The 509068-nt window shown below is 38.5% G+C and overlaps 18 protein-coding genes, 1 long non-coding RNA gene and 1 pseudogene across 32 annotated transcripts; 10 read left to right on the forward strand and 10 right to left on the reverse strand.

Annotated features, from left to right (window-relative positions):
* Window positions 1-15138: 15138 nt before the first annotated feature.
* On the reverse strand, window positions 15139-43413 carry LOC139947148 (transcription cofactor vestigial-like protein 2). The gene is made up of 4 exons (XM_071945006.1): window positions 42864-43413; window positions 38974-39427; window positions 32212-32700; window positions 15139-16649 (listed from the first exon to the last, which is right to left on the reverse strand). Exons 1-4 carry the CDS (start codon window positions 42942-42944, stop codon window positions 16594-16596), a joined length of 1080 nt encoding a protein of 359 aa, XP_071801107.1. The 5' UTR covers window positions 42945-43413; the 3' UTR covers window positions 15139-16593.
* A 7710-nt stretch (window positions 43414-51123) lies between these two features.
* Window positions 51124-98394, reverse strand: LOC139947149 (17S U2 SnRNP complex component HTATSF1-like). Of its 2 annotated transcripts, none has more exons than XM_071945008.1 (10): window positions 98374-98394; window positions 96444-96630; window positions 95346-95634; window positions 93267-93469; window positions 91129-91286; window positions 90055-90151; window positions 66799-66888; window positions 65856-65935; window positions 64490-64785; window positions 51124-54291 (listed from the first exon to the last, which is right to left on the reverse strand). In XM_071945008.1, the coding sequence occupies exons 2-9, from the start codon at window positions 96585-96587 to the stop codon at window positions 64527-64529; spliced, it is 1320 nt and encodes a 439-aa protein (XP_071801109.1). In that variant the 5' UTR covers window positions 96588-96630; window positions 98374-98394; the 3' UTR covers window positions 51124-54291; window positions 64490-64526. The 2 variants fall into 2 exon arrangements, with proteins under 2 accessions (XP_071801109.1, XP_071801108.1); XM_071945007.1 differs by lacking the exon at window positions 98374-98394 and adding an exon at window positions 98212-98366.
* Window positions 98395-98642: 248 nt separating this feature from the next.
* On the reverse strand, window positions 98643-109038 carry LOC139947192 (b(0,+)-type amino acid transporter 1-like). Its single transcript, XM_071945059.1, has 13 exons — window positions 108886-109038; window positions 105745-105956; window positions 104931-105176; window positions 104173-104298; window positions 103679-103787; window positions 103358-103402; window positions 102796-102919; window positions 102348-102451; window positions 101981-102077; window positions 101209-101358; window positions 100564-100732; window positions 99702-99736; window positions 98643-99493 (listed from the first exon to the last, which is right to left on the reverse strand). Exons 2-13 carry the CDS (start codon window positions 105926-105928, stop codon window positions 99389-99391), a joined length of 1494 nt encoding a protein of 497 aa, XP_071801160.1. The 5' UTR covers window positions 105929-105956; window positions 108886-109038; the 3' UTR covers window positions 98643-99388.
* A 2457-nt stretch (window positions 109039-111495) lies between these two features.
* On the forward strand, window positions 111496-118203 carry LOC139947583 (eukaryotic elongation factor 2 kinase-like; annotated as a pseudogene).
* A 1698-nt stretch (window positions 118204-119901) lies between these two features.
* On the forward strand, window positions 119902-129646 carry LOC139946998 (uncharacterized). The gene is made up of 5 exons (XM_071944807.1): window positions 119902-120305; window positions 121965-122092; window positions 125121-125419; window positions 126390-126552; window positions 127459-129646. Exons 1-5 carry the CDS (start codon window positions 119996-119998, stop codon window positions 127759-127761), a joined length of 1203 nt encoding a protein of 400 aa, XP_071800908.1. The 5' UTR covers window positions 119902-119995; the 3' UTR covers window positions 127762-129646.
* Window positions 129060-156466, reverse strand: LOC139947000 (serine/arginine-rich splicing factor 7-like). 3 transcript variants are annotated; one of them, XM_071944810.1, is made up of 6 exons: window positions 156436-156466; window positions 145702-145714; window positions 139184-139410; window positions 137955-138143; window positions 133722-133865; window positions 129060-132068 (listed from the first exon to the last, which is right to left on the reverse strand). In XM_071944810.1, exons 3-6 carry the CDS (start codon window positions 139387-139389, stop codon window positions 132008-132010), a joined length of 600 nt encoding a protein of 199 aa, XP_071800911.1. In that variant the 5' UTR covers window positions 139390-139410; window positions 145702-145714; window positions 156436-156466; the 3' UTR covers window positions 129060-132007. The 3 variants fall into 3 exon arrangements, with proteins under 3 accessions (XP_071800911.1, XP_071800912.1, XP_071800910.1); XM_071944811.1 differs by lacking the exon at window positions 156436-156466 and having other exon boundaries at window positions 133722-133862; window positions 145702-145759; XM_071944809.1 differs by lacking the exon at window positions 156436-156466 and having other exon boundaries at window positions 145702-145759.
* Window positions 156467-158405: 1939 nt separating this feature from the next.
* On the reverse strand, window positions 158406-174203 carry LOC139947137 (Golgi-associated PDZ and coiled-coil motif-containing protein-like). The gene is made up of 8 exons (XM_071944994.1): window positions 173985-174203; window positions 172009-172173; window positions 169452-169627; window positions 168792-168957; window positions 167458-167547; window positions 166383-166547; window positions 164518-164609; window positions 158406-163452 (listed from the first exon to the last, which is right to left on the reverse strand). Exons 1-8 carry the CDS (start codon window positions 174201-174203, stop codon window positions 163002-163004), a joined length of 1524 nt encoding a protein of 507 aa, XP_071801095.1. The 3' UTR covers window positions 158406-163001.
* A 2569-nt stretch (window positions 174204-176772) lies between these two features.
* LOC139946997 (metabotropic glutamate receptor 1-like) lies at window positions 176773-277600 on the reverse strand. 3 transcript variants are annotated; one of them, XM_071944803.1, is made up of 9 exons: window positions 277485-277600; window positions 253593-255254; window positions 204718-204964; window positions 190244-190494; window positions 187837-188089; window positions 185447-185621; window positions 184946-185069; window positions 183052-183982; window positions 176773-182149 (listed from the first exon to the last, which is right to left on the reverse strand). In XM_071944803.1, the coding sequence occupies exons 2-9, from the start codon at window positions 254530-254532 to the stop codon at window positions 180880-180882; spliced, it is 4191 nt and encodes a 1396-aa protein (XP_071800904.1). In that variant the 5' UTR covers window positions 254533-255254; window positions 277485-277600; the 3' UTR covers window positions 176773-180879. The 3 variants fall into 3 exon arrangements, with proteins under 3 accessions (XP_071800904.1, XP_071800906.1, XP_071800907.1); XM_071944805.1 differs by lacking the exon at window positions 277485-277600 and adding an exon at window positions 272318-272352; XM_071944806.1 differs by lacking the exon at window positions 277485-277600 and adding an exon at window positions 272082-272142.
* LOC139946999 (coiled-coil domain-containing protein 28A-like) lies at window positions 273514-300379 on the forward strand. Of its 2 annotated transcripts, none has more exons than XR_011787302.1 (8): window positions 273514-273689; window positions 274317-274455; window positions 275364-275566; window positions 279927-280089; window positions 280848-280945; window positions 281459-281635; window positions 285336-286879; window positions 288868-289133. XR_011787302.1 is itself a non-coding variant. In XM_071944808.1 (8 exons), the coding sequence occupies exons 2-8, from the start codon at window positions 289136-289138 to the stop codon at window positions 294991-294993; spliced, it is 816 nt and encodes a 271-aa protein (XP_071800909.1). In that variant the 5' UTR covers window positions 285537-286879; window positions 288868-289135; the 3' UTR covers window positions 294994-300379. The 2 variants fall into 2 exon arrangements, 1 of the variants encoding a protein (XP_071800909.1); XM_071944808.1 differs by lacking the exons at window positions 273514-273689; window positions 274317-274455; window positions 275364-275566; ... (1 more) ...; window positions 280848-280945; window positions 281459-281635 and adding exons at window positions 290646-290893; window positions 292156-292306; window positions 292739-292838; ... (1 more) ...; window positions 294136-294158; window positions 294933-300379 and having other exon boundaries at window positions 285537-286879; window positions 288868-289307.
* A 144-nt stretch (window positions 300380-300523) lies between these two features.
* On the reverse strand, window positions 300524-312283 carry LOC139947001 (uncharacterized). Of its 3 annotated transcripts, none has more exons than XR_011787304.1 (3): window positions 312066-312283; window positions 304490-304935; window positions 300524-302272 (listed from the first exon to the last, which is right to left on the reverse strand). It is a non-coding gene; the product is annotated as an uncharacterized lncRNA (long non-coding RNA). The 3 variants fall into 3 exon arrangements; XR_011787303.1 differs by lacking the exon at window positions 312066-312283 and adding an exon at window positions 308016-308216; XR_011787305.1 differs by lacking the exon at window positions 312066-312283 and adding an exon at window positions 305130-305317.
* A 7117-nt stretch (window positions 312284-319400) lies between these two features.
* LOC139947449 (synapse-associated protein 1-like) lies at window positions 319401-329436 on the reverse strand. The gene is made up of 9 exons (XM_071945358.1): window positions 329059-329436; window positions 328173-328267; window positions 327644-327784; window positions 326776-326915; window positions 326058-326149; window positions 325343-325411; window positions 324596-324784; window positions 323173-323222; window positions 319401-321167 (listed from the first exon to the last, which is right to left on the reverse strand). Exons 1-9 carry the CDS (start codon window positions 329309-329311, stop codon window positions 321066-321068), a joined length of 1131 nt encoding a protein of 376 aa, XP_071801459.1. The 5' UTR covers window positions 329312-329436; the 3' UTR covers window positions 319401-321065.
* A 400-nt stretch (window positions 329437-329836) lies between these two features.
* LOC139946963 (small ribosomal subunit protein eS4-like) lies at window positions 329837-337424 on the forward strand. 2 transcript variants are annotated; one of them, XM_071944757.1, is made up of 7 exons: window positions 329837-329902; window positions 331244-331321; window positions 331767-331947; window positions 333963-334060; window positions 335154-335325; window positions 336040-336150; window positions 336940-337424. In XM_071944757.1, exons 1-7 carry the CDS (start codon window positions 329900-329902, stop codon window positions 337077-337079), a joined length of 783 nt encoding a protein of 260 aa, XP_071800858.1. In that variant the 5' UTR covers window positions 329837-329899; the 3' UTR covers window positions 337080-337424. The 2 variants fall into 2 exon arrangements, with proteins under 2 accessions (XP_071800858.1, XP_071800857.1); XM_071944756.1 differs by lacking the exon at window positions 329837-329902 and having other exon boundaries at window positions 331238-331321.
* A 2724-nt stretch (window positions 337425-340148) lies between these two features.
* Window positions 340149-345812, reverse strand: LOC139946964 (uracil phosphoribosyltransferase homolog). Its single transcript, XM_071944759.1, has 6 exons — window positions 345559-345812; window positions 344427-344469; window positions 343704-343836; window positions 342144-342305; window positions 341014-341112; window positions 340149-340268 (listed from the first exon to the last, which is right to left on the reverse strand). Exons 1-6 carry the CDS (start codon window positions 345684-345686, stop codon window positions 340162-340164), a joined length of 672 nt encoding a protein of 223 aa, XP_071800860.1. The 5' UTR covers window positions 345687-345812; the 3' UTR covers window positions 340149-340161.
* Window positions 345813-345962: 150 nt separating this feature from the next.
* On the forward strand, window positions 345963-364408 carry LOC139947325 (iron-sulfur clusters transporter ABCB7, mitochondrial-like). 2 transcript variants are annotated; one of them, XM_071945222.1, is made up of 14 exons: window positions 345963-346106; window positions 347458-347547; window positions 348297-348506; window positions 348960-349089; window positions 350201-350387; window positions 353291-353372; window positions 354217-354393; window positions 355187-355361; window positions 356447-356604; window positions 357282-357445; window positions 358424-358553; window positions 359978-360149; window positions 360592-360695; window positions 361864-364408. In XM_071945222.1, the coding sequence occupies exons 1-14, from the start codon at window positions 345963-345965 to the stop codon at window positions 362131-362133; spliced, it is 2193 nt and encodes a 730-aa protein (XP_071801323.1). In that variant the 3' UTR covers window positions 362134-364408. The 2 variants fall into 2 exon arrangements, with proteins under 2 accessions (XP_071801323.1, XP_071801324.1); XM_071945223.1 differs by having other exon boundaries at window positions 345972-346106; window positions 348300-348506.
* Window positions 364409-367368: 2960 nt separating this feature from the next.
* On the forward strand, window positions 367369-367890 carry LOC139947380 (C-type lectin domain family 4 member E-like). Its single transcript, XM_071945286.1, has one exon. It carries the CDS (start codon window positions 367369-367371, stop codon window positions 367888-367890), a length of 522 nt encoding a protein of 173 aa, XP_071801387.1.
* A 10542-nt stretch (window positions 367891-378432) lies between these two features.
* On the forward strand, window positions 378433-378969 carry LOC139947384 (perlucin-like protein). Its single transcript, XM_071945289.1, has one exon. The coding sequence runs from the start codon at window positions 378433-378435 to the stop codon at window positions 378967-378969; it is 537 nt and encodes a 178-aa protein (XP_071801390.1).
* Window positions 378970-382062: 3093 nt separating this feature from the next.
* LOC139947385 (uncharacterized) lies at window positions 382063-393250 on the forward strand. Its single transcript, XM_071945290.1, has 3 exons — window positions 382063-382075; window positions 388854-389149; window positions 393140-393250. Exons 1-3 carry the CDS (start codon window positions 382063-382065, stop codon window positions 393248-393250), a joined length of 420 nt encoding a protein of 139 aa, XP_071801391.1.
* Window positions 393251-404604: 11354 nt separating this feature from the next.
* Window positions 404605-405027, forward strand: LOC139947387 (perlucin-like protein). The gene has a single exon (XM_071945291.1). The coding sequence runs from the start codon at window positions 404605-404607 to the stop codon at window positions 405025-405027; it is 423 nt and encodes a 140-aa protein (XP_071801392.1).
* Window positions 405028-414238: 9211 nt separating this feature from the next.
* LOC139947388 (perlucin-like protein) lies at window positions 414239-414757 on the reverse strand. The gene has a single exon (XM_071945292.1). It carries the CDS (start codon window positions 414755-414757, stop codon window positions 414239-414241), a length of 519 nt encoding a protein of 172 aa, XP_071801393.1.
* Window positions 414758-427761: 13004 nt separating this feature from the next.
* LOC139947110 (polyphosphoinositide phosphatase-like) lies at window positions 427762-460262 on the forward strand. 4 transcript variants are annotated; one of them, XM_071944952.1, is made up of 24 exons: window positions 427762-427897; window positions 428924-429060; window positions 430405-430503; window positions 431581-431716; window positions 433221-433275; window positions 433848-433958; window positions 434912-434962; window positions 436160-436245; window positions 437256-437384; window positions 438105-438205; window positions 439231-439393; window positions 441426-441523; window positions 442598-442731; window positions 444457-444576; window positions 445770-445905; window positions 446766-446824; window positions 448254-448420; window positions 449194-449335; window positions 450636-450848; window positions 452848-452928; window positions 454690-454870; window positions 456230-456309; window positions 457703-457798; window positions 458431-460262. In XM_071944952.1, exons 2-24 carry the CDS (start codon window positions 429004-429006, stop codon window positions 458606-458608), a joined length of 2673 nt encoding a protein of 890 aa, XP_071801053.1. In that variant the 5' UTR covers window positions 427762-427897; window positions 428924-429003; the 3' UTR covers window positions 458609-460262. The 4 variants fall into 4 exon arrangements, with proteins under 4 accessions (XP_071801053.1, XP_071801052.1, XP_071801050.1 ...); XM_071944951.1 differs by having other exon boundaries at window positions 427762-427882; XM_071944949.1 differs by lacking the exon at window positions 427762-427897 and adding an exon at window positions 428024-428112 and having other exon boundaries at window positions 428868-429060.
* The last annotated feature ends 48806 nt before the right edge of the window (window positions 460263-509068 follow it).

Genomic DNA, 509068 nt, shown 5'->3' on the forward strand with positions numbered 1-509068 from the left:
ACTTCCAGGTGACTTTAACAATCATTTAAGACAAACAGATCAAGCAAGTTTTGAGTCTATGATGATAGCTTTTCTTTTTCCAATCAGCTTAATCACTCTGTTAAGCACGTTTTACTTTGGGACACAGCAATGTTTTCTTTGTGTTAATTTTGTTTGTTTTTTTTTTCTCACTAGTTTCACTCTACAAACTCAGCTACCGAGGATGTTACAGTACGAATTCATACCGCATTTCAGACTATGATCCATACAAGATTCATCCGCATACATGTTACAGGATGGCCAACCAATGAACGAGATGCACCATGTATGCGCTTCGAGCTCATTGGCTGCACCAACTGAAATAGCTTATTCACAAGGCCCGGTTTATACTTCATGCAAATGCAATGCTATACGAATTTTGACGTCACAAAATCGCAACGAATAATTCTCAACAGCAACTTCGGGGAAACGTTAAATTTTAATTCACTTCGCTTTCGCACTCGCATGGAAGTATGAACCGGGCTTAGCGGTTGGAAGAAGTTGTGCTAGTTTTGGACAGAGATATACAAAGTTTCACTGAACAATTACTACCAAACAGTCGTGATTTTAGTGACGTCATACAGTTACAGAATGATATTATTTAGATCTTTAGAATATTAATCGAACACGCAATATTGATGGTGTATTAGGAACAAGTTGATACGTTACAAGTTAGTGATATTATGTGGGGTTCATTGACATAGAATACTATGCAAGTCTCTAGCAAAATATTCGAACATTTCCTTCGTGCAAGGCACTGGACACTATTGGTTACTACTCAACATAATTGATGATAGTATAATAAAAACGGCTCCCTCTGAAGTAACGTAGTTTTTGGGACAAGGGTAATTTCTCACTTAAGACATCAGCTGAAGCCTTTTGGTATGCATCTGAGTTTGAAACCACACCAAGTAATGCAACAAGGGTGTTTTTTATTTCATCGTTCTCTTGCAAAGTCGATGAATTTGTATATTATGCATATTATTTTGGATACACCAAGTGAGACTACTGGTCTTTGACAACATTGTCACCAAACGTATCTAGTGTCTTTAAAGGGACACACCGGCTCACCGTTTACGCAATTTAGGGGTGTAGAATCATAAATAATGTTTTTATAGATGGTTGCTGTAAAAAAAATAATCAAAATGTCACGTTTTTAGCGAAAAATGTTTTTAAAAACCCAAAGCGGCCATGTTACAGGCTTCCGTTACACGGACTCTTTAAATGTGAATCTTACGTTAGATTTTCCACCATTATTTACATTTGTAGCGATAATTTGAATACATGATCTTTTTCGTCAATTATTCGTAAATAATTTTGTAAAAAAAAAAGATTTAAATTTGGTTAAGTAAAAAACTTTTAGACGGCTGAAAGTAAAACTAGCCCGGAAGGTCACGTGATTGTTTGTACCACTTTTTGGTTAGAACAATCACGCGACCTGCGTCTTTGTCTTAAAATGCTCAAAAACGGCTAAATTTGATGATTTTTTTTAAGGACTGTTCTTCTTCATTCCTGATAGACTGTTGAAGTAACATCTTAGTCTATTTTGTAGCCCAAATAGCCCAATTCGGCCGGTGTGTCCCTTTAAATAGTACGAGTGTGTTTCCTTCACGCGGCAAGGTGCCAAAGTGGTCCCCCAAAAAATGTTCGAAGTACGCACGGAGTTTGCAATATGCAAGACCCTTTTATATATTTTGTTTGAAGAGCAACGTCATTAAAATCTACATTGACCCTGTAAAAGAACCCATGCGTGCACCGACAAGAGAGGGGGTTCGCCCCGGTGTTCCTGGTTTGATTGGATGCATATTGCGCCACAGCACCTTGTAAACCATTACATGGTGCTGTTGGATTAGGTCCCATAATTCAAACTTCGTCCCACTTATCCTCATAGGAAAAGGGTGCGTTATAAATACGATTAACATTATCATTGACTCAAAATAGTTGGTCACTACGATAGCATGTAGTATGCTAACATGTTTAATATACGGGGAACACGACCGTTATGGCCTCACTCTAATCATGCTTGGGTTTCAATTGTTTATAATTCAATCCATTCAAAAGGACACACATTGCCGTTGAGTCAGATAAATATTATTTTTTATTACTCATATAATATTTAAAGTTAATTAAATTCTACAACTTGAGTGTGGAAATGTTATTGGAGTCCAAATGTAGCCCACGTGCTGTAACGAGGCAGAGACGAGTTTATGAACTGCGTTGGCTGAGAGCTGGTGAATAAAATGAATAAGCAATTACGTCACTCGATATTATCCTTGATACAAAATGTAAAACCCCGTCTGGCAATACAGTGAGTCTGTTTGTTTATTCATCTTGTCGCAATTATTATACAGAAAGCATAATTATTCAAAGTCAATCAATTGTAACTTATTTGTTTGTGTAGCACGTCTTTTTCAGATATAAGCCCTACTTGTTGTATAATAGGTGAACCGTCGCTACTTAAAGAAGTTCAGACTCTAGTTTTTGTTCAGCAGTGTATAGGCCTGCGACTAATATTGTAATAACTTAAAGCCATTATACACTTTCGGTAAACAGTATTGTCCAAGTCCCACACTTCGTGTATCACAACTTATATATAAGATAACAAACCTGTGAAAATTTAGGCTCAATCGGTCATCGGATTCGGGAGAAAATAACGGGAAAACCCACTTTTGTTTCCGCACGTTTCGCCGCGTGTCATGACATGTGTTTCAAATAAATCCGTAATTCTCGCTATCGAGAATTGATATTGTTTTAATGTTTTCTCAAAAAGTAAAGCATTTCATGGAATAATATTTCAAGAGAAGTCTTTCACCATTACCTTCTGTAAACCCTGTAAGTTATTTGTAAATCTGTAAACTTTTGTTTCTTTTCTGTACCGAAAGTTTATAATGGCTTTAAGAAGAAAAAATAACACAATTCAATGGCATGTGTTTTATGGTGGTGTACGCAGTTTCGCACGTATATTTGCATTTGCCCGGACGAAGCTTGTCGATCGCTTCTTAAATTGTGTTTCTAACAAATATGCTATTTAAATGTTGTTGAAAGGAACCAACAATATTGGTAATTACTCAAATAATTACGTATAAAACTTATTTGGTTTGCGGTAACACCATATGTGTGTATCTACTTGCCAGGTATATTCTACTACCGCGGAGTAGATTTATCGGTTGTTTGGAAGACTTCTCAGTTCTGAAAAGAACTGTCCTGCTTTTTATTCAAATAATTGTTAGCTTAAAAATGTTAATGACCAATAAAGAGTTGTTCATAGTATAAAACATTGTGAGAAAATGACTCCCTCTGAAGTACATAGTTTTGTGAAAGAGATAATTTCTCACTCAAAAAAATATAAGACTTCAAAAATGAAGCCTTTTATTTAGCATCTAAAAGTACACAAATTGGTGTAAACAAGTTTTCACTTTCATTATTCTCTTGCAACTTCAATGACCAATTGAGTCAAAATTTTCACAGATTTGTTATTTTATGCAAATTGGGATACACCAAGTGGGAACAGAGGTCTGTGTGACAATCAATAATAGTGTCCAGTGCCTTTAGGAATTACATTCACACGCAAGCAATTTTGAAGTAGCCCATAGTATGGTAATTAAAGTTGAGTTTATGAACTATACAACGGCTGGTAATTACGTATTCGATAACCTTGTACAGAATCAATGCCATTGATAACCTCGCCTGCCAATAGTGAGTTTATTTATTTATTTATTATTTCTCAATTTATTGTCTTATTACAGAAGGCATTTATAGTGTCTTTGTTAAAACAAATTAAAACAAATCTAACTTTTAAAATAATGCTTAGCAGCTCTGTGATCATACTGGGCACCGGGAAAGTGAAAGGGGTTGGGGGCGCTGTTGTATACAGGCACTACAAATCATGTTTGCCACACTGTGCCAGGAAGAATACTTTTTCAAGAGTCATGGCAGACACTGGCAATAATTTATTGATTTCTATTTATTTCAAACCTTCGGACATAATTCTTTGTTGGCAGGGACCGTCCAGGGTAAGGCAAAAGTTTTAAAAACTTTCATCAAAGCGATGTGCCCTCCCAGACCCCTCAAACAAAAAACATACATGTTTGATACAGAACAGGGTGTGGAAGGAGATTGTGAACATTACCCAAGGATAATTAAAGACAGGTACTTGCTTGTCAGAACCAGTAACTTCATTGGGTAAACGTAAAGTGACGAAGCATTCTGTATAATGTATTTTGATTGTCCGAGGTGACGCACTTGCATATGAATCTAGGTGAAGGGTGAAGATGGGCGGGGATTGACCTATAGCTTTAGACCACTCTCTGGCGTTATTCACGAACCTCCTTGCTCCTTGCATATAAAGACAGTGACCCATCCAGTCTAATAACCGCCATGAAAAATGGTACCAAGCACGGAATAGATGCTGTCAACCCCTTGAGGGCGCTGTTGACCGAGACCGCTACAAAATAAAATAAAAAGTCATAGAAGTTAGGCTTCGACTTTAAAGGGGGTTTCCAAAAGCCGCCAACCAGCCCAAGGGCGGATCCAGACTAAAATTGTCGAAAGTGTTTGATGAGAGGGAGCGTGCAAGCGCGGAGAACAAAGCCTTTGTTCGGGCCCGCTTAAGGGTCCTAGAAAATGTTGCATTCTAGATGCTCTGTGGTGCAATCTTAGGCCAGATGGGGGCGTGTTTGATGACGGAAGATATTAACAAGTCTTTTCAATTTTGAGCAGTACAATTTTGGCTCTTGGATTTGGGCAACACTTTGTTTTTTTATTGCTAGACATAGTGTAGTATCAGTTCAAGAAGGAATGCAACACAGCATTTGGCGTGGGGTTCGAGGCCCGCTTAAAGATCACGAAATTTTGTTGCAGTCTATACTGCTCTGTGTGGTGAAATTTTAGGCCTTGACGAAGAACAAAAATCTTAAATTTGAGCTGTAGAATCGAGGTCTTTTGGATTTGGGATTTAATTTAATTTCTTTTGCAAAACACAGCGAAGTATCAGTTTAAGAAGTGTATGCAACACAGCAGTCAGCATTAACTATTTTCAAAAATCCAAAAAGGTTGAATTTCCGGTTCAGAACCAAAGCATTGAAATGTTTCCCATTGCGAAATCTACTGTGCATTTGAATGCAAGTATTGTGATTTGCATACATACAATTTCCGCTTAGTAAAATTGAGGAGGGAGGAAAAGAGTTGTGATTTGTGTCCCTTTACAAGGGGAATTGGATATGTTTGTGCTATTTTGCTTTATAACGACATTACAAATTTTAAATAAAAAGGTTTGTGATTAGAAGTTGATTGTTTTCAATGGATGTAGGCTACGCAATGTCGCAGTGAATTTGGCGTCAAAGGGAACACAACAAAAGCTGATTATGCACTATACGGGACAAGGCTCAAACAATCAAAGGAAGTCGTTTAATGATGATTGCCAACCTCGATCTACCCCAAAATAATAAATTAGTTAAACATTAATCACTTGAAAAACAATTGTTTAGAGGGTGTGTCTGAATTTGTTGGTTTAAGAACTTGGTTCTGATGCATTTTACTGCATGCGTTAGTGAATAAGCCCTTTTAGTGAATATTTTTCTCTTTACATAAAGGCAAACAACTTCTGCTACAAATGTATTTTCTTTGAAGGTGAATTGAGGGCAGTCAGAGCCCACGGCTAGATATTGAAATTGAGCGAACATGTTTTCCTCATTAAGCTATCCCTACGGAGTCCCGTAACTGACATGAAATAATACCGGTCCCTCGGCAGAGTCACGGATAGGCGACCGCGCAGGACGGGCAGTGCATCCCGGGCAATTCACGCTCAGTGCCCGGCGACGGTGGTTGGTGACAAGCGACGCGCTCGACATTTTCGTGGCGTAAAAGTTAACGACGGATATTAAATTAGTCGTAAAAAATAAGTTAAATTGACGCAATGTGCGTTGTTTTGTGCAGTGGGCGACATTCGGAATTGACTTTGAAAGCTAAATGACCCACCAGATGGTCGATACACGAGAGGTGTTTTGTTTAAAATGCGAACAACTGAATTATATGCGGTAAGCAGAAAACGATACTGTTTTTATATGGAGAAACGCCTCTTAACTATGCTGAAATAATATTTCGTTAAATCCCACATTTTGTGTTTATGTTTGTTCATTTTGGACTCCAGTCGGGCCCATTATCATAGAGCTACTACAAAAAGTTGCTTAGCATAACAAAATGTTGGTTACCAGAATACGGTTACCAGCCAAAATAGCATGTCACATGTAAAATATGAGACTTAGTGGTATCCTGCTTACTCAGTGCTTAGCAAAACATTTAAAAGTATTATTGGTGCTTAAGCAGCCTATGAAACTGGACCCTTGTACTACTGCGTACACAAAGTCAATAATTAATGGGCCAATAATAACCAAATAAATCGATGTTTGACGTTCAGGAAAGAAGGCTCGTAAACATTTTTAAGAACACTCATGAGTTAAAGGCAGTGGACACTATTGGTAGTTACTCAAAATAATAAAACCTTACTTCGTACCAAGTAATGGGCAGCTGTTGATAGTATAAAACATTGTGAGGAACGGCTCCCTCTGAAGTAAATTAGTTATTGAACAAAAAGTAGTTTCCCCCTAACTTGATTTTGAGACCTCAAAATTAGAATTTGAGGTCATGAAATCAAGGATCTGAAAGCCCACAACTTCGTGTGACAAGGGTATTTTTTTCTTTCAATGTTGTCTCAAAACTTCGACGACCAATATAAGCTCAAATTTTCACAGGTTTGTTATGTTAGGTATATGTTGAGATACATCAAGTGAGAAGACTGGTCTTTTGACCATTACCAATAGTGTCCCCTGTCTTTAACACAACACGGAAGAAGAAATATAGATCATTCAATGTCATTGCTGTTGTACGTCATGCCTGTCGTAGACAGCAATGGTTGAAGCAACAGTATAGTGGAAATGACCAGACTATTTCTCCCCTCCGAACTGCACAACTTTTTTTCCTGCACATTAGAATTGCAGTCCTCAAGTTTTCCTAATTTGTTTTTTAATGATTCTCGTTTGTGAATCGATTTGGAAAGTTAAAAAATCCCTATTGAAAAGCACTAAGACGTTGGCGATTTGGATGGAAGAAGAAAAAATGCCCTCCAGACTCAGTTTGGTGTGTACGCATTGCGTTGCAGAATGGTGACCTATGAACTCACAGCCACCAAACAGATTCACTAAAAAATGTGAATATAGCACATGAGTATAAAAACACCAGGGAACTATTGCCTTCTCACTTTTCAAAAGTGGATTCTGTCTTTGTCTGAGAAATTTTAACGACAGCACCTCCCAGTGGATGGGGGCCTATATCAAGTTTGTCTTTTTAAATCCTCAAAAATGTTCGTGAATCGTAAAAGTAAAAAGCCAGGTATAAATCTTTGCGGGTTTCGGAGTTTATATTTCTCTGTGTTGCGTGTAGGCCCTAATGTTTTCTCCTGAGAAATGTCACTAGGCTGGTTTCCGAAGAAGTCTAGGACTCAAGGTTATAGGTTGCAAAGCAAATACAGCCTCATTGCTAGGAAAAAAACATTATTATAGCTATGACGTTGTTAATATAATAATGTTATAGTTAAACAAAGCAGAACTGAGAAGTCTCTCCCGAACCTCCGATTATCTACTCTGCGGCAGAAGAATAAAGCAAGACAGTTCTCTAAGAACAAACTCTACCTGGCAAGTAGATACACACATGGTGTTACCGCAAACCATGTACATGTAATTGTATTAACATTAAATAAGTTTAACAAATCATTAAAGAAAACCAGAGAATAAGGCTTGACCCCATTTACGGTACTTTTTTAAGAATTGTGTTCTACTACCGCCGAGTAGACTTTAGGATTTCAGGAGAATTCTAAGTTCTGAAAAGAACTGTCCTGCTTTTTAACTACCAAGCTACCTGGGTGGAAAATACTTGTACATGTACTTTTTGCTTAAAGCCATTGGACCCTTTCGGTACAGAAAAAAAAAAGTTCACAGATTTACAAATAATTTACAGGGTTTACAGAAGGTAATGGTGAAAGACTTCTCTTGAAATATTAGTCCATGAAATGCTTTACTTTTTGAGAAAACGGTAAAACAATATAAATTCTCGTTAACGAGAATTACGGAGTTGTTATATAAACACATATCATGACACGGCGAAACGCGCGAAAACAGGAGTGAGTTTTCCCGTTATTTTCTCCCGACTCCGATGTCCGATTGAGCCTAAATTTCCACAGGATTGTTATTTTATATATAAGTTGTGATACACGAAGTGTGGGACTTGGACAATACTGTTTACCGAAAGTGTATAATGGCTTTAAAGTGGATTGTTATTAACTTCACTACCGCGGAGTGAGTTCTTACTTGGTGTCAACGTTTCGACTAGACTGCTTTAGAGAAAAAGTTTTACAACATAGACGGGACGGAGTCATATGTAGCGGCGGTCAAATTCACTTTTTTTACTTGAGAAAATAAAACTTTCTGAGAAAAACTGAAGGGCAATGCAAAAAAAGAAACAATCTAAGGTTTCACGTTCATCGGACGATGAAATGTTTCCTGACGGATAAAATGCTTAGGCCCCCTAGTGGTCTTAACTCAGCCGTTTAAAACTATACCGCATCCTAACTAAAGTAGAACAGACAAAGAGAACAGAGGATGAACCAGTTTTGGTTGAACTTTGATTTAATTGGCAGATTTTCTTCATTTGTGAAACACACCGAGGTCAAATCATGGAATTAGTTCATATATAATCCTTTATATGGTTGCCTTCTTGCTAGATCTGGAGGATGTTATTAATACATTCTTGAAACAAAGGAAGTCAAAGTTTCCCGTTTCCCCCCGACAGGTTCAAAATCTTCTTGGAAATTAAATAATGACATATTTTCGATGGAAACGGGAAAACACATAGATACTAACAGATACCTTTGATTAAACCATATGAATTCAAATTTTGTGGAAATTAATTGACACAACTTTTAAACCGGATGGCACATTCTCGGACGGAAAACATAATTATATAGATACTCTTTTAATACATACTTTTAAACAAATTATTGGTATGCAAACACGTTGAGTGTCCCTTGGTCTGTATAACAATACTATAACAAGTGGAGTTTGTCAATACTTTTTCAAACACCATATCACCACAGTGTATGTGGCCAACAAAGAACACAAACAAAGTATTATTTTGATAATTAAAAACAAGATATGTGACGTCTATCTCCCCGCCAAAAACAAGTCCGATGGTAAAACACTGGTTCTTCTCCGAAACACAAATTATCAGAAATAATTTCAATTGAAAACTCACAAGAAAGACATGTCACTATTTCGCCTTCTTGCTTCAAACATATTCGATAAAACTTAGTGGTCTGTGTATGTACACTATGCAAGTCAAAATAACATTATCTCTATTAACAAGATAAAAATTCCCTCCAAAATGGGGGCATGTGGAACAAAACGTTTGAAACAATAAGTAAACTGTGAGTGCATTTCACTCAGGTGAACAAGGCGAAAACGAAACATTAATTTTCAAAAGACAATGGGATACAATGGGCGCTACGGAGCAGCCAATAACAGAATGTCTGCTTCATAAACACTGATCACCGTACGCAAAGCAAATGCATGATAACTTGCCGAACTGTTATGGGCCCAATTTCTGCTTAAGCACAGAAGCAACTTTAACCATAACAAATTTACGCTTATACGAGCCAAACTGACATGTTATAAGTACAAACTGTGCCTGTTATCCTGCTTATAGCAATTAAATGTTCTACTTAGCTCTATGAAATTTGTTCTTGTATGAGCAGATAAGTGATGCAAGAACGCGCAAATGCGCTGTGCCCTTTTCTGTTGTTTTTGGAATAAGAACAAACATTACACAAATCCATAAATGAATAGTGTTAATTAAAACAGATTATTCACTTGTTTTCTCCAAAATATCATTATATTAAAGCAAAATTTTGCTGTCAAATAAAAGTATAGAATGTACAATTCTCTGACAAAAGTAGCCATTACAAGCACACAACAATAATTGTGGTCACAAGATAGCCAGCCAAAGCACCACTTCACATGCACCATCTATGATTGTATTACCTCGGTAACAAACTGTGAAGTTTGATTGGTCGAGAACCAATCACGTGCCGTGCAACAAGTACGCATGTACCATGGCTGAGTGGGGCCGTGTCCGAAACGGCGACTTCGGCTACAGCTACTGCTAGATCGCCCGCGTCTGCCTATTCTTCAACACTGGTAGACGCGCTGATCTAGACGTAGCTGTAGCCGAACACGGCCTCATGTTCACCGGTGTACATTACCTTGATCGTTCCCACCGTTGGTCGATTTCCAGTGCTTTGTGCGAAACAACCGCGGGTTCGAGGGAATAGTGAAGCATTGTTTTAAACTATTTAATAATGTTTGAGGATGACAACAGAACTTCGAGAAGAGGAATCATAATGTTACCAAGGTATAACAAAACAATTGTTGCACGCTGTGACTGGGGTCCATGGGTTTTGTCGAGGGAAAATGCCACCCTCGGCTTCGCCTCGGGTGCCCTTTTCCCCCTCGGGTGTACAAAACGCCATGGAACCCGTCACAACGTGCAACAATTGTATACTGGTATCCTGTCCTTTCATGCTCAACAGCTTACGTTATGCAAATATAAACAGGATACCAATCTATAGGCCTTCATGTGGCATGGACAAATTTCTTAAAACCTTCAAACATAACAACTTGCTTTGTTTGCAAATAATAAATAGATTACATGTTATTACATTTAGGGACATTTACACTTTATATAAAAATGTTCTTATATAACGGGTTTGATAAACACAAACTGGTTTCCAGCCATATTTCGTAAAGTTTACATTGTTTGCAACTGGCCCCCGCTCATTTTTGCTGAGCAAAGAAGTTTGCCAAGCAGTGTTTTTGCTAATGTTGACAATGGTTGTTTGTCTTATTGTAACCTTCTTCAGGTAAAGCAGCTTGATGAAAACTGGCTTAGCTCGTCCGTCACCAACGGTTGGCGTGTAAAAGTTCCCGCTCAAATGAAACCCAGTTTACTACATTTCAAGACATTGTCGCCATACCGCTAAGCAGATCCAGCACAAAGTTTCGTACCTTGTATAAGCAATATTGATCTCAATTCACCTCCTATGTGATAAGGAGAAACTAGATTTGCTGTTGCAAACTGCTTACCAACCACCAACCAATATGTCTTATAATGGTTGGTCACAGGGGAAAGCATAAAAGCATTGCTTCACTTTTTTTCCTACAAGTTGTCTATGTTTGTGAAATGCTGTATGTTAGAAGGGTATGCCTACTTGATATTTTCGAAGATTTGTTTTGTTGTTGCTCTGTTTATTATGTGACATTAATTATTCACACCTACATAATAAACTTTTAAATAACCTGTACCGGTCTTTATAACTGCCATCGTGAAATAAATGTTTATTGAATTGAATTAAATTGTAATAAATTAAAACAAAATGGCCTGACGTTTCGACCCTAGCTAGCAGAGTCTGTCTTTGAGACTCTGCTAGGGTCGAACGTTAGACCATTAACTATTTCTTGCATGTGACAAAGATGACGATAATATAAGTTAAAAGAGAAAGCATTCTAGATATAATCTGATAGAAAACATTGACTTATTGTCAAATAATTCTTTCAAAAAAGGAAACAAACCAACGAGTTACGTTCATCAGTACGAGCAGACAGCATTTCTATACACTTAATATATACACGAATACAAAAGCCCAACTCAAACATACCATACTGCTCCACACATAAAATCCAAATTTTTACAAATAATGTATTCCCGGTCGTACTTGGAACAGATTTACCAAACTCGTTCATTCTTCAAACAATACCTCTGGATTAAGTTTAATAATATGATACTTTCATGCCTTTTTTAAAACCAGCGCCGGTTACAAAATGTTAATTAAAGGAAACTGCCTTGGATCGGACGAGTTGGTCTATAAAAAGCGTTTGTAACCGTTTTTTTTTAATAAAATGCATATGGTTAGAAAGATGTTTTAAAATTAGAATATAATGATCCACACAAGTTTGCCTCGAAATTGCGTGGATTTCCTTTTACTGTGCGAACTAACACGGTCGGCCATTTATGGGAGTCAACAATTTGACTCCCATAAATGGCCGACCGTGTTAGTTGACGAGGTAAAAGGAAAACCGTGCAATTTCGAGGCATGTTTGTGTGGATCATTGTATTCTACTTTTACAACATCTTTCTACCCATGTGCATTTTATAAAAAACGGTTAAAAACGCTTTTCAAAGACCAACTCGACCGATCCAAGGCAACGTGTTCCTTTAACAAGTTTTTGTTTTAAATAACACTTATTAATAATAATCTTAATAACTTAATAAATAAATAATTGAAAAATTGATAGGAGATTTAAATAAATACATTATATTATGGGGAAAGAAACTAGTATTGTTCTTGTATGACTTACTAGTAAATGTTTCTTATAAAGGTTGTGACAGTGGCACTCAGGTACAATATATAGCTTGTTGTCACGAACGCTTTATAAATGATTCAATTGGTATTTGGTTGGTACATATTTATTTTCGTGCACTTTCCTTTTTACAACTTTTTGAATATAAAATGTTACTGAATTTCATTGTTTCATGTCATATGTATGTGGTTTGTTTCTTTTCAATTCAGCCATTTTTGGTTGAAATATTTTCTTTTAAGAATAAATAAGCATTTAAATCTTTATCTCGAAATCCTCCTGGATGTGTTTACCACCTGGAGCCATCAAAAAGTATGTGTACAAGTCTTGTTTTAATTAGAAATGAATTTAGTAGAATTAGGAATGAGCCAAAATTTAAGAAAAAACTTGTTCGTTTAGTTTTTGACGGCCTTTCTTATTTTTGTAGAGGATCTTTATAATGTCTACATGGTTATCCAAAGTTTCGCAGGTACTGAGGTTTGGTAGCGTGTTGTATTGACAGATTGGGTGGATTGGGGGGGGGGGGGGGGGGCGTGGGGTGGACATACATACACAAACTTTCCTCCCGGTCAGCATATTTTTAAAAGGGACGAGGCTAAACAACTCATTTTTTTTACATTTCCAACAATGTTTTCTCTATACAGAACAATTGGTATCAAGTTTTTACCACGATGTTTAAAATCAATTGCCTTCTTTATATCCCCCTTTCATCCTACTTTACAGATTTACATGTCCTATTTTCGACAAAGCTAAATGTTCCACATCCTAATGAAATTATGAGAAAGATAAAAAACGTCCGATCGCAAGACTAGTATTCTGCAGAGTCTGCATATAATCAGATTAATCAAATCTACATTTTCTTGTTGATTTGTTTTAAAGGGAAGGTCTGGTAATCACTTTTAAAGAGTCTCGCTATTTTTTTGTAACACAAAACCCAATGTACAAAGAATTACACAGGTTGAAGATAGTGGTAAAAAGCTTCCCTTAAAATATTACTCGCTGAGGTGCTGTAGTTTTCGAGAAATGAGTAAACAAATGTCAGTAGAATTTGAAACTTTGCATGGTGGAAATACGATATCACGAAAATGTTCGTCTCAGTTTTAGCATGTAAAACGTATTTACCATATGGTATAATTGCCATGACTGGTTAATACGTTTTACATTGCTAAAATAGCTTTCGTCTCACGGATGTGGTTATGTAAAAAGGTGTCAGTTTGTTGGCCCCAAATTATGAATGTGAGAAACGTTACTGCAATAACACTTCTCAGATTGTGTTTTCCTGCAGGGATTATTCTTCCGCCGTGGACCCGTTCGCTCCGGATTTTTGGCGACATCTCAAAAACGCGACCATGCACCTTTTTGAAATGAAATTTTCACAGGTTAGTTCGATTGTATTTATCTACATTTGTGTGAAATAACCAAACGGTTCCAAAAACCAAAGGTATACTTTACCTTTAAAGTTGATGGTGTTTTTCCTCTACCATTAATAATAGCCGCCCCAAATGAAAGGCCAGCCAGATGGTATAAAGTGACATACCGACCAGATTCCCTTTTGGCATTTGAAGCATTTGGGTTAGAGAGTTTGCAATGGCGTGACAGAATAAACTCAACTCTATCAGACCCTTAAAGGCAGTGGACACTATTGGTAAATACTCAAAATAATTATTAGCGTAAAACCCTTCTTGGTGACGAGTAATGGGGGGAGGATGATGGTATAAAACATTGTGAGAAACGGCTCCCTCTAAAGTGCCATAGTTTTCGAGAAAGAAGTAATTTCCCACGAATTTGATTTCAAGGCCTCAAGTTTAGAACTTGAGGTCTCGAAATCAACTCGCACTCGCACATCTAAACGCACACAACTTCGTGGGACAAGGGTATTTTTTCTTTCATTATTATCTCGCAAGTTCGATGACCGATTGAGCTCAATTTTTCACAGGTTCGTAATTATATGCATATGTTGAGATACACCAACTGTGAAGGATATAGTCTTTGACAATTACCAATAGTGTCCACTGTCTTTAAAGGCAAAGAATCTTTGGTTTTTGAAACCGTTTGATTGGTCTTATCCTATATAAATTAATATGTTTACAATAAAACTAACAGCTGAAAACTTCATTTCAAAAGGTGGTCGCGTGTTTTAGGTATTGCCGAAAATCCGGAGGGAATGTCCACGCAAGATGATACACAATCTAATGGAAAGGTTTTCGGTAACACCATGCAATGACTATCTCTAATGAGTTGGGGTGGTTCTGAAAAGAACCGTTGGTTTCAACTCCTGTTCCCCTAAAACACAATCTGAGAAGCGTTAAAGGATTTGGGTACTTTTTCAAAATGTCCACAGATTTACCTTAAACTTACAGGGTTTGAAGATAATGAAAGTGGAAAGCTCCCCTTCAAATATTACTTAATGAGTTGCTGCAGTTTTTGAGAAATGAGTAAAACAATGTAATGAAAATACGTTTGTAAATGCTTAAAATAATTTTGGTCTCATGAGACGAAAATTATTTTCATGACATTGTTTTACTCATTTCCCCAAAACTACAGCACCTCAGCACGTAATATTTTCAGGGAAGCTTTCTACTACTATTATCTTCAAACTGTGTAAGTTTAGTGTAAATCTGTGGACATTGTGTGTGTTTTATTTTCTCCTACAAAGAGTACATACACCCTTTAAACACGGTACGCTTCTCAAAGTAAAATTATGGGGCATAACAACTGATATATTTGCGGTGAAAATGCTTCTGAAAATGCTTTATACTAAAAAAAAAGCTGTTGTATAGGCTTCTATAACCAAAGATTTGTAATTGCCATCAACTTTAAGAGTGATAACCAAACGGTGACAAACCTTCCCTTTAAAGGCTGCAGTGAGAATGACCAACAGAAATGTTGAAAACATCTCTAGAATTTCAAACAAGGAAGACAGTATAAGTAGTTTAATAGATGTTCAATTTACATCGGGGAATACAGAATGTTGTTTGTGTTTTCGCCCAACCACTCATGTGTGGTAAATAAACTCAACATTTCCCGAGTCCTGTGTAAACAAGACAGAAATGGGGATTTGTAAGTTAATTTCATACTTTTCGACCCTAGCCCTTTTCGGTGCTGCAACTTATGATTTTAACTCAACAAACTAAACAAAAGTGTTCTGGTTGACCTACATCTGACGGTACATTCACTCAATAAACAAAATCGAAATGTAAATACAAAAAGTGTTCAAATTTGTTATTTTGTTGGGCTTTTCTCTAAATGTGTTTTGAACTCTGAGGTACAACTTATCAAACCACGAAACAATGTTTGTCTCATTGCCTTATTTGATGACAAATAATAATAATTAATATTGATATAGATTTTATGAAATAACATTTATTTTGAATGGTCGAGCTTGTCACTATTTCGGACAAGAGACTCTTTATATGCATCACAAAGACATCGCACTTTACATGCAACGAAATCTAAACTGCCATTTTTCTCAAAATGGCTGCTCGGTGAATAAACAAAATAGCCGCTCATCTGAGCAGACCCTATGATACACGTTTTCTCTGATTGCACAATTAATTCTGTTTCATCTTCAAGCTCAACTGGGTGATTCCCTTTGACCCCAACAACGTCGTCGGGGTGCCACTGGGTTTTCCGTTCTGTGGCAAAAGTAGTTCATAATAGACAACATACGTTCCGGCGATCTTGAACTTCATCCGTTCCGGTAATCCTGGTCCACAGCCACTCTCACTCCGTGTGTTCGGACCGTCCGGACGCATCCTTGTAAGCAAATCCGCGTAAGTTTTTGGCAGTGGGGCAAACATCAGTCCTTTTTCAATCTTCCAGCTCGTTAAAAAAGGAATTTTCAGCTCTGATTAAAAAGCAAAGATTGTAGAGAAAATTGTGGGTAATTGGAGCCATAGCAGACATACTGACGTCACTGCAATGGGCACCCTTCGAGGTATTGTGAGACCCAACAAGTTCTAAGATGTGGCAATGTTCTGCGTTCCCATCTGCTAAGTCTTCATTGTCCTTGGACACTCATCTTCGATTGCCTCCTCAAGCCAACAAGAACTGCTCAGAACATCTTCGAATTGTCTGAAAGGTCTTCCTCACAGTTGACATCTTTGATTCATTTTCAAAACCAGTAGAGGTCCTTGCTTGTATCTTGAGATTCCAGTGCTGACGTTGAAGCTGCAGTTAAACAAAAACAAGAAAACATCATTATTGGAAATGAATAAGAAACACATTGCACCCAGAACCATCTTTCCCACAGTATGTAGCGTCTCTGTGGACTTCGATTCGAGTCCCATCCGGACCGGACGACTGTTTTTTTGGACAGTCAGTATTAAAGGCAATTACTCAAAAAAAAACTGTAAGCATAAAAACTTACTTGGTAACGAACAACGAAGAGCTGTTGATAGTATAAAACATTGCAAGAAACGGCCCCTCCGAAGTAACGTAGTGTGTGGAGAAAGAGTAATTTCTTACTCAAATATTTAAAGGCTTCAGGCCTGAAGTCTTTTAATATTTTTTAGGCATCTTAAGGCACACAAATTTGTGCAACAAGGGTGTTTTTCTTTTAATATTTTCTTGCAACGTCGATAAGCCAATTGAGTCGAAATTTTCACAGATGTTATTCTATGCATGTTGGGATACACCAAGTGAGAAAACTGGTCTTTAACAATATTACCAAATATGTCCACTACCTTTTAAGTCTTGTTGGACTGCACATGCACACAGATACACTCAAGGCGCACGACAAAAAGGTAGCATGACGATGGCAAACTGATTTTTGTTTGTAGCTTTGAAAAAAAAAAAGCTCTTTGATAAATTCTTAAGATGGGAACTAGATGGGAACGAACGTTTGCTAGTAAGCAAAATGCTTAGCAGAAACAACCAGTTAGACTTGGAGAGTCATGTCGTAGCAGAAGCCACCGATGACCACATGATTTCCGCTCAGCACGTGTGTCCAATTCCGGTAAGCATACTTATGATTATATATTTTTTACTATTATATAGAGCATATTGGTGTGTGCTGTTACGTTGGTGAGGGCACTAATACAGATGAGCAGGTTTTCGATATGAATGTACCCCCTCTCTCCCAGCACCCTGCACAGATAAACGTAAAACAAAGACACACTTGGCTCCATTTTAACATTGTGTAAAAGACCCCACAAGGGATGCACAAGAACACCTACACAGACTTTGCTCATTTCGATCGGTTTAATTTGCTTTTCTTATAAAACTTGAAATATAAAACTATATAATCTGACAGGTGTGGGGCCCACCTCCTCCCAACCCCACCCACCCCACCCCGGGCTATACACAACTTCCATTTCCATCTCAATCAGTCTGAACAGTTTCACTCATCACAAGCCTCTCTCAATAATTCAAAGAGGAACCCCCCCCCCCCCCCCCATCATCGGTTCAAGGCAGCTTTCCTCCCAGCTCGATAGCCGACAAGGAGTAATTACCTGTATTACACCGTGATTTAAGACATCTAGAGAACGCTGGAACTCCCTGACTGATGAGGCAGACGATGATGGAAAACGGTAGCTTCAGAAAGATCTGACTACACCGGGCGTAATGAGCAACTTACATTCCTACCTTAATCCCTCGCACGTGAGGGACACCAAACAAACAGAGAGATGGACAAACTCAGACCGCCAAGACTTAAACAATCATCCTGTTATAAAAGGGTGGAGGACACGTTGGCATGGAAACAGAGGCAGGAGATGTGATTACGCACTTCATTGTCTCGAGCACACACTGACGAAAAACAAAAAATTCCCGCGTTTTCGTTGTTGTTGTGAAGTGGCGAATGCCTGGCTTTGGTAATTAGTTGTCATAAATTTAGATCATTAATTCCAGCGAAGAATAATCGGGAAAATAGTGCGCATTCCTCATTTACTTCCCTCTTGGGCGGAATGCATTCTTTGGTTGAAATGATTTACCGTGTAGCCACATGGGCCTAGGGCTTCGGTATCAGTTCAAGTACGTGATGAGTAATTAACGAGAAGGGGATTATTCATTAGTTTCATTCTGAAAAAAGGCTGACTGATTATAAACTTCATCTACCAGTTCTCATCTTCCATGGAGAGAATATTTCCCTCTGTGATATTACCGAAGTAAAGAGAAGTGTTTTGCACATCTCACAGGTCAGCACTGATGCTTCGTTCGATTGTGACATTTTTGGCTTACAACTTGTCGAGAGCCGGTGCAGTGCAGTCACAAACAATTATATTATCACATTGGCGTTTGGCTTGATTTAAACTGTTTCGTCTTCTTAGCAATACCTTTTCTATAATCAGCAGTGGGCTACACGGAGCTTGTGTCAAAATGGGACCAAAAATGTAGTTGAAACGCTATTTCAACTGCTACACCTGTATTAATATTTAGCGATAATGACACCCCACCCAAACAAACACAATATATAAAAAGTCGGGGGGGGGGGAGACGCAATATTGAGCTAGACAAAAGATTGCCATGAAGCTTCAAACTACATGACAAAACGTTCGTAACCGTCCCCTTAAAACTAAGAAAACTATTTCGGAAAACAGTGTTCATTTTCAATCTGTAAACCATAGCGCAAAACCTCTATAACCGTAAATATTTTGTACGGAAAACAAAATAGCCAGATCACAAAATCAAGAAAAATAGCTTTAACGGAGACACCCAAACCACCAATGCTTTTTGATTCGGTTGCAAAAATCGAAAGAAATAAGTAAATGAACGTGCGCAAGTAAGAAATAGCACAGTTTTGCGACCATTAACACTAAGCCAATGTTGCGGAAACAGTGTTTTTTTTTTGCTCTTCGATTTGTTGATTTTTTTTTGCCAAAACTTGAGGATTGGATTGAGTTTAAACACAAAGTTTTTACTCCCCAAAACTACTGATGAAAATATACCTTTAAACTTAAACATGGCCTTTATCTCTAACCATTTCCAACTCGAAATAATTGCATTTTCTCTTTAGAGGAAAACACTAGCATGGTTTGGGGAGAGGGCCGTCGGTTGGGTCGTCATGTTCGTGACTGTTCATACGGAATAGAGTTACCCAGGACGAATGTTTGAGATTATTTCCAGTCACAACAAATCTCCTGACATTGACAAGCCTGAGAACAAATTCATGTTAAATTTCCCCTCAGTGTAGTCTTGGTTCCAAGACCTTCGCATCGATTATTTCCCAGCCTCTCTACCATGTAGTGCGCCGTATCGCCCGCAAGCTTTGCGTATAAGTCTATTTATTCTTGGTTCGATTTCCAGCTTCAGACAGTCGTCAACCGATATGAATTCAAGACGAAAAGTGCGCCCTCTGTCTGGTAATCATGTAACGTTACGTTACGTTCCGTTACGAGTTTGAGACAGTGACGTCTTGAGCCAAGACTATACCTCTCTTGCTGAAAATAGTGTGGAGGGGTACAATGTGTTGCGAACGATATACTTTTGGCCTTGAAGTTACCAATAGCTGAACTTGAAATGTCAAAGTGTACTAAACGCCTTTTGGTATGGTTAGAACGTACAAAGAGAGGTGCACAACTTTTTTCTCTGAATGACTTCTGGCAAATGAAAACAGTCGTTTCCATTTGCATTTCTTTAGAACAAAACAAGCGCCCTTATTGTGTCTTTTTCCATTTTTTGTTAAGTTATCTGACATGAGGGTAAAGTGTAACATAGGCCATGGTAAATGGTAAGAACGAAAGTAATGATTTCAAGGCATGGACACCGCCCCCTTTTTCGGCGGGGGGGGGGTGCCCCCTCCCATTAATTACACCTTCATATTAAGTTTTCCCGGTCGCTCACTTTCGGCAAATTTAAATGTCATTAGTTAAATGTCATAGGCTGAACTATATTTCGCCCGAAATCAAACAGCCATTCGGGCCACTTGTTGTGTGAGCAAACAATGTTCTCTTTCGTCATTCTTTTCGTAGAACTCTCTAGTTATGCCCAAAACTCTGCTAAATTGAATGCCGATTTTGTATGAATAAAATGGAACACCTTAGTTAATAATTGAAGGTAATGCTTCATAAATTCGCATGTCTCACAGTCAATTTCGACGACGGTTTCAACTGCAGAGGCAAAATCACTTGAAAGTAAAATAGGCTGCTAGCCGAAAATGATCGGACAAATGGTGGACGGTGTGGCTTATGGAGGTATAGCCAGTACCCACAAGCCTAAGCATTATTATGAGTATTAAACCTAATCCAATCAGTGGATTATTATGTACAGCCATTGAACCTCTCAGGACTTCAACTCGTTTGTATAATAAAGCAACGAAACGGCGCATTACAACTTATTGCGAAATCCGACTCGTGGCTTAATTAAGAAGACAAACTCTCATTAAATCCAAGATGACAACTTGGTAAAATTACAGAACAGATAAGTCAAGACATCAACTTCCGATCCACGCCCTGCCGTTCTCACGCCACGGAGGGCCCCACGGCATACCACCCCGTGTAAACCCGGCTGCTCAGCCCTTCTAGCTTGAGGAGACTGCACTGGCACGGGGCTAAAAGCTTAATTACGCCGCGGGGTAGTAAGCTGGAGGGTACGTCTCGGCACGCGTCTGATTGAATGACCAACTTGCTTTGACAGAAACTGTGACCGTAGACTCGCTCAAACCCTTAATAAGACGCAATTTGTAAACACAGATTGCGTTATCATAAACAATACCCATTTCACTGATGAAGCAGGGGTGGATTTCACAAAGAGTAGTCTTATTTCGAGTTAGGACGAGTTACTTGCCCTAACTTTGGACTAACCTTAAGTTTTTAATAACTCACAGGACGAGCCCTCAGTTTTAATAAGACTACCTTTGTGCACTCGTCAGCACAAGGAAGACGAGGTATTACAAAATGGGTAAAGTTTACGACAAAAAGAGAAATGTTCCCAAGAGACAGAGAGTCATATCTTGTAGGGCCTTATAACAAAACATATAATTGAAATGAAGCAGAAAAGCACCACATCCTTTTAAGTGTAGTAAAAGTTACTATACAAAATATAGCATACGTTATTACAAATACTGACCATTAGTTTAATAGTGAAACCGCGGAAGGTATAATTTGGCTTTTACAGGCAAGGCAAAAAAAAATTGTATTATTGAACTAAGACAAATCTTACATTGAGAACAAAACAAGTTTCACAACCGTAGGAAAATTGTTCATTAAGATTTTGGGGATTTGCAAAACAAAAATGGGTTTAAATGCCATTTTTGTTATAAAGCAATGTACACATGGGTCGATTGCATGGCATCACTTCTTTGGTCAGTGCCGTAATGCAACTATCTCCGAGAAACAACTTTCATATTTTGTTCGGAAACAATGTTAAGTTTGAGCTGAGAGGAGTAGAAACGATACTTGATAAGTTATGGTTTATCGGAAACAGTAATTTATATTCCGAAACTCTACCCCTGAAACTTATCGGGTCAGTTTGACATGCTTCCGGTAAAAAGACAACACTTAGTCAACCACGACGCTTATCGAGCTATACAGAAATCACCCAAGATTGTGCCAGGGAAAATAATTGACTTTTTCACACAGGAATTGCCATTTTTACGCCAAACTCCCAGAGAGAGTCACTTCCTGTGAAATGGCTTCCCATTAACTAGCGGAGTGCAATTAGCGAAATATCCCCCGGTTAGCTTTACCGAGAGTTTCACCTTTCTAAAGAAGTTGCATCAAATGTGAAACGTACACTCTAAAAACGCCGGGGTCCAGATTCACGAGGAGTTCCGTTGAGCTTGACCCTTTCTGGGTCAATTGACTCGGAACTTGATACAAAAACTAGTAAGGACGAGTTACTGGTCGTTACTCTTTGTGAATTCGACTCCTGGTTAAACTGAATTGAGTCAGATCCTATAGGGAACCGGAATCCATTGACCCGGGAGTTTTTTTTAAGAGTGTATATGGGATAGGGTTTAAAGGCAGTGGACACTATTGGTCAAAGACTAACCTTCACATTTGGTGTATCTCAACATATGCATAAAATTACAAACCTGTGAAAATTTGAGCTCAGTCGGTCATCGAAGTTGTGTGCGTTTAGATGGTTGATTTCGAGACCTCAAGTTCTAAACTTGAGGTCTTGAAATCAAATTCGTGGAAAATTACTTCTTTCTCGAAAACTATGGCACTTCAGAGGGAGCCGTTTCTCACAATGTTTTATACTATCAACCTCTCCCCATTACTTGTTACCAAGGAAGGTTTTGTGCCAATAATTATTTTGAGTAATTACCAATAGTGTCCACTGCCTTTAATATTTCCAGGGATTACATGTAGATTATAATTCATGTGAGTTGCCTCCCTGTATGTGAACAATTGCATCTTAATTAATTGTCTCACTAATTTGACATTAATTGCTCTCATTCTCGTGAGGTAAGCAGGGGGTCAGTTCACACACAAAAGTGCATTGATTTACAGACCCGTCTGTACAACCAAGGTTGCTCTAAAATAATGATTCCAATGTTAATTTCCACAAAAATGGGACTCTTTCAAACTATTGGTTCAAGGTTAACATTGTATGGCGTATTTTTACTTTTTTTTTTTTTTTTGCTGTTAATGTTATGGATTTTCAGCGTGTTTGTAATATGAGTAGTGGTCTTAAGTGTGAATAAATAATTTCCATGGAAAAAAAAGAAGGGAAAAAAAAGTTGCTCCAAAATGCATTGGTCATAAGTTGATGCCATTTTTGTTATAAAGCAATGTACACATGGGTCGATTGCATGGCATCACTTCTTTGGTCAGTGCCGTAATGCAACTATCTCCGAGAAACAACTTTCATATTTTGTTCGGAAACAATGTTAAGTTTGAGCTGAGAGGAGTAGAAACGATACTTGATAAGTTATGGTTTATCGGAAACAGTAATTTATATTCCGAAACTCTACCCCTGAAACTTATCGGGTCAGTTTGACATGCTTCCGGTAAAAAGACAACACTTAGTCAACCACGACGCTTATCGAGCTATACAGAAATCACCCAAGATTGTGCCAGGGAAAATAATTGACTTTTTCACACAGGAATTGCCATTTTTACGCCAAACTCCCAGAGAGAGTCACTTCCTGTGAAATGGCTTCCCATTAACTAGCGGAGTGCAATTAGCGAAATATCCCCCGGTTAGCTTTACCGAGAGTTTCACCTTTCTAAAGAAGTTGCATCAAATGTGAAACGTACACTCTAAAAACGCCGGGGTCCAGATTCACGAGGAGTTCCGTTGAGCTTGACCCTTTCTGGGTCAATTGACTCGGAACTTGATACAAAAACTAGTAAGGACGAGTTACTGGTCGTTACTCTTTGTGAATTCGACTCCTGGTTAAACTGAATTGAGTCAGATCCTATAGGGAACCGGAATCCATTGACCCGGGAGTTTTTTTTAAGAGTGTATATGGGATAGGGTTTAAAGGCAGTGGACACTATTGGTCAAAGACTAACCTTCACATTTGGTGTATCTCAACATATGCATAAAATTACAAACCTGTGAAAATTTGAGCTCAGTCGGTCATCGAAGTTGTGTGCGTTTAGATGGTTGATTTCGAGACCTCAAGTTCTAAACTTGAGGTCTTGAAATCAAATTCGTGGAAAATTACTTCTTTCTCGAAAACTATGGCACTTCAGAGGGAGCCGTTTCTCACAATGTTTTATACTATCAACCTCTCCCCATTACTTGTTACCAAGGAAGGTTTTGTGCCAATAATTATTTTGAGTAATTACCAATAGTGTCCACTGCCTTTAATATTTCCAGGGATTACATGTAGATTATAATTCATGTGAGTTGCCTCCCTGTATGTGAACAATTGCATCTTAATTAATTGTCTCACTAATTTGACATTAATTGCTCTCATTCTCGTGAGGTAAGCAGGGGGTCAGTTCACACACAAAAGTGCATTGATTTACAGACCCGTCTGTACAACCAAGGTTGCTCTAAAATAATGATTCCAATGTTAATTTCCACAAAAATGGGACTCTTTCAAACTATTGGTTCAAGGTTAACATTGTATGGCGTATTTTTACTTTTTTTTTTTTTTTTGCTGTTAATGTTATGGATTTTCAGCGTGTTTGTAATATGAGTAGTGGTCTTAAGTGTGAATAAATAATTTCCATGGAAAAAAAAGAAGGGAAAAAAAAGTTGCTCCAAAATGCATTGGTCATAAGTTGATGTTAATTATTGTTGGTAAACAAATTCTTTAATAACCATGCGTTCCGGCTCTGTGGATCCGGCCCAGACAGCGTTCCGCCACCTGGCTTGTGTCAAGAGGAGGACATACGCACTGAGGCGATCCGGAATCAGGATCCACTGAGCCGGAATAAATATTAGCACGGAAGGTGTGGGGCTATATAGGGAGGATTACGGAGGCCCGGATGTACATTTGCCGTTTTTCCGTACTGATGATGTAGTGACATGTAAGGTACCAGAAGGAGCCTGAAGGTCGACCCGTGATATTGACAGGTTTTCCCGGTGATAAACCACGGCTGGTCGGGTGATGAAAGGGCAAGAGGACGGAGAATAATATTGTTACTTAGTGGCAATGTTTTGGGGTCAAATCAAAATATTATTTGCCTAGAGCAGAATTTTAACCTGTAACTTCCGAATTAATGTCAACTTAGAAGTTGTTTTTATTTGTTTCTCATGGGTTTGTTTTAAAATTTGAGATAGTTTATACAAAATAAGTGACTGAATCAATAATCCCAGTTTTCACTGACGTTTTGCACTAACCCCCAAACAAGATAACAAACAAAGGCCCGAAGAATTTTGCAACAGTATTACTTCGTCTGTATTCACGTAATGAGCTATGTCAACACGGACAGACATGCATTCAATATGGTTAGTGTACCAGTAGTTTGTGGGTACGAGGTAGTTTTGCCACCTCGTACATCAAGGCTACATACAAAATAAATTGTTGAATAAATCCATAGAAATAGATATATCAAATTTTATGTAACATGCGCCACCTTCAGTAATGACTATAACCTGGCACATTACGAACTGTAGTAACATGCAAAGGGTGAAATCTTAAACAAAGATGAAGAAAATTAAACCATGGAGGAAGAAAACCCAAGGTCGGAAGAAAACTTTCAGAACTTTCTTGATGTAAGTAGTGTGTGTGGTTGATAGAAAACATTAGTCAAGGCAATTACCAATGGTGTAAACATGCTTTAATTGGAGAATATTTTATCAACTGATACGACGCGGAGATTGTGGCTTGATTGGGACACCAAGGGGCTCCGAGGGAGACAGCTGGGCCGTGTACACGCCGCGGTAGCCCCGTGCGAGGTCGACCGGTTGACTGCTGAGATAACCTGCATGGTCTAGCAACCACAGTAATTATTTTGTTCTATGTTGGTACACCATCTCAAATCCGCGTTAATGAAAAGCTAAGATGTGAAGTGGGATCTTGCAAAACAATCTTTTTTTAATAGTGAAATGTTCCACCATCAAAACAAAAAAGTTTGTTTTAGCCAAGTGTGAATTTTGTATTCAAACTTTTATTCAAACTTTGCCAAAAAGAAGCTTAGTCTGTATATATACCAAACGACAACACATTTTGATAAAGGAGGGTTTTTAAATAAAATGGTGTACAACTTGAACCATGAGTTTTTAGCCCAGTTCATACTTACTGCGAATGCGAAATGGCTTGTGACGTCACATGGCTGTTTTATAGCGAATGGTTCGAAGTAAGAACCGGGCTTGAGTGAACGCTTCACCACCTCCGGTTTCACCAGGAAAGTATGTTTCATTGGTATAGCATGCAATGTTTATCTAAGTTAAATTTCCTATATGATAATTTAGGCAAGCCCTTGCCACACCCTCTTCCCAGTGCACCCTAATCACCCCGACCCTTCCCAAAAGTAACTTATTGTTATATGCACCGTCGAGACTATTCTTTAGAAGGTTCACGAGTTGTCCGTCCGTATCAAATTCAGGTAATCTATCAATAGTGTGGTGCACTGCGTTTTGTCAGAAAGCAAAAACGAAAAAGAACATACGAGTATAAGGTTTTCCTTTTACTTTACAGGAACGCAACAAATGAAAGATCTGCCGCACTTTTAAGGAAACAACAAAACTGACAACTTCACGGGTAGAGATTAGAATGGCTGCGAACTCTGGGGACCCCATAAGCAATCAGGGAATCCGGGGTCGATTTCAATTGTTGTTTCCGAATACGCTTCTTTTTCAAAGAGCTGAAACTTTCTCACGTTTCACTAATCGGAAACCAAGAGCGGATTGGGTTTCAGGTATACAGGTATAAATAGCTAAATGGGGAGCGTTGCTTCAAATTAGCGGCACTTATTGGTAATCGTTCCCGCCAAAAGGATCAATGGCGGCTCGGTGACGGTTTCTGACGGTAAAAGGGGCATAACATTTTAACAAATATTTGTTGGGCATTTTGTGAGCAGCTATAAATGTTCAGTACTGTATTTTTCCCTTCACATTTTGAAGTATAATAAATCCTAAATTGATACCTACATTTTTCAGGTTCAGGTATAAAAAGCTAAACGAATGGGGAGCGTTGCTTCAAATTAGCGGCACTTATTGGTAATCTTTTCCGCCCAAAGGATCAATGGCGGCTTCTGACTGTAAAAGGGCACAACATTTTAACAATTGGGCCTCTCAGCTGAAAGCTTTGTTGAAAGTATAAAGGAACGTAAATAGCTGTGAGGGCTGTAAATGTTCAATACTGTAATACTACCTCTGTAGTTATCAAGAACTAAACGAGACTAACCTCATTTTTTGTTTCTGAGCAACGAACAGTTCAACACAAAAATGTAAAGGATGATACAACATGTTAAATGATATCTGAAGATGCGAAATTTGTGTATTATTATGTTAGGTTACGGCCAGATTGTTCCATTGCCCTATGCATCAGTGTTCTGTAGGCCTATAGGTTGAGTTACACAGGCCCTAGTACCAGGTGATTGTTCCGTAGGCCCTGTACATGGTCTACCCAGGCACCTGTGCTCATGGTCCAGGGGTGGATTTCACAAAGAGTTAGGACTAGTCTTATCTCGAGTTAGGACCAGTTACTCGTCATAACTTAGGACTATCCATGCAATCTCTTTGTGAAATCGACCCCTGATCCATTTCCACCAGTGTTCGTTAGTCCCAGCGTTCCATTGGCTATAATATGCAGTGTTTGTATATGCCCTATCAGGCACCAGTGTTACGTATGCCCTATATAGGCACCAATATAGGCCTAAGGCACAAGTACTCCATGATAATTGCCATAGGCCCTATATGCACAGATGAATCTAATTGATACATATTAGCTTTAGTGCACAGCTTTTCATGTACTCAATTATCATGTCAACACCGGTCCAGATCACAGATATCATTAATCACCATTCGTCCAATTGCCATCTGACTCTCTAGTCATCCATTATGTTGGCATGTCCCAACGTGCATCTACGTGCAACAAACTAATCAAAGCTTGTAAGCAAAACAAATTAGCTTAGCATATCAATACCGTGCATAATGGAAACGGGTTACCTTGCAGAGTGCTATACTTTTACATTATCGCCACTGGTTACCCACTGTTTGTTTGCCTACAGTATAATAAAAGCATACAAATTTGCTTAGCTGAAACGTAGCAAAAAAAGCTTGACAACTTTATAAGATATGACCCTTTTTGGTGATTGGGTGGGGCTCTACCCGGCCTTTGACGATATGAACACATTTTCGGGCAAAGCTTGCCAGGCAGGGAACCATAGAAGTGTGTTACCAGCCAAGATACCAGACAGTCTACATTGGATCTGTATATTAACTGGTTTCCGTTTAATTTGTCTCCACTGTGTTTAACAGATTTATGTATATTATTATGTGCTTTATGTTGGCTCATGATGATGATGTTGTGGTTTTTCTTTCTAAACAGCCAGTCCTCTGTAACCATGACCTGCGGAGAATTACGGCTGAAGTTTGGTGCTTCTAATTTTAAGTGAAGTAAACAGCGCCAAGATTAAACCATTCTCACTATTTAGAGCATAAAGTAGGTACAATCGCTGGGAAATCTGACACATATCGTCTGGAAACCATAACTACAAAGTACACTTGTACCAAACTGTGTTGACCATTAGAAGCAAAAAAACAGGTATAATTTTGTGCTGTGTTATATAACAGCAATAAAAAATGACGCACTCCTTTGTTTTACGCCCGATGAAGGTCTAACATCAATTATCGAGGGTATCATGGGGGCTTCTGTACCGAGCGTAACGCCACAAACCAGGCACCGATCAACGCTGCACGGAGACCACTGCCAATTAAACCCCAGCGTAGCACGGTCGACCCTCCTACCTAAATTGGCCGTATTACCACGGGGATGATGGATTCATGGGTTGAATTCCGAGCATTCGCAGCCGGTAATTGTCCCCAGTCAGTTGTCATTAAAACACCATTTCGGATGAACTCGTTCGCTTTGCACCGCCGTGCGATGTGGAAAGGGGTCCTGGGTGGGTTTCACAAAGATATAAGACTAGTCTTATCTCGAGTTAGGCTGAATTACTTGTCCTAAATAAGGACTAGCCTCAAATTGGAACAATTCATAAAGAGTCATATGACTAGTCCCAAGTTATTACCATAAACTTTGTGAAATCGACCCCTGGGCGGATTTCACAAACCGTCATTTGTGTACATCTGTTGGCATTGTGTTTTGTGTCGTACAAAAAGTACCTAAACCCTTTAGCTTTTGCTGATTTATTTCGTACTCGCATTTTAAAAGCACTTATGGAGATGAGAGGACGGGACTGCTTTGCACAAGATTGCCATGGTACAATGAGACTCTCATTATGAGAGTATGATATAAGAGGAAAATGTTTATTTAAAATGTGACTTGTTTTCTGATGTGAAAGGTTCGTGTGGAATTTTAAAACTAGAAATGCCATTCTAAAACCGGAATGACCTAGAGGTCATGCCGTTTCATGGCCATACGAAATGATGAACAACGGTCATGCCGAGTAAAGACTGGTAGGTCAAGTAGACTTAAGACCGAAGAGTCATTGCTCATGACGAAAGAAGACCCTAGGCCATGCTGGACGCAAGTCTTTTGGGCCAGGCTCAATGATGACCCCAAGGTCATGCCGAATAAACCCAGGTCATGCCGAATACATTACCTTGGGTCATGCCGAATAAAGACACTTTTTTACCCAACGAAGGCCAACAGGTCATGCCGAAAGAAGGCCTTTCATGCCCAACAAAAACCTCCGTTCGTGCCGAATAAATGTTCTGGGGTAATTTCGTTCCGAATGGCAGCTCTCGCTCATGTCGAATAAAGACCCTTTAAATGTTTTAGGCCATGCCAAAGGAAGATACGCGAGGGTCATGCTGAATAGAGGCCCAGAGTTCTACCGAATGATGACCCCTATATAGATCCGCCAAAATATTGACGTTGCTTTTTGCAGCTTACAAAATTAGCTTTTACACTAAATAATCATAAGTTCATTATTATACACAGCCAAACAGGTCATACGCATCACATCAGCACAAATCAGTTCCTTGTTGCACTCAAAGATATCATACACACAGGTCCCACACCGGGACGGACAACAAATGCCTCACTTTACATTACATCTTTTATTTAAGATCAAAGCCGGAGAAACAAAATCTACTAGAAACTCTGACATTTAAACTTTCCTCTCTGAATCACTGAACATTTTTTTTGTTCACACTATACGCTCCACAAATTGAGCGTATAGAGAACGAACGCCCTTGAATATGGCATTATTGAATTTTTTTTAATTGCTACTCTGTCGTTTATATAGCAATGAAATTCTGAAGTTGTCAACACTGTTGTGCGAGACCGCAAAGGGACGGCCCAACACCACCGCATATACCAGGCAGGCCAGAGTACATTATTCAACTGCTAAGCAGAAGTCTGCATGGAGTAAATCATAAACCAGACAGCCCATACTGTACCATCCTCCTTCCAGCTTAGCAAAACAAAAAAGATAATTTCCGGCCGGCTAGCACGAATCGCTAGGAACGCGTGCAATGCGGTGCCGTCAAATTCCCCGCGAACTCCGGCATTCTTTCCCACGCTCGCTCGCTGATTGTAAACGATAAATACCGCGCGCATTTTGAGGGAGATGTTATAGTCCTTATAATGTTGCTGTCCATTAATGCCGAGTATTCTAAAAGGAGGAGACAGACTTGGAGGGATTGACATATTGATGTTAAACATGCACGTTTGTTCTTATTATGCATTTATTCCTACAACTGTACACGTAAACCCAGCCCCTTAAATTTGTATGGCAGTTGGTGGTAATGATTTAAAGACGTTGGACACTATTGAATTTGCTCAAAGAAATTGTTAGCATAAAAACTTACTTGACAGCGATCAATGGAGAGATGTTGATAAGTATAAAACGGCTCCTTCTGAAGTAACGTCGTTTTCGAGAAAGGAGTTATTTCTCACTTAAATATTTGAATTTGATTTCGAGACTTCAGAATTAGTATTTGAGGTCTCGAAATCAAGCATCTGGAAGCACACAACTTCGTGCAACAAGGTTTTTTTTCTTTCATTATTATCTCGCAACTTCGGCGAACAATTGAGTTCAAATTTTCACAGGTTTGTTATTTTGTGCATATGAGATACACCAAGCGGGAAGACTGGTCTTTGACAACTACCAATAGTGTCCAGTGTCTTAAAGGCAGTGGACACTATTGGTAATTGTCAAAGACTAGCCTTCACAGTTGGTGTATCTCAACAAATGCATAAAATAACAAACCTGTGAAAATTTGAGCTCAATCGGTCATCGAACTTGCGAGATCATAATGAAAGAAAAAATACCCTTGTCACACGAAATTGTGTGCGTTTAGATAGTTGATTTCGAGACCTCAAGTTCTAAACTTGAGGTCTCGAAATCAAATTCGTGGACGAAATCAAATTCGTGGAAAATTACTTCTTTCTCGAAAACTATGGCACTTCAAAGGGAGCCATTTCTTACAATGTTTTATACCACCAACCTCTCCCCATTACTTGTGATCAAGATAGGTTTTACGCTATTAATTATTTTGAGTAATTAACAATAGTGTCCACTGCCTTTAAAGTGAATGCCACAAAGTTGGTTTTTGCAAAAAAAAAAACGAATTCAATCTCAGGCCGTATCTGAATTGGCGGCTACGGCTAAGGCTAGATCTGTCCCAATTAGCGGCTATGGCTACGGCTTCATTGCTGCGTCATCATGCGTGGAATCGAGTCCTTAGAAATATAAACATAGTGGCTTCTTAAATAGCGCGCATATATGTCACTCAGTGACGCTGGAGGCGCTTTAACGTTCGGTATTTTCCTGCAAGGATTTGGGACTACGTTTTGAAATATGAGACCTACTCCTTTTACTCAGCACCTTGTAACGGTTTACAAAATGCTGTGGCACAATATGCAGTCAATGAAAGCAGGAACACCGGGGCGAACCCCCTCTCTTCACGAAAAGTGCACTGGGTTATTTTACGTTGTTACACAATACACAGACCAACGACTTTACGTCCCATCCGAAGGACGAATCACATGGTGTGTCTTGCTCAAAGACACAGGTGTCACAACTGGGACTCGAACCCACGCTCTGCATGCTGGATATATCTACTTGGATTAACTCTTAACGGTGCCCATCAAATCAAACCAAATCAGACTGTTGGATTCGTGGCTTAGGATTGAATGGAGATTGTATCTCTTGTTTGGCATCCAACGAGAAATGCCACGTAAATCTTTCTTAACATTTTTAACGTAAAGTTGGAAACAACCATACTCAGCAAACTCAGAATCATTTAAACTCACCTGAGTCCATGCTATAAGAAGGAATCTCAGACGCAATTTGTTGTGTGTGTCCGTGTGGGTAAGTACTGGGCCACCCTTCTCCCCCCTTAGTGAAGTCACACTGGCCGGGCATTGCAGGTAACCGTCCCGGTCGGACCGGGGGCTGGATGAGCAAGGAACTATACCTGGGGTTGAACGCGCTACCCCCGGTACTCATACTCATCCCATAGGTCAAATCATGAATACTAGACCGATGGGTGTACGAACTCTGAGAGACAAACGGGTAGTGCCAGGGGTCGGGCTGGTGGACCGACCGATGGAGGGATGATGGGTACGGGTCCGGGAACAGGGCGTCGTGGTGAGTGGAGTTTGTGGCTGACCCCTGGCAGCTACTTGGGGTACTGTGGTGAGAGTGGTGGTGGTGATGGTGAGTGTACTTGTTGTGGTTGTAGTTACTGTTCCAAAACGAGGCTGGGAGGTTGCGTTGACACATTGGCGACACTACCGTGTCTGCGGGAGGAAAATAAAACCATTTAAAATTCAGACATCAGAGAAAGAAAGACCGAGGTTTAAATTTATGAATTGAGAAATGTTCCAGACACCCTCTCCTTTAAGTTATTACTGGTTATACCCGGCCCCCATCACACCGAACTCGTTCTCACTGCAATCTGAACTAGCTAAAACTTCAAGCAAGTTTTAACTTACAATGAACTAGTTTGGTGTAACCCAGCCTTAAAGTTAGGACACTACGTATAATGATTTTTTTGTTTGGTTTGGAATTTATTCGAACCCAAGCCCTATATTACATTCAAGAGAACACTTACTCCGTATTTGTTCAGTTTCTTACAAATATTATCCGTTATTTGCGAACCCCATTCTCACACAAACTAACCCTCATACATTTCAAAAACAAATAAAAATAGTGCAGGAATTAGCGATGGCCATTCTTCACAACTAAAGTTTTAAGATTTTTTTAATGGCACATCTCGATGGTAAAGAAACACAAAGAAAATCATGGCGTTTTACGCTCCAAATAATCTTAGCAAGTGGGGAAATCTTTAATGTCTCGCGATCATAGTAAACAGCCTTGTGTGTCATACGCGACCCATATGTCAGGAGGTTTTTTATGCACGAGTTTGCTGTCAACGCGATGGTTTAAAACCGACTGGAAATAGAAACAAACAAACAAACAAAGCGGGCTTAGAAAACACAGAAGAAGAACAACGCAACAGTGGTGTAACAGCAGCTCACCGTGTTTTTCACTACCCTTTCACTACCTTTTCACTAGTTCTTAAATGCCTTTTCACTGGTCAGTTTGAAATGTTGGGAGGTACTGGTAGTGATAACAAGGTAAATCCATGTTCACACAATGACTCCGAGAGGTTTAGACGTAACATTTTTCAACATATAAATTAGAATATTTTTGACAGCAGCAGAAAAATGGTTGAGCTATAGTGTCTGTTTAAAGGGAAGGTACACGTTTGAGAATTGTCAAAGACCAGCCTCCACACTTGGTGTATCCCAACGTAAGCATAAACTAACAAGCATGTGGAAATTTGAGCTAAATTGGCCATCGAAGTTGCGACAAAATGATGAGAGAAAACACCTAGGAATAAAAGACTTCTGGCTAGAAGTGAGAAATTTTAGTGAGAAATTACCTCTTTCTCAAAATCTATGCTACTTCAGAGGGAGCCGTTTCTCACAATGTTTTATACTACCAACAGCTCTCCAATGCTCGTTACCAAGTCAGTTTTTAAGTTAATATTTGTTTTGAGTAATTTACCAAACGAGTACCTTCCCTTTAAGGACAACAGCTCTATGGTTTAATACAGAAATCAAAATCGTATGACAAACAGTAAACTTGAAACAGTCAAACGGCCGTTGTTTCATATTTTTGACGCAGTGTTTTTCTTTAGACCTACTCGGTAACGACTTGAGTTCTAGAGCAAGTTTATTTAGACAAGCCCGGAACATTTCAACATGTAAACCGTACACTACACGGCAGTTACTGTCATGTCATAGGTTTTACTGTGCAATCGTTTGATGTCCAACGATCACCCATCAGCCACATGGGAGATACATGATGTGTACACGTGTCTTTTGTTACAAAGATCATCAGAAGAAAAAAAAACAGATGTTCTGAAATCGGCGTCACATTTTGCCAGAGAAGAAAGTTGTCTGTAGTTGCGTTTTAATCTACCTTTTGTAGATCAAGATTTTGGCCATAACATGAATCACCACTAAGTGTTAATGACGTTATATGTTATATAATTTACCTGTAGTTTTGTCTTAAATAGTCGTCTAGTTTTTGAGAAAAAGGTTAAAATCAAAGGGCAATTTTTTCAGGTGGGTCGCGTATTTAAAATACGTTGTACCGGTACATGCTAAAATAATTTTTGTCTCCTTAACCGAAAATTATTTTCGTGGTATTGTTTCACTTATTTCTCAAAAACTACAGCCCCTCGGCAAGCAATATTTATCTTCAAACCGTGTAAGTTTAATGTAAGTCTGTGGACATTGTATTTTGTGTTGTAAAAACAGTACCCAAACCCTGCTACGCCCCGTATAAAAGCACAAAGCGGCTGCTAAAAGGAACGTTACAGAATTGGTAAGAAACAAATATCGTGAAGATCACAGATTTACATAAAACTTACACGCTCTAATGATGATGATAGTTGAAAACATCCCTTGAAATATTTCTGTCTGAAATGTCATTTGATGAGAAATAAATAATCTAACTTCGCGTTTGGAGTTTATCGCTCAGTGAGCGTTTTATTCTTTTTTATTTTGGCATCGATGCAATGCAAAATTTGCAATCGGTTTTTAACTATTCTCTCGTGACCAAGATGGCCGATCGGTCTCAAACTTCTACAGGTTTGTCAGTCTATGTATATGGTGGATTACATAAAGTGCTTACACTGCCAGCAACTGTTTTGTTAGAAAAAAAAAAACAATTCTGTAATGTTCCTTTTTTAAATGATATTTTATGAAATTGGGTGGCTCTTTTGTAAACGTGTGACGTCAGCAGTCACCCGACAACCAAGATGGCCCATCCACAGCTGAGGTAAAGCCCTTTTTCACACGACAAACAAATAGCAAATATGGGAGATTTCACGAGAGACCTTGGACAGTCCAAACAGTGTTATCCGTTCACACCAAGTACAATCTTCAAATGTTGCCAACCTTACTAAAATAAAGCGAGGGACCCCCGTTAAATTGCTGTCGTGTGAACAGGTGTTGTTTGAGTATGTTGGGGTTAAAACCAAGCTCTATGGGTTAATAGACATCGTGTTCATCTGTACACTCATCAATGGATTTGACTATTTTGGGGCCCTGTGGCTGCACCTGCGCTTAGGCGCACGTGGGATGCACCACACTTATAACAAGGACTGAAACCTGCCCTTGCTCTATACGATTCTGCACCAAGCAACTACAAGAATATTTCATAAACCCACAACTATTTCTGAGAATCAAAATGCTTGTGGTCACTGCTTTCATGGGGTCGTAGAGCTGGGGTCAAATATCAAGCCGTGGGGTTGTTGACTTCAAACATGATGCATTTAGGTATACAGTGCACGACAGAAATACTAAATAGCCCCCCCCCCCCCCACACCACAAAAAAATAAATAAATAAATAAATAAATAAATAAGTAGATTAATAAATAAATATAAAATACAAATAAAAAATTAAATGAAATAAGTAAATAAATAAATAAATAGAATTTAATAACAATAAAAAAGACATTCACGACTTCTTTGTCTCGTTTTTAAATACATACTCAAATTACGGTTGGAACAACACCAGACTGGAATATTTACCTCCCCGCCTCGGTTTGGTGACATTAACTTTTAATGGGTGCATATCGCGACGGCACACCATTGCATAATGGTGTGCAGTCTTCATAGCATTTATTTTCAACACAGGCATTTGGTAATAACTCAAAATAGTTGTTAGCATGAAAACTTACTTGGTAATGAGCAATGGAGATCTGTTAGTATAAAACTTTGTGAAAGACGGTTCCCTCTGAAGTAACGCAAAAAACAATAAAAGACTTCAGGCCTAAATTCTTTTATTGAAAGCACATAGATGTGTCAAACAATGGTGTCTTTTCTTTCATTGGATCGATTTAGTCCAAACTTTCATAGATTTGTTATTTTATGCATATGATGGGATACACCAAGTGAAAATACTGGTATTAAAGGTGTCTAGTGCCTTTAATAAATTAATGATAGATTTCTCTGTCACTGTCGCCCGCACAGACACGGCATGTGTACAGATCTAACGGCTTGATAAGAGACTAGCGTTTGGTTGACACATGCAGGTGCTCATTAACTATAGTTGGAAGTTCTTGACACAGTGCCGCACTGTAATGAACTGCTTCAGGCCATGTCTGCACTTGACCCTCAGGCTAGAGATGATACAAACTTAAATAAATCTCCATTTGTCAACTTGATAAGAGACTAATAAGAGGGGGTTGTGAGGGCAGGGAAGCGAAAGACGGACCTTATTTGGGAAACTTCTCTCTGGCAGGCTGACTTCACTTTCTGGTGGAGAACTCATACAAAAAAAAAAAAATACTATGAATGGTAGACATGATTTTGTTTTGGACTCTGTGCACCAGATACTGGTTCCAGATTGGCATTGTTTGTTTTTGTTTGTTGTGTGTGTTTGTTAATAGGTAATGTTGTTTTTTGTTGTTCTTGTTGTTGTTGTTCTTGTTGTTTTTGTTGCTGATGCTGTTGTTGTTGTTATCGTTGTTGTTGCTGCTGCTATTGTTGACGCTGTTGTTGTTGTTTTGTTGTTTCTGAAGAGCAAATAAATTCCCATTGTTTAGTTTTCGTATAGAAGAAAGAAACAGTATTATACTTGAGAATAATCAACTGTTTCTACCTGCTTGTTGCTGGCTGGATCCCAGCTATGGTAGTGGCAGTCTCAACTGTAACACTGTAGTTGGGACCAGTCCCAAACTAGAGTTGGGACGAGTCCCAAACTAGAGTTGGGACGAATCTACAGTTGGGACGGTACATCCACAAGCTCATTCAGAAATGACGGCAGTTCCAACTTTTATAACACTCACGTTGGGACCAGTCTCAAACAAGGGTTGGGACAAATCTACAGTTGGGACGGAACATCCACACGCTCATTCAGAAAACACGAACATACTACGATGTGGTATCGGAAGTTTGGAGCACCATATGTTTCATATTTAGCCGCATTCCGGGGTCTTCTAGGGTTCTAAACTGACTTGACATTGTTGACAAGTCAAATTCAATATTTCCCAAATTGATTGAGAGAGAAAGGAATCAGGTCGCATCCCAGGAATGTGTACTGCGGGTTTCAAGTTGACCGTGACTGCACGCGAGATGCTGTCAAGTCAAGGTCGGATCCTTATTGAAGTATCAGACAAACAAACTCTTACTCCAGCAAAATACGGTTACCAGCCAAGAGAAGAAGTGACAGTAAATGGCTCCTCATTTTCGCTTACTGGATTGAAGCTGGTTAGCAAAATAATTATCAGCTGGTATACATGGATTGCTTTTGTAAACAAGTAGGTGGGCCACAGCAGGCCTGAAATTTCATCTTTAAACATGTTGAAAGGGCAAGGCCATTTTCTTTTTTGCAAAGGGCAATTCCATTGCAAAATCTTAAAGTCAATGGGAAATTTTTTGAAGGGCACCGAGGCCAAGACCAGGGGCAATGGAGGCAATGGCCTGTGTGTAATTCCAGGCTTGCCACAGACGAGGATAATTGTGTTTACGAAAGCATAATATTAGCCAAGCATTAACAGTTGAAATGTGAAATTTTGGTCATGGTTTAAAACTTCCTATTTTTTTTGGTTAGTTATATGTGGTAATAACTGTAGACCATGGCATAATTAGGCATAAGGCCTTTAAGTGAGCACACTCTTGCTAAGCACATAAAAGTATTGCTTAACAGAAACAGGTCACCAGCCAAACTTACATTTAGTTATACTGTTGTGACTGGTGCCCCGCTCAATGTTTGCTAAGTAAATCCAATTGAGCCCATTTTTGTTGTCATGTGACATGAGCCTGGAAAGCACAAAGTGTACACAGCTCAATGGAAGAAAACATAAAATATTATTTTATGAAGATTGCACTGTCCGATTTTTATCAACTTTTGATACGAATGAAGTAGTGTGTACATTCCAAAACTTGTGATGCTATGTTTTCTAAAACTCTTGAGTATCCGCGACATATGACACAAGATGTGACCTCACAAAATCCAAACAAAGAGAAGAGTAAATAGTCTCTAAACAAGGCGTTTTACTCGATGGTTTTACATGCTGGATTACTAATAAACGGCCCATGCCTGTTTCTGACCAGACTTGCTGATATATATTTATGTGGAGACTTAATCTCTCAGGATATCAAATTGTGACAAGCTCATTAGGTCCTGCTAGTTTTTAGGAAAAGTTTGCAAAAGTTGTTTTGTTCATATGAAATTGCAGAATAATGAGCTCAATAAAACCGTCAACACAAGCTCCATGTTATTATTATTACAGAGCTATGTGATCCTCAAAAATGTAATGTAGACTGCATGTGTTGTTTGCTTATTGTGTTGATTCTGATTAAACAAAAAAGGAAATGATAATGACATCCATATAGGCTGATACCATTATACTTGTCTTACTTTTGGACACCATAATTGGATGTGAATGATGTGACAGGGCCACTGGCGGTCACCAACAGTTCATAAAAGGGTAATTAAACATAGGGCTACCCCAAGTCAACAATCAACAATTTGTGTTTCTTGCTACTCACCTCCATTTTTGCTATTCCACGTGTTCCCCTCACTCGTTATACCCTGTTGACTGCCTTTGCCTTCCCCACTGCTCACTCCCACCCTCCCATTGGAGGAGAAACTACTGGGTTGATTCAGGGCTCGACTGAAATGTTCATCTACCACTTTGTTCAGTTCACCAGTGTAGTACGTGAACAGCACGCACCGCGAGTTGATGTACTCGGCCTCTACCGTGCACTCCGCGTCGCTGCCGGTAGACTTGTCCTCTTCCTTCACGCTAAGTTGATGGGGGTGAGAGACGCCATTGACCGGGGATGAGTTATGGCTGTTGTGGTGGTGATGTTGGTGTGGGTGGTAGAGCGTTGAATGCCCACCTGGAGATGTTGATGTCGACGGGGCGACGGATTGAGTATGCGGGGTGTAGCTGCTTGCCTCATGGTCTGGAGGCTCTTGCATCTTATAGTGGCCGTACTTCTGTCAAATTTGAAAATCAACAAATCAAGTGATAAAGTCAACACTAAAAATACAGGGTCTAATTCATACTTAAGGTTTACTGAACACTTGCATTACAAATCAGAATGTTGTTTACCGTTGGAAAGCCAGCCGAATTCCTCCATGCATATGCGTTTGTCATTACAACTCTCGGTGAAGCCAGTATACAATCCACAACACGTGGGAACTCCATAACATTTTTAGAGTTCAAGTCCTGCACGTGTATATCTATCGTTATAACACTTCCACGAAATACAAACCCAGCTTCTGACTTCAACCTAATAACACAACTGACCTAAAAATGGACAGCGTTTAGTGCCCGGGCCGTAAACTCCCCACATTCCAAGGTCTTTTGTGCGGCCCGGTAACGACCTTTATTGGAATTAAAATAGGGCGCGTGAGAAAGATTCGTTTGAAGTTGTTATGGTCCGCACGCGACTGCGGAAGTTTTGGATGACAAATACACCTGCTTTTGGTAACGGTAAGTTGAAGACAAAGTTCTTTCGATTCGCTGAAGAATTTTAATCCAGAAACTATTTTAATGTATGGTTGGAGTCTTGGACTCTGACCGACATTTCACCTTCCACCTCAATACGAAGGACTATTTTTCACGAAGGGGGGTGACAATTTTTATTCTGCATTTTAATTTATAGAGTTGACATCCTCTGAAATTATATAAAATTATATTTAAAAGGCAGTGGACACTATTGGTAATAACTCAAAATAACTATTATCATAAAACCTTACTTGATTGTGAGTAATAGGGAGAGGTTGATAGTATAAAACATTGTGAGAAACGGCTCCCTCTGAAGTAATGTATTTTCCACGAATTTGATTTCGAGACCTCAAATTTAGAATTTGAGGTCTCGTAATCAAGCAACTGAAAGCACACAACTTCGTGTGACAGGGTGTTTTTTCTTTCATTATTATCTCACAACTTTGACGATCGATTGATTTCAAATTTTCACAGGTTTGTTAATTTATGCATGTTGAGATACACCAACTGTGAAGACTATAGTCTTTGACAATTGTGTTCACTGTCTTAAATAGATTTTTAGAAGAAACAAATTGTCCCAATGAAAAAAAAAAAAACAGTTTCATAGTGCAAAAAGAAACCCCCAAAAATTACAATAGCAAAATATGCTAAAAATGTTAAATAATTATAAAAGCACTGAATAAATCTGTTATTTTATTCAATAAATAAATGAAAAAAAAAACATTAACAAGTTCACAATTATTTATATTGTGCCAACCGAAATATCTACACCTTTTTCATTTGTTTCGTGTAAGATGTTGTCTTGTATACATTAGGACAATAAACCACACAAGGTTTTTCTTTGTTCAACTTAGACCTGCACATATGAAAACTCTTTAGCAAAAGTTAGTACTAGGCATCTCAACGGCTTCTTGAGGGTGTCTCGATCCATACTGTATTAATTATTATCGGCCTTGTAAAAACAACATTGTTAATTGGTTACTCTTTTATAAATTATTGTTTACTGTGTTCATGAGGTATGAATAAATGTACATTTGAGTTGAATTCGAACTGAGCAATTATTTGTTGACAAACGGTACATGGCTTTTGTCAGGGGCCGAGTTCAGAGACCTTTTAATTGCAACGTCACATCCCAGGTTTTTGCCAACCGAGGTTGGAAAACTAGAGAAAGCCATCAATGCAAAACAAAAACCGATGGCAACAGTTGCCACACAACTATTAAAAAATAGTGTTGAACGTGTTGGAAACAAAACAAGCAATCATGAGAGATATTTTGTTCGCAAACAAATTGTTACGCTAACAATAATTTTGAGTAATTACCATTCCGTTCAAGTCCCCCCTCCCTTACAACTTGCGCCGGATAGGAGAACATTTTAGAGGGGGGGGGGGGGGCGCAAGAGGGTGTTTCTGGGTAGCATTTGTCTAAAACACGCCCATTTTCAGCGCCCTCGTTGCACCACTAACTATTATCTGACATGTACGTTTAATCAACAATTAATTACAGCCTGCAGTGTGTGTGTGTAAATGGAAAACTAGTGTATGCCTTGCCTATAAAGGGTTTCAATAACAATTCCTACAGTCCCATCGGCTTGGGTAATTCATGAGACTTTGCACTAACGAGACATCCAGAATCAGTACAAGTATAGAGCAAGGATGCTTTATGGTACAAGGTTTAAGAATAATTCTTACCTTGAGTTATAGCCTTAATTTGTTTGTATAACTCCTAAAGAGTCCTACGTAAGTCATAAGTTAGGACTATCTTCGTGAAATCGACAATCGGGTACGAAATGGTCAAGGTACAAAATAACCTGACAACTTCGTCACGCCCCTGAACTACATAGCCAGCTGACCAGGAGTATGGTCCATTAATGGAGAAGTTGGGTTAGAGATATCTCCGTATTACCCCCACGCCCCTAAAGGGGTCTCCTAGCCACACCATCTCCACAACAAATAATTACACCGTTCACTGCGCATACAGGGGGGGGGGCGGCTTTTCGCAAAACCCAGCAGTATATAGCAACACAAAATTTAAAGCAAAAAAACAGAAAGTTGTATCACCCAAGTTTAAGTTTTTTTCAATCCAAGCAGGGTCAAATTTCATGAGGCATGTAGTAAGCACAAAAACCTGATAAGCACAAACAAATATGGCTTTGAAAATTTGTTTTTCTTCAGAAACAAGCACAAACAAATATTGCTTTTAATATTTGTTTTTCCTCAGAAGACGATCAGAGATTACTGATTGAAACGTCGAGTTGAAACCAACGGTTCTTTTCAGAACCACCCCAACTCATTTAGAGATTATCATTACATGGTGTTACCGCAAACCTTTACTATAGTCTAACGGTATTTCCACCATTCGAAGTTTCAAATCCTACTTATTTAAAGAATTTGTTTACCAGCCAAAATTTAACGAAGTTAATAACATACTACTTATGCCCCACAACAATCGTTTGGCTTAACATAGAAAATAACCCAGCAGTATTTTCTGATGGACAGCTTTATGAAACTGGACACTGGTCATAATAAAGTACATAATAATTATAGGTTTTCTCGGTCAATTTCGGCAGACGGGCAGCCAATTTAATCACCAAGCTATTCCATTCCGCGCGAAATCAAATGCTACTAAGAAGGGTCATTCGATTTCGTTGTATGATTACTCAAATGTAATGTTGGCGTCTTTCGATTAAAAAAAAAAATCAATTTCATCAAAGCAGCATTCAAATTTGCAGACGCTTCTTTAGGCGTGTGGCACCGAAAAAGAATGACCGTCCGCTAAACTGAACAGAGTGCTAAAGGAATTTGACTAGACTCAAAATGAGTAACAACTTGGGAGTCAAAACAGCTTTAGCTTGAACGCATGAAAATGAAATTGACTGCTCATTTGCCGAACTTGACCGAGAAAACCTATACTAGTTTACGTACCTGCGTAAAGTGGCGCTGGTAGAAAGGATAGTGTTGATACGGCTGGTAAGCACTCTGATACATTACGTCTAAGCAACTCATCCTGCCTCCACCACAAACTTCAAGACCGACTTAATAGATGTAAAACTCCCCACCCTCGACGAAAAACAAAAGAAGCTGACTTTCTTTCTTGATAGCTTGAATAATTCTCAGAGGGAAACCGGTCCGAGACAATTAAAGGCTATGTTGTGAAACCTTACAGAGTGACGTGTAATAGTAAGGGCTAACCGATGAGCACGCGTAGTATGTAATCCAGACAGTACCTAACATTATGAAACGGTGACCAAAAGGCAGAGATACAAATAGCGTAAAATCAAACACAAAATGATGACAATTCTCTTCCACGTAAGGCTACTTGTAAAGCCACCATTTGTGTTGCGAAGCTCATGTGTACATTGGCTACCGTTGCAGTCAATGGAAGCTCCAGTTAACACACAGAGACAGCATGGTTGTTTGATCTAAGCCCGTGCTTTGAAGTGTCGTATGTCCTCCGGAAGAAAAAAAGTCACAACGTCTGGGTCCAGTTGGCAAATCCACCGACACAACAACCCGAGCGGGTAGCTCGTCAAACCGGCAAGCATGAATGATGGATAGACCTCGCTAGCTACGATCGCTTCACTAAATATTGCAGCCTGATGAAATAAAAGTTTGTTTTGTGTTGGTGAGTGGGATTCGCGAAGCCACGCCTACGCACGCTCTTGATTGGTCAGCGGTAAACTTTGCTTTTTTTCCGGGGACCAATCAGCGTGGTTTTGAAGACATTGTTTCCGGTGAATGCGTACACGTACGTGTGGGATACATTCTTCAATGTGGATGTACATGTACCATTATTAGTGTGGGGAAAAAAACATAATAATTATTACCTAATGTCAAACAACACCAAATAGGGCTTTTGCATAATGTTCGCGTATGTACTTTGAAGGATAACAGAGTAATTACGTCTTTATTTAAAACGTTATTAATTTTAACCGCAAAACTTGTTTTCTTTTCTATTCTAAGCCTTAAAATTTAATCAAGGAATCACCATCACATACTTGCCCGGCAATTCAAACCAAAGAACAAGAAGCTGTAGATAAAAAAGAACCTAATTAAAAGAAAAAAACTAATGTGGGAAAATGTCATTGATATAAACCTTTTTTTTATCACGTATATTAATGGGTGGAGTAATTCTCGAGCCCTGCATCTTCCTAACTGCAACCGTCTGTAAATGTTTGTACTTCAAGACAAAGTATGTTACTGAAATTGATGATAGTCACTGCTGACTGAATCTAGCAGGCCAGTAACCAGGAATTTGTTATTCAATTTAATCAAAAGAAAATAAATATAATGATGAAGGACTGCATGATTTTGTAATCGTTCTTCTAAATGAAGGCCTAGAACTTTACCATTTAAGTTTTAATTTCAAACGGCGTGCCCCGCTAAAGGTACAAACATCCATCCCCACCCCATGGTTACGGGCATGGAAACTAGAATCCCAATATAGGTTTTCTCGGTCAATTTCGGAAAATGAACAGCCAATTTAACAACCAAGCAATTTTATTTCGCGCAAAATCGAATGCTACTCAAAAGGGTCACTCGATTTCGTTTTGGGATTAGTCACAATGTAATGTTGCGTCATTCGAATTAACAAAATAATCATTCAATTTAACAATTCATCAAAGCAGCATTCAAATTCGCAGACGCTTCTTGAGGCGTGTGTGTCACGAAAAAGAATGACGCTACGCTAAATTAAACATAGTGCTAAAGGAATTTGACTCGACCCAAAACGAAATTGAAAGGCCGGATTCTGAATTTGAAACGCAGTAACAACTGGAGAGGCAAAACAGCTTTAATTCAAACGCATGTAAATGAAATTGACTGCTCATTCGCCGAATTTGACCGAGAGAACCTATATTATGATGACACATGGGCCCAATTTCGTAGACCCAAGTATACAAAAAGTAGCAAAGCAAAACACAGCATTATGCTTACAAGAATAAGGTTACCAGTCAAACTACAATGTCACATGTACAATTTGTGAGTGGTATCCTGCTCATTTCTGCTAAGCAGAACATTGCTAAGCAGTATTTTCTGTTTAAGTAGTTCTATGAAATTGGTTTCTGGAGAAACAGATGTCAAGGTGCTTCTGGGAGCACTATATCGACACTGCACGATGGCATTTTCAAATCGTTATTTCTCTTAAAGACACTGGACACTATTGGTAATATTGTCAAAGACCATTCTTCTCACTTGGTGTATCTCAACATATGCATAAAACACAAACCTAGAACTAAATTGGTCGTCGAAGTTTCGAGATAATAGTTGAAGAAAAACACCCTTGTCACACGAAGCTGTGTGCTTTCATACGCTTGATTTTGGGACCTCAAAATCTAATTCTAAGTTCTCGAAATCAAATTAGTGGAAAATTACCTCTTTCTCTTCTCGAAAACTACTTTGTTTCTCACAATGTTTTATACTATCAACAGCTCTCCATTGCTTGTTACCAAGTACGTTTTTATGCAAACAATTCGTTGAGTTATTACAAATATAACAGTGTCCAGGCCTTTAAAGCAAGTTCGCAAAAACGAGGACAAATGCCACTCTTTGCCAATAGGTAAGATGAAGAAAGAAAAAAAACACGGTACACAAGAAGTTAGTATTATTGTAGACTTCTAGACAGAAAGGGCACGGGACAGGACATAGCAAGCTACAGCGACCTATAAAAAGGGAAGGTAAATCATAACTAGAAAAACATAAAGGTTAACATGATGGGAAAAAGTTATACTCGAGATAATTAGAGATAACATGTTTTTTAAGATTTCTTAAAGACATGATGGCGATACCTTTGTTTAATCACTCCAAAAATTAATGACCGTAGAAACTTACTTGGTAAGAAGCTATTGATAATGTATAATATTTTGAGAAACAGTTAACTTCAAATGAATTCGATTAGAGAGAGGGATTAAATGCAGTGGACACTATCGGTAATTGCCAATGTATCTCAACATATGCATAAAATAACAAACCTGTAAAAATTTGAGCTCAATCGGTCATCGAACTTGCGAGATAAGAATGAAAGAAAAAAACACCCTTGTCACACGAAGTTGTGTGCTTTTAGATGCTTGATTTCGAAACCTCAAATTCTAAACTTGAGGTCTCGAAATCAAATTCGTGGAAAATTACTTCTTTCTCGAAAATTATGTCACTTTAGAGGGAGCTGTTTCTCACAATGTTTTATACTATCAACCTCTCCCCATTACTTGTTACCAAGTAAAGTTTTATGATAATAATTATTTGGACCAATTGCAATAGTGTCCACTGCCTTTAAATAAAAACAACCCACGCATGACCCTGACTTTTAAAAAGGTCAAATACTTCAAGTTTGGTTTCTTAGCGAATGTGGTCTCGAGGAGTCTCTACTGTGCTCTTTAACCTTCAATAACGGCAATATTTACCCGAGTTAATATTATACAAGCAATTTTGTTTTGTAAGAGCTGAAGTGGTCCATGTCTCTTCTTACCTCACCAGTCACCAAAATAACACTAAAACATGATCCAGAATTGTGCCCCCAATTTCTTTACTGCCCTTTCCTCGTCATGTTACACATTATATTTTATAAATAATACCCTTTTTCAATTACAATTGTGGGAAGTAAAAATAGAATCAATCTTTCGTAAAAAAAGAAAAAGAAAAAAATAGGCCTATAGTGTTTCGTAAAATGCTGAACTTTACCAACGCGAAGTACGGTCTTCCACGGTTGGGTAAGTTTCCTTCCCGCATTGGGACGGCTGGCCAAGATACACACGGTCAAGTTTCGCTTGGCTTTTTCCCCTCCGGGGTTTTACGGTGTGTTTGTTTTGGCCTTGTTTTATTCTTGAGGAAAAAATATCAGATGAAAGTTAAGACTAGTGCGTTAATTGTGATTTCTTTATCACAAGGCCAGGATGTAAGTTTATTGTTTAGCTTTAGTCTGAAAGAAAGCTACAAGGATGATTTGTTTTCCTGTGAACTAATACTTCCCCTTGAAACGAAAGGCGAGGGACAATTGAAAAGTATCATAAAATCCACTTAAAGTAACATATTTTGTTTGTAGCTTGAAGTCTGAAAGAAAGCTTAGATCTATTTCTGGTAAGGAAGTTTATATACAAGGATGAGCTGTTAAATAATAATTCCCTCTGCATGTAACGGAAGTCGTGGGACACTAAAAGAAATCATAAAATCCGTACCATGATCTATAATTGAAATATCTCGCGTAGTAAGGCAAAACAAAAGGAAAGAACAAATATAATGATGTCTAGTGTTTATTGAAAACTACAATAGACATTTTGAATTCATTTGCTTCTTCCTCAACACCGATGTTTCATAAACCGCTTAGAATGGGTTTGATACCTTTTGTAGATTAACCATGACATGAATCCCTACTCACTGTCAATGAAGATGTATGTAATATAATTATTAACCTGTAGAAGTTGTAGCATCATTGTCGTCAAGTTTTTGAGAAAAAGTGTGATCCACAGAGGAGAGTCGCGTAAATCCGTTATACATGCTAAACTAATTTTCGTGAAATTGTTTAACTCTCAAACAGTATAGCACATAATATAAGCAATTTATATCAGTGAAGCTTTCTACCATCATTTTCTAAGTTTGATGTAAATCTGTGAACTTTTGTGTATTGTGTGCTACAAAAAGTATTCAAACCCTTTAATGATATCAAGGACCCCTTTCAAAAATAGAACCATACTCCGTAAACGCACCCCCATATTTAATAAAATCATGTTGTGTATTATTTCTTGAATAATTTAAAGACCATAGGCCCATCACTGTCTCATTGAAGTTTCCAGTCCGTAGTACATTCCCATGTAAAGTCTATAGATTCAAATCGGGGAAAAATACACCACTATTGCAAAATCAGTTTAGCAAACAAGCTAAACTACTTTAAGTACAATACACACTTAAACAAAATATCAAACGCGTAAAATGTGATCACACCAGTTTCACTTACGCTGTAATTAACGAAATTTAAATCATTCCCTTCCAAATCCGAGGACTAAATAATCAGGCTGTTCAAACACCTTAAACTGGTCTTTAAATGACCACGTGGGTTTCCTTCCAGAGGCCCAGTTTCACAGATACGGCCTAGGGTCTAAAGAATGACAATTACCCGCCGACAAAGTAAACAAATTACCTTCAGAGAGACCACTTAGTACAAAGGAGCGCCAAGTACTGGTCGTTGCAATGTCATCAGAAAAGAATGTTTATACAAAAAAAAACGCCAAACTACGGGTTTATTATACAAAAGCTTCCAGTGCTTTCAGGAAACTTACTCTGCGAAAACATGAATTTGTGTTGATGAAATCACCCATTTGTGTCTTGATCGAATTCGGTTTTTATTGATATTTTCACTAAAGGAAATAACACACTAAAGCAAAATAAAACACATGTTCAGTGTCCCGTCTTTTTAAAAAGAGAAAGGAAGTGACAGGCCCCCTTTTTAAAATGGCCGGGCGACACATTTTCAAAGACTGGGCTATTACACAAAATATAGTGATCGTCTGCGATCGTAAAAAATGTATCCGTTTTTCTGATTAAAGGCAATGTAAACATTGTGAGAAACGGCTCCATCTGAAGTAACGTGGTTTTCAAAAAAGAAGTAATTTCCCACGAATTTCATTTCGAGACCTCAGATTTAGAGTTTGAGGTCTTGAATTCAAGCATCTGAAAGCACACAACTTCGTGTGAAAAGGGTTTTTTTTTTTCTTTCATTATTATCTCGCAACTTTGATGACCGATTGAGCTCAAATTTTCACAGGTTTGTTATTTTATGCATACATCGAGATACAGCAAGTGAGAAGCTGTCCAGTGTGTTTAAGAAAAGGAAGAACATAGGAAGGGGGGGGGGGCCTTATTATCATTAGTGAAAACCAAGCTCAATGTGGTCTGAGAAAATTGCATACATGATGATGCCGCCAAATAGGCTATTTCCCGCGATGTTTTCATGTCTAAATGGTACATGATCCATGCAGATAGGGGAGCAGTATACACTGCAATTTCGGTTGTGTAAAATCTTACACAAGTTGTGTACAATTTTACATAACCCCTGTTTACTATTATATGAAACTAGCAACTGTTGTGTAAACGGTTTACACAACGGTTTACACAACCCCAGTTGTGTAGTTTTTAAAACCCAGTTGTGTGATAATTTTACACAACTATGTTTAATTGTCTAAACGTTTTTTTTATATTTTTGTTATATATTTTAACACCTATAGTGTCCACTAGTGTCCATAATCTCCAGGCAAAGAGTTACAATTTCTGATGCGTACTGGGAGGTTGTTCCATATGCGGAGCAATAAAGGAGAAAGTCTGGGTGTGAGCAGATGAGTCAAGGATCAGTCTTCTCACTTGGCGTATCCCAACATATGCCTAAAATAACAAACCTGTGAAAACTTGAGCTCAATTGGTCATCAAAGTTGCATGAAAATAATGAAGAAAGAAAAAAAAAACCCAGCCTTATGCATAATAAAACGCTTCAGCCCTGAAGTCTTTCATTATTTGACTGAGAAATTACCTCTTTCTCACAAACTACGTTACTTCAGAGGGAGCTGTTTCTCACAATGTTTTATACCATCAACAACTCTCCATTGCATGTTAACACGTTAGTTTTTATGCTAACACTTATTTTGAGTAATTACCAACAGTGTTCAGCGCCTTTCAAACCTCATTCATCGGAAGATTTTATAGACTTTGCAACCAATGCTGACATATTTTAACATGAACATTGTCTTCCAAACAGCACTTGGCATTTTTCAGAGCACACATCGTCTACTGGCCGATAAAGTGTTGCTTATTTGCTGTCCCATCCCATGTGTTTGTCTAATGGCTTACTGCTGGATTGGATATTAGCATTGGATCGAGGTTCTCTCAATCACTTTGCAAGTAGTTGGATTATTACAAGCAGACAGATAATACTCACAAATTACAGACAAATTATAGGGATGGATTATTATCTGAAGACTTGCCATCAGGGATGAAATTTGACCGAAAGTGAAAATTCCTGAAAAATGGCTTGACGCCAGGGTTCCCCCTTATTCCAGGTAAGTTTATTCTCCTATGTTAAAGACAAAAGGTGACAGCGGAGGGTTAAGGATTCATTTCTGACTTGAGGCGGTTCTTTTAATAACTCCCATACCAAGGTCAGGTGGGCTGGTTCAATTCCTACTCAATATGGCTGGTTCAAGTCCTACTCAATGTGGTTGGTTCAAGTCCTACTCAAGGTGGTTGGTTCAAGTCCTACTCAAGATGGTTGGTTCATGTCCTACTCAAGGTAGTCAGTTCAAGTCCTACTCAAGGTGGTTGGTTCAAGTCCTACTCAAGATGGTTGGTTCATGTCCTACTCAAGGTGGTTGGTTCAAGTCCTACTCAAGATGGTTGGTTCATGTCCTACTCAAGGTGGTTGGTTCAATTCCTACTCAAGGTGGTTGGTTCAAGTCCTACTCAAGGTGGTTGGTTCAATTCCTACTCAAGGTGGTTGGTTCAAGTCCTACTCAAGGTGGTTGGTTCAAGTCCTACTCAAGGTGGTTGGTTCAAGTCCTACTCAAGGTGGTTGGTTCAAGTCCTACTCAAGGTGCCTGGTTCAATTCCTACTCAAGGTGGTTGGTTCAAGTCCTACCCAAGGCGGTTGGTTCAAGTCCTAATCAAGGTGGTTGGTTCAAGTCCTACTCAAGGTGGTTGGTTCAAGTCCTACTCAAGGTGGTTGGTTCAAGTCCTACTCAAGGTGCCTGGTTCAATTCCTACTCAAGGTGGTTGGTTCAAGTCCTACCCAAGGCGGTTGGTTCAAGTCCTAATCAAGGTGGTTGGTTCAAGTCCTACTCAAGGTGGTTGGTTCAAGTCCTACTCAAGGTGGTTGGTTCAAGTCCTAATCAAGGTGGTTGGTTCAAGTCCTACTCAAGGTGGTTGGTTCAAGTCCTACTCAAGGTGGTTGGTTCATGTCCTAATCAAGGTGGTTGGTTCAAGTCCTACTCAAGGTGGTTGGTTCAAGTCCTACTCAAGGTGGTTGGTTCAATTCCTACCCAAGGTGGCCGGTTCAGTTCCTACTCAAGGTGGTTGGTTCAATTCCTACAGTTTTTAACAAATTTTCTGCTTAGTTTTGCTAAGCACAAAAGTGTTAAGCACCTCTATGAAATTGGCTTCAAGTAAATTTTAAAGATCACTCCAAATTAAGACTCTTTGTCAGTACTGTATCCACTCTGCATATCTTCAAGTTTAATTCAGTTATCATATAAAACTATACATTGAATGCATATTAAGTTTGAGTCATCTTTCAGTGACAGGTTGTGTAACTTTACAAAAAATTCTCAACAGACCCTATTACATAACACCAACATTTGTGTAATACATATACATGTATGTGTCTATGTTCTATTTTCAGTCTTGAAACTTTCAGTTGTTCTGACCAACTGTTGATGATGATGTTGTGTTATTTACATTTTGGTTACCCTTGCATCAATGTGTGTTATCACTATATACTCAGTACTTCCCTGGGGTCTGTAAAAGAAAAACCATATACATATTACTCGGTAGGGATTCGAACCCACAACCTTTGCAATTCTAGAGCAGTGTCTTACTAACTAGACCACCGAGATAGCTTGGTAGCTAGAGGCAGTTCGAATGCTATGTTCTAGCAGCAGGTACAATGTACCACAATGAGTTACAATGTAATAGATGAAGGTACTGAATGTACAGTGCTAACACACATCGGTGTACAGGTAAAACCAAATTGAATATTCTTTATCCCCGATCCCGTCTGCTTCAGCAGCTCTGAGACCCAGAGTTCAAAACTGTATGCTGTTTAACTGTGAAATACACTTCATCATTCAAGGCAGTGAACACTATTGGTAACTACTCAAAATAATTATCAGCATAAAACCTCACTTGGTAATGAGTAATGGGGAGAGGTTGATGGTATAAAACATTGTGAGAAACGATTCCCTCTGAAGTGCCATAGTTTTGGAGAAAGAAGTAACTTTCCACGAATTTGATTTCGAGACCTCAAGTTTAGAACTTGAGGTCTCGAAATCAACCATCTAAATGCACACAACTTCGTGTGACAAGGGTGTTTTCTTCTTTCATTATTATCTCGCAACTTTGATGACCGATTGAGCTCAAATTTTCACAGGTTTGTGTTTTTATGCATATGTTGAGATACACCAACTGTGAAGGCTAGTCTTTGACAATTACCAATAGTGTCCACTGCCTTTAAGTGCAAATTTTCCTGCTGAGAAGTACTGGGCCAAAATTCATAAAGCTCTTAAGCAGAAAATTCTGGTAAGCAAACTTATATTTTTAGGGTAACCTTTTTCTGCTAAGCAAGATTTTCCTGTGCTTTACAAGTTCTGTGCTTACAGGCTTCTGCTGAAAACCACATGTTTTATACAGCTCAACAAGAACAGAATTATGTGATTAGTAGCTCCTTGAAATTGGGCCCCGAATTGCCAGAATAGAAACCACTATATGAAAAGGATACCTGTCAGAGATACTACTTGTAAATGTTGTTTGGGCAGGAAACCTTAGTCTTATACATGTAAGCATAATTTTGTTGTGCTTAGCTTAAATTTATGAAATTGGTCTCTTAATATATACAGGTTACGGAACTAATGAGTGTATCTTTACAGCCAATGTTATAAAGTTCTTAGGTATTTCACCAATAGGTGAACATTACTTCCAAGTTCCAAGACTCTGGTTGGTTTTAAAACTTTGCCTGGTGGAAGTATACTAAGAAAGGTTTGCAGTAAAACCATGTTAGTATTTCATTGGAGTAGTGTGCTTACATGCTTCTGCTGAATTCACATGGTGTTACTGCACACCATTCTTAGTAGGACTCAAGTTTCAAGAAATATACCATAACAAAAATTGGAGGTGGCTCAGTTAGTTTAACTAAGTGCTTATCTGTGATGGTTATGTTTTACAGGCAGTGGACACTATTGGTAATTGTCAAAAACCAGTCATCTCACTTGGTATATCTCAACATATGCATCTTAGTAACAAACCTGTGAAAATTTGAGCTCAATTGGTCATCGAAGTTGCAAGATATGAGTGAAATAAAAACTACCCTTGTCACATGAAGTTGTGTGCTTTAAAATGCTTGATTTCGGGACCTCATAATTATTTTAAATCTGAGGTCTCAAAATCAAATTCGTGGAAAATTACTTCTTTCTCGAAAACTACGAAGAAGGAGCCATTTCTCACAATGTTTTATACTATCAACCTCTCCCCATTACTCGTCACCAAGTAGGGTTTTGTGTGATAATTATTTTGAGTAATAACCAATAGTATCCACTGCCTTTAAAGGGACGGTACACAGTGGGTAATTACTCAAAACAAAATATTAACATAAAAACTGACTTGGTAACGAGCATTGGAGAGCTGTTGGTAGTATAAAACATTGTGGGCAACAACTCCCTCTGAAAGAACAAAGTTTTTTAGAAAGAGGTAATTTCTTTATAAAATAATAAAAGACATCTAGCTAGAAGTCTTTTATTATTATCTGAAAGCACACAAATTCGTCCATCAAGGTTGTTTTTTTCTTTCATCATTTTCTAGCAACTTTGATGACCAATTGAACAAAAAATTTCACAGGCTTGATATTTTATGATTATGATGGGATACACCAATGTGCGAAGACTGGTCTTTGATAATTACCAAATGTGTACCTTCCCTTTCCACACAGATGGTGAGAGCACTTCAACAGCTTCATAAATAGTCATGTCCTTGGCTTGACTTCACAAAAAGAGCTATAAGGTTGATCCAGGGCCCAATTTCATAAAAGATGTCCAGCAGAAAATACTGCTTGACATATTTCTTTCCAAATCAATTTTTTGGGTTTATGTATGTACATGTATGTAGTGAGGCACCAGTCACAACAATGCAAACTTAATGTAACTTGATTCATCTCTGCAGTTTATCAAGTTTTTGTGCTTACAGACTTGATGAAAACGGCCCTCAAGTAATCAATCTTAATTGCTAAGCAAAGAGTGATGTCCATAAACAAATCACTATTGTTCTTATTTAACAAAACTTTACCAATATATGAATAAGCAGCCTGTACCTGGTGGCTTCATGTACATGTACATGTGTACCTTCAGACATGAATAAGTGACCAGCTGATTGTACCAGTCAAGATTGATCTGAATGTAGAAACAAGGTACTGGTTATTTATTCACACTAAGGTGAATATAACGTCAATAAGAAATAAGAAACTAACTTTCTTTACTCCTGTATAGGCAGGCTGTTTATTTGCAACCAATGACGCACCCAAATGTTGAATGACAAATAGAAACCAACCAAGAAGAAACTTCAGTCCATCTTCAGCTGGCTATCTCAAAATAGAGCAGTGTCAGGAAATATTGAAAATCTGCAAAATAAAAATACAAGTTTTTAAAACAAATGATTGATTTTTTTTATGATGCCAACGGAAACTTTTCAGGCAACATGGAGGCACCCACTCACATTGTATACACAATTAACACTATGGCAGCACAAGATACATTCTTCTAGATGTTATTAACTAACACCCCCCCCCCCCCCAAAGAAAAAAAAAAAAAAAATATATGAAAAATTAATGATTTTCCTCACAGCTGACCCTCTCTGGTTGTGCACCTGTAAACTGCCTTGTGTGATATGGCTTTTACACAAATGTATTATAACTACTGTATACTGACTTGTTCCAGAGTTTTAAAGGCATAAAAAAACTTACTTATAGTAATGAGCAATGGAGAGCTGTTGATAGTTTAAAATATTGTTAGGAACAGCTCCCTCTGACGTAACATAGTTTTTGAGAAACCGGGCAATTTCTCACTCAATTACTATTAAAAGACTTCAGGCATGAAGCCTTTTATTATGCATCTGAAAGCATAAAAATGTGTGTACACTGTAACAAGGAAGTTTTTTCTTTCATTTTTTTCTTGCAACTTTGATGACCAATCAAGACCAAATTTTCGCAGATTTGTTATTTTATGCATATTATGTGCGACACCAAGCGAGAATACTCATCTTTGACAATTACCAAAGGTGTCAATATGGGAAAAACCCAACCCAAAACATACACACATACTTCTCAGGTGGGTTTACAGAGAGATAGAGCTGCCAGCTCCCCGTCATTCTGTAAAAAGTTCCCCCAAAACAAACCAATAAAGCCAAAACAAACCAATAAACCCATGTTGAAAACCCAGATGAAAAAAAATGGACAATCTTCCTGACTATGGAAACCTTTTTCCTCTGGAATGTCATTCTAATTATCTTTCTGATTGCTTTACAAAATCTCCCGATTACACGAAGATGCACATGTTGGTACATTCTAAAGTCTTTGTGTTTCTTTGTTTTGCTGTACTCTTTTAACAAATATTTGCTGTAACAGGGTATCGGCCATTTCAAAAAGTAAAATTTAAGGCGTCTTAAGACACTTTAAAGCTACCCTCAAACAAAATTTAAGACCAAAACAAGTCAATTAAACGGGGAAGCAGCTATACCCGCTAACACTTGATGTACATTTTAAACAAGCAAACTTAATTCGGCTCTCTTGTTTAAACATCAAGTTACTTGATTTAATGTTTTCAACAGTTTTTAACGCCTTAAAATTTGGACAGTCCAATTTACGACTTTTTAATAAACCCTGCAGGAGTTAATTTTTGCCAGTTCAAGAACTTTTTTTTTTAACAGCAAATATATATATATATTTTTGTTCTTACAGGTCTCAGATATCTAGGTATCTACCTGGGGGGGGGGGGGGTATTTTAAGGGTTCAATCAAAAGAACCCTTTAGATGTCTACAACATAATTTTTCAATATTTCCAAGGCAACCAGTTAAACAAGTGTTGAGAAAAATTAAATTATAGCTTGAAGGAGGTTTGAAATATCAATGTGTTTACTTGATTATACACACCAACCCAACAGCACAAATAGCTGCCAATAACAGGATGAACAGGAAACAAGAAGAAGTGCTATGTTTTAGATTTGGGAAGGAAACCCCAAATGGGGCAAATCGCACGCGATCGGTTTAGACTGAAAACCCAATCTGTATGCAATGCTCTGGTATAATAATAATAGTAATAGTGGCTTCTTATATACATGTAGCGCGCATATCCATCACTCAGTGACGCTCAAGGCGCTTTAACTGTAAGAGTTTTTCCTGCAAGGTACATCTACGTGTGGCACTAACGTTTGAATTATGAGACCTACTCCTCAGCACCAATGGTTTACAAGGTGCTATTGCAGCCAATCCAGCCAGGAACACTGGTGAATCATTCATAAAAACAATTTTATTGGGTTTTCTTTTCTTAAATTTGTATTACTATGTATGACATTATTGTTTTATCATGCAGACGACCCACTTCTGTCAAATTTTGGGGGCTTAAAAACTTCTAAGACAAACCATTTTTAATCCTCAAAACGCCCAGTTCATACTTCCGGCGAATGCGAATGCCATACAAATTTGGACGTCACATATTCGCAACGAATAAATCACAAGAGATTAAACCGGTGGATTCAAAGATGGCTTCTTTCAGATGCAGACTTTATAACATCCCTCCATCTGTATCAACAGTTAGACATATAGAGACCTCTCCTTTGGTACAAAATCAGATTCGTAATGATCGAAAGGTCAATTCATGAAAAATGCGTACAAATTTTAAAACAAAGTATTTTAATCAATAAATGATTGTTTTACTTAGCTACAAAATATGCAATAGCAATTTTATCAAACCCATACAAATTGCACTAATGACTTGACCAGACAAGATCTTCATGAGCAATGGCTTCAAGTAGAGTATTTTTTCATAACTTCCAAATGAGCACAAAAAGTAAGTTATAAAATATAATTGAACAATATCAATACTAAAAAACAAGAAAACACAGAAGAAAAAAAAAAGATATGAGGTAGATGTTAGAAGTCCAAGGACTTTTAAAACACTCCCTCTACCCCACCCCCTTCAGTTATATATTTTTGTTTCCATACTCACAAGTTCCAAATGAACACAAAAAGTAAGTCATAAAGTATGATTGAACACCAATGCTTATGAACAAATTTTATAACAACAACTTTTATAACAAGAACCCACAGAAATAAAAGAAGATTTGAGGAAGATATTACATGTAGATGTCCGAGAAATTATGAAATACTCCCTTGTCCAACAGTGTTACCTGTTTTTCATTGTTTTTGTTAAATAATAATGCAAGGTACTTGTACAGCGCACAAATATTACAGAAGCTACAAGCTAGGTGGAGGCGCTTAGAAGATGGAATACATTTGTAGACTGTTAGAATCAACTCAGTTCAGTTTGGAGAAGTTTCTTGAATGTAGCAGCTGAGGGACATGTACATGTAGATGCTCGGATGTTATAGGGAAGATCGTTCCAGAGGCGGGGGCCATTACAGCCAAAGTCTCCTCGCTGATAGATTTGGAGCAGGGAGTTGCATTCAAAGTGAAAGGGTCACGAACATAGATATAGAATAATATAATACCTAGATCGGCTGCGCATACATACGTGCCATAAGCGGTACACAAACAAAAGACCCTTCCCATGAAATATGTAAATTGCACATAGCGCGTGCGCACTAACGTTTTGGTTGGCAAAATGAGGGAACATCGCGCTATTTTGTACACGGCTAACGGGTGCGTGACGCACACGCGATTGCCCATCTGCTTAGTGCACAACTCTATGGTGTTTGCCAACCAACAGGGTCTGTACGCATGCGTGAATGCAATTAGCATATTTCATGGGAAGGGTCCATTCTTGTTCTTCATGGACGACCTAAAAAGTCACATGCTGGTGGTAACGCACAGAAAATGAACATGGGAGATGGGCCTTAAACAACTACATTATGGACGCGCTAAAAGTCGCTGGTAGAAGGTGAAAGTTGGAGATAGGCCAATGGCGGCGCCCATGCCAGAAACGTGTATGTACGCGCGGCTGATCTAGGTTTTATGGTCACGAATTGATCTTAGTCTACTGTCCCTGTAATAGAATGATATGAGCCTAGAAAGGTAAGATGGAGCATGGAAGTTGATGGATTTCCAGATGATCAGGAGGATTTTGAATTTGATCCATTGCTGAATGGGGAGCCAGTGCAGTTCATTAATACAGCCGCCTCATTTGATGGAAATTAATGTTCATAGTTAGATTGGATGGCATGCTCGTTAAAAACTCATCAGTGGCAAAGAATATAATCTACCAAAACTGGATGATTTTAAGTGAGGTAGTCAAGGTTGATAAAAAGAACACTCATTCTGACCTTCAGTGAACCCATCAACAAACATCAAACCACAAAGAAAACCCCTACACATGAAAAAGAGACTCTTGGAAGATAAATGATGCCCCGATCCAAAAGAGTATCGAATGATCATTTCCCACTCAGAAATTAAATTCTTCCAACTCATCACCAAGATCAAAAAGAATCCCCCCGCAATCAGGACACTGTTTCCCCCCGCGCCGCCTGGCCCGGCCGCCGGGTAGACCAAAGCAGGGGTCACATACCACACAACCTACCAGGGGTGTACAACTCAAGAAGCCCTCATCCCCCGTTACCAACGCTCTTGAATTCATCAAGGAAGCTGGTGATTTACAACCAACGCACACGTGCAGCTCACTGAAACCAACTCTAATCACTTGATTTACACAACCCATGCCCAAGCCCAGACAGGCCGTTTTTACTCTCAGTTCTAGCAACGTGGGTTTAAAGCTCGCTGAGGGCTGTGAAACATTACGAGTCCCTCTGGAATGGTTAGGTTTTTTTTCGGGGGTGCATAGGGGGGGGGGGGTGCTGTGAATTGACGGAGATTAAACGTGGCATTTGATCCGCGAGGGTTTTGGGAGTTCGTAAAACAAAGTTGGAATGAAGTGAGCTGCTATGATATGCCATGAATCAATGAAAAGTTTGTCAGAAATCAATGGAGACAAATGTAAATTTGTGCAGGGGGCGGGCGTAGACATACATTGTTCAGCACAAGGCCTAATACTTCACGGAGGCAATGAAGGCGATTGCATCCGAACCCACCAGAAGAAATCATAGGCTGCCCTTTACCAAAGTTAAAATGCCATGGTGCCCTCACCAATTCAAAAATGAAGCATACAGGCCTGCTTTATGCAAAGTAAATTGGTGAAACTACACCTAAAAAAAATCAAAGGGACAAGGAAGACGGGGAAATGGTGTCCCCAAACCCACCCCACCAAAATTGTGGGTCCAATTATTTTGGATTTTATTCTTCTTTTGATTTTTGATTTGAGAAGAATAACTAAAATTGAACTTGAAACCATAAAAAAAAAAAAATCTTCAAGTGTAGCGTACATTTCCTCAGTTGCATGGAGTCTTTAATAATATTATCAAATTGCTGATGCTATCCTCTTCTTAAAGGCACTGGACACTATTGAAAATTACTCAAAATAATTGTTAGCATAAAAACTTACTTGGTAACGAGCACTGGAGAGCTGCTGATAGCATAAAACATTGTGAGAAATGGCTCCCTCTGAAGTAATGTGGTTTTTGAAAAAGAAGTAATTTCTCACTCAAATTAAGTGAGAAGACTGGTCTTTGACAACTACCAGAGGTGTCCAGTGCCTTTAAAATAAATTCAAACTCAACAAATCACACAAGGTAAAATTTGTATTAATATAGGCCCTACTATGATACTTCACTTTATCACACTCTTAGGGGGCGTAGCAAAGTGTTCAGTATTATTTTCTGCAAGGTACATATATAGAGCTACGTTTTTTTCAAGTATGAGGCCCTTTCCTTAAAGCGCAGTGGACACGGGTACTCAAATTAAATTATAAGCATAAAAGCTTACTTGGTATCGAGCAATGAAGAGCTGTTGATACATGTAGTATAAAACATTGTGAGAAACAGCTCCCTCTGAAGTGACATAGTTTTTGAGAAAGAAGCAATTTCTCACTCAAATTATTTGAATTGAGTCTGAGACCTCAGCTGAGGTTTCGAAATCAAGCATCTGAAAGCACACAACTTGTGCGACAAGGGTGTTTTTTCTTCCATTATTCTCTTGCAACTTCGATGATCTATTGAGTTCAAATTTTCACAGGTTTGTTATTTTATGCAAATGTTGAGATACACCAAGTGAGAAGACTGGTCTTTGACAATTACCAATAGTGTCCAGGCCTTTAATGGTTTACAAGGTGCTGAGGCACAACATGCCGCCGATCAAACCAGGAACACCGGGGCGAACCTCTTCTCTTTTAGATAAGTGCACTGGGTTCTTTTATGTACATTACACAGGACCAACATCTTTATACGTCCCATCCAAAACTTTCTGGGTTTGACTCTGTTCCCAAAAAGTGATCTTTGATATATTCCGTTGACAAGCCTGTCAGCAACCACTTCTGTATGACAACAGTTTATGTAGGGCACACTGTACCTGATACCAACAAATACTCTAAGCATTCCTTGCATTTTGTCACCTTTTCAGCAATAAATCTTAAAAAGTTTAGAGTTGAAACCTGAAGTGGTATGAAGGAGATAAAGTCTTTTTGCAAAGTGGTACCCATTGAGATGCCATTAACAGGGAGACCAGATGGAAAGCTCAGATGGTTACCAGGGAAGGGTCCAGGACTGAGACTTAATTGAAGGCAATGGAGGGGATCATTGCCATGGTGCTCTTGAAATGCTCTGACAGTAGAAATTTACAATTTCCTCATAGGCTGTGCCCTTTACAAAGGAGAAAATGCCCTGGTGCCCTTTCACTTTCAAAAGCGTAGCATACACTAGGCTTAAACATATTATATTCACTGACCACAATGTAAGCACGTTCTTAACAATTCAGCTCATTTCAGCTGCTTAGGATGATTAGCAACCCAAATTATTATTACTTAAATTATTATTACTCCATCGACTACAGGAAAATATTAAGTAAGTGTCAAATTTTCATCGGGATAAATAATGTTATTTGGTTTTATCATACTCCGATGGGCTGTATACTTTCCCCGAGTCTTGTGAAAAAAAAAAAACAGGAATATTACTTGTGAAACTGAAAATAGCCACATTAATACAACTTTTACCAGTCAATTAAGACATCTTTAAACATCTCTATTAAAAACGCTGCCAGTGTGTAACACTATCTGGTAATGCAAGGCTAAGCACAAAGTTTTATTAAGGCATTTTAAGTGGATAGAGGTCAAAGCTGTAACAATTTATATTGGATAAGTGTGGGCCCAGAGATGTAAATGTGCAATTGTACATGTATGTCACAGATGTGTCAATTTGGTTGAAAGGAATTTTTCTAAAGGTTCTGGGTCAGGAGAAGTTGAAGATTTTGTTGATTGTTTTGTGAATAGTATTAGTATACTTTTCCAAATTAAATGTTGAGTTCCTTTGGGAAAATGTTTTTTTTTTTACTTCAATTTTTATTCATTTATCACTTCTAATTAACTGTACACAAAAGAATAATAATCGTAATAAACAAAATAAAAATAATGAAAAAGGAAATTGGACTCGAACTGCCGTCTTTTCTTATTTCCCGTCGAGAAGTAATTGTACCAAGTGCATGCATCTGATTTTTTTCTTCTTGACAAACTCGACTTTGAACAACCTTAGCATTTCTAGGACATAATGTCACATTGGCCAAACCTCCCTCAGGTTTCAAGCCCAAATGGCAAAGGACAGAAATATGAAACATTCAACGAAAGTTAAAAGATCATGAATAATCCCGAATGGGTCATCAACGTTACCCATGGAGGACTGGATAGAGGGTAAGAGAGGTCCCCCGGTGGTGTTTAGGGTAGGCCATGGTTGTCCAGAATTGGTACAGACAAACAGATGTTCTAAGGAGATAATTTATCTCTTGGATGTTTTTAGTGAGAGGTGATGGTGTTAGTGTATTGGGACGATACATCAGGGTAAAATTGAAGGCTGACGTGCCTGAGGAGCTGACGGCTGAGATTCAGAGATGAATGTTGTCAATTTCATCTTTGATGTTCACTTCAAATTTTTTTATTTGATACATTGATTGGTAAGACCAGTTCTGGAATAGTAAACCCTCCACCAGGTCTTGACATTACTGAAGGAGAGATCGGTAATATCAGAACTAAATGAATAACTGTGATTTTTTGGGGGGCCTTGATTTTAACAATGTATTACATCTTAATACCACCATAATCTTTCAGATTAAAGGGTGGTGAGACTCAATGAGATTAGAGTTGGGTAAGACCGAGATTTAAAACTTAAAGGGTGGTGAGATTGGAAATGAGTTTGAAGGATGGTGAGTTTGTGAATGAGATTAAATGAGTAAATATCAAAAAGGAAGCCAGGTAAACAATGAGGTTACTTTACACTACAGAGTGGTAAAAAATAAAAAGATTTCAAGATGGTGGGATCACGGAGGAGAGACTGACTGAGATTAAAGGGTAGTGAATGAGGTCCTAGAATGATAGGCAAGAATGAGATTAATCAGTGCTGAAGCTAATGACATTAAAGGGTGGTTAGCTTAGCAAATTTATGTAGTTGATAGCTTTACATGTATGTGATTGGGGACTGGTGTTTTGTACCTGGATTGAATGCAGTTTAGACACCCTTTAAAAAGCCAGGGGTCGATTTCACAAAGAGTTAGGACTCGTCTTATCTCGAGTTAGGACGAGTAACTCGTCTTAACTTAGGATTAATCTTAAGGTCCGCATGCTACAGTGCAGGGTTGGGACTCGTCCTACTTAAGTCCTAAGATTAGTCTTAAGTCATTGTAAGTTAGGAAGAGTTTTGTGAAATCGACCGCTGGTGCCGAACTCCACTTTAACCAGCTGAAACTCATTGTGCTCAAAACTGTTCAGAATAAACCCCCAACCTCTGATGTCATTGTTCCGGTGCTACTTCCCTGTGGGAGAACCCTAGATAGACCTTTTACACTGAGTTGACTCAAACACGTCAAATTAACCAAGTTTCGGATGCTGATTTACACTCTCTGTATTTGCCCCAGCAGGCACCCCATACATCCCGTGGGATGCACACTTGACATAGAGCTTCGGGGTGTACTGATTCTCTGGTAGTCATTAGCCAACACAGTTCAAAAAGCCATGAATACGCACCAACAAATCAAACCATTTGTGTCACTCAGATTAACCGAATGTGAAAATGTGTTCTTTTACGAGCCTACATGTAGTATCATGTTGAATTTGTATAAAAAACAAGACTTCATGAGATTTTTCTATAAAATACTTTTATAATGTAACTTGTAAGTCCGCCCTAAAACGAAGGCTGCACATCCCATTTTGATAAGAAGCAACAAAGAAGAAAACATAAGCTGTAATGACTCAGGGGGTAAAGGTAGGAATTGATATTCCTCTTAAAACAGTCTAGATTGTAGGATTGGGGGGGGGGTGCACTTCACATGGAGTGTGGGGAAAAGCTGTTGGAAGAGCTCTTTGTTCTACATCTTAGCAAAGGTACATTTAGAGTGTATGGGTGGACTAGTCTTAACTAAGGAATAGTCCTAGGAGATATTAAAAACTAAAGGCTAGTCCTAAGTTAAGATGAATTACTCGAGATAAGATTAGTCTTAACTCTTCGTGAAATCCATCCCTGGTTTCCACTCAAACATCCTGATGGGGGAACCTACATCATGTATGTGTTTGGTTATAAACTGGTAAATCTGTAGAAAAATAGTCGCTACAGACATGAGATCTACATACAGTCTTTGATAAACAGGTAGCAATTAAGATATGACTATGAGATCCCTAATTTAGGGGGGGGGGGGGGTAGGCAGCTAATAGAGACATAATATATTGTAACAACCAGAGAATACTGGTAGAAGCATCAACTTGTCAAACCCCTGGTTCTTTTCAGAACTATTAGAACTCATAAAGAGGGATTATGGTGTTTCCGCAAACTTCACTTGAAAAAAACCCCTCCTAAAATCAGGAAAAAACACAGATCAAGACACCACAGACCTGCACCAATGCTCATTCTCTCTTCACAGTCCCTTCTCCATATCACTCAACCAATGCACCGATAGACACTCCTGACAAAAATTCTTCAGAAACCTGATCGGCCATTTTAAATATTCACCTTGGCAAAACTAAAAACCCAGCCTCCAGGCTCTGGGTCGTAAATCCGCTAACAATTTTTGGACAGCTATTCAAGCTTTCCTAACCATCAATTTCGCTGCGATAAAAGAAATGCGTGTTCCTGGAGTCAGTTTATAGGACTTGATGACCGATGGCAAGGGGGGCTATTTAGGGATGGAGGTTAAAGGGTAGAGACAAGCATGATTGACCACACATGTGGGGGCTAGCCCCCCCCCCAATCAACACTTTCCAACCTTCTTTTAATATTCTACCCCAAACTCAAAGCCTGTCTGGGGGTGTTAGACACTGTGTTAGAGTTGGCTGGTACTCTGTTTCTGCTAAGCAAGTTTGTTTCTGTGCTTAGCAAGTTTTTGTGCTGATAGGCTTTATGACATTGAGCCCTTGAGCCGGTTTTAGTGTCACCATAATAATTTGTATTGTAACACCACACTTTGCTTAGTAATTAGACGTGATTTGCACTTCGATCGATCCTAGCTCTATGTAAAATTGAGCCCTGATCAGTTAAATCTGGCTTCAATATGAAAGGATACGTACCTTAAACATGAAGACTGTACACCAACCAGCGTTACACTCAAGTTGCATCCACAGATTCGGTGTTACTTGTTGAATTGCTCCCTGCTTTCTGAGATTCCTCCGGCTTACTACTGGATTCAACACCCTCCTCGCTGCACTTAGTAGTATTGCCTTCTGTTTTTTCTTTCCCTTTGTCACTTTCGAGGAAGTTCTCCCATTTCTTGAGACGTTCTTCCCTCTCTCGGTCGGTTTCCTCTATCCTGAAGTCTGTCACGCCGTCCCATAGCTCGCAGCTCAGTTGCCGCTTAGCAAACCACCTAATTGAACAAGCAGAATTGAAACTTTGATAAACCGCATTTGGACATGTATAGACCGATCCATTAGGCCCTGCCCAAGGCACAGTATGTAAAAACAACACGTTAGCCTCTCCAATGCCATTCTGCACAACTCAAGCATACGCGCCAAATGTAAGACTTTATTTCTTCAGACTTTTGGTTGCGCAATGGGTTGTGATTGGTCAATACGCAATGGGGAGGGGCTTAATGGATTGGTTTATTGAGCATATCACTGGTGAGTCCCTATGCACTGGAAAACAACAGGAAAAGAAATACCAACGGAAGAACAACTATTGATAAATGGTGAATACATGTAAAGATGAGTTTTAAGGCAACTCTTGAATTGCCAAACGATGACTGCTTCCTTCACATAATGTATGCAATTCCACAGTTCAGCTGCAGCTTTTTAGTACAACTGAGCTCCGTAAGATTGTGTTGCAGGGGTGGAAGTGACAAAAAGGGACTTTGATTTGAAACCTAAAGTTAAAGAAGGAATATATTTCTAACTAGTTGTAGATAAACTGGGATGTGCCTTGTTAACAATGAAAAGTAAGGAGGAGAATTAAGGACAAGTGTCTTTCAAATTGTTCACCTTAATATTTACTAGGTTACTTTTGGCGTACATCAATGTATTTTTAAGAAGACATTGTCTACATGTACATTGTGTTTCTCCACAGTGCAAAATCTCAACAGTTCAAATGTATCAAGAAGTAACCCCAATGGAAACTTACCTGGGTAAATTTTAAACAATGTTGAGTTGAACAATGAAAAATTGACTGAGGCGGGACTTGGACATATGCAACCTCTGAGTAACGTGCCGGTGCTCTTACCAACTGAGCTATCTAGGCCTCATGTCGGCGGTCTCCCTATTTTGTTGATATATTTGTTAGGGCTAGATACTTTAGTTGCTGGAGCACCAAAATGTAAACCTGTAGGCCACAGGTTCAAGTTCCGTTCACGTCAACTTCTGAAAAGAGACCACACTGCCTCCTTTCAGAGCCAGCACTCTTCCCCAAAGTTACAAACTCTAGTTATTTCTGGTTTATTCTCACCTGCCGTTGAGGGCTGCCACACACAGATCAGCAAATTCCACATCTTTAAACTTGACGGATGCAACTCCGTCAGGATGCCTCTGTACATGAATTAACATGAAAAAGGTTCATAAAACAGAGCAGTTTGCATCAGTTGACTTGTAGCTCAACCCTACGAAACATTCGCTGCGAAAAACAGCCATGTGGCATCAAAATTTGCTTCACTTGCGCATTCGCAGGAAGTATCAACCTGGCTTGACTCAGGGGTCTCTTCAAATGCACAAGCTAGTAAATTTGACCAATACACGCACGTTTCATGTTGATACGCGCACAAACATCAAGAGCAAACCATATACAGTACTGATCGGAAATAAGTGGACGGTGTGCGATAAAACCCACATGCAAACACGCGTGGAGGTTGTTGCGATAAACATGTTTTGAAAACAAGTTAAATAGTTGTTGGTATATTAACATACTCCAGCGACATTACTGTCTGGGTTTAGATAAAAGTCTCAAATTTCTTCACTAAAAACTTCGGCTCAGAGTTAATACCTACTAATGTAGCTTATGGAAAGATTGTTTTCCCTCTAACTTCTGACATGACCAGATTGAAATCAGTTCTGCAATTTTCAAAACTTTCCCATTCGCAAATAGATTGTAAATATACATTCTCCTAGAGTTAACCCTAGCATGTGCATAAATCACAACAGGGTTGTTGGAACACACTAGGGTGCTGGAAATTTAGAGCAGTCACCACTTTTTGCATGAAAGTGAAGGTTTTTTTCTAATAAAAGTTAAAATGTCACAATGATCTCACTGCACAAAGTAAAAGTTGTTATGGCTTGTACATGTACATGTAGGACTACACAATGTGCTTAAACACAAAGCACAGAGAATTCTGTGGTAAGCAGAGTCATGAAATCGGACTCTGATCAGAAAGTGAAGATAATAATTCTAAACTTACATCAAAGATGATGACTTTCTTGACTTCCCCGTATTTGGAGCACTCCGACTGTAGGTCATCCTTGATCTCATTAATAACCATAGCATCCTCCTGAAATGAGAAATACAAAAAATGTAACAGTTAGGGTCAACTAACAAAACAATACATGCTAAGTAAACAAAAAAGATTACTGGCCAAAAAGCAATATCACATTTGCCATTTGTGACTGGCATCCTTTGGTTATTTTCTGCTTGAGTAGCTCTATGAAATTGGGCTCAGACAAATTGTATGTAAACACAATTGGAAGTCCTGCTCGAAATACTGGAACATTAACATGCCTGGTCAATACATTGTATGGCAAGCACAGTTCATGTACTGCAAACACTGTGCAACACTTGACTTCCTCTATTAAAGGGAAGGTACACGTTTGGTAATTGTCAAAGACCAGTGTCCTCACTTGGTGTATCCCATCATAAGCATGAAATAACAAACCTGTGCAAATTTGGGCTCAATTGGTCATCGGAGTTGCGAGAAAATGATGAAAGAAAAAACACCCTTCTTAGACGAATTTGTCTGCTTTCAGATAAGAACAAAAGACTTCTACATGTTCTAGCTAGAAGTCTTTTATTATTTTAATGAGAAATTACCTCTTTCTCAAAAACTATGTTACTTCAGAGGGAGTCTTTTCCCACAATGTTTTATACTACCAACAGCTCCCAAACGCTCGTTACCAAGTCAGTTTTTATGTTAATATTTGTTTTGAGTAATTACTAAGCGTGTACCTTCCCTTTAAAAGAGGGACCAAAGGTACTGAAAATCATGCTCGCAATCTCCCTTTCCCTATTTATTTTTTACAAGTAATGCTTTATAGTTTTTTAGAAATTTTAGCAATTATATTTCTCGGGAGTTAAAATCTCATGCTTTAAAACAGATTCACAATGTTTTTTTGTTATTTTTCACTATGCTGATCAATCGTTTAAAACAACTTTCACTGATTGTTATTTCATGTCCGTGTTTGATACTGGTTTTTGACAATGTAAGCAGCAGGTTTTGAAACTATATGTAGGGAGTGGAAATGAATTTACCCTTCAAGGAAAACAATGAGGCGCTTTTCCCCCTTAAATATTTGCCTCAAGGTTAGTCTCCAGACATTCAACAGTGCAAATCATTTTCAATTGAGAACAAAACACTGAACAACTACTGAGCTTCATTTTATGGGACCCTTTTTCTCTACCATAAGGGACAAGGTTAATGTAGGCGTAAAAAACAATCACACTACATGTACACTGACCAGGGAACCTACTGCCAATTCAGAAAAAGAAGAAAGAAAAAAAGGGGCAATAAAAATATCCAAATGAAACAGGGAAATCGAAATGGTTATCTTTCATCAATAATTACCGCTGGTAACCGTCCACACTGTCATAACTAATATATGGGAGACACACCTGCTTAATAAATCTCAACCAATTACTGAGGTAGGGACACATTTACTGTGTGGGGTTATGTGGAATGACGACGGGTAACAATCAGTGTAAACGGGACAAATGATATAAACCGGGGTCCCTTGTCAGATCCTGACCATGGTTGAGAGAAGATGTGAGACATCTTTAAAGACGTTGGAGACATTGCTAATTGTCAAAAACCAGTACTTTGACTTAGTGTATCCCAACATATGCATAAAAAAAAATATATATATATGTTATAATTTTGAATCAATAGATCATAGAAATTGCAAGAGAATAATAAAAGCAAAAACACCCTTGTTGCACAAATTTGTGTGCTTTCAGATGCCTAATAAAAAGGCTTCAGGCCTGAAGTCTTTCATTATTTGAGTTAGAAATTACCTCTTTCTCAAGAACTATGTTACTTCAGAGGGAGGCGTTCCTCACATTCTTAATAATCAACAGCTTTCCCTTGCTCATTAACAAGTAAGTTTTTTTGCTAAATTGTTTTTGAGAAACTACCAATGGTGTCCAGTGCCTTTTAAACTTGTTGTGAGGGTTGAGGAAAGGTTTCGGTTTGGTTTTAGAAAGAAGCAAAATTACACACTATTTACCTCTGGGTTAAATCAAGTTCATTTCATTTTTTGTTTATTCTGTTGTTTAGCCAACGACTCTCAGAAAAGCACTGTACTAGCTTACAATGTAAAAACCCAACAGAGAGAACAAAAGGAAGGAAGTTTTAGTTTAAGGTATGTTAAGAAAACCCCTGAGAATTATTGGAGGAAAAACCTACACAGTCAGGTAGGGACTGAAAACACAATCAACATAGTTGCCCTGGTGGGATTCGAACTGGGGTCCAAAAAGTAGAAGGGGAGGAAAGATACCACTATGCCAACCTGACCATCCAAACAATATTATACCCGTGGAACACATGCACCAGTACATGTGATAAGTTGTAATCTGTTTTTTTCATTAAATGTTAAAGGGAAGGTATATGTTTGGTAATTACTCAAAACAAATATTAACTGACGTGGTAACGAGCATTGGAGAGCTGTTGATAATATAAAACAGTGTGAGAAATGGCTCCCTCTAAAGTAGCATAGAGTTTGAGAAAGAAGTGATTTCTCACTAAAATAATAAAAGACTTCTAACCAGAAGTATTTTATGCCTATCTGAAAGCACACAAATTCGTCTAACAAGGGTATTTTTTCACTCATCATTTTCTCGCAACTTCGATGACCAATTTTAGCTCAAATTTTCACAGGCTTGTTATTTTATGCTTAAGTTGGGATACACCAAGTGAGAAGACTGGTCTTTAACAATATTACCAAACATGTACCTTCCCTTTAACTTGGTATTTAAACTCTCGTCAATTTACTTGCAATTTGAAAGATGCAGCAATTTGTAAATTTTTAAGAATAAATAATAACTGAACTGCCATTGATACCAGAATAAAAAAATAAAAAATAAAAAAAGTAATATACAGTACTACAGGATTGTTTAAAACACTATTTATCATCACCTATCATAATAGCTTGGTACAATTACCAAATCATACTCGTCTTCATGAACGTATGTCTCATAAGAAAATAAATAAAAACTATGATTTTGGCTTTCTCCGCTTTTGAGACACCAATTAAAGTTTGGCCTTCCCACCCCGTACGGATAAACACACAAACAACTTCTCTGGAATGACAGTTAAACTACATCTGTGAGCTCCGCCAACAACCGATGGACACAACACTAAGCAATCGGCCTGTTTATATGTCTTAACCGGGTGAAAACTGACGGGTGCTTTTCAGCACAGCCTGGTGCGGGGAATGGGTCGACAAAGAGACCAATAGCGTCTTGTCATCACACGTCAATTAATCCAAATCTACCCACCAGTGCTAGGTTTAATATGATTTGACTTGAGATGGAGCTGTTGCCACAGTCAGGTTGTAAGATTTCTAGCAGATTTAACTCCCTTTACGCCCCTGAAGGATACAGGGTGATGAGGGTTGGCTGTCATACTCCTCGTCATATTTCCCAGTTATTTCTTTCTCTTGATGGCGGATTACAGTGTGAATTATTTCCAGATTTTGATTGTGGCCTTCGTCTTTTGGGTGTAATGACAAACATGTACAGGGGGGTTGAATGGAGGCAGTCAGCACTGATTGAATGCAGTTAACAACTTACTTGTGTAATCAGTGGGGCTTAATTTGGTATAGACCAAGCCAAATGCTAAGCAAAAACAAGTAGGTTACTTGTGTATTTTGTTATCAGCAGGGCTAGATTTGGGAACTAGACCAAACACAATTTCTTTGAGGTGCTTTAGTTTGAAAAGAAGAAAATAGGCCCCCTACTACTTAACACATTTCTTGCTAAGCAAAAATGAGCAGGTCACTTGTTTAATCAGCAAGGCTTTATTTGGTAACTAGACCGAGCCCAATCTCTTTCAACTGCTTAAGTAGGAAATACTGCTTAACAATTTCTGCTAAGCAAAATTTAACCACATTTTATGGGTTTTTGTTTTCAATTGAGCAGTTCACAGTTGACCCCTGCAGAAAGTCTAAACAAGCTCCGTTTCTTACACACAATACATCATAGCTACGTACAGGTTATCATAATGTGTGTCATGTACATTTGTACCTGGACAACCATAAGTGTACCTACATGTACATGTACACTGCATAGGAGTGATCATAACAACAATTAAGTAAGCTAAAGCCAGATCATGTAATAATATTATTGGAGAGTGGGGCAAGTTTTTAGCCAGGATTTTGTAAAAGGTGTCAACATTTGCTGGAAATTTAAAAACTAGGGGGTCCAATTTATTCACTTTATATAATTCACTTAAATATGTTTTAGGGCCTTTATGTAAACGACAGAAAGAACAGGGTGTCCAAGTTTAGAACAGGGATTTTGAATTTAGAACAGGGTGTCCAAAGAAGACACACACACACACCCCTATGGCTTGCACTATAGTATGGGGCTAATTGGCAAACTCTGGTAGAAAACAGACAAACAAACAAACACCCAGACGAACACACACCCCAGGACCTATAAACAAACAGTGTGTACGATGATACAGGGGTCGGTTTCACAGCTCTATGGTTTCACAAAGATACATGTTAGTCCAAACTAATAGGACTCTTAAGGAGTTATTAAAAACTTAAGGCTAGTCCTAGATGTGTATGTACACGTAAGTAACTCGTCCTAACTCTAGATGAGACTACATGTAGTTTTAACTTTTTTGTGTGAAATCCACCCCAGTGTACAGTGTGCATGTACCCTGGAAAGATAATTTAGCAAAAAGGACAACAACCATCTTGGGAAAATATTCTATCCCTAAAGAAAAGTCTCTCTGAAGATAATCTATCTCTTAGGATAATCAATATAAACCACAAGGGAAACTGACTGGGTAAATTTTGAAATGATTTTTGGTGCCGGCGCTCTACCAACCGAGCTAACTAGCCCTGTATATATTGGCGGTGTCCCTATTTTGTCAATATCATAGGATAATCTTCTAATCTACTGAACTTGTAATAAATATTTACTTTGCATTGAAGATAAATAACATCATTGGTTTTACCCACAAAATCCTTTCACAAAGATTTTCGTAAATTTTGCACTTTCCCTTTAATAATAAACCAAAGAAAGAAAAGCAAAAAAACACAAACACAAAAAATCAGAGTGTTTCACACATGTAGCATTCTGTTTCTGCTATCAAAAAAAAAAGTAAATCTAACGAAATTATTCCCAGACTTGACTTTTAATATCCCTGTATCTTGATTGATTACTGTCAAAATATTTCAGGGGGGGAGTCTTCCACAAGACCACAAGATGTCTTCTAAAGATGCTGGATGATAAATAGAAAATGCTGACAGAAACAACTTTTCCCTTGTCTTAATTCCAAGGTTGGTAGTAACAGATGGGTAACACCTGAGGTGTCCAGACAAATTGGCCTGACTGCTGCATTAAGGGATGTCCCCTGGCCATATTAAAGGGATTGGGTACTTTTTGTATGACACACAACACAATGTCCACAGAATCAGATTAAAGACCAGGGGTGGATTTCACAAAGGTAGTCCTAACTTAGGACTAGTCCTAGGCAATGCTAAGAGATAGGACCAGTCCTAAGTTAGGATGAGTTACTGGTCCTAACTTAGGACTGGTCCTATCTCTTAGCATTGCCTAGGACTAGTCCTATAAGTTAGGACTACCTTTGTGAAATCCACCCCTGGACACTATTGGTAATTGTCAAAACAGATGAATAAAATAAAAATCCTGTGAAAATTTGAGCTCAATTGGTCGTCAAAGTGGCGAGAGAATAATTAACGAAAAAAACATCCTTGCCACAAAAATTGTGTGCTTTCAGATGCTTTATTTTGAGACCTCACAATCTAATTCTGAGGTCTCAAAATCCATTACTCATTACCAAGTAAGGTTTTATGCTAATAGTTATTTTGAGTAATGTACATGTACCACTGCTCACTGCCTTAAACTTACATAGTACATGTATGAAGATAAGGATGGTACTGTAGGAAGCTTCCTTAAAACATTACTTGCTGAGGAGCTGTAGTTTTTGTGAGAAATTAGTAAAACAATGTCACAACAATAACTTGTCTCAGGAGATGACATTATTTTAGCACGTGTAGTGTATTAAAGGGAAGGTACACATTTGGTAATTACTCAAAACAAATATTAACTTAAAACTGACTTGGTAACAAGCATTGGAGAGCTGTTGGGAAACAACTCCCTCTGAAGTAGCGTAGTTTTTGAGAAAGAGGTAATTTCTCACTAAAATAATAAAAGACTTCTAGCTAGAAGTCTTTTATTTTTATCTGAAAGCACACAAATTCGTCCAACAAGGGTGTTTTGTCTTTCATCATTTGATGACTACTGAGTAAAGCTGAACCTTCTACAGGTAAATTACATACATCTTCATTCACAGTGAGTAGGGATTCATGTCAAGGCCAAAAACTTGATCTACAAAAAGGTATCAAACCCCTTTAATTTGGTAATCCCTCCTTAAAAAAGGTTTTCTATGATACATGTTTCTAAAATGGCTCCAAAAACCAAAGGAATGCCTTCTCTTTAAAGGGATGTGTCCGGTAGAGGTTTGTTCTCTTGAAACCTTGAGTGATTCACAGATCTAACTCATCAACAATGAAAGACGCTTACTTACATTTACAGAACCACATCAGACCAATTATAACAAGTGAAGCCATGCACTCACAGACAAGCCTTATGGATCGGTCAACAATTTAATGACCCCTGAACAAAGATATTGACAAAATAGGGACACGGCTAAATAGCTCAGTTGGTAGAGCGCCGGCACATTAATCCGGAGGTCTTTGGATCGAATCCAACACTAGTCAATTCCTTGTTCAACCCCAAAAATCAAGTTAATGACCATTAGAACTTGCTTGGACTGCACTGCAGCTTCGATTTAACATTAACATAATAATTAAAATTAAATTTACACAGGTGCTATTCCTTCAAGATCATAGCGCACATGAAAGCATTTAACATGGTGAGTCTTTAGAATTTGTCATAAATGTAGATGTAGTAAAAGATTCCCTAATAACAGTAGGAAGATTGTTCCAAATCATTGGCCCAGCTACACTGGAAGCTTTTTGACTTAAAGCCATTGGACCCTTTCGGTTCAGAAAAAAAACAAAAGTTCACAGATTTACAAATAACTTACAGGGTTTACAGAAGGCAATGGTGAAAGACTTCTCCTGAAATATTACTCCATGAAATGCTTTACTTTTTGAGAAAACAGCAAAACAATATAAATTCTCGTTAACGAGAATTACGGATTTATTTTAAACACATGTCATGACACGGCGAATCGCGCGGAAACAAGAATGGGTTTTTCCGTTGTTTTCTCCCGACTCCGATGACCGATTGAGCCTAAATTTCCACAGATTTGTTATTTGATATAGAAGTTGTGGTACATAAAGTGTGGGCCTTGGACAACACTGTAAGGGTCCAATGGCTTTAAAGACCTTTGTTTGTTGTTCTGGGAACATTTAAGCGAGTGATGTCAAGTGTGGACCTAAGAAATCTTGGAGGAGTGTAATGTGACAGTTAAGTGGATTATATAGTACACACTGTTATGAGAAAGGATTCCCTTCAAAGTATTTATTATGATTGGGATAATTTTTCACCCCAAAAACATTTGAATCCGAGAAATGGTTCACGCTTTTCTCAGATTTCTTAGGGTTTAGTGAAAAACAAAAATTTATGTGGTATTCTTTGTGTATGCAACATGCATAAAATAACAAACAAGAGAAGGATGAAAGAAAAAACACCCTTGGTGCACAATTTGTGTGCTTACAGATGCACAATAAAAGGCTTTTGTAAGTTTTATGTTGTGTCCAATGCCTTTTTATAGACCCATTTGTTTTGTTGGTCTCTAATGGTGTCGCAAAACATCAAGCTAAAATTGTTATAAACCACTATTGAGTTGTGGTGGTTCTGAAAAGAAGAACGGTTCTTCTTTTCACAACCACAACTCAATAGAGTTGTACCTTACTCGAATGTTTTTTCACCATGCAAAGTTAAACCCTTATAACAAATTTAAGCTTTTATAACATAACAAATTTTCTAAGCAAAAAAAAATAAAATAAAAAAAATCACCTTGTGAGTCAAGCTTGATGGGTCCATCAAACCCAAAACATTTTGGGACCTAGCATCATCGATATTTGATAGATCGATACAAAAAACCGCAGACAACACAGCCGTCAGCAAACAGTTCTGAAGTGTCAATAAAAGTCAGGTAGCTAATTGACTGGACCAACAACCCTACTCAATACCACAAAGGACTTCCGAACCAAGCCTCGATGACATCAAAAACCATCGCTTTAAAGAGTTACCCCTATCCCTATGTACCACTTACACTCTGATGTTTGCTTTGCTATTACACTCTATAGTTCTGTCTATTTGCTACTGTGCAAGAGTAGGGGGACCTTCCGACCCCATTATGTCTTAAGTGTCAAGTGATTGTTATTGATATTTTTTTGCCACAACTAAAGCCTCTATTTTTGTTTAATGTCTTAAAATAAAAATGTTTGGGTACCCTGGCACCCAAGGACAAAGTTTGGGTGTTTTGTTTTTTTTCAATTCAAATTTTGGATGAACCCTTTATGTCAAGGCCTTAGCATAGAGACACCAGGCCCTTGTTTTGGGAAATTATCTTTTAAAATAAAATGAGAAACAAATGATAAATTCTTTGATGGAAGTACAGGGCTGAACACATAGGTCAGCACTGGATATGGGCCCAGGGCCATATGCCAAGGACAGAGCTACTGTCGCCCCACTCTTGGCCTTTGTGCCCCTTCAAAAGGTCCCCCAAAGGCATTAAGATTGTCACATGGAAGTGCCCTTTGAAAAAAAAACTAAAATTATGTTGCTCTCTCAAAGATGACATTCCAGGCCTGGAGGTTACCAGAGAAAACTAAAAGTACCTTGCCCTTAAAGAAAAGAACATTGAATCAGGTTTGCACCTTAAAGGGAGAATATTTATTTATTTATTTATTTTATTTTTTTTTGGGGGGGGCACTGTTTGTTGAAGTGTATGCATCAAGTTCCCATCCTCAAATTGTTTTCAATCAAATGCACACAATTTGTTTCCTTCCTCCATGATTCAACCAAACTTATCCAATTAAGTAATCCCTTTATTAAAACAAAACTCAACAACAGTGTTTTATCTGTTTTGTGCACCTGTGAACAAATGTGTACAAAAACAAAACCCCAAATGTCACTTTCATATTGGGTTTTTGGATAGTTAGACTGCAAAAATACAGTACAAACTACACTACAATAGTGGCCATGTACATGTATGGGCGTATTGTGATGATTATACAGAAAATGAATGGAGTCTCTTAAGGATTAAAGCACGCCACATATTATGCATTCAGCAGAATCGTTTCCCCTGTGTGCCATATGTGTACTGTCTGGGCTGGGAGACCACGCAAAGCCACCAAAGTAAATTCAGACATAATTGCAATTGTCACATTGTAGAATGTTTAGCATACTTGTTGTTATCCACCTCAATCACTTGGCTGTAATCAAGGCATGCTGTGAATTGGCATACCCACATAACATGGATCAGTCATCCGGAAGATTAGCCCCACTGCTAAAGTGAATAAACCCCCTGTAATATTACAGTCATTACAAGAGGACTTAGGCTCAATTTCATAGAGCTGCTAAGCAAAATAAATTTGCTTAGCGTGAAATCTCCTTGATAAAAACAGGAATGCCAACCAAATTTCCAGGATAAGCAAACAACAGCTGAATACCAGTAACAAGCAATTGGTTGGGAATCCCGTTTTTATCAAGGATGAAATTTCATGGTAAGCAAATTTTTGTGCTTAGCAGCTACATATATGAAATTGGGCCCTGAACAATACAGGAAAGGTTCTCCCCAAACAAAAAGCCAATTTACTAAAAAACTAATCATTAGATGTTCCAGATTGCACAGTATGACTTTTATAACCAAGATAAACGCGAGGTACATTACATAGAACACATTACGAAGACCTTGTTTGAATTCAGCGGGCCAAATTTCATAAAGCTTCTTTATAAGCAGAAAGTATTGCTTAATAATTTCCTAATGAGCAGAAATGAGCAGAATACCAGTCTTTGGCTGTTAACCTTAATTTGGAAAGTGTAGTTTTGTTATGCTTCTTAAGCCACTTTTTGTGCTTAACGGCACTAGACAATGTTGGTAATTACTCAAAATCATTGTAAGCATAAAAAATTACTTGGTAACAAGCAATGGAGAGCTGTAATACTTCAGGCGAAGCCTGTTATTAGACATCTGAAAGCTGTGTGTAATAAGGGTGATATTTAATTATCCTCTTACAACTTTGATGACTAATTGAGTTAACTTTTTTACAGATTTGTTATTTTATGCATACATGTATACGTACATGTATGTTGGGATACATTATGTGAGAATACTGGTCTTTGACAATTACCAAACGTGTCCAGTGGCTTTAAAGCCGGCAGGGTTCTCCCCAACACAAACTAACTTGACAAAAAAATAATAAAGATGCGCCAGATTGCACAGTAGGACTTTTGTAACCAATTAGATAAACACCAAGTAGAAAACATTCCAAAGACCTTGTCTCAATTCAGGTTTTGTCAGCTAGCACAATATCACATCAAAAAGACGATCATTGTTACCTATTATTGTTCAAGTTGTCCAAAAGTGAAACTATCTTAATGTAGTGAATTTCTGGATGGTTTTTATGCCTTTAAATGGAATTTAGTTTTGCTATCTTTCTGGCGATTTTTTAAAATGCCCTTTTAAAATAAATTTGTGATTATTTTAGGAATGCTTATTTAGATTAAATTTTGTAACCTACACCTTTACTTTCACTTTTAATGTGAGATTAAGTGCTTAATTTGTGGTTCAATTGATCCAACTTTCACTTTTATCTGATAGGTGACCAGAAGATTTTAAATCTCAGCTCCTTGGGGAGTATACAGTCTGTGCTGCTGAAAATGTAGCGCACCAAGCTAGACCAATCTCAACTAACCATATTTGCACTCACAGGTTCCCATTTACTCCTGGGTGGAGAGAAGCAATTATAGAAATGTCTCTTGCTAAAGGAAAGTGATAAAATGACTGGGATTCGAACCCACACCCTGATTACTCAGCCATAAGAACTTGAGTCCGATGCTCTATAAACGCATGCTCTGTCGTGACACGGCACAATGTAGAAATGTAATAAAACTAGTAAACTTTAGATTGCGATTATTAATCGGGATATCTGTCCTCTTCTTGAAACCTCTGAATCATTTCAACTAGTACTAGTAATGTAGGGTAAGAAGCTCAGGCCTGATACTTCACGGAGGCAGCGAAGGGGATTGCCTCCGTGCCCCCTGGTCATGCCTCCGTGCCCTTGAAATACTCCAGTAGACATTTACAATTTCCTCATAGGGTGCCCTTTACCAAGGAGAAAATGCCTTGGTTCCCTTGCCTCTTTCACGATCTTCAGCAAGATCTTCTTCTACCTTGCCAGTTATGGTGTGTCATGTCCGAGCGGTCCAATTAACCGGACCCACTTAGCTCTGGTGTTGTCAGCCAAAGAGTGTGGGTTTGATACCCTATCATGACACTGGTGCACAGCACTTAACCATAATTGCTCCATAACAATTTTGGAAGGTAGTGCATTCTGCTCTCAGACAGGCTCCTAGTGGACGACACCCGTGCCTACATTATTTACGGACCATGAAGGGAGTAACCCTGTTTCAGCCCAATAAGTAGGTGGCAACATGCCCCTGTGGGCAGTTGATTTAGGCTGATAGTCTAAATGGTTACGTGTAGCCCTCGCCTTGAAGTGGCCATCCGGCCTAGTGAGTTAGGCAATATCTCATAAAAAAAATTGTTTTAATAAAAATATTTCAAGATTTTGAAAACATCCCTCTTTAGTCTCAGCAAGGTCCAATTAGAGTGAATCATATGACCCCTCCAATCCACCCTTCCCCCACTCCCCCTCCCCCCAAAGTCCTACGTAAACACTGCAGAAAAAAATGAACACAGTCGTCCTGGTTTTCTCTTGACCATGTGTGGGGTCTGCTACCTCCTGATAGAAAACACTGCCTCAATGCAAACAAAACACACAGGTAAGTTTAGCACCTTGGCGCTAAATTACACTACATTAGAACTAACAAACTCCTCCTCTTTTTTTTCTTCTTGTCTATTGAATCAAAAGATGTTTTTGTTTGCTCCGACAGCGAGTTTTTTATTTTATAGACTTAGTGGTGATGGGGATGAAGCAACGACGGTGAATTTAGGAACAAATGGATGACAATCCCGAGCCGAGACAAGACACTTCCTGGCAAAACTTTTTTACACGGTTTTATTTGCTCTTCAAAAAGATGAGAATGCAGGACTGGAATTTCATCTTAAAAAGGGCAAGGCCACTTTCTTTTCGCAAAGGGGACTTCCCCTTGAAATGTTTTTAAGTCTATGGGAAAAGGGTTACCAAGGCAACGAAGACATTGGTCTCCATGGCCTCCATGTAATCCAGGCCTGGAATGAGACATGGATATGAATACAAAATAATGACATGTTTGTTCACTTTGATGTGTAACAATCGCATGTAGATTTTCGTGATACGAAACTATGCTGCAGCCTACAGCATCAACGTCAGGTAAACATTTCAAAACAAGTAACTGTTTTCTAAAAAGTCCCGGACTTTCGTAAATTTTAAACAACACAAAATTATTTTATCAATTCTGTCAAAAGATCCTCATAGAGAGCAGTAATAGATTATGAAGAGAAGAAGACGAAGAAACATTCAACTTTAGATGTTGAATGAAAACCTATCAACAATTGTTTAATACTCTCACCAAACCTTGCCCAAGCCATACATGTATTAAACCTCATACTCAAAAGGGTTGAAACGCAAAGGCCAGTTCAAACACTCAGAATTCTTTCCAAGTGGTCTGGCTGGCTGGCTACATGTGATGTAGCTCAACATTGGAAAGCATCCCTATTTCATTTGAATATTGACAAGTGAAAAAACTTGATGGACTAGTAAAATGGCAAGCTAACTGGTTAACACTAACAGCAACGCCTGGACTGTCATCAGTGGCAAAGGGTTCTACCTCTATGGTCTGAGCAAACACCCCCCCCCCCCCCCCATCATCTTGTTACCATTAAATTCTCCTCTACAACAAAAAGGTCAACAGTTTGATGACAAACTGACCAGTGAGGATTATCATGAAGAATGCATGGCTAATGACACCTCAATAGGGGGCAGTCTATTCACACAGTACATATCCTATGGCTATTTGTACACCAGTCTACCTGATGAGCTGCATGTGAGAACAATCCAGTCACTCACAGACTGATGGCCCTAAACACTTTAGGACCCCTTCTTCTTACACACGACAGTGGAAAAGAAAAAGAAAAAACCTGAATTTCAGATATTATCACCAACATTGTCATCATCCCAGTAATCATCTCAATAAAGTTTTAGGCTTATAATCATTTTTATAATCATTTGCTTGTGTTTTAATGTTTTCTTTTGTGTTAATGTTAAAAATGTTTCAGTGCAATCTCCTTTTTATATTGTACAAATTTTATTTTTATCGTTGGCAGGGGTCTGGTTTTACACCTCTTTTGATGACAGTTTTAATACTTTTGTTTTAACCTTGACGGCCCCTGTCCAACTTGTAATCATTGTGTATGTCTAAAGAATTAAAACAAAATTTTCATTTCAATTAGCCTATGGATAGGCCACCATTGTCCCTCTCTTTCTTTTGACCCAGTTCTCAGACAATGTAAGAAATCTTACGAACATTCAAAGGGCGTCAAGGTTTATGCTCACGGCGTATACTGATTGTACTACCCAGTGGGGGCTAGTGGTGGTATTTTGTTTGAGATCCCGGTATTTTGAGCAAAAGTGATGACACTATTGGTAATTACTCAAAATAGTTGTTAGCATAAAGCCTCACTTGGTAACGAGTAATGGGGAAAGGTTGATAGTATAAAACATTGTGAGAAACGGCTCCCTCTGAAGTGACGTAGTTTTCGAGAAAGAAGTAATTTTCCATGAATTTGATTTTGAGGTCTCGAAATCAAGCATCTGAAAGCACACAACTTCGTGTGACAAGTAACAAGGGTGTTTTTTCTTTCATTATTATCTCGCAACTTCGACGACCAACTGAGATCAAATTTTCACAGGTTTGTTATTTTATGCATACATGTATGTATGTTGAGATCCACCAAGTGAGAAGACTAGTCTTTGACAATTACCAATAGTGTCCATTGTCTTTAACCTACCCAAGATCATCACACATCATCTTTCAATGTTTGGAAAGTTGTTGCCTGTATGGTCACTTTTTCTGAAGTGAATAAGTTTTGCATATGAAATGATTTCTTGAAGTATTTGTATAGCATCGTTGAACTGTCAACAAGTCTTATCTGCCTCTCATTTTAAATATTTTTTTCCCCAGTTCAGAATAAGATGAGACCACACATGCAAAAAGCATTACCAGGATTCAGGGATTAAAGTGCACAACTGTTATACATCAATGTTGAAATCAATTGTCAACCAGTTTTAATTCTTATTTGTGGGTGTGACTTTTGTTGCGTGTGTGTGGACCAGGTAAGTTTTGATATATCTAGGGTGATGAATAACACAGATGTCACATCATGGTTGGCTTCCAATGCATGGTGTCAACATTAAAGGAACACATGCAGACCAATGTTGTTAAGGTGTGGTAAGCGCAGTCACATTGCTTTCTGCTTAAAAGACACCGGACACTATTGGTAATTAATACAAATAATTTATTTGGTAATGAGATATGAAGAGCTGTTGATAGTATAAAACAATGTGAGTAACTGCTCCCTCTGAAGTAATGTAACATAGATTTTGAGAAAGAGGTTATTTACTCAAACAGTAAAAGACTTCAGGCCTGAAGCCTTATTACTGCATCTGAGAACACACAAATTCGGGCAACAAGGGTGTTTTTTCTGTCATTATTCTCTTGCAATTTCGATGACCAACTGAGTCAAACTTTTCACAGATTTGTGATTTGATGGATATGTTGAGATACACCAAGGGAGAATATATTGGCCTTTGACAATTACATGTACCAAAGGTGTCACAGTGCCTTAAGTATATTGTTCAAATTTGCCTATGAACATTTCTTTGCCCAATTAATCATTTTTAAATAACTTTGTACATCTACCTTGGACAACTGATCCACAGATTTTTTACAAAGGATGCTGGCAGAGTTTTGGCCTGCCCCTTCTAATCACATCCCCATGTTGATTGACACGTGACATGGTCCAGCTTGGGAGCTTAGGCCATAAGCTGACCAGTGCAATAAATCACACGGGAAAGTGACTGGGTAAGTTTTAAATAATTTGGGGTTGAACAAAGAAATATAAAAATAGAGAACTGCCTTGGACACAGATAATTGCACAGTGTTTTTCAGTTTTCTATTCCCAAGAACTACAGAAATAAAATAAAAATAAGCTCATCCACTGAGATGTTGCAAGCCTGCTTAAAGGAACACGTTGCCTTGGATCGGACGAGTTGGTCTATAAAAAAGCGTTTGTAACTGTTTGTTATAAAATGCATATGGTTGGAGAGATAATTTAAAAGTAGAATACAATGATCCACACAAGTTTGCCTCGAAATTGCGTGGTTTCCTTTTACTGTGCGAACTAACACGGTCGGCCATTTATGGGAGTCAAAAGTTTGACTCCCATAAATGGCCGACCGTGTTAGTTGATGAGGTAAAAGGAAAACCGTGCAATTTCGAGGCATGTTTGTGTGGATCATTGTATTCTACTTTAACAGCATCTTTTTACCCATGTGCTTATTATAACAAACGCTTTTCAATGACCAACTCGACCGATCCAAGGCAACGTGCTCCTTTAAGATATATATTGCAAGCCTGTTTATGACAATAAAAATAAGAACTGCAGATTTTTTAGAACTGCTTTCTTGACTTTTTTAATCATCATGTCGGTAAGGTAACACCAGAGGCATGATATTTAGTCCTTGGAATAACAGTAGGAAGATTCTTTTGAGTATAAAGATTGACCAAACATGTTCATATGGTGTCCTGTATTTAGAGACTTTTCAGGTTATCATTTAATCACAGATTTCAGATTTTTTTTTTCCCAAGGCCAGGAAGATGTTTATGGCAAAAAAATGAGAACTACAGATTTATTCCAACCAATGACAACAAAAATGAGAACTACAGATTTATTCCAACCAATGACAACAAAAATGAGAACTACAGATTTATTCCAACCTACGGCAACAAAAATGAGAACTACAGATTTATTCCAACCATTTTCCTGACTTTGCAATCATCGTGTCTGCAAAGGAGAACCAACTACAAGTGGCACTAAACCAGAGCCCTCACCCATCCATCACAATATTTGGAATAGTGGAGGGGCATTCCAAAGTATTCCTCATTCCTCTGCTGCCTGGCTCTCTCAGTCTCAGCCACGCGACCAAGACATCTCCTAGAGTTGACAAACACACTGGGACCACCTATCACTGAAAATACTCCACATAGCACCCAGCATTCCAAGAAAGTGAAACTAGTAGAGGAACAGGGGGGATGTCGCTGGAGTAGCTCCTATCAACAGTTTCAAGTCACTTTTAAGAGGGTGGCTGGAATAGCGATTGCATACCACATTCTGAGGGCTGTGGATTGATTAATTTGATACATTTTTGTCTTCTTTCTTTTTACAATATTGATGAAGGCGATATGGGTGTAAGGCATTGTTACTAATTACGCTAATTGTAATTGGAATCGGCTCTGGGTAATTTGGATTAAATCATTTAAGGCCTTGCAGGTGCAAACGATGACCGCTTCCTCGGTGCAAACTTCTGTTGATAATAAGACTGTAAGGCTAACGGCTGTAATAATAAGAACATCCAGATTTCAACATCTGCTGAAAATATTGGGGTTGATTAATTTTGAGAAAAGTATTCCAGCATGTGAACAAGTTTTATTCTACATGTTGAACAATGTCTAAAGTCAACATAAAACAATCAATTTATTATATGAAGGCCTGTTACTTCCTGGGGGCAACAGGGGCAATTGTCTCCATGCTCCTTAGCCAAATTGCCTTGGTGCCCCTTGGCCATTGCCTTGGTGCTCATGTCCTTGGTTAAGTTGTGATGGTGCCCCATTGCCAATGCCTTGGTGCCCCACTGCCATTGCTTTAGTGACCCCTGTTCATTGCTTTTGTGACCCCTGTTCATTGCTTTTGTGGCCCCTGTTCATTGCTTTTGTGTCTTTTGACCATTGCTTTTGTTCCCCTTGGTTATTGCCTTGGTGCCCCTTGGCTATCACCTTTTTGCCCCTTAGTCAATGACTTGGTGCCCTTTTGGCCATTGCTTTTGTGGCACTTGCTCATTGCTTGTGTGCCCCTTTGACCAGTGTGCAGCAAGGGGTAGTTTGTCTGACTTCATCTTTAAATTAAATTCAGTCAAGAAACCTTAAAGGGAAGGAAGATCTAAAGTAAGAACATAATCCTGAAATCTGTGGGAAACAAAACAGCTTCCAATTCACTAGCCAGCCTTCATGACATAATGGGAGACTTTTGGATGGTCCTTTTTCATAGTTCTCTCCAGTAGTGTGTGCGCCATTTGATGTAGAATCGGAGAGACACATGAGCCTAAGGAAGTAACAATGTAGATAGATTGATGATACACTGTTTGCCTGAGTAGCGCATCAGAATCCAAACCCCCTCTTTCCTTGAGTGATTGAAGAATGTTTCACTAAGGATACCTCACATAGCACCTACATTCTTGAGGTAGAATGAGATGGGTCAGAATCAAAACCAAGTGATTTCAAAGTGCCTTAAGACAAACCAGGCCTGAAGCTTATTGCCATCCTACTGTCACGGGACCAATTTCATATAGATTCCTTTAAGCCTAAAATCTCAGTAGAACACGATTGTGCTTAGGGAAGGTATACGTTTGGTAATCGTGCTACAAATTATTGGCAATAAGAACTTAGTTGGTTATAGACAGTACTTTCGATAGTAAAAAAGCATTTAGAGAGAGATGTAGTTATAAATGAAAAAATACGGACAAATATATCAACTACGGATTATTCTGTTTGCGTAGACATAAACGCTCTGAGCTCAAAAACGTGACAACCTTTTGAAGGAAATTTTCATAATTTCACAGGTTAGTTTTTTTTTCTTCAAATCAAACGGTTACAAAAAGCAATTGTTCCACAAGTAAAGAGCAATGGAGAGTTGTTGATATCATAAAACATTGTAAGACACAGCTCCCTTTGAATCGATGTAGTTTGAGAAAAAGACAGAAAAAACTGAGAAAGCATTCAGGCTTGAAGCCTTTCCCAGGCATCTGAAAACACACAATTCTATACAACAAGGAATATGATTTTCTGTCATTATTCTCTTGCAACTTTGATGACAATTGAGCCAAATTTTTACAGCCTGTCTGTTATTTTGATTCTTGTTTTTTGGCTAGTATAGTGATTATTAAAGGGTTTTGGTACTTTTTGTATGACACAAAACACAATGTCCACAGATTAACATTTAACTTGCACAGTTTGAAGATAAGGATACAGGAAGGCTTCCCTTAAAATATTACTTGCTTCTAAGGTGATTTTAATAGTTCATGGCTCACAAACAATTATTCTTCTTGAGTAAAAGATGTTTTTTTTTCTTTTTCTTTTCTGTAGGAAAATAAAATCCTCAGACTACTCAGATGGGATTTAAACAAAAATTGAAATCGAACAATGTTAAAAATAATTCAGCCAATGATTCTCAGAAAAGCAAAATCACAATACCAGCCAACCACCCCAGGGTGAGACAACAAGGAAGCAAGTTTCAGTTTTAGATTTTGGAGGAAAACCCCAGTGAATAAAAACAAATAATAATAATAATAAAGTAAAAAAGTACCATGTTTTTTTTCTTTTAATGATATCTTGTGTTTTCCGTCAATCTATTTGTATATTAATTTATTTCCATTGCCCCCTTTCTTCCCTCTATTGTAAGTACAGCCTTGTTGTGCTAAACTCATTCCAGTAAAATCCAATACGAAAAATTCCTGCAATAAATTTCTTTTGGGTGCGACAGATGTACAACCTAGTGCAAACAAAATACTCCCGCGGGCAAGCAAAGACCTTCCTCCAAATCCAGGGTGTTGACTTGATGAGAATTAAACCACAAACACCTCGGGAAGGCGTAGGTCAACAAGTTTTATGAGTTTTTCCACACTTCTACGACATGACCTCCAATCTACAGCCAGTATCATTCGAAGAAAATCATGCAGGGGAGAAGGCTAGAGTACAGGAGCAGGGAACAGCTGTGAGTCGGAGAGCCATGGAGCTGAGAGACTTCTCTGGGACGCTATCGTTCTCGAGGATTCCCATACGGCGTTTTGGGGTCAGAGGAGCTAGGATTTAGGAATTTCAATAAGGTTTGGGAAGAGAGATTGGTTTGAAAATAGCCGCAGGGCGAGGAAAATCAACTTCATGAAGGATGGGATGAATGGAGAATCAAATTTCTATAGAGGGATGGCTGTGGAGTGTTTTGGTGCTAGAAGCCCTATGAGCTTCCCAGTCAGAAGACTTTTCAAACATTTCATTGTATAAATATAAAAATTACTGTCAAAGACCCTCCTTAAATACTGGAAAGTTTGAGTCTCGATCAATAGGTTTGACCATTATTGCTTCTTCCTTTGGATGGGACATGATGCCAAAAGTTCCCATGTGTTGTGAAAAGAACTTCAAGGAACCAAAAAGGGATTTTGCCCAGCTGTGACAGTGTACCTCAGCACCTTGTAAAGCCCTCTTCATACTTCCTGCCAATGCGAATGCGATTCAAATTTGATGTGAATTTGACGTCACAACTCCTCTTTCGCTGCGCTATTCGCAAGAGGGTTGAGCACAACTCAACTCAGTGCGAATTTCGTTGCGAATTTCTTACATCCTTTACAACATGGCACCACATAAATGGGTCTCAGTTTAAAAACTTCTAAAAGTTGTCTTAAAGTCATTGGACACTTTCGGTAAACAGTATTGTCTAAGGCCCACACTTCATGTATCACCACTTCTATGTAAAATAACAAACCTGTGAAAATTAAGGCTCAACCGGTCATCAGAGTCTGGAGAAAATAACGGGAAAACCTGCCCTTGTTTCCGCACGTTTCCTCTTGTCATGACATGTGTTCAAAATAAATTCGTAATTCTCGCTATCGAGAATTGATATTGTTTAAAAGTTTTCTCATTTCATGGAATAATATTTCAAGAGAAGTCTTTCACCATTACCTTCTGTAAACCTTTTTAGTTATTTGTAAAATCTGTAAACTTTTTTTATGTACCGAAAGTGTAATTTGGCTTTAAAAAATAAACATAAGCACTTTGTGGCACCCGCAGATAAAGTGTTGTATAACAAAAGTTATTATACCAATTTATGTATGCATTACAGCTGTTCTATAACACGTTCACAGTTATAAATGTTAGATTGTGTTCTTGTCCAGTCTCTCAAGTTTTCAGTGTTGTTGAATTTGAGTGGAAGTAAAACAATTAAGTCGTACATGTTTGTTAAAAACATCAATTTCCAAGAGTTGCACAAACTGTATTCTGGCTACCAACTAAAATTCAATGGAAAACTAACAATCGGTTAGAAAAGCTAATCCACATACACTGAAGTGCCCCCCCCCCCCTCCCCCCCCGATGGGATTCAAAATCAGTGTAGAGGTAAAAGGTGAGGAACTTAAATACCACAAAACCAACCTTATCACCATGTAGAAAAGTAAAACTATAGGGAACACAATACCAGTGACCTATGAGTTCCTTACTGCCTAACTTTAACTGCAGCCTCACTACACTGTAGTCCAACCCATTAAAAATCTGCCTAACTTTTACTCTTGCCCATGATCTAAAACAAACAAGTGAGAAAATAAAAAGGCCCCTCAGTTAATGCTTCCTCAATCTCAACAGAGGGCGCTATACCATTTACAAGTACCAATTTACACAGATACAGACAATGTACCATGTACATGTACTTGGAAACAAGTGTAAAAATTTGCACTTACACTGTGGGAGTGTCTTGGCCGAGCGGTTAAGAGCACCGAATTCAAACTCTGGTGTTTCTGATCAGCAGAGTGTTGGTTCGAATCCCCAGCCCTGACACTTGTGTCCTTAAGCAAGACACATAACCATTGCTTCATCCTTCGGATGGGACGTAAAGCCGTTGGTCCCATGTGTTGTGTAAACGCATGTAAAAGAACCCAGTGCACTTATCAAAAAGAGAAGGGGTTCGCCCCGGTGTTCCTGGCTGGATTGGCAGCATATTGTACCATAGCACCTTGTAAACCATTACATGGTGCTTATTGATTAGGTCTTATATCTCAAAATTCGCCCCACTCCTTGCAGTAATAATACCTGGCGCTTTGTATCCTTTGGCAAAAGGCGCGTTATAAATACAGTTATCATTATTAATTAACAGAGAAAATGGAGGCAAGTGCCAAGAGCTAGATTTCCTTGAAATATCCTAAGCAACATCCAGAGCAAAAGTTGGAGCTAGTCGATGTAGGCATTGGATACTGCCTTACTTTTCTTCATTCGGGGCCATGACCATGAGTAACAAAAGGACAGTACATGTATTACAATACTGTATCATTGCTTTGATGTTATGATGTTAGAAGAATCATGGACGCAGACCTAATCCTAATATTATAACCATTTACATGTAAATGTGTTACTTGTGTTGTATAACATCCAAGTATTATATTACATTATATGACTGGAGGACAAAACCACTACAAACTGTACAAGACTGTATTCTTGATTACCAGGGCTTTTCAAACTTCTTTGTATATTTTAGACGCCACTTGTAGCCATTAAGGTCTGTTGCTGACACGTGGGTTCTGAAGGGGAGGTGTTCATGGACGCGCCGTCTTCCCAGTTACTGACGATCTTTGAGATCAAGTATGAAGTTCCTACAAAACAGAGGGATTAGGTATGCACCGCACCCCCTATGGGGTGTGTGGTGAACTGTCAGGTTCCTTTTTACGTTTTTTTAAATAGCCAATTGCTCCTGTTATGGTGTCTAGAAGGTAAAGCCAATTTGGGAATTTTTAGCCACTTGAGGCTGTTATGGCCACAAAAGGTGAAGCCAATTGGCATTTTAGTCAAATACATCGTGGGTCTAGTAAGCTCTACCCAAAAATGGTATGGAGGTATGCACAGTGAGTAGTACTTAAATAGTGAGTTTGTGGCATAGGCCATGTAATGTTTAGAACAACGTTTACCTCCTGACCGGAACATGCATTCGTATATTAATAATAATATTTGTACAAATTGGTAAAGCGCCAAATCCCCATAAAAAATTGCTCCATGGCGCTTCCAGAGAAACATTTAAAAATAAAACCCCTATAGATAAACACAAAATCCTTATCAGAATTGAACACAAATGAAAATGACAAATGAAAAGCAATTACATTGAATAATCTAATACATGTAGATTAATCCAGTGGTCTAACAAAACAATTCATGTAGGCTGACTGTAGGCTTTTAAAGGTAGTGGATACTATTGGTAATTACTCTAAATAATTATCAGCATAAAAACTTACTTTGTAAAGAGTAATGGAGAGCTGTTGATAGTATAATACATTGCGAGAAACAAACGGCTCCCTCTGAAGTAAAGTAATTTTTTCGAGAAAGAAGTAATTTTCCACGAATTTGATTTCGAGACCTCAGATTTAGAATAAGAGGTCCCGAAATCAAGCATCTGAAAGCACACAACTTCGTGTGATAAGGATAGTTTTTATTTCATTCATATCTCGCAACTTCGATGACAGGTTTGTTTTTTATGCATATGTTGAGATACACCAAGTGAGATGACTTGTCTTTGACAACTACCAATAGTGTCCACTGCCTTTAAAACATAGCCATCATAGATAAGCACTTAGTTAAACTAACTGAGCCACCTCTAAGTTTTTATGGTATACTTCTTGAAACTCGAGTCCTACTAAGAGAGGTGTGCGGTAACACCATGTGAATTCAGCAGAAGCATGTAAGCACACTACTCTAATGAAATACTAACATGGTCTCGAAATCAAGCATCTGAAATCACACAACTTTGTGTAACAAGGGTGTTTTTTCTTTCATTATTATCTCGCAACTTCGACGACCAATGAGCTCAAATGTTTAATGGTTTGTTACTTTATGCATATGTTGAGATACACCAAGTGAGAAGAATGGTCTTTGACAATTACCAATAGTGTCCAGTGTGACCAACAATCCTCCACTAAAATGACAAGGATCTACTTGGTGACATAATAAGCAAAGAGAAGACAAGACTTACCTCAAACTCCTCAGGATGGAAGAGATGTTTGATGATAACCACTTGCTCGTTCCTCTTGCGCTGGTGAAACTTCTTCTCAGGCCTCCAATCCAACAACCTGTAACAAACAATTAAGGAGCAAAGACTTAACAACTTAATGTAAGTACAGAGCTGTTGAAGCAGAAAACTTTTCAAAACAATTTGCTGACAAGACCCCCAGTCACAGAAATTTTTCCTGATAACCATGTACGTCTGGTAAGCTTTACTTAGTTTTACTTGGCAACATTTTGTGCTTCAGGAGCTCTACCAAATTAGGCCCAGTTTTTCCTCATAAAACAATGACGTACACCCGTACATACACCCAATACTTTTAATAGTTCATTAATCTTGCGCTTGCATAGGACGTGCCGAGCGACCGAGTGCACCTCACTCAACTTCTGGTGCTGTCAGCAAAGTGTGTGTTAGTGCCACCATGTGATCTTTGTCAAATCAACTGTATTCTGCACCTTTTGACAAGAAATAGGAGTTGTTTGAAGAAATTTACCTTAATAGTTTAAAAAGGGTAAGTTTATAGTCAGGGCGCTTGACCTAAAGGAAGTTGTTTATGCAATCCCCGTGTTCCAGCCGCCCAATTTATATTTGTGTTGGCAAACTTCAGTTCCAAAGATGCCTGCAAATTTTAAAATAAGCTTGTGCATACATACAAAAAAGCAATTCCAAAAATTGTGTCCAACGGTTGTTTGAAACACCAAGACTTCAAAATTTGTTGACGTAACCACATTGTGAAATTTTGAGGCGACCAAATTAGGCTAACCAACACTCACCCCTTTCATAAACTTTATAGGTAATGATTCACCCAATTATTAAAAAAGAGCTAAACAACTTCACCACAACAAGAAATAGTTTCGTCAGGCTCTGCGTCGAAGTGATATAAATATATTTGGTGACCTCTGAGGGGGGTGGGTCAAGGCTTCAAAGTGACGCCTGCATAAAGGGTAGAGTTCACACACAAAAAATACTGATGGTTCTTAGCAGAACCATAAAGAGAGAGAGAAAGAGAGAGAGAGAGAGAGGGGGAGGGGAGGCAAATCTTACTTTTCTTGGTAGTTTTTCTTCTTCTTCTTGGGCTTCTTCTTCTTGGGTTTAGCTTGGAAGTCTCCTTTCATTTGGAACCTTGCTAACTCCACATGGATCTTGTTTCCTCGTAGGTCTGAGTCATCCAACAACTGGATGGCAAGCTCCACGGACTCTCTCTAACAATGGAAAAACAATCGATGAGCAACGACTTGAAAATGTAATAATTGCATCAGGGATAAAGAATAGGAATCCGGGGTGACAGTCACTGCTGACAAACAGATCAAAAACTAGAATAAAAATCTTAGGAGGTAAGTTGGAATCATGGCATTTTCATCTTATAGTAACTCCTAGGATCAATTTCATCAAGACTTCAGACTCGTCTTATCTTGAGACGGGATGAGTAATTTGTAGGCCTGGGCGAATTATTCGAATATCCGGTTAATGGCGAATAGGTTTTCCTTCTTAACCGGATATCCCCATAGGGCGCGATACCTATTTACAAACTGGCTAATTCTGTAATTACAACCGAGTAACCGGATATTCTTCAACTATCCGAATATTTGCGGACGTCCGGCGACAACTGATATGAATTTTTTGTCTGAATCATGAAACTTCTATTAAGACAGCATAAAACAGCTTAAATTAAGTATTTAACTAAGCTCACTTCCATGAAGAGTTAAAACAATGACATTTCTGACGTAATTTGTTCAAAGATTACAAAAGTTTTCCTTCACGTAGAGTCAATCACGATCAAAAGAAAAAGCAAATCGCCATCTTTAAATTAGATCCGGTCATTTTTATGAATGAACCGAGTGCCACTGTCTAAAACTAATATCAATCCGCCCAGAAGATCTCATTCACAAACGAATAGCGCCCTCTAGCCGCGAAAAAACTATTCGGATATCTGGTTAATTTCGGATAGTTGGCCAGCGGTATCCAAATAACAAAATTTCACTATTCGCCCAGCACTAGTTACTTGAGTCACTTGAGTTGCGTCCTCAGAACGATTTCACAAAAGATAAGAAGTGTTTAAAGTGAAATAACATACAAAGATGACCTGGTACCATTCGTAGTGTAAGATCAGTACAAGGGGTGTAAGATCAGTACAAGGGTTGTAAGTTCACAAATGTTGCTTGATACAACAATAGCACTGCTACTGTTGGCACGAACGCGAAGAGAGACAGGTGCTATGCAGAAAACCATGCAAGAGTTGTATTATAATAACATCAGCTCGCCAATCAGCCAGCCACCTACATGGGACTGTTTGTGGAAACTTGATGATGCCAACTGGTTAAATCCAGTTTCATAAGACATCCCATTTAACGGTATCAAACACCTTTGGTAATTCTCAAATACCAGTATTCTCACTTGGTGTATTCCAACAAATGCATGAAATAACAAATCTATGACAATTTTTACTCAATTTTTACTGGTCATCAAAGTTGCAAGAGAATAATGAAAGAACAAAATACATCATTGTTGCACAAATTTGTGCGTTCAGATGCCTAAAAAAATAGTGAAAGACTTCTGACTTGAAGTCTTTATTATTTGAGTAAGAAATAAAATCTTTCTCAAAAAGAACACTACTTCACAATGTTTTATACTATCAGCAGCTCTCCGTTGCTCATTACCAAGTGAGTTTTTATGGTACCAGTTATTTAGAATAAATACCCAAAGTGTCCAGCGCCTTTAATACCTAGAGAGGTCAACCTTTTAACAGAATAATTGTGTTAAAGGAACACATTGCCTTGGATAGGAGGAGTTGGTCTATAAGAAGCGTTTGTTACCGTTTTTTTTTTATAAAATGCATATGGTTGGAGAGATGTTTTAAAAGTAGAATACAATGAGCCACACAAATTTGCCTCGAAACTGCATGGTTTTCCATTTACTGTGCGAACAGGGTCGGCCATTTATGAGAGTCAAAAATTTGACTCCCATAAATGGCCGACTGTGTTAGTCTACGAGGTAAAAGGAAAACCGTGCAATTTCGAGGCATGTTTGTGTGAATCATTGTATTCTACTTTTACAACATCTTTCTACACCCATACGTGGTATGCATTTTATAACAAACACTTACAAACAATTTTTAAAGACCAACTCATCCGATCCAAGGCAATGTGTTCCTTTAAGTCAACAGCAAAGCCCTGACTACTGACCTTGAGATAACAACACCTTCCATCACCCTTGATGTTACCATGGTGATCCAAATACAACTTGATCTTATTTTCTTGTTTCTCCTCGTCAAACATGATCACTCCGCATTTACTCATTAATTCTTCAAACTCCGTGGGGGTAATGTCTTCGGGCAGACCACTGACATAGACATTGGTGTTCTTAGACTCGTCCATCTCAAACCAGCCTGTTGCGAAAAGATAGAAAAATAGAATAAGACTGTTAAAGGTGTATAGGTTCGGTAGTTACTCTTAAAATTAATGGCAATAAAAACTTACTTTGGTTTAATAGCAGCTTACCATAGTATAAAGCATTTTGAGAATCATTCCGTTCAAAGAAGTGTGATTATATCACAAAATGTAGATGTCCAGTTTTAAGACATCACAAAAAAAAGAGAGTGTTTTAAAGGAACACGTTGCCTTGGATCGGTCGAGTTGGTCTTTGAAAAGCGTTTGTAACCGTTTTTTATAAAATGCATATGGGTAGAAAGATGTTGTAAAAGAGAATACAATGATCCACACAAACATGCCTCAAAATTGCGTGGTTTTCCTTTTACCCCGTCGACTTGTAATATTTTTATCTTAAGTTCACTTCTGTAGTTTGTTATTAGCTGGGATCCATGGGAGATCAGTGAGTTTTTCTTACTGAATGGATTTCCCAGGATAAACAAGAAATAAATAAATAAATAAATAAACACGTCGGCCATTTATGGGGGTCAAAATTTTGACTCCCATAAATGACCGACCGTGTTAGTTCGCACAGTAGAAGGAAAACCATGCAATTTCGAGGCAAACTTGTGTGGATCATTGTATTCTACTTTTAAAACATCTTTCCAACCATATGCATTATATAAAAAACAGTTACAAACGCTTTTGTTTTGGCCAACTCGTCCGATCCAAGGCAACGTGTTCCTTTAACAAGAACAAAAGGGCTCAGATGTTCGGATGAAGCCAGATATGCAAGTTTTCAAGTTAAATTGGCCAGTGAAATGTGAGCCTTCCAAGTGATAATCTGATATCGGCCTCTGTTGACTCAATTTCCTCAGGCCATGGTTAAAGTCACCTGGAAATATAATTTTTTTTCTTTCAAACATAAGAGTATATGCTTACGAACAATAAAACAATTTTTTAGTAATTGTTTGTCACGATTTATATGTTTAAAAAATATATAAAGTTGTTTGGGGGGCTGACTCCGCCTACCCCTTTTATGACGTCAATCGAGGCAGACTTTGCCTGCAATGCGTATAGTAAACACACGTGCAAAGTACATGTACGTCCAAGTCGTGAGTTGGTACATTTCAAAAAGTGTTTTTCTGCATTCAGCAGCAATACACCTGGTCGGCATTGCCGGAAAAAAAACAATTTTTTTTTTTAATCGTACAAACTCACGACTTGGTCCGTACATGTACTTTGCAATTGACATCACGAACAGCGCCCTCTCGGGTCGGGGTATACTCTTAAATTTGTAAATAACATAAGAACTGATTTTTTAAAACCATAGTCAACTGTTTATTCACATTCCACTCATCAAAACACATATATTAGTGACAAAAGCTTTATTTTGAAAAAATACCACTTCCAGATGACTTTAAACATTCTTAGAAATATAAGTTTAAACATGACAAACTTATCTCCTTTGGACCAATCAGAAAGGGTGAACTATCCCAGGTTCTTGCATTTATGAATTTATTGAAAGAATTTGGGTTTGAACAAAGAAAAACATCTATTGTATCGTGAGCTTGGGTGTTATCCCTGGCTACATGGCAGCTACACCATGTAGCAGTTGTGTGGTTTCTAACTGGTACCCCTGATCAAAGATATTGACTGATAGCGAAGAGACAGCCAACAAAGGGATGGATACATTGTAAATGTAGCTCAGTTTGTAAAGTGCCTGTACGTTTACTGGAGGTTGTTGGTTCACCCTCCACTACAGTAAACTAGGCCTATTTTTTGTTTAAACCCAAAATTCTTTCAAAACTACCCAGTCTATTTCCCTTGTGGTTTTTTACTTGTTGAATTTATTTACATACAATTGATCACAGCTGTTAGATATTGGTACAGTACCTTCCTCTCCTTTCCTCTTCTGACCGGCCTTGGGCTTCTGCTCCTCTGCAGTTTCCTTCTGTGTGTGGCTAGACTTGTCACGTCCTCCACTTCTCTTTTTACTCCCCTCTGGATTTTCATTGTCATCGTCATCATCTTCATCCTCTTCACTGTCACTATCTGCCTTTGCTAGTTTTGGCTGTTCTGCTGCCAGCTGGGCAGCATACTGCTCATAGTAGGATTTGACACTCTGCTCATTTGTATTGACACCGTAGTTAGCTTGATAGGCTGCTAGAAAGTCTTCATCGACCTAAGTCATAAATAAAGAACATAAATCTTAAAGGCACTGGACACTATTGGTAATGACTCAAAATAATTGTTATCATAAAAATTTATGCAATATGCAGCTGATCAAACTAAGGAACACTGGGGCTAACCCCTACTCTTAACGATAAGTGCACTGGGTCTGTTATGTGAATTACACAACACACAGGACTCCGCTTTACGTTCCATCCAAAAGACACAAAAATAATGTATTGCTCAAGGACACAGACCTGTGTCACGACCGGGACTCAAACCCTAACCCAGCTGATCAGAAACACCAGAGCTTGCGTCTGGTGTTCTTATCCACTCGACCATTACTGAAATCTAAAGCCCCTTTCTGTTCACATAAGAGCAATTCAGCACGGGTCCCTTGCTAAATTGTAGCATGGTTGTAAAATTGTACAAACGTGAAAGGACAATCATGTTTGGAGTGTCCAGGGTCCCTTGTAAAATCTTGTCCAACATTGCTACATGTACATGCACATTTTGTTGGAGGTCCGGACCTTCGACAAAATCTTACACTCGTGGAAATATTTACCAAGGATGTGCGCTACATCATCGGGTGAAAGGAACCCTTGTTTATTAATCGACGTCCCGGGTGAAGTTGTCCATACAGCGCATGCTTAGTGGGTGATATCTTTTCCCATCAAGGTGACCAGTAATACCATTCGTCATATTATGGAGTACAAAAAGGAAATATCCCCAAGGCTTAAAATGACTGTTCCACCCAACAATAAATCCTAATGACAAGTCTAGCCACAGGCCTGCTTCGATCCTGGCCCCTTCATAATGTACCTTTGGAAACCATGCTTGCTTCTCTGCGTCCCATTCGTACTCTGTACCATCATTGGGATCAGTGTACGTGTAACCCTGCTCTATCTTACTCTGCTCCTCTTTCTCCAACTGGAGTTGTCTTTCAAAGTCATCTTCTTCGGCCATGACGCCCAATATAGAATTGACGCTGTCAAAATGGCATCTGTTTCTGTGAATTCAAAATAAGAACAGTTTTTATTTTATTACTAAAAATCATTCAGAGCTAAATACATTCTACAAGAAGACCCATGCTAGTCAAAAATATTATTCAATAACACAAATCAAGTAGGCCTATGAAAAACAAGTATTTCTTTTTATTTCTTTGCATTCTTATTTATTATTAGCATTTCATTTATTTATGGGGGGGGGGGGTCTTGAGATTTGACAATTAAAATAAGTAGCTTGCAGACCTTTGTTTCCATCTTTTCTAGACCCGAAACTTCTGGCACAAATGATAAAGTTACAAAGACACCAATTTAACAAGAGATAAATATTGAGTAACTCTCTGCAGATTTTGTACTCCAACAGTGTAGTGTAGTGTTGATAGTGCATTATTTTTCTGGATTTTTTGTTAGTAACTTAATTTACACAAAATGTTTTAAATTCCTTAATTAAAGACAGTGGACACTATTGGTAATTGTCAACGACCAGTTTTCTCACTTGGTGTATCCCTACAATAAAATAACAAACCTGTAAAAATTTGAGCTAAATCGGTCGTCGAAGTTGCGAGATAATAATGAAAGAAAAAACACCCTTGTGTCACACGAAGTTGTGTGTGTTTGATGCGTGATTTCGAGACCTCAAATTCAACCTGTCCCCACCACTAGTTACCAAGTGAGGTTTTATGCTGATAATTATTTTGAGTAAATTACCAATAGTGTCCACTGCCTTTATAAACTAACTGCTTTTGCCTTTGGTCATGTTGGTTGGATAACTATGTGTTGTCCCACAGAAGTGGGGCAAACAGTAGTACATGTACTACTAGTGTGAGTGTGACTGGGGTCCATGGGTTTTGTACACTCTCGAGGGAAAATGGCACCCTGCCCCTCGGCTTCGCCTCGGGTGCCATTTCCCCCCTCAATCAAGTGTACAAAACGCCATGGACCCTGTCACAGCATGCAACAATTGTATAAATGATACATCATGTACGATGTGGAACATCCACGGCATGGAGGTCTATTTCTACCTCCTTGTCCACAGCTACAGTAGCTGCACACACCGCATGCACTGTCAGTATGCCATGTACTAGACCCAGTGACTGGGGCGCTGTACTCCTTTTAAACAATTTTTGACTTCATCTGTCGTACTAGCTAGTACGACAGATGAAGTCAATACGACAGATGAAGTCAAAAATTGTTTAAAAGGAGTACAGCGCCCCAGTCACTGGGTCTAGCCATGTACTGGGTTCAATGGAGGCCTGCAGCAGTTGAACCAGGGGCCAATTTCATAGAGCTGCTTAGCCTTAACTTAAGCAAAAAATTTGCTGAAGTACAAAAATAGCTTGCTTAGTTTACACGTTACTGGCCAAAATTTCATGCCATATACATGTACAATGCTTATTACTAGTATTTAGCTGTTGTTTACTTACATGTAGCATAACAATTAAGTGGATTCTGGGCCGGTAACCTGATTTTACTAAGCAATTAACTTTATGCTTAAGCAAAATTTTGTGCTTATTTTTTTAAGCAGCTCTATGAAATTGGGCCCGAATCATTGATGACATTATTTATTATGTTTTTTGTATGTTTACCTTTTTTCAGCAGCAGCCAACGCTCTTTTATCTTTACCAGCTTTGTTTACAATTTATCCAAGGGGAACCATGGAACACACAGCTTCTAATGGCACATTTGTTGATATTATTTTGTAAATAATCACATTGTATGAGCTAAAAACCATAGAAATGTCTACCTACTTTGAAACTCGACCTCGTTTAGCGAGCGCAACAGAATTAGGAATGAAGGGCGACCTCTAGTGTCCATGCCTTGCCAGGTACTCCTTTCGCTCGTCCCCAGCGCCTTCCCAAGAAGGAAGGATAACAACCGAGGACGAGTATACACAGGTTGGTGGTGTGGGGGGGGGGGGTCTCACGCTTAGCTGGTCTCTGAACTTAGCATCTCTAAAAAGACAGGTACCTGCCATGCTACTTTTCTTCACCTTTTATTTTACTTTATTGATTTAAAAAATTATCATCGTAGGATGTAAACTATGAAGTCTATATGATGTTTTACATCAACTCTGTAATCAATAATTCCCGAAAAATATCAACTATGATAGCCGATATGTTTTGGTGATATCAACTAATTTCCGGTTAATATTTAAAACATATCTTGTTTAAAATGTTGTCTTGGAAACCTCTACGCCTCCCCTTTCCCACTACTCCTGATTTAAAGTATATAAAAGTTAAATTTACTCAATGTATAACAATAACAAAAGCATAACAACATTGGACGCTATTGGTAATAATTGTCAAAGAACAGTCTTCTCACTTGGTGTATCTCAACATAATTATATACGAAATAACAAACCTGTGAAAATTTGGGCTCAATTGGCCGTCGAAGTTGCGAGATAATACTGAAAGAAAAAACACCCTTGTCACACGAAGTTGCGTACTTTTTGGATGGTTGATTTCGAAACCTCAAAATAGTTCTAAATCTTAAGTCTCGAAATCAAATTCGTGAAAAATAACTCAAAAACTACGTTACTTCACAGGGAGCCGTTTCTCACATTGTTTTATATTATCAACCTCTCCCCATTACTTGCCACCAAGTAAAGTTTTATGTTCATATTATTCATTTTGAGTAATGACCAATAGTGTCCACTGCCTTCAAAGATTTTTTTTTTACAACTCTACTACGATAATGAAAATAATAGCCGATAACTCCATTGATTACTTTGGAACCTGAGCTCGATTTCACAACGAAGTAAGATTAAGACCCAATATTTTTGCTTAGAAAGATGCACAAGCTCCCTGGCCAGACAGAATTCATATTCGTCCGGGTCGATGGAGGGCTGACCCATTTCTGGGGTATGACCTGCAGATGTGTCAACATTATCAAGAAATGGGTACAATTTACGCATAATCAGTGATCATTTTGTTTGACCTAATTATTATTTTCGGGTTACCTTGACCCAAGGATTATTTTTTGTTCAAATGTTTTCCGCGACCCGCCGTTGCATCAAAATAACTCGAATTCAAATTTGTTAATCTGTTTCATCCGCTGTGTAAACTGATGGACTTACGAGGAATAACTTCTGGCAGATCAGGGTAAATCCATCTGTGAAAGAAAAGGAAAAATAATGATCTTGTTGAAGGCAGTGGACACTATTGGTAATTACTCGTTAGCATATAACCTTACTTGGTAACGAGTTATGAGGAGAGGTTGATGGAATAAAACATTGTGAGAAACGGCTCCCTCTGAAGTGACGTAGTTTTTGAAAAAGAAGTAATTTTCCATGAATTCGATTTCGAGACCTCAGATTTAGAATTTGAGGTCTCGAAATCAAGCATCGGAAAGAACTTAACTTCATGTGACAAGGGTGTTTTTCCTTTCATTATTTTCTCGCAACTTCGACAACCAATTTGAGCTCAAATTTTCACAGGTTTGTTATTTTGTGCATAATTATGTTGAGATACACCAAGAGAGAAGACTGGTCTTTGACAATTATTACCAATAGTGTCCACTGCCTTTAAGTTTGCTCGCGTTCTTAACATTCAGAAGTTAGTGTGCCGACATTTTGGGATTAAGGAACACGATGTCTTGGATCGGTCGAGTTGGTCTTTGAAAAGCGTTTGAAACCGTTTGTTATATATGCACAAGGTCATATAGATAATTTAAAAGTAGAATATGATAATCCACACAAACATGCCTCGAAATTGCACGCGGTTTTCCTTTTACGTCGCGAAGAAACACGGTCGACCATTTTGTGGAGTCAAATATGTTTCTAACCATATGCATTCCATAACAAACGGTTTCAATTGAAGCGCTTTTCAAAGACAAACGGCAACGTGTTATTTTAAGAGCATCACAATGGTCTCTCTTGAAAATGCGAGCGTCAATTGAAACATGTTCCCCGCCCAAATGCAGAAGAGATGAACACTTACCCATAAAGGGGAGTTGTCGTTTGCCCCGGACGAACACAAAGTATACAATAAGTCCTAATACTAGTAACACGATGGCGTAGAGATACTCAAGGGTAGGCTGGAAGATGAGGGGAACCAACACCAAGAACAACGCACTCATCGTGGCTAAGATGGGTACCAGTATGTTCACCTGTAAATAGAATGTTGTGATACTGTTCTGTTTTTACACAAAAAATCCTTGTTTGTGTTGGGGGTAAGATCGTCATTGCATTTTGGTTATCATTTTTGTATTCTAATTGTTTACTATTCATTAATTAATTAATCTATTTATTTAAAGGCACTGGACGCTAAGGATACGAGGATGCATTACTACGCGCACAAATAAATATCCGAAACCTGTCTCGTAAAAGTGCACCACACGTACAGCGCTCAAGGACTTCGGAAAACGGATTGAGTTTCCTACTTTATTACACCTTTTTACCAAAACGGCACTTATGATTGGGAATAAAAGTGTAGCGACGAGTCCTGATAATCGGCCGTTTAAAACCTTGCAGGGTCGCGGGCCTTTCTTGCACGGCCACGACCCTGCCGGTTTTAAACGGCCGATTAAGAACTCGTCGCTACACTTTTATTCCCTTGTTGATAGCCAGAGTAGTAATGTCTTGCCTTGAACGCTCGAGGTTTGTCCGGGAGCTTCCAGCGCAAAACTATCAGTGCAACGAAAGTGGCTGCTTGGAAAATATTCTTGACAAATCCGGAGTATCTGATGATAGAATCGAAGTCTCCAAATGAGATAAGGATTATCCCAATTGTTCCCTGTGGCAGGAATAAGAATGTATTAATATTGAGGATATACGACCATGTCCGATATTGTGGCTATGGCTACGGCTATGACTGCAAGCCATGTCAAAGTGCGTAGCAACAGCCGTGGTTGCAGCTGCCGAATCGGCACAGCTTGACGTCACAATACTTAAGACAAAGAATAGTGCTCTGCGTGGGCTCGATATAAAACTGAGCACTTACGAAATTTGAAAATGACGAAATAATCTTTCAAATTTGATGTCTAAATACATGTCAATATACATTCAAATGATAAGTTTGAAAACCAGCTTGTGTAATGGCTTATCTAGCTGTAACTGTTCTCTGTCTGATTTTCCTTTACTGTGTGAGGATCGTTACAAATAGTCTATGTTATTAATTTATTATTAAAAACTCCCGGGTCAAAATTGACCCGAGTTCTGGGTCACAGGGAGGCCTCACCATTACCAAATTACACTGACCAGGAAACTGAAGACGAAAAAAAAGAAGATTTCTGCTCGGTTTCTGCGTCAGTCTGATCCATTTCTTGGTTATTTTGAACTGGATTAAAGGAACATTTATAGATATTAATTCACCGATGAATATTTTGCCAAAGGCTCTTTTGAAAATGTTGTCCTACCTGCAATACAATCGCCGGAAGTGGGGTCAACCTCGTCACGGTGACCATTGACATGACCTTGATCATGTGACCTTCTCTTCCGGCAGCAAATGTGATTCTGAATTAAATCAATTTAAGTTGTCAAAGAAGAAAATAGGTAAATACAATGAATATGCAACCATACCCATTGAGCAAGTTCGAGTGCACACAATAGCCATAGAAGAAACCATGGTCTTGAGGCTGGCTTTTAACAGTCAACCAATGGCCGACAAGCCTGGGTTCAAGTCAAAATAGACAACTTTTAGCTACGCGCCCGAACTTGCTCATGCTGGATAAACTGGACTACAGCAATCCAAACCAGAACAAACTGGAGTAAACTGGAACTAACCTTGGGTTGGCCAACAGACTACCAATGCAATTGCCTGAAGTGGATATACAAACGCCGAGTGGAATCAGCCATGCCATCGGGCCCAACGTACGTTCGGCAACTGTCTGAAATAGGCAGCAAATTTTATCTGTCAACAGCAAAGTTTCGTTCCTTTTTTTTAGTAAGAATTATAATATTCCAGGTTCAACTTAGTTGATTGACATCTTTATGTTTTTATTTCTACATTATGATTAGGTCTAAACACACCTGCCGAAGATTTCAGGCACGTATCAGGATGTTTGGGCGTGAAATAAGTATTTCTGTTTCTTCTCAACCATAAACTCTTTGTTGAGATGTAGAACAAAGTCTACAAAGAACAAGGACTTCTCACTTGGTGTATATCCCAACACATAACAAGCTTGGACAATTTGGGAGATATTTGATTAACAACGAAAAGTTCTTTGCTTACAACTGCCACGGCACTGGACGCTAGAAGCTCTGTTGGGGAGAGGACGGCCAAGTAAGCGATGTTGGTAAGAAGATATATGACGGTGACTGAAGGTACAGCAATGCATATAGCCAGGGGAATATTTCTGTAAAAAAAATTACAAATAAGAACGTAATTACCTGTTCATAGCTGGGATTTGTCCAGCCAAAGTTACACATGCTGCTAAAGTGGACATGACTGTTTTTGACTGTACTCATTCGGGACAGGCTCAACTTTTTGTGTACATCTCGAATGTAGATCAAAGGAAATGTGGTTAACATTTTCGGATCAGAGTTGACCCGGATCAGAGTCCCAAGAAGCCTGACCCAAAGGCTGACCTGGAATCCGTGTCAAAAAGAAAACAGAAATGGGTCAAACTTACATATAATTCGAGTATAAAAAACAGTTTTTTTTAAGAGTCTTCTTAATAATTTTGAATGTGCATAAAATCCCCGACAAAATCTCTTTTTTTTCCTTCTCAAACTTGATCGCCTGATATTAAACGTTCACAAACCAATGATGTCATTAGATTAAAAATACCAACCGTTGTGGGTTCTTTGCCTCTTCCGTCACGGTATTAAGAATTTCCCTGCCGTACAGAAAAGTGGGAGAAAAGGGCTGGTTTTAAACGGGTTTGCCCGGGTTGAAAAACTCTACACTAATAATGAAAAAAGGAAGATACGTTGATGAGAAAATCCAATGATGTACAAAACATTACAAAAGAAGAGTCCTGATGAATAACACAGAAGTCAATAAAATCTTCAAGCATCGTAACAATCAGGCAGCGAGCGGCAGAGAAGGGAAACTATTAAGGAGAGTTGTGGGGGCGGGAGTGGTGCCAGCGCCTTGACGAAAGACTACTCACCAACCAGCATAGGCCCAGAGACCATTGTAGAGCGCAAAGCTGTAGCTTCCAATATCAGTTGAAGTGCCCTCGAAAGCCACACTCGGGTTCAGGTTAGTCGCACCTAGTCCTGGATGTAACATAAAAGTGACAATGTAGTCTTAGTCCAAGACGTCACTGTCTCGTAGCGTAACGTAACGTAATGTAACGTAACGTAACGTAACGTGACGTGACGTGACGTAACGTAACGTAACGTAACCCGACAGAGTGCGCGCTTTTCGTCTTGAAGTCATTTCCGATCGGTTGACGACTGTAATCGAACCAATAATAGACTTACGCAAAGCTAGCGGGCGATTAGGCCCGCGGTATAAAAGCGAGGTTGAGAAAAGTGGTTGAAAAGTGGTACCACCCGAATATTACATAATGTTTTGATCTAAATTTATTACAAATGCAAGTATTTTGCTCAAACCATTTAACTTTTGCCTTTTGCCTTTGACCTTGTTGTTGTCACCTACCTTTGCATAATTGGACGAGCCCGGCGACTATGATGATGACGAGTGCCATGACCTTTCCACTTGAGAAGAATATTGGCAAGCCACTGGCGATCTTGACACTCATGCAGTTAATAAACACAATCAGCACTAAACAATGCAATGTTATTATTAAAAAGGGATTGCAAATAATATGGTTGGTTTAGCTAGAAGTTTTGGCATAGCATTTGGTAATGTATGAAGCCTGAGAATCAAGTCCACGGTGGGAAAACAATCTTGGCCCGATTTCTCAAAGCACTATGAGATTCATCTAATGAGATGAATGTCATGAATTTACCATAGTGAGTTGTATTGTGACACTTTGTTTAACAACTAAAGGTAACAAAACAGTTGCTGGCAGTGTGAGAACTTTTTGTTATCCACCATATACATAAACTGACAAAACGTAGAAGTAGAGATCGATCGGCCATCTGGGTCACGGAAAAAAAAAGTGAAAAATAATTTATTGGACATGATATAGATTAAAAAAGGTTATTAATAAAACGCTGTACCAGTGCAGAGGTAAGCGTTTCTCAACAGGGCCCAATTGCATAGAGCTGCTTGGCACAAAATAAGGTAAGCAAAACACAGTTATGCTTACCATACTGGGGTTAGCAGCCAAAACACAATGTCACATGAACAATTTGTGACTGGTGTCCCGCTCATTGTCGCTAAGCATTGATATTTTAAGCAGTTTGTGCTTATGATATTGGGCCCTGGTCAGCAATAATTATTATACGTACTGATTGTCACAATGGCAAATAACTGCACGGCTGCCATGGGTGGTGCGCAGTCCCCAGGGATGATGTAATCAATGACGTAGGTCGAGAGAGTTAACGTCGAGAGAGCGATTCCGCATGGTTTTATGATCACCGCAAAGGCCCACACCACCATGAACCCAGCCAAATCACCAAAGGCCATTAGAACATAGGTGTAGTTCCCCCCGGATTTGGGGACGAGTGTGCCGAGCTCGGCAAAACAAAGTGCACCTAAAATGTCAAGGTAAAAAAATACAACTAACGACCGTGTCCCATCAGGAAATTCTGTCCGCCGGAGATTAACTGTCCCCCTTATGGGAAGTAAACGTGGGCTGTAGGAGTATGATTTAAAAAAGGGCGCTATCAGAAGACGTTTGTACGTTTGGGGGGGGGGGGGGCAGAATCACAGCTGCTATGCATAACGGCATAACAAATTTGTTTTGACCAGTCTTCCTGATATTTTTGTCTTCATCATACTTTCTTAATTTCTGTGAAAAACATGTGAAACATATATATGTTCTGATCAATGCAGTTTGGTTCAATTCGGCACCGGCAACCATCTGGTATTTGATGCAAATTACGTGCCTCGACGTGTGACGTCAAAGGTCGGCTAAATAACAAAAAACATAATATTATGTAGGCCCCAAACTTTCTAATCTTTTGACAGATTTGAGAGCTACAGAAAAGGGATACCGTGTAAACATTTTTGCCATTTTGTTGCTTTTCCAACTTTATTTTGGATGACATAGGCACTATTTATTAAATGAGTTCAGGCAGAGTGTCCCTTTAAGATTCTTACCCAATGACGTTATGACTGCGCAGACAACCCATAAGACTAGACTCATCCCAACGCTCTCGGCTCCGATTAGAACCCCTTTTGGGGAGATGAATATGCCAGAGCCTATCATTGCCCCGACGATGAGGGCGACTCCACGCACCAGACCGAGCTCTCGCTTCAACTTCAATGGTCCTTCGGACGCCATCTTGCTTTCTGAGAATTGGCTTCTGGACCTTATCAGAAAAAAATTCCTTTAAAGTTCGGGGAAACGAGGAGGGGGAGGGGTTGTCTGGTCTTTATTTATATGGGTGCGTTCGATTAGCTTCCCCGGGTCGACCCGTGGCGCTCACTCGGGTGAGCCCCTGACACTTGAGCTAATCGAACGATCACTCGCCCTCTCGTGGTGACGGCATACACCTCAGTGAACCGTTCCACAAAAAGGGCACTACTAGGGGCTGACCGTGGTGAGCCCCTGGAAAGACGTCAAAGCTACTCGAACATACCGTGGGCAGATCGGGGTCGACCCGGGGAAGCTAATCGAACGCGCGCATCGACTGGATAGAGGGTTGAGTGCGTTCATTGAAGTCACCTTGGACGTAGCCTTAAGTCAAGGCGCACGCGGCACAACGGATGGCACGCACAACCCCAAAATGTGGCGAAGCCGCGAAGCGCCTTTACCAACTCGTTTGGGGGCCTTATATTTTTCTTTTCATTTGCCAACGATTTTGGTGGGAGAAAATGTAATGCATAATGCATTAGCGTGGTGAGTTGCTGGCCAATAAGAAGCCACAATTACTTGCATGACGTCACTAGAACGTTCGGCGCAAATTCGTTACATTTTCTTCAAAATCGTTGGCAGATGTCAAGAAAAAACATAAGGCCCCCACAACGAGTTGGTAAAGGCGCTTCGCGGCTTCGCTGCTCGCGGTGAGAGTTTTTTTTTGTGCGTTACATTTTTGGGGTTGTGCGTGCCATCTGGTGTGCCGCGTGCGCCTTGACTAAAGGCTACATTGGACACCATTTTGAAACACCCAAAACTGCGCTCTTGTGCATTTAATCTTTTTTGTTCGTTTTATGCAGAAATTATTTAGCAAAATGCCTGCTTGTGTGTCAATAAACTGCAATAAACAGATACTGCCGCGATTGTATCTATTTTTTTTATTTTTTTATTTTATTTTAGGGGATTTTCAGGCTGATTTTTTTAAATTATACCTACAGTGTGTGCTTAAAAAACATTGAGGGACAGAAAAATATGTTTAGATGATAAAATTCAATCTTTTAAATAAAACAACACATCGTAGTATGTATTCAACAGCTTTTCGGGATGCTTTTCAAAATGGCCGCCGCTGTGTGTGTGGTGACATCACGGGCCTGTGCACACGCACTACAGGCCAACCTGCTATCTCGAGTAAGAGATCAGTGGGTGTAGGCCTACACTCTGCTGCCCAACTTCGGACATGGTGTACGCATCCCAAATGACCCCTTCATAATATTGTTATAGGCACTGGACACCTTTGGTAATATTATTGTCAAAGACTTCGGACATGGTATACGCATCCCAAATGACCCCTTCATAATATTGTTATAGGCACTGGACACCTTTGGTAATAATATTATTGTCAAAGACCAGTCATCTTACTGTGTGTATATCTCAACATTATGCATACAATAATCAACCTGTTGGATTCTTGGTCGTCGAAGTTGCCAACCGAGGGAATAATGGAAGAAAAAACACCCTTGTCACCAAAGTTGTGAGCTTTCAGATATTGAATTCGAGACCCCAGCTGACCTCAAATTCAATTCAAATATTTTAGTGAGAAATACTTAAAAACTACTTTACTTCAGGGGGAGCAGTTTCTCACAATGTGTTATACTATCATCAGCTCTCCATTGCTCGTTACCAATAAGTTTTAATACTCAACATTAAGTAATTACGTATATTATTGTCAAGTGCCTTTAAGTTGAACAACCAATCGCTAAAAATAAATCGCAAAAGAACCTTAGACAGAATTGACCTTTTGCACTGTGTATGACCCATCAGCTCAAGGCGAAACACCACAGACCGAACAGCAAACAAAGCAACCAACCAAGTACTAAATAAATTCAATGCTTTTAGGAATGCTTTTCTGAAAAGTTCTGAAAAGAAAAGAAAAACATTATTCTGAAAACAAAATTTGGCCTTAAACCCACGCCCCCGGCCCCCCCCCCCCCATTTCGGAAAATAAATACCATGGGAGCGAGACTCTGGATTCCGCTCGGAATATTTTATAGTCCGTAAAAACAAAAAACTCGAGGAATTCGAACCGTCTAAAATGTGACATCCAACAAACAGGGAGTGCAAACGCTGAACGTCATGCGTGGCGGCAAATCAGCCGTAAAAGCTATTCATACCCTCCAACAATAGACCTGCAAACATTAGTGGGCCCTTTGCTTCCATAGTTATGGAACATTTGGGGCCATCAGAATATTGCCCTTTCACGACGTTGACAATGCAGCACTTTTAAGACGTAGCACTTCCTTTCAGAATTTGAACTTTTTTTTTTATTCCCTCAATAACAACCCGATCTGGTTCTGCTTTACCACCTCCGAATACAGTTCACTGCAATGGTAAATGTTGTACAATACCTAGAGCGCAGTTACATCAGTAAAAGTTGCAAAGACCAGTCTTTATACACACTTCCCGGAACCCATTTTATACAATCATGAAGTTACAAACCTGACATAATAACGTCACTCGGTCATCAAGGCACAATAAGGTGCAGTGAAAAAAAAAACTCATTGAAGTAACTGTTGTCAAATAATGTGTTTCTAAAAGTCTAATGATTTTAAAACTAGAGAAAAATAGGTTTAGCTGTTGCAAGCAACCACCAAAAGGACCTGTGGTGTAAAAGCAATGTTAATCGTTACAGGGGACGTTTTGGAATAGCAGAGTCTTTCTCGAAGGCGTAAACCGATTTTTACTCATTTCTAAAAAAAATATAGCATTACAAGTAAAACTGTTTCAAAAAAGTTTCCAACCACGCCCATCTTCACAAGTTAGTGTACAATGTAAAGGGCAATTCTGGAAATTTAGTTAACACACATTTTTCCGAATGGTTTGTCAAAAAAATGAAACTTGCATCTGAGCCTAAACGAAGGGTGTTACATGAAAACTTCACTTACTTTTAACTCGTTATTAATAGCAACGTGGGCAGATCCTCATAGGTGGAAGCTGCGGGGTGATCTTACCGACACACCAACTCAAAGTTTCTGTAAAACCGGATCCAGACAACAATCCAGCAGACTGGTTGAATAGGAGTTTCACTAGTCCCTCGATTAACCGCTATCACCAGTCAATGTTGAATGTTTATTGTGTTCTTGCTGTGAAACTGTCGTGCATACTTACGCGAAAGTTTAGTTGAATACTTACAAATAGGACTCAGTCCTAAATATTAATTACATGAATGTTATTTCCGAATTGGAGCAAAAAACGGGAATATTTACGTAACCTCTTACGGTAAATGTTATGTTTGATGTCCCTTCATGGCCACCGTAGCATGTCAAGTTCACTGCACAATCATACAAATGGCCAAACCGTGACGCTTGATTGTTGTGTATCAACCTTCCCATAGTGCGACCTGCTATTTAAGTTCGCTGTGTATAGTGCTGGGCAGAGGGCCTTGTGAGCAAATTAATTTAGAAATACTTGTTTTCGTTTTGGAGTTTGAATTATTTATCTGCCAGAATATTATGCAAAAGTGCACATACACTGGGCCCTGAGACATGTCCCTGCTGCTGCTAGATCCAGTGATTCAATTGGCAACAATGGTAATAATTTCATGATGATCATGCAGTGACATAGATGCACAGACATTCACTCCTGTCTTGCCCGCAATAGAATTTGACTGCGTATCTCTATGTGAAATAACTAAAGGTCAAAGGTGAATATACACGCCTGTTTTGGAGGCAGGTCTGGTGTTTTTCACGAGACTCGAAGTGTGTGACGTCAGATCTTCAGGCATTGGGTGCGTTCGATCAGCTTCCCTGGGACGACCCCGTTCTGCCCCCAGTGCGTTCGAATAGCTTCAACGTAATTCCAGGGGCTCACCCGGGTCAACCCCAAGTGCTCGCTTGTTGAGTGGGTCACTTGAAGTGGCCACAGGTACATGACGTCACTACGGGAGGGTGATCTGAGTGGTCGTTCGATTAGAACGATGTCGACCCAGGGAAGCTTATCGAACACACCCTAAAATGCACATTGTTTTGTTTTGTTTTCAACTTCAAGGCACTATTGGTAATTACTCAAAATAATTATTAGCGTAAAATCTTACTTGGTAACGAGTAATGGGGAGAGTTTGATAGTATAAAACATTGTGAGAAACGGCTCCCTCTGAAGTAACGTAGTTTTCAAGAAAGAAGTAGTTTTCCACGAATTTGATTTCGAGACCTCATAATAGAGCTGAGGTCTAGAAATCAAGCATCTGAAACACACAACTTTGTGTGACAAGGGTGTTTTTCTTTCATTATTATCTCGCAACTTCGACAACCGATTAGGCTCAAATTTTCACAAGTTTGTTATTTTATGCATATGTTGAGATACACCGAGTGAGAAGACTGGTCTTTGACAATTACCAATAATGTGTTGTGTCTTTAATACGACCCGGGACACCCAACTGACCGAGAGAGGGCGTCCCACAGAAGCCAACAATAATTGATCGATAGGAGGGTCTGTTGGTTGGTTTAAAACAACATTAATAACAGGGGCCACACCATAGAGCTATAATAGCTGTGTGGGCCACACACACTTGTATATCATCCTTCACACACTTGTTCAGTTAGGTGTTCCGGGTCGGTTCCGAGGTGTCCGGTTTGGCTGCGGTCGGCTAGCTATAGTGTTGCATGCTATCGCCCTATGCACCAACACGTGTTCACATATTATCAATCGAACCGTAGCCACTATTTCGGAAACGGCCTTACTTTAAATACTTGGTCTTTCCCAAAGCTCAACATGGGCACATACATGAGCAAAAAAAAAAAACAAAAAAAAAAAAAAAAAACCCCTGACACCAGTGGCATTAATGCCCCTACACCTCTCACAGCAAATTTATGACCGATTTTTTAGGGCCTAACAAAATACATCAGGTTGAAAGTCAATAATACCCATGCCACAATATCGGGCAACATTTTTACACTGTAACCCTAAATAGGTTTATTATAGAATATTTTGAAGGCCTACTAGTCTGGACCTTTTTAGTGGGGTGCACCCTAAGGGCTAGGAACGACCGGGATTTCAAATCCTGGATCGGGATCCGGGATGCAAATCCTTGTTTCTAACTGAAGGCAGAGGTGTGAAGGCAAGCTTCTGGCGCCTCAAATCCAGATTGCTCCGGACAGGTGAAGTTCGTTAGCCATGGGAGGCAATCCACCTAGGAGAAGGTACTCTGAATCCAAACCCGGGCAGGGGCTCGTTAGCCATGGGAGGCAATCCATCTAGGAGAAGGCACTCTAGCTGATTCCAAACCCGGGCAGGAGGGGCTCGTTAGCCATGAAAGGCAATCAGAGAAGATCCGTGAACGCCGCCTCAAGCTTGCTGATGGGCACTGTGTCCGCCACTCGGTGCTTGCCGCTTGCCAACCATCCTCTGGGAGCCCTCACGAGGCAAGACCTTTCGTGGGAGAAGATGTCTCTCCTTCATAGACACCCTGAAACGAGACATCGGCTTGGCAAACGCATGAGGAACTACGCTCCTGCATGCTGGATCGGAACATCTGGAGAGAAATCACTGGCCGGACAGGCTCGACTTGATGATGAAACTAAGCCTAGTCTTGATTGGCGACGCTGTTTTGTGTAAAATAGCCACCGGTAGAGGGCCAATTATCGACTAGCTCGAAAGGACTGGGCAAGTGTACGACGAATCTGGATCCAAAGTTGCGAGTCTTCAGGAGAAAACCCCCCAAAGTAATTCATGAACGTCGCCAAACAAGACTAGGGCACGCAGCTGTTTCCCCAATGCCCCTCGTCCAATACGTTGCAGGGTGTGCGTGAGTGATGGAAAGTCCCGATGAGTAATAGCTACCACCAATATAATGTTCTGCTATGGATAATTATTAGAACACTGTGATCAATCGGTAACAAGGAACAACACTCAAGTGAGCTGAGACTGTATTAATTCTGACTCCTCTACAAACTCGTTCCAAAGACATAATTCGCGGACTCCTTCGGAAAACTGTAAGTACTACCGACACAATGTTTTTATCTCGTACTTATTAAAGGAACACGTTGCCCTGTATCGGACGAGGTGGTCTATAAAAAGCGTTTGTAACCGTTTGTTTTAAAATGCATATGGGTAGAAAGATGTTTTAAAATAGAATACAATGATCCACACAATCTTGCCTCGAAATTGCGTGGTTTTCCTATTTACTTTGCGAACTAACACGGTCGGCCATTTAATTATTGGAGTCAAACGGTTACAAACGCTTTTTAAAGACCAACTCGACCGATCCAAGGCAACGTGTTCCTTATTAAAGGGTATATTATGTACTCTTTCCTAACAAAAAAAACCCCACAATGTCCACAGATTTACATTAAACTTACACAGTTTGAAGATTATGATAGTAGAAAGCTTCCCTTGAAATTTTACTTACTGAGGTGCTGTAGTTTTTGAGAAATGATTAAAAGTAATAATTTCCGTCTCAGTTTTAGCATGTAAAAACGTATTAACCAGTTATGCTATGGTTTTGGTATAATATCATAACTGGTTAAGGGGATTTTACATGCTAAAATAATTTTGGTCTCATGAGACCAACATTATTTTGTGACTTGTTTTACCCATTTCTCAAAAACTACAAAACCTTAGTTAGTAATATTTGAAGGGAAGCTTTCCACTATCATTATCTTCAAACCCTGTAAGTTTAATGTAAATCTGTGGACATTTTGAAAAAGTACCCGAATCCTTTAAAGCCATTGGACACTTTCTGTACAGATCAACAATTAAAAGTTCACACTTTTACAAATAACTTACAGGGTTTACAGAAGGTAATGGATATCGAGAATAACGGATTTATTTTAAACACATGTCATGACAAGGCGAAACGTGCGGAAACAAGGGTGGGTTTTCCCGTTATATTCTCCCGACTCCGATGACCGATTGAGCCTAAATTTTCACAGGTTTTTGTTTTACATATAAGTTGTGGTACACGAAGTATGGGCCTTTGACAATACTGTTCACCGAAAGTGTACAGTGGCTTTAAGGTAGATTAAGTTGAAAGTGTCGACGTGCCATTGCACTTTATGTAGTAATTGTGTGATTTCATAGTTCATAACCTTTTGTGGGGATTTGTTAACACAACAGAAAAGGGAAAACACTGTCTTCACAAAGACTGGTTCCTCCTCAAGAAATTTTGTGCACAAAGTCTGTATGGGGTCCTTAATGTCAGTGACAAAGGAAAGACAACAGATGTCCCCACAGGGATGCAAACAATAGAATGTGTGTATTAACAAGTTAGTATATGTTCTTGTACCAACTATGAAAATTAGGTTTGGGTGTATTGTGTTCCAACCTGCCTATAATAATATATTTACAAAAACGTACTATTTTCTTTCGTGCACCTCCCAGTCTGCGGATTGTTCTAAATTAATTATAAGGGGAAAACCAATTATTTTGTGTTAGTTGTTGTGGTGGTTCCTTTGGTTCTCTCGTTTTCTTTATTACTTCTCCTGCGACCTTACATATTATTGGTTTATTAAAACATTCAAACATCGCAGCCAAAAGGCAGAGTGTTTAAAATACGGAGATTTATAAAAAAAATATTGTTTTAAAACAATTACAGAAAAACATTTAGAAAATTAAAAAGTATTTTACAAATACATTTTAAATCCCTAGACCACCCGGTAACTAATTTATGACAATCATCGCAAATACCTCATCACAAGAATCGGGTGCATATCTTTATTATGTCAATGCCATGCAAGATGAATACTGTAGACTTAATACGGGATAATAATAAGGCGTGCATGAAGCCTGCTTTCGTATTGCGTTAGCGGTATAACGGTACAGGCTACGAATAATTATTGCAAGATGTGTTCGGAATTTCCCGATTGAGGAATGAAACGGGACTTCCCCGTAATACGCGGCTTTTGTTTCGCGCTCTGACGTGTTGAACAGCAATGCATGGCTTGTGAACCCCCTAACTCCCTTATTATCATTCAGTAAGAAACATGTTAATAGTAATAGTGAACAAAATACACCACAGTGATTGGTTTTGTACTGTTAACTGTCAATTACTGGCTAAATTATGACACAAGTTGCAACGCTTCTTGAAATAATTATTCAACGGGAGAGAGGTGTGCGTAATGACGTTATGGAATTCGGGCTTTCTTACCCTTTTTGAAATAATCCTGCGAGAGGGAACCAGTGTATAACGACGCTATTAGAAAAGTAGTCTCATCTCGAGACTCGAATTGGGAGTGACAGTGTGCAAAACCACTCGCTGCGGTGTGTAAAACAAACATTATATGCACACGGACGTAATTTGCCAAACGTCTTAGCAAACAATCTTAAAAAGTGTCCCGACACCTCTCGGCAAGTATGGCCATTTTCAGGGTCTAAATCACCCGAAATACCTTAAAGGGTATAAATGTACTTTTTCCTAACAAAAAAACACAATGTCCACAGATTAACATTAAACTTACACAGTTTGAAGATTATGATAGTAGAAACTTCCATTGAAATTTTACTTACTGAGGTGCTGTAGTTTTTGATAAAATGAGTAAAAGTAATAACTTTCGTCTCAGTTTTAGCATGTAAAAACGTATAAATCAGTTACGCTATGGTTTTGGTATAATATCATAACTGGTTAAGGGGAATTTTCATGCTAAAATAATTTTGGTCTCTTGAGACGAAAATTTTGTTGTGACTTGTTTTACTAATTTCTTAAAAACTACACAACCTCAGTTAGTAATGTTTGAAGGGAAGATTTCCACTATCATTATCTTCAAACCCTGTAAATTTAATGTAAATCTGTGGACATTTTGAAAAAGTACCCGAATCCTTTGAGTTTGAAAAAAAAAACAAAAAAAAAACGATCACAATATAGGGCAAAAATTTAACACTGTGTGGTGTGTAGACCTATCCCTGTTATTGGGTCCAAAGTACGCATCCATTGTTTGGGTTTTCCAGACTGAGGCAACTCGTTTCCATGAGTGATCGAGCTCGCCGCTCCTTGTTTACACAGCATGCCTGTCTCGAATCTTGCAACTAAAGGCCTAGCAATATATACGGTGGACATAATTATGCCCAACACAACACAACATTAAACTTTGACAGCAAACTTTATATATAATCTTTGTCCGTGTTTGGATTTTTTTTTTCATGTCAAACAATAAACTCGAGTTAGCATAAGAAACAGTTAAAGCTTATTTAAATTTTAACTTTGATGTGAAAAATAATGGTTTATGAGATCACTTGTTTTTATTTTTATTACACTTTTAGACTTTCGGGATTGGAAACAATACGCAAAATGGGCAGCTATCAAAGCAACACATCTAGCGAAATCGGATACTCGTCTAATCGGGTTCAATTTGAGGACGACTGGTTTGCTCAAGGAACCTCGAGACGCGCCTACCGCGGCAAGTACTGCGCAGGTCCGAAGGAAGGGCAGCTGTGTGTTGTCAAGCTGTATAAGGAAGAATGGTGCAGTCATCTCAACGAGCTTGCATGGAAGGCAGACACACGTGCGTCTGAGAAAGCTCAAGAAATGGCGGTCGCGTTTAACCGAGATTGTCCCACAAGCAAACCCATCAAGTTCGTCATACCAGATAATTATAACCAACGTTGACAGCTCAGCTGGCTTCAACCTACTCTGGTTCATACCGATAGCATCCAACGTGAAAGGAAAGCTTGCTGGTACCTCGGAGTCCTCTGCTGAGATGGTACCCAAGGGTGCTTCTATTGCGATCGAGGAGTATCTCAGAGGCGAATTCACCAAGTTTAACAGCAACTCGTCGTATGTCAATCATGACGTTGGTGCGTATGGGCCTCCTGCTTTCAGTCACTACACCTACCACAAGTCGAGAGGTACTCTCCTCATTAGTGACATCCAGGGGATCCGTCAAGCGGCCGGGTACCACTTCACTGATCCAGCTGTCCAAAGCGTAGAAGGGGTGAGTTCTTACGGTGCAACTGATCTGGGTGTCTTCGGCATCATCAAGTTTTTCCAGAACCACCATTGCAATGATCTGTGCCGGGGCTTCAGCAAACCCGACCTATCCAAAATTCCACGGGACGCGCTTGCCGACGTGAACCGCCTGCTCCAGGCTATCAAGCAGAGACACAGCTCCACCTATACGTATGAGTTAAAGAGAGCTGGGGTACCAGACCACCGTATGCGACAGCTGCAGATGCGAATTCCTCAGGCCATTGCTGAATAGCCAAATTTACAAGGCCGTTTTCGAAACCACGGCATATTAAAGGCTTGGGTCTTAGAATCCGTTCGTAGAAAAGCCAGAGCCCAAAGCCCAAAGCCTTGCGGTTCGAAAGCGGCACACCCTAAGCCAAAAGTCCATGGCGTTAATCTTTTCTATGAAGCTTCATGCATGGTTTGGGCGGGAAGATTTTGAAACTGTGGCGCAAAATTAGAGTCACAACCAAAAAGTCAACAATATTGTGTTTGTATTACATTTAACAAATTTGCCTGTCTAAAAATCATTCGAGGAATCGTTTTTTGCAGTAGTCTTTTTGCTTGATGTTGTTCATGTTATCTGTTGCTTGTTTGTATTTGCTTATTCGTTGTATTTGAAGTAGTCATTTCATTATGGTATGATTGCGGTGTTTTGGAGCGACGGGTAGGATTAGGGATGAATGAGTGAAAGGTGGGCGACGCGATGGTGGCCAAAGAAAGAACGATTAATTGGGGAGCGGGCCTCGGGGAAAAAGGGAAAAAACGTATCCAGTTTTGTGAAGGCAATGGACACGTTTGTTAACTTATAATATTATTCAAACTAATAATGTTTGTGTTAAAACTTGAGTACTTTGTTACAAGCAACGGAGAGCTGTTTTATAGTATGAACATTGTGAGAAACGTGTTCTGAAGTAACATAGAGTTTGTGAAAGAACTATAATTTCTCACTGAGATTTGAGGATGAGACGGACTTCCGGCTAGGCCTGAAGCCATTCGGGCATCTGAAAACACTTTGTGTAAATAGGGCGTTTTTCTTTCTTGCAACTTCGATGACCATTTTGAGCACATTAATTTTCAAAGATTTGCCACTTTATGCATTTGTTATGTTGGGATAAACCAAGTGAGAAACCTGATCTTTGACAATTACAAAACAGATCCCGTGCCTTTAGTCAAGTGATTTTTTTAAAACTTTCTGAACGAGTAATTTTTCCATTTTTTCATTGATGTGCAGAAAATTAATTAATGTTAAAAATAAACAGAGTGATGTGTGGTTTCTGTATCTTACCACGCTTGCCCTTTGCGCTTTCAGTCAGGTGTAACAGCATTTTTTTGTAACTCTTAACAATATAAAGGTTACTTACATTAAATAATGTGTTTAATAATTGTGAGTATAGTTTTCTAAAATCATTCACAATGTTAAAATAGTAACTAGATTGTCGAGAGTACTCTGTTTGAATTAGATATCATTCGTTTAGTGCATACATTCTTTGCGAGTACTCCTGGCTGATGGCGTAAGGGTGATAGTAATTGTTGCTGATGGTCGAATGTTGTTAAAATTGACTCAAACAAGTCTGAGCACTGTTAGTTAGAGTTATTTAGATTCTTTCAAAAATCATTATTTTGTAAGAAACTATTGTTGTCAAATTTGTTTTGCACAAATACAAAATACACACATGCCAAGTTGGTAATTATCACGTAATTAAACATTCTATTTTTAGCCTTCGAGAAAGACTTTGCTACGGCCGAATCGTCAGGCCATTTAACTATTTTTTGCATTATACCATCGGGCCTTTTGGTTGGTAACTTTGTTGTTTGGGCCAATTGTGTTTTCTCAATTCTATTCAATTCAATCATGTATTCATCATGCCAGCATGAAATTCGTTGTAAGTTGTAAACTAATTATTTCAACAACAACAAAATATTTAAAGGAACATAGGCTACAGAACTATGTTTTGCTACAAACAGTTGCCTGTATACTCAATGTTTCGGAGATATTATTTTGTGAAATTATTTAACAGCCGTGTTGTTGTGCTATTAGGATAACAAAGCAAGTAAATAAACCTTTGTCCTAGCTAGATGATAATCATTATGGGGAGTGGCGTAGTTTTACCTTATTATTATCAGCATTGGCCAGATCCTTTGTACACACTAAAACCTCCCGGGTCGGAATTGATCCGGATTCCTTGCCCATTTTCGGGTCAGTATGACCCGGCAGCTAGTCATAGGTGTATGACCCTATGACCATTATGCAATGCATGTATAGTAGGCCACGCCTATAATTTTTTTTATGCAACATAATCACAGAATAAAATGATGCTGTGTGTGCACAGTGGTAAATTCGATCGTGTGTTTTCATGGGCGTAAATCTGTCTTGAAAGATAGGGGCATCATTCACGACGTAAGGTCCGGGGCCCGCTTTAGGGCCCGGGAAAGTTTTAGGCCGCAGCCATAGATGTAATCTAGGGAGTCTGAGGGGGGTAATGTGCTCCCTCTCAGTTATGGGAATTTAAGGCCTTTCCAAGATAAACCATTTGTTTTCCCCTCTATACATCATGGACTCAAATTAGACCTCCATGGTTATTGTATCTATACAAAAAAACAAAAAACAACCCTCAACTATAGCTTCGTAATTATTATTTCCGAATCTTCAACGCTCAGACGACGTTCAATCATCACGACCAGCATTGTCAATGGTGGATCTATAGAGAATACATTTTAGGAGTAGGGGGTGGGGGGGGGGGGGGGGGGCTAGGGTCAATCATAAAGCTGGAGCATGCGCAATAGCGGAACGCGAAGCCTTTAGTGGCGGGAGTCCAGGCCCGCTTTTGGGTCCGGAAAATTTTTGCATTTTAGATGATATGAAATGGAACAAAGAGCCTTCAAAATGCGAGCACAACATTTTGGGGTTAACTTCAAGTATGACAGGGGCAAATCGTGTAAAGAGTGAGCATGCGAGTTGTGAAGCCATTACGAAAAAAACAAAAATGAATTCTAGATGCTCCGTGGTGCAATCGCAGGCCATTCAGAGGGTCCAAAGACATAATGGGGGACGCTTTAATATTGTGTCACCCGCCCTTCCTTCAAAGGAAGGGGGCGGGACACGTCCCTCCCACTCGTGTAAGTGCTGTTGAGGTGCAAATCTGCCGAACGATGGAGCATGCAGTAGGTGTGAAGCTTTTACGTGTACGGGGTGTGGGGTCCGGCATTGGTTTTTACCTCGTCCCTTTGCCACTAAGTAACATGTTTTTGTTTTTTTGACGAGCCCTAGGCTGCTACAGCTACGGCTTTATTGCGGTTTGCTGCCTGACGCGGAAATCTAGCCGCGACTAGAAATAGCTGCTGTAGATGCTGAAAAAGGGTTCAGACACGGATGAAAGACCGGTGTGACAGGAGATTCTGCCCCCCCCCCCCCCCCCCCCCACCCGCGGCGGAGATCCTGGGCCCATCGGGCGACTTTTCCTTGCCTGAACACTGACCTCACTTCTTCGACGAGACTCTAGACAATCGTTTATGGTCCCACGCGGTGTGAGATAGTCGAGTTGCAGTGGTGCTCTCCGCGCGAACAGCTGGTTGCGTGACTACAGGGCCCAATTTCATAGAGCTCCTAAGCACCAAAATTTGCTTAGCATGAAATTTCTGCCTCGATAAAAACAGGATTACCAACAAAATTTCCACATGATTTTCAGGATGAGCAAACATCAGCTGTGAATACCAGTAATAACAAGCAATATGCAACAAATTGAAATTTTGTTGGTAATCCTGTTTTTATCGAGGAAGAAATTTCATGCTAAGCAAATTTTTGTGCTTAGCAGCTCTATGAAATTGGGCCCAGGGCGCTGCCGCCCATGCTAGTAGCTGCCGCCGCCCGACTCTGGCAACCAGCAGTTCGCGCGAGAGCAGTGACAACTCGACGTTCTCACAGCGTGGGACCATTAACGACTTGTCCACAAGTCTAACCATGGAGGTACGCCTGAGTTTTCCAACTACAGAGGGCGCTGTGTACTTGGTTATTTTTCGGCGCTGGTGTTGGCGTTAAATGAATCTTCTTGTTACTATCAAAATTCTTTTAGAATCTAGTTGAGATCTTGATCTCTATACGAACTTTTCATTTCAAAATGAACCGCTGTATTATGTGCAACCGAGTGTTCGGCCCAAAGCCCGAAAATGCCAAGCAAAAGTGTTCTTTAACCCGTTTCTTTAGCTACCAACCCGGTGGAGCGTTGGGAATGGTAGTTCATGAACTGATCACCGAATGTACAGGCGTCAATTTGGACCCATCGAAGACGCCACAGAAGGCTACAAAACGTAAACAAACACAACAATACACATGTTTAATGTGTGCTCAAGCTATGTTACATGTTAAAGTCCAACGTAACCAATTGCTGGTAGCTAAGGAAAAACTCACTGATCTGATAAGTAGGCAAGGTAAAGATGCACTTTAGAAATAAACAAAAACATGATTATGATTTATTTTATTTTTATGAATGGTTAGTTTAGACGTAGTTGTAGTTGCGTTTAACTCGATGGGCGGCCGTAAGAAGGGTGTTTATTTCTTTCCTCGCAACTTATTAAGGAAAGGTTTCCGTAAGGCGCCACCACTTATTCATTCGAAATAAAATAATATAGTATCTAATTTACCTGATTGATATATCCCTTTTTGTAAAAATGAGTGAAAAAGTGGTGGCGCCATACGGAAAGTTATCCCTTATTAATATTAGACAGCCCAAATTGAGCTCCAACTTTCTGTAGCTGTTACACAAGTAATTTGTATTCACTGGTTTGTTATTTTGTGCAAAATGTTGAGAAACAGAGGAGAAGACTGGTCTATTGACAATTTTTACCATTTTAAAAATTTTAGCATCGAATTCAAGTTCCGGTGCTAATTTACTGGAGTGTGAGTTCCAATCCCGGTCATGACACTTGTGTCCTTGAGCAAGATACTTTACTATAATTGCTTCTCTTTACCCAGGGGTATAAATGTGTACCTGCAAGGGTAGAGGTTGATATTGTGTATGAAAAGCCACAAGCGCCTTACAGGCAGCTCAGCCCCCCCTCAGGGCTGTATACTTCCTAACAACTGGAGAGATGAGAAACATTACAGGAACGTTATTGGCCCCATAACCAGGGCACTAATGTATAAAAGTGCAGTGATGCGCTATATTTAAAATTTGTTATTATTTGTTATTATAATAAGGGAATTAATATGTGGTGAAGAGGTTTTCAACTAGTGGTTTGAACTCGCGCCGAGGCCTGGGCTTGATAATTTTACCGAGACGAAGTCGAGGTAAATTATCAAGAACCAGGCCTCGGCGGGTTCAAACCACTAGTTGAAAACTGATTTAACACACTTTGATTCCCATTCATAAATACCTTTTCTGTCAAAAAACATCAACACTTCTTGGTCAAAAATTAAAATAAATGCAAAAAAATTATAATTGTTCAATGATTTTCTTCAACACAACACTCCTCCAGCTATGAAATGGTAAGGCCCTCGAGTAAACAACTCAGTTTTATAAGGAGATGCTGTGCGCGTCGCACGTATTACGTGATATGGCCGTGGCACAACTGTTTCAGCCATTGCTCTTGACCAACAGGAATGAAGAAACTGTCTTATAAGCGCAGGTGCAAACTAGACCCAGTGACTCACTGGGGCATGCTAGATTCCTTTTTAAAACAATTTGACATTATGACCGATAATGTCAAAATTTTGAATAAAGAATCTAGTGCCCCAGTCATTGGGTCTAGAGTAAAACTATCACCTAAATATTTTTCATCTCAGGAGATGAACTTTATTTTTATACTAAAAGTACAATGTAATCAGTAGTAGTTGACCTGCTGTAAACAGTATTTACGGGACTCTCCTGAAAATTTGCTCACTGATTTCCTTTTTTTGTCCTCAAAAACTTGACGACTAACGAAGCTAAAACTATTATTACAGGTAAATTAGATGTTACAATCATCTTCATTCACAGTGAGTATGTGTGCAGGTGAAACAAACAGTTTACCTAGAAAATGTTGATTTATTTCGATAAATATCGTTAATGGAGGGTTGGTTTACTTAATTTTTATTTGTGTGATATCTAGGGTTCGTGTGTTCAAAAATGGTTTCAAAAGTACCCCCGGAAAAACGGAAGCTTCCATGTACCGATGATCCTATTGCATTGGAGTTTCAGCATTTGAATCCTGATTATGAGCCGCCGAAAAAGAAAAAGGTAAAAGGATATTTAACGAAAACACTATTAACAATGGTAATTGTCACAGACCAGTCTTCTCACTTGGTGTATCTCAACAATGCATAAAATAGCGAACCTGTGGACATTTTGAATCAATTGGTCGAAGTTGGGAGAGAATAATGAAAGAAAAACACCCTTGTTGCACAAGTTGTGTGCTCACAGATGCGTGATTTCAAGACCTCAAAATCTAATTCTGAGGTCTCAAAATCAAATTCGTGAACAAAATTACTTCTTTCTCGAAAACCATGTTACTTCCGAGGGAGCCGTTTCTCACAATGCTTTGTACTATCAACCTCTCCCCACTTGTACCAAGTAAGGTTTTATGCTAACAATTAATTTGAGAAGTTACCAATAGTCTGGTCCACTGCCATTAATTCCCACCTCTTAATCTGGTAGCAATAAACACTGGTACTGCAGACTGCCAATAATAATAATAATAATAATAATTTGGGGGCTAATCATCCTTAGTCGCAGCTAAGAGCTGAATTGCGAAGGACGCGGCTACAACGTGTTCGAGAAGCAGGCATGCAAGGGCGCATTCAGCTGCCAGCCACATCAACCCATTATGACTACGGAGCACAGCCAAGATCGAAAGTGTTTGATTTTTTTCCTGAGGGAGGAAAACCGGATAGTCTGAAAAACCCTTGTGGCACCGCAGAGAACCAACGCAACAGAGTACCATACCACCCAGCTAGTATGCTTTGGGTTTATTCGGTCTGTACAGCTGGTGGTGTAAATCAAACAATCACATGACTTGAAAGGCTTGGATACTATTGGTAATTACTCACAATAATTGTCTAACATAAAAACTTACTTGGTAACGAGCAATGGAGTACACATGTAGCTATTGTGTAGCCCTGTTTCAGCCCCAGAAGTAGGTGGCAATGGCCCCTGGAAAAACAAAATTGTAGCCCACACCTTGAAGTGGCCTTCAGGCCCTGTGTGTCTGGCGACTTAAATAAAAAAAGTTTGAAACATTGTGAGGTGTGTCCAGTCCTAAGCTTTTAACCATAACTCTTGTTCTCATTTTGTTTTACATCTAGCACAATGCAGTAAAAAAGGGAACTATTTGGGAGTTTTGTGCCATTTTTGATGTCCAAACTTGAATTTGGAAGATTTGTCTTTTTAAAACATAATGAGATCAACAGAACTATAGCTGTTGCAAACTGCTTGCCAATTAAAGCCAGGTTCATTTAAAGGCGGTGGACACTATTGGTAATTACTCAGCATAAAACCGTACTTGGTAACGAGTAATAGGGAAAGGTTGATAGTATAAAACATTGTGAGAAACGGCTCCCCCTGAAGTGACGTAGTTTTCGAGAAAGAAGTAACTTTCCACAAATTTGATTTCGAAACCTGAAGTTTAGAATTTGAGGTCTCGAAATCAAGCATCTGAAAGCATGCTGAAAGCACACAACTTCGTGTGACAGGGGTGTTTTTTCTTTCATAGTTATCTCGCAACTCCGACGACCAATCAAGCTCAAATTTTCACAGGTTTGTTATTTTATGCAAATGTTGAGATACACGAAATTACAAGACTGGTCTTTGACAATTACCAATAATGTTCAGTGTCTTTAATACCTGCAAATGCAATGCTGATTTTGAAGAAGAAAAAAAATGCAAGGAACAACTCACACAAGTCACAAAGCACATCTCAACTCTTTCGAGTATTAACAGGAAGTATGAATGGGACTTTAGTGTCTTTTTTTCTCGAATGACAAGTCTGAGGTGGCCCAAAGGTGACAAATACCTTTTTGGAAACACTCCTGACTTGACTGTGTGCTATTATCTCTTAATAAACAGTCGCCATCCTACATTTATCTTACTTGGTGGCACGGTTGGCTTGTGCGTAAAGCGCTCGCCTCTCACCAAGGTGACCCAGGATCGATTCCCGGTCGGGGCTATACGTGAGTTGAGTTGTGCGTTGGTTCTCTGCTGTGCCACGAGGGTTTTCCAGACTATCCGGTTTCCCTCCCTCAGGAAAAAATCAAACACTTTCGATTTTGGCTGTGCTCCGTGGTCATAATGGGTTGATGTGGCTGGCAGCCGAATGCGCCCTTGCATGCCTGCTTCTCGAACACGTTGTAGCCGCGTCCTTCGCAATTCAGCTCTTAGCTGCAAGTAAGGACGATTGGCCCCCCAAATTATTATTACTTAAACTACAACTGCAACCACAACGCAGACAGTTTAGATCATCCACATTTTCCCATCGCGCCCAGAGCCCATGCTGCGTCATTTGCAGATTGCTCACTCTCCTGTTTTGGACGAAAAAGAATGGAACACTCTCCCGAATCACATCAAGGATGCTATTAAACAATATTCACATTTTCAAGAAACCCCTCAAATGGTTTTCTTTTTCGACAAGCGATCGTTAGGCCTATTAATTTTGTCCAGTGTCTTTGAATGACTTTGGTTGATTATGGTGCTGTATAAAACCCCTCTGATCGATTGATTGGTATAATCCCACGAGACATACACATGTACATGTACATGTACTAACATCACCTACAAGCTGTACCATTAAAGGAACATTACAGAATTGTTTTTTTCTAACAAATAAAGTTGCTGGAAGTGTACATGTAAGCACTTTATGTCATCCACCCTAAACATAAACTGACAAACCTGTCGAAACATAAACTGACAAACCTGTCGAAGTTTGAGATCGATCGGCCATTTACATGTAGGTCACGAGAGAATAGTGAAAAACCCATTAAAAACTTTGCATTGCGTTGATGCCAAAATAAAAATGAACAGGGGCCTACATGCTCACTGAGCGATAAACTCCAAACGCTAAGTTAGATTATTTATTTCTCATCAAATATGACATTTCAAACAGAAATATTTCGAGGGATGTTTTCTACTATCATCATGATTTAGACTGTGTCAGTTTTATGTAAATCTGTGATCGTCGCGTTTTTTTTTCTTACCAATTCTGTAACCTTCCTTTAACCGACATAAATTTGTTCATTATATACATTTTTCTTCTTTTTATTTGCAAAAACTATAGCCTGGGATCAAAGAGGCTACAATAAACAGGATACGAAATTCAAACTACAGACGCGCCTTCACTATGGTTTACAAGACAAACATGACAGCCAGAAAGCAGTTGCTAAGGGCCATTGTGTTGTTAGTCAGGGCTGAGATGCGTCAGTTCGTCAGGGTACCGCCAGCCATTTTGCTTGCAGACGCAACCGGGACTTTCCTATGGAACCCCATTCTCAGAGCATTCCAGACGAGTTTCCCAGTGCTATATGCTGCCTTGCAGGGAGCCCTGATTAAAAACAATAAGGATAATAGATTAAAGCTGTAAGTAAACTCATCTTTGCTTGCTAAATAGCAAAAACTATGGTTGGGGAGGTGGGGCACAAGACCTTCAGATCAACTTGTGATCTTGGCTTCAAAGTTAAAGATGCTATGTCAGATTTTACGTCCCAAACATTAAAAAATTTTTTTTTTTGAGTGAATGGTATTTCAAAGAGTATCACCCGCTCTAACGAAAAAAGTTTAACCTCTACTTTTAATGGTCAGGAACCATGAAAAAAAATTTAAAACATTTCTTGTAAAACACATAAGAATTGGTTGCGTGATATATTGTCGGGATCCCGACAAAAACTAATTTTGAGCACTTTATTTCACTGCTACTAATAATTGGCGGACTTTTTCGAGCAGTGACTTTCTTGACCCCCATCAAAACACCTATTGAATTTTAAATCAAAATTTTGGGGTCAAAAATCTGACATAGCATCTTTATAGATGACTGTATACATGTAGGTCGGAGGACACAAAACACAATGTCATCAGCTTTACATTAAATGAACATGTTGCCTTGGATGGGACGAGTTGGTCTTTGAAAAGCATATGGTTAGAAAGATTTTTTTTAAGTAGAATACAAATTTGCCTTGAAATTGCGCGGTTTTTCTTTTACTTTGTGAACTAACACCGTCCGCCATTTATGGGAGTAAACAATTTGGGTGGGTTCGATTAGCTTCCCCGGGTCGACCCTGATTTGCCCCTGGTACTTTCGAATAGCTTTGATGGCGTTCCAGGGGCTCCCTTTGATCAGCCCTAAGTGCTCTGCTTTGTGGAGCGGGTCAAATGGGGCTGGCCCGAGGTAATGTCTTCACCACGAGAGGGTGAGTGATCGTTCAGCTAGCTCATGGCAGGGGCCCACCTAGATGAGCACACTGGGGTCGACCCGGGGAAGCTAATCGTACGGACTCTCTGTTCAATTGAAATCTTTACCTGGACTGATTCTTGGTTATTGATTTGTTTGTAGGAGCAGCGATGGAGAGGGGATAGGTTGTCAAGTACCAGGACTGGGCGTTGTACTGTCATCATTGGTCAGGATGAGGGGTGGCAGACGCAACATTAAGCACAAAACAAGCAGGATAGCCATCCTACTAGGGCAGTATTTGGCGAAACATGGCACACGCTCTATGGTAAAAAATGATGGGCTGAGAAAACTTTTATTGTAGAGAAAACAAAATTGGTGTTACTTCACTACAATGTCCAACCGAAAAACGCACATACCACACAATTCTTAATTAGACTATGAAGATCAAAGTTAATAATACACAAAACATTGGGTTTCCAATACCACTGACATGCCAGCTAAAGTTTTCCTGAAAATACCAGCTGTACAAAAGACCCATGGACCCAATGTTAGCTAGGAAGATTCGACTTTTAATGTAAAAAAGTTGTCTTTGGAATGTACAGACCCATTTTGTTTGATGTTCGATCATGTCTTGTTTGTTAGTGTCAAATAAAAGCACACTTTACATCATTTTAAGGTTTGGGTACTTTTTGTCTGACACAAAACAGAACCCTCAACTGTACACAATTACACTAAACTTACACGGTTTAAAGATGATGATGGTAGAAAGCTTCCCTTAAAATATTTTCTACTGAGGTGCTTTAGTTGTTAGAGAAACGATTAGCTAAAACTTATTTGACATGTTCAAAGGATTTATGCAACACTTCCGAAAACATTGCTCTGTGATTTTCTCTTTTAATCTCTCAGTTCTGACGACTCATAAAATTGAATTTTCTATAGGTAAATTTGAGTACATATTTATTCACAGTGAGTTGGGATTAATTTCATGGCTGACAATTGGATCCACAAAAGTTACTTAGTTGCTTTACTAAATTTGATTGTTAGTAATTTCAATGTAGGTGAGCAGATGGCCATAAAGGTGATGAGCACTATTCAGTTTAAAACATATTTCAAACCAGTCATTTCTCGTCACAGAGAAATGAAGCGACCTTTAATATTTCTGTTTTTAGCATTTATGAGTGAAATAATCCCCTTAATGTGTGGTTTTTAACTCTTAATGTTTATTATTCAGGTCGTAAATGCTCTGAGTGGTTTTTGTGGACTTTGCCCGAACGCAGCAACCACACGACGTCTTTGTAGGAAGCATGGGTCAGACTACAACTACACCAACATCTTTACTAGGCAACCAGGATTAATGGAAATAAGTGATGAGGAGGGGAATGAGGAAGAAGAAAATGGGGAGACAAATGAGGAGGAAGAAAATGAGGAGCAAAGTGAGGAGGAAGAAGAAAATGAGCAAAGTGAGGAAGAAGAAAATGAGCAAAGTGAGGAAGAAGAAAATGACTCGGAGCAAAGTGAGGAGGAAGAAAAATGATGAGGACAGCGAGAAGGAAGAAAGTGACAATGAGGAACAAGTGAAGATGAGCAAAATAAAGAGGCAGAAAATGACAAGTGAAGAGGAGGAGTAAAGTGAAGATGAGCAAAGTGAGAGGGGACATATTATGATGAGCGAAGTGACAATGAGGACAAAAGTAAAGACGAGGAACAGCATAACAAGTGAAGTTGAGGAGCACAGTAAAGATGAGCAAAGACCCAAGTAGTCGAAGGAGGAACACAGTCAAGATGAGCAAAGTGACAGTGAGGACAAAGGTATGTATAGGCAAGAAACAAAGTGACGAGTGAAGAGGAGCATCTGTGAAGATGAGTAAAGGGCCAAGTTGCCAAGGAGGAACATAAGTCAAGATGAGCAAAGTGACAAGGAAGAACAAAGTGACAATTGAAGACGAGGAGCACTGTGAGGAGGGTAGACTTTTATAAAAGCTGCCACTAATTTGGTCATGTTCCTTTTATCAAACACCATCAATGGATGATAACATTTAATGTACCACAAGGAACCAGACTTTTTTCTCCTTCCAGCCTCGATTTTATATTGACTGGAATGAAAGAACATGAAGATGCCCTCCCCAAAAAAGGATTGAACAATTGGAGTACAAGCGCTATTAATTTGTCCAGTGGGTTGGAAAAGAAAAGTTACCACCCAAAAGCAACAGGGGTGGGTGTGTTTTGGGGACTATCGTTTGAAATTTTTTTAACGAATAATGAATAAAACTAACTGCCTGTTTGGATTTTATTTTTTACTCTTTGTTTATGCCTTGCATAAATGTAAATCGGTTCACAATTTTCTCATGACCCAGATGGCCGATCGATCTTCGATTTTGTTATATTGACCGGAATGAAAGAACATGAAGATGCCCTCCCCAAAAAGGATTTAACAAATTGAGTACAAGCGCTATATGTCCAAGCGCTATTTGTCCAGTGGGTTGAAAAAGAAAAGTTACCACCTCAAAGCAACAGGGGTGTGTGTGTTTTGGGGACCATTGTCTTGACATGTTTTTGATGAAAAATAAATAAAACTAATTGCCTGTTTGGATTTTATTTTTTACCTTTTTTTATGCGTTGCATAATAGTTAATCGGTTCACAATCTTAAACAGACTCGTCACTTTATGGATGGTGGATTACATAAAGTGCTTACAATGCCAGCAACTGTCTTGTTAGAAAAAAAACATTCTGTAATGTTGCTTCAATAATAAGGAGCTGATAATGTACATGTATTTATAATCTTGCTCGAACACAAAAATTATTATTAAAAAAATCACAATCTACTGCAAGTATTACTTTGTCACTTTCTGTTTTAATGGAAACTGTGGAACAGCATTTGCACAAAATTTAAAGCAGCTATGGTTGACCCAAAAATACAAACCTTCACTATATACACCACAGACAAAGTGCATTTAAATGAGGGCATTGAATTAATCATTGTATTATACATTTCAACTTGTCCCATGGTACATTTTACAAGTGTATTTGCTCAGTTCTGAAAATAAAGCTTTGAAAAGCGGGTAAAGTTCAGCATACATGTACAATAACAATATTGCTGTTCATGACTTGGCATAGAATTATTTAAATCGGCAATTTTTACATACCTGTACAAAATATTGAGTGTTTTGTTTTGGGCACATTGATGCAAATATCTAGTATGGTGATCATTGAATACAACTAAGACACTTTGTGTAGCCTAATCCGATTTATGTACAAGGGAAATCATCAGTTAGCTGCTTTTCCGACTAAAGGCCTGGGGCGGATTGCAATAAAACGGTCTTAGTCAGCAGTCTAAGACCAGTCAGTTATAACAGGCTATCTGCCTTAGACGGTCTTAGCTTAGTCAGTCATTAAGCCTATTGCAATAAGTCGGGTCTTAGGTAAGTCGGACGAAAAGTAACGCAATTTCTAGACAAATTTGTATTCTACTTTTAAAACATCTTTATACCAATGTATGCATTTTATAACAAATTATTACAAATGCTTTTTATTGACCCATCCGTCCGATCCAAGGAAGTGTGTTCCTTTAAACTCGCTTCCCAAAAAATGCATGCAGCCATGGAATGTTAATCCTGGTGAGAAAAGTTGCATCTGTAACATCCGTTTCAGACAGGCGCTCCGGAGGCGGGCCAAACCAAATAGATTAGGAACGACTCTGGGTCGACCCAATAAAATTTTGGTTTCATACCGGCGAACTTAACATAACATTCACATTAGGTTCAGCTCCAAACAAGAGCGATGTCTGAAACCACGGCGCTCCAGAGGTCTTTCGACTTCAGCGTGCAAGTCGCTCCTAACGGTTTCAGGCGTCAAACTTTTCATGTACTTAATTCAGATTTTGGTTCGGCATGACTTTGGAGGGCCTATCTGCAACGGGTGTGAGATTTTAAAAGTGGTTCTCTGAAAATTAATCTGGATATATCTCTTGATGGACCCTCCTCAATTCCTCATATCCTTTAATGAGTTATATTACAAATGACCAGTGAAAGGCCTTCCAGGGGTAAGTGCACCTAAATCTTGGTTATAGCAGCTCACATTAAAAATAGTCGCAATAAAACAGGCTTTCAAAGCAGTTACAGTATCATTTAAGGCAGTGGAGACTATTGGTGATTACTCAAAATAATTATTGCCATAAAACCTTTCTTGATAAAGACTAATGGGGAGAGGTTGATAGTATACAAATATTGACTGCTTCGAGTGCTATGGTTAAAACTATCACTCCCGAGGTGACCCCTCGGAGCGTTCTATTTTCCCGAGGCGAAGCCGAGGGAGTCATAGTTTTTAACCATTGCACGAGTAAAAGCAGTCAATATTTGTTTTATAACACCCCAAACATTTCTAAATACTGTACTATTATTATTAAGTTACAGACCTGAATGCTACAATCCACGGACGACGCGAATACAGATTGCAAACACTTTTACTTACTGTGTTGCATGTAGAGTCGTGCAATCCGAAATGGTTACAGACTATTAATTTATCATCCTCGTACACGCAACGGACGTCTGGGTACTGCACGCCGTGTGCTAGTCTTCGGACTAGCGCATGGCAAAACGATGCACTATCACACAGCCGTCGTCTAGCAAAACTAAGACATGTCATGTGACGCGCTCTAAATCAATGAGCAGGCAGAATACTTGCAAGGGGTGTTATAATATAAAACATTGTGAGAAACGGCTCCCTCTGAAGTGACGTAGTTTTCAAGAAAGAAGTAATTTTCAATGAATTTGATTTCGAGACCTCAAGTTTAGAATTTGAGGTCTCGAAATCAACCATATAAAAGCACACAGCTTCGTGTGACAAGGGTGTTTGTTTACTTCATTCATATCTCGCAACTTCGACGACCATTTGAGCTCAAATTTTCACAGGTTTGTTCCTTTATGCATATGTTTAGATACACCAAGTGAGAAGACTGGTCTTTGACAATTACCACAATTACCAATAGTGTCCACTGTCTTTAAGCAAATCATGTACATGTGTATCTCTTTATATAAAAAGCTAATTCTCATTGACAAGCATCTCATTAAAAACACATTAAAAGGGAAAGTTCTTACAGTAGACAGTGACACACACGAATGATTAATACAAGGAGATAAACAATACATGTATCGACAATGAGCAAGTTCAAGTGCCCACATCTTGTCGCCCACATTTGATCTGCCCTTGATTGAACACTGACCATCAACGTACATGCGCAGTGACTGACGTACTCACATTAACGGCTCGTTTGAAAGTCTAGTCAACCATCAGTTACACTCTAATGCCTATCCACATTTTTCGCTGAAGTGTCACTGGTTCCCTTCTACGCTTTACACATATTAGCGTGGGACCACAGAAGAAACCATGGGCCTGATGCTGGTTTCAAATGGTCGACAACAGTAGACGACAACAGTAGTCTACCAATGGCCGATCAGCCTGGGTATGAGTCACAATAGTCAATCTTAGTTAACCATAAACACACACTCGAACTTGCTCATTGAAACATCTTTTCAGATTTAAGCAGGCCTGAATAAAACTGCTGGTGAATTTCTCGGCACTGCTGTACACCTCAACTACTCTACAGTGTGTGTAAACAAATAACATGTATTTCTACCATGAACAGTTACAATTCTAACAATTTCTTGAGTTCTACATTCGACCAAATTTCATGAATTTACAAAAGGGAACCGTGACACCTTTTAGGCAAACATTTGCATGCGACACGAACCACAGAATTCTCGTCTCAGCCTTGTTGTAAACGTTAGTCTCTGTCACCAGAGTGGCTGCGACGAGGTGGGCTGTTGTGGTAGGAGACTGATCGGCTGGAGAGAAAAACACAAAACAAACAAGAAATTATCTAAATTATCCATATCCAATATGGTGAGCCATCACAGATCATAATGTTGAAAGTGAAGAGAAAAAATGTGTACATGTAGGCCTAACTGGTTAAAAATATTATTTTAATTTAAAAGTTCTTGATAAAGAAGCTGCCTAAAAAACAAACAAGATATATTACATGTACAGTAGATGGTAATTACATTAGGTAGGCCCATCTCGTTGTGTGGTGTGCCAAAATGTGTGATATAAATCAAACACACTGTTTAGGTAATGACAATTATTTTACTTATGATATACAAAACATTGCTTTCTGTGTGGCATAGACATCATACTGTCATGAAGGGCTGTACACTTTATCAACAAACGAAAAGCCACATTAGCAAAATCACAATGTACAAATAAAAATCTCCACTTACAATAACAACTCAATATATCAAATAAAATAAAGTAAAATGGTGAAAGGGGGTGCAGTAAGGTTGTAGGCTTTATGTGCAATTATTTAAAGGCAGTGGACACTGCGGTAACTACTCAAAATAATTATTAGCAAAAACCTTACTTGGTAACGAGTAATGGGGAGAGGTTGAGTGTAAAAAATTGTGAGAAACGGCTCCCTCTAAAGTAGAGTAGTTTTTGGGAAAGAATAACATTCCACAAATTTGATTTTTAGACCTCAGATTTAGAATTTGAGGTCCCGAAATCAAGCATCTGAAAGTACACAGCTTGTGTGACAAGGGTGATTTTTCTTTCATTATTATCTCGCAACTTTGATGACCGATTGAACTCAATTTTTCACAGGTTTGTTATTTTATGCATATGTTGAGATACACCAAGTGAGAAGACCGATATTTGAAAATGACCAATAGTGTCCAGTGTATTTAACACATTCCAAAAGCTTTGTTTTGTAAGGGCAGCAAGGGCACCAAGGCATTTCCTCCCTGGACCCCTATCCTGCCTATGGGGAAGGCACCAAGGTAATGGCCAGTTACAGGGGCAATGGAGTCGTGAATTTTTCACCTTTGAGATGTTTTCAGGAGTGTGAAATACCCACAACTTGTTGATACATCTAGAAATGACAAGTGACAACCAAAATGCTACCCATCATAATACCCAGTTGAAATAGAAATGTCAGAACATCATGTTATCAAAAACACTAGACCATGATACTTGCGGTTCTTAGGCTACGGCCTGCCACCACAGAGAGGCTCTTTTTCTGCAAAATTATTCTGAAGCTTAAATCCCCGAGACTGGTTAGAAGGTGGGACTGATAATAATAATATTGTCTCAAACAGCGCACACAAAGTACTAAGGCGCCAAGTATAAACAAGCTTTCAGAAAGATAAGTTATTGCAGTGATGAATTCTGAGACCCAACTATTTAGCACCTTATAAGGGTTTACAAGGTGCTACGGCGTATTCAGTAGCCACAGCCAGGAACACCCGCGCGAACCCCTTCTCTTTTCGATAAGTGCACTGTGTCTTTTACATGCGTTACACAACACATGGGACTAACGGCTTTGCGTCCCATCTGAAGGGCGAAGCAATGGTAAAGTGCTGGTGATTCGAACCCAGACTCTGCTGGTCAGAAACAGGATGGGTTGAGTTGAGGGTAAGGATGGGATATTAGGTGGAGTTGGTTACCTTCTGCTTCTAGAGCGGCTACGATGGATGCGACTTCGGCTGCGACTGCAGCTACGGCTCTTACGTCGACGAGGCGAGAACGAACGTCGGCGAGGCGAGAATGAACGTCGGCGAGGCGAGAAGGAACGAGATCGAGAACGACTTCTGGAAATAAAAGATACTAGAAATCAGTCACAGTGAAGTTGATAAATGGATTGAAACTTTCGTCATAATATACTTTACAGTGAGGAATAATCCTGGTCATACATGTGATAACTTTTCACAATTATAAAAAAAGGGATATAATGATTGATAACTTGGTTCACAGAATTGTTGTGACAAAGTTAATTCAACACACACATCATTGGTGCAGCCCAGGGGCTTTTTAAGGCCTTTATAGAACTGCTCAGAATAATATGTTGAATCCATACTACACTGTACATTGTAAGCAAAATTAAGCAGGGGACCACTTGCATCCAATTGATACTCCATGGTACTTTGGCTGGTAACAAATTTTTAACTGAGAAAATGTGTCTGTGCTTAGCAGTTTTATTCATACATGAAAACATACAAACTCCTTAAATGCTTATTGTGTAGTTGTTACAACCACATTCGGTAAAGAAAGATGCATTCTAATCTTGGTTATAAAAAAAATTAAAACTGTTATTTTGCTTTTTGTAACCTGGGCCCTAGAGCTGTGTCAGGTTCGAGGTTCACTTAGCTTTTTGGCATCAATAAAGAAATGACATTTTAGTACACATAACTTCCCTTTCCTGCATTACACGTTTGGTTATTGTGTACTTGCAATGGTTAAGGATAGCAATTGAAAACAGATTGAGGTAGTCATGTGTGAAATGTTGATGCACATGTACAGTATGACAAATCAAAACAAAAATAAAAGACACCACAAAAAACAAAAAACAACTTTACACGCAATGAAAGATGCACAAATTGAGCTCTAGTCTGAAGGCTACTGCACAATGACATAAATTTGGTGTCCTTTGATAATTACAACTTGACAGTAACTTACAATAGGGTTAAAATGTAGCCTTTTTATCTGTAAACCAGTAAACACTGGTGGCTTTTTAAAACCGCAAAACTTGAAACAAACCAGAAAGTAGTTGACTGGTTTTGTTTTATTGTTTTGTTTGCGAGGTCAACAGCAGGTGCAAGTTGTAAGACCTGGACATTCCATTGTGTAGCATGTAGTACAAAGAGGGAGATAAGGGTACTGGAAATCTTGCACCAAATCTCCCTTTTCCGGGGCTATCAGGTAATCCCCGATTTCAGATCTTTGTCCTTGTGAAGCAAAGATTAGGAAAGACTGACAGGCTGCTACCATCGTCTATTTAGTATTAGTGTATTCCGCCTTTATGAAAGGTAATTCTGAGATTCCAGCAAAGCTCAGCTGATTATTCGCAATGGCCGGCTTACAGCCAAGGCTTGGCCAATTCATGGTAAACCCATTCTAAATTTTCTCGAAAGATCCCAGAACGTTTTTGTCTTTACTTTGTTTAGTCATGATCTCATTGTGACACCAATATTCCAATATTCTAAAAACATTTGTCCCCTCTATGATCAAGTGCGAACATTTAAAAAACTGCCACTAAGCGTTTTTTAAAAGGCAACAAGATATTATTGAAGACACACAAAATTCAAATAAATCATAGCTGCTTATCTCCAACACAAAACGCTTTCAATTCCACCAAGACTACATGTAGTTTTGTCTGCCTCAGTGCAAGGAGTGGCCGATTTGGCTACATGCAAAACTGCACCGAGCCAGTTGTTGCTAAAACTAAGAAAGAATTTTAGATGAAGAAACACCAGGAAGAGAAAAATTCTTTTTTGTTAAGAAACAAATGAGATTGAAAAGTAATTTAAAAAAAAAACATGAAACAGACATTTATACAAAGATGTCATTTGTTAATTATCTACAAAAAATGATACTAAAAAAACACACTTTTTTTTACTTTGACTTTTCTTCAAAACGGAGTTTGTTGATTGGTGGGAATTGAGGTATGAATTCTCTTCACTGATGTTGGTTACTGCTGTGAAGAAAGTTCATGTGTTGGTCATGTGGATGTGTCATGTTTACCACATGTTGGTCACATGATGGTCACATGATGGTCACATGTTGGTGTCATGGTGGTCATGTGTTCAGGTTGTTGGTCGAGCTAGCTAGCTGTATTTTAGAGTTGTCTAGCTGCTCTGGGCCCCGGTGGGGGTATATAGCTGTCTAGCTGGTTTTAGCTGACTAGCTGGTTTAGAGTTGTCTAGTCGTCTTTTAGCTGACTAGATGGGCCAGCTGGCTTAGGTTGGGTGTTGGTGGTGGTGGTGATGGGGGCTCCTGTAAGAGGGTTGAGTGTGAACAAAGTGTCAATAGAGTCAAACTGTGCAAATAAATAGCTCAACTACTTTAACCTCTTTGGAAATTGTAGACTCAGTTTGATGCACCATGAGCCAATCTCCAATCTCATTAAAAGCTTAGTGCCTCCTGACTAGGCTTTATCTGGGTAAGGTTTCATAAAAAAAATGTGCATTGCTTGCATTTTGCTTCTACAAGAGCAGGCCTTGAACGTTGGTCTTTAAAGGGTTTGGGTGCTTTTTTTCAGGACACAAAAACAAAATGTCCACAGTTCCACCTTGCTTACATTGTACATACACGGTTTAAAGAGAATGAAAATAGAAAGCTTCCCTTAAAATATCACTTACTGAGGCACTGTAGTTTTTAAGAAATGAGTAAAACAAGTCACAAAAACAATTTTGGTCTCAGGAGACTGTAATTGTTAGTAGCATGTAAAAAGCTTTTTTCGTAACATTGTTTTAGTAATTCTCAAAAAACTACAGCACCTCAGCATGTAATATTTTAAGGGAAGCCTTCTTATATCATTATCTTCAAACAATGTAAGTTTAATGAAAATTTGTGGACAATGTTTTTTTTGTGTTTAAAAAAGTACCTCCAATCTTTAAGGGACACAGCGATGTTCCTCTGGTTACTAGAGGAACAATGCTGTACCCCTAGACTAGTAAGAGAAAATTTGAGGAGGAAAATACAAAACAAATTTTGGAACTTTGCACCACAGCAGAAGCACAGGGCAACACAGCAATGGCTGTGGGTGGCATGGGTGTATTAGAGGGCTGCAAGAGTAAAACTGATCCACCAAATGGAATTCCATTACTACACTTATCAGGCATGACAAATTAGTCCTTGGGAAAAAAACATGAAAATTTTATCACTGCAAAGCGTGACCTACATTGTATGGTGTAAGCTGTTTTGTCAAGCTTGTTAATCACAATTTTGTTTGGGCTCTATTACATGTACACGTACAGTGTACCGGTACTACCTTTTTTGAAAGTGCAAGGGCACCAAGTCAAATCTTCTCTTTGGTAAAGGGCACAATTTTTGTTAATTTCTACTGTAGCATTTCAAGGGCACCAAGGCAATCGCCTCTGTGCCTCCAGGAAGTATAGTTTACCCTCGTAAAAAAAGTAGGAAAGTACATTATACAAGGGCTGACCTACATGTACATGTACATAGGCCCACAGGATATTGTTTTTTATCTTCCAGTACGCGCTTATCCACCATTCAGAAGCTAGAACTGCTAGGGGGATATAAACATTTATCTTCCAGTACGCGCTAATCCACCAATCAGAAGCTCGAACTACTAGGGGGATAAAAACATATATGGTACGACCTCTGTTTTATATCCTACTTCCTCTGTTTTTATTACACAGTGCGTATTGTGAAATGTCATTTTGTCACGCTCCGTATACGGACAGTGAAAACATTACATTCTAAACTTTATGCGCGTGAAATAGCGCCCTGAAATTTTTAATTTTGCGCTTTGCAAGTGAGACTGGAAGATAAAATCGTTATCACACGCGCGCTCGTGAAATACAAAAAAATCTAGCGCGTCTGTGTCCTCCTTTGATATGGGACGCAGAAGCGCTATGTTTTTTCGTATTCCACTCGCGCTTGTGTGATAACTTATAATAGACTTTTTAGACATGATATTTGGCCCCCAAGAAAAAGTAGGAACATTTGATCGAGTACAAGGGCTGCCCAATACATATGTGTTCACATGGTACATGTACGGGCTTTATTACACTTTTCAGGCTATTTCAGCCAAATGCTGTCAATTGACAGCTTGTATTTTTGTTTGGGGTTTTCTTTTCTTTCTAATGGGCTATGAAATTTGAGAAGACAGATCCTTCTGAATTTTTTTTTTTTTGATCAGGGATCAGGAAGCTCACCTAGATCGAGATCTGCGCTGACGACGTCGATTGTGGTAGCAGTCCCGTGCGAAGTGACCCCTTTCTCCACACTCATAGCATTTCTCATCGGGTGGGAAGCGACGACCCCCGCCCCCACCCCCTCCCCCACGACCGCGGCGTGTCTCCCCCGACGACATCTCTACAGCGATTCTTCGACCACAAATATGACTGTGTTTAAAGTAAAAGACAAGTTTAAATGCAGTTATTGTTGTTGTAAAATTTCATACAATAATAATAACAAACAGCATTAATAAAGCGCATTATGAATAACAGATTCCTTAATGTGCCCAACAATAGAAACAAAAGCTAAAACAATCAGAATATAGGCCCAGTACAGTACTATTTTATAAAATATACAAAAATTAAAATGGAAAAAAAAAACCCAGACTGTACATGTAATTAAACTGGTTCAAACAATCAACATTTAAGTGGTATCATTGGATATTCAGAGCTTGAGTTCACAAAGACTAAGATTGATCTTCAGCCATAGCATGAAAGAAGTTCATCAGGCTGGTAAAATATCAACTTATTAAATGAATTTTCTATGAAACACTCGTTATGAGGACGACTAGTGAAACTAGTCGAAACGTAAAGTAAAATTGTGTGAGTTTTGGCTGTGTTTCATCAAAAATTTATTTAAAAAGTTAAGTTGTAGCATTGGTTGCCTAGAGTCTTGACCTTGGTGACTGACCCCTCAAATGTTTCCCATAGACTTGGAAGATTTTACAATGTAAGTGCCCTTTGCACTGCAATTGAAAATGTCCTCCCGAAGATGAAGTTCCAGGCCTGCAACTCATAAGTAATGAATCCAAGTACTTTGGGAAGTAAAGTGTTACATGTAGTGACAAACCTTTTCTTGAACACCAAGACATCACTCAAAAATAAGAATTTGAAATTAGTATACAATATGTGTTGGACACCATGGTGTCCAAGTGAACCTACATGTAGCCCAATCAAGTCAACACGTGTCCAAACTAAAAAATATCACAGGAATATATACACCGCTTGTATGGCTTCGGAGTGGCAACCTAAAAGTAAAAATATGACAAAATAGGAAGGTGCTAACCCAAGGCTTTGTATGTATATAGCTCAGTTGGTAGAGCACCAGCATGTTATTTTGCATAATAAACATTGTCAAATCCCGCTCTCGAAAATTGTTTTTTTGCTTAACCCGAAATTATAAACTTAACATAAGTTAAGCTCATTACCGGTTGTCCATGCCATCCACAGCGTCATGAGCATCACGGCGGTTTGCAAACTCCACAAAGGCAAAACCTGGAGGATTCCTGGCGACCCAGACATTGGTCAGTTCACCATAGGCACTGAAGGCATCTTCTAATTCATGACGACTGGCACCCGGCCCGAGGTTACCAACATACACCTTGCAATCGATAGATCTACTGAAGCGTGACATTTTACTTCAGAAAGGGTGGACCTATAGTTTGATTTACAAACGAAAAAGGAAAAAGGAAAAAGGAAAAAGGAAAAAGATGCAAAATTATGTTTTTGTAGGTGTGGTCCAGCGTACATGTAGCTCTAGTCCTTAAAGACACTGGACACTATTGGTAAATTTGTCAAAGACTAGTCTTCACAGTTGGTGCTTCCTAACTCTTCGGCCTGTGGGGCCGTCCGGAGGAGGGTTAAGTTATCGCAACTAGTGTTGGACCAGATTGACATTTGCCGCTCAAAAGAATCTCGTAACCCTCCGGCCTGGCGACCATCGGGAGGAGGGTTATGTACGTTATCGCAACTATATTTTTATTAGGGGGCGCACTAAATACCGACAACTCACGACCTCACAACAATATTTAAATGCACTTTAACAGAACATTCGAACACAATTCAACCGTTTAATATGTGCACAAGAGTCATTTGCATCTAAATCACCTTCAAACTGTATTTAACCAAAATTATTTTTAACTGTAAAAAAGGTGTTTTTTTACCCCGAATTTAGTAACGAACGGAAACATTTTCGCCATGTTGTCTTTCGATGACTTGGACGATTCTATTACACCGCAGGGGGCGTGGTAATTTCTGAGGGCTAAGTTTTATTTTTCCGTTTTGGTTTTAGCTGCTGATTTTTTCTTTCTTGTTAGTAGTATTAAAGGGAAGGTACACGTTTGGTAATTACATGTAGGCCTACTCAAAACAAATATTAACTTAAAAACTTACTTGGTAACGAGCATTGTAGAGCTGTTGAAAGTATAAAACATTGTGAGAAACAGCTCCCTCTGAAGTAGCATAGATTTTGAGAAAGAGGTAAATTCTCACTAAAATAATAAAAGACTTCTAGCCAGTCTTTATTCCTATCTGAAAGCACACAAATTCGTCCAACAAGAGTGTTTTTTCTCTCATCATTTTCTCGCAACTTCGATGACCAATTTAGCTCAAATTTTCACAGGCTTGTTATTTCATGCTTATGTTGGGATACACTAAGTGAGAAGATTGGTCTTTGACAATTACCAAACTTGTACCTTCCCTTTAACTAAGCTGCCACTCTGGAATTTGAAGTTTAAAGTGGAAACTTGAAGGCAGTGGACACTATTGGTAATTACTCAAAATATTTATTGGCATAAAACCTTTCTTGGTGACGAGTAATGGGGAGAGGTAGATGGTATAAAACATTGTGAGAAACGGCTCCATCTGAAGTGCCATAGTTTTCGAGAAAGAAGTAATTTTCCACAAATTTGATTTCGAGACCTCTTTAGAACTTGAGGTCTCGAAATCAACCATCTAAACACACACAACTTCGCGTGAAAAGGGTGTTTTCTTCTTTCATTATTATCTCGCAATCTCGATGACCGATTGAGCTAAAATTTTCACAGGTTAGTTATTTTATGCATATGTTGAGATACACCAACTGTGAAGGCTAGTCCTTGACAATTACCAATAGTGTCTACTGCCTTTAAATATTGTTTTAAATTCCATGAGATACATAAAAAAATTGTAAATAATCATCTTGCATATTGTATCACCCCTGCGGTATAAAAGAATCGTCCAAGTGCGTCGAAAGCTTCATGGCGGATATTACCGTTCGTTACTAAATTCAGGTAAAAAAAAACACTTTTTTTTTTACAATTAAAAACACAATTTTTTCAACAGTTTGAAATGATTTAGGTGCATAGGACTCTTGTGCATATATTTGACTTATGTTCAAATGTTCTGTTAAAGTGCATTGAAAAATTGTTGTTGTGAGGTTGTCGGTATTTAGTGCGACTGTTTTATTACAATTAGGCCTAGCCTACTTAACTTACTCATTTTATTTACTGTGGAAACAATAAATAAACCGTGAATGAATATTAATATTATATGACAAGAAGAAAAACACAAAAACAAACTAACAAATAAACAACAGACAAACATTGAAGCAAACAAACCAACAAACATTTTAACAAATTCCAAAACTGATCATTCATGCTATTAACCCCGAGTTGTCGTGAGGCAGTCCTACTACTTGCCGTCAATTCGCCGACTTGCCGTCAACTGGCCGTCAACTCATTTTCGTGCCGTCAACTCATTAAATTTACATGAAAAATTTATAAATGGGGCACGGAAGTGATAAGTCTGGGCTAAATTACATATTTCCCATGGTTTTCGGTAAAAATTCATTCACAAAAACGACTTTGTGTTGATAAAAAAAAGGACCAATCATTGACATCTTGGGCCAAGACTAATCCATGTGAAAAAGCAAGATGGCGGCCGACAGTTTTGCAGCTTCGAGATAATTTTTTCAAGAGAAAAAAACTCAATTTTTATTCCGAAATATGACCTTAAACTTACGCGAATTCTCTTTGAGTAGGCAGTTTCATCAAGTTGATTTCACGTGTACCAAAACACACACACACACAGCCCCGAAAAAAAAGAACGAAATCTATTAAATCATAACTCACATTTTGTACAACTCACAACTATGAGACTTGACAGCAGGCAGGAGCATTCTCTCCTCGTGCTTACATTTCAAAAAATTTTGAAATCGGATGAATAGTTTCGGAGATATTGTAAAAAATAGAGAGCAATGACAGAAACCGGATGCTTGGCCTCGCGTGCAGCGCCCATTCGTTTGTGCATGACGTCACCTTTGAACCCCGTGGACAACGGATTTCGGAAATCTTCGGAAAGCGCCGAAGAGCCTCGAAGACGTTTTTTTGCGATGAGGGAGCACATGTTTACACAAAATGAGATAACGATTACATCATCGTGTAGTCGATAAATTGGTACATCTAGTCGCATAGCTTTTACCATGAAAACCTCTTTTTGTCGGCGTTTTCCGTTTTTTAATTTTGAATCAAGATTTTTTCCAGAGATAATTATCAAAATTGAATGCGACTTTGTCAGTGCTAATTCCCATACTTTTAAGATTAACTTGTGAAAATTTGGTGTAATTTGATTAATGTATTCTTCTACCTCCGAGAGGTTTTGTTCAACCATGTCTTGCAAAGTTGTCCTAAATACGCACGAATGGATGTACGTCGCACAGTCTGCAAACCTCCCCATTGGTAGAGGGCGCTCGTCATATAGTGCGCCCTCTTTTGCCATAGGCTGTGCGTTAAACTTGGCCGTGGCCGATATGAAGAAAAACATAACAATTGAACTTGAACACAGGTACGTTTTTTGCACGATCCACGCTCATTAAAGACGGTATATCTCTGCAACCAAACATCCGATTTCAAAATCTTAAATTGATTTTTACTCCTTATAATACACCTTAACAGACCACATCTTGTCAGAGAAAAAATCACCTGCATTTAACTTCACTGAAACTGCCTACTTTGAGCTGACACTGCCTACTTTGAGCTGACACTTTACAGTTCTATGCTTCTTTTGTGGATTTTAAATGTATTGGATGAGTTGACGGCGAGTTGACGGCGAGTTGACGGCAAGTAGTAGGACCCTCGTGAGGGGTCGTGAGTTGTCGGTATTTAGTGCGACCGATCTTCGGCAATAAGGTTTATCGCGATTCAGAAACACAATGCATTGTGGGAAGGAATGAGGGGCAGTTTCTATGCAGTTTCTACGACTCGCGCACGCAACGCCTATACCTTTGTGTGGGTTCAACAGCGTCCTCTCTTGATATTTTGCTATTCGCGATAAACCATAAATTGGTTGGGGCTAGACCCAGTAACTGGGGCGCTGTACTCCTTTTCAACAATTTTTGACTTTATCCGTCGTACTAGCGCCCCAGGGAATGGCACAGAATTTTAACGAATACCCAGTTTTTCGCGACACCCAGCCACAAAAAATGCCTCAAAATGACAAAAAGACCAAACAAACTAGCTCAAAAATCGCCTACTCTATTCTCGATACGTCTAGGATGTAACATCAGGCATTTAATTGTACTCACGATCATTTTTTAAACTCCAAATCGAAGATTTATAACTCCGCATCGTGGAGCGATTGACAAGTCTGCGATTTTCGGATGTGTATGGTAACGAAACAAGGCGTCGCGTTGTGGGTGGATGTCCATCAACGGCTGTTTAATGCTACACTTGTTACAGGCGTTGCAGCGAATGCTATACATTGTACACGGGGATGGGTACAGGCGCTGCAGCTAGTGAGTGCCCACGTGTGTTCAATCATGGTCAACGTAACTTACACGGTGCCGGGTTGTTGGAAAATTATCAGAAAGGGGGTGAAAGGTTCTCAGAAAGGGAATATTGTCTGAAAGAGGGGATTTTTCTGGTCTGAAGTCTGCTGGATGAAGCTGGATGGTTCTGGATGAAGTCTGCTGGTCTGGATTTTTCTGGTCATCGCCCCCCCCCCCCCCAAAAAAAAAAGGAAAAAACGAAAAAAAGGGGAAAAAAGATGATAAATAAATAAAAAAAAATTCTACAGTGACACTGGCAGCACTTAACATTATAAGAAGCAATTTAACCATGCACAAAAATCGTAGGCCTAGATGAAGTACAGCGGTTTTTATTTATTTATCATATTTTTCCCCTTTTTTTGGGGGGGGGGGGGCGATGACCAGAAAAATCCCCTCTTTCAGACAATATTCCCTTTCTGAAAACCTTTCACCCCCTTTCTGATAATTTTCCAACAACCCGGCACCGTGTAAGTTACGTTGACCATGATTGAACGCACGTGGGCACTCGCTAGCTGCAGCGCCTGTACCCATCCCCGTGCACAATGTATAGCATTCGCTGCAACGCCTGTAACAAGTGTAGCATTAAACAGCCGTTGATGGACATCCACCCACAACGCGACGCCTTGTTTCGTTACCATACACATCCGAAAATCGCAGACTTGTCAATCGCTCCACGATGCGGAGTTAAAAATCATCGATTTGGAGTTTAAAAAATGATCGTGAGTACAATTAAATGCCTGATGTTACATCCTAGACGTATCGAGAATAGAGTAGGCGATTTTTGAGCTAGTTTGTTTGGTCTTTTTGTCATTTTGAGGCATTTTTTGTGGCTGGGTGTCGCGAAAAACTGGGTATTCGTTAAAATTCTGTGCCATTCCCTGGGGCGCTAGTACGACAGATAAAGTCAAAAATTGTTGAAAAGGAGTACAGCGCCCCAGTTACTGGGTCTAGGTTGGGGCTTTAAGTTATACAGTCATTTGACCAGTTCGGGATCATTGACCAGTTCGGGATCACTTCAACTTTGCAATAACCAAATAGTTATATCACTTCTCATTATTACCAATTTCTGTTGATAAATGTGAAGATTAACACCCATTAAACCAACAAACCCAAAATAAGGTGCCAAACATCATCAGCAAATAAATTATGGCTGTTTTCCTGAAGGTTGTCTGCGAAATTTATCATTTTTTGGTGTAAAAATGTTGGTTGAAAAACACTGTTAAAACTTCTTACCTTTAGAATTGGAGTGCCGGGGCAAAAAATATTTATGTAAAATGATAAAAATGTGTAAAAAAACATTCCTGTAAATACTGTGCAGACACCTTGTTTTTTTGAGGAGACGAAGTTACCAAAATCTTCTTTAGGGGGGCAACTTACCCTTGACCAGTTCGGGATCACTCAACATCTCATTGCGTCAAATGGTGCCGCACTAACTTACTAAGTATGGTAAAATCATACTACTGCAGTAGAAAGTTTATTCAGATGATTTTGAGTAACATTACTTCAACAAATTCTTTTAGATTTTTTTTTTTTGAGAAATTTAAACTTGGAGGGGTCGATAATGCTTTTTAGGTTCGCTTCACTTTTTCATTTGCCTTTGCTGTTGTTTTGTGGTTTTGTCACTGGGTTTTTGCGCTGCTATTGAAGACACTTGCATGACATTCACTAAACAAATGAAGTCCAAGTCCATGCCAACACACCTCTGAAGTTTTGTTTCCTTGAGAGACAGTTTTATGAATGGGAGTATGGGTTTGCAATAAAGGGCACTCTACTGATTCAGAATAGATTCAACTGATCCTGAACTGGTCAAACAGGTGACAATACTTTTCTTAAAGCCTCTTCAAAAGAACTAACCTTTTTTTGTCAGTGAATACTTGGTGAGTTTTATGTCATGTTTAGGTAAACTGATAAACTTTTTTGTTTAAGATATCAAAGAAATTGCAACAAAAAACAATGTGAATTCAAAAAGTGATCCAGAACTGGTCAAACGACTGTACCAAACCATGGAGAGACGAATTCAACTGTAAACTGTGCATGGTTGTAAACTATGGTTCAGCTTCATATATATCCATCTATTTGGTTATTAGTTTAATATCGGTATTTACGAATGTTTTATTTACAAAGAACAAAATCTTACTTTACCTCGGTTTTCCAGCTGCTTTGTGGTAGATGTTAGTTTCCAAACGCCAGGAGTCGATCGTTACACGTGAAAAGGATCCGAAATAACCACACTGTTAAGAACGCTTTTAGACTTGACCAAGTCCGTGCAGCATTTCTCGTGTTGCGAGTGGATGGGACCCACTGTGGCAAGTCACTTTGCCGTGCGTACAGTTTAAGAATTCATTTTATCATAGTTTGATAAAGCTCCATTGTATTTATTTGAGATTTTTAAAAATTAAAGACCACGCGAGTCCCTTTGCAGCATAGGCTACTGTGCGTGTGTAAACAACGTTCACCGCTGTGCGCACAGTTTAAGATGTCATCAACGCCACGGGTCGATAAGTAAATCGGTTTATCAATACGGTATAATTCAAATTAGACCAATCAAAGACTGTCATTACCTAAAAAAAGCATTCATGTAGCATTACTGATTTTATCATAATTTTAAAATTCTCCATTATATTTGTTTCAGATTTATGAAAATTACATTCCACGAGTCCATTTGCAGCATACTGTGCGTGTGTACTACACTGCTGTGCGTACAGTTTACAATTTCATCAACGCCACGGGTCGATTTGTAAAACGGTTTATCTATATGGTATCAATCAAATTAAACCAATCAAAGACTGCCATTCCCTAAACAAAGGATTCATGTAGCATTACTGATTTTATCATAATTTTATAAAACTCCGTTATATTTATTTCAGATTTTTTAAAAGTACACACCGCGAGTCCCTTTGTAGAATACTGTGCGCGTGTATTACACTGCTGTTCGCACAGTTTAAGATTTCATCAACGCCACGGGTCGATTTGTAAAACAGTTTATCAACACGTTATCATTCAAATTAGACCAATCAAAGACTGTCATTACCTAAACAAAGCATTCATGTAGCACTACTGATTTTATCATAATTTTATAAAGCTCCGTTATATTTATTTCAGATTTTTGAAAAGTACACACCGCGAGTCCCTTTGCAGCCTAATTTATCTGTGTACATCGCTGCTGTGCGTACAGTTTACAATTTCATCAACGCCACGGGTCGATTTGTAAAACGGTTTATCAATACGTTATCATTCAAATTAGACCAATCAAAGACTGTCATTACCTAAACAAAGCATTCATGTAGCATTACTGATTTTATTATTATTTTATAAAGCTCCGTTATATTTATTTCAGATTTCTGAAAATTACACACCACGAGTCCCTTTGCAGCATACTGTGCGCGTATATTACACCGCTGTGCGTACAGTTTAAGATTTCATCAACGCCACGGGTCGATATGTAAATCGGTTTATCAATACGGTATAATTCAAATTAGACCAATCAAAGACTGTCATTACCTAGACAAAGCATTCATGTAGCATTACTGATTTTATCATAATTTTAAAATTCTCCATTATATTTGTTTCAGATTTATGAAAATTACATTCCACGAGTCCATTTGCAGCATACTGTGCGTGTGTACTACACTGCTGTGCGTACAGTTTACAATTTCATCAACGCCACGGGTCGATTTGTAAAACGGTTTATCTATATGGTATCAATCAAATTAAACCAATCAAAGACTGCCATTCCCTAAACAAAGGATTCATGTAGCAATACTGATTTTATCATAATTTTATAAAACTCCGTTATATTTATTTCAGATTTTTTAAAAGTACACACCGCGAGTCCCTTTGTAGAATACTGTGCGCGTGTATTACACCGCTGTGCGCACAGTTTAAGATTTCATCAACGCCACGGGTCGATTTGTAAAACAGTTTATCAACACGTTATCATTCAAATTAGACCAATCAAAGACTGTCATTACCTAAACAAAGCATTCATGTAGCACTACTGATTTTATCATAATTTTATAAAGCTCCGTTATATTTATTTCAGATTTTTGAAAAGTACACACCGCGAGTCCCTTTGCAGCCTAATTTATCTGTGTACATCGCTGCTGTGCGTACAGTTTACAATTTCATCAACGCCACGGGTCGATTTGTAAAACGGTTTATCAATACGTTATCATTCAAATTAGACCAATCAAAGACTGTCATTACCTAAACAAAGCATTCATGTAGCATTACTGATTTTATTATTATTTTATAAAGCTCCGTTATATTTATTTCAGATTTCTGAAAATTACACACCACGAGTCCCTTTGCAGCATACTGTGCGCGTATATTACACCGCTGTGCGTACAGTTTAAGATTTCATCAACGCCACGGGTCGATATGTAAATCGGTTTATCAATACGGTATAATTCAAATTAGACCAATCAAAGACTGTCATTACCTAGACAAAGCATTCATGTAGCATTACTGATTTTATCATAATTTTAAAATTCTCCATTATATTTGTTTCAGATTTATGAAAATTACATTCCACGAGTCCATTTGCAGCATACTGTGCGTGTGTACTACACTGCTGTGCGTACAGTTTACAATTTCATCAACGCCACGGGTCGATTTGTAAAACGGTTTATCTATATGGTATCAATCAAATTAAACCAATCAAAGACTGCCATTCCCTAAACAAAGGATTCATGTAGCAATACTGATTTTATCATAATTTTATAAAACTCCGTTATATTTATTTCAGATTTTTTAAAAGTACACACCGCGAGTCCCTTTGTAGAATACTGTGCGCGTGTATTACACCGCTGTGCGCACAGTTTAAGATTTCATCAACGCCACGGGTCGATTTGTAAAACAGTTTATCAACACGTTATCATTCAAATTAGACCAATCAAAGACTGTCATTACCTAAACAAAGCATTCATGTAGCACTACTGATTTTATCATAATTTTATAAAGCTCCGTTATATTTATTTCAGATTTTTGAAAAGTACACACCGCGAGTCCCTTTGCAGCCTAATTTATCTGTGTACATCGCTGCTGTGCGTACAGTTTACAATTTCATCAACGCCACGGGTCGATTTGTAAAACGGTTTATCAATACGTTATCATTCAAATTAGACCAATCAAAGACTGTCATTACCTAAACAAAGCATTCATGTAGCATTACTGATTTTATTATTATTTTATAAAGCTCCGTTATATTTATTTCAGATTTCTGAAAATTACACACCACGAGTCCCTTTGCAGCATACTGTGCGCGTATATTACACCGCTGTGCGTACAGTTTAAGATTTCATCAACGCCACGGGTCGATATGTAAATCGGTTTATCAATACGGTATAATTCAAATTAGACCAATCAAAGACTGTCATTACCTAGACAAAGCATTCATGTAGCATTACTGATTTTATCATAATTTTAAAATTCTCCATTATATTTGTTTCAGATTTATGAAAATTACATTCCACGAGTCCATTTGCAGCATACTGTGCGTGTGTACTACACTGCTGTGCGTACAGTTTACAATTTCATCAACGCCACGGGTCGATTTGTAAAACGGTTTATCTATATGGTATCAATCAAATTAAACCAATCAAAGACTGCCATTACCTAAACAAAGGATTCATGTAGCAATACTGATTTTATCATAATTTTATAAAACTCCGTTATATTTATTTCAGATTTTTTAAAAGTACACACCGCGAGTCCCTTTGCAGCCTAATTTATCTGTGTACATCGCTGCTGTGCGTACAGTTTACAATTTCATCAACGCCACGGGTCGATTTGTAAAACGGTTTATCAATACGTTATCATTCAAATTAGACCAATCAAAGACTGTCATTACCTAAACAAAGCATTCATGTAGCATTACTGATTTTATTATTATTTTATAAAGCTCCGTTATATTTATTTCAGATTTCTGAAAATTACACACCACGAGTCCCTTTGCAGCATACTGTGCGCGTATATTACACCGCTGTGCGTACAGTTTAAGATTTCATCAACGCCACGGGTCGATATGTAAATCGGTTTATCAATACGGTATAATTCAAATTAGACCAATCAAAGACTGTCATTACCTAGACAAAGCATTCATGTAGCATTACTGATTTTATCATAATTTTAAAATTCTCCATTATATTTGTTTCAGATTTATGAAAATTACATTCCACGAGTCCATTTGCAGCATACTGTGCGCGTATATTACACCGCTGTGCGTACAGTTTAAGATTTCATCAACGCCACGGGTCGATTTGTAAAACGGTTTATCAATACGTTATCATTCAAATTAGACCAATCAAAGACTGCCATTACCTAAACAAAGCATTCATGTAGCATTACTGATTTTATCATAATTTTATAAAGCTCCGTTATATTTATTTCAGATTTTTGAAAATTACAAACCACGCGTCCCTTTGCAGCATACTTTATGGTGTACATCACTGCTGTGCGTACAGTCAACGATTTCATCAACGCCACGGGTCGATTTGTAAAACGGTTTATCAATACGTTATCATTCAAATTATACCATTCATAGACTGTCATTACCTAAACAAAGCATTCATGTAGCATTACTGATTTTATCATAATTTTATAAAGTTCCGTTCTATTTATTTCAGATTTTTGAAAAGTACACACCACGAGTCCCTTTGCAGCCTAGTTGCCTGTTTACACCGCTGCTGTGCGTACAGTTTACAATTTCATCAACGCCACGGGTCGATTTGTAAAACGGTTTATCAATACGTTATCGATCAAACGAAGCCAATCCAAGACTGTCATTACCTAAACAAAGCATTCATGTAGCATTACTGATTTTATCATATTTTTATAAAGATCCGTTATATTTATTTCAGATTTTTTAAAATTACAGACCACGAGTCCCTTTGCAGCATACTGTGCGTGTGTATAACACTGCTGTGTGTACAGTTTACAGTTTACGACGCCACGGGTCGATTTGTAAAACTTTTTATCAAAAGGACCCGCCCTTTGATGGTCCTTCGATTATGTCGTCCTACAACTTACACGAATGCAGAAAAAGATTGCTGGTGATGGACCGGGAGCAATGGTTTTCATGTATTCAATTTCAAGTAATGAAACAAACAACTTCACTTATATCTAAACTGAAGACACGCTTGGTTTAAAAGTTGTTTCCTTTATAATGTAAAGGCAAACACTCTTCACACCTTAGCAGTTGAACATCTGCCAAGATTTCTGTCACACAATACAAAATCAGGTCTTGGTCAGTTTCCAATACATGCCCCCCCCCCCCCCAATGAATAAATGTAGGTTTCCTCGGTCAAATTTGGCAAATGAGCAGTGGAATTAACTTTCATGCGCTGGAATTAAAGCTGTTTTGCCTCTCCAATTGTGACTGCGTTTCAAATTTAGAATTCGGCCCTTCAATTTCGTATTGAGTCGAGTTATTAAAATTCCTTTAGCACATCAATTTAGCGTATCGTCATTCTTTTTCGAGACACACAAGCTTGAAGAAGCGTCTGCGAATTTCAATGCTGCTTTGTTGAATTGTTAAATTGAATGACGCTGTCCCCGCAGCATTACAGTTTTTGACTAATCATAAAAACGAAATTACCCTTTTCAGTAGCTTTCGATTTCGCGCGAATTAGAACAGGTTGTTGATGGTTAAATTGGCTGCTAATTTGCCGAAATTGACCAAGAAAATCTATTAATAAATAAATAAATAAATAAAATAAACAAATAAAATATATAATGAGTAAGGTATAAATGGCCTTAGCTTTCGATCCAAACAGGACCTTCTTCGGAGGCATAAAGTACAAAAAGAATTAATAAATAAATTTAAAAAAGAAAAAAGAGAAACAAAATTAACACCGTATTGGCAGGGGTGTGATAGGTTGTTGACATCGAAAATAAACTAATAAAAAAATAAATAAAAATAATGTGCAAAGCGTGAAGCTTGCGAGCGCGAAAGCATCCGAATGCGAGGCATTCTTACACTAATTTTCTTTGGTTTTGAAAGCCCACAATCTGGGGTGTTTCATGTGGTTTTTATCTAAGTTAATTTTCTCATGAATTTTATCTTAGTTATAAAATCTATTAATTGGAATAAAAGAGAAAAAAAGAGGATTAATCACACCCTGGTAATGAAAATATAATAAAGACAATCAGATTTAAAAGAAAGTACGGAACAGTTGCCTATAATTTTTTCAGTCAATTTTAGGCCATCACGACAAACAAAAATAAATCGTCTGCTTATTTGACAAAATTGAGTGTCTTCACTAGTGACATTCATACTATCGCTCTAGATATATTATTTTTTACAGAGAAATCAGCAACTACCTGATTTTTCCCCCACATGTACTTATGGTAGACCCGAATAACATGTGAAAGTCGTCAATGGTAAAACTTGCAAAGTACGAGTTGTTTTAATTATAGAAAATAATTATTGGAAAACAGCGCCCTCTATTGGTCGAAACTGGAGAACTGTGCACAAACTGTACAAATGGGCAAATCACCATGCACAAAAGAATTGGGAAATTATTTAACTGTTTCGTCCAATTGAGTGCCTTGCAGTCCTTGATAGCCGGTCTGTGCTGGCTTACTCACTTACATCATAGATGAAGGACAGCCTTCCTCTATGCTTTATCAAACCAAAGTGTTTCTGTGTCGTATGTGAAAACATTACTTCATTCCCCCCTTAATTTTAATTCAATTGTTTTAATACTATCACCAACAAAACTTTCTGAACCTAATTTTGGTCATTTACTAAGTTTACGGAGCTAAGACAGGCCATTTAAATTTTAACTAAATGAAGAACTTGATATAAAAAGAGGATATTGTATGGAAGAGCCACACATTTTTATTTCTCACCGATTTTTGTTTGTTCCTTCCTTCTCTAGATGCCACTTTCTTATGATACAATATTCAAAAATCAGAAATAAACAGAATGGAGCATTATACAAATGGGATAAAATCAGTAATACTAAATAAATCCTTTGTTATCGTATTGATAAACCGTTTTACAAATCGACCCGTGGCGTTGATGAAATCTTAAACTGTGCGATAGCGGTGTTGTACACACGCACAGTGTGCTGCAAAGGGACTCGTGGTCTTTAATTTAAAAAAGAACTTAAATAAATATAATGGAGCTTTATAAAATTATGATAAAATCAGTAATGCTACATGAATGCTTTGTTTAGGTAATGACCGTCTTTGATTGGTCTAATTTGAATGATAACGTGTTGATCAATTGTTTTACAAATCGACCCGTGGCGTTGATGAAATTGTAAAATGTACGCACAGCAGTGTAGTACATGTGCACAGTATGCTGCAAATGAACTCGCGGTGTGTAATTTTCAAAAATCTGAAATAAATATAACGGAGCTTTATAAAATTATGATAAATTCAGTAATGCTACATGAATGCTTTGTTTAGGTAATGACAGTCTTTGATTGGTCTAATTTGAATGATAACGTGTTGATAAACTGTTTTACAAATCGACCCGTGGCGTTGATGAAATTGTAAAATGTACGCACAGCAGTGCAGTACACAGGCACAGTATGCTGCAAATGAACTCGTGGTGTGTAATTTTCAAAAATCATCAATAAATATAATGGAGCATTATAAAAATATGATAAAATCAGTAATGCTACATGAATGCTTTGTTTAGGTAATGACAGTCTTTGATTTGTCTAATTTGAATGATATCGTATTGATAAACCGTTTTACAAATCGACCCGTGGCGTTGATGAAATCTTAAACTGTACGCACAGCAGTGTTGTACACACGCACAGTATGCTGCAAAGGGACTCGTGGTGTGTAATTTTCAAAAATCTGAAATAAATATAATGGAGCATTATAAAAATATGATAAAATCAGTTTTGCTACATGAATGCTTTGTATAGGAAATGGCAGTCTTTGATTGGCTCCGTTTAAATGATAACGTAATGATAAACTGTTTTACAAATCGACCCGTGGCGTTGATGAAATTGTAAACTGTACACACAGCAGTGTTGTACACACGCACAGTATGCTGCAAAGGGACTCGTGGTCTTTAATTTTCAAAAATCTGAAATAAATATAACAGAGTTTTATAAAAAATATGATAAAATCAGTAATGCTACATGAATGCTTTGTTTAGGTAATGACAGTCTTTGATTGGTCTAATTTGAATGATACCGTATTGATAAACCGTTTTACAAATCGACCCGTGGCGTTGATGAAATCTTAAACTGTGCGCACAGCGGTGTTGAATACACACGCACAGTAGCCTAAGCTGCAAAGGGATTCGCGTGGTCTTTAATTTTCAAAAATCTGAAATAAATATAATGGAGCTTTATTAAATTATGATAAAATCAGCAGTGCTACATGAATGCTTTGTTTAGGTACTGACTGTCTTTGATTGGCTTCGTTTGAATGATAACGTGTTGATAAACTGTTTTACAAATCGACCCGTGGCGTTGATGAAATCTTAAACTGTGCGCACAGCAGTGTAGTACACATACAAAGTATGCTGCAAAGGGACTCGTGGTGTGTAATTTTCAAAAATCTGAAATAAATATAACGGAGCTTTATAAATTTATGATAAAATCAGTAATGCTACATGAATGCTTTGTATAGGTAATGGCAGTCTTGGATTGACTTCGTTTAAATGATAACATGTTGATAAACCGTTTTACAAATCGACCCGTGGCGTTGATGAAATCTTAAACTGTGCGCACAGCGGTGTTGAATACACACGAACAGTAGCCTATGCTGCGACAGGACTCGCTTGGTCTTTAATTTTCAAAAATCTGAAATAAATATAATGGAGCTTCATAAAATTATGATAAAATCAGTAATGCTACATGAGTCCTTTGTTTAGGTACTGGCAGTCTTTGATTGGTTTCGTTTAAACAATAACGTGTTGATAAACTGTTTTTACAAATCGACCCGTGGCGTTGATGAAATCTTAAACTGTACGCACAGCAGTGTTGTACACACGCACAGTATGCTGCAAAGGGACTCGTGGTGTGTAATTTTCAAAAATCTGAAATAAATATAATGGAGCATTATAAAAATATGATAAAATCAGTTTTGCTACATGAATGCTTTGTATAGGAAATGGCAGTCTTTGATTGGCTCCGTTTGAATGATAACGTTATGATAAACTGTTTTACAAATCGACCCGTGGCGTTGATGAAATTGTAAACTGTACACACAGCAGTGTTGTACACACGCACAGTATGCTGCAAAGGGACTCGTGGTCTTTAATTTTCAAAAATCTGAAATAAATATAACGGAGTTTTATAAAAAATATGATAAAATCAGTAATGCTACATTAATGCTTTGTTTAGGTAATGACTGTCTTTGCTTGGTCTAATTTGAATGATACCGTATTGATAAACCGTTTTACAAATCGACCCGTGGCGTTGATGAAATCTTAAACTGTACGCACAGCAGTGTTGTACACACGCACAGTATGCTGCAAAGGGACTCGTGGTGTGTAATTTTCAAAAATCTGAAATAAATATAATGGAGCATTATAAAAATATGATAAAATCAGTTTTGCTACATGAATGCTTTGTATAGGAAATGGCAGTCTTTGATTGGCTCCGTTTGAATGATAACGTTATGATAAACTGTTTTACAAATCGACCCGTGGCGTTGATGAAATTGTAAACTGTACACACAGCAGTGTTGTACACACGCACAGTATGCTGCAAAGGGACTCGTGGTCTTTAATTTTCAAAAATCTGAAATAAATATAACGGAGTTTTATAAAAAATATGATAAAATCAGTAATGCTACATTAATGCTTTGTTTAGGTAATGACTGTCTTTGCTTGGTCTAATTTGAATGATACCGTATTGATAAACCGTTTTACAAATCGACCCGTGGCGTTGATGAAATCTTAAACTGTGCGCACAGCGGTGTTGAATACACACGCACAGTAGCCTAAGCTGCAAAGGGACTCGCGTGGTCTTTAATTTTCAAAAATCTGAAATAAATATAATGGAGCTTTATTAAATTATGATAAAATCAGTAATGCTACATGAATGCTTTGTTTAGGTACTGACTGTCTTTGATTGGCTTCGTTTGAATGATAACGTGTTGATAAACTGTTTTACAAATCGACCCGTGGCGTTGATGAAATCTTAAACTGTGCGCACAGCAGTGTAGTACACATACAAAGTATGCTGCAAATGAACTCGTGGTGTGTAATTTTCAAAAATCTGAAATAAATATAAGGGAGCTTTATAAATTTATGATAAAATCAGTAATGCTACATGAATGCTTTGTATAGGTAATGGCAGTCTTGGATTGACTTCGTTTAAATGATAACATGTTGATAAACCGTTTTACAAATCGACCCGTGGCGTTGATGAAATCGTAAACTGTTCGCACAGCAGACTCGTGGTCTTTAATTTTTTTAAATCTGAAATAAATGTAATGGAGTTTTATAAAAATACGATAAAATCAGTAATGCTACAGGTATCCTTTGTATAGGGAATGGCAGTCTTTGATTGGCTTAATCTGAAAGATAACGTATTGATAAACAGTTTTTAACAAATCATCTTTTAGTTGATGAAGAGTTTGTATTCTGTGGCTACACATTGCTTTGTTGTTTATTTAAAAAATCTGGAAATATACTTTAAAAATCAGCAATACATGACCCCTTTGTATATTAATGGTTGTGAATAAAAATAAATAAAACAAATGTCTGAACTTAAGAGCGAAACTCCAAAACATCGGTGTAGCTACCATACAAAAATACACAAACAAATCTTAGGGAGAAAAAGCTCAAGGAATGGTAGCGAGTCTATGTATTGCTGCCCCGTTTTCCGACTACCGATTACATCGGATCCTTTCGAGTAGCGATCGACTCCTGGCGTTTGGAAACTAACATCTACCCTGCTTTGTAGTGAATAATCGACGGTCCCCGTCTACATCACCAAGTTGTTAGCAATCTTAAAGTAGTCTGGGTACCATACCAATATCTCGGTCTCGTTCCCGCCGACGACGACGAAGAACAAACGAGGTTGACAAATTGAGGGGGATGTGTAAAGGGCGGGGCAGGTGGGGTGGAGTCAGATGGGGGTGTAATTATAGGGGCAAAATCATTAAGTTAATTGTGGAAAGGGAGAGGTTGGGCAAGGATTTTAATCTCTCGGGAAACAAACAGTCTATCTCTGCTGAAACTTCCAATTGACAAGGGGTAAAATATCCAACAGTGAGGATAATTTGGAATCTACAAGTCAACCTGCAATTTCTTAGTCTCAAACTTTTAGAATAAAATGTTTAGACACAAATTTGCACAAGGTTTGTTCATTTATTACAATTACATTTACATTATGAGACCGCGGTGGCTGCAGAAAATTTCATTATTTTAAGTTAATTAATTAAACTTTATATTATAATTAATAACCACATTTACTGCTGAGTAAATATTAAAGTCTGACTTGAATATTTTTAAAAAATTTTTTCCTTAAAGGCAGTGGACACTATTGGTAATTGTCAAAGACCAGTCTTCTCACTTGTCGTATCTCAACATATGCATAAAAAAACAAACCCTGTGAAAATTTGAGCTCAATCGGTCATCGAACTTCCAAGTTAATAATGAAAGAAAAAATACCCTTGTCACAAGAAGTTGTGTGTGTTTAGATAGTTGATTTCGAGATTCGAAATCAAATTCGAAATTTACTTCTCTCTCGAAAACTATGGCACTTCAGAGGAAGCCATTTCTCACAATGTTTTATACCATCAACCTCTCCCCATTACTTGTCACCAAGAAAGGTTTTATGCTAATAATTTTTAAGTAAACAAAACAATAAATGATTTTTTCCCGCCTTTAATTTTCACACCCTGAAAAAAAATGCATTTTGTGGGATTTGCAAACATTCTTGAATAGATGCCTTAACTGTTTTAATTACACCATGTATCTAGTGCTCCAAAATGTGGAAAGCTGTAGGTTCACATTCAACCCAGGTTATTGTGGCTTTGTATACATGCAGTGCTCAAAGGGGCATTATAATGCCCTTGGATTCTGGGCGCGTTGAAAGGAATATGGTTAGAAAGATATCTTAAAATATTCACATAAATATCCCTTTAAATTTTGTGTTTTTTGTTGTGACAGAATAAAGTCTGCTGATTTGTAAAACCAAATTTTAGAAAAATTACAAATCATAATTAATCCAACGGTTCTTTTCAGAACCACCCCAACTCATTTAGAGATTGTTATTACATGGTGTTACCGCAAACTCTTCTATAACAAATCATAATGTTCTGCTGGTTGCGTATTTCCACAGGCAAGTTTAAGTTTTTAATCAACACTCACCTTCAAGGATAAATCTTAAAAGGCAATGTACACTATTGGTAATTACTCAAAATAATTGATAGCATAGCAGATTGCTTGGTAACAAGCAATGGAGAGCTGTTGATAGTATAAAACATTGTGAGAAACAGCTCCCTCTGAAGTAACATACTTTTGAGAAAGAAGCAATTTTCCACTAAAATATTTTAATTTTATTTCGGGACCTCAGAATTAGTTGAGATACACCAAGTGAGAAGACTAATCTTTGACAATATTCAAAGGTGTCCAACGTCTTTTACAGCCATTATACACTTTCAAGAAAGTTAACAGATTTACAAATAATTTACAGGGTTTACAGAAGGTAATGGTGACAGACTTCTCTTGAAATATTGTTCCATGAAATGCTTTACTCTTTGAGAAAACATTAACACAATATCAATTCTCGATAGCGAGAATTACAGATTGATTATATACACATGTCATGACACGGCGAAACGTGCGCAAACAGGAGTGGGTTTTCCTGTTATTTTCTCCCGACTCCGATGACCGATTGAGCCTAATTTTTCACAGGTTTGTTATTTTATATATAAGTTGTGATACACGAAGTGTGGGACTTGGACAATACTGTTTACCGAAAGTGTCTAATGGCTTTAAAGGGCAAGGAGTACTTCCAAACCAGCAAATTTTTGAGAGATTTTAAGACAATGTGCCCCTTTAATACTGGACAAAGCCCACTGTCTTTTTGTAAAGTGGTTAGACTGCAAAACTTGCAGTCACAAATTTGTGGGTTCAAATCCTGATTTCAAAATGATTAGAAAAATGTATTGTTGTCACAATTTCTTGATTTGGGAATTCATAGTCATAAATATTAAAACAAAAAAAATGAGAGAGATTGGCAGTTGCCAGCTTGCTGATTATATTCCCTTGTGGAAGCTTTGCTAAATTCCATGGTTAAGAAATATCATCGTAACAAATGATCAAACACAATTACCTTGTTTCTCGGAAATTACACTATTAAAAAAATTCAAAATAACTAAGCATTAAAAATAAACATTAACAAATAATATCAAACAATATTGAGATGTAAATGTTTTGACTACAATGACTATAAATATAAATACAATATCTATTTCAATCTGTTTAAAGAAGCAACCATAGTTTGACGTTGCGCTGGGCACCAGTAGAGAACAACGACATTAAAGAAAGTGGTTTTAAATTAATTTATAAGCCATTTTGAGATATGGTTGACACAATTACACCCAAACCATACACTGCACTCCTATAGGGGCCACCATATCTCAAACAGACTTAAAGGCAGTGGACACTATTGGTAATTACTCAAAATAATTTTAAGTATAAAACCTTACTTGGTGACGAGTAATGGGGAGAGATTGATGGTATAAAACTTTGTGAGAAACGGCTCCCTCTGAAGTGACATAGTTTTCGAGAAAGAAGTAATTTTCCATGAACTTGATTTCGGACCTCAGATTTAGAATTTGAGGTCTCGAAATCAACTACAAGTATAAACACACACAACTTCGCGTGACATGGATGTTTTGCTTTCATTATTATCTCGCAACTTCGACGACCAATTGAGCTCAAATTTTCACAGGTTGGTTATTTAATGCATACGTATGTTTAGATTCACCAAGTGAGAAGACTGGTATTTGACAATTACCAATAGTGCCAGTGTCTTTAAGGCTTTAAGGCTTAATCTCAAAGTCTGAATAAATTACAAAATAATTAAACCCAAATTACATGTAGGACCTACATGCAGGAAAACTATGTAACCTATTTAATTTTTCTTATACAATTTAACATTTTTCCATTAGAACCCAAACATACTAATATATTTTATCTGGTTAAGTTATCGAGATAGAAAAAGAAAACTTTTTTATTATTTTATAATTTACATAATTTTAAGTTTAAATTCAATTCACATGTACTAAGCCCACAAAATTTCCGCGTACAAGTACAGGGTGCTCCTTAAAGCCATTGGACCCTTTCGGTACAGAACAAAAAAAAAAGTTCACAGATTTACAAGTAATTTACAGGGTTTACAGAAGTTAATGGTGAAAGACTTATCTTGAAATATTATTCCATGAAATGCTTTACTTTTTGAGAAAACTGTAAAACAATATAAATTCTCGTTAGCGAGAATTACGGATTTATTTTAAACACATGTCATGACACGGCGAAACGCGCGGAAACAAGAGTGGGTTTTCCCGTTATTTTCTCTCGACTCCGATGACCGATTGAGCCTAAATTTTCACAGGTTTGTTGTTTTATATATAAGTTGTGATACACGAAGTGTGGGACTTGGACAATACTGTTTACCGAAAGTGTATAATGGCTTTAAATATCTATTAGTGTAGCGTAGAATTATTAACCACACACATTCGCACACAGTTTGTTCACTGTAACAAGGTGAAATCTCACGCCACTGGTTATGTGGGTACATGTACATCAAGGAATGTTTCAGAAGCCAACCACCTACATACACTTGGTAAAGCCAGGATTGGTGGGCGAGGGGGGAATTTCTCTTAGTGTGATGCCACTGATTGCCACCTTCGGGAAGGTCAGATCACATAACTATAAAAAAAATGTTTTATACCATCTCAAAAAAATGCTTAACAGTTTCCAATAGAATTTGAGTGAAGATGCAGCATCCTTTAAATGCACTGGACACTATTGGTAGTTACTCAAAATAATTGTTGAAACGAGCAATTTCTGTTGATGGCATAAAACATTGTGAGAAACGGCTCTTCGAGATTAATGTAGTTTTTGAGAAGAAGTAATTTCTCACTCAAATATTTGAAAGGATTTTTAGACCTCAGCTGAGGTCTGACTCGAGTTCAAGCATCTGAAAGCCGTAACTTCATGTCACAAGGGTGTTTAGATACACCAAGTGAGAAGAATTGTCATTGACAATAGTGTCCAGTGTCTTTAAAGGAACACATTGCCTTGGATCGGACGAGTTGGTCTGTAAAAAGCGTTTGTAACCGTTTGTTATAAAATGCATATGGTTAGAAATATATTGTAAAAGTAGAATACAATGATCTACACAAATATGCCTCAAAATTGCGTAGTTTTCTTTTTACCTCGTCGACTCCCATAAATGGCCGACCGTAATAGTTCGCGACGTAAAAGGAAAACTGTGCAATTTTGAGTGATACTTGTGTGGAAAAAAAGGAAAACTGTGCAGTTTTGAGTGATACTTGTGTGGATCATTATATTCTACTTTTAAAACATCTTTCTATTCATATGCATTTCATAACAAACGGTTTCAAACGCTTTAAATAGAGGCAACGTGTTCCTTTAAAGAGGGCATTTTTAATTTGGTGGAGCACTTTCCTCAATGTGACATTTTGAGCCCTGACATGCCTGATCAAGTCCAGAGCAGGACAATAGACAAAGAAAATAGACCAAGACAATAGACATAGAAGAGGTCCTGTTTATCACCATAAAGAATCCTGAGCGCGATTTCACAAAGAGCTAAGATTGATCTTTTATCTGCAAATCAATCAAAATAGCTGGGGCAAAGTGTGATGTAATGATACAAATCACTATGGCATTATATTGACAACTCATCTTCCAGATGAATCTAAGTGTTTGTGAAATCGAGGCCTGGCCTGTGATTAGACAACAGATGTCTTCCATCATCAACTAAAGATTCCTTAAAATTGTTAAGATCGATTTTCTCCACAGAAAACTACATGGTTAATTCACCAATAGTTAACGATATTACTTCAGTCATGCAACGACAACAACTATTCAACACTACTTATCCTTGTTATGTACATAATAAACAAACCAAAAGCACATTAATATTGCACCAAGTTTTTGAGTAACTCTGCGAGTTGAAAAGTTAACAAAACAATAATATTATACATTTCAGCAGCTTTACATGTAGCATACATGTAGTGTAAGACCAAGGGGGCAGGATGATAAACTGCAATCCAAAATTCAGGCAAACAGTTGAGACAAATTTGGCACCGTAAGAAAAATTGGACAGAGAAAGTGAAAAGAAACTTTTTTTAACCCAGTATAAGAAAATTGTACTTTTTATCCGGGTACAGTGTTGCGCAAATAAACCCCTCTGCCCCCTTTTTCATAAAGCATTTCAGAACAATAACTCTGCTTTAGGCAGTGCTCTACCCCCTATGCCTCTCCCCCTGTAAACAAAACCAAAAACAACAGCAACAATGAGCAGGATACCAGTCACAAACTGTACTCTAGGTAACCGTATTCTAGCAAACATAATTTTCTTATGCTTAGCTACATACATGTACAAACTGTACTTGTTTAGCTTAAGCAGCTCTATGAAATTGGGTCCGGACAACAATTAAGCACTAACATCTGCTAAGCATAGAAAAGTCTCGCCAAGTAACAACAGGTTACCAGCAAATAGAGTCATGTAGTCGTCTGTTGAGACTGGGTCTCCACTTGTTTATTTTCAGCTGAACGGCTCAAGGTAATTGAGATCTCTTCCTAAACAAAATGAGAGTTAACTAGAATTATGGCAAATGAGAAACCGCAACGACAAATTGTTAATTTCTGAAAGAGTGACTTACTTGAGTTGTATCAATGTTTGGGTTTATTTATATTACTTGCAACCCAAATTGTTTCAATTAATATTCAGAAATAACGGAATTTCCATTCTGACATTGGAAAAAATAATGATACGCAGTCCTTTATGAACATGTAGTGCTATCACACCCGAGGGCATCTCAAAGAACTTTCTTTTTGTCTTCAAGGTATGCCAAGCTGTGTTTAAAGTACAAGATCCATTTATTAACATCATATACATAGCACCATGTCACAGCTTATAAGGTACTGCTTGGAGCAATTTGCAGCAAACTATACCAGAAACCCCTTCTCTCAACAATAACTGTTTTCTTTTTACGTGCATTTCATATTGAACCAACGGCTTTCGTCCCATCTGTAGGAATAAAAAGCAATAATGGTTAAGTTTCTTACTCAAGGACATGACAAGACCTGAACCAAAACCCAATCTCTGCTACTGTAGTCAGAGCTTGCGTCCAGTGCGCTCGAGTGCTCGGCCTTGACACGCAAAATGTTATAGTTTAACTCTCATTTTTTGGAAATTGATCAACGGTAGCAAGCATATTAACAAGTCATGAATACAGACACTCATCTATCTGATTCAGTCAGCGCCAAACAATTCTTCCCCGTCACCAGGTGACTGAAGGCTCTGTATAGCATTGGTGCTAACATGACCCACGCTCATCACTTTCATCTCGTTACCCTGGTCCGGCGTCGACAGTGAGGGCGCCCCATCCCCCTGCAAGAGCGAGGCGGCAGAGGATCGCTCAGACGACTGGCTCGATGTTGATTGCATTGCTTCATGGGACGGCATCCTTAGATTTGAAGCCCTCGCTGGCTTGGCCGGGGACGGCGTCTTGGGGTTTGTGACTCTGGTGGCCTTCTTTGTGGGAGAATGATGGGCCGCACCTTTAGGGCGGGCGGATGATGTGGATGGGCTGTTTTCGTGCAGGGGCGTGGCTGATGTACTTGTGGTGTGTGAGCGGGTGGGGCTGTCTTCACTAGGATGTTGATAGCTCAAGTCTTCTTCACTTTCATCATATAATGCATAACTGGAATACAAAGAGTGGACGTAATTTGTACTAAGCTTGGGCGATATTGCTTTTATTATCCCACGATATATCATCAAAAAAGTATTGCGATATTCGATTAAATCGCGTTTATATTTGAAGTGTAAAATTCTGACATTTTACTATGCCCAATTTTCGTAGATCTAAAAATCTAAACCAATCGAGGTATGGATCTGTGAGGTGTACTGTCTACGTATGGTGTTATAGCTCTATGAGTTACACACACATAAAGTGTCTTTTAAAGTGTCTACTGCGCATGACTGTTCTTACATGTGTGTATATCCTGCCCATTTCATTCTAGCTAACCAATACACATCCATAATGCACATATGGGGTGACCTCTCATTCATAAAACGGGTTGTGGATGAGTTGTGGTTTGTGTAATATGATCCCATTGTGGTCTGCAGTTTGGTGGCGAGGCGGCCCAATAAAAATTTTGAGCTACAAGCCCTGCAGTCTTGTAGACATTTTTTCCATTACAGAACAGTTAACGATTTCCCTTGCATAGTAGAGCTACATGTAAACGCTACACAAAATAATTATATCAGTTGCTAATCAAAAATCATCATTTGCAAGTCCACTACAAGCATTCTGTGTGCACAAAAGTCTGTTCTGTCAGAATATTTTGCTATGTAATTGTATATTCCCTGTTGGAGCCCTGGGCCCAATTTCATCTAGCCTGTAATCATAAAAACTTGCTAAGCAATTAAAAATAGGATTTAATAAAGTTTTCATTATTGTGGCTGGTGCCTCACCCAATTTTTGCTTAGCTTTCCAAGCAGTATTTTCTGCTTAACAGCTTTATGAAATTGGGCCCTGTTAACCAGTAAGTATTTTTTTTGTGCTTATACTCTAGCAGAAAATGTGTGTAAGCATAAACGTATTTCACCATGATTCTCAAGTAAGCAGAACAATTCTTGACACGCATGCACAATCACCATGGATTTGCATTGTTCATGCTAAGAGACGCCCAGTAAGCACAAAGCGGCTGCTTACATGTTTTATGACATTTGGCCCTGATGGTAAGAAAAGGGTTGAGTAACTAACCTGTAGCCATTCTCATCAATGATCTCATCATTATCATCATCACTATCTGAGTCAGGGGCAACAAACTGAACCTTCATCGTTATCTCACCATTCTGAAAACAAAGCAAATACATGTGTAATTGGATAATGCAAGAAGTGGTAAACGGCCCGACGTTTCGACCCTAGCAGAGCCTTTCTTGATGGCTTCTTTGATAATGGGTAGAAAACCCCCCAAAATGTTATACCACAGTGATCAGGGGTCGATTTCACATAGTGTTAGGACTTGTTTTATCTTGAGTTAGGACAAGTAACTCGTCCTAACTTAGGATTAATCTTAAGGTCTGCATGCTACAGTGCAGGGTTGGGACTCCCCCTTAGTCCTAAGATAAGTCTTAAGTAAGGAAGAGTTTTGTGAAATTGACGGCAGGGGCCAATTTCATAGAGCTGCTTAAGCACAAAATCTTGCTTTTAAAAGCAAACAAATTTGTGCTTAGTGAAATCAGATTACCAGCCAAGACTCCACTCATTGGTATGCTTGGCCAGTAACATGCGTAAAAAAAAAATATATTTTCATGCTTAAGCAAATTTTGTGCTTAACCAGCTCTACCAAATTGGCCCCAGGGATGAGAGTCAATGCTGACAAAAATGTCTGAAACTGGGATCCAGATCGTAGGAGGGACAATGAGTTGATGGTTATTTTCACCTTTTTATAACCCCGATTTCACGAAACGCTAGGATTAATCCTATCTCGAGTTAGGACGAGTAACTCTTCAGGTTTGCATGCTACAGTGCAGGGCTGGGATTCGTCCTAAGTCCTAAGATTAATCCTAAGATAGGAAGAGTTTGGTGAAATCGACGGCTGGAGTTACATAAAACAATGAAACAGTGCTAGAGAAGTACAAAGAGCAAGAGAATTAGATTTTATCTGAAGAATTATTTGACCAAGCAGACAAAAAAATGTCTGATTCCATGAAAAGTCTGAAATCATCCTCATCCCTGAGTGAAATCAAACTCATCCCTGAGTGATGGAAATGCTATTGGTCCAAAACCGCCAGAGCGTTCTGTTGCAAAATACTAATGTTTAAAATACTAATGATTCGGGGTTGAACAAAGACAATTTTTCCTCTGGAATAACATGCTGGCGCTCAACCAACTGAGCTACATGTATCAAGCCCTATGTGTACAGTCGCCCTGTTTTGTCAATATCTTTGTTCTTCTTTAAAACACTAATGCACGTATTCCCTCTTGTAGGATTGCTCTCGTACTTTACCACAATGGTGCAGCCTATTGGAATGTTCTACTGGTCCAAGTTGAGGGTGTGTGTCCAAGTGAACATTATTTTGCGTGGACAACTTTAAAGATGCCCATTGCAGATTCACTCAAAGCAAAGCTTCTAATCTTTACAATCAGCATTGAGCACTGATCTTTCCAGGAAAACTGTGCATACTTCAATTTAATTGAAATTGATAACTGTAATCAATAAAGCATTTGTGGCTACACTATGCATAGTTCAATTCAATTGAAATCAATAAATGTAGTCAATAAAGCATGAGGCTACACTATGCATAGTTCAATTCAATTGAAATCAATAAATGTAATCAATAAAGCATGAGGCTAACTATGCATAGTTAAATTCAATTGAAATTGATAATATAGTCAATAAAGCATGGGGCTAACCTACATGTACATGTATGCATAGTTCAATTCAATTGAAATTGATAATGTAATCAATAAAGCATGGGGCTAACCTACATGTATGCATAGTTCAATTTAATTGAAATTGATAAATGTAACCAATAAAGCATGGGGCTGTTTTGATAGGCAGAAACTTGTAGAAAGCAGCCAGACAGACAAACCAAAAAAACAGTGGAGAGTTGTCCCTTTACCTGTTGTGAGAGTATATCCACTGCCTCAGTGTGTTTAGCATCTCGGAGGCTTATTCCATTGACTGAGAGTATAGCATCACCAACAAACAGACCTTGACTACGATCAGCTGGTAGACCCTCGTGAATCTCAGAGATGAGGATGGGTACACCATGCTCCTTACCACCCTGGGGGTCAAAGGTTAAGATACCAACAAGAGAGGAAAGAAATCTTGTTCAAAGATTGTATATAAGATTGATTAAAGACACTGGACACTAATGGTAATTGTCAAAGACCAGTCTTCTCACTTGGTGTATCTCAACATATCAATAAAATATCAAACCTGTGAAAATTTGAGCTCAATTAGTCGTCAAAATTGTGAGATATTAATGAAAGAAGAAAACACCCTTGTCTCATCATGGTCACACAAAGTTGTTCGCTTTCAGATGCTTGATTTTGAGCCCTCAAATTCTAAATCTGAGGTCTAAAAATCAAATTCATGTAAAATCACTTCTTTCTCGAAAACTACATCACTTCAGAGGGAGCTGTTTCTCACAATGTTTTATACTACATGTATCAACCTCTCCCCATTACTCGTAATCAAGAAAGGTTTAATGATAATGATTATTTTGAGTTATAACCAATAGTGTCCACTGCCTTTGAAGTGAAGGCTCGATTTATAACAAGGCTCGATTGAGGTAGACTTTTCATTCATGTGCAGGGCTCGCCATTAAGCATAAATGTTGGAATACACCAAGTTAGAACACTTGTCATTAACAATTACAGAAAGTGCAACTTTAAAACACAAAGTGTTGGCGTTTCCTTAACCTTATATGTATCCATAGACAAAACCTCTCTAGTTTATTTTCTTTTAACCCCCTCTCTAACTGTTCCTTCGTTGAGTCTATTCATCTCTATACCTATCCCACCTTTGAGCATGTTCATACTTCCTGCGAATGCGATACAAATTTTGACATCACAAATTTGCAAAGAATAACTTGCAGCAGTTGAGTCGTGTTCAAAACATTCGCTGCGAAAACAGCCATCGCAGGAAGTATGAACCTGGCTTTACACTACTCACAATGACAGATAACTCACCGTGATTGACATTCCAAGACCCTCATCTTCCTCCTTGACGACTAATACTGACCGGGTTTCACCGACGCCCCGATGGCTGATTGCATCATCCTGTCGCAAAAACAAAAATATATTCTAAAATAAGATTTGCGTTAAGGGCAATCCTTTTCAAGATGAAGTAACAAAAGTCACCAAACAGAAACCATCCCACAAAGGACACCCCACGAAGTCAACAAACTATTAAGTGGCCCAAAGTCACCCAAGCAATGTCGCCCAGCGATAATCACCAAAAAATTCAACCAACTTGAGTCACCCAACAAAAGTCAACCTACTAAAGTCAAGTGACCCAACGTTATAGTCACCCAAGTAATGTCACCCAACAATAGTCACCCTAAACAAGTAGATCAACTGAAGTAACCCACAGTCATCCAACTAAAGTCACCTATTAAACTTGAGTCACCCCACAAAAGTTACCAAACAAAAGTTACCCAACAATAGTCAACTGAGTAATGTCACCCAACAATAGTCACCCTAAATAAGTAAATCAACTGAAGTAACCCACAGTCATCCAACTAAAGTCACCTATTAAACTTGAGTCACCTCACAAAAGTTACCAAACAAAAGTTACCCAACAATAGTCAACTGAGTAATGTCACCCAACAATAGTCACCCTAAATAAGTAAATCAACTGAAGCAACTCAACAACAGTCATCCAACTATTACTTAAGTCGTCTAACAAAAGTCACCCAACAAAAGTTAACTATAAGTCACCCCCCCAAAAAAAAAATAAGTCCCCCAACTAAAGTCTCCCCACTAATAACACCCAATAAAAGTCGCCCAACAATAGTAATTCAAACCCAACTAAAGTAAATCAACAAAGAAACAAACTGTCAATGTCCATACAGGGTAAACAGTTACATAGCCTATAACTTAAAGGAACACGTTGCCTTGGATCGGCCGAGTTGGTCCATAAAAAGCGTTTGTAACTGTTTTGGTTGGAAAGATGTTTTAAAAGTAGAATACAATGATCCACACAAGTTTGCCTCGAAATTGCGTAGTTTTCCTTTTACTGTGCGATCTAACACGGTCGTCGACTTATGGGAGTCAAAAACTTGACTCCCATAAATGACCGACCGTGTTAGTCGACGAGGTAAAAGGAAAACCGTTCAATTTTGAGGCATGTTTGTGTGGATCATTGTATTCTAATTTTATAACAACTTTCTACCCATATGCATTTTATAAAAAACGTCTACAAACGCTTTTCAAAGACCAACTCGACCGATCCAAGGCAACGTGTTCCTTTAAGCTCCAAGATTAGTTTCTAACAAACATTGACACAGATTGTTTTAACGTACATGTCCTGGTGGTTGGGGTAACCTGTTTCTGTAGCCTTGTCGTCCACGGCAAGCTCTGATGACTGTTTTGTGTCGGTGAAGATGAATTTCTGCTTCGAGTTGATTCCAGAGTTTGTCGTGTTCAGGCCCTCGAAGGTCTCTCCCTAGGAGCTGGATCTGTTGAATTCTGTAGGATAATTTTTTTTTTTTGGCGTCAAAATCAGAAAACAGCTTGTACTAACTGTTCACATCACATGAAGTATGACATAGCTTTAGGAAGCATACTAATAATAACTAGTTCTTAGTGCCCTGCCGTCAATTTCACAAAACTCTTCCTAACTTAAGACTAATCTTAGGACTTAGGACGAGTCCCAACCCTGCACTGTAGCATGCAGACCTTAAGATTTATCCTAAGTTAGGACGAGTTACTCGTCCTAACTCGAGATAAGACGAGTCCTAACTCTTTGTAAAATCGACCCCTGGTCTTTGGGCTAATAACATTCGTTGAACCTTTCTTAGCCCCCTCAGAATGGTTTGTCGTTATTCAAAACCGAAACTAATATTATTACCATAGACGACATTTGAGACCCTCCCTCAATATCAACCTAGTAACCTTCAATGCCAAAGCATTGACTGAATTCCATGACAAACAACATTTGTTGACAACGCCTGACCACTCACCTGCCCGCCAATTCCTTATCCAAGTACTTTGCAGCTAGCCTCGCTCCGTAGACTTCTCCTTGTAATGCCATGATGTGTTGCCTCTGCTCTGCGTTCTCTTTCTGGTATTCTTTGAGTTCTGCTTCCATACGTGCCTCCTTGATTGCATCTGACTTGAAGGACTCCATCTCTTGCTCCTGAACAATAATAATAACAATAACAATAACAATAACAATAACAGTAACAGTAACAGTAACAGTAACAGTAACAGTAACAGTAACAGTAACAGTAACAGTAACAGTAACAGTAACAGTAACAGTAACAGTAACAGTAACAGTAACAGTAACAGTAACAGTAACAGTAACAGTAACAGTAACAGTAACAGTAACAGTAACAGTAACAGTAACAGTAACAGTAACAGTAACAGTAACAGTAACAGTAACAGTAACAGTAACAGTAACAGTAACAGTAACAGTAACAGTAACAGTAACAGTAACAGTAACAGTAACAGTAACAGTAACAGTAACAGTAACAGTAACAGTAACAGTAACAGTAACAGTAACAGTAACAGTAACAGTAACAGTAACAGTAACAGTAACAGTAACAGTAACAGTAACAGTAACAGTAACAGTAACAGTAACAGTAACAGTAACAGTAACAGTAACAGTAACAGTAACAGTAACAGTAACAGTAACAGTAACAGTAACAGTAACAGTAACAGTAACAGTAACAGTAACAGTAACAGTAACAGTAACAGTAACAGTAACAGTAACAGTAACAGTAACAGTAACAGTAACAGTAACAGTAACAGTAACAGTAACAGTAACAGTAACAGTAACAGTAACAGTAACAGTAACAGTAACAGTAACAGTAACAGTAACAGTAACAGTAACAGTAACAGTAACAGTAACAGTAACAGTAACAGTAACAGTAACAGTAACAGTAACAGTAACAGTAACAGTAACAGTAACAGTAACAGTAACAGTAACAGTAACAGTAACAGTAACAGTAACAGTAACAGTAACAGTAATAATAATAATAATAATAATAATAATAATAATAATAATAATAATAATAATAATAATAATAATAATAATAATAATAATAATAATAATAATAATTATAGTTAGTTTATATAACAGCACTTTTCATGCCCGAAAAGCGTGAAAAGCACTTCACATTTGTACTGGGCCTTAACCTTAAACCATCTCAGCTCCATAGGGAAGTATACAACCTGTGCAACAAATATGCACTACTCGACTAAATCAGCCACAAGAGCAATCTCTGCCCTCACAGGTACCCATTTACCCCTGGGTGGAGAGAAGCATGTAGTTAAGTGTCTTGCTCAAGGACACAAGTGTCACGACTCCCGAACCCACACTTTGCTAAACAGAGTCACCGTGGCAGTGCGGAGTTCGGTGGTGGTGCTTAAATCGGCCATGACACTCTTCACTCTGGATAAGAAGATACTACGACGGTCAGCCCAACTGTAGTTAGGCTTGTCTAAAGCTGTACAAGCCCAATACAACTAAAGTACATACATGTACATTGCACATAATATTATGCATAATACTTCAGCTAGGACAGGCCCAACTAAATCGAATTAGCAGTAGGGCTATTTAAAAAAATCACTGAAGATACTTAGAACAACCCTCTCTTTTATAAGGGACAACCAGTAACACAATGGGTGAATTTACAGTTCTGGAATTGCTTTATAGGGTAAATCGAATTAGCATTATTGTTATTTTGATCTCTTCAGGTTGTACTTAAGAAAGGATCCTTTTCTTTCTCTCTGATTAGCAAAAGAAGAGGCATGCAATGACGTAGCTTGATTACTTGAATCATATTATGCCAATGTTGTGGCATACTGAGGTATGGATGGGTTTTCAAGAACACACTGATACTAAAGCCATTGAACACTTTCGGAACAGAATTTTTTTTTAAAGTTCACAGATTTACAAATAACTTCCCCCCATTGGACTTTTTATCCCTGCTGCCACGCGGAAAGTTACCGTGGCTGGGTTTGGTGTAATTCGACCTCACCTGGACTTATATTCTGTGAAGTTTGCATAGCATTTTATTTTGTGGTCGCGGTACGTTAACAGCGCGGAGCTGTTCCCATTGGCTGTTTAGCCCTGTTGCTGTGCAGAAGTTCTAAATCATGGTCACGGTTTAAAGTTGACAGGGAGGTCAGTTTACCATTTTGTCCCAATTGGATTTAATTTTGGCACTCTACAAAAAAAGTCGCGGTACTTTCACAAAAAAGTCCAATGGGAACACAGCGTTAGAAGTGTAAAACTAACCCAGATTGTGGAACAATAAAGGGATAGTCATTTGGTTCACTTTTGGGCAATCCCTTTGAGGCATCTGTTTGCTTTTTCTGTTTGGTTTGTTATGTCTCTCATTGTGTTCCAAATGTTTTTAAATCCTACATTTTCTGATATTGTTGCTGTGTGTTTGATGTTTTTAAAGCCTAAAAGATCCATAAATAAATAAATAGGGGGGCCTAAACAACTTGGGTATGAATTAAAGAAAATTTTACAAGATTAAGGGTTTTAAGATGTCTTGCAGCCCATACCAGTCTTTTCTTGATAGCGTCCGAGTCCACACTCTGACCAGTCTTGGCATGTAATTGCAGCTGCACTGCATGGAGTTGAAGCAACTGGGTGTGCAGTTCCTTTTCCAGGATGGATTTGGTCGCTCTCACCTCACAGACGTCTGCTCGGAGATTCATAACCTGTGCCTGAATTCAATGAAAGAACAGATTTATGTTAAATTAACACTCTAGCCTGAGATCGTAAAAGAGGCAGAGTTTCTTTAAATGTCTTTAAAAGTGTCTTGGCCGATCGGTTAAGAGCACCGAGTCCAAGCGTTCGAGACCCGGTTGTGACACTTGTGTCCTTTTAAGCAAGATGCTTATATTGATTCATCCTTCAGATGGGACCTACATGTAAAGCAGTTGATCCTGCTACAACCTACTAGTTGTGTAAATGCATGTAAAAGACACCAATGCACACTATAAATTGCTAAGAGAAGGTTTGTTGTGCTTGTGTGTCTGGCAGGGCATTTTATCTTCAACCATGAAGGCTGCTCTTAATAAAATGGAAGAAGGAGAACGAATAGTCCCTTCAAACTTTAAAAACAAGAACAATGCCTGACAGAAAAATCTATCATCTAGTAATCAGTCTTGATTTTAAAAACAATTAATTTTTGCACAGCCAAAATCTTGGGGAGGCCTACACATTTTGTTGTGTCAACAAGAACTTCAGTTTGAAAACCACTGATGAGGTGCATCCCACCACATCAGCACATGGAGGAAGGATCTCACTGACCACTCTAAATTGAAAAAAATACTGTCACCGAGCCACCTGCCAACATGCCTCTACAGTACTATACACAGCCATGACGGCGAACTTGACCCCCTCATCATGCTCATAAAATTTGGAATCATTTTGGCAAATTTTCTAGGACTTCTCTCTAATATTCTGCCCTGTTCATCATCGTTCATAAAATTTAATTTATCCTCCCCTTACCAGTTTTCACGCTATTATGTCTTTTTCTTTGAATTGGGAAAAAAATAATGATGCCTTATAACAATCGATGCCCTAATTATCTTCTTTTGTTAATATGAAGTACATGTATGAAAACATATATTAAAACTTGATGGACATTGAAATGTTCACACTACACACTGATCTTCGATGACTTCAACTGTACCCATTTGTTTTGAGTTTGTCCTGTTTTCGCGGCAAAAAAGAAAGCATGGTTTCCCGGTAAAGCCATACATGGAAGAAACATCTGCAGTGACTACAAGTGTTCTTTGAGACTCTGTGTATGACTCTATAGCAAGCAGTTGTCTTCGTTTTATTCAAAATATTTTTTTATGAAATTTTAAAATTACCATGGTTATTTGCAAAAAAAAAATAATAATAAATAATTTAATAAAAAGTGTGAATAATATGTGGCTTTCAAATCTGATTTTTATTTCTTTTTTTCCCCTTTTTGTTCTTAAAATTTATAATAAAGCGTATAAATAAACAGTGATAATTGAATCAACAAGCTGATGTTTAAACTTTAATATTAATAATAATATTGATATGAGGGTTAAAAAAAGAAAATCTCAAAAAATATCTTTGAGCCTCTGTATTTTTTTCCCAGAATGCTCAGCAAAATAATCCGTCACATGATTTGATCATCATGAATTGTGAATTGAAATAGTGTTTGATGAAACTTTTTCGGTGGGCAAATATTTTTATATGGCCTCAACATTATGACATATTTTTGTACCTTGTAGAAATGCCTACATGTAAAATACCAAACTTTTTGCATTTACAAGTGCAAATAACCAGTGGAGCATTACGTGTTTCTAAGTTTTGGTCAAGGGAGAGGAGACTCTTTGCTTGGCAAATAAAACCACACAATTTGTATCTAGGGACTGTTTACATCGCGCACAGAGAGGTAAAAGATTTGCCACGATTTCAGGGACACCTCGAAAACACGACCTCCTACGACCCCCGTATAAAGTATGCGTACACAAATCAATGCAATGTTTACCTCAAGTTTTGCGTTGTTCTGGAAAATGGTCTGCGCCTTGTGACAAAGTTGAGCGAAAGACGCGCTAAGTGCAGTCATTTTCCTCCTCCCTTCGTAGGTGATTTCACATTGGTCCGGATCAACCTCTCCAAGAAGAATATCCAAGTCGACAAATGCCTTGTCGAACTCCTTTTCAAGAAGGTCAAGCCAGTGAATCGCTGCCATCTTCTTGGCTGACATGTTGGCGTTTGGATGTATTCGTGTCGCATGGTGGCGCCCTGACGATTTAACGGTGTGATCGTGGTGTGTGGTGGTATTTTAATTTTATACTAACGACGTTGCTCCTCATCGCATGCAGCTTCAACGTACGATGATCCGCAAATAGTCGCTTTAGCCACCAATTTGGAAAACGCCTAAATCACATTAAAACAAATCTTACTAAAACACATTATATTTCTCGAAGAATTTTCTAAAAGCATGGCGAATACTGTTTTTTCTCATATCGACTTGATATAGGGACCAGTGTACATTATATAATTCTGTGTGCCCCCCGCCCCCTTCCAGAGAATCAAATTCATGGAAAATTACTTCTTTCTCGAAAACTATGGCACTTCAGAGGGAGCCGTTTCTCATAATGTTTTATACCATCAACCTCTCCCCATTACTCGTCACCAAGAAAGATTTTATGCCAATAATTATTTTTAGTAATTACCAATAGTGTCCACTGCCTTTAACCGAAATTTGAAGTTCAGTCGTCTGAAAATAATTATATCTGACTGGTTGGTTTAGAAGAGGCTGAAAGAGACTTTAAATAATTTGTGTGTACAGTATCTTTGAATATTTTATTTTTTAGCGTTGATTACTATGGGAGTAGATTATTATAGTGTGGTGCACCCATTGATCTCCGTTATTATACAGGAGATCAATGGGTGCACCCCATAGGGACAGAATCTCAGGATTGTCTAACCTGGAGCATTTTCTGTCGAAAAATAACCCATTTTTTGGTTGCTCCTCCTCCGCTTGCGGAACTTATCATCAATTCCTGAACATCTCTCCGGCTGGGCGGGAGACAGGAGGCCCATCCACCCCTCGGAACACTTGACCCCCCCCCCCCCCAATAATCTTTGAAGGACATTAGTGTTTGAATCTGACTTGATTTTTTTCAATGTAGGCCTATTAAATGTTAGATGTGGGGAAACTCTTGATATAGTCCCTATACGTGACGTGGAACAAAAGTCCTCAGATTAAAGGTTGCGTTTTCGAGATATCTCCGCCAAATCCGTAGCGAACACGTTTGCAGGAAGAATAACCCCCAATAGGAATACAATCTGAGAAACGTTCCTGGCAGTAACGCTTCTCAGGTTAAAATATTGGGGCATGCAATTGAAATTGTTTTACATAACCACATTACTTCGAAGTGAACTGTTTCTCGATAATAATGCTTTATATCTAAGCTGATGTAGGCCTTGATAAGGGAAGGTACACGTTTGGTAATATTGTCATAGACCAGTCTTCTCACTTCGTGTAACCCATCATAAGCATAAAAATAACAAGCCTGTGAAATATTTGGGCTCAATCGGTCATCGAAGTTTCGAGAAAAGTATGAAAGAAAAAACACCCTTATTGGACGTATTTGCGTGCTTTCAGAAAAGAATAAAAGACTTATAGGTAGAAGTCTTTTATTGTTTTAGTGAGAAAACCTCTTTCTCAAAAACTACGTTATACTTCAGAGGGAGAAATTTTCCCAAAACGTTTTATACTATCAACAGCTCTGCAATGTTTGTTACCAAGTAAGTTAATGTTTGTATTGAGTAATTACCAAACGTGTACCAAGCTTCCCTTTAACCAAGTTGTTATTTCAATTAATTCGAAGAGATTGTGGGTCATTCCCACATAAATCCTTGCATTTCCTTGCTCACAAGATTGTTGAATTACTCACGAAAAGGAGTTGACGAATATTTCAAATAAGGGAAATGGTCTCGAAGACAGCACAACCACCAGCGTGTATGGCCTCATCTCGACCCCTTCTCATCCGTTATCCCCCATCAATCCCTTGTATCAAAGATGTCTATTTAAATATGCAAGACCACAGTCTGTGGAGATTACCAGGTATCTGCGGAAATGGGACCTCTTCACAAGGAGCTCACTTAGAGGGTGCTTGACCGTCTGTTGCGATAAATCCCCCCCCCCCCCCCCCGTGGCATCGGTCCGGTATAGTCCTTGAGGCTGTGCTCGGTCATAATGTATTTCATGATGGACCAGGGTGTATACAAAATAAAGAATGTAGCTGCGAATGGCTACTTACCGTAAGCCGTTTTCGTTCAAAAATCTTTGAACTAAATCCTGACGAGACTTGTTGACGATAGATGTTGTTTGGACAGCAGGCCACTCATACATTCGTAGAATATTAAGATCAAAATTAAGACAATACAACCTTTCATGCACAATTATCTTTGTGATAATTTTATCATTATGGACACATTAATTTTGTGTTCATTAAAAAAAAGCGCCCCCCCCCCCCAAAAAAAAAACAAAAAAAAAACAGAGAGTCACAATAGAACCCTCCGTTCATCTTTTCTATTTCGAAAACTCCGTGGCCCTGCGATTTTGTATTTTGTTTTTGCTACAACTATTTTCTTGAAAGGATTTTAACAGGATAAAATATAATGTAGAAGAATACTAACGAGTAAAAAAAAAAAAGGGCATGCCGAGCAAGTTATTTTTTGAAATTATTCAGAAAAAACACACACAACCAGCACCTTCGTAATAAGATAATCTTCATTATTATTGCAATAAATTAACACTCATTATTCAACATATTTTGTTTCATTGTATACAATTAACTCTTGATAAAACTTTACATCTATTTCTTTATCATCAACTTATTTATTTAATCAAATATTATTACAATGCGCAAAATGAATTGACTAAATTTTTTCACATTAATATTATTATCTCAGTACAAAGACAAGACGTTGTGTTTGTGTCAGCAAAAAAACAACAATACTTGATGAAAACCTATTTTAAAAAAATGGATTGAGCGCTTTTGGGTTCTAAAAATAGCCTGAAAGCGTGTGTTGCAATTTGAAAGATAGTCAAAAAGTAGAAAAAATAATTATAATGATACACAAACAAATCTTTAAAGATGCGTGGTTTTTCCTTTTACTTCTGATGGCGGGCCGTGGCGGACCATGTTAGTTCACGGGGTAAAATGAAAATCGAGCCTTTTTTAGGCATGTTTCTGTGGATCATTATTATTAATTTTTTTTTTCAGCAAAATCCTGTTCATAACGAACCGTTTCAAGTGCTTTTTTTTTATAGCCCAATGCGCCCAATCCAAAACAAAATGTCCCTTTAACATCGCGAATGCAATAAACCGATGCAGATAAAAGCATCAGTATGTTGCAAACATGTGGGCTTGTAAGGCCTTAAAATAATGTAAACTTTTTATAACAAATATACAAAGCATATTATACAAAATTTATTCAAGCATCTTGAAACAGCTGAGATGCCAGCAGGTAAACAAAACGCCTACACAATTTGCAACAAGGGTGTTTTTCTTTCACTATTCTCTTGCAACTTCGATGACCAATTGAACCCAAATTTTCACAGATTTGTTACTGTATGCAGTATGTTGGGATATACACCAAGTGAGAAGACTGGCCTTTGACTGACAATAAATTATCAAACGTGTCCAGTGCCAGCAGACACAAACTGCACTGAATGATTTTTTTATGTAAGCTATACGAAGTTCGCTACAACTTTTCAATTTCAAACTATGGTGCAGATCCACGCTATGATACTCGTAAAAGTCGCTGCGAATTTGGGTCCTTGATATATTATTTTGAGCCGTTCAAAATTTTCACACAACTGGGATCTTCTCAGAACATACTTAGTTTCTGCGTCATATCTTACCACGAAGCACAGTATCCAATCAACAAATCTCATGGGGGATCTTTGATGTGAACCAAAATAGCTGTAATTTTTTTCTGAAAGTTATTAAAAAAACTTATTCCTGGCTATACATGATTAAATATAATCCATATCAAAGTAGAGTCTTAAATTCTCCCGTGAATGATTAAACATTTTGCATTCCGGTTCATCCACTATAAAAAACAGTTCTTAAAAGATCTACCAAAATCTGGGACCAGGGGCCGATATCACGTTTTCTGTTTACCAATGCTCTTTAGCTGGCAGCACGAGAGACGATGCTGTATGTAACTTTAGCTATCTCTAAGAAAATAAAGAGAACACTGAAATGTGAATGTTCTTATTTCTTGATGCTTACCTTAACGCGTGATTGCCTGTGCCCCATGTGTCACTACCTTAATATTAAAGGTCGTGCCACACGAGGGAAATTGACAGGCAACCAGTTTACGGCAAATTCCAAGAAGAACAATTATCCATATTTTCAGTATAATTTTCATAGGACAGTAAGAAAAATGTTTGTTGTACAACCGAGGTGTTCCTTTGTTCAAGCAATTCAGTTTATAATTGCCTCCAAATTGCATTTAAAAAATGCCCTGGGTAACATTACCTTAAGATAATAATAATGGTATGTAAAACATTTTACACCAGTCCTGGCCTTTTTAAATTAATGTTTGGATTCCATTTTTGAACACAGGTTTTTGGAGAGGTTGTCAGACAAAAAATCATACGAGTAACTTGGGGAAAAGGTTAAGTATAGGAATAAAGGCACAAACAGTGTAATAGCTGCATTATCTGATACGGTGGCGAGTTGTTTTAATAATTATGGTGATAATAGACAATTTTGGGGCGGACGAAAACTACTTTTTGCTGTTGATATTTTCCCAAACTAGGACACTGTTCCCGAATTAATAAATACCATAATTGTTTATGGAGGACCTATATGAACCATAGTCAATGTGTTAGAATTGTCACTTGCTGCATCACGGTGGCTTCGATTCCTGGTCACACTGTGGCCCTTAGCAAGGCACAATTACTTCTCTTAACCATAATTACTTCTCTTAACCCAGATGTATAAACTATTAGGAAACTGAAAGGGATTAGCCATTATTGGGTTGGGGCAAGCCCTTTAAGATAATTAAAGGCAATGTACACGTTTTGTAATTGTCAAAGACCAGTGTTCTCACTTGGTGTATCCCATCATACGCATAAAACAACAAGCCTGTGAAAATTTGGGCTTAATAGGTCACCGAAGTTGCGAGAAAATTGTGAAAGAAATAAACACCCTTGTTGGACGAATTTGTGTGCTTTCAGAAAGGAATAAGAGACTTCTATAGCTAGAAGTCTTTTAATAGTTTAGTGAGAAATCGAAAACTAAAATCTTTATCAAAAACTACGTAATTTCAGAGGGAGTCATTTCCCACAATGTTTTATTCTATCAACAGCTCTCCAATGATCGTTACCAAGTTAATAATATTTGTTTTCAATAATTACCAAACGTGTACCTTCCCTTGAAGCAGCTTAGTTGTATGCTCCCGATAGGGAGTTGAGTGAAATAGAGAATTAATGGTATATGAGTGTGCCTGATGAACAGGAATAAAGAGCCTTGATCTGGAACTAGTATATTATTACTTTTTAAATTTTGAAAGCTATGAATAAATGGACGAATTTAAACAAAATTCTCAATTTGTTCTGTATTCATTGAGAAGCAGGTCAAACAAACATGTAATAGAGGCACACTGTACAGTTTTTGTAATTATCTCAACATTATTAAATTGGCATAAAAACGTTCTTGGTGACAAGCAACGGAGAGCTGTTGTAGTATTAAACATTGTGAGAAACGGCTCCCTCTTGAGTAACGTAGAGCTTGAGGTAATTTCTCCCAAATTTGAATACGAAAAAAACTTCAGGTTTTTATTCAGGCATCTGAAAGCACTCACCAAGTGAGAATACTGGTCTTGACATTTTTACCAAAGGTGTCCAGTGCCTTAAAAAAATTAAGTGTCAAACAAACTACTACGTGGAAGGCTTTTTCTTGTAATTATGATATCTTTGTCTTTGTGTTAGTGGTTTTATTTTTTTTACAGTTCAAAGTAGAAACATAGCTTGCTTTAAGTATTTAATCTTCTAACTGCTACTTTTTATAGAGAGAACAAAAATATTCACAGTATTTCTTGGAAAATATGTTCAAGCAAATATAGAGACAGCACTTTGACAGCCGGTGTCATAGGGAAATCTGTCCGTCGGAGTTTCTGTCATCCATGGGAATTTAACATGGGCTGGAGGAGGAGGATTCACAAGAGGGCGCTATCGGAAGAAGTTTGTACACAGATCGCCATATGGGGGACAGAATCTCCTGCCACACCGTCACTCAAAATAATGTGGTCTACTCTGTTAACTTTCTGCAGCCGTCTGGAGTAGGAAATAGACCGTTGTTGACGGCTACAGCTACGGCTACGGCTGTTGCTAAGGGTGTTGCTTTGCTTAGGACATCCTAAACCTCATTGCATATTGGTGCGGACATCTAGCGGTAGCCGTAGCTGTAGCCACACATTTGGAAACGGCTTCACTCAAACCGTGAGCCACCTGATAAATATCTATTATAAAAGTCCGCCACTTTTTGCCCAGTGGAAAACTGGACGCACGCACTATGTACTAAAAAAAGTGTTTTAATTATTGTGTAGTAAACTCCACATGCTTTTTAGATATTTCAATGAAGTTCGCTCTTCTATGTACAGAATGTAAATTGATAACGTAGAGGGCGCAGGCAGCAGACACAGATTCATTAATAGACCTTATCGCAAATACCAATGCGCAAGCGCAAATACCAATGCGCAAGCGCAGACTGTTGAATGAGGTGCATTGTGGGATAGATATGCATCAAACTTTGCTACCAGCTAGACCACAATGCACCTAATTCCAAGCTTTACGCGCGCGCCCCGGTATTTGCGATAAGGTCTATGTGGCTGTATAGTATTTTAAACTGGCGTCAAACGTTTGAGGATCTGATCTCGGGTAGCGTCCTCAACGGCGTGTTTTGACCAGCTGCCAGTTCTTCAAGTTTAGCCTCGTTCCAAACGGTACAAGGCTGATTCGTATCTACAAATAAAACATGTCCATGAGTGTTTGTGACTGGAGGTGTCTGACAGGGTGAGCTCTCAACCTTTGAGGGCGCCCTATCGAAGTCATGTTCGTTTTTGAGCTCAATAAGCTCGACAGGTTTGGTAACTGGGGAGGAATTGTGTTGAGGCGAAGGATGATCCTCAGAACACTGAGGATGATTTGAGAACAGCAGATCACCTCTAGAGAAAGGTCTCGCTTGTAATGAATTATTATTTGATGTCGGTGACACAGAAAATGAGGAGATTGTTGATGACGTTTTTAATGGGGTAGATGCATTCTGACGGCACAGCACCTCTGCCGATCGTGCAAGCTGCTTTCGGTGTTTCAGAGAGTGTTTACAGGGTGGGGCACTGCAGAGAGCAACGCCAGGCTTACCCTCCAGCGAACCTTGGGAGCGCCTCCGGGGTAAAAAGTGAAATGGGTTCGAGCCTGGGCGAGGCAGGTCCGGACAGTCGGACACCCGGCGCTTAGGGTTGGAGGAAACGTCCAGCGAGTTCCTCATCTGTCCAACTTGAGGTTCTGAGAGGTCCTGGTTGCTGCCGTGGAATGATGTTATAATTTGAGGAATGTCTGTGTGGAGTTTGCCGCCCGAGTGCCTCTTTGGAGATGCCGTTAGGAGCGGGCGTCCGTCGTCATTCGGCGGGTCCTCCACGTCTGATTCGTGGGTAGTCATTGCAATAAAAACACTGTCCGAGGACTTTGCAGATTGCCTCCTCTGTTGAATCTCCTCGGTGCTCGAAACGCGAGGTACGCTCCCGCCCGAGGAGTCCCTAAGTGCACTTTCTCGATATACCTCCTTTAAGGTTGTAGCTGTTTGATCCGTTTGAGGGCGCACTACAGCAATCTTCGGACTATACTGTGACGTCCTTCCTGAGGACTCGTCACTCCTTTGATCGGAGGCCCTCCGCACGACATCCTCGTTCTCAGGTTGATCCCCACTCAGCCTTTTGGCATGGGTCTCTGTCGATGAGGAGTAACGGTAGACCGGCTGGCGACGTCTTTGTATTCTGTCCCGTTCTACTGCTTTCATGACCTGGTTGTAGCCCTGCTTGCGACGTCGCAGACCGCCGAAAAATCCCTTTTCTTTAGAAGATTTCCTTCGGTTGTTGAACCCTGGGCTCCGGGCACCTCGATCCCTGAATAGAAGAATGATAATACTTAAATGAAATCTTCACAAAGAGGATTGCAAAAATATTGAGCTTCGACACTTATGTAGCCTTTAGTCAAGGCGCACGCGGCACACCGGATAGCACGCACAGCCCCAAAAATGTAAGGCATGAAAAAAGACTATCAACGCGAGCGGCGAAGCCGCGAAGCGCCTTTACCAACTCGTTTTGGGGGGCTTATGTTTTTATTTACATTTGCCAACGATTTTGGTGGTAGAAAATGTAACGAATTTGCATCGAACATTCTTGTGACGTCATGCAAGTAATTGTGGCTTCTTATTGGCCAGCAACTCACCACGCTAATGCATTATGCATTACATTTTCTCCCACCAAAATCGTTGGCAAATGTAAAGAAAAATTATAAGGCCCCAAAACGAGTTGGTAAAGGTGCTTCGCGGCTTCGCCGCTCGCGGAGATAGTCTTTTTTCGTGTGTTACATTTTTGGGGTTGTGCGTGCCATCCGGTGTGCCGCGTGCGCCGAAAGGATAACACTTATGCAGCAGACATGGTTCAACAAAAATGTTATACTTTCCGTTCTTGTCCGTGAAAAAAGGGCCCACAAAATATTTTTCGATATACGATCCGTGCTTCAAAACCTGTCATGTACTCTGTTTGCTGTTGTGTACGTTCATACCTTAACTTCAAGGTATGTTTTGTATGGTTTCTTGAATTTCTTGAATTTGGCAGCTTTCAAAATAAATAAACATTTAAACAACATGGTGGAAATACGATATAGTAATTGGTTTGCGGTAATTTTACGTAATGATAATCTCTAATTGAGTTGGGGAAGGTTCTGAAAAGAACCGTAGGTTTCAACTCGACGTTTCGATCCGTATGCTCTGATCGTCTTATGGAGAGAAACAAAGGTTTACCTTGCTTTGTCGAGAGTTCCGTTTGCACTGTTGCTCTTCTGTGACGACAACGGGGCCAACTCGCTGAAACTCCCCACGTGCATTCGGACCAGACTCGATGTCTTCATTGAACTCCGTCTATTCCTCTCCGGTTTAAACAACACAATGTACGTTTTGGGAAAGAAAAGGCACCCTAGCGTCACCGTTGCGCTCAGACTCACCGCGAAGCAGACGACAATCGTTCTCATTCCCGCGTTCCCGCCAAAATACAGCGGTATGAACGCCAGCCAGACCACGCACGTGGTGTACATGGTAAACGCAATGTACTTAGCCTCGTTGAAGTTCTCCGGTAGATTGCGTGTCTTGAAGGCATAGAGGGTGCACATGATGACGAGTAACGCGTCATAACCAAGTGGCGCCAAAATGGCCATGGTGGTAGTGTTGCAAACAAGGGTCACTCGGTGTAAGTCCGGGTAATCGAACACGGCCGCCGGTGGTTCGATCAGCAGCAGGGCCGTTATAATCCCCACCTGGACGGCAATCACCAGCAGAGTCATCACGACCTGAGCCGTGCTGCTCAGAAAACGTGGTTTCCGTGTGATGATCTTCTTTTTGGAGCCCGCCAAAATCCTCGCCATTCGATTAGTACGCACCACTAGTGCGGCATAACAGATACAGAAGCTTAACCCCAGCCCGATGCGTCGGATATAACACACGACGGTGTTCGGTACAGCGATGAAAACAAACGTCATAGAGAAACACAGCAGTATTCCAGCGAGTAGGATGTAGCTGTTCTCGCGGCTAGATGACTTTACCACAGGGGTGTCGTTGTAATGAATGAAGGTAAAGAGAACGAAGAACGTTAAGGCGATACCGATACACGAGAAGGAAAGACCAACCACGGCTTCAATGTCTCCCCACTTCATATACTCAACCTCGATCTCAACACACGCTTAAAAAGGAAACAAAAACAAAAGTACATCATCAATTTCATGCAAACTTTTCTCACGGCAATCTCCATACTGTCACGACAAAGAAAGTATCAGTACAAAGATTTGAATGCTATGATAGACAGTATCAAAATGTTAACGGCCTTGGGGTGGATTTCACAAAGAGTTAGGACTAGCCTTATCTCCAGTTAGGACGAGTTACTAGTCCTAACTTAGGACTAGCTGTACATTTTTTATATCTCTTTAGGACTAGTCCTAAGTTAGGACGAGTCCTAACTCTTTGTGAAATCGACCCCTGGACACGTTTGGTAATTGTCAAAGACCAGTCTTTTCACTTGGTGTATCCCAACATATGTGCATAAAATAACAAATCTGTGAACATTTTGGCTCAATTTGTCATAGAAGTTGCAAGAAAAAACGACACCCTCGTTGCACACATTTATGTGCCTTTAGATGCATATAAAAGGCTTCAGTTAGAAAACTACCTCTAGCTACCGGGCAACCTCGGTAGTCTAGTTGGTAAGACACTGCTCTAGAATTGCAAGGGTCGTGGGATTGAATCCCACCCGAGTAACATGCCTGTGATATTTTTGTCACAGGACTCGGGAAAGTACTGAGTATACAGTGCTAACACACATCGGTGTATGGGTAAAAACCAAAACTAATATTCTTTATCCCCGATGTAAATTTAACATCTATTACCTCTTTCTTCTCAAAAGAATTACGTTTTACCTCAGAGGCGGCCGTTTCTCGCAATGTTGTTGTAAGGGCCCAAAAGTAGCTCAGCCAGCAAATAAATTAAGTGTTTATTAGAATAAGGTTACCAGCCAAGCTACCATTATGTGTACAATTTTGGACTATTGTGCTGCTCATTTCTGCTCAGCAGAAAAATGTCAACCAATGTTCCAGATTACAGACTCTTAAATGCCAATAGTCATTGGTTAAACGACGCTCACGTGACTTACATGTAAGTTCGTCATTGGGCCATTTTCCTTGCTCACATTTCTCGCACGTGAATTCATCCAACATGAACTCGTTGCGTTTGCATGGTAGGCATGCCCAGCAGCAATCCAAGTTGTCACGGATGTCCTGAAAAAGAACAAAATATCGGTGGTCAACTCACCAAAACACTCATCCCTTTTCTTCATGTTGTTATCCATTGGGCCCAATTTCATAGAGCTGCTTAACGGTACGCAAATAATTGTGCTTGATACTGTAGCAGACACAAAAATAGCTGAGGTTAACGTACCTCACAAGTTTAAAGCAAGAAAATTAGGCGACCATCTTGCGCGTTCTCCATGAATTTGTTTTGTTATGTTATTCATTTTCGTGCACTAATCACCAAAAGGGTAGCAGCTCTATTTCGTTGTGCTTAGCTACTTTTCGTGCTTAAGCAGATCTATGAAATTTGATCCTTGGTTAGCAAATAACTGGGCTGTGACGTTGCAATATAAAAGGTACGTTACCTTTGCATGTCCCTTTGGGCATGGTTCACTGCAGAAAGACGAGGCTGGACTTGATGAGGCGTTGTTCCACATCATGGCAGAATCGTTCATATATAGAGTCCCGGCTGACCAGTCACCGATACGTACATACTCGTACTGGCCAGTCGGTAGCAGCTGGTAGTTGAAAATATCGTATCTAAAAAGAGAATTTACAAGATCGAAAAGAGGTCAGATCAAACATCTCAGAGGAGTTAGATTGTGATGGGGAAAAATAATGAGGCAATACAAGAAAGAAGACTAATAGAACACAGGACATTTATTATAAACGAGTCATTTTATGGTCAACTGCATTAAGAAAATAAACTCACCAGGAGTCATCTGGAAAAATTAAAGTCTGATTTCCGTATAAAAGAACGTAATCCCAACTCAGAAAAACAATTAACTGAGGAAGCTTTAGGTTTCTTAGTTTCCATAGTTATATTTATATAAGTAAGGATTTGTTGCTGAAGCCATTGGTTGCAGTCTTTCTACCAAAAACTAGCAGTGGCGTGACCCCTCCCCGCTAAGATCCATTGCCCTTCCCTCTAGTCTCCAAAGTGTCCTCTAATCCACAAATGAATGCTTCATTAATCTATTAGGAAGACCCAAATGTGGCTTTGCCCCCAAATGAAAACCATGTAACAGACATTAACTTGATTGAAATAGCAATTAAAAAATATGTAAATACATCTATAACGAAAAACACAAGTTGAGAAATGGGGTATAGTAGCTTTTTAAAATATTGACAAATATACAATATTTCCATTTAACAAAATCCATTGCATCCAGCAAGCTTGTTTTTGTATGTGAACAGAAAAGGATTAGTTGAAATAGTTTAATTTCTAAAAAATAAAAGATTACACTAAGCGAGCCGATAATAATCATCCCCAGTCTTTACCAGCCAGTGAAAGCGGTCAAAACTGGCGGCCTAGAGTGCAGCTCTACACGAATCCCAATAACAGGCTAAGAGCAGACGATGAGAATCATTAGTATTTGGTTAAATGTAGGAACACTTCAGGCTTTTTGGTCACATAGGGCTGTACACGTTCCATTAGACGAATGGTTGACAAACAAAAGGATACCAAGCTGCAGTTCGGCTGGAATGAGGTCACGAATGAGCCTCCTCCAGGGAAAACGGATTACATATTTTCAGCTGGCTCTTTAAATATTGATTCTTGGACAGTGGCCTCGGAATGCATGATCTGGCAGTAAAGTATCGTCACGAGGTTGAATGTCGACCGTTACGGTCCTCCCAAGGGCTGTGTATGTAGAGCGTTGCGTCAGGAGGGACCACTGGTTCGCTCGGCCCCAGCGCCTTAAACAAAGGCGCTGGGATGGGCAAACGTATCAAGCCAAGCATGCTCATTAGTTAATACTCAGTCCCATCATGCATCACACTCACGCACACACGCACACGGCACGCATGACGTACTTCCTGAACAGGAATCTGTGCAACCTGGGGTACGTTTTGGCGGTCGTAACCAATAACTGTTTCGGTTGAGTTGTCCATTGGTTAACCATTGGCCAATGACCAAAACAGTTATAGGTTTACGACCGCCAAAACGCTCCTGGTTAGACCTGGCCGCTGGGGCCAAGCGAAGGGACCAGGGCCCAATTTCATAGAGCTGCTTAAGCCCCAAAAAAATGGTAGAGCACGAAAATAGCTCGCTTATTTTAAACATGTTACTGGCCAAAATTTCATGCCATATACATTGCTTATGACTGGTATTGAGCTATTGTTTACTTAGCATAACAATTGAGTGGAGTCTTGGCCGGTTTCTGATTTTACTAAGCATTGATTATTTTGCTTAAGCAGAATTTTGTGCTTAAGCAGCCCTATCGATAGCTCTGCTTACCCCCGAATTCTGCGCTGATAATACGATCACGATTCCCCGCTTACGTGCGAGCGCCGAGTTTCTGCGCTAGCCTTGTAAGAGTAGAATGCCTAGTAACGTGAACTCACGCGCGCAGAAGCCCAAAATTCGCCGCTAACCCGTGAAATACGGTTGCCGTAAGCACAGATTTCCCTGCTTTCATAAGCGTCGATTCTGTGCTTACGGTAAGCAATGCCATGAAATTGGCCCCAGGTTGTTGTGTTTTGGTCACGAGGTTGCTGGACGCCCGATCTAAGGCAACGTGCCCCTTTAAAGTATTTTAATGTATTGATATTTTGTTCCCAAAACAGTGTGAACTATATAGGCTATGGTTGATTTTTATTATCAGTTTTAAGCACAATACGTTTTTATAATTATGTATAATCATGTATATATTTTTTGATAAGTGTCTACAAAGAATGGTTTCATATAATGGATGATTTTGACGATTGCAGAAACACATCACACACACACACTTGACGAAATCACTTATAGTACCTGCCAATGGGATCGCCGTTCCTGTCAAATTGTATCCGGTCTCCGGAAACTCCGTCAAAAGACACATTGAAGAGATGCTTAAGGAAGACACTGCCGTCGACTGGATTCATCTCCGGGCAGAGCCCTACGGTGTCTGGAGGGCACACGGCCTGGTGCATGTCGTGCAGTCCGTGGGCCATGGTGTAGATGGCGTTGATGATGAAACCCATCTTAGTGTCTTGATTGTAGTCTTCATCAGCGAGGGACTCATTGCCTGGAATGACAAATGGAGTGTTTTTTTTTTTCCTTTCTTCTTTTTTTCTTTCTAGCGAGTCCAATTTCTTTTATATTAAAGGCAGTGGACACTATTGGTAATTACTCAAAATAATTGTTAGCATAAAACCTTTCTTGGTGACGAGTAATGGGGAGAAGGTTGATGGTATAAAACATTGTGAGAAACGGCTCCCTCTGAAGTGCCATAGTTTTCGAGAAAGAAGTAATTTTCCACGAATTTGATTTCGAGACCTCAGATTTAGAACTTGAGGTCTCGAAATCAACCATCTAAACGCACACAACTTCGTGTGACATGGGTGTTTTTTTCTTTCATTATTATCTCGCAAGTTCGAAGACCGATTGAGCTCAAATTTTCTCAGGTTTCTTATTTTATGCATATGTTGAGATACACCAACTGTGAAGGCTAGTCTTTGACAATTACCAATAGTGTCCACTGCCTTTAATGGACTGGCATACAGAACACAAATTGTAAATCAATGTCAGTGAAAGCAAAGAAAAAATAAGTTGTTAAACATCTCTTTGGGCTTTGCCACTTGATTATGGATGTCAAGCTTGTCTCTCTGTTGTGCAATCCTAATTGAGTATGTACTTTCAATTAACAAACCACTTTTTTAATGCGAGTTTCTTTTTTGCAGAACCGTTTGTTTAGAGCTGCCGAAACATTCATATCCAAATAACTAACTTTACAATGAATTTGTTATGTTTCTGCAATCAAGGCACTAAGTATGCTACACACATCTGTACAGTAAGTATCAAATTTGACGAAACGAAAAATGTTAAAGTTGACAACTTCACATAAGTTAAAGGAACACGTTGCCTTGGATCGGACGAGTTGGTCTATAAAAAAGCGTTTGTAACCGTTTGTTATAAAATGCATATGGTTGGAAAGATGCTTTAAAAGTAGAATATAATGATCCACACAAGTATCCCTCGAAATTGCGTGGTTTTCCTTTTACTGTGCAAACTAACACGGTCGGCCATTTATGGGAGTCAAAAATTTGACTCCCATAAATGGCCGACTGTGTTAGTCGACGAGGTAAAAGGAAAACCGTGCAATTTCGAGGCATGTTTGTGTGGATCATTGTATTCTACTTTTACAGCATGTTTCTACCCATATACATTTTATAACAAACGCTTTTCAAAGACCAACTCGACCGATCCAAGGCAACGTGTCCCTTTAAGGGTAGGGGATTCTTATGTGGGTTGATGCGCTCCTAATCTACCCCTCAAGAAGTCTGAAGTACAGGAAGTAGCTAATGGGGGTTCGAGAGAGGCCACTGGGAGTACACAATGACAGTATGTCTGCATCGAATAGAGGTTGAGAACATTGTGACCCCTGACACACAGACTGGAAGATTCCATTTTCACAAAGGGTTTACACATTGAAAAGAGAGCTTTCGGTGAGAGTTTGCCTTGAGAGAAAGATGCAGTTGCTGTATTATTTCTTGTTTGGTCTATATTGACTTTAATAAATATATGCTTTTCGTTTTCACAAAAATGCAATGGTTGTGTAAAATCTATTTGAAAAAATAGTTTATAACAACGGCAAAAAGATCACATCGGCATCGACTCACTACAAGTAGAGTGATTTTGAAATGTCAATCTTGAAGAACTTGTATGGGTGGTAGTTTCTATTAAAACAACAATTTGGAAGTATACCGTTTCAAAAGATTATTTAAAAAAAATGTATTACCTATTATAATTGTACTGTTTTATCAATGTCAAATTGAAAAATGGTTGGCCTTCAGTTTAGAACACAAATGAAAAGGAGATGAACTCTAAAAGTTGGCCGCCTAATTTTCTTGCAGCCTGTGAAAGACGTTTACACCTTTAGCAAATGTTCCTGCTACAGCAAGCACGAACATTGTGCTTTTATACATAGTCGGCTGCGCTATGAAATTTGGTTCAAGGGACAACAAGGTGATGAAAATGGGGTAGTGTTATGAGGCATCAACCACCGATAACTTAAACGCAGATTATTAGTAAGTTTTTGACGGGCTGCGGGTCAAACTGGTCCAGAAATGGATCAAAACTCCCTCGGACCCGGAATCTGTTGCTATAACCAGGGAGTTTTTAGATTGCACGGATCCAACCCTGAAGAAGAAAAAAAAAAAAACATGAACAGTCCGGGTACCTGTACAATTCCTGGCATAATTCTGGTCATCGTCGCGGGGCTCACTAACGTTACCCTTCGGTAGCTGGCACTGGAACCGATGCTGCCAGAACTCACGGAACCAAGGGTTCTTGGAGTGGTTCTCCGGTCTGAGCGAGAAATAGTACGGGTCGAAATCGTTGATGTACGAGGTCTTGGGCTTGATTGTGATGCCGCCTATGGCCTCGTGCTGAACCCCGCGTACGATCTCATAGCGGTTAGCCCACCCATCACTGCAAGTAAAGGAAAGAGGGTTGTGTTAATGCTGAATCGGTGCAGTGACGTCACTCTGAAAATAGCCGGGTGAAGAGGAATGGCCTGACGTTCTGTTTGGGTTGGGGCTGTGGGGTGAGGGCTTAAATTAATTTAAAGTAAAACACAATTAGAAAACAGAACAGCAGATTTTCTGGTCCCTTGTAATGCCTTAAAGGCACTGGATACTATTGGTAAATACTCAAAATAGGTGTTATCATAAAAAACTTACTTGGTAACGAGCAATGGAGAGATGTTGATAGTATACAAATATTGACTGCTTCGAGTGCTATGGTTAAAACTATGACTCCCGAGGTGATCCCCGGAGCGTTCTATTTTCCCAAGGCGAAGCCGAGGGAAAATAGAACGCTACGGGGATCACCGAGGGAGTCATAGTTTTTAACCATTGCACGAGTAAAATCAGTCAATATTTGTTTTATAACACCCCAAACATTTCTTAATACTGTACTGTTATTATTAAGTTACAGACCTGAATGCTACAATCCACGGACGACGCGAATACAGATTGCAAACACTTTTACTTACTGTGTTGCATGTAGTGTCGTGCAATCCGAAGTGGTTACAGACGATTAATTTATCATCCTCGAACACGCAACGGACGTCTGGGTACTGCACGCCATGTGCTAGTCTGTTGGACTAGCGCGTGGCAAACCGACGCTCTATCACACGGCCGCCGTCTGGCAAAACTAAGACATGTCATGTGACGCGCTCTAAACCAATGAGCAGGCAGAATACTTGCAAGGGGTGTTATAATATAAAACATTGTGAGAAACGGCTCCCTCTGAAGTGCCATAGTTTTTGAGAGAGAGATAATTTCTCACTCAAATATTAAAAGACTACAGGCACGCAGCCTATTACTATGCATCTACAAAGCACACAAATTTGGTCAACAAGGGTTTTTTTTTATATTTTTTTTAACTTCGATGACCAATTGAGTCAACATTTTCACAGATTTGTTATTTTTATGGATGTTGGGATACATCAAGTGAGAATACGACCGGTCCTTGACTTACTAAATGTGCCCAGTACCTTTATAAATGAAAGTTCGTTTTATATAATAAAAACGGTAACCCAAAGATAAAACAAAATATCAACAACAACATCAGTACATCAGGGGTTGGGGAGGGAGGGGGTGCAGAGGCTTGATATTTCAAGTTATATTAAACAGCTATACACCCACAAAGAACAACGGATGTTTATTCATTGGCATGACAACGTTCCGAACTAGAGTTAAGTAAATAATTAGCAGCATGTACGACTCGCTTATTGAGAGAAATCTCTGGACAATAATGGCTTTTCCAAATATCTTTTCCAATTTTGGAAAATTAGCTGCATAAAGGAAAATTATCAATTCAGCGTGAGAACTGATAGAAAAGGATAATTTTGTTGACAAGTTAATTATAACAACTACAATTTCCAGTAAGAACAGGATGTCAGGTCCCTGGGCCCGGCCTTGACCCATGTATGCATGGACCAATTGCTTAACGGGAACTTCTTGATAAAATAAAGGGGATTTAGCTTGAATTTATTGTTCCTTTCAACATATTGTTACACGGTCAAATTGGTCCCCAGACACGGAACCGGAACAAGTCTGACCATGGACATAAATAGTATATAAGGGCAATTTGTCGGCTGCTGAAAAGAGTTTTGTATCAACAAATCTAAAGAGGTTTGTTGCTCGTTTCGCGCCCCATCAGTCCTCATTACAGTTGAAGCGTTAAAAGTCAATTCACAACTGACTTAACGAGCAAAAACCTGATTAGTAAAGATCAATATTGTTCATTGGCGGCTCCACGGGCTACGGTGTGCGGATATCAAAACAATATTGAAACTCAATTTCACTCTGTTGGATTTCAAGAATTTGTATATCAATCAGGATAATTTCCAGCTCAATAAATGGCAACATTGAAATTTGCAACCAACCGGAAACTCTCTTGAGAGAATACCTTTGGTCAGCCCTCGGAAGAGGCCTACTTCTAATTGCGGGTATTTTTTTTTATTAATATGTCTAAAGGCAATGGACACGATGGTATTAGTAATAAAATTGTCAAAGACCAGTTTTCTCACTTGGTGTATACCACACGTATACATTAAATACCAAATCTGTGAAAATTTGGGCGCAATGGGTCATCGAAGTTACCAGAGAATAATAAAAGAAAAAAACACACTCGTTGCCAACTCTGTGTGCTTTCAGGTGCATAATAGGTTTTCTCGGTCAAATTCGGCAAATGAGCAGCCAATTTCATTTTCAGGCGCTCGAGTTAAAGCTATTTTGTCTCTCCGGTTTTTACTGCGTTTCAAATTCAGAATTCGGTCATTCAATTTCGTTTTGAGGCATTCAAGTTCCTAGCACACTCATTCTTTTTCATGACACACAATCATCATTCAATTTAGCAAAGCTGGTTCGACTGCAGATTTTGCTGATTTAATCATTTTTAATTTCGTAAAGAGGCAATCAGTTTCGCTCACTGAGGATTCAAATAAGTACGACTAAAGAAATACGAATAAACAGATAAACTGTATAAGGCAAACCGTTTCGTACCTTCACAGGTTCAAGATGGAATGCTCCCTTCAAAAAGGCGAAGTCGAGTTGAACACTACAATCAATCTTTCAAAAAATGTAAATTTATTTTCTTTATTTTATGTTTCCAGTAGACTTTACCTTGGGCCAAATGGGGTTGTTTTCTTCTTTATTTTTTTCGGGAGATCTTCAATGGTTAACTGACCAAGACCTAACATTTGAATGTGTTTGAATGTTTTGTTTTTTGTTAAAAGAAAATGTTTTTCCAGTTGTTGTTTTTTGTAAATATTCACCAACCATCTGTTGGCGTGCCAGACATCTTGGCAAATTATGTTCAAGAGTGCCAAAACATTAACCGCATGCCATTAACATTCGTATAAGGAAACAACAAGTTTAATAACCAAGCGTTTTTAAGACTGCACAAATATCAGAATTGACTGCCTCAAAATGAAATTGAATGACTAAACTCACGCCTCAAAAACACTCTTGCGAATTTGAACGCAGCTTCGATGAATTGTTAAATTGAATAATTATTTTGTTAAATCGAATGACGTAAAAGTAGACTTGACTAGTCTTAAATAGAAAACGAATGACCCATTTTTAATAGTAATCGATTTCGTGCGAAATAGAATAGGCTGCTGGTTAAATTGGCTGCTCATTTTCCGAAATTGACCGAGAAAACCTATAAAAGGCTTCAGGCCTGAAATCTTTTTTTTGGATGAGCGAATACCCCTTTAACTTCAGAAGGAGCCGTTTCTCACAATGTTTTGTACTATGAACAGCTCCCCATTGCTCGTTACCAAGTAAGTTGTTATGCTAACAATTATTTTGAGTAACTACCAATATTGTACGTGCCTTAATAATCTAATGATATGGAATTTACCACAACTATAGGTTTTCTCGGTCAAATTCGGCAAATGAACAGTCAATTTCATTTTCATGCGTTCGAATTAAAACTCTTTTGCCTCTCCAGTTGTTACTGCGTTTCAAATTCAGAATTCGGCCGTTCAATTTCGTTTTGAGGCATTCAAGTTCCTAGCACACTCATTCTTTTTCATGACACACAATCATCATTCAATTTAGCAAAGCTGGTTCGACTGCAGATTTTGCTGATTTAATCATTTTTAATTTCGTAAAGAGGCAATCAGTTTCGCTCACTGAGGATTCAAATAAGTACGACTAAAGAAATACGAATAAACAGATAAACTGTATAAGGCAAACCGTTTCGTACCTTCACAGGTTCAAGATGGAATGCTCCCTTCAAAAAGGCGAAGTCGAGTTGACAACTACAATCAATCTTTCAAAAAATGTAAATTTATTTTCTTTATTTTATGTTTCCAGTAGACTTTACCTTGGGCCAAATGGGGTTGTTTTCTTCTTTATTTTTTTCGGGAGATCTTCAATGGTTAACTGACCAAGACCTAACATTTGAATGTGTTTGAATGTTTTGTTTTTTGTTAAAAAAAAATGTTTTTCCAGTTGTTGTTTTTTGTAAATATTCACCAACCATCTGTTGGCGTGCCAGACATCTTGGCAAATTATGTTCAAGAGTGCCAAACCATTAACCGCATGCCATTAACATTCATATAAGGAAACAACAAGTTTAATAACCAAGCGTTTTTAAGACTGCACAAATATCAGAATTGACTGCCTCAAAATGAAATTGAATGACTAAACTCACGCCTCAAAAACACTCTTGCGAATTTGAACGCAGCTTCGATGAATTGTTAAATTGAATAATTATTTTGTTAAATCGAATGACGTAAAAGTAGACTTGACTAGTCTTAAATAGAAAACGAATGACCCTTTTTTAATAGTATTCGATTTCGTGCGAAATAGAATAGGCTGCTGGTTAAATTGGCTGCTCATTTTCCGAAATTGACCGAGAAAACCTATAAAAGGCTTCAGGCCTGAAGTCTTTTTTTTGGATGAGCGAATACCCCTTTAACTTCAGAGGGAGCCGTTTCTCACAATGTTTTGTACTATGAACAGCTCCCCATTGCTCGTTACCAAGTAAGTTGTTATGCTAACAATTATTTTGAGTAACTACCAATATTGTACGTGCCTTAATAATCTAATGATATGGAATTTACCACAACTATAGGTTTTCTCGGTCAAATTCGGCAAATGAACAGTCAATTTCATTTTCATGCGTTCGAATTAAAACTGTTTTGCCTCTCCAGTTGTTACTGCGTTTCAAATTCAGAATTCGGCCGTTCAATTTCGTTTTGAGTCGAGTCAAATTCCTTTAGCACTCTGTTCAATTTAGCGTATCGTCATTCTTTTTCGTCACACACACACGCCTCAAGAAGCGTCTGTGAATTTGAATGCTGCTTTGATGAATTGTTAAATTGAATGATTATTTTTGTTAAATCGAATAACGTAAAAGTACATTTGACTAATCCCAAAACGAAATCGAATGACGCTTTTCAGTAGCATTCAATTTCGTGCCAAATAGAATAGGCTGGTGGTTAAATTGGCTGCTCATTTTCCGAAATTGACCGAGAAAACCTATATTAATTCCTGATTAAATTAATGTTTCTGCAATCCAGATTTTCTCTGAGCATATTCTGTGCATGGTGAGGATGGAAGACCACACCGGTTGGTGAGGTGCTGTAGTTTTTGAGAAATGAGTAAAACAATGTCATGAAAATATGTTTTTACATGCTAAAATAATTTTCGTCTCATGATCACTGAGACGAAAACTATTTTCATGAAATTATATTTCTCAAAAACTACAACACCCCAGCAAGTAATATTTTTAGAGAAGCTTTCTACTATCAATATCATCAAACTGTGTAAGTTTAGTGTAAATCTGTGGACATTGTGGGGTTTTTTTCCTACAAAAAGTACATAGAACCCTTTAAGGTGCCTGACTAGCAGGCTGAAATCGAAGTCATTTTAGGAACCAAATGCAGCAATTACATCATGTTACCCGCTTCGGTGTCTGATTCTTGCACTGATTGAAAAAGACACGAATCAATTCCGGTCTTTGTAAACTAATAGGTCTACTAATCTAATTGAAAAGGACACACGAATCGATTCCAAGTTTTGTAAACTATGGTCTACTAATCTAATTGGTAAAGAATCGATATCAATCTTTGTAAACTAACAGGTAAACTAATCTGGAAACCAATCCGAGCAGTTAAATGAAAAATCGATTAGAAGGAGCCACTCTACAGCCCGAACTTTTGAAACGGTTACGAGAATCGATTGCAACCTAAGTATCGTAAAGTCATCTCAACCGCTGTGCATTCTCATCAATCTAAGCTCATCAGACAACTGCTGCGCGTCGCTGACGAAACCCAGACACTCTCACGATCACCAATATAAGATTAGACTTGTGTACAAGTCGTTAACAATGTATATCGCGGTGATAGCGTTCCGACTCTTTCGCGATTCCCGCGACACTGGCGGTATTCTCGCGAGACTGCTGCCCGCCGCGAGACTACTGCTCTTACGGCTGCGTTCATGGGAAAAGTAGTCGGCAGCCAGCAGTTTCGCGCGAGAGCAGTGATCTCGCGAGAGCAGTATTCGATCGCGGAAACCTGAATCATTACGCCACCTTCACGACTCTCTCACCACGGTAGACCTTTAACGACTTGTCCACAAGTCTAAGAGCAAATCGGAAATAGCACATTTTTACGACCGCCTCCACTATTTATTCACTTAGGTCGTTATGCGAAGATATGATAGTCATTTACAGAGACTTATAGGTGCTCTGTGTTTACTGCGATGTTGGACCGGGGGATCGGGGCAATATCACGGCATGTATCTCGGGTAGAGAGGTATGACAACCCGTTGCTGAAATTACTACCCGGAAAACCATGCAAGCTTTTAAAGATACTGTCACAAGCTGTAGTTCTCTTTGGTTTGACACAAAGTACACTGAAACATTCGAAACAGCGGTGTGCAAGCGAGATCGTCACTTCCAGACCCAACGATCGCCACAGAATACACAACTAGCTACACAAATAGTTTTTATAAAATTTAAGTTTCAAGCCTATGAAAGTTTACTTATGTTTAACTAATGTTTCCTTTTGAGGCATAATTGATTCCAGTAAAGATTTCTCAAATACCGAAATGCCAATTTTAAAAATGTCAAATCCAAATATCAAAGGCACAATTTTAAAATAATCAGGGAATACTGCTTTGTACTTTGTGCATGCCAACAAAACTATACATGGGAACCAGTCAAAGATAACAATTTAGATTGAACATTAAATTGGTTGGTAATCTGCTCATGCCAATCAGAATGTCCCTTTCCTTTCAACAGGTCTGTCTGTGTGCTCGAATAGCCTGTAAAAAAACAGGACAAATTTACCTTTTCCCCCAGTGGCCGGTAACTCCTTTAAAACAGTAATACTTTCCGTACAGTGTAGACATTTAGCACATTCCAAATGACATTAAATGCATTGGTGAAGCCAGGATATCACGTCTCTTATATCATACCGCGAATAAACTAGACACAATTCAAATTGCTTACTCTATAAGCTGATAACATCTCACTATGTAAATCCGCGTCATCTCTTATTAGCCAAGGCCGAATCGGTAACTCGGGGTGTCTTTACGTCAATGCTTGTTCTGCCAATACCTCCAAAAGGTAAAGGACTAGGTGAGATTCGCAGACCCGTGGAGGGAGAGGCGAATATGGGTTAATTCCATTTATGCTTCGACTGGAAGGAATTGTTGGTGTGGTGAGAGTCCGTTTTAGTATCTGCTCATTTGAATTCAAATGTATGGTATTTGCGACATTGCTCATGTGATCACGTGATTGTGTCCGTGGGATGGGATCAAATAACTGGAGTGGAAGAGTATAACACTAACTTTTGTTTTATTCACGACAAATCAAGCCCGATTCATACTTGGGAAATGCGAATGCGCTACAATATTATTGACGTCACGGGGTTGTTTTCGCAGCGAATGTTTTCGCATGAGTTGAGCACCGGGCCCGATTTCATAGCGCTGCTTAACGGTAAGCAAATGTTCATGCTGACTGTAGCCGAAATTGCTAAGGTGCAAGTGTATTTCACAGGTTAGCAGATGAATTAGGCGGCCATTGCGCGTTTACCATGGATTTGCATTGTGACGTCATATTATTTTCGTGCGGTAAGCACCGGAAGGTTAGCATGCCTTTCTTGTGCTTATACGGTTAGCAGCGCTATGAAATGAAAATCGCACAGTAAGCACAAAATCGTCCGCTAAGCAGCACTATGAAATTGGGCCAAGTTCAACTGATGAGATTTAATTGTTGCGAATTTGTGACGTCAACATTCGTATCGCAATCGCAATCGCATGAAGTATGAACCGGGCTTCAGTAAATCCACAGAGAGCAGCAACTTAGTGATCAACTTTGCTTCTTGGATTTCACGAAGAACACAACAATAGGCCTATACGTATACAAACAGCGGTAGTTTTAAGAACAACTCCAAATTACAGTAATAAACGTACCATCTTAATTCTAGGTGGTTGGGCCGTGGACTGTGCAAGCCTCGCGCGTATCCGAACATTCGGGCATGTTATAGTGCGCGAGCAGTGTTTCCTTTACCAATATTGAATAACTGTTCGTGGGACAACAATTAGAGTGGAAACACGTTTTAGTTTATTCTTTCAAAATGTTTAACATAAAATGAACTGGTGGTTTTGGCGTCTCGTGGCCAAGCGGTCAGGAACCAATTGTATAGAGCTGCTTAAGCACAAACATTTGCTTAGCATGAAATTTCTTCCTTAAAGGAACACGTTGCCTGGGATTGGACGAGTTGGTCTATAAAAAGCGTTTGTAACCGTTTTTTTATAAAATGCATATGGTTGGAAAGATGTTTTAAAAGTAGAATACAATGATTCACACAAGTTTGCCTCGAAATTGTGTGGTTTTCCTTTTACTGTGCGAACTAACACGGTCGGCCATTTATGGGAGTCAAAAATTTGACTTCCATAAATGGCCGACCGTGTTAGTCGACGAGGTAAAAGGAAAACCGTGCACATTCGAGGCATGTTTGTGTGGATCATTGTATTCTACTTTTACAACATCTTTCTACTCATATGCATTTTATAACAAACGGTTACATAACCAACTCGACCGATCCAAGGCAACGTGTTCCTTTAATAAAAACAGGATTACCAACCATATTTAATCCTGTTTTTTTATCATCATATGGAAGAAATTTCATGCTAAGCAAACTGTTGTGCTTAGCAGCTCTATGAAACTGGGCCCAGGTGCACTACATGACCCAAGCTTGGATGTTTCTAATCGGTCTTAACACTAACTTGTGTCCTTTTAAAGCGAGGCACTGAACCATTAATGCGTTGTCCTTCGGGTGGGACGTAAAGCCAAAGGTTCCGTGTCTTGTGTATTAAACAAACCAAGTAGACCCTATCACTTAACGCTATAAAGAGCAAGGGCTTGCACCAGATTTGTTCTGGTATTGTTGGCTGCAGATTGCGCCACAGCATCTTGTAAAACATTACATGGTGGTATACATAAATGGGTCTCGTATTCTTTCAAACATAGTTCCGCATAGAAAAGGTAATGAGTACTTTAAGACACCTCGGTGTAATAAAGCGCAACATGAGAACATGGTTCTATTATGGTTAATTTCCATGTTCACAAAGGGACAATAGAGCTAGCCACGCTTTGAAATATTGTGCGATTAATCTTCCGTAATTTACACTCGGTAAAACGATAGCGTCACTGGCAGGATTTCTGTTCCAGGATGCACCGTATACCTTTCAGTTCCCCAAACCACGTAGGCCTACTAATGATGTTAACATCGAGACTTGATGTGTGAAGTTGAACAATTCTCACACCGTCTTTTTGTAAAATAAAAATGCAATTTGGGGTTGTGCAAGGCTGATAACGTTTTGAGTGTCCCTGTGGGATTCAACGAACGGGAAGTCTTGTGAAAAGAGGGATTTAATTTCAGGCCACTCTTCCTTCAAGTCAATATCTGAAATTGGCAGCAGACGGATAACTTGCCGTCCTAATGGGGACGGATCTTTATATGCGTGTATTCTCCATCGATGTCAATAGTTTGACGCATTGGCAGCAGACCAAGGAGTGTGTGAGTATGTCCTGAACAGAAATTAATGGTGGGACTTGTTCAGAGCCATCCGAAATGGCGACTGTAGACCTTTATCACGCTGCCACCATCTCGGTCATGTTCCCTGTTTCCATAACAATAATGAATGCTAACATTCTTGGCGCAAACATGGCACCAGACTATTATTTCGTCCAGCATCAGCAAGATGGCCACACCGTAATAAAGGTATTTAGCTACGGCTACGACTGTAAGGACGTCCAATACTTCAACCCATGGTAGCGGGTATCAAACCGTAGTCATAGCCGCAAATTTGGACATGGCCTGACAAACACAGATGGGATTTTAGAGTACCCGATACACTGCAACAGTGCGGAGGGCAATCTAGGTAGTCTAGTTGGTAAGATACTGCTCTAGCATTGCATTACCCGAGTAACATGTCTCTGATATTTGTTCACATGACTAGGGAAAATACTGAGTATACAGTGCTAACACACATCGGTGTATGGGTAAACCCCAAAATTAATAGATGGCAACCTCGATCTCAAACCTGACATCGACCTATAAAGCCATCGCTCAACCTCTAAAACGTCGGTGAAGCCAACAGTAATTGTCTTATTTTTACTCATTCGTTAATGGAATGGTTAAAGGGTTGCTGCAGTGTTTTTTTTTAAATTCATTTAAACGATTAAACATGACTTTTTAAACTTGAAATATGTTTTTCTATTTTTTATTAAATGCCCAAGTATTTTAAAAATGGTTTTCAAGAGATTAGGGGAACCCACCCCGCCCCTAAAAGGGAGCCTTCATTTGCATAAACGTGACGTCGTGTCGGTAACCCGAGCCGTCGGGCCCCCTGGCTGTGTGCATATAGAGACGTGTGCACTGTGTGGCCTGGTACCTAGGCGCGTGTAGTTAGGGACCAGACTCTTTTTGTCGACGATATGTTTGAATTCCCGACGTGACGTCGATGGTAGGGGGGCGGTAACAATCCACAAAATGGGGGCATGACTCTAATATTCGCTAATTACGCAAGTCAGATATGTCGGGAATAAACAAAACACATTTTATTGATGTTCAATACGTATATCAGAAATAAATGACAGCAAAATTAACTGCTTTATTTGAATCCACTGCAGCATCCCTTTAACTTAATTGATACGCATAAGCCCTGGGGATGTGGTGTTACTACTAATTAACAGATACGGTCCACTGACTGTGCCGAAATTTACTTTTAAAATGTATGCTTGGTTATGATGATTGCAACAATTGTATGAACGATCGATAAATTTGCAACTTGATTTCAAACAGGTTTTACATTAAGATGTCTTTTTTAGAATCCAGTTTGACCGATGGCATTTCTTAGCATTGGGGGGGGGGGGGGGGGGGTTAGATAGCTCACGTCTTTGGAAGAATTTAGGAAACACATTCCAGAATGTGTTGAAGTGTTGGGATGCGTTTAGTATTGATTGAGTCTACTGGTATTAGGTGAGGATGACTGGCAGTGATTTAAAGACACTGCGGACACTATTGGTAATTGTCAAAGACCAGTCTTCTCACCTGGTGTATCTCAACATAATTATGCACAACATAACAAACCTGTGAAAATTTGAGCTTAATCGGTTGTGGAAGTTGTGAGATAATAATGAAAGAAAAAACACCCTTGTTGCTTTCAGATGCTTGATACAGTACCTCGAATTTTAAATCTGAGGTCTCGAAATCAAATTCATGGAAAATAACTTATTTCTCGAAAAACTACGTGACTTCAGAGGGAGCCGTTTCTCACAATGTTGTAAACTATCAACCTCTCCCCATTACTCGTTACAAAGTAAGGTTTTATGCTACTAATTATTTCGAGAAATTACCAATAGTGTCCACTGCCTTCCAAGTGGAGGATACGTTTTGTAACCACTCTAAGTGAAATTAATGCCGATAACAACTTTGGTTAGAAGCCCATCACCAGCTTCTGACAGTAATCAACATTTTTTATGAAACTTTTACCAATTCAATCAGTTTTCATGGCCCAAAATTTGGATCTTGGATTTTGAACACACTCAATTTTAAAGGCACTACACTATTGGTAATTACTCAATATAATTGTTAGCATAAAAACTTACTTAGTTAAGAGCAATTGAGAGCTGTTAATAGTATAAAACATTGTGAGAAACGGCTCCCTCTGAAATAACGTAGTTTTCGAGAAAGAAGTAATTCTCCACTAAAATATATGATTTTGATTTCGAGACCTCAGAATTAGATTTTGAGGTTCCAAAATCAAGCATCTGAAAGCACACAACTTCTTGTGACAAGGGTGTTTTTTCTTCCATTATTATCTCGCAACTTCGACAACCAGTTTCGTTCAAATTTTCACAGGTTACTAGTTATTTAATGCATGTGTTGAGATTCACAAAGTAAGAAGACTGGTCTTTGACAATTACCAATTAGTGTCCAGCGCATTTAGACAATTAACTTGATATAAAATATTCTCAACAGCGCGTTCCTTGGTTGAAAAATAAATTAGTTCACGCAGGTCTTATACTGTCTTTAAGCACAACAGCCTCTGAAAATGATTTCAAGAATACAAGAGAGTTGCATTTATAGAAGATGTAAAACGACCATTAAACAAGCAGTAAAAGTCCCTACTCTAGGAGTGACATCTGGGACTGATGATACCGTGAAAACCTGCAGGGTGCCTGCCGTGTAGAAGGTGATTAGTACCCACTAGCATTCCACTCATGTGACGATCAGGGTCTCGAAGTAAGTCGGACACAAGGAAACATTAAATTGAAACGGGACATAACATTGCTATGTGCTCAGAGCCCACTCAGTGATTGAGAGTGCCTGCTACCTGGCGGGGATTGATGCCATGATTCAATATGGATTGATCGGAAAGGATTTAGAGTTTGCCTCTTGGACGCGTTGAGACAATTCTGTTTCCTGAGAAATTGATCACCCTGGCGGGCTGTTTACTTTTATCATATAATAAGAATTGTAGTTTAGGGCTTTGGGTTAGGGCCTATGTCGTCAGTGCTATCCATTACATGTGATTCACACTTCTCCGGGATGGAAGAGTCAGTTTCATCTTATCTTCTAGCATACAGTATACTGTGCAAGTATCGCGCATTCGAACATTTTCATCCTTTAAATGCACTGGACTCCATTGGTAATTACACAAAGTAATTGTTAGCTTACAAACTTACTTGGTCACGAGCAATATGGAGAGCTATTGATAGTATAAAATCATTATGCGGAACAGCTCCCTCTGAAGTAACGTAGTTTTTGAGAAAGGTGTAATTTCTAACTCAAAGTATTAAAAGACTTCAAGCCTGCAGACTTTTATTATGCACCTGAAAGCACACACATTTGTGCAACAAGGGTGTTTTTCTTTCATTACTTGCATCTTCGATGACCGAATTGAGTAGAAATGTTCACAGATTTGTTATTTTATGCGAATACTGGGAAAATACGAGTCCTCATTACGTCCACATCACTTAACTATAACATGTATCAGATAGAGTTTAGTTGCTGATGTAAAAAGGGTATTATGTGAGTAAGTACACTCAAATCTCAGAGCAGAGCGTAATGCCATCCCATGCACACCCTCCTCCATACTACTTAACGAACTGCATCCGGAAGACCGAAGCCCCCCTCGGCATGAGGGGTGCACAGAAGAGGACAGGAACTACATTTGATATTCAGACCCAATCCACATCTCATTCAGCAGATCGTATACCCCCGGGAGTTACGGGCAGGGAGGGGGGAGTGTCGCAATTACTCTGGTGTTTTCACGCCGAAGGATTTCACCCAGAGTCCCCCGAGGCGAAGCTTTTGGAATCTATGCTCCGGTTCGTGTCGCGCATACCGACCGTGCTATATGGGTAATGTGGTGCATAATGCTTGATGTATACAAGAATAGGGATTTAATATCAGTCGATTTTCCAATTCCAACTGGACTTACCTGGTTTACAGGCAATGTTTGTTCAAGCAGGGTTCAGAAATCATCGCTGATGTATCTTCTTACTAGACTGATTTGGTGTCAAGTGGAATATCCCCAAAGAGGTACTCGTCGTGTTGTAGGCATATCCACAATATTTAGACATTTTCTATCAAGTTTCGATTAACATAATTTCCTCTTCGGGGTAAAATAAGTTAATAACGATCCGCTAAAAGCTTAAGTTGTAGGAGTCCCGGCCGATTTTCTAGCGCCCGCCCAGGAAGTAAAGCAGGACAGTTGTTTTCAGAAATGAGAAGTCTCCCGAATTCCGAAAATCAACTCCGTGGTAGTACTAGAATACAAAGCAAGACAAGTTCTCAAAAAAAAAAAAAAAACAATCTACCTGGCAATATGGTGTTACTGCATACCAAACATATATTGATACCTTGCCATGCAATGCCTCAAATCCCACACTGAAATATGTTCTTTTATTTGTAGTTTTTCTTTTACTTTATATATCTTTAGGTATTCACTTATTTATTTGGAGAAGAAAGAATAGTTACTGGCCTGACGTTTTTGACTTTAACAGATTCTTTCTCGAAGGCTAAAACAATGTCATTTATTTTACTTATTTGTTTATTTGATAGTTTATTTACTTTTTGTCCTGGTGCAATAATATTCTGAACTTTCGTACCTTCCGATGAAGAGGAACTTCCCGGATTCACCAAGACGTCTCGTAGCCTTCAGTAGGTTTGTAATAGTCTCCCCCTCGCAGAAGCAAACCACCACCTTAGCAGTAGGGGTCTTCTGTAGGTTCCCGATCACCTTGTCGAATTTCCTGGCCGATGATCTGCTGGCAATAGAGTCTGCTGTGGCGATGCAGACGCCGGCCTTCTTGGCTAGCGTCTTGAAGGCCTCCATACCTCTCTGACCATAGTTCCCTGAAATGGGCATACAATAATGCAAGACATTGGTTTTACATTTGAATTTTAGGTTTCTTAAAGGAACGTTACAGAATTGGTAAAAACAAAATTGTGAAGATCACAGATTTACGTCAAACTTACACGGTCGAATGATGATGATAGTAGAAAACATCCCTTGAAATATTTATGACTGAAATGTCATATTTGGCGAGAAATAAATAATATAATTTCGCGTTTGGAGTTTATCGCCCAGTGAGCGTTCCATCGATGTCATACAAAATGTGTGATCGGTTTTTCACTATTTTCTCGTGACCCAGATGGCCGATCGATCTCAAACTTCTACAGGTTTGTCAATTGATGTATATGGTTGATTACATAGAGTGCTTACACTGCCAGCAACTGTTTCGTTAGCAAAACCAATGTTGTAATGTTCCTTTAAGTTGTAAAATAAAACACAACATTGACAGTTGAAACATACACTTCAGGTTTCCCAAGCTAAGCCATGCAGCCTATAGCTTGTGGCGTGTCCCAGCCGAGCAGTTTAGTGGACTCAAGTTCTCTGAAATGGAACCGTGGCCAAGTTGTTAGACTGCAGGACTTGCAATCACAAGGTTGTGGGTTCGAATCCCCCAGCTTACCACTGATTTCACAATGACTAGAATAAGTATTGTCGTCTAGTTACTGAATCACAATTTGTTGATATGTGTAATTCATAATCATAGACGTTAAACCACTGTGTGTATGAAATAGATTACCAGCTTGGCGTTTATATCCCTTTGTGGGAGTTTGCCAAGTTCCCAGGATGGGAAGATCATTCAAACAAATGATGAGACAATAATGCCAGAGATTGTTTTCACAGTTTAATTTCAGATTTCTGAAGTTTTAAAATATATAATTGGCAGTTGAAACAAACGTAATCATAAGGTTTGTCAATCAAAACATAGCCTTTTAGCTGGTGGCGTGTCGTTGCCGAGCAGTTTAGTGCATTAGACTCAAGTAAAAGCCCCGATGAGGATACAACAATTCCAACATTGGTTTCACATAAATGAACTTCGGGTTTCATGTGGTTTACTATAATTATTTTGTGAGCTTCACTGCAAATTGCAATGAAATAACGTAGACATTTGTTAATGAAATTTGTCTGGCACTGGCTTATTATCTACAATAATATGCTCCTTATATACAAACAAAATAAACCATCTTATCTTATTTTCCTTACAGTCTTAAAAAGGCCACACGTGTACCATTCTTATAATTAGAATCCTAGACGAGGAAATGCAAAGAATCTTCAAACAATTTCCATGGAATTTTTCGCTTAGAAATTAGACACTTTGCCATGTTTGGCACCCTGACGTGCAACATAAGTGTCCTTGTTATTACTGTGTGCCTAGCTGATCGCTTTATTCTGACTTAATAGATTTTACTGGCCAAATTGATACTCTAAAAACGATGCAGTTTGTTTCATTCTGGAACATAGACAAGCTCCAATCCTTCCTGAAACAGTGATTAATTTTAACACAACCTTTTTTCGTTGCGATGTTTTGATAGATAACTTATGTATTGCTCTATCAACACATTTAATTGTACTTTTAGACCTTTAAACAATAGGTTGACGCAGACATACCTGGTAAATGTGTATTGTTTACATAGTTCTCAATAATATATACTCTAAATTCCAAGACCAATATACCTTTCGCAAATACCCATTGCGCAAGCGCTAACTGTTGAATAAGGTGCATGCTGGTCTGGCTAGGGATCAAACTTTAGCATTAGCTAGACCAGCATGCACCTCATTCAACGCCCACAGCGCACGTACCGAGTATTTGCGACAAGGTCTTTGTCCCTTTTCGAAACCACGGCTTCGGCTTTGGATTCGGCTCGTGCTAGCTTGGCCACACGGTTGTTTTGACAATATTACGCGTGCTTTGCGTACGTGTTCAGTGCTTCAGACAAGAGGACGGAGCCTGAAACTGAATCCAAAGCCGAAACCATGGTTTCGAAAAGGGCCTAGATCCAATTCACTGGTACGTCCGCTGCCACCTAGCCTCGACAAAAATCTCCCATTCTGTTTGAAACTAATCTCATTTAATTTTCTCTTATTATCCTTCCAAAACAAGTGAAAATGTTAAACTTTACATATTAACAAACGAAAATGTTTTTTATTCAAAAACAAGTACACAGATTTCATTGAGTTTTTTCACTAAGGCTAAAGCTCTTGACAAAAAGAGTAGAGGGCTAATGAAGTGTTGATCTACTGGGGAAACAAAACTGCAGTCGGCCCAACTATTCCTTTAAAATATCCCCGAAGGAAATCAAGAGGAATGCACAATTAGCACCAGCCAATACGGACACACTAAGGTCAGTGCCTCTTACGATCTCTTCGAGGAAAAACAGATAAAAACACAGTCACAAAGAGATGACTTTTGCAATAATAATCTCCCTCTCAGGAACTCTGCCAAAATGTGTCGGTCCCCGCGGAGTCTCCACGTGTTGGAGGTGACATGTCAAACAGCGCGCGGCTGGGCGAACTCCCCGCTTGACCGAATTCCGCTTCTTCGTTTTGTTATACACGAAGTATATTTGATCGTGGATTGTCAACATTGAATTCCGCGACGCGTGGATGTGTTTTCTTTGCGTAATTACATTTTCTAGTTCGACAGCACCTGTGAGTTTTTGAGGGTAACAGATATCTGGAGGTCATGTCTTAATAAAAATGATATTATCAAGATAATAATAAACAATCTTGAATATTTCCTGTATACCTGTACCTGGTTGACCTATGGTTCGGTACACGCAATAATAACCAATCACCCCATTGCGTACAACGGCCCAATTTTCAGAGCTGCTAACAAAATGCACAGTATACCTTTCTTGATTGCAACCAATCGGTTTTTAATCCGATATAAATTTAATAAAATATATAACCAATAAAACTAACACGTAGAAATTTCTTAAAGTGTTCGGGTTGTTGAGATATCGCTGACAAACCGGAGCGATTATGGTCACGCGGAAAGAATAATTCTTAGCAGGAATACACAATCTGAGAAGAGTTACGCCGTATCGTTATTCATATTCATATTTGTTGCATAAAAAAATTCATATATCTTTTTACATCACATTACTTCAAATTGAAATGCTTCTCAAAATGCTTTTTCTGTCGAAAGTTTTTTTTTTTTTTTCTTCTTTAGACATACACAATAGTTACAAGTTGTACAGGGGCTGTCAAGGTTAAAACAAAAGTATAAAAACTGTCATAAAAAGATGTGTAAAACCAGACCCCTGCCAACGATAACAATATAATTATACAATATAAAAAGGTAATTGCACTGAAACATTTAAAAATCACACAAAAGAAAACATTAAAACACAAGCAAAACCAGACTTGGCTTGTAACCTAACATTTACCTTTACAATTATTTGTAAGAGTGATAACCAAACGAACCTTTCATTGGGGAATTCTCTGATGAGCAGAATTTAGCAGAGAATACCAGACACACATATTGTACATCATTTGGCAGACAAAATCCGAGTTTAAATGCAATCGTGTTAATACTTTCCGGTATAGCCTGACCCATAAACGGGTCAGGTCCACTGGCATGGGGTGCATATACCAATGTTGTTCACACTAAAAACTACAGGGTCAAAATTGACCCGGATTCCGAGTCCCGTTGAGCATGACCTATTTGAGGGTCAAGTTGACCCGGAAACTGGATATAATTTCAAAGAAATGGTTCAAACTGACATAGAATCTGAGGATACACATTGTTGAGCCAGTTTCCGGGTCAATTTGATCCGGAACTCAACCGGACTCATAATCCGAGAAAGTTCCAACGCACCCGGGAGATCTTAGAGTGATTCTCTCTTTAAATAACCAACTGAACTATTTAGATCATGAGTTCATACATGCATCAATTAAAAATCTGAGCTTAGTTAAATGAAACTGCGTTCAGATTCAAAACACCTGCCAAGGTCGCAAACCTAATTATAAATTAACATACTAAATGATTTTCACGGTTTGCCAAACGAGTTAATAATAGTGCTCCATGTGTGTTCACACGCTTCTTATAGCCCCCTTGGGACTTGCTCCCAATCTTTATCACTCGAAGAAGAATAAAACAAAACCATTTCTTAATGGAAGGTATATGTTTGGTTTTCAGTCTTATACAATTGAAGGCATGGGTACTATTTTTTTACTCAAAATATTTATTATCGTAAAAATGAGTTTGGTAACGAGTTATAAAACACATTGTGAGAAACGACTCCCTCTGAATTAACGTATAGTTTTTGAGAAATAGGTAAAGGTTCTAAATAAAAAAATAATCAGTAAGATTTCAGGCCTGAAGCCTTTAATTAGACATCTAAATGCATGAACTTGTACAAGGGTGTTTTTTCTTTGCATATTATTCTCTTGCAACTTTGATGACCAAGTCAACATTTTCACTTTTTTTTTTATTTTCACAGATTTGTTATTTTATACATATTTTGTGTGTCATTTTATACATTTCTGGAATACATCAAGTGAGAATACTGGTATTTCCAAATCTGTCATCTCATGCCCTCAAAGGGTTTGGTAATTACTTTTAAAATTATTGACAAAAGCATCCATTGGGAAGAAGCCTAAATATAAAGCGTTTGTAAATAGTACAAATAATTGTTAAAACAATTTCACTTCGAAGTAATGTGGTTATGTAAAAAACAGTTTTCATGTCCAAAGATTTGAAATTGAAAAGCGTTACGGCGTAACGCTTTTCAGATTGTTGTTAGTTTTTGTTTAGATGATCTTCCCAGCAAGGGGGTGGGGGGTATAAACGTCAAGCTGGCAACATCTATATTTTATAGTCTCTCATACAAACATTGGTTTCACGTCTATAATTAGGAATCGCACAAGTCAAGAAATTGTGATTCAGTAACTAGAAGACACAAAAATACTGATCATAGTGTTTGTGAAATCAGTGGTTAGCTGGGGGATTCGAACCCACAACCTTATGATTGCAAGTTTTATCGTCGCAAGGATAATCTTTCTGCGTGCACAAATTCGCTCCTGGTTTTCGGAACACCGTACCATATCACTTGACCTATCACTAACCCCACCCCATATTTATACACTATTGTGCACCTTGGTATAACTACATATCAAGGCGTTAAGATAAAGAACATCTGGATGCGAGAAATTACAACCAACTGCAAATTGGTATCGACATTCTCATTTCATTATGAGAAGAAGACACTAAATGAATGCGTCAGTTCGTGCTCATTTTAATTGCAGCAACGTGTACAGTGCCATAAGATCACACCACTTCATCATTATATACTGTGCTACATTGTTAAAGATGATGTTCATCATTTCAACCCGTAATGTTCACAAATGTACAACTGTCCTTTCCAGTAATAGCAGTGATGTTGCAAACTGTTTACCAACCATTGACAGTCGGTAATAGGGGGGGGGGGTAATTAATAACCTGACGTTTCAACCCTCGCAGAGACTTCCCAAAGACCTTTAAAGGCAGTGGACACTATTGGTAATTACTCAAAATAATCACCAGCATAAAACATCACTTAGTACACTAAGAAGAATCTTGTTGTTGTTTTTTCAAGAAAATCAGCAAAACTTGAACAGACATGCTTCGATTGTAAGATTGCGTAAAGGGAAGGTACATGTTTAGCAATTACTCAAAACAAATATTAACTTAAAAACTGACTTGGTAACAAGCATTGGAGAGCTGATGGTATATAGTATAACACATTGTGGAAAATGACTCCCTCTTTGAAGTAACGTACTTTTGAGAAAGAGGTAATTTTATTACTATCTGAAAGCACACAAATTCGTCCAACAAGGGTGTTTTTTCTTTCATCATTTTCTCGCAACTTCGATGACCAATTGAGCCCAAATTTTCACATGCTTGTTATTTTATGCTTATGAGGGGATACACCAAGTAGGACACTGGTCTTTGACAATTACCAAAAGTGTACAGTGCCTTTAACAGATCGAGTCACTAGTTACAGAATATTTTTAACCATGCTTTAAATTTCTATAACACATTGTGCCTAAGATCTTAAGAATTCTAATGACTTTTCAGAGAAAACAGAATTTCAACTATTCAAGTGCCTTCAAGAACAACAATATGATACAAGGCTACCGTTTGTTCCAAAAGACTTTATTTACCTCATGTACTTCTAAGATGTCTTTAGATGTGACCTCAATCAAATGTGATTAAAGTGTCAGTGCAAACAACCAAACATAGCCACATATTTCTATGCGATTTTAATGTTGATTTAACTCACTGGCCTTCATCTAATGCATGTGAAAATACTGGCCTCGAATTTTGTATTTGAGAGTGGGGGGGTGGCATTTTCTTTTTAGCAAATCCTTCCAAATCCAGTGGAATATGGGAAACTTTTGAAGGGGCACAAAGGCAACAGAGGCCATGTCTTCCGGGTTTCTGCGTAAAACCAGACCGGTAGGTTAAACATTCTTACATGACAAAATAGTTGAATTGAACTCAGGTATCAAGTAATGCAAACAATAGAGGGCGTTCTCACTTTACATTGAATGTTTGATACACCCTCGCCTTTAAGATGTGTTAAGATAACACTGCAAAAAAAAGAGTTTTGCTGACATGAAATTCACCGTCCCCCGGGGTTTAGGGGGTACGTCTACGGTAGCCTCCTCAGATTGTCATGTACATTCCCAATGCTCTAACTCTATACCTCATTTACGACTAAACGTCTGACAGCTACAGGCAGAGAAATTCAACACCACAAACGGCAGCCTTCTTCCGCTGAGAGTTGGGGCCGTCGGACTTTGCGGGTATATCGTGACTGAAACTCTAGTCCTATATTAATTTAGCAAATAGCTTGAATAATTGTTATGGTTTCGTATGATTCTATATGGTTAGAGGTGAGGTGGCGACCGGTATTTAAGGCTGTTAGCATTGTGTGATAATGGATCGCTTTGCAAATCAAAGGAGCGGCTTTGCAAAGGACTTTAAAGGGACAGGTTTGTTACTAATAATTTTAGTCATTTTGTTTAGTCAGTTGACAGGATTAAGTGATGTAAGACTACGAAACGTTATTTGGGTTTTTTATAATGTTTTTTTTTACAGTACTAAATGGTTAAAATATTGCTGTTTTTCAAAAATCTATTTTCTCAAACTGAACACTTCTCATCAGACGAGAATATTTCTCAGATACGGGTATTTTACCCGATGGAAAGTCATGAAAATGACGATTTATTTCATTAACGATTTGTTTCATGATGCCTTTCGAGAATAAAACTTGGAAAGTTTTGTCCTCAATAATTCCTGGTCATATGATCCGTATGCGGCAATTTGTCGGGTCGAAAGAGTGTTTCTTCAGAGTGATGCCGGTGCCCAGCTTCATCATTACCAATCCCTATTACTTTGAATAAACTTGCCGCCTGAGTTAAAGAGTACAGGGTGGATTTCAAAGAGTGTAGATTATGTCTTGTCTCGAGATAGGACGATTAACTCGTCCTAAATTAGAACCCTAACTCGTAAAGAGTCATAGGACTTGCCCTAAGTGAAGACAACCCTTGTGAAATCGACTCCGGATCCCCTTGCATGCCGCACTCAATGGAAACTTGCACACTATCTCGCCCCTCAAACAACTCTCAGCCAATGATTTGTCTTCATTGACCTCGGTGAGGGAGCTACTTATAGGCTTGTGACGTCATATGCAAGGTGGCCTAAACTAATTTTGCAAACAATACTGAATCGATGTAGGCCCTGTATAGGTCTGGTGACCATTTTCACCCATTTAAATTGCCAACTAAATACATAAATACAATAAAAAGGCAAAGACCGGTAGTTAAGAGCGTGTGAAGAGGAAGGGATAATCGCATTGTTGACAAACAACACAACAAAATGGATTAAATCATAAACAATAATATAATAGTTGCTAAAAATAACCGTTAAACAAATTTATGCCGTAGATCATCTAATAAGATTTGCGTGTTTAATCCACCTTAGCGTCCATGAATACGGAAAAACAGTATCAATATTCAATAAGAGAGCTGAATGTTTTCTGGATCTTGGACAAAATTGCACATACCATCTGCTAAAAATGAGGTCCTTATTTTGTAGAGGTACAAATGAATGGAGTTTCGTACATCAAAAAGACATTCCCCAAACAAACACACTTACGTACAGATATAATGGTCACCTTCTGACACCCGGGCATGTTTTAGATAATTTATGTGCGATTAAAGTTATTGCATTTTGCCGAGCCCGGCAAGCCGAAAACAAGTCAATGAAGGTACGTTTGGTACCATAGCTTGACTGGACCTAAATCTGGTGGGTGTACTCGTTCTGCTATGAGTTCTGAATGTATATTAGGGACCTTTTTTAAACAATTTTCTGCTAAGGAACAATGTGGGCAGGATACCACGCGCGGATGGAACGTGTGACATGGTATGGCTGATAACATTAATCTGGTAACTGGTAAGCAACAACATTGTGCTTAGCTACATGTTAAGCAGCTATAGGGCCCAATTGAAAACTACTTACAATCAGGCAATAGTGCTCAGTAAATATAATGAGGAAACCATTTATAACAATCAGGTTTACACGTAACATGGCTGGTAAACTTATGCTGGTCAACGAAATTTAATATTGTGTGCTTAGCTACGTATTATTATGCTAAGCAGCTCTATGAAAGTGAGACCCGATTTACAACTCTCGCTGGTTGTTTCTGAATGTAGGACCATAACTGCTTCAAATAAATTGTATTTGCTTTCAGGCTCTCTAAAGTGATATATCAGTGATAATATATTAATAATAGGACGTTTTTTTTGCTAAGCGATACTTTTCTATGCTTAGCAATTGTTAGTCCCTAAACCCGGGCCCCTTAATCGTGTCTACATCGGTTAATAACATCATGCATGGTATCCACATCATTGTAATACCATCGTAATCCGAATCAATCGAGTGAAACGGATATTTCGGGTAATAACACTCCATACAGACGCACTGATCGCTGGGCAACCTATACCCTGCCTGAACGACAGCAAAGAAAGTTCTGCCGACCCCAATTTGCATAATTGTTTTAAGCTCTCGAAGGTAATAAAAAGTGCTTGCAGCCATTCTTACACAATAATAAAAAGCTATTTTGAGACACTCGTTCCGCGTATACCACATGCTTGTCTGGATTAGCTCATGAATATTAAATTTAACAATGAATATGTAAATTCGTTCTAATTACCTGTATGGGTTTCTGCAGTCAGTATTACCAGCTGCAGTCATTCCAAATTAGCCGGTTGCTATTTATAGAAGCTAATAAGATTTGCGTGTTTAATCCACGTTAGCGTCTATGAATACAGAAAACAGTATCAATATTCAATAAGAGAGCTGAATGTTTTCTGGATCTACTTGGACACTGTTAAATGCACATACCATCTGCTAAATGAGGGCTTATTATTTTCTAAAAGTACAAATTAATGGAGTTTCGTACATCAATAAAGACATTCCACAAACAAACACACTTATGTACAGATATAATGGTCACCTACTGACACCCTTTCAAAAGAAATCGATAATAAATGTTGTCTTACTTCAAGAAAAATAATCCTCATAGTGGGGAAAAGGAAAACTACCTTCTTTTCAACATTTCAAACTATAAATTATGAGTAATAGTTCCTATTTTGAAAGTTGTCCTTATTGCTATATAATCATGTTTTATCCCGAAGAAATTTAACATAAATAATTGACTTATAATATCAGCTAACAATCCCTGTCTGTGTACCTTTAAATAATTGGTCAGTTTTGACGGTAAAGGAATGGAGGACGTGAATATTGTGTTTAAGTTCACGATCTATTTTGGTTCATATTAACACGACTTGCGTGTGAACAATGCTGATGAGCACAGACAGCTGCGAAGCAAAACACTCCCGCCAATTTGATGCGCTGATTCGCTTTCCCGCCATTTCTTTGAAAAACAAAAATCAATTATGCAGACGATCTGCTGCGAGCGACTGCCAGATTTGTGTTCATCGTAACACGATTTGATATTTACCTTGTAAAGAGAGTAAAGTACAGACTGCTTCTCTGACGGTCTTTCATGACGGTTTTTGACAGGAATTAATGTTTACAATATCTGTATAATGAATTATAGTTTGGGAGAAAAGTACTCCTATCAATTTGCCTCTCAAATTGTCAAGACTTTTCCCCTCATCATCATTGATTGGTTTATCCTATGGCAATGTGGGAAACACATCACTGAAATGTGCTTGAAACACATTCCCTGGCTGTATAAATATTAAGAGTTTCGTGTTATGTACATCTGTCAAAATGTCGAAATAAAACGTGTACCAAGATTAAGCAGTTTTTACTTGCAAGTGTATTTTCCCCTCTGCTTGTTTCGGGTTGAAAATTAGCTTGAAATTGTGTCAGTGATACTTTTCAGTACTGCACAGGTCCCGCCTCTGTTTTAAGGGTTCCGGCGCCGATGTGCGCGTTGTGGAGTACACAAGGCTGTGACACCAGACTATTTGGAACCACTGGCATCTGCCGTTGCGATAGATACAAATTCAGCATCACCATAAAAACCCGACTATATTGGCGTAGTTTTATGATAAACAAAATCTTCACAAAATGGCGAACCATTGTCGAAGACCAATATTTTCACTTGGTATCCCAATATGAATAAAATAACAAGTCTGTGTGAAAATGATGACTCAAATTGGTCATCGAAGTTGCAAGAGAATAATGTAAGGAAACACCCTTGTTATTGTGTGCTTTCATGTGCCTAAGAATAAAAGACTTCAGGCCCGAAGTCTTTTATTGTCTGAGTAATTATTTTTACCGTTTTCTCAAAAACTACGTTACTTCAGAGGGAGCCGTTTCTCACAATGTTTTATACTATCAACAGCTCCCCATTGCTCGTTAACAAGTAAGTTTTTATGCTAACAACTATTTTGAGTAATTACCAATAGTGCCCAGTGCCTTTAATTATTCAAACAAACTGACATAAATCGGGCTTAATTTTTAGAAGCAAGGCTTACATAACGCATATAATAATGACAACCTGTCTAATTGTTAAAAGCATATTACATCCTTCTTTGTAAAAATGTTTGTACAATCGCTGACCGTGGGCGGGAAAACATTCGGAACAGAAAGTTGGTGATAAAAACCACAACACGTTTCGCTACTAATTGGGACACTGTGTGTATACGTTGGGCTAAAATCAATTACAACAACACTTGAGTAATAAATTGTTGCCCTAGTGTTGTGTCAACACTGATGTTGTCATAAGTGTTCGGGTGGTTCTAAAAGCCTTAGAGGTGAAAGGGAACTTTGGTGTCTGTAAACAATCAGATATTAAAAATGTGTAGCGTCTACGAGGTGCTAAACAATCGATCATGAAAGACAATTTGATGTTTAGCAATCATCATATGAAGTGCTAGCATTAATGAATGCAAATCACATAGGCCATGGGACAAAGTGTTTTTAAAGTGATATTAACTATCGGAAATTAACACTACAATTCCGTTATGGAAGATCGCAGATTATAAAACTTTATTTGTTAAGTACACAATAAGCAACCTAACCCCGCATCTCAAACAAGAAAAAAACAACGAACTGAAACTAAATTTTATATATGATTTAAGGCATTGCATGGTGGTGTATCAATTCTATACATGTAAACTGCGCCAATAAAGTATCTAAACACTTACAAATGGTCAGATTTATCGGAACCTAAAATAGTATACAACAAAATAATTATTCATTTTTATTCACCGTTAATTTCTGCACATGTTGACACCTATTGTGTTCCGCTACGATGTTGTTTGGTGGTTTTATGGGCACTTGAGTAGCTGGAGGTCGAATTTCAAAAGTTGCAAAAGCCCCTATATTCATCCCAATTCCAGAAGGGAACTCTCGTAAGCTTCATACACAGACAAAATCAAGACAGAAGACACACACTCGTTTTGTTCATTTGACCATGAAATTTATTGCCGTATCTTTAACTCTAAAACTGCTGATATACTGTCCTCCATTCTTGGTGTGTCCCCCATCAATGTCCTGAACGCCAAGGAGTAGTCTTCTCATACTCCCAATGAGACCTCTGATCTGTCCCTGGTCATTCCCTTGCCATTTCCTGATCAGGATGCGTCGCAATCCCTCGAGAGTGACGTCAGGCTAGATGGACTTGTTCACTTTCTTCTTCGCAGAAGTCACCCTCGGACGGCTACTCCTTGGCAGGTCGTCTACATTTCCCTGTGTTTGGTAGCGATTCCACCATTTACTGACCGTCGCTGATAACGTTCCAACTTGATGAGCTGCAGCTCGAATCGACATACTGGCTTCTATCAAACCAACGATCCGTCCCCTTTCCCGTTTGGTCAGTTGAGCCATCTTTCCTGTTATCCTGAAACACCTTTCTCTGTCTTACCATATCGGGGAATCTGGCTCTTAACCCATATGATGTATGCCTCCCATCTTTGGCCCCTTTGCTTGGTTACTGACAATTAATGCTGTATGTTCATCGCAACCGATTTATCCAACATGCGACAAAAACAAATCATTTATAAAAGGCGGGCAAAAGAAACGCTGATCTTACTCGTCACAATACAACGATTTAGCTTGAATAGGGGCTTTTACAACTTTTGAAATTCGACCTTAAGCCACTCAAGTGTCCATAAATCCACTAAACAACATCGTAGCGCAATACAAGATGTGTCAAAATGTGCAGAAATTAACGGTGACTCGAAACGAATAATTATTTTTTGGCATACTATTTCAGGTTCCGATATATCTGACCATTTGTAAGTGTTTAGATACTTTATTGGCGCAGTTTATATGGTTTGCGGTAACACATTTTCTGTGTGTATCTACTCGCCAGGTAGAGTTGTTTTTAGAGAACTGTCTTTCTTTATTCTACTACCGCAGAGTAGATGTATCGGATGTTCGGGAGACTTTGGGAGACTTCGGGAGACTTCCCAATTCTGAAAAGAACTGTCCTGCTTTTTAACACCCGGGCTGAAGGTATAGAACTTGGCTGGGACTACTACTTTTTAGCTTAGGACCGCAATTAACTGCACTACCGCGGAATCAGTTCTTGAATTGGTCTCAACGTTTCGACTAGCTTGCTCTTAGTCATCGTCAGGAGATACTACCCATGATGCAGCTAGTTTATCGGACTGTTTGGTTTATGCGTTCTAGGCCCAGTTTCATAGAGCTACTCAGGCACAAAAGTACAACAAAATCATGCTTATAATAATAGGTTAGCTATGTGCTGTACTTTTTGACAAATTAGTAAAACAATGTCACAAAAATTATGTTCGTCTCAAGAGACGACCATTATTTTAGATGTACATCGTATTTACCAGTACTGGGTTAACTTAAAGGAACACGTTGCCTGGGATTGGACGAGTTGGTCAAAACAAAAGCGTTTGTAACCGTTTTTTATAAAATGCATATGGTTGGAAAGATGTTTTAAAAGTAGAATACAATGATCCACACAAGTTTGCCTCGAAATTGCGTGGTTTTCCTTCTACTGTGCGAACTAACATGGTCGGCCATTTATGGGAGTCAAAATTTTGACCCCCATAAATGGCCGACGTGTTAGTCGACGAGGTAAAAGGAAAACCACGCAATTTCGAGGCATGTTTGTGTGGATCATTGTATTCTACTTTTACAACATCTTTCTACCCATATGCATTTTATAAAAAACGGTTACAAACGCTTTTCAAAGACCAACTCGACCGATCCAAGGCAACGTGTTCCTTTAATAATATCGTATTTACGAGACACGCATGCGCCTGAACACATCGCTTTGTGATTTTTACTTTTTTTCTCAAAAACTTCACGAATAATGAAGCTAAAACTTATACAGGTAAGGTACACTACAAACATCTTCATTCACAGTGAGCAGGGATTCATGCCATGGACAAAAACAAAAGATATCAAAACAGTGGACACTATTGGTAATTACTCAAAATAATTATTATTTATTAGCATAAAACCTCACTTGGTAACGAGTAATTGGGAGAGGTTGGTAGTATAAAACATTGTGAGAAACGGCTCCCTCTGAAGTGAAGTAATTTTCGAGAACGAAGTAGTTTTCCACACATTTTATTTCGAGACCTTAGATTTAGAATTTGAGGTCTCGAAATCAAGCGTCTGAAAGCACACAACTTCGTGAGACAAGGGTGTTTATTCTTTCACAGTTATCTCCCAACTTCGACCACCAATTGAGCTGAAATTTACACAGGTTGGTTATTTGATGCATATGTTGAGATACACCAAGTGAGAAGACTGGTCTTTGACAATTACCAATAGTGTCGAGTGTCTTTAACTGAGAGTGTTCGATTGCAACAGCTTTATGCCTTCTATCATCGCTGTACTCATGTGATGCTCTTACCGATTCGATTATAACCGGCAAACTCTTACCGGCTCATCGTTCCTAACTCTGGGTTTAGAGTAAATGAATTTCAAATGGATTGGTGGAGAAAGAGGGGCGTTTCAACGGGAGGTTAAGCGCCTACAAGCCACATACTTATATTGTATGGTGTAAGACTCTATCACGAAGCACATTTACGGATTTCAACTTCGTAAAAAAAAAAATCAAAGTACATTGGTTTTTTTGCTGTTGCGCACAACGTGGTCATCAAGGGATTTGTTGTAAGTGCAAAATTCTGCCCCAAGCGTCTCATTTGAAATGTGATCAATGTAATGCCACTTTGAGACTGCGAAATAAAATGACATTTCCTCTAGCAGCATACGAACCTTGCACGGAAGTTAACTTTTTACTTTTTTATGGCACATTAATTAATTGTTTGAGAATAAACAACTCAGTCAGCTGATCGGCTGAGACAAGGCATTTAATATGTTACGCCTTTTAAGGCTTTTGTGTTAAAAAAAACAAAAAACAAAACTCAAAAACCCACCCTGCCGCTCAAGATGCATTGCACAATATTCTCTAACAGAAAACGTATTTAAATATTATAAGATAGTAAATGTTCCTGTCGTTGAGGACGCTGTTAACTGTCATTGATGACATTGGACGAACAAATTTTGTGTTAACGATTGCAAAACATCTTAGCTATTTAATGGGCGTTGTTGCATATGCATGCGTTGAGAAATTGCAATAATAGTATACCTTCAGAAACACCATGTGTGTATCTACTTTGATGTGAAGATTATTGTTCTTTGAGAAGTCGTCTTGCGTGCTATTAATTTTATTCTTACTTCCGCGGAGTAGATTTCGGAATTCGGGAGAGTCCTTAGTTCTAAAACGAACTTGTCTGTACTACCTTAATGAGAGGTAGGAAATTGGCTGTGTGAATACTTTTGCTTAGTGGATCGAGGAGTACCAGGAGTTTAAAGGAACACGTTGCCTTGGATCGGACGAGTTGGTCTATTAAAAGCGTTTGAAACCGTTTCTTATGAAATGCATATGGTTAGAAAGATGTTTTAAAAGTAGAATATAATGATCCACACAAGTATCACTCGAAACTGCACGGTTTTCCTTTTACGTCGCGAACTATCACGGTCGGCCATTTATGGGAGTCAAAATTTTGACTCCCATAAATGGCCGACCGTGTTAGTCGACGAGGTAAAAAGAAAACCACGCAATTTGGAGGCATATTTGTGTAGATCATTGTATTCTACTTTTACAATATCTTTCTAACCATATACATTTTACAACAAAGGGTTACAGAACGATTTTCAAAGACCAACTCGACCGATCCAAGGCAACGTGTTCCTTTAATGACACATTTTAGACTGGACCTCAACAAAATCTCTACGTGTAACCGACAGCCGAGTACAGATTGTGCGTGGCTTCCACGAAAGTATCCCAGTTTTTGAAACAGCGCCAGTTGTCAAATGTGTTGTGGAGTTGGCGGTAAAATCAAATCAGGCGACGCAGCTTTAAGCAGCGTGCTCCTACTTAAACTCTCATGGGACAAGTACCTTTCAAGCAATCAAGCCAAACATTAAAGCATTAACGCTGACTTCGAGTATAATTAGAAACCCCACCCGAACGAGGGCATTGACTCTTACAACATTGTGGATTAATGTACTATGGTTATTTGAGAGTAAGTGATTGTACTATAGGAAAGATTACAGTTAAGTGATCTAGCGTATCTCTTTGACGCCATCGACTGTCATTTGTGAATAATTATTGCGAAAACGTACATAATTTTTCAAAATTAAGATATATGGTTTTCCCCAAATGTTCTCTGCCAGACTTTACGCCTTGGGCCTTTTATATGGAAATCTTAAAGCACACAAACCTGTACAACAAGTAAGGTGTTTTTTCTTCCATTACTCTGTTCAACTTCGACGACCAAATTTTAGTCCAAATTTCATAGTGTTTTTTTATGCATAAGTTGGGACACACCAAGTGAGAATACTGGTATTTGACAATTACCAAACGTGATCTCTGCCTGAAAGCATTTTGCCATAGGTTGTGGTTTAGGAACATCGCCGTTGTCAACGTGCCGGGTGGTGAGGCGGGGCGGGGGGGGGGTGGGGGGGGGGTATGGAGAGATACGGTAATCATGGTCTCGTCACCGTCTGGTCCCCAGAGAAAAAGCTGTACAACTACTCTCTCACTAATCGCTAGCAATTAGTAGTTGCATTATAAGCTTGGCTGACAAGGTGCCATTATCTATTTACACTTTACCCTTCCCACTGAGACACAATCCCGCTCTTCGCTATCTTTTAAAGGGACTGTAAAAAACTGTTTGGGTTTTGCTTTCAAAATGAGCATAATAGTGTACCTGTACATGACAAATCACACACCATTATCTGATGCAACAGTTTCATATTGGGACCGAATTCCACGACTTTAGTTTGAAGTTCCAAATAAATTTACGTCATATTATTTATGAAATCTATATGAAAAGGCCTTTAAAGCCATTGGACACTTTCGGTAAACAGTAATGTCCAAGGCTCACACTTCGTGTATCACAACTTCTATATAAAATAACAAACCTGTGAAAATTTAGGCTCAATCGGTCATCGGAGTCGGGAGAAAATAACGGGGAAACCCACCCTTGTTTTCCCACGTTTTGCCGTGTCATGACATGTGATTGAAATAAATCCGTAATTCTCGATATCAAGAATTGATATTGTTTTAATGTTTTCTCAAAAAGTAAAGCATTTCATGAAATAATATTTCAAGAGAAGTCTTTCATCATTACCTTCTGTAAACCCTGTAAGTTATTTTGTAAATCTGTGAACTTTTAATTTGTTGTCTGTACAGAAAGTGTCCAATGGCTTTAAAGTAAACAAACTTGTCGCGTCTAGTTTCTTTGATTTTGCAAAAGTAGTGACACTTTCTGTCTATGTTCCTTTTCTCTGTATCAAGTTTTAAAGCTTGTATTAGGCCACCGTATACCATTGCCCTTCCAAGATTTGGCAAGCTATGTTTACAAGCGACACATTCATGATAATTACATTTTTGCAATCAGCGTGTGGCTGAATTTTCCTTCATGTTTGAACATAATCACTTTATAGCGTGTAACATTCTTCCCTTGGAATTTACGTTATGCTGAATGTCATCTCCCAATGTTAAAGAGTATCTGAGAAACAAACAGTCGTTTTGTCTGCCACCACTCTTGCAAGGAGCCATCATGGCGGACAACTCGTTTTAGAGTGAAAACGGGCCTATCAACTCGATTTAAGGAAAAGTTCTACAAATTTCACTCAAAAGGAGTGACACTAATTGACTTTCACTCTCAAAAGAGCGAAACTGATACCACTCGGACACGAGAGTGAAAACTTATTCAGTAACATTGGTTGATTTAGCCTCCGTTAAAGACAGTGGACACTATTGGTTATTGTCAAAGACCAGTCTTCTTGGTGTATCTCATACATATACATTAAAAACACACCTGTGAAATTTTGAGCTAAATTTGTGAGATAATAATGAAAGAAAAAACACCCTTGTCACACGAAGTTGTGTGGTTGATTCCGAGACCTCAAGTTCTAAACTTGAGGCCTCGAAACCAAAATCGTGGAAAAACACTTCTTTCTCGAAAACTACGTCACTTCAGAGGGAGCCTTCAAAGTGAAGGTGTAAAAGACGAAACTGAAACGAAATCATTTTTTATATACAGATAGCAAAGAGAGTTTTACGTTATACTATTTATAGGGCGCAAACAAAAATCAAAACTTGTTGCAAATAAACTGGGTACAACCGGACAATCGGAATATAAAGTTTCAGTCAGCATCGCATACAATTAAACCCTTCTCGAAAGGTAAACCCGGTCATAAATCAAGATTGGCTTCTATCAAGATATCTGATCCCTTAAAATCAATACATAAAATATCCACTTTCTAAACCTGAGTTCATCTGAGTAAAGGATGAAAGGAATTTAAAGGCAGTGGACACTATTGGTAATTGTCAAAGACTAGCCTTCACAGTTGGTGTATCTCAACATATGCAAGAAATAATAACCTGTGAAAATTTGAGCTCAATCGGTCATCGTACTTGCGAGATAATGAAAGAAAAAACCACCCTTGTCACACGAAGTTGTGTGCGTTTAGATGGTTGATTTCGAGACTTCAAGTTTTAAACCTGAGATCTTTTCTCGAAAACTATGGCTCTTCAGAGGGAGCCGTTTCTCACAATGTTTTATACCATCAACCTCTCCCCATTCCTCATCACCAAGAAAAGTTTTATGCTAATAAATATTTTGAGTAATTACCAATAGTGTCCACTGCCTTTAACCTATGATAAAGAATTTTCTTTTAATACATCTTAAAGGCAATAACTCAAAATTATTGTTGGCGTAAAACTTACTTGGTAACGCGCAATGGAGAGCTGTTTGTAGTTTAAAGTCACCTGGAAGAAGTATTTTTTTTAAATAAAGCTTTTGTCACTAAAATATGTGTTTTTACGAGAGGAATGTGAATAAAAAGTTAACTAAGGTTTAAAAATATCAGTTTTGATTGTATTTACAAATTTACGAGTAGGCCCCGACCCGAGAGGGCGCTGTTCGTGACGTAATTCAAGGCGCGATATTTGAAGAGAAAATTTGTTGTCAGGCCCCCGTACATTACGTCTTTCAGATACCTTCTTCGATTTCCCACTAGCTGGAAAAATTGTTGGGACGGCGTCGTGTTTAAAAATGGCTCTTCTCGTCATGTCAAATGAGTGGTGTATCCCGGACTCGAAGCACGACGGCTCGAAGTGTTCGCTGCATAGCGCTGAAAAAGACGTCGGACCGGACCACTTTGCTCTAGCCCACAACCGCCTATACTTGGGATCTGCAGGAAATAGATGAAGACTGACCCCATCTTTAATTGTTTTGCTGCATCCAGCAGCAATACACCTGGTCGGCATTGCCGGAAAAATGCCAGAAATTTTTTTTTTTTTCGCGGCGTACAAACTTAGAATTACATGTACTTTTGCACGTGTGTTTATCTACGCATCGAGGCAAAGTCTTCCTTTTCCTACGTCACAAAAGGGGTAGGCGGAGTCAACCCCCAAGCACTTAATTAATTTTGTTAACATATAAATCGTGACAAACAATTACTCAAAAAATTGTTTTATTGTTAATAAACATATACTCTTTATGTTCCAGGTGCCTTTAACATATCGTGAGAAACGGCTCCCTCTGAAGTAACATTAGTTTTTTGAGAAAGAGCTAAATTCTCACTCAAATATTAAAATACTTCAGGCCTGAAGCCTTTCTATCTGAAAGCACACACATTTGTGCAATTATAAAGATGTTTGTGAAAAGAACAAAGAAAGGAATTGTGCTATTAGTAATAACTGATTATTATTGATTGTTGATTGAAGGTTTATATAGAGCAATTCAACATTAATTATAGAAAGTCGAATTCCTAAGAAGTTTTCTCAGTAATAAACAATTCATACTTGCCAATAATGGGTAACAACTGCGTTGACCAATTTTTTTATCGCCATAATGAAATCCCAGAAAAGGTCAAAATGGAAATACAAAGCGACGGATATGGCCGGCTGTGTCGGGGGGGGGGGTAACTCAATTATCACTTAATATCTCAGCTGTATCAATGTGGTGAAATTGTATGAGGGTAGAAATGTGATATAAGTGAGTGAAAAGCTAATTTATTAGATGGGTGTAATATATCAGGCCGGACGTTTGTTTCATATAGTGCATTGAAACTAACGGGCAGTTCGTTTCGTATCTAATTACAAAGTAGGGTCAACTGAATAACTATAGGTTGATGTTTTTAAACCGAAATTCAACCATTTTTTACAGATAATTTTTCTATGGACATTTCGATTTCAAAAACGAAGAAGTATAAGCTAACGTGGTTGGAGGTATACTTGCATACACAATGTAGTTGCAAACCAACATTTAAATTTTGTAAAATAATTACCATGAAGTTATCAGTTGTTTAGCTCCCAATAATTATACATTATAAAATCGGTTTTTTTTTAAGGAAGATAACAAATCTCTATCGTAGATTGTCATGGCCGAGTGTTTAAGAGCAACGAATTCAAGTTCAGGTGCTGATTCACCTGAGTGTGGGTTCAAATCCTGGTCGTGACACTGCTTCTCTTGACACAGGGGTATAAATGGGTACCTGCGAGGGTAGAGGTTGATTATTGTGTATGAAAAAGCCACACGCGCCTTACAGACAGCTCAGGGCTGTATACTCCCAAGGGAGCTGAGAAACATTACAGGGATGTTATTGGCCCAATGACCAGCAGCCGATTTCACGAAACTTTACGCAACTGCGTAAGTCCACTTGCGCAACGTTTATGGCGCAACTTACGCAACTTACGCAATAAACGTTGCGCAAGTAAACTTACGCAGTTGCGTAAAGTTTCGTGAAATCGGCTGCACTGTGTACTAATGTAAAGAGCATTGAAACGGTTATTGTGAACTGCGCTATATAAGATATTGTTGTTATTGTTATGTTATTGTTATGTTATTGTTAAATTGGCATCTTGGGCCTGCCGTGTGGCTAACCATTGGTGCCAGTTGTTGTCCCCCCCCCCCCCCCTTCATTATGTTTAATCACAAACCATATGACTTTTGGAAGCTATTGGGTTTGTATGGGTTTTCCATTCTGGGTTTTAAGTAAAACACTGTCTGCTCTGATACTCTTATCGAAATAAGGAGGTCATCAAATGCCATTCATTCATATAGTGCATTGAAACTAACGGGCAGTTCGTTTCGTATCTAATTACAAAGTAGGGTCAACTGAATAACTATAGGTTGATGTTTTTAAACCGAAATTCAACCATTTTTTACAGATAATTTTTCTATGGACATTTCGATTTCAAAAACGAAGAAGTATAAGCTAACGTGGTTGGAGGTATACTTGCATACACAATGTAGTTGCAAACCAACATTTCAATTTTATAAAATAATTACCATCAAGTTATCAGTTGTTTAGCTCCCCATAATTATACATTATAAAATCGTTTTTTTTTTAAGAAAGATAACAAATCTCTATCGTAGAGTGTCATGGCCGAGTGTTTAAGAGCATCGAATTCAAGTTCGGGTGCTGATTTACCTGAGTGTGGGTTCAAATCCTGGTCGTGACACTGCTTCTCTTGACCCAGGGGTATAAATGGGTACCTGCGAGGGTAGAGGTTGATTATTGTGTATGAAAAAGCCACACGCGCCTTACAGGCAGCTCAGGGCTGTATACTCCCAAGGGAGCTGAGAAACATTACAGGGATGTTATTGGCCCAATGACCAGCAGCCGATTTCACGAAACTTTACGCAACTGCGTAAGTCCACTTGCGCAACGTTTATGGCGCAACTTACGCAACTTACGCAATAAACGTTGCGCAAGTAAACTTACGCAGTTGCGTAAAGTTTCGTGAAATCGGCTGCACTGTGCACTAATGTAAAGAGCATTGAAACGGTTATTGTGAACTGCGCTATATAAGATATTGTTGTTATTGTTATGTTATAGTTATGTTATTGTTAAATTGGCACCTTGGGCCTGCCGTGTGGCTAACCATTGGTGCCAGTTGTTGTCCCCCCCCCCCCCCCTTCATTATGTTTAATCACAAACCATATGACTTTTGGAAGCTGTTGGGTTTGTATGGGTTTTCCATTCTGGGTTTTAAGTAAAACACTGTCTGCTCTGATACTCTTATCGAAATAAGGAGGTCATCAAATGTCATTCATTCATATAGTGCATTGAAACTAACGGGCAGTTCGTTTCGTATCTAATTACAAAGTAGGGTCAACTGAATAACTATAGGTTGATGTTTTTAAACCGAAATTCAACCCTTTTTTACAGATAATTTTTCTATGGACATTTCGATTTCAAAAACGAAGAAGTATAAGCTAACGTGGTTGGAGGTGTACTTGCATACACAATGTAGTTGCAAACCAACATTTCAATTTTATAAAATAATTACCATGAAGTTATCAGTTGTTTAGCTCCCAATAACTATACATTATAAAATCGGGTTTGTTTTAAGGAAGATAACAAATCTCTATCGTAGAGTGTCATGGCCGAGTGTTTAAGAGCATCGAATTCAAGTTCGGGTGCTGATTCACCTGAGTGTGGGTTCAAATCCTGGTCGTGACACTGCTTCTCTTGACCCAGGGGTATAAATGGGTACCTGCGAGGGTAGAGGTTGATTATTGTGTATGAAAAAGCCACACGCGCCTTACAGGCAGCTCAGGGCTGTATACTCCCAAGGGAGCTGAGAAACATTACAGGGATGTTATTGGCCCAATGACCAGCAGCCGATTTCACGAAACTTTACGCAACTGCGTAAGTCCACTTGCGCAACGTTTATGGCGCAACTTACGCAACTTACGCAATAAACGTTGCGCAAGTAAACTTACGCAGTTGCGTAAAGTTTCGTGAAATCGGCTGCACTGTGCACTAATGTAAAGAGCATTGAAACGGTTATTGTGAACTGCGCTATATAAGATATTGTTGTTATTGTTATGTTATAGTTATGTTATTGTTAAATTGGCACCTTGGGCCTGCCGTGTGGCTAACCATTGGTGCCAGTTGTTGTCCCCCCCCCCCCCTTCATTATGTTTAATCACAAACCATATGACTTTTGGAAGATGTTGGGTTTGTATGGGTTTTCCATTCTGGGTTTTAAGTAAAACACTGTCTGCTCTGATACTCTAATCGAAATAAGGAGGTCATCAAATGCCATTCATAGACGGAAATTTGTGTCTTGCATGATTGTACTGGTCACTGAATCCAGTGAGCTTGACCGCTCGACCACAGCGCGCAACAGCCTTTACAGGCAATGGACTTGGTAATTGTCAAAAACCAGTCTTGTCACTTGGTGTATCTCAACATAATTATGCCTAAAATAACAGACATGTGAAAATTTGAGCTCAATTGGTCGTCGAAGTTGCGAGATAATAATGAAAGAAAAAACGCCTCTGTCACACGAATTTGTGTGCTTTCAGATGCTTGATTTCGAGATCTCAAGTTCTAAATCCGAGGTCTCGAAATCAAATTCGTGTAAAATTACTTCTTTCTCGAAAACTACGTTACTTCAGAGTGAACCGTTTCTCACAATGTTTTATACTATTAACCTCTCCCCGTTCCTCGTTACTAAGTAAGGTTTTATGCTAATAATTATTTTGATTAACTATACAAATAGTGTCCACAGCCTTTAAGTCAGATTAAACGTTTTCGATCCATGTTTCTTGCCATTCATCTAACAAATTAACATTATGATTTTATCATGGCTTTATACTGCCACCCCCTCCCCTCCAATCAGCGAAATAGCATTGACAAGTCACTGTACTGTCTTTCAAAGCAGACGTAACGAGCTCTCGCTAACCTTGAGTTCGTCATTACTGAAGACAAAACGCGTACTTTTCCAGCCAAACGGCACCTTACTCTGACGTCATACCCATTATTTGAGCAATTTCATTTCAATAAGCACCCACGTAAAGAAACAATTTCCCCATTGTATCGTCTGTAAATGGCAGTTTTGTTGATGGAATTGGTAGATGCAATATACTTAACTACATCCATTTATACAGTAACAATGTCGAGCCTACCTTGGAAATATGGTTTTTCGCAGGTGAAGCGGTGAATATTATACCCGGGAATAGACATTGAGATGGGCGGGGCGAGAGGAGGAGACGGCAGTTCAAACCGCAACACCTTTACATATGTCACTATACCCACCCGTCGGGATAAAAAGTTCGAAAGTGTATATTGAAAGTGTATATTATTGTATACAAATTCTTTGGAAACACACCCTAAAGAGATGGTACACACCACTGATCCATAGGCACTGGACATTATTGGTAATTACTCAAAATAAATATAGGTTTTCTCGGTCAATTTCGGAAAAAGAGCAGCCAAATTAACCACCAAGCTATTCTATTTCGCGCAAAATCGGATGCTACTGAAAAGGGTCATTCGATTTCGTTTTGGGATTAGTCAAATGTAATGTTGCGTCATTCGAATTAACAAAATAATCATTCGCAGTAACAACTGGAAAAGCAAAACAGCTTCGATTCGAACGCATGCAAATTAAATTGACTGCTCATTTGCCGAATTTGACCGAGAAAACCTATGTTAGCATAAAAACTTACTTGGTAACGAGCATGGAGAGCAGAGTATAACACATTGCGAGAAATGGCTCCCTCTGAAGTAACGTAGTTTTTTGAAAAATAAGTAATTTCGCACTCAAAATAATAAAATACTTCAGGCCTGAAGCCTTTCGTTATGTATCTGAAAGTTGTGCAAAAAGGGTGCATGTCTCTTGCAACTTCGTTGACTAATTAGGCCAAAAGTTTCACAGGCTTGTTATTTTATGCATTTTGTTAGAATTTGAGGGCACGAAATCAAGCATCTGAAGGCACACAACTTCGTGTGTTTTCTTTCATTGTTATTTTGCAACTTTGACGACCAATTGAGCTCAAGTTTTCACAGGTTTGTTATTTGACATATGTTGAGATATACCAAGTGAGAAGACTGGTCTTTGACAATTACCAATAGTGTCCAGTGGCTTTAATCACCAACTATCTGATAATATATACGACACGATGGAACCCATTCCCAGAGGTCGTATACTCAATAATAGTCAATGTGATCAACACGCGTCAAAAACCCAAGATAGTCACAATCATTCCATTCTCTTTCTAATCGTTCTAACAATTTTCCGGCTCAACTATAAGACATCCCCCATTGCAGAATGAAATAATAAGAAGAGATACCTCCTCCATAACACTATCATCTTCGAGTCAATAATCATCGTCCAGCCTTTTATCAGTAAGACACTAGTATGCCCTTAAAGGCACTGTACACTATTGGTAGTTGTCAAAGACCAGTATTCTCACTTGGTGTATCCCAACATATATGCATAAAATAACAATTCTGTGAAAATTTTATGTCATCAAAGTTGCCAGAGAATAATGACAGCAAAAACACCCTTGTCGCACACATTTTGTCTGTGCTTTCATATGTATATAAAGGCTTCAGGCCTGAAGTCTGTTAATATTACTAAAACAAAAATTAAAAAAAAACATTTACCTCTTTCTCAAAAACTATACGTTGTAATACTTCAAAGGGAGCCGTTTCTCACAATGTTTTATGCTATCAGCAGCTCTCCGTTGCACGTCACCAAGTAAGTTGTTACGCTGACATTTATTTTGAGTAATTATCAACAGTGCCCAGTGCCTTTAACAGCGTGAAAGCATCCTTTATCTCTTTGCTTGTCATCTCTTAGCCAGTAGTCAACGAAGGACATGCCTGATTTCACCTTCAAGTGGATTAAAAACTCGCAGCAAGCGTAACCTTAGTATTATTTGTTTTTACTAAAGTGATTGCATATTATTTCACGGTCGGCGAAATACGTGAATTCATTTTGTAACCAGACTTCTCATAGTTAATGAGGTGAAGTTTTGGATGTACGGAAACATTTCATGACATGTAATTTTACTAATTTTGGTTGTGAAGCCTCCGGAGTCTCAGAAAACCACTTTAGTTCTAAGACCTAAATTGAAAGAAGAAGTGTCAGTTTTTAAACTGACACTCGTCTTAAAAGACGAGGGAGTAAAGCCCGCGTCAATTGTCTAATGGAAACCCTACTCATTTAGGTAGGGGCTGAAAACCCAATCACATAGTGCCCCAGGGGGGCTCGAACCGAGCTCTAGAGGTGCACAAGGCGAGGAAAGAAACCACTACGCCAACCCGACTGGCTCCCAACCAGGGACACTCCAGCTCGTCACACAGCTTCTAAAAACCTCTATACATTGCCATGTGTCCACCAATAGTTTAAGAACCTTTGCACCGATTAGAAGCTCCAGACTGCCTACTTTTTGTAGATTAAACGTAATATTCAAACAGCACTGTTTGAAATCAACTACAAAGAGAGACTGAGTGTGAAAATAGGTACACGTCGGTATGGAACATGTGACTGTGACGTCATAAAAAAATGTGTATAATTGCTGGGGTGACACAATCCACAGCATTTTATAATTGAAGGCTAACAAGATTTGTCACTCCTTCCTCACATGTAAACTGGCCGAACACTCCCCAGACTAGTTTATCATTAGACTTTGGGATGCCCGACAAATGTTGTTTATATACCCCTGGTCGCATGTATATTAACGGGATACGATCTTATAGTCCGTATCCGATTTGGCGGCAAATTCGGCCATGACCATTATTATACATTTTTACAAATAAAGAGGGATTCCAAAATCACAGCGTAAGAAGCTGTTATTGGTGCAGGAAAAAGTAAATTAATAAAGTCTCAATATTTGGAGTCTGTGAGTATCGCTCTAAAAAAGAAATTGACAAGGAATCCAAGTCCCAAGGGGGCCTGACCCGTTCTCGGGTCATTTTATGGTTAGTTTTAAAAGTTTTGTTGGGTACGATACATCGATACCTCTATTTTGAGATGGAGATAGAACCATGGTTAAAAATAGTATTACCATCCTTCCTTTATGGTTTAACAGTATTTCGGTTCAGGTCGACACAGATTCCGGTTCACACTGAACGAGAAAGTGGCCGGGCTCCCGTGTAATTCTGACCAGGAATCCGGGTCAGGATTGACCCCTCTAACCAATGAGTTTTTAGGGTGCGTTTGCTTTGATACCTCGATTTCAGATAGAGATAGTATAAACCCGTATTTCTCAACCTCGTCAATATTCTTGATCTCCCGCTTGAAGATGACTAAACCCTCCATCACCTCAGGATGCTGGACGTGCTAGATACTCAATTGCCATCCAAATGAGCCTGACGCGCCATAATGTGTCAATACAACTGTTTCCCAATTATCCACCCGGACCCACGGAACAACAGGATCCCATCGGAGCCGCACGGTGTATATACAGACTGTTTGTCACGTAGAAGTCGCTGTGCCTTTTTTTTTGACAGTCCATCCTCCGGAATACGTCATCTTTATATACAGGCAGGCTTTCGGTAATATTACACAATTTGTTCTGGTTCTTAACCAAAAAGCCTCTCTTTTGTAACCCTGAGTTACAAAATTAAAACAATGATGAACATGATTCATTTTTAATTTGTATATTTTATTTTAAACATTTCCTGCATGATGCTCAGTCTTTTCAATGACATCTCCCAAAGCCATCCATTTAACCTGAACTGAATTTTCCCTCCAAAACAATCACAACACACAGTATTTATCTCCCATGCTATCGAGAACAATTTGACTAAAAACTGTGATTGAGCGCCACGGAAAATCACGATTCTCATTCGAGACAACGATTCCGTGCAGCGAATCAATAACAACCAACTTAAATCCTCAGATGTTGAAGTCAGTAATTCCCTGACATCTCTCCAGTTAACTACAGCCACAAAACAGATGTTCTCTTTCATAAGTTGTCACCAATGACAGATTCACACTGGAATTTTCCAAACAACTACTGTCTTTACAGTTATAAGACTTTCATTCATATTCTAACCCGGGGCTTCTGTGTCAGCCGATCAATATTTTGTTATGTGTAAATTGTTCCAAAGACTTGGAGTTAATTGCTTTGCGTGTCGTAGGAAGGCATCGGCAGCTGCGAAAAGGGCATCTATATTTTAAAAGTAGGTATTTTTGGTTGTGACTCTTACCTTCCTGACATGTATAATGAGATTTCTTTTAGAGAGGAGGAAAGGGTTCATTTTGGATTCAATAACGTCAGAAGCAGAACATGAATTGTGCTATTTTATTCAAGATTATCCACCTGTTACTATAACGTCAACATTTGGAGTTTAGCTGACTTAATGTCTTTCACTAAAACATCAGATTCATCCAATTAGTATTGTTTATTTGAATTTGGTAAATTAAAATTTAATGACTAATTTCATTGGTAAATCAACGGTTTCACAATTAGTCAGAACATAAAATAAGTTATCTTTGTAGTATAGGCCTATCTTTGCACTATTATACGAAGTTAGTTTCATGGCAGTTTTTCAAATTAGTCAAAATGTCTTCAATGAGTGTTCGTGATATAAAAATTAGTCATTGTCTGAAGGCTTAATAATTTGTTATTCACGTTGGCCAATTTGTGTGTGTGTAAACACTGAATGCGTTTTCAGTGTAACAGTCTTTTGCGGTAAACTGTAAAGTGTGGAAGTTGTATCACTGCACAATTTTACGTGGTAATAAATGTTTGTGGGGACATGTAATTCACAATATAAACAGTTCATGAGTGAACAGTTCATGAATTTAGCGTGGTTTTTTCCTTCTTCAAGTGTCAATCATCTAAAACTAACGAAGTGTTCCCACATCCAGTGGGACATTCTTTGTGGCAGGACGGCTTTGAAGGGGTGTTGGTCACCTGTTCCTCCTCGCCACTCACTGGCTTGGTATTTTTTAGCTATTTTGCTTTCTTTGTTTTTGATGTATCGATTTGATTGTTATGCCAGTATAAAGCCTAATAAAACTTAACCTAAACATTAATGTATAGAGTCCCCAAAATGTATTAAAGCAATCCATTTAATTTAATACCATAATGTACTCATTGTCTCTTTTATGATGCGGCCTTTTCAGAGATAATGTGGTTCAATAATTGACCGACCAAAGAAGGGTAAAAAAGAATTGCGGACGTCAAATAAAATTTTGAAAAGTCATCTTACTTTGATAGTTAACAATTATATCAAATACAAACTTTCAGCATGGCACTTTAAGCAAAAATATCTAGATCAACATAATTGTCAAAGTCTAACTGGAGTTAAGTATTTCTAATCAAAATTAGTATGAAGAAAACAAAACGTTGAACATAGTGATCAGATTTGAAATCAATACCCCAAAATGCACTTTCTTTGAAGACCAAAATAAGCCAAACACACGTATTTATCAAAGTCAAAACTGGTTTTCATTCGACAAGTGAAGATGGAGTATGACAAGATAGCTAAACTACTTCACGGGTTAATGTTGTCATTCCTCCGGTATGTTCATTTTGCCTGTTCTCGGTGCAACCCGATCGATCGTGGACGTATTGAATATCATGAAACGCTGGCGACAAGACGCGTGTGTGTTAACATCCTGACGGGTTTCATTGGTGCTTTGCTAATGTCGCATTGGGGACCAGCCTTCGGGATGCTTGTGTAAAGTCACATCTTCACTTGAGGTATCTTCAGCTAATTGTTTAGGGTTAACTACGGTCAATTCCAGTCATGGTGATGTGATTTAATGCACCTTGAAGGAAACAGTTTGTGAGATTGATGAGAATGGATAAATTTTTGCGTGAATCTTTGCTAAGTGGAAAACGCAATATTATTTCAAACCTAAGGTGGAACAACGGTGAAATTAAGCAGTAACGTAGTTTTTGAAGTAATATTAAAAGACTTCAAGCCTGAAACCCTTTCAATATAACCTAAAAGCACACAACTGAAATTTGGGCAACAATGAGTTTTTCTGTCGTTATTCTCCTGCAACTTTAATGACCAATTGAGTCAAAATTTTCGTAGATTTTGTTAATTGATGGGATACACCAAGTGATAATTTTGACAATTAATTGGTGTTCAGTGCCTTTAAAGATTTTTATGTATACACTCCCGGGTCAGGTAACCCTGATTCTGGGTCACTCGCAAGTGACTGCCGTAAGATAAAATAATCCAACAGGCCATAAACACTTTACTCAGCGTTAGTCTTCAGAGGCGTCTTCTCCTCCACACAAAGCCTTCGAGATGGAGACGAAATAATTATACAAATTCTCCCCTCTTTTTACCAAGGTTCTTCCATAAGCGTCTTCAAATCTAAACAATAATTAATCAAAACCATTTCCAACTCATTGCCAAAAGCACAATCGACCTTAAAAGCGAAGCCTTGGTAATCAGTGTCATTTGTTGCTTAACATTGTAATGACATTTTTAAGTGTTCGTCAGCGGCCGAGTTAAACAGTTAAATTATCCCAGGTCGGCCACTCTAAATTTTCCACAAACATCCCTCGAGTGGGACTACTGCAGAGAGAGCGTCAGTGCTTAATTACGTTATGAGCATCTTCTTTTATAAAGGAAACCCCATTATGGTTTCCAATTAACCCCCAACCAGTAAAACTCACCGACTCAATTAACGCATCATCCACTCAGGTTTTGTTTAAAGAAACAAGATACAGTGTGTTTGTTTACACTAGAAACATTGTTTTTCATTAGGCCTATATTCCACGGTCCCGAGTTGGTGTGTTTTTTATCGAGCAAGGACTAAGAGTAGCTTTTAACACTCTAACAACTCTTAGTCCAAAATTGTTTTAGAATCAGGGTCACAAACAGAGTGTTGTCCGCCCAACCGTAATGCGTGTATGAGAATAGCTAGTCTTTTTTTTTTTTTAATCGAGCCAAGACTTAGAGTAAAAACTCCCGGGTCAAAATTGATTTGGAATCCGGGTCACTGGAAGCTTGATTAACCTCTGGGTCAGGCTGACCCGGTTAGAGGCTAATTCATTGAATGTTTAACTCGGATTCTGCGTCCGTTTCACTCATTTCTGGGTCATTTGACACAGATTGTGGGTCACACTGACCCATAATGGGTCACATTGAACCAGAATGGGTTACACTGACCCAGACAGAAGTGGTCACAATGACCCAGAATGGGTCAGGCCCCACGGGATCCGGTCAGCAGAGTGTTGGTTCGAGTCCCGGTCGTGACACCAGTACATTATTATGAAATCTTTGGCTCAATTGATGCATTTGTAAATAATCTTACAATCTACAACTTCGATAATTTGCTTAGAAATTATCTTTGCATGTAAATTATCTTTGCATATTGTATTAGTCAATACATGAATGAATACATTTATCGCAAAATGCAAAAGTTAAGAGCTTGAGGCAAAGTTACATCAAGCTATTGAAAACAACCCATCAATTGCTGACCATTTGCTATATAGGTTCTTGAAGACAGGTTAAGTGTACTTTACATAAATGATCAGATTGTTTAACTCTAGCGTGTTTGATTGATGATTGGACACAGGTGTTTCCATCGGACTTAAGTCCGTTGATTTCCCCCATATTATGTCACATGATCGACTGGAGAACAACATTCACATTATGAGATTTAAGGCATTGCAGTATATATTTGGTTTGCGTTTAACACCATGTGTGTATCTACTTGCCAGGTAGATTATGTTCTTTAGAGAACTGTCTTGCTTTATATTCTACTACCGCGGAGTAGATTTTTGGAGTCCGCGGGAGATTTGTCAGTTCTGAAACGAAAAGAGTAGATTTTTGGAGTTCGCAGGAGATTTGTCAGTTCTGAAAAGAGAAGAGTAGATTTTGGAATCCGCGGGAGATTTATCAGTTCTAAAAGAACTGTCCTGCTTTTTAAACTATTACCTGTGCGGAAGGTAGAAAATCGGACTACTACGTTAGCTTTTAGTGGATCCCTATTAACTTCACTACCGCGGAGTGAGTTTAACCACGACATCTCCGTATACATTCACTGGCAAGTATGATTCGATCAAATTTTTTTTTTTTCAATAACGCAATATAAATTCACGACCAAACTAACAACGAGGTATTGTTATAAATTCGAGGAAATTCATACGGCCGATTAGCATTTACATTTCTATGGCAATTTCTTTTGTCAATTAATGCGAATTATATATATGCCCATTTGCGACCATTAAATGCAATGAACATCTATAACCCTAGAATGTTACAATCACGCACTGAATTAACCTATTTTGAAAACAGTTGGAATTGAATTTCTTTTATTAAGTTTCTTAATTGTAATTGTTAATTTCCCTCGCTAGCATTAAAGTAAAATAGGGACATACATTTGCATCGCTAATTGGTAGTGTGAAATGTCTAATACTTGCTTGTTCAATTGTTTGGTTAATTAAACCAGTGAACTGTGACCCCTGACTGGTTTCAATTAACTTGGTTCAATATTGGTAAATTTTGACTCAATACATGTGTGACGGTTTAAAGACACTGGACACTATTGGTAATTTTCAAAGACTAGCCTTCACAGTTGGTGTATCTCAACATATGCATAACATACAAAACCTGTGAAAATTTGAGCTCAATCGGTCGTCGAAGTTGCGATATAATAATGAGAGAAAAAAACATCCTTGTCACACGAAGTTGTGTGCTTTCAGATGCTTGATTTCGAGACCTTAAATTCTAAATCTGAGGTCTCGAAATCAAATTCGTTGAAAATTACTTCTTTCTCGAAGACTACATTACTTCAGAGGGAGCCGTTTCTAACAATGTTTTATACTATCAACCTCTCCCCATTACTCGTTAACAAGTAAGGTTTTATGCTAATAATTATTTTGAGTTGTTACCAATAGTGTCCACTGCCTTTAAAGGGATCGTACTACTCATTTGCAGAGAGCGATTAAGTTTTTACAATCAACTTATTTACAGTATATACGAAACACCATGATAGATTTATGGATTATGTATTTAAAAAATGTTTGATCAACCATTTGTACCATTTTTATAAACATGACACATGATAATAAGTTAGAAAAATAAATATATGGAGGTTCACTTAACTTGCCTTGCAAAGAGACATATCCATAAATAACTTCGTTAGTTATTTTATGAACATCCAAGGCCAAATTAGTATTTTTTATTTCTTGTTATAGTTTTTAGGGTATATGTTTTTTGTTTTATTATTACCACTGTATCTCAGGTGGGGAACTTCTAGGTCGTATGAATGTCAATTCTCTGGGTTTCCGCTTTAAACTTAAAGGCAGACTTGCATTCCAATCAATTAAACATTTCAAATTCCTCGTCAGGGAACAAGTACAGTGCGTCCCTCTAAAAATTCATCCGCTATCTTTATTATTATTAAGCAGGCAGAGAAGCAATCGCACGAAACGCATATTATGTACAGGCTCACTACAGAGACAATTTTGTAGAGATAACATTTCCAAATTAGTGAAGTCCGCTCATGCTTTGGCTGAAAATGAATTGACAATACGGCGAGGGTGGACGTCTTTAAGAAGATGTAATCGAGTTAAGGTTTGAAACTACGTTTGTTTTGACAAGCATGCCGTGTAATTTCATAACACTCACACGAATCGGGCGGGGAGGGGGGGTGGACTATCACAGACGTAGACGTCAGTTCAATACTGACTCGTGAAATGCACGCTGGAATTGGGACGAGGATGGGATTATGCTGCAACAATTTTTGTCAAGTTATAACAGTTTGCAATTTGAATCAAAGGGTCTTGAAGTATACGTTTGGTAATGACTCTAACAATAAATTGCAATAAAACTAACTTGGTATAAGTACATCAGCTTATAGAGACACTTTGCACTTCGAAGTACTGCGGTTAAAAGCAGTGGACACTATTGGTAATTACTATAAAAAAAATTATTAGCATCAAAAGTAATTGGGAGAGGTTGATAGAATAAAACATTGTTAGAAACGGCTCCCTCTGAAGTGAAGTAGTTTTCGAGAAAGAAGTAATTTTCCACGAATTTGATTTCGAGACCTCAGATTACAAATTTAAGGTCTCGAAATCAAGCATCTGAAAGCACACAACTTCGTCTGACAAGGGTGTTCTATTCTTTCATAGTTATCTTGGACGACCGATTGAGCTCAAATTTTCACAGGTTTGTTATTTAATGCATATGCTGAGATACACCAACTGTAAAGACCAGTCTTTGACAATTACCAATAGTGTCCAGTGTCTTTAAGTAAAAATATAACACTTTTATCCCCACAAAGTTGATTCTGAGAAGCGTAACTGACAGTATAACGTATCTGAGATTGAGTATTCCATTTGCAGATTATTCTCAAAGCCTGTTTGGGCAAAACCGCTCTAGATTTTCGGCTATAATATGTCAAAATACTCCCTCTTCGAAATTTTTTAGGTTATAGTTTTATGATATTTATAACTACTAGGATTGAAACAAACAGTGTGTTCCAATTATCAACAGATTACAATCCATTTAACGGCAGTGACTTATCGTTCCGAACATGAGCCAGATTATTATGTTTCATGTTTCCTTAATTTTGAAACCTCGACTCTGTCTGGTATAGATTGATAATCGGGGATATACAAATGAACGCAACGTGATACTTTTCAAGACGGATCAATCCATGTGGGGGTTTTATTTCACTCAAAATGAAGTGTTTACTTTACTTGCACGAATTTATGCTCACGTATCAGCGTTTAGGCGTAAAAGGCTTTAAACGGCGTCATCTGTGACGTTCTGCAAAGTTACATCAACATAATGGGTGTATGTGTATTGCAAGTTCGCCTTAGTGCCACCCTTGAATTTTAAAGGACTACAAAATTTAAGAAAATAACTCAGGGGAGCTGATGGTATTGGAGTTCATATTCCTCTTAAAATAGTCTAGATTGAGGTCGAGGGGGGGGGGGGCACGCACGAGATTATGCATGTTGCGCAAAAAAAATTGAACGCTGTGCGTTTTTTCGTCACTCTCAGAAATGATGGAAAAGACTTGTACTTGGGCTCGAATTCATCAAACGGCAAGATTCCCTGCTTCATTTCAGATTAGTTGACATTGACTGTCAACTTTACCTTTATTGAAAGGTTTGAGGTAACACCATGTAATGACTATCTCTAATGAGTTTGGGTGGTTCTAAAAAGAACCGTTGGTTTCAACTCGACGTTTCGATCAGTATGCTCTAATCGTCTTCTTGAGAAAGCTGGACTCTGATGCTGCATGCTGCTTAAGCACTGTGGAGGTGGATTGGTGATACACGAAGGCGGGAAATAGAGGCGGGAACATTATCTTTGTTTTGCGGCATTTAAGATGGGTACACCGTACCCATCTTAAAATCGATCTCTTTTGTAAAATCGTCATCCCCAACTTAAGGATTAGACAGGAATGTATACTTAAGGACAAGTATTATGATCATTTTTATTAGAAACCATGAACGGGTTGGATTCGTTATTAACTACATCAAAAATGACAAATTACATTACATAAACTATAAAACCAGTAAATAACTTATTCGGGAAACAAAATGCTGTTAGAAAAAAATAAACAAAAATATTCAAATTATGGCCACTTTATATCACAAATAAAATAGATTCTTGACAGTCAACATTTTATAAATATTATTATAGCCTATCTCATTTCCATGTGGGTTTGTTTTGTATGAAGCTAAATCCATTACATTGCGAATCCGGGAGTCCCCTTTGCCTTTCACAATCGATATGACGTGTTTTGTCTCTCTTCCCACAGAATAGTTCCGTGTTTCTGTGAAATTGATCCCTGTGTCAGCTATAAACAAAAACATAATGTTTAGAAACATCCATTATAGACAAACAAACTATATCTGGCAACAACAGAACACAACGTCCTTCCTCCTGACAATGACTCATTTAAAACATTTTAATTCCTCAAACACACATCGGATCAATTCCAAAGAGCTGCTTTAAAGGCGTTTAACACCTTTGGCAATTGTCAAAGACCAGTATTCTCACTTGGTGTATGTGTATCCAAATACATGCATACAATAACAAATCTGTGAAAGTTTGGACTTAATGGTTCATCGACTCAGTTGCAAGAGAATTATGAAATAAAAAAACATCCTAGTTGCACAAGTGTGTGCTTTCAGTGATGCAAAATTGAAGGCTTTTGGCCTGAAGTCTTTCAAATATTTGAGTGAAAAATAACCCCTTCCCCAAAAAACCGTTACCTTAGAGGGAGCCGTTTCTCATAATGTTTTATACCATCAACACCTCTCCATCGCTTATAAACACTAGTAACTGTCCAATGCCTTTAAACACACAAAAACAAGTAAAGCACGACAGGAAGCACGATAGAAATATACTGACCAGACTACCAGTAACCAGACAAAATACCATCCCGTGACTGGTACCATTGTGGCTTACAAGGAAAATGTCAAGCTTTATTTTCTGCTTAAACAATCCAATAAGAATGGGACCAGACACGTCCTTGAGTCGAGCCGATTTAAATAAAGCTATCAGAAAGAGAAATGTACAAACCAATTGTACATTAGCCTTTTTGAGATCAGGTGGACAATGTAGGAGTGCACTGTTTTGTTTGGAGGTATACAGACAAATTTACCCAAACCTAGTGGTAAAGTATTTGGTCCACCATGTCAAATAGTGTCAAACACCATGCGAGTGTCACGAAAAAAATTCGAATGCTTTTTTTCTTGAAGCAAAACAAGATCTCGCACTTTATCGGGGCCAACGCTGGAGACTTTGCGCGAGACTTACATGCTTCTTAACAAATTACACCACAGCAATTAGTGATAAGCCTCACTTGCAGAATGTTTGTTTGTGGTTTTGAAAAGAGGTTTTATTTGGTTTGACATTGTTTGATGACAATTCTTTTTTTTTCTTTTCTTTTTTACTTTTGCAATAAAAAAATAATTATGACCACTTCGGCTTATTTTATTTCTATTTTTTATTTCTTGTTTTATTTCTATTGCACTGTAAAACTGTATACTGTTTCATGTACTATGAAACTGTAAATATTTGTATTCTAACGAGGATGTTTAATTCATGAAGTTATGCAGCTGATTAATTTCCTTTCTATTAAACAGAGTGCCACATCTTTGAAAAGAGAATTCCACCTTCATAAGCTTCCAATAAGGTTAAATGTTTCCCCAATGTTGTACCATCTACCTCTAATTGAGTCAATTTACTCTCGTCCCAGTCTACATGGTTTAACCTTTCCCTCCAGTCGTAATATCTAGAGGTTTCATCGTGGGTTTTCCATTAGTCGAATCACTTGCTTTATTTAGACCCACTGCCCGTTGTGTCAAGAATTGTTGGATTAATGTTGCATTACTGCACGCAGCGTTGTACACTCTGCGAAGTATAGTGCAGTCTCTGTAAGTGCATTATACCAAGTCTGCTGAGAGATTTTTATAACCGAGTTTATTCCTTCTTTTCCTTTTTAAAGGTAGAGTCATGTATTCGTTATGTTAAAGTAAGATTTATAGCAACATTATACAGAAAGACACAATAAAGTCGCATGTGAAAAAATTCGCTTGATTACAGTGTCTACATATACTTTCACGAGAAACGCCGATACAATCCATCCGCGTAATAGCGATGTGACAGCGAGTACCAAAAGTATAGCCGCACCATTCACAAACGAATACCAGCCCTCAGAAATCTGACTCAGACTCAAATGTTTTGGGATAAACAAGGATCCAAACCATACTTTGAAAGGAATACTTTCTTACTTTTTGTTTACTGTCAACAGCTGCAGCACTCCAGTTGGTCATTAATTGTCGGAGTATTTACCAAATCTATATGACCCATACCGTTAAAGCCTACCAACACCTTAATTTTATAGCCTACCATTTCTTATTACAGTATTCATTACTTGACAACATTTGGATCATTGTGAATCGACTCTTGCCCTTCAAACTCACTAGGGGTCTATATGGAGCTGAAAAGACATGTATTCCGGGCACATAGAAGAGTCCGGATTGCGTCCAGCCCCACCCCCCCCCCCCAAGGTCTTATTTGGATTAGGATTAGGATAATGGTTTTTAATCCGGTTCATCCAGAGTTTAGGTCGGGCGGAGTTTGGGTCAGGGACATCGTCAAAAACAATGAGTCTGGCTTGTAATCTTGTCTACAAGCCTAAAGGAGTTCAGATCCCCTACCTTTGACCCATTTCTGGAGGAGTTCTTGTACTTGAGGTTTGGCAACGCCACTCAACGTCACTCAATGTACACCCATGGTGAACGCCCAAAGTACGCCCAATATAAACACAAGGTACACCTAAGGTACCCTCCCCAAGGTACACCCGAGGTAAACCCAAGAAGGTAAACCCAAGTTACACCAAAGATACATCCAAGGTACACCCAAGGTACACCAAGTATACACCCAAGGTACACCCAAGGTCCACTCAAGGTACACCCCAGGTCCACCCAAGGTAAACCCAAGGTAAACCCATGTAAACCCACGGTAAACCCAAGTTAAAACCCAAGGTACAACCAGGTACACCCAAGGTACACCCAAGTTAAAACCCATGGTATATCCAAGGTACACCAAGGTGAACCCAGGTACACCCAAGGTCCACTCAAGGTAAACCCCAGGTCAACCCTGGGTAAACCCAAGGTAAACCCATGTGAACCCAGGTTAAAACCCAATGTACACCCAGTGTAGACCAAAGGTAAACCCAACGTACACCCAAGGTACACCCCAAGGTACACCTCAAGTTACGCTCAATGTCACCAACAGTGGTTTTTATTGAGTGATGGACCGTGGGTTTGCATGAAGTCGTGGGCAATGGTGATGCACTGACCCGACACCATTCTCCCTTCTCAAGGGAAACTTGAGCTTCTTCAGTCACACATCGTTCTCTTATTATTGTTCTTCAAATGACTTAAAGATGGTCTGACCATCTGGTAGACAATTATATTGACCTTTAAGACAAGTAAGTACTCTGCCGGGATCCAGTATTTGTTTCATATCGGGTGCCTAATTTCATGTAAGCATGACAACTTGCTGAACAGAAACTGTTGACCAGCCAAATTGTCACATTGTTACAACTGCATGCCCCACTAATTTGCTAAGAAGTAATTTCTCGCGGTGACAGTGCGGGCATTTTTGTTGTTCAAGGCAAACCTGAACTTTAATTAGTCAGAGTCTCTTTGTGGTTTTGTTGTTTATTTTCGTCTTTTTCTTGTTGTTCCTGTTTACTCTGGGCAGTTGATTTGTTTTGTCCCCTTGGTGAACACGTTTCCTTTTCCTTTTTATTTTTTTTTTACTGCCCTTTGCGTTTAACACTCTGATGTTTTCTCTTTAAGGCTAATGTTTTTACAGTTTTCTATAATGTGTAGATTTTGTATTTTCATTTGTAATTCCCAAAAAACAATCAATAATAATAACAGTTTGCAGTTAAAATAACACATTTAGAACAAAAGAAGAAAATATTGCATTTAAATTTCAAGTAACAATTCCAGACTGTAAACTTTCAAAAGCTGTTCTAGTCATTTAAAAGAAAATCAAATATTTTAACACTTCAAGAAAAAAAACTCTCATCTTCAATTTAGGAGAATGTGATAGAAAAAAAACCTTTTGCAAAATAGAGTGAATAGTAAATTATGTAAACAACGATGTAAGTATTTTGAAATCTGCGCCTTCGTGGAATTCTAATGAAACTAAATTCCTCAAATATAAAGCCATTACCTGCTTTATTGGAATAAGCTAGATTGGCTAGCACCAACAAAGTGTATATCCTATGACAATCAGTTCCACTCATGAGATTTGAAATTGGATTTATTTCGACGTTGCCCCATTACCTAAAAAACAGAATCTGAAACCTGCGAAGTCTACATACCCCCCCCCCCCACAATTATCCCATACCCTTTCTAACGAAAACAACCTAAATCTATGGGGATTGGACATTCATTTATTTATTCCAATCCCAGGTTTGATCATCGCCTAAAAAATATCATCATGACCGAAGTGAAATTTTATTGGATTGGAGAAAACTTTCTCATATAAGAAGTCATTCAAGAATGAATGTTTGTTAAAGGGGATTTCAACAAATTGTATATAGTCACCATTTTATTTGCTCTTAATACAACCCGTGTAACGAAACCGAGGCTTGGATGGAAACAATAGTCTGGCACCTTCTGTAGTTAAGTGAAAATCATTGTTCGTGATTGGTATATCAATAGGGAACCAGAGATGTTGGCTTTGCCATGTGCCTTAGCATGTGAATTAAAAAAGTAATTACGGTCACCCTCTTCAATTTTAGCCCCATATAATAAAGACTCTTCATTAATATTGTGCAACCTGGCCTACAAAGCACAACGTAAATTAATTGTGGGCCTTTTTCAGCACGGATCGAGATTAACAAAACCAAAACACTAATTGGATTTTTTCCCATCGGCGACACTTTCTATACTTCTGATATTAATAAAATCTAAGCTATTAGTCAACAAAGAAATCTTAAAGACTTGACAAACAACCTTGGTCGTAATCCAACGGGTTGTTACGTAATAAATAATGGAGACCATAATCATAAACCTACAAACTGTAAATATCTTTTGAATTGTTGGCCGGGGGAGGTTTTCACAACAGAACGCAAGCGTGGAGTTATTGCTCTAAAAAACGAATGTGGGTGAAAGTGTGAAAGGGATCATAAAAGTTAATTAGAAATTTCAGCGGCAACATGATAGAACATTTCCGACACGTCACAGTAAGGGGTTTTGATACATTTCGTAGATTCAAGTTTTTCAACATGACATAAATTCCTACTCACTGTGAATGAAGATGTGTTTGTAATATAATAACTCTAAAGGTTTCAGCTTTTTTTAGTCGTCCAGTTTTTTAGAAAACAAAGTGAAAATCACAAGGCAACCCTTTTTCAAGAGAGTCGCGTAAATACGTTGTACATGCTAACATAATTTTCGAGAAACTTTTTTTTGTAAAATTGTTTTATACATTTCTTATAAAACTACAGCCTCTCAGCATCTAATATTTGAATGGTTGCTTTCGACTTAGGCCTATAAATAGTGTAAGTTTAATGTAAATCTGTGGACGATTGTGTTGTGTGTGTCGTAACCAACGTTTAACCATTGCAATGTCATCATCACATAACATAAATCCTTCAAATTGTGTTTGAATCCTTGATAGTTCACGGGTAAATATATGAAAATTTGCATCGGGGATAAACAATAAAAATTAGTATGGCCTTAGCTTGCGAGGTATTTTTATACACCTCAAGCAACACAAGTTCTAGCAGTTTTATGATAATTCTTATGCAAGGAAGTACAAACCAAGGTCAGACAGCAATGCAAATGCAATCAAGTCCATCAACCCGTGTCGGGCAAAAACATGGATTGTCCACGGCTGGGGAAAACACATCATGGGGAGGGTTTTAGTTTTGTCTTTATATTATAGGCTTGCAGTGCATGGACGTTGGTTATGTTTGTTTTCCACATGATGTGCATAATTTCAACCAAACGAATCCAAGCATAAAAGTCTCCAACATAAATGGGTTCATATTTTGTCCAATAATTGATTTGTTTTGTTTGATGGTGTTTGGGTGTTTGTTCGGTTTTTTTTTTTCGTTTTTTTTTTCTTTGGTTTGTTGGTTTGTTGGTTTGTTAGATGATCTAACCAACAAAGGAACTCTGCAAAACTCACACAAGGGGATGTGAGGTACTGTTTCCACAATCAACTTGATGCACAATTGGCAATGAGGGCAACAATATGCAGTGTATTTCGAAAAGAGGAAAGAAATCAAAATATCTGGGTGTTTTGTTCACTGCAACATCCAGATAAAATATAAGGATCGATTTATGTCAGTATAATAATGTTAGTTAGTATAGGTTTTCTCGGTCAAATTCGGCAAATGAGCAGTCAATTTCATTTTCATGCGTTCAAATTAAAGCTGTTTTGCATCTCCAGTTGTTACTGCGTTTCAACTTCATAATTCGGCCATTCAATTTCGTTTTGAGTTGAGTCAAATTCCTATAGCACTCTGTTCAACTTAGCATATCGTCATTCTTTTCGTGACACACTATATTATTATAGGTTTTCTCGGTCAATTTCGGAAAATGAGCAGCCAATTTAACCACCAAGCAATTCTATTTCGCGCGAAATCGAATGCTACTCAAAAGGGGCATTCGATTTCGTTTTGGGATTAGTCAGATGTAATGTTGCGTCATTCGAATTAACAAAATAATAATTCAATTTAAAATTCATCAAAGCAGCATTCAAATTCGCAGACGCTTATTGAGGCGGGTGTGTCACGAAAAAGAATGACGATACGCTAAATTGAACATAGTGCTAAAGGAATTTGACTCGACTCTAAACGAAATTGAATGGCCGCATTCTGAATTTGAAACGCAGTAACAACTGGAGAGGCAAAACTGATTAAATTCGAACGCATGGAAATGAAATTGAATGCTCATTTGCCGAATTTGACCGAGAAAACCTACATTATTATTTTTATTATTATTATTATTTTTTTTTTTTTTGGCGGGGGTTGACAAAGAAAAATTACAATTTCGATAACTAGTGTTCTACAAAGTGTTCTTTATCATGACAAGAAAAGATGAAAACATCAATCATTTGACATTCCGTGATGGCTGATCTATCAATGGGGCGTGACGGACAATGTTCACGATGGATTAGTCGACCTCTGAACACGCGCACCCGCCCTGAGGATCGGATTAAGGAACCGGAAAAAAGGCATCAATTGGAGCGTGTGAAATTAATTAGATTCATTTGTATTGGTAATATTTTGGGGTATGATGACACTACACAATATTGTACAATGATTAATATAACATTGTTTGTGTACAGTCATATTTTGTGATGACACTATGGCGCCAAACCTTCAAATGTTTTTAGATTATTGTCAATATTTGGATTAAACACCATCAAACTAAATTTTCAGCGAAGCGCATTAACTATTTCCTTAACAACCGAAATCAGCTGTTGCGGTTTTTTAAGTTGTCAGACACACTTTTCTAGAATGACTCAATAGGGAATTATTTCTTGGATAAAAAACAAATGGTTCGAATTAAAGACTCAATAATGATTCAGAATTTTAATTAAAGGCAGTGGGCACTATTGGTAATTACTCAAAATAATTATTAGCATAAAACCTTACTTTGTAACGAATAATGGGGAGAGGTTGGTGGTACAAAACATTGTGAGAAACAGCTCCCTCTGAAGTGGAGTATAGTTTTCGAGAAAGAAGTAATTTTCCACGAATTTGATTTCGAGACCTCAAGTTTAGAATTTGAGGTCTCGTAATCAAGCATATGAAAGCACACAACTTTGTGCGACAAGGGTGATTTTTTTCTTTCATAGTTATCTCGCAACTCCGACGACCAATTGAGCTCAAATTTTCACAGGTTTGTTATTTTATGCATATGTTGAGATACAGCAAGTAAGAAGATTGGTCTTTGACAATTACCAATAGTGTCCACTGGTTTTAAAAGGTTTTTTTTTTTTCAGTACAAATTTTTGTTTTTAAAGCCTACCTTTATTATGACATTAATAATAATAATAATTTATTCATTTATTATGCGCAATGTTCATATAAAAAGAATATGTAGATGCGCATTGCAATAGAATAAGAAAACAATCTCCAGAAAGTATGGGTAACATACCTACGTTTCAGTATTGACTTATTAGTAACCCTGGTTGGGCTATACAGTCTGATCCATAAAAATGGCACCTTCATGATGGTGACTTTTGAGCAAGTTTCCAAACTATACGCCCTTGAACTCAACTATCAAATGTTACTACATCAGCTGTTTAAACGGATCACCCCCGTCCACAGGGAGAAAATAACCAGGGACGGGTCACGTGCAGGGGTGAAAGGTCACTTCAGGTCACACATGGGGAGGCAAATAGTTGGAGGATATAATAACCATAAACTGTGTGCAGTGGAATTGGTTGATTTGTATACATAAATCAAGTTTATGGCACAAAGCACATTGCAAGTGATTGCTCTATAAAGCTATCACGATACTTAGAGTATTTTCTAAGTGTGAAGTACTTTAGTGAATCTCTTTTGAAATGACTGAAAGATGCCCATGCTAAGTTTGTTGAACAGATGGAAGCTCGTTATACTAAATAATTCCCCCCCCCCCCCCAGAAAGAAGGAAAAGAAAAGAAAAGAAAAAAGTGCACACTTATTTCAGTCAAGATACAATGTTAGTTCAACCTTAAACTAATTTCAGTGGCGTGACTACTGGGGATGGAGGGCCCCTTTTCACACACACACACCAGTGCCCCCATTTGTCCCAAACATAATGGACTTAATGGTGAACTACAGAAATTGCATTTTTAAATGCCAGAGTGTCCCCAAGAAAATCTGGAGCACCCCTGGTGCCTTACTAAAGTGTTACAATTCTAGTTTTGTCGCTGATTACACATTGTTGGTGATCATTTGTCATCATCGAAATGAAATGTAGGCTAAGCTTAGCACTATGTATAAAGGCACTGGATTGGTATATTGTCTCAAAGTCTAGTAATCTCACTTACTGTATCCCATCATATGCCTAAAAATAACAAACCTGTGAACATTTGGGCTCAATTGGTCATCGCAGATGCAAGAGAATAATGAAAGAAGAAGACAAAACAAAAATCATAAGTTTGTCTTTTTCTTATTCGAGAGAGAAATTGCCAATCTCTCAAAAACTACTTGAGAGGGAGCCGTTTCTCTCACAACGTTTTATACTTTCAACAGCTCTCCATTGCCCGTTACCAAGTAAAGTCTTTATGCTAATAATAATCCTTGAGTAATTACCAATAGTGTCATAGTGCATTTAATGATGGAACGCACTCTTAGCGTTGTGATTCTTAACAGACAATAATTAGTGATCATTAGGTACATTCTGTACATTCTTTCATACGGTAACCCTGACGATGTGACCAGGTGACACCCTTTCAATGTCGCTGACACTTCTAATGAAAACACGCAGGGACTTGAAGATGTTTATAGATGTGCAACGTTCATCTTAAGTGCTTTAAAGGCACCAAGCACTTTTGGTAATTAGGCATCTGCTGAAAGCACACATTGTGCAACAATCAATTGTTCTGTCGGTATTCTCTTGCAACTTCGATGACCATTCGAGCTTAATTTGTTTACAGGTTTGTTATTTTATGCATATGTTGGGATACATTTGAGAAGACTGGTCTTTGATAATTACCAAGGTTACTATGTGCCTTTAAATGGATTGTTTGCGTTGGTAGCCACACTTAACATTAATGGTAATAGAAACTTAATTAATTAGAAGTGCAGCAGCAATAGTATATAAAAGCATTTTGGGAATCATAGGGAAACGATATCGGCTGTTAGCCCATTCAAATTTGAATCTGAGAAACGTTACTGTCAGATACGTTTCTCACATTGTGTATTCTATAGCGGATTTTTCTAGTGTAACATTAACTGGATTTTTTGTGATATCTATTTAAAAAAAAAAAAAAAAAAAAAAAAAACGTTTAAAAGAAATTTCACTGGTAAATTTTATTGCATTTAAAGGAACACGTTGCCTTGGATCGGTCGAGTTGGTCTTTGAAAAGCGTCTGTAGCCGTTTGTTATAAAATGCATGGGTAAAAAGATCATTGTAAAAGTAGAATACAATGATCCTCACAAACATGCCTCGAAATTGCACGGTTTTCCTTTTACCTTGTCGACTAACACGTCGGCCATTTATGGGGGTCAACATTTTGACTCCCATAAATGGCCGACCATGTTAGTTCGCACAGTAGAAAGAAAACCACGCAATTTCGAGGCAAACTTGTGTGGATCATTGTATTCTACTTTTAAAACATCTTTCCAACCATATGCATTTTATAAAAAAACGGTTACAAACGCTTTTGTTTTGACCAACTCGTCCGATCCAAGGCAACGTGTTCCTTTAACTGGATTTTTTGTGATATCTAACAAAACAAAAAACTGTTAAAAGAAATTTCACTGGTTAATTTTATTGCATTTAATGTAGGGCGTATCTGCATTTTATATTGGATTAACAAAAAGAAAAGAAAAAAGGGATAGGCCTATAAGTTCCCTTTAAAAGTGCTGCTTACCGTTTCAACATAACAATGTTTTATACAAATCACTAGAAAACCTTTCGGATCAGAGTTGACCCGGAATCCAGGTCAAGGGTTCATGCTGACCCGGAAAGTAGTTTTTCAACTATACTCGGATTTTTGCGTCGTCATTTCTAGGCCGTTATGGCAAAGATTCCGAGTCATACTGACTCCGAAATGAGTCAATTATGACCAGGAAGTTTTTGGAGCGAATAATATACAAAGATGGCGCATAAGGCTGTCAAAAAATGTAACTAGAGTTCGTTAACTGTCACTCAAATAAGTATTTTCGGGTTGAGCAAAGAACATTTTTATTTTTGCGCGAGTTCACTTGATTGCACACTATACTCACGAGTGAGTACATTGAATACGGCGATTTGAGCATGTTAGCTTGCGCGATTTGAGTTGACATACTGAGTGCAACACTATTTATTGCGTTCACAGATGTGTCCTTTCTGCGCGTTTCCACTTGAGTGCGCACTCTACTACAAACGAGTACGATTGAGCAATACGTGGTTATTATTGTTAACTACAATTTGTATCTCGTTTTCTCTCAAGCTAAGAGCTGCATGAGTGGTTTGCTGACGTCATTCTTATAAATACTCTTCAAAATGTTATGGATGAATGGAGAATGGACATTGACGAAGTGAACACCTTTCTTGCTGTGTCCATCTCATTCTCGAAAGAAGGTTCGACGTGTTTTATGTCCATGCTATCTCGGAATTAGAGTGTTTGTAGTTTGATAAACAAACCATGAAATGAGTAGACTGTAAAGGTTTGGTACATCAATGAATTTTGGAAGAAAAGATTCAGCAACACAATCGCTGTATTTTAGCAGAGGGTTATCGAAACAATTTAAAGGCAGTGGACATTATTGGTAATTAATCCAAATAATTGTCAGCGTAAAACTTACTTGGTTACAAGTAATGGAGAGCTGTTGATAGTATACAAAATTGTGAGAATTGGCTCCCTTTGAAGTAACGTAGTTTCGAGAAAGAAGAAAGTAATTTTCCACGAATTTGATTTCGAGACCTCTTAGAATTATTACGGTCTCGAAATCAACATCTGAAAGCAGACGACTTCGTGTAACAAGGGAGAAGACTGTTATTTGACAGCCAACAGTGTCCAGTGTCTTTATACATGTTAGTTTTAATCATTTGTTTATTTTTTTTATTTTTTTTTTAACATCTATTATAAACTTTAATCAAAATGAGGCTGTAAGGGTCTGGTACTCCTTCTATAAAATCATACACTACAGGCAGTTATGATTGTTGGAACACACGGAACATGACATGAACAAGAGAAGTATATACAATTTGCAGCGTATCGCAAACCAACACAAGAAAACATCCTCAAAATAAACCCTAAGGAAACTATTTTGTTTTCTTCGCTAACCTTTTTTATCGAGGAAAAAAAAAAGAAGCATATCAAAGCCCTGGGAAAAATACATAGTTCACTTATATATAGTTATCTATTTTTAGTTTTTTGTTCATTCTTCAAAGCAATGATTTGTCAACCGACAGTCTCAGCGTGAAACGATAACCCGTTGAGCAGCTATACATGTTTTTGGCCCTTAGGTGTTAAAGCTATACTATATCTATAGACTAATTGTACTACAGTGTGAAATGCAACCACCAACAAAATGTCAAAATTACATTTAACCTCTTGTATGAATGGAGGTTAAACCCTTCAGCGCATGATCCAACGGACCAATGACATATCATTGGATGTTATCTTAAAACGACAACTAAAACAAAAACTATACTGCACTTTTAAATTATATGTGCAAATCATAAATGTTGGGGACTCGGGTGCGTTATCCAGAAGAAAAACACATTTAAATGGCGGCATATATATCAAGATATTTGCTCTCACTTTGAAAAACAACCTTTTTGCTAATTGTTTTTACGAACGTACATAACACTTCGTGATACATTAAAAATAATATCTTCTTTAAAAATTGCATTTAAATTTTCGCCCACCAAACATCTAACCTATACTTGTTGATGATGATTTGTTCTCGTATATGGGCTTTGAAGTAATTCTTCAAGCGAGTGACCGACACGTGGCACAACTATGTATAATTGCCAGGGTGTATTCCAGATGGGAATGGGAAAATGCTTCAACTTAAAATGTTATAGACCATTTTGACCTTTGTTTACCATAAGTGTGACCTTGTACATTCTTCGGCTTTTCTGGTAGGCAAGATACTGCACTGGTCATATGGAAAAGTTTACATTTTGTGTTATAATTTCCACATAAATCCAAGAATTATGAAAGTAAAAGCAGGACAAGTTTTGAGATGTGCCCACATTCATCATATCTAAAGTTGATAAGAATTAGACAGTGCAATCTCCATAAACATAAACATAAGATGTTATGTTTTCCTTCCACTAGGCTGTGTACAAATCATGCCTGCAGGCGGTCCGGGCTTAGTGGCTCTTTGCAAACATGTGATGTCACATGTAACATTGTCTATACCTCGATATGTATCTCTCTTTATTTGTGTAAACTTTTATAGAAAATGAAAGGGCAGTACAAGCTTAAAGATGCACCACTTTCTTCATTATTACAAAATGGTTAACAAAAACGAACAGTGCAATATCCATGACAAGTGATTGTTTTGTGTTTTCTTTCAATGATAGTGTACGAATTGTGCCACCAGGACGTCCGGGATTTGTTGTAAAACTGTGATGTCAAGGGTTGGTTTTATTTCCTGCACTTATTGGGCATGGTAAGGTATAAAAAAGATAAAGTGAAGGTTGGAACTTACCCTCTGTATGGACAGCGGAAACATAACTCCAGTTGTATCTAGCAACGATATCCACCATGGCCTGGGCCTGAAGGGTATCAGACGGGCACACTCTGATAAAATACTCATAGAGCGTCTTGTCGCTTAAATCCTTACTGGTAGCCGAATAGGCCACTTGGGGAATGCTGAACAACTGTAAAAGATTCTGAACTTGTATCGCAACAGCACTGGAGCCGGGTCCTATTACCCCGACTATGGGTTTACGGGTTGGTATAGGGGTTCCTACACCACCCGGGAGGCACTGGTTGGGACCCCCCGGTGCGAAGGAAGAAGGGTCCCCGCCCGTGATGTCCTGACTGCCCGCTCCGATGTTATCGCTAACAAACTCCAGGCTCTGTTCTAAAGCAACAGATGAGTACCAACATGAATCTCTGATTTCAAAACCTATGGTGACATTAGGGAGGATTTTGGGGTCCTTATTGATATCCGCTACGGTTTTCATCATCACTTCAACCCGTTGGATCCCATATTGTTCCTGGATATCCCCACATGTCCGATCCGTCGCTTGGCTCTCGCTCGGAACATGATGGACGGAGAACAGAGCACCGACAATCACGTCGCCGTCCACCCGGATTACTTTACGGTTTCGCGCCGTCGCTGACGCGGCATTCACGCTACTAATGAGGACGATTACCCACAAAAAGAGGAGACACAACCCTCTCCAATCCGAAGCACGTATACCCGTCATCTCTGCTAATCCACGGGTCTTGGCTGATCTACCACCACCCTTCAGCGGTACCACCACACCATCTGAGGTTGCAGGCTCCCTCCCAACCCGACACTCCGCCGTGTAGCCTTGCGCAAGTCCGGTAAATCCATGATGAAGGCAGAAAGGACCATGATGACTCTGCCACGTGCGACCACATAAATGATCGTCAGTCAACCTGGCCATGGTCTTCATATCAGAGCAGGCCTACGCTCCAGTAACCTTCGCCTCCGATAAATCCACCTCTACGGGGGGGGCCAGTGGGGTTGTGGGAACTCACGCGATTACACCATGTTTGAATAATTAAGAGTAATATTTTTGTTTCAAGAGGTCCCGGCCGCACGCGACAGCACACTTGAATGTAGCGGCATTCCCCCCACCATGCAAGGTCTCGCGACGTGGAGTGCTTCGAGTTTGATTGACTTCAACACAAATCTCATCCAATGGACAATTCAAAACACTATGGATGACTGTCACTTCCAACTCGGATAATTATTCCCACTGACTCTTCAGATCCATAGCGACTTCCTAAAGTGGCACGTTTACTTTCCAAGGACCGACGCTCAGAAAAGAAAAGTGCATGACGATGACAGGCATGCGCACTAAGACTTTCTCATGACGTCACCTCATTATCGGTAAAAGATAACAATTAGCGTTGCTATGTGAAACCCTTCCTCCGTGATGTTGCCAGGTACATTGTGTCAGCAGCACACACATTTATTTAAGTTTGTGTATAGTATTTCCTTCCTGATTCCAGTCAGTGTCATTGTTGTTTCCCGTTGACTATACTTCATCCAGCCTCATCACCGCATTTACACGGCGGACAAACTGCCGATATTCCCCGGTTGGTCGAAGAGAAGACGCATGTTGCAGTAGCTCCAGTTCAGCAAATCATCTCACATGAAACTCCTCACAACCTAAGCAAATTATGGGGGAAAACATAACTGAATTAACACCGAGAAGAACAGTTGAGAAAATAACTAATTTCAGCAGGTCGAGAGTAAAAACAGTATAAAATTTATTTGATATAAGAATAGACTCTAAAAAAAATTGGTCTAAATTTGACCAAGATCCGGATCCTATGGGGCTACCCATTCCTGAATTATCAGACACATGCAGAGTCAGCATGGCACAGGGTCAGATTCTTAAAAAACGTTGTCAACATGACCCAGAAGGTTCAAACTGACGCAGAATAAAAAGAGTTAACAGTTCACTGTTCAACCACTTTCGGGTCAGCCTGACCCAGAATTGGGTTAAGTCTCCTTGACACCGAATCAAGGTCAGTTGTGACCTGGGCCCAATTTCATGGCTCTGCTTACCGCCGAATTCTGCACTTACGATCTCGATTCCCCGCTTACTTGCAAGCGCCGAATTTCTGCGCTAGCCTTGGCAGCATAGAATACCTAGTAACGTGAAGTACGCACGCGCAGAAGCCAACATTCACCGCTAACCCGTGAAATAGGCTTGTCGTAAGCACAGAATTCCCTGCTTCCGTAAGCGCCGATTCTGTGCTTACAGTAAGCAGAGCCATGAAATTGGGCACAGGTAGTTTGCAGAGTGTAAATAGTTGTGTATCAGTCACAGCAATGTAAATATTAATGTTGTATTAGTGTATTCCTTTCCCGCTATTGATTCATCGGTTGTAAACATATTGCCGTGCTAACCAACAGTTTCAATGAAGTTTGGGCCACTATAATTAGAACTACAGCTTTGACAGTGGCTTTAAAAAAGTCACTGTTTGCATGATAATTTTACTCTCTTTCAAGATGAACAGCAACGGATTCCTAATTTGTCAAAAGAAACTCCAATAAAGATTAAGTGTATAATAATTACTTTTTGCAGATAGCGAGGCTAAAAAATGTGTAGAAATGCTATAATCAATGCAAAAGCAACTGTTATTATACCAATGGTGCCTCCAAAGTAGTCTTGCTCACTTAAAGGATACGTTGCCTTGGATCAGTCGAGTTTGTCTTTCAAAAGCGTTTGTAACCGTTTGTTATGAAATGCATTTTATGGGAGTCAAAAATTTGACTCCCATAAATGGCCGACCGTGTTTGTCGACGAGGTAAGAGAAAAACCACGCAATTTCGAGTGATACTTGTGTGGATCATTATATTCTACTTTTAAAACATCTTTCTAACCATATGCATTTTATAACAAACGGTTACATACGCTTTTCAAAGACCAACTCGACCGATCCAAGGCAACGTGTTCCTTTAAGTGAGCAAGCCTACTTTGGAGGCAAAACATGTAAACAAGGGTGATCGCTATGTGAACCAAAACACATGCACTTTTCTAGGTTCTTCTAGCTTGCATTACACCAATAATAGTGTAGATACTTGCTTAAGGCCACGTGTCACGACCAGAGTTCGAACCTAAACCAAAAAGCAGAGTGAAAAAAGCACGTTTCACTATTCTGATTTTCGATGATGAAACATCCAGCTACGCTTTTTTGTGAATCATGTTAATTTTTTGATGTGAGAAAAGCACGGTTTGTGTATCATAAACAAGTGATACAGTTTCTATGGTAGGCATCGCAAACTTTGCGTTCATCTTGGGGCCAATTTCATAGAGCTGCTTAAGCAAATATTTTGCTTAAGCACGAAAATAGCTCGCTTGTTTTACACATGTTACTGGCAAAAATTTCATACCATATTCATTGCTTATGACTGGTATTTAGCTGTTGCTTACTTAGCATAACAATTAAGTAGAGTCTTGGCCGGTAATCTGATTTTACTAAGCAAGGATTTTTTTGCTTAAGCAAAACTTTGTGCTTAAGCAGCTCTATGAAATTGGGCCCTGGCCTTAAAAATGACATCGGAAATTGCGGTATTTTATATCAGGGACTTTTTGAAGATTAACCTAACCTCACCAAATGAGGGCGTGATGCACGATTTACATACAATGTTGGTGGATGATGATTGATTTATTAAAGAACTCGGCAGATATTTTTTGAGCAAAATAGGCTATGCGTTGTATAAAATTGTAAACCGGTTTGAGCTATTCACTCCTAACAGCTTAGAATAGTCAAAATTTCCATTTTCCTAAATTGCAATTTTCCATAAGTTGATTATTCCGATTGATTTTGTAATTGAAATCAAATGAGTTGACATTACTCAACCAGCTCAGGATATTTGTAACAAAGCGCACGTCTGTGACTGAGCAACTGTTAATTGATTTTAATGAAATTATAATGGGCATTTTTAATTGCTTGACGAAGCGTCTGATAATTGCATAGGACTGGTTTTAATGGAGAAAAAAATGTCCAACAGGAGGATTGACCATTTGTCAAGACTCCCTGTAAACAACAGAAGCAATTATTGCTGACGTCACTCTCGTCACACGGAATTAAACTAATTGGTAATTTTTCAAAAATAATTGTTAGCATAACAACTTACTTTGTAACGAGCAATGGAGAGCTGTTGATAGTATAAAACATTGTGAGAAATTGCTCCGTCTAAAGTAACGTAGTTTTTTGAGAGACAATTGCACTCAAATATTACAGGACTTCAGGCCTGAAGCATCTGAAAGCACACACATTTGTGCAACAAGGGTGTTTTGTCTTTCAATGTTCTCGTGCAACTTCAATGACCAGTTGAGTCCAAACTGTTTACAGATTAAATTGTTATGTTATGCATATGTTGAGATACACCGAGTGAGAATACTGGTCTTTGACAATTACCAATAGTGTCCAGTGCCTTTAAAGGCAAGGTATATTACGTTTGGTGGTCACTCATAAAATTACTGGCATTACCATCTTTTGGTTAGAAGCCTACACCCAGCTTTCGATAGTTTAAAACATTTTGAGAAACATTTCCCTTCTAATGTAATCATGTAAAAAGATTATGTAAACAATATTTTGTTTAATACATTTGACCATTTCAAAATTGATAGAGGATGCATATATGTGGGATTTTTCCTAGGTGTTTCTGTTGATCGAGTTGTTCTAACGGTAGATCTCTCGACTTTAGAATTGGAGATCCCCCGTTCGAATCCTGGATCAGGATGTCAATATTTTGCTTACATTTCACCATTTCAAAATTGATAAAGGATGCATATAATATGCGGGATTTTTCAAGGTTTTTCTGTGGATCGATGTGGTATAACGGTAGATCTCTCGCGACTTTAGAATCGGAGGTCCCCCGTTCGAATCATAGGCAGTGATGGAAAGGGTGTTTTGTTTACATTTGACATTTTCAAAAATGAAAATAAACAATGCCCCATCTTTGAATCTGAGAAGCGTTACTATCAGAAACGTTTCTCAGATTGTGTATTCATATTAGGGGTTATTCTTCCTGCGTGGTAATAATTTTTGCTCCGGTTTTTCGGCAATATCTCAATAACGCCTTACGCGTTTTAAATGAAATTTGGACATGTTAAAGTCGTATTGTAAAATGTAGGCCTATCATTACACTTAAAGGCAGTGGACACTATTGGTAATTACTCAAAATAATTATCAGCATAAAACCTCACTTGGTAACGAGTAATGGGGAGAGGTTGATGGTATAATACACTGTGAGAAAAGGCTCAATCTGAAGTGACGTAGTTTTCGAGATATAAGTAACTTTCCACGAATTTGATTTCGAGACCTCGAGTTTAGAATTTGAGGTCTCGAAATCAAGCATCTAAAAGCAGACAGCTTCGTGTGACAAGGGCGTTTTTTCTTTCATAATTATCTCGCAACTCCGACGACCAATCAATCTCAAATTTTCACAGGTTTGTTATTTTATGCATATGTTGAGATACATCAAGTGAGAAGACTGGTCTTTGACAATTACCAATAGTGTTCACTGTCTTTAAAGACACTGGACACTTTTTGTAATTGCAAAAGACCAGTCTTCTCACTTGGTGTATCTCAACATAATTATGCATAAAACAAACCTGTGAAAATTTTAGCTCAATTGGTCATCGAAGTTGCGAGATAATAATGAAAGAAAAAGCACCCTTGTCACACGAAGTAGTGTGCTTTCAGATGCTTGATTTCGAAACTTCAAATTCTAAATCTAAGGTCTCGAAATCAAATTCGTGTAAAATTACTTTTTTTCTCGAAAACTATGTCACTTCAGAGGGAGCCGTTTCTCACAATGTTGTATACTTCTTTTTCAACCTCTCCCCATTACTCGTTACCAAGTGAGGTTTTATGCTAATAATTATTTTGACTAATTAACCATAGTGTCCATTGCTTTTAAAGTCTTCCAATTATTACAAGATAATGACTACTGTATTTCAAGCCAGCTAGCTACGAAACTGTTTTATCCACCCCCTAATTTAACGTTAGATAAGTGTTTCTGTTTCTGGACATTATAAAACGAGCTGTCCTAACATCAATGCCTTCAACATTATAGTTGGGAATGCAAATATCACATTGAATGTTAATACATCCTGGAAACCAGTATAACATTTTAATATGATAAGACCGGTATCAGCAGTATTTGTAAAGCTATTAACGTAGTTTAGCCCCACTCCTATTATATTTTAACAGTTCATTATGCATGTTGCACGCATGACCTTATTCCAGCGCTCAATATTATTATCACCGGTAACGCATGTTCGCCCGATATTATAGTGTTTTTATTATTATTGTGAATAATATTAATTTATGTAATTCTTGCACAAATTGCCCGGAGGCGTTGACACGTCTACGTCATGCTGCCAGTGCAGTATAATTCCATTTGCAGACATTAACCTGTCATTATACCGTAAATTGCGCTCGGTTTCGCCGGGCGATTAGTTAAGGAACAACGCGTTGAGGCATAAAAAGAACCAATATGAAGTCCACCGGGGGACGGGGTGGATGGTGGGGCTGTGCGACGCGTTTTACGGCCGAGTTGAGCCAATCAAAGCCCCGGCTCGTGTCGGTGTCGGGGAAGTCTGTGTGTGCGGGGATTAAACCGTAGAGTGATGTGTCGCTTGCGTGGAATGGAAATCCACGAAGAAAAAAAGTTGTACATTGCATGAAGATGAAATTATATATCGATCTTGCTGTGTGTACTCAGTTCGAGTGTGATGAGATTTGGACAATAACATGACTGTTTTCAACATCATGAAAAGTACAGTACCCTGGTAGAAGTGGCTGGCACAGACTTGGTGAACAGAGATACTTGCAAGTGTGAGGGTGTGAATGTGCATTGGGTCGGAGTACATCGGTTTCAAATTAAAAATTGAATTGGAACAATTGGGTTATGTTGGAAGGCACGTTGAGACTGGTGTACACTAAAGTGAATTCAGATCAGTTTGTAGTGCATTATCACGGTAAAGCAATATTGTGTCCTTTTCCTTTAAAGGCACTGGACACCTTTGGTAATAAATTGTCTAAAAACATTTTTTTACTCGGTGTAGCCCAACATATGCATTAAACAAGATAACAAATCTGTGAAAATTTTGACTCAATTAATCATCGAAGCTGAAGAGAATAATGAAAGAAAAAAACACCCTTGTTTCACAAGTCTTTTGTTATTTTACTGAGAAATTACCTCTTGCTAAAAAAAAAAACATATTGAGGGAGCCGTTTCTCACACTGTTTGCACTAATCGACAGCTCTCCATCGCTCGTTACCAAATAAGTTTTTATGCTAGTAATTATTTTGAGTAGTTACCAGTAATAACAAGTGCCTTTAAACTAACGATATTCAAACAGGGGTTTGAATGAAGATTGCATACTCTTGAAAATGGTTACAGATCAAACAACGGATAACAATAAAGGTGTACATGTAATATTTTGGGATTTCACTCCAGTCATTCCTACCTTTGATTCCCCTGTGTTGTGAAGAGGCAAGCACACACGCCCTGTATGATTTTAAATATCGAGACACCAGTGTACACATGTTCAGTGTCAACAAGCTCCACAACTCTAAACTATCAATTACAGAAGTATTAATTATGATATGATACAGCCGTCATCGAATGAAACGTGCAGTTTAAAGGAGACTGGACGGGCAAGTTGTGACTTCTTTCACCCGTCACTAGCCCGTAGTATCGACCCCACTCTCTCACACCCCATGACAATAACTCATCAAGTACCCATTCATAGCTCCGTTTTGGAATCAATATCCGCTCTTTTAGTTTCCATTCGACATTGTACTGGTAATTGCCGACCGGGGTGTGTCAAAGCGGTTGCACTTTTTTGGAGGATCCTTGTTGATACAGTGCATATGAAAGGACATTCCCAAAGTGGCTCCAGTAAGTTCCACAGCATAAACAAGTGTAAAATTTAATGTGTTTCACGTGTACAGATAATCACCTGTTCCATTTTTCCTATTTTTAAAAATACTCAAGTTGTGGGGAAGAAATGCGGGTGTCAATTTAAAGAATTTTTAACATTCAACCAAACCAGGACCGCATAAGGATATTGTGAAGTTATTTGTGAATGCAAGGGGCCTGGTCCATTTCTGGGTCAAAACTGACCTGTATTCTGGGTCCGGGGGCATGACCATTTCTGGGACAGACTGACCCGGTAAGAGAACGGGATTTTTTTCTGGGTCAGTTTTACTTATCTCTGGGCCATTTCGACACAGACTCCGAGAACTGACCGGGATGGGTCAGGTCACACAGCCCGGGCCATGTTGACCCAAGGGGTTGATTCCACACAGATGTTTTAACTCAGGACTACTCTTTAGAAGTTACTTTTAAAGCTTAAGGCTAGTCCAAGGTTAGGACGCTAACTCGAGATTATTCTAGGTCTAAACTCTTTGTAAAATACACCCAAGATCCCAGGGGACCCTGTGTAGGCATACATGAAAATAAAACCCGCGTTGGCCAAGTTTCCTGAAAAGGATATTTTCTCAATTTGCCTGCCGGTTTTGCATTGGTGTCAATTTTTTTTTTTATTCAAGGCCGCCATTTATACAGTTAATCACACGCAGATCAAACATTTTGTGCAAAGTTACCGGGACTACTTTTTACAAAATGAAATACCATATGCCATTAATTTTGCAATTTTTTTCTGGTTTTTCTTCTGGAGTGTTTTGTTTTGTCTTGTTTCCCCCCTTTTTTTAAAGTAAAGATACATTTGCCACTTAAACCCATGTCACCAAGGCAACACAGTCCCCCGTAAAAATTATATGACGCGCAGCTCCTTTTATAACAGGCTTGTAGATTAAAAATTAATACCGATGTATAATTTCTGTGGTTACTAAATTTCTCTTTTGATTTCATCTTTCAGGAGCAAGGCAAAGATTGTGTTTCACTTTGGCGCCTCGGGGCATTAGTTGTAGAAAGATAATATCACGAAAGCTTGATAACTGGAATCATGCATTATTGGTGAGGTCAACGCAAGGTTTACTCTAATTTTTTATAATGCTTGACTTTTCTTAAAGGCACTGGACACCTTTTGTAATTGGCAAAGCCCAGTGCTCACTTTGTGTTTCCCAACATGCATACAATAACAAACTATGAACATTCGGACTCAATTGGTCATCGAAAATGCAAGAGAATAATGAAAGAAAAAACGTCCTTGTTCAGATGCAAAAGTCTTGTATTATTTGACCGAGAAATCACCTCTTTCTCAAATAATACGTTACTTATATCCCGTTTACTACAACGTTTTACAGCTCCCCGTTGCTCGTTACATTATGACATAAAGCGCACTTATAATCGCTTTCATCTTTAAAACAAAAAATTATATTGTTCACTTCACTGCTGAAATCGGGGGTCATATTTGAGATAAAAAGGGAAGGACGCAGAATAAGCATGATTAAAAGAATTTCTCGAAGGCTAATATCAACCTGTTAGAAATGGCTGATAATGGACACTACATTGTGAAGGTAAGTTATGTTATGAGTAATGGGTTTGGTCATGGTGTTGGGGTTGGTCTAGGGTGAGGGTTTAGGAGTAGATTGAGTTCACCTTTTGATCGAGCATGGATGAAGAACGGGTTGCTTTCTTGTGAATGCATGCTTTTATGTCAGTATCCTTTCTTTATGAGCCATTATTGGCTTACGGATGAACCATTTGGAAGGGAAGTAGATTACACAAAACGAAACGTTTATACAAATCAAAGATAATGCTTCTATATAAAAGGCCACCATGTCGGTCTTGTTTGTTTTCGCTAAAGGGCGACTAGCTAGGGTGTGAAGTTGCTTGACCTGGATACGAACCAATTACGATTAAAACTATTGCCTGAAACTTAACAAACATTACAACAAAAAGGGTGGTATCTGTATAGGACTTCAAGAAAGTCCACTAACACTAAGTCAAGGGTCATCTCATTCTCTTCACATCTGTACAAAGGTATACTTTCTGTGTCTTTATCTGAGGCAATGTCTTCACAAACAATTAAATCGTTCAACTTCTTCCCATTTTTTCCAATGAGTCTTTTTCTAGCATTGAAAAGGAGGGGCCTTCTAGTTTTTCGAAAAAGACCTCGTTCGATATTCCGATCATGCCACTTAAATGAGAATTCAAGAAAGCCATGACAAACTCTAGTTTTCAAATCGGAGAGGGACTTGGAGATTTTATCAACTTCAAGTCCCATATTAATTTAAAGGGAGGGAACACGTTTGGGAATTGTAATATCGAAGTCTTATAATAAACTGTCAAAGACCAGTCTTCTCACTTGGTGTGTCCCATCATAAGCATAAAATAACAAGCCTGTGAAAATTTGGGCATCGAAGTTGCGAGAAAATGATGAAAGAAAAAACACCCTTGTTGGACGAACTTGTGTGCTTTCAGATAGGAATAAAAGACTTCTAGCTAGAAGTCTTTTATTATTTTAGAGAGAAATTACCTCTTTCTCAAAAACTACGTTACTTCAGAGGGAGTTCCCATAATGTTTTATACTATCAACAGCTCTCCAATGCTCGTTACCAAGTCAGATGTTAAGTTAATATTTGTTTTGAGTAACTACCAAACGTGTACCTTCCCTTTAAGCTTTGAAGGTGATAGGGTGTCCCAATCTTATTTCAATCAGTATAAACAGCTCGTTGTTTATAATCCTAATGGGATATTTATGTGGTACATTTCAGTGATTGATTTAAAAACATATCAGTCCAGTCGGCAGTTTGGTTTAAGTCCACTCCGAGCGGGATTCGAAAATAATGTTAACATGAATTTATTGCTCAACGAGCCCCCGTCAGGACAATTTTGTCTTCTGGTTCACTTATTGGCAAGCACAATTGTTTATAGGCTTCCTCTGTCTTGCGAGCTACGGTGATTAAGTTCACTTATGAGACATCCCTAGGTATTACCGAAAAGAAAAAAAAACAATTATATATCAGACAACAACTCTACAACTCTTCAGAAACTGTCATGTAAAATATGTTTTCTTTTGATGTTCTTTCGGGTCTAAGGTAAGCCTATACATGATTGGAAACCATAAAAAACATCGTTGTGGAACCTTTCTGATTACAAGTTTCATCAATACCATTTTTCCTGTAAACTAACTCCCCTTGAAATGGAGAGAAAACTGAACTAAAAAAAAATCTAACAAAATACAAACGCATTTTCAGTTGTTACAAACGAGTTAAGATTGTGTTTGAAAATTGTCAATGTGTTTCCCCATTTCTCCTGACTCTCAAAACGAATTAAACCAAAATGTTCACAGGTTTGTTATTTGGTTGATAAAACAACACATGAACACTTTCTGCGACTATTCTGTCAACTGAACTCTATAAAATCTCGTACTTTTAAGAAGTTAACTCAATTAAACCTACAAGAGAAGTTAAATAAACCTAATTCACATATAGGCCTATAATACACAATATACCAAGCAACGTAAATAATGCATTTAACTAATTACATCGGCTCTTTAATGTAGACCCCATAACAGGATTGCGTGTACGTGATCGGAACACTTTGAAAGCAAACCTTGTATACACCGCCTACCTCGCCCCAATAATAAACCAACACGGATGATGCATTTTGAAATTACTGTTAAAGATGCTATGTTCGATTTTTGGCCGACTTGACCCCAAAATTTTGATTTAAAATTCAATAGGTATTGATGGGGTCGAGAAAGTTACAAGCTTTCATTTGAGCCCTTGCTCGAAAAAGTCCGCCAATTATTAGTAGCAGTGAAATAAAGTCCTCAAAATTAGTTTTTGTCGGGATCCCGACAATATATCACGTGACCAATTCTTATGTGTTTTATAAGAAACGTTTTGGTTTTTTGTCATGATTCCTTACCATTTAAAATAAAAGTTAAACTTTTTTTAGTTAGAGCGGGTGATACTCTTTGAAAAAACCATTCACTAAAAAAATCTATTTTTTAATGTTTTTGGGCCAACAATCTGACATAGCATCTTTAAGAATGATGTGATGACGAGAAAGGAGCTGTGATGGGTTAAAATAACCAAACTGTAAAAGCCTCATCAAACTGTTTTATCTGTGAACAAATTGTGTCCGGGTTACTTGGAATGTGCGAGTGCGAAGGATCGTTGTTATTTTAACCTCTTATTCTAAATTACGCCATTCCGAGGTGTTATTTGGGTCAGCGTTACCCGGCGTTTTCTGGGTCGAAATTCCGGATCAGGAACCGTTGTATTTTAGACTTTATGTCAAATTGACCCACGAGATCTTTGTTATATTAAGCGGACCCTTCGCAGGTAAGTTCAGATCCTCGACTTTAACCCGTTTTCTGAGTCGAAATGACCAGAAATCCGGATCAGGAACCGTTGTATTTTTGACTTTTTGTCAAATTGACCCACGAGATCTTTGTTATATTAAGCGGACCCTTCGCAGGTAAGTTCAGATCCTCGACTTTAACCCGTTTTCTGAGTCGAAATGACCAGAAATCCGGATCAGGAACCGTTGTATTTTTGACTTTTTGTCAAATTGACCCACGAGATCTTTGTTATATTAAGCGGACCCTTCGCAGGTAAGTTCAGATCCTCGACTTCAACCCGTTTTCTGAGTCGAAATGACCAGAAATCCGGATCAGGATTGTGCTGTTGACTTCTGGTCATAATATTATTGACCAGACATTTGTGCCAAGGACCCTGCTCCGGGTCCATTCTGACCCTAGTATTTTATAGTGTTTATATAATGTCAGCACTGCAATAATGGTATACAGTTTCCACTAAAAGAAGAACAAAATTCTAGCTCAAAAGTCTAAAAACGAATACTAACAACAAAGTGTTAAGTAAGAGCAAACAGGGATGCCAATACTAATTTCCATAGGCTACTTTTGTCTGGAATCTCTGGAACCTTTGTCCGCCAACGTCTAAACTGATACTCTTAGTACTTCTTTTTATACGAGTATTTCAAGCCGAAAGATTTCCCTTGGTGATAGGTGCATGCACTAACTTCCCCTGAATACTAATTGGTGATTTTCAAACAATCTTCCAACCAATTTTGTAAGTCATGCAATCTTCTCTCACACAGATCATTATGCCGAGTGCATTTTTTCAAAAGGTTGCAACCAATTCGGTGAGGACTACCACACAGTCTTTTCTATAGAAAAACCAAAGACGCATTATGCACATCGCGTCCATTAGAAATGCCCGTTACGCATAACAGTAGATAACATCTTTTTCTTCGCATTATGAATGCACTCCGGGCAATTCCGTTGGTGTTCCTTAGAGACGATTTTGAAGGGGAAAAAATGAGCAGGTTGTCTTTCAGGTGCACTTCTTGATTAAGATAGTGGTTTTGTGCGGTATAACAATGAGAATATAATAATGTCACGTGGTGTAAGCCCTACTTGCATAACACTACTGAGTTTATTACGACCATGGTTGTATCATCATACAATCATTATAAGTGCTCGGTAAATAAATAAATTAATTAAATGAATTAATTAAAACAAAGCCGCAATAATGTATGTTGCTTAGATGTGTGCGGTGGGTTCATGTCCACCAGCTGTTCCTTAGGATTCGAACCAAAGTAATGTTTACGTGTGATGAAAGCTCTCCTCAACATAGTGCTCGTCAACGAATATGGGTTAAAAATGAAAGAAATGTCTTAGAATCAGATACCACTTTGAACGTGACATATTGCCTTCAAATCTCTCAAAATGTTTGGATTTTCTCCTTTATACATTTTAAGAGATTTTTTTTTACGCAGAAAAACACAACAGTGTGGTGTAATTATAAAGTGAAAATCGTATTGAGCTATACAATTTTGGGAGTCAACAATGTGATTATATAAAAAGAAAAATTATAGCAGTTCTGTACAGAAATTACACGAAACCACACAATTCAAGGAATGTTGATGTGGATCACTATAACTGTACTTTTTTTTAAATATATGTACAACCATAATTCATTTCAAAACCTTGTTGTAGCCTTTACCAAAGTGCCTAACCCGAGTGCAACCCCTTTAAACCAGAACATAGATGACATGCCAGCGTCGACAGGCTTGTAATTCACAAAATCAAGATTTGACACCAACATGACCTTTAGAGATAACAAACCCATTTAATATTTCTTCAGACTAAAATGTAGGATAAAGGTCAATTAGCTCTTTATCAACATTGTATTATAGTGACAAATGTACTTTTTGAAAACTATAGACGATGACGAAAAGCTACCTTTTCAAAGGCATTTGACACTAATGGCAATCTGAAATTTGCACACAAATTTGTGCAACAAGGGTGTTTTTTTGTTTCAGTATTCTCGTGCAACTTCGATGACCAATCGAGTCAAAATGTTCAGAGATTTTTATTTTATGCATTTTGGATAATCTTGACAATTTACCAAAGGTAGGTGTATGACATGTATGCCGGTCATAATTTGAACTATTTACCAAGTTATACAACAAAGATGAAAATTATGTGAAAACCAAGTACGTTACTTGTAACTCTAAAATATTAATGAGAATAAAGCTGGTTATGGTACCAATATGTTTTGACGAATACTAACATATCTACCATATAATATTGTGAGTTTCTAGAAAAATGTATTTCTGTTTGATCTATTCTCTTACCCGACAGACGGAGAGATAACAGCCTGTATGAAATAATTTTGATCAAAATAATAAGATCGAAGTTGTTAACTATTTTTTTTATGGGGGGGGGGAGCACAAATACATTGTTAAGCATCCCCAATATTTTAGGTTTTTTTACGTTTTTATCTAACGGTAAAACGCATCCAAATTTACAAAGTCCACATCCATGAAAAAACATGTCTTCGCTTCTCAAAGGTAATAACCAACATTAAATTTCACGTGTGGTTTAATTTTCAATAATTCAAACACTTTGATAAAGAAAACATGATAACATTCACACTCACCGCCATCCCGATTTTCGTCGAAACGCATTCAGAATGAAAATACCACCACCGTGCTTATTCAATTATTACTACATTTTGTCTTTATGAGGATAAATCGCTTGATTCCGGGTGAGTGTCCTGACTAAAAAAATGCAAAGAGGCCGAGATTATTCTACTGGTCGGAGTTTCAACCAAGAAGAGTTCGGTGAGTTCGTCTTGCTTGAGCTGAATCACATTGCATTATAAACTGTATATGCTTTCCACCAACCCAGGTGAATCAGTGAGAAACAAAACTTCCTTTAATTCAATCTGAGGCTTGTATTCCAGCGCATGCGTCGTTGTCAGCCACATCCCGCACACGAATGACCGCGAAACACGATTTATGTTAGTGTTATCTTTTGCTAAAATCCTATTATTTTGAAGTTGCCACGGGCAGGTTTCTTATAACAAATTCATACTTTCCATATTGGTAATTAGGTTCAGGTATCTAGAGTTGTAATACTTTCGGTCTAAGGTTTCTTCAAAGATGTTAAACTGATGCGTATGACATCATTTGGGAAGGGCGCCCTCTGCAAGAGGTCAAACAGAAGGTAGCTGACTGGTCCACATTATAGCGCAGCGCAAACATGATCGTTTTCTACTTTATTTCAGCATAATTTATTTTCCATCAAGTTGGCAGCGTGATGACGTCAATTAAAATAATACTCTTTAAAAAACAAGTGGATTTATTGGTCTTTTCAGGCTGTGGCTTAGCTTCAGCTTATACACAAAATAATTATTGGCTAGCTCTATTCTGTAACTGTTTGATGTGCGGTTTCTGTGCATGTTTTATTTTCTGTAACTCATGTTTATTCAAAAAGGGGACACTTAAATTGGGGGAAGCTGCAATAGCAAGGAGCTTAAAGGCAGTGGACACTATTGGTAAATACTCAAAATAATTATTAGCATAAAACTTTACCTGGTGATGAGTAATGTGGAGAGGTTGGTAATATAAAACATTGTGAGAAACAGCTCCCTCTGAAGTGATGTAGTTTTCGACAATGAAGTAATTTTCCGCGAATATGATTTCGAGACCTCAAGTTTAGAATTTGAGGTCTCGAAATAAACCATCTAAACGCACACAACTTCGTGTGACAAGGGTGTTTTTTCTTTCATTATTATCTCGCAACTTCAATGAGCTCAAATTTTCTGAGGTTTGTTTTTTTATGCATAATGTTGAGCTACACCAAGTGAGAAGACTGGTCTTTGACAATTACCAATAGTGTCCACTGTCTTTAAGGTGAACATGTTTCTTTAAAAAATGTTACTCTCAGAACTGCAATTTCAGATACTCATAATTTCCAATGTTTATTTACACTCTACCGACATTCCTGTGTTATTAGCTGTGTCACCGTATGCCCTTCATCTGATCCCCTCTCGTTTGAACGACTTCTCACTTGAACGATTTAATTGCAGTGGTTTCAAAAACTAATTGAAAATAAATATCTTAAAGGTATACGTGGGGAACGTTTTTGCGTGATTGATTATTATGTTTGTTTGTTTGTATCGTTTATGTTTGTTTGGTTCTGTTTGTTTGGTTGTTGTTTTTATTCTCTGTATTTTTGTTGTTGTTTGTTTTGTTGTTGTTATGGTTTTTTTAGGGGGGGGGTAAACTGTACTTTTTAAACTTGATGTAACATATTATGTTAAAGGCAGTGGACACTATTGGTAATTGTCAAAGACTAGCCTTCACAGTTGGTGTATCTCAACATATGCATAAAATAACAAACCTGTGAACTCAATCGGTCATCGAACTTGCAAGATAATAATGAAAGAAAAAACACCCTTGTCACACGAAGTTGTGTGTGTTTAGATGGTTGATTTCGAGACCTCAAGTTCTAAACTTGAGGTCTCGAAATCAAATTCATGGAAAATTACTTCTTTCTGGAAAACTATGGCACTTCAGAGGGAGCCGTTTCTCACAATGTTTTATACTATCAACCTCTCCCCATTGCTCGTAATCAAGAAAGGTTTTATGATAATAAATATTTTTAGTAATTACCAATAGTGTCCACTGCCTTTAACACCTCATTTTTTGCAATGAATGTTATAGAAGGCGATAAAATTTAATGGAGTGTTACAAGAACCAGGACTGATGATAAAACTGGTCACTTTCTTCAGAATACTGCAAGTTAAAGCATTCTTCAAATAGATAGGGGGTTTACTTCCACTGAAAGTTTAATTTTCAGTTTTTGTATATTTGTTCGCACACTATTCAAATGTTTACTATTGGTATTTACTCAAAATAATTGTTAGCATAAAAACTTACTTGTATCGAGCAATGGAGAGCTGTTGATAGTATAACATATTGTGAGAAACGGATCCCTCTAAAGTAACGTAGTTTTCTCACTCAATTGTAGGCATCTGAAAGCTCTGTTTTTTGTTTCATTATTCCCTTGCAACTTCGATGACCAAATTGAGCCCAATGTTCACAGATTTGTTAACTAATTTCTGCATGATGTTTGGGTACACCGAGTGAGTACACTGGTTTTACCAATTACCAAAGGTGTCCGGTTGATTTTAACAAAGAGTTAAGACTAGTCTTATCTCGAGTTAGGAAGAGTTACTCATCCTAACTTAGGACGAGCCATACGTTAGGACTGGTCCAGTATCTTTAACGTCCTTGTGAAAGTTGAGAAAATAATCAAATTCAATGCCATTTTGATTGAATTCAAAAAGTAACAACATTCATGAACAATAATGTACAGACTCATAATATTCAATGGGATTGATTTGGATGTTGAATTGGAATCATAGGTAACAAATAAATAAAAAAATACATTAAATTTACTTTTTATTATCGTGAAGTGGGAGCCTTGTAATTTCCCCCATTTTCATAAGGACACCATCCATAGGAAAATTAGTGGATCACAAAACTCAATAAAATATGACATTGAAGCACCAAAGGCACGCGGAAAATACTTTAGAGGTAATGATGTTAGTATTAAATTTATAATCATGTCATGCATGACTGTGTGTCCATATATTGAAAACGAACATCTGAGTAAAGGTAAGGGTGTATTGAGATCTAAACAAAGTTAATCAAGTTAAAGGAACATTACATAATTGTTTTTTGCTAACAAAACAGTTGCTGGCAGTGTAAGCACTTTATGTAACCCACCCTAAACATAAACTGACAAACCTGTCGAAGTTTGAGATCGATTGGCCATCTGGGTCACGAGAGAATAGTGAAAAACCGATTAAAAACTTTGCGTTGCATCGATGCCAAAACAAAAATGAATAAAACGCTGAGCGATAAACTCCAAACGCGAAATTAGATTATTTATTTCTCATCAAATATGACATTTCAGACAGAAATATTTCAAGGGGTGTTTTATACTATCATCATCATTAGACCGTGTAGGTTTTATGTAAATCTGTGATCTTCACGATGTTTGTTTCTTACCAATTCTGTAACGTTCCTTTAACCAATAACTGTTCACCAAAATGGCTGAAAACAACTAAAACTGTAATTCGAATTATCAAAATGGTGTTCGCAAAAAAGGCCCCCCCCCCCCACAAAAAAAATAAAATACAAGAGCAAAATAAAAAGTAAACTTACAAAATAGACAAAACTTCGGTATGACTCGTGAAGGAGTGCATGCATGGAGCACCGAATTGGCACAAATCAAGTTGTACGGAGACTGGAAATAACATTGGATAAGTCGGCTGAGGTGTCGTGGGTATAAAATTAAAAACGAAGCTCTGTATGTTTACAGGTGCTTCACAACCAAAATGGATACCACACAGGCACCATGTTTAAAAAAAAATCACAAAATGTGTCGAAAGTAAACTCACCCAACGTCGCTCTTTTTGTTATTCCAATGTATAGGCTGTGAAGGTTGGCATTAAAATGACGGTGTAATATTTTTTTCAATCACCTAGAAATTTCCCAGTCAAGTGGTTGGCATAGAGATGAAGTGTTTTCGAGACTGATAAATTAGACTATGGGTCACGGAGACAAATCATATTGATAGACAGTACAGCGTACCTTGAACCGAAGATTTGGTATCTGTGGAACTTTTATATTTTGCTACATGTAGTTTATTACTGAGCCAATATTTATTTAAGTATGTCTCCATTTTGATGCAAATTATGTTTTTATATCAGTCGATGTGGTTTGTATTGTGCGCTTTTTCTGAACTATGACTTGCATTCTGACCGTATAAATAAATGATTAATACAGAGATCACAACACACTACAACTTTAATGCGGGATTGTTGTATTGGTCACTAGATGGCGCTGTTCTTACTTTCTAATCTTGATAGTCGCACAAGCAAAAAAGGGTAAAAGAATATTAACAAATTGTTCTGGGGTAAGACATGTTGTTACCAAACGGATTACTATCAACGCCAATAACTAGCCTACTCTCGCACATGATTTTTTCGAGAAATAAATCTGTCCACCCATCCCGGACCATTTACCAAATCGAAGGACTACTTACCACCACAAACTCTCTGAGTTGTGTACTCCCTAAACAATATTTTGTAAATTCAAAATAATTAACACTTATTCATAATTATTATGAGAGATACGTAACTTTACTTGTAGTTGTACCCAGTCTTGCTCTGTTCTACTGAGTAATAAATATGAGAAAATATAGGCCGATTGTGTGACTTGCACTAAGTCATATAATATTATGAGAAATAATTCATATAAACAAATAAGTCATAACGTAATATAAATTAGGTGTGAGCCTTCATTGATTTTAATTGTTTCGGATACGTTGGAACTCAGATAAAATTATTTGGCTTTTCCATTAAACAATAAACCATTCTATGTCTCTAACCTCCTGTCACAAAATCCTCAACTCTGCCAGAGTTATCAAAACATTGTACAACCAGTAGTAGATCTGTACAAGGAAGTAATATCTAAACTTGTTTACAGCACTATGTAACTCGAGGTCTGGTTTTCATGCCATTGTAATAAACATAATAGGGAAGTAAATGCATAAAAATACATGCTATTAATTTGTCACTGCATCACATACCCCATTTCATTTTACCATAATCAACAAACATCATGGCGGTCCAAGCTCGCTGTGCCTTTCTTGCTGTGCTATGGTTATGTTATTCTGTGCATTGCGTGACACCGTGACATTTCAAAAGTGATTGTCCCTGTTCCGATCCCTCGCTCTGTGATTCGGTCACAGCACCCCCAAGGAAAGAGGTGAGTGGGGATTCAGAGTGCAGATTGTAATGTTCATTCAAAAATAAATAAAATACCGGCTATTACACGTATTATATAGAGACATGAAGAAGAAGACATAATGGGGGCATTTTCATGTATCGAACCATCCTTTCGTTATTTTTGTGTTGCCGTTCTCTGGGGGGGGGGGGGCAACTTTTGCTGAGATGGGGGGAAGGGGTCCGACAGGTGCGGATTTCTGTATCAACTGTCATCATAAACTATAGCATCGATATTCGTTCTCTTAAAAACTAATAATATCATTGGGTTGTGGATAGTGGTGTTACTATAGTTAAAGGGGCGAAGTGTATTGCTTGGCATTTTGTGACAAAATTGTTCGAACTCAATTGTAGGTAACGGTAAAGGTTTCAACGTTTTTTTGCGGAATGCACCCGGCTTAAATCAGTTTGCGGCAGCAGTCGAATAACGATCAGTGAGTGTTCATATTATTTATTTTTCCTTTTTTTCCCCCATCAAACACGTTTGTTTTTAAAAGACGAAAATGAGATTACTCTTATTTGAGGAGCTGTGGTCATGGAACTTTTAAAGCTTATCATTTATTTCGCCTATAATTTAGATTACCTTACAAATGTTTGTTTTCCTGTTTAGATTTTTGCTTTCAGTTACGAAGCAATACACTGGGCAAAGTATGATTGGTCTAAAATCACCACCATCGCCATGATTGGAGAGTACCTGCCTGAGATCATGTGCCACGCCCACTCAGTTGGAGCGAGGGCTGTTGTTAAAGGTAATTAGACATTCGAGGTTGCATTATCACTTTGAATAATATGCCCCTTGCACATGACGTTTTAATCCTTGAAAATAAATATCAAAGCTGTTCACTCCCCCAAAAGGCAGATTCACTTCAGCGATTCCCCAGTGGTGCTTGGTATACATAGTTATTTCTATAGTTTGTTTTCGTGTTTCCTTAACCTTTTTTTTTTTGCCATTCAAAATATGGTGCCAAACAGGCTGGTCAGACCATGGAGCTCTCCATGGTCAGGCACAGTCTGAATAGGCCTACTACTAAGTGTAATACGTAAATCAGTTTTCAACTATTGCATGTATAGGGAACCAGTGTATATAGAAAAGATCAATGACAGAGACAGTGACAGCACGTCTATATATATTGTGTATAACAATGTCATTGAGATGTTTGACTACAAGTTTTACCAAGCACACTAACATTGTACTTCAATATAAATATACTCTTGAAAAAAAACAAGGAAAAAAGGTTTCGATTCAGAATTGAGAAGTATACGAAGGGTCCATGATACCGATTCCTGCTCTGTGTGTGGCCCGTTTAGAGTCGATATGGCCCGGAATATTAAATAGATCTGTAACGTGTGATGACTCATGATTATACCGGGGACCCAATTGTTCAATTTTGGTCATGCTGAGCCGAAAATTAGCATATTTTTTATAAAGTTATGTGTTCGCCCTTTAACATCTAAAACAGGGTAATATTTTCAGGTTGTGTAAGCTGTACTCTGTGTGTACGACACCGCGGGTCGATTCCGGCCTGGCACTTCTTAGATTGTATTTAACCTCACATTAAAGCTTTATGAATGACTATGATAACTTTCTTGATGATACCGTACGGACTTTCAATATAAAACAGACACATAACAACTAAGTTTTCCCTATTGTATATAGGCATGTTTCCAGCCGCTAATCTAAGCAACGCTGAGGACCGCACAGCCTGGATCACACAGCAAGTCGCTCGGACCCATTCGCTGCATCTAGACGGTATCAACTTCGACATTGAATACGCGCTGGAGGAAAAAGACGCCCATTATTTAGTTGCGCTCGTTAATGAGACTACGACTGCTTTCCACAAAGCAAATCCACATTGGCAGGTATTGCACTATAACTGTGGCTTTTTATAGGTGCTATATCGGTCTATTGGAATGACGAGGCCAGAGTTAATCCTATCAAATGTCACGGGGTTTAGAAAAACAACCATCAAACGAGCCTTTGATAATTTTTTTATTTTTATTTTTTCACCTGCATGGATATTGTACACAACCAATTGTGTTACTATTCACATCATTCTGCCCCCCCCCCCCCCGCCCACCTCATGCGGAAATAATCAAGTTCATGCTACGACACTTATCAAGTTCGAGATTTCGGGAAACAAATCACAAGTTTCTTTTAATCAACATTGACATAATAATTTGAACATGACGGTCATCTTAAAGGAAACAGTAGGCCTATTGTAAGTTTAGTAAATATACATATCGCATATTTTCCAGTATCATTATTATGTTGTTTCATTCACATATAGTTTTTGTCACCAAGCCAAACAAGGAAAACAGCGTTCAATCTGCGGACATGGAGTTATAGCTCTAGTTTTGCTTTCAGTTTCTTGCTACAATTTTGAAAGGTGTTTCCTGCTACAATTTGTTTACTTCAAGATTGCTCTGCTATACCTCAATATGGATAAATTTTTGGCTTTCTAAAAATGTTTTACAAATTAATTTGACGTTTAGATTGTGTGTGAGTCCAGTGTTGTAGCCACGGTGGGTGGTGAATACTGGACGGGCCTGCCCAGAACTAACAACTTTTGCCCATCAGCACTCTGAGCAAAAGAAATACACTTTTCTGCCCAGAACAGACCCACCCCCCCCCCCCCAGACTGGCACTTCAGCAATGATGGCCCCATTATCTAACCATGAATAAGTTTGTTTGACCGCTCGCCCTTAGGGGAACTTAATTGGGTTTGGAGCCCACCACTACAGATGGTCAATAATGGCTATATAACACTGTGTGTGACCACTGTCCCAGAGCAATGGTGTGATGAGATGTGTCCTGCTAGTGATACCACCTTGCTACACCAATATATGTTTCTGCTCCAACTCAAACGAAGTTTTATGTTGGATTTGTTTTAAAAATATCTAGACATATAGGCTAAACCACGAGGGAAGGGCTTTGATTTCGTGTTCATACATTGCCCAACAGAAGGTTACGGTAGTGTCAGATATTGTAATTTATTACCTCCGGGTTGACAAAAAAAAAAACAATCTGTGCAGACGACACTGATATTAATGCCATTGTACCCCTGAAAAAAAAACAATCTGTTTACACCGCGATCGTGTTAGGGATTCCTATTGTTTGAGAAAGGAGCAGCCACAGTTGGTTACGTTATACTATAAAAAACAACATACAAGAGTTTGAATGGTGGGGTTCATGAATAGAAATTCCAGACCATTGTGTCTTTTCATGGAAAATTTGTTTCGCTATATACGTTCCCCATTCACGGGCTAACGTTATTCATACCATGGAAAGTAGTACAGACCATAGCAACCGCAACAGAATTTAATTTACTTTCATGTTAATTTGTTTGAAGTGTGTCGTGCAAGAACTATCGCATTGTGTTAGGCTAAGTGTAACCTAGTTTGTGGTTCAGTGAGCAACACAAAGATGGCTGCCTCTGAGTTTATGCGGCAACTACTGTTCAAGTTTAAAACATAATATTGTTCCCAACTCCCCTCCCCTCTCTAATTACTGAAACAATTATATTTTCTGATTACAATGCTTGCATGGCAGGCCGCCAACATGCTCACAACTTCTCACTGTACATTGAAATTGTTTTCTGTGTTCTTTAAGACAGAAATTTAGCCCGGCTGCATGTGGTCCGAACATGTCCGACCAAGCAACATGGTGTTACAACACGCCGTGTACGAGGCGGTCTTGTAATGTAACACTGCAGTTTTACGAAGACATAATTTGCGTCAAATTCTGCCAATAAACACAAAACCATGAACTGGGACTTACCACAAAGTCATCCCCGTGTTCCCATCGACACTGTCATACTATCATGTCGTCCGTTACTTCCACAGGCACACCAAAAAGAGTAATTCACACCAGTGTACGGCAGGCGAATGTCCTGCTAAATCCATTGCAGACGACTCAAATGTGTCACTTTTTAGAAATACCGCGCGATACGTGAATTTGGACACCGTTTCACATGACCAACTCTGAAATACATCCGCGCATCATAACAGTTTTTAACACAGTTTCTTCTCTCTGCAGAAATTACAAATACATCCATTTCATTACTTTACAATCCAGGGATTTTGTTCATAAAATGCCGTTAGACACTTGTATCATTGCTTTACTGTACGGTGTGAGATAACTTGCTTATAATTAAATAACACGGCACTATATTATTGCCGCGCACTCATCCAGAACTAATAACATTGGCACGGTGCCTTGTGCCGTGTTTGTTTTCGCAACATTGTGGATTGTTGTTTTCTTTTTCTTTCATTTTCTATAGGACACTGGAATGGAAATTGTACAAGAACAAAAAAATATTCTCGCAGGAAATATCATCAACTGGGACAATGTATTGAATTTGTTGTACCAGTGTGAAATATTTAGTGTGGCCTCCAGGTTTACATTCAAGCTGTGTTCTAATTTGACTCGTGTAGGACTGGCCTAATTATTGATTCTAAGAAATAATTTAATAAGTGTTGAACCTTGCAAACGGCTACCGTATGTTGTGGGTCATCATTGCGAAGTGTGCATGTTAAGTGCAATAGACACTTTGATTTAAGCCAAAATGAGTTTGCCAAATGAAACACGCTCTATATAGGCTTGGCATTTTTTATTTTTCATTTTTTGCTATGGCCGGGGTAAGAGTAAATGAAAACGCTACGAACATTACTGGTTGATTTTGAAAAAATTTATATAATTATAACAGTCGTTTCGTAACGAGGTCTCTGAAAGACCTACTGTCACAAGTCATTATGTGATACCATTGAAGGTGCATCAGGGGCCTTGTTTTCTAAAAGGGGTCCTTTTTTGTTTTGATTAGTGGTAAAAACTGTGTGCTTGTATTCCATTACAATCAAATAGATTTGACAGATTGTGTTCATTGCATTGTTGCGTCATTCGTAATTAACTGTTAACAAGAACCACCGGCAAGCTCTAGGGTGCCTAAAAGAACACGTTGCCTTGGATCGGACGAGTTGGTCTATAAAAAGCGTTTATAACCGTTTGTTATAAAATGCATATGGTTGGCAAGATGTTTTAAAAGTAGATTACAATGATCCACACAAATTTGCCTCGAAAGTACGTGGTTTTCCTTTTACTTTGTGAACAAACGGTCGGCCATTTATGGGAGTCAAAAAATTGTCTGCCATTTATAGGAGTCAAGTAATTTGACTCCCATAAATGGCCGACCGTGTTAGTCGACGAGGTAAAAAGAAAACCGTGCAATTTCGAGGTGTGGATCATTGTATTCTACTTTTACCAAATCTTTTTACCCATAAGCATTTTATTAAACAACGGTTACAAACGCTTTTCAAAAAGACCAACTCGACCGATCCAAGGCAACGTGTTCCTTTAAAGCAGTGTTTATTAAAAAGGAAAAGAGTAACACTACTAATGGCCCTATGTAAACAAACAAAAACGTCTGCTTACAGGTCTTATGAAACTTTGCATTACACAGCAATAAGTAATTGTTATAAATATATAACTCTCTTATGCACTGTAAAAACTGGGGTGTAATATTGGTACCATGTTTTGTCCCATGATTAAAGGCAGTGGACACTATTGGTAATTACTCAAAATAATTATTAACATAAAACCTTTCTTGGTGACGAGTAATGGGGAGAGGTTGATGGTATAAAACATTGTGAGAAACGGCTCCCTCTGAAGTGCCATAGTTTTGGAGAAAGAAGTAATTTTCCACGAATTTGATTTCGAGACCTCAAGTTCTAAACTTGAGGTCTCGAAAGCAACCATCTAAACGCACACAACTTCGTGTGACAAGGGTGTTTTCTTCTTTCATTATTATCTCGCAACTTTGATGACCGATTGAGCTCAAATTTTTACAGGTTTGTTATTTTATGCATATGTTGAGATACACCAACTGTGAAGGCTAGTCTTTGACAATTACCAATAGTGTCCACTGCCTTTAATATAGATATAATTAAAATCTACATCATAATATCGTTTCAAAAAACATAACACCAATTGAATTTTTCTGGCAGAAATGTGTATTATTTTTAACACCCTGAGGTGTAATTTTGTATTCTACGTTGGTGTTTGTGACAACACCCATGTTGTTAATTTTTTTAACAACCCAGTTTTTTTGAGACGTTGTACAATGGGTTATAATTATTGTTGTCAATCGACACTCTCAACAATCGCCCAAATATAATGAGTTCACTGTACTGACGGAATAGTACTACTTTTACCTTTGACTTGCAGGTGACCTTTGACACATTTCCGTATCCGGGATGTCCAGCAGGTCGTTGCTATGACTACACATCTCTAGCATCCTCTTGTGATTTCATTGTTTTGATGGAGTACAACATGGGAGGGCTTGGCCCAATCGCGAAATCCAATGACCCTATGAAACTGGTCAAAGTAGGTGAGGTTCCTTTAGAATGTAGCTGTCAGTTTTTGGGAGTGGGGGGTCGGCTTGCAGTTGATGAGCTAAGAAACCGGCGCCATGTTGGTGTTTTCACAGCACTCACGTGGGTGTATTTACCACAATAATGCATAAATCAGTGCAAATGAACATCCCAGTTTCGTGGGTATTGTGAAGAACCAGATACAACCAAACTAATGCAGTCTCTTAAAGAGGACGGGTAGGCCCTACGATATTATTCGCATGTGAGGACTGCTGATGATAGGAAGACAAAGAAGAAGAAAAAGAAGAAGAACTGTCTGACATAGTCCACATAATATATCCATACCTCAAAAGAGAGACCATGCATCCCAGTGTTGTATGACTCGGGACTCGGACTCCCCCTCGGACACCAAGGTCTCGGAATCGAACTTGGTATGGACTCGATTACAACACTGCCATGGCATCACCGCAACTGACAGTTTCGTAACCAATATCACTGTCAACATATAGCGCCTATAATATTGCAGTATATGCCTTAGAACTGCAGGCTCAAAAACAGTAGACCTATTAGAAACACATTTAAATCACGCATAAGGCGATTAGTATTTTTGTTTGTTGAAGAGGTTTGGATTTAAGGTTGATAACAATCAAACTGGAACCCTATTATCAAATAATGTTGAATTGCACTAGATAGTAATATATTTGTTATGGTATTTGGGGCATGGCATGGTTAGGTATCAATATATATTTACTTTCCAAGGTATTCTTCTTTTCAGCGGTGGAGTCATTCATTGTTGATGGGATACCAGCCGATAAGCTGGTACTCGCCGTTCCGTGGTACGGCTACAGTTGGACTTGTACCCACATACTTCAGGTTTGTTTGTTGACCACTGTGTGTCACTTAGCACTCTATGAAAGTTTAGGTGACAGCTCTACTGATAAACTAGACAAATGATTGTTCCTTAAATCATCTAGTGGTCCAGTTTTCATGGATTAGCGTGGCTTATTTTTTAATTAAATAGAAAGCAATGTTTTATTGTGCTATAAAACACAGTACATTATAAGAATAAAAATAACCACATAGAGAGATTCGAACCATGGGTTTATTAACACTGAGCCACTGAGCGAACATAATTATTTTCAGCAGGCCTGTGTGCTTCGCTTTTAAAAGGGCAATGGCAGCAAGGCATTTTCCCCGGGCAAAGGCATGGACCATTCCTCCCCATGGTAAATGGCACTCTATGAGTAAATTGTAAATTTCTACTGGAGCAAATCAAGGGCACCAAGGCAATGACCAGGGGGCGTATGGAGGCAATCCTCTTCGAAGCCTCCGTGAAGTAATCAGGCCTGCCTGTATAATAATCATAAAGGTTTTTTTCTCTTTCAGGACAACATCTGTTCCGTTCTCAATGGTGATGTCGCTGCCACCAACCGACATGACTCTACGAGATACGGGGGTGTCATGACCTACTTATACTTCAGTCAGATAACAGATTTACTCAAAATCTCAACCACCGGACGGCTTTACAACGAAACATTTCAGTCGCCATTTTTCAACTACAAGGTGACATAATTAGCACTGTTTACTCAGTATTTACCCGAATTGTGTAAGACAAAAAAATCACAGGCATATAACTCGGTGTGATTCGAACCCACGACCCCTTGCAATTCTAGAGCAGTGTTCTGCCAACTAGGGAATAGCAAAGGTCGTGGGTAGTCTTGGTCCCAAGACCATTGGTGTTGCGCGGTCACACACAACCAACGTTCCGATTATGCACGGCAAAAACTGTACACGCTTGTAATGAACGAACGCTAGCGGGCGCTCTGTTTCTCTGATTTAGATCTCACAATGGTCTTGAATATTTGCAACGACGGGTCTTAACTTTTTTATTGTTTTTCGGCAAATCTCCCCCGACTTTCCGGTGGAGCCAATCAGAGGCTGTGTTGCGGTTGGCTCATGAATAATTCATCAGTGTTGTGCATGTAGTGTACAATGCATGCAGTAATTCCGTTGCATGACTTTTGCTTTACTCTGTGTGTGGGTATATACAAAGATACTATAGTATCTTTGGTATATATGTTTTTATCGGAGTGTAATAAAGTCCAGATAAGTAGGATTTGAAACTTTGACACAGTGGTACCAGCAAAAACATTTCTATGTATAATGTCCAGATCCAGACTACTGCATTGCCATGATATGCAGCTTGAAATGCGATCGTGGCGTTATGCTCCCGACGTGCCAGGGCCCACACTGATGAAGCCTGTATTGGCTAAACAATTTGCTTATAGTTAGCACAAAATAGTATTGCTTAGCAGAAACTGGTTGCCAGCCAATTTTTAATTAAATTTGAAATTTTGTAGTGCTCAAGTTAATGTAGTGCCAAGTAAATTTTTGGATAGTAAAGAAATTTTGTACAGTATTTTCTGCCAAACAGATATTAACTGGTGGGCACTGTAGTGTTATTCACAGTGAAAGTTTTTTAATCTTGGGGGAAGGAAATCTTGAGGGATTCAAAAGCGTCTTTGGGAGAACGTATTTTGAAACGTAACCGTAGCTGCATATCTTGGAACGTAAGCGTAGCTTGACTCGGGATTGAAAGCGTACTTTTTGATATTGTAGCGTAACCTAATAGTATCTTGGAGTGTATAAGCGTAGCTGAGTAGCTGCGTAGCTTGAACGTAACAGTATCTTTTGGTGGAGCGTAAGCATATCTTGGAACGTAATTCGTAGCTGCGTATCTTGGAACATAAGCGTAACTTGACATGGGATTGAAAGCGTACCTTTTGATATTATAGCGTAACATGAAGGAACGTAAGCAGATCTGTAAGCGCAGCTGAGTAGCTGTGTAGCTTGGAACGTTGACATCTTTTGGAACGTAAGCATATCTTGGACTGAAGCGTAGCATCTTGGAACATAAACGCAGCTGCGTATCTTTGAACGTACGCATAGCTTGACTCGGGCTTGAAAGCGTACTTTTTGATATTATAGTGTAACTTGAAGGAACGTAGACCTAAAGCGTATCTTGGAACGTAAACGTAGCTGCGGGCTTGAAAACATACCTTTTGATATTATAGTGTTACTTGAAGAACCGTAGACCTAAGCGTATCTTTTGGAACGTAAACGTAGCCGAGTAGCTGCGTAGCTTGGAACGTAACCATATAACATTTTTTTGGAATGTAGTCGTACCAATATCTTTTGGAATAACTCATGAGAAATTTGGAATTTTGATTGCTTGTCCAGCGGCGACTACTGCTATTCAACTCCCAGTTATTTGAGGCGAATAGTCGGGTCATTAAATTCCACTAGTTGCCCAGTTTAATCATTACCTCAAAAATAACTCTTCATTCACAGAATTAAAAAATAATACTTTGTTTGACAAAATTATGCTTTGAGGGAATTTTGTTTTAGCATTATTTTTATTTAAACCTTTTATACAAAATTCTCATAATTTTTGTAAGCTACTCACACAATAACACTGTCAATATAACAAAATGCGATATTCCTACGTTTTGACATCATCAAAATTACCTGAAAACTCATAACAAAAAGAAATTAGGGGGCCATGAATCAAAATGGAGCATATTGGAACGTTGCGATCATGAGAAACAACGGATTCGACACCCGCAAGCTGGGAGTTCATAGCGCCTGGGATTTAACACCTCCAACCCCCACGAGACACGGCATGGGCGGTACGTGATATTCCACAAGGCTTATTTCAGTTTCACGTTCCGATTGCTCCACGCAGTGGGGCCATACAGCGTCCGATACACGGACTCTCTGAATGCTAATTTTACGTTCGATTTTTGACCATTATTTACGATTTCAAATCGTCACGTATTCATAATCTGAATAGGTACCTGTACTTAAAATTTCACTGTTTTCCTTTTAATAGGCCTATAATGACCACGGAATCACTCTTTTGAGCAAAGATTATTAAAAATAGACCGCCGATCATATTGACCTTTGACTCGATCTAGTTTGAATAGTCATCTTCGATTCGTCACGTGATATGAATATTGCATACATTAAAAGTAATTTACATAGTCTGGCCACGCCTTCAATTTGCAAATATCCAAGACCATGGTGAGCACAGGACATGGTGAGATTTAAAGCAGAGAAACAGAGCGCCCGCTAGCGTTCGTTCATTACAAGCGTGGACAGTTTTTGCCGTGCATAATCGGAACGTTGGTTGTGTGTGACCGCACAACACCAATGGTCTTGGAACCAAGACTAGGTCGTGGGTTGAAATGCAACCGAGTAATAATGCCCGTGATTTTGTTCACATAAATGGCATACCACGGAACTTTACTCTATAACTTGTAAAATAGTATGAAATCATAGATAGGGCCTATCAGCAAAAATAATTAACTGACTGTTGTAGCCTTTGATGAGCCCTTCCCCCCTCGCTGGACAGCCACCCCAAATGATTGCGACCCCCAACCCCCTTTCTTTCTCAAATGAAAGTATTAGCTTGGCATCCTTCCTCTTTTCACACCCACCATGATCTTTACAATAATGCCCCAAATGAATTCCATCCTTGCCATGATTGGCCCGACCCAATCTGCTGCACTAAAAAGACAAGTCTTGCCTGCCTCGTTGCCGAATCAATCTCACGGCCTCTTCGTTTGCAATTGCCTCGGCTGGCAAGACTTCGTGCAGTTCAAGAGGATTTTACTTTCAGTCGTTCACATTATAAAAACAACTCAAAGTCACTGCAGAAGCCATTTTCATATTCCCAATGCTAAGAATAATTCCTTGTCTCCTCCAAAGACACTAAACGGCTTCAACGTCTACAAAACCGGGCTGCAAAGCTCATTTTCCACAATTATTGTTTTTAAATGTATCACCGACACAGATGCTCCGCGTTATCTCAAAGAACTCATTAACCCGTATGTTCCAACTAGAGAAGGACTGCGATCTGCCAAAGATAACAGAGTTCTGATCATCCCCCATTCTCGCACTTCATCTGGTGACCGGGGTTTCTTTGCTGCAGGGCCTACTATGTGGAACCGATTACCCTACAATATACGCCATTCATCTCCATTAGCAGCCTTCAGAAAAGCTCTCAAAACCTGTTTAATGATTCTTAATCTTGTTGTATGTTTATCTTGTTTTTGCTATTTTTCTTTCTGTGTAAAGCACTGTGATACATTTTTTGTAAGAGCGCTTTATAAATGCCTTTGTAGTATAGTATAGTTAGTATTGAGCTTGTGACATACGGGCCAACCAATTATTTAACGGTTCATTTTGATGTTTCTTTTAGGATGAAGGAACCGGCAAGATGCGGCAAGTTTGGTACGATGATGCCTCCAGTTTATCATTTCGTTACCAATACGCTAAGAGCCAGAATCTACGGGGTGTTGGCATGTGGAATGCTGACTGTCTTGACTACAGTGGAGACGACGAAGGAACCAGACTAACCAAGGAAATGTGGGATGCTATAGATCGGTTCAAAGCATGAAGCAGTTCCCTAGACTTGAAGGATGTATCACCCCCTAATTGGAATAATTACATTTGAATCCAATTGTTCTTAGATTAATAAAAACACTGGCTATTAAACGTTCATCTTGATACCAAAAGTGTTATATTATAGTCCTGATCCTAATAAATCCTATTAAAAATACAACGGGGAATTTAATTATAATAAGTCCCAAATTGTATACATCAACACATAGTGTGTGCCTACGTTCCCGGAAGCTGCAAAAAGAGACGCGGGGTATTTCTACATGATATTATTGTTGGAAATTTCGTTTTAAAGACAATGGACACTTTTGGTAAATTATCAAAGACCAGTCTTCCCAACACCGTGTGTCTCAACTAATGCATACAAATAACAAACCTGGTGAAATTTTGAGCTCAATTGGTCGTCGAAGTTGCGAGATGAAAGAATAAACACCCTTGTCACACGAAGTTGTGTGCTTTCAGATGCTTGATTTCGAGACCTCAAATTCTAATTCTGAGGTTTCGAAATCAAATTCGTGGAAAATTACTTCTTTCTCGAAAACTTCGTCACTTCAGAGGGAACCGTTTTTCACAATCTTGTATACTATCAGCCTTTCCCCATTATAATTATAATATACTCGTTACCAAGCAGTTGCTAAACATTATTTTGAGTAGGCCTATTTTACCAACAGTGTCCACTGTCTTTAACCCTTTCACCATTACACTTTCACTCAGTGTCGGGGTATTGAGACGCCCTAAAGAGCTTGGCTTGATGGAAATAAATCAATCAGTGGATAACTAAATGACTCAAAATTACTTTGCATGAAAGTTATTTAGAAGTAAAAAGTAATTTCCCTTCAAGTAACCTTAGTCTATCAGATTTGTTGGAAATAATGGTCCATTCAAGGATCAGTTAATTGCGTATAGTTAAGGGGTACCACACACTTCGGTCTAGGCCCTATTAAGGGAATTTTTTTTTAAGATAAAGGGGTTAAAACAAATTAAAGTTTGTCAGTATTATTAATTTGCAAATTTCGTGACCTTTCAAGTGTTGTAAATTTAATTTGGAAATGTATGAGACGACAATCTAGGCACTACTACGGTAAAGGCTACGATTACTGGTAAGAGTGTTGCTAAGGAAGTCGTTTACTTTGTCTGACTCAGAAATCTAGCCACAGCCGTAGCCGTGAGTCGCAGCTGTATACGACGGATAAAGACAGAGGACCGGACTAGGGACAAGTCTACTAGCCACAGCCTTACTAGTTTTTTGCCACGTGAGGGCGCGCTTCAAATGTATTGTAAACATCACTCGGAACCAAAAGATACAGAATACGGTTGCGAGAGGTGGGGCTGAATAATTGTCAGGTAAACTAAATAATTGTGTGTTGGTTTTTAAAATGAACAAAACAGTAAATTGTGAATATACATTGTCGGTGATTGGGGAGTTTAAGTTACTCCAACTGCTTTGTTTTACGATTCAATCATGGTTAAATGAAATGATTTTAATTGACCTCACCATGCTCAATCAATGCGTGGGAAAACGTATACATGTATGTATTGACCAGTTATGATAAATCCTTCTTGAAAAAGGATGTCGGTGAAGCAAATAGGCAATTATGGGCAATTCTTTCATATTATAGGTGGTGTAAAACTACAACATATAGGGGAAAGGTATGGGTGTGTGAATGGGATATGGATGGGATATCCTGGTGTCATGTGTTTTCAGTAGGATAACAGGAAAATTGTTCACAATCAAAAACTAAATAACACTTTCACTTCATGGTGTGTTGAAATTTGTAAAGTTTTGGTTTTACGTTGCGAGAGACAGTCCGCCATTAACGGTGCTTATACATGCACCACATTGATTGGAGCAACGTCATATGTTTTCACACCTTTCATTGGTTGGTATTTTATTGAATATTCAGAAGCTAGTATGGCGTGCAAAATAAATAAAAAATATTATTCAATTACTACTTAACAAATTTAATTACATTTTTGTCCTAAGGCATTATGGCTACTATATTAGAATCCAGAGATATCATAAGGCATGAAAGTAAAACACTCCACCCCCCCCCCCCCCTTGATGCACTCACACTTAACAACAATCCGTTTCCCCCATTTCAGACCAGTAATGTTTGGTTTCAGGAGATAAGAAACCAATCTATGATATTTTCTCTTTAATGTAGACTTAATATTTATTACGCTTATCGGAATTTATAACAGTTATGCAGTAAATAAATAAAAAAAAATTGTTGTCATTTTCACTTAAAATATTTTAATATTTTCCCCACATTTGCACACCATAGAATCCCAAATAGTAACCACCTCACGTGATCCATCTAGTGACTAAAGCAGAATGAAACTCAATCTAGCAGTCTATAGTAATTTTGTTTTTAACTTTCGAGGTTGGATTCATGATGTTTCTTTGACTCATTTGAATAATGGCATAATAATGCACTAGTGATTAGTACCAAAAATCAATCATTTTATAAATGTTTGAGCATAACCAACGACAGGAAACTTTAACAGCATGATTAATAAGCATGATGAAAATACAGACCGTGAGTAAACTGCATAGCTTCTGTCACCGGTGCAGCTTGCACAATTTCGGTAAACGGGAATCAAAGTTGGGGACCGAAAACATATGAGGGTCGATAACTTATGACGCTACGATATATCATATGATAATGAAGTTGTGTACTTGCTTCTACCTAGCTATGTCTACTTACAGTTCTTCTAGATATTCTGTCTTAGTTTAAACCTGTCTAGCCCCATATCGGTCCAATCCACTCTGTAACCATTGGCCCCAGCGCGTCTGATATAAAAATCTTTCGCTTTTTTGAAAAACCATCTGAAACGATCTGCATCAAGAAACTGACCAATCTAATGCTTCAGAAGTTGCAGATAGCCCTACACTTGGAATTGTTCACATTAGGTATCACAGGTTTTGAGTAAAAATTTTATTTTTACTTCTCAATAGAACACTCGACGTCAACGCAAAATATGTTTTGGTCACCGGCCGTGACCGAGTTGGAAAAAACCATTCTGTAAAAGGGGTGTTACAAGGCAGTGCAGCAGTGTGTGTGCACTGTCCATTTCATTGCCCGCCGCTCACACATATAGTACAAACAAATTTTAAAAAATATGTCTCAATGCACATATATGCAAGTATTAAAAATGAAATTTAAGTAAGCACTATTTAAGTAAGCACTTTAAAACAAATAGGCAAAGGACGTAAACACTGAGTTAAAACTAAACATGACATGACGTTGTCATTAGAGAATAGAGATGGGGTAGCAAGTTTATTGTTTCATTAGTTTTTGTCGACTTATTTCAAATATTTTCATCAACAGAGTTGAGTGTTACAAACAGTAATCCTTTGAGGAGACGTCTTTCACAGTCACCTCACACCCTACCTGAGGGTCCCTACCTACTGAGAGTCACACCCTACCTAAGGGTCACACCCTACATAAGGGTCACACCCTACCTAAGGGTCACACCCTACCTAAAGGTCACACCCTACCTAAAGGTCACACGCTACCTAAAGGTCACACCCTACCTAAAGGTCACACCCTACCTAAGGGTCTGTCTTCCTGAGGGTCTGCCATCCCAGTAATCATAATGTCCAACAGGGCACTCCATGGCAGCCCACAGCTTGGGGGTCGTGGCTACATGTCCCTTACTGAGACCAATCGTGCCCATCGACCAGCGTCGCTCACAGGAAGTGTGCCGTCCTCACATCATCAAATAAGCAGTGCCTTGTTACATCATCAGCACCAGAAAAATCAGCCAGGTAGGATTTGGCAAAAATCTGTCTTGTTAATTTCTACCGTGTGTATCCCATAAATCTTTTGTACAAGTTTGTTTCATCTTCCCATGAGTATAACATTCCGGCCAGTGACACAATGTTTTAAACATGATATTTATATTGAGTTGAATTGAAATTGAACTGAAGACGAACCTCAGTGGCCTGAGAAATTTCTTTGTTGTTCACAGCCAATGGGCCATATTTTTGACAGCGTGAGGGCGCTCTCAATCACTTCCGGGGGTATTACCCAAAACAGTTATTAAAGATTGGAACACATACCAACCACACAGACATCTAATCCATCACGGACAATAAGACTTTTCAAGGAGCTGTTATAATCCACCTCTAGTCTAAAGCAACTTAAAACTATGGCACAACAAAAGTGACAGAACGCCTATTAATCTGTGCAGGGCGAATCGAGTATACCCCTAGAAGTGATTAAAATACTATTTATAGCGCCCTCGCACGGTAAAAAAATAAGGTGCATTGCCATGGCTCTTTACTCTCAAGATTTAGACTGGTGTTCTGTCTTTATCTGCAAAAGGCACTGGTCTTACAGGCCCATTGATATTAGTGAATGGACCTTTATCACGCTGTCACCGTCTTGGTCTTGTTCCCTGTTTCTACTGTAACGAATGCTAACATTCATTGTGCAAACATGGCACCAGACTATTATTTCGTCCAGCCTCAGTTTGGTTACAATGAGTAAAATCAAGATGGCCACACCGTGATAATAAAGGTCTATAACCTATTCTGCGTTATGATTGGCTTGCTCCGGAGTGAGGTACATGATGGTCTCCTGATGTTGTGAGTGCATAATGTGTGTATGTAATCAAGGGTAATATGTGTTCATATGTGAATTGATGCGAGAGGTCAAAGGTACATCTGCCAAGATTCAACCAGGTGCCCAAGGCTGGTATCTGGCATTATTCATGAGCCTCAAAGTGTCATGTCAGATGTTCAGGCTTTCAGCGCCAAATTTCATGGCTCTGCTTACCTGAAGCAAAGTATCTACACTTTTGGAAGCAGGGAATTCCACGCTTACACAAGCATATTTCACAGGTTAACAGGGATTAGCGTGTGTACTCCACGTTACTAGGCATTCTTTGCTTACACAGCTAGCGCAGAACTTCAGTGCTTGCATGTAAGGGGAGAATGATGATCGTAAGCGCAGAATTTTGCAGTCAGCAGAGCCATGAAATTGGGCCCAGGATATGACCTCTGTTAAACTTTTGCCTGAGTTCAAGGGGAGAAGTAACATACTAATTGTTGTGCATTCATTTTTGTAGTTGATTAAAAAACGTTTCTGTGTGACGTGTTTAGGGAGCCGACACAGTCTAAGCGGACCTTCTCTTCCTTCCCCTCACGTCCCCGTCACCTCCTCCCACTCCAAGTATCCTCCACCCCTACGAGAGCAGAGAGGTAGCCTTGGTGGAATCGGCCATGGGTCAGCCACAACAACACAGGTCCATCATGTACAACAGCCTGGTATGTGGGCCATGCCACAGATGAAGCACATAGGGGGACCAGCGAGTCAAAGCACACCGGCTGAACAGACTAAGAAAACAAAGGTTAGACCTCTACCGAACCAGGGATGAGATAGTTCAGACTTTTATCTGAATTCAGATTTTTTAAAGTCTACCTGGTAAGCGAGCTGGTAAGCTGTATCTTTCTTAAAATACTTGAGCTATTAAAGGAACACGTTGCCTTCGATCGGTCGAGTTGGTCTTTAAAAACTGTTTGTAACCTTTTGTTAATACAATGATCCACACAAACATGCCTCTAAATTGCACTGTTTTCCTTTGACCTCGTCGACTAACATTTATGGGAGTCAAATTTTTCCCATAAATGGCCGACCGTGTTAGTTCGCACAGTAAAAGAAAAAACACGCAATTTCGAGGCAAATTTGTGTGGATCATTGTATTCTACTTTTAAAACATCTTTCCAACCATATGCATTTTATAAAAAAAAACAGTTACAAACCCTTTTTATAGACCATCTCGTCCGATCCAAGGCAACGTGTTCCTTTAACGCATTCAAATTTGTTTTTGTTTTTGTTTTTCTCATTCATCATATGTTCATATTAGTTTAAGTCATTCTATTGCATTCATGGGCATTCAAGACAATTCAAGTTGAATTTTAACTACCTTTGTACACTTGATGAAATTGAATGGTTGACCAGCTCTTGCTGCTGGCTTTTAGGTAATTGAACGAGTCGTGCAGCCTAATGAAATTGAATGATCTTATTTTGAAATGCTAAACTGGTGAAATTGAGTTACTCTTTTTGACTTTTGAATGCTGAATCAAGGGAGCATGTGTTTTCAAACGAACTTAATGAGCCAGGTATAAAATCTAATGGATCTTTGCTAATTATTCATCTCAGTATTATTAAAGGCAGTGGACACTATTGGTAATTACTCAAAATAATTATTAGCATAAAACCTTTCTTGGTGACGAGTAATGGGGAGAGGTTGATGGTATAAAACATTGTGAGAAACGGCTCCCTCTGAAGTGCCATAGTTTTCGAGAAAGAAGTAATTTTCCACGAATTTGATTTTGAGACCTCAGATTTAGAACTTGAGGTCTCGAAATCAACCATCTAAACGCACACAACTTTGTGTGACAAGAGTGTTATTTCTTTCATTATTATCTCGCAAGTTCGATGACCGATTGAGCTCAAATTTTCACAGGTTTGTTATTTTATGCATATGTTGAGATACACCAACTGTGAATGCTAGTCTTTGACAACTACCAATAGTGTCCACTGCCTTTAATTAGTCCTCTTAATAAATATTAATTCCTCTTGAAAAATATGAATTTCTTGAATGATTAGGGGAGGAAGAAAAGTCGAGGCAACATGTTGGACACTGATAGACCATGTAAGGAGCACAGTTTCATCACCAACGTTGACGATGTGCAAAACATGCAAGATGGTCTGCTACAACTCATGAGGGACTTTGAGACTGGCAAACTCAGTGCTTTTGGTAAGTCACTGTTTGGGCTGATTTACCATACTTCGATCGGTCGACCATTGTGAGGTCCAGCTTATTTGCTGACCGGCGGAACTGCGGAGGAACCAGGTGGTTAACAATGGTTTTACCTTTGCAGATTAAAAAGCAAAGTAAGGGTGGATGTGTAACTAACAGGTAGTTTTTAAGACTTGGTTATAGGCCTGCATAACCAAACACGTAAATTCTAGAAATGGTTTTCTTTATTCCCGTTCCCGGCTTCGACTGACAAAAGTGTCAGGCTACGTACAAGCTCCGTTCCAAGTTTCAAAAGTGGGTGTGAGAGTATAGCAGTGTCGGGGAACAATTTAACAGTTATCTTTTGCAGAGATCATGATTAGCAAAAAACATTAAGTTCTTTTTTCATCATAAACATTAAAGTCACTGTTATTTTATTTGTTTCTTAAGATGAGCACTGTTCCTTTGAGAAGATGAACAATGTCCGAGACCTCCAGGAGAAACTTGGGAGGATGCATTTCAAGATGGAGTCGGACATTCAAAATGCAGGGTGAGTCTTGAAGCCAAGCAATCATTCAAACTTAACAATTTTTTTTTATTTGTTTTGCGTTTTTGTATATTATTATATATTTGGTTTCCTGATGATGACTAGTGCAAGCTTATCAAAACATTGAAACCAATTAAGAACTAACTTCGCGGTCGTGAAGTTAATATCGAGAAGTCCCCTCGTCCGCTAAGCAAAAGTAGTAGTCCGTGTGGATTTCCTACCTTCTGCCCAGGTAGTAGTTAATAAGCAGGACAGTTCTTTTCAGACTTGAGAAGTCTCCTGAATGCTAACGGATGGATGAAAAGTGTCATAACTACATGTAATTGAAGTGCTTTTGACAAAGGTTAATGACCCACCTCATTTTTTTGCAAGCCTTTGTTTTCAATAATGTTTAATATTTAAGTTCTCTTTACTTTTTTTTTCAATTAGTGCAAATACTAAAGAAGGAATCGACACCGCTAGCCAGAATATGGACCATCTTCTTTCAAATGTAAGTTTACCTGGAAATTGCTTTATTTGTCGTTATAATCCTACCCCAACAGAAAAGCCTAAAGGGATTTGCAAATCTTTGCAGGTGGATAAAAGGATTATCCTATTAAGGCGCTTATTCTGCAAAATGAATAATGAGATGAAAAATTTCTAAGAAACTCCTTGTCAGTTGGGACCCTGGCGGAGGGGGGGGGGGCATTATTATCCCTCCTTTGGGTATTATTATCCCTCCTTTGGAAACAAGACAAACGGGCTATGAAGAAAACAAATGAGGAAATAATAAACTTGTAGCTCTACAGTAAAAACTTGGTGATGAAGACTATACCAAAATACATGGACATGCAATTTTGTCTGGATTGTCCCTAGTTTCAGGATCTTCTCAAAATCTCCTCGAAAGAAGTGAAGCCACAAAGGGACAAAGAACTAGTCCACATTGTGTCCAAATCCGCAGTTTTCTATTTCTGGTTATATACGGAGTCTGTAAACATCCTGATTTGTAACATCTGGGAGGTTCCGGTGTCCCAAGGAAATCTGTCTGCCGTAGATTCTGTCCCTCGTATGGGAATTGAACATGTAATGGGCTGAAGGAGGGTGATTCAAAAGAGGGCGCTATCAGAATAAATGGTGCATATAGGGGGACAGAATTTCAACCCTACATAAAACTGTTTTGTTTCATGGTGTGCATATTATAAATGGGAATTAAGTTACTCGTCCTTAAGACAATGATATTCCTTATTATATAAAAATTATTTGCTTTGAGGGATGTTTCAACTGGGTTTAATTTCTAATTTTTTATTCTTTATGACTTCAGCTGGACCAACTTAGCATGGCGATGTATCCTTTTGAAAATGTTCAAAGTCTGAACTGACTCATTGAAAAGTTGTTTGTGATAATAAAAATGTTTACACTATATAGCTTGTTAAATGCAGTATACCAGCCTGATACTTGATGGAAGCAGTTGGCCCCATGCCTCCCTGGCCATTGCTTTGGTGCCCAAGAAATGTTTCAGCACAAATTAACACTCTTTTGTTGAATGTGCCCTCTACAAAGAAAAGACTGGTTTGCCCTTACAGGACACAACTACACCACTGCAGCCATTGTTCAATATCTTAAACAAAAAGTTACTTCACGTGTATAATGTTATTAATTTGTACATTCTACTAGATCTCCTTTTTGGGGGAGGGGGTAATAGTTCTGAGCGGAAACTTACCCCTCCTGGTGACGCAATTTTTCAGAGCTTTATTTAAAGGCAGTGGACAATATTGGTTATTACCCAAAATAATTGTTAGCATAAAATTTTTACTTGGTAACGGCTCTCTCTGAAGTAACGTAGTTTTCGATTTATTTGAGGTCTATAAATCAAGCATCTGAAAGCACACAACTTTGTGTGCAAGGGTGTTTTTTCTTCCATTATTATCTCGCAACTTCGACAACCGATTGAGTTCAAATTTTCACAGGTGTGCTGTTTTATGCAGATGTTGAGATACATTAAGTGAGAAGACCTGTCTTTGACAATTACCAAAGGTTTCCAGTGTCTTTAACTCTTTGTATGTGCCTCTGAAATGAATGAATTGATTGATAATTTACCTTGACTGTACGGTGTCTCAGCCGAAGCTTACATCCACCAAGCGACTCCGCTACTACCTTCCACACTGACCAGCCTATATGACCACCGATTAGTGATGACAACAGGTATAGCAATTATTGATTACAGACATTGTTGAAATCACAAGTGTTGATATGTATATTTAGTTTGCGGTAACACCATGTGTGTATCTACTTGCCAGGTAGACTATGTTACTTCTGAGAACTTGTCTACTAACCGGTAAGAAAGATTTTCGGAATTCGGGAGACTTCTCAGTTCTGAAAAGAACTGTTCTGCTTATATACTACTACATTGGGCGGAGGGTAGAAAACTATTTTAGCTTAAGGAGATTAAGAGGACTTCTCTCCACTTTGGCGGCATGTGTTTTTAATTGGTTTCAATGTTTCGACTAGCTTGTGCTCTAGTCGTCGTCACTTCACTATTTCGGAATGAGTTCTTGATTGGTCTCACCGTTTGGTCTAGCTTGCTCTAGTCATTATCAAAGGATATGTTGATATGTAGTTCCATCTTCCCGCGAGAGGTTCGTTGGAAGTGCTTGGCTGGTACCTGTGCGTTGGTGGTCTCCTTCACCCAGTTAATATTGCCACATTGTGTCTGTGGCAATATTATATGTTTTAACAACATAGGATGACATCAGTTATTTGTTCAACCTACCAACCAGAGTTTCCACAGAGAACACTCTTATCTGCCACAGCTATAGGCCTAGTTTCATATACATGTAGCTGTAAAGCAGAAATTACAGCTGAGCAAATATCTTTTCTTAGCACGTAAAAAAGGAGGGTTGACGTCTCAGCTTATTGCTAGCACTAAGTTAACAATAATTAGTCACAACTAACTCATCGTGCTATACTTTTTTCACACATTTGATATTTCTTCAAAGGAAAAGCGACAACGTTCCAAAGACTTATTATAAAATCAAATGAAAGAAATAATCATTGCAGAAATTGATTACTTTTCAGTATGTAGTGTGATGGGCGTTAACAAAAATGACAACAGTGGGCACACTGTAGTGGAATGATTGGGCCTTTTCTTCATTTTATATACATCGAGTATACACCTGGAATTAGTGATACTAATATTTAGGAGTTTTTAAAAGATATTTTAACAATAATCGTCACAAAGACAATGCCATTATGAGTTCGTTTTTGTTTGGCATTTTTGTAAATTGTGAAATCTGCTTAGCAAATATGACCAAACTTAGCTTACCAAATATGACCAAGTTTAGCTTACCAAAACTACAGTAAAGCAAAGCTAAGTAAAGTGGGGGCATGTCATGTATGTTGGCCCCGGAACCTGTATAAACAAGTTATTTTTGTATCTAATAATTCTGGCCAAGGATTATTTCTAAAAATATTTATAACACACAGAAATAATTTAAGCAAGTAAAGAAATCACATACTGCAGATCTGTTTGCCCACAACATCAACATTTTATTCAAGATAACTATTTCAGCTTTCAAATTATAAAACTTTCATTTGGCAAAAATAGCCTGGGGATTTCCAGCCTTCTGTGGATTACATGGTCTTCCAGACTATTAAAGTCTTCCCTACAAACTAAAACCTTAGTAACTTGCTACCAATACACACCTAGGATCCCCAATTCTGTCCCTTGAATAAATTGAGCTTTTCTTTTTACTAAAGATTTTAAATCACACCATGGAGCTATAAACAAAAAAGAACTCCATCACCACAACAACTATGAGAAGCTACGATTTTATTTTAACCACAATTTTTAAAACATTTGTGGCGAATTCGTAAGAAGAATGGCCAGCCATACGACAGAGTGTGAGTGGTGTTGTTTATTATTATTTTCAGAGTGTTTTGAATAATGGATGAATTTGAGAAATTTGTGATATTCCTTTTTTGAATGACTGACCACTTCTTTTACAGAATTATAGTACCATCCCTGGACATAAAATAATGAAAATTAACAATGATAAACCAAATTTATAATGTTAGTGAAGATAATAAAAGAATATTGTAATTGTTACCTCAGTGGCTTTTGGTGGATGTAAAAATCACACCTTTGTCCTTATCTCTAAAGGTGGAAAGTATCGAAAACAAATTAATGTTTGAAAACATTCCATACATATTGGTGTGCAAGTTCTTGGCAATTTGGCCAGTAACCCACTTCAAGTGAAGATGTGTACGTGCCTATATAGGGATCAGAATGAACCCAATATGTTTGTGATTAACATCGTAGTCAAATTGACCACAGAGCTCGTCAAAATAGGAAATTTGAATCCGGTAATGGTGGGATGCAGAATGACTTTGTCAAAGTTTCTGAAATGGGTCCATCGCACTAAGACTGAACATTCAGACACCATTTTGCTACAGTACAATTTTGTGTATTACATACAATTTGTGTATTACATACAATTTGTGTGTTACAGTACAATTTTGTGTAATGTGATTATTCCACTAGAAAATAACTAAAGATGAAACTATGTCAAAAGATTTAGGTGTGTTAGTGGAAATAATATTGAGTAAGAATAAGTAATCAGAAGAGGTATTATAGAAGTCTAAAATCAAAAGTATAGATTTTGGTTTTTCAAATAAACTACGTACATGGCTAACTCCTACGTTAAAATATGGCACATGTCATGGACGAACTGTTTGAATGTGCACATTGAAACAATGTTATTTCAAAGTAACACACAAACGAAGCTCTGGTTTAAAATATATTTCCTAGCTCAACTTTACAGACCTGTTAAGAAAAACAACAGTGATTTTGTTTTATGTATGGCAGACTCAACTGGTATCAGCCGGTCTACTATAGCTTTCTTTGAAAAATATGATTCTTCTTTGTCTTTTAAAGATTGGCTGCTGTTTAAAATACTTCTTGGTGGCCGTTCTGGGGTGGTTTTGCCAACCTTATTTCAATTTTGTTATTAAAGTTCGATGGTATTATTTCCTGGAAGTACCTTTTGTCTAAAAATCATTTTCCTCTCAGGTCTGGAAAGTCGAATTTGAAATTACTGTTAGTTAACTGGTTAAAACATCTTAAGGGCAAGATTGTCTGGGTACGAAAACTAACACGAACAGGAAAAACTCATTTACATAAATCATGCAATACTTCTCACAAACATTCATCATTATCTAACTACGTATTCAGTGCGAAGGTTGTCTGGCGAGGTAAGTGCGCGTTGCAAGTTTGCATAATTAAATATTCATGACTCATGAATAATAAAGAGTGTGAACCAACACGATGCAAGAACCTCTACCAGAACGAACCAATAGTTAGGTGCAGTATAAAAAAGGTAATTTCTTGAGAATATAAGAATATTAATGAAATTATCATAAATACAGGAATAGTAATTTAAATTAAGTATAACCTTTTCAGACCTGTTATCGACTGTAGGAATTTCTGAATTTAGATATTGACCAAAACCTGATCTTCGAGTTTGACGTTTTTTAGTGTTTACTTATTCGACAATTCGACAATCAGTCGAGTAATATTGTCTATCGTGAATTTATTATACATGTTCCAGATTGTGTGGGAGTATTCGATTTTTCAATTCGGTTTATACTAGTCGATACCAGATCTGTCAACTAAAGAATGGAAGATTTCTAAAAACTACTCACAAAAATTCAGCACCATTGTCAGCACAAATTATTGTAAACATTGCAGCCCACCGGCCGCGTGCATTACAATGTGTTAGTCAATTAGTATGAGTTGTCCCTTTTGGTATTAAATAATTACACATCTTGGAAATAATAATAATCTTGTTACAATATCTATAAAATATTACATCTACAACTGAAATGATTTCAGCAAGTTTGGTGAAAAAATATTTCATTTTAACAAACTGCTTCAAGGAGGTATTAAAAAAGTTGAGAAGAAGTTTTTTTTTTAGAATACACACTATTAGAGGGAAAACTTAACTCTATTTTACAATTGATATTTTACAGTCAAATCATGCAGTCATAAACTTCCTAATGCCGCATTAAAGACATTTACAAAATTACTGTTCAGCCAAACTCAGATGAAAACGTCAAACCATGGGATTTAGCTTTCTCCCCCTCAAATGTAATACATAGGATTGGTAGAAAGATACAACAAACATCATTATTTAATTTTAGCCAGGTAACTTTCTCATTATGGAGTCGAGAACCATTTCTTTTCTGTGAAAAATTTCCCTCTGAAATAAAGTCACATTTGAGAAAACTAGATTTGAAAAACCTAAAAGAAAAACGCAACAGTTGATTTTAAGGACAATGTTTTTCTATGCTGATAATAGTGGATGCTGTGTCACTGTTTTCTCCCCGCTCACACAACAAGTTCAACCCAAATTTTGTTATTTTATGTTGGCGTAAAAAAAATGGTTGATCACAAAACAGTAACTGTATGCGACTAATTTGTAAGGTCTACCAATTCTGAACATTTTTGTTGATTTTTTTTTTTTTTTTTTTTTTTTTTGGGGGGGGGGGGTGGGCTTTTTCCTGTGGCTGACGATCTCGTCTGTTTTCAAACCTCTATTTAAACTCAATAAGTCTACACCTCTTTTACATCTACAGTTACATAATGCAGCAATTATGTGGCGAATAACGGCGCCTCAAGCACCCAAAACACATTACAATGAGACACGTAATTCTTTTGTGAAAATGTGGTACAACATCGATAGCATTATAACAATCCGATTTTAAATTATTGCCGCGAGATCAATGTCATTATGCACATGACGTCATTTGAGTAGGGCGCCCTCACCTTGATGTCCAAATGAAGTTGTTAATTAAGCAAACCTAGTGCGCTGGTTGTATAATCATGTACACATCTGCGCGTTCCGGTTGCTTCCTTGTTGGTTTAAATCTAAGATGGCGGCTTGGTGACGTCAGTGCATAAAGGTATACTTTAACATGATTCTAGATTCAAAAATGAGTCCATGGCGAGTAAACTTGTATCGGTTGTCCCAAACATTACCAATGTCGTACCACATCTTCAAAAATTCAAAAAACAAAATGGCGGAGCTAACACGCCTCTCTACACAGTTTTTCATACATTAACAACTTTCAATCCCATAATACACAGTTATTTAATAGTATAACACATTTCAGTTTGGTATTTTAAACAAAATCCAATACTAATTCAACCGCTAAGACTATACTTCTTGTTTTCTATTAAATGAAAACAAAAATTTAAGAACTCGTTCATAATATTTCCGTCTGTTATTTGAGAACCATCGGTTTATGCCAGAAAGCATGGGGAATCTAAGATCCGAGAATGTTTATTCTAGAAGAAAGCATTTTGTGCTTGTCGCCAAATCTATTAATCCTCGACAGTTTCACTGAATAATGTCTTTGTGGTTTTGTTAGATCAACTAAACCAACATTTTTTCAAGCAAAAAATTAAAAGGAGGGGGTCGTCATGCAAATCAAAAAGTTTAAAATGCGATGCAAAATTGCGAACTATAATAAAGAACCGAGTGACTGTTTATCTACTCTAATTTTTACTACGCATTTCTAATTACTACTTAATGCTAGCTATTTTTTAACATACCTGAGTTGCCCTTCCTATGCGAAAAGAAAGCCAAGGGTTTTTAAACCTAGACTTCTTTACAGCAGCATTTTTGCAAAATTTAATAATCTGTGCAGCATTTTTTTTTTTTTTTTTTTTTTTTTTTACTTTAATTTGTTTTAATTTTTACTAAATCTACGCCCTAACCTACGTTGTTGTATTGCGTGCAGCATTTATGTAGTTATGTCTTAGCAAGAGGTTCTGCGGATGCGCAGAATTTCTGCGTTTCGTGACGAGGTTTGCGCATGTGCTTTAGATAACACAGCGCAGCCGGTTGATTGAAAGTGGTCAAATCGTTGTTTTTGACGCACGAGGCAGAGCTGTTGTCAAATCACCGGTTTGAACCAGTCGTGACTGGTTCTACCCAGTTACATGCGGATTCGTTATTATAGTTAATTACCGGTACTAGTGCTAGGGTTCTAAGTTTACAATGTTGAGAAAGTTAATTCATTAACTTCTCAAGAGTTGTAGTCTTAATACTCGACTGGCAAATGTGACCCAGACACTGGGCAAAAAAGGAAATGGGTATTTCAATATTTCAGATAATACCACACATTTTAAACTATATCACACACACACGACACACGACACACGACACACGACACACGACACACGACACACAAATCTAAATATTCAGGTTGGCAACTGGTATTCACTTGGGTATGCGCATTTGTAGAAAGTAAACCTTCATTTAAATGGCCATACAAAATAATTCTTTAAAATACTTAAAATTTGAGAAGGGGGAGGGAAAGATTTTAGAAGAAAAAAAAACTACGGTGAAGTGACACCTGCGGCCTTTTCGAAAAAACTAAAACTTAAGGTTCAGCTTCTGCATAAGACCCACCGGGCCCTAAATCAGAGCTGAGTCCTGAAACGTAGTTTCGAAAAGGCCATTACAAGAAGGGAATGTACTGTTTACTAAAAGTGACGTTAATCACTCACCAAAGAAATAAATCCTATCACACGGGAATCATCTAGAATCTATGGAGGAAAGACTAACCTACAAGGAAGAGGGAAACTATTGGCGTTTTCGAAAACCATGCCGCTGCCCGAATGCTTTTGGTTTTATCAGACAGCCTGCCTGAAGCGAAAACGCGCCTACTTAAGTTTATCCACGGGGTGCTTACGTAAAAACAGACCAAGCAGCAGAGCCTTAAATTGCGTTAACTTTATATGGATTGCATAGCGTGTGCATTTATATAAACTGGCTATAATAATTAATAGCAAAAACCAAAAGAACAAAATGCATAAATGAAACTTTACCCCAAATAGCATGAAGATTTGGGTTGCGTGACGAAATTGTGATGTCACTTCATGCTTACATCATGGCGGCCATCAGCAATGAACGGTGTAGCTGGGCGTATTGATGTTCTTGAAGATCAGCGTAGCCTAGTTGGAATTCTAAGAAAGAAAAATCCTATAACGGGTTCTGGTAGTTTTATACAAAGCAAGGGCAGAGCTTAGAACGATCTTGATGGGTATCTCGTTGGTTCGAGCAGTTATGGGCCCCATCTTCACTGTAACAGCAAGCAGAGGTCAATGAACTGTGGGTGGCGTAAACCGACTACTCAGAAATATCAGACGAGTTTTGTTTTCAACAATGGAGGAAGGTTTTTCGTGGAAATTGAGGTGACTTGGAAGTCCTTTGAATTTGTATCCTTGGCTCCGTACAGGTATATATAGACTGGTGCTCAGACAGGCGCAGTAACCGCAGTGTTTTGTCCGAACAATGGTGTGGCGAGGGACTCAAGCGGTGTGCCATCCTGCCGAAGGATTCGTCCTGAAGCCCGGTACCAGTGCGTCCCAAATCACCTCCTGCCATCGTTACCTGCGGAGAAGACAAGATCAAACCAACACGAGATTAAACAACAACATTACAACCAGATTTTAAATTATTTAAGTGATGTTTAAATGTTGATGTACGACAACTTCAAGAAAATTTTAAGAGGTGTTTTGCTACCTTAAGTTAGTAACAAATAGGTGCCTTTGGCTCAAGTGCAGAATGCTGGCCCAATTGTCATGATTATAAACAACATAGGCGTGATATAAAAATAGTGGTGTGATATAACATGTTTATACGCAGAAACTTTATCTTTCTTTGTGAACCGCTCAAGTGAGCCATGATAAAATGTTATGGAACATGAACAATGACTTGGATATCATCCAACATTGCAAGCTACACAATGTAAATATCGTGGTCGAGGGCTGATGCAGGCAATACCATTGTTTGGTAGTTTGCGAATGGATGCTCCAATGTGCGTTATTTCGGAGAAAAGACGACTACTAATCAAATTGTGTGTAATTTACAGCCAAGGTCTCGGGTTAAGTTCGTGTGACATTAGAATTAACCCCACCCCTTGCACAGATCTACTGGGAATAGACCCAAATGTATTTTTGGTGCAGTACTTGTTATTTATTTCACTCTATTTATTTATGAAATAGCCGGTTCGAAATTTGTTTTCATCAAGTGTAAAATGCAGGTACCGTACGGATGCAACTTCAATAATTGTATCATTATACCCATACTATATTTCGCAGAAATTGCCATTTTGGAACAATGACCGATATTATTGAATTGGTATGTATGATAAAGTAGGTCATGCAAAGTTGATAACAACAAAAGAATGCGCGCTGATTGTGTACACTGTGAACACAAACAATGCGCACGGCCACAGCGTTGACAACAACATGCCGTTTATCTGATGTTGAGATATCAGGTGAGTATGTAGTCTTGGTTCAAAACGTTTCTCATTCAACTCACCAATATCAACCACCACCGAGAAACTGTGGGCAAATACATACAGGCGGTTTGTGCGCTATACCATGTAGCTGTTATGCTCGATGCGGGCGCTATTATTGATGAGTTGAATGGGAAACGTCTTGTAACAAGACTAGTCTGGAGCGCTCGGGTTGAATAACCTGGGCCGCACTGTTTGTTATGTACTTATGAGCTGTAACTCGGTCAGCAGAATCAGAGAGGATGGTACTATCTCTGTACATTATATAGATAGGCACAGGTAATGAAGCGATTGTTTGTTGATTTGCAAATGCGAGGTCCGTGACGGAATGCACTAGCCTATGCCACGAAAAAGAAGAAAAAAGAAAAGAAAAAAAGTGTCCTTGCCCTTTTCTAAGATGAAATTCCAGGCTTGCCTTTTAATATGACGTTCTACGATTAATTAGATACATACTAATATATAATGACTTTTTAAAACTCATTCTAGCTTTTGTAAGATATGGTTGAAACTTTATATAGGACTGCACTGTTTGGTTTAGGTGATATTCATATTTATTTAACCAAATAATACTGGCATATCATGTCCAAAACATCTCAAAATAACTACATGTAATTGTTTGTCAACAATGGCGTGTTGTCGTGGCGGAGACGTTAAGAGCACCCGTACTCATCAAGCGCAGTTGTTTCTGATGAAGAAGATTTTTGGTTCCTTGAGCAAGATACTTGACCATAAATTGTTTTGTTTTTAGAATGGGACATTAAGCCATTGGTCACGTGTACTAGGAATGGTGTAGGCCTAGTGCACGTTAAAGAACCCATAACACTTAATGTGGAAAGGGGTTACCTGGGGCCGATTTCACAAAGCAATAAAATTCATCACAAGACAAAGTATCACCATAGTGTGACATCACATTTTACTTTGCAACTACGATTGATTTGCAGTTACGATCAATCTAAAGATCTTTGTGAAATCGGCCCCAGGTGTTACTGGTTCACATAGCAAGCAGTGTTTACAGGTTTCATCGGGCCTGTAAAGCTACAGTGATTTGGTATCCTTTGTTTCATTACCACTAAAACAATATAATTATATAGTCAACTTTATCGATCAATCCTGCAGCCGGTTTCACGAAACGCTAGGATTAATCTTGTCTCGGGTTAGGAAGAGTAACTCGTCCTAACTTAGGATGGGTTCAATGCGTCCTAACGTCTATGGATACCACGGAACTTAACTCGTCCAAAGTCCTAAGATTAATCCTAAGTTAAGAGTTTGGTGAAATCGACAGCTGTATCAATTGTACATTAACTTACCTCCATGGTCGTTTCCAGTTCCAGTACATCATTGATTTCTCAGTTCATCGCTATCTCATTGTTGAATCATCAGAGAGTGTGGGTTACCGCTACTCAGTGCATAATCAGGTCTGGTTTGTTGGCGGTTTCCGAGCTGGTTGAGGGGGCTAGGAGGGTTTCTTTCCGGCCGGCTTGGCGTGTCGAGACAGACGGAAAGTCCGGAGTTGTTGGCAGTTGGTGCCAATTTCAAGACAATTTCTTGTTTTTGTTAGAATCACAAACTTTTTACTTGGATTGCTCAAATTGGTCTGGTACCCTTTTCTGTTTTAATGTCTCGATGTGGTATAGATATCTACCTGTTGGTTCAGCTGGAGATTTTCAAGTTGAGTTACCTGACGTGGAAGTCCGGTTGTCTGAAGTTAGACGAAGACGAACGTTCTTTTACTGTGCATCAAAAGAATGAAAACCTGCAAAATATTTAAACAAAAATATCACAATTAAATATTTTCCTTAATTATTTTTTATATATGAGGTGACTCGAAGCGTACTTGGATTTTCCATTGATTTGTCAAATACATGTGCGAGTTAACTTTTGAAATCCTTTCTTCTGCAAAACGGCAAACCGATCATAGTAACCCGACATAAATTATTTGATGTTTACTGAATTCAATCGCTGAAGTCTATAGCAGCGGAAGCACATGATGATCGCCACGCCTTGTCAACTTAATGATGGCGAGGGCCGGAACTAAAGAACATCGTCAGCCCCACGGAGTGTTGTGGTGTTTTTCAGTTATGAAGACAATCCAAGATGGCTGCATGTGTCGTGACGAATGCCTGTATAGCTATTGTCGTTGGTTGCATGTATAGACGGTTTGCCAACTTAAGTCACTTTGAAGTTTTAAAAACCACAAGCCCACATCCATTCATCAACGTTGATGACACATCTACATGAGTCTAACAACAGTCTCCACAGTATGTAAAGGTAGACAGTTAGTCGGGGTGTTGAAATGCGACTCCACTTCAGTCTATGGAGTTTGTACAACCGTGGTCAGGGAACCTGGGTTTTTATTCGCCTGTGGTTTCGTCCGCCATTTTGAATCCCACATGGACGCAATAACAGCTAAACCATCTTGATTTATTGAAACGACAACGGGCTTTCGAGGCACATCAAACAATGTGGGCATCTATAGACCTAATTGTTAACAGTAACGGTAAAATAAATTTGAATATGTTAAATTTCAAACCGACAATCGTTTCACTGGAAAAGGAGGGAACAATCACTTTGACAAGGTTATCAGTTTAATTGATCTTTTGTTACACCCTTCACACGAGACGTGGCACGCGACTCCATCAATTTGGTATCACCATTATAGAACCTAAGAGGACACAGTCGGTTCGTCTTTTTCAATTTCACATGGTCGACCACATCGCTTGTCCATCACCATGGAAATACTGTATTGGCAAGTGTGTCCAGGTTGGACCACAATGTGAATGACGCACATAGTATGAATTGAATTTTGTTTGTTTTAACAGGGTCCGTTGCTAAAAATTTATTGTAAAATGTAGCAGAGTTTGACAATATTAATTTACAAGAGACCTTGGGAAGTACAACAATTGTTTTCATTCCACACGAGGTACATTTTGTAAAATTGTACAACCGTGCTAAACTTTAGCAAGGGACCCTTGCTAAATAATTGCTCTGGTGTGAAAGGGGGTTTATTAGTTTCTCGTTCGATGTTTATAGCTAAAGCAGTCTAGCATCCTTTTTATATGAATGATGCCTCACCGTCTCATTACAAGATGCAGTTCTCGGTATCTTCTGTCATCCTGCACTATGGAACTATATTCCAACAAACGAACTCATTCTCATGGTACAAATTTTCTTTCCATCTGTACACTACTTATTATGATCAGACTTTGCCAGCTGCCAAAACATAGGATTCGAACTGCCTCTAGCTGCCGGGCAACCTCGGTAGTCTAGTTGGTAAGACACTGCTCTAGAATTGCAAGGGTCGTGGGTTCGAATCCCACCCGAGTAACATGCCTGTGATATTTTTTTCACAGGACTCGGGAAAGTACTGAGTAAACAATGCTAACACACATCGGTGTATGGGTAAAAACCAAAATTAATATGATCAGACTTGACAAAAATAATTTGTTGCTTACTTTTTCATTTTAATTTAAATCTTTGGGCAGACAATACGAATATCTTGACCAGGAGTCGTCCACGGAACAAAAATTGCCCAGCCTGTTGCCTTTTAAAAATGTTTCGGCCGGTCATTTTGAAGAAAATTTCAAAAAGGCCCTCCTCCTTGCTTTTTTCAAAAAGGCAGGACACTAAACAAGTTTTTTTTTTATTTGGCCTAAGTACAAATTAAGAACCGTCTATTGTCGTCCTTTGAAAAAACACGTCATATTTTTACCAATCGTAAGATTGGGATCACGAAAACAAGCTGCGCATCTAGCCAGGCTCAATGAGTTAGACAACAACTATGAAAGGAAATCATTTGTACATAAACCGGAAACAAACTGAACTTGAGCAAACAACTTGACCGCCGGATATCCACGTCTGATTGCCAAATGGTTAGCAACTGATTATTGCTGTAAATGCCAACTTAAATCACTTGTTTACATTCGTATAAGTGCCATGAATGGTGGAAGCGAGGCTGGAAGGTAACACAAAGTGGCATATTTACTCAATGTGCCATGTTGTGTTACTTTATAAGTATATAAAATGATAACCATACAACGTGCATCAAATGAGGTTTGCATGCACACAATGTTATGAGGTGATGGGTAGCAAGAACACGTGCTATGCCAAACAGAGCATCGGGGGGGGGGGCTCTCTGATGATAGGCAACCACGGAACACACCATAGCTGATAGGAAATGATTCTGGAACTGGTAACCCGCCAAAATATGTTTATGTAATCAGTTGACTAGCAATGCAAAACAATCTGTGCTGCAGGATCGATGCTCTCGTTGCCCTATGACCTAGATTTATTTATTTATTTATTTATTTATTTATTTATTTATTTATTTATTTATTGTTTATCCTGGGAAATCCATTCAGTCAGAAAAACTCACTGATCTCCCATGGATCCCAGCTAATAACAAACTACAGAAGTGAACTTAAGATAAAAATATTACAAATTTACACAGAAAAACATTGCACATTCATTTAAAAAAAACACTAGATCCAAGCACACATACATTTTGAAAACTACTAAAAAACGTTTTTAAATAGGACGAAGACATTTAAAGGGGGAAAAATACACATCCATTTTGACGATAGATATGGTGTCTTTTTTATCAGCAAATAAGATTCTCACAAAATTTGTTTATTTAGCCCAAAATAAGCCCAAAATAAGCCACACAACAAAAATTGAAAATCCATAATTGAGCTGCACGATATAATGCCCAATCCTCACTACCGAAACGCTAACCCGTATACTTACGTAATACTTCAAGGCGAACTGCATAATAATAATAATGCATAAAACGCATGCACTTTAATACATAAGTACAGAGAAACGCTGTTCACTTACCCAAAACAACAGTATTTTATGCGTTAAAATCCTCCCTCAGCCTCTGTTAGTTTTCAACGCGATGATTTCACATTTTGAATATTTAAACAGCAGATTTCTAAGGTCTTTGTTGCACTATGTGCTATAGCCTATCATTTTATATGCACTCACTGAAGTCCCGTAGATGAACTGGGTAAAATTGACCACGGTAGGCCTTTACGATCTGAATTAAAGAACCGAGTGAACTGTTTCCCTTCTCCCTCTCTCACTCCCAGTCTCATCCCTTTCCTAGAAACGCGGGGTGAGATGTTCAAGGCCCTCTTGGTCGATTAACCAATGAGTCATTGCTGAGCGATTAATGAATATGTATGAGTAGGCGGGGCTTTGCTCGGTGCACTGCCGGCAGTGCACAGACCACGCCTCTTATTCAACAGACCATACTAAGTCGTGACATTTTGCTCTGGCGCATTGACCTTGTGATTATTTTGCGAGGGTTTGGGTTATCAAGAGGTGCTCGGATTGTGAATGATTTGTGGACAATTCGGTTCAACTGTTAATGTAGGCCTACTTATACATGTACATACACATGTAGATGTGCATATGTACACAATGCACTGGCCTATATGTGAGTTGTAATTCATGCAAACTTGAAACGGTATCCATAATCTAGTAAAATGGTACAAAAAGTGAAAACCAAAAACCAGATGCAGGCGCATAAATATCAATTGTACATTCATTTACATGTAAATTAATGTAATCATGGACCCAGTCAAGATTCATGGTACTTTCTCTGATTCAAATCAACATGAGATGGGACCGAAGGCGCCGGCTGGGAAAACCGTCATAAAAAAATAGTCTGATCATCCTTTGTTGGTCCATGGAGGAATAAACTAGTTTATTCCTCCATGGTTGGTCCAGGTCATGGAGGAAGGAATGGTAAACAATGGCTGTTCTATCATGGAGGTAGAAATTTCTATTTCTACCTCCATGGTTCTATCTACCCATAGAGAAGAGCGAACCAAGCAAGCGTGCGAGGGGGGGGGGGAGCCATAACCAAATGTTTTATTCATGAGCTTAATTTGAATCCCAGATGCTGCTCTGTTACAGAGGGATCACATTTTTGATATAGAAAAACTGAAACGGTCGAGATCAATAATTGTTGGTCTTATTAAACCAAATTAGATGTGTTATGAATTTTATTTGGTTAGATTATTCCCAACTACAGTTGTACCGTTTTGTAACGTTGACTTTCAACGAGTTGTTTCGACCATTTAAAGTCCTCATTTTATTGGGGAACTATGCCTCAACAAGGAACCACATCAACATCAACATTTTGTTTTTATTTTGTTTTCGCTATATCTCTCAATTTGTTAACTTTTAACACAGCGTGTGTTTATCTATGGCGGTCCAGTGAACTTTTCTCTGCAACATTCGTTGAACAGTGAACCCCAGCCGACCGGAACACGGTGCCCTAAAAACCAGACTGACTGACCCCGTCTGAAATGCAAACCAGACGGCATGAATTCGCCGTCTAGACGCGGTCTCGGCTCCCGTGCGCAGTTTGGCGGACACCCTCTATGGTTATGCGTGTGTAAACATTGGTGAGGTAAAAAAATCAGTTTACACATGAGTCTAGATATCTATATGGACATAAGATATATCTCACCATATTCAACTTGATTGAAGATGATGGGTTTGTAAATGTGTATATTCATGCTCGATATAATCGAAACTTTGAAGGTGTCCTCATTTTTTAACGTGTTCTTCTTGTTGGTGCAGTTAGTAAAATAAATTATATATTAATTTTGTGTTTGTACAACTTTTTTTAAAATGAATTTTTGAACTTTTGAACTGAGTCCGGGTCAACAAGTTTTATTGCTGAAGATTTGAAACAAATAAACAAATAACGGGTAATGCTACTTCTAATGGTCTATTCTATAGTTATTCCCGACGGCCCCCAAAACAACAACATTATTTATCTCCATTTCCGCAAAGAAAACTGTAATGAAACGGATTTATAATAATCAAAGTTGAATACAAACTTAAAATAATAAAACAACAGAAAAAGGAGTTTTGTTTTACTATTATTTTACTAACTGACCTATAATTAAATGGGTCATGAGCTTAATAATACTAAACACAATTGTCCGAGGCCGAGTTGATAATCTGATATCCAGTAGACCACGCCCCCAAGGTTGGAGTTTAGTGTTGAATGATGAACTCTGATTGGTTGTCATCTGCGATCTGTGTCACCCAATAGACAGTGTGACGTGGAACAGTGACCGCAGATGACCTCTCGGTGGCCCTTACCTAGCATCACAGTCTCATTGTCTTTAATCTCAATCGTAAACAAGATGACTTTATTGTTCTCTAAATTATCTTTTCACATTTCCGGCAAAGAAAACTGCAAATGCCGTGAGCCAAATAGTCTAAGCTCAATCATTAATTTATTCATATTGCTATTTCTGTGGTATCGAATCTTGGAATACAACGGACAGCTTAAAAAAAAAAAAAAATAGTTCACTGAATAATTATGTATACTCTCCTTAATACAAAATTTGCGACATCTTTATAATACGCCTAGCATTACTTTGCCCATAGGACCGCCCATAGACTGTTGTGACATTTAAACTTCTATGTCATTTATTTTTATCGACAACATAATGAGAGCAGAAAAAACGAGCATGCGTCAGTTCTACATACAGATACGATACCGTGTAACCTTGGCCGTTGGTCGACCCCCTCAGCCTTATCATTATGCACACGTGAACAATGAGCTAACCTCGACCCTCTGTGATGGATTTGGAGATTTTTTTGCGTGGACAATTAAAAACTATATTTATCACTGTGGCTAACCTAAACAAACGACGTTCTTCATCCAATCGCATATTCTTTTAAGAATCAACAACTTCAATTAATTAAATTATTTATTCATTTAATAATTCAACACAAGCTTATTTTATTGATTTCGGACTAGAATAAAAACATTTCTTGACATAAATAGGCCTATATGGACGTTTTTGTGTGTAGTAAAAAATATATAGAGTGTTCTGAAAACAGATACTGGGTCTTCGCGTTCTACGCGAGTATTTTTTTTTGGGTGATCTTTCGATCAAATCAACTTTACTCATAATTGTACCACTTATCTTGTTTTCTTTTGTCCTGTTTGTTTGTTTGTTTGTTTGTTTGTTTGTTTGTTTGTTTGTTTGTTTATTCTGGTTTATGTTTCACCTTTGTTTACACGTAGAGAGGAACCCCTTTAACGAAGTTGAAATGCAGTCTACAAGATAATTACTATCACGACTGCACGCCAGTGTAACAGATAATGAGTGTAATTTAATTTGTGGTGACGCAGATACAAATTTAGTTCATTAGATGTCTGCGTTGTTACCACTTATCTCGTCCTGTATTCCAACTGTGTGCAGTGTATCTCATTCATAACAGGGCCATGATTTCATAGAGCTGCTTGAGCTGAAGGTATTGCTTAAAAGGTTTCCGCTTAGCAACAATGAGGATGATGCCAGTCACAACAGCACTTGAGGAAGTTAAAGCCGGGTGTGTTATTAGTCATTGTAAGACGACAGACAAAGTTGAAGTGAACAAACACTAACTTAAGAAAAACAACTGTGGTCCGACTGTCTGAACGCACTAAAACACGCTTTAAAAAAAACCACTCAAAATACTGAAACGCAATAACGACAAAGAGGAAACAAAAGAATCTTGAAAAAAGTATCATCTTTCGCAAACTCTTCTTTAGGGAGTGTTAACAAACATTTTTTTGCCTCAAATCTAACCCCCCAAAAAATGACCACGGAAACAATTCACTCGTAAAGGGAACAGTATTGTACATGCACGCTCCAGTGTGTGAGCACGAGTTATAAATAACGAACAGTGCCAAAACTGCAATATTGAAAGACAATTGAAACTGCGTAGCGCTATTAATGTGAAACTGGCCCATTGAAGAAGACATTATATAAAAGCATCACCTCAAAGTGCGCATGTACAGTAAAGCAAGATGTGCTAAGTAGATGACCGCATAAATGAAGAACTATAACAAGAAAGCACGCTTACCTGTGATAACGGGGTTGACTGTTTGATTTACCCCTCTCGCTGTCCACATGTGGTAGAAAAATTAGTCCGTCAGCATTTTTATTGAAAGTAGAATCGTCGAACTAATGTTTGTTGTGGGGAATGCATCTCGGTTTAAATTATGTCTTCTCTTGAGCAATGGAGTTTTTCCTTGACGGCCACAGCACATGGGAACTACACTACGGTTTCCCTCCAGTGAGACATGTTAAGACTTGCACGGGGAAAAATGCTTCCCCCCTGTCGGAACATCACATAATTTATTGAAATTGAAAAACTTGTGGTTCGAGAATGGACAGAAAATAGTCGGGGGCTCTACTGTTGGTCGGCTGGCTGCTATAATGATGTGAGAAACCACAGTCGGAAACTCAAGATAAACCACGTCATCACATAATGAGGTTTGGTGGTAGTTCACATTATGCTACTATAGCGATTTGCAATCCCCGTGGATGTTTTGAGCGAGTAGCACGACCCGTCAGCACCGGGAGCATCGGCGCGGCGACCGGGGCGCCGCCGCCCCAGAGTGACCCCAGGTTGCGGTCTCGAACTCGGTGAGGTAGATTGTCTGATTCGGGTCAGCTGTCCTATTGCTTTATATAGGCTACACCCTGAACGCAGAGAAAGAAAAAAAAAGGCAGTTCTCGTAGCGGTCACTCCGGAATGGCAAAAGTTCAGGGTCCTTTCAAAGTGGTCAATCATTGACCGCTGACTCTGGCCAATCATCGGTGAGGGTCACTCAGTAATGCAGGTGCGGCTCAGTCAGGGTCATTGTCAATACCATGTAACTATAAATAAATGTCACTTGTATGTAAGGTGTTATTAACCTGAGCCTGAACCCAGGTGGTCTGACCGCGAACTTGAAGAGAATTTGCTGACCAAAAAAAAACGACAACACTGAAATTATAAAAATATACTTCCATTCAGCAGAGGCCGAGGCCAATTTTGTTTAGTGTTACCTTCATACGTCACAAACGGTGACTCTTTTATACTGATTGTTTTGTTCCGGTTCCTTTCAGGGCATAGTAATGAAATTATTATATTTGAGAGGGAATACAATTATTTTAATATTGTTGTTTGGCATGTTTAAATTAATTTGTTCCTGTTCCTTTTACTTGTCATTTTGTATTACCACAATAATTTATAGTTTAATATGGTCTCTACGATAATAATCACAGTTTTAAGTTAAAGCTTTGGGGAAAATAATTATATCCGAATCTAGTACCAGTGTCTCTAAAAGAAGAACGAAACTCTAAGGTTTTGAATTCAACGTTGCCAACTCCAGCCAAAGGGTAAACTGTAGCCTATAATTCATACGTTCGTTAACTTACATCAACGAACCCAACATGTTCAGCGTTTAAATCATGAACATTTTCCTTAAAAAAAAAAGAAACCTGCTGGTATATAACCATAATAAAAGACTCATAGACTGACCGCAACCTGTTTACAAGTTGGCCTCGTAAGGCCAAATAAAAAATACATGTTTGGCGTCCCGGCCAGCTTCTTTTTAGAGGCCGCCTCTTTTGTCTTCTTTTTTCTTTCTTTTTTAAATTATTTTGTGTCTTCTTCTTTTTCTTTCCTTTTTTTTCATGAACGATCTCCGCAAAATACCACAGGGAGTTTTGAAATATAGACCCTTCCGTTTGTCTTAAAAATGTTTAGGGCAGCAATTTTTACAAAGGAGAAAAACGGGCAGTCCCCTTCCTTTTTTCAAAAAGGGAAGACGCTAAACTTGATTTTCGTTTTACTGGCCTAGTGGAAGCAAGTTATGAATGAGCTGCGTAGGCGTTTATTTATATTCAGTGCAGCATTTCTGTTTACAACCAATAAAACTCGCTCCAAGTCTCCTGACTGTTCTGCTTTGTTACGTTTCCAAGAAAAATAATGTGAGGGATAGTACGGATATACAAACAAACACTTCAAGCTCTAGTGGTCTTTTCTCAAGCCGTTACCTTCGTTGCAAAAGAGGGAGTATTCGTTGTGTCAACGAGATACTATTGCTAAAATGTGGATAGCTGCTGAATGTTCAGTTGGCGCCTATTGAAACCAGAGCAAGGAGACATGTATGCCGAAAACCTACGTGCTGAAGAGCGAATGTACAGTTGAATTTGATAACATTATCGGGATTTGATTCTCAATTTTCTGAGTGTTTCAATAATATTACAGTATAGTCTAAATCATGGATGTCCGGTTCCTTCAAATTTCAAGAGAACCTATCCATGACGTTTAGAGTTTCATAAACTACTAAACTCAATTTCCAAGAGTATTGTAAGTTCATGGAGGCTAATTTATTCCTCCATGGTAAGTTGAACCGCATATACGTACTTAATACAAGCTTAAAGGCACTGGACTGTACTGGGTCCTTGCTCTATGGTGTATTCCAACATCTCTACAAAATCTGTAGAAAATTTGTCATCGGAGCGAGTTGCAAAAGAAAGAAAGAAAAAACACCCTGACATGTGTGCTTTCAGATGCAATGCTTTTCAGGCTTTAAGTTTTTTTTTTCAATGAGAAAATGCCTCTTTCAACAAAAAAACTACGTTACTTCAGAGAGGAAGCCGTTTCTCACAATGTTCAACAGCTCTCCATAATAAATATTATTTCGAGTATAAACAACCAATTACATTGTCTATCAACGTACATCATCACTTTCTAGAACGCATTTGTATTACCATTTGACAATACAGTAAAGATAGTGTGTTACAACATGGAGGAAGGTGTTCCTGATGGTTACAGTTGTGAAGGCTTGTTGAGATGTACGATTTGAATATAAAGTGGGAGGACTTGTAAGTTTACTAAGAATATTATGGCCTAGTTGACGTATTGGGAAGTGGACGGACTTGTGTAAGTCTACTATGCATTTTGTGGCCTAGTTGACGTAGCGGGATCAAGGCGAGTGTTACCTCTCAGTGAACTACACGCTAACAGCTGATGGTTTAGACGGGCCGTGACAGCAAAATATAATCTGACCGCTCGGATTATGAGATGGACAAAATAAAACCGCTGGGAAAGGGTCAAGGTGGAATGTATCCTGAGGACAATACCAATGCCAGTCAGTGTATTAAATGGCGGATACCAGACTCGGGAATACCAGACTCGGGGCAGGGATGATAAATTTAAGACTTTTATCTTAGTGAATTCAAACTTAAAGTCCGGCATGTCCCAGTTTTGTCCGCCGGGGATGCTGTCCCCCATAATGGGAACTAATTAAAGGCAGTGGACACTATTTGTAGTTACTCAAAATAATTATTAGCATAAAACCTTTCTTGGTGACGAGTAATGGGGAGAGGTTGATAGTATAAAACATTGTGAGAAACAGCTCCCTCTGAAGTGCCATAGTTTTCGAGAAAGAAGTAATTTTCCACGAATTTGATTTCGATACCTCAGGTTTAGAACTTGAGGCCTCGAAATCAATATTGTAAACGCACACAACTTCGTGTGACAAGGGTATTTTTTCTTTCATTATCATCTCGCAAGTTCGATAACCGATTGAGCTCAAATTTTCACAGGTTTGATTTTTTATGCATAATGTTGAGATACACCAACTGTGAAGGCTAGTCTTTGACAATAACCAAGTGTCCACTGCCTTTAACCCACAAGCGATTAAAGGAGTATGACTCTAAAGAGGGCGCTATCAGAAGTAGTTTGTATACACAGTTTGCCGAATGGTGAAGGACAGAATCTCCTGCCATGACACCCGGCTGAAAACAGAAACTGATGTACTTTATTACAGATGAATAAGTCATGGTCTTTGATCTACTTCTCTAGCACTGGATACTGTTCTCAAAAGCTCCTTGGAATCTTCACAGTAACATAATGGGCTGGGTAGCCATACTTGCATGTACGATGTGATCTTCCCCGCCCGGGCCAATCGGATCATGGAGGTAGAAAGACTGACAAGCATTATTTATGGTCATTATCATATACTGTCCTTAATTATTATTTTAGGTTAATAAATAAAGTGACAAACAAAAACACTGCTCTGAAAAACAACTTGGGTTTTTAGGTGCAGTTCTGGGAGCACTGTACAGCTGACGAAACCAAAGACTGCGCTGTGCACAGAGTTCAAGTACAAACCGCAAAACCAACCACATTTTGAATAAAATTTATTGACAGACAAAATTATGTGGCGTCTATAGGCTGAAGAGGATTTCTTGTTGCCCTCAAACATGCTTATAGTCCCCTTTGTTGATGTTCAGCGGTGTGATTTCACACAAGAGACTGACGAATACATATCGGTTATAAAGTTGACCAATATCCACTTTAACTATACAATATCCAAACTCGGTTAAAAGAGAATGTAATTGAAGTAGAAATTACCGGTAATTGACCAGTTTCAATCAGCAAAAATCAGTACTTTAAAGTTCATACAAAATCATCCAAAGAAATGTGGCAAAATTTGTCGACCCTGTTTCACTCACCATGAGCAAGCAAGGATACTTTCCTTTTTATTAATTATCATCCATCAGTATTGGCTGCACTATTGGATAGATACTTTGAAAAAAAAAAAAAATGTATTTTCGTTCACAAAAATAAACCGGTGATTTCAGTCTCTCGATATGGTAAATATCGCACCCCCCCCCCCCCCCCGCTCAGAATCCTGGGTTAACATCCTTTTCCCCCCCAAAAATGAGATTTTAAAATGTACATGTAGGCTACAACATGTTGGTTCGATATGAATGGGAACATGAATGGGTCCGTGTTACTTCACAGCGGACTTGTCCAGATACAATTCGGCTGATGGACCTCTTTCATACAATTAATACCACCATCTTTTGAAGTGCATTTTCGCATAATAGAAGTTCCAACTGCTCTGCAACCTGCAGTGATTGTACATCTATAGGTTTTGCGGGCTGCGTACACAATGATGCAAAGGACAACACAGCCAGTAGCAGCCCGAGGGGTACAAAGATTCATTATTATTTTTAAAACTCCAGGGGGAATAGTTTTGACATGGCAGAAAACGAACAATTAAAAGCTGTCCTCATCGTTGCTGTACATAATCCAAACGGGGCCGTGGTGAGTTTGCCCCCGGAACTCTCTCTCTTGCTCGGCGTTGCAGTGCATGGGTATTGCATGAACCGTTCGTTGGAACGTCATCATTTCCCAGGGGTTGGTTTGTGGCGCGCGGCACAGAACATTATGAGGGCAGTATATAAACCAGGCTTCATTAAAAAAAATGTATTGGTAACCAATGCATATAAGTGATAATTACTGCAGGAAAAATAAAATAAACTGTACTTACATGCATCATAATATTAAGCTCCTGACCACTGTATTTCTAGTATTCTACCTCCATGGTACAAGTCCCTCCGGGGGAACACTACTGATATACACCCTTGGCACGCACGAACCTGTTTTCCATCAATATAAGTTTTGGGATCACATTATCTTTTACGAAACACCCCATCAGCCATTCAGACACGCAGTAACAAAACCCCAACTGATATTATGTCAGAAGGCTTACAAAACATTTGACCTTGTTTTTCCCGGAATGTATTTTTGGGGCCTCAAAAAATTGGGAGAAGAAAGCTGTTTGTTCGCACTCGCATAGAGGGAAATAATAATTTGATTCGTGCGCATGACAGAAGCCACATGATTATAATAACCTCGCTTTTGTGTTTTGAAATTAGTCTACGCATGGAGCAACAAACTTATGCAAAACTATGGTGGCCCTGAAGGGACATCGCATATCGCAAACGTGTGCGCACACGTAAGCAATGTCGTGAAACAATTCGCAAATATGTGCGCACACGAATGCAATGTCGTGAAACAATTCGCGAATATGTGCGCACACGTATGCAATGTCGTGAAACAATTCGCAAATATGTGCGCACACGTATGCAATGTCGTGAAACAATTCGCGAATATGTGCGCACACGTCTGCGAATACTATTTGCGATGTCGTGAATTTTAGTGCATACCATGTTGCATACCTTTGAATAAAATATCTAATGATCTGGGGGTGGGTTTCTTTCCAACAGTGAGATAAGCGGTAGTCATTGCAGCAGTAGTCTTTGTTGTGAGGCAAGCGAGGCGGGTGGTCTTCCTTGGCCTGGTGCCAAGTTCCTGGGTATACACATGCTTTACAGAGGGAGCCTGCTGTAGCGCCACAGTACTCCCTAGATCGGTAACAAATTATCCACAACTATGACATCATCCTAATGGTATGCAACATGGTATGCAATAAAATTCACGACATTGCAAAACAAATCGCATTCGTGTGCGCACATATTCGCGATTTGTTTCACGACATTGCATACGTGTGTGCACATATTCGCGAATTGTTTCACGACATTGCATACGTGTGCGCACATATTCGCGAATTGTTTCACGACATTGCATACGTGTGCGCACATATTCGCGAATTGTTTCACGACATTGCATACGTGTGCGCACATATTTGCGAACTGTTTCACGATATTGTATACGTGTGCGCATATATTCGCGATTTGTTTCACGACATTGCATACGTGTGCACACACGTTTGCGTTATGCGATGTCCCTTCAGGGCCACCATACAAAACGGATGGAAACAACACAGGCATGCTGTGGTTTGAGCAATTATTATTTTGTTCAAAAGTTTGTTATATAAAGCGCATTCAATTCCATTGAGGGCGCGTGTCAGAATATAAGCACAGTATAATTTTTCCAAAACAATCGCCTATTTTGAGTTATTAGTGAGGACCACGCGTCTTGCACCTGCTCGCTGGCGCGTTGATCGGCCTGCAAGCAAGGACGCATTATGGTGTGATTTATGGCTAACAATAATGGGCCTCAAAAGGCAAACACTCCGGGGTTGAGGAGAGATGGTCATAGGAACGATTTATAGGACATGATATTCCATCTTTACAGAGCAAAGCCAATTAAGAATGCGAAAGGGGCTGAACGGTTAGAGCAGTGACGTAACTTGGGGGGGGGGGGGGGGGTGATACTTATACATGCAGACAATAGGCTCGTTCTTACGTACATTGTAAATAGTTAATGACCTTAACAAGAATGCTGAAAGGGACTTGAGAAATACAGTTTATTTGGCTAGATGTGCCCCAAGCAAAAAACGGTGCATCCCTTTGTGCCCCCCCCAAAAAAAAGAAAATAATAATAATAATAAAAATAAAAATAAAATAAAAATAACCAGGGTCAATTAAATAATGACAATATTTTCAATATTTATTAACTTATGTAATAGGTTAATAAATTACCCTAGTTTCGGCACTGAGTTGGAGAAATTGAAAAATTTTGAAATTTGGTGCTTGGAACTTAGAGGTAAAGATCAGACTGGTAAAGATCAACGACAAAGACCAAAAACCCAAAACTCATCAATATTGCTTCGTTTACAATATTTTATTTGTTAAAATTACACCACCTGATATGGGAAAATAAGAAAATCTACAAACAAAAAAGTTTTGTTTTTTCAAATTCCTCATAATTTAAAGATCCCGGTATTTTAAAAGAAATAATACATGCTGTATTAACAGTTCTATTTACATGTCAACTAACCAACTCCCAAACTCTATCTAAACATAAGTCACCTTAATTATAAACCTTTTTAAACTGATGCAACTATACATTTTGGTTAAATAAATGGGGGAAGAGATATAAGATTAAATGTTACTGTAATATAAAATGGAATTCTTGAACAACCATATGTGATTAACTGCATTTCAAACACATAAATCAGTCACGACAGATAACTCTAACTGTTGTAATAACTAAAATGTCAAACATATCTGCCAATCAGGTAGCCCCTACTCAAACGAAAAATTTAAAGACAGTTTTTGAATGTTTTTTTCCAATGATGAGACTTCATGTAGCACCTATAAGGGTGTACAAGGTGCTGTGGCACATTCAGCATCCACTGCCAGAAACACCAAGGCAAACCCCCTTCTCTTTTCGTGTAACTGGGTTCTTTTACCACGATTACAACCAGGCTCCTAGTGGATGATACCCATGCCTAAGTTGGAAAGTAGAAATCATAAAGCAAAGTCTTTCTAAGCCTGGCACCTTCCTCTTTCCGTTTTGACAAATACAAATGCATGCCAGCGATTCTTTTTCTGCTAACCAGTTTTAGATTTTAAAACTTTGTGGTGCTTGTCTAGGATATTTTGATTGAGCCACTGAACAAAATTAACAATAACGCTTAGCAAACAAATTGTAACAGCTAAAATACATTGTGTTATGTACAATTTGTGACCGGTTTCTCTGTATACAATATTTAATCAGCAGATTAATTGTATAAGCTATTTTTTTTTTAGCAGTTTGTTAAAAGAAAAGGTTTAGATTGATCAATCTGCTAAAAGCTCACTGATAGTCAGCTACATACCAGAACCAATCATCTGGGGAAACATTTTCATCTAAAGTCATGAAAAAGATGCCAGTAAATCACTAATGTTTAGCAATCGCAACAAGCCAGATATAAACAAGCACAAAATCTCTGATGAAAAGTTTGTCAGCGTTTTCTCTCAAGTATGACCACAGACTTTGATGAAATATTTGTCCCCTGGGGTTTACTACTTGGTGTATGAAATCAAAAAGTTGCATCCTCTTGAGGTAATTCCTGCCGCTTCCCAGGTTGTATCGTAAACTGGGTTGAGATCCCCAGCAACCTGGCAGCTAAAGGTTGAATGGTTTAGCTCAATGTTACCCCTAAACAAAGATAGGGAATTTTTTCTTGGATCAAACCAAAATTATTTAAAATGTACCCATTCAGTGACATTGTTAACAGCCAAACACTTGGTGACAGACTCTGCTCTGTAATCTTAGCCCAATGTCATAGAGCTGCTTAAGCTAAAAATAATGCTTAAAAATGTTCTGCTAAGCAAAATTGAGCAAATGGTACATGTGAGATGGTAGGTTGGCTGGTAACCTTTTTCTGGTAAGCATTATATTGTTTTGCTCAGCATTTTTGTGAGCTCTATAAAGTTGGGCCTAGTTCGTAGTGACGTGACGATAAATTATTGAATGTTTGGTGGACTGACTCTGGATGAATTATTTTGTCTCTGGCGTGCCCTCGTCTTCCAACATCTGATCAATCTCTCGTTCCCATTCCTCGTTGTCGACTGTGTCCTCTTCCTCAACAACTTCATATTCCTGTATGCGGGAGTAAAAGATAATAATAAAATTATAATACTAGGTTCTTATATAGCGCTTTATCACACCACTAGGGGCCTATCATAGAGCTCAGTATTTTGTCCTGCAAGGTGTGTGGAGCTACATTTTAAAGTATGAGACCAAGGGTGGATTTCATAAAGAGTTAGGACTAGTCTTATCTCGAGTTAGGACGAGTTACTAGTCCTAACTTAGGACTAGCTGTACGTTTTTGATATCTCTTAGGTAGGACTAGTCCTAACTCTTTGTGAAATCGACCCCTATTCCTTTAAAGCACCATGTAATGGGTTAACAAGGTGCTGTTGGCGCAATAGGCTGCTGATCAAGCCAGAAACACCGAAGCGAACCCCTTCCCTTTTCGATAAGTGTACTGGGTTCTTTTCACATGGGTTTAACAACACATAGGACCACCAGCTCTCATCCTATCCCAAGGTTGAAGCATCATATAAAATGCGTTGCTTACGGACACAGGTGTCACGACTAGGACTCGAACCCTGGAACTTAAATACAAGTGAAAATTCACAGAAATTCTTAAAGGCACCTGGAAATAGGATTTTTTTCCTTTTAAACATAAGAGTATATGTTTATTAACAATAAAACATTTTTTGAGTAATTGTTTGTCACGATTTATATGTTAAAAAAATTAATTAAGTGACTGGGGGGGTTGACTCTGCCTACCCCTTTTGTGACGTAGGAAAAGGAAGACTTTGCCTCGATGCGTAGATAAACACACGTGAAAAAGTACATGTAATTCTAAGACGTGAGTTTGTACGCTGCGAAAAAGTTTTTTTTCTGGCATTTTTCCGGCAATGCCGACTAGGTGTATTGCTGCTGGATGCAGGAAAACAACTAAAGATGGGGTCAGTCTTCATCTGTTTCCTGCAGATCCCAAGTATAGGCGGTTGTGGGCTGCGAAAGTCAGATTAACTAGAGCAAAGTGGTCCGGTCCGACGTCTTTTTCAGTGCTGCAGCGTACACTTAGAGCCGTCGTGCTTCGAATCCTGGATACACAACTCATTTGACATGACGAGAAGAGCCATTCTTAAACACGACGCCGTCCCAACAATTTTCTAGCTAGTGGGAAGTCGAAGAAGGTATCTGAAAGACGTGACGAACTCAGAGGAGCATTTGCTAAACGTGAAAAAATTCGGGTAAGTTTGAACTTTGAGGGTATGTTTTTAGCTTTTGCCAAGTGACACGATTTTGTGTTGGTACCGCATGCGATTCACCGTGCGTGCAGGTCCTATGTGACCGTCCGCCCATTATACAGCAGCCATAATGTGTGCGTGCAGTCTGCTCCGTGGCCGTATTTCTATAATAATACGTAGGCAGACCTACATCTTACAACCCATTTGGTCACTAAAAAGTTGCATAGTTAAATAAAAATAGCAGCAATAGCTTTTGTAAAAACCACTAGGCGTTCAACATGTTCAAGTTTCAATGTACGTATGTGTGTAAAATCATGTCTAAATTTGTTTTGATGTGCCATGTTCCCAGACGTAATGTACGGGGGCCCGACTACAAATTTTATCTCCAAATATCGCGCCTTGAAATACGTCACGAACAGCGCCCTCTCGGGTCGGGGCCTACTCATATATTTGTAAATACAATCAAAACTAAGATTTTTAAACCTTAGTTAATTTTTATTCACATTCCTCTCATAAAAACACATATTTTAGTGACAAAAGCTTTATTTTAAAAAAATACCACTTCCAGGTGACTTTAACTAATAGTTCAAAAGAGTACATGTTTGAATGTAACAGTCTTGAATACCAGAAGATGGTCAGAGCACACTGACCAAAACTTGAAGCAGTACAAATTGGTTCTTTTTAGAGCTACTACTACTCACAAAGAGATTTTAAATGGTGTCTCGTTGCAAACCTCACTTACTTAGTATTGAATACGCTAATACTTTGTATCAAAAACGATTTTTTGTTTTTTTAAATAGATCACGTTGTGTGAGTATTTGAGAACAATCTGCACTTACTTGTAGTTCTTGTTGCAGCTCCTTCTCCCATTCAGGCACCTCCTCTTCAACTGAAAAGAAAAAATAACAAAATCTTAAACTCAACCAGCAATGCAGATTATTACAGCCAACTTGAGAAACAAAATGAGACATTCTTGCAAAATCAGAAAAAATGCAAACGTAAAACATTCCTCAACCCCACGATGACAATAAAAGAAACAGCATTGTAACGAGTCTTTCAAAATTGACCAACAAGTCGCATCCAAGTTCCATCTAATTTTGCAAGAACACCTCAAAACTACAGCAGAAAGGCATTTTGAAAAGTAAACATAACAGGTGAAAAGAAAGGAAAAACAAAATGGGCGTGGTTTTTCAAACACTCTGAGCATGTCAATTTCCGCATGCCACTTTCTGTGTCCATGCAGCTCAGATTATACTGTACCAGGCATTGGCTCAATGGGTGCTAAAGGCCCCCTGTGTATGCGAGACAGTTTAATGGAACAGAAGTACTGGAACAGAAGTACAATGAGCCTGGGTACCTGACCTGGATGGGAGCAATGGAGGCAGTGGTGTCAACTTAGGACCTTTTTCAAATCTGAGCCCAATTTCATAAAGCTGCTTAAGCACAAAATGTAGCTAAGCACTACATTAATATGCTTACCAGAATAAGGCTACCAGGCAAACTACCATATCAATGTACAATTAATGGCTGGTATCCTGCTCATTTCTGCTTAGCAGATAATTGTTGAGCAAAACTTTCTGATTAGGTAGCTCTATGAAATTGGGCCCCAAGCATGGGCTCCTGCTGGCTCCCTTCTTGATTTTGATTAAGTGTGGATCTTGCTCAGTGTTTCAATATCAAGCCTGGAGCCAGAGCAGGGGCCAAGCCAAGGTTTGGAAACAACTCTTGATTTAAAATGATTTTTTGGCTGGAGTGGCTGACTTGGACCTGGCTGAAATGGCCTAATCAAACTGGAAATGTAACCCGCTAACCCCACTGGCAGATTCAACTTCCGACTAAATCTTTTTGGAGGGGGAATCCGTTAGAGTCCACAGGGCTTGTAGCTCAAAATGTTAAATGGACCAAAATTTTGTTCATGAGACCAAAATTGATATGAAAAACGAAAAAAAATATCTACACATTTTAGTATTTAAACTGTTTTAACTTGGCAAGCACACATAGAGAAGATTTATCTCATTTGTCATAGGTAGACATTGTTCAACAGAATACTCAACAGAATCAAACAAATTTTTTATTCAGACTGAAAGTCCACATTTGAACAAAAACACAGCACCACCGGACTTGTACAGTCATGAGTTTATAGGCCCAATGCTAACGTCATTGGCCCTTGGCATGTGATCCAGTGTAAAGTTTGAGCCCTGTTATCGTCCATATACACTCCCAACATTACATCATTAACTTCCAGAGGCTATCCTTACTCACCTTTACTTTGCTCCTCCTTGGTTTCCATGCCAAGCTGCTTGAACCCTTTCTGGATCTCGGCCTGGTCGATCTCTGAGACGAAGGCGTCGCTGGCGAACTCAGCCCCAGGGGGACTGGATGGTACATCATCATCATGGGGGGATGACGGCGACGACGGTTCAACTGATATATCTACGGGTTTGGATTTATCTGATGGCAGAGATTACGTGTAGTTTGTTTTACTGACAATTTTTGAAAACCAAGACATAAAAAATAAGTGCTATGAACAACTCAGGCCAGGATTCAAACCTACATTTTAAAGTCTCACTTGCTATATCTCAACATATGCATAAAATAACAAACCTGTGAAAATTTGAACTCAATTGCTCATTGAAGTTACGAGATAATAATGAAAGAAAAAACACCCTTGTCACACGAAGTTGTGTGCTTTCAGATGCTTGATTTCGAGACCTCAGATTCAAAATTTAGGTCTTGAAATCATATTCGTGGAAAATTACTTCTTTCTCGAAAACTACTCCACTTTAGAGGGAGCCGTTTCTCACAATGTTTTATACTAACAACCTCTCCCCATTACTCGTTAACAAGTAAGGTTTTATGCTAATAATGATTTTGAGTATTTACCAATAGTGTCCATTGCCTTTAAGATAATTACATGATGTTACCCCAAACATCGCTAGACTGTAATCCCACCATGCAAAGTTTCAAATCCTACTAATAACAATTAAAAGTAATTGATTATGACCTTACCTTTGATACCCTCTGAGGGTGAGTCGTCCGTTTTGTTACTTGATGTTGATCCAGTATCACTTGAATTGCCTTTTAGTAAATGAAATACAAAGTACAAACAATACGTCAGTGACACAAGAGTAAAAGTCGTCATGATCAAAGCAGTTCTGTGGTTGTACATTATACAATTGTTGCACGCTGTGACAAGGTCCATGGCTTTTTGTACACCCGATGGGGCAAATGGCACCCGAGGCGAAGCCGAGGGTGCAACGTGCCCCCGAGGGTGTACAAAACTCATGGACCCAAAATCACAGCATGCAACAATTGTTTTGTTATACCTTGGTAACATGATTATTCCTCTTCTCAAAGGGGTATGCATAGTATGCATAGTTTAATAAGCAGATGAACAGTGGTGCAAATAAGAAACAATTCTTCACTGTTCCCTCGAACCCGCGGCTGTTTCGTACTAAGCGCCTGCAGTTGACCAACGCTGGGAACGATCAAGAATGTACACCGGTTAACAAAACTCATGTTACCCGCTGCACTTGTTGCTCGCAAATGATTGGTTCTCGACCAATCAACTTCACAATACCGAGGTATAACAAGTAAGTATGAACACAGTTACTGCATATGACTATGTACATGCCTCCTTTAATATGATACAGTGGAAGAGCGCATGCATGCAGAAACAAAATGATGAACAAGAGTAAACAATTTTGTTTGTTATTTACTGTACCTGAAGAAGCGGCTAGTGACGTCAACTGTGACGACTGTTTGATCAGAGAAACTCGGTAGAAATAATTCCTCCAGAAATTCTCTTCAATAATTCTGCAGTGAGATGACAAAAGGTCATTGGTTATTGTTAAAAGACACTGGACACTATTGGTAATTGTCAAAGACCAGTCTTCTCACTTGGTGTATCTCAACATGTGCATAAAATAACAAACCTGTGAAATATTGAGCTCATTGGTCGTCGAAGATGCGAGATAATAATGAAAGAAAAAAACACCCTTGTCACACAAAGTAGTGTGCCTTTAGATGGTTGATTTCGAGACTTCAAATTCTAAATCTGAGGTCTCGAAATCAAATTCGTGGAAAATAACTTCTTTCTTGAAAACTATGTCACTTCAGAGGGAGCCGTTTCTCACAATGTTTTATACCATCAACCTCTCCCCATTACTTGTCACCAAGTAAGGTTTAATGCTTATAATTATTTTGAGTAATTACCAATAGTGTCCACTGCCTTTAAAGAGGTAATTTTGCCCAGTCCCAGCGACCTTAAAACATGTATTATAACAAGGGTTGACTGTACATGGCAGATACATGCTTGACCATTTCATAATGAAAACAAACACTTGCATACAAAATGAGTGAGGGTGCATTCCAGGGGTTTTCCTGATGGGCAAGATAATACAAAACGACTAAACAAATTTTAAGACGCTTAAATTGCTTACGCTTTTGGCACAAGGTCAAATCTCATCTTCTTCAAATTTGTATCTTCTTGAAGGGTTGCCAGGGCGACAGGAAACGAACTTGCAAAATCAAACTGGAACTGCACCCCGGCGGGTGGGTTTCTTAGAAAATTCCTCTTGTCCTGGTACAAGATAAAACACAAAGAAAACGAACAATCTATTAGGTTAAAAGGTAATACCAGAAATATGAAGTTCATTTTTTAACGAGTTGCGAAGGTTCAGTAACAACTCTGAACTTAGTTCAACAACAAACATACCTTAAAGAGAAGGTATCATTTGATTATCACTTTTAAAGGTGTAGCTTGGTTAGAAGCCTACTGCAGCTTTCGGTAGTATTAAAATATTTCAAGAAACATTTCACTTTAAAGTAATGTGGTTATAATGTAAAAAAGTGCATGTAAAACAGGGCCCAATTTCATGGCTCTGCTTATACTGCCAATCTTGCCCGTATTCATTTTAAATGCAATTTCATTGCTGGCTGTGTTTAGCCAAGAATGCCTAGTAAGTCTGTGGAGTACGCATTCACACAAGCAAAATTCCCTGCTAACCTGTGAAATACGCTTGATGTAAGTGATTCCCTGCTTTGGTAGGAGCCGATTCTTCGCTTGCAGTAAGCAGCAATGGAATTGGGTACAGTACATGTCCCAATTTCATAAAGCCTGTAAGCACAAAAACTTGCTTAGCACAGAATAGTATTGCTTTGCAGAAACAGAATACCAGCCAAGGTGGCTGGTGCCCAACTCAATGTTTGCTTAGCAAAGAAAATTGTTAATAAGCAATATTTTATAGGTTTATGAAGCTGGGCCCAGGGGTTATCAAGTGGTAGGCCTACAAGTGTAATTGTCTTTACCTGAGACAGGGCCATGATTTGTTCTTTCATCTGGTCCTCTTCATTGTAACCGACCCAAGGCGGTACTGCTGCCTCAGCTCTCTTGGAATGCTTCTCTTTCACAAACTTGTCTTGCTCCTTCTTGAAGTCGCCAACGATGGTCTGGGAGGAAATAAAAAGTCAAGATTATCTTTTAAAACAAAAGAATGCATATTATTAGTACAGGCTACCACCAGTGGCTGCAGTCACTGGAACAAATTTGAAAGGGTTCCAGAGAGAGCAATGTCAGCTATAAGAGGGATGGAGCTTCTGATCTCTCTCAGGACAAATTGACAATATCAACAATATCATAGCTTCTTTTGAGCACAATCTTGACAGCACACAGACTCTAGAGAAACAGATTTTACATACTGAGATTTTAACTACATTTAACAAGTTTGAAATTGACAATTTGGACTTTACCAGCTTTTAAAAAATTTCATCAGTTTTTTCACCCTGTTTTTAGATCAATGGTATTCTGGATTCCTAATCACATCACCATCATGCATACCTTTTCCTCCACTGTTTTCTGAATAATTGTGGCTGTTTTAGCAGCTGTCTCCGTCACCTTTTTGGTCCCTTCTTTTGCAAAGTTGTACAAGTAACCTGTTTTTTAAAAAGGGTACGAGGAACATGAACCTTGGATGATCAACATTAACAAAGTACATTTATATAAAACAAATTCAATCAATGTTTTGTTTGAGGTGCTATAAAACAGACATGACAGATGCTGTCAAATTTTTGTAATGTTAAATTTATTGAATAAAATTATCACCTTTTGTTCATTTTTTCGTATTCATTCATCACAATACATCATATTCGTAGCCGGCCCATAACAAATCCTCTTAACAATCATTAAAATATTATTACACCACAACAAACTTGGTATTAATTATTAAATTAATACTCATGAGGGAAATTGAGAAACTGGGTAAATTTTGAACCTGCAACCTCCTGACTAACATTTAAACAATAAGAACATGAACACACATAGTTGCGATAACGTAACCCTCCTCCCGACGGCCGGAAGGAGGAGGGTTACGTTATCCCAACTAGAACACGCACTACGCAGAGGTTGCCTTTTTCTGGTTGCAGGTTCACTTCCACCTTCCAGTTCTCTTGTAAATATTTCTTTACCATGTCAACCCATTATTTATTAAACACAACACTCAAATCATGATTGTTAAATTATCATATTATAAGAACACGTAGTTGCATTTTTTGTTTCCAAGCACTGCCATTTTATGGATCTACAACATGAAATAAATCAAAACATGATATTATTATTAAATCACGATAGGCCTAATTCTAATTAATTGATATGAACTGGTGATTGATTTTAATGATGTATTTTTTTTTTTTTTTTTTTACAATATATCTTCTCTTGTCAAACTTACTTCCCCATTCCTTGGCTGAACTAAGAGCTGCTTCTGCTGTGATTTGAACCTCTGGTTTTATCGAAGGTGTTTCAGGTTCCTCTGTAGTTTCTGTCTCGGAACCCGACGGGGTGCCCTCCTTCACCTTTTCTTCGTCAGCTGCTGCTGCTCCATCACTTTTGTTCGCAACATCATCGTCAACACTTTTCCCCGATTCTTCAGGTGTTTTCTCCTCCGTTTTACCCCCTCCCCACCAACTGTTCAACATCTCCATAACCCCAACTGTCGGCTGTGATCATGAACTTGATTCCAGAACAAATGTTGAGCCAGGAAATTCACAAAATAATTCACAATTTTGGCAATCGTCACGTCGTCTTTCATTCATTCAGTCATCCCCCATCGTCGAATTTAATGTTTTTCTACAGAAGGTCAAGGGTTAACTTCTTTGTTGACGATCATTGACTAATGCTTCCGGTTGGGTTTTTAGTACTTCCGGATGTTCGTTTGTTGTCGGAAAATCATGGAGCTATATAAAAAAAATTAACAAATTACAAAAAAGTCAGTTTACCCCTTACAATCTTTATAAAGCTTTAACATTCTTCAATTGATTTTTTTAAGTTACTATTTTTTTTTTTTTTTTTTTAAGTTACTATTTTTCCTGAGATTCTCCTCGAAAAAAGGCAACGAAGGGGAACGAACCCTTGTACCACCTCGTCCCCGAGGGCTGACTCACAGTTGGTCTAAGATACAGTGGGGTCGAGGAAAGCCAGGACGCAATTTTCCATGCAGTCGGGATTTCCTATTTATGGTTACGAGGTGAAAATTGCATTGTGGGACGGTCTCTTTCGTTGGAATTGCCAACATGGTGGGTGACTTTCTAAAATTGTTCATAAAATAAATCCTTTCCATCGGACATATTATAAAATGAGAAAATTTACGTGAAAGGTTTTAATGTAAACTTGAATCTCTATAGTTCATAATGGTGCTTTTATTTTGTATGTTATGTGTATGGAAACATATTTAATCTGCTGTGAAATTTCGTTAATGTTCAATGTCTGCCATAATTATTGTACATCATTGGGATTCATGTTTTGAGTTTACCTTTTATTAGCCAAGTACGTTACATGTTTGATGTTAGACTGTGTATTTTGAGGGCTTACAATAGTAGTGTATAATCGGTCAATAAATTCAATTAGTTGACCGTACCGACTGTTTGTAAATGAACAATTTACTTCACTTTGATTTATATAAAAAAGTCATAAAATAGAAATGACATGACTGATCTCAATCAAATTTGCTGGACCCAATTTCATTTAATTAACTCATTGCAATGAATTATGACCTCGGAATTCTACACTACAGTGCATTAATTCTTAAAAAAAAAACAATTGAATCTAAAGTTGGCCATGTTGGCTCGCATCATTCTGTATCTGTAAAAATTAAAAGTTTATCGAGAGACAATCACAAAGTGGTGGTGTTCACTATGACACTATCCCCCCCTTTTTTTCACGAAATTGTTCTTATTTCCGAGGATTGTGAGTGCACGTTATTATTGCTGTCTACATTTCATTCAGCATGTTCAGGGTTTTATATAAATAATATTGTCGTCATCAGCATTTTTCGATCATTATAAACAAAAAGCTATTTAAAAATAAAACACTGAGTTGACTGAGGACTAGGCCTAATCAGAACTTTTTCATTTCAACGGTCCAGCTATTTTATTTAGTTCAGTTTTAAAAAGCATCCCTCGCCTCCCCAAATCAATAGGCATATGGGCTATGACAAATTTGTAGGTTGAAACTGTGTGTAAAAACAGGCAAACAAAATGCATCAATTGTTTTGGAACTGGCAAAAAATAAAACGCATCAATGCCATGGTTCAGGATGTAAGTTTTAATTAATGAATTCAAGACTCTGATTCCTGAAGTAAATAGAACAGTTTCACTGTTAATTAATAATTTTCAGTCGACCCTCGCTAAGTAAAGTGAGCACTAAAAAGAGGTTGTCCTGAACCTCATTGCTACCTTGCATTTCTTTGTTTTGCTGTCCTCCGATATATTACAGCATTCTTTTTATAAAGAGTAACTTGGCCAGTCCCAGCGATTTGATCTGCATTTAATATGGATCAGAAATCAGTGTAGGAGCGAGGCAGAAACACTTGGTTTAAAATCCCCTAATGAATTCATCTTTTTATTTTGTAAATGCAGGCACGTGGACCCAAGAAGCATTTGAAGCGCCTTGCGGCACCCAAGCATTGGATGCTGGACAAACTCACTGGTGTCTTTGTAAGTAAATTTCACAGTTAAGCTGAAGAGTTATTTTGAAACAGAAACATTGTTTTTCTTGTTTCTAACTACTTGGAATGAATAATTTTGATGTAATTTTTGTTTTAATTTTCAGCAACTATTCAAAATGTGGCTAAAACCCCCGAGAGCCACAACCATTAAAAATCTCAACAATGAATTGAGGAAAACAGTACTGGAGGAAAATGATGCAAGAGAACAGTACCCTTAAAACAATCTAGATGTACCCGCTGTTTGTGATCTTAGGCCTCAGACACTTTTCCTCTTAAGGGGCACTTCTGTGAGGAAAATGCTTTTTTTTTATCAAAAACCTTTGCAAAGGGCACTACAGCAAAAGCTCAGGGCACCACAGTTTTTGGTGTGGGTTAACTCCAGGCCGTTTATCTTATTGTCTAACAAAATGAATCTTTTTATTGCCTCCCTACAGGCTCCAAGACCTTCCACCGGCCCCCACAAGCTGCGAGAATGCCTTCCGCTGATCGTGTTCCTGCGTAACCGTCTGAAGTATGCCTTGACTTACGACGAGACCAAGAAGGTGACGATGCAGAGGCTGATCAAGATTGACGGCAAGGTACGCACCGACATCACTTACCCAGCAGGATTCATGGGTAAGTACTCAAATCATCTTTTTGGTTGTTTGTTAATGACAGGCCTGATACTTCACGGAGGCATGAAGGTGATTGCCTCCATTTTCCCTGGTCGTTGCCTTGTGCCCTTGAAATGCTCATGTAGAAATTTGTAACTTCCTTAAAGGGTGCCCTTGCCCAAGGAGAAAGTGCCTTGTTTCTAAAAAGAAGCATACAGGAAGTCATATTTCAATCTTTCTTTTAAATCGGGAAATTTGCCGCAATCCATTTTCAGAGCTGAACAATTAAAGGAACACGTTGCCTTGGATCGGACGAGTTGGTCTATAAAAAGGGTTTGTAACCGTTTTTTTATACAATGCATATGGTTGGAAAGATGTTTTAAAAGTAGAATACAATGATCCACACACGTTTGCCTCGAAATTGCGTGGTTTTCCTTCTACTGCGCGAACTAACACGGTCGGCCATTTATGGGAGTCAAAAATTTGACTCCCATAAATGGCCGACTGTGTTAGGCGACGAGGTAAAAGGAAAACCGTACAATTTCGAGGCATGTTTGTGTGGATCATTGTATTCTACTTTTACAGCATCTTTCTACCTGTATACATTTTATAACAAACGCTTTTCAAAGACCAACTCGACCGATCCAAGGCAACGTGTTCCTTTAATAACATTACAGATGTGATACTTTGCAGGCCTGGAATTTTTATCTTTGAGAGGGCAATGCCATTTTAATTTTGCTGAGACACTTCCATTGGAAATTCTCAAAGTCTGTGGAAAACTTTGTGTTATGTTTTGTTTTTGTTTTGTTTTTGGTTTTACTGCGCCTTGAACACCCAGCAGGGTGGATATGTGCGCATTATAAGTCTTATTATTATTATTTATTATTTAAGGGGCACCAAGGCAAAACAAACGGGGTTAACTTAGACCATGTGCTCTGTGGCCTCCGTGTAATTCCAATGCTGCCTTGTTTTTGTGAGGGCAGGGCAGTTTTTTTTTCACAGCTGAGGGCACATAGCTAGGGGAGAAAGAAACCTAAAATTCCAGAGCATTTTTCTCTTGCATCTGTGAAGTATCGGGCTGAAAGCCATTTGATATTTTGGCTGTGTCTGATTTATCGACTGAGCTTATTTTGTTACTTTTTACACCACACACATTGTTGTGGGTAAAAATACACAGGACAGAGGTAAACATAAGAGGATCTGTAGGTTTTTTTTCTAAAAAAGACAACATTTTGGAAGAAAAGTCACATATAGTTGGACTTTTTTAGATTTGCAGATCTGCTTTTTATTAAGATAGGAGAGCAAGAGTTTTAAGGCCCATCGAAGGCTCTGTAGCCTTGACTATGGCTACCGAGGTCAAATGAGGCCTAAAATCAAACCCCACTTTCCCACAGGTCGCTAGACAGGAATCTTACACCACCCAGTCTTAGCATCACCCAGGGAAAGAACACTAGCAATTATTTAACTCAAGAGAGATATTTGTCTTACATCATTCTAACTTCCTTTTCTTTGTTTTATTTCTTTTTTATTAAACAAAACATGTTTTGGAGATGTAGGGGGTTCTTGCAGTGACTGTTTTTATTTTTTTTTATTTTTTTTACTATGCAATTACCTTAATTTTATACTTAAACTTGTTGTTTTTTGGGTTAAAAGGCGAACATGTTTATAGATGTTAAGTTTGCATCCGGGTCTTTCGGGGATACAGAATATTATTTGATTTTACCTTCACACCGATGTGTGTAAGCACTGTACACTCAGTACTTTCCTGAGTTATATGAAACAATATCACAATCCGGTGTCACAACCATTTTTGGCACTTGTCTACCTTCATGTTAGCTGTTTTTCAAAAAAGTGAAATTTTTTAATGAACCTGTAATCACCTGCATGATTTTTGTTTCATCATGTGAAAGGACATACAGGCATACTAAACTAAAAAATTAAGTTTAACTCTCAAAATCCATTCAAAAATTTGGGGGAAATCTGATGTTATTTATTGGACATCGTTTTGACTGATTTTGTTATTTTGATTTCTTCTAGATGTGATCTCCATTGAGAAGACTAATGAGAACTTCCGTCTCATCTACGACGTGAAGGGACGCTTTGCTGTTCACCGCATCGGTAATGATGAAGCCAAGGTGAGAAAAAGAATAGTAGCAGAGGTTTAGAACCTGAAGTCACTTGATGGAAATCAAAGTATGATGCAGAGGTTTTTAACTAGCAATATTAACACGGCTAGGCCTGATTTTTGATCATTTTACTGAGACAAAGTTAAAAGAAAAATGCAACCTACCAACTTGGATAGGGCCACTAAATCGTCTAATAGGGAAAACACTTTTGACTGATAAAATTGTTCTAAATGTGCCTATATTGCAACAGGGCTCAAATTTGTGGGGAAAATTCACAACACCACAGGGCTTGTTGGTTACAATTTTTACTGGACAAGCACTTACTTTATAAGACCAGAATCCTGTGTACATTTAAACATGACCACAAAAAATCCACTTGACTTGACAAAGCAAAATGTATAACTGTCTCGGGTGTTAATAAATATTAATAAGTATTAAAGTTGATTGCGACTTGTTTTTACAATTTCAAGGACAAAATCTATCAATGTCTCAACTCAAATAAAATTAAGCTGACAGAAATTTCTTAAAAATTTTTGTTTTACGTCAAGGCCCATCGAAGGCTCTGTAGCCTTTACTATGGCTACCGAGGTCAAATGAGGCCTAAAATCAAACCCCACTTTCCCACAGGTCGCTGGACAGGAATCTTACACCACCCAGTCTTAGCATCACCCAGGGAAAGAACAAATTTTTAACATGTCAACATTTGTTATGTTATGATAGACCCTGTGTTGTCTGATTAGATATTATAAGAAACCAGGGGCGGTGTTTTCTTCTTGTAAGAGCAAGGTAGTTTTTCCACAGTAAAGTAAAGGGCACCTCTATCAGGGGAATGTATATTTGTAGCCAAGGATTAAAGGAATACCTTGGCAATTATTATGGGCATTCAGGCGATTGCCTCTCTTGCTTCCATTAAGTGGCGTGCCTAAAATTCCAACGAGCAGTCATCATACTTGGTATTACCTTTTGGCAAAGGTCTCAAGGCAGGTGTCCTCAAGTTCTTAGGCGTAATTCTCATTTTTATTTTTCAATATTTGAGATGGTTAACATGCTCAAGCAGATCATATTAGTTTAGTTAATGAACTTTGTTGATTTCTTTATGCAGTACAAGCTGTGCAAAGTGCGCAAGGTTTGGACTGGCCCCAAAGGAATCCCATACCTAAGCACCCACGATGCTCGCACCATCCGGTACCCTGACCCCCTCTGCTGTACAAATGACACCGTGAAGGTAGACATCAATACGGGACGCATCACAGACTACATCAAGTTTGAGACTGGTAAGCTTTAATGCACATTTGTGTGCAGTTGTAATGTTTTGTTATGTTATGTGTTTTGTGTATTGATGTGTATTTTCTCTAATTATTGAGAGTCATTAGGGATGTCATGAAATTTCCAGCTTTGGATTTGACAAAGTTGTATCTATTCTATTCTATTGTGTTTTCCAAGATATTTACGTAGAAAACAAAATTGAATACTTTTCTACGCAAAAGAATAACGGGGATAGATTTGCAAAAATTTGGCTGGTAAACTGTATCTGTTAAAAATATGATTTATCTTAAGTGAACAACATGTAGGCACTGGTTTCATTTTGCAGTTTGTTAATCTGTGTGTCAGGCAAACCCCAAAATAAGCTGTTACAACAATCGTGCTAGTCGCAAAAGCATGGATAATTTTTTATACCATATAAAACTGTAGGTTCCGTGTGTTGGGTAATGCACTCAAAAGAACCCAGTTATTGTCATGAGAAGGGGTTTCCTGCGTTGATTCTGGCAGTGGCTGCTAAATGTGCCGCAGCCACTTCAAACCCTTGAAAGGGTCTCATAATTCGTTAACTTTGAAACTTGTATTAAAAAGTGCTTCTCTTTTGTTCAAGCACTTTAGGCACCTTATTGGTGAATACGTGGGTTACAATTATAAAGACTCCAAAATTGTTATTATCATCAAAAAGGCAACCCAGATTGACAACCCCTTGTAATCATTATTTCTTGCAGGCAACCTGTGCATGATCACTGGAGGTCGTAATTTGGGGCGTGTAGGACTCGTCATGCATCGTGAGCGTCATCCAGGATCCTTCGATATTGTCCACGTCAAGGACTCTGCTGGTAAGAAAAACACCCTGTTTATTTAGCCTATAGCACCAAAGTACTCTTGAACATTGAGTTATTACTCCTTGGACAGGGCTGGGAAAGTCGCAAGAATCCTACTGGCCCGAGGCCAGTGATTTTGGTATCAGGCCAATAAACTCATGACTGGACAAGTCCGGTGGTGCTGTGTTCGAGTTCAGTCTGAGTTTACCCCCCAAAAAACAGATAAGAAAAATCTTCTGTTAGTGCTTTTGCAATTTCAAAAGTCAATTGTTAAACTGTGCAGCTGTTGATTTCACCAAACTCTTCCTAACTTAAGACTAATCTTAGGACTTAGGACGAGTCCCATCTCTGCACTGTAGCATGCACACCTTAAGATTAATCCTAAGTTAAGACGAGTTACTCGTCCTAACTCGAGTTACGATTGATCCTAGCGTTTCTAAAATCGACCGCAGGCATCTCATTTCTGGTCTTGTACACAAGATTTGTTTTCCACTTCAATACTTTAAGCCACAAGCCCTGTGGTCCCAATTGAGCCTTGTAGTTGTAGGTTTTGGAGAGCAATCAATAAGACATCTAGACTATTCATAGAAAATATTTTGTTATTAGTCTCCAGGTTCAATGTTTGCTAGTTTGTATTTGGCAAGTAGAAGGCTGGAAATCAATGGGTCTGTTTTGCGTATTCTGCAATTTTTTTGCAAATAAATACTCTATTGTAACTTTATTTGCAATTCAACTGATTTGTATGATAAACCATTGATGAAATGAAATAAAAAAGTTCTTCTTGCCCATTTTACCTGTCCGTAGGTCACACATTTGCCACCCGTCTGGCCAATGTGTTCATCATCGGCAAGGGCAACAAGTCTCTGGTCTCACTCCCCAAGGCAAAGGGAATCCGTCTCTCCATCGCCGAAGAGCGCGACAAGAGGATTGCTCAGCGTACCTAGATAAACCAACATCGCTCCGTACAGGCGAAACATGATCAGACTGAGTTCTTCTCCATTCCATACTATTTCAAACTGGACACAGTTGTCAGGTCATTTGAAATAATATATTACTTGACAATTGTCTCTTTTGTTGTATACTTATTTGGATTGGGGTTTGCTCATCAATCATCTGAGACTAACAGATTTCAAATTTGGGGGTGTGAGAAGACATCTACAGCAAACTAAATAGATTGGGCTTCTTAAAAAGTTAGGTGCCATGTGACAACACAATAATTGAATTCTCCAACAAGTGCAGACATCGCACAGTGTAAACATTAATAAAGCTATTATGTGAAAACACAGAAACACTCGACTCCTGTACTCCTTTGTTGTGTGTCATCGTTTTGATTGTTAACTTGTAAGAAAATCCTTTCAAATTTACAAGCCCTGAACTCTGTGAGGGCCAAGAAACTTATAATACACAGAGTCGCTTTACATTGAAAACTTAATTAGTGTCGGAGGAAACTTGTATTGTAGCAGTATGACTATATTGGGCTTCAGTTTCAAGTTGAAGGATTTGGCTCCTTTTTGTAACACAACACACACATTCATATTAAAGGAACACGTTGCCTTGGATCGATTGAGTTGGTCTTTGAAAAGCGTCTCGTAACCGTTTGTTATAAAATCGATATGGTTAGAAAGATGTAAAGGTAGAATACATGTACAATGTTCAACACAAATATGCCTCGAAATTGTGTGGTGTTGTTTTACCTTGTCGACAAACGCGGTCGGCCATTTATGGGAGTCAAAACTTTGACTCGCATAAATGGCCGACCGTGTTAGTTCGCAACGTAAAATGAAAAACGTACAATTTTGAGTGATATTTGTGTGGATCATTATATTCTACTTTTAAAACATCTTTCTAACCATTTGCATTTTATAACAAACAGTTTCAAACGCTTTTCATAGACCAACTCGACCGATCCAAGGCAACGTGTTCCTTTAAACTTAAACCGTTGGAAGGTATTAAATGATAGTAGAAAGCCTTCAAGTATTACTTGCTGAGGTGCTTAGTTTTTGAGAAATGAGTAAAGCAATGTCACAAAAAATATGTTAATGTACTAAAATAATTGTTACCTCTTTTACTCATTTCTCGAAAACTACAGCACCTCAGCAGCTATTATTTTAAGGGAAGCTGTCTATCATCATTAACTTCAAACTGAGTGAGTTTATTATAAATCTGTGGACATTGTGTTTTGTGTCCTGCAAAAAGTACCCAGCCCCTTTAAGACTACTTGGCAAGAATATCTGATCTCCTTTAACTTGACAAAGCAAAAAAAAATAGTCTTGAGTTGGAGCCTCTTTTATTTTCAAGAAATTACTTTATTGGCAATCAAATAAAAAATAATATATCATTATCCTGGATTGTTTTCAGCACACAACACAATTGTGTCGACACTACTTAAAAGGAAAAAAAAAAAGACTGGCGAGAAAATCTTCATAACAAGAGTAATTTCAGACAAGCCTTAAAATATTATTTGCTGAGGTGCTTTGGTTTTTGAGAAATGAGTAAAGCAACGTCACAAAAAATACGTTTTAAGTGCTAAAATAATTGTTACTTCTTTTATACTCATTTGTGAAAACTACAGCACCTCGGCAAATAATATTTATCCTGGATTGTTTTCAGCACACAACACAATTGTGTCGACACTACTTGAAAATAATAAAAAAACTGGCGAGAAAATCTTCATAACATGAGAGTAATTTCAGACTTTTGTTTATATATCTGACTGGTAAAAAAACAGCCTTTTCAGATATTAAAATAATATTGCTTTCTATGTACTGCGCTATTGCTAAGGATACTGATCTTAAAACAGGCATGATATTATTTCTTTCCGAATTTATTTGCACTGTGAGGAAAAATAAGCAAAAAGGAGCCCACATGTACAAGTAGATAAGGCTGTTATGCTTGACAAAGTTTGCCTTCTCTATTTCCAAGCGCCAAATGTCACGCTTGCTGAAACCTTCTTGAAGTCTACCTCCACATGGAAATGCCATCTATTCAACCTAACCAGAATTTTGGATCTTAGTTTCAGATCATTTCGAAAGGAATGACTCACTCTTGCCTGGTATAGACCATGCGACCTTTGTTTACAATAAGTGTGACCTTTTACATGTGCATTCTTTGGTTTTCTGGCAGGCAAGATACTGCACTGGTCATAATTTCCACATAAATCCAAGAGTTACGAAATCAAAAGCTGGACAAGTTTTGAGACGTGATCATATCAAAAGTTGATGAGAAGTGGACAGTGCAATCTCCATAAAATGTTATGTTTTCTTCCATTTGACCGTGCAGGAAGTCCAGGCTTGGTGGCTCTTTTATAAACATGAGGTGTCACAGGTCACATCGTCTATTAGTGATCAATCAATCACAAGCAAAGAGGATTTTAAATTGATGCATTCACAAATGTAGTCAAGAAGCCTATGTGTATTTGGGGCAGCGCAACGACTACAAGAAGCCTGGCTGGCTTAGTACGATTTTAAAGAAAAACACAAACTACATGATTTGTAATAATATTTTCTAACTATGCATTAGTTTCTAACTACATGTGAAATAAAAGCCAATCCCTAAAAATACAGGTATCTCTGTCTATAATACAAGTACAGGAAAATAGCATTTGAAGACCCTGCAGATAAGTCGCTGATTGCTGCAATAAAAATAAGCCTGACATAAAAGTGCACAAAATCCATTGCAAATTGTTAACCATTTTTTGTCTTGTTCACCAGAACATGACCACAGAGTTGTAACAAAATACTCGCTGGTTAGTTGCATATGTGTGTAGTGCATAACTGAAAAGTACAATAGTACATCTGTTGACACTATTCACGTGATAAATAAATCATGGATGCGCCATTTTTGGAGTCAAATTCTCCAGATGGTATTGGATGTTGAAACAGCAGGACTCCATACTCTACCGGAATGCAGAAGAGTTTCTTAAACAGTTATTGCCATTCATATCAGTAAGCTTTACACATTACCCTAAAAAGACATGGCTTAAACTCCTCATAAAATAATACCAGTATTTATAGTGACTTTCTTGCTTCAATCTGTTCCGAAATATTTCTGGCCAAAGTGGTTTGGGGTGACCGGATGAACCTCCGATGTAAGAATGGTTATCGCTGAATATTTGTTGATCACAGAACGGATACCTGAAACAGAAAAACCAACGCGAAAGAAAAAAGCATCAGCATTGGTAACCTAACCTTATTGGCCAAACCAAATTCACCGTAGCCCAATTTGTGTAAAGCCTGTAAGCACAAAAAACTTGCTAAGCACAGTAAGTATTGCTTAACAGAAACAGGTTACCAGCAAAAATCACATTACGTTTACATTGTTGTGGCTGGTGCCCCACTCCATGTTTGCACAAATTGGTGTGCTTTCAGATGCATTATAAAAGGCTTTACCAGCTGGAGTCTTTTAATATTTTGAGTGAGAAATTACCTTTCTCAAAAACTACGTTTCTTCAGAGCGGAGCCATTTCTCACAATGTTTTATACTATCAACAGCTCTCCATTGCTCGTTACCAAGTAAGTTTTTATGCTTGCAATTATGTTGCAATTACCAACATTGTCCAGTGCCTTTAACACTTTTAATTAATAGTGTCATAAAGTTTATGTGCTGTGATGTTTGTTTCTCATCAAAACTAAATTGCAAACATGCACATGTATAATGTTTGAGTCAATATATTGTCTGTTCACTCTTGTCTGTTAACTGTTTGATTTATACTCTACTCTGTTAGCCAAAGCCAAATTTTATTAGGAGCCAGTTTGTGCCTTGTTGACTTCAGTAGGTTGTATTTGGATTTCCAAACAAATGTTGACAAACGGTGCAAGAAATACTAAGAACACATGAATGAGTTTGTCTTGAGTCGTACTTGAAAGATAAGAAACTTACCGTTTGGCGTGCAGAAGATTGTGAGGAGTACAATCATATTATCCTTGACACCGTGTTCTTCTAGAACTCTTACTGCTTGAATCACTGTGTTTCCTGAATCTAAAAGCAAAAAGCACAAACGGCTTGTTAAAAGCCCTTCCCCTACCTACTTCTAAATTGTACTAAAAATAAGATTCCCTAACAATAAAAATGGGCGTGACACGCGATTTTGCACCTGTGCTTAGAAGACAGTTTCTTCATTCCTATTGGTCGAGAGCAACGGCCGAGACAGTTGTGCCACATCACGCGATACGCATAACATTCCCTTATAAGGAGTTGTTTACCCGAGGGCCTTGACTGGGCCTTACCATTTCATAGCTGGAGGGGTGTTGTGTTGAGAAAAATCATTGAAAAATTATAATGTGCGTATTTATTTTACTTTTTGACCATAAGTGTTGATGTGTTTTGACCGAAAAGGTATTTATGAATGGGAATCAAAGTGTGTTGAATCGGTTTTCAACTAGTGGTTTAAACCCGCCGAGGCCTGGTTCCTGATAATTTACCTTGACTTCGACTCGGTAAATTTATCAAGAACGAGGACTCGTTGGGATTAAACCACTAGTTGAAATCCTCTTCACCACACATTGATTCCCTTAGTTATGTCATTAATACATTGGTAAATTTGTCATCAGTTCCATGACAAGACAGTGGTTTGTTTTCTTTTCTTTATATGCACATTCAACTTTCCATTCATTAGTAACTTTTGCAATACCCCCCCCCCTAAAAAAAAGAAGCAAGACAAGAAAAATCACACACACACTGTAAGTTACTTAAAAAAGGTACGCCAGTAGAACAGTTAATGTCTTGAGGTTCCGACCCCAGCAGAGTCTTTCGAAGGATAACAACAAATATTTATAAAAATCGCAATCACAATATTGCTTTCTTCTTTTCCTGAGCACATTCATCGTCAATGGGAGACTTTGGGACGCTAGGTGGAAGCAGACTTACCAGGTAAATGTCCATTGTTACGTAAATCTGAGCATGTGCACGTTACCAAGAACAATGGATTTTACCTGGTTAGTCTGCTTCCAACTAGCATCCTAAAAGTCCCCCATTGAATCTTGAAGAATAACTGAAGACTGAAGACTTACTGAGAATAGGATACATAAGAAGGACTCTCCTCTTGTGGATGTCTGGAGGAAACTTAGCATAGAACACCTTGGCTTCACTGGTGTCGTCATCGCTTCGGATTAAGATTTTCCCGATGCGGATTGAACGACAACAGTCTCGCAGACCATGCTCCATAGCCTCACCTTCACACATCATAGATGCCAGAGAAAAAGAAGGGGGTTGTGAATTTAATTCATGAAACTTAGAACCAAAAACACTCTGCACCAAAGTTTTAATTTAAAGGCACTGGACACCTTTAGTAAATGTCAAAGTTCAGTATTCTCAATTGGTGTATCCCAACATATATGCATAAAATAACAAACCTGTGAAAATTTTGACTCAATTGGTCATCAAAGTTGCAAGAGAATAAGGAAAGAAAAAACACCCTTGTTGCACAAAATGCGTTTGCTTTAAAGATGCCTAATAAAAGGTTTCAGGCCTGAAGTCTTTTAATTATTTGAGTGAGAACTTAGTACCTCTTTCTCAAAAAAATATGTTACTTCAGAGGGAGCCGTTTCTCACAATGTGTTTTACTATCAACATCTCGCCATTGCTTGTGACCAAGTAAGTTTTCATCCTAACAACTACATGTATTTGGAGTAACTACCAAAGGCGGGAAGAAATAGTTAGCTTATATAAAAGGATCTGGGATCTGGACTTCATTTTCCTGGCACTGCTTACTAGTGCTTAGCTTACCCCAGAATCTTGAAGCAAACAGTGCCATGAAAATGGGCCCAGAAGAGGGATGGGAGGGGGAACCTGAAGGAAGATATAAATCAACTGCATTATTTATTTGACCTTGTACTTCGTATTACGTACTATGCTGGTTTTTAAAACTAAAACTTTAGACTTTAACTGCATGTCAAAGGATGCCACTATTTTTTTTTAGACGCCATGTAGTTTATAGGGCAGAATTTCTGCAACTCAACAGTAGACATTTTGTTGGCAGGTTTCATAAATGATGAAGTTTTTTCTGTCTTATTGGTTTTGGGTGTTTTTCTTAAAATAAAAAACTTTTTAAACTCCAAAAATATTCAAACAAGATATGTTTTACAAAACGGGCTGGACGTTTGAAATCATACTGAAATTGATTTTAAATTCATTCGAAAGTTCAAGTTTTTCTCAAGATGAGAAGGAACAGAGAAAGGAAAGAGGGGTCGACGGGGAGTAGTTTAAACTCTAAAAATATTCAAACAAGATATGTTTTACAAAACGGGCTGAACGTTTGAAATCATACTGAAATTGATTTTAAATTCATTCAAAAGTTCAAGTTTTTCTCAAGTTGAGAAGGAATAGAGAAAGGAAAGAGGGGTCGAGGGGGAGTAGTTGGGGAAGCTAGGGGATAAAGCTTCGATCAAACTTCCTGCGAGTACAATACAAATTTTGGCATCACAAAATTCGCAACGAATAGTTCACATCAGTTGATTTGTGCTCAACTTCTGTGAAACATTCGCTGCAAAAAAAACAACAGCCATGTGATGGCAACATTCGCTTCGCATTCACAGTGTGTATGAACCAGGCTTGAGGCAGAAATGACCTACCACTTCTCATTATACTGACACCACAGTTACCATGCTCAAACTGCACCCCGTTGTACTGGCATCCAGTCGGTGTTGTAACCACTGTCTCCTTGTAGGGAAGTTGGTTTAGGCCTTCTTCAACAATGAGCCGGATCTGAGAAGTACAAAAAAAGACAACAAGAAAACCAAGAGAGAATGAACACTTTGATGCAAGAGGAGAAAAGACCAATCCATTAAGCTCCGCTCCATTGCATATTAACCAACCACAACCCATTGCGCCACCAAAAGTCAGACAAAATTAAGTCTGACATGCATTCGCGTACGCTTGGCGCGCGCAGCTGAGTTGCATTGGAAAGGCTCACATGTTTTTGCTCACACATGCGCCGTTGGGGAGCCTAATGGATCGGTCAATTGACACATCAGAGCAATGTTTGGATGTAAAACTTCAAACAATAGGTGTTTGATTTTCTCAAGCCAAATTCTGATTTTTCACAATGTTACAAGGGTGCTTAGAAATACATCGGTACATTGTTAACAAATGTTAGCCCCTGCCTAAAGTGATTTTACTAGACAAGAAAAATTTCCACACAGACGTTGTAAAAAATGACTACAATAGTACAAGTGTCATTACCTACAATCAACCACATAAATGAAATCACATTTTTTTACAAGGGGACAATTTTAAGTGAAGTCTTTTAAATGACAGAACCGATTGGGACTCTGGGAATAAAGAATATCACTTACTAATCTGTCAGCGTAGAATACAAAATCGCCTCTGGAAGTTGCCCTGAAAATATGTTATAAAATAAAAACATTAATAAGGGCCAAATAATTAATTTAATAAATCAATCATTTCATCATATAATTATCTTTTCTTCAACAACAGTAATTTAACAAATATTTTAGTACTAGAGTGGTGATGAACAAAACCTCCACAAAAGACTGCTGCTTTAACTCGCTGGCCAATAGACCGATCCACTAAGCTCCGCCCCATTGCGTATTGACCAATCACAAGGCAACGAAGGTCCGACAAATATGGTCCGACATGCGTGCGCGTATCTTGGCACGCGCGTCAGAGTTGTGCAGAAAGGCATTGGAGAACCCCACGTGTTCTTGCTCACACGTGCGTCGTGGGCGGAGCCTTCTCGATCGGTCTATTGATGAACAGGAAATAAAGAATTTTAAAAATACATTAAACGTTACATTAGTATTAGTAAACAATCATTATAGGGACCCACTTATTTTACTCAACTGGCTGAGTGACTGAGACATTTAAAGTTAGACTAGTACATTGTTTAATAAATGTCAATGATTAAAATAATACGGAAAGACCCCAATCTATCAAGTCGGCAGGAGGGAGGTTACGTTATTGCAACTAGTTTATAGGCCATAGCATAATTGGAGGATGTATTTTCCTTCCTCCATCAATGATACATCCTGCAGGCCAATCTAGCCCAGGTTGGACTCCTCCGTTGACGTCCTACCAGGGCTACCTCCAATCATGTTCTACCACTACTACCAGTTCTACTCGAGAGGACCCCTCAAACACGTCAAAGAACATGAGTCTTGTTTGAGTTGAGGTTTGTTCCACTATTGTTTAAACCTCATCATCTGCATAATTCCAGTACTGCCTGGGTGCGTTCGATGCCCCTACTGACTGACTGAACAGAGTAGGCCTTTTGCAGTCTACAATATCAATAATAGTAAAACATGTACATGGTTTGTAACATTTTTGATAATTAATATAACAACTTAGCATTTAAAATTCTTAAAATACAACACAATCAACAGGCCCTACTTTACTTTATATTATAAATTTTAGTTTTTACATAAATTTTAGTTAACTTACTTTTTTAGTCAACTTTTATTAACTTACTTATTTCTAATAGTTGTCTGTAGTTCCCTTATTTGGTCATTAGCCTTTAGTAATCGTAACTGAGGACCAAAGTCATCCATTTCTATGCTATTTGTTCCAAACTCTTTCTTTTTCTCAACTTCACCCATTAAAATAACGTGCTAGAACTCTCCCTATTCAAATGCGTTGGAGGCCATGTGCCCTGCAACACCTCAAAATGGGCATCCCTACGTCAAAATATAAAACCAAATTTACAAAACCTAATTGCTCCCAAAAAGCCTTTATTTTACTCAGAATGAAGATCGTGATAATAATAAATAACAGTATGATTAACAAGGATTAACTAGAACTCCAATTTAAAAGAAAATCTTAATGTTTGCAAATCAAAAATCACTCCGCCATTTTCCCAGCATGCAGCATTCAAGATGGCAGCGCTCATGTCAGTCTCGCGAATGAAAACATCGTTACTAAAAACATCATTTATACAACACATAAGAGCTTCTAGAATACCAGACAGTCTCGCCGATTGTATGTGCAGAAGAAATATCAACCATTCAGTGAAATATCAGGTACAAATATTGTGATATGAGGCCATTAACAACGCAAACTGTCCGGCGTATGGGATGGGTCTATTGACATGTTGATTTGTGTACAGTTCTGCGCGTTTCACAAAATCACTGCGCACTGCGCATTGTTCAGAACAGTGTTCGGGGACAAAAATTACTTTACTTTGCGCAGTTGAAAAAGTTTTTTGTGTGGGTGTGTGCCTTTTTAATTTTATAGAAACTTTATAATTTATTACTATTCATACATAACCATGGAATAAGGAAATGAAAAACTGTCCCTACCCTTGCACCACTTGACTTTTGTCCTCAATTTTACTATTTATTTACCAAACCAAACAAAGAAAAAGGAATCATTGAAAGATATAAGAATAAGATGGAGCAAAAAAAAATACTTGATTTGATTATATGGCGCTCTACTAAACGAATGAACTTACTTGAACTTACTTGAATCCACCCACGCCTTCACACAACTGGGGAGGAGACGGTGGTTCAGGTTACTGGGGCAGACAGCTTAGATAAGCTTATGTAGAGCCCCCTGACTTTCTTTAGGAATTTATCCACATGCAAAGTGGTGCTGGCAGGACACAGCTAGGAAAATTGTCTATATATTTCCTGCACCACTAATATCTTTAATAACATCCGTTACTAACTATAGTGTCTAATTTACTCAATCAAATTTTAGATGTATTTTTATTATTCCTTTGTTTGTTAAAAATGAATGAAAAGGTGGTGGCAGGATACAAAAATCTTTTCCGATAGAACAACACAGAACAGTTTTGTATAGATGTTAAATTTGCATCGGGGATCAAGAATATTAATTTTGTTTTTTTACCCATATGTGTTTAGCACTGTATACTCTCTGAGTAGAAATAGAATTGTAAGGGTCGTGGGTTCAAATCCCACCCGAGTAATATGCATGTGAAATTTTTTTCACAGGACTTGGGGAAAATACAGTACACAGTATACAGTACTTGCAGTACTTGCATGTACATACATCGTTGTATGGGTAAAAACCAAAATTAATACAAAATAGTTTGTTAATGTTAGCAGATGTTCTTTTTGTTTGTGCACAATTCTGATCATTCAGTTCAGTTATCACTATGCACTAATGTCACTCGGGCGTACGATTTTGTACATGTACTTTTTTATTAAATTTGTGTCGCCCTTCATTAACTTGTGCTTGATAGTTGCTGCCAACTGTTGTAGACTTTATAATTAAATTACTGTTTAGTCTCTTTCATACACAACAGCAGTCTGTTTATTACGTGTACATTACAATTTAACTAATCTGCAGATTTAAAGTGTTATTTCACTACAAATTTATATGGTTTTGTTTCTTTTTCATGATAACCAGAACAGAAAGCCGTTTTTACTAAGCCGAATAAAATCAACAAGTACCAGCGTATGTTGGAAAAGCAAACAAAGTGCAATCCAACAAAAACCGGTGAGAATAGAAAAAGTAATACTAACAACATTTACTATAAAGAAATTTGTGCTGCCGGCCTGTCTCAAGTTTAAGGCAGTGTATTGGCAGGGCCAATAATCCCACCCTATACATAATGCATTTGCAGGGCACAAATAACACATTGGACTGCAAGTGATATTAGTGGTTTTAGGCCTTCAGTGATTTTGTAGCCCTGGTCAATAAAATCACAAATGAGCCTTGATTCTTGATTCTTAGCATTGAGTCCTTGATTGGCATTTAGTAGTTGCAACACACCACGATACCTTCAATCGAACAGTTGAAGGTTACAGTTGTGACCCAAAGTGTAGTATTTGGAAGTCAGCTTTGATTTTGTTCAAAACGCAGTGAATGTTCAAGTAGTATTTTATACAATGCGTTCTCTTTGCGTCGTGATCGTAATCGTTTTCGTTATCGCTGCAGTGTGACTCGGCCTTTACTATTAGGGTTAGATTAAGATAAAACCAATGCCTTGTTGCTCACCCCGAGTATCTTGACTTGTCTCAGTCGTGCCAGTCTTGGTTGCCCTTGACTCAATTTCCCTTACGATTGTTCCAAGAGCCATTCTGGTTACTGGGACCAGTCGATTGGATAACAAAGTTGCAGTGTCAGACTTGACTCGACACTTACTCTCTAGTACCACTCAAGAGCTGTTTTGTGCAAATACTGCAAATTACATGTACTTTAAGTAAATGGTTCTATTTTTTATTTTTGTGCTTCATTTTCCACAGCAGCTTATAAGCCCTGCTGCTACTTCGGTCGCAGTGCGCAAAGACAAACTCCACGCCCTCGGCACCGGGGTACCAGCTAAAACTGGTGTCCCAGACCAGGTAACAGGATGGGAGATTATCCGAGAGATGCTGACATATATATGGCCCAAGGATGAGAGGGGGATCAAGATAAGAGTGCTGACTGCTCTCAGTCTACTGATTGGGGCAAAGGTAAGGTATCAAAGATCAAAGTTGAATTTGTTAACCAAAACCCAAGCTTGAAAGCTCACTGGTTTTTCCCATTTATTTTCTATGTCTTCTAAGTCCTCTCTGCTCTGAGCTGACTGGGTCTCTCTACATTTGTAGGTCTTTTTTGTAAGTCCTTTCTGATCTGAGCCTCCGCACATAATTTCAGGCCTGTATGCTTCATTTTTTGAAAGGACAAGGGCACTAAAGGCATTTACTCTTTGGTAAAGGGCACCCTATGAGGCAATTGTAAATTTCTACTGGAGCATTTCAAGGGCACTGACCAGGAGCAACGGAGGCAACTCGCCTTCATTGCCTCTGTGAAGTAAAACCACTGTTTAGGCTTGTGAAATCACATTAAAAAAATAGACGATAATGTTGGCTTTCTTTCACTGTATGTGTCAGTTTAACCTTGTCTTGACCTGTTGTTTTTTGCAGATAGCCAATGTTTATGTGCCATTTTTGTTTAAATATGCTGTGGACCATTTGAATGAGCACCAAACAGCTGCTGATGCCATGGCAACGGGAGGACAGGCTGCCACAGTCATCACTGCTCTGCTCATTGGCTGTAAGTTCTCACTGCTTTTTGTTTGTGTTCCAAATACGCTCAAAGACAATCATAATAACAGAAATTGGGACAGCCCCGAAATCGGCCTCAAAACTTAATGAAAGTCAATAATGAAAGTGTCATTTTAAGGGGTTTTTCCTTTTTGGAAGTTGGAGGTAATCATTTGACCTTGGCTCAGTTGGTTTACACTGTCAGCCAGAACCTGCTGACCCCCACCTGTACACAATTTCACAGAGTGTCTACTAATTCACAAAAAGTGACGATGACTAGAGCAAGCTAGTCGAAGCGTTGAGACCAATTCAGAACTGACTCCGCGGCAGTACAGTTATTACGATCCTATAAGCTAAAGTAGTAGTCCAGTCTAATTTGTATACCATCCGCCCTGGTAATAGTTATAAAAGCAGGACAGTTCTTTTCAGAACTGAGAAGTCTCCCGAATCTCCGATTATCTACTCCACGGCAGTAGAATAAAGCAAGACAGTTCCCTATAAGAACAACTCTACCTGGCAAGTAGATACACACATGGTGTTACCGCAAACCAAATATATATTGATACCCCAGCATGCAATGCCTCAAATCCTATATCACAAAAAGTAGTTAAGCATCAATAAGTATTATGTTTAACGGAACAAAGGTACCGAGCCAAACTACGATGCCACTTGTACAATTTCGTGATTATTATCCAGCTTATTATTGCTAAGCAAAAATTTCTGCTTAAGCAGCTCTATGATATTGGACCCTTTGTCCTGCAGTGAAGACCTTGTTCTCAAACTGTTTTGGTCCTAAGTAAAATGTAAACAATGAGCTTTCACTTGTATATTTGGTTTGCGGTAACACCATGTGTGTATCTTCTTGCCAGGTAGAGTTTGTTCTTAGAAAACTGTCTTGCTTTGTTCTACTGCCGCGGAGTAGATAATCGGAGGTTCGGGAGACTTCACAGTTCTGAAAAGAACTGTCCTGCTTTTTAACTTGTTCACCTGTCCTATCACGTCATTCCACTTGCAACTACTCAAAATGTAACTCTCAAATGCTTATTGAACAGTGGATTTCACCAACTGATATTTTCAAATAAACCTTATCTTTCTTTCTCTTTGATTCTTCCATCAAATAGACGGAGCAGCAAGGGCTGGATCGTCTCTCTTCAACGAGATGAGAAATGCCATCTTTGCTAAGGTAGCCCAGAACTCCATCAGACGTGTTGCTAAGAACGTCTTCAACCATCTTCACTCACTGGATATGAACTTTCATCTTGCACGTCAGACAGGAGCTCTGTCTAAGGCAATTGACAGGGGAAGCAGGTACACACACAGGCATTTTAAAGCGCCCCACATAAGATCAGAGCCATTCACAGAAGCTGACATATGGCGTGTGGTGGCCTAGCTGTTAAGAGCATCGGAGTCGAGCTCTGGTGTTTCTGATCAGCAGAGTGTGGGTTCGAGTCCCAGTCTTGACACCTTCGTCCTTAAGCAAGACACTTTTAAAACCATTGCTTCGTCCTTCGGATGGGACATAAAGCCATTGGTCCTGTGTGTTGTGTAACGCACGTAAAATAACCCAGTGCATTGTAAAGAGAGGGGGTTTGTCCCGGTGTTCCTGGTTTGATTGGCAGCATATTGCTCCACAGCCCCTTGTAAAACATTACATGGTGCTATGTAAAAGGAGTAGGTCTCATAATTCAAGTGTGGTGCTTTTTGCTGCATTACAATTTATAAACGTTCATTAATTACTGCTTTGCCAGTAAGCATAACAAACTGTACACCGGTGGAAAGAGCACCTAAACTATTTTTAATGTGATATATATTTCGTCTTGTTTCCCATCTTATATCACAAGTAGTAGGAGTGCAGGTAATACACTAACTTTGTGTCCATTTACAGGTTTTTTTTCCACATAGGTTCAGCACTTACAGCTTTTGTGTGTTCTATGGAAATCACATACTTGGCAGATATGGGTTAATTGTATTTTTAGGATGTGCAAGATGGCTTTCAGAGTGATTTCTTTTCCTGTTTTTTTCTGTTTTTGATTCCAACCTCATGCCTTTTATTCTTTAATGTGGTCTGGATTTTCAGTTCCGACCTGATGTGTGTGATTCATCCCCCCTCCCGTCCCTTTGGAGTATTCTCTCCGACACATCTAGAACTGATGTATATTATTTATCATGATAGTCAGACTTTCGGGTCACAGTGTTTCACTTTTGTTAATTCTGGCCAGCTTGAAATAGGTTGTCTTTATTACTTCTTCCCTGCTGTTCCCTTCTCCACCCCATTTCCTGTACTTACCCAATCTACCCTCGTCTCTTACCTATTTTGTGGGTACCCCTTTTGTATTATAATGTTGTATTTTGGTAATTCCTTTATCTTTGTATTTAGCGCTTTGAGGCCATTATGGCAACTTGGTGATTTATAAATATCTTTTAAATTTTTAATATTATTATTATTATTATTATTATTATTATTATTATTATTATTATTATTATTATTATTATTATTATTATTATTATTATTATTATTATTATTATTATTATTATTATTATTATTATTATTATTATTATTATTATTATTATTATTATTATTATTATTATTATTATTATTATTATTATTATTATTATTATTATTATTATTATTATTATTATTATTATTATTATTATTATTATTATTATTATTATTATTATTATTATTATTATTATTATTATTATTATTATTATTATTATTATTATTATTATTATTATTATTATTATTATTATTATTATTATTATTATTATTATTATTATTATTATTATTATTATTATTATTATTATTATTATTATTATTATTATTATTATTATTATTATTATTATTATTATTATTATTATTATTATTATTATTATTATTATTATTATTATTATTATTATTATTATTATTATTATTATTATTATTATTATTATTATTATTATTATTATTATTATTATTATTATTATTATTATTATTATTATTATTATTATTATTATTATTATTATTATTATTATTATTATTATTATTATTATTATTATTATTATTATTATTATTATTATTATTATTATTATTATTATTATTATTATTATTATTATTATTATTATTATTATTATTATTATTATTATTATTATTATTATTATTATTATTATTATTATTATTATTATTATTATTATTATTATTATTATTATTATTATTATTATTATTATTATTATTATTATTATTATTATTATTATTATTATTATTATTATTATTATTATTATTATTATTATTATTATTATTATTATTATTATTATTATTATTATTATTATTATTATTATTATTATTATTATTATTATTATTATTATTATTATTATTATTATTATTATTATTATTATTATTATTATTATTATTATTATTATTATTATTATTATTATTATTATTATTATTATTATTATTATTATTATTATTATTATTATTATTATTATTATTATTATTATTATTATTATTATTATTATTATTATTATTATTATTATTATTATTATTATTATTATTATTATTATTATTATTATTATTATTATTATTATTATTATTATTATTATTATTATTATTATTATTATTATTATTATTATTATTATTATTATTATTATTATTATTATTATTATTATTATTATTATTATTATTATTATTATTATTATTATTATTATTATTATTATTATTATGATGATGATGATGATGATGATTATGATTATGATTATGATTATGATTATGATTATGATTATGATTATGATTATGATTATGATTATGATTATGATTATGATTATGATTATGATTATGATTATGATTATGATTATGATTATGATTATGATTATGATTATGATGATGATGATGATTATGATGATGATGATGATGATGATGATGATGATGATGATGATGATGATGATGATGATGATGATGCATATGTTCCTTGTTGAATCCAAACCTTATGTTAGTCATCTTCATTCAGGACCAGTTCTTTAGTCATGTTAGTTGCTATTTAAGCTGTAGGCCTAGTATAGGGGTACATGTAGTTCTGTGAAACATAATTTCCTGTTGCTAAACTTTGTTTTTGCAAGTAGGCCTATTGTTCCTGTACTTAATTTTTTAAAGGCAAGTAGTAATACAGAGAAAACTTCTTACCTTGTTTTATTGATGTATTTTTATAGTTTTTGTTTTCATGGTTTATTTTTCCTGCCAGGGGAATCAATTTTGTTCTGATGGCTTTGGTCTTCAACATTGTGCCAACTATTTTTGAGGTCGGATTGGTCACTGGAATAATGGTAAGACAACTGTTTATTTAAATCACATGAAGTACTTTTAAACATGTGTACACGCTCCGATTTGTTGCATTTCTTTTTTTAAACAGTGTGTTTTAAATGGGTGCGTTCGATTAGTTCCCTGGATCGACCACGGTCTGCCCCCAGTACGTTTGACTAAGCTTTGAAAACATTCCAGGGGGCTCACCCAGGTCAGCCCCTAGGTCCCTGCTTTTGGAGTGGGTCACTTGGGGCCGACCCGAGGTGCATGACATCACCACGAAAGGGTGAGTGGTCGTACGATTAGCTCTTGTCAGGGGGTCGACACAGGGAACTTAACCGAACGCACCCTGCGTATTTATAAATATTTAATTAAAGGCAGTGGACACTATTGGTAATTGTCAAAGACCAGTCTTCTCACTTGGTGTATCTCAACATATGCACAAAATAATAAACCTGTGAAAAAGTTGCGAGATAATAATTAAAGAAAAAAAACACCTTGTCACACAAAGTTGTGTGCTTTCAGACGCTTGATTTCGAGACCTCAAATTCTAAATCTGAGGTCTCTAAATCAAATTCGCGGAAAATTACTCGAAAACTACGTCACTTCAGAGGGGGTCGTTTTTCACAATGTTTTATACTATCAACCTCTCACCACATCTCGTTACCAATTAATGTTTTATGCTAATAATTATTTTGAGTACTTACCAGTAGTGTCCACTGCCTTTAAAGAACAACCACAAGACTGCTGGACTTGTCTGTTCATTAGATAACTGGCTTGACAGTAAAACAACCTGCCTCTGTCCTGCAGTCCAGTGTAAAAGCTGACCCTATGTAGTTAATCAATATTGTTCTCTGTTGATTGCAGTACTTTAGTCTAGGGGCACCCTTTGCTGGTATAACACTAGCCTGCATAGCGGCCTATGCAACATTCACACTCAGCATCACGGCATGGAGGACAAAGTTCAGAGTTCAAATGAACCAGGCAGATAATGAGGCTGGTAACCAGGCGATTGATTCACTCATCAATTATGAAACAGTAAAGGTAGGTGACTGGTACCCAGTTAATAAGATTCAAACCATCAATACTCTAGTCAATCATTTGGTTGAAATTTGGTCACATAACCATGTTTACTTTGTATTAAAGAGTCAGTATACATTTGGTAGTTAATACTCTGAAAAATAATGGCAACAACAATTTTACTTGATAAGAAGTACAGCTGCTTTGGATAGTATAATTCATTTTGAGAAACTTTTCACTCCAATGAAGTTCCATATGGAAGTTTTTTATCCCAAAATTATTTAATCTGACAAGCGTTGCTGGCAGTAACGTTTTTCAATTGCTGATTATTCTTCATGCGTGGAGTTCACATGCTCCAGAACTTAAGCAAAATTTCAAAAACGCAACCATCTTTTGAAATAAAGTTTTCATACGTTCGTTTCATGGTACATGTATACACTACAAATGTATAGGATTGAAACGCACGGTGGGTTCCGAAAACAAGGATGTTCAATCCCTTTATTCAACTGATAAAGGCATAGCTGTTTGAGACCAGTTAGCTAACGTGCAATCGGCTTTCAGAGCCATGCTTGTTTGCACCCAAGGTTACGTTCATGACGTTAGTTTTGCATACTGGTGCTCAATGTTAAATCTATTAGAACTTGTTCTATTTTTTTTTCAGTACTTCAATAATGAGAAATATGACATGCGCTTTGCGCTCAGAGCCATGCTTGTTAGCACCCAAGCTTACATTGGTGCGTTTTTACATTGTAACACAATCAAAACTTACTGGTACTCAATGTTACATCTATTGGTACTTGTTCTATTTTTTTTTCAGTACTTCAATAATGAGAAATATGAAGTTGACAACTATGACCGGGTTCTTGCACAGTACGAGGTAGCTTCGCTGAAAACAACCACTAGTCTGGCACTGCTCAACTGGGGCCAGAATGCTATCTTCAGTGCTTCACTTGCTGCTATCATGGTCATGGCTAGCAAAGGAATCATGACAGGTGAAGAACCAGACTTGCATTACTTGTATCTTGTGGCATGTCATGGCCTAGTGGTTAGGAGCACTGGATTCCAGCTCTGGTGCTTCTGATCAGCAGAGTGTGGGTTGAGTCCCGGCCGTAAAACTTGTGTCCTAAAGCAAGACACTTGACCATGATTGCTTCGTAAAGTTGGGGAGGTAGTGCTTTCCGCTCTACCAGCCAGGCTTTTGATTAATGACACCCAAGCCTACATCCTAATGTAAAGGGGGTAACACTGTTTCAGCCCCAGGATTAGGTGGCAACGTCCCCTTGAAAATAATTGAGTTGTAGCCCACACTTTGAAGGCTTTGTGTCTGTTGACTTTGCTTGAGTTCGGTACTGAGTCGCACCAGCACACAATCTCAATATGAGGGTGGTCTGTCCAAACACTTGAGTCTTGAGCAGGGATGAGAAATTTCAGACTTTTATCAGAAAAATATTGCTGTTATCTACTTATCTAAGCATTGGGTATACTGTTCCCAGAATCTCCTTGAAATCTATAGCTTCAGGAGTTTGTCTTGCACCCCTGAATAAAAATATTAGAAAAATTAGGGAGAAAGCAAACATAAGGGCTACAATTCTGGCCATATCTCGTTGGGCCCTGAGCAACATTGTTCAACATTTATTGGGAGGGGAGGGGCGGTTATTGTTGTGGGCCCAAGCATTTTGGCCGTGATTGAAGATAGCGCAGTTTGTAGAGCGCCGACATGTTGATCTGGAAGTTGTAGGTTAAAATCTTGAATGGGAGGGGAGGGGATGTTTATTGTCTTGGGCCCAAACATTTTGGCCGTGATTGTGGATATTCAGTATGTAGAGCATCAACATTTTAATTAGGATGCTGTAGGTTCAAATCTCGCTCTGATAATTTTTGTTTGCTCAACTTAAAATTTATTATAAACTTTCCTTGGTTCTGGTGGTTAATTACTTTATGAATTTATCAAGATGTATAAAACACAACTTTGATGACATTTTTTGTTTTATTTTTTTTTTTTTTTTTATTGTTTTTTAGTTTTAATTATTTTTTTTTTTTGTTCTTTTTTTGTAGCTTTTTTTTTTTTTTTTTGCAGGCACGTTAACCGTTGGAGATCTTGTCATGGTGAACGGTCTACTGTTTCAGCTGTCTCTACCTCTGAACTTCTTGGGCTCCGTCTACCGAGAGATAAGACAATCTCTGATTGATATGGGCACCATGTTCAGTCTACTCAAAGTGGAATCCAAAGTCAAGGTGATAACTATAACCACTTACCATATAAAGAATGGGTTATTTTAAAATCATTTTGTCGTCATCAGACCTAGAACTACAGGGAGGCCACGGGGGCTATTGCCATCGTTTCCATGCCCCTCCATGCCTTGGTGCCCTATGAAATGTTCCAGTGCATTTGTTCTTTCCCTCATACATGTCATAGACTAAATACCATTCATAACTAAAATCAATTCATGTTTAGCAAGGTGACTGCAGGAAATTGAATCTCCAAAAGGAAAACTTAAGGGCATCTTTTGAGATTTTGCCACCATACTTTTATTGACTTCTAATCTATTGGGGCACCTCAGACAAAATAATTTAGCGTGATGTTTACAACCAATTTTGTAACACTTAGGCTTTAGGTAGGATTTTAACTTTGAATGGTGGAAGTACGTTATAGTAAGGTTTGCAGTAACACCATGTAATGATAATCTTTAAATGAGTTTGTGTGGTTCTATAAAAAAACGTTGGTTTCAACTCAAAATTTTGATCAGTATGCTCTATATCTACTGTACAAAGCTGCCTGAAAACAGGCTTTAGGATATAAAATGCGCATTTTTTTTTTTTTTTTTTTTTTTTGGGGGGGGGGGCGGGTAGAGGTCATTTACCAAAGTATTACTTTACCTTTAAATGAAATGATCCCTGTTTGATACCTGCAGAGGAAAGTGAATGCACCAGCTCTGGATATAACACCCCAGAATGCCAGTATTACATTTGAGGATGTCAGCTTTGGGTATCTTGAAGGTCAAGACATCTTCAATAACTTATCCTTCACTGTCCCAGCAGGCAAGAAGGTCGCCATTGTCGGGGGAAGCGGATCAGGGTAAGTAAACATACATAAAAATTAAAAAAACTTTCCTAATTTAACCATTTTTAGTCTCCTGTCGATGACTAGAGCAAGCTGTAGTTGAAACTTGAGACCAATTAAGAACTCACTCAGAAGTAGTGAAGTTAATAACGATTGACTAAAGCTAAATTAGTAGTCCTGGCCGATTTTCTATCCTTTCGCCAAGGTTGTAGTTCAAAGGCAGGACAGTCCTTTTCAGAAAGAACTATCCTGAATTCTGAAAATTTACTCCTCGGCAGTAGACTATAAAGCAAGACAGTTCTCTATCAAAATCTACCTGACAAGTACATTGTAGATACACACATGATGTTATTGCAAATATATGTAAGCAGTTTTATTAAACAACCTATTTACGTTTTGGGTGGTTGAACATAGATTAATTCACCGAGCGGGACGTGAACCTGTGAGATCCAGATTATTGTGTTTTTTCTCTACAAACTCGGCTATCTAGCCCTATATTGGTGGTTCAAGGTTCAAGGTTCAAGGTCTCCCTATTGTGTCAATATCTTTGTTCGGGGAGCCAGTCAGAAGCCATCCAACCTGTAACTGCTGTGTAGCCAGGGATCACACCCAAATTACGATATAACCTGGAAAGCAGTAGCCAGGGGATCACCTTAAGGGGATGAAGCTTTTTATTTCATGAATCAAATATTAAACCACAAGGTAAACTGACTGGGTAAATTTGAAATTATTTTGGGGTTGAACAAAGACAATTGAGTCTCTGGGATTGAACCAACGACTTCCAGCTTAACGTGCCTGCGCTCTACCAACTGATCTATCTAGCCCTTATGGTGGAGGTCTCCCCATTTTGTCAATATCTTTGTTTGGGGTTCCAGTCGGAAGCCATACAACCTGTAACTACGATACAGCCAGGGATCACAACTCTATTAATCTTTCAAGCATAATTTTTTTTCCAATAGTGACTTTACATTTTGTGGTTCTTTTTAATTTTAGGAAATCCACAATCATGAGGATGCTGTACAGATTTTATGATCCTGACTCTGGGCGTATTTTAGTAAATGGCACTGATATCCGGGATGTTGACCTGGACAGCTTAAGAAGGTCAATCGGTGTCGTTCCTCAGGTAAGAAACAAGTCTTGGTTGAAATTAATACTTTATCCTGATGCAAATTTAACATCTATTCAATCGTTGCAGTATCCATTGCTAAAACATAGGATTCATACTGCCTCTAGCCACTGGGCAATTTCGGTGGACTAGTTGGTAAGACACTGCTCTAGACTTGCAGAGGTTGTGGGTTCAAATCCCACCCACGTAATATGCCTGTGACATTTTCACAGAACTCTGGGAAATACTGCATACAAAGTGCCTAACACAAATCGGTGTATGGTATAAATCAAAATGAATACTTTATTCCCAACGCAAATGTAACATCTATTAAAGGCAGTGGACCTATTGGTAATTACTCAAAATAATTATTAGCACAAAACCTTACTTGAAAGAAAGAAGTAATTTTCCACGAATTTGATTTCAAGACCTCAGATTTAGAACTTGAGGTCTCGAAATCAAGCATCTGAAAGCACACAAGTCCGTGTGACAAGGGTGTTTTTTCTTTCATTATTATCTCGCAACTTTGACGACCAATTGAACTCAAATTTTCACAGGTTAGTTATTTTATGCATATGTTTAGATACATGTGCAGCAAGTGGGAAGACTGGTCTTTGACAATTACCAATAGTGTCTAGTGTCTTTAAGTCTTTGTTTCTCACAACCTTTTTGATTGACCTCACTTCACCATCAGATATTCCCATTAATAAAACTGGGTTCTCTCAAAGGGAAAGTGTATCTTTGGTTTTTGGGAACTGTTTGATTGTTTTAATCTTCTCTGTTTGGGGATCAGGGTTGTAGCTAGACCAATTTTCGTGGTGGACGGTGAATCACATTTTGTTGGAAGTGTACTGAGGGCAAGGGGATCAAACAAATTATTCATGTTTAATTATGGGGCCACTATTGCTGAAGTGGGGCCAGGATCCCAAACTGTTTGTGTAATTGGGCCATGCAATAAGTTGAATGGCCTTTGGATTGTGTTCTTTCTCACTCCTTATCATTAGCTGTATCTCAGACCAATGCACAGTGGACAATATTTGAAATCTGTGCTGGGCAGCATAATGTATTTTTCTCAGAGTGCTGGGCAAAAATTGTGAGTCCTGGGCAGGCCCGCCCAGCACAGCCCACCGTGGCTACAACACTGATGGAGATATATACAATGAAACTACTGTAGCTTGCGGGAAATCTGTGCTTATGTCAAGAGCATTTCACGGGTTAGCAGGGAATTTTGGCTTGTGCACGTGCGTACTCTATGTTACTCGGCATTCTAGGCTTACAAGGCTAGGGAAGAAATTCGGCGGAGAGTTGTGATCATAAGCTCAGAATTCGGTAGTAAGCAGCACCATGAAATTGGGCCCAGTCCTCATCACACATTGGTGTAGGTTTATAACAAAACAAAAAATTGAAAACATATATTTTGAATTATTATTTTGTTTACAAAGGACTGTGTTCTCTTCCACAACACCATCTTCTACAATATCAATTATGGGGACTTCAATGCGACTGCAGAGGAGGTATTAAATGCAGCCAAAATGGCCGACATCGATGGCAGTGTGCGTAAGATGCCAAAAGGTTATGACACTGAAGTTGGCGAGAGGGGCCTAAAATTATCAGGTAAAAACTTTCCTTCCAAAGAATCTTGACGGTTTTAAATCATTGGTTATAAAGAGTTGTTTAAAGGCGAAGTATGCCTTTGGTTTCAAAAAACGTTTGATAGGTTTAATTCTATATAATTGTAGATGTCGGCAATAAAATTAACCTGTGAAAATATCATTTCAATAGGTGGTCAGTTATTGAGATATCGTCAAAAATACAGATTGTGTCCACGCTGGAAGAATAATCCCTAACAAGAATACACAATCTGAGAAACGTTGTACAGCCAAAGTCAAATTTGGGGGAATGAAAACTGATGTGTTTTTTCATAACCACATTACTTTCAGATGAAATGTTTCGTAAAATGCTTTATACCATCAAACGCTGTTGTAGGCTTCTGACCAATAGTTATTATTGTCATTATGGCAATTCTTTCTTTCAAATTTATCTCTTTTATTTAAAGGCGGCGAGAAACAGCGTGTTGCCATAGCAAGAACCATCTTGAAGAATCCACCCATCATTCTGTATGATGAGGCTACATCATCACTGGACTCCATCACAGAGCAGGTATGCCATTCAGCCCCCCCTCTCCAAAGTTCAATGTGTTATTGTCTGTTCCTTCTTTATGCAATACAGGTACAGTCTAGACCCTGTCGGTTTTAAACGGCGGTTGAGTTCCTTTTTTTTCTTTCTTTTCATTGTCAGGATTTTCTTATTGGCGCCTTTAGTATTTATAATGAATATGTGCGCACTATACAAACACGCCAACTAGTACAATTTTTCTGTAGGGGTTTCCGTTAGAAGTAGGTGTGTACAGGTTTTGGTAAAACGAATTCGGTTTTGGCCATCGCAAAGAAAATCCCATTCCCGAAAAAAAAACGGCTGCAAATGAAGACTATGCTAGCAGTACTTGCAGTACAACCATTGTTTTCAATGGTGTACAATCTCGCCGTGCAACTGTTTTCGTTCCCAGTGTATAATCTATATGGCGCGCGCTACCCATGTTGGCGAGGTTGGCTGTGCATGTGGAGTACAATAAGAGAAACCATTAATTTATCAATGTAAGCATACCAGAGTTATAAAATAGTATTTACAATTCCCTGTTTAAAATATTATGGACTTAAAACGACTGAAGTAAACTCGTTTGAGGGTTTCCGAATACAGTTTTGTGATCCCAGAGTTTGGCATGTCTGCCTATAAATGTACATTATTACTATTAAAGCCAGTGGACACTTTTGGTAAACAGTATTGTCCAAAGGCCCACACTTTGTGTATCACAACTGATATAAAAAATAACAAACCTGTGAAAATTTAGGCTCAATCGGTTATCGGAGTCGGGAGAAAATAAAGGGGAAAACCCACCCTTGTTTCCGCACGTTTCGTCGTGTCATGACATGTGTTTAAAATAAATCCGTAATACTCGACAACGAAAATTGATAATTGTTTTAATGTTTCTCGAAAAGTAAAGCATTTCATGGAATAGTATTTGAAGAGAAGTCTTTCGTCTTGCCCTTCTGTAAACCCTGTAAGTTATATGTAAGTCTGTGAATTTTATTTTGTTTTCTGTGCCGAAAGTGTCTAATGGCGTTAAATGGTTGTTTATGACCTCGTCGTCACTCTTTTATTTCCTTATATGTAGGGTAGAATCAAAATTACTCTTTCACAATCTTATGATATATAGTACATGTACCTTTAATAATATCAGTAACCTCTGAATGTTTATTGATAATTTCAGAACATTCTCAACTCGATGAAAAGTGTAACCCGAGGCCGGACTTCAATATTTATTGCACACCGCCTGTCCACCATCGTCGACGCAGACGAGATTCTGGTCATCGACAATGGCCGCGTCGTCGAGCGAGGTAGCCATTATGTGTTGCTTAGCAACCCGGACAGTATGTACTCGATGCTGTGGAACAACCAGAACAAAGTAGCGCTGGAGGGAGATTTAAATGAGGGGGCGGGGCTTCAGAATAGTGAGGAGGAGGAGGAGTTGTTACCGTGACGATCATCCTTTTACCTTTACAAATAGTCCCAAACTTTATATCATTAAATAATTTTACTCTTTATCAATTTTTATTATCATGTTCTGCCAAGTGTCGACAAGAATATCTCTAACAGAAAGGATCTGCTTATTCTGGAGCCATCAGGGTCTCAAAGGTTTTATGTTTAATAGGATGATTTGTACTGTTTGGGTTAAAACAAAATTGGTGCTGGACATTCTAAGGCAAAATTTCATAGAGCTGCTTAAGCACAAAAAGTTGCTCAGCACCAAATAGTCGTGCTTACCAGAATAAGGTTACCAGCCAAACCTGCTCCTACATTAGCTTCAAGAAAATTATTAAGCAATATTTCCCGCTTAAGCAGCTCTATAAAATTGGGCCAAGTGTTTAAACAAAACCCAAATTTCTGTGTCTGTAAAACTTCATAGCTGATCCTAAAACTACGACAATCCCTCGTGCTTGAACACAGCGCACATGTTGCGCGATGGTTTGTTTTGATTCTGAACACTCTGCGTCACATGACCACTGCTGCTCGGAGTCGCCAACTGTTACTATTGAGATTACTTTATCATGTGATTTCTGCTTTTAAACTAAATTTTCACATATTTTTTATTGGGATGAAATAATTGCTAAAAGCTAAAAAGATTTAAAAAAAGATTTGATTTTAAAGCACATAATTCCAGCTTCAGTGAAACAAGTGTTTTTTCCTTCATGCCTGTAAATTTGCTATGTACAACATTAATTTATAACAGAAGCCGTTATTAAGTGATAAGGCTGCGTTGGTGTTGGTTTGTAAGAACGTGTTTGTCATGGTATAAATGGTAGTCTAGTATTTATTTATTTCCCAGGTTTAATCATAAGCCTTGATGCAATCTCTGGCTCTATGGCTGAATAGCTTCTGACTGGTACCCTTGAACACAGATACTGAAGAAAAAATAGGGAGACCGAAAAAAATTATAGCTAGATAGCTCAGTTGGTAGAGTGACAGCATGTTAACGTGGAGGGCAGGTTAAAATCAAGATCGTGTAAACATTTCTTTGTTTAACCCAAAATATTTATGTAAATAGCAAAAAGGGTTAGAAAATAAGGCAAACTATTGGTTTTATATAAATATTGGAAATTTTATGAAAGCACAGAATATAAGAGCCCCCCCCCTCAACTAACAAAAGACCCAAATTGAACACTAAAATTAGGAATTCGCAAGTGGTTTGATGCATTAAAGACAGTGGACACTATTGGTAGTTACTCAAAATAATGATTTGCATTAAACCTCACTTGGTAAAGAGTAATGGGGAGAGGTTGGCAATAATAAAACATTATGAGAAACGGCTCCCTCTGAAGTGGAGTAGTTTTCGAGATAGAAGTAATTTTCCAAGAATTTGATTTCGAGACCTCAAGTTTAGACATTGAGGTCTCGAAATCAACTATATAAACGCACACAACTTCGTGTGACTAGGGTGTTTTCTTCTTTCATTATTATCTCGCAACTTTGATGACCGATTGAGCTCAAATTTTCACTGGTTTGTTATTTTATGCATATGTTGAGATACACCAACTGTGTAGGCCAGTCTTTGACAATTACCAATAGTGTCCACTGCCTTTAAAGGCACTAAGCACTGTTGGTAATTACTCAAAATTATGGTTAGCATAAAAACTAACTTGGTCACGAACAGTGGAGAGCTGTTGATTGTATAAACTATTGATGTTTCTCATATGAGAACAACTCCCTCTGAAGTAACGTAGTCTTTGAGAACGAAGTAATTCCTCACTAAAATAATCAAAGACTTCAGGCCTGAAGCCTTTTATTAGGCATCTTAAGGCACTCATAAGTGCAACAAGGGGTGTTTTTTTTATTGCATTGTTGCAACTTCAATGACCAAATGAGCCCCAAATTTGATAGTTTATGCATGTTGAGATACACCAGTGACACGAGAATACTGGTCTTTGACAATCAAATGTGTCCAGTGCCTTTAATTAGTCGCTCGCCCCTTTTATTATAACAATCTATGGTTTTCCCAATGCAGTTCGGCTATGAAGTTTCTTTTAAACTAATTTATTCTTCAAACTAAAAAGTGTGCAGAGGGAGCTACATAATGGTTTAAAATTTGTTCTGGTATGCAGAAAGCCGTACGACTTGTTTTTACGCCCTGTGTTTTGGGGGGTTTACCTGCCGAGGCGTAGCTTGGAACTTATATTAGAACAATTGTTCTGTGATCAAATTATACTTGAAAATCTGGACTCTATATAAAATAAACATGTGTTATTTTTATATTTGAACATACAGCGAAAATTACGGTGTGTCTTATGATTTATAACCCCTACCCAAACCTACCTAAACACGTCATCCTGTCAGTCTGAGCAGCATGTCTATTAAAATTATAGGAATTTTCCGTTTTGTGTGCACAATCCGCATATATTCCGCCATCCCGATCGCTCTCCTTTCTCAGCAGGAGGAGTGCAAAAACTCCGATGTGACAGGAGATGATGTGCCCCCCCCCCATGGGCGCCAACCGGGGGGGGGGGGGTACGACAGGGGGACATGCCCCCTCCCCGGGCCCCCCATCATTTGGAGGGTGGGGGCACAATATCAATGTCCCCCATCTTGTTGACCACCTTTATCATGAAGCCCAAGTATTGCACTGTGTAAGACCAAACCCTGTGTCCCGCCATGGGCATTAATTCTGGGGGGGGGGGGGGCAAAGGATGACACAACTTTTTGAAGGGTTGGGTACAATGTATCAAATGTCCCCCCTCAAAATTGGTCCAAGATTGCACCACAGAGCATCTGAAATGCGAAATTTTCCCGGGCCCTTGAGCGGGCCCAGACCCACGTCATAAATCCATTCCTGAAGGTGCTGTTAACCCAAAATGTTCTACTGCTGCGCATTTTTTAAGGCTTTATGTTCTTTTGGCCAAAGATTGCACCACAGAGGATCTAAAATTGGAAGAAGAAAAAAAACCCGGCCCCTTATGAGCGGGCCCGGACCCACGCCGTAAAGGCTTCACATTCGCATGCTAGCTTTTGGACAGATTTTCTCCCTAAAATTTAAAGTCTTATAAAGACTTTTTGTTATGTTTCATTCATTATGCCTGCTTTTGGCCGAAGATTGCACCACAGAGCATCCAAAATGAAAAAAAAAAATTCCCGGGCCCTTGAGCTGGTCCAGACCCACGCCGTAAAGGCTTCACACTCGCATGCTAGTATCGCTTTTTGACAGATTTGCCCCCTAAAATTCGTGTCACAGATCACACCTGAAGATGACCAAAAAGGTTCTGTACTGCTGCTCACATTTTAAAAGCTTTATGTTTTGTTTCATTCATTATGCCTGTTATTGGCCTTTGATTGCACCTCAGAGAGCATCTAAAAGTAGTGTAACAGGTGGTTATCGATGATAAATACAACATATTTGTGTCTTAAAAATAGAGTTTCAACAAGCAACAATTGCTCCTGGAAAGGACGTATGAAAGTGCACCGATCATTGTATTATAAAAACAAAATCAATAGATCTACGATAAATACAATTTTACACAATGTGTGTCTAACAAAATCGAGTTTCAACGAGCAACAAGTGCTTCTAGAAGTAATAACGTAAAAGGACGTGGTTATTATCTGTTTGCAGCGATGGACAAATCCCGTTTCCATAATTGTATTACTATAACTGCCTCATCACATCACGTCGTTCTAACCGCAAACTGCCTCCAAATTACTGCACGTTTTAAAGATGCTATGTCAGATTTTTGGCCCCAAACATTAAAAAATATATTTTTTTGAGTGAATGGTATTTCAAAGAGTATCACCCGCTCTAACGAAAACAAATAATTTTTTACTTTTAATGGTAAGGAACCATGACAACAATTTAAAACGTTTCTTATAAAACACATTAGAATTGGTCACGTGATATTTTTAGCACTTTTGAGCACTTTATTTCACTGCTACTAATAATTGGCGGACTTTTTCGAGCAATGGCTCAAATGAAAGCTTGTAACTTTCTCGACCCCCATCAAAATACCTATTGAATTTTAAATCAAAATGTTTGGGTAAAATCGGCCAAAAAACTGACATAGCATCTTTAACTGGATTTAAACTCTGGTGGTTGCATGGCGTTAACAATTTAATATTCAACTTCAATTGATTTTGATCTCCTGTGGCATTTAAGCGGTGACGTTAAGACTGAAGTTTTCTCCACGATGTGATTGATGTTTCCTTTTTTGGTGTTATGATTAGCACAGGTTGGTTGTTTTTCTTTCTGTCCAAATCAAAGCAGTTGACACCCTCAGTCAGTCGAAGCGTGAACAATTCATGAAAGACATAAGAAAGGTACTAAAAGCAAACAGGTTGGACTCATCAGTTTGGGGGATGAGTATAGTAGGAAGGTGTACTATTCACGATTTCTATTTACCCAATCAATATTTTCCCAGTGTGTTTTCCCACGCAGTCAATATTTTTCTTTGCAAGAGCCATTTTTCAGAGGGAGTAAATTACTTTTTTATCCATATCAAAATAATAACAAGTAATATCGCTTGTGGCTGAAGTTGATTGGCCAATAAAGTATCTTACAAACAATTGTGGCTTCTGAATGGTTGGACCAACGCTGGTGTTCATGTTTATTCATAATTCGTTGTTGGTGATAGCCAATCAAAGTGTGCGCTTTTTAGCAGACGACATCAGAAGCGAGCTTGGTTGCGAAACAGAAATATGAGATATTACAACTCGTCTGCGATGCAACCGTTTAGGTCGACTTTGTCTCTCTGAGAAGAATATTATTCGTACTCGGGGGGAGCTGTATCAAATTACGTATCGTATTAAGTAATCTTGTGTTTATCCACGCCAAATTGTTCATAGTTTAAAGAACACTATTCACAACATTTTGTCAGACCGACAGATTAAGATGTTGACTCCAAACTGTAACGCATCACAACTTGTTTGAAGATTTATTCACCCAGTTTGTTATTTTCCTTCGTAACCTCTTCAGGAGAATTTATCCCAACTAGGAAGCGATGTGAAAGCCTAACAACTGAACAGCAAACCATTATTGAATTTGATACATTCACAAGATTGATATTAAAGTCAACACTGTTTACACTTTGATGATGCGAAAGAAGTAACCATCGGAAACATCAACCAAAGAAACACTTCTGTGTGTAAATTTCAACGACGGAGCAGTTCATATCCGAACTGCAACCGGCACAGTATACTCGCACGTTAACGTGTAGAGACATTTCCTCTAGGCGCCAAAATGTATTTTGTGTTCTTCATATCGTTCACTGCCTTGCTAGAAAGCTGTTGTTTTGGAGAAGTTGCATCTCAAGATCAGCAATGTTCTACTTTTATGAGTGACGACTCATCATGTCCGGAGTCTTGGCATTACTGGGGAATCTCATGCTACAGGGTCACGGAGAAGACATTTACCTGGGCGGATGCTAAAGACGAGTGTAGAAACCTGGGTGGTGTTCTGGGTGTACCAAGCTCTGATCAAGAAAACGAGTTTATAGCGCAATTGATTCCATCTAGTAAGGGAGTATGGCTCGATTGTAATGATCTCGAGGTCGAGGGGAAATGGAAGTGCAGAGAGGGTAACGTAGAGGTCGCTTACAGAAACTGGTACTTTACTGAACCGAATAATGTGAAAGACGATGAAGATTGTGCAGCCCTGAATAACGGGTACGATGAGAAGCGCCAATGGCATGATTTGAGTTGCAGCAGCAGCACAGAAAGAGCTCTTTGCAAAATGGCTGGTAGACCAGTTCTTCACGTGTGACAATTTGATCATCGAAGCTTCGAGTCGATATAGTTTTAAAACATTATTCATAAATACCCCAGACAGTTTCTCTACTCCTATTGGTGGAGAGCGCGTCACGTGGGGGTGTTTAAACGGTTGATAATGACCAATGTTTATATTCGATTATCACACGGAACGCAATGGACCCTTCCCGTGAAATAATTTTATGCTATTAGTAACATCGCGTAATCTACTTCTAAGCGCGCGCGTAATCTATTTCTTAGCTGCGTTCAACCTTTGTCGAAGTATTTACGGTTAGTTTGGTTTGCCCCTCTACGTTACTCATTGGTATCGAAACACGAAACAACTTTACGATATCTCGGGATTCACAATATGGGGCGCCACCATGAGTTTCTAAATGGAAGAGAGGAGGCCGACCGGTGACATCGACTCTTTGAATATTGGAAATGACTCATTTGGGTTTTGAGTCGAGATGGAAATGAACAATAAAACATTTCATTTGTCCACCGACCAGTGGATACAATCGATGAACTAAGGCATAGTTTCCGTGCACGGTCACAATAGTTACAATAACATCTGACGGCCACGATTGATAATGAAGAGAATTAACGCGTTCCGTATCTCAGCCTGTATGAAAACCGATTGACTTGTTTGTACATTATTGCCAACACGTCACTTCAAAGATTTATACCGGAACTTCTGTGGCTGCCCCGATTACGCGATGGCAGACGTCACTGCTGAGAAATTGGTACAATAGACTTATTTTTGGAGTAACCTTTGTCGTATCTTGCAGATTTTAATACCAATATGAAGCGACATGACTTTAATTAGCTTCATAGTTTGTATCGATGGAAAGAGTTGACTAAGGCGTTACCCTGACAACATATCATGTTTGTCGGTCCCTTGCCTTTGTTGATGGATTGCAGATTTGTCTTACCCGTGGAGCTGGTCATTTTTTGGAGGCTAAATTTGTAAAGACTGGTATTTTGTTTTCAATCCAGAAAGAATACAAAACACGTACCGTCTGTGGCTAAGCTGATTTTACCATATGCCATTGCGAAAACTAGTGGCGTGTGAATGGTTAGACGACAGTTTGTGTTCATGTTTATTCATGATGCATTGTTGGAGTAAGCCAATCAAAGTGTGCGCATTTTTAGCAGGCGAAAGCAGAATTTGACGAGCTTGATTGCGAAACACAAAAGAGAGATTACACGATGCAACCGTTTGGGTCGACTTTGTCTCTCTGAGAAGAACATCGCTTGTACTTAAGGAGAGCTATATACCGGCAATGTTATCTCATTGTCGATTTATCTCCATCAGCGAGTCTTGTACATCTGTCTTGTATTCATTTTGACGTCAATCATGAAAACCTTAATTTTGTTATTCGCAGTTGCCTTTTATTTCGTTGTATCGAGCTGCAATGAAGGTTTTATCTGCCCCTCTGAGTGGGTGTTATTTAGCGAGTCATGCTACAAGTCAGTGATGGAGAGAATGACTTTTGATAACGCAGTCGACACCTGTACCGCTCTGAGCAGCCGTGTGGCATTCCCTATGTCATTCACAGAGCACCAGTATATATTGGACATGGTAAGTTACGTCGGAGGAGGTGAATTCTGGGTTGGCTGCACTGATAGGGAGGAAGAAGGAAAGTGGGTGGAGCCTGGTGAGGGAGGCGAAGAATGTAGTTTCGTCTACTGGAGATCAGACGAACCCAACAATTTAGGAGGAGAAGATTGTGCCGTGATGGATCCTAACTCCTATGGTCGTTGGGTGGATGTTTCGTGTACCTGGCTGAGGTACGTGCTCTGTCAGCGCCCCGCCGTCGCTCCATCCCCAACCACCCCGCAAATCAGCCTGCACTGCCTGCAAGCAGACACCAACGGCCGCTTCGCATCCAACTGCCTGACCGGTCACGTCATCAAGGAGTTACCGATCAAGGGCGTGGTCGCGTGTGGCTCAGCGTGCCGGGATGATCCTCGATGCCGCTCCTTCAATGTACGACTTGGACGCAGCAGCAAAGAGAAGATCTGCCAGCTCAATAACGTCACTCGTGAAGAAGCTGATAAAGCAGATATTGAGGTGGATAACTCTTGTTACTATTTCAACAACTGACATTTAATACGAAAATAACAGACCGAAAGAGAACAAATCGATTTGACTGCAAAGTTAGTTGAGAACGGATTGCTCTATCGATCTTAATCTTACCATCGATATGATTTTTGATCAGATATCGATGGCGACTTTCGGTAAGTTGCACTTTTGGAGTATATGAGCATTTTGCTTTAACTTAGCCCGGCAGCAACGAATCAACGTATGCTTCATTTTAATGACATCACGTCGCCTATAAACAATTTTTGAAACTATGACTTTTGGGGTTTTCCCTTTCACGAACCACATAATAATTCAAAAGTAGGATTCGGAACTTTGCTTGGTGGAAATACGATATAGTAAGGTTTGTGCAGTAGCACCATGTAGGACCTAATGACCTCGAGTTGGGGTGGTTCTGAAAAGAACCGTTGGTTTTCAACTCGACGTTTCAATCAGTATGGTCTGATCGTCTTCTGGAGAAAGCTGTCTCCAGCTGGCTTTCTCGAGCAAACTGATTGGTAGAGTCTTTTTCGTTATAAAATAAATATCTGATTTTGTGAAGCTTGTAATTTGCAACACTTGTGATGAAAAAATGCAGTAGACACTAGTGCAACATCTGTTGCTTTTATTACATTTCTATGTGTGTTTTCAGTGAAATTTAAATGTGAACGCCGGTTAATGCAAAAAAATAGCTTTATAAAGGTTTTGTAGTAGGCAGTAATAACACCAAACCAATGAAGCTGAAATTGTCACAACAATTGCAGTAACTTTGATGCTTCGCTTAAAGCCATTGGACCCTTTCGGTTCAAAAAAAAAAAAAAAAGTTCACAGATTTACAAATAACTTACAGGGTTTACAGAAGGCAATGGTGAAAGACTTCTCTTGAAATATTATTCCATGAAATGCTTTACTTTTTGAGAAAACAGCAAAACAATATAAATTCTCGTTAACGAGAATTACGGATTTATTTTAAACACATGTCATGACACGGCGAAACGCGCGGAAACAAGGGTGGGTTTTTCCGTTGTTATCTCCCGACTCCGATGACCGATTGAGCCTAAATTTTCACAGGTTTGTTATTTTATATAGAAGTTGTGGTACACAGAGTGTGGGCCTTGGACAACACTGTTTACCAAAAGGGTCCAATGGCTTTAAATTATCCCGTGTTTAATTACACTACGTGCTTTTTTCCATTCCTGCAGTCCAGTAAGCATTGAGGTCATTTTGTCAATTGCTTCAACTTTGTCCAGTATTTAAGGCGGAAATCTGAAGAAAAATTACTGGTAATAATATGAACCATTGAGTCAAGAATAGTAAAGTTGAAACCATGAATGTTTTTAAATAAAAAACCAACAACATACTTTTTTTGCACACTTTAACCGACTTCAGAAACGGTAGTGTGTATCGTGGGTAATTAAAGAGAAAACTGTCAGTTATTGATGGGCCAATCCTTTGTCTCATGGTATTAAAGAGATGCTATAAATGAATTTGTATTCTGCAACTCCCGTAAGTACAACTTGTCATTGTAGTAATGCTGTGTAGTAAAGGTATTTTATTGTTTTGAAATAAATGGCTAAAGCGTCCAATACATTTAACCATTTAGCCACTGTACCGCCCAGCCGCCTATAGCGATACACTGTATGCGGTACGAGGAAACCTCGCTAGCTTGTGTTTGTAGAAAAAAAAAGGAACATCAAAAGAAAACTCGATAGTCATTAGTAGGTCTACGCATTTGTTAATATATCTAGTTGTTACATATCGTTATTAATTCTCCCTTCACAGTTGACTTGTCGAAGCTAATGATGAAATAATTTAGCTCTTACGAAAAAAAACGCTCATTAGTAAACAGGAAATTGTTCATCATTCATGATGATATTGTCAAAAATTAACGCCTTCGCATTTAACCAGTATGAGCATTGAGCCAGACAAAAGCCTTGAAAAGCCATTGTGTCCATTTTATCCGTGCACAAAAATATTCGCCATAAAAGTTACCATAGCCGTTTAACGAGAGGCATTTATTGTTCCCATGAGAACTTGTACTTTTATACAAATATTACCGAAAGGGTAAAAAATTGTGCATACACATTAAGCCATGGCTATATTTTAAAATTTGAACTACGATTCCAGTAATTTACTGCAATAATCTTGAGAAATTGGATTTCAGCAAACTCGGGCGGTGCAGGGACTAAAGGGATAAATTGACAATTACTTTGTATTCATTGCTGGTGGTGCAAGGAAGTGTATTATGTCTTGGCGGTGTTTGGTTGGCTGCTGATGAGTAAAAATGAAGGGCCTTCCAAGCGGCGGAAGGGTGGGGTCCGGTGTGGCGGTCTCCCCGCTCTGGCATGCTCAGAGCTCCAGCATACCAAGTACGGTAGTATTACGTCATGCCGTGCCTGCGCACACCAAGCGAAAAGTAGTCGATTTTAGTGCCGTGCCGAGTGCTCTACTCGTAGCTGTCTTGGCGGCGCCCATAAGTAAATCGTGTGGTGATGAACGAGTGGAGCGGCTGCGACAGTATTGTGAAAAAAGTAATCATGTAATAAAGTATTTAACGAGTGGGTGCTACGCAGAAGGTTTTTCTGAAAACCAGAAAATGGTTTTAGGTTGCTTCGCCCGTCGAAAAAGCACTCGTACGGTAACACAACAGGTCTCGAAGATTTAATCGCGGTGCGCGCGGTAGGGGAAGTTATCGTACACTCGGCAGAGCACCGGAGACGTGAGCCCGCAACGCCAGCATGGTACATCATCCCGGAGAGCTAGGCACGCCAGAGCTCTGAGACCGTGATTACTGCGTGCCAAAATGCCCTGTGACGTCGCCCAGAGCTCTGAGCATGCCGGAGCGGGGAGACCGCCACACCGGTGTGGCGGTCTCCCTGCTCCGGGGCTGTACCAGTAAATTTCCCAATCAATCAATCGGGACCTTCCTTGAAAATTAAAAAGTAAACTTAAATGAGCTTGTAAACCTCGTTCGCACTCATAAAACAGATGGGATTTGTAGAGCTAAATTATCAGAAACATTGTTTAACAAATCAAATACTTGTCGATGTATCTTCCCATGAACACCTTAAAAAAGGATCAAAATTTTTAAGCTCCTCCCCATCCAGGCAAGTTGTTATGAAACATTAAAGTCTGCAATCATTAAAAATATATCTGATCGTCTTCTGGAGAAAGCTGTCTCCAGCTGGCTTTCTTGAGCAAACTGATTGGTAGAGTCTTTTTCGTTATAAAATAAATATCTGATTTTGTGAAGCTTGTAATTTGCAACACTTGTGATGAAAACAATGCAGTAGACACTAGGTGCAACATCTGTTGCTTTAATTACATTTCTATGTGTGTTTTCAGTGAAATTTAAATGTGAACGCCGGTTTATGCAAAAAAATAGCTTTATAAAGGTTTTGTAGTAGGCAGTAATAACACCAAACCTATGAAGCTGAAATTGTCACAACAATTGCAGTAACTTTGATTCTTCGCTTAAATTATCCCGTGTTTAATTACACTACGTGCTTGTTTCCATTCCTGCAGTCCAGTAAGCATTGAGGTCATTTTGTCAATTGCTTCAACTTTGTCCAGTATTTAAGGCGGAAATCTGTAGAAAAATTACTGGTAATATTATGAACCATTGAGTCAAGAATAGTAAAGTTGAAACCATGAATGTTTTTAAATAAAAAAAAAACAGCATACTTTTTCGTACACTTTAACCGACTTCAGAAATTGTTGCATCGTGTGGGTAACTAAAGAGAAAACTGTGAGTTATTGTTGGGCCAATCCTTTGTCTCATGGTAAGAGATGCTATAAATGAATTTGTATTCTGCAACTCCCGTAAGTACAACTTGCCATGTTTGTGATGCTGTGGTATCTTGTCTCAAATTGTAGTAATGCTGTGTGTAAAGGTAGTTAATTGTTTCAAAATAAATGGCTATAGCGTCCCATACAAAGAGATCAGTGCTCTTGTTTGACTTTTAAGTTTTTTTTGGTTTTTTTTACCTTATTTTACATTTATTTTTGACAATTACTTTGTTTTCATTACAGGTATTTTTCTATTTAAAAAGCAAACAAGGTTTCATGCAAATGGTTTTGCTGAAATGGAATATCACTTAATATCCATTCTGCAGGTGGCGCAGGGAAGTTTCTTATATCTTGGTGGGGTCTGGTTGGCTGCTGGCTATTAAAAGGGGGAAGGGCCTTCCAAGTGGCGGTAGGGTGGGTCCGGGCTGTAACAGTAAATTTCCCAATCTGTCAATCGTGACCTTCCTGATAACGAGTAAACTTAAAGGAACACGTTGCCTTGGATCGGACGAGTTGGTCAAAACAAAAGCATTTGTAACCGTATTTTATAAAATGCATATGGTTGGAAAGATGTTTTAAAAGTAGAATACAATGATCCACACAAGTTTGCCTCGAAATTGCGTGGTTTTCCTTCTACTGTGCGAACTAACATGGTCGGCCATTTATGGGAGTCAAAATTTTGACCCCCATAAATGGCCGACGTGTTAGTCGACAAGGTAAAAGGAAAACCACGCAATTTCGAGGCATGTTTGTGTGGATCATTGTATTCTACTTTTACAACATCTTTCTACCCATATGCATTTTTTAAAAAACGGTTACAAACGCTTTTCAAAGACCAACTCGACCGATCCAAGGCAACGTGTTCCTTTAAATGAGCTCGTAAACCTCGTTCGCACTCATGAAACTGCTGTGATTTTGGATGTTGTTACGTTCAAAGTAGAGCTCAATATGTGAAACATTGTATAAAGGATCAAATACTTGTCCAGCATGTATCTTCACATGGACACCTAAAAAACCTACTTGAACGAAAACCGCAAGTGTACAAATATCAATATCACATTAAACAACAGAACACATTATAAACAAGTTGTAAAAGAGTACCCGTTAAAAAAATCGCTCAAGCTGTTTTAAAAGGGTAAAAATGTTTAAGCTCCTCCCCAGGCAAGTTATTATGGAACATTGGGTCGTATGAATACAAACTAGTATTTGCTAGTAATTGTCAGTATTTACTACTTTTAATTCATACGACCCATTAAAAAAAAAAAAAAAGTTAACAGATTTACATAGAATTTACAGGGTTTACAGAAGGTAATGGTGAAAGACTTCTCTTGAAATATTGTTCCATGAAATGCTTTACTTGTTGAGAAAACATCAAAACAATATCAATTCTCGATAGCGAGAATTACGAATTTATTATAAACACATGTCATGACACGGCGAAACGCGCGAAAACAGGAGTGGGTTTTCCCGTTATTTTCTCCCGACTCAGATGACCGATTGAGCCTAAATTTTCACAGGTTTGTTATTTTATATATACAAGTTGTGATACACGAAGTGCGGGACTTGGACAATACTGGTTACCGAAAGTGTATAATGGCTTTAAACTTGAGCATTGTTTGATATAATTATTCATTCTGAAACGACTGAACTCTTCCAAATAAAAGTATTTATAGAACTACCGAAGAACTATCGTACAGACCAGACATTATTGTCCGCACATTAATGTGTTGGATAAAATCAGCTCGTTTTGAAGCAGCCACGAGGACCAAGCATTGGTTTACGTTGGTTAGTGGTCTTTCATCCTGTCACGGAGTCTTGTCATTTTGGCGCCTTTTTTATTTGGAAGGAGGCAAGAGGTTTATCACAATGAACGGTACGTTCCGATGTTCGATCATAAAAGACAAGTTTATCCTGACTGATTCCAGAGGGAAACGAATCAGTGAAACCTCAGTGTCTTCAAGATACCGAGGAGGTACGCTTCAGAAACTGGGATAACGGTCAAGTAAATCCTCCCATGGCTTGATGATTTTAAATAGTTTACCAAAGTATGTTGCCTTCCACTTTTATCGTAGTATACAGTCAGTATGGTTTGCCTGCATGCTGCTCAATGATCCAAATTAAGAGATACATAAGATTTTGACTACGAAACGCTTGTTTGATATCTTAACCCACAATACAGTGCGCCACCAAGAGTTTCAAAATAGAAAAGTGTCGGCCAATCGGTACTGAGACTCTGCATTCTTCCAATGTTGAAAATGACTTATTAACTTGGGGTAACTTTGAGAGTAGATGAACTTGAACATATTGTTATTTATTACACAGCTAGCGCAGTAACTCTGCGCTTGTATGTAAGCGGGAAAATGGTGTTCGTAAGCGCAAAATTTACATCATAAGATGTTTAAATATCATGGGGGTATCTTGGCCGAGCGGATAAGAACACCGAAATCAAGCTCTGATGATTCTGTTCAGCAGAGTGTGGGTTTGAATCCCGGTCGTGACACTAATTTTTGTGTCCCAGAACAAGACACTTCACTATAATTACTTCTCTCCACCCAGGGGTAAATGGGTACCTGTGAGGGCAGAGATGGTTCTTGTGATATATTTAGCCGAGTAGCGCATTTGTTGCACAAGGCTGTAACTCCCCAGGGAGCTGAGATGGTTTCAGGAATGATTTAAGGCCGGACCAGGGGTATCAATTGAAGCACTTTGGGACACCCAAAATAGCGCTATACAAAAACTCAATATAGGTTTTCTCGGTCAAATTCGGCAAATGAGCAGTCAATTTCATTTTCATGCGTTTGAATTAAAGCTGCAGTTGTTACTGCGGTTCAAATTCAGAATTCGGCCATTCAATTTCGTTTTGGGTCGAGTCAAATTCCTTTAGCATTCCTTTAGTTCAACTTAGTGTAGCGTCATTTTTTTTCGTGACACACACGCCTCAAGAAGCGTCTGCGAATTTGAATGCTGCTTTGATGAATTGTTAAATTGAATAATTATTTTGTTAATTCGAATGATGTAACATTACATTTGACTAATCCCAAAACGAAATCGAATGACCCTTTTGAGTAGCATTCGATTTTGCGCGAAATAGAATAGCTTGGTGGTTAAATTGGCTGCTCATATTCCGAAATTGACCGAGAAAACCTATATTATAACTCAATATTTTAACACTCTGGTGTTATTCAAACACAATACGATGTTAATTTTGATTATCTGAATCTAAATGCGACGACAACATGGTGATTTTATTTGCAAAAAACCTTTACTTGACTAACAGGAGAAATCACCATACAATCGATCCAAATATGTATCACAGCAAGTAAAATTGTCTTTATTTGACACTTTATAAGAATTAAATACTTGCAACGGATAACATTATAGAAATGCATGTTTGAATCTTTGTACTGTGCAGAAAATAATCTTTGCACTGGTGTGGGAAAAAGTAATAAGGACGAAACTATAATTAGTAAACTGGTGGTGGGAACAACCAACATTCATGGTTTCTCACCACTCCTGGGGAAACCGTTCTTTCTCTCGGCCGGGATCTTCCCTCAGGAACTCACTCCCCATCAAACTGAGAAAGGAGACTGATCCACAGTGACCTTTTGGTGACGTTAAGGGTGATTGATGTTTCCGTTTTGGTATTATGGTTGAGAGGTTCGTTGTTTTTCTTTCTGGCCGAATCAAAGCAGCCGAGACACTTCAGTCGAGGCGTGTACAACTCATGAAAGACATAAGAAAGGTTCTGAAGCAAACAGGTTGGACTCATCAGTTTGGGGGAATCAAGATCAGTATAGGAAGGTATATTATCCACGATGGCTTTAATTCTATTTACCCAATCAATATTTTTCCATTTTGTGTTGGAGTGTTTTGAAGGGCGCATTGTATCAAAGACGCAGTCAATATTTTTCTTTGCAAGAGCTATTTTCAGAGGGAGTAAATTACTTTTCTATCCATATCAAAATAACAACAAGTAATATCGCTTGTGGCTGAAGTTGATTGGCCAATAAAGTCTTTACAGACCTTTGTGGCTTCTGAATGGTTGGACCAACGCTGGTGTTCATGTTTATTCATAATTCATTGTTGGTGATAGCCAATCAAAGTGTGCGCATTTTAGCAGACGAGTTTAGAATCGAGCTTGGTTGCGAAACAGAAATAGGAGATATCACAACTCGTCTGCGAGGCAAACCGTTTGAGTCGACTTTGTCTCTCGGAGAAGAATATCATTCGTACTCCAGAGGAGCTGTATCAAATTACGTATCGTATTAAGTAATCTTGTGTTTATCCACGCCAAATTGTTCATAGTTTTAAGAACACTATTCTCAACATTTTGTCAGACCGACAGATTAAGATGTTGACTCCAAACTGTAACGCATCACAACTTGTTTGAAGATTTATTCACCAAGTTGGTTAGTTTCCTTCGTAACCTCTTCAGGAGAATTGCGGTGCAAAGTCTGTTTATTACAACTCAACAACAAATTGATTGTAGTTGAGACATTCAAAGGATTTATCGAAGTCAACAAAGAAGTAGCTATTGGAAACATCAACCAGGGAAACAGATCTGGTGTGACAACCTCAACTAGTCCATATCCACACATCTGCCATGGTTTACAGGAACTGCAACCATTGGTTGTAACTTATAGAAACCACCGTGTACACGTAATGTATAGAGACTATAACACGATGCCAATTAGTGTCAATATGTATTGTGTGTTCTTTACATTTGTGTGCACTGCCTTGCTAGATAGCTGCTGCTTTGGCGTGGTAGCCTCTCGATACGAGCAATGTTATACATTTATGTATGAGAACCGATCCTGTCCAGAGCATTGGCATTACTGGGGAATCTCATGCTACAAGATCACTGAGATGAGATTTACCTGGGCAGATGCTAGAGACGAGTGTAGAAACCTGGGTGGTGTTCTTGGTGTACCGAGCTCTGATCCAGAACACGAGTTTATAGCGCAATTGATTCCAACTGGTGGAACAGTATGGCTCGACTGTAACGATATATACGTGGAGGGGAACTGGAAGTGCAGAGAGGGTAACGTAGAGGTCGCTTACAGAAACTGGTACTTTACTGAACCGAATAATAAGGGAGATGAAGATTGTGCAGCTTTGAATAACGGGTATGGAAATGAGAGCCAATGGCATGATGTGAGTTGCAGCAGAGAAGAAAGAGCTCTTTGCAAAATGGCTGACAGACCACTCCTTCACGTGTGACAGTTTGAATATTGAAGCTTCGAGTCTTTGTACTTGTGTTGAAACCTTAAGTGTGATATTAATGGAAAACTCCGTTTTGGGTCGACTAATTGTCTCTCTGAGAATAACATCATTCGTACTTAATGGAGAGCTGTGTCTTATTATCATATCGTGTATAAGCTGCCTTTGTGTGTATTAATCTACGCCAACTTGTTTTAAAGAAGTTCACAACATTTTGTCAGTAACCGACAAGTAGAAAATTTTTACTCCAAACTTTAACGAATCACAACTTGTTTGAAGATTGTTTGAAGATTGTTAACCCAGTTGGTTAATTTTCGGAGCCACCTCATTAGGAGATGTACCTGTACTAGGACGCGGTTACAAAGCCTGTTGATTACAACTCAACAGCAATAAATAATATCGAAGTCTTTTATAGCGCACGTATCTAACAAACAAGGTACTCAAGGCGCTGAGTATATACAAACTTTCAGAAAGATAGGTAATTGCAGTGATGAATTTTGAGACCCAATTATTTAGCACCTTATAAGGGTTTACAATGTGCTACGGCGCATACAGCAGCCACAGCCAGGAACACCGGGGCGAACCCCTTCTCTTTTCGAAAATTGCACTGGGTTCTTTTTTCATGCGTTACACAACACATGGGACCAGCGGCTTTACGTCCCATCCGAAGGACAAAGCAATGGTTAAGTGTCTTGCTTATGTCACGGCTGGGGATATACCATTATTGAATTTCAGAGACTCACAAGATTTATAAATGTCAACACTGTATGCAAAAGAAGTAGCTTTTGGAAACATCAGCAGCAGGGAAACACTTCTGGTGTGTCAACTTCAACAAGTACAACAGTCAAAATCCTCACCTATACTGCATGGTCTTTGAACTGCATCCATTGATTGTAGAAACCACAGCAGACTCGTACGTAGATATTTACTATATCATGGTGCCGATTGGTGTCAATATGTTGTGTGTGTTCTTCATATTATTGTCCACTGCCTTGCTAGATAGCTGCTGTTTTGGCGTGGTAGCATCTCGAGACCAGCGATTTTACACATTTTGTGTATGATATAACACATCCTGTCCAGAGTCTTGGCGTTACTGGTGTATCCAAATTGAGACACACATAAGATGATTGTTAACACGAAACAATTGTATGATATATCGGGATTCACAATATGGGGCGCCACCATGAGTTTCTAAATGGACGAGAGGAGGCCGACCGGTGACATTGACTCTTTGAATATTGGAAATGACTCATTTGGGTTTTGAGTTGAGATGGAAATGAACAATAAAACATTTCACTTGTCCAGCTATTTGTCCCAGCACGGCCCACATGCACCGACCAATGGATACTAATATCGATGAAATAAGGTATATTTCCCGTGGACGGTCACAATATATACAGTTACAATAACATCTGACGGCCACGATTGATAATGAAGAGAGTTAACGCGTTCCGTATCTCAGCCTGTATGAAAACCGATTGACTTTTTCGTACATTATTGCCAACACGTCACTTCAAAGATTTATACCGGCAACTTCTGTGGCTGCCCCGATTACGCGATGGCAGACGTCACTGACTGCTGAGAAGTTGGTACTAGAATAGACTTATTTCTGGAGTAACCTTGGTCGGGTCCTGCAGATTTTAATACCAACATGAAGCGACATGACTTTAATTAGCTTCATAGTTTGTATCGATGGAAAGAGTTGGTTAAGGCGTTACCCTGACAACATATCCCGTTTGTCAGTTTCTTGCCTTTGTCGATGGATTGCAGATTTGTCTTACCCAAGGGAGCCAGTAATTTTTTGGAGGCTAAATTTGTAAAGACTGGTATCTTTTTTTTTCAATCCAGAAAGAATACAAAACACGTACCGTCTATGGCTTAAGCTGATTTTACCATGCCATTGCGAAAACTGGTGGCGTGTGAATGGTTAGACGACAGTTTGTGTTCATGTTTATTCATGATGCATTGTTGGGATAAGCCAATCAAAGTGTGCGCATTTTAGCAGGCGAAAGCAGAATTTGACGAGCTTGATTGCGAAACACAAAAGAGAGATTACACGATGCAACCGTTTGGGTCGACTTTGTCTCTCTGATAAGATATCGTTCGTACTTTAAGGATAGCTATACCGGAAATGTTATCTCATTGTATATGCATCTCCGTCAGAGAGTATTGTACATCTGTCTTGTATTCTTTTTGACGTCAATCATGAAAACCTTAGTCTTACTGTTCGCAGTTGTCTTTTATTTGGTTGTATCGAGCTGCAATGAAGGTTTGATCTGCCCCTCTGAGTGGGTGTTATTTGGCGAGTCATGCTACAAGTCAGTGAGTGAGAAAATGACTTTTGATAACGCAGTCGACACCTGTACCGCTCTGAGCAGCCGAGTGGCATTCCATATGTCACGCACAGAGCTAGAGCAGCAGTTTATCTGGCACATGGTCAGTAAAGTCGAAGGAGGTTATTTCTGGGTTGGCTGCACTGATAGGGAGGAAGAAGGCAAGTGGGTGGAGCCTGGTGAGGGAGGTGAGGAATGTAGTTTCGACTACTGGAGATTAGACGAACCCAACAATTTAGGAGGAGAAGAAGATTGTGCCGTGATGGATCCTAACTCCTATGGTCAATGGGTGGATGTTTCGTGTACCTCGGTGATGGACTACGCGCTCTGTCAGCGCCCCGCCGTCGCTCCATCCCCAACCACCCCGCAAATCAGCCTGCACTGCCTGCAAGCAGACACCACCGGCCGCTTTGCATCTCACTGCCTGACCGGTCATGTCATCAAGGAGTTACCGATCAAGGGCGTGGTCGCGTGTGGCTTAGCGTGCCGGGATGAGCCTCGATGTCGCTCATTCAACGTACGACTTGGACGCAGCAGCAAAGAGCAGCTCTGCCAGCTCAATAACGTCACTCGTGAAGAAGCTGATAAAGAAGATATTGAGATGGATAACTCTTGTTACTATTTCAACAACTGACATTTTAATAATAAAAAAAAAACAGACCGAAAGAGAAAAACATTGTTTTGACTGCAAAGTAAACTGAGCACGGATTGTTATATCGATCTTAATCTTTACAGCGATATGTGTTTTGATTAGATATCGATGGCGACTTTCGGTAAGTTGCACTTTCGGAGTATAATGAGCATTCTGCCTTAACTGAGCCCGGTAGCAACGAATCAACGTAAGCTTCATTTTAATGACATCACGTCGTCTTTAAACAATTTTTGAAACTATCACTTTTGGGGGTTTGCCCTTTCACGAACCACATAATAATTTAAAAGTAGGATTCGGAACTTTTTGCTTGGTGGAAATACGATATAGTAAGGTTTGTGCAGTAGCACCATGTAGGACCTAATGACCTCGAGTTGGGGTGGTTCTGAAAAGAACCGTTGGTTTTCAACTCGACGTTTCAATCAGTATGCTCTGTGATCGTCTTCTGGAGAAAGCTGTCTCCAGCTGGCTTTCTTGAGCAAACTGATTGGTAGAGTCTTTTTCGTTATAAAATAAATATCTGATTTTGTGAAGCTTGTAATTTGTAACACTTGATTCGTGATGAAAACAATGCAGTAGACACTAAATGCAACATCTGTTGCTTTAGGGGGGTAACTTTGATTTTTCGCTTAAATTATCCCGTGTTTAATTACACTACTTGCTGACTTCCTATCCTGCAGTCCAATAAGCATTGTGGTCATTTGTCCAGTATTTAAAGTCACCTGGAAATAGAATTGTTTTTCTTTCAGACATAAGAGCATATGCTTACGAACAATAAAACAATTTGTTTAGTAAATGTTTGTCACGATTTATATGTTTAAAAAATATATAAAGTTGTTTGAGGGGCTGACTCCGCCTATCCCTTTTGTGACGTCAATCGAGGCAGACTTTGCCTGCAATGCGTATAGTAAACACACGTGCAAAGTACGTGTACGTCCAAGTCGTGAGTTGGTACATTTCAAAAAGTGTTTTTCTGCATTCAGCAGCAATACACCTGGTCGGCATTGCCGGAAAAAAACTTTTTTTTTTTTGAAACGTACAAACTCACGACTTGGTTCGTACATGTACTTTGCAATTGTGTTTACTCTACGCATTACAGGCAAAGTGACGTCACGAACAGCGCCCTCTCGGGTCGGGGTCTACTCTTAAATTTGTAAATAACATAAGAACTGATTTGTTAAAACCTTAGTTAACTGTTTATTCACATTCCACTCATCAAAACACACATAATATTAGTGACAAAAGCTTTATTTTGAAAAAATACCACTTCCAGGTGACTTTCAGGCGGAAATCTGAAGAAAAATTACTGGTAATAATATGAACCATTGAGTCAAGAATAGTAAAGTTGAAACCATGAATGTATTTAAGAGTCAGTTCAGGTAAATAGTTGACATACTTGCTCACGGTCAAAAAATGATTTTTTTTTATACTTTGTTTGTGGAAGGGCCTTGGGGTGCAAGTAAACAAAATTGCATTTTCAATTCTATATATAGCCCGTTGCCATGGTTACGGCTCATTTTGTTTTTTGGCCATTTTAGGCCGATTTTGGGGTCTGAAAAACTAGTTTTAAGCTCATATTTACAACTACACCCAACCAAAATGCAACATTATTTCAAATAACCTTTTATATCACTACAAAGTATCATCCTTGGCCTTCCTTGAGGAAAAAAATTATTGCTTTAAATAACACCCTTGTGCTATTTTTGCATTATGCATTACAGTATGTTTTTAGAACTTGCAAAATCGACATTTTTACCCTATTTTTGGACCCCAAAATGTCAACTTGCCAGGGGTCTCAGAAAATTTCCCTTTCGGCTGTGATTAGGGCCAACAGTGGTCTTTCAATATCTGGTGTCAAAAACTTGGGCAATTGTATCCTGTTGTGACAGTACTGCCTCAAAACTAGACTTTTTTCCCCAAAACATGAAAAATGCCTTCTTAAGGGTCTTTTCACATAATATCGAAAAACGTGTCCACGGTAAAAAAAAAAGAATATTTTTCATTTTTGTGTGGATGGTAGGATGGTAGGGACTTGGGGTCCAAATAAACAACATTTACATTTCAAATCATAATATAACACGTTGCCATGGTAACAGTTCATGTGTGTTTAGGCCACTTGAGGCTGATCTTGGGGTATGAAAAACTGTTTTTTTAAGTTAATATTTACAACTCCACCCCACCAAAAAACAAAATTATTTCATAAAACCTTTTACATCACTACAAAGTATCATCCTTGGCTTTACTTGAGACAACAAAATATTGCTATAAATTTCACCCTTGTGCTATTTTTAGAACGTGCATAACAGTATGTTTTTAGAACCTGCAAAATCAACATTTTTACCATATTTTTTGCCCTCAAAATTACATTTTTTTCAGGGGTCTTAGAATATTTTCCTTTCGGTTTTAATCAGGGCCAAAATTTGTCTTTTTTATTTCTGGTAAGAAAAACTTGGCAAGTGTATCCTGATGTTTACAGTACTGTCTCAAAAATAGACTTTTTTCCTCAAACAGAAAAATGCATTTTGAATTGTTTTTTCTTCATATTGAATTTCTAACATTAAAAAGTAATAATTCTATCAATCTTGCAGCTTTTCCTTAGCACTTAGTGGATTACCCAACATTGATCAGGAACTGTGGATGACCTTAATTTTACAATTTGCCCGGCCTAGCCCCAATCATAGTTCTTGACATTGCATAAAACAATGTTTTGTGAATAGCGCCTCTTTTTGTGAAAGTGTTCCCTTTCGGTTGTTATTGGTGTTTTCATGTCTTCTGGGTAGAAACACTGTGTTTATTGTATCCTGTTGTGACTGATCATGCCTTAAGTATAGTAATTTTTCCAAAAACAATGCATGCTTGTTAAAAATCTGGCACTGTTTCCATGCCCTTTGAGTAATGAATACAAAGTTTTTATTTAAACATAATGGTATCCAACCAAACCATAACCAATGCTTTGCCACTGAGAGTTCTTGATTTGGCTACTTTACCTATTGTACAGGTATGATTCCCATTGCAAGTAGAGTGCGATGAGCATTCTTTACAAGTTCTCTTTAATACAGGGCCTACTCTCCTTGGTCCCTGCCTGCTACCAAATGTAAAACTTTTCTTAGAGATAGAGATCATAAACAATGTAGTTTCTGTGCTTGCGGCAGATGGTTTGGAGCATCCAATCATGTCCAACACAAACGTGGGAAATTAAAAAGCCCGCTTAAAAGTGTTGGAAAAGTTTGCCAAGATCTTATTAAAAACAATGATACTAACGATTTGCAAGATGAGCGTAAGAGATTATTTAAAAGAAACACGTTGCCTGGGATCGGTTAAGTTGGTCTTTGAAATGCGTTTGTAACGGTTTGTTTTAAAATGCATGGTTAGAAAGATGTTTTGAGTGATACTTGTGTGGATCATTATATTCTACTTTTAAAATATCTTTCTAATCATATGCATTTTTTAATAAACGTTTACAAACGCTTTTCAAATACCAACTCGACCGATCCAAGGCAACGTGTTCCTTTAATGAAACAACATTGAAAGAAGTTGTAAAAACTTGCACCTGCTGAACATAAATAAGTAAGATGCATTTGCAGTGACAAAAGTCTATTCAGGCTAGTTTGATATTTTTTCCATTCACTATCTTACTAATTCATAATTATTATATATGTCTCTGAGAATGATCAACAAAAAACATTGAATTGTTTATCACGTTAAATAAACCAACTCTTTTATTGTTTGCAACAGTACAATTGAAAGGAACCCCACCATAGATGGGGGAACTGCTTACAGAAGGCCAAAGCAGGTGAATGGCCATTTAGCCCTTTAGTCCCTGCACCGCCCGAGCTTGCAGTAAATTACTGGAATCATAGTTCAAATTTTAAAAGATAGCCATGGCTTAATGTGTATGCACAATTTTTTACCCTTTCGGTAATATTTGTATAAAAGTTCTCATGGGAACAATAAATGCCTCTCATTAAACGACTACGGTAATTTTTATGGCGAATATTTTTGTGCACGGATAAAATGAACACAATAGCTTTTCAAGGCTTTTTTCTGGCTCAATGCTCATACTGATTAAATGCGAAGGCGTTAATTTTTTACAATATCATAAATGATGAACATGTTCCTGTTTACTAATGAGCGTTTTATTTTTCGTAAGAGCTAAATTATTTCATCATCATTAGCTTCGACAAGTCAACTGTGAAGGGAGAATTAATAACGATCTATAACAACTAGATATATTAACAAATGCGTAGACCTACTAATGACTATCGAGTTTTCTTTTGATGTTCCTTTTTTTCTACAAACACAAGCTAGCGAGGTTTCCTCGTACCGCATACAGTGTATCGCTATAATGCGGCTGGGCGATACATCGGCTAAATGGTTAGATACTTTGGATACAGTACTTGCTCACTTTTAGAGCCTCTTTGTTCTGATTGGGATGAAAATGTTTAGTTTGGTAGCGGGCAGGGGACCAAGAAGACTGTTATAAGGCCATGTAAAGACAAGAACAGTAAAGAATGCTCATCGCACTACTTCTCTTCTTGAAATGTGAATCATACCTGTACAACTAGGTAAAGTAGTTATGACAAAACAAGAACTCAGTGGCTTAAAGAGCATGGAAACAGTGCCATATTCTTTTAACAAGCATGCTCATTTTTGTTTTTTTATCAATTCAAACTAAGGGATAACTTCAAAATGCATTTTTATTGTTTTTGGAAAAATTACCATTTTTGAAGCAGAAGTGTCACAACAGGATACAATAAACCAAAGTGTTTCTCCCCAGTAGACATGCAAACCATAATGATTGATAGCCCAATCAAAACAAAAAGGGAAATATTCTGAGAACCAATAAAACATTAAAGACAGTACAAACTTTCTTAATGTGCAAGGGGAATTAAAAAATGTGACTTTCAAAAAAGAGGCGCTGTTCACAAAACTGTTATTTTATTTTATGCAATGTCAAGAAACATGATTGGGCCAGGGCCGGAGTGGGGCAAATTATAAGATTTAGGTCATCAACAAGTCCTGATCCATGTTTGGTAATGCACTAAACCTACAAAGTGCTTATAAAAAGCTGCCAGATTGATGGAATTATAGCTAACTTCTTCAAGTTATAAATTAAAAATGAAGCAAATATTTCAAAATGCATTTCTCTATGTTTTCGGGGAAAAGGGTCTATTTTTGAGACAGTTCTGTTACATCAGGATACAATTGCCCGAGTTTTTCTTACCAGAAATAAAAAGACAAATTATGGCCCTGATCAAAACCGACAGGAAAATATTCTGAGACCCCTGAAAAAATGGAATTTTGAGGGCAAAAAATATGGTAAAAATGTTGATTTTGCAAGCTCTAAAAACATACTGTAATGCACGTTCTTAAAATAGCACAAGGGTGAAATTTATAGCAATATTTTTTTGTCTCAAGTAAAGCCAAGGATGATACTTTGCAGTGATGAAAAAGGTTTTATGAAATATTTTTGTTTTTTGGTGGGGTGGAGTTGTAAATATTAACTTTAAAAAACAGTTTTTCATTCCCCAATATCGGCCCAAAGTGGCCTAAACACAAATGAACTGTTACCTTGGCAACGTGTTATATTATGATTTGAAATGTTAATGTTGTTTATTTGGACCCCAAGTCCCTACCATCCACAAAGTATAAAAAAAAATATTCCTTTTCTTTTACCATGGACACGTATGTCGATATTATGTGAAAAGACCCTTAAAAAGGCATTTTTCATGTTTTGGGGAAAAAAGTCTAGTTTTGAGGCAGTACTGGCCCAACAGGATACAATTGCCCAAGTTTTTGACACCAGATATGGAAAGACCAATGTTGGTCCTAATCACAGACGAAAGGGAAATTTTCTGAGACCCCTGGCAAGTTGACATTTTGGGGTCCAAAAATAGGGTAAAAATGTTGATTTTGCAAGTTCTAAAAACATACTGTAATGCATGATGCAAAAATAGCACAAGGGTGATATTTAAAGCAATAATTTTTTTTCTCAAGGAAGGCCAAGGATGATACTTTGTAGTGATATAAAAGGTTTTTTGAATTAATATTGCATTTTGGTGGGGTGGAGTTGTAAATATGAGCTAAAAAGCAGTTTTTCAGACCCCAAAATCGACCTAAAATGACAAAAAATTAAAATGAGCCGTAACCATGGCAACGGGCTATATATAGAATTGAAAATGCAATTTTGTTTACTTGCACCCCAAGGCCCTTCCACCCACAAAGTATAAAAAAAATTCATTTTTTGACCGTGAGCAAGTATGTCAACTATTTACCTGAACTGACTCTTAAATAAAAACCAACAGCATACTTTTTCGTACACTTTAACCGACTTCAGAAACGGTAGTTGTTGCACCGTGTGGATAATTAAAAAGAAAACTGTGAGTTATTGATGGGCCAATCCTTTGTCTCATGGTAAGAGATGCAATAAATGAATTTGTATTCTGCAACTCCCGTTAGTACAACTTGCCATGTAGTTTTGTGATGCTGTGGTATCTTGTCTCAAATTGTAGTAATGCTGTGTGTAAAGGTAATTAATTGTTTCAAAATAAATGGCTATAGCGTCCCATAAAAAGAGATCAGTGCTCTTGTTTGACTTTGAAGATGTTTTTTGTGGGTTTTTTTTACCTTATTTTACATTTATTTTTGACAATTACTTTGTATTCATTACAGGCATTTTTCTATTTAAAAAGCAAACAAGATTTCATGCAATTGGTTTTGCTGAAATGACATATAACTTAATGTCCATTCTGCAGGTGGCGCAGGGAAGTTTCTTATATCTTGGTGGGGTCTGGTTGACTGCTGGCTATTAAAAGGGGGAAGGGCCTTCCAAGTGGCGGTAGGGTGGGTCCGGGCTGTAACTGTAAATTTCCCAATCTGTCAATCGTGACCTTCCTTGCTAGATAGCTGCTGCTTTGGCGTGGTAGCCGCTCGAGACCAGCAATGCGATACATTTATTTATGAGAACTCGTCGTGTCCCGAGTCTTGGCATTACTGGGGAAACTCATGCTACAACATCTCTGAGACGACATTTACATGGGCAGATGCTAAAGACGAGTGTAGAAACCTGGGTGGTGTTCTTGGTGTACCGAGCTCTGATCCAGAACACGAGTTTATAGCGCAATTGATTCCAACTGGTGGAACAGTATGGCTCGACTGTACCGATATAGACGTGGGGGGAACTGGAAGTGCAGAGAGGGTAACGTATAATAGAGGTCGCTTACAAAAACTGGTATTCTGGGGAATCAAATGACAAGGAAAATGAAGATTGTGTAGCTCTAAATAACGGATTTGAATACAAGCGCCAAATGGCATGATGTGAGTTGCAGCAGAGAAGAAATAGCTCTTTGCAAAATGGCTGGCAGATCACTCCTTCACGTGTGACAATTTGATCATCGAAGCTTCGAGTCGATGTAGTTAAAGGCAGTGGACACTATTGGTAATTGTCAAAGACTATGGAGGAGAGGAGGCCGACAGGACGGGGTGACATCGACTCTTTGAATATTGAAAATGACTCATTTGGGGCTTTGAGTCGAGATGGAAATGAACAATAAATTATTTCATTTGTCCAGCTATTTGTCCCAGCTCAATGCACCGACCAGTGGATACAATCGATGAACTAAGGCATAGTTTCCGTGCACGGTCACAATAGTTACAATAACATCTGACGGCCACGATAAAGAGAGTTAACGCGATTTGTTCATGTCCCTTCTCGGGTTTCGTATCTCAACCTGTATGAAAACCAATTGACTTGTTCGTACATTATTGCCAACGCGTCACTTCAAAGATTTGTACCGGTGTGGCGGTCTCGGAGCTCCGGCGGTCTCAGAGCTCCAGATTACCAAATACGGTAGTATTACGTCATGCCGTGCCTGCGCACACTAGAGCGAAAGTAGTCGATTTTAGCGCCGTGCCGAGTACACTCTCGTAGTAGACTTAGGGACAAGTCGTTTATTGTCCCCCGCGGTGAGATAGTCGAGTTGCAGCGGTGCTCTCCGCGCGCGAACTGCTGGTTGGGCAACTACTGCGCTGCCCGACTCCAGGCAGCTCGTAGTAGTCGCGCAACCAGCAGTTCGCTGCAACTCGACTATCTCACCGCGTGGGACCATAAACGACTTGTCCACAAGTCTACTCTCGTAGCTGTCATGGCGGCGCCCATATCGTGTAGTGAACGAGTAGAGCGTATGCGACAGTATTGTGAAAAAAGTAATCACGATTATAATAAGTATTTGAGGAGTGGGAATTACAAAGAAGGTTCTTCTGAAAGCCAGAAAAGAGTTTTGGGTTGCCCCTCGGAAAAGTACTCGTGCGATAACAAAACAGGTCTCGAAGATTTATTCGTGGCGGTAGAGGGGGGCGACGGGGACTCACGCCCGCAAGGACAGCATGCTACGTCATCCCAGAGAGTTAGGCACGCCAGAGATCTGAGACCGTGATTACTGCGTGCCGAAATCTCCGGTGACGTCACCCCGAGCTCTGAGACCCCCAGAGCGCTGAGGCCGCCACACCGGCAACTTCTGTGGCTGCCCCAGTTTGTATCGATGGAAAGAGTGGGTTAAGGCGTTACTTTGACAAATTATCCTGTTTGTCAGTTTCTTGCCTTTGTCGATGGATTGCAGATTTGTCTTACCCATGGGAGCCAGTCATTTTTGGAGGCTAAATTTGTAAAGACTTTTATCTTATTTTCGATCACAGAAAGAATACAAAACTAGGACCGTCTGTGGCTAAAAGCTGATTGGTCTATAATGGCATTAAAAAAACTAGTGGCCCGTGAATGGTTAGACGGCAGTTTGTATTCATGTTTATTCATGATGCATTGTTGGTGTTAGCCAATCAAAGTGTGCGCATTTTAGCAGACGACATCAGAATCGAGCTTGATTGCGAAACAGAAATAGGAGATATCACAACTCCTCCGCGTTGCAACCGTTTGAGCCGACTTTGTCTCTATGTGAAAAACATCATTTGTATTAACAATAAAGAGCTGTATCTTATCTCATATCGTGTAAACAGCCACTTTGTGTTCATCTTCGCTGAATCAAAAACAGAAGATTTTGACTCTACACTAACGAATCTCACAATTTATTTTTGTTCACCCAGTTGGAGATTTTCCTCCGTAATTTCTTAAGGAAGCGGATCGCCAATACGCAACGGTACACAGCCTGTGGACAACTTTACAACAAGTCTCTGTTATTTTCAGACATTCACAGGATTTATCAAAGTGAAAGAGTCCGCCATTGAAAACGTAAAATTGGGAAACTCTTCAACTACATTTTAAAGACTCACACCTACTGTGTCGAAAAGAAAGACAACTATTGATTATAGACACTGACTGTGTATACGCGTACGTTGATGTATAAAGACGTTTTTTCTACAACGCGTGCCCATTGGCGTCAATATGTATATTGTGTTCTTCATGATCACTGCCTTTATAGCGAACTGCTGTTGTGAAGTGCTAGAATCTCAAGATGAGCAATGTTCTACTTTTATGAGTGACAACTCACCCTGTCCGGAGTCTTGGCATTACTTTGGAAACTCATGCTACATGATCACTGAGTCTATACTACGTTGTTCGGAAGCTAGAGAGGCGTGTAGAAACCTGGGTGGTGTTCTTGCTGTACCAAGCTCCGATCAAGAAAATGAGTTTGTTATATAATTAGCTGATGGGGTAGTATGGCTCGACTGCAATGATATCGACGTGGAGGGCATCTGGAAATGCAGAGAGGGTAACGTGGAAGTCGCTTACAGAAACTGGGATTCTGGAGAACCGAATAACTGGGATGACGAAGATTGTGTAGTCATGACTCACGGTTTGGGGAAGGAGCACCAATGGCATGATGTAAAATGCAGCAGAGAAGAGAGGGCTCTTTGCAAAATGGCTGGCAGACTAGTCCTTCACGTGTGACAATTTGACTAATAAAGCTTTGAGTCGATGCAGTGAATTGAAATCTCAGACATTCACAGGATTTATCAAAGTCAAAGAGTCCGCCATTGAAAACATTACATTGGGAAACTCTTCAACTAGGCATGTTAATATAAACTCCAAGAGCTCAAACGACACAATTGGTTTTTTTTAAAGGTTTTTTTGTTTACTATTTAATTCGTGGAAGGAGAGATTACAACCATCGGTCCGACTCACCGTTAGATGATTTACTTTCCTGATTGAAATTAGACGTAACAAGGTTTTAGTGACCACCATAAAACAATGTGACTTGGCATTGAAAACAGTAGATTCATTCTAATAAATATTGTACTCTTCAGATTGAAACTACAGTTACTGTACATCGAACCTTTTTTCTGCATAGTGACCGAATTGGCTGCTTTAAAGAGCCAATAAAGGATGATCTCAATATGTGAACTATTACCTTTTTATGGCCAGATAGACATCGCAGATACCGGTTAATAACCATTTTACTCTCAAAATTTGCATTTAGTAATAAATAACTCGAGTCAAAAATGCATCCGGCCGCGCGGTTTTTTTTCAGCCGAGATAAAAAACAGTTTATCTATTATAATGACCCTGGACGCCAGTGACGAATTGTCCCCTATTGGTTTTGAACACAGTTCTCCAGCTTTGGCATTTCCACACCAAATAGCTGCCACTGACGTCACGATTCCTTTGTCGCGCGGGTTTGTTTGACACCACGTTTTTCAGAAATTTGGCTCGGAGCGTTCTGGAGAAAACCCCATTTTTACCATGTTTAACGTGAGGTAAGAGACTCGTTATATTTTTTATGTTTCCTGGATGTACTGCAGCTGTTAAAAAGCTGTAATATCTATATATTTGAGACCATCCTTTATTGGCTTCTTAAAGTTTATGTTCGACTTGCATCAGCCACGCAAGGACCCGAAAGATTGCAGGAGTCTTCTTCTGGAACGTTTACAACAGCTTCAGTTATGGCTAAGACGTGAGTAATGGCTACAGCAAAAACGTCGAATAGTATGAATTGTTTTCAGTGATCCAGCTGTAGCCGTCAAGCCGTCAAAAGATTTTATACAAATCACGCGAGTTTTTGAAAAATCCAGGACCTATTCAAAAGCGAGATTTTGTTACGCTGATGTTCGGACACATAACGCGCTGCCCTTAATTGTATACATCGCCGCCCGACGTTTGTACGTGTTTTTATGCAACCCCTTTTGTTATATGTAAGTATATGAAGACAATTATTTTATATTGACTTGGATGCTATAGGATGAGTTTGGTTTGACTGATTTAGAGGTGGAAGGGACACTGAATTGCAGAGAGAGCAACGTGGAGGTCGCTCACAGAAACTGGGCTAGGACATCCAAATATGGAAGATAGTGAAGACTGTTTGGGATATTCTCTAAGGAAACTCAGGGATCGCATGGTATAGAGACTGCAACTTTGAATTCATGGCAGTGTGAATTAGACTTGCCTTCAGACCAGTCCTTCAAGTGGTGTAACAATTTGATGAAGGTTAATAACACTTATTAGCAAATGCTGTTTAGAAGTTGAGGTGTGAACAAATGTCGGACGAGTCGAAAGTTCAGCCAAAACCATTGACCTTGATGGTACAGCTATGACCTACTAATCATCTGACACAAATTTGTTCGACTTGAATCAACCTCAATGACCTTAACAAAGTTCTAAAGCTACTAATTGAAATGCTGACCACTTCTTATGAAGCCAATTATCACACGTGATGGTATCTCAAAGCAGTCCTTATGTTTTTCCAGAAAATATGTTGGGCTAAGCTCGTAGTGTAAGACCACTTGGTGATAGAACACCGTGTAACGGGTTACAATGTGCTTTTTGCGTGTCTGCCGTTCTGTTTATCATATACCTTGACCCAATTTCATAGCCATGCTTAAAGGAGTTGGGTACTTTTTGTAACACAAAACGCATTGTCAACTGATTTACTTTAAACTTACACCATCTGAAGAGAGAAAGCTTACTTTAAAATATTACGTGCTGAGGTGCTTTAGTATTTGAGAAATGAGTAAAACAATGTAACAGAACTACGTTTTTAGAAAGGTGTTTTAAAAGTCGAATATAATGATCCACAAAAACATGCCTCGAAGTTGCATGGCACGCCATTTTTAGTCAAGTTTTTAACTCCATATAAAAATGGCTGACCGTGTTAGTTCGCAAACTAAAGAAAAACCACGCAATTTCAAGGCATATTTGTGTGGATCATTATGTTCCACTTTTAAAACACCTTTTTCTAACCATGCTATTTATAACAAACGGTTTCCAATGCTTTTCATAGACCAACTCGACCGATCAAACGCAACGTGTCCCTTTAAGGCAAATTATCTGGTATTGACATAGCTCGGCTCAATTTGTGATAGTTTTGAAGCCTTGGCAGTTTAAAATGACTGTTGCCCTAGTTCACGTTGTTTGTCTTGCCGGCAGTGCCGTTAATTCAATGCCTCTTTTTACTGTGTTTCCTGTTTGGATGATGCCAACCTACCGAGACGCTTCAATCGAAGCGTGAACAATTCATGAAACACATAGGATAGTTACTAAAAGTAACATAGTATTGACAGCACTGTTTGGGGGAATCGAGATGATCAAATAATATTTTCACATTTGTATTGGAGTGTGTTGAAGGACGCGTAATATCAAAGACGCAATATTTTCCTTCGCGAGAAACAATTTCAAAAGAAGTAAATTTAATAATTGTCTAGCCATCGTCAGATATTCAGCCAGGTATCGCTTGTGGCGGAATTTGATTGGTCAGTAACGTCTTTACAAACCACCGTGGCTTCTGAATGGTTAGACAACAGTGGGTGTTCATGTTTATTCATGGGTCATTGTTGGTGATAGCCAATCAAAGTGTGCGCATTTTAACAGACGAGATCAGAATCGAGCTTAGTTGCGAAACAAAAATAGGAGATATTACAACTCATCTGTGATGCAACCGTTTGACCTTGAAGTCCCGGATGCACGCGCACAAACAGGTTACAATGACGTCATCATCGCTAAATCGGCGTATTTTATAATAAAACACAACGATTATACATCTTTTTAAATTATCGGTAAGGTACAACATCATTTTGTCTAATACCACTGAAGTTTTGGGTTTGATTCAATGAGTAGTTTTAATTTAGAGCAATTTTTATTTTATTTTATTGGGTCGTACCATTACGGTAGAAAGATGCATTTTTCAAACGGGGCAAATTTCATTTACGTAAAAATCTTGTCGCGTTCTGCAAAGAGTGTTCGTGTTGTTAATCGAGAATCCAATGCTTTCTGTTTCACTAAACGTTCATTGAAAGGGTCAAATATGAGTTAAGTTCACTATGTTTCTTTATTGATCACAAATCGTCTACAAAATAACGCTAAAACCATCATATACAACCAGTTTGATCAACAAATTCATTTTAGTACTTTTTTATTAACTTATATGTAACCATTTGAATACTTATCGTGTGGTTTATAGTTTCATTCAGTAAGTAAGTCTATAAGTAACTGTTCTGTACATCAACAAACAATGTTTGTCTCCTTATTATACGTAAACCCCCTCATTGTGTCTAAGTTAACCTATTCAAATAATGGAACTACCCGCCCAATGAAGTCAGTGGCCCGTGACCTCTGCGCGCAGCGTGGTGTGGGAGTTCGTTTGTGTGGTCAGTTCTTTTATGAGACAAATCCGGGAAAACGTTTTCATTGAGTCGTGCGCATGCGCGTACAATCTTGGTGCAACACGTTCTCGTTTTCCTATCACACACAGCGCGGCCAACTTGCCGACACGCCCGCATCGCCCGTAACAAGAAACGTCTTGCACCAAGACTAGCGCGGAGTATCCACTCACAACCGGTTATAAACACTGGTCATTATCAAAGTTTTAAACACACACATGCACGTGACGCGCTCTCCACCATTAGGAATAGCGAAACTGTCAGGTATTTATGAATGTAGGATTACAACACAAATATGTTACTAGAATAAAAATGCAAGCCAATCAACAACGTACAATTGTTAACTGGGTCTCCTGCTAACTTCTGCTAAGCATTACAACTTTTAAGCAAAAAAGTCCGCTTATAAGCAACTCCATGAAATTGGGCTCTTGTCTCCACAGTCAGAACAGTAATGCTGAATCACATGACCCAAAAGGGAGCAGACTATTGTGTCCTTTCAGCCTCTGTTTGATGACACTGCTTAAAATGTGAGACACCAAGATAGTTGCACCATGATATTAAGGCAAATTATAGTCCTTTTCGAAAGCACCGCTTCGGCTCCAGAATCAGCTTTTGCCAGCTTAGGCCCGCGGTTGTCTTGACTATTGCGCGTGCTTAGCGTACGTGTCTAGTCAGGGCTTCATATGAAAGAGCGGAGCCTGAAGCCGAAGTTGTGGATTCGAAAAGGGCCTGTGTGTTGACACTGCTCGGCTCAATTTGTGATAGTTTTGAAGCCTTTGAATGATTGTTGCCCTGGTTCACGTTGTTTTTCTTGACGGCAACGCCGCGAATTCAATGCCTCTTTTTACTGTGTTTCCTGTTTGGATGATGGCAACCTACCGATGCGCCTCAATCGAAGAGTGATTAATTCATGAAACACATAGGATAGTTACTAAAAGTACACAGAGGATCTCCAGTTTGGGGGAATCGAGATGACCAATCGATATATTCCTCTTTGTAATGGGTGTATTGAAGGACGCGTAATATAATTATTTTTCGTCGCGAAAAACAATTTCAAAAGAAGTAAATTAATTTGCTAGCCATCGTCAGAAACACAACCAGGTGTCGCTTGTGGCTGAAGTTGATTGGTTAACAACGTCTTTACAACCCTCGTGGCTTCTGAATGGTTAGACAACAGTGGGTGTTCATGTTTATTCATGGGGCATTGTTGGTGATAGCCAATCAAAGTGTGCGCATTTTAACAGGCGAGATCAGAATCGAGCATGGTTGCGACACAGAAATAGGAGATATCACAACTCGTCTGCGTTGCAACCGTTTGGGTCGACTTTGTCTCTCTGAGAAGAACATCGCTTGTACTTAAGGAGAGCTATATACCGGCAATGTTATCTCATTGTCTATTTATCTCCATCAGAGAGTCTTGTACATCTGTCTTGGATTCTTTTGGCTGTCAATCATGAAGACATTAGTTTTGCTATTCGCAGTTGCCTTTTATTTCGTTGTATCGAGCTGCAATGAAGGTTTGATCTGCCCCTCTGAGTGGGTATTATTTGGCGAGTCATGCTACAAGTCAGTGATGGAGAGAATGACATTTGATAACGCAGTCGACACCTGTACCGCTCTGAGCAGCCGTGTGGCATTCCCTATGTCATTCACAGAGCACCAGTATATATTGGACATGGTAAGTTACGTCAGAGGAGGTTATTTCTGGGTTGGCTGCACTGATAGGGAGGAAGAAGGCAAGTGGGTGCAGCCTGGTGAGGGAGGCGAAGAATGTAGTTTCGACTACTGGAGTCAAGGAGAACCCAACAATTTAGAAGGAGGAGAAGATTGTGCCATGATGGATCCTAACTCCTATGGTCGTTGGGTGGATGTTTCGTGTACCTGGCTGAGGTACGTGCTCTGTCAGCGCCCCGCCGTCGCTCCATCCCCAACCACCCCGCCAATCAGTCTGCACTGCCTGCAAGCAGACACCAACGGCCGCTTCAAATCCAACTGCCTGACCGGTCATGTCATCGAGGAGTTATCGATCAAGGGCGTGGTCGCATGTGGCTCAGCGTGCCGGGATGAGCCTCGATGTCGCTCATTCAACGTACGACTTGGACGCAGCAGCAAAGAGCAGCTCTGCCAGCTCAATAACGTCACTCGTGAAGAAGCTGATAAAGAAGATATTGAGATGGATAACTCTTGTTACTATTTCAACAACTGACATTTTCATAATAAAAAAAAAACAGACCGAAAGATAAAAACATTGTTTTGACTTCAAAGTAAACTGAGAACGGATTGTTATATCGATCTTAATCTTTACAGCGATATGATTTTTGATCAGATATCGATATCGACTTTCGGTAAGTTACACAATTGGAGTATAATGAGCATTCTGCCTTAACTGAGCCCATCACGTCGTCTTTAAACAATTTTTGAAACTATCACTTTTGGGGGTTTGCCCTTTCACGAACCACATAATAATTCAAAAGTAGGATTCGGAACTTTGCTTGGTGGAAATACGATATAGTAAGGTTTTTGCAGTAGCACCATGTAGGACCGAAAGAGAACAAATCGATTTGACTGTAAAGTAAATTGAGAAAGGATTGCTATATCAATTAATCTTTCAATCGATATGTTTTTTGATCAGATATCGATGGCGACTTTTGGTATAGTTGCACTTTTAGAGATGAGCATTCCGCTATAACTTAGCCCGGCAGCAACGAATCAACGTAAGCTTCATTTTAATAACGTCACGTCGTCTTAAAAAAAAAAAAGGAACTAATGACTTTTGGGGTTTGCCTTTTCATGGACCACATAATAATTCAAAAGTAGGATTCGGAACTTTGCTTGGTGGAAATACGATATAATAGTAAGGTTTGTGCAGTAGCACCATGTAGGACCTAATGACCTCGAGTTGAGGTGGTTCTGAAAAGAACCGTTGGTTTTCAACTCGACGTTTCAATCAGTATGCTCTGATCGTCTTTATGGAGAAAGCTGTGTCCAGCTGGCTTTCTCGAGCATACGGATTGGTGTTGTGCTTTTCGTTACAAGATTAATTTCTGATTTTGTAACGAAAATTGGTACTTTGCAACACTTGTTTCATGATGAAAACAATGCAGTAGACACTAGTGCAACAATTGTTGCCTTTATTACATTTCTATGTGTATTTTCAGTGAAATTTAAATGTGACCCTTTGGTTATAGTAATGCAAATTTTATGAGAAAAAAAATAGTAAATTGTAGCACTTGATGCGATTGAAAACAATGCAGTAGACACTAGTGCAACATTAGTTGTTTTTATTACTTTTGTGAACTATTGGTTATAGTGACTATGACTCCCGAGGTGATCCCGAGGTGATCCCCGGAGCGTTCTATTTTCCCGAGGCGAAGCCGAGGGGAAATAGAACGCTCCGGGGATCACCGAGGGGTCATAGTTTTAACCACTGCACGAGTAAAAGCAGTCTATATTTTTTGTTTAATAACACCCCAAACATTTCTAAATATACTGTAAGTTACAGACCTGAATGCTACAATCCACGGACGACGCGAATACAGATTGCGAAAACTTTTACTGTGTTGCATGTAGTGTCATGTAATCCGGAATGGTTACTGACTATTAATTTCTCATCCTCGTACACGCAACGGACGTCTGGGTACTGCACGACGTGTGATAGTCTTCCGGACTAGCGCACGGCAAACCGACGCACTATCACACGGCCGTCGTCTAGTAAAACTAAGACATATCATGTGACGCACTCTAAACCAATGAAAAGGCAGAACATTGGTAAGGGATGTAATAATAGAATTTATAGCAAGACAGTTCTCTAAAGAACAAACTCTACCTGGCAAGCACACGGTGTTACCGCAATGTATGGTTCCCTATAGATACATTTATAATAAGGTTCAATGGAACACCTTCTAAAACGGTACCAGACTGTATTGTTCTTTAAGCATCGGTGTCGTCTACACTGATCTTGACATGGTTTTACTCTTATAAAACTCTGCAACTCTCGTAAATGCAACTCGTCATGTAGTTTTGCGATATTCTGTGATATATTTACTCCCATGTCCTGATTATTATTGGAAAGCTCTTGGAAAGCTATCGCCCTTGGTTCATTAAAAATTATCATAGCAAACATTGCTCATCGAATATTTGTTGGTTGTAACCAAGATATGTAGTCGTTAATCATAAAATATTGTACTTGTTAAAATCATTCATTATAATAAAGCATAAATATATGTTTAAATATATTAAAAATGCAGTAATGCTGTGAAGTAACATATTTCCTTGTTTAAAAATAAATGGCTATATAGCGCCCCTTAAATAGAGATCAGTGGTTTTGTTTGACTGAAGAATTTGTTTGGCTTTTATTTTTATTTTCATTTCTCTTTATTTACCTTATTTTATATACTCTGTACTTTGTATTCATTACAGGCCTTAACTATCTGAAAAGCGAACAAATTGTCATGCATGGTTTTGCTGAAATGTAATATCACTTAAAGTAACACATTGCCTTGGATCGGTCGAGTTGGTCTTTAAAAAGCATTTGTAACCGTTTGTTATAAAATGCGTATGGTTTGATAAATGTTTTAAAAGTGAAATATAATGTCCACACAAGTATCACTCGAAATTGCGTGGTTTTCATTTTACCTCGTCGACTAATACGGTCGGCCATTTATGGGAGTCAAATTTATGACTCCCAAAAATGGCCGACGGTGTTAGTTCGCAAAGTAAAAGGAAAACCATGCAATTTCGAGGCAAATTTGTGTGGATCATTGTAATCTACTTTTAAAACAGGGTCATTCCGTGTCAATTCAACACGCTTTTGGACCTGACCCTCACGGATTTAAATGAAATTTGGTGTGCTGATTGGACTCCCTGAGAAATGCCCAAATCCCAAATTGTATGTAATTCGGATCATTATTTTGGGAGATACGGCTTAACGAACTTTTGACTAATTAGCATGACCTGCTACGTTTGGACAATCATATCTCCAAAAGTAAAACACCTACCAAGATAATATTTACATCATTTTGAAGCTCTTGACATGGCCCACATTTGATAACATAAAATCAAAACATTTCCACGCACCACCGAAAAAATACGCAAAAATTTGACTTTTGACCTTGATTTGCGAAAATGAGTATTTTTCAAAATGCGTAATTTTTTTTTAAATGCAAGTTTAAGATGTAAGCAACAATGATTTTTTTAACATTGGCTATCAAGACCAAAACCATAAAAACGCGTTGTACAACATACACAATGTACAGTGTACAGAGTATTGTGTGGGAGTGTGTACACGCATATTAAAAACCATGTTACCCTGGTAATAATATGGAGTTCAAAAGTCTTTTTCATGACATGACTTAATGAGCTAATTCATTTCATCCCCTTAATTTAATATAGGAGACACTGTGTATCCGACATACTGTATACATGTTATACAATGTACAGTGTACAGAGTATTCACATTTAGTGCTTTAAAAGCTTTATTTAGTGCTTTAAAAGTCAAGTCATGATCATAGAGAAAAATGTGTTGTGACCCATTTAAATCACACAGCAAGAACAAAAAGAAGCAGGCTTAAGGCAGGTATCATAAAGGTTTATACTGGAGCATCCAAGTCTTTATTTCACTCGAGCACACAGTTTATGCACTGGCTGTCACAAGAAGATATCTGAACTGTCGCCTGAGAAAATACTCTCAACATCTGAAAGTTTTAGCAGTGATCCAGAAGTTCAGGGACCATCAATGTCATCTGCACATCAGGATGTTTTTGTGCAGCCAAATACCGACATTAACATTATCAATGAGGCTATGACAATTATTGGTGTATCTCCCATCATAAGTAATAAGAAAGCTCATGGAAGTTACATGGAAAACAAAGTTAAGAGAATAGAGACAACAATAAAGCAGAAACTTGAAACTGCTGCGGGAAAACAGTTCGGTTATGATGAAAGTGAGATGATAACTCAGTTGAAACAAAAGTTTCATTCCTTGACAAAGAAAAGTGAAAAAGTTCATGTCTTGAGCGTCTTACCAGTGAGTTGGAGTATCAAAAGAATAGCAGATGAATTTGGAGCATCAAACTACATGCCAAGAAAATCAAAGAAACTGGTGAATTAGCAGGGAATGCTTTCCATTCCAAATCTTAAGGCTGGAAAATCTCTTTCATTAAAAATGGTGCAAACTGTGAGACTTTTACTTGTTCGAGTCCGTCAGCAGACAAATGCCAGGGATGAAAGACTTTGTATCGGTTACTGTTGATGGTGAGAAGAAACATCTCCAGAAACATTTTGATCTTTGTATCTGAAAGAAGTGTTTGAACTTTTCAAGGAACATCCTCCTGAAAGTTTTTCTGAAAATTTGCTGAACTTGGGCTGAAGCAGTGCATCCTTGCCGGATCTAGTGGAATGCATTTAGTTTGTGTTTGTACTATACATCAACATGTGAAACTCAAAATGTGAATGATTATCTTTGAATTTCTAATGTACATGTATCATGTACATGTATCATGTACACATTACTACACATTACACTGTATATGTACATGTATGTACATGTACATGTACAATGCGTTTTTATGGTTTTGGCCTTGATAGCCAATGTTCAAAAAATCATAACAAAAAAACTGTAAGAGTGCCCATCACAATTTTTCAGAATATTGTTGCTTACATTTTAAACTTGCATTTAAAAAAAAATTACGCATTTTGAAAAATACTCATTTTCGCAAATCAAGGTCAAAAGTCAAATTTTTGCGTATTTTTTCGGTGGTGCGTGGAAATGTTTTGATTTTATGTTATCAAATGTGGGCCATGTCAAGAGCTTCAAAATGATGTAAATATTATCTTGGTAGGTGTTTTACTTTTGGAGATATGATTGTCCAAACGTAGCAGGTCATGCTAATTAGTCAAAAGTTCGTTAAGCCGTATCTCCCAAAATAATGATCCGAATTACATACAATTTGGGATTTGGGCATTTCTCAGGGAGTCCAATCAGCACACCGAATTTCATTTAAATCCGTGAGGGTCAGGTCCAAAAGCGTGTTGAATTGACACGGAATGACCCAACATCTTTCTAACCATATGCATTTTATAACAAACGGTTACAAATTAATGCTTTTCAAAGACCAACTTAACCGATCCGAGGCAACGTGTTCCTTAATGTCCATTCTGCTGGTGGTGCAGGGAAGTTTTTTATAATTTGGTGGGATTGGTTTGCTGCTGAGAAAGGAAGGGCCTTCCAATCAGCGGAAGGGTGGGTCCGGGGCTGTAACAGTAAATTTCCCAATCTGTCAATCGTGACCTCCCTTGAAAATTAACAAGTAAACTTAAATGAGCTTGTAAACCTCGTTCGCACTCATAAAACAGCTGGGATTTGTATAGCTCAATTATCAGAAACATTGTTTAACGAATCAAATACTTGTCCATGTATTTTCCCATGAACACCTTAAAAAAGGATCAAAATGTTTAAGCTCCTCCCCATCCAGGCAAGTAGTTATGAAACATTAAAATCTGCAATCATTAAAAATGTAATGACGTTCAAATGATTGGAAAAAAGAGAAGAGACAGTCCCTGCGGGGGGATGTAAATTATTGATAAGCTTGGTGCATAATGTTCTCACTATTAAAGATGCTATGTCATATTTTTAGCCGATTTGACCCCAAAATTTTGATTTAAAATTCAATAGGTATTTTGATGGGGGTCGAGAAAGTTACAAGCTTTCATTTGAGCCATTGCTCGAAAAAGTCCGCCAATTATTAGTAGCAATAAAGTGCTATAAGTTAGTGTTTGTCGGGATCCCGACAATATAACACGTGACCAATTCTTCTGTGTTTTATAAGAAACGGTTTAAATGTTTGTCATGGTTTCTATCCATTAAAAGTAAAAGTTAAACTTCTTTTCGTTAGAGCGGGTGATACTCTTTGAAATACCATTCACTCAAAACAATTTATTTTTTAATGTTTGGGGCACAAAAACTGACATAGCATCTTTAAGCGTGGAGCCCTCAGTCAGACGCAATGTCAATGTTGAACCATAGGCCTTTCCATCGTCAGAGCATAGCCAAAGCATAATTCATGTACCATGTTTTCATGGAAGCGATCCCCGCCAAACAGATTGGCATAAGCATGACTACGTCTGGGAACAAGACTATAAACACAGAGACAAATTCATAGAACTAAAATAACATTTGCCGCTCTACGTGTTGCCATAACCATGACAACGTCTCGGACAATATATTAAATATATATTTAAAAAGCGCCAAATTGCCGTAATGGCTTTAAAGCGCTATACAAAGATACAAAAACAATACTAAAGACAAAGACAAACAGAAACAAGGTTCTATTCATAGTATCAACAAAAAATGCTGTAAATTGTAAATTGTAAATTGTAATTTTTGGGGCATGCTTCATTGAAGTTTTTCATGCGTGTAAAAATTGAATTATTTATGAAACAGCGAGCAGATCAATGATATCGTTACTGAGTGCGTGCACGTACGGAAAGTAGGCCATCTATTGTTTTCAATTTCCTTTACCCTAGCTGTCATTGACGCTGAGTGGTTCAGTTATAGTTGGTGCTCATGTTTATTCATGATTCCTAATTAGTGTTAGCCAATCAAAGTGTGCGCATTTTAGCAGGCGACAGGATCACGCTTGGTTGCGAAACGGGAGATATCACAACTCCGCTGCGAGGCAAACCATTTGGGTCGACTTTGTCTCTCTGCGAAGAACAACATTCGTACTTGTAAAGAACTGTGTCTTATATCATATCGAGTATTACTACTGCCAGTGTGTTTATTTTCTCTGAATTGCTCGTAGTTTAAAGAATACTTATAACAAAATTCGTCAGTATCAGCAAGAAGATTTCGACCCTACACATGCCAGCGAATCATTGATAAAACCAGAGCACACACATAGTTACTTTATTAATGTCCATTAGGGACGTTTTCTCTACGACGTGCCCTTTGGCGTTAATATGTATCGCGTGCTCTTCGTGTTTTTAGCTGCCTTGCTAAATAGCTGCTGTTTTGACGTGGTAGCCTCTCGAGACCTGAATTGCTATACATTTATGTATGACGACTCATCCTGTCCAGAGTCTTGGCATTACTGGGGAACCTCATGCTACAGGATCACTGAGGCGACATTTACCTGGGCAGATGCTAAAGACGAGTGTAGAAAGCTGGGTGGTGTTCTGGGCGTACCAAGCTCTGATCAAGAAAACGACTTTACCGTGCAGTTAATTCCACTTGGTGGGGCAGTTTGGATCGATTGCAATGATCTAGACGTGGAGGGGAAATGGAAGTGCAGAGAGGGTAACGTGGAAGTCGCTTACAGAAACTGGTGTTCTGGAGAACCGAATAACGAGGATGACGAAGAATGTGCAGTCCTTGCTAACGGTTGGAGAAGTGAGCGTAAATGGCATGATGTGAAATGCAGCAGAGCTGAGAGAGCTCTTTGCAAAATAGCTGGCAGACCAGTCCTCCACGTTTGACAATTTGACTGTTGGTTGCTTTGAGACACTTTCGTTATTTGAAATCTTGGCGCGTTAATGGACAATTCAACTTGCTCAAACGACATCATGGAGGGATATAATTATTATTATTACAACGGTACCATAATGTTCGACTCATTTGAAGATTTTATCTCCTAAATTATTCATTACCAGTAGGTTTAAGTAGCTATCATCAACTATCGTCCGGCATTTGGAGAACAAGGTGACTGTATGAATTATTCAAATTATAGCATAGTTTGATAGATTCATTCTGAAACAACTTAAACTCTTCGATTTGAAAGACCGAAGAACTGTCGTTAACCAGGCATAATTATTGTCCGCATACCAAACTTGTTGGATAAAATCAGCTCGTTTTAAAGCAGCCACGAGGACCAAGCATTGGTTTACGTTGGTTGGTGGTATTTCATCCTTTCGCGGAGTCTTGACATTTTTGGTGAAAAGTTTATTCGGACGGAGGCAATATCCGTACATATCACATTGAACGACGTTCCGATGTTCGGTCATTATGAGACGAGTTTATCATGAGTGATTCCAGAAGGAAACGAATATGTAGGATTGACCGTAAAACCCTAAAGGAAGGAGAGCGTGAAAGTGAAGAGACCGAGGAGGTTAAACTTCAGAAATTGAGATAAAGGTCAACATAAAAAAGCCTTCCATGACTCGAAAATTTTGCATGGATTACCAAAGTATGTTACCTTCGACCTTTATCGTAGTATCAGTCAGTATATGGTTGCTTTCACGTATCTAAATTGAAAGATACATAATGGGTGCGTTCGACTAGCTTCCCTGGGTCGACCCCGCGGTGCTCACTCGGGTAAGCCCCTGACAAGAGCTAATTGAACGTCATGCACCTGTGACCCACTCCGCAAGCAGGGCATTGTCGCTAACCCGGGTGAGCCCCTGGAACGACGTCAAATCTATTAGAACGTACTGGGGGCAGACTGGAGTCGACTCAGGGAAGCTAATCGAACGCACCCTAAATTATTGTGAATACAAAACGCTTGCTGTTCGATATCTTTAGATCCATAATATAGGGCGCCACCAAGAGTTTCCAAATAGAAAAGTGTCGGCAAATCGGTAATGTATAGACTCTTCGTTCCTCAAATTTTGAAAATGACCTGTCTGGGGGTAACTGTGAGAGTAGATGAAGTTGAACATACAGTTAATTTCCCCCCGTTTTGTGTTCCATTTAACTGCTGCCTGTATCGTCCCCGGATGTTTTCTCAATAGTTTTGCATTTGCACATTTTTAGATTTTAATTTGCATCATATGATGTTTAAATCACGTGGCCGAGCGGAAAAGAGCACAGAATTCAAGCTCTGCTGATTCTGTTCAGAAGAGTGTTGGTTCGAATCCCGGTGTGACGCTTGTGTCCCTGAGCAAGGCACTTAATCATAATTGCTTTTCTCCACCCAGGGGTAAATGGGCAGTGTGGGGGCAGAGACGGTTCTTGTGATAGATTTAGCCGATTAGCGCATTTGTTGCAGGCTGTATACTCCCCAGGGAGCTAAGATGGTTTAAGGAATTATTTAAGGCCCAGTGACCAGGGGTAATAATTTGAAGCGCTTTGGGACACGCTTCGGGGGTGAAAAGGCGCTATATGAAAACTCAATATTTTAAACTCAATATTATAACACTCTTGTGTTATTTAAACACAATACGATGTTAACTTTGATTATCTCCAGCTAAATGCGACGACAGCATTGGTGTCAATAGTATTTACTTGACTAACAGGAGAAATCACCATACAATCGATCCAAAGATGTATCACAGCAAGTGAAGTGATCTTTATTTGACACTTTATAAGAATTAAATACATGCAACTAATAATGTTATAGTAATGGATGTTTGAATCTGTGTAGGCATACTGTGCGGAAAATGAATCTTTGCATTTGATTGGAAAAAAATGAATAAGAAATAATAAACTTTAACTACTAACTTTGAGGGTACAACTAGCCTTGCTCAAGGCAGTCGAATTATTCACTCCGAAAAAAAGACCGCCGCTGTATAAAAACCCACCCGTATTCACTGTGCGTAAAATGTGTGTAACCACATCGCACGACACGATGCCCCCGTACACTATCCGCATGCGTCGGCCGTCAGGCATGCGGTTAGTGGTACGAGTGCGGATGACTTGTGTGCACAGTAGGCGTACGATGTGACAGTGTGTATACGGTGGGTCGTGCGGTGTGATTACACGCACCACGCACAGGGTAAACGGGTGAGTTTACAGCGGCGTCTTTTCGCAGCGAATAATACAACTGCCTTGAGCAAGGCTAGGGTACAACCAATTTACTCATGACTGTACCCACAAGCTTACTAGTTACTTCTTAATTTCGCAATACTATAACCAATTGAGGAAAAGTTTATCTGGTTCCCATCACACGAACGTCTCGTGTGAAGGAAACACAACCTCGCACGTTAAAGGAATATTACAGAATGTTTTTTTTTGTGCTAACAAAATAGTTGCTAACAGTAGCAGTCCACCACGTCATACATAAATTAAAAAACCTGTTAAAGTTTGAGATCAATCGGCATAATGTGGGTTGTTACAAGAAAAAAGTGAAAAACCAATTACACAATTTGCATGACATCGATACAAAACAAAAGTCTATAAAATGTTTACTGAGCGATAAACTCCAAACGGGATTTTTTTTAATTTTTTCTCATCAAATACGAAATTTCAGACAGAAATATTTCATGGGAATTTTTTCTACTATCATCATCATTAGACCGTGTAAGTCTGTGATTTCGACTTTTTTTCTTATCAATTCTGTAAAGTTCCTTTAACAGGTTCGAGAGAGTTTGACAAGACACGGTTTTCATGATGGGCTTAACGCATTTCAAGACCGGTATGACCCACATTGCAAATATACACCGAAATTTGTCAAGCTGATGACGCAGTACTCGAGAATGCTAGGGCTCTGTGATCCAGAATCTGACAAATATTTTCTTTCGATTTAACTTATTGGCTCGACTTCCAAAAAATAGTCAGGTTCCCTTCTAAAATAGTCATTTCGATCCTGCGCAACAGTACCACTAAAGTTGAATTGAATTGAATAAAAATTACTATGAATATATTCAATACATGCAATATTTAAATACCCACAATCAGTTGGGGCACTTGTTTGTTTTGAATCTTGGTAAAGACAAAAATTCTCTCAAAAGTATCCGATAATAAAACATATGTATAACTTTTAACTGTAATTTATACATAAATATGATTAATAATAACGAAATTCAAGCTCTCTATGCTTAAATTAAAAAATAATAATAATAATAATAATAATAATAATAATAATAATAATAATAATAATAATAATAATAATAATAATAATAATAATAATAATAATAATAATAATAATAATAATAATAATAATAATAATAATAATAATAATAATAATAATAATTTAATAGATGTTATTAATAATAATAATAATAATAATAGCAATGTATTCTGTACTAATTGAACAGTCTCTTGCAGATATATATATATATTTTTTTTTTTACATATACTTCAGAGTGACACTGTCCCATGTCGACTTAAAGTTTTTACTTCAACTTAACATTAGCCTTTGATTCAGAAATGCAAACCTGAATGCATGACCAATGTCAAAACATGAAATGTTATTTCGTTGCTTGTAAAACGGTTATAGTTATAGTATGACCGTTATTGCAATTGGTGTAACAATTTTGGCTTCATAAGTTTGAGGAAATATCTAAGTATGCCACAAAACGAACATGGTGGGCCATTATGGGAGTCAAATTTGACTCCCATGACCGACCGTGTTAGTTCGCAAAGTAAAAGGAAAACCACGCAATTTCGAGGCAAATTTGTGTGGATCATTGTATTCTACTTTTAAAACATCTTTCCAACCATAATATGCATTACAGACGCTTTTTATAGACCGACTCGTCCAATCCAAGGCAACGTGTTCCTATAAAAAAAAATTAATGCAAAAAATACTTCATGGCTTGACGTTTCGACCCTAGCAGAGTCTTTCTCGAAGCCTTCGAGAAAGACTCTGCTAGGGTCGAAACGTCAGGTTATTAAATATTTTTTGCATTTATACCCTTGGTACATTTGGTTGGTAAGTTGTTTGCAACAGCTAATTCTATTTTCTCATACAAACATTAATACACATAATATGATAATATCCATAAAACTGACATCACTATAGCCACAGTTCACATTCAGATTTCACTAAAAATTACAAAATGAAAACATACAAGCAGTACGATTTACTATTTTGACTACTAAATCGAGTGCTATTGCATATTACAAGCATCACAAACTACAAATCAGAAATTTGTTTACTAGTGAACATGACTCAGAAAATTTCCGAAACAAAAATCGAAACCTGTAATGAAACAACTCTTTTTCAAGTATTGGTGATGCATCTTACACTACAAACATGCTTTCCTATTACTCCCCTTTAATCACGTAACATCGATTCATCAACTGTGGCATTGTTTCAAAACTCATCTCAAAACTCATCTCAAGACATATATATTTCGGAAACATTAGCCTTTAAACTGTTGGTTGTCTTATAATATTGTGTATTAGCAGAGTTCTTGTTTTTTGTGCCATCAGTGTCACCATTGACACAAATTGCGCACTAGAAATGTTCAAAATTATTACTATTTTATTTCTGAGTGGAACATTGTTCAAAGTCTGTAGCTTCCCAATGATACCTTCACTTCCCAGTCCCCCCCCCCCCCCCCCGTCCATCGGTAAAGTCAACTCACACATGCGCTTCCCTCTTGAATAATACATGATAAAACTGTCTTCTGTGTGACTCAGAATGCTGCCCAAGGTCTTTGCTTCTTTCCAAAGACATGTTGCTATGGATGCTCCAGTAAGAGTTTCCAAATAAATACCACGACTCACGAGACAATGGACTAGCACTCACTCATACAGCACACTGTATAATAAGGATATGTGAGGCTGTATCATTATGCAACATGTGGGTTTTCAGTCCCATACCCGACTTGGTTTTCCATGGAATAGTTCTCTGGGCTTTTCCTCCTAAATTGTAAACTGAAACGTCCCTTCTTGTCTTCTCTCCATACATGTGGTTCTTGGCTGGTATACACGTTCAAGTTCGCTTATTTTGCCAGTCCTTGGCTCACAACCAGAATAATGTGAAAACAAATAACTAGTAAGTCGTTTCTTTCACAAACAACATATACCATTCTTAAAGTCTAGCATGTACAACTTATTAGATCTTGTCTTTGTACCACAAAATTCAAATCTCTTCTCAATGTCACAGGTTTTCAAGGACTAATTTTGTTGTGTCTGTTTTTCTTTGTTTTGTTTTTGTTTTGTTTTTTGTTTTACGGCGCCTTGAACACAGGGTGGATACAACTGTGCGCATTACAACTCTTCTTATTTATTTTTATATTAATATTAAGGCACTGCACACTATTGGTAATTACTTTTAAAAAAAAACTGTAACACGTCAAGATTTAAACTTCCACAACTCGAAGCTTCAATGGTCAAATTGTCACACGTGTAGGACTGGTCTGCCAGCCAATTTGCAAAGAGCTCTTTCTTCTCTGCTGCAACTCACATCATGCCATTGGCGCTCACCTCCATATCCGTTATATAGAGCTGCACAATCTTCATCGTCTTTCACATTATTCGGTTCAGTAAAATACCAGTTTCTGTAAGCGACCTCTACGTTACCCTCTCTGCACTTCCAGTTCCCCTCGACCTCGAGATCATTACAATCGAGCCATACTCCCTTACTAGATGGAATCAATTGCGCTATAAATTCGTTTTCTTGATCAGAGCTTGGTACACCTAGAACACCACCCAGGTATCTACACTCATCTCTAGCATCTGCCCAGGTAAATGTCGTCTCAGTGATGTTGTAGCATGAGTTATCCCAATAATGCCAAGACTGAGGACAGGATGAGTCGTCATACATAAATGTATAGCAATGCTGGTCTCCAGATGCTACCACTACAACAAAACAACAACTTTCTAGCAAGGCAGTGAACAATATGAAGAGAACAAAATACATATTGACCCTTGGCGCACGCTGTAGAGAAACGTTATCAGACTTTAGAGCACAAGTGTAATGTTGTATTATACAGTTATTGCGTTAATTTCAAATCACTGCATATAGGTGTGAATGAATTGTAATTGTTGTTGACACACCAGAAGTGCTTCCGGTAGATACCACTTTTCCGTTGATATTTATTATGTCAGATTTGACTAAAACAAAGCTTGTGAATGTCTGAACGTCCAATGGAGGTTTGCTGTTAAGTTGTCTTCAGGCTGTGTGCCGTTGCGTATTGGAGATCCGTTCCTCAAGAAGTTACGAAGAGGAAACACTTGATGTACAATTTCTAAAACATCTTGTAACTCGTTTGTTTGGAGTCAAAATCTTTTGGCTGTTTTTGACAAAGTGTCAGTGGTTGTACTAATAAACAGTTCGGCGAAGAGGAACACATCGGCACATCGGGACATCACATAATACGATATTATATTAGACAATATTATCCATTAGTACAAATTAATGTCGTTCTTCTCAGAGACACAATTCGACCTACACGGTTGCATCGCAGACGAGTTGTGATATCTCCTAATGTTTCGCAACCAAGCTCGATTCTATTCTTGGCTGCTAAAATGCGCACACTTTGATTTGTTAACCCCAACATTGAGTCATGAATAAACATGAACACAAACTGCCATCTGACCATTCACACGCCACCAGATTGTGTAAAGGCATTATAGACCAATCAACTTCTGCCACAAACGATACGTAGATGGTATATTGACTGGATTGAAAATAAATTTAATTCTTTACAAACTTAACCTAAAGAAATTCTACGCTCCACGGGTATTAAACAACTCAACTGTAATCCATCGACAAAGGCAAGGGACTGACAAACATGATATGTTGTCAAGGTAACGCCTTAGCCCACTCTTTCCATCGATACAAACTGAAGCTAATTAAAGTCACGTCGCTTTATATTGGTATTAAAATCTGCAAGACACGACCAAGGTTACTCCAAAAATAAGTCTATTCTAGTACCAAAATCTCGGTATTGACGTCTGCCATCGTGTATTTGGGTAGAGCCACAGATTAAGATGCTGGCAAAAATCAAGTGTTGGCAATATGCAAAACAATAAATTGATTGTACACGCTGAGATACGAAACCCGAGAAGGGACATGAACAAATAATCGCGTATACTGTTATTTTTCAAAATCTAGACTGCCAGATGTTAATAACAATATCTTGTGACACAAAAACGAAATGCCTTACCCAGTCAAATTTTAGTATACTTTGTCGCGATAAAGGGCCGGCATTGTATGTTAATTCCAGGCCTCTTACGTGGCATTATAGAAGGGTTACTATTTTGAACAGCTACTCGTAGCCAGCCTTAAATACAATTCACATTTATTTCCCCTTACATCATCTTGTATTTTCTCAATACAATTGCTGTAAGAGCGAGAATACGGTGCGCCTCATCAATAATTTTGAACAAGTATTTTAATTGGTACAACAAATCGGTACATTTTATAATCACTGCAACGTAATATCGAAGAGAAATGAGCACACCGTTGACAACACTCGAAAAATATCGAGTGTATGCATCGCGTGGTATACATAGAGAATTGACAGTGCAAAAATTGAGGTCAGGCGAGCTTGCCGGCCACACCATTCGCTCGATGATTTTACCAGCCAGGAATGCAGAAGCTATCTCTCCCTCTGTGTGGTCGGGCATTAATGTCATCCTTGTACACAAATGCTCCAACATGGGCTGCAGCAAGTGGTGCAACATGAGGACGCAGCACCTCATCAACATATCGTTGCGCTGTCCGGTTGCCAGCAATTTGCACAAGTGAAGTTTTCCTGGTAAGGCTGATACCACCCCAAACCATGGCACCACCACCACCATAGGCTGTAACTGGTTGAACACAGCACTCTTCATGTTGCTCTCCAACTCGACGCCACACCCATCTCCGGCCATCAATGTGACGCAGGCAACTTCTCGTCTCATCGGTGAACAACACACCGCAACCTTTGTGACTTTTGAGAAGGGCAGTTTTTGTCTTCCATTTGAGCTCATTCAGCCATGAATTCATGGACATCTTTCATTTTCACACAACACTTAGGAAACATGTCATAGAATTATTTCTTAATTAGTTGTATTGGTAAAATGTTTTACCTTACGATGTTATGACGAATTGTTGAGGGGGGACTTACTTTTGTTGAAGTGTTTATTTAACTGGTATCTAAATTTATGTTGTTTCTTTTCAGACTAAAAGTGTGGTGATTTTTTTTACAAAAATTGATTATTGTAAAAATTAATTTCTAATAATGAACAGCAAGAGGCGTTCTACTAAGAAATTGCTCCCAACCTTCTAGAAACATCTTAGAAGTTTACACATTGGCACATGGCTGTTATTAAAAGAATCATATTTAAACTACTTATTATCTTCTTGTGAAAACTTCAAGGAATATTATTGTAACGAAAATTAATCGTGCTGCCACCATCTTGGTCATGTTCCTTGTATCCAGTAACAGTTATGAATGCTAATATTCATGTTACACAAAGGAACCAGACTATTTTTCCTTCCAGCCTCGGTTTGGTTACATTGAGTTGAACGGGGAAATTCAGGATTGCCGCTTCATGATAAAGGTATTTTGTTCAAACCAACCATCGTGGTCTTAAAATGGGGATTTAATGACGAGCAAAACACCTTGGCCCCAGTGAGCCTGTCTTAAGAATTTCACAAGAGAAGCGAAGCTTCCGGGAGGCTCACTCACCGATCGATGTAAAGCAATGTTGGGTCCATCTGACTCAGTCAAGTTGAACATAGAATTTGTAGGCAGCCAATGCGATCGCTAGGCAGAAAATGTGTTTGATGATTAGTACTTCTCGTTTCAATCTGAAGAGTACAAGATGTTTCAGAATGAATCTATCAAACTGTTTTCAAGTTTGAAATATTTGTAAAGTCATCATGTACTTCGAATGTCTGGTGACAGACTAGTGGTTGTTACTTGTAAGCCAAGTAACTTCTAATTCCAATCAGGAAAGCAAAGGATGAATCGGACCGATGGTTGTAATTCTTTCAATCTGCTGATTTATTTGAACTCAGGGAGTTTCCCGTTTAATATGCGCCAAGATTTCAAATTACTGCAACGAGTCGAAGCTTCGATGTTCAAAATGTCACACGTGAAGAAGTGGTCTGCCAGCTATTTTGCAAAGAGCTCTCTCAGCTCTGCTGCATTTCACATCATGCCATTCACGCTTATTTCCCCCAATCCTAGACAGAACTGCACAGTCTTCATCCCCGCTGTTATTTGGCTCTCCAGAATACCAGTTTCTGTAAGTGATATCTACGTTACCCTCTCTACATTTCCATGACCCCTCCACGTCTAGATCATTACAGTCGATCCAACAATGCTCAACATGTTGAAATGTATTCGCGATAAAATTGTTTTCTTGATCTGAGCTTGGTAGAGCAAGTACACCGCCCAGCTGTCTACACTCGTCGTTTGCTTCTGACCAGGTAAATGTCGTCTCAGTGATCCTGTAGCATGAGTTTCCCCAGTAATGCCAAGACTCCGGACACGATGGGTTCTCATACATAAATGTTGAACATTGATGATCTTGAGATGCATTCACTACTAAACAACAGCTATCTATCAAGGCAGCTAACACTAATATGAAGAACACAGTGTACATATTGACGCTATAGTTTGCATGTTGATAGAGAAAACATCACCACGAAAATTTGAACTATTTAAACTGTTGACACACCAGAAGAGTTTTCCATAGACCGCTTCTTTCGCATCGACGTTTATAGTTACAGTTTTGGACTTTTATGTCCTATCTTCAATGACGACTTTCTGCAATAAGTTGCTATAAACAGGCTTTGTACCGTTGTCTTATGGAGATTCTTTCTCACTGAGAAGGTTCAGAGGAAAATATCCAACTGGGTGAGCAGGTTCTATAAAACAAGTGGTGATTCGTTGGTGTGAAGTCAAAACTCTTTGAATGTTGCTGCCAGATGTTGTAAATAGTTTTCCATGTTAATATGAACAAATCAACAATAATAATGTTCAGCGAAGATTAACACTGACTGCTTACACGATCTGATTTAAGATACAACTCTCCATTGGTACGTTTGGTGTTCTTCTCAGAGAGACAAAGTCGGCCCAAACGGTTGCATTGCAGACGAGTCGTGATATCTTCCATTTCTGTTTCGCAACCAAGTGTTATCCCGATTTCACCTGCTAGAATGCACACTATCACTTTGATTGGCTAAAAACCAACAATGATTCATGAATAAACATGAACACAAGCTGCCGTCTAACCATTCACACGTCACTAGATTCTGGAATGGCATTAGACCAATCAACTTCAGCCACAAACGATACGTGGTTGGTATTTTGTCTGGATTGAAAATAATTTATACTCTTTACAAAATTAAACCACCAGCAAATTACACGCTCCACATAGATTAATCTGGTATCCATCGACAGAGGCAAGGAACTGACAAACATGATATGTTGTCAAGGTAACGCCTTAGCCAACTCTTTCCTTCGATACTAATTGAAGCTAATTAAAGTCACGTCGCTTCATATTGATATTAAAATCTGCAAGATACGGCCGGCCAAGGTAATTCCAGAAATAAGTCTATTTAATTACCAACACAGTAGTGACGTCTATCATCGTGTTTTGAGTCAGCCACAGAAGTTGCCGGTATAAATCTTTGAAGTGACGTTTAATGGCAGATACGCAACAACAAAAAATCAATTGATTTTCGTAACAAAAGGCTGAGACAGAAACCGAATCAACAAATAACCCTGTTACTACAACATGAATTGTGGCCCCTGTAGATTTGAATATAGCATTATCTTGTGTCCGCAGATATAAACATGAATTTTCTAGTCGAATATGTCGCGGTTAAGCGTTTTGTATGTTAACTCCGAGGCCTCATTCGTGACATATTTAGCTATATACCCGTAGCCAGCGTTAAATATAACTCACATTTCCCTGGAGTTATTTTTAAAAAAAAAACTTAAAAAAACAAAAACATTAAGTTGTCTTTCGCCAAAGCATTGCTTAAGCGATGTAACTTCTAATTTCAATCAAGAAATCAAAGGATGACTCGGACCGATGGTTGTAATTCTTTCAATCCGCTGATTTCGTTTGAGCTCAGAGAGTTTTCCGTTTACGCGCCAAGGTTTATCTGCACCCCCAATTCGACTCGAAGCTTCTACGGTCAAAATGTCACACGTGAAGGAGTGGTCTGCCAGCTATTTTGCAAAGAGCTCTCTCAGCTCTGCTGCATTTAACATCATGCCATTCACGCTTATTTCCCCCAATCCTAGACAGAACTGCACAGTCTTCATCCCCGCTGTTATTTGGCTCTCCAGAATACCAGTTTCTGTAAGTGATATCTACGTTACCCTCTCTACATTTCCATGACCCCTCCACGTCTAGATCATTACAGTCGATCCAACAATGCTCAACATGTTGAAATGTATTTGCGATAAAATTGTTTTCTTGATCTGAGCTTGGTAGAGCAAGTACACCACCCAGCTGTCTACACTCGTCGTTTGCTTCTGACCAGGTAAATGTCGTCTCAGTGATCCTGTAGCATGAGTTTCCCCAGTAATGCCAAGACTCTGGACAGGATGGTTTCTCATACATAAATGTTAAACATTGCTGGTCTCGAGATGCGACTTGTCCAAAATAGCAGTTCTCTATCAAAGCAGTGCAAAATATGAAGAACGCAAAATACATAATGACGCTACCACGCTGCAGAGACACCGTTGCTAAACAAAATGAGTACGAGTTGTAGTTTCTACAATATCATGGTAATTTTACTTGCTTTAAAACCACGGCAGTAGTTGTGATTTTGAATTGTGTTTCTCAGGTTGATGTTTCCGCTAGTTACATGCTCTAATGTTGATGTTTACAATTTAAACCTCTTCAAATCTTGTGCGTGTCCAAACATTAATTTGCTGTAGTTGTCTTCGGGTTGTGTACCGTTGCGATATTATTGTAGATCCGTTCTCCTTAAGAAGTTAAGGCAAACAGCCAACTGGGTGTGGAGTAAACGTCTTCTGGTTGTTACTGACGAGTGTTGTGAATAGTTTCTATGCACTAATTAACAATTTGGCGTAGATTACACACAGTGGCAGCGTATAAACAGAATGATATAAGATGCAGCTCTCCTTAAGTATGAATGGTGTTCTTTTCAAAGAGACAACGTCGACCCAAACGGTTGCATCGCAGCGTAGTTGTGATATCTCCTTTTTTCTGTTTCCCAACCAAGCGTGATCCTAATTTCGCCTGCTGAAATGCGCACACTTTGATTGGCTATTACTAATTATTAATTATGAATAAACATGAACCAACCCTTCGAGAAAAATAAACAACTTAAGAGAGACCTAGGATGGGAAGTGGAAATCAATAGAGGGCCTACTCTCCGTGTTTGCGCGTCCTACCATTGATCTGCTCGTGGCGTGATCAATTAATTAAATTTCACCCGCTCGATGTAGACCTGATTGAAGCACGCCTAGAAAAATTAAGATCTTTATTATTCTCCCTCGCACTTGACAGCGCATGATCAAACACTCACGCTATAAGACAAGGCTGACCGGGTCGATTATAATTTAACTGCCAGGGTTGCGCCAGTAATGATGGAAATAGATTTTTATTGATGGTTATATAAGGTGCACCCTACACGCCCATAGCATACAGTTCAAAATGTTAAATACTCGAACAAATACTGAAGCCTCAAAGCTTTTTCCAGTAAAGGGACAATTGATCATTGACTCTTGAACTTTAACCCTCTGCTCAAGATAGTATATGGGGAGCCCCTGGGCCGTCAACCTATTCCCCCTCCAAGCCAAAACACCCCTACACAAGTGTTGTTTTTCCAAACGTCCGAGCATCAATTAAAAACTTCCCTACACCGCTACCTCGCAGCAAATAGGACCAATTTTTAAGGTCTAATGTCATCCAAAATACATAAAGTTGGAAGCCAACAACCCCCCCCCCCCCGGTCACATTGGGCACACATTTTACACTGAACCCCCCCCCCCTTTTTTTTGGGGGGGGGGGCTCTCAAATCTGCCAAATATAGACACTTTTGAGGGCGGTATACAAAATCTTAAAGGAACACGTTGCCTTGGATCGGTCGAGTTGGTCTTTGAAAAGCGTTTGTAACCGTTTTTTATAAAATACATATGGGTAGAAAGATGTTGTAAAAGTAGAATACAAAGATCCACACAAACATGACTCGAAATTGCGTGGTTTTCCTTTTACCTCGTCGACTAGCACGTCGGCCATTTATGGGGGTCAAAATTTTGACTCCCATAAATGGCCGACCGTGTTAGTTCGCACAGTAGAAGGAAAACCACGCAATTTCGAAGCAAACTTGTGTGGATCATTGTATTCTACTTTTAAAACATCTTTCCAACCATATGCATTATATAAAAAACGTTTACAAACGCTTTTGTTTTGACCAACTCGTCCGATCCAAGGCAACGTGTTCCTTTAAATGAGCTCGACGCTCTGTTTTTCCCATTTACTGAGGCGCACCAATGATTGGTGCTGTAAGTCTTGGTCCGAGACGTCTTAATTGTTAGCCGTTACGCTTAGCAGGGAGCTCTACTATAAACACATAATATGAATATGCCTTGGCTATGGTCAGGCCCCAGATCGATGGAAAGGCCCCAGACCGAAGCTATACTACATGGCAAGAATTCACCACAATCAATCCAAAAATATATCACAGCAAGTGAAATTATTTTTTATTCGACACATGAGGGGGTATAAAATACACCGAAAACTGTGGGTTCGTAATGCAATGATTACAGGGTAATAAAGTTAGTCTGTTTCAGCCAAGGTGTATAGGTGACAACGGCCCCTGGAATTGTTTTTTAGCCCACACCTTTAAGTGAACTTCAGGCCTTGTGTGTCTGGCGACTTGCATATTTTTTTTTAAACCAACGGAGGTCGAGATTATCATTAGCGCCCTACTCGAGGACAGCAGCCGATTCCACCAAACTTTACGCAACTGCGTATTAAAGTCCACTTGCGCAACTTTTATGGCGCATAAACGTTGCACAAGTGGACTTACGCAGTTGCGTAAAGTTTCGTGAAATCGGCTGCTGGCCCGTAACCAGGATTTTTTTTCTTTCTTTTTTTTGTTTCTTTCTTTTTAGGGGGGGGGGTGGGGTGGCGTTGAATATAAAAAAGGTACATCGGCGCGTAGGGGTTAGACGTTGGGCGTGTGATGGGATAAAGTAGCAGCTTGGCCCACAAGCGAAGTGAAGGTCGTGAAATTGCGTTTTGGACGATCTTTCCCCTTAATTTCTGCCCTAAATAATTAAAGTGTTTTCATCAACAGCAAATTTTATGAATTAGTAATTTGAGGATGGGTTTTATAGAAATGGCCAGGCATGAGAATATTCCGGTTTTAACTGGAATTCGGGTGTTTTCAAATGTGTGGTCTTCAAGTCCAGTGTGAATTTGATGTACAAAAACATTGGGGGGTGGTTGTATGGAATTTGTAAGTCCGCCCCAAACAACTTCTGGTGATGATGTAATTAATTTAACCCAACATAGCTGTTTGTATTGAAAACTACTCGGGAAGTGGATAAGCTGTTGAAATTTAGTAGAAGTCTTAGGTTGATAATCATACTAAATATGTTCTATAAACCTGATTATTACTATGCTTGAAAGTATAGGAACAAATTACCCAAACTCATCAGGGAATCATCTTCTATTATTATAATTACAAGGAATTAAATGTGTAACACTCATCTCAACAGATAATTACTCTATCGTAGAAGAGAAAACGTTTGATTCAACTGAAAAAACACTTATTTTTTGTCTGTATTCAATTACAGGTACACTGCACTTTTTGTTAATCTTGGACTGTGGTGCAGAAACTTAGTGGTATTAGTAATTTAACCTAACAATGCTGTTCTAAATGTCAAACTACTTTTGGCACTATTCTGAATGTCTGCTCTAGTGCTGCCGCTATTTCTCTGATGTCTTTAGAATGATTCTCTTTCTCCTGCAATAGTCACGGGACAAAAATCTTTTTCTCACAAACACTCACATTCGTCTTAAAGGCAGTGGACACTATTGGTAATTACTCAAAATAATTATTGGCATAAAACCTCACTTGGTAACAAGTAATGGGGAGAGGTTGAAAGTATAAAACATTGTGAGAAACGGCTCCCTCTGAAGTGGCGTAGTTTTCGAGAAAGAAGTAATTTTCCACGGGTTTGATTTCGAGACCTCAGATTTCGAATTGGAGGTCAAGAAATCAAGCATCTGAAAGCACACATCATCGTGTGACCAGGGTGTTCTTACTTTCATTATTATCTCGCAACTTCGACGACCAATTGAGCTCAAGTTTTCACAGGTTTGATATTTTATGCATATGTTGAGATACACCAAGTGAGAAGACTGGTGTTTGACAATAATACCAATAGTGTTCTTAACTTAAGATGGGTTGATTGCCACCGTTATTTGGATTGTACTCTTATTGCGTCCCTCTACTTACCCCCCCCCCCCCTTCACCCCTTACACCACGCTACAGCAAACCATGTAGCAAACCTAGCCTGAACATCTGACGTCACACTTCGAGGCGCGTGTTCTATGGCGGACGTGATTAAGTGTATTATAACACCCCTTACAAATGTTCTGCCTTCATTGGTTTAAAGCGCGTCACACGATGTCTTAGTTTTACTAGACACGGCGGCCGTGTGATAGTGCATCGTTTGCCGTGTGATAGTCCGACGACTATCACACAGTGTGCAGTACCAAGACGTCTTTTTTAACCACCTCGAACCCAATCAGTTGGGCATCTGTGTATCTGAAATGCGCGTACGAACGTTACGTGCATGAGGATGATGAATAGTCTGTTGGGGTGTGCGTCTCGGGAAAATAGAACGCTCCGGGGATCACCTTGGGGGTCGTAGTGTTAACCATAGCATTGAAAGCAGTCAATACTATTTGGGCATCTATGGAAAACCGCGCTTTTATAACCTTGCACTCGTTCAAAAAAGGACGTGAAATAAATTAAGTTTTGAAATACGAAAAAAATAAAATAATAATTAACCCCACTAGTATGATCACCGGACCGAAAAAAATGCCGTTAGAAAATGTTCAGCCCGATCTTTACGGGCGCCTGGGAGTTTTTCTAACACAAACAGACACGTTACTTGCATTAGTATAGATACACAGTGTTACCGAGCAAACCTTTATCGTATTTCACCATGCTAAGTTTCAAATCCTATACTTACTTGTTATGATTTATGAAAGGGCAAACCCCCAAAGTCATTTAGTTCTCTCACAAATTGTTTAAAGACGATATGACGTAATTATAATGAAGCATACGTTGACTCGCAGTTGCTGGGTTTATAAGTTAAGGCAGACGGCACATTCACTCCAAACGTGTAACTTACCAATAGTCGAGATCAATATTACTAAATAGTCATAATGTCGGTGATAATGTCGATCACTAAAACAATCTGTTCTTAGTTTACTTTGCAGTCAAACCATTTTTTCTCTCTTTCGGTCAGTTATGCTGGTATTTAATTGTCAGTTGTTGAAATAGTAACAAGAATTATCCATCTCAATATCCTCTATATCAGCTTCCTCACGAGTGACGTTATTGAGCTGGCAGATCTTCTCTTTGCTGCTGCGTCCAAGTAGTACATTGAAGGAGCGACATCGAGGCTCATCCCGGCACGCTGAGCCACACGCGACCACGCCCTTGATCGGTAACTTCTTGATGACGTGACCGGTCAGGCAGTTGGATTTGAAGCGGCCGTTTGTCTCTGTTTGCAGGCAGTACATGCTGATTGGCGGGGCGGTTGGTGCTGTGACGGCAGGGCGCTGACAGAGCACGTACTCCAGCCAGGTACACGAACCATCCATCCACCGACCACTGAGTGAAGGATTCATCACGGCACAATCTTCACCTCTCACATTGTTGGGTTCTTCTGGACCCCAGTGGACGAAACTACATTCTTCGCCTCCTTCACCAGGCTGCACCCACTTACCTTCTTGCTCCCTATCAGTGCAGCCAACCCAGAATTCACCTCCTTCGACTTTATTGACCATGTCCCAGAAAAGCTGTTGCTCTATGAGTGACGTAGGGACTGCCACTCGGCTGCTCAGAGCGGTACAGGTGTCGACTGCGTCATTAAAAGTCATTTTCTCACTCACTGACTTGTAGCATGACTCGCCAAACATCACCCACTCAGAGGGGCAGATCAAACCTTCATTGCAGCTCGATACAACGAAATAAAAGGCAACTGCGAATAACAAAATTAAGGTTTTCATGATTGACGTCAAAAAGAATACAAGACAGATGTACAAGACTCGCTGATGGAGATAAATCGACAATGTGATAACACTGACGGCTTCGCTAGAAAACCCCAACTTGCCTGAACGGCGCTGTGGCTACTTTGGTACCATCGGTAGGCTATTCATAATCAGCATCTTGTGTTTTCAAGTATCTGCGTCACGTTGCTACTGGTGATCTTTCTTCTGATCTTTTCTAGCGTGTCTTATCTGTCCATTATTATAGCCTAGATATTCAACAAAACGATATTAACGCCAAACTTGCAAATTTTAATTTAATTACTTGGATAATTGCGGGTTAGCCATCGTGTCGTGTACGGGCGTGGAGGCCTTGACCGGAGAGATCAATCTACTAAACCCGAGACCATTACATACGTCTCTGGTGTAAATAATTCACTAATTCATTAAAGGAACACGTTGCCTTGGATCGGACGAGTTGGTCAAAACAAAAGCGTTTGTAACCGTTTTTTATGAAATGCATATGGTTGGAAAGATGTTTTAAAAGTAGAATACAATGATCCACACAAGTTTGCCTCGAAATTGCGTGGTTTTCCTTCTACTGTGCGAAGTAACATGGTCGGCCATTTATGGGAGTCAAAATTTTGACCCCCATAAATGGCCGACGTGTTAGTCGACGAGGTAAAAGGAAAACCACGCAATTTCGAGGCATGTTTGTGTGGATCATTGTATTCTACTTTTACAACATCTTTCTACCCATATGCATTTTATAAAAAACGGTTACAAACGCTTTTCAAAGACCAACTCGACCGATCCAAGGCAACGTGTTCCTTTAATAAAGTAAATGGTTCTTACAGGTTAGCCACTTCAGCCTATTGGTTTATTAACACTCCATCCAACCAACCTGTACACGGGTTTGTATTTTGGATCTAAGTGACGTATCCGCACTGATAAGACATTGTGCTTTTCAGAACCAGTGATTTCATCGCAATCATCGGACCCACTTCATACACTTTTTGTTTTTAATAAATCTGGGAGATCGCGTCAACTCAAATCCAACACTAATCGTCATCGCCTCTCCTTCTTACCCAGAGCAATTTCTTATTTTAACAACAATTTATTAGAAATTATTTTTTTCCCCTTTTTTTTCCCTTGTGGTTTATATTGATAACAATTTATTAGATAACTTGCTTCGTACTTCCCAATCCATGTCACCTCTGGCCTCTCCCTCGTTCCCATGTATTGTCTTCCCACCCCTCCCCCTTTTCTTTCCAAATCATCCTTAGTTTAGTTTCTGTTTTGATGTATACTTTAATTCCGATGTATTTTAAAACTATTTGTTTGTGCAATGTGATATTATTATATAATTGTTGCTGTTTTAATGTATGCGGTTCATGTATGTTTTGTGCTATTTTTAATAACTGTATTTTAATGTGCAAATCGAGAAAGTGATTTTCATTCTGGGCATGACGAATAAAGAATTGAATTGAATTAAATTGAATTAAATTGACGTCATGGATAAACGTGCAGTGACATAGCTTTACATAGTTTGTTTAGATTGGTCCAAGCTGATGTGGGTGCAGCTGACAAACATCACCTCGGACCAATCAAAACACAGATATAGAAAGCTTACTTTCGGTCGTCTGCATGCACTGCCAACGTGTGTATTGTGTACATTACGTTGGTATGTAGGATTCGTCTGTAAACGAGACGCATGTAGGTGAAAGGTCAAGATGGACGGAGATTAACCTACGCTAGAGGTCACTCTCTGGCGTTATTCATAAGCCTCGGGGTGTTACGTCAGATGTTCAGGCTATGGCGTAACTAAGGGTGCGTTCGTTTAGCTTCCCTGGGTCGACCCCGGTGTGTGGCGGTTTTTTCTTCCAGGACGAACGTGGGTAATTATCTGCACACGTTCGTCCTAGAAAAAAAACCGTCCCACACTGGGGTCGACCCAGGGAAGCTAAACGAACGCACCCTAAATGAGGTTGGGGAGGAGGCACTTGGGCAAAAGAAATTATTGAGATGGCGGCAAACTAGTACGACACACACGGGCAACCTTGACAATTTTAAGCGGAGATCGAGCAGCCCGACTCAAACAAAACAAAAAAGACAAACGTAAGCTTGTAACGGTTATCTGAAATGCTCCTACTTTAAAAGGGGATACACTTGAAATACGCCACACTTTAGCCAGATTTACTACAGTTTACAAAGAAACTCACTCCATAACTCTGTTCAGCATTAGTCATGTTATGTGCAACCAAGGGAATGGACAAACAACTTGGCAAAATCTTTTAATACGATATCATCAAACAAAGACTGTTGCAGAGTGAGTTTCTTTGTATTTTATTTTGATTGCCTGTGTTTTGTGTTATTTTATTAATTTCCAAATAAATACTACGAAATACCAATGCAGAGAAAACTACCACCCCGCCAATCAGCCTCCACTGCCTGCAAGCAGACACCAACGGCCGATTCGTATCCATCCGTTGAATTGTTTGGGTGTACTATTTTGTTTTCTCTACAACAACAGCACATTTTACTACTTTCACGATTGTCAAATACTTCAAAGACGCCTCACCATAGACTTTATACTAAAGAAAGCTGGGTTCTGGAGTAGTATACACATCCCCGGCAGTCTAGGAGACAATTATACAGAATAGCTGCCAAAAATTACCTTTCATTCATTCATTATAACATGTATTTCCATATCACAGACTTAATTTTACTGATGAGATCGCTCTTCTATAGTCCAGCTTACCGCGGGCCCAGGGAGGAACTATACTGCTACCCAGGACGGCCGGATCAGCAGAAAAGGATAATTATTTGGCTAATTTATCAGTGGACCCAAGACAGAATACATCACATCACTGTGACCCCTAACCTGCACCACAAGTCTATCCAGACTAATCAAGCATGTGACTGATGGTGGCAACCAGCGCACCATATCTCAAAAGACGCAAGGCATTTGCTTGGACAGCTTTTTGGAAGTTGGAGCAGCTGTGGAGGAGCCCCTCCTTACCCATTGCCACCAAAGTGATGTTGTTCAACACCACATGCATCACAGTTCTACTCTATGGACGTGTGACTCTTGGGTCATCCTCCAAAGACATGGAAAGTGAACTAAAATGTTTTTACCACCAGTTGCTATCGCATTATGCTCAACATCAAGCGTCCCTTGTCACCATCAATATGCCACCATCTACTCTGATATAAAACCCTCTTGTGGAGCGTGTATGAAGTCGTCAGCTGAAGTTCCTTGATGGGCACGTACTCCGATGCCAGATGATGAACCTGTTAAGATACACACTCTATACACCGACCCTTTGGGAAAAGAAGACCAGGAATGCAACACACATCATTCCTGGTTTAACGACTGTTTGAAGATGACGAAGGCATGCTGCGACTATTAGACAAATCTCAACACTTGCACAAGATCGTCGTCGTTGGAAGAAACTTCAAGTGTAGACGCCTAGTGCTCCGCAGGCGAAGGATGATGATGATGATTGACCACAGTTTACAGAAACTCACTCCATAACTCTTAATATGCAGCACTTTTTGTTTTCGTTGAACCTTAAAGGAACACGTTGCCTTGGATCGGTCGAGTTGGTCTTTGAAAAGCGTTTGTAACCGTTTTTTATAAAATGCGTATGGGTAGAAAGATGTTATAAAAGTAGAATACAATGATCTACACAAATTTGCCTCGAAATTGCGTGGTTTTCCTTTTACCTCGTCGACTAATACGTCGGCCATTTATAGGGGTCAAAATGTTGACTCCCATAAATGGCCGACCACGTTAGTTCGCACAGTAGAACGAAAACCACGCAATTTGGAGGCAAACTTGTGTGGATCATTGTATCTTTTAAAACATCTTTCCAACCATATGCATTTTATAAAAAACGGTTACAAACGCTTTTGTTTTGACCAACTCGTCCGATCCAAGGCAACGTGTTCCTTTAGGGAATAGACCAACAACTCGACAAATTTACTAAATTATAATGTTAATACAATCTGTCATCAAACAAAGACTTCAAACCGTTACTTATTGTATCCATGCACAATACTCTCATCAGCACAGGATAGCCCGTTTGACACTATTTAATAGTCACATTACATTCTAGGCCTTTTTATAATTTAATGTTGGTTTCTCGTCAGAGAATCATCGGCTTTATACGCATTATTATGTTTACGCTTTTCTAAAACCATCACCAAGCCTAACAATATTATTATAAAAATACAACAGTTCAAACACGGGAGTTGACAGTAAACTTGCTTTGGTCAAATCCAGATACATGAATAGACTTATTTTTGGAGTAACCTTGGCCGTATCTTGCAGAGTTTGATACCAATAATTATGATGCGACGTGACTTTATAATGAGCTTGCAGTTTGTATCGATGGAAAGAGTGGATGAGTTATTTACCTTGACATCATCCTGTTTGTCAGATGTTTGCCGGAGTCAGATGCATATGTGTCCGCCATGCAATACTGTCCGCTCCGGACACTTTTGCATAATGCAATCGTGTCCAGGGCTATGCAAAAACCGTCCCGCAGTTGGTATACATGACTGGTCATGTATGTGCGCGCGTACGTGCTTGCCCTGAACCTACGTAATTAATGCAGCGTGGATATTCACGTATTATGATTGCAGCGAATACCCAACGGCCGAACATACATGTCATTCGTACCATGCACCTAGCTTGTAAAAAAAAGGGCAAACGTGTACCGTCGATCAAGGTCGTTTAATTTACTGCAAGGACGATTTTGCACGGGGCGGACACAACTGAATATGCAAATGTGTCCGGGCGGACACAATTGCATTATGCAGCAGCGTCCGGGCGCACACGATTGCATTATGCAAAACGTCCGGCAGACATTATTGCAATGTACAGGAACAAAATCGCTATCCGGTAATAAACGTGTCGTGTACTGGCCGTCATTTTCGAGCACTTGAGGGCGCTGCACCCCAAAAGTTCAAGTTTGATAATATTGTTTATTGTCTGTCTGTTGTGTTCTAGATCAATGTCAAAATAAATATAATTAGTAATACCAAATGAGAATACAGTTTGTTTGAATACTTGTTAAAGTTCATTCGAAATTTTTGCTAAAACTTAAAAAATACTTTACAGTTCGAGTCTGCCCAATCTCATAATGAGCGCACAATATTTGCGCATAATTTTAGGCCGTGTCCGAAACGACGACTTCGGCTACAGCTACGTCTAGATCAGCGCGTCTGCCAGTGTTGAAGAATAGGCAGACGCGCGCGATCTAGCCGTAGCTGTAGCCGAAGTCGCCGTTTCGGACGGCATCATCGTGCGTAATTTTGAGATTGAGCAAATCCCTAAACTGCGCGCGAAGTAAACAAAATCAAGGGGCTGCAAAACTGGGTGTCGTGCTTGAATTGACGTGAGTGGTGTGAACATTTCCTGTCTCAAGTTGTGTCTTCGTATCTGCTCTAACACCCCGTGACATCGCATGTGTAAACGTGAAATACTGACATGGCAGTGGTGTAGGAAAAGTTTCCGTATGGCGCCACCACTTTTTCATTCGAAATAAAATAATATAGTATCTAATTTACCTGTTTGATATATCCCTTTTTGTAAAAATGAGTGAAAAAGTGGTGGCGCCATACGGAAAGTTATCCGTGGTGTAATCAACGACATGAAGTGTTTCTGATTAAAACGTGATCATCAACCTTATAAATGAGAGTTATTCAAGAAACAAGTCATGATCGAGCCGGTAAGGAAACGTGTGTGAGTCTAGACACGTACATACGTACCCACAGTCAGTGACCAGTGACAGTGTTGTGCCCTATCTATATAAATTGTTTTAATTACTGACTCTTAATAAGGGAATAAAAAGGGTAGCCTTGGAAACGGCCGTTTAAAACCGGCGGTCGTTGCCGTGTGATAAAGGCCTGAGCTGAAGGCGAGGGCCTTTAATTATACCGCACGGCAACGACCCTGCAAATGCAAGGTTTTAAAATAAACAGCCGTTTAAAGAACAAGTCACTACACTACTCTTTTGTTCCCATTTGTAAATTCCTTTTTGGTTAAAAGGCGTAATAAAGTAAAAAACTCTGACAAACTTATCCGTTCCGACGTGCTTGAGCTCTGTTTGAGTCTGTGTGTTGCATTGTTATGGACTGAGACGACAGTTTCCGGATCCGTTCGTGGGTGAAATTGCGTGGTTTTCCTTTTACTTTGCGAACTAACCTTGTCGGCCCTTTATAAGTTTATGGGAGTCAAAAACTCGACTCCCATAAATGGCCGACCGTGTTAGTCGACGAGGTAAAAGGAAAACCACGCAGTTTCCAGTGATACTTGTCATGCTTGTGTGAATGATTATATTCTACTTTTAAAATATCTTTCTAATCAATGCATTTTATAACAAGCGGTTACAAACGCTTTTCAAAGACAGCGTGTTCCTTTAAATGGTTCAATAATAATATGAAGCATTTATATAGCGTTCTTTCTTTTTCTCCCTTAACACAGTTCGGGTTGCTCATCCTAGGACTTTAAGAACCATAAATACCTGTATCGTTTATTAGGCCCTACTCTGAACTAATCGATCCGGCATCCGTCCAAGCTACAGTCCTTGCTTTATGGAGACTTTGTCTTTGACAGCAATATGGCAAACATCAAGATTTGCAACTTACAGAAAATTGTTCTGTATGAAACCAAAGCGGTAAGTTATTTTGTAATTTTATATGAGTTTCAGGTTGGGACTGTAATTATTATAATTTACAAAAAATGGTTTTTGGCCTGACGTTTCGACCCTAGCAGAGTCTTTCTCGAAGGCTAAATGACAACACAACAAACATGAACAGGTAACTTAGCCGACCCTTCAAGTTTTGATATCGGAGTCCAATATTATAAGTTATCACACAAGCGCGAGTGGAATACAGAAAAATATAGTGCTTCTGCGTCCCATATCCAAATAGGCCTAAGCCCTAAGGCTGAGTTGGATATGGGACGCAGGCTTGCTATTTTTCTTGTTTTCCACGAGCGCGTGTGTTAACGTATTTATCTTCAAGCAAACTTGGCGCGTGACCTAGAACACGCAAGACGTAGGTAGTGATATTAGACGTGCAATATAGGTTTATATCACCATTCCTTTCTGCAAATCTGATGTGAGGATTGGCACGTACTTGAAGATAATGGTAATTTTTAGACAGTTTGCAAACGATTCAAGGTTAAATGTCACAGTGGACAAGGTTGGTGTCTACTATGGTGTCGTTCGTGTTGTTTAGATTTTTCAGAGTGTCGGTTGGAAAAGTGTCTGAGCCTATTTTGTGTAGTTGTCAACCAATTTCAAATGACAAGAATCTGTGTAGTGATGAAGGGCCATCTTGTTCTTGGGTGAGATTATTAACTCTTTTCCGCTTTCAACTCAGTGCTCAAAATTTATGCTTGGAAGGTGCTTGGAAGTTTGAGCGCAAGTTGCAGACGGCAGCGATTGTTTGAAGTAAACAAATCTGCCCCTTGAAAAAAGTGGTGCATATTTAAATGAAGGTGCTCATAACAGCTGCCTACTAACATGGGCCCTATTTCATGGCTCTGTTTACCGTAAGCAAATAATCAGTGTTACGGAAGCAGTGAAATTCTGCGCTTACTTTAAGCATATTTTACGGGTTAGTGGGGAATTTTGGCTTGTACTCCATGATACTAGGCATTCTCGCTTACAAGGCTAGCGCAGAGATTCTGGTGATCATAAAGGCAGAATTTGGCGATTTAATGTGTGGTTACATGGTACATGTTCATTGAAAACGAAGGGGTTACATGTAGTTACTTTTTCAAAAATAAATAATGTGCATGTACGCTTATGAATTACCATGTAATGATAGGCCTAATAATAATAGACCCTTGCATTGGCTGGGAGGTCAACAAATTTAGTCTTGCACGCGTGATCGCACTGGAACTCTCAGCCAATAAAAGGTCTTCATTGACCTCACAGAGGGCGCTGTTTTGGCTTGTGACATCATGCCTGATTATAACAGGACTTACTCACTTTTTAATTATTCTTTTCTAGCGATTCTATGTGGTTGGATCTAACAACTCTGAGGACCTATTTAAGGTACTAAAGATTGACAGGACAGAACCCACTGAGCTACACGTCAATGATGATAAGGTAAGTTACTAATAATGTGGTCTTTACAACAAGTTGCATACCATAAATAGTCAGGGTTGAGAAGGTGGGTTTGTCCTCGTGGAATCATGGCTGAAAAGGAAGACATTCATTTATTTTGGTTTTCAAAATTTAGTTCAGGGCTCTCCCTTAACGGGAAGGTACACGTTTGGTAATTACTCAGAACAAATATTAACTATAAAACATTGTGAGAAACGGCTCGCTCTGAAGTAGCATAGATTTTGAGAAACAGGTTATCTCTTACTAAAATAATAAAAGATTTATAGCTAGAAGTCTTTTATTCCTATGTGAAAGCACCCAAAATCGTCCAACAAGGGTGTTTTTTCTTTCATAATTTTCTCGCAACTTCGATGACCGATTGAGCCCAAATTTTCACAGGCTTGTTATTTTATGCTTATGAAGGGATACACCAAGTGAAAACACTGGTGTTTGACAGTTACCAAATGTGTACAATGCCTTTAACACTAGCCCGGCGTACATTGTCTAGTAAAACCTTGCCCTGTGTACTACTATGCAATGTGCTTGTGAGACTGCTCGCCCTCACCAGACTTCTGTTCTCAAGACTACAGTCCCATTTAATGGGGAGTAGTAGTCTGCAACCAGCAGCTTCGCGCGAGAGTAGTGATTTCGCGAGAGCATTATTCGATCGGCTCGCAGAAACCTGAATCATTGTGCCACCACCACAACCGGTCTATCTCACTGTGGCAGACTGTAAAGGACTTGTCCACAAGTCTAGGGTGGGGTTTGAAGTGATTGGAAGTCCTCATGGTAAGGACATGGAAGTTTCGAGCAAAATAAGTTAATTCACCTTTCTCTTTCTTTTGGGAAAAATTCATTGAATAACCTTGGAGGTAAGAAGGAAATTAAAAATGTTTGCCCAGGGGTGGATTTCACAAGACTATTCTTATCTCGAGCTAGGAGGAGTTACTCGTCCTAACTTAGAACTAACCTTTAATTTTAAATACCTCCCAGGTCATGTCCTAAGTTAGGACTAATCCTAAGTTCTTTTGTGAAATCGACCTCTGCACTATTTACTAAAATTGTTTACATTGTTTTTAGTTGGAGTACAGTCGTTCAGAGATTCAGGATCTCCTTCGTACGCTGGAGGTCGGCAATCGGACCAAGCCGTCCAAGCCACAGAGTCAAAAGAGCACAGCTGGCCTGGCAAGAACTATCTCGGCCTTCGGCATTCTTGGTGAGTATTTCAACAAAGAACTATATTTTCACAGTAGATTGCTATTTGGTCAGAGTCTTTGTTGAGACCAAATTCACGAACGCTAGGATTTCTTGAGTTAGGACGAGTAACTCTTCCTTATTTAGGATGGGTTTATTGCAGCCTAACGCCTATGGATACGGAGCTTAACGCGTCTTAAGTCCTAAGATTTAAGACGAGTATTTAATTTTGGTTTTACCCTTTCACAGACGATGTATTATAACGCTGTTATATGTACTCGGTACTTTCCTGAGTTCTGTGAAAAAAAGTCACAGCTACATGTATATTACTCGGGTGTGATACAAAACCCACAACCTTTGCAATTCTAGAGCAGTGTCGTACCAACTAGACTACCGAGAATGCTCAATAGCTCTTCGAACTAACTAAATAGCTCACAGAATTCGTGGAAAGTGCGGAGTATATACATGTAGTGCTAACATACATCGGTGCAAGCTTGGTTAAACCAAAATTAATATTCTTTATCCTCGATGCAAATTTAACACCTAATGAAGCTGAAGTGGCATAGATTTTGTTTAGTTGCTCATAGACTCTGGATCCTCTAGGAATGCTGGAGGTTGGCAATCATACCAAGTTGACCAAGTCACCAAGTTGACCAAGTCAAATGAGCAAAGCTGGCCTTCTACAATCTTGGTGCGTGGTATGGGTGTCTAGTGCATAACGTACTCCCTCTCGCCACTGTGCCCCTGGTTCGATTCCTGGCTAATATGACACACTCTCATCTTAGGTACCTTCTGGAGTGCAAAGACAAAACAAAAAAGGGAAAATAAAAGGACTCCATAGGGAATTTTCTGTAGAAAGTCTATGGGAAAATCTCTCCTGTGCCATGGGGGTTGTTTTTCCGGGGCTCTCCAGTTTTCCTCTTTCGATTCCTGACTGTGCCTTGTGGAATGGGTTAGTGTGGCTGGCTGCTAAACCAAAGTCATCTTTATACATGCCTGTGGTTCAAACACGTAGTGAATGTGTTCTTCGCAATTCAGCTTCTCAGCTACGAGTAAGGATGAAAAGATTCCCAAATTACCATAGTTTTGATTTAAACCAATGATGTTAAAGTCCAAGCATTCTGGAGTGCGTTTTGGCGACCCCAACCAAAAACTGTTTCTGACGTCATAACCAAAACGGTAACCGAGCTCACAACTCGGTTATCGTTCAGTCTGAACAGCAGAACCAACGACTAACAACAAAAACAGTTTTTGGTTGGGGTCACCAAAACGCACTCCAGGTCAACTTTAGTTTGCTTTGTTTTGCAAAGTGGAGCTATTCGTGTGTTTGTTGTATTTGGGCCAGTTTAGGCCAGAATACATGTACATTTGTACATCAGGGAGATGGTAGGGCTGTCCAAAGTTTTCAATGTTTCATGGTCATGCGAAGAGTTCCGACAGTTGTTGTGTTGATGGTAAGGGGGGGGGGGTATAAATGATGCTTCAGCAATTGATGGATTCATTGAAGATTCTTCTTTCTTTGACAGGTTTTGTGAAATTTCTGGAGGGTTATTACATCATACTTGTGACAAAAAGGAGAAGGTAAATTTATTTACCTTTTTTTAAATTAATTATTCCATTCCAAATGCAGTATTGCAGGTGCCAATCAAAATAATCAGTGTAGACTGTATCGAATATGACATGACCATTCAAATACCTGTCCCACAACATTGTTGTACCCGTTCAGACGCACATACAGCCTGCCCTACATTATGGCCACTTTCATAGCAACAAAGGGTATTGACAATTATGGCTGAAACGCGGTTCATTTATTCTTTGAGGTATTTAAGGAACTTATCAACACGTATCAGTCGCTGCTTTCAGATATGGCCTGACTACAGCATTTGGGGTTGACCAAAGGAAAAATTGAGTAGACCGGGACTTGAACCAATGACCTGCAAATGAACAAGATGCGCGCAGCATTTACACAGTGTAAATTTTGTAATTTTTTCCCAACGTAATTTTGTGTTAGTTAAATGGCCTGACGTTTCGACCCTAGCAGGGGTCAAAACCTCAGGCCATTTACTATTTTCTGCATTTATACCATCGGTCCATTTGGTTGGTAAGTTGTTTGCAACAGCTAATTTTTTTTCTCAATATTTCTTTTTTGTTAGGGTTGCTGTGATTGGTGGTCATACCATTTACAAAGTGGAGGATTCCAGTATGGTGTATATTCCCAATGACACCTTTTCTTACAACAAGCTGCCACACCCAGATGAGGCCAGGTGGGTACCGGGCGTAAGGGTGCATTCCTTACACCCAGAATTGTGGGCACCCTAGTTTTTATGCCATGCTAAAGTATTTTGTAAATTCAAATTCAAATCGTCAACATACGTGTTCAACTAAAACACCCAATTTCTAAGTTCTCACATAAGAATTCTATGGCACAATTTAATGGAGCTGCTCAAGCAGAAAAAATGTTGCCCATACATGTAGTTGTTCTGCTAAGCCAAAAGAACCAGGAAAGCAGTCACAAATGTTACATGTGAGTTGTTATTTTGTCTGGTAACCTTATTCAGGTAGGCATAATCTTGTTGTGTTTGAATAGCGGTTTTTGAGCCAAAGTAGCTCTAGGAAATTGAGCCCAGCATCTAACCCTGGCTCCTGCGCATTATACTCACCTATTTTTACAAATGAAATATATTAAAAGGAACATTGCAGAATCCGTTTTGCTAATAAAACAGTTGCTGGCAGTGTAAGTACTTTTAATGCAATTCACCATATACAAAAACTGTACAAGTTTGAGATCGATCGGCCATGTGGATAACAAGAAAATAGAGAAAAACTGATTACACATTTTACATGATATTGATTATAGAAAATAAAATAAAACATTCACTGAGCGATGAACTTCAAACGGGAAATTGGTTATATTTATTTCTCTTCAAATGTGACATTTCAGGGGATGTTTTCTACAGTCATCATCATGAGATTGTGTAATATTTATGTAAATCTGTGATCTAAGACAAGTTTTTGTTACAAATTCTGTAATGTTTCTTTGGGTTTTTGGTTTAAAGTCCTAAACCACAAACAAAGGACATGGACAGCACTTGCTAACACATTATTATATGTTTCTGGCAATATGCCAGACGGATGCCTGATAATTGATATTAATCTCTGCAAGCAAAGACTAGCGTTTATTTGCTTTCTAATAGTCTTTTTTTTTCTTCTAATAAAGATATGTCAGGAATTTCCAGAATGTGGACTTATCAAGCAACTTCTACTTCAGGTTGGTTTAATTTACCAAAGGAGTTTCTAGTTACACACAGCACTAATGATAAACTTTTGCTAAAAATGCCCATCCATCAGAAAAACAGTCTACCACTTGTACTCGTTAAGAAAACAGTGAAAACAGTGAAAAACAGGGAAGTCAGGTTGGCGCAGTGGTGTCTTGCCTCTCCTTCCACCTCTTGGGACCCCGGTTTGAATCCTACCAAGCCAACTATGTGGATTGGGTTTTTCAGTCCCTACTTGACTTTGTGGGTTTTCCCTGGAACAATTCTCTGGGGTTTTCCTCTCACTTCTAAAACTGAAATGTCTTCATTGTCTTCTCACCTTGTGTAGATGCTGAAAAGGCTTTGACAAGTATTATCATAGATAGATGTAGATGTAGAATAATGGAAGTGTCTTGCCCGAGCAGTTTTTATGAGCACCGAATTCAAACTCTGGTGTATCTGTTCAGCAGAGTGTGGGTTTGAGTCCCATAGTGACACGCATGTCCTTAAGACACTGAACCATTGCTTCATCCTTCCGATGGCACGCAAAGCCGTTGGTGTGTTACGCAAGTTAAAAAACAAGTGCGCTAATTATCAAAAAGAGAATGTGGTCTGCGGGAGGCTGGCACCTTGGCTACCGGTGCTGCATACTCCTAAGGAGCTGAGATGGTTTCACGAATATGTAAGGCCCGATGAACAGGGGTAGAAATAGTGTAAGATGCTTTTATGACAATGTTTAAACAAATGCCTACCATCTTGTTTGTGTCCTGCTGTGAGTGCAGCCTGTGGGAGGCTGGCACCTTGGCTGCTGGTGTTGCATACTCCTAAGGAGCTAAGATGGTTTCTGGAGTATGTAAGGCCCGATGAACAGGGGTAGAGATAGTGTAAGATGCCTTGATACAACGCTTATTACCAAACGCCTACCATCTTCTATGTGTCCTGCTATGAATGCAGCCAGTGGGAGGCTGGTACTGGGCTGCCGTTGCTGCATACTCCTAAGGAGCTGTGATGGTTTCAGGAATGCGTAAGGCCCGATGAACAGGGGTAAAATGCTTTGATACGGTGTTTATTAACACATGCCTACCATCTTCTCTGTGTCCTGCTGTGATTGCAGCCTGTGGGATTTTGGTACCTACATGTGGGGCCTTCGGACATGTTTGAACACTGAATCCAACTACATCTATAAAATTTCGGTTCTTTTTGACACCCAGCTATAGCTATGACTTGACTCACACCCTCCAGCACAACCTGACACCAGTGATGATGGGTACCAGCAACCCTGGAGGATCACCATCAGGTGGGATCTTATTTGCACCCCTAAATAACACTAAAAACCTTTGGTAATTTTCAAAGAGCAGTATCCTCACTTGGTGTTTCCCAATATACATGTACTGTATGTATAAAATAACAAATCTGTGAACATTTTGACTTGATTGGTCATCAAAGTTGCAAGAGAATAATGCGTGAAGAAAAAACACTTCTTGCACAAATTGTATGCTTTCAGAAGCCTAATAAAAGGCTTCAGGCCTGAAGTCTTTTATTCTTTGAGTGAGAAATTACCTCTTTCTCAAAACTACGTTACTTTAGAGGGAGCTGTTTCTCACAATGTGATATACTATCAACAGCTCTCCGTTGCTCCGTTGACCAACTAAGTTTTTATGCTTACAATTATTTTTAGTATTTACCAATAGTGTCCAGTGCCTTAAAATAAACCAATGATTTATGTTAAATTATCAACATACAGCTGAGCATATTGCGTGTTGTGGCCGATCAGTTACGAGCGCTGGACTCGAGCTCTGGTGTTTCTGATCAGCGGAGTTTGGGTTAAAGTCCTTGTCTTGACATTTGTGTCCTTAAGCAAGACACTTAAGCATGATTGCTGTGTCCTTTGGATGGGAGATAAAGCCGTTGAACCCATAGAAATAGAACCCGGAGAACACTGAGCTTGGCCGCCCTCTGTGTCGTTAATGGACGCGGCGTATCGATACCGCGCGATATGCGTGTATGGCAAATTGATCATCGCGTGACACGCGTGTATGGCAAAAAGGCAAGATGGCATCGCACATAAACCATTTCTAGTGCTTTCATTGGTCAATGTGACATCTACTGTATGGCAAAATATTTTGCCATACACATGTTTTGCCATACACATGTGAAAAAAAGGCGCGTCCATAAAAATGGTCTCACAACGAAACCGCACGCACAATGACACACTAGCGTTCTCCGGGTTCTATTTCTATGATTTTACCACATACGGTTCAAAAGTTGTTTATATTAAGTTTATTTTTCAATTCCTTATTGATTTAGGTCCAACTGTGTATAGAGACAATCCAAAGATGAAGTATGTATGGAATTCATTCCTGTGGAGCCAGGCAAGGAATGATGTCCACCTTGACTGGGTCACGTATATCATTCACGGCTTCCTCGGACAAGTCAGTATCCTTAAAAGACCTACTTGAACAAAAGTGGCAACAAGTCATCTTTGCTGAAATTCATTTCAAGTGTTTTTAATCAATAAGAAAAGAAAGTTGGAATGAGATTAAAGAACAATAATTTTCCGAATCATACCCTTCTCCGGTGCTTTTCAGAAAGAATCGCGAAAAGCCCTGTGACGTCATCACTCAAATAACGCCATATGTTTGAACTCTGTTTTGTATAGCTGCTGTGTAGCTGTTTAAAATTTGCCGGGAAAAGACTTGAAACTTAATTTCGAAGATTTGAGACTTGACTTCAACGACTTGAGACTTGACTTCTCAAATGTGAGACTCGACTTCAAAGATTTTAGACTTGAACCCAATGATTTGACACTTAACTTCAAAGACTTCAGACTCGACTTCAAAGAGTTGACACTTGACTTCCAAGATTTGAGGCTTCACTTCGAAGATTTGAGACTTGAGTTCAAACTTTGACTTGTTGACAATGAAGGTTCAAGACTAGAGACTAGCCCAGAAACACTTAAAAGCCAGGTTCATCCTGGGAATGCGACTCTGTTTTTGCAGAGAATGTTTCACAAAAGTTTAACACAGCTCAACTGTGCCGTCCAAATTCGCTTCGCAATCGCATGAAGTATAAACCAGACTTTAACGTGTTTAATGGCAATACTCCTGTATTGAGCTAAAGATGTGTTGGTGATTCCTTAACTCCTTGGTGTTCCAGACATCAATACTTTTGGTCGGTCGGTTTACGTTGCTGTCATAGCTCGTCGGTCGAATCAGTTTGCTGGAACTAGATTCCTGAAGAGAGGAGCTAACTCAGAGGTAAGGACAAACAACTTATCGTTTCATTAGGAATAAACTATAAATAAATAGTAAACTTGCGGGTACAACCATGTGTAAATCTCTTCTTCTTCTTTTTTGTGTGTGAGTGTTAGCTCTGAGAAGAGCCGCCGGTTGTGGTCTTGATGTTTTGGACAGTATACATTGTACTCTGCTCATCTTCAGGAAAACTTTTCGTTGTCGGTTTTCCTTTCTTTATAAACTTTGTATGATAGGAAGTACAGTCTAGCAAGGTTTGCTGTATTAACATAATTAAGGACCTTGTCACACGCGGCAACTTTTACAGGCAGCTTGGAGGCAACCAACTGCATTGCGTGCTACAGGACCACTTTGGTAGCACGCCAAAGTGTCCAACTTTGTCTTGCGATCCACAAGAAAAATATTTGAACATTGAGATGGAGATTGCTTTTCTTCTAGGAGATTGTCAGGAACTGGTTGCCTGAAAATTGCCTAATGTGACATGGCCCATATCGCTCCCATTTGAACATTGCAACTGTTAAATTGCACAAGTTTTTTTTTTTTTTTTTTTTTTCACACGTAAAAGCAGTGTACGTGGAGCAAAGAGATATCTCAAAAACATTTGTTGTGAGACTTACACTGTCTGAAAACACCATACATATACATAAATGTCTCACTGTGAGTTGTGGTGGATCTGAAATGAATGGTTGATTTTCTCTGAAGGCGATCGGAACATACTGATCAAAACGTTGAGTCGTTTTAACACTGATTCTTTGCTGAGCAATTACAAATTATAAGAGATCTGTGTTGGTCCGTAATGATCAACTGTCCTCATTAAATTTTGAGCATTTATAATGTTATTAGTAAATATGTACACCGTGTGATATTCAGAGAAATACAACAGAGATACATGTGAATTAAGTGTTGTTAGACACATCCCAATAGTCAAACTTCTGTAACAGATATGCTTAGCAGAATTGCACTGAGCATAAACAAGTTTGTGTAAATACTTGACTTGTTCTGTGACAATTCTTTTTCCCCTATATAAGGGCTACGTTGCTAACGAGATAGAAACAGAGCAGATCGTACAAGATGCATCCGTGTCTCTGTTCAAGCGAGGGCGCTACTCATCGTTTGTACAAATACGAGGCTCTGTGCCCGGGTTGTGGTCACAGGACATCTCCAACATGGTTCCCAAGCCACCAATCAATTGTAAGCATCATTCTTGTTCTGCTTAGCAAAAATATGCAATAATTTGTGCGATTGTTATTAATGAAGAGTTAATAGTCTAATAATAATTAATAATAACAATAATTTATTCATTTATATTGCGCCCATTCCATAAAATGTACACAAGCGCATAACAAAATAACTATAAAAATATTAACAATTTTACAACAGGAAAATATACAGCAATCCAAACAAATGAAAATACAAGAACCTTACAGAACAATCCGTAGAGTAAAAATTGCAAAACATTAAGACAGTAAACCCAAATAAATTAGTAAAGGAACAATATATGCACAGGAAGGAACAATATATGCAATCTATTTCAGAGAAAATAGTCCTTTATCATGCGTTCACCATCTTTGTTGTGGCTGAGTGGTTAAGAGCACCGAATTCAAACTCTGATGTTTCTAATCAGCAGAGTGTGGGTTCAAGTCCAAGCCATAACACTTGTGTCCTAAAGACACTTAACCATTGCTTCGTCCTTCGGATGGGACGTTAAGAATGGTTAAGATGGTCTCGTGTGTTTTGTAACACACGTAAAAGAACCCAGTGCACTTACCCAAAAGAGAATGGGTCCAAAGGTCTATATGCTGGGTTTAGTATTACATGGGTCATTTTCATAACTACCATGAGTACTGCTTCGGCTTTGACATAGGGACCATCCCATCCTCCTGTTTAAATGCCCATGCTAAGAGTGTCTGTTTTTCCAGAAGTCGCATTTTCAAATCACAGTTTGGCAGTTATTGCTGTGTTCACCCAAAATTACATTTGCTCAGTAAGTTTCCTCTTATATAGCAGCGTTAATTCATGGAGCCAATGCCCAATGGGAAATGGTGCAAGATTTAGAAACTGATGAACAAATATAAATGGGAAATGTATTTGATGAAAGCTTCATCAGCGTGGCCCATTGTAAAAACTGTAAACTGTAAAGTGTCTTTACCACTTTGGTCTAATTAGCCTTGTCAAAGGCTTTTTACGCAAGCAGCCCGATTTGAAACCACCAAATAGCATTAATCACATGTCGGACCACGAACTGCACGGTACTGCATGCAGTTTTTGCATGGGGTCAAAGCATGGTTTTTCAACCTTGTACATTAACGCCAAATTTTTGCAGCTCGTTTTCGGCTTTGTTGTACGAGATTGAAAATCCATGTCATTGAATGCAGAATGAAGCATCTCTGCCAACAGTCTGGACTTTTTTTCAGTTGACTTAGTTGAACGAGGTTGAAAAACAACGCTTTGACCCCACGGTATACTTTACTATTATAATAATAATAATATTCGGTTTTTATATAGCGCTTTATACACCATGTCTCAAAGCGCTTCCAACATTATTACCCCTGATCACTGGGCCATTTCATTCCTTTTAAACCGTCTCAGCTCCTTGGGGAGTATACAGCCTGTGCTGCCAAATATGTAGCGCACTAAGCTAAACCAACCACAAGAACCATCTCTGCCCTCACAGGTATCCATTTACCCCTGGATGGAGAGAAGCAATTGTAGTTGAGTGTCTTGCTCACAAGTGTCACGACCGGGATTTGAACCCACACTCTGCTGAACAGACACACCAGAGCTTGAGTTCGGTGCTCTTATCCGCTCAGCCAAGCAGTCCTACTATTATTAAGTACTGCAGTACCATGCCAGTATTGTTGTTCCAATGATGCATTCTATGACATGTCAGATACACGTAAGCAGTTCGTCGTGCACCATGTGATTCATGCTACCTTTGTGAATTCAAAGCGGGGTGCTTGCGTAAAGAACCTTTGACAAGGCTACGGTCTAACTCTTGTGATTGATCTAGCCGATTTAGTTCAATGATTGAGTTTGCCGAGTAGCGCATATTTGTTGCACAGGTTGGATACTCCCTAGGGAGCTAAAAGGTTTAAGGAATGATTTAATACCCAGTGACCAGAGGTAATAGTGTTGGTAGCGCTTTGAAACGCCTTTCGGGTTTGAAAAGCGCTATATAAAAACTGGTTAGTATTAATATTACTTGGAATGTTACTTTTTGCAGTGGACAGGGCTGACCCCTACGCATGTCTCGCTGCTAGTCACTTCAATCAATTGTTTGAACGATACGGATCGCCAGTAATTGTCATTAACCTTGTCAAGGTAGGCCAACATAGTGTTTCAAGTCCCTATATTGTTTGAACGAAGGGTGTACTTGGCGACAACAGAGGTCTTAAACAACCTCTGTTGTCGCCAAGTACACCATTCGTTTTTTTAGAATACATCACCTTTGCACTGACGTGACTGTGGGTGCGTTCGATTAGCTTCCCCGTGTCGACCCCGCGGTGCGCATTCGGGTGAGCCCCTGACAAGAGCTAATCGAACGATCACTCGCCCTCTCGTGGTGACGTCATGTACCTCGCGGGCCAGCCCCAAGTGACCCGTTCCATAAGTAGGGCACTAGGGACTGACTGGGTAAGCCCCTGGAATGACATCAAAGCTATTCGAATGTACCGGGGGTCAACCCAGGGAAGCTATTCGAATGCACCCATTATAGATACAATAGTAGTAAGGGTTATAAAAATGCCCTCAAGTTGAAAGAGACCAAGAGGCCAACCTCGTAACACCTGGGAGCAGACCTCGAGTCTCGGACACGGCAGCTGTGGCAATCCGCATCAAATCGCACTGGTTGGGAGGCTCTACGTCCCCCATGATAGATACAGAACATGATGATGTGGAAGTGTCGTGGCCGAGGGGTTAAGAGCACCGAATTCATACTCTGGTGTTTCTGATCAGCAGAGTGTGGGTTCGAATCCCCAGCCGTGACACTTGTGTCCTTAAGCAAAACACTTAACCATTGCTTTGTCGTTCGGATGGGACGTAAAGCCGATAGTCCCATGTGTTGTGTAATGCATGTAAAAGAACCCAGTGCACTTATCGAAAAGAGAAGGGGTTCACCACGGTGTTCCTGGCTGTGGCTGCTGTATGCAGTGTAGCACCTTGCAAACCCTTACCAGGTGTTACACAATTGGGTTTCAGAATTCATCACTGCAATAACATATCTTTCTGAAAGTTTGTATAAACTCAGCGACTTGAGTACCTTGTTTGGTAGACAGGTGCACTACATGTGTATCATGTATATAAGACTTCAATATTATTATTATTATCATGATGATGAATAAAGAATGAAAAACAATTATTTTTTAATGTGTTTTTTAATCTCTTTTCTCAATCTAGAAACGCGAGAGGCGGAAGAGAGAAGCCATTTTGAGCGAGCAGCTTGTGTATGCCATTAACTACTTGAACCAGTTCTTGCCACCCAGGGATTTAATACAGTACATAGCACTAGACATGGCTAGATATACCAAAAAGTAAGTCACTTCAAATCCATAGAGTTATATATAAGAACTAGACGAGGGCGCACGAGTGATGCTTCATGCACAAACGCCACGGTACTGCAAGATGACAAGCGCGTCATTCTGCACGCGCGTTGAATATGAAACTCACGTTTGAGTTTGTTTTTTTTTAACGCTCACGCAAAGCTGTTTGTTCAACTTACGAAATGGCTGCACAAACACACGCTGTGAGATGCATGTTTTGTCAACTTAGAAAATGGCCGCCTGCGCGCATGCCGGAGCGCGTATATAGGCCAGTGCGCCCTCTAGTTCTTATATATAACTCTATGCTTCAAATCACATACGACTGTTTTACCTAAAATCTGAAGCACAGAATATTGCTCACAGAAGTAGGTTACCAGTCAACATTCAATAAAGTTGGCACTGTTGCCATAAGCCTTTTTGAGATATGGCGGACACAATGCTACAACACTATAAGGTTTGGGTAAATTTGTGCGTATTGACCATAGAAATAGAACGTGTGTTATTCAGTGGTGACAGCATGGTGAGCGTGGCATCAGTCGCCACGTGTGACGTGCGTGCAAGGGGTCCGCCATACCTCAAAAAGGCTTATTGGTGCCCAATTAATTCTTTTTTGGGGGTTTACGAGCTTGTCAAAAAACGATGCATATCGATCTGTACTGGATAGGCAGAAGTGGAACTCCATCGAAACCAGGGTCACAAAGGGTCAGCCATGACTCATTGGACGACAGCTTCATGAATTTCGGCCCTGGTACCAGCCTAAAGTCTAAGTAGGATTTGAAACTTTGCATGGTGGAGATAAGATATAGAAGAGTTTGCGGTAACACCATGTAATAACAATCTCTAAATGAGTTGGGGTGGTTCTGAAAAGAACCGTTGGGTTAACTCGACGTTTCGATCAGTATGCTCTGATCGTCTTCTGGAGAAGACCGTCTGATCGTCTGCTCTGATCGTCTTCTGTCTTCTCCAGAAGACGATCAGAGCATACTGATCGAAACGTCGAGTTAACCCAACGGTTCTTTTCAGAACCACCCCAACTCATTTAGAGATTGTTATTACATGGTGTTACCGCAAACTCTTCTATAGCCTAAAGTCTGTTTAAATTGCACTATTGCTTGATGAGTTGCCATACTTACAAATAAGTTTGAGAATACATGTAATAGTTTCTTACTTGTGCTTTTGATTGCCCTGCAACACCTTCAAACCATTGGAAGGTGCGACATAAATGGGTCTCACAATAAAAATAAAAAACATCCTAAAAACACTTGTGTTTATTCCAGCACCTTAGAGGCAGTGGACACTATTGGTAATTACTCAAAATAGTTGTTATAAAAACTTACTTGGTAACAAGCAATGGAGAGATGTTGATAGTATAAAACAGTGTGAGAAACGGCTCCCTCGGAAGTAACGTAGTTTTCAACAAAGAAGTACATGTAGTTTTCCACTAAATTGATTTTGAGACCTCAGAATTAGATTTTAAAGTCCCGAATCAAGCATCTGAAAGCACACAACTTCGTGTGACATGGTTTTTTTTTCTTCCATTATTATCTCCCAACTTCAATGACCAATTGAGTTCACAGGTTTGTTATGTTGAGATACACCAAGTGAGAAGACTGGTCTCTGACAATTACCAAAGGTGTCCAGTGTCTTTAAGAACCTTATTGATTGGTAGTCATGTGAGCTTAAGACTCTTATTAACTGATTGTATTTCCCCTCCAGCCCCAAGTTGAATGTGATCAGTCGTCTTGATTCTATCGCTGATATTGTCGTGAAACAGACAGGAATCTTCCTGAGTGGACCTCATTTGGAACCAAGTTTACCTGTCAGACCAGAGGCAAGGTGTGTTCTTAATAATAATAATAATCAGTTCTTACATGTATATACATGTAGCACATATTACAATAACGGTTTCAATGCGCATTACATAATAGTGCCCTGGGCCGAATTTCACAAAGAGTTAAGACTAGTGCTATCTAGAGTTAGGACGAGTTACTCAATCTAACTTGGGACTAGCCCTAAGTTTTTATTATCTCCTAGGACTAGTCCTAAGTTAGGACTAGTCCTAACTCTTTGTGAAATTGACCGCTGGTCATTGGGCCAATAACATTCCTTTATATTTTTCCGCTCCCTGGGGAGTATACAGCCCGAGCTGACGTGCGCTCAGAAGGCTTTTTCAAGCACAATATCTAAGATACCCATTTATATACCACTATGGGTAAAGTGAAGCAATTATAGTAAAGTACCTTGCTTAAGGATAGGTGTGTCACGACCAGGATTCGAACCCACACTCCGATGACTTGACCACCAGAACTTGAATTCAATGCTGATAACAACTCGGGTCTTAACTCTATCCCTCCCAGCCAGAGAGCATAGTGTTGTGTGTTGCTTTCAAAACCAACATGTCAACGCGCGTACCACGAACTGACCTAACTCGTTCACAGTTTTAAAAAACGTGTTCAGAGAATAGCGTGATTGAAGTTGAATACTTAATATGTTTCGGAGTCTGCCTACTTTCTTTATTTTATTCTTTTTGCCGAAAAAACAGACTGACAGAAAGGTCACTTTGAAAATAAAAATTTGAGTTTTGCCTGCAGAGTGCTGTGTAAAATCAAGCGTAATAGAGACCTTACGAGATAGGTCACTTTGTGAAAATACTACGCTCTCCGGTTAGGTCACTTCGTGGTACGCAAAATTCTTACGCGCGCCCTAACTGCGGGCACTGTTGCGCATAGTATAATCATTGGTAAAGTGGTGTATCTAGATAGGTCAAAAGACAAAATGCCAAGTCAAGTGAAATGTCATTTTTACTCATTAGTGTAATTACAAAACTATTACGTATTAGGCACTGAAACTTGCTGATAATGTTAACAGAATTAATCATTTGTTTAAAAAAAAGTTGGTACTAGTGACAAGGTATTCAATATTGCCTGAATGAGATTGAATGGTCAGACAGTAGGCGGAATCACTCTGTCTGATAGAGACAGGAATGTATCTTGGATTGCAAAATAATCAAAACTTTATATTCCAAATAGATGTGATCCACCGTCTGACGACAAGTCTTTCACTTTCATCAAGCAAATGGGAGTGGCTAGAACCAACTGTGTCGATTGCTTGGATCGCACCAACACAGCTCAGTTTGTCATCGGCAAATATGCACTCGGCCATCAGGTAAAGAATAATACTGGACTGAATGTAGACATTGGTGATGTAAATAGTTATAGTTTCAGGCTTTGAAAATAACCCAATGTATTATAACGGGAGACTTGGAAGACCAACAGACCTAGAGAAGTACGAAAAATGGAGGAATATGTGGAAATACAGAAAACCAAAATGCAGAGTAAGAAAGGAAAAGTATTCGGATAGTAAAACAAATAGTATGGTTTGTTTATGTAGACGTTTGATATAAGCTTCACCTCGGTATTTGAAGCTGACGAACTAGCTCCCTTGGCTTCGTCTCTAGAACTACATGTAGTTTGTCAACTAGGAGCAAGGTTCGAGTGTGCACCATGGTTAACTAAAAGTTGCCTATTTTGACTTGAACCCAGGCTGGTCGACCATTGGTTGAATACTATGGTCGACCATTTGGAACCAGCCTCGAGCCTATGGTTTATTCACTGGTCCCAAGAGCCTATTCCATTCTAACGTGTGTAAAGCGAAGAGGGGAACTAGTGACACTATATAGCAAAACCGCGGAAAGCATGGAGTATTGAATACCAGGGTACTGATGGTTGGGCTTCTAAACGAGTCGTTCGAGTGAGTGCGTCACTGTGCATGTGCGTTGCTGGTCAGTAGTCAACTAAATGTGCCCACTCGAACTTGCTCTAGTCTATCGACTGGCCATCACACTCAAACCATGTAATATTTGTTTTTTTAAACTGTTTACTTTTTGTATTGGAATAAAAAGCACATGGTCTATAAATGGCTACATCAGCTGCGCAACTCGACCCATCCAGCGGAAGACGTCTGTGTAAATATGCTCAAATACAACCATATTAAGCATACAATGTACTGTCATTTTGTCTTTTCAGTTCTACTGTCTGGGTGTATTGGATTCTCCCAAACTGGAGTTTGACACAGACACTGTGAGGTAAGCGTTCCATAACACGTATTTTATTGACAGACAAAGCTACTCGGTTTTGGGTTTTTCAAAATAGTTTCTCGAAGGGGATGATGGACCCCCCCCCAAAAAAAAAAAAAGCAGAAAAAAAAAACCACCACAACATAGTTTGAGTAATCTCCTACCCTTATCCAAGGTGGTTCTGAAGTGAGTATTACAGTTTTTGGGTGAAAAACTATTCAAACCATACTACTTTAAAGGGAATCTTTTTTCAAAATGGAAGTGTCGTAGCCGAGCGGTTAAGAGCACCGAATTCAAACTCTGGTGTTTCCGATCAGCAGAGTGTGGGTTCGAATCCCCAGCCAGGACACTCCTGTTCTTAAGCAAGACCACTTAACCATTGCTTTCTTCTTTTGGATGGGACGTAAAGCCGTTGGTCCCATGTGTTGTGTAACGCATGTAAAAGAACCCAGTGCACTTATCGAAAAGAGAAGGGGTTCGCCCTGGTGTTCCTGGCTGTGGCTGCTGAATGCGCCGTAGCACCTTGTAAACCCTTATACATGTAAGGTGCTAAATAATTGGGTCTCAGAATTCATCTTTCTGGTATAACATAATACTGAGCGCCTTGTTAGGTAGATACGTGCGCTTTATAATAAGACTTTGATATTGTTATTTTTACTAAAAGCATCACCAAGTAGGTTTCTACGGTTATTAATTTTTTGAGAATTTATCAATATCTGACCCTACCTTTAAAAGATTTGGGTACTTTTTCCAAGTGTCCACAGATTTACATTAAACTTACAGGGTTTGAAGAGAATGATAGCTTCCCTTCAAATATTACTAACTAAGGTTGTGTAGTTTTTGAGAAATGAGTAAAACAAGTCACAAAATCATTTTCGTCTCATGAGACCAAAATGATTTTAGCATGTAAAATCCCCTTAACCAGTTATGATATTATACCAAAACCATAGCATAACTGGTTAATACGTTTTTACATGCTAAAACTGAGACGAAAATTATTACCTATACTCATTTCTCAAAAACTACACCACCTCAGTAAGTAAAATTTCAAGGGAAGCTTTCTACTATCATAATCTTCAAACTGTGTAAGTTTAATGTAAATCTGTGGACATTGTGTTTTTTGTTAGGAAAAAGTACATATACCCTTTAAGGGAGCTAGCATCTCAAGAGTTGGAAGGGTACATGTAGGAATGTTCTAAGATGCACACTAGAAAAAATGTTTCCTTTTGTCTTATTGTGATGTTTGTAATAATTTGAATTGAATTGAGTTGAATTGAGTTGATGTGAGTTTTTGGTTGTGATCTTTGAAGGATGTTGGAGGATCTGAATTGAGTTGATTTGAATTGAATTTGTTCATGTTTTTAACGTGATGTTTATAATATTGAATTGATTTTAATTGAGTTGAGTTGAATTGGGATTTTGATTGTGATCGTTGAAGGATGTTGGAGGATCTGTATGAGGACATGGGAGACACGTTAGCGCTGCAGTATGGAGGCTCTCAGCTCGTACATAGCATCAGAACATATCGTAAGCTGTCACGTTGGACCAGCCACTCAAGAGACATCAAGCAGTCACTATCACGTTACTATAGTAACACATTCTCAGGTATGCTTTGTTATTGACATTTTGTAAAGAGATTCAATTTAAGCCTTGAGTATTTTGTGGAAGTACATGTATAGTGGCCTAGCGGTTAAGAACACTGTATTCAAACTCTGGTGTTTCTGATCAGCAGAGTGTGGGTTCGAATCCCAGTCTTGAGACCTGTGTCCTTAAGCAAGACACTTAACCTTGATTCTCCGTCCTTCAGATGGGACAAAAAGCCATAAGTCCTGTGTGTTGTGTAACGCACGTAAAATAACCTAGGGCACTTGTCGATAAAACAAAGGGGTTCGCCCCTGTGTTCCTGGTTTGATTGGCAGCATAATGCGTCACAGCACATTATGCTATGTAAAAGGAGTAGATCTCATAGTTCAATTGTAGTCCCACATACCTTGAAGGAAAATATTGTATGTTAACCCTTTGGTGTACAAATTAAACTTAAAAAAATCAAAAATGTAAAAAGTAGTTTTTTAAGTTATGACTGTTAAAAAAAATCATTTTGGCGTGTTTTTAGTGGTCGCTAGCGACCACCTTGTACACCAAAGGGTAAAGGGCCTTGACGTCACTCAAGCGCCCCCGAGTGACGCAGATGAAAATGTAGATTGCAATATTTGTTTAACACCATTTGATTTCAATAATGCTTGATGTAGTATAAAAGAATACGATACAAATAACCACAATATAAATGCAAAAGCAATTCTATGAACACCTGATTTAGAGTTGCGCCAGTCCCTCAACCTAACCTGATTTCTAACAAAAATTTGTGATCTCAAACCTAGATGCCGACAAGCAGAGTGCATTGAATCTCTTCCTTGGTGTGTACAGACCTAAACTGACTGGGCCAAGTCTATGGGACCTCCCTACTGACTACTACCTACATCACAGCGAGGCCATGGGGCAGTTCACCCAGAGCAATAGAACGTTAGTAAATCAATTTAGTAAACATATAATGTTAAAGGCACTATACATTATTATTTTTATTTTTATTTTTATTTTTTTATGCAAGTCGCCAGACACATAGGTGTGGGCTACAATTATTTTTGTCACAGAGGCCGTTGCCACCTACTCCTAGGGCTGAAATAGGGTTACCCCTTTTACAGTCCATAATGTAGGCTTGGGTTTCATCAGTCAGAAGCCTGGCCGGTAGAGCAGAAAGCACTACCTCCTCATTTTTATGTAGCAAGTGTCACGAACGGGATTTGAACCCACACTCTGCTGATCAAACCACAGAGCTTGAATTTGGTGCTCTTAACTGCTTGGCCATGACACGCCACAATGGAGTGGAGCGTTGATACTGTATACTGATTGTTGACAAGGCTTCCAAATGAGTCGTCCGAGTGAGTGCGTCACTGCGCATGTTCGTTGCTGGACAGTAGTGGACTAAATGTCCGCACTGGAACTAACTTTCTCCTTGCTTGACCATGCTCATCATGTTGCATTGCTTGCTTGGTTTGTTGACATTGTGTAGCTAATGTGTGTCCTGTGACTGGCTGATTTGGTCTGTTGTTATTTGTGACACAGGTTCAAAGTGTGTGCTTATAGACATTATCAAGCTGCCACCATCTTGGTCATATTCCCAGTATCCAATTACAGCAATGGTTACTAAATATTCATTGTACCTAAAGGAACCAGCCGTCGATTTCACCAAACTCTTCCTAACTTAAGATTAATCTTAGGACTTAGGACGAGTCACAACCCTGCACTGTAGCATGCAGACCTTAAGATTAATCCTAAGCCGGGACGAGTTACTCGTCCTAACTCAAGAAAGGATTAATCTTAGCGTTTCGCGAAATCAGCTGCAGACTCATTTTCCTTCCAGCATCTGTCTTTATCATTAATTTAAATAGGAGAAATTTAACATGGACCTTTAGACATTAAAAATAATTTTGGGTTGAGCAAAAAAATAATAGACTAGAGTGCGACTCGAATCGACTACCTCTGGATTAACATGTCGGTGCTCAACCAACTGAGCTGTACAGCCCTATGTTGGAAGTCTCCCTAGATATTGACAAAATAGGGAAACCACCGACATAGGGCTGATAGCTCAGTTGGTTCAGCACCGCCACGTTAATCCATAGGTTATTGGTTCAAGTCCTACTCTAGTAAATTTTTCTTTGTTCAGCCCCAAATTGTTTAGAATTTACCTGGTCATTTTCCCTTGTGGTTTATAATATTTGAGACCTATTAATTTTATGATTTTGTTTCTTGACAAATCCTTCAGGTGTACTCAGTGGTTCGACATGGAAAATATCCAGGCGCTCCCACTCCCCTATGAGGAAGTGAAGAAGTCCATAAACAGCTCAGGTGAAGAGTCCATCATTCTGGAAACCCCCCTACACCCGGAATGCATCGACCCATACTTTGATTATTACAGACTATCTGAGCTGACCACTCTCATGGAGTTGTTTTGTATTAACATGCCACAATCCACAAGGTAAGTTCATGCTTTGAATTGTTCATGCTAGGTTTAGGTTTTCCAACATCATCCAAATGTTTTGATAAAAAGTGATGCCATTAAAACATATTATAAGTTATCACACAAGCGCGAGTGGAATACGGAAAAATATAGCGCTTCCGTGTCCCATATCCAACGAGGACGAAGGCCGAGTTGGATATGGACGCAGACCCGCTATATTTTTTCATATTCCACGAGCGCGCGTGTTATAACGAATTTATCTTCCAGTCTCACGAGCAGCGCGCAAAGTTTAAAATTTCAGAACGTTATTTGGCGACGAACAGCATGCACGCACACACAGTTTAGAATGTAATTTTTACACTGTCCGTATACGGAGCGGGACGCATTGACATTCACAATACGCACTGTGTAATAAAAACAGAGGAAGTAGTATATATGTTTTTATCCCCCTAGAAGTTGGAGCATCTGATTGGTGGATTAGCGCGTACTGGAAGATAATATAAGTTATCACACAAGCGCGAGTGGAATACGGAAAAATATAGCGCTTTTGTGTACCAAATCCAACGATGCTAAAAGCTGAGTTGGGTATTGGATGCAGACGCGCTATATTTGTCCGTATTCCACGAGTGCACGTGATAACGTATTTATCTTCAAGAAAACTTGTTGTGTAGTCAGAACACACAAGCCGCAGGGTGTGATATGGGCCGTGCAATATAGGTTTATATCACACAACTTGTTGCTATGGATTGACCAATCAGAATCAAGGATTCAAGCCTACTTGGAGGTAATAATAATAGTGGCTTCTGTTGCAATGCTCAAATCCGTCTCTCAGATTATCATGGCGCATCAGTATTCAGTATTTTTCCTGTAGAGCTATGTTTTGAGGTTGAGACCTACTCCTTTACTTAGCACCATGTATTGGTTACCAACAACCAAGGTGCTTTGGCCCAATATGAGCCAATCAAACAAACAAGTTGAATTAAATCTGTCACATAGTTGCAAAGTGTCAAGTGTTACAAACTACAGAGTGTGACGAACGAAGCTCCCCCTGATTACGCTGATTGCCGTTATTCATCTGCTGTAAACCATGTCACCTTAAAGGCACTGGACTCCTTTGGTAATATTGTCAAAGACTAGTTCGCTCACTTTGTGTATCCCGACATATGCATAAAATAATAAGCCTGTGAAAATTTGGGCTTCAGAATAATGAAAGAAAAAACACCCTTGTTGCACAAAAATTGTGTGCTTTCAGTTATGCATTATAAAAGACTTCAGCTGAAGTATTTAATTATTTGAGTGAGAACAATTTACCTCTTTTTTAAAAACTACGTTGCTTTAGAGGGAGCCGTTTCTCACAAATATCAACAGCTCTCCATTGCTCGTTACCAATTAAGCAACAAATATTCTGAGTTACATTTCATAAGTTTACACATGATGTCACAGGTTACATGGTCTTTTGTTTTAAATGATTAATTTTGATATGAATATTTGTTTATCCGGAGGTCGTTGGTTCAAATCCTGCTCAAGTAAAAACAAAATTTGTTCAACCCCAAATCGTTTTATATTTTATTACACTAACTTTGCTTTATGATATGTGGCTTACATCTGTGGTCATCCATCCCTGACGACCTGGCTTCAGACAGTACACTCTTGGCAGGTCCAACGGTGCATTCTGCTTCTAGGGATCGTGTTTTTTACGCACATGCTCGACGCCTTTGGAACCGTCTCCCTCATCAAATTCGTTCTGCAGAATCCCTTGAAGTTTTCAAGAAACATCTCAAAACATTCCTGTTGGTTGAGACCTCCTGTGCCATTATTTAATTGCTCTTGTTCTGTTTCTTGTAAAGCGCTGTGGTACCCTGTGTAAAGAGCACCCAATAAATGCCTGCTATTATTGTTAATATTATTACCATTGCCTGGCAAATGTGTCCATTTAAACATCATCTAATCATCTTCATCAAGCTCTGATTGTTCTCTTGGTGCTTGTCCGCCTCCATTATCACCTTTTGCTTCTCAGAGATTTCATGCCAAAGACCGCAGCAAACGTCAGTCCGTTTACAGTACGAGTCAGCCAGTCCAAGACTAAAGAAGAACTCAGGTACATCTAAACATACCAACGTTGCACCCAGATTTAATCAAATATCCATTGGCTGGATACCAGTCCAATCGCAGTTTCTTGATTTGGGCAATTCCTAATCGATTTGGGCAATTCCTAATCGTTAAAGGAACACGTTGCCTTGGATCGGACAAGTTGGTCTATAAAAAGCGTTTGTATCCGTTTTTTATAAAATGCATATGGATGGATAATGTTTTAAAAGTAGAATACAATGATCCACACAAATTTGCCTCAAAATTGCGTGGTTTTCCTTTTACTGTGCAAACTAACACTGTCGGCCATATGGCCGACCGTGTTTTGACTCCCATATATGGCCGGCCGACCGTGTTAGTTGACAAGGTAAAAGGAAAACCGTGCAATTTTGAGGCATGTTTGTGTGGATCATTGTACTCTACTTTTACAATATCTTTCTAACCATATGCATTTTATAACAACCGGTTACAAACACTTTTCAAAGACCAACTCGACCGATCCAAGGCCACGTGTTCCTGTAATGTTAAACCAAGGTTAGTACATGTATGAGAGAGATAGGATGTTGCCAGCGTGGTGTATTTTTCTTGTGGGAGTTTGCCAAGTTCCTTTACAGGAAGCTCATCTTAACAAACAAACAAACAAACAAACAAACAAACAAACAAGCAAAAATCTAACGCAGTATCGGAAGTTGCGACTACAGTTACGGATTTGACTTTTGTTCTTAAAGGTGTTGTTAAAGATGTCCTATACTTTAACGCTTGATGACATGGATATCTAGCCATAGCTGTAGCTGTAGCCGCCATTTAAGACATGGCGAAAAACCACCAGGGCCCACCTTCATGGCATTGTGTACTACATAGTTCTGCGCTTTTGGCCAAAGAAATTAAACCACAGCTCTGTTCGTACTTCGTATCCAGCTCTGTTCGTTTGCCCTTGTACCATTTTCATGGAGCTGCTTGAATTAAATATTGCAGTGATAAAACATTGACCACGCAACATAAACCATTTCAGAAGTAAAATTTGCCCAATAGCAGGACTCCAAATTGTGGCATTGTGGTGTTTTTCAATTAGCCATTTATGAAATAGATTTGAATAACAATGACTTGCTTATAAACACAATTTACCGCTTACATTTGAATTCCTCAGACTACACAGACAGTTGCTATGTCAAATGGTTCAGGGCAAGCCTTTGCATAGCAACCTCCAGATGAGCAACTGTCTCGATAGTCTGAGGAATTCAATTTTAAGTGGTAAATTGTGATCAAGCATGCCCTTGTACCAGACAATATTCAAATCAGACATGACTTATTGAATACAGACATGACTTCTTCCCCTTTTAGTCTGATTTCCGACTGTTTGCCCTTGGGAAAAATAAGAAAAAGCCAACAGAAAAGTCAATTAAAACCTTTACCATACCTACGTACATGTAGGTCAGCCCATGTACTTGGTAACAATGTTTTACATTTTTCAAGTTGTCATGCCTGTGAGCAATTACACTTCACTTTGTAATATGGTCATTTTGTAAAATGCTGTTCAAGTGTTAACTTTGAGACTGATGATGAGTACAAGAGTATACTTGCATTTACATTGAATGTGCTTGTTTAAGTAAAAATTGTTTCGTATGGCACAATGGTACCTGGGTTTGCTCATTTGGAGGTTGCTAAACAAAAGCTTGCCCCGAATCATGTGACATAGCAACTGTCTCTATAGTCTGAGGAATTCAAATGTAAGCGGTGCATTGAGACTAAAGTCCCTTTTTTCTGGCTGCAGTTCATACCAAAAGTCTGCGGCCCGTGTTCTTGCTGAGCGTCTCATCACGGCTGGGTCACCCAAAACGAGTAACGACATTGCATCGTCCTCTGAAGGGACATCAAGCAGTGATGAGGAGCTCGCAGAAACTCGGTCTGACATCAGCGTTGGCAAATCTAGAAAGCAGGAGCTACGCATGAAGGTGAGATGGTGGGTTCTATCTAACCACAGAAATAGAACTTGGAGAACGCTGAGCTCGACGGCCCTGTGTGTCATCTGTAAACGCGGCTTATCACACTACAAGACATGCCTGTGTGGCAAAACGATTATCACCTGATCTTACATAGACATTTCTACGTGTTTTTCATAGGTCAATGTTAATGCCCACTATGTACGGCATAACAAATGGCGCACGCGCATCGATAAAAGTGGTCTCACAACGAAATCACACACAATGTTCCACTCGGCGTTCTCCAGGTTCTATTTCTATGTTCCTAGCCGTCTCAATGTCAGATGATGAGTTTATGTCAAATGACCATTATTGGCTGTGGTTTTCTGGTTTTGTTTATAAATCGCCTTGAGCGTCAAGTCCTAATACTTCATTGAAGCAACTGAGTCAATCGCCTCTGTTACCTCTAATTATTGCCTTTCGGCCCCTTGAAGGCAGTGGACACTATTGGTAATTGTCACAGACCAGTCTTCCCACTTGTTGTATCTCAACATATGCACAAAATAACAAACCTGTGAAAATCTGAGCTCAATTGATCGTCAAAGTTGCTAGATAGTAATGAACAGAATTATATGCTTTCTGTTGCTTGATTTCGAGACCTCAAATTCTAATATGAGGTCTAGCAATCAAATTCATGGAAAATTACTTATTTCTCAAAAACTACGCCACTTCAGAGGGAGCCGTTTCTAAAAAATCTTTTATACCATCAACCTCTCCCCATTACTTGTTACCAAGTAAGTTTTTATGCTAATAATTGTTGTGAGTAATTACCAATAGTGTCCACTGCCTTTAAAACATTCCAATACAGGTACGTAGTTGCCCCTTAAGAACACAGCCTCAGGCCTGATGGCCTTTGGAGTAGATTTTGTTTGCAAAGCGAAACATTTACTGGAGTGGGACTTGAACCAATGACCTTCAGTTTAACGTGCCGGCACTCTACCATTATGAGCTATCTACAGTAGCCCTGTGTTGGCAGTCTAAATATATCTTTGTTTGGGGTGCCAGTCAGAAGCCATTCAACCATTAACTGCCATGTAGAACCAGGGATCACATCCAAATTATGATGCAACCTGTGAAAGGATCCCACCAAAATAGGGCTAGCTATCTCAGTTGGAAGAGTGCCTGCACGTTTCCGTGCCCGGAAGTCTTTGGTTTGAGTTTCCCTCTAGCCAATTTTTATTTGTTCAACCCAAAAACGGTTTATTTAACTCACACAAAATCCTTTATAATCAGTTTGATTTCAGATTTAACTTACAATTTTTATGTAATATTATTCCTTATTAATCTTGAAGTTTTTTGTTGCTAACTTACCGCTGTCTCTCAAACACGCAGGATAAATTTCCCAGTACTAAGGAAGTATATGGTGTGGAGATCAAGAACCCAGCCAGACAAACAATCAGTATTTATCAAAGGTAATTATATGAAATGTCTCATTCAATGTGTGGAGTTAAATTTATGAAACGTTAATTCTTCAAGGTGGCTACACATTTTAAGGCTGGGAGCCTCACCTACCCAAGGCAGAAATTACCTGCCCAGAGCAATTGTTTGAAGGCGCCAGAAACCCAACTTCACACCCCTGCCCACAGTTCCTTTGTGGTGTGTCACGGCCTAGCGGTTAAGAGGCCCGAACTTAAGCTGTGGTATTCTTGTTCAGCAGAGTGTGGGTTCAAGAGTCTTCACACCTGTGTTCTTAAAGACACTGGACACTATTGGTAATTGTCAAAAACCAGTCTTCTCACTTGCTGTATCTCAACATATGCATTCAATAAAAAACCTGTGAAAATTCAAGCTCAATTGGAAGTCGAAGTTGCAAGATATCAATGAAAGAAAAAAAACCTTGTCATACAAAGTTGCGTGCTTCAAATGATTGATTTCAAGATCTCAAATTCTAAATCTGAGGTTTCGTAATCAAATTACGAAAGTTGAAAAATACTTCTTTCCTGAAAACTACGTTACTTTAGAGGGTGCCGTTTCTTACAATGTTTTATGCTATCAACAGCTCCCCACAACTCGTTACCAAGTAAGGTTTTATGCTAATAATTATTTTGAGTAATTACCACTAGTGTCCACTGCCTTTAAGCAAGATACTTAATCATGACCCTTTGTCCTTCACATGGGGCATAAAGCCTTTGAACCCCTTTGGTCATAATGTCAAGCTCATTGTCACTAAAATAACAAATCTTTGTTGGATAGAGATGGACTCTGCATATCAACTGCAAACTTGGTTTGTGGATTTGTCTTGGGGTCTCTCAAAAGTCTTGGGTCTTGGGACCCCTCCCCTAGTCAAATGTAAATGTTATTATGAATAAAATATACGATGGGCTCTGTGGAAATTATTCACAAGGGGGGAAATTAACTTGTTGGGTTTTATACATGGCTGAAAAGAGCATACAACAAGCTTCATTTTGACATCTTATACACTTGTGTGATGTTTGGTTCAAAAGTTATGACCTGTTGGAAAATAGATTATGTCATAATCTTAAAAAACACATACTGGAGAAACAGCCTGTTTAATAAAAACATCAACTATCGATGTCTAAGGGATGAACAAAAAGAACATGTTTTATTCACCTTTATTGATCAAAAACAAAGCCTGTCACATATATATATATGTTATGCCTGAGAAAAAAGAAAATAAATATGTCCCAGTGATCATTTTAAAAAGGACTTGGTATATGAACTGGTGTGGATTAGTCTTGGGATACAGAAGCCTCCTATTTTTAGACCACAAGGTCAAATGATGAGAAAGGGACTAGTAGCTTGCGGGGCATTTGTGTTAACATGACTTTTCTTGTTTATTTTCAGGTTTGTGTCAGTTGATTTGAACTCAAGAAGCATTTGCCCTGAGATTCCTTCCATTCGGGGAAGGACTAAACGTTGTATGAAGAGAGCAACGAAACTGTAAGTTTTTCAACTATTTCTTGTAGAAAATTGGATTGGAAATCACACCTTTCTAAAATAAAAACAATTACCTTAAATTTTGTTCCTTCATATTTTAACACATTTTAGAATAACCAACGAGTAGCAAACTTGTTCATGGTTTTTTTACAAAGTGAAATATTACAACTGGCCTCTGAAGTCTATGGAACTACATAGTGTGAGCACAGTGCTCAAAATAATAGGCGTAGTTTTATGTTTGGTTTTTAACAAAATGAAAAACCAAAATACGCATTGGTTTGTGCATAGCTCTCTGCGGGCAGGTCTGTTTTGGTTTTATTTTGTGAAGTGACTTATTAGGTGACATTTACTTAACACCATGAGTGAAACTCTTTGAGTAGTGTTGATTCTGAAAAGAACCGGTGGTAGACAAGTTGTGAACAAGTTGCATGACTTGTGCATCAAATAAAGTGGCATATTAACATGAAGTGAGGTTGAGGCGCTTGTAATTTTGGTTTCCGCTTTCATAAAGACCTTATGTATTTAAAAATTAGTGCACACTGAAATGGTTTGATTTCGGAGCCCAAAATAGTTTAAGTGTGACCCATTTTGGAAAACTATAACTTTAAAAAACATACCCGTTTCCATCTTGACAGGTTCCCAGCTAGCGTCTTTTCATTGGACAGTTCATATGAGGTGACTCCGCCCATGGTTGATCGAACTTCCCGCGCCGTTTATGAAACCTGCGTACTACGAGGAATGGTTGGCGCTCAGCCATGTTTTGTTGAGGACTTGGAAATTTACAAAAAGTTTGTCCAAGGTAAAAATATGTAAGAGCAGTGTTTCCCATGAACACTTTGTTTGTGTCGCATTTGCTCAGTCAATTTCCAAAGTTGAGTCTTCTTAATTCACACTGCATGTACTTTGCACCCTCATACTACCGGTAAACCACCTTTAAAAGATGTGCTTTACTAATAATAATAGTGGATTTTTATATAGCGCGCGTATCTGTCACTCAGTGACGCTCAAGGCGCTTTAAACGTACAGTATTTTCCTGCAAGGTATGTTGGACTACATTTGAATTATGAGACCTACTCCTTTTACATAATACATGGTGTTATGTAAAACATGGTGTTATGTTAAAGGAGTAGGTCTCAAAATTCAACCGTAGTCCCAAATAAATGTATACAAAATGCTTTGGTGCAATATGCAGCCAATCAAACCAGGAAAACCTTTTACATAACACCATGTATACATGGTGTTATGTAAAATATGGTGTTGTGTTAAAGGAGTAGGTCTCAAAATTCAACCGTAGTCCCAAATAAATGTATACAAAATGCTTTGGTGCAATATGCAGCCAATCAAACCAGGAACAATGGGGCAAACCCGTTCTCTTTTCAATAAGTGCACTGGGTTCTTTTACGTGCGGGACCAACACACGGGACCAACTGCTTTACGTCCCATCCGCAGGATAAATGTAGAGACACGGAAAGGAGGCTGGTCCTCGATTTAAAAAAGGATGAGCATGTTCTGTCAAATCTTTTTGTAAAAAAAATCAATCAAATTGTATTAATTCAATACCAGAAACGTGGTGCTGGGCACCGTATCGTGCCATCAGGGCCCAATTTTATAGAGCACAACAAAAATATACTTACCAGAACAAGGTTACCAGCCAAACTACCGTGTCGCATGTTCAATTTGTGACTGGTATCCTGCTCATTTCTGCTTAGCAGAAATGCGCCAAGCAATATTTTCTGTTTAAGCAGTGCTATGAAATTGGGCCCCTGTCTTATGTATGTAAATAATGATAAATCTTGTATTATGTATTTTTTTAGAACTGAGGTTTCTTGTGGTGATGTACAATAACCTATACAAGAATCCAATGAGTGAAACAATTCATGATAAGTCTAAAGCATTTTTCACTCTCTATATAATGGTAATTATGACGTAACGAAAAAACTTCTATGTGTTTTAAAGGCACTGGACACCTTTGGTAATTGTCAAAGACCAGTCTTCTCACTTGGTGTATCTTAACATATGCATAAAATAACAAACCTGTGAAAATTCGAACTCAATTGGTCATCGAATTTGCGAGAGAACAATGGGAGAAAAACCACCCTTGTCGCTTAAGTTGTGTGCTTTCAGATGCTTGAATTTGAGAGCTCAGCTGAGGTCTTGATTTCAATTCAAATTTTTTAGTGAGAAATTACTTCTTTCTCAATAACTGCATTGCTCATTACCAAGTTAGTTTTATGCTAACAACTACTTTGAGTAATTATCAATAGTGTCAAGTGCCTTTAAACCAAACAGTCTAAAATTAGACAAGAATGCAGTCATATGTAGTTCAAGGTATATGAAGCAAGTTTCACTGTCTGTACTATTAAAAAGTATAAACTTATTTGAAGAGCACTGTCAGTTCTGGTCCTGTACAGGTTGACTCAAAATTGAGACGACCGAAATTTATGATTAAAAAAAAACAAAACAAAAACTGACACTCAAAACCCCAGTGAAGCACATATTAAACAAGTATTCTTTCCTGCTTATCTGAAAACAAAAGAATGAAACAAATTGAATATTTCTTGGTTATGCCCGTTTTACTAAAAAGCACTCATGTTTATTGACCCCTTGCACTCGCGTCACTTGCGTCGACTGATGCCACGCTCACCATGTTGGTGGTCAATAGGCGTAAACGCCGCGTCACCTAAAAAGGCAGACTTTACTGAATAACACACGTTGACATTGACCACAAAAATGGCGCATCCAAGATTATTCTGATGATGACGCCAGGTGAAATGGGTCAATAGCTGACTGTCCATGTTTAAGTTGGCTGAATCTAAACATTTGAGTAAAAGGGTATACAAAGTCATTCATTTGTTTTGTCAAGTGTTCCGTGGACAGCTTGCAAAATGAGTACCTTTATTAAAATAGACATAGCTCCTCTTTAGGAGTGATTAATTTATTTATTTCTTATTTTTTCTATTAAGCAGGAGAGAGTGCTTGCTAAATATATGCTTCACTGAACTTTTGAATGTCAATTGTTTGTTTGTTAGTTTTGAAAAACATCACCAACCTTGGTCAACTTCTTTTTCACTCACCCTGTAGTTTTCAACAAACAGATCAAAACCAACCTATGAAAGGTATACATCCTAATGTGATTATAGTTTATGGTTTGACAAATTATGGGCATGTTGAAAGAAATGTTTTTTTGATTGCCTTATAAAAACCAAGAGTTTGAGAAAAAATTTCCGACATGTTTAAGATTGATTCCCAAAGGGTTTGTGGTTATGTTTGAGACGAAGCAGTTTGCTGGACAATATCGATACTGTTATCAAAATGAATATACACTAAATCTATATTGGTCTTTTTTTCTTTAATCAGAAGTAATTGGGCACAACATTTTTAAAGACTAAGTACATTATTGGTATTTTCATTAAAATGAAAATAAATGATCAGTTTTAATCTGAAAGCTCACTGGTAATATTAAAGTTGTTATCTTTGTGTCATTGTGAATAAATATATCCGTCTAAATACAGTAAAAGTGAAAGAGAGAAAACAAATAAGAGACTTCATATAAAAGTCACTTTTGTTATTTTATTTGCCCAAATAGGACAGGTATGCCTTTAAAATCACAGATAAATCGTTATTTATTGCTTTCCCAAAAATATGAAGGACATTTTTTCCTGGTATGTTTGTAGCTTTTTGTTTGGATATAGAAACAACGATATTTGCAGCCAAAGTGATTAGCTTTTGAAAATGACCTTCTCATATTTTGTTTCCTGACTTCAAAGGTTCAGTGCATACTTTTGCTCAACAGACTATTATTTTATTTGTCTCTTGCAGTCAACAGACTATTGTCTCTTTTGAGTTTACATTTGGCCTAAAAATAAAATAGTCAGAAATAGCTCATAATAAAAAGTTTAGCAACAGTTAATTTTCCACACAAAATCCTGCCCCCCGAAAAGACAGATTTAAAAAAAATGGACAACAATGACAAAGATAGGGCCTTCAAAATTAAAAATCCTGGCATGGCTGAAATCAAAAGAGCCGGAATTGCTTGAAAGTAAACAAGTTCAACTTCTTGCAACTTTTCAACCAAACGCCGTGCCCCCCTCCCCCCCCCCCCCAAAAAAAAGGGGCAAATTTAGCATTAAAACATACCGTTGTCGGCGATTAATGGAGGGGCCTTAAAGCGGGCCCCTGCATTACCCCCACGCTGTTAATGCTATGACTAACGATGTCCCCCCTCCCCCCCCCCCCCCATCTTTCAAGATTATGCTTTGTCTATATGACGGGACATGATAACATAAACACGAGACCAATCAGTTAGGCCTACCGATTTCCATGGAAAGGGAAACAATTCTTCACTAAAAAAAAGTAAAGCAAGACAATTTTATTTGGAAACGCTGCCTTATCATATCTATAAAGACACTGGACACCTTTGGTAAATTGTCAAAGGTCAGTCTTCTCACTTGTTTTTTGACATACGCACAAAATACAACCCGGCGAAAAAGAGAACCCAATTGGTCGTGGAAGTTGCGAGATAATAATGGGAGAAACAAACACCCTTGTCACACGAAGTTGTGTGTTTTCAGATGCTTGATGCTAAAATTATTAGTTTGAGGTCTCGAAATCAAATTCAAAGATTTTAATGGAAAATTACTTCTTTCTTGAAACAGAGGGAGCCGTTTCTCACAATGTGCTATATGCTATCAACAGCTCTCCATTGCTAGTGTTAATATGCTAACAATTATTTTGAGTATTACCAATATTGTCCATTGCCTCAAAAAACACCAACACAACTTAAATTAAAACACTTTCAAACAAGTCTTGATAGGTCTAAGTTTCACATTTCCAGGGGTAACATTTTTGTTACGAGAAAACTCCTTCGGTTATAACATAAATTGACCATAAGTTCTGTTTTGGTTGAGCAGACGATTATTGTCTTGCAGCATGTAAATTATAGAGATGTCGTCACGCAAAACGTCAACACGCATGCGCCTTGGGCCTGATCAAGTGTGGCACACTACAAAGATGGCGTCGTCATGCTATAATTGAAACGGTAGGAGCATTTTTTGTAAACACAAATTTGTTGGTAATTATCAGTCAAAACCAGGGGAAAAGATAATAAACTTAATCTTTTATTATTCAAGCTGTATCCAGGCCATGTTTTGGCGGTCTAAGTTGGCTGTCAAGCCAAAAACTTGCCTTTGGAAAAAGATCTGCGCGAGCATGGCCAAAATGTTTTACACAATAGCGCGCGCCATTATCTTGTTGTAATATGTCATTAAAACTGATCAGGCGGGTGGGAAAAGTTTCCGTAAGGCGCCACCACTTTTTCATTCGATATGAAAAAATAAAGTATCGGAAAGTTATCCAAAGTATCTAATTTGCCTCAATGAGATATCCTTTTTCGTAAAATAGAGTGAAAAAGTGTTGGCGCCATACGGAAAGTTATCCATTTTGACACAAAGGAATATCTCATTTGATTTATAATATCAAACATTATAGGGCCTATTCTTATCAAACAAAAAAGTGGTGGCAGAAACAGAAACTTTTCTCATCAAAGGAGGCTGGGTGGTTTAATAAAGGCACTGGACACTATTGGGGAAAAGTTTCCGTGTGGGGCCACCACTTTTTCATTAGATATGAAATAATGTAGTATCTAATTTACCTCTCAATGAGATATTCCTTTTTGTAAAAATGAGTGAAAAAGTGGTGGCGCCATACGGAAAGTTATCCCTTGGGCCCAATTTTATAGAGCTGCTAAGCACAAAAATTTGCTTAGCATGAAATTTTTTCCTTGATAAAAACAGGGGTACCAACAAATTTTCCATTTGATGCATATTACTTGGTACTTATTCAGCTGTTGTGTGTTTGATTATCCTGAAAATCATGTGGAAATTTGGTTGGGAAATCCTGTTTTTATCAAGGCAAACATTTCATGCTAAGCAAATTTGTGTGCTTAGCAGCTCTATTAATTGGGCCTAGGTGTCCATGGGTGGGTTTGGGTGTGCAAAACTAGATTTACCCAAACCAAATAGTGCTACGGAGTGTGTCTGAAAATGGTTTATCGTACTCTCTTTGTTTCTCTTTACTTTGGTTGTTTTCTCTTTTGATTTTACTGAAGCTACCCTATAGCCTCTTATCTCAATATTTGAGACAATCTTTTCATCCCTCATTATTGGTTGTTGCTTCTTATGTACTAGGCCATATATCTCACCCCTAGTTGCTGTCTCTATGTTTTAGTTACACACTAAAGTTTTTTTTGATACAAACTGATCAAGACTTAAATTTTCTCCTCTAAGTTCACATTGTCTAGGAATCATTCTCACCAAACAACTCAAATGCATTCATACATGTACATATTGGCCTCTGTCCTCTTGGTTATATGCTTAGTTCAGTTTCAGGAAAAGTTTCCGTATGGCGCCACCACTTTTTCATTCGATATGAAATAAATAGTATCTAATTTACCTCAATGAGATATCCCTTTTTGTAAAAATGAGTGAAATGGTGGTGGCGCCATACGGAAAGTTATCCCATATTACCTGTAGTTGCTCTGATCTTCAGTGTTTCCATTTGCTTACACCTCCCTGTAATTCCTCTTTAATTGTGACCCCCTCCCCCCCCCCCCCCTTCACAAAATGCTCCCAGTATCAGTTGAATGTCAGATACTACTTCTTGTTAATGCCAAGTAGGAACCCATTATTTATCTAGAACATTGTTTTTCTTGTCATTCCAGGCAGAACCACTCATTCACTATGTGGTAGAGAGGCTAAAAGATCATTATGGAGATGTGAATGCTCTTGGATACCTGGATACCAAAGGCCAAATCTGCATCTACTGAAGTACAACAGTGTTTGCAGTTGGAAGTAAATAGAGCAGGGTTGTGAGTGCACATAAATGCTTTACACAAACCATGGAACCTATGGGTGTATGTCCCAGCTGAAGTACAAAGCAATAATGGTTAGGCTAAAAGACACAAGGAGCAAGACCAGGACCCGAACCCGTATTCTGCTGATCTCAGAGCTGGAGCCAACAACTGGGAACTCAAAATTACTGGAATGATCATGATCAAAGCTTCTATAAGAGTGCATAGCTGGAAATGCTGTCAACAGGTGAGTTTTCTTAAAATATCTTCTTAACATCAATGCTCTACCTACACCAGAGTATTTCAGCGATGCCCTAGTGCATGCACTTTGCTCTGCAAAAGAGGCAGCAATTCAATAAACTGTGTAGTGACCTCTAGAGCGTAGGAGCTTTCGCAGGATTCTGGACTTCAGAGAGCACCCAGACTAGCAGCTAATGCGATGTATAGCGATGTTTTTTTCTAAATTTCAACCAATGATTATGTTTTTCATGAAAAAACTAAAAACTATAAAAAATTGTAAAAATGTAGAAAGTTTTTAAACTCTTTGAAAAATTTTAAAACAATTAAAAGCTGACTTTAAAGGAACACATTGCCTTGGATCGGTCGAGTTGGTCTGTGAAAGGGTTTGTAACCGGAATATAGAAAGCTCTGGGGATCACCTCGGGAGTCGTAGTTTTAACCATAGCACTCGAAGCAGTCAATATTTGTATAATAGTTGTACAGGGTACCCAAACCGCTTGAAATGCTGACAGCTACCCGGCAACATCTCTGTAAAATCCATCTCACGTCTTTATACGTCTGTTTTTGCCTAAATTACCAGATTTAAAAAATGAAGTTCAGTTTATTGGTGCAGCTGACATAGTTGGCGTTACAAAGTCGGCATAGTGTGCAATTTGTAAAAATTTGTAAAATTCTATTTGGAAGAGTAATAAAAAACAGGGGTGCTATTAGGGAAATGCAAAGATGGAACTTATCCAGATTGATTGAAATTACTCCCTAGACTCTACTCCCTAGACTCTAATGGTTCTGATCTAAAATAATGCATCAATTGTACGTTTTTAAAAATACATCAGCATGAGTATATTGTTAGTTTTCTTTTACCACTGCACTGTTAAATCACATTTACTAATATGTACCTGTTTTGTTATTTTGATTGCAGTTAGCCTGATGAGCCAATGGAAGAGAACCTTTTCACTACTTATCGATGTCACAGTAGCCTGGATATTCAGCCTTGGACAATGATTGTACAGAAAACCAAGACAGTGATCACTTTCATCATCAGACTGTACGCCCTGTACGATGTTAATATGAACCTCATTGGGTTATTTGATAGCAGTGAGCCTGATGAGCCATTGGAAGAGAGCTTCTACACTATTCATGGATGTCACAGTCGCCTGGATATTCAGCCTTGGACAATAACTGTCGGGAAAACCAGGACAATGATCACTTTCAGCATCAGACTGTACGCCCTGTCATTAAAGACCTCTTCAGCCTAAATCTCAATAGGTGAGTTTACATTCTTTAGTTTTCTCCACAGTGATAAGGGATATCTAGCAATGCAAGTTTAAAAAGCAAACAATTTCAACTGTGGGTACTCCATTCATTGGTGTCAAACAGGATTTTCAAGTGAAAGATGTCCATTTAACCATAGAGCTCTATGATTTAATCCAATAGTTGTACAAGTGCAGATAACGATAACACAAATCAATGTTTGGTAGGATAAAGTACTGCTAATAAAACCCAAACACTTTTTTTGCATTCTAGGAAACCTACTAAAGGTGCAACTTTTTATATGGTCATGCTGACACCTTTGAAACTTTGTTAACCATTTTAAGAGAATGGTTTGAAGATTCTTAGTGTTACAATCCACACGAACCAAAAATGTTCTCAAAGCATTCTCTCTTAAACATGTACATTGTAGTTGACATACTTTTTATATTCCATTTTTGGTGTTTTGCTCATATCATACAGTGATAATATCAAAATCAGCCTCCAACTGAAAATTACTATGAAATCCATCTCTGAAAGAGAGGATCAAAATGTGTTCCATTTTATGTCAAATAACTTGATTATTATTGCAGCCATCTTTCTACCATAATGGGTGAGTTTTATTTACAAGTTAGAGAGTAATACATTGTCCAGTATTATAGTGAACAAATATTATCATTTGATCATTTGAAATATTCTACTTGCAGTAATAATGTGACAATTATTACTGATTTGAAGGACGGTCTAAATAAGCACGTACTTCTTTACAAAAGCACCATAAAGCTGAAGCTCAATGAACATGGACTAATTTAACGGGAAAAGCTTACATGTAGTATTATTGATCCATGTTGAGGCAGACCGTATGAAGTTATGCAATATAAAATATGATAAATCCTTATAATTTTTGTCTCAAAAACTGAAAAACTAATGCCCTTGCTATGTATGTATCCAGTACGAGCCAACTGTTGAGTATCCAGTGAGTTTGGTATGGATTTTGTCTCCTGGGAATTGAGGATGGATTTAACATTTTGTACTCGCCTTGTACCAATTACTCAATAGAAATTCAATCTGCTGTCATGGCAACAGTTCACATTTGAAAGCCATGTCATTTTGTGCATGTAGAAGTGATAAGTTAAGACAATTGCAAGATTGGTAAAAACATTGTGGAAAATTACAGAGCTCCAATTTGGGGATGGGGGAATCCACAAGACCATCATGCGCTTATCTCGGTTCCAAATGCATCAGAATTCTTTTTAGATGACCATATTCAAAATAAACGAAAGCTTCGCCACCCAGTATAACAAGCTTTTAAGTTAACTGGGTTTTTTTTAGCAAGTTCTAAGACATTTGTGAATATTCAATTAAAATATGCAAGATAAACAGCTGGACTTGTACAGTCAAATATTTACTGGCCCCACACAAAAACTGCTGGCCCAGGGAAAGTGGTCTAGTATGCAATTTGAGCCCTGAATAAGTTAGTATTTAATTCAAAACCAGTGCCAACCGATCGGAAAAGTTTTTACTTGGAGAATAGTAATTATTACATCTGACGAATCAAAATTTCAGCATTTAAGCACACTATGAAAGCAAACAAATATTCACTCTTCTTGGTATTTGTTGTTACATGTACATGTAGATTGTGACCAAACCCTCAATTTTCATGAGACAATTCTTTTGAAATATGCATATATTTGGGAAAAATTTGTGTTTTTATACATTATTGATGTAATCATAGACATTTTAAGAAACATTCCCCAAGTAATAAAAGCCATAAAATACTATAGTTTGTGTTACAATAATTACAACAAGGACAACTAAACCAAATTACAATTATGCATTTTCATGAACAGCCACATTTTGATTTGCCAGTTTTCACAATGAAATACAAAGTGCAAGGTGCAAATAAAGAATACTCTGAGTTTTCACTAAGAGACACTTTATAAACCTAGATAAATTGAAGTTTCTCTTGACAAGACACTTTCGTTTAAGAATTGGACTCAAATGCACAACGTGCTGCACCCAGATCTCGAACGCACAGTTTTCATGAAGAGACACTTTGTATTAATTTGTTAATTATTATTCATTAATTAAATTTACAATGATTAAAATAGCAACAGATTTGCATTTTTAAAGATCTTCACTTTCATTGTTGGTAAAATGGCAAAGTTTAACTGGCAAACAGTGTTTGCAAACAATGATTTCAACAATAATTTTACCCTTTCACTCACAATTTACTTTAGTGAAAAATTATTCATATGAACACATCAAATAGCCTACCTTTTTTTGCTAAACAATTATTTGTTTTGCTTGCGACTGGTCGGTGATTTTCTCCAAACATGTTTGGCTGCAAATTTAAAACTAATCCTATGTAGAGGATAGGATCCTTTTTTTCTAGCTCAGGGCTCTATACTCCCCAGGGAGGTGAGAAAGATTAAACGATGACCAGGGAACTAATGACAAGGGAACTAATGTAAACCGCATGTGTTTTTCTATTGGCACGACACCAAAAGTGGGTGCTCCCGGCTTTTGTGTTTTCACAAACAGCCAAAAAGTTTAAACATGACGCGCTGCACTTAGAACACGTTTTGTACAGTTTTTACGAAGAGACAATTTTGTTAATTAAATAACTAGCTCATTACTTAAATCGCTATGGACAAAATTGAAAACAGATTTGTATGATTTTGGATCTTTGCTTCCCTGATGTGTACAAATTTCAGATATTAAATAACGTATAGTCTACCAACCTGTAATTTCAAAATGAGCATAACTTCAAACGAGGTTTTCTCCAAGCGTACATTTTTGGCTGCAGGGAACTTTTTGCCCCTTCATGAAATTGGTGATGATTTGCAAGGGCCAGTGATACAAGTCATCTGATGCTGTCCCTTCTATAGACTGTGCAAGTCTCGCGAGAAATTGAACTTCCGGGACCATTGTGGTCCCAACCTAATGGAGTTTTACGTTGGGGAGATTTTGTTCTGTCAATAATTTTAGTTTAACATAAGTTATGACTCTAAAAAGTGAATATGTTCTTGGGAATGTAAAAATAAGTGATTAAAAACAGAAAAAGTAAAATCAATTCAACAAATTAACGAAGAAAACTAAAGAAAAAAACTTGACCTCCAGTTTCCGGTTTACTCTAAACAATTAAGAATATTACCCAATTGACGGTCCCATTATCGCTGAACCTATGTGATGATCGCACCAATTGGACGTGATTCACAAACGGGGTTTATTAGAAAAACCATCCAGGTCGATGTCGAACAGCGATCCTCGTCCCGATAAATGTATAATTTTTACGTTAATTTAAACAAAACAATTTTTATGTACACGAATTAAAATAATAATTATACAAAAAGTACGTTAAAAATAATAATCTTTAAGAATTTTTTAACAAATAACAATTTCAATAGAATTTGGTTTTGTACAAAAATATACTTTTTTTCGAATTAAGTTCTCGTTTTCGCTACTTGCGAGACTTGCACAGTCTATTATAATCCAGCTACAGACTCATGGTCTCTCTGGATATTCTTTCTCATATTGATCTGGCTGGAGCACATCTCAAGTCCCTCTTGTCTTATAATCAAAGACTTCTGTACTGTTGATATTTTTGCAACTAAAATTTCTATCCAGACCTAAATATCCACTGCACCCACAGCAAATGTTGTGGTACAGTTTGCTTTTGCTGTGGTGCCCTCTGCAAGGTTCCAATAAAAAAAAAGACCTGAGAGATAGCTTATCTCGAATTTAAAATGACACGGTTGTGCTCCATTTTGACACAGCTGTTGGTCCATTTGATAAGCAGATGAAAATAACAGTCAGGAAAAATAAGCACAAGAGTTAGCATCAATCTCAGAGTAATTATCAACATGATCAAGTGAATGATTGTAAGACAAATGACTATTAGAACTTGTACATGAACTATGTAATGTGACTTTTACTACAATAAATAGATGTACTAACAGCACCTTCCCTGGAAATTTCTTCATGACTTCTTGTAAAACTAGAGGCGTTACTCTGTGACTGTCAACCCTCACCCCCACGTATACTTCTTCCTTCAAGATCTTATATAATGTTGAGGCACTACTTTGCCTTCAACCGTCACCACCACCCTCCCTAGTCCTTCTGGATCTCATAGATGGTGAGGCACACTTTGCCCTCAACCGTCACCACAACCAATACTTTTTCCTTCTAGATCTCATATAATGGTGAGGCACACTTTGCCTTCAACCGTCACCACCACCCTCCCTAGTCCTTCTGGATCTCATAGATGGTGAGGCACACTTTGCCCTCAACCGTCACCACAACCACTACTTCTTCCTTCTAGATCTCATATAATGGTGAGGCACACTTTGCCTTCAACCGTCACCACCACCCTCCCTAGTCCTTCTGGATCTCATAGATGGTGAGGCACACTTTGCCCTCAACCGTCACCACAACCACTACTTCTTCCTTCTAGATCTCATATAATAGTGAGGCACACTTTGCCTTCAACCATCACCACCACCCTCCCTAGTCTTTCTGGATCTCATATAATGGTGAGGCACTACTTTGCCTTCAACCGTCACCACCACCCTTCCTAGTCCTTCTGGATCTCATAGATGGTGAGGCACACTTTGCCCTCAACCGTCACCACAACCACTACTTTTTCCTTCTAGATCTCATAGAATGTTGAGGCACTACTTTGCCTTAAACCACCACCACCATCACCCAGACTTTTTCCTTATAATTTAGATCTCATAGAATGAAAACCATTTTGTATTCTGAATTGTTTTATTTTAATGTTTCAGGCAGCTCTTATCCTTAATTTTCATATTAAAAAACAAATGCACAGGGCATTATTGACGAAAGTCGTATAGGACAACATCAAACATTTGTTGCATCTTATTGATAAGTTTTCTGTAGCTTTCAGCAATCAACCTTATTTGAGCATAATATGCTTCATCTGAAAAGTGGCTTTTTGATCGTTCGGGAAATAAGATTTGGTCGAGCATTTGTTCCATTAAACACTCAGAGTAAGTTTGGTATCACAAACTGAACCAATTTTTAGATTTACATTTTTTGTATACATGCATTTACATGGATATCTCAATTTGTTAATTATTGTACGTGTCTAGTCAACAAACTATTCAGTCTGTGTTCCTGTAATATTTATGTGGCATTTAAAGGCAGTGGACACTATTGGTAATTACTCAACATAAAACCTTACTTGGTGACGAGTAATGGGGAGCTGTTGATAGTATAAACGATGTGAGAAACGGCTTCCTCTACAGTAAAATAGTTTTCGAGAAAGAGGTAATTTTCCACAAATTTGATTTCGAGACCTCAGATTAAGATTTTGAGGTCTCGAAATCAAGCATCTGAAAGCACATAACTTCGTGTGACAAGGGTTTTTTTCTTTCATTATTATCTCGCAACTAGGCTTGGGCGATATCACGATATTATCGAATATCGCGATATTAATTTGGAAACGATTTCAATATCGGATGGATTTGGTTTTAATCGAAATATCGATATATCGCGATATATCGATATATCGATTAAATATCGCGATGTATTTGCTAGCTGAGACATCTTGCACCCCATAAGTTTGGAGTAAAACCAGAAGAATAGGTCATTAGAACACCTCTCTTATGCTATGACTGTCTCTCTACAACTTTCACTTGGAGTTTTAAGACTGATGATGTCAAATTTCATTAATCGCGATTATATCGAATATCGCGATATATTGTCGGCGATATATCGTGAATAAAATAAATCGATATCGCCCAAGCTTACTCGCAACTTCGATGACTCAATGAGCTTAAATTTTCACAGGTTTGTTCTTAATGCATAATGTTGAGAAACGGCAAGTGAGAAGACTGTTTTTTTTTTTGACAGTTACCAATAGTGTCCAGTGTCTTTAAGTATATATGTCAAATCGTCGTTATTGTTCATATTATAGTTTCATACGGTTTCATTATCCTACCGAAAACTCAGCAGCCACAAGGCTTTAGTATTTTGTCAGAATTTTCTTCAAGTTAATTTATTTTGCAAAAGCAACCCTGGAGTAATATATCGAAAGGACTTTTGCCGACAAACTGATTTGCCATAATTTTTCTGCAATCATTCATAGATACTGGCTGCGATTTAACAAGAGTGCTAGCATGCCATAAATAATTCCATGCCAAAATATATTTTAGTAGAGTTGGACTTGAACAAATAGATAATAGTTTGTTAATTTCAACACTAAATCTGAGGTCTCAAAATCAAATTCATGTAAAATTACTTCTTTCTCGAAAACTACTTCACTTCAGAGGGAGCCATTTCTCACAATGTTTTATATTACCAACCTCTCCCCAAGTGAGGTTTTATGCTAAAAATTATTTTGAGTAATTACCAACAGTGTCCACTGCCTTTAAATAAAGTCTCTAGAAGGAAATGTACACTTTGGGAAATTTCTGTTTTCTAAACATGTGACGAAACAGCTTAACGAATTGGCATTGTTTCTTCTTTCAGTGCTAATCAAAATTCCTGTTTGACTTGTTCATATCATTCACTAGTTTAAAAAAAAAAGATAAATAAAATATACCAATGTACAGTTATAATATCTATTGGCGAATGCATCTTGACGGTGCACACATGCATATTAGTTCTGTATGACACCATGTTAAAGTTTTATCCAGTAATTGCAGTCACTTGAGTTGTTCTAAAAGTTGGGGTTAGAAGTAACTTCAATGTTTAGGATAAACAAATCTTGTCATACACAAGCTTAGAGTTTACCCAAAGTGTAACAATACCAAAGTTAACAATACACAGCCCTTGCAGTTAATTGGTTGTTGGAAGATATTGCTGGAAAATGTTACACAAAATTTGCTGTTTTTTAAGATGTGAAAGCAATACTCAAGTACTATCCATTCTATGTAGTCAAGTTAGTTATCCTAAAAGTTGGGGTTAGGAATAACTTCAATGTTTAGGATAAACAAATCTTGTCACCCACAAGCTTATAAGTGTAACAATACCAAAAGTGTGACAATACATACAATGTAGTTGGTAGTTAGTTGTTTGGTTGGAAATGTTGCTGGAATAGGTGGGATTTTTAAGGTGTGATTATCCGTTCAACGCAGTCAAGTGAGCTACTCTAAAAGTTTTGGTTAGGAATAACTTAAATGTTTAGAAAAAACAGATCTTGACATACATGAACTGATAGTTTACCCAAAGTGTAACTTTCCTGTTAGAGAGTCTACTTTCATGGCATGTCTTCTACAGTGTTAACAATTTGTTATCAACTGTCCGTTATTCGACAAAAGCATCTTGAAAAAAGTTTAACCCATGCGGCAGTTTGTATGTGTAACATGAGGAAGTTCCTTGCTACAAGATTGAACTTTTGAAGTGACAGAATATGTGATGTTTTAGCAATACATACACAAACACAAAGTATTCTTACGTTGTTTCTAGCAATGGTTATCAGATTGTGATCATGAAGGAGAAAGTAGTGTGCGTAATGCAGAGGAGTGGTCAATGGAGTGGTCAATGTAAGGAGCGGTCAATGGCTGGATTTGTTATCTTGTGGCGAGGGTCGTTTGAAAAATGAGTCCAACCCTGACTGAGAATAGTCAAAATTAAAAAGGAGGTATAAAGAGTACAGTAGTCAGAACTAGACGCCTGGATGAGTACAGTTCACATTGTGAAGAAGATATACAGTACTATGTGTGCTCAGTAACTGGGTTAGGATTCTTGCAGCGAAGGTCGTAAGAATGATTGACCCGACTTCTGGCTGCAGGTTGTCCATCAAATTGGAGGTAATAACGAATGCTGAGAAACTGGGCTTAGATTCCCCTGACTTGGAAAGGTCTATATACAAAGGAGATAAATTTATAGTGTGGAAAATAACTGGACTTGGATTCTTTGGCGATGGCCATGTGAATAATTTGTACGACCTGCTTCACTCTATACGTCTTTTAAAAACATGTGCACAGCTTTAATCAAGCCTTTGCTTCTGTTTGATAACCATTGCTTTAAATGTATTTTTTAAACAAATCTAACCAAACTCAATACAGAAAATCCAAACTTGATTATAGAAATTGGGTTTTATTGTAGAACGGGAGGGGCACATGAAGGTGCAACGCACACAATACACCTCTTTACTCATACACATTTATCAGGAATGGGGGTGGGGGTTGGAGATGACAAAAAAGTTAAAGGAACACGTTGCCCTGGATCGGTCGAGTTGGTCTTTGAAAAGCATTTGTAACCGTTTGTTATGAAATGCATATGGGTGGAAAGATGTTTTAAAAGTAGAATACAATGGTCCACACAACATTGCCTCGAAATTGCGTGGTTTTCTTTTTACTTTGCGAACTAACACGGTCGGCCATTTATGGGAGTCAAAAAGTTGACTCCCATAAATGGCTGACTGTGTTAGTCGACGAGGTAAAAGGAAAACCACGCAATTTCGAGGCATGTTTGTGTGGATCATTGTATTCTACTTTTACAACATCTTTCCACCCATATGCATTTCATAACAAACGGTTACAAATGCTTTTCAAAGACCAACTCGACCGATCCAAGGCAACGTGTTCCTTTAAGCAATTACTAATTTAGTTGTCACAACTAACTGTTTTCACTGTGCATATACATGCCATGAATGTCATAAAGTTTAGTTTTTAAGGTTTTTTTTATATAATTTAATATAAAAATAATATTTAAATATTTTTGAAATTGATTTTTAAACTAGCAGCTGCCTGGTTAATGATCTACATGTTCCTTTTTTAATTGTATAAGAGACATCAAAATGAAAATAATTCTGCTAAAACATAATTCATGTAATTCCACAATCTCAAACAGATAATACAATTTAATTTTTTTATTGGAATGTAGAAGTTAACCTGCAGGTTTTTAAATACGTTTTTATTGCTATCCCGGTCACATGTTACTTTAGGGACTTTGTAAGGGTAGCGGGTAGCAGGAGCTACTTCAGGGTTGACACTCCTGCCCACGCAATGTTACAGGTCCACTTTCCCTCAGTGGTTCCACCTGGTTGGGCCCTACCCGGGGTTAAGGGTATATTGAGAAACTCATGACTAAGCAGTAAAGACTTCATTGCTGTATATTGAAAGGCAGGAAACCATTTTTGAAAACAAGAAACACAGACACCTTGGAGAATATGGACCAACATTTAGCCACTTCAAATGCTCAAATGGATCAACTTCAAATCAGAAAACTGACACTATCACCATAAAAGTAAGATTCTGACAAAAATTAAGAATTTTGTCAGTTCGTCAAAGTAAGGAAGTCACCCAACACAGGAAAAACTTGCCAATGATGCTGCAATATTGACAATGACCTAAGGGCTGGTGCAGATATATAAACCAATGGAGGATGTATGTATCCATTGCCGATTGATGACAAAAAGATTGTTTACCACTTATTCATCAGTCCTGTCCTGCACCCAATCCAAGAACTGTAACCAAAAGAAACTTATAACGGGAGGAGACTTTATAGAATGTTGCAACTTAAAGAAGCCCTGGAGTGCATTTAACAATAACAACGGAACTGTTACCAACAACCAAAGGAGACCTAAAGAATCTTACTGCAATGTGATAGAATCAACGAAAGGATTCACATTCAGCTCTATCAACAGAACTGTTATGCAATGTTGTGAAGGCTCCAATAACAATGGAAATGTTACCAACAACTAAAGGAGATGAAAATGTATCGGACAGCAAAATGTTTTTCGACTCAGCTCTATCAACAGAACTGTTATCAAATTGATCAAGAGGAGACACATGTAGACTGCAGCGTGATAATATCAAGGAGTGCTGTCACATAAAACTAACATCATCAAAACTCTCTTTGAAATACTGAGGAGGCTCCAAAAACCTGCAAATGGATGAAATTACAACAAACATTGCTAACAAAACTGTTATCAATAACCACAACCCTTCAGATCTTGAGACTTGATGATGTAAATGGAGAATTGTCCCACTTCACATCAGAGACTGCATTCCATCTATTCCTAAAAAAATATTGTACAAAATATGCACATGTGACCGGATGGCTGTTTATTTTTGGTTGGTTTAATTCCCTTGTTTTGAACTGTTTGAATCTTTAAATATTTCTTTCTTTTGAAGGGGGAGTACGAAAAAACACCTTTGTTTTCAATTTTACTAACTAATAATAGTGGAGAAATGAAAAACACAAATTATCCATACGGTGCTCCAATCAAAGCACAAGAGAACATTTTTTAAAGTCAAGCAATCATTTTAAATTTAGATTTTCCTCTTTAGTAATCAAGGGAATTCGTTGGTTCATAAATGCTCCAGGTTTCCAAATGAAATTCCAATAAAAAACATCTTGACTAACTGTGCAAGATTTGGGTTCAAAACACCCTCTGCAATTTGTACTCCCCCTTAAGAGAAAGTTAAATGAACATTACAGAAGAGGTTTTGCAAACAAAAACAGTTGCTGGCAGTGTAAGCGCTTTTTGTAACCCACCATAAACATAAACTGACAAATCTTGTAGAAGTTTGAGAGCGATCGGCCGTCTGGGTGACAAGAAAATAGTGAAAAACCGATTACACATTTTGCATGCTATCGGTGCAAAAACAAAAAAGAGTAAAACGCTCACTGATGAGCGATAAACTCCAAAAAGGAAATTTGATTTTTTATTTCTCATCAAATATGACAGAAATCCCTTGAAATATTTCAGACAAAAATATTTCAAGGGATGTTTTGTACTATCATCATCATAAGACTGTGTAAGCTTTATGTAAGTCTGTGATCTTCACAATTTTTGTTTCTTACCAATTCTTAAACGTTCTTTAAATAGACTCTTATAATTATTTAATTTACAAGTAGACTGAATATCTATGGTGACAGACAAAGTGCGTATTATTTTATGATTTCTTGTGGTTTTTCAATGATAGTCACAGTTAAGTGAATCCTTTGAATTGGTTCAGTTTGTCCATAGTTTACTCATTCAGAAATGTTTTATCTAAAGGGAAATCTAAATTAAAGGAAATAAGAGCAATTGTTTAAGTATTTGTTTCAATGAAGTATAATCGATGCGTTTAGGATAATCTATACCGCTATACAATGCCTAATTATTCAAGAAATATTGAGCTTTGATCATGTGTGGATGCTATTTCTCAAGTCACTGAGCTTTGATCATGTGTGGATGCTATTTGTCAAGTCAGATCATGTGAGGATGCTATTTCTCAAGTCACTGAGCTTTGATCATGTGTGGATGCTATTTCTCAAGTCACTCAGCTTTGATCATGTGTGGATGCTAAGTATTTCTCAAGTCACTGAGATTTGATCCTGTGTGGCTGCTATTTCTCAAGTCAATGAGCTTTGATCATGTGTGGATGCTATTTCTCAAGTCACTGAGCTTTGATCATGTGTGGATGCTATTTCTCAAATCACTGAGCTTTGAACACGTGTGGATGCTATTTCTCAAGTCACTGAGCTTGATCATGTGTGGATGCCAATTCTCAAGTCACTGAGCTTTGATCATGTGTGGATGCTATTTCTCAAGTCACTTATTTTTGATCATGTTTGGCTGCTATTTCTCAAGTCACTGAGCTTTGATCATGTGTGGATGCTATTTCTCAAGTCACTGAGCTTTGATCATGTGTGGATGCTATTTGTCAAGTCACTGAGATTTGATCATGATTGGATGCTTTTTCTCTAGTTGAGCTTTGATCAAGTTGTCACAAATTTCACAAAAGGCCGAAAATTCCCCAACTGCTGGGGAAAACTGTACCACACTGTACCACAACATTTGCTGTGAGTGCAGTGGGTTATTTCAGCGCCTGATCTTTTTCTTTTTTTTTTTAGGTCTGGAAAGAATTTTTAATTGCAATAAAACAATTGCCACTACAGAAGTTTGATTATAAGACAATAGGGACTTGAGTTCCAGCCAGATCAGTATGAGAAAGAAGATCTAGAGAGAACATGGATCTGTAGTTAGGCACTGGCCCTTAAATTGCACCAATTTCACGAAGGGCCAAAAGGTTCCCTGCCGCCTACAATGTACGTTTGGAGAAAACCCTGTTTGAAGTTATGCTAATTTTGAAATTACAGGTTGGTAGACTAATACATTATTTAATATCTGAAATTTGTACACATCAGGAAAGCAGAGATCCTAAATTATACAAACTGTTTTCAATTTTGTCCATAGCGATTTAAGAATGAGTAGATTTTTAGTTAACAAAATTGTCTCTTCGTGAAATCTGTACAAAATGTGTTCTGTGTGCAGCGCGTCATGTTTAAACTTGTTGGCTGTTTGTGAAAACACAAAACCCAGAGCACCAACTTTTGGCGCTGTGCCATCGGTAAATCATGCACTTTTCATTAGTTCCCTAATAATTTAATCTTTCTGAGCTCCCTGGGGAGTATAGAGCCCTGAGCTAGAATAGAAAAATCCTATCCTCTACATACCAAAATGTATCAACAACAGAAAAAACACTTTTGAAATGGCTGTTGAATTAAAAGTTTATGATTCTGGAGGAAAGGTTTAGGTGTATGGATTGGTCTCAACTTTCACATGACACCAAAAAGTCTGAAAATAATTGATGATTGGGTGAGCACTTCTCACTTTTGTGAAGGGTTGAAAATTAGGCTGCGCAGGAATTAGTCTTCCCTCTGGAGAGGCAAGTCATTTGTAGCTTACAACATTCAATCCAAGATGTCGGCTACTTCAGGTCAATGGGTAACCTGAAGAATAAGTTGCCAACAGCTGTGACTTTTTTTTTCAACAAACATTATTTGAATAATCAATTTACTTACTCCCCATCTGGTTATTTAAAAAAATGAAATGTTCAACTCATCTTACAATAACTGACATTTGGGGTGAAGGTTTTTATTCAAAGTCACAGTGTGAAGAAAAAAACAGTTTGTAACATGGAAATTGCAACATGTACCATCACCCAATCCTGAGTCACATGAACACACACCACTGAGTCTACCAGGGAAAGTTTCAATGCTACAAGAAAATAAATGCAATTCCTGTTCACTCATGAATATAAAAAAAAATGGTTAAGTAAAATTCACTCAACAAACCAAAACTGATGGCTTTTGATCATGAATTTATCATAACATCACCCTCAATTCTGTAAGCTCACAAATTGGAAGGCTAATTCCTGCGCAGCCTTATTTTCAACCCTTCACAAAAGTGAGTAGTGCTCACCCAATCATGAATTATTTTCAGACTTTTTGCTGTCATATGAATGTTCAGACCATAAGCTATCCATACACCAAACCTTTTCCTCTACAATCCTAATATATACTTTTTATTTGTCAGCCATTTCAAAAGTGTATAGTTTTTTTTTTAGACACCCGGTACATGTAGTTTTAGATTTGCAGCCAAACATGTTCGAAGAAAATCACTGATAATAGTTAAGTAGTAAAAAAGGTACGCTATTTGATGTGTTCAAATGATTAATTTATCGCTAAAATAAATTGTGAGTGAAAGGGTAAGCTTATTGTTGAAATCATTCTTATTGAACACTGTTTGCCAGTTGAACTTTGCCGTTTTACTAAGCATGAACGTGAAGATCTTTAATCACGCAAATATGTTGTTTTTTTAATAAATGTTTAATAAATAATAATTTACAAATTAATACAAGTGTCTCTTCATGAAAACTGTGCGTTTTAGGTACATGTATGTGCGCAGCGCTTTGTGCATAATCCAATACTTAAGCGAAAATGTCTAGTTGAGAAATTTCAATTTATCTAGGTTATAAAAAGTGTCTCTTAGTGAAAACTCAGAGTATTCTTTATTTGCACCTTGCACTTTGTATTTCAAATGAAGGGAAGAAGTATGGGTGGTGTTGACGGTTGAAGGCAAAGTAGTGCCTCACCATTATAAGAGATCTAGAAGGAAGAAGTCTGAGTCGTCATGACGGTTGAAGGCAAAATAGTGCCTCACCATTATAAGAGATGTTGAAGGAAGAAGTCTGAGTGGTGTTGATGGTTTAAGGCAAAGCAGTGCCTCAGCATTCTATGGGATCTAGAAGGAAAAAGTATTGGTGGTGGTGACGGTTGAGGGCAAAGTAGTGCCTCACCATTATATGAGATCTAGAAGGACTAGGGAGGGTGGTGGTGACAGTTGAAGGGAAGATGTATTGGTGGTGGTGACGTTTGAAGGCAGAGTAGTCCCTCAACTTTCCATGAGATCTAGAAGGAAGTATTACAGGGGGTTGTGAAGGTTGACTCCAGAGTTGCGCCTCTAGTTTTACAAGAAGTCATGAAGAAATTTCCAGGGAAGGTGCTGTTAGTGCATCTATTTAATGTTTTGAAAAAGTAACATTACACAAGTCTTGTACAAGTTCTAACAGTCATTTGTCTCACAATCAATCACTTGATCATGTTGATAATTACTCTAAGATTGATGCTAACTTTTGTGCTTATTTTTTTCTGGCTATTATTTTTATCTGCTCATCAAAAAGACCAACGGCTGTGCCAAAATGGAGCACAACCGTGTCATTTTAATTTCATGATAAGCTATCTCTCGGGTCATGAACTTTGATCTGGAAGGGGCACAGCAACTTTCCTCTGGTAAGAGGCACTTCTATGCTGGGGGAAGTGTATGTTTTTATTGGAACCTTGCAGAGGGCATCACAGCAAAAGCACACTGGACCACGACATTTGCTGTAGGTGTTGTGGGTTATTTCAGCGCCTGATCTATTGTAGATATTTAGGTCTGGAAAGAACTTTTATTCGCAAAAACCATTAACATTACATAAAGTCTGTGATTATAAGACAAGAAGGACATGAGTTCCAGTAGGATCAGTGTGAGAAAGAAGATCTAGGGAGAGTATGGGTTAGAAGTTGGGGTATAATAGAAGGGACAGCATCAGGTGATTTGTATCACTGCATGGTTCATGCAAATCGTCACCAATCTCACAAAGGGCCAAAAAGTCCCCTACAGCCAAAAACGTATGTTTGGAGAAAACCTCATTTGAAGTTATGCTAATTTTTTATATTACTGGTTAGTAGACTTTATGTTATACAATCTTTGACAATTTGTACATATCAGGAATGAAGAGATCCCAAATCATCCAAATCTACCTTGAATGTGGTCCACTAGAGTTTAAATAGGGAGTCATTTTTTTTCAGTTAACAAAATTGTCCCTTCATGACAACTGTTTAAACTTCAACTGTGTGCAGCGCTTTGTGCATATAGTTTTTGGCTGTTTGTGAAAAAGCAAAAGCCGTGAAAAAAAGCAAAAGCCGGAGCATCCACTTGTGGAACTGTGCCAGTTGATAAAACCACATGTTACACTTTTGGCACTTTGTGAAAAGTAACTCAATTCCAAGTTGTGGCAGTTACTTAACCATTGTAAGTCGAAGTATTGGGCACTTTGTGAAAACACAAAGGCCGGAGCATGCAAATATATGATCGTATTATATTTACAATATGTTAAATTAATGAGTAATTAACTGTTAAGCACAAGTTTCTCTTCAAAACAGTGCAAACGAGGTCCATGTGCGCGCATCGTGTACGGACCAAAATGTTTTGGTCCTTTTGCTGATTAGTTTAATTAGAAAAACATAACAATTTAGCACTGGAAACTATTGTGAAGTGTTGATGTCACTAATAACATTCTAAATGTGTAAAAACATTGGTCTACTTCACTCATACTTACCTATTGAGCACCATACTATTTTTGCATATTTCCCTATACCTAAGAATTTAAAAGCGCCCACTAATGGCCGCCCAATAGTGCCATGCGGCGTATCGCGTGATCTTCCTCGTTTTCTTAGCGGCAGGAAGAGTGAGATGTGTATTTAGAAACAATAGTGAAGATTTGCTCTAAAAGGTCCCGTTTTTGCTTCGAGAAGCTTGATTTATACCTTCTACGACTATCAGTTCGTGGAACTGTTGTACTTTGTGTTTTTTGATTGTCTTTGTAATTTGATTGTTGAGTTATGAAGTGTTTTGGGAGGGCAAAGTCTGTCGTTACCAAGGGAAACTACACCCCCTTGGGACAGTCTGAGTCCTCGGTAGGCTGTGTTGGTGACACTATGTTGGCTGCAGGTGCTGGCAGCCCCACTGGTGATGTCGCGGGGCCAAGTACTCGGTCCCCAATGTCGACCAAGGATAGTGGGGCTTGCAAACGCAAGGCTATTTCGAAGGGGCGGGTTACCCGAGCCCCAAAAGTGGATGATAAGCCTAAAAAAGGTCGAGTTGGCAAGCAAGGTAGTGTACCGGGCGCTATCATTGCCACCGACCAAACCCAGAGCACTGGGCAGCCCGGCCATTCTGGCTAGCCATCAGGGCTCAATGGGTTCTGTCCTCTCAGGCCCCCTGGTACAGTGCAATACAGCACGGGTGACCGGGGTGGGTTGTTTACCGGGTTTCAGGACCACGCAGCGCCCGCCAACCCCATGGATGTGGGGGTGCGCTGGCCGAGGGAGGGCTAGGCGGACAGTTGTCCCTGATGAGCGAGTCACGCTCTGACGGGCCCTCCACGGCAAACCATGATTTGTAAATATTTAGCTTCATGTTCTATATTTCATGGAATTGCCCATTTTTTAAATGAAGATTCCATACATCAAATACCTGCGTTTTATTTGTTTGCAACCTCAACATAAAAGCGATTGGGTTAAAATACATTCGAAAACAATAAAATCACATGAAAATTACAGTTGAAAAATTCATAATCATGATGTGAAAGTATATATTATTTATCTTTTGAAAACTATTATTCAGCACATTTTGAGCAAACTTGTTTAGACAGTTCAATCCATCCTTTGTTCTAGAAAATCTTTTATCCCAGAAGATACAAACCATAATGAGCTGCCTCAACTTGGTCAAGAAGTGAATAATCTTGACAATGTATGCTTGTTATTATGATAGAATTTAGGCTTACATAGAAAATTATCTGATATGTTATGGATTAGAGGCCTGGAATATCATGTTGGGTAGGTCATGGCCATTTTCATTAAACAATTACCACTTACTCAGTTCCTTCTGATTGAGTTTTCAAGAAGATACAAACCATAATGAACTGCCTCAACTTGGTCAAAGGTTGAATAATCTGGACAATGTATGCTTGTTATAATGTTAGCATTTAGGCTTACGAAGAAAAAATTTCGATATGTTATGGGTTACCACCCTGGAATTTCTTATTTGATAGGGTATAGGGCCTTTTTTAATTTTGCAACAGGCACTTCCATTGGAAAAATCTTTAAGTCTATGAGAAAATTTCTGACGGGCACCAAGGCCAAGACCAGGGGCAACACAGGTCATAGCCTCTGGGGGCTTCCACGTAATTCCAGGCCTAGGATATTAAGGTTATTGATTCAAATGGGCCAAGGCAGGGTACAGGAAATAACTAAATGGATTGAAATTGAATTGGGTTATATCAATGCAGTCCATTGACCCAATTCACCTGGCGTCATCATCAGAATAATCTTGGGTGCGCCATACTGGTGGGCAATGTCAATGTACGTTATTCAGTGAAGTGTGCATTTTAGGCGACGCAGTGTTTACACGTAAACCTATGGGCCACCAAAATGGTGAGCGTGTGAAATGCGTGCAAGGGGTCAATTAACATCTGATTGCTGGTAGAACAAATGTAATGTCAATGACTTCATGCTTTGTTGTAAACAGGCCTGGGTTTAACGTTATTGATTCAAATTGACTAAGGCAGGGTACAGAAAATATTAAAGGTTAACAATTAATTGGATTTAAACCCCCCCAAAAAACATCTTGAAAACAATGAAAAATCTTATGTCAAAGACGTCACATTTTGATGTAAACAATAACTTAAAACATTTGTGTCACAAATTACCATTTCCTTTAACAAAAAACAGAATTTACTGCTGGTGATCTTTGTGACAAACAATGGTTTTTATATTTGTTGCGTGAGACTTGCAGATGCTGCTCTCAAGTTTTTAGCTGTTAATCTGTGAAAAAGTTCATTGTTTCAAAAAAGCAAAACGACAATATTAAGAACCGTCGCGACTCTATCCTGTACCCTGCCTTTCAAAACTTTGATCAACATGAAAGTCTAATTCATTTACTTGATTTTGTTTGCAGCAGTGAGCTTTTGTGTAGAGGAGATGGATCAGCTGTGGGTGGAACAATTCTTTATGTCTCAACTCACTTGACTGGATCTTGAGTGAGGTCTGCAACACAGCCTCCTCTAGTCTACACTAAAACATCAACGCAGTGGGAACTTGATGCAGAATGGTAGTAAAGAAATAGCAAATCCATGTCAATAGGAGGAGATTTTGTGCCCTCTTTGCACAACTTGAAATACTGTCATATCAAGTTCTGTGCAATGGAATTTCCTTGTTCAAAGCAATTAGAGGTTCATGATTCAATCACAGTCACACCTATAGTCAGCAACGCTTGAACCGAAGTTTGCCAGCTAGGTATAATATTGTCTACATTCTCAATGTCTCTCATCTACTCTCATTGACATGGATTTGCTTTATGTTATAGTTACGATTCCGACTGGAAACGCCCTCTCAACGAGGGGAATTTATGTCAAAATTTGAATGCCAGGCACATGGCAGGAAAGGCCTTTGGGTTTTATAATAGAATAGTTTGCCTAAGCTCAGATACACTGTTGTAAACATCAGAAAAAACCTTCCTGAGAAACACAGAAAGCTATCACTCAAGAGAAACTAAGTTTCTTTGAGACGTTTATTAAGTGTTTGATGTTATTATCATCTAAGAAATTGCGCAGCCTCTAGTGACAAATGCTTTAATCTTGTAATTTCTGTTCTGGCCAAACAGAAGTTATAGGCCTACAAAATTGGTTTTCCTTAGTGGTAAATTGCAATCAGTGTAGAGCTGAACAATGGGCATCTGAACAACCAACATTTTAAAGCTGATAGGTAATTGTGAACTTGGTGAAAACAAAGGCTTCAATAAGTTTCTCCATGTGCCTGGTTATAAAGTCAAAGCGCAGCATTCAGTTCTTTCTTTCTCGCGAAGAAAACATCTTCAGTTCATGACAAATCCAATAGAAACTGTATTGAAGAGAAACACAGCAGTGTGAACATCTGCAAAGGGTAGGTTAACCCTTAATCAAGTTTAAAACAGACTGAATGATGGATCAAAGTATATATCCATGCTGTCTGGTTATTGCGACAAAATGTTTGGAAACTTTCCCTTGCATGACAATCAGTAAACTGTTTCCTTGCTGTTTAAAAACACTTTCTCGGGAATGCAGACATGACTTTAGAATATCTGACCCTGATATTGGTAAATCAAGTACAAAGGGCTCTTGTTTTCAAGGTAAGGATGCTGTGCTTTGGCTTTATATGAAAACAAAATTATTAACAAATGTTGGGATGTTTAACTTAATGCTTTATCAAAATATGAATATATTAGTTTGCATGATTTAATATTGAATATTATGTAAGCAATATTATTGTTTGATATGAAAATGTACACTGGCACATCATATGTAGGCTGATGATCTATAATTAAATGTATTCTGGTAACCTATTGAGTATGTAAAGATGCAGTCTGGTAAAGCAACAACTCAATGAGTTTTCAGACACCCTGGATCATAATAATTCCCAGTCAAATTGCAGTTGTGAATGAATTCCTTGTCAATATAGAACATGAACTGCAAGAGCATAACAAATTATGCTAAATGTTACTAAATCTAACAACAGTTAGTGTGTTCATTAGGTGCAGAGTACCACTCAGCAGTGTAAACTAAAGTCCGAAGCACTACAACAATGATCACTGATAGAGCACTACTTAACTGTGCAAAGTGTATGACGATTTATAAGGTCATAGTGCATCAAAGGACACGACAAGCCTCAATCAGGACTTATGCTTAGCTAAATGCTTATACAAGCAGCCATAAATCAAGTCCTGCTATCAAACTCTCTTTTCTAAAGAGTTTAATGCGTTCTTCAAAAGACGCAACCCTTTGATTAAAAAAATTATAAAGTTGTCACAAGACAACACAGATTACGGCAATTCTACTGCAATCTCTCCATTGACAGCAATATTTTTCCTTCCTGGCAGCGAGTAAAGTTGATGATGACACTGACGTTATCTAAAATAATTGAGTTTAATAGATTGAAGCTACACGCACTTCCAATACTCCAATAGCTTTAGTATTTGACATTATAAAAATCACTTTGAAAAAAAGTTGAAGATTTTGTTTTCTCTTAAAAACAGTGCGTATGAAAACTGTTTACGCAAAACAGAATGAAAGATCAGTCGGTACCAAGACTTCAAACATGCAGAGTATCTCATTCATTAATTAACATACTAGTTAAGCAATCATTGTGGAACCAATGGTGGTGCATGTGTGTACTTTTTGCCACGTGGAATATGATGTGCCAGTGTACAAAGTGTTGATGATTTATTAAAAAAGAATCTATTGTGTGTTTATTTTGTTGTCTGTTATGTGTTGGGAAGCATCTGCTTTCTATTTCAATCTTTTTGCAGCACTGGACCTTTATCACGCAAACGCCATCTTGTTTTTACTATTGTTTTTTTTTTCTTCAATTTAGCTAAAAGCAAACTCTCGCAAATTCTTGTTAACACTCTGTGATAGCATTGAAATATTGCTTGTGCTGTTACAGCGATATTGCTTTCAAAACTTACATCTGTGGCCAACATTTCTAATCACAGATGTGATTGGCAGAGCAGTATTGCCATTGGCATGTAGAGACTGCTCTTGCTGTTGATAAAGTCAACCTTTCAGAGGCCAAGTTGTTTCAAATACATGGCACAAATGAACAGTGTAATCTGTTTGTATACAGATGATGAAACATTCCCACATCAGATCACCTGAGCATTGAACAGAAAGTTCAATATCATATCAACAAAAATATGTTTTCAAGGGCAAAGCCACATCAACAAAGATGAGCAAGTTTCTAAGCAGATAATAAAACGATACCAAACCAAGTCACCTGAGCAATAAACATCAGATCATTAATGAATCAACTTCAACCAGACGGTTGTTTTAATTACATGGCAACGGACAAGGCATACTGTCTGAAATGTGGATTTAAACGGTTCCGTCCAAACCACACATGCTCAAAAGAAAGATTTTTACCACTTGGTTGATATTGCAAGTATCCTTACTTATCACCAATGTCACCTGTTTGTACACAGATGATCAACTTGCTAAATCAGATCACATGAGCAAGGAACTAATGCAAAGTTTTTAAGTGCCACTTATTAGTATGCATTTATTTTTTACAAAAACAAGTTGCTTTGCCCGACAAGATGGCATGATAAAGGTCTAAAACACTTCTGGTATTATTATATGTGGATGGTGAGTGCTAGGGAAGGTACAATGTTAGCAAACTACAACAAAAAAGGTCACAAATTCCGGTAACCTTCTAATTAAAAGAAACATTTTATGCTAAAACTACAAAGAGTTGTTGGACGACATCTTTTTGTAACACATGAAAAACTAGCATGTGTCTTTTCTCACAAAAACAAAGTAAATAATTGATTTTCATCTCTATGAGTGGTCTAATAATTTCAACCAGATTTTAAGCATTTTGGCGCAAGAACTTTTTATCTCTAAAAGAGTTGCACAATTTCTACCAAACTTTAAACCGTTTAAGCATTTAAAATGCAAGAAAAACTAATGTCTTTTCATCTCTAAAAGTTGTCAACAGTTTCAACCAAATTTGTTATGCTTTTTGAGCATTTTGGCGCAATAAAAAATTGTGCTTTTCTTCTCTAAAAGAGTTGCACAATTTCTACCAAATTTTAAACTGTTTGAGCATTTAAAACGCAAGAAAGACTTGTGTTTTTCATCTCTAAAAGTTGTCAACAGTTTCAACCAAATTTGTTATGCTTTTTTAGCATTTTGGCGCAATAAAAAATTGTGCTTTTCTTCTCTAAAAGAGTTGCACAATTTCTACCAAACTTTAAACTGGTTGAGCATTTAAAACGCAAGAAAAACTTGTGTTTTTCATCACTGAAAAAGTCGCGCAACTTTATCGAAAGTTGTTGAGCATTTGTTAAAAAGGTCGCAAAGAAACTGTTACAATTTCTATGAAATTTGTTAGACAACTTAAGCTCTTTAAAAAATAGTACCTTCCCATTACATCCACATATAAAATAGTGCTGCAACTTGTATTGAAATAGAAAGCAGATGCATTATGGGGGGCCTAGGGACTTTATATATAGGTAGGGTAAGGGATAGAGGGCAGCAGAGTCTGAAATAAAGTCTGAAATAAAGACTAAGTATACACAAGTATATGTCTCTTGTTATTTATTCACAAGTTCATATGTGTTCATGAATATTCATATAAAAATTTAAATTTGACCTTTGACCTTTGACCTTTATTTAAAAAAAGAACAGCACCCCAGTGCATGCAAGCCCCTCCTGGTTTTCACACAAGTGTTCCCCGCCCACAGGTGTCAACAGACTATGTCAGAGAGTGCCCTCTTTCAACACCATTCAGTGATAGACTTAGCTCAGTGTTCAATTGTCCCCAATATATATTAGTCTGTGTGGCCAAAGCCCCATCTGTTGACCATAACATGGGAAGGATCTAATGAACTCTAGTAATTAATTAACTTAACACTGAGTTAGATGTATCTATCTCCGACTCCTGACATTACATATGGAAATAATACCTTCAATGTCTATTCTGAACTTACATTTGCATAATTTGCATCCTGGTTTTGATCCTATCAAATAAAATATCAAACAAATGTACATATTTTTGCAAGTTTTCTTTAATAATTTGCCAAGTTTGGAATAAAAGGTCACTTTAGTTTCAACCGCACTGATCATGTTTGCCAACGCCACAAAGAAACCCTATCTCTGCCATTTTTAAGTGTATTCCTTAGCGTGCTTAAAAACAAATAGCAATTTATTTTGTTACGACAAGACGAGACGTCTTGGCTGTCGTACCAAACGTTGTAAATTTTAGTGTTAAAATGATTTCCTACCAGAGGAAATATATTTATTGGGAAAGTTGTTGAACAAATGATTGCATTAAGCCTCAGTTCAAGTTTATCAGCACAAACAGTGAATTTATTTTAAAGTGTGTAAAAACTATTAGGTGACTCTGTTTTAAAGTACTATTGCACATGAAGCGTGTTTAGGAATGAGCTTTTTTATGTTTCTAGAAGAAATTGGAAAAGAATTATTATTAAGCGCATTTGCGCCACTATCTATCTATTAGTTGAGTGCACAAAGACAAATATGAGCACATAACGTCAATGATGTCAAAATCCAGCACATGTTCAATTAAACTATTCATTTCAAAAAGTTAAACATAGCTTGTTCTTTTTAATGCTTTTAAAAACTCTAGTTTAGTGATGAGTAGTTTCTGATGCTTTATAAATTTTTGAAATGGAGTTTCTAATTGATTTGGTTGCCATTTCTAGTTAAAGTTGAAAGATTTTGTCAAGAATTTTGTTGAATTCAAGGTTCCATTGTCCAAGTGATTTAAATTGATTTATTTGGTGTAATTTATGGTGCTTATTTCATTCTATTTCACTAATTTTAAGCAGATATGTTTTTTATTTTGCTCACCATTGAGATTTAAGTGGCGTTTGGTTAATTTTTAACTTGTAACCTCTCAAAAAACTTTCTTTTTCCCAGTTTCCAGGGTGCCAAACTCTCCTGCTACTCAAAACAGTGTAAGGTTCTCATGTATGAGTCCAAAGTACTTCACTAAACAAGTCAAGTTCATAAACTGACATGTTTCACAAATAATAATTTTGTGCGATAAGTGCGATCTTACTTAATATCACATCAAGGGTTCACTTGCTAAGTTCGGAAATGAGTTTCAAACTCCATTTAACAAATTTTCAGCTGCAAAGATGTATGTTAATGAAGATTTTTTCTTCTTGTGAACTTTTTGAAGCACTCACTTGTACTCCTGTACTTTACAAACACTTGTAGTTTATAATTATTTTGTAATTTCGCTTGATCTTAGTGTAGACTAAATTCTGTCTTTCCTTTTTCTTTTGTGCATCTTGATCGCCTGATAATGTAAATAAACTCATTCTTTAGCAAACAGATGTAATTGATTGGGTTTTAGTGTTTTTCTTTGGTTTCCTTGCACCGTTTTGAGTAGCATAATTTCTCTGTACCATGGTCCTGGGGTGTCTGTTTGTGAGCACCATACTCAGTTTGTGGCTTATTTTTTGACAATGTGGTGGAAATTTACAACGACGGATCCAGGGGAGGTCCCTTTTTTTTAAGTTGGACCTCCCTTCTTTTTATTCCCCTATGTTTTGCCGGAAAGCCCTGTCATTTCCATTTCTTATTTTCCTATGTTACAATAGCCTTCTGTACTTTGGTACATTGTCTATCTTTTTTTTTTGGGGGGGGGGCATAATATTATTTTGTCACACAATCTTACAGTTAAACCCTTACAAGTACATTGTACTTTGAGTATTATTTTCCCAAACATGGTTAATTTATGCTTTCCTTATTGATTAGACTACAGTGTAACCAACATTGGTCACGTGTAGAATTTGAAAATACTGTTTGGCTCATCTCAACGCATTTGCAGCGTCATGATGACTACCAAACCTAAACTAACTTTGAAATTTAAGACACTTGCTACAAAACAGGCGTCTTGCTGAAATGTGCATCAAACTTTTGCTGATAATTATAACTACAAAAGATGGTCCCTTTCAGTCTCATTTGGTGAATATGTCTTTCAAGTCTTGTGATTTCCTTTTCACTTCTACTACACTGAATTTCTCCATCTTTGAACTTTGATCTCACCAGTCTAAAATGCAAAATGTATTTTAGACACAATCCTATGTGTGACAAACCCTAAGTCCCCGACTTTGCCCCCCCCCCCCCCTTCATGACAGGACTTCCGGCCAATTTCACCTCTTTTTTAGATCCGCCCATTCTAAATCAGCCCCTCAGTATCAAGGGAAACTATGGTGCCTTTTATTGACACAGGGTTTGCCGGTCCTGCCTCTTTTATGTCCATGGTAAGATTTATTGAAGTTTTTACAAATTCATGCACTGTACACTTTACTTTACATCCTCATGTATAACATATACCATGCACCGATCAAAGCTCACATGTAAACCTATAATAAGCAGGCCCTGGGAAATATTCAAAGACAGTTTTTACTGTCGCCTCTACCAGTCAGTTTGCTCTAAATCATAACCTAGCTCTTTATAGTAATTGTATTTTTGTATCAGATTGTAAAATGGCCCTTGAATTATTCAATGACTATAGCTTTACATTTAGTTTGTTCCTTTTCTGCATTACAACCTACTGTGCTTTTTGATCAATCAAATAATTATGTTATTCCTCTACACTAAAAAGTGAGTTTCATATTGACCAATCAATATCAACTGCTGATTGCTATTTCATCTTTCCTTGAAGTTAACGAAATGAGGAGTTCATCCAAAAAACATTCAAGGTTATCTAAGAAATAAGAATTAAATGTGTGTCTGCTGAGTGGGCAGATTTTAAACTAAACTACTGATGACTAAGATATTTAATGTACTTTACTTAATCATCGATGACAGCAGTTTGATTTGACTGTACTTGAAAATAAAGAGGTGAAGCTGTGATTCTAAACACTCGTAGCTAAATGTTGTTTGCCTTCTTTAGTCCGTTTTTGTAAACCTAGATAAGCTATCAAGCATTTGACAAGTGTTTAGCACTAAATCTACTTCTGCTGAGCAAGCTGATTGGAACTAGAATACAGATGGCTAAGATGTTCCAGTTTATCACTTCAGATATGATGAAGTGATTCCTTCAACAACATAGTAGGCTTTCCCAGGGCCTGCAAGAGCCTCATGCATACAACTGTTCCTTTTGAATTATACTTTATACATCTTGTACAAACTGAACTACTACGGCCTGCTCTTAGTGTAGCCTTATATGCATGGTGTTAGGGGTATATACTGTCTGGCAGGGTAGTTTATATGCCAGATGTTATTAATTTTTTAATAAAAAATGTTCAGTATGTGGTTGCTGCTTCTTAATTTATTTCATATGTTTTCACTGTTGAAATATCTACCAATACTTGTCATCAAATCCTACCAAATCTGATTTTGTTTTTGCTGAAACTGATCATCAGCTACTTTAGCAAGTTGTAAGAAAAAACTACTGTAGGCCCTATACATCTATTCACCTATCTTGTTAACCACAAAATGATTGTTCACACTGCTTTTAATGAAGCAGTTTATACCCCAAGATGTAACCCATAGGTCAATAAATGTTAACAATATTTCTTTATACCTACATGTATCCAGGATCTTGATTAGAAACCTATATTTCTTTGGTTGTATGAAATCCCTTCTGCAGCTACTGATATGGGGATCTATTCCTATACTACAAATTCTTGTACAGGATGGACCTTCAGTACTTGAGTGTAACTGATGAACTAATGAGCGACATTAACTATCATCCAGCATGGTATCTACACTCCTATGATGACTAGTACAGCTCTCGGAATATTTCTTGTACCTTCTTCTAAAAGGTAAATATACCTACTTGGTTTATTATAGGCAATCTAAAAAAGGGCTTGTGACTACAAATTTAGATGGGCCTACATCTCTGTTATTCAAAATCAATGAGTAGCAAGGCCTTTAGTCCTAGAGCTAGTTGTATGCATGGATATTGGATAGGCTGTATACACCACTGGTTTAAAATAATAAGTAGTGACAGAGCTGGAATCCTATGGGTAATTACATCCAGGCATTTGGCTTAAATTACCACATGTGAAGTACACTCACAATAGTTAAAATATCCTTAAAGGTTTTTTTTCACCTTCAGTATTTTAAACTTGATGTAATTGTATATCTGCTTTCTCTACAGATTCAAATCATCCTTCAATATTTGTTTATGTCTTTGTGACCTCATCTTCCAAATTGTCACCCACACTATGAAGTGGAGCATTGATTCCAGTGATCAAGTTCAATGTTAAAACTGTATGACTTGTGGTTTAAATCAAATTTGCTCTGTGTTTGGGGCTAAGTAGACAAGTTTACTCTGACACTATTACAGATTGGTGTCCACATTGATCATAGTCTCAGTAACATTGAATGCATTCCTTTATATTCAACAAGAGATAAATGTATGTCGTTTGCCTATTATATTTCACAGCTAACATGTTTGTTTTTCTTCATTTGTGACATTAAATGTTTCCTCTTAATCTCTCTCAACATTTGACGATATGGTTTCTTAATTCAGCTTCACAACTTAATCAATAACCAGTGGTGTATACAGCCCTAAGTTACATGGAGCTTATCGATAGTCTTCAATCAAACACTATTGACCTATCGCCATTCATATTATGATAGCCAACTACAGTGCACTATGCACATTGTATGATCAACCTGATCTACAATACTGGAACGTGATAGCATATCTCATACACAAGATGTATGTACGGTGTATACCGTCTTCTTGTACATACTTGATGTACAAAGAGTCTCATTTAGCACACATTGACAATGAAATGTATACTTGCTCCCTACATGAAGACCATACATTGTACTCGTTCTTCTGCAGTATGTGCTCACATTATTCATTGTGTGTTCATCCAAAATGCAAATGAGCATTTTTTCATTTCTTTTTACTTTTCTATTAGTACAATAAATTTGTGTTTCTTTGTTCATGTACATGCATGTGCCCATCATTCTCTGATGAACAAATACATCAAAGCCAGCTGTACATGCAGTGCTTGTTTTAAATTATTGCTATCACTTATTTGTCCTAGATATGGCTGAGTTGAGAATGGCAATAGGTCAATGTTATTTACCTCGTTCCCATGGTAATCCATCCCACTGATCTCACTATGGCATGGAACTATTTGAGTGGTCTAGAATATTGATTGTAGTGTTTGCCTTTGCTGATCAATCACTTTACCCATATCAGGGTAGATGGTGCATTTTTACTGGGATATAACTTAATAACTAGTAGTTGGTGTAGTTTGTAAAGGGGGAGGTCACTGACTGTCTACACTTGTCCCAACTCGGGCTAGTTGTAGGTTGTTGGTTGCCCGAGTTGGGAAAGTTAGGCATTGGCGATTGCACAAAGGGGGGCTACTGGTAGGCTGTTGCCCGACTGGGGCAAGTGGTATAGGTATTGTTGGTTGCCCAACAGGGGCTAGTGGTAGGCTGTTGCCCGACTGCAGCAAGTGGTATAGGTATTGTTGGTTGCCCAACATGGGCTAGTGGTAGGCTGTGGCCCGACTGCAGCAAGTTAAATAGGTATCGATGGTTGCCCGACAGGGGCTAGTGGTAGGCTGTTGCCCGATTGCGACAAGTGGTATAGGTATTGATGGTTGCTCGACTGGGGCAAGTAGTAGAATATTGTTGGTTGCCCAACATGGGCTAGTGGTAGGCTGTTGCCCAAGTGTGGCAAGTAGTAGAGTATTGTTGGTTGCCCAACAGGGGCTAGTAGTAGGCTGTTGCCCGATTGGGGCAAGTTGTATAGGTATTGATGGTTGCCCGACAGGGGCTATTTGTAGGTTGTTTTCCCATTAGGGGCTACAGTTGTAGACAATTCTGGTTTACCAGAGGGGCTGGTTGCAGGTTGATGACTGCCCAATAGGGGCTAGTTGCTGGTGTTTTGTTTACCATCAGGGGCTTGTAGTCCACAGGGGCTAATGGTAGGTAGTGCATGGTTGCCTGACTTGACTTGTAGGTTATTGATTGCCTAAAAAGGGTCTAACTGTAGGCTGAAGGTTACCTAAACAGGGCCTGGTGTAAGCCCATAATGTGGACTAGTGCTGGATGTAGTGTGTTGATTAATAGGGGCTGGTGTTAACCACTGTCTAGCCAAGTAGGGCCTATATACAGTAGATGTTTGTTGTACATGTATATCAGGTCGCCTGACGAGGGGCAGTGAGGATAACTTTGTCATCAGTTGACCGGGGGGGGGGGGGGGGGGGGGGGGATGGATTTGTAGGATTTGGGGGGGATTTGTAGGATTTGCAAAAATTTGAACTAACAGTGTGAGTGAGTGAGAAACTTCATGAAGGGTGTACCCTTCATGTGTGCGTCCCAGACAGTACCATGTTTCCTTAAAGGGGTTAACAAACAAATAACAACTTGTCCATTTTGGACTAGTTGATATGGGAACGAGGTTTGGCAATACCAAGCAAGGTTGAGTATAAGACATTCTCCTGAAAGTTCTTCACATTATCTACAGGCCTCTGGGAAAAAAAAATTAAATTGTGTTTTATTAGCATTTGTGCTCTAACTAATGAGCACAATGCTATCTGATATTGATTTATAGGGATTTGGTTCCCATAGACTGGTTGTAACTATCAGCTTGTCCTGGGTTTTTAGTTACTTGGGACATCACATTACCAATTGCTTCTAATTTGTAAGTAGTGCCCACTGAAAGGCAACAACTTACATTGAAATGTACTGTTGGGAGAATCGTTAACCGACTCTAGAGCCAGGAGTGAAGTCACCTACAGAGCATCACATCATGATGGAGGTTTCTAAGCCTCCAAATATTTCTCACCATACTCGAAGGTTACATAAACTTTAGCTGAACAGATTACTGCATTATTATACCTCATTGTAATAATATTAATTAATATTGTGTGCAAATGGAAAGGATGGCTAATTATCAATCAATTGTGAAGAACTTTCAGGACAATAAGTTTACAAGGTACAACCCTACTATCAGTTTAAGGACAAACCAGGCTTGGGGTTATGTAAGAAAGTTAAATAATTACCAACAAGGTTGGTAATAAACACTGTTTCTAAATCAACTGTATGATTGACTGCATTAATTGTTTTTGTCAAAGGTATAATGAATGCATACTTTATTGTGTCAGACCAAGAGTTTTGAATTTCCAACTCATTTCCTAAAAAATATTCTTAAGGTAGCTGGTTTCTCCAAACCTTTACTGGTCGATTGATAGCAGAGATGGAAAGCTAACCACTCAACTTATTTTGACTTGTTCTGACTTGAAAATATTGGTACTTAAACCCCAAGCCTAAGTTAAAAGTTTTTAAGTAACCTAGAATTAACAAAATTCAATCAAGGCATTGACCATTCCAAAAAAACCTTTGCATGAGGTTTTTCTGTTCCACTTTAAGGACGTCAAAGTGTCTTCATGTGAACATTCATGTACAGGTTTGGAAGTTAAGATGTTGACACTTAATGCTTTGGACGTAAAGCCTCATGATACATTCCTTCATTTGGTGAAGTTTGTGTCATAGTTCTCTTGGTAGATCAGACAGTAGCTACTGGGCTAGATAAAGTTCCTCTCTGCCCAGGATATAAGTATCATTGAGGGTAGTGTCTGTATGACTTAAAGCTACTGGGCTAGATTAAGTCCCTCTCTACCCAGAATATGGGTATCATTGAGGGTAGTGTCTTGACTTAATCTGCTGCTGTATTTAACCCAGTAAGGGTGTCTATAGGTGGACTGTGTGCATTATTACATTGGTGATTATTCTTGTAACCCACTATTGTGGGCACTGGGAGGGGCTTCGTCTACCTGATGATAGTACTGTACCCATCAGGGATGTTCCAGAAATTTCATATCATGAATTATCGGCAAAACTTTGGCAAATACATATTTCCCATGCTGGATGTCCATTGTCTGCAACAATAAGCATCTTAATCATATGACTTGTGGCCATCTTGGTTGGTTGATTGGTCACTGCAATGACCGAGTTCAGGGATTTTGACAGCAATTGGCATTTCTTCTTGAGGAAAACTTCCATATTCAAAGTACAGATCATTGTTTAAAACATTACAGACACAGAGTAGTAGTGTTTCTCATTTCTATGGAAAACACACAGGTCTGAAGACAACCTGTCTTCATTTCAAACCCTAAGACCTTGGTCAATGCCTTGATTGATATTCAACCCTAACATGCTTGGTATTGCCTTTGATTGAAGACTATCAGTGCACGGCTGAGGATGTATAGTATACAGTACATGAATTCCTACTTCAATTAAAGTTACCATGGACCTATCTAACAGGACTGGGACCCCTGTGTCGACACCACAGTTTTACCGTCGAGACTGAGGGACCCACCACATCGTCCCATGTACAGCCCTAGTTTATAGTATGGTGCTCTACTTTTTCACCCCAGGCCATCCTTCTTAGAGTAGTTTAAAGAGTTTGGCACCCCATGTTTCCCAGTGTTGGGATCAGTTTCAAAGTTTAGCCAAGAATTACCATGATTTTATGGTTCGGCCATCAGGAACTAACGTGATTTTACAGTTTTGCCAGGAACTACGATTACTCATTCTCCATTAGTGGCAAGTTCTTCAGTATTTTTACGTTAAAAATACTTTTTAGACCTGTTATGTTTCAGCTCAAACACTAACATCTTTGGAGTTACAAGTTAAAAACGTTCACTATGCCATTGCAAATGGATCATTATCCAAGGCAAGCCACTTTGATTGGAAAGTTTGAGTATCTTTTAAGCAGTGCATTGACATGCAGGGTAAAATCAAACTTATTTTAAGTTCTCCATCTTTGATGTTTGGTTTTATTTTGTTCTGCTTTGATAGTGAAATAGATTTTAGAACTACCTTTATAGCAGTTCTGTTGTAATTTTTGCATTTTTCAACAACTTGTCCCAACAGTCTTTTTCTGTTTAAGGAAATTTGTTTGCTTCATATCAAGATACTGAGGAGTATCCAGTTGGATTTGAAGATTCTTTTTATCATCATTTGGACATTTTTTTTTCACAGAACCTAGATTTGTCTCTTCGGTAAGAGAAAGTTTGAACAAATATTGCAAAAATGTTTCAGTTCAGATGTTACTCATTCTTAGTGAGTAATGTTTTGTCTCTAGGATTTAATTCTAACAAACTGCAATTTGGCAGAATGTACATTTTGAGAGTGCAAGTTATTTTAACCAGAAGTAGTATTTTCTTAGTGCTATTGGTGAAATGGCAACCACTTCAAATCTAATTTAAAAATTCTTAGCATCTTGTTTGTTTATTAATTCCAGTTTTGTTATTTTGTTGTTACGGTTTTTATTCTGTGGATTTTCAGATTACCTTCGAGAATTTAACATACCGTTGTTAAGATTTTTATCTGTTGGTTAATTTTACTTCATTTTATTGATTGGAAAAACCGTTGTTCATTGTTTGTGCTGATGAATTAGTTTTTTTATAATTTGATTGACTTGATTGATTGAATAGAATATACATTTGTTTCCAAAAAGATTTTTAAATACATTTTCCTTGAAACTTGAAAACTTGATTTTAACGCAGGGCAGAGAGTGGTTTAGATAGTGATCGTTCAACAAATTAATGATTGGTTGGTTTAGACATTGTGACCCAAAACCCTATGTATGGCAAACATCTCAGAAATACTTGCAAAAGTGTACATTTGTAGATATTCCATTCTCATGGATCAAAATACCATGATGCAAATCATGAAATGTAGAGTTCAGAGTAGACTTGAAGGCATTTCTTCCATGTGCAATGCCAGGAGTTGAAGATGGACACATCCTCCTCTGTGGAAAGAAAATTAATCATCATAGTTCAAAGGATCCTTACCATGTTGAAGTCAACTGTGGGTCTCTGATTCATCCAGACCGCCAAGTATTGGGAAGGTTGACACATCACAAACAGCCAAACACCTTCAAGTGCATTCAGAGGACAACTCACCAACCAGCCTGCCGACACCTGCGGGCGGAGAACACTCGTGCAAGCACCAGGATGGCTTGCATGCACCGGGGTGCCAAAAGGGGAGGGGTACATTCATGAGCTGTTGGTAAATTACAAAATAACTTTTCATTAGTAACAGAATTGTTCACTGAAAAAGATGGGCTAAATAAATTTGTCTTTTTGACTTTGAAATGTAAAAGGAAGATCCATAATTTAGATTTCAGCTTTTGGAGACAATTTGTCAATGCTGCTAAAATTTCAGATTTTGTTGTACAAGATTGGCTAATATACAATACTTCATAATGAGTTTAAAGTTTTTTAAATTGAGATTTTGTCTCATAAGCTTAGTTTAGAGAGCCACTTGGCCCCCATACACTTCAAGCACATCAGAGAAGTGTAAAATTGGTGGAAACTTTTCCCGTGCAGGATGGCTTGCATGTTGCATGCAGCCATCTTGAATACTTTTGGTAAAATATAAAAACTGCAAAAATTTCCACTAGCAACATACTATCTTAGACTGAAAATTTGTTTTGGTGAAATCAATACGTTGTTACTGATTTCAAACATTAAAAGGAAGATCCAGAATTAAGATGTCAGCTTTTGAAGACAATTCGTCCATGCTGCTGAAAAAAGATCGAGTAAAATTTTTTTCTTTTGCAAGGTCTCTTTGAGAGTCTTTGTAAAAGTAGGGGAAAAAAAGAGAAGTAAAAAAACAGTTAAGGTACAATGTAGTAGGGACAACAATTCCATCAGCTGTGCCAGCCAATGTGTTGTACCATCAAATGTTTGACTTTTTGAATCTGACGGTTTTGAGTTCAGAACTTCAGAAGTACAGTTACGACCAATCTTGTACCCATGTTACCAACAGACCTTACAGACTCACCCTCCTCTCTCTAACTTACTCATCAAATAAACTTACAATGTTTAAGACAGACCAGCCTCTCATCACAAAAGCTTGTAATGTTTAGGATTTCCCATGAAATTTGAAATTGCTTGTACACCACAATGCTAATTAAAAAGCTGAATCCAATGGAAATCTGATTGCTTGTATAGTTTTGGACAGAGTATTCAAATACTCTGTTACCACACATTGTACCAAAGTGTCACCAGAATAACAATTTTATATTTGGTAGTCAAAGATTTGCTTGACACTGCATTGTTGGTTTTAGTTACTTGATTTATAAAAGTTTGGGTTTCCATGAGAGGCTGTTCATTACATTACTTAAAACTACAAGAACTATTACTTCTCTGTTCATGCATGAATTCCTCTGTGCTAAATTAACTGAGATACACTTAGTTTTTAGGTCAAATCCTACAACATTATTGAAAAGTAACTTCTGTATTGTATGTCTTTCAAGTTATGAATACTAACATTGCTTAAATTCATGAGAAACACTAAACTAAGCTTGGAATATTTAATTTTAACTTGAACTTTCTGCCCCATTAAGTAAGATTTAAGTCTTTGCATGGTAGGCCTACATGTACATGAAGTAAGAAGTTAGTAAAAATGATGGATATGACTCAAATGAATTCAATCTCTTTCAGGAGACGTTGTGGTTGTGAGAAGAAGCAGGGTTGAGATACCGTAGAGTCTTGACATTTCTAGAAGAGTTTCTGCTAATGTACCTGTCATTGTTCATTGTTCTTACAGTCGTAGATTTAGCAAATTTGAAACATTTACATAATGTGAATTAAAATTGGGTTTGTGTCACCTATTGTTTCTTGTTTGCTGACAAAAAGATAGTTTGATGTTAGGGAGAGTTGATAAAGTGTTTATATACATTGTATATACCATATTTTATTCCCTAATCTCACCCATTACGTTAAGCCAACTGTAGTGCCATGACAGAAATACAATTTGTTCGAGTCCTATCACATTTTAGCACTTTTGTTGGACTAAGGAGAAAAGGTTGACATACTATTAAGAGAAACCTTTGTTTTAGTCCTATCTAATTTAGCATTCTTGCTGGTTTATGAAGAAGTTGTTGCTACCTATTGAAACATACTTTTTACTATCTCAGATGTTTTTTGTGATAAGCTGTTGACAACCTTTATAGAAATACCTTACGTTTTAGTCTTATCTTATTTAGCACTCTTGGTGGTGGTTTAAGGAGAAACTACATTATTTGGTAATACCTGTTCAGTTGTAGTCTACACTTTTCCCATTTAGTGCCCCTGTTGGGTTTTAGGGCAATGCTAGCTGTTACTAAATAGTTTTCTTTTAGCACAGTAATTGTTTTAAGAATAGAATGTTTACAAATTAATAGTAATACCATGTCTCTTTATAATGTTGTTAAATCCCTTTTACTACACTAATCCTGTATTGGTTCATGCATGAACAGATGACTATTACCTTACTGCTATAGTTTTACTAAAAGATATTGTCACCGTTTTCACAAAGCATCATTTTAGCACCTGCACCAAAACTTTCATAATAATAATTAAAAAATCACTGAAACTAAAAGTTTTTGAAACTATTGGTTTGTAGACTTTTTTTAAGTCAATTTATCTTTGGTATTTTGACCAAACATGAAAGAGGAGATTTAAATTTTTTGTATGATGTTTTTTTATCGTAGACAAGATTGTCTCTTCAATAAAACTGTTAACTTTTGTCACATCGATTATTTGTTTTTGAAAATCTCCAAATTCAGACTCAAAATTATTTCTGGTGATTTTATCTTTGTGCTTTTTGTGCTCAAAACAATTAAATTTTATGACTTAAAAAGCTTAAAGGGAAATTGTTGATGTCACCAAAAACATCAAAAATCTGTTAAGTTTTCAAATTTGTTTTTCCATGAAAACGGTGACAATAATTAAACCGATTAATGAAAGTGTTCTCCTGGCTACTCGAGGGATTGTTACTTATGAACATTAACATATTGTTTCTTTTGTTTCTAGATACTATACAAACTGTCTGGTCCTTGTATGTTGATCACGCTGACGGCTGACGTTCAAAATGGGTTCACAAATGTCTCTAGCCGTGCATACAAATAGTGTCTTGTATCCTTCTCATCTCATTTGCCTCTCAAGAGTTCAAAGAGTTTGCAGGAATTCTGTCTCCAATCCAGGCTTTTGGATGTAGCATTAGAGCTGCATCTCAAAGCCAACAGTGAGTTTGGGTAAAATTCAAGTCTGAAATTACCACATTGTCATTGTTGCAATGTCGGTCTCCTCCAGCTTGGCGTAGAATCTTGCACCACGGGTTGATGATATATTTCAATGTTAAGAGATGTAGCATTAAAGCTGCATCTCAAAGCCATGAGTGAGTTTGGGTTGAACTCCAAGTCCACATTGATCACAGAGTCATTGCTGCAATGTCAGTCTCCTCCAGCTTGGCGTAGAAAATTGCACTATGGGTTGATGATGTTCCAACATTCATAGATGTAGCATTAGAGCTGCATCTCAACGCCATTATTGAGTTTGGGTTGAATTCCAGGTCCACATTGTTCACCGAGTCATTGCTGCAATGTCGGTCTCCTCCAGCTTGGCTTAGAATATTGCACCATGGGTTGATGTTGTTTCAGTGTTCAGAGATGTAGCATTAGAAAAACTGCATCTCAAAGCCAACAGTAAGTTTGGGTTTATATATGTCCACATTGTTCACAGAGTCATTGCTGCAATGTTGGTCTCCTCCAGCCTTGCGTAGAATCTTGCACCATGGGTTGATGATGTTTCAGTGTTCAGAGATGTAGCATTAGAGCTGCATCTCAAAGCCAGCATTGAGTTTGGGTTTATTTATGTCCACATTGTTCACAGAGTCATTGCTGCAATGTTGGTATCCTGCAGCTTGGCGTAGAATCTTGCACCATGGGTTGATGATGTTTCATTATCTCAAAGCCAACCGTGAGTTTGGGTTGAAGTCCAAGTCCACATTGTTCACATCAGAGTTGTTGCTGCAATGTTGGTCTCTTCCAGCTTGGTGCAGAATCTTGCACCATGGGTTGATAATGTTTCACTCTTCAGAAACTCCTTGTAGAATCAATGTTAATCTCCTTAAGCAGTGCATCTTTCTTGGTTACTTGATTCTGCAATTAATACACAAGAAAACACATTAAGTAAGCAGTTTACCAAGTGGGCGATACATGGAGAATAATATACACACAACCTGTAATCTATCTGTCTCGGCATTGTTCATTTAGGTCTAAAGGTATTTTTTGGGGGCCAAAACAAAAAGCATATTTTGTGGTTTCTATCATTTTTAAGGTCGCTTGTTGTGCACTGTTCTTCTAAATAGATAAAAATGTATTTGGCAAAGGGCATTTTAAGGCATTTGCAAAGGACAGATACAGTGGGATGGTTTTTTTTTAAATTAAGTGTTTGTTTCATGCAAACGATATTGTGTTTACTCTTTTGGTTTGAGAGTTGAGTTAAATGTTGCCTGTGTTTGAGAGCCAGCTGATCAAGTGCAACATGTTTTGGTGCAAACATCTCTTATAAATACTCATGGTTTAGCATTTGAGCCACTTTGCAGAGCTTTTCAGTATTGAAACACAACTTTGCAAATGTGCACCAAGTCTCCCAGGCAAACACCTTGTGTTATAATGTACAACATACATGTACTTCAGTACAACAGGCTCTTGGTTCATAGAGCTCCCACTGCATACTTCTTAATGGAAATAACATCCGAGTTATGGTGCAACACTGTCTCCTGTGGTTTATCAATGAGCTATTCTTAAAAGGCATTTTTAGTATTAAATCGCAACTCTACAAAACTGTATTCTGTTTTGTATGCATGTAGATAACCATACTTTGCAACAAATTATGTAAGTTGGACTTTCTGGGGTGGACTTCACAAAGAGTCTTATCTCAAGGTAGGACGAGTTACTCATCTCAACTTAGGACTAGCGCCACACTTTTGGGACTAGTCATAAGTTTGGACTTGTCATAATAGGACTAGTCATAATAGGACCAGTCATAACTTTTTGTGAAATTAACCCCTACGCATCTCATCTACCAGCACTTTGAATTGAAGCATATTAAAAGTAAAACTCCTTAAGGGTCTTGTAATGTGAGTGCAGGGCAGTGATTGGAGCTCTCTTGTTGTAGTATAATGAAGTGTGTCTCCAGGTTTTTAAACACTAGTTGTTGCAGTATACTGAACAGGTTTATGTGGTAGCACCGATCCAAGTTTGTGGGTTTCTCAATTGATTTAGAGCAGGAAATATCTCTCTACATGAGCTGTACATGAGTTCAATTTGAGTTTAATTGCAGTATCATTGATTACCTTCTGGGTCTGTGTTATGAACAATTCATTTGGGCCATCATTAGAATCTACCACTTGGTGTAATCCTCCATGGTTTGATCAGTTCAAATAGCAGTAGATGTTAGGAATCTGTCTGGGTCCAATAGTGCCAAGAAGAACATTGTCTTTCTGTGATGCCTAGGAGCTATCTTTGACTTGATGTTGCTGTCCCATGTCGCTTCTACCTTGTATCCATGTTGCCCAATGTGTCATGAGGATTGTTGAAAAAGCAGTCTAAAAGACAGGAAATGAGAGCAAAACTTAGTTATCTATGAATGTGAGCTCCAGTCTACAGTTTTTTTAGCCTACACTCACATGTCAAGTACACCCATAGCTGGTTCCTGATTCACCTTTTATGTTTATAAAACTATTTGTATAACAATTGCATGAAGAAAACTATTTAAGTACACATAGGCCTAAGGATGCCATTTACTGAAGCAACATTACAAGCGCATAACAAACTGACAAAACACAAGTTTATGCAAGGTATGTAGTTCATGTTGACTTGTTATGCAATGTACAACTTTGAAGTTTTAAACATATCATTTAAAAGTTGGATTCTCCTAAAAACTATTAGGTATCACTAATGTTGATCTTTTTCATTTGCATTTTCTCATACAGTTACCAAAATTCATAATAATTCATTACAAATAACCATGCTCATATCTGAGCCAAAGTTCCTCTTTCTTCCCTATTCACCATTACTCATAATGATAAAAGGGGCGGGACAGAATTAACATTCAACCCGACTTGATTGCACTTCAGAGCAAAACATTCTGTAAGGTGCCTGGTGGCACTGTTAATGATTTATGGTCTTTGGTGCAACAAATTGTATCGGTTCGCTCGTCTCAGAGTACATGAATACAATTGCACAGTGACTTTTCCTAGTTGAAGTTATGTCGCGTTACTCCAAATTACAGTTGCAGCAAGATGTTTGTACCACCCCAAACAAAAGTATGTATGTGTATAGACTGAGTTGGCACAATTTTCTCTGGTTTTTACACATCCAGGTCCCCAAATTACGCAAAGGACAAAAAGGTGTGACAAGTTAGCTTGAAAGTTAGTGTGAAAAATTTCGTTCCTATAAACACATTGTTGAGTTTGAGCACAAAAGTTGATGGCGAGTACAATAAAATGTCTTGTAATTTCTCTTCAACATACTAGGAGGCCAGCTGGCAATTCTTTTTCTTCATTAGGTAATTTTCGGAACTGTGTGTGTGAAAATGTTGGCCGCAAACTTCAATCCTCCCACAAGCTTCTGCCTCTGCCGAGTGTGCAAACTTGAGGGCCCGATCTAAATTTGTGCCAATAGTGCACCAGATATTCCAGGCAATTTCAAGCCTTGCGCAAGTTTAGTGCTGTCAAAAAACAGTTTTTGGGACCAGATTTCACTGCAATTGCCCATTAAGTGTCAAACCACAAATCAAAAGTCATTCCTGCAATTTTTTTCCACATTCACAAATACCTATAATAATAGTTCATCCATTCTGATTCATCACGTGGGGGTGTTTAAACGGATTAAACAACACCAGTAAAAAGTGTTGAAAAATGGGCGTGACACCTTGCGAGCTTGCTCCTGTGCTTATAAGACAGTTTCTTCATTCCTATTGGTCGAGAGCAACGGCAGTTGTGCCACATCACGCGATACGCGCACAGCAATCTCCTTATAAGGAGTTGTTTGCCAGAGGACCTTACCATTTCATAGCTGGAGGGGTGTTTTGTTGAAAGAAATTATTGGACAATTATCATTTTTGCATATTTTGTTACTTTTTGTCCAAAAAGTGTCGATGTTTTTTGACCAAAAAGGTTTTTATGAATGGGAATCAACGTGTGGTAAATCAGTTTTAAACTATTCGTCTCGGTAAAATTATCAAGAACCAGGCCTCGGCGGGTTTAAACCACTCGTCGAGGTAAATTATCAAGAACCGTGCCTCGGCGGGTTTAAACCACTAGTTTAAACCACCTCTTCACATCACATTGATTCCCTTACTTTTTCTAAAAGAATCCTTGAGAATTTAAAAAGGTTCTTTATAAATTAAGACCAAAACAAATATCCAAATGGCAATGTCCAGGATCTGGGCAAGCAAGCGTACATCGCGGCAACTGTGGGGTCATTTTATGCCGTGCAGTTCATGAGCTTGGCGAAATGTAGCACGCAAATTTCATCAGCACGCGCAAATTTACCAAACGCAAATTTCACTCCCAAAAGCTTGAAGTTTACAGGGCCCATCTTGAAAATTGCCCGTGTAAGCCTGTAAACTGCGCAGGCGGCTAGATGGCGCCCAATACAAATATGAAACTAAAAGCAAATTGCCAAAACATGGTCTATAGGCTAAACTTACATGTACATTTGACAGGGCCCTAGAATGACCGTCAAAATCATTTTTTTACTCAGTAAAATGCCCTAGCTATTAGGTATAGATTGATTGTAGATTTTAATGGGGAAAAAAAGAAAGTATTGTGAGAAGTTATAAAGCTGGGGGCCTGCTTCCTCTGACAAACTGTCATCAAGGGAAGCCAAAACACAGCTCAGGGTTCTTCCTGGATGCACAAGCTAGCGTAAAAACTATGGTGATACACACCATTATCGTGCCAAAACATGCACATTTTAGTCAATATATGCAAACAAAATAATTAATAAATAAACAACCATTATAATTATAGTTCCCCCTTCCCCCCCTCCCCCCCCCAAAAAAAAAAAAAAAAACATTGAATGCTCTCTAGATTGCACTGTATCTATAGGTAATGTTTACACCGCAAAGAAAACATTCCGAAGACCATTGATGCATCGAGCCTTTTTACCATAATTTGTACTGTTTGTTGCAGAAACCAAAACTGGTAAAATACAACGGGTGAGGAAGTGTACTGCAGGGCTGGTACTGTAGTGTTGGTTGTTCAATTGCTTAGTTCAGTTGTTAAAACAGTCTGGGAGAACCCTAGTTCTAATAATGTTTAGCTTTGTTAGAGGTAATGGTATTGACATTTCCTGTTCTAGTGGCTACACATAAAAAAAAACGTTTTTCAAATTTATGTTGCTTTGTTGCTTTGACCCAACATGCTGTCTGAGCTCCAAATTACTCCTGTAGGTCAATAACACTCTCTTCTTTCATAATCCTTTTGAAACAATAAAACAGATTGGTTTCTTATCTCCTGAAACCAAACATTGCTGGTCTGAAATTGGGAAGACAGATTGTTATGAAGTGTTTGTGCTTCAAGGGGTGAGGTGTTTTACTGTCATGTCTTGTGATATCTCCAGACTTATTAGCCATCTTTATATGTAGGGAAAAATGTAATTAAATTTGTTTAACATTTAGTTGAATGAGATTTTTGACCTAGGCCTGTAGTTTGCACGCTATTCTAGCTTCTGAATAAGGGAATCAATGTGTGGTGAAGAGGTTTTCAACTAGTGGTTTAATCCCAACGAGGCCTGGTTCTTGATAATTTTACCGAGACGAAGTTGAGGTAAATTATCAAGAACCAGGTCTCGGCGGGTTTATAATACTATTATGCTGAAAACCGATTCAACACACTTTGATTTCCATTCATAAATACCTTTTCGGTCAAAAAGTAAAATAAATGCAAAATTTTTAATTATTCAATGATTTCTTTGAACACAACACCCCTCCAGCTATGAAATGGTACGGCCCTCCACCGCCCTTGGGTAAACAACTCCTTATAAGAGAATGGTATGGGCGTCGCGCATATCGCGTGATGTGGCACAACTGTCCCGGCCGTTGCTCTCGACCAATAGGAATGATGAAACTGTCACAGGGGCAAGCTCGTGTGTCACACCCATGTTTCAACACTTTTTACCGGTCATAAACAAAGGTTTATACACACCTACGTGACGTGCTCTCCACCAATAGGAATAGCGAAACTGTCTGAGGTATTTATGAATATTCAATTAAATACCAACTAATGAAAGTGTTGAAAACATATGACGTCGCTCCAATGTCCTGCATGCATTAGCACCAGGAGTCAATGACGGGCTGTAAATCTCTCGCACTTAAAACCAAAACTTTAAGATTTCAACATACGATTAAGTGCAAGTGTCATTTTGGAACGTCATTTTAAAAAGGTTGGACAGATGATTCACTAAAAAAAACATTCCGTTTTGGATAACTTTCCATATGGCGCCACCACCTTTTCACTCATTTTTACAAAAAGGGATATCTCATTGAGGTAAATAAGATACTATATTATTTCATATCGAATGAAAAAGTGGTGGCGCCATACGGAAACTTTTCCTTAGTTTTTGTGAACGATTTTCCTGTTACTACTGAAAACCCATGACACTGGGATGGCTCCATCATGCAGCCATGTCGACCGCCATGGCCCATGCAGCGGAGAATGTTACAGAAATGGAATGTTTTTGACTTTTGTATCCAACTTTTACGGATAAAACATGTCACAATTACGGCTTTATTACAGAAGGTCTGAATTGATCATGTTTTAATGTTACATAGACTGATATAAGTATTAATAATTAAAGAAAAGCGTTCTTACCTTTTCGCTTATTTTGTTAGTCCCAGTCGCCATCTTTTAAAATCCTCGGTGAGGCTTGCGCAGGCGCGCGTGCTCACTTGTTGTGTGACGACACGTTCAAAGTCACCTACAAGTGACCGCGAGACTAAAAAACGATCGTCTGCTGAAAACATGCGATTATTTCTTGAACAAAATTTTAAAAAAGTTAAACTTCTGACAATAATTGTGCCTCAGCGGCGGAGTTGCCCTATGGTCACTAAATTCGAAAAGGAAGGTCTTTTTGGCCTACTGTTTTTGGTAAAGGTTCAAAGGGGATTTTCTAAGGTTAGGGGGCCTATATACTTAATAATGCAACAGCGCCCCATCCAACCATCTCCAGTGTGTCCGATATTACAGAGCTGCTAAGCTGAAAAGTTTGCTTAACGACATTTGATGTTGCAACACAAAGGTCTAATCACTGTTGTCTTTGGTAAAGATTTCCAGTGTGATTATAGCTGATTATTGACAATGCAACCTAGCACCCCAGCAACCCATCTCGCATTCCCTGTGCCCAATACCAAAGCAGCTAAGCAGAAAAGTTTCCTTTAAATATTTTTGAAATTGCCAAAGAAGATCTATTCTTTCGTAAAGATTTCCAGGAAGTTACTAATTATTTTATGCTAAAGTGCCCAGTTTCAA

This window comes from Asterias amurensis, chromosome 14 (assembly GCF_032118995.1).
Source record: "Asterias amurensis chromosome 14, ASM3211899v1".
Lineage (NCBI taxonomy): Eukaryota > Metazoa > Echinodermata > Asteroidea > Forcipulatida > Asteriidae > Asterias > Asterias amurensis.

Bases quoted from the DNA above. Each gene is read 5' to 3' on its own strand.
- LOC139947148 (XM_071945006.1), bottom strand. From the start codon at position 42,944: ATGAGTTGCTTAGACGTAATGTATCAGAGTGCTTACCAGCCGTATCAA. The intron at 39,428-42,863 runs GTACGTAAACTA...CAAATTTGACAG, and splicing joins ACCAGCGCCACTTTACGCAG to AAGTACGGCCACTATAAGAT. The intron at 32,701-38,973 runs GTGAGTAGCAAG...TTCCTCCCGCAG, and splicing joins GTGGAATAGCAAAAATGGAG to ACACGGTAGTGTCGCCAATG.
- LOC139947137 (XM_071944994.1), bottom strand. From the start codon at position 174,203: ATGTCAGCCAAGAAGATGGCAGCGATTCACTGGCTTGACCTTCTTGAA. The intron at 169,628-172,008 runs GTATGGGCTGCA...ATTATTGTTCAG, and splicing joins ACGCTATCAAGAAAAGACTG to GAGCAAGAGATGGAGTCCTT. The intron at 166,548-167,457 runs GTGAGTTATCTG...TTTGACCCCCAG, and splicing joins GTCTTGGAATGTCAATCACG to GGTGGTAAGGAGCATGGTGT.
- LOC139947388 (XM_071945292.1), bottom strand. From the start codon at position 414,757: ATGTACACTGTGTTCTTCATATTAGTGTTAGCTGCCTTGATAGATAGC.
- LOC139947385 (XM_071945290.1), top strand. The intron at 389,150-393,139 runs GTAACGTATAAT...TGGATGCTATAG, and splicing joins GAACTGGAAGTGCAGAGAGG to GATGAGTTTGGTTTGACTGA.
- LOC139947000 (XM_071944810.1), bottom strand. From the start codon at position 139,389: ATGTCACGCTTCAGTAGATCTATCGATTGCAAGGTGTATGTTGGTAAC. The intron at 133,866-137,954 runs GTGAGCTTCCTG...TTTTATTTCCAG, and splicing joins CAGCGCAGATCTCGATCTAG to AAGTCGTTCTCGATCTCGTT. The intron at 132,069-133,721 runs GTAACCAACTCC...TTTTCTCTCCAG, and splicing joins AGCCGCTCTAGAAGCAGAAG to CCGATCAGTCTCCTACCACA.
- LOC139947192 (XM_071945059.1), bottom strand. From the start codon at position 105,928: ATGGCGTCCGAAGGACCATTGAAGTTGAAGCGAGAGCTCGGTCTGGTG. The intron at 104,299-104,930 runs GTACGTATAATA...TGCATTGTTTAG, and splicing joins ATTTGCCATTGTGACAATCA to TGCTGATTGTGTTTATTAAC. The intron at 103,403-103,678 runs GTGAGTAGTCTT...TCTGTACGGCAG, and splicing joins CTCTGGGCCTATGCTGGTTG to GGAAATTCTTAATACCGTGA.
- LOC139947387 (XM_071945291.1), top strand. From the start codon at position 404,605: ATGTATGACGACTCATCCTGTCCAGAGTCTTGGCATTACTGGGGAACC.
- LOC139946963 (XM_071944756.1), top strand. From the start codon at position 331,238: ATGCAGGCACGTGGACCCAAGAAGCATTTGAAGCGCCTTGCGGCACCC. The intron at 334,061-335,153 runs GTGAGAAAAAGA...TTCTTTATGCAG, and splicing joins TCGGTAATGATGAAGCCAAG to TACAAGCTGTGCAAAGTGCG. The intron at 336,151-336,939 runs GTAAGAAAAACA...ACCTGTCCGTAG, and splicing joins CCACGTCAAGGACTCTGCTG to GTCACACATTTGCCACCCGT.
- LOC139946997 (XM_071944803.1), bottom strand. From the start codon at position 254,532: ATGAAGACCATGGCCAGGTTGACTGACGATCATTTATGTGGTCGCACG. The intron at 188,090-190,243 runs GTACCCGGACTG...TTGTCATTCCAG, and splicing joins TTATGCCAGGAATTGTACAG to GCAATGAGTCCCTCGCTGAT. The intron at 182,150-183,051 runs GTAAACCTTTGT...TCTTCTATTCAG, and splicing joins GGAACTCTCGACAAAGCAAG to GGATCGAGGTGCCCGGAGCC.
- LOC139946964 (XM_071944759.1), bottom strand. From the start codon at position 345,686: ATGGGTGAAGTTGAGAAAAAGAAAGAGTTTGGAACAAATAGCATAGAA. The intron at 344,470-345,558 runs GTAAGTTAATAA...ACATATTTTCAG, and splicing joins CAGACAACTATTAGAAATAA to GGCAACTTCCAGAGGCGATT. The intron at 343,837-344,426 runs GTAAGTGATATT...TGTACTTCTCAG, and splicing joins TATTCTACGCTGACAGATTA to ATCCGGCTCATTGTTGAAGA.
- LOC139946999 (XM_071944808.1), top strand. From the start codon at position 289,136: ATGTCCAACAGGGCACTCCATGGCAGCCCACAGCTTGGGGGTCGTGGC. The intron at 292,839-293,264 runs GTGAGTCTTGAA...TTTTTCAATTAG, and splicing joins TCGGACATTCAAAATGCAGG to TGCAAATACTAAAGAAGGAA. The intron at 293,326-294,135 runs GTAAGTTTACCT...TTATGACTTCAG, and splicing joins TGGACCATCTTCTTTCAAAT to CTGGACCAACTTAGCATGGC.
- LOC139947325 (XM_071945222.1), top strand. From the start codon at position 345,963: ATGGCAGCGCTCATGTCAGTCTCGCGAATGAAAACATCGTTACTAAAA. The intron at 347,548-348,296 runs GTGAGAATAGAA...CATTTTCCACAG, and splicing joins GTGCAATCCAACAAAAACCG to CAGCTTATAAGCCCTGCTGC. The intron at 360,150-360,591 runs GTAAAAACTTTC...TTTTATTTAAAG, and splicing joins GAGGGGCCTAAAATTATCAG to GCGGCGAGAAACAGCGTGTT.
- LOC139947384 (XM_071945289.1), top strand. From the start codon at position 378,433: ATGCCAATTAGTGTCAATATGTATTGTGTGTTCTTTACATTTGTGTGC.
- LOC139947149 (XM_071945008.1), bottom strand. From the start codon at position 96,587: ATGGCCGAAGAAGATGACTTTGAAAGACAACTCCAGTTGGAGAAAGAG. The intron at 95,635-96,443 runs GTACATTATGAA...TTTATGACTTAG, and splicing joins AGCAAGCATGGTTTCCAAAG to GTCGATGAAGACTTTCTAGC. The intron at 64,786-65,855 runs GTGAGAATAAAC...TTGTTCAATTAG, and splicing joins GTGGCAGCCCTCAACGGCAG to GTGGTTTGCTAAGCGGCAAC.
- LOC139947449 (XM_071945358.1), bottom strand. From the start codon at position 329,311: ATGGAGATGTTGAACAGTTGGTGGGGAGGGGGTAAAACGGAGGAGAAA. The intron at 327,785-328,172 runs GTATGCATGATG...ATTTCCTCCCAG, and splicing joins AGAAAACAGTGGAGGAAAAG to ACCATCGTTGGCGACTTCAA. The intron at 326,916-327,643 runs GTAAAGACAATT...ATCTTGTACCAG, and splicing joins AAATCATGGCCCTGTCTCAG to GACAAGAGGAATTTTCTAAG.
- LOC139947110 (XM_071944952.1), top strand. From the start codon at position 429,004: ATGGCAAACATCAAGATTTGCAACTTACAGAAAATTGTTCTGTATGAA. The intron at 433,276-433,847 runs GTAAATTTATTT...CTTTTTTGTTAG, and splicing joins CTTGTGACAAAAAGGAGAAG to GGTTGCTGTGATTGGTGGTC. The intron at 446,825-448,253 runs GTAAGCGTTCCA...TGATCGTTGAAG, and splicing joins TTTGACACAGACACTGTGAG to GATGTTGGAGGATCTGTATG.
- LOC139946998 (XM_071944807.1), top strand. From the start codon at position 119,996: ATGAACCGCTGTATTATGTGCAACCGAGTGTTCGGCCCAAAGCCCGAA. The intron at 120,306-121,964 runs GTAAAGATGCAC...TGTGATATCTAG, and splicing joins TGATCTGATAAGTAGGCAAG to GGTTCGTGTGTTCAAAAATG. The intron at 122,093-125,120 runs GTAAAAGGATAT...CAAAAACTATAG, and splicing joins AGCCGCCGAAAAAGAAAAAG to CCTGGGATCAAAGAGGCTAC.
- LOC139947380 (XM_071945286.1), top strand. From the start codon at position 367,369: ATGTATTTTGTGTTCTTCATATCGTTCACTGCCTTGCTAGAAAGCTGT.